Source organism: Euleptes europaea, chromosome 4 (genome assembly GCF_029931775.1).
Source record: "Euleptes europaea isolate rEulEur1 chromosome 4, rEulEur1.hap1, whole genome shotgun sequence".
In the NCBI taxonomy this organism is placed as follows: domain Eukaryota; kingdom Metazoa; phylum Chordata; class Lepidosauria; order Squamata; family Sphaerodactylidae; genus Euleptes; species Euleptes europaea.
Genome location: NC_079315.1, coordinates 93,533,746 through 94,110,461, shown reverse-complemented (window position 1 = coordinate 94,110,461; position 576,716 = coordinate 93,533,746). Strand labels below are relative to the sequence as shown.

Below are 576,716 nucleotides of genomic sequence, written 5' to 3'. Positions count from 1 at the left end.
TTTAAGTGCTTTGAATAGGAGTGGGGAAAAGGCAATAGTCCTTGTTGCCTTGACTTTGCCATGGTCATAGAATCAAAGAGTTGGAAGGGGTCATACAGGACATCTAGTCCAACCCCCTGCTCAATACAGGACCAGCCAATCATCCCTGACAAGTGTTCATCCAACTGCTCCTTAAAGACTACCAATGAGGGGAAGATCATGACCTCCCTGGGCAGCTGATTCTACAGCTGAACTACTCTCACTGTTAAAAAAAAATCCCTACTGTCCAGCCAGTACCTTTCTGCCTGTGATTCAAACCCATTATTGTGGGTCCTATCCTCTGCTGCCAACAGGAACAGCTAACTGCCCTCCTCTAAGTGTCGGCCTTTCAAATACTTAAAGAGAGCAATCGTGTCCCCCCTCAACCTCCTCTTTTCCATACTGAACATTCCCAAGTCCCCTAGCCTTTCCATAGGGTTTGGTCTCCAAGCGCCTGATCATCCTCGTCACTGTCCTCTGCACACGCTCCATTCTGTTCACATCCTTTTTGAAATGAGGCCTCCAGAACTGCACGCAGTATTCAAGGGGCGGCCTGACCAATGCAGTGTATACTGGAACTATGCCATCTTGCAATTTGGATGTTATGCCCCTATTGATACACCCAAGACCACGTTAGCCTTTTTTGCCACTGCGTCACATTGATTGCTCATATTCTGCTTATAGTCCACCCATTCACACAGTGCTACCGAGAAGTGTATCCCCCATCCAGTATGCTTGCTTCTTGTTTTTGTTACCCAGATGTAGAACTCGGCACTTATCTTTGTTGAACTGCAACTTGTTCACATCCACCCACTTTTCCAGTATGCTCAGATCTCATTGAAGTCTATATCTTCTGGGGTGTTCACTACTCCTCCCAATTTGGTGTCACCTGCAAATTTAATGAGCAGTCCCTCCACCACCTCATCCAGATCATTTATAAAAATACTAAAGTGTTGGGCCCAGAACCAAGCCCTGTAGCACCCGACTGGACACCTTCCTCTAATCAGATGAAATGCCATGGACAACTACTCTTTGGGTGCAGTTCTCCAACAGTTCCCTATCCACCCAACTGTCCTAGTCTGCAGGGGTCCAACTTACCTATCAGAACATCATAGGGGACTCTGTCAAAAGCTTTACTGAAATAGAGGTAAACAACGTTGATGGTGTAAACTCTGATTGTAGTTTTATTGACTCTCAACACTTTGAGCAGCAAGAATTTTGCCCCCATTAGAGCTTTAGTGGCTCACGGATACATTGAAACACATGTTTCGTTAAAAATAATACTACCCATTTGGATGTGCATCCAGATGCAGAGATTCGGTGCACAGCTTTGGGATGTTCATTTAGATGTATGGCCAGATGCCAAGCACAGGAGCACAAAAAAAAGTGGGACCTCATTTTGTGAAAGATGGAAATGTTCATAAAACATACACATATACACATACCGTTCTGTCTCAGCACTATAATTCATCTCAGCTGGACAGTTGGCTGCTAGAAGAAGGATAAGCAGAGTTGAGTTAATACTTCCACTGGTCAGTCTGAACTGACAAGTTCAATTTGCACTGATAAGCCCACTGTCAGGCTTTGGAGAGGGCAAGCTGTCAACATTTTTTCTAAATGTGTTCTATATTCCAAGTTCTTTTTGGCAAGATGTAGCTATTAGCTACTCCTACAGAATATAGATATATTTCATAACATTGCAGGAATGTTCTGTGCTATCATGAAGATAATAAAGTCAGACAAGTATTGTAAAATACTTCTTACATCAAAAAGCTGTATAGAAATAATAAGTAATAACTGTACATTAATCTCCAGGGGCATTTACATCTACAGAAGCATCGCCTCTGTTTGCCTGAAAGGTGAACCCACAAAGCTGTTTCTGTCCATGGCTGGTTGTGTAAAATGCTGTGAAGTTGCAGCCAAGTCATGGCGACCCCAGTAAGGGGCTTTCAAGGCAATTGAGAAACAGAGGTGGTTTGCCATTGCCTTCAACTGCAGAGTCTTCCTTGGTGGTCTCCCTTCCAAGTACCGACCATGCTTAGCTTCCAAAATCAGGCTATAACATGCCGCTTTCCCTCCCCTATGGCTGGTTAGATCTTACTAATCATTTAAAATTTTCTGCCAATTGCTGATAAGCTTATTTGGCTCAAACTAGTCTCATTCCACCAAAAACAGCATTGCCATGTGCAATTCAAAATGAAGTTGAATGGAACCACGTCAACTCTGCACAATGAAGAAGGGGTGGCATGCCTTTTCCCTAGTTTATCTTTTATTTTCAGACCTCTTCTGTTTTTAAGCTAATTAGGGTATACACCACCAGAAGCTGCACCAGACGTTCATACTAAACTGTTCAGATGAGCATATGTCCCCAATAAAACCTAACAGTGTGTTACCAAATTAGGCAGTCTCCACTTCAAGTTGGGGAAATTAGCTATGAAGTCAGAGTGAGAGGCAGGTAACTGAGATCTTTTTAATCTATGTATACCAGGATTAATCCTGGGGAAAACTCTTAAATAAGCTGGCAGTTATAAAATTAAAAGGGTTTTTATTGAAAATTACAAGTAAAGAATTCACTTTCAAGCAGTAAGCAAACACACATAAATCATACAAGAGCTAAGGAAGGGAAGTGTAGAAAATTGGAATAGTTCAGGGATGGGTGATATTTACTGGTCCTGAAGAGACGTTCCGAGAAGGCAGCACTGAGGAGGGAAACGGCCAGCATTTCTGGGAGCAAAAGAGAATGACTCAACATGCAAGTGAGGGTGTATGCACAGATCTCTAGTATCAGAGGAGCATGCCTATTATTTTGGGTGCGGTGGAACACAGGCAGGATGGTGCTGCTGCACTTGTCTTGTTTGTGGCTTCCTAGAGGCACCTAGTTGGCCACTGTGTGAACAGACTGCTGGACTTGATGGGCCTTGGTCTGATCCAGCAGGGCCTTTCTTATGTTCTTATGTTCTTATCCAATACACACACTATTAATTGCCAAAGGACTAATATTTAAACCCAAAATGAGTCTTGGGGCAGTATGAGGTAACTAGCAGGGGTGAAACAGGCCAAAGACAAAGAATTGCTTTACCAGGGTCTGAACAAAAAGATAGGAGAGGTTTGGTGAGTCATCAGGATGCAAGAGAATGCCTGGGCTATTCTCCTGAATACTGATTGATAGCCCAGGATGGGTGCAACTAAGATAATTAATGGTCGGCTCGGAGCCTGATTAAATCACCTTAAGGTGAGGCAGTGGAGATTAGCTAACCCCATTGTTTAGCCTGGCACACCTTTGGGATGTGTGAAAATGCACAGATGTCAACCACCTTTCTACCTATGTTATAAACACAAAATGACTCCCAAAACTTTCTGAGAGTCTTCCATTTTGTGGACAGCAGTGTCCTGCTTTGCTGTCAGTCCTTGGTCCCTGTACCTTCATGGCATCCTTTAGCAGGAGGGTCTGGCTGCTGACAAGTGTACAAAAATGTATTACTAAGAGAGAGAGAAATCCCAGTTCAGTTCTGTATTTACCCTTGAAGGTTTCACATGAACACATGAAACTGCCTTATACTGAATCAGACCCTTGGTCCATCAAAGTCAGTATTGTCTATTCAGACCAGCAGAGGCTCTCCAGGGTCTCAGGCAGAGGTCTTTCACATCACCTACTTGCCTAGTCCCTTTGACTGTAGATGCCGGGGATTGAACCTAGGACCTTCTGCATGCCAAGCAGATGCTCTACTACTGAGCTTCCCCTTCACCTTGCATCTATGAAAAATTCAGGTCAGATGGAAGCAGCCCTGTTCACTGGGAAGACAGAAACATTTATTCCCAACACACCATGCATTTTACCAACACAGGTAGACTCTGGGTAGATCTTTGCCATTAATCCCTATGCTGCGTCAGTCGCCATTGTGTAGTTCCAGATATCTTTGTGCTGCTACTAGGCAGCCAGCAAGCTGCATTTTTCTCTGCTCTCCTCTCTGATGACATTTGTCCTGCCTGTCTACCAGGTGTTGCTGTCCAACTTCAGGAATCTATGGGGACAGGTTTATTCAGAGGCAGCTCTGATATCATTTGCTGTGGCTTGCTCTCAGGGAAAGTGCTCTTAGGATTGCAGCCTATGAGATGTAAAATAAGGAATTACTATGATCATCTCGGTGTTTCTTTTTTAAATGCAAAATGAACTAAGATCTAACTGTAAAAACACAATTTTAAAAGTCAAGCTGTATCCATTAAATGCAACCTATTTGTTAAACCCATAATTTTTCCAGTGCTTATTACTTCAGCCGTGCACAAAAATCCAATACAGTTAAAAATGTATCATAGCACATTGATATTTGAGAATTTCACTTCTCTTCACAGTACACATCATGACATGTGACTCACTCTGACCAGAATAAGTACTTCCTTTGCAGAAAATGGAACAGAGTACTGACTTGATTGCTCATGCAAGAGAAATGAAAAAAATATTATTTTCTCTAACTAGGTTAAAGACTATCCCTTTTCCTCACAGGAAAGGAAAATGATTGCCATAATAATATTCCTCACCTTACAAATCAGATTTGGTCTTAAATCGGTGATTTAGAATCATTATCTTTTAAAGAAAAGGAGACAAATGACATTTTCTGGTATTACGCTGTAGCCAGAAATACATTCTGTATGAGTCAGGGTCTGAATCTGAGAAATCATCTTGCCATGAAATAAAAGCTAATCCAAACATCGAGTACACGTGGGGTATGGTCTTCCATTTGGCTGCATCATCCCAGAATGCATGCAGAGGATTGCTTCCTGGAACATGTACCCTGAAAAATTTGGTACTTCATAAAATGCATATTAATGTTACCACAGTGACACCAGCAATGAGCATTTGCAATCCCTTGTCCTTTTCCACATCCCTTTGCACTGGAGGTCAGTTACATATAAAGTGGTAGCCATCCATGATTTAATTCTGGATGAGAGGGCTGACCTGGCATGCATCACTGAGACCTGGTTGGGGGGGAGGGAGGTGTTAACTTTTCCCAACTATGCCCCCCAGGCTACTCAATAAACAACAACAACAATTATTGGTATTATTAGTATTATTAGTATTATTATTCACATGAACACACATGAAGTTGCCTTATACTGAATCAGACCCTTGGTCCATCAAAGTCAGTATTTTCTACTCCTCTATGACACTCCCACCACTAGACACATGAATACATGAACACATGAAGTTGCCTTATACTGAATCAGACCCTTGGTCCATCAAAGTCAGTATTGTCTACTCAGACTGGCAGCGGCTCTCCAGGGTCTCAGGCAGAGGTCTTTCACATCACCTACTTGCCTGGTCCCTTTAACTGGAGATGCCAGGGATTGAACCTGGGACCTTCTGCATGCCAAGCAGATACTCTACCACTGAGCCACAACCCCTCCCCTCAGGGTGGATCACAACATAAAATACATAGGCCTAGCAGATGTGGAGGTGGTGTCATTGTAGTGTCTCAGGATTCTATTCCCCTGTTCGGGACTCTGCTGAGTTTAAATCCTCCAGATTTGGGAAGAGGCCATGGCTCAGTGGCAGAGCATCTGCTTGGCATGCAGAAGGTCCCAAGTTCAATCCCCGGCATTTCCAGTTAAAGGGACTAGGCAAGTAGGTGATGTTAAAGACCTCTGCCTGAGATCCTGGAGAGCCGCTGCCTGTCTGAGTACACAATACTGACTTTGATGGACCAAGGGTCTGATTCAGTATAAGACAGCTTCATGTGTTCATGTATTCATGTGTCTAGTGGTGGGAGTGTGATAAAGGACTGGGATTCTGTTGGTGTACCACCCACCTCACTGTCCAATTATCTCCCTTCCTGAGCTTGCAGAGGTGGTCTGGGAAGTGGTGTTGTGGACTCCTAGGCTGGTTGTCGCAGGGGACTTCAACATCCATCTTTAGGCTACCTTGCTGGGAGCAGTTCAGGATTTCATGGGCTCCATGACAACCATGGGCCTATCTCAGGTAATACCAAGCCCCACACACTGTGCAGGTCACACTCCTGATCTAATGTTTTATACTGGGCAGGAAGAAGGTGATCCAAAGGTGAGGGGATTAGAAATGGTTTCCTTGTCATAGACAGATCACTATGTGCTTGGGTTTAGACTTACAGGAGTACCAAGACTCCACAGGGGTGGCAAATTGATTAAGAGGATCTGACCCCATAGTCTGATGGATCCAATAGGTTTTCAGATGGCATTAGGGGATTTTCTTCCTGATATGATTGGTGCTCCTGTCAATGCCCTGGTTGACCTCTGGAATGGGAAATGACACAGGCAATTGACACAAGTGCACCTAGGCACCCTCTCTTTGGTCAACATCTATGTAAAGATGCTGGAAGAGGTCATCCGGGGATTTGGGCTAAGCTGCCACCAGTACGCAGATGACACGCAGCTCCATGTCACACTACCAGTGGATCCCAGGGAGGCTGTGGAAACTGTGAACAGGTGCCTAGAGGCAGATTTGGAATGGATGAGGGCTAAAGCTGAAACATAATCTTGGCCTGGCAAAACGAAGGTGCTACTGTGTTTTTAATTGTTTTAATGTTCACTACCTTGTAGACCCGCATTGGGTGGAAAGGCAGCATAAAAATGTTTTAAATAAATAATAATCAGTAAGTCACAACCTACTTATGGCAACCCCAGCAAGGGGCTTTTAAGGCAAGTGGGAAGCAGAGATTTGCCTTTGCCTTCCTCTGCAGAATCTTCCTTGGTGGTTTCCCATCCAAGTAATGACCCTGCTTAGCTTCTGAGATCTAATGAGATTAGGCTATACCATGCCACTTTCCCTCCCCAAACAATGCTACATAATAAAGAGCAGTGTGCTAAGAAAGAACTCATGAAGGCTACAATCCTAGTGGAGGAGTGAGCTTCACTGGGCCCAGAGGGGTGCACTTCTAAATAAATATGCACAATGTTAGACAGCAAGTCTTATAATGAAGATGTGTTGGTCTACGGGCTCACACATCAGTCCAATGCATGTATGTGCTCTGGAATGAACTACCTATTTCGTTCAACAGAATTACCAATCTACACTCCTAAGAAGTTGTACACATGGAACGTGGGCCGGGCAGCCCATTCCTGAGCCTTCAGTGGCCGGGGAAGGTGTGGCCTAGGCACCGCTGTGGCACCTCCAAAGCCGTTTCCCGGCCACCAGAAGGCTTTTTAAAGTCTTTTGAAGGGTTTTCACTTTTTAAATGGGGCATTTTGCAAAAAGCTGGTGTAGCAATGCTGTTACCACCGACGGCGTACCCTGGGCCAAAGGGGTCAGGAAGCTGGCTACTCGCAGCTCTCCCCCCCCCCCCCCGCATGCCCCAGGAACACCCCTGAGACACCAGAGCGGGGCTTTGCACCAGTGGGAGGCTGGCAGAGGGCCCAGCCGGCGCAGCAGCGCCAACAGAATGATGTCTGGGTCTCCCTGCCAGCGTCCGTGCCACCTTGGATGGGCGCTGGCGCAGGGGGGTACAAACACCGATGCAGCCCCTTCCTGGCCTCCTACGGACTTTCATCCTTGAGGATCAGGAATGGGCTGTCTCTTTTCAGGCATACTGTTGTGTTTGACTGTGCTGACAGAAAGAACACGATACACACAACCCTCCAGATATGCATGATCATCATTTTATCGAAAAGAGGCAACGAGCATATGCTCCACAATGTTTAGACCAGGCCTTATTCTTCTTCTGAAGTGAAAGAGACAACCCTTGGCCTGTCCTCTGTGTTCATGAGAACCCTGTTATGCAAAACAAATTACTGCATTGAAGCGACAGTCTCAGAGTTAAGGCTTTCAGCTACTGTTGTCGAGGAACATGTAATTATTTGAATAATTAATAATAGCAAGAAAATAAATACCTTTCATGTTTACTGAATGAAATAAGGGGGGAGTTAATAAGCTGTAAAAGGCACAAAACCTTCTACTCTTGATAGCTCCAATACGATTTTAAATATTAAAGTTTGAGTCTTTTGCACACTTTCCAAAATACAGCAATGCCAGTTAGTTAATATTTCTCTCCCAAAGTTGTGCGAGCCACCAGTTAATTTTCTAGATTTAAGTGCAGCGCAATCACAAATGAGTTCCAAAGATTTGATTTCTTGTAGCCAAAACTTAATTCAAGAATGGGCCCAGTGCCATATCCTGTGGGCCCAGCTCCAAAATCTGTATACAGTGGCAGGGCCCCTCTGTTAGCATCAAGCAATAATCAAAAGGAGAGATCCTCTGACTGTGCACACCAACATCTTCCTCATCACTTAGTAATCACAGTTATCTCAAGGCATGAGTCCTAATGGACCATGTCCTAACAAGATGTCAGACAGTGTAGCTTGAAAGTTTGAGCCCCAACCCTACCCTTGAAAAATACACACACAGTATCAGATGTTATATTCATCATGGCAAAGATCACTCAATCCAGATTGCTGGGTGCTATTTCTTAGCTGTCATTCCATTAACCAAAAAAGGCCCAGGTTACAACTAGGGGTGAGCATTCGGCAAAAAAACCACCAAAAATACCTTATCAGTATTTTTCCGGGGGGAGGGTTAACAGTAAGAAATATGGCAGAAATTAAAGGGAGCCAAAAAGCAGATCCCAAATAATGCGGACTATCTCCCCCTCCTTCCCTTCCTGCCCCCTCACTTACTTGCTGGCTGAATCCTCACCGCCGCAGCGGCAGCAAACTGAACACTGGGCCAAAGGGTAGAAGATATTGAACATCAAGTAGACCTGGGGAAATCACCTTTCTTCTTATCACCAGAAAAATCCAGACACCTAGTTACACCTGCAGCTTATCTCTCCCACTTGGAACTCATTAATTATAGGAAGGCCTACACTTTAGCCATATGTCAAGCCCTGCCATCGGCTGTTTTAGATGGAAAATACAAAAAGATCCCAAGATCTGAAAGGCTGTGCCCTTGTAGGACAGGTGACATTGAAACTATCGAACATGCATTGTTCAGCTGTCCATTTTACCATGGGGCTCGTATTACACTTATTGCTCCCCTGTTCAGCAGATTCCCAGACAAGTCGGTTGAGTTCCTGTCTAAGAAACTTCCAATGGGAGAGACTCCTCACCTTTTGCTCCCTACTGCCAAATTTTGCGCCATCGCAATTCGCAAAAACAGGGTGGAAAAAAACCTGTTAAATTTTTTTATACTTTTAGTAATTTTAAGATGGTAAGCCTACTTGTGTTATACACTAATATTTTATATTTTATTAATATCAGAGTTTTATCAATTTTTGTAATTTGTATCAGTTTTACAGTCTTATCAAGTTAGACAATTTGATGTACTGTATGTATGTGGCTTCCCTTCCTGAGATATCCATTTTATGTTTGGATCTGCTTCCCGCAGCAGCCATTTTTTGGTTGCGTCTACCACCCTGAGTCAGAATTCCAAAGGTGCCCGCAGGCTGAAAAATGCTGGAGACCCCTGGTCAACACTAATATACTGTAATACATTATACATCAGGTTGCCTTTGAAAGCATTTGGAAACTTCAGCTGGTTCAAAATACTGTGATGATACTATTAACTGGGATGCACTGCAATGAACACCAGTACCAAAAGAACACTAACTTGCAATATGTTTCAAAGCAATTCAAAATGTCGAACTTGACCTATAACGACCCAAATGGCCTGGAAACCAGTTGTCTGTTGTACTCATACAAACCTGCCTGTTAATCTGCAAGCAAAAGTTATCCCGACCAGGGTAAGCAATGTGTGCAGGAGACCAATTTACATCAAGAAAACACACAGAAAAGAATGGTCATGCCATCCTCTTTCAGACCATGCTCCTGGTCCAACCTTCCCTACAACCGCTTGTTAGTAAAACAAAGAGAAAAAGAAATATAGGATCCAGCAATGGATTTCCTACACCTCATTCAATCTGTCCCTGAATCTAATCCATAGTTCACAGGATCCAGTCTCAATCTCAGAGGAACAATCTTGCAATTCAGTTGTTTTGCTACTGTTCATTTTGTCATTCCGCTTAGTAGTCCTGGGATTAATGTACTCAAAACATATTTTTTTAGCTGCGATTTTAATGTATTTCGCATGAAAACAATCTCCCTCGGCTCTAGCATATGATAGTCTCATCAAGTAGGCTAGAACCCAAAGTCCTTCCATTATTTTTGTCGGCACCTGCAGTGCGCCTTATTGGGGGCTGCATAAAGCAACAAGAAATAGCAATTAGTGCCACATCCTACAAACAGCAATAATCACTCCAGATTCACAAAGGACCCTTGATGATCCCTCATTTTTTAAACAAAAGTGGCAGCTTTTGTGAAGGGAGAGTAATAACTCAGTGAATTATATGCATTGAAAAGGAAAATGATGCAACTTGGTCTTCCAGAAAGTTAGCATGTATTTCTGTGCAGTTTTAAACTAGAGATTCAATCCTTTTTAAGAGATAATTTAGCAAAGCTTTTAATGAATGAACGGGATTTTGACCAGACAACATAATGTATTGTTCACCATCAATTTATTGCATCCTTCCGCATATTCCAAACTTTCAATACTCCATTCAAACATCCACGAAAAACCTCAAATTGTTTGTAATGAGCACAAACCTAGTTAAATAGTTGCAATTGTCCCCCCCACCCCATTCCTTTCTATTAAGTGCTGAGACTGAAGACAGAAGTTCTTTCCGAGAAAACAGGATTTTTTAAAACACGGTTGAATCCTAGTTAAGAATCCATTACTAAGAATGAAATCAACCTTAATTAGATGTTTGCATTTGAACATCACAATTCACTGAAGAGTTCCACCTTTAATCTTGTGTTCTGCACAAGATGAAGCAGGAGCACGAAGTGTGCACACCCATTATTCAAGTTTTCCTCATTACAAACAGAAAATCTGTTTGCGACATCATAATTAAGGTTATCATAGTAGGGTTAGGACGCACAACTCAGCAGCCCAAACACTCACTACATGTTAAACATTTGAGGTTTTCTTATTAGAATTGTACAAGTGGGTACCTGCAAGGACTTGCAGGGCGGCATCTCATTTCCCCCTCCCTATTTCTTCTTTCCCTTCCCTAAAATCTCCTACAACCAATCTCCTTTTCCTGCTTCCATCTCTCCTTTCCACCCACGTGAACCTTCCTTTATTGCCACCCCATCTTCAGGTTTCCTTCCTTCCCTCCCTGGGAAAACTATGGCCAGGTTGCACAGCCAGGCCCATTTTTTTTTTAATTTAAAAACTTTATTACATTCATAAAAATTACATACTTACATAAAATTGGGGGAAGAAAAAGAAACAAAAAAATATCAATCAAAATTACATACCGTTACAGATAAAAGTAATAATAACAGTAACAATAATAACAATGAAAACAACAACAATAATAGATAACGAACTCAGCTACGCATATTAAAGCCAGCAAAAACATTACTCATCTTCCTCTCCACGTTCTACATTTTTGAAAGTTTTTTCCATTCTGGAGATTATTGGGATCCAGACAGCATCTAGATCTTCCATATCTTTATCATTTTTATAATGTCAGCTTAATTAATGCATAAGTTTGTTTAACCTTATCTATCCAATTGTTTATATACAGGAATGTGTTTCCTTTCCAGTATCTTGCAAAGTTAATTCTAGCTGTTGTTAGCATATGAAGGGATATGTCTCGTAGATCTTTTTGTATATCTGATATATAATTTAGTAAAATGGTCTCAGGATTTGCCGGAAGCCAGGCCCAATTGTGTGTGGAGAACCTGCAAGGGCTTGTGTGGGGAGCTCCTCAGTTTCCCCTTTATGTCCTCCCCACACTATTTCCTCTTTCCCTCTTCCAGGCAGCCTTCATATCTCCACCTTTCCCTGCTTCCTAGTAAGGCAGTAGGAGTCTGCACATATTTAACTTGGGAGTGGGCACTTTCTGCCTTGAATTCATTTTCACTGCTTCCTTTCACTTCCAGGTGATATTTTCAGCAGGGTGCAGTGAATTTGCTGGTTAACTATTTCCACATCTATCAGTGTTACTGTCCTCAATACTGGAGAAAAACTGAGAGTATGGGGAAAATGGATATATACCTGCAGTTTGAGAGGTTGCTACAATTTTCTGATCAAGAAGCAAACATCAGCCAATGCAAGCATAGTAGTCGTAATCTTTTACCACTTACTTTGTTAATCATCTGCTATTAGTACTATTAGTCTTCTGTCTGCTGAACATTAAACCTTTGATTTCAACCCATTAAGGTTGAACTCTGTATTCTAAGCTGCAGGTCTTTGAGATGTTAGCATCTGCATTGTCATTATGTATTTGGATGCAAAGAATGAGTTGTAAATGACCTAAACTGACTTCATAGATTCTATGAAAAGCTTTAGAACAAGTTGCATGCAGATAATCTGTCAACAGAGCCCAGCGGTGAAGCCAAATGTCTCATTCAAACAGACATACGCCACACAGCCAATTTTGGCCCTGAGCTTTTCCACACAATTGCTGAAAACATGCCCAAAGCACATTTCAGCTGTTGTGCGATGATCACTCAAATAACTGTGACAACAACATGAGTTGCTCTGTGACAGCAAAGGCAAGGGGAAGGGTTCTCTAGCCTCTATGTGTCAAGAGACCAAGGGCTCCTGGGAAGTTGCATCCCTCTCTCCCAGGAAAAACACCATGGTAAGGGGAAGACAAGGCTCCCCCAACTACAGACTAAAAAACTGATTAGCTCTAGGGTGCTTGCTTTCTGCCATTCCTTCCAGCAAAAACACTGTCCCAACAGTCATTTTCCCCGTGACTGCTGAGATGATAGCAAAGGCACCCTAGCTCATCACTAACTACAGACTGAGATGTTCTGCATAGTTATCCCAGTAGGACACCATCAATGAAGGATCAGCCTGGCTCCAACTGGATGTTAACATCTATTAACAGCTATTCTGGTATTGCCAAAGTGTTTGAACAGCAAAGTAAAAGGGGATAATAAATATTATCCTGGTTGTGCATAATGTTATGGTACGTGCCATGTTAATTTGTGCTGCAGGAGATAGACTGTACCTTTTAAATACATAGTTACCACTGTTATAGCAGGGATATTTGGCTTTCAAGGATGTTTGTATATGTTTTCAGTGAACCAAAAGGTTCCCAAAAAGGCCAGAAGAGGAGGGGTGTTACTATTCACTAATATCCAAGGTGCCCACAACACTCAAACGCAACTCTAGAAACTAGAATCACTGCATTTTTCACAAATTGGTATTCTGAGAACTCCCTGCAAAACAAGTTGTAGGGAACACTTACAGACTGTGCTACAAAACAAGCAAGTAAAGTAATCATGCAAAAAGGCCATCTGAGAATTTGTGTAATTCAAAGACTTTAGAGATGTAGAATCCCAACAGGCTCAGACAGTCAGGATTTATTGGAGTGGACTTCAGAGTCTATTTTCAGTACCAACACTTATCTATACAATATGGTAAGAAATCAAATGCAGAACATCTGGGTATGTAACGAGCACACTCCTTTCACCAGTGAATAGCTACAAGCATCTTCCTCATGCCCACACAAGGGCTTTTACAGAAAAACAGACTTAAGAGCCCAGTTGAACTATAAAGGTAAAGGTCCCCTGTGCAGGTACAGGGTCATTCCTGACCCATGGGGTGACGTCCCGACGTTTCCTAGGCAGACTTTGTTTATGGAGTGGTTTACCAGCGCCTTCCCCAGTCATCTTCCCTTTACCTCCAGCAAGCTGGGTACTCATTTTGCCGACCTCGGAAGGATGGAAGGCTGAGTCAACCTTGAGCTGGCTACCTGAAACCGACTTCCGTTGGGATCGAACTCAGGTCATGAGCAGAGCTTGGACTGCAGTATTGCAGCTTACCACTCTGCGCCATGGGGCTCTTAGTTGAACTATACCAAAGGATAACCAAGCATCCTGTGTCCCAAAGTGACCAACCAGATGCCTCTGGGAAGCCCACAAGCACAGCATCAAGATAACACACACACCCAATTGTTGCTTCAGCAACTGATATTTGTTGATACGCTACCACTAAATATTTAGCAATCATGTAGCTAATAGCGACTGAAATCGAGCTGCCTTTTACTGAGGCAGACCATTAGTCTATTGTCTATTCTGACTATCAGCCACCCTCCAGGGTCTCAGAGTCAGGAACAGGTCATATCACTTACTACCTGATTCCCCCACCTTCTTTAACCGGAGATGCTGGGGACTGAACCTGAGATCTTCTGCATGCAAAGAAATGCTCTTACTACTGAGCCAAACTACCCCTTCCCCATAATTTGACTAGGCAATGGCACATTTGGGACAGGAGATTAAATGGGGGGGGGGGGTAACTGGCATATATATCAATGCCACCTGCCTCAGGATTCTGCCTTAAGTAGCATAAAGGTTGCAGTTAAAATCCTTTCCTGTCTTCTTCAAAAGATAAAAGGGGTAGCCTTGCCACACTCCCCAGCCTGCGGTTAGCCACACGTCCTTCCCACCCCAGCCCCCACCCAGGGCCGGTGCCAGTCATTTTTGCGCCCTAGGCCAGGCTAACTACTTATGCCCCCCCCCCGGAAATTGCTAACCAAGTTTCAAAAACAGGTGTCTCGTAGAAAAACAAAAGCACACAACTTTTTATAAGGCATTATAACTAATTATATTCCATAGCACTGTTGGGCCGTCTTAAAATATATACATTTGTTGGGTTGTCTTAAAAAATGATAGATAGATAGATAGATAGATAGATAGATAGATAGATAGATAGATAGATAGATAGATAGATAGATAGATAGATAGATAGATGGGTCGTCTTAAAATATATATATTTGTTGGGTCGTCTTAAAATGATAGACAGACAGATAGATAGTCTTAAAATATATATATTTGTTGGGTTGTCTTAAAAGATAGATAGATAGATAGATAGATAGATAGATAGATAGATAGATAGATAGATAGATAGATAGATAGATAGATAGATAGATATTCGCCTCCTGGTGGCCCCGCCCCCGCCCCCAGGCAGGAAAGGTGAGGAAGGGAAAGAAGGGGGTGGGAGGTGGGCGGGGGGTTGAGGTGTGTAGAAGCTCAGCCTTCTCCTTCCAGCCTCCTTCTCGGACCGGGGAATGAGCGCTTTCCGCCACCGTTTGTCTCCCGTCTCTTCCCGTCTCGGCGCCCGGGAGTGGGCGAGAGCGGCGCGGCCCACCTCCACGCCGAGCGCCGGCAGCCCCTCCCGCACGCGAGGCCGGGCGGAAGCAGGTAAAAGGGGCGCGGGCCTCTCCCCCCGGGGCCGCCCCGCTCCGCTCCGCTGAGGCGGCCTAGCCGCTGCGGCCGAGGAGGCGAGCAGGCGCCGCCCCCCTCCTCCTATGTCACAGGGCCCTTGGGGCGCCGGATGCTCTCGGTCCCTTTCGGAGTCAAAGGCGCGGCCGTGGCCGGCGGGGAAGGGAGAGGCCGGCGTCGTTCCCTTCGCCGGGAAGCGCTCCTGCGTAAGAGCCGTTCGTGTGCCTGGCAGGGTCCTTCCTCATCTCCCCATTCAGCCCGAGGGGGGTGGGGAAATTCTTGCAGCGTGGCCCTGTGCATGCAGAGGCAGAAGCGAGTTCCACTTAGGGTCGCCTTAGGGTCCTCGCTGGAGGTCTCCTGCTATTACAACTGACCTCCAGCAGATCGAGATCGGTTTCCCAGGGGGAAATGGCCGCTTTGGCCATTGGACTCCACGGCGCTGAAGTAGGGTTGCCAACCTCCAGGTGGTAGAAAATACCTATGCTGGAAATAGTAGAAACTGTAATAAATGGCAGCACGTGGCTTCAGAGATAATATAATGTGGAATATACCAACTGGAAAAATAAACAATATTATAGAATATAATAATTGTAGTTTTTGGAAAATCCAAAACACAACATATATTCATAAACACTGTGTTGAAAACCACACAGAAACCTCACTGGGTCTGAAATAACAAAAAAATGTATATATACAGATTGCTTTTAACATGTTGTTGTTAAAAGCAATCTGTATATATACATTTTTTGTTATTTCACATGTTAAAAGCAATCTGTATATATACATTTTTGTTATTTCACAACAACATGTTAAAAGCAATCTATATATACATTTTTTGTTATTTCACAACAACATGTTAAAAGCAATCTGTATATATACATTTTTTGTTATTTCAGATCCAGTGAGGTTTCTGTGTGGTTTTCAACACAGTGTTTATGAATATATGTTGTGTTTTGGATTTTCCAAAAAATACAATTATTATATTCTATAATATTGTTTATTTTTCCAGTTGGTATATTCCACATTATATTATCTTTGAAGCCACGTGCTGCCATTTATTATTGTTAATAATAACCTCCAGGTGGTGGCAGAAGATCTCCTGCAATTACAACTGATCTCCAGCCGATAGAGATCAGTTCACCTGGAGAAAATAGCTGCTTTGGCCATGGGACTCTATGACACTGAAGTCCCTCCCCAAACCCCACCCTCCTCTGGCTCTGCCCCAAAATCCTCCCTCCGGTGGCGAAGAGGGACCTGGCAACCCTAGTCCCACTGGCTTAGAGGCACCTGGTTGGCCGCTGTGGGAACAGACTGTGCTGGACTTGATGAACCTTGGTCTGATCCAGCAGGGCTTTTCTTATGTTTTTAATTGGGGTGGGCGGTTCCAGCTCCAGACTATATTGTAGCTATTTAGTCATCACATTTGTATGTCATCCTTCCTTCAAGGAGCTTAGAGCGGCATTGGGGGTTTCCCTGATTTTATCTTCACAACGCCAGTGTGAGGTAGGTTAGGCTGGCAGAGGGGGTGTTTTATGGTTGCCAACCTCCACGTAGTAGCTGGAGATTTCCTGCTATTACAACTTATCTTCAGCCGATAGAGATCAGTTCACCTGGAGAAAACGGCTGCCTTGGTAGTTAGACTCTATGGCATTGAAGTCCCTTCCCGCCCAAAACCCCGCTCTCCTCAAGCTCCGCCCCCAAATCCTCCCACCAGTGGCTACGAGGGACCTGTCAACCCTGGTGTGTTTGGACCACAGTCATTTGGTGACCTTCATGGGTAAGGGACAGCTTTCCCCCATATGAACTAGCTCATTTGTTGAGAGCATTTTCAGAGGTAGGTGCACCTGCTTTGAGTGGTTAAGAAGATGGTTACTGGGGATAGGGTCTTCTTTATAGTGGCACCCTGACAGTGCTGTCCAGACCCCCCACTAAGCCTCTCATAAAGATTCCCCTGCCAGCCGTCATAACCCAAACAACTTATGCAAGCCCTGCATCCTGGTTGTGGGAAATCATCCTCATGAACATTCTGTGGGACTTGGATCTGGGAGAACCAGGTTGAAATCTCCACTCTGCTGTGGAAGCTCACTGGGTGATCTTGGGCCAGTCACACAGTTTCAGCCTCTAACCTACCTCACAGAATTGTAGTGACGAGGAAAATGGAGGAGAGGAGACCTATTTAAGCAACTCCATTAAGAGAAAGCAGGGCATAAATGAAGTAAATAAATAAAAATAAACTTTGGCACCTCTTCTGCTGTCTTTTACGATCTGAAGCCTATGAATGTATACCTAGAAATCTAATTGTGTTTAACAGGGCATACTCCCAAGTAGGAGTTCATAGGACTCTTGTGCTCCAAATTAAGATGGTTGTATTTGCTCAGGCCTTTGAGGAGGTTTAATTAGAACCCCTTTGTTATTTTATAGTGGTCTTTATGATAGAATCAGTAGTATGGACCCATTTCTTTCTAAAATGATAAAGCAGATTCTTTGCATACATAAGATCCCAGGATCATTCCCATGTATCTCCCAAGTTTTTGTTTGTCTGTTTAAAAAAGGATTTCAGGTAGAAGGGTTGAAGCACGACTCTGCCCTAGAACCTGGAGAATTCTTGTCAGTCATAATCAACAGTGCTAGGCTAGATGGACCAATGATCAGACCGAGTGCAAAAATATATATATTCATACGAACCTTTATAATATTTGAACCAAGGAGGGGCGATAGGGGTAAGATTTAAAGGGGTACATAAACAGGGATGCTGAATCCTCCCTCCCCTGCCCCCCCCCTCCCGATCCATCCCCCAAAGTGATTTTTCTGTCTGCTGGACTCCAGTGCCAAAAGTGAACCCAGCTGGAAGAAAAATGACTAGTGGGGCTGGAGGGGAGAAGTGATAAATGGTCATTTAGTCATTCTAAGCCCCCAAACTTTTGAATGGTGAGCAGATCCACGCTTGATGAGATGGATCTGCCATTAGTGAGAATAATTTTGCTCTTAGCAGAACATCTGAATCATTTTAAATGAAGAGTTATGTTTTAATTGACATTGGATGATTTGGTCGGTGATACTTTGTAGTGACTGTCAGTCACATGCCAGTTTGTTGCTACTCATCATGTCTCAGAGTCTGGCAACAAGAGCATACCCCTTCCCCACTGGCAACTTCTGCATAGAGCTGTTGGATCCCCACGGCATTTTGGCCTGGCCCTTCATTCCAAGATAGACTATTTCATGTCTTCCCTATGTGCATACACTTAGGTTATTCAGTCCAGTAAATGTATGGCGCTCTTTTCCAGCTTATTCTGAGCATAACTGGCATGACAAAGGTCGGAGGAGAAATGTGTAGATTCTTCAGTGGGAGTCATGGAAGATCCTGCTTTGGAATGTATGGCTGGTTGCTTTGCCACATAGATCACATTAGTGAATTCAGGTCTAGATGCATTAGCTGCACTACATTTTCTTCAGTTATAAGAAAGATTTCCTATAAGCTTGCAGATACTACCTTTGCCATCCCTTCCCACGTACTGTGGGCGAGATACATATCGCGGAAGATTTGAGTCCTAAACTTTTATAAATGTTGCACTGTTTCTGGTGCTCCACTTATGACATCCGACTTATTGTCCATGGACCCCGAGCACTAGGAGCTAAAAAATGAGAAATACCTTCTCTAAAAAGAGAATGTGGGATTGTGCTGCTAAGTGGTTAGACCTTGGCTGGATGTTTTTAATATTCACTTTAGCCCTGCACAGAAATACCTGGCTCTTGACCCAAAGCAATGGCTTAATGGTCAGGGAACGTGCTGTTCCAGAGCAAATTGGCAGTTGTTCCACAGCAATGCATTACATTTGTCTGTCAGGAATTTATTCTTGCAACCAAAGAGATCAGGGCTTGCTTGTGTGAAAAATTTAGCCAAAGTTTCCCTTTAGCGTAAGGTGCAGGGATGTTAAAGTGAGGTGCTGATTGTTGTAAATGTGAACATTTCACATTAACTGTGCCATCCTAAAAAAATCTTCCTAAGAGTAAGCCCCATTGAATAGACTTGAGTTGGATTCTGAGAAGACCTGTTAAAGATTGCTCTCACATACTGCAATCCTTTTACTTGTAAGTAGTGTAAACACAGTCTGCCTAGTAAATGTCGGGATGTGTCATCACCCCATGGGTCAGTAATGACCCAGTGCTTGCACAGGGGACTACCTTTATAATGTTCTAAAATCACCCATATAATTTCTCTCCTCTTCCTAACTTACTTCTGTTTTGTAGTTTGAAAAGTGAGTTTCCCAGCTGAATTCGAGATGGTGGCTATTCCTGTCACTTCCCAACCATTATTTACTTAAGTTACTGTTGCAAGCAATTTGTTCCTTTTTGTACTTACCGGTAGGTTGCAGCCTGGCTGGTTCACCTTTGCCAGATGTGAAGAAAAGTTTTTATTTGATTATATTGTCTCCGACTTAACCAGGCCATCATGTTGCTTCGCTCCTCACAAAATTCATACTGTCCTATAAACTATTTCTTTCAGTCTGGAGGCAGCACACTGAATTTTGAGCTGCTATATTCAAATAGTAATTTCAGTACAGAATAGTCAAGCGAATTCTATATAGAACTTTCCACTTCTCCCTTCCCACTCATGAATGTTAGTGGATTCTGTGGAAGATCATAGGTATACAAAGTAGGGGTCGGCCATGGGATGGGGGAATTGGCAAAAATCCTCACCTTTTCCACTGGCGTAAGTACTCCCCAAATCATGGTAAAAACCCACCCCATCATGACTACTATGTACAGAGCAAACAATACTGGGGAACTGCTATATACTAAGCACTGAAATTTTGCTGGATATTGAACATATTGCAAAATTTTGTGTTCAGAATTTTTTATTTTTCTCTCCTATGTACACTCTAGAATAAACTGGTCCCTGCTGTTTGAACTCACAGACACAAACTTTCTATCATTGAACATATTTGTGTGTGAACTGAATTTTTAAAATGTGAAACTAAAGAAAGCACAAATATTAATCTTATGCTATTTTTATTTTTCTCTTACAGATATACAGTTAACGTAACTAGAGTTAAGATGAATAGTCCAAGGCAGGTTGACATGCTTTGCTGCTGGAAGTGCAGAAAATATGTAGCTAGTTCTGATTGCCTCATGAAAGATCAAACTACAGATTTATTTGATGTAAGTAAAAAGATTTTTCTTTCAAGCAATTTTCCCTATTAAAATTTCACTACTTATAATGTACCATCATAAACCAGAATAAGGGCATTAATTCATTGAGCAAATTTCATTAACTTGCTTCTGAATATTGTGATTTTTTAAATGTTACATTTATATATTCTTTTGGGTTGGGAATGACCTCTTTGTCCAGTGTAGCTTGTAGAAGGGCACTGTTGACACATAAAGGCACTTTGGAGAATGAGAAACTGGATGAGCTCAAGAGTGTTTAGCTGAAGTTATTAGGTTTTGTATTACTATCACCTGAGTGTATACGGAGACAAAGTTGGCAACTAGGTTTGTTGCAAGGTTTGGCTCCGGGGCTTGAGTTCCGTTGAGTGGTTCAGTTTTGCTCTGTGAGAAGCTGCTTTAGGTTAGAGCTTTCTGTAAGCAAAGAAAGGCTTGCCACTAAGGCAAACTCACAGGAGAGAAATATTGCTACCCAGGATAGGCTGTGTTAGACTGGTTTGCATCGCAAGCTAGAAATGACAACCAGTGGTTATTCTGTAGTTGTCTTCTTTGGGTCTGCCTTGTAGTAAGCTTTTTCTGGGTACCATTCCAGCTTGTCAGTCTGTTTCTTCACTTTGAGTGGGTACTGTAATCCCAAGAATGCATGTTGTAAAGTTAATGGTATCTTTTTAAACTTAGAAGGCATGTTAGGAGTATATTAAATTAATGGGCAGGTGTCGGAACACAAGGGGTGCTAAGGTATTCGGAAATTTAAGTTTGGTTTGTTTGGGCACAGACGTGTTGTTATATATATTTTTTTCTCTTTCTTTTCCCCCCCAAAATTCCTTTTCCCATTTTCTTTTTTCTGTATCCCTATAAAGTACTGGAGTAAATGTGATTACATGATGCTTGATCACAGAAAATGGATTGTTTGGTATGTTACAAATACATAGTTCACTAAATCAGAAAATCAGTGACATTTTAAAATGTAATGTTCAAGTATTTGGTTTTGATTTTGTGGGTGTGTGTGTTTTTTAACCCAGTTCTTTGTACAATTCCTGCCGTCTTGCAGCATCAGTTAATTATCAGGCACTAGTTTCTACTTGCTCTCCTGCTGACATCTTTTATGAGGCTGGTTCAGAGAGAAGAGTAAAGTGAAAGTGCACCATGCTGATTCTTTATCCACAATGAAATGCTGTGTTTGCCAGAGAAAGAAGTAATTGATGGGGAATAACACTAATTTTCAGACTTCTTTTCTAATATAAACATACCCTATTGGTAACAGCTTTATTTTTAAACAAATTGGATGGTTCCTACACAATCAGAAATTCCATTCTTTCCTGTACCTTATTAGCAACTCTTGAAATATTTTGCCCCCTGTAGGAAGTGAAAAAAATCAGTTTTTGAGGGAGTTTCTGTGAACTTGCAGCAGATTGTTCTGTCTGTAAACATTCTCACACATTCTTTTGATGTGATTGCATCGTTCAGCATGATAGAGATTAAGTGAACAACCAATAGTTCAGTGTGAAATCTGCAAAAATGTTGCCTTGTATTTGCTGAGTAAAAAAAACAAGAATACCCAGAAGTTGTGTATCAACCCTATTCAAATTTATTGCTAACCACAAGTATAGGCACCATTTGTTCTGTGAGTTGTATGCAATTTTCATGACATTTTTGTGAGTCTAGCAAGATCTTACTAGACACCCCACTTTGATGGAAATGGTCCTGTCATCACACCATTACAGTTGTATGTCTTTTTAATCCAAACAAATCTATTTTGACTTTGCCATTCCTTCTACCCATTTCAAAAGAAAAATCTCAAGAATCTTGTGGTCTAAGCTGTCATGCACTCAAGTCAACAGGTCAGTGTGCTTGGTGCATTTTTTATGTCCAGGACAGGGTGCTGCATTCCTTGATTCAGAGCAAATGCTGTATAAGTGCAGATTTTGCATTGGGCATCCAAATCAGTGGCCTGTATCCACCTAGAGATGTACAATTTCTGGAAATTAGGAAGCCATGAAGGATTTGTTTGTCTGTTTTCCCCCAGAAAAATGGAAATTGAAGGGAAACTGAAATATATACAATGCTTAAATTCCTATAAACTTATTTTACTGATGTAACAACATAAAATGCATCATTTATAATGTAGCTAGCTTGAAAAACTGTACTGTTTGGCATACTTGTGGGATTCAAAATATAAATGTCTTAATTTTCTGCAAGAAAAATTGTGTGTATACCCCATAGCAGAAGCATATTATGTGGACAGAAACACTCTCATGCAATCACAACAGTTAAGAATGTCAACGTATCTGGATATTAAGTTAAACTTTATACAATTGGAAACACTGAATTATTTCATAATTTAAAAAATCACAGGAGTGTTTAAAATATTTGACCAGTACTGTTTCCCAAATAAGTACCCATGCATGGCTTGTAAAGCGTCCTTTACAAATTTACGACCCAACGCACATCACCTGGGCAATTAACTTTGAAATCTTCTGCCTATGTATGCTAGGGTCCCAGTTTGGGCCAGCACTCTGAAATAATGAGGGAGAAAATAGCTCTTAAATAGAAACATCTCTAATCCCTTAACAAGATACAGAATGGGAAAATGGAAAGACAGTAATAGCAAAAAGAGAGAGTACAATAAACAAATACAAAACCTTCATATAAGCATACCTGCCTACGAGCTGTTGTGTATTAGGGGAAAAACCTGGAAAGAGGGACTGGCTAGCAGTTAGGCAAGCCAGTGGTCCTTTGGGGAAAATAAAGGAAAGAAAGCATCCTAACCTGGTTTTGAAGAGGTTATGAGCAAGAGTCCAGCCCAGTAGCAGGTAATGAAAAGCAGGTCCAGGAATGATGTTCCAGGGTTCAAAGAGGAGAAAGCCCAGTGATTTCATCCAAAGAGTGATGGTCCAGAAAGTGAACCAACTAGCCACAATGATCCATGCAAGGGTCACCTCCAGATTGGACTACTGTAAATTACCCTATGCAGGGCTACCCTTGAAGTTTCTCCGGAAACTTCAGTTGGTTCAGAATGTGGTGATGTGCGTCCTTATGAAGACCCCTGGAGAGCGTACATTCAACCAGTGCTCTGCCAGCTGCACTGGCTCCAAATTGAATATTGGATCAGATTCAAGGTTTTTGTGTTGACCTTTAAAGCCATAAACGGTCTAGGACCATTGTATCTGCAGGACCATCTCTCCTGTTATGTCCCCCAGAGAGCATTGCCCTCAGCCAGTAACAACTTACTGGTGGTCCCCAGCCCCAAAACTATTCGGCTGTCCTCGACCAGGGCCAGAGCCTTTTTTGCTCTGGCTCCAGCCTGGTGGAACTCTATCAAAGGAGACCCAGGCCCTGGGCAACCTGGCTCAGTTCCGCAGGGCCTGCAAGACTGAGATGTTCTACCAGGTCTGTGGTTGAGGACAGTGATGGTTTCACTCCAGCTGGCCTCCCTGCCCTGCCCTCTCTCTTTTCCCTTTCCTTTTCCCTGTGTTCCCTCCCTTTTCTACTCCTTTTCTCTCCCTCCTGTTCTTTGTTGTTCTCAGGGGCACCACTTGAATTTTTTAATGTACCATTAAAAATCATTTTAAATTTTGATTTTATGCTGTTAATGTATTTATTGAATTAGTTGTTAGCCGCCTTGAGCCTGACCTTCATTGGGAAAGGCAGGGTAAAAATCTAATAAATAGAAAAAATAATATAACATTTGAGATCCAGGCCTGGATCTGGAAAACCAACTATGAGGGGTGAAGTCCAAGGCAGGGAGGTTCAGTGATTTCAGGCAGAGTGAGGAAGTAGACCATCCATGAGGTTGGGGTCATGGTTAGTATCCAGAAACCAACTACCAAGGTAGGAGGTTCAGAGGGGTGATTTTATACACCTTTAATTATATCAACAGGGACGTGGTTTTGCTGGGTCAGTGGCTTTGCTGGATTTTGGGTTGAAACTTGAAATCTATTGGAGAGTTTGAAAATAATTTCCCACAACATAAGCTTGGATGATGAGACCAGTGATTAAGTTATAAAAAGAAGCTGGGATGTCCATTAGATGTACGCAGGCTGAAACTGGCTGGGGCAGGGCTGGAAATTCTGCTTAGGAGTTCAATTGAATCAAGTTGGGGAGTGGAGGGGTTTTGGCAGTCAGGACCCTCAGTTATTCTCCAGCAAGCTTGAGTCAATTATGCAAACCCGGGTTACAGGCAGCTCTAGAGACTTGAGACAAAAGCCCTTTTATCTGTGAACTCCGTAGAGCAGTCTAGTAGGGGAGTTACTCCCTTTTTAGAGTGAGGGAAATTCCTGCCAGTTTCAGGCCCCCCAATTTAATATCAAACTGGATATTTTATCCAGGCCTCTAGCAGTCGAGCAGCCAGAATAGCCCAGTTTGGCCTGAGCTCCTCAGGGCTTGGGAGCTAAGCAGGGTTAGCCATAGTCAGTACTTGGATGGGAAACCACCAAGGAAGACTGGGGTGACTACGTGGAGGAAGGCAATGGCAAACAGACTAAGAAAGGGATCTTGGGGTGGTAGTGGATCGCTCGATGAAGATGTCAACCCTGTGTGCAGCTGCTGTGAAAAAGGCAAATTGCATGCTGGCCATAATTAGACAAGAAATAGAGAATAAAACTGCTGCTGTCATACTGCCCTTGTACAAATCTCTTGTGAGACCACACTTGGTGTACAGTTCTGGTCACCACACCTAAAAAAGGATATCTCAGAGCTTGAGAAGGTGCAGAAAAGAGCAACCCAAATGATAAGGGGCTAGAGCAATGGCCCTGCGAGGAGCAATTAAAATGCTTAGGGCTGTTTAGCTTGGAAAGAAGGTGGTTAAAGGGAGACATGATAGAGGTCTTTAAAATTATGCAAGGTATGGAGAGGGAGGGCAGGGAAAAGCTTTTATCTCTCAATACTAGAACACGGGGCCATCTGCTGAAGCTGGAGGGTGATAGATTCAAAACAGATAAAAGAAAGTATTTCTTTACACAAGGGATAGTTAAATTGTGGAACTCCCTGCCCCAAGATGTGATGATGGCTGCCAACTTGGAAGGCTTTAAGAGGGGAGTGGACATGTTCATTGAGGAGAGGACTATTCATGACCTTCTGGATGCACACCTTAACGTGGCCTTCTGGATGCACACCTTAACGTGGTGAGGGGGTTTGAAAGTTTTTATGCCAGTGTTCAGGAAGAAATTGATCATACACCTAAACAAGATATGCTGATAATCATAGGTAATTGGAACGCAAAAGTAGGAAACAAAGCAGAATCAAATATTGTTGGCAGATTTGGGCTAGGAGCACGGAATGAAGCAGGAGAACGCCTCGTAGAATTCTGTGAAGACAACAATCTGTTCATTGCAAACACATGTTTCAGGCAACCAAATAGACCAGGGATGGGGAACCTCAGGCCCGGGGGCCGTATGCGGCCCCCGAGGACACTTTTTGTGGCCCTCGGGAGCTCTGGGGCCCTGCCGCGGAGGTGCAGCGTTCCTGGGGCAGCGGCTTACAGGGGTGCTACGGCGCCCTTTGGATCTCCTCTTGCCGACCAAGGGACGCTTCCCCCAAGGCTGCCCCCTACAGCCGTGGTGTGCAGGAACGCCGCGGCACATTGTAAGCCCCTCTCTCTGCCTGTCGGCTGTTGAGCAGTGGGGGGGGGGGGAGAGGCCGGTGGCTCCCGACAGCAGAGCATGCATGCGAGAGCCGATCGGGCTTGGGGGGGGGCTTTTGTGGACTCAGAGGGGGGTGGGCATGGAGACTGGGGCCCAGTCGTGTGGTGCTGGCCTGCGTGGTTGTGTGTATGTGTGTAGCGGAAGGTTTTTCTCTTCCTCTTCTTCTGTCACTCTTTCTCCTTTCTCTCCCTCTCTTTCACCCTCTTTTTCTGTCTTTCTTTGTCTCCTTCCGTACTTTTCTTTCTTTCCCTCTGTCCTTTACTTTCTTTCTCTCCCTCTCTCCATTTCTTTCTCCCTTTCTCTCTCTCTCTCCCTCCCTCCCGTTTCCTCTTTCTCTGTTTTCCTCCCTCCCTTCCTCCCTTGCGTCCCCCTGGCGCCTCGTTTGCTCGGGCCCACCGCTGGCTGCCCTCCTGCCCGGGAGGGGGGGAGCGGAGGCGCCCTGCAGGCCTTCTCTGTATGGCCTCCCCTGGGGTTGCCAATTTCCAGGTGGTGGCTGGAGACCTGGCAACCCCAGCCTCTCCCCTCCACCGGGAGATCTACACCTGGTATGGTCCCTGAATGATGTTATAAATGTGCAAATGGCCCTTGGCAGGAAAAAGGTTCCCCACCCCTGAAATAGACGATTGTATACATGGACATCACCAGACGGCCAGTATAGAAATCAAATAGATTATATAATTGGAAGCAGAAGTTGGAGAAGCTCTATTCTCTTGGCCAAAACAAGACCAGGAGCCGACTGCGGTACAGATCATGAATTGTTAATATCGAAAATCAAGATAAAGCTTAAGAAAAACACCAAAACATTCATAGCACCAAAATACAATCTAAGCAATATTCCGGAAGAGTTTAAAGACCATGTAAGGAACAGATTTGCATTACTGAGTTCAAGTGAATGTAAACCTGAAGAACTGTGGGTGGAAACTAGAGATATTATCAAGGAAGAATGTGCAAAGACTATTCCTGTAGCCAAAAGAAAAAAACTTCGATGGATGTCTGAGGAAACTCTTAAAATTGCCAGAGATAGACAAGAAGCAAAAGTAGAAGGTGACAGAAATAGAATCAAAAGTCTAAGTGCAACGTTCCAGCGACTCGCACGTAGAGACAAAGAGACCTATTATAATAACCAGTGAAGAGAAATAGAAAAAAACAACAAAAAAGGAAGAACAAGCGATCTGTTCCACAAGATCCAAGAAATCAAAGGGAAATTTAAAGCACGGTTAGGCATGCTGAAAGATCAGCATGGAAATACATTAACTGAACAGGACAAAATAAAGAAAAGGTGGGAACAATACACTGAAGAACTATACAGAAGAGATGAAAGCATAAAAGATTCTTTCCAAAAAGAATCTTTTGAAGAAGAACCTACAATTTTAGAAAGTGAAGTGAAAGCTGCATTGAGAGCAATCGGGAGAAACAAATCACCAGGAGCAGATGGGATATCAATAGAGCTATTCCAAGCCACAGAAACAGAGTCCATCAAAATCTTGACAAGAATATGCCAACAGATATGGAAAACAAAACAATGGCCCACAGACTGGAAACGATCCATTTACATTCCAATTCCCAAGAAAGGAGACATCAAAGATTGCAGCAACTATCGGACCATCGCATTAATTTCTCATGCAAGTAAAGTGATGCTCAAAATCTTACAGCAAAGGCTGTTACCATATATGGAACGAGAAATGCCTGATGTGCAAGCTGGTTTCAGAAACGGAAGAGGCACTAGAGATCATATTGCAAATATACGCTGGTTACTGGAGCATACGAGAGAATTTCAGAAGAAAATCAGCTTGTGTTTCATAGATTACAGCAAACCTTTTGACTATGTGGATCATGAAAAGCTATGGCTTGTTTTAAAGGAAATGGGCCACTACATCTGATCGTTTTAATGCGCAACCTGTACTCTGGACAAGAGGCCACAGTTAGAACAGAATATGGAGAAACGGAATGGTTTCCAATTGGCAAAGATGTCAGACAAGGATGTATTTTATCTCCCTATCTCTTCAATCTATATGCAGAACATAAATTAGGAAAGCTGGATTAGATTTAGATGAAGGTGGAGTGAAAATTGGAGGGAGGAACATTAATAATTTGAGATATGCTGATGACACTACATTATTGGCAGAAAATAGTGAAGATTTGAAACGACTACAGCTGAAAGTTAAAAGAGAAAGTGCCAAAGCAGGACTACAGCTGAACATCAAGAAAACAAAAGTAATGACTTCAGGAGAATTACACAAATTTAAGGTTGACACTGAGGAAATTGAAATTGTTCAAGACTTTCTATTCCTTGGTTCCACCATCAACCAAAAGGGAGACTGCAGCCAAGAAATCAGAAGGCGATTGAGACTGGGAAGGGCAGCCATGAAGGAGCTAGAAAAGATTTTGAAGTGTAAGGATGTGTCACTGGCCACCAAGACTAGGTTAATTCATGCCATCGTATTCCCTATTACTATGTATGGGTGTGAAAGCTGGACAGTGAAGAAAGCTGACAGGAAGAAAATAGATTCCTTTGAAATGTGGTGTTGGAGGAGAGTGTTACGGATTCCGTGGACTGCCAAAAAAACAAATCAGTGGGTTATAGATGAAATCAAGCCTGAACTGACCCTAGAAGCTAAAATGACTAAACTGAGGCTGTCGTATTTTGGTCATGTCATGAGACGACAAGAGTCACTGGAAAAGACAGTCATGCTAGGAAAAGTTGAGGGCAGCAGGAAAAGAGGAAGACCCAACAAGAGATGGATTGACTCAATAAAGGAAGCCACAGCCTTCAATTTGCAAGATCTGAATAAGGCTGTCAAAGATAGGACATTTTGGAGGACTTTCATTCATAGGGTCACCATGAATCGGAAGCGACTTGACGGCACTTCACACACACACACACACACACACACACACACACACACTTAAAATGGATACTAGTCATGATGCATACCTATTCTCTCCAGGATCAGAGGAGCATGCCTGTTATATTAGGTGGTGTGGAACACAGGCGGGATAATGCTGCTGCAGTCATCTTGTTTGTGGGCTTCCTAGAGGCACCTGGTTGGTCACTGTGTAAACAGACTACTGGACTTGATGGACCTTGGTCTGATCCAGCATGGCTTTTCTTATGTTCACCTCTGCTTATCTCTTGCCTAGAACACCCCAAGGCGGGAGTTGTCATGGGTCAGTTGTGAATCAATGGCCCATTCTTCTTCATCATCATCTTTGAGTCATCAGTTAACCAACTCTTTTTTGACCGATCAAATGGCCAACCTTACACTGTTTTAAAATAATGTTAGTAAGTTGTAGTCAGTTAAGAAAGATAACACAGCATATGGGAATCTTTTTTCTGCTTCTTAACATGTTATGGTTTATTTTTGGAGTTGGGAGATTTTTTTTAATATCTCAGATGTTTCTATTTGTTAGTGACTTTGCAGCATCCTAAAATGTCATTTTCATATGCTGCAGTGAATTCAGTCTTTGTACAATAACTTGAAAATGCAGTTATTGGCACTAAATTGTTATTAGTTAGAGTGCACTTGGCATAGCATGTAATAATATTGCATTGCTTTACTGCAGCATAATCATAGTCAATGTACTGCTGTATTAGTTTTCTTGTTTGTTCTTCCTTTTTACTGCCATATTTATTTATTTACAATATTTATATCCCACCTTTCCACAATGCTCAAGGTAGCTTACAAAATATAAACATACACAGTTAAAAACATAGTTAAAACACATACATTAAAGTACATCAGGTTAAAACTATAGTTCCTGAGACATATGTCATCACCAGTGCCCAGTCAGAGATCTTCATTAGTTACTTGGTTCTTTTAGGTGCATATCCCTAGTATTTTTCTGATTCAGATTTCAGGAAGGGCATAAATTGTGGTGTTTGGGGGTATTTGGGTCCCCTGATACCATTTCAGGATTTGGGTTTGGTTTTTTTCCCAGGATCCCAGAATTACTAGGGTTCTATTGTTCCTTGAGGGAGACTTGGGGGGCTGGAGTGGCTGTTTTTAAACCAAAGGACATCAAAATTGCAAGGAGCTTGTACTGCCTGTCTACTAAAGATCCCCCAAGTTTCAAGTTGTCCAGTTCTACAGGCCCCTGAAGAAGGTGCCGACAGCCATCCACTTGTCTCCATTATTTTGCACGGGGGTGGGGGTGATTCAAAGAAACCAATAGCCAAATACACAAGAGCAACTACTGGCCAAAAGTCTCCAGTGCAAACATAGCAACAAACCTAACAGAAGCAACATCCAGTCCAAACCAAGCCAAGCCAAGCCAATCTCACCTCACCTACAGTTAACTGTTATTAAAACATAACCAGAACATTTCTTCTAAACCTGCTACAATTAATTTTTTAAACACTAACAGGAACACCCCCAAAACTCCATGAATCCACAAAACAACATGAAGGAATGCTGTTTTGTTTTAAAGAAACAGAAAGTTTAAAACAGACTGACTTTTCCCCACTACAACTCCCCCTGCCCCCCCCCAAAAAAAACACAGAAAAACTTGGGGTGTGCTGCTGCCTGCTGCATCGATGATGCGTGTTAAAGCCCTGTTTACATGCAAAAAAATCAGCATTTAATAGCCACATTAGAAAAATTGTTTAGAACGGGATAATTTTTAACACTGAAAGCAGTATTGTGAAAAGTTTGGAACTAAATTGCTGCTAACTGAAAGTATTTCTATAGTGGTTCAAACGTTACTTCCTGTTTAGTAAAAATGCTAGTATTCGTTTAAATCAGGGGTGGGGAACCTTTTTTCTGCCAAGGGCCATTTGGATATTTATAACATAATTCATGGGCCATACAAACGTATCAACTTAAAAATTAATCGACCAAGCCCCAAGCAGGCAGCTGCCCCAGATGACCCCCTCCCGCACAGGCAAGCAGGCAGGCATCCAACCGGTGGCGCACTCACCCATCTGGAGGCACAGGATAGTCTGTTGCATCAGCCGGGCATAGCCGTCCAGCCACACGCTGGAGTTGCTCCTACTCTGAATGGTCGGGGCCAGATTCTACAGCTGGCTCCTGCTACCTCCACCTGCAGAGGTGAAATGAGGACACACTGGCTAAGAACTCGCCCCCACACATTCTGGCCCTGCCCCCTTTAACCCCTCCATTGCCGCCACTTCAGCCCCCAGCCCTCTTGTAGTACAGAGGGAATACATTTATCCACGGCCCAGGTGGGAAAGGGTTAACACAGTTTCTTGGGCAGTCCTAGCAGCTCCATAGCTAATGACTCTTCTGCAAGGGGGGTGGGGAGGTTCCTTTTCTCAGCAAAACAAACATCCACCTTGAATAGACAGTATTCCTGTCCGCAGAAGGGGTCAGATCGCCAGTCTTAGATCCTTCTGAGCTAGAGATCTGCCAGGACCGACGAAGGGCCAGACCAAATAATTTTGCGGGCCTTAAATGGCCCCCGGGGCTGACATTCCCCACCCCTGGTTTAAATGTTTGTCCTTGGTTTGTTCACAGCACTGTTATTCTTCAGAACAATCTACAAGCTAGAGTAATTGGACAAGACCTGAATTTATTCCAGTGGTATCACTGACATGGAACAAGATTAGGTGTACAATACTCAGGATTAACTGCTTGTTGAGTTGAAATACTTACCTGTAATCCTGAAACTATTCTCTCATGAAATGTTCTGTTTGTTTGAAACAATTCCCCAGTAAACTTTTTTTTACTTTTAACTTTGGCCTTGACAGAAACCTCACTTTTCAGCTGCCTCTCAAGATGTCTGTAATGTATGGCACATGAACTTGGAAGCTCTTCCAGACTGGATGACCCATGCAATAGTAAAGGTATTGTATTCATGACTCCTTCTTTATCTCTAATAATTACAGCATCTAATCATTGTTTCTATAACCTACATAATGGGAAAATTTTAGGTTGTGATATTGTTCATCAGGATTGTTTCATATTTTGTAGTAGAAAAGGGCCTTTTGGAATTTTTTTGTAATAAACGCAGCAGAAATTTATTTTTGCCGCTTTTGAGATAATTAATTTCTGTAAAACTGTACTACCTAATACTACAATCCTGAACACTTTGGCTTTTAAATTCTACTATTTAGAAGATAATTTGGAGTTTACTGCTGTAGTGTTCAGTGCTGCTTTAAGAGTATGTTATACTTAGCACAATTCTAAAGTCAAATTACTTAGGAATAAGTAAGAACATATTTAGGTTAGTGACATTAAAAAAATACCATTTTTGGAGAAGTCAAATTACTTAGCTTGAGCAACTTTTAAAAATATGTTTCAGTCACAAAATGATGTGTTTACGTGTTTATGTTATTTTGTGGGGAAAGGGATTTATATAATAGTTTCTTATCTTCTGTGTTAACAAAGATTTCATTGTCTCCTTCCTCATTATCCATAGGCAGAATGGACAACTGGAAAACTGAATTGCCCGTTCTGTGGGGCCCATCTGGGGGGCTTCAGCTTTGTCCACAACACAAAATGCTCCTGTGGCCAGTTTACAAATATCCATCTCTCCAAGAGGAAAACTGACTGCCAGACAGCTAGTCCAGTTGCGCTAAAACACTTGTCACTTTGTAAAGCTCAGCCTGGTTTTAACAAGGAAATGTGGCAGAGTGTGACAGGTGGGACTTCGGGAGGCAGAAATCAAGGACTTTCATCCATGGCCAAAAATAACTCCAGCATTGGAAGATTAATGGAGGCACTTTGCCTAGAGGTGAGATCAACCAGCTTCGAGATGAATAGTAAAAAATTACACTTCAAAGTGTCTTATCCAAAAACAAGTCTTTCAGCTTCACTAGCTGTGAGTGACAGATGCACTGTAAAAGCTTTTCATAGAAAATCACAGAGTTTGGATCTGAACTTCAGAGAGAAGCTTGTCTTCATGCCTTCTTTGTATGGAACTTCCACTACCCAGAGACCTTTTTTCTCCAGGCAACGTGAAACACAGCCCTTTTACACAAAGGGCTGCATACAGTTAAAGCCCAGCAGAACACATAATTATTTTCACTGCCCACTTAAAAGTGATGTTGGTGAGCTTCCAACAAGTTTCTCAGTTACTTCCTACAGTGTATTAACCCAAGAAGAGACTGGGCTCAAGAATAGTTTAGAAGCTTCCAAACACTACCTTGAGAATACAGATGCTGACCAGCATTCGTTCCTGCCTTCATCAGAGAGCACTGCGAAAGATTATGTTGGACAGCAGCACATTACACCTCTTAGTCTTCTTCACCCCTTGGCAACTGTGGAGCAAAAACTGAACAGAAGAAAAAGAATCAGATTGAACAGTTTGAGGAGAAAACAAAGTTGGAAAGAGAAGTGGCGACAGAAGCAGGTATGTTTTTTGGGGGGGAGTGATTGTCTTGTGTGATTACCCGGGCGGGGGGGGGGTGTCTTGTGTGATTACCAAGAGAAGTTTAATGTTACATGAAATCAGTGAACATTTCTAAAGATTCTGTGAGAACAGTGAAATACTAATAGTACTGTGCAGAAAGTGACATGATGCCCCATTTTTTTCACTCTTTTTTATGCTATTGTATAGGAATTACTGATAGCTAAAAGTCTAAATATACTTGCACTGTTGTTGATAAATATTTGTGGTGTGCTGCAGAATGAATGTGATGCAGAAAATGAATCTCACACAGTAAACACAGTTGTCTGAATCTAGGGCCATTTATGCTTGGTTACTTAGCCTCACAATCCCTGTGGGACTACTTCGGGACTTCCATTGGATTATTCATGATTTTTCCAACCTTCAGAAGTCAAAATATTGTCGAAGGCTTTCACGGTCAGAGTTCATTGGTTCTTGTAGGTTATCCGGGCTGTGTAACCGTGGTCTTGGAATTTTCTTTCCTGACATTTCGCCAGCAACTGTGGCAGGCATCTTCAGAGTAGTAACACTGAAGGACAGTGTCTCTCAGTGTCAAGGGTGTAGGAAGAGTAATATATAGTCAGAAGTCACTTCGCGGCCGCCGTGCACTTGTCCCATGTTTTCAGGAACCTGTTTTATCACGATTTTAAATTTTGCCTCGATCCCAAAGCGAAACCAGTCGAGGCAATTTCTGTGAATAGTCTTAACTTCGGGTTTCTCTTCCCCTGCTCATTCTTGCTTGTCCCTCCCTCATCCAACCCCTCCCAGAAAAGCCATTTTGGTCACTTTCAGCAGCGAGTGTAAAGATCTCAGGAATAGAGCCGGTTGTCTCCCACCCCTGCCCCCACGCCTCAGAGGCATCCTCTCTGGACTCTCTGGTCAGGTCCACTGTGAGTGTAAAGATCTCGAAATGGAGCCAGCTGTTCACCCGCCCCCGCTTCATTTCCGTTAACTATTTTAGCATTTTTTCACTAAAATAACACTTTATAACAAAACAATATCTTCAGGGCAAAAAACGCTCATGCATACAGTTTTGAGAATTCGGATCAGAAAACTGTGCATCTGCAGAGCAGCAAACCCAGCGCAAGTTTCCCCTGTATAAACGGCCTGACACTTTTAAATAGATAGTTCCTGAGAGCCAGCATGGTGCAGTGACTAGAGTGTGTGACTAGGATCTTGGAGACCCTGGTTCAAATTCCCACTCTGCCAAGTTACTGAGTGACCTAGAGCCTGTCACTCTCTCTCTGTCATCCCTATCCTACCTCACAAGGTGGTGGTGGTTGTGACGATAAATTGGATGATGGAAGAAAAATGTTGGAAGCTATGCTAACCGTCATTTAGAAACCTACTCATGATTTGACCTTGAAAATTTCTATGGTTTATGAGAGTGTTTTTGATGTTACTGTTTCTATGGAGCAATGGCTAATTGAGGTGGAGTTGCAACTATAAACGTGGTATGTCAGTTCAGGTGTTACACCAAACCATGGTTTGCCGATCCACTTCAGATTAAGGTTTCTTGTTCATCAGTTTGTCAGTTCCACTTTAACTCGAAATCATAGTTAATCTTCCGTAATCATGGTTTGATATTGTATCTGAAGAACATGGCTAGAATTTCCACAGCCATGTGACACACCAGTAGTTCTTACAAAAATGTAAAAATGACTGTATATTTTAAACTTTTTAACTCTTTAACAAAAACTTGTATCAATGTAAAGCATGAGTGAAAGCCCTCAAGTCCAAATTTTGGCAGAAGTTTTTTCCTCTTTTTTTCTAACAAAGATAATTGTAGTAGATTACCAGAACAAGGAAATTACTCTTCAATGGGCATTCTAAGGATCATGTTTTACATTCATGCATGCAGGACATCACAGGTGTATGAAATAGAAGATTGTAACTGGAAGTCAATTCTGTGTACCTTTAAAATCATGGCAGTTGCCATTAACGCGATCTTCCATCTAATAGTTTGATCATAAAAGCCCTGAGCCTTTTCTGAGAATCTGAATGGATAATAAAATCTTTAATATAGCTCTTTTTCTCATTACAAATACTGATAAGGTTTTTGTGTGTAATTATACCTGAAAGGGTGCAACTTTTTTTTCCTGCTATGAGACATGAAGAGATTGCTTATTCTGTGTTGAACTTTTGTGCTAACCTGTTTACTCTCCGTGCTGGCACCATGTCCCTACAGCATCATTTCTCTGTCCCGACTTGAGATGTCATCCTGACATGGCTGTTAACACAGTCTTTCCTAAAGACATATACATAGGTGCAGCATTAGAGCCTGCACTTTTAAAAAAACTTCTCTGTGCAATAAGACTTATTGTTTCTTAAGATGCTTTCCTCTGGGTAGTGTAATGTATGACCCAGGACATTCACAGATTCTGTCCCAACTACCCAGAAATAACTCCCCAGATCAAAGTTGCTGAGAAATAGGCTTCTGTGACTTTGGGCTTCTGCTTGCCCTTCAGATCAAAATTACAAACCATGGAAGCTTAGGATAAAATAGCCTTGTGCAAGGAAAGGAGGAGGAGAGAACATGTGAACCTGAACTACAGTTGTAGTTTGGTTGTTAAATACTACAAAAAACCTGCCTTACCAACCCTTTGGAGTTTTTTTTTTAAAAAAAGGTTCACATGCACGTGGATAAGTGTGTTCCAGTAGACATTACTTGGCATTTCCAAAAGACTTTTGATAAGGTACTTCATCAAAGACTTCCAAGTAAGCTTTGGAGCCATGGGATGACAGGGTGTGTTTTTCGGTGGATTAAATAACAAGCAACAGAAAGTAGAAATAAATGGCTCGTTCTTGCAACAGAGGTAAATAACCAGTGGGGTCCCACAAGGGTTGATATTGGCAATAGTTCTTTTTAATTTGTTCACAGATGATCTGGAATAGAGGGTGAGCTGTGAAATGGGCAACTTTGCAGATAATACCCAATTACTCAAGATGGTAAAAACCATCAGCTTCCTGGAATGTCAGGCTTTCCAGGAAGAGGCAAATGGTTTAGATCCTTTTCAATCTGGTTTTAGGCTTGGTTATAGGACTGAAATAGCCTTGGTCACCCTGGTGGATGACCTGAGCTGGGAGATGGGTTGATTCTCCTGAACCCCTAAGTGGCTTTCAGTACCATTGATCATGGTATTCTTTAGGACTGCCTTTCAGGAGCAGGATTGGGAGACACTGTTTTGTGGTCCTACTTGGGAGGGTAGGTTTCAGCAGGTGATGCTGGGGAACTGCTGCCAGTAAGGTCTGTCAATATTACAAGGCTGTCAGATTAGTTTGACAGGTGCAGGTTAGATCAGATGGATCTAGTAATGATGCAAACAGCCTGGAAAGTCCCTGGAGAGCTAGAGGGAGCTGGCCTGATCCGGTTATGGCCAGGTGGCTGATGCAATGCATTACCAAGTCAGAATGACTAAGCATCTGCTGTGATTGGTGGCTGCGACCACCAGGTGTATATAATGGAGTGAAACTGAAGCTCTGTGTGGGATGCTCTGAGCGGAGAGTGTGTAAGAAGTATTTGTTTTATATCTTTGCACTGTGAAATAAACTACACTTTTCTAAGTAGCAGAGGACTTTCTGATGGTGTTATCCTGGACAGACTGCCAATCCGCTGGCTTCTGCGTCAAGGTCCCACAAGGTTCCATCTTTTAAGGAGTTGGAGCAACTTTCAGGTGAGGAAAGGCTAAAGAGTCTGAGGGTTTGCAGTTGTTTAGACACAAGGTGACTAAGGGGAGACGTGATAGGTTTATAAAATTATGCATGAGATGGAGAAAGTGGATAGAGAGAACTCTTGTCACATAATATTAGAACTCGAAGGTGCCCCATGAAGTTGATGGTGAGCAGATTCATAGAAGGAAGTGCTTCTTTACTCAATTAGAAGTTAACTTGTGGGATTTACTGCCAATGGACATGATGATGGCCACAAGCACAGATAACTTTAAATGAGATTAGACAGATACATGAAGGATAGGCCCATCAATGGCTACTAGCCACACTGACTAAAGGGATCGTCCTATTTCATAAGACTCTTGTCAGGCCTGATTCAGATATAGGTATGCATTTAAGAAGTCTTAGGCCTTAGTTTGTTTTCCTGTATGAAATGGTTAATCTCCTGGCTAGAGATACACCCCAGCAAGGTTTTGGGTTCACTTTGGGTATAGTGAACAATTAAAAATATTATTAGAGAATTCTTGCTTCCATTTTATATTTTTATTAAAAGATCATTATTACTTCATTACTACATTCTTGACACTAACAGCGCATTCCTGAAATGCGCTGGCGGCACTTACCATAGTCCTTAGGAGGCCGACGAAGGCCTCCGCCGGCACCCAGAAGGTTCAGTATATCCAAATGCATACCCCTACATTATTTGCTGGACCCCAACCAATATCAACCTTTGTACTATATCTTTGAACTGTATCTTCATTAGTTGGGCATTCTTGCCATTCTCAGATTTTTTTTGCACCTGAGCCCCAATACATATCTATTGATATTAATCATACTATTTATACTCTATTAGAGGCCATGTTAGTCTGTTATTCCTCTGTTCTTTACCCCTCTCCAAGGCTGTTCTGCTCTGGACTCCCTATTTGGCATATTTAGCTAAGAAACCAGGCTAGCCCTGATTCTGGCCTGCAGAAGGATCCTCCACTATCTTTTTAGCAACTGCTCCCCTATATTTCTGGCTATATCTGAGACCTTCCATATCCACAGGCAGCAAGTATTTGAATACCAGTACTAGGAAGCAGCAGCATTGAAAAGCCTTTGCCTCTATGCCTTGATGGCCCTTGCAGGCAACTCATTGGCAGCCTTATAAAACCAGATGCTAGATTAGATGGACCACTGGTCTAACCTCCAGGGTTCTTCTTATGTTCTGATGTGGACCAAGCCTTGCTCTCTATCAGCTTCTTTCCTATTGTTGCCATTCTGCAAATCCTGTTATCAAGGGGAACATAGATAAACAGGTACAGTTGTCCAGCATCTAATCCAACCTGGTTTAGGGGTCTTTGTGTATGCGCAACAGCATGTTTGGTACAATATTTTTTATTAAATAATCGGTGGTTTTAAGTTATGAAAAAATGGGACAGGAAAAGGAGAGAAAGGGAAAAGGAGGGGAAATCACAGCAGTTCTCTTATTTAGCAGCTATTATTTCTCAGAAGCAGCAGCTCTTAAAAGCATTTTGCATATCTCAAAGGACATTATACATTATCAAAAGAGAAGTGTATCTTGCCTCATGTTCTAATTGTATTGTTACCCACTCTTCATTGGTTATAATAGATCCCACCTGTGTACAGATTGTACTGCCCCTCAGGAAGAAAGATTTGGACACTGAGGAAACTGAAAGAAAAGAGCTATATTTATAACCGCTTAGGGTTGGTGGAAGAAGGGGATTGAGAATGAATGAGTGCGCTCTCCAAAGGGAGGCTGAATTTAGATATTAAGGAAGGGATAAAGAGAAATAGGGAAAGAGGAGGACAAGTTGCCTGACCCAGTGATGTTCCAGGAGTCTGATGATTGATGGTCATCTTTTGGACAGCTTTTGGAAGAGGGGGCTGAACTCACAGGGGAAGCACTAGAAGGGGAAAGAATCAATTGGTAAAAGAACTAACAGCCTGCCAGTGTGAAGCTTGTCTTTTTGTGGGTGTTTTTCTGGTCATGGGATTGTGGGGTGAGAATTACCTCATCTGTAGCTACTCTGTAGGGGTACTGGAGATACGTTCTTTGTTGTTTGAGAATGTTACTTTTCAGGTTCCTTTGGCATACTTTCCAATGATACATGTATATGGGAATTGGCCAGCCAAAAATGTTGATCATAGGGCTTTCTTACAGGATGATTCTGGTTTATGTTAGCTCATGAAAACTGTTCCATCTAATTTCTGGTGCTTTGTTGAAATGAAAGATTAATTATACAGTTACTGATAGTTCTTATTTTTACTTTGGGGGTGATTGCCAAAATGGCTTCTTAATCCTTTTGATTATTCTTACCTTAATTCTTGTCTTTTGGAGGATACTGCAGGAACGTGCAAAGGTCATCTTTATAGTACCTCACAGAACCAAGGACCCTGGTTTAAGTTTCACTATCCCCTTAAAGTTCTGTTTGAGATCAAATTCCCATGAAGTTGGAGGAGCATGCCCTAATTTCAATTAGGCATGTCTCAACAGTTCTGTGGCCAAGGAACTTTTTTTCTTAGGGATAAGGTTTTCCTTCATCCTGAACTGTGCCAGTGTGGTGTAGTGGTTAAGGGTGGTGGATGCTAATCTGGAGAACTGGGTTGGTTTCTCCACTCCTATACATGAGGCCAGCTGGGTGACCTTGGGCTAGTCTCTGAACTCTCTCAGCTCCACCTACCTCACAAGGCCACTGTTGTGGGGAGAGGAAGGGAAAGAGATTGTAAAATGGTTTGATTCTCCTTAAAAGGTAGAGAAAATCAGCATATAAAAACCAACTCTTCTTCCTCCTCCTCTTCCTCCCCCCCCCCAAGTAAAGCACGTTCATTGGTTGTGAGAGCTCTCTTTGTCTTCTTTTTGCCTAGGAAAAAGTTTCAGTCAAATTCAAGAGGGCCTCAATATTATATTGACTGCTCAAAGGGATTTCATGGTATTAACTATCGTTTCAGCTCCGTCTGTGGTTGGAGATGAAAGAGTCTAACTATCCTACTAATGTGACTTCTTGTGTTTATAACTGGAATTTACAAGTCATTGGAAGAACAAGTGCCTGACATTATTAGTGCTCAACCTGTTTAGGGACCTGCCATCTCAGCAGCCATTAGTGGCCATATCCATAGCACTACTAGTCAACTATCATTACTTTCACGAGGTATCAGAAGGTGAATACTGGGCTAAACTATGATCCAGTGATGGCTCACAGAGAGCCCACTGTGGAAAACCAGTTTTTGTATGTTCCAGTCATTTCAATTTGGCATCCTGATCCAGCCTAAGAAACAGATTTTGTCTCTTACCTGTAAATTGCTTTTCTCATCATGAACAGAACACTCTTATTAATTCCTTCAGGCTAGATTATTTCATCTTGTACACTCAGTTTACCTGTTTAATCGGCCATCCTTTAACTCATTTCTTACACTGTTTCTTATACAGCAAAGTTTTCCTTTCTCACTCTGTTGGTTTATAAAATAAACTTTTGTACGTGGTGGAGCATTGACTTTCTCCTCCAGTTTGTTATAGACTAGGTAGCAGAAAAAGCCCCTCCCTCAGGAGGAAGCTAACACCTGTTTCTGCTTGTCCCAAAGAAAGAGGATCTCCCAGTCATTTCATGATGTCATGATCTTGACTAGAACAGACATTTACAAGTTGTAGAACAAACATTTGGTTTCCAAATTCAATTTTGTAACTGTTTTATGTATTCGCAATGCTCATCTGCCTGTTGATAGAGAACATTAAAGCCATGTACACAAATGATCAAATACATTCCACTTTTTACGCATACACATTTTATCTAACCCTGCTAGGCCAATCTGGTCCCCTATTCTGTTCCTACTTTAGCTTACTAATACTTATCTACTTCCCCATTTTAAGCCCTCTTCAATGAGCTAGAGCTCATCACAGCTTCCATCACCATTATCTTGCATTAGCCAGCTAAATGTGGAATTATGCATGGCTAAGTAACCTTCTATATCCAGTACAGTCTCCAAATTCCTCTTTGCAAAAAGAAGAGTGTGCCCCTAGGTGTAATAAAAATATACTGCTAAGAGCATTGATCGGCACTAAGTATTTGCCAGAAACAAAATGGAATAGATAGCACTACACTTACTTTCTTGCCCCTGAACAAATGTTTATTCGACTTAAAGGCCATATTTTATTTCAGCTTTGAAACTATAATGTAACCATTTAAGCCACTGTCTTTTAAATAAAAGATCTTACACTTGCAATAGTTGACACATTATTACAATTTTAAATTTAATTGAAATGGAGTTTAATTCAAATTGAAACATTTGGGGAAAAAGAAAATGGCAAGTTTTATAAGTAGACAGAGTAGACCTCAAAGCAATATGTATGTTATGTTTTAAAATGTTTTAAGAATGTCTTATTATTGTGTGTCTGTAAAGTGCTATGCAGTCACAGCTGACTTATAGCGTATGATTTTCAAGGCAGGAGACTAACAGAGGTGGTTTGCTGTTGCCTGTCTCTGCATAACAACGCTGGAATTATTTGGTGGTCTGAGATCTACTAAGTTCAGGCTTGCCTGGGTCATCCAGGTCAGAGTGTCTTATTGTGTGTGTAAAGTGCCCTCAAATTGCAGCAGTCTTGTGTCAACCCCGTAGGGTTGTCAAGGCAAAATACTAGCTGAAGTAGTTTGCTATTGCGTTCCTCTCCATAGAGTCCCTGGAATTCCTTGGTGGTCTCCCATCTAAATACTAACCAGGGCCAACCCTGCTTAGCTTCTGAGATCTAATGAGATCAGGCTAGCCTGAGTCATCCAGATCAGGATGTGTTATTAGGAATGTCAAAATTGTGTTAAGAATTGTAGAAAGAGGAATAATCTTACAACATGCTGTAGGACTAGAACCCATGGCCTCTGGATAAAAGACAGTAATGTAAACCACAGTGCTATAGCTCTAGGCCTGATGGGTAAAACAGACCCCTCTATCCCATGTTCTCAATTTCATCCTCAAGCCTTAGCAAGTTGGAGTGTGCAAGTCAGTCATTTTTTAAAAAACACATAAAACAGAAGCTACTAAGGAATGTTTATATGATCGTGCATAGAATTACATGCTGTCAAAAAACTGAATAATAATTATATTCGCATTTGTTAGTGTATATAATAGGGATGGGAACCAGTGATGAGCATCAGCTAGCTGAACAGGGCTTCACCTGGCAAACTAGGTGAGCACTAGCAAAGCAGAGAGACCTTAAAATGGAGAACCAGAGGAGCGCTAGAAAACCATTCAGTTGCAAAGCGGGCAAAGTTGAAGCTGCGAAGGAATGTAAATAAATGTTGAGTGCAGAATGACTTGCGGAAAACAACAATAAAAACAAGTTTTAACATATAGGATATGGTTGGTCTGAAGAGAATGACACAAGGAATAGAAGAATTTCATTCAATATTTTTATAAATGATCTGGATGAGGGTGTGGACGGACTACTCATTAAACTTGCAGATGACACCAAATTGGGAGGATCAGCAAACACACTAGAAGACAGAGATAGAATTCAACAAGGTCTGAACACACTAGAAAAGTGGGCGGATGTGAACAAGATGCAGTTCAACAAGGATAAGTGCCGAGTTCTTCATCTGGGTAATAAAAATGAGGGACATGCATACTGGATGGGGTAAGATCAAAATTTCTTCTGGGTAGCAGTGTGTGTGAACAAGATCTTGGGGTACAAGTGGACCGTAAGTTAAATATGAGCAGCCAGTGTGACGCAGCGACAAAAAAAGCTAGTGCGATCTTGGGGTGCATCAACAGAGGCATAACATCCAGATTGCAAGATGTCATAGTTCCACTGTACACAGCATTGGTCAGGCCACACCTGGAGTATTGTGTGCAGTTCTGGAAGCCCCGCTTCAAAAAGGATGTGGACAGAATGGAGCGGGTGCAGAGGAAAATGACAAGGATGATCAGGGGCCCGGAGACCAAGCCCTAGGAGGAAAGCTGAGGGACTTGGGAATGTTTAGTCTGGAGAAGAGGTTGACGGGGGACATGATTGCTCTCTTTAAGTATTTGAAGGGCTGTCACTTAGAGGAGGGCAGGGAGCTGTTCCTGTTGGCAGCAGAGGATAGGACTTGTAATAATGGGTTTAAATTGCAGCGGAGAGGTACCAGCTGAATATTAGGAAAACATTTTTTACAGTAAGAGTTGTTCGACAGTGGAATCAGCTACCTAGGGAGGTGGAGAGCTCCCCCTCACTGGCAGTCTTTAAGCAGAAGATGGACAATCACTTGTCAGAGATGCTGTAGGCTGATCCCTCATTGAGCAGGGGGTTGGACTAGATGGCCTGTATGGCCCCTCCCAACTCTGTGATTCTATGATTCTAAGTGGAATGACATGGCAAATGTGCGTGCACAGCAGCCTTTAAAATTCTGGAAATTCAAACCAGGTTAATGGCATCAGTGACACTCTGACCAGGAAAGGTAAATTGGGGCTGTGAAACCGAGTGGGAATATTGGAGAGAAGAAAATCTGGAAATATCCTTACTCTATTCTATGACCCAGGCTAGCCCAGTCTTGTCAAATCTCAGAAGCTAAGCAGTGTCAGCCCAGGTCAGTACTTGGAGGTGAGACCACCCAGGAAGTCCAGGGCTGCTATGCAGAGGCAGGCAATGGCAAACCACCTCTGTTCATCTCTTGCCTTGCAAACCCCTATGGGGTCTCCGTAAATTTGCTGCAAATTGAGGGCCCTTTCCACCACCCCATTCTAGTTCTAGCAGACATTTGCACTTTTTCATTATAACCCTTTCTGTGCCATAAGACTTGAGTTATGGTTTGCTTTCTAATTTTTCTTCTTAAATGGAAAAAGAAAAAGAAATTAATTTAATACTTTAACACTGCTCTTCCAAATAATAGGTAATGCTGCAGATTAAGAGAACATGCATCCGTGTGTTTTGTGTGGCATGTAAAAGCTCCTACTGAAATGATTGTTCTAGAGTCTTATCAAACTTAAGTCATATGAAGGTCTGTCAACAGTTTTAATATAAATCCCACACACCACAGTGTACAATTGTATCAGAACTATTGCATCAAAACTATTTCTAATTTTTCTTCTTAAATGCAAAAAAAAGAAATTAATTTAATACTTTAACACTGCTCTTCCAAATAATAGGTAATGCTGCAGATTAAGAGAACATGTATCCGTGTGTTTTGTGTGGCATGCAAAAGCTCCTACTGAAATGATTGTTCTAGAGTCTTATCAAACTTAAGTCATATGTAGGTCTGCCAACAGTTTTAATGTAAATCCCACACACCACAGTGTACAATTGCATCAGAACTATTGCATCAAAACTATTTGCTTCTAATCTGACTGTACAAAAGGACTCCCCACAAGGCATATAATAGAAGTGCATTTTTTAAACAGCAGGGGGCACCAAATTTCCTCTAGCTGAATAACAATGGCCAACTAAACTTTTATGAACCAACGTTGCATTATGTTTGGAGAGTGTTTTCTGAATTAAAATAGCAACAGTGCTAATATCTGGTGATTTTAGCTTTTAAACATAATAAGGGTACTTATCACTGCTGCATCTAAGAATCCGCCAGCATTTGCTAATAAACCGTCTCTTAAGGCTGATTTTTTTAACGTATCCATAAAAAGTCTTGTGATAGACCTATAATTTCTCAGCCAAGGAACTGCTTTCTTGCCTTTTAAATGTTGATATCAATGGGATTTAAAATATTTTAAGTAAGTGGAAGCATGTCTTTCTCTAGGCCCAGAAAGCATTACTGGAAAACAATCAATGAGTAACGTAAGGGAGGCAAAATAACACATGAAATTTTTATTAGCTGGCTTTGCCATCAGTTCATAACTTGATTTGTATAGTGTACTCTATCAGCTCCGTTCAATTCAAAAAAATACAGACAAATGAACATATTATCTAACATTTTAATATTGCTATTTCAGTTCAAGGAGTAGTTTAATTCCGAGATATGGCTCATGCCTAACAACAACAAACCATGGCTTATCAGAGTGAGTCCGGGGCTTCCTACCCCATGTGGTTGAGAGGTTATGGCTGGCCCAAGAAGTGTAAATGATTACAATAAATTGAAAGTATTCCTTTCTACATAGACTAACAATAACTAATTTTCATAGGACTGTGAAGCTCCCTGACTCTGAGACTTCCCCACATCCTTCTCCAGCCATAGCAACAAGACACCAGGTACAGAGGAACCAGCTGATAGAATAAGTTCCCTTTAACAGAGGTTTTCAGTCCAGTGGCCAGAGCAGAAGTGCTGAATAAATCATGCTTGCTGTCTTTTTGTTTGCTTGTTTGTTTGCCTCAAGGCTGATCTCAAGCTGTGCTTCTGAAGGAGGTTCCCTTCCAGATTCTTTTTGCTTTTTGAGTTTGTTTGCCATATTATTTGAATGATGACTGCTGTTGTCATTCAAAATACATTTGTTTAAATTAAAAGCACATAAAGTAACTTTAGTCTTGTTCATCCAATTAAAAAAAGCACAATAGGTATAACAAAAAATATGTTTTAATGGACAAATAAGTAATTGAAGATCGTGAAAACTTTTAGGTTTTGCAGAACATTTCTTCCCATCAGCCAAAATATTTTTTCAGAGGAAAAAACTCATAATTATCGGTTAAGCAGGTGACTGTTAATTCTAAGAAGAAATGAGGAAGTGTCTTTGGTATTTCTATTATATTCACACCTAATTTGGAGCTGGTTTAACCTGGATCTGTGAAATTGTGTGAAATGTCATCAGTGTATTTCAGAGTAATTGAATAACTAAAGGCATTCAAAACATAGTATGATGGATGCTCTACTTTCATTTATGTAAAGGTCAGAAAATTTGGCACACTAGAGGCTTTTTTTTTTTGAAGTAATACTTAAAATGGTTTTGTCTCAAGGGGAATGTAATGTCAGGTAAATAAAGTGTCATAATGTGAATGTGGCTTGTAACAGAACAACAGGAATGAGGAATTTACAATGGTTATACATAAGAGATATTTTGTAATTCAAGAAGTATCTAAGGTGGTTCACAGACCAGTGTTGATACTTTTATTAAGTACTGAGACTGATTTCTCTTGGCAGTCTCTGCTTTCTTTCATAAACATAAGCTTCTTCAAATAGTAGTTCTTAAGTTGGAGGAGTTAGGAACATATACACAGTTTCCCAGTTTTCTTCCTTAAACTGACCTGGGATCCCTGGGTCCCTTTCACTAGAGTTATTTCCCATGAAATACTTAGGGATCTCCTAAGTATTTTATGGGAAATAACTCTAGTGAAAGGGACCTCTCAACAGTACAGCTATTTTCCTTTATAATTGGTTCTGGATCCTTCCTGATCCTAAACCAAAGTGTAGTCCTCTCACTCCGAAGGAGAAACCTTTACAGACAGCTTGCAGCTCACTCGGCTGTCTCCCACTCTGTCTATTTAACAACTCTCCTTCAGCTGTCCATTCCCAACTGTCAGTTTTATAACTGCCTTCCTTAGAATTCCATTCGAACTCCCTGCCAATCAAAGGGTTCTATGACCTGGAGAACTCCTCAGAATGCATACAGGAACCAGGATTTCTGCTCCTGGCAATGGCCAATGGATGCCATTCAAGTGGCTTAATGGTTTGATGCAATTAAGAGAAACTCAAGGACTGTAGTATTTGGTAAGAGCACCCTCATTTTATTTCTGTTTATCCCTTCCTCCTCCTTGTCTCTTCTTTCACCACCACCTCTGCCCACCATCAGAAACAGCAAAACATTTACTTATATTATTGATTGACAGGAGACAGGGGTGATGAGAATCATGTTGGTTGTTATGGGTTCACGAATTTTGCACTAGGGAAAAATAAAGTCTGTCCTTTGAAAACCATGCAGATTCAAGATTTAGCAACCCTAAAAGGTAAAGGTCCCCGTGCAAGCACCAGGTCATTCCTACCCATGGGGTGACGTCACATCCCGACGTTTACTAGGCAGACTTTGTTTATGGGGTGGTTTATCAGTGCCTTCCCCAGTCATCTTCCCTTTACCCCCAGCAAGCTATGGGAGCATCAATGTAAGCAAATTTTCTTGGACATGTCAGATAGAAGTATTTTAAATACTTTTCTTAGACATTTCAGATAGATGCATTCTAAATAAACAAATGCTGTTCATAAAGATTCTCCATCCAAGTGGAGTTCTTTTTGTATCCCTTTTTGACATTTCTTCTGGTTATATCTTCTCCCAGTATTGGCCATTGATGACATAAGAACATAAGAAGACATTCCCTTTTATTTGCTGAAGTGCCTCAGACTCTGTATTACATTTCAGAAAGAAAGAAAGAAAGAAAGAAAGAAAGAAAGAAAGAAAGAAAGAAAGAAAGAAAGAAAGAAAGAAAGAAAGAAAGAAAGATCCAAAAAATTGCCAAGCTAACTATAAGCCCCCCTTCCCCTCGAACCCCTCAAGGACACAATCCAAAAAAGCAATAATCATCAATAGGCAATGGGCTTGGCATACTAGCTCAATTAATCTATTGAAAGGGAGTGAGTGGAGGCAGAGTATGTAGAATTTATTATGCAAGCACTAAATTAGATGCTGGGCACTGTCTTCCCCTGAAGAGCAATGTGCTCTCAGCCCTTGAGTGGGAGACAGATTTTACAGGGTAAGGAGATGATCAAGGGAACTGGCTGCAGCACATAAGCCCAGAGGCTTGCCTCAGGATCTCTTCACAATCACGCAGATGATGAGGTGCAGCCAACATTGCTTCAGCACAAGGTCATTAACTCAGACTCCCGAGTGTTCTTTAGCATCCACTGTGACATTTCTGGGGATCCTGGTCATCAACTCCAGCTCCTAGGAATAAAAGCAGATAGTTGTCACATGTACTTACAAATCTTTGTTCATCTTCATGGCTTCTGTGCAGTCCCGCATGGGGACTGCGCTTGCGCAGGTCAGCTGCGGAGAACTGACTAGAAAGCTTTTAGGAGCTTCAGAACGCCTGGAGTGCTCCCCCTCCCCTCCGTCCCAGGACGAGAGCAAGCCGGCTTCCCGCCCAATGGTCATGTGACGGAGGGAGGAGGGGCGCTCCCCCCTCAGTTCTCTCCTCGCCGCCGTGGAGAGAGCACTAGCTTTGTTTCAGAGCGTCTTTTCTGTTACCTCAGAGAAAATTTCTCTTCAGGATTTTATTTCTTTTTTGCCAGTGTGTAATCTTATTAAACAACTGTTCCAAATGTAGAAATAGTGTGGCTACAAAGTAATGACTGTTGTTACGTTTGAGAGATTTGTGCTTTTTCTTTTACTTCAGAAAAGTTTTTCTCTTCAGGATTTGATTTCCTTTTTGCCAGTATGGTTTTATGTAACAAATGTGCCAAATATGAAAGGATTATAGCACAAAATAACGATGATTGTTGTTCTGTTTAAGAGTCTTTTCTTTCACTTAGAAAGGTCTTCTCTTCAGGATTTGATTTCTTTTCTTTTGTCAATATGGCTTTATTTAACAAATGCGCCAAATGTACAATAGTATGGTACAAATTAATAATGCTTGTTCTATTTGAGAGACTTGTGTCTTTTCTTCTAACTCAGAAAAAAATTTCTCTCACCATTTGATGTCTGTTTTGCCAATATGGCTTTCTTTGACAATTCTGCCAAATGCAGAATGAGCATGCCACAAATTAATGGTCTGTTCTGTCTCAGATACTTGTTTTAATCTTGTCTCTTTCTCATTTTTACAAGTCATTCAGGCTGTGTTGCTCCAGTTCGAATGTCTGTGAGGAAATCCGGCTTTACTAATGCACTAGGGGCTTAGGTTTCCCCCACAACGTGTGTGGAAAGAGGTCTCAAACCCAAAGGCTGTGATAAGGACTGGATATGCTGCAGCACTAGGGGTTCTGTCCCCTATGACACGTATGGATGAGACCTCGAAGTCGACAGGCTCTGAGAACAGCCATTGTACGGTTGCACTAGGGGCTCGGTGCTCCATCCCCCATGACGTGCCTGGATGAGACCTCGAGGTCGAAAGGCTGCATAGAAAGCCGTTTTACTGTGGCGCTAGGGGCTCTGGCCCCTATGACGTGCATGGATGATGCCTCGATGTCGACAGCACTAGGGGATCAGTCTCAGTTGCTGTTGCTGCTTGCATCTGCCCACCCGTTCAATTGCAGTTACTGTTCCTGCCCTTTTCCCCTGGTAGCTGTGGCTGCACCCACCCACCCGCCCATCCATCCCACCGCTCAAGGTGATGGCATACCAACCCATTCCTTCTCTCCTGACAGCTGTGTCCACTTATCCATCCTGCTTCCAGCAGTGGCTCCTTGTACCAGCCCCGGTGGCTGCACTCACCTGCCTATCCCTTTGTTCATGGCCGCAGCTGCTGGTGTTTGCAGCTACCCACCAGCCCCTTAGCTCAGGACCAGGACTGCTGCTTACTTGGGGCTGAGTAGTCCTCCAGGCAGTTGGCCCACCAGGACTTCATGGCCATTCTACCCCTAGAGCATTCCTTTTTCTTTACTTTTTTGCTCCTACTGCTCTTCCCTATTCCCCACCTACTCTTAAAGCCAATTCCCCACTGCAAACAGAGACGCGATGGGGTACTGAAGCCTGACACGAAGCAACCTAAAAATAGAATCACTTACTTAGATTTTCTGCCCGGTGTTCTCACTTGTCACTGCTGCCGACAGACGAAGCAAAGGGCCTAGCGACAAAAGGTGATGGGACAGCATATAATAATTATTGATCATCAAGGAGTTAACTGGTTCAGCTCCAACCATCATGCAGCTTCCTCTCCCCCATTTTGCGTTCTCTAACTCTTAATACCAGAACTAATGTTATGTATAATGTATATCCCAACTTACAAGAGATACATAGACACTTTTTGTATTGTTTTCTGCTTGCCATGTGTATTGTTTGTTTTGAAGAACCAATTAGTTATTTTGTCTTACATTTTGTAAGTCATTTAAACAGCAGTTTTGATCATTGAATCAGAAAGGGAGAAGAACGTTATTACATAATAAGGCATTTGATCTCCCCCCCAAAAAGAAAATTAGTATTGGAATTACTAATGTCAACTATAATCATGCCCCTTCGATTACAACAACTTCATTACATGTCAGAATTTATGTTTACTCAGTATTATTTTTCAATTCAGAATAGTTTTTTTGTTTATTTTCCTAGAAATGGTGGCCTGCAGAACCATGTGGCAAATGACAGTGTCTCTTATTAAAACGACAAGGGCTGCACAATTAATACATTTCCCCACCAAACAGTGATAGTGGGTTCTGCTGTAAAGATAATTGCAGCAGTACCATAATTGCAGTTACAAGAATTCATGCAACTGGAAGTAAAAGAGTTGGCAGGAAAGCAGTCCTTATTCCTTCCATACTATTTGAAGTTTCATTTTCCATAAAGATTTAACTTGCTTTAGTTTTTCACGGTACAGGTTGAGTATCCCTTATCCTTACTTGGGACCAGAAGTGGTCCATATTTCAAATCTTTCTGTATGTTGGAATATTTTGGAATTTTTGCATGTACATAATGAGATATCTTGGGGATGGGACCCAAATTAATTTGTTTTATATACAATTTATGCACATAGCCTGAATGTAATTTTAAACAATATCTATAATAATTTTATGTACATTGAACCATCAGAAAGCAAAGGGGTAACTATCTCACCAGAATACCTGTATCAGCTGTTAAACAAGAGCAACAACAAATAGCAAAACAAACTAACAATGGCACACTTTCAGTCTCCACCTGCAATGTATTTTATTGTATTTTATTATTTTAGGTGAGAGGAAATGTTGAAAGCAGGGAGCGTGGATCTGCCTGCATGCATGCTCGAAGGGTCCAGTTTTTGGATCAGTCCAAATATGGGATGTCCAGATAAGGGATACTCTACCCATAATGTGTTAACGCCTTGCTCAAACCCCAAAACATGTTTTGTTTAGGTTTTTTTAAAAACTTTCCTTTATTAAGAACTCAAAGTATTGTATAAATGTATGATGTAGCCACATTTAGAATACAACATGCAGGTTGTATTGACGTGTTTTCAATGTTATGGTCATGCATATCACGCCCACTGGAAACCTCCCCCTCCCCCAGGCTCCCGTGCATCGTGTTCTTTAAGGGCACCGGGAAACCTCGGGGGGGGGGGGGGAGACGCGTGACACCCCCCCCCCTGCACTGCCTGCCTGCTTCATGTCGGGGAGGGGCTGTGGCTCAGTGGTAGAGGATCTGCTTGGCATGCAGAAGGTCCAGGTTCAATCCCCGGCATCTCCAGTTGAGGGGACTGGGCAGGTAGGTGATGTGGAAGACCCCTGCCTGAGACCCTGGAGAGCCGCTGCCGGTCTGAGTGGACAATGCTGACTTCGATGTACCAAGGGTCTGATTCAGTATAAGGCAGCTTCATGTGTTCATATTGAGAGCCTGCCATCCATGAATATTGGGAATGCTTCCTAACTGCAGCCTTCTCAATGTGCGTAGCTTCAATGTTGTCTGAAAGGAGCAATGTGCACATTTTGTACACATGTAGAGCTTCTGTACATTCTAAATGAAACCCTAATTTTTTCAGGGTTCTGGTCCACATGTCCAAAAGCAGAAAATTCATGCATTGACTTCTTTGACAACAGGGTGACTATGCATGTCAGGAGGAACTGTGAGCTGTTTTCAGACTCCTGGTATACCAGATGGCAGTGTCTGAAAAGGACCTTTAATACATCTTACTTTTTTGCTGTCAAGTCACAGCTGACCTATGGCAACCCCATAGGGTTTTCAAGGCAAGAGGTGGTTTGCCATTGCCTGCATCCATGTCATGACCCTGCTTGACAACGTTCTCAGTTTTGCTGGTTTCTTTTGCAGCTGTTTTGACTGTTGTTTCACATGTCTTTAATGCTTGTCTGTATGTCTGCTTTAAAACAGAGTAATGGTTTTATTTGATCCCCTTTTAATTGTGCAGTTTGCCCTGTCATCTGCTGTTGTTGTTATCAAATTAGTCATATTGTTCAAACTTCTGAGATTTGGTGTTACCTTCTTCCAGTATGACCAGTTCCTTCACTTTCTTTCCCTCACTCACCTTCAAACCATTAGTGAATTATTGCTTGCCTTAAAACATGTTGTCTTTGAGGCATAGGCTTCTTTGCAGGACAAATCTGCAATGTTACATGGATTTGGAGAAGACCCCTGGATTCCTGTGGTTTGCTTATACTATTTGTTTCTTCCAAATACAGACATTAGAATTATTTAAAGATAAGGAATACAGGCTGCGAGAGATTTGCCTTGGGTGTGATATGAATTCTACAGTTTGTATTTGTGAAATCATTTTAAAAGAATTTAAAATGTTATTAATTTGCAAGTGTAAGGAAGACAGCACTCCTACTAGGAGACAGATCTTCACTTCCCATTAGAGAGTGCGGTCCTGCACCCCAAGGTGCTTCAGTCTCTCTCTCGCTCTCTGTTCCAAACTCAAACTTGCTTTTTTCATGCACACATACCTACTTCAGCCCTTCTTTTCAGCTTCTCTGAGCTGTTCTGGATAGTATCAAGGGACTTATCTCCTCACAATTAATACCCATTAAGGAAACATCAGCCAGTTATTCTGAGTCATCAGCTGAACTGTGAGCCATGCTATAGTCATGACAAGGGTCTTTTTGTTATTTTTTTAAGCTTCAGAAAACTGTCCGGTGATGTAGTAGTGAAAATGGCAACCAGTGAGGGATTAACAGTAGGAATGTGTGCAAAAAACTCCCACGTGGGGAGAAAAACGGATAATTTCGCCATGTAGAAGTAGCCTAGTTTATTTTGCCAGTGCCAAAGATGACAGAGAGATCTCCACTTTTCCACTAAGCTCAGTAGGGTACTGTGGGCCAGTCTGTCTCCCTCAGCCTAATCTGTTTTACACGATTCAAGTTTGTTCCATATATATATTGGGTCTTCCAAAGCAGTCATCAAAGAAGGCATTTGCCTAGGCCAGGGGTTGGTAAACTCATTAGTCAAAAGAGCCAAATATCAACAGTACAACGATTGAGATTTCTTTTGAGAGCCAAATTTCTTAAACTTAAACTATATAGGTAGGTACACTGTTTATTAACTTAATAAACTTTAATTAAAGTTTTAAGTCTTAATTAAACTATAGGTACACAGAATAAAACTTGATATCATACTTAATAGTGATCTTATTTATTGATAAAAATTAAATTGTAAGTCCCTGCCATTTCCCTTTCCCCGTCTGGAGTCCTCGTCTGGAGGCCCAGTCTACTGCCATAAAAGCCTATTGGTAGACCTGGCCTCCGGCTGAGTCCCATTGGAAGGCCAGGTCTACCCATTGGCTTTCTTGGCAGTAGACCTGGCCTCCGGAAGCCCATAGAAGCCAATCGGTAGACCTGGCCTCTGAAGGGGGACTTTTTCCCCTCCTCGGAGTCCAGGTCTACCGCCAAGAAAGCCAGTGGGTAGACATGGGCTCCTAATGGGACTCAGCCGGAGGCCAGGTCTACCAAAGGAAGCCCGCCCCGCCCAACAGCTGATAGGCGGGGGGGGCAGGAACCGCCAAGCCGCCCTCCCAGCAATCTCGCAGCTAGAGGAGAGGGGAGGCTTTAGCCTCCCAACCATTGAGGGCAAGGGAAAGGGGGACCTGGCCATTCTCCACGGCGGGGGTGGGGGAGAGACAGCACGCCCGCTCGCCTTCTCTCTCGCGCTTGCTCTCTCTCTCAGGCGTGCCGGCTCCGCAGCCCGGCTGCCGGCACGAGAGCAGGGGCTTCGACCAAGTTCAGAGAGCCGCACTCTACGGACCAAAGAGCCGCATGCAGCTCGGAAGCTGCAGTTTGCAGACCCCTGGCCTAGGCCCATTCCTCAAGTTCCAAACTGATGTCACCTCTGGGGCAGACATAGGTAAACTGATTAGCAAAGGTGAAGTTGCCATGGGACGTGGGCAATTCAGAGCTGAGTTCTAAGGGAAGACGTTTTCCTGCACCTAATTCTAGAAGCTTCCAAATTGTGGCTCTGTGCATACGCATAGCCCATCAGTGTGAATTTACAAATGACTGCTCAAAGAACCATAGTCACAGGTATGCAACCTGTTTTTCTCTCCATAGTGAACTGTGGTGCTTTGGGAAGCCATGAAACAGCCTCTACTCACCTAATGCACATGAACACAGTATGGGTAATAGGAATCTATACTTTCAATTTAATATTTTATTGAGAACAAGACGTAAAGCTTTTTAAAATAATTGTTTAACTGTTCTTATCTCTTTATGTGACCACAGGCTAACGTGCAAAAGAGCAGTGCTAGCAGAAGTTATGCACACAAGAAAGTTACCGTAGGGTTTTTAATGTTCTAATTTTGTACTTCTGTTTATTAGAATCCTAGCTGGGGCGGGGGCAGTTTGCTTCTGAAAGGAAAATCTTGACATTTCTTTATATGCTTTTGTTCAAAAGAAAAATCTGTTTCACATTTTAAAATCTTGTTGTTTTTGAGAGTTAGAAGGATTCTTTCCTCCCTGCCCCTCCTTGGGTTGAGTTAAAAGCCGGTATTGATTGCAGTGGTTGGGAGCCATCTGGTGAATTATTAATTGAGCTTTATTTGGCAGGCATGAGTTTTCCATTGATCTCTTGAAAGGCTGTGCACATTCTATCATAGAGCTGTTATCTTCATTTTAAAGATATAAGAGCATTAATGAATATTTTATGTAATATCTGCATAAATGAATATCGATGCAAAGCAGAAGGTAATCTCAAACTGCTTACTTGCCAAAGAACATCAACATAGAAAGCCCATCTCTCGTTAGAGTTCACCTAAACTCTCCCACTTGAGAAGATGCCTTCAATGATAGCAGATAAGTTGTTTGCCACCCCTTCCCCTTCTGAAGCATTCAGGATGATGCTGGTTCTATACCTGCAGCATAAAGGGGTCGTAGAATGGACTGTATGACTTCAGATCACAGGTGGGGGTATTCTTCTTTTGAATTATTTTCCACACACATAATCCATTCAAACTGAAATCTAGCATATAAGGGAGAAAAGGTTCTGGCCCACCACTTTGTCTGTTGTGCTGGCTGTCTACTTGCAAGTAGAGAGTTTCAGACCTTGTCCTGATCAAACGGTGTTTTTTTTGTTTTTTGTTTGGTAGTGCAGGATTACCGATAGAATGCTAAAGGGGGCTACTGGGCTCAATTACAATGAAAGCCCAAGAACATGCAGGGGGGAGGGACTTGCGTGCGCCAATATGTTTTTTATTTGTGGCCATCTCGCAATTTATCGCTACTGAGTATGCATGAACCAAAAGAAATCAAAAGAAGGGGGATGGGAAGCTGTGTACTACAGACGCATTTTCGAAGGGGGAATTATGCATTAAAGAATTTTTCTCAGATTAGTCCTGGAATTTCTTCGCGGAAAACAGTCCCTGTGCATAGTTTTTTGAGAATTCGAATTCTAATACCGTGCATCAAGAGAGTGACAAATCCAAGGCAAACTATCCATTCATAAAATGCGAGAGACTGAAGCCCCCTCTCCCCTCTGTACCAATCCAAATTGGCCCCTCCACACCTGGGAACTGAGGTCTAAGGTCAGAATTCACAGTTCATATCTGAGCAACCTAGACCTGGGAAGTATCCAAGGAAAATGTAACACATTTTTAGGACCTTAGATTCGACACATTTTCAGAACAATAAAGTCATTTATAGGTGTAAGTTATCTAGGGCTTGTTTCCAGTTCTTACACGGAAGTTGGTTTCAGGTAGCTGGCTCAAGGTTGACTCAGACGTCCATGCTTCCGAGGTCGGTAAAATGAGTACCCAGCTTGCTGGGGGTAAAGGGAAGATGACTTGGGAAGGCACTGGCAAACCACCCCATAAACAAAGTCTGCCTAGTAAACTTCAGGATGCGACATCACCCCATGGATCTGGAATGACCTGGTGCTTTCACAGGGGACCTTTACCTAGGGCCTGTAGGCCGCACTTGAGGCCTAGCATCATGAAACCTGCCCTGAGCCCGGCTTTGGGAATGAGGGCGGGCTATAAATTTAACTAATAAATAAGTAATAATAGGGAAGTAGAAGGTCATCAGAGGGGTATTGTTAGAGTAAAGAGGTGAAAATCTTTAATTTTGGTGTTAAAATGTACAAGTGAGATGAGTGTACCCTGGATTAAGAATTCCGATGTCTTTTTATGGTTCCAATTGGCTCTAGCCTAGGGGCTGAGCTATAGAACTATTAAGCCAAGCACCAACAAAGGATTTGAGGATCCATCTGCCAAAATGTAGACTATGAATAGATTCTGGCAAGCTCAGTAAGCCCTACAAGCCACCAAGAAAAATTTGAAATTTGACCAATTACAGGGACAGTTTGATGCCATATGAAATGGGTATTAGAGCATATTCTAAAGTCAATATTAACTACTTCAACCCATTGGTTTATTTTTCTATCACTAAAAAACTCCATCGATTTTGTTGAGAAATTCCCTCATTTTAAAAAAAGTTGCTTCACGGGGGCTATCCAGGATTAGGGGCCCTGAGGCTTAAGCTTCATTAGTTTCACAGTAGATTTGCCTCTTCCACTGATTGGTTATAACTTACACTTTGTGTGTTTATTTGGAAAATAAAGTAATCACTATGACTTTAACTCTATGTTACACAACAGATTAAACATGTATGAACAGTTTTTCAAATTTTCTTCTCTTTATGCTTCCACCACCCCCTTATTTTTATTCAACACCCCCCAATTGCACCTGAGGCTACTACCGCCCCCTGGATCATTTCAGCGCCCCCAAGGGGGCATTATTGCCCACTTTGGGAAACACTGATATATTGCCACCTTTTTCATATTTATTCAGATGTGCAATCAGTTAATCAGATACTTGAAATTAAAGGTACAATCCTATTTTTATCAAATAGCAAACCCCTACAGATTGTATTGAAAGAGAATTATAGCCTAATGTTTTCCATTGTGTTAAAATTTCAACTGTAGAAGAAGTTTTTATCCAGTATTTTGAAGGAAATCCATCAGAAAAAGTATTTCTAATGGGTAGCATCTTCCCACCACCACCCCCATGGAATCTATAGAGATGGTGGCCAGGCCATTCAAGTTCATGGTGGGTAGGATTGGTCCCGCCACAAGTGCCATGCATAACAATCGGTTAGATCCCATGCAAAATCTCTGATGACAGAAAAATGGGTTAGATCCCATGCAAAATCTCTGTTGACAGAAACATTTCCATCAGCAAAGCAGGATTCTTCCCCTCCCACTGCAGGCCAAAATGTCCCCCAAAATGCTTCTCCTGGGAGGACGGCAGATTCATCAGATCACATGAGAGGAAAGTCAGTCTGCTGTGAGAGATGGGAATCAGTGAAAAAAATCACCCCACTTCCTTTGTCAAGAGATTTTTTTTGCTAGATCCAATCCTATGCCTATTTATTTACGCAGCTAGAGACACCACAGGCACGGGGGTTAAACATTTCCTTCTTCCCTTGGTGATCCCAATGTCTGTAGTGAGAAGCAGATTTTTTTTCTTTTTAACTGTGGCCTGGAATGCAGCTTGTTTACTTTATCCCACAGTACTCAATGGGAGCCATTAAGAATCAAACCAACCCATGTCTGCACAGCTCTGCCTTGACAGAATGTTCATGTTTTTATATAGATAATGTTTGAACAACTCTGAGCATATGCTGCTTTATATAACCATTTATGTAACCAAAAATGAACAGCTACAAGCTTCTATATTTTTCAACATGTGCATCTACTTTTATTAGTGGAGGAAAGCTTCTGTTTTAGGTGACAATGTCTTTGGAATGTTACTGCGTCTGCTGCTGTCCACTACATATTATTTTAGTTGTCAGCAAGCCACCTTGAGCATACAGGAGAGCGTGGAATATAAATTATTTAAAGTAAATAAATGGACAAGCCAACTATTGAATCTGGAACCCTACTTATGCAAAGATAAAGTGGACTGTTGCTTACAGAACTTTATACGACAATAAATTACTTTCTGCTTTAAGGTGTCACCACACGTTTTGTTTATTGGTTACACAATCAATTAATTCCTGTGTAAATTTGTCTGTTGCACAATCAAATAACTCCTGCGTAAATGAACAATCATTGGTATTACACAGGTTATTGTATACACAGTTACAGTAGTCATTATAGTGACGGAGGTCCACCATGGTGTAATGTATTGGACAACAGACGGGACACTTAGGTTCAAATTTCACTTAGGTTTCAAATTTCTACAAAGCTTACTGGGTGACTTTGAGCTAGTCATTATCTCTAAGCATAGCCTACTTCACAAGGTTGATGAAAAAGTCATATGAGGGTGACAAAAATATATAAATGCAATTAGATAAATGGGTTGACTAGACTTGTGAGCTCCCCCTCACTGGCAGTCTTTAAGCAACGGCTGGACAAACACTTCTCAGGGATGCTGTAGGCTGATCCTGCATTAAACAGGGGGTTGGACTAGATGGGCTGTGTGGCCCCTTCCAACTCTATGATTCTACCCCAAAAGGAAGAGTTTTCCTTCTAGCCATTTGGCTTTTAGCAGTCTCTGTCCCTTTTGAGTATGACCTGGCAGCAAGGTGTGAGATAGTAGGTCGTTGTCCTGCTTCTGCCAGTCTCATTAGTATAACCAAGAGCTTGAGTGCTCTGTGCTTGGAACGTGATGGCTCCTTTCATCAGCCCTATCTAGCAATTGTGTGTGTGTAAAGTGCCATCAAGTCACAGCCGACTCATGGCGACTGCTAATACTTAAAAATGGTGTGGGAAAGAGGGCAGGATTGTAGGCCACAGAGGGCTGAGGCAAGGGAAGCGTGTGGTAAACTGCTGGCAAGTGCAACACAGAGAATCATTGCTGTGTGAAAGCAGCGCCTATCTGTGAACATTCATACATGAGCATATTGTATCTGCATAATCCATCCATGGTAAGGGAGGCAGCTTTTTGTTGTCTTTCACCAGTAAGAACAGAAATTAAGGCCTATTACATATTCACGATAAAGTAATTATGTTTGTGTGAACGTGACCTAATTCTGGAGTTTCCTCAAAGGACAGTTCAACCAAAGACCTCATAATTAATTTATGTCACTAATATGATTATTCAGATTCATTACTGAAGTGACTGGTGTGTACAAACAAACAGTAGATCTGAAGAAAGCTAAGATTAGGAGTCTCCTTATAGAATGGGAAGGACTGTTAGAATAGTGCAGACAGTGCAAAAAAGGGGAAATGTTAATTTGGTTTTATGATCAGATTAGAATGTAGTGGTCAATGAAAATGAAAATATGAGTAGTAATGTTTTTGATAGCTGAGTTGTCTTCTCTAAATTTATTCCAAGTCTTCATTCTTCTGTGTTTTTTTCCCTGTTTGGATGATGCTTTTAAAAAGATTTCTAAAGCTTGTACATGTACATTATATCTTTAGCTAGTATTTTTCTATATTTTTACTTTATTCTATCTCCTATAGTTTGCTTACCTTACTAAATTCATCACTGGCTTCAAAGACAGGTCTAATGGCTTAACATCTTTCCATCAGTTGTGTTTTCATCATTACATCATGCTTTTTCCATGTGATGGATGCAGAAGGACTTGATAGATGCTTTGTATGATTTCCACAGATAGGCCTATACCTACCACCCATTCCAAAGATTTAAGAGAACTTAAGTTTTCTCCCTTCCACCGCAGACCCCCAATTTATCCCACGTCTTGTTTTCTAAGGTTCCACTGAAGTCCAGGAAAAGAAAGGGAGAATCAGCAGAAACCGCCAGCCCGTCTTAAGAAAACATAAATGCCCTAAATTCTTCAAAATCGCATAGCTGGATACAGCCCAATCCCATTTTGTGTTATTGAGAAATTAATATTAGTGATACATAGCTTTCTGACAAAAGTTCAGTCATCTGGCTGGTTTATACAACGTATTAACATTTATATAGCACTTTAGACAGTTCAAACTGTTGCTCACAGCTTAGCTCAATAATTCTTACAACAGCAACAAGGTTTGTTTTTTGTTGTTGTTTGCTGTCAAGTCACCCTGTAGGGTTTTCAAGGCAAGAGACAAGCAGGTAGTTTGTCATGTCTGTCTGTACATAGTAGCCCTGGACTTGCTTGGTAGTCTCCCGTCAAATACTAACAAGGGCCGACCCTGCTTAGCTTCCAAGATCTGACAAGATTAGGCTAGCTTGGGCTAGCTGGGTCAGGGCAACAGCAAGTTAGGCCACTATTAGTATCCTCCCTATATGGCAAGTGGGATGTGGAATGGCATGGTATAGCCTGATCTCGTCATATATCAGAAGCTAAGCAGGGTCGGTAATTGGGTGGGTGACCACCAAGGAGGACTTTGCAAAGGAAGGCAATGGCAAACAACATTTAATCACTTGCCTTGAAAACCCTATGGGGTTGCCATAAGTCAGCTGTGACTTGATGCCACTGTACACACTCACATATGGCAAGTGTTGGTGGGGGGTAAGGCTGAGATGGATAGCTTGCCAAAAGCCACCTTCATGGCAGAGGCAAGATTTAAATTGGGGACTTCACAGCTCAGTCTCTTAGCTGCTATATTAGAGTAGGCCCTTTCATTTATAATGAAAATTGCCTCAGCATTCTATCCCTTCAGGTTCCCAGTGCCTATCGATCATTTTGGTACCATAAATAGACAGCGTTCGCTTTAAATTTCAATGTTGTGCTGAAGAAAATACCCATTTTCTTGTTTTCCCCATGAGCAATTTATCTTTCCCAAGCTGAAGCAGAAAAGCCTGAGAGGACGATATCGCTCTTTGCAATTCATAGCTCCAAAGAGCTTCTTAACCTACTTTGTTCTTGATGTTTTCGACTTGCGTTTTAGTAAAGAGCCAAATTTGGGGCGGGGGGGGGGGGTAGCGCAAGTGAATTATTAACAATAATTATTAACTTAATATGGAAACTTTGACCTCTTTGGCAAGCCTTGATTTTAAGCATACATTTGCTAGAAGCCTAAAATAATACAGCGCTATACTGAATAGCAAACCTCAGCACAAAAGCCTCAAAGCACTTGCTGGTCTAATTTGAAAGGTCTGCTTCTTCGGCTGTCAGAGGACTTTGGTGGGGTTTGCCCCCCTCTGGTCCCATTTAGTTTCATACCTTTTTCCTCCTTGCTGTGTTTTTGTACATATCTTACACAAGCTATTGCATACTGCAGGGAGTGCCTTTGCCACTAAATCAGAAGAGCTGTAACTGCAGTTGCTTTGGTGAATTGGAGGGATGTGAGATGAACTGAGAGGTTTATTTACCAATGAAATACACGCTCTGTTAGTTAATAACAATGGAAACAGGCAAAGATGCTGTTGTTATTGTTGTTTGTGGCATTTTTATGGTGCCTCTTTTATGCCAATCCAGGATGCGAACTGAAACAATACAATAAAACGATACAGCCATTAAAAACAAACCAGAGCATAAAAACATCATTAAAAAGAGGCCAGAGTAACAGGTAGAAGTAATCTATCCCAGTAAAGCCTTTGGAATACCGCTGAATAATAAATAAAATGCTTCAGCATTGTTAAGGGATGTGGGCATAAGCCTTGCTGTACTGTTAGCCAGGTCCTTTAACTTGGCTCTATATACTTCATAGCTTCCTTGCAGTTGAAATGCTTTTTTTCAGCCTAACAGACTTCATAGTATATTTCTGAACTCCTTTGGAGGAAAGACAGGATGCCAAAGGGAAACTGCAGCCAAGAAATCAGAAGGAGATTGAGACTGAGAAGGGCAGCCATGAAGGAGCTAGAAAAGAGTCTTAAGTGTAAGGACGTGTCACTGGCAACCAAGATCAAGTTAATGCCACTGTATTCCCTATTACTGTGTATGGGTGTGAAAGCTGGTCAATGAAGAAAGCTGATAGGAAGAAAGTAGACTCCTTTGAAATACAGTGTTGAAGAAGAGTGTTACGAATACCGTGGACTGCCACACAAAAAAAACCCTGTGGGTTATAGATCAAATCAAGCCTGAACTGACCCTAGAAGCTAAAATGACTAAACTGAGGCTATCGTACTTTGCAAGACCTGAGCAAAGCTGTTAAGGATAGGACGTTTTGGAGGACATTGATTCATAGGGTCGCCATGAGTCAGAAGCAACTTGATGGCACTTAACACACACACACATGGGACAGAGATGGCAATAGTGGCTTTAGTTGATGACCTCCACCTGGATGTAAACAAAGGTCATGCTTCTCTGTTGCTCCTTCTGGATCTGTCTGCAGCTTTTGACACAGGAGGCGATACCATCCTATTGAGGCCTTTAGAGGCAGAAATAGATATCAGGGGATGTGCCTTGGACTGGTTTAAATCCTCAGTGATCGGACTCAAATGGTTGCCACTGGAGATCAGCTATCTTCAGTTTGGGATTGGTCTTGGGGGGGTGCAGTCTTATTCCCCCCATGTTATTCAACCTCTGCATAAAGCCTTTAGGAAAAATCATTTGTAGCTTTGGAACTGGATGTGATCAGTATACAAATGACACCCAGCTTTATATCTCTCCATCAAAATCCTCTGGTGATGATGTAGAGGTCCTGAGCTGCAGCCTCACTGCTGTGACTGAATGGCTGAAAGCAAATAAATTGAAACTAAACCCAGTCGAGATGGAAGTGATGCTGGTTGGGAAGGCAGATGTCTTGAAGGACATTATGCTTCCCACTTTTGATGGGGTTCAGCTAACGCATGCTGATTGTTGTGAGCCTAAAATGGAAATGAAGAGAATGATATAAGCTGCTTTGGGCCTTTGGTTCCCTGCTGGGGAGAAAGATGGGATATAAATAAAGTAAATAAAGATCACATTAAGTGCTGAAAAAGGCTTTACAAGTACGGAGATCTTTGTAAGAACAAGTGGTAATTAACTGGTTCAACAAAGCAAAACTCACTTTGATTTACACCTGCCTATACAGCAGGATTCTTTGAACTATTCACATAATAAAATTCATAATCTATTTTCTCCTTACGGGATAAAAATAAGCAAATTGTGTTGTGGTTGTTGTTTTGTATGCATTGAAAGAACTGTGCATTAACCTTAGAGTATACGGCCATAATTCACTTTGATGATATTATACAAATGTTTTGTATATCCTACTTAACTGATAGAAATCATTTTAATGCATATTTATTTTTCCCCTTGTAGGCCATGAATGATTATCTGAAACCTGAAGAAGAGCATGAACACAGAAGAGACAAAGAAATTTATCTCTGTGCAGTATGTCTGGATGTCTATTATAACCCTCACATGTGCTACCCTTGCCACCATATCTTCTGTGAACCTTGTCTGCGCACCCTTGCGAAAGATAACCCAACAAACACTCCATGTCCTCTGTGTCGCACTATAATTGCCCAAGTCTATTTTCAATCAGGTATGAAATAGAAACTTTCAATAATATTGTTTTGTTGTCATTGGCCTTTCAAGATAAATATTAGTAAATATTTGCCTTTCCTTTTTAAGTAAATGGCCAGGGTCAATTAAAAAGTTAGTATATGAGCATTTAGTATATGAGCATTATATATTAGTATGTTAAAGTTACTATATGAGCATTTTATATTAGTATGTTAAAGCGGTAATATATTGATAAGTGCTTATTCTCATTCAAGATAGGGCCAAATGAAATGTGACAGCAGCACATCATTTTTAAATGAACATGTAGATATTATTATTATTGGTTCTTGTAGGTTATCCGGGCTGTGTAACCGTGGTCTTGGAATTTTCTTTCCTGATGTTTCGCCAGCAGCTGTGGCAGGCATCTTCAGAGTAGTAACACTGAAGGACAGTCCTTCAGTGTTACTACTCTGAAGATGCCTGCCACAGCTGCTGGCGAAACGTCAGGAAAGAAAATTCCAAGACCATGGTTACACAGCCTGGATAACCTACAAGAACCAATGAACTCTGACCGTGAAAGCCTTCGACAATATTATTATTATTATTATTTTAAAAATTATATCCTGCCTCCACAAGAGCCACCAAGGCAGTTAACAAATTAAAACATACATAGTGAAATCACATTTTAAAACCATTTAAAACCACCACCCCATTTAAAAACGCATCATTAAAACAATTAAAAACAAAGTTGAAAAGCATACAAAGACATAAAAACAACAATTAAAACATTGGTCAGGAAAAAGTGAACCGTAAGAGAATGCCAAACAAAACAAAAACTCTTCACCTGCTGGCAGAAAATGGCAACAGAAGGGGACAGACAGATCTCCCTGGGGGAAGAAATGAGCAGACTGAGAGGGAGTGCAAACTTTTCCCAGTTACCTCCTTGGAGTCTGTTCCCACAAGTGCATTTCTCCTTGCTGGGATTTTCCCCTTAGAGTAGGAGAGTGCTCAAGGGCACATGCTCACAGCAGAGTACCATGTAGTTTGTGTGCTGCTGTAAAACCAAGTTACACACAGAGCCTGTTTATCTTTGTAAAACTAATATGTTTCCTTTATTGTAAGAAACTCCATTTCTAGACAAGATAGGGCAGAGATAGGTTTGTAACCTAGCCTAACTAACTAGGATGGATAGAGATGCAGGATGCATGTCCTGCCCTCATAGTGCCAAGATGGAGAAGAGGGTGTGAAGAGCGGAAGGAAGGAAAATTCCCTGAGAGTAGCAATCTACACATGAAAGGGATAGCAGTAGAAAGGAAGGATGTTCAGTGTCCTGACCTATCTATCTCTCTGACTCTCTTGTAGTCCCCCTCTGAAGTCTGGGGTTAAGAGACAGCACAAAGTCCTTCACTTCCAAAACTCCTGAGTTGAGCTCTGATACCATAAGGGAGCTTTATTGGGAGGACAACACTCAGGGAGAGGGGCTGCAGGGGGGCAAGTGGTTATGGGGGGGAGGACACCATACCTCATCAGATGGGGGGAAGCTATAGTGAGAAAGCCATCTGATCATGTAAAATCTCAAACACATCTTGAACAACTTGCCAAATGGATCCTTGCTCACAACCATCAAGTGGAATGTGAGCCAAACTGGTGAGCATTCGCATTTCCCTCTCAGAGAATTAGCAACACAAACCAATATAGTATACATAAACCATCTATATTTTCTCCAGATCCAAAATGTTTAAAATTAAATTTCAGGTACAACATGATCTGTCTGAATTTGTGATCCTTTGATTGGAAAAGCCTTTCCTGTTCTTTGTTTTCAGACTATAAAATCGGCTACAGTAGATGAAAGTACTGGGAAGGATCAGAGAATATACATTTGTGATTCAATGGAAATTGAAGCTGTTGCTCATTATTGTGCTGTCAAATATATAGCGCTTTTAGACATAATCACTTGAACACTTTCCTAAATGGGATTAGTAGCTGGCAAGTGCATGAGAAAGATATGTTTGTAACCAATTAAATAGCTAGTTTACCAAAATGGCAGCAGAAACATGTATAATTGTACTGGGGAGGAAAGCAATTAATGACAAAGGTGATGAGTGTCAGTAGCGATATTGTGTGTCTGCTTTCAGGTTTTGGATAGCTTTTCTCTACATTAGGGATTGATTTATACATGCCATTCTCCAGTTTTCTCTATGCAGGGATGGGAATAAGATTGTGCTGGAATCCGCACACAGGCATAACATACATGCATAAAATCCAACATACATAGGCCTGAATAGCAAAACTGATAGGTAAAATCAGGGAATTGACTGTATGATATTTGTCTATCTGCATTGGATTTTACACACACACACACACACTGTTGAAACATTATCTCCACACATGAACATGTAGTGGCCGCAGGGGTAGGATAGGGGTTTTGTGGTAGGCAAGGAGGGAAAGCATTTTCTCACTTTCCTACAATGCACAGGAAAGAAATCCAGGGAGAGTGTTATCTCAATTGGGTCTTGACTTCTGCTTAGGATAATTGTTTCAGTTTTTAGTATAATATACAATATGTGCATTTTTGACATTTTATTGTTGTCACCCACTGGGTCATGCAGTAAATAATTTTTTGGATTTGAGTTGAAGTTTAGCCATATTGAAAAAGAAAAGCAAAAAAGATGTAATGACAGAAACATCTTCTGGAGGAAAGAGTCAAAGATAAAACCTAGGCTACATGCAAAATCAGAAGAGTGTAATACAAAAGCATGGCTGGAAAAAATAGAAGAAAATAATTATTTAGGTGTCTAGACTATTCTCTTTTACAATGGTTGAAGTTTAGTTGGTGCTGAAATAAGGGATTTAAATGATGAGGAAGAGGATATTTCATCAGTATAAAAAGATGTTAAATTCAGAGAAACCAAAGAACATATAAAAAGAGCAAAAAACAGAAAAGCAGACCAAAAGCAAGCAACAGGGATATGCTCAGACAGAAATGCAGACCAAAAGCAAGCAACAAGGATATGCTCAGATAGTTCTAGTAACTTATATGACACAGCCCAGTTAAATAATTGGCCGTGACTGGTCTCAATTCATTTGAAAAATTTCTAGCCTCTTCTCAGGTTTTAGAAAGTGTTAATCGATGCAATTTACAACAGAAATACACTCATTAAAATATTAAATCAGAATTGCCCAACAGCCATGTAAGTTAAAAAGTAAACAGCGACAAAACTTTAAAAGCTATACAACGTTCATAAACAGCTAACCATCAACCAGAGAACTGCATTTTAAAAGTCTCAATCAAACACAGAGATTCAGTTCAACAAGGACAAGTGCAAAGTTCTACATCTGGGTAACAAAAATGCGAAACACGCATACTGGATAGGGAATACACTTCTGGGTAGCAGTGTGTGTGAACAAGATCTTGGGGTACGGGTGGAATGTACACTAAATATGAGTAGCCAGTGTGATACAGCAACAAAAAAAACCCAATGCAAACTTGGGATGTATCAACAGAGACATAACATCCAAATCGCAAGATGTCATAGTCCCGCTGGTTAGGCAGCACCTGGAGTACTGTATGCAGTTCTGGAGGCCTCATTTCAAAAAGGATGTCAATAGAATGGAACAGGTACAGAGGAGAGCAATAAGGACGATCAGGGGCCTGGAGACCAAGCCCTACGAGGAAAGGCTGGGAGACCTGGGAATGTTCAGTCTGGAGAAGAGGAGGTTGAGGGGGGACATGATTGCTCTCTTTAAGTATTTGAAGGGCTGTCACTTAGAGGAGAGCAGGGAGCTGTTCCTGCTAGCAGCAGAGGAATAGGAGTCGCAATAATGGGTATAAATTACAGGCGGAAAGGCACCATCTGGATATTAGGGGAATTTTTTTTACAGTGACAGTAGTTCAACAGTCAAATTGGCTGCCTAGAGAGGTGGTGAGCTCCCCTTCACTGACAGTCTTCAAGCAGTGGCTGGACAAACACTTGTCAGGGATGCTCTAGGCCACTGGTTCCCAACCAGGGGTCCATGGACCCCCAGGGGTCCGCGAGAACTAAATTAAGGTCCGCGAAACAAAGTTATAAACCCATAATAAATTAATATTTTCAATTAAAAGTTCTCTATTATAAAAATATATATTCAAATATTATTCTGAGTTTAATGTTTAACTAACAGTTATGATTAAAGTTTATTTTCAAATTCTCAGAATTTTTATTTTGAACCTTGGGGTCCCTGCACCAAACAAAAAAGTCCTAGTGGTCCCTGGTCAAAAAAAGTTTGGGAACCATCTAGGCTGATCCTGCATTGTGCAGAGGGTTCAACTAGATGGCCTGTATGGCCTCTTACAACTCAGTGATTCTATGATTCTATCTTAAAACAGTTTTCTTAAACTACAATGTTGTTGCCTGACGTCTCTCTTGAGAAGAAATTCCACAGCTGTGTCATCCCCAAAGAATAGGCCCTTCTTTGTCTGGTCTAAGATCCGTTCTCTCATGTAAAGCACAATGTGAGCAGAGCCTCAACTACAAATCTCTGTGCTGCCGCAGTCCAGATTTGTCATGTCCCCATCTTTGGCTGCTCTTCAGAAGTGGCTGCTGTGCGGTATTCCACATGGGCAGCAGCTGTTATGGACAGAGCCCTGAAAAGCTCTCACAGATAGGAAAAAAGAGAGATCCAACAACAGAAACACAACAATTGCTCCGTTTTTATTTCACTTCTCAGCAATGAACAGAACCCTGAACATTAAGATTCCTGAGAAAAGGAATACAAAGTACCAAAAACATCAGAATGCTCTAGAAGTATATACCTTGCTAAGATAAGACCATTAGAAACAGTGATGATATTTTCAGTAGTGTGATGAGGATAAAAGCCACATTAAATAGGGTAAGAAGTAAATTAGCAGAAATAAATTAAAGACCCCAGATATGAGCCATGGTATAGAAGAAAATGAAAAGAGACAAATGGGATGCTGACTAGATCTAGAAAAGAAACCACAGCATATTTAGATGCAAAGACAAAAGAATCAGAGGAGACAAAAAATATTATGAGTTAAAGAAGGCAACAAGAGGCAAGTGTCAGTTTAGAAAAGAGGTGACTAAGGGTAAGCATGATAGAGGTTTACAACATTATGTACAGAGAAGGGAAACTTTTTCTCCCTCTCCCAAAATACTATAATTTGGGGGCATCCAATAAAGTTGATGGCCAGTAGATTCAGGATGGACTAAAGGAAATACTTCTTTACTCAACGAGTGATTCCTGCATTGTGCAGGGGGTGGACAAGATGACCCTGGTGGTCCCTTCCAACTCTATGATTCTATGATTAAAATGTAGAACTTGCTGCAAGTCGTTGTAGTGATGGCCAGAAGCATAGACAGCTTTAAAAGGAGATTAATAACCCATTCCTGATCCTTCGGATGCCGGGCACAGAGTGCCCGAGGTGCCACCATGGCACCTCCAAAGCCATTCCCCAGCCACCGAAAAGCTTTGAAAAGCCTTTTGTAGGTTTTTTATTTTTTAAATAGGGCATTTTGCCCCATTGAAAGCAGTGAGGCTATACCAGCAAAAAGCTGGTGGGGCAACGCTGTTCTCACCGATGGCGTACTGGGCCGAAGGGGAACAAGAAGCTGCCTACTCGCAGCTCCATCCCCGGGGACACCCCTGGGACGCCAGCACAGGGTTTTGCGCTAGTGGGACGCCTGCAGAAGGCCCAGCCAGCGCCCCTGGGTAGCACTGCTGTGGCAGCGCCGGGAGAATGGCGTTCGGGTCCCCCTGCCAGCATCCATGCCACCCTGAACGGCATAAGTGGCACGGGCGCCAGCACAGCCCCTTTTTGGCCTTCTAAGGACTTTTGTCCTTGAGGCTCAGGAATGGGCTGTAGGTCTATCAGTGGCTACTACATAGTGACTAGGGGAACTTCCACATTCAGAGGCAGTAAACCCCGGAATACCAGTGCCAAGAAGCAACATCGGGAATTCCTTGGTCTCTATGCCCTGTTGTTGGCCCTTAAGTCTAACTGGTTGGCCACTGTGTGAGACGTGGTACTAGACTAGATGGACCACTGGTCTGATTCTGCAAGGCTTTTCTTGTGTTCTTAATAGAAGGTGGCTGACAAAATAACCTTGCAGGAGCAAGGATGGAAAAAAAACTCAAAAGGTAATGTCATACTCTGCAACATTAAGCTTTCCCCAAAGTTAATCCATATATGAGATATATCCAGATATGATAGATAGATAGATGATAGATAGATAGATAGATAGATAGATAGATAGATAGATAGATAGATAGATAGATAGATGAGATAATCCAGATATGATATATTTGACATTAATTTATGCTTGAACTTGTAGTACAAATAAGTCCAGACTAAATTCTACATCTTTTATTTACTTATTTAGCAGTGGGAACATTTTATAATACAAAAATATATTAAAAGTTAAGAATCTGGTATTTTTTCATGCTCCAGGGAACATAAATGATTGCTTCCAGCTTCCAGAAGTAAATACAGTGCTTTAAACTGTAATTGTGTGTTTAATGCATCCTACCTATAAAAGCAGGCAGGGAAGTGTGTTTAAACATCCTCTGAAAACTGACTTTCTTGTTACGCGCCTTTTACAAAAAGGAAAATCACCTGGTTGTCTCACATTTTAACACATGCCAAGTCATCCAAGAAGAATACTTATAATGTGATAGGTTGTAAAATTAATAAACTAGGGATAAAAAGATTGCATCGGGTTAGTCGCAAAGGTGCATAATTACTTTCTCTCAGAGGAATTCTGCAGTCCTTTGAAAGATTTTTTAATGGTATCCGAGGTTGATCTGTACATGGTGACTATTAAAGTACAGGATGACAGCTTTTGACCCTAATGATGTATACTAGCATGCTAAGTGCCAACATATGCAGAGGTACTTCGGTCTAAAACAATTGAAACCAGTGAGCTCAGAGTGGAGTAATTCTGCATAGAATGGTACTGTAACATTCTCTGTTTTCAGTTATCCTAAGCATGTTTACTCAGCAGTAAGTCCCATTGTGTTCAGTGGGGCTTACTCCCAGGTAAATGTGCGCAGGATTGCAGCAGTTAGGAATTTAATTCAGGAATTTCAGTTTTTCTGGTCCAGTTTTTCTTAATCTAGTGACAATCAGAACCTCTTCAAAGGCTATTTATTTGGTGATTCTTGATAGTACTTTCATTATATATATATATATATATATATATATATATATATATATATATATACACACACACACACACACACACACACACTCTCTCTCCTAATTATGCTGTTGCATAACATCAAAGACATCCAGTGTATGCAGCCGTTTTGCTTATTAGAGGCTAAAATTTTGCAACTACACATCCCTACCACCCCCAGTTTCCAACTTGAAAGAATATGATGCAGGAGAGAAATGTGGACGCAAACTTCATGGGAGCTTCTTCATAGCCAGATTTGGTGAATGGTAGACTGGGGATGAGTTAGAAATCAAGATAGTAGATCTCTTAACAGACAACACAACTTATCACTACCTTCTTTTATTGTAAGATTAAATGTTTATAATAAATAATAAAAAAACAAAGAAAATGAAGATGTTATGCTAGTGGGAAACAATATTTTTTTAACAACAACTAAGAGATGAAGTGAGCAAGAGTAATAATAAACAATGAGTCTGATGTACACAATTGTGTGGGAAATGTACAGTAGATAAACACAATTTAAAATTACTGAGTACACACAGAGAAAGAGAATAGAATTTCAATAAATGTTTGCTTGGAAACCCACATTCATTGTACGGAAAATGCTGGGAGATGATCTGAATAAAACACACAGGATTCCACACAATTAAGGAAAAAAACTTTTCTCTACCTGCCCTGTCACAAGAACCACAGCATAATAAAGTCCATCATTTGTGGAGAAGACCCAAACTTTCCAGTCCCTCTAAAGCCTGTTTTGGCAGACCAAGAAAAGGATGGGCCAGGTATTGTAAGCTGTTGGAAAATTAAAAGAGCAGCAAACTCAAGAAGGTAATAAACTCAAAACAGCCTTGGGGTGTAGCCACATAATTTTTGTGAAGAGGGCTCCTTCACTGCATACCTTCAATTGCACAGACTATAATGGAGATATATCTGCTTATTTGTAATTTTCCATAGGCTTCCCCACCCCCACCGGGCCTCAGTCCATTATACAGCTGCTTAACTCCCACTACTGTTGAAACATTGCTATTCACTCTGTACCTCCAGTTAACATAAAGCCATAAATAAATAAAATGCACCAGATTGCTATCTTGGGCCACAGGGCAAATGGAGAACTAAGGCATGGCCAAAGAGTTGCATGCAAGCAAAGGGTATTATACAGTTCATCTTATGCACACTTGCTGTAAATTCAACGGGACTTATAGAATTGCAGCAGAAGTCTTGAAATTGCAGACTTCCATGTTGTCTCACAAACTGTGTTTGAAACGCTTGCATTTCAAGATGTTTTTAGGGTAGCGAGCGTGAAGGCTTTGGGGTTTGCTGCCGTGATGTAAGTTTTGTGGTGAGCAAGATGAACATGGCGGTCAAGAGTTGGATGTAAATAACAAAGAAGATTTATTTATTTGCAGGTTGATTTTAAAGAACAGAACAGCAGTGAAGGTCTCCAGATAGTCAAAGGAGGAATCTTACTGAGGCACATAAAATTTAAGCTAGTTATGTCTTTAGAGTGTGGTTTGAATTCTGTTTAATGCTTTCAGGTACAAATAGGCTTTTGCTGGCTAGCCACTAGATTGGATCCTTTCACACACACAGGATTCCATCCACACCAGCCTGCTCTTTCCCAAGAGTCACACTAACAGTGCATTCCTAAGGAGAGTTACTCCAGTCTAAGCCCATTGAAATGAATGGGCTTAGACTGGAGTAACTCTCCTTAGGAATGCACTGTAAATGGTACAAGGTCTGCTCATCACTAGAGAGAGGCCTAACAACCAGGTACTCCATCCTCTACCAGACGTAGAGCAAAACAACTCTGCCATGCTACCAGGCTGAGCTACCCTTCAGACCATCTGCTCTTTTGCTGAGGCAGACCCAAAACTATCACTGCACTCTCCCTGAGGGAGATCTGAACTAGCCTCTGTGCTTCCTTTCAACTTTCCATCCCCCCTCTGAAAAGCGATTGGATGCTGGAACCTCTCTCCCATAGGTTCAGCTGAGTGACCCTTTTCCCCTTCAGGGACAGAGAAATAAAAGGGCCGCACCAGCAACAAGAAATAAAAATAAGGCCAAGGCCAATGGTGCAAAATAGGTAAAAATATTTTTTTTAGAATAAAAATTCCCTATGCGTTTCCCCCAAGGGGCTTCTTCAGGGGAATCTGAATAATGAAGAAGCCCCTTGGGCGAACGCGTAGAGAATTTTTATTCTGAGTAATAAAAAAATATTTTTACCTATTTTTGCACCATTGGCCTTGGCCTTATTTTTATTCTCTTCAGGGACAGGACATTCTCCTGTCCATCACACCAAACCCCCAAAGTAAAATGCATTTCTCCACAGTCTTAATTTCATGCATTGACATGATTCATAAGAAATAATTATCTTCAAGCCTTCACAGATTTAAGAAAGTTGAGTATTTTTTTAATAATTATAATATTTTTCTTCCCTTGCACCACAGAATTGAACAATTCTACAAAAGCTCGCTTTCCTATGGAATATTTGAAATTAAAGGAAATTTTTCAAGAATCAAGTTTAGCAAACTGGCCCCTCCCCAGCTGCAAGAAAGCATTGAGAGTTATTGAAGGTAAGAAAAGTATAGCTGATTTTTTTGCCCTTGCATCTCAGAGAACTTAGAGTCCAGTGTTTTCAAATTTTTACTGGCTTCATTAGCTTCTACTCTTAACAAGGACACATTTTCTTAGACTTATTTGTGAATTTTCTAAAGTAATTCTATTACCCACCTGATGATGGTAATAGCTTCTAAGGGAAGACACACTGTAATGAAGACTTGGACTTCCCAATGTAAGTTCAATGGATACGGCAATGTGAAAACTGGAAAGACTGGAACTTAGAGTTTTAATCTGTAGTTTCTTCCATTTCTGGCCTCAATTCTTTCAAAGCCTCCCTTGATTCATTTTCTGCATCAGTTCACTCCCAAGGTTTGCAATCCAGAGAACTTGACTGTACAATTTATATTAACAATTCAGGAAAGTACTCTGCAGATGCTGTGGCTGCTGCTAATTCCTTCTCTGGGCCGTCCATCCTCCTCTCTCTCATCCATTATGGGATAATGTTCCACTTACTATAGCAAGTGGAGGAAAGCCAGGGAAGAAACGTACTGGAGGTGTATCAGCTGCACAGTCTTAGAATCATAGAGTTGGAAGGGACCACCATGGTCATCAAGTCCAACCCCCTACACAATACCGGAAATTCACAACTACCTCTCCCCCCCACACCCCTAGTGACCAGAAGATGGCCAAGATGCCCTCCCTCTCATCATCTGCCTAAGGTCACAGAATCAGCATTGCTTCCACTGCATCACTTACATTAAGCATAAATTAGGTTTTCCAGTTGCACCAGGCAGCCCTATTATCCACACATCTCATTGGGATGTTCTTTTCCTTCACCTTTTTCTTCAGTGGATATCGCACACTGACTGTTTGATCACTTGTAACAACAAGAAATGATTCTGGTACTTCAGTAGGAGAGGTGTTGGGAAAGACTCCAAAGGAGATGTTTTCCTTCTGCATTGGGGATATGTTCTCACCTCTTGCCATCTTGCCATTACTTGGGATACATACTGGGTAGTAAAGTCTGCTGTTGATTTGGGAGTATTCAAACTTGTTCTGCCATGGTCAACTGCTGGCCCACATTGAAGGTCTTTCTTGAGGGCTTTGTATTCAAGACTGAAAAGCTCATTGGCATGAAAGTGTCTCTCAAAGAGCTACTTTAAAACAGAGTCAGTTGAGGTCATTCTTTTGACACTGAAAACAACAAGAAATGTTCCATTGCCTATGACATTCTGTAGTACTGCTCCAGGGCAAAATTTACTACAAGCAAAGATTATTTTTCTTCTGTTTCAGTAAATGCTATTGTTCTGTTGTGCTTGTGCTGATTTCATATTTTTTGTTATAAAATACAACACAGGACATACATTGGTTTTTTTTATTATTATAAGGTTTTTATTTATATAATTGGAAGGGTACAGGGGAAAAAAGGGGAAGGATAAATCGTTATATATATAAAAACAATGCGGTATTTAAAAAACAGTTTCTGAATAAAACATAATTACAAAATATCATTCAGTTATTCTGCTTGTGTCATATTAATATTCTTTTATCTAATAATCTAAGTTTTGCTTAGCAATTAATTAAGACATGAAAAATAATACATAGCCTGTTATAGATGTTTAAACCAACGTACTTCATTCAGATTAATTGCAATTCATGTAGGTATAAAATGACGCCCACTTCTCATCAAATTGTTCTATAGATTCACTGGATTTTAAGTTTAACTCGAAAGTCATTTTTGCCATACTAGCATATTCCAACAGTTTTTCTTTCCAGTCTTCTATTTCGGGCATATGAGTTAATTTCCAAGTTCTTGCCAGCACCGTTCTGGCTGCGGTTGTAGCGTATTTAAAAACGTCATGTAATTTCAAAGGCAAGTTTGGTGGCGCTATACTGAGTAAATAAAATTTGGGATCAATAAATAAAATTTGGGATCAAAGGACATACATTGTTGTTGGTATTATTGCTTGGCAAATTTCACTTTGAAAAAAGTAATAGTGCAGTACAAGGAAGCTAAAAAGGCAAATGGGATCCTGGGCTGTATCAACAGAAGTATAGTATCCAAATCACGCGAAGTGAGGGTATCGCTTTGCTCACCTAGAGTATTGTGTTCAATTTTGGGCACCACAATTTAAGAAGGATGTAGACAAGCTGGAACATGTCCAGAGGAGGGCAACAAAGATGGTGAGGGGTCTGGAGACCAAGTCCTATGAGGAAAGGTTGAAGGAGCTGGGTATGTTTAGCTTAAAGAGGAGAAGACTGAGAGGGGATATGATAACCATCTTCAAGTACTTGAAGGGCTGTCATATAGAGGATGGTGCCGAGTTGTTTTCTGTTGCCCCAGAAGGTCGGACCAGAACCAACGGGTTGAAATTAAATCAAAAGAGTTTCCATCTAGACATTAGGAAGAATTTTCTAACAGAGCGGTTCCTCAGTGGAACAGGCTTCCTCAGGAGGTGATAAGCGCTCCTTCCCTGGAGGTTTTTAAGCAGAGGCTGGATAGCCATCTGTCACCAATGCTAATTCTATGGCCTTAGGCAGATCATAAGAGGGAGGGCATCTTGGGCATCTTCTGGGCATGGAGTATGGGTCACTGGGGATCTGGGGGATGTAGTTGTGAATTTCCTGCATTGTGCAGGGGGTTGGACTAGATGACCATGGTGGTCCTTTCCAACTCTATGATTCTATGAACCCAAAGGATTATTGTTTAGTTTCATGCTCTCTACTAGTATATTCCATACCTAAAACATTCTGTTAGATGTGTTTAATGCTTTCTTGATAACCAGCAAGGAAGAATTCTCTATAACTTCCCTAGAAAATTTAGGGCCAAAATAGAGGAGATGCTGAGAGATTCATGTATGGATCTCCTAACTGGTTTTCATTGGGCCAAATTTGGATTGAGGCTGCGACACAAGGAGCCCATAGAATTGGACTTCTTGGTCCAATTCACTTGAAATTTGAGGGTTATTTAAAGGAGCAGCTCCGCTGCAATTTTGGTGCAATTTAATTTTTTAAAAAAACCAGCCCCTCCATAGGGAATAATGGAGCCAAGTAATATCAGAATCCCCCCTAAAAAAAACCAGATCCAAATGCCAAACCAGTATTTGGATCCTGGAAAACTGAGAATACTGGTATTTTTTAGCTCCCTGATATCCGGATACAAAAAATATCAATTTTTGTTCAAGCTGCACGTCCCTAGAGGTGATATGTACAATAAACACTGCAAAAGACTACAATGAGACGTGTGGGGACATCCCTGACCACCTTACACAGGCCATTCCATAAGGTGGAAGGCTTCACAAAGAGTGCACATGAACAGGCAGTTGTCAGTTTTACCCAATTGCAGAGTGGCGCCTTCAGAAGCCTTTGCTCATACGAATGAAGCTGTCACTTCATTAATCTAATCAACCCTTCTGTATCATGGATTGAATCCTCTTAAACAGGGGGGTCCCACAGTGGTGACTGTAGGTACCACAGTGCCCACCAATTATCCAGATTTTTCCTTCTACCCCCGAAATTTTTTATTCTTTAAAAAGTTACTGAGAAATTGTAAAACTTTATATAGCCTAGAAATATTAATATTGGACAGGCTGCAACAAAAGCAACATTTATATATCTAAAAAGTACACTTCATAATGAACAGATTCAGTAACCGAGAACACAGGGAAATAAATACCACATTTAATACTATTATGTTAAGGACTTATCAGCAACAACTTGAAAAATGACATAAAAGATAAAAACACCGCAGTCACAACAGTTTCTCAAAATGTGAACACACATGAAGCTGCCTTATACTGAATCAGACCTTTGGTCCATCAAAGTCAGTATGGTCTACTCAGACCAGCAGCCGCTCTTGCCTAGTCCCTTTAACTGGAGATGCTGGGGATTGAACCTGCGACCTTCTGCATGCCAAGCAGAGGCTCTACAACTGCGCCACTATCCCTCCCCAAAGGTTAAAAACACATGAAGCTGCCTTATACTGAATCAGACCCTTGGGTCCCTCAGTCATTACCCCTACTGAGACCGACAGCGTCTCTCCAGGTATACTCTCCAGGTATACTGTGGTATACTGGTCTGACTAGACCTCTGGTAGTGTATTGACTAAAAACGCCAATAGTTTCCACCAGAATTCAGTACTATGCAAAGGCATAAATTTGGATTGCCATTTGCCAGCATGGTGCCATAGGCTGGTCAATTGCAAACAAGTGCACAACATGGTCAAAGGGGCCTACCGCCAGAGCCCCCTGCTGCTCCTTTGCCTCATAGCAACCCCTAGGTAATCTCACTGCGGTACCGCCCAATTTGGGAACCAGTTTTAAACTATGATCCTATCCACCAAAGTACTTTCAGTGACTTTTGGTATTACCTTTGAGAGTATTAAATTTATACTTTATAATAGTTTATGCATTTAGCTTCTTTTTCTATTTTCTGTGGATAATCATCCATTTCAAATCTAGTTTCTGTATGGACTACGTTCTTACTAGTATGGCAGTAACGATAATTTGTGTTCTCCCTTTCTCACTCTCTAATTTGAATCACCAAACTCAAAGCAGAATTCAAGTTGTTTTGTTCTAAGAGTTGATTTGAACAACAGAAAACAGTTTCCAAGACAATAACAGAGATTTTTAAAAAGCAAGGAAGAACATATATAAGATTGTGTTCAATTATTTTTTTTAGCAAAAACCTCAGTAGTGTATCACTGTAATTCCGTTTCAATGTCTGTAAACTACTTGCTAGCTTTTCTTTCTAAATTGTGTCTCTTAGGACTGATAAAATATTTATAATATCTCTAAAGCCTTTTAGGTTACTCCCCCCAAGTGTTCTGTGGGCCATGTTTTAAACATGATGCATTATGTTTCTTTTCTCACCTTTCTAGACTATCAGAACATTCTGAGTACATAGTAAGATACCTTTCTTCAGAGAGTTTGTGAACATTCCTGATGAAATTGTGTTTTCATTGTAAAAGAAAGATTTCATTTAACTTTCATTGCATCAGCAAAAATACAACATGCAATAAGCCACTGAATATTAAAACAATTAGTTGTTAAAATAAAAAACAGCCCATGGTAACTGTACAAAATACTGTCTCACAGGTTTATAGCTGTTGTTGCCTGTATATTTACAAAAATATACTGCTAGTGTAGAAGAATAATTAAAATTGTTTTCTTTCTGGTAACTTCTCATTTAGGAAAAAAGTTTTGAACAACCATGAAACCACTATTTTCTTCAAGGCCAGTATGTTATAGTCACAGAAAATGAACTACCATATATACCCATGTATAAGCCGACCCGCGTATAAGCCGAGGGTCGGCTTATAACACCCCCCCCCCCCGCGCGCGCGCCTGCTTACCGGTACCTTCTGGGCTCCTGGCGGCGGGGCCGGCGGGGCCGGCGTAGCGGCCTCCCTGCAGCCGCAGGGGGCCTCTGGAGGCCGCTCCCGGCTGGGAGAAGGCGGCAGGGGCGGCTGGGCGGCCTCCCCCCGACCGCAGGGGGCCTCTAGAGGCCGCTCCCGGCCTGGAAAAGGCGGCGGGGGCGGCTGGGCGGCCTCCCCGCGGCCACAGGGGGCCTCTAAAGGCCGCTCCCGGCCTGGAAAAGATGGCGGAGGTAAGTTCCCCCCTCCCTCCTCCCTCCTCCCTCCCCCCTCTACCGTATTGACCCGCGTATAAGCCGAGTTCGGCTTTTTCAGCCCTTTTTTTGGGCTGAAAAACTCGGCTTATACGCGAGTATATATGGTATATTATTTTAAACCTGTAGTTAAGAGCAAAAGCACATGTACGCATCCTTGATAAGTACATATAAATAGTTTGTATTTGAGGATATGGCTACTGCATACAGTCTCTCCTTTAGACTGTTTAAAAACTGTTTTGTAAGAGTTCAGACTAAATGTAGGGTCTGAAGATCTCCTGGAATTCCAGCTGATCTCCAGACAACAAAGATCAGTTCCCCTGGAGAAAATGGCTCTTTTGGAGAGTGGACTCTGCAGCATTATTCCACTGAGGTTGCTCCCCTCCCCAAACCCCACACTCCCCAGGCTTCATCCCCAAATCTCCAGAAATTACCCAACCTAGAGCTGGCAACCCTAAAATACCTGTAAAATAAGTCTACCCTGGCATAATTCACAAATGTGGGACACATCTTTCAGAGAGGAGAAACTACCTTCTGTGTTACTTAGGTCACATTAGTACACTGATGCTTTGGACTACTATAAATAGCTGTCAATTAACTCATTAAAGTATGATTTTTTTAACAAATTCATCAGCACTAAATATACTTAATGACATTGGGTTGCATATATGTGTTTGAATGCATGCCCATACAAGACTCAATTCTCATTTAGCATAACATTAATTTGATTGGTGTTGAATTGCCAGGAAAATAAATCACAGTATAAATATTTTTGTAATTCTCTTAATGCCCTGACCTGGATGGCCCAGGCTAGCCTGATCTCGTCAGATCTCAGAAGCTAAGCAGGGTCAGCCCTGGTTAGTATTTGGATGGGGGACCACCAAGGAATACCAGGGTTGCTGTGCAGAGGAAGGCACTGGCAAACCACCTCTGTTAGTCTCTTGCCATGAAAACCCCAAAAGGGGTCGCCATAAGTCGGCTGCGACTTGACGGCACGTCACAGACAGACAATTCTCTTAATACTATTTTGAAATGAAAAAGTGTCACCAGTATCTGCAAACACACAAATTGTTCTGTTTAATTTCATCACATGATGTGCTTAATACTTTGAAAGGCAAAAACAAGGAATCACAGTGTACAAGATAAATACAAAAGAGGAATACGCTATGAAAGAATACACCATTTGTGGCCAGTTTCTATATATAAATTATTGTTTGCAATGGCAATGATATAACATATGCAATAATTTTTAATCAGTTGCTGTTTACAGTGACAAAAACATAATGTTTACAATAGATAGGACAGGAATCCAAATGTTTTCCTGTTTTGGCAGTCTTCTTCAGCCTCAGCCAATTAACATCATATTGTATAATAGTGTAATAAATTTCAAAAACCTAATGAATTACAAAACAACTGGATGGGGGGAAAGGGCTTATCTCCCCAAAACAACATTTACAAAATGTGTATTGAGAAACCAAAGCTCTGCCAGCCTTCAGTTTTTTAGGATTTTACCCATGCAGGCAGGAGCACCTTAAAAATGATGTCATCATTAAATATAGCATAATTGCTGAAAACATTTTATTACAATTAAGCTACAAAGAAGGTACTCACAAATTTAACCAACAGGCTAACACTGTCCATGCTGGCCTGAAACGCTTTCTAGTTTGGTAATCACAGAAAAGCTTAGTTAAGGTGAGGAAAAGTGTAGCCATGCCAAGCAGCTGTGTGATAAGAAATACCAACATACATACAGTTAAAGGAAGATTCCTAATACATTATTGTGTAAGACCACTGAAGTTATACACTGTAACGTGCTGATTCTAGCATTACAGTGCAACAAAACAAACTTGTATGCTGAGTTTGACAAAAAAACGTAAAAAATTTGAAAATGTTAACATGTCATGAGATGATGTAATTAAACAAAGCAAGTTATATCTAGATTCACACTTAGCCCATGTGGCATGTAAGTATTGAATCTATCTATCTATCTATCTATCCATGCTGCCTCCTGACACACCTGGTTGGCCACTGTGTGAACAGACTGCTGGGCTTGATGGGCCTTGGTCTGATCCAGCAGGGCCTTTCTTATGTTCTTATGACATTGCAAAGACTTATGTATATCAGCACAATTAAAGGCCTGAGGTGCATATCTGTAAATGACAAAAAAAGTAAATCATCACACGTATGCCCCTTTTCTACAAAATGGGCAACAAGCAGGGCCTCCATATTTTTATTGCATATGTGGGATCAATGTTCAATTATGCAAGTCCTAATAAAATGCAAACTCATGCCTACTTATAATAATTCATAAGGACATTTGATCACATAGACCACCTTTTTGGTGTTACAATTAGAGCAGATTGAAAATTGCAACAAGTCACAATGAGATATATCCTAATACCTCTATGTTAATTATATACATTTCCCCAATAACAGTAATTGCCTAAGATTAATTATTAATGGGACTCTGATTTCTAGGATCACTTCAAATCTTACTGGCATCACATTAGACATGTTCAAGTCCTTATGCAGAACCTGATTGCAGAGAGTGATTACTTATCAGAGAAAATATGTTTCTCGGTTTCTTATGGCATATCTGTGGAGTTCTTGGGTGGAGGCTAGGGTTGCCATCCTCCAGGTGGTGGCTGGATATCTTCCTCTATTACAACTGATCTCTAGGTGATAGAGATCCGTTCACCTGGAGAAAATGGCCACTTAGTAGGGTTGCCAACCTCCAGGTACTACCTGGAGATCTCCTGCTATTACAACTGATCTCCAACCGATAGAGATCAGTTCACCTGGAGGAAATGGCCGCTTTGGCAATTGGACTCTATGGCATTGAAGTCCCTCCCCTCCCCTCGTCAGGCTCCACCCCAAAAACCTCCTGCCGGTAGCAAGGAGGGACCTGGCAACCCTACCGCTTAGGAAGGTGGACTCTATACCATTATACTCCATTGAAGTCTCTCCTTCATTTCACGCCAGCAAAAATGGGCATTCCCAGGGTTGAAAGGGCTTAGGGAGCTGACTAAAGTCAGCCCTGCCCCCAGGACCACCCCCTTTGGCACCAGCACAAGCCCTTGCACTGAAGAAAGGAGGTTAAGCTGGCACCCGTGCCTTGCGCTGCCGTGCAGCTCATCAGAACCGGCATAAGTGGCCCTGTGGCAGCATAAGTGTCCACTTGGATGGCATGAGTAGCATTTACACTGCTGCAGGGGTCACGCTGCCTCCAAACCCTTTTTGCCCCCCCTTCAGGATTGCGCTGATAGATATGTACCCCTCCACAGCTATGTCTTCTTTTCATGCTTGGTTAAGAAAGACAATGGCAAAATACAGGAATGAGGAGTAAGGGAGAAGAACATTCATCTCTGGTTTGATGACACAAAGCAAGAAGTTTACTATTTCAATTTAGACAACAGAAAGAAAGGATGAAGTAAAGCATGTGCAGTTGTAGATAGTTTTCAATTACTTTACCATTTGCCATTCTTCTATTTGTAACAAAACAAAAAAGGTACTTTATTTTTGAGTCATTTCAGGTAATGCGATCTAATGGAGGGTTGTCTGATTTTTTTTCCCCTTGGGAGGGGTTTCCTTTCCTAAATTCTAGAAAAATCAGTGGAAGGAAACAAAAGCAGTTCAAGGAAGATGAGAGCAGATTGTTGATTGAACCACAGATAGTTCATGTCTCAGAGCAAAGCTTGACGGTCTACTTTCACCGTCTTTGTAGTAAAATGGTTCAGTATACTTCAGCTAAGTAGCCTTAACCTAGAAACATAATTTTTCTTCTTAAACCCTCATGCAAAAATCTCTGGAAACCTTTTAACAACCAGTTAATCCAGTAAAAGATAAAATGTCACCTATTTTATGGCTCTCAAACAGAATGATTCCGTGGAAGCTATACACTACCATACTTAATGCTTGTTTCACATGGACACAGACAAGCAGAACTTAATTTACTACACATAAATAGAACGCATTTTCAGTTCTCCTGAAACATCAAAAGAGGCACTCATCATGAAAGTCTATGAAGATGTGTCATTTGCAGAGACCTTGGGGGACCTCTTTAGAAAGAAATAGTTAAGGAAACATGAGGCTTCTCTATATTAATGTAACAAGGACCGTTTTAAAGCCATTTAAGAAAAACAGACTTTTTCTGTTTGTTATAGAGATTTTTTTTTTTAATGAACTCATCAGAACAAGGAAAGGGGTCAAAACTTTCTTTTTTGAAAGCTAGCTGTATAGTAGTCAGTAGTCATATTAAGCTTACACTAGAAAACATCCCTTACAAGTGTGGCAATAATAGCCCATACTAGTCTTTCATCCTGTGTTTTTCCTTTTCGTGAAAAGAAGCTAAAAGTATTGGCCTTTATCAGTACTGATGAAAATGTAAGATTTTGTAGTTTATCAGAAGCTTCCTTTGGGCAAGCGAAGAAGGATCAATTTGAGGCCTATTGTGCTCATTCCACACCAGATAAGGAGCAATACTGTACTGAGATTTCTGCTTATATTTGTTTAATGGGAATTAAAAAGATACCCTGCCATATCTCCAAAGGCTGAAAGAAATTAATAACTCAAAAGTTGCAAACTAAAATATATATATATATATCTTTTAGCAAAAGCAAAAACACATCTGGAAGCTAAGAAGAGCCAGCTTGGTGTAATGGTTAAGAGTGGTGGTTTGGAGCGCTAGAGTCTGATCTAGAGAACCAGGTTTGATTCCTCCCTCTTCCACATGAGCGGCGGAGACTAATCTGGTGAACTGGATTTGTTTCCCCATTCCTACACACGAAGCCAGCTGGGTGACCTTGGGCAAGTCACACTCTGTCAGCCCCACCTATCTCACAGGGTGTCTGTTGTGGGGAGGGGAAGGTGATTGTAAGCTGGTTTGATTCTCCCTTAAGTGGCAGAGAAAGTCAGCATATTATAACCAACTCTTCTTCCTCCTCCTCCTCCTCCTCCTCATGGAGCAAAATGCCTGTCACAAACTGTGATCCGCGGGTCTCTCTCTTCTCCTTGTCTAATTCAGTATCAATCTGCTTGTCCAATTAAAGTTAGAGGACAACCACTGAATGACCCAAATTAATTCCATTTAAAATAATTTCTGGTCCTGTCATACTTGTAATGGTCCCAGGTAGCCATGAGCTTTCTGGGATGAAAAAGGGAAAATATGGCAACCTCCATTTTGAAAAATATAAAAAACATTAATTTTTCATATGTAATCTAACACCAAAAGATACACGCATTCCTTGAAAGGTCAGAAGCGGAAGGGAAATGTGGTAGTTATTATATTAACAAAACTGGATATATATTTTAGATTGTGTATTCCTAATTAAGTAATTGGGTTGAGCGTGATGGACTCGACTACTCCCCTCCCTGGCACCTTACTGGCTGAAAGCTCTTCTGCTGCCCCCTTTCCATTCCAAAAGAAGAAGAAGAGTTGGTTTTTACATGCTGACTTTCTCTGCCATTTAAGGAAGAATCAAACCGGCTTACAATCACCTCTTCCCCTCCCCACAACAGACACCCTGTGAGGCAGGTGGGGCTGAGAGACCTCTGTGACTAGTCCAAGGTCAACCAGCTGGCTTCATGTGTAGGAGTGGGGAAACAAATCCAGTTCACCAGATTAGCGTCCACCGCTCATGCGGAGGAGTGGGGAATCAAACCTGGTTCTCCAGATCAGAGTCCACAGCTCCAAACCACTTAACCACTACATCATGCTGGCTCTTCAAAAGCATTAAGGGGCCGAGGGGAGTATGAGTAGTAGTGGCAGTAGGAATAGTAGTAGGTCAGCATTTAAACCCTAGATAATTTTGCAAGAATGTGCAGGGAAAGTGGGAACCAAGAGATTGCACTCCCACTCTTATTATACAGCACTTAGACCCAAACTACACATTACAGCAGATTTATGGGCACGGCTATCCCAGATCTTCATCCCATATCTTCTTCTGTAAATTGGTCCTCTGTTATAATTACTGTGGATATTTCCCTGCCTAACTGCCCTTTATTTATTTATCTATCTATCTATCTATCTATCTATCTATCTATCTATCTATCTATCCATTTATTTATTTATTTATTTATTTATTAAACATAGGAAATTGGTCCTGTTTAAAATTAACTAATTAAATGTTTAGAATTTTCTGTCAGAATAGATCAAGTTTCCAAATCTGACATATTACCTGAATAATTATTTTACTGGTTTTACTTTTGATTAAACATTTATTTTGGTCTACAGCTTAGGACCCAGCTTTGCAAGAAGTAATTTACAGTTTAGAATTTACAGTCATATATCTTGTTAAACACTACCCCCACCTTCTTTGATGCCTCCAACCTGCACTTGGACTGAATAATCAAGGTGAAAAGTAAATGTGTGGCGTCTAAATCATACGCAAGCTCAGTATGGAAGACTGTACTGCTTTACTGCTTATATGGTATCTCAAGTTAAAGTAAGATCCTCATGCTTTTGTGCATGTTAAATTTGTAAAGGCCTTAAATCTTAACCCCCAGTTTTTTCCCCTGGGATATATCTCAGGTTTTGGATTTATCATTGATTTACTCAATGGGGGCTGTCCGTGGGGCTCAGGTGGGCAAAACTGGGTCAAATGTTTTGATAATGCACTATGAGATGTATTTCTATGGATTTCCACAGCAAGAACAATTACAGTAATAAAACTGCTATTCTTGAATGTAAAATGATTACATTACAAAGTCTAATCCAGGGTAAATCTAATGCAGGTTTGCTTAAAGTAAATCACATAGAGATACAAATCAAGCGTTACATCTATTTATCTAAATCTTCTCAACTGAAGCGACTTACCTAGTCACAACTAATGCCACTAAATGTTTGCATAATTATCCTATGATTGGTGATTACGAGATGATTCAAAGTTTTGATGCAAGAGTAGCCCTCTGGCATATTGTGTTATATTTGCAATAAGAGTGGAAATAAATACAAGTGAATCACATGTAGCCAACTTGATTAGCGTCCTCTAGAGAGCATGCTGCACATCGAAGATTTATGTGTGGAAAGCAAATAGTTTTCACCCCAGTGGCAGGGCTTTGGCAGTTCCTTATTTTTTTCTAACATGGGAATCAGATGTAATAAAAAACAGGTGCTTATTTCGGAGTAATGTTTAGAAGGTTAGAAGAGACTAAAAGAATGCTTTAGAAACTTTTAAAAGTTGATGTGAATTTGGGCTATGGGCTTTCTTTTTCAATAGAAATCCTTAAACTAAATTAGCATAGGTAAATCCAACATATTAGAGGGGATGCTGATAATGCTGAACTTCCTCTCTATTTTGGGTAGCCATTTATTGTGAAACTGAGTTTGACAGTCAGAAGTATGGACCTGAGATATACGTACATAAAACTATTTTGTATAAATTTTCAAGCTACTGTTTAGCATCTGCAGATAATTTAAAATACATTTTTATTCTCAAAGTAGAAAATAGTATTTTGGTATAATGTCACTAGTATTTTAATTGATCTACACAGGAGGACTTCTTATTTTGACATTTTAGGTGTTTGGGGCCTTTTCTGTATGGGTTGTTTCCATCGCGATCACACACACACACACACCCCACTACTTCAGGGCTTCATTTTCATTATGCATGTCTTTTCCAACATTTAGAAGTCACTTCGCTCTCTCCCCATGTTTTCCCTGCATTTTCTGAATGCTGTTTCTGCGGCATCCAAAAAATGTGGGGAAAACGTGGGGAGAGAGCAAAGTTACTTCTAAAGATCAGAAAAGATGTACATAATGAAAATGAAGCCCCAAAGTAGTCGGGGGGGATCGCCACAGAAACAACCCAAGCATAAAAGGTCATAGCCTGTTTTATCCAATCCCCATCCTTCAGAGTAAAGTGTGATCCAAAATACAAGTTGACTAGATCTTTAACGTGCAAAAGATTTTACCCTGGTACTCTTCTTTTTACCATGTATCACAGGCAAAGTGGCATTTTTAAGCAGGAGGGAAAGACATGTAGTTACCATCCCCTAATTTACTGTCCTTGTACCAATTTACTGAACAGTAGCATGAACAATAAATGGCCTGATTACTGGACAAGGTCTTTATGATGGGGTTTGTGATCTTAAACCAGAATAACGGGAAGGTGTACTCATTGATGGGAGTCCTCCAGGGACCCTTCACTCAGTTATATATAGTCACATTCTCCAAGCCTGGGAAAGAGGTAAGCTGAGAGTGACACAAAATTAATTCTGTCCTGCATGAGATAAAGCAGAGAGGGAAACTGGGAGCCCTGTACAACTGAATGGGGACTGGGTGGTTGTTCAGTGTTTTCTCTCCCCTCTTTTCTGGCTTGACAGCAACCCCACCCCCCATTTACCCACAGGCTAAAAGCTTCTCTGAATCTATGGTTTGTTTGTGCTTTCTAAGACATCCCATACATACAGGGTATACCCAGCATAATTCCTATCAGAAACAGAGGAACTTTCTGTTTCTGAAACACCTATTACGCGCACTAGCCTACCGCTTCCTCTTCCTTTTCTCCATGCAGCTAAAAAACTGAGATTTGAACAAAAATTGCTGTCTTTTTAACAGAAGTGTGACTGTACTGTGAAATTGTTTCTGCAGGTTTTCAAAGGAGCACAGATTCCTTTACACGAAGGCATTTCCCTCATGCAGCACACAGGATGGATTATATGGATTTTGAGGATGATAGCAGAGGATGGCGGTTTGACATGGACATGGTGATAATCTACATTTATTCTATCAACTGGGTCATCGGATTCATTGTCTTTTGTTTTCTCTGCTATTTTTTCTTTCCCTTTTAGGGTCTTGCATTTCCTTTCTTAATCTCACTCGTCTTGCAAGAGGACAAATGTACCCAGACAGAAAGAATGCATGAGACTTGAGGCTTGCTGTGTAAAATTGACTAAACTATATAGCAAGCAAATGTCCATTTTTCTAACCACTTTTCCGTTGTAAGTAGGCTGAGTATTTGAACTTTGTTCAAACTGTAATGTGAATAATCACTTAAAGGTAGAAAAGAACTGTCAGATTATTTTTGTACGATGGTTGCATAAAGTGGCACATGGTTTGCTGACCCGCCCTTTTTGTTATTGGTAAAGAGCACACAAAGGAGAGGCGCTCATGCATATTCATCAATCAGTGGCTTCACCATCAAATGCATGAATCAGCCATTATGGATCAAAGGCTACACACGGTTCTTTCATATCACCTCAAAACTATGCTTTTTCTATGGAGGCCATTCACCTTGTGTGTGCAATGAGTCATCAAGTGATGACATTAGCTATTAAGTGATGGTTTTGCATGTGCGAATCTGCCCAATGATCAGCAGCTGAGTATGGCTACTTGCTTCTTACTGTGTAGCCCATTCAGCTCCAATTCATAAATGCATGCAGAATTGTGACAAATTATGTGTGTGAATGAGCCACCCCAGAGTGGGCACCCAGTCAGGAGCAATGCCTCAGATACAAAGCTGTTTAGTGGAGTCCGTTCACAATCAGCTGAGTCATCAAATGTTGATGAATCAAGTAACAAATGGGTAAACTAACATTAAAAGTACTGACACACTAAAAAGATAAACTGAAAACATGGTGGAGATGCATGGCTAAGTTCCTTCCAACACATACCACTATAATATATGCCAACTGAAAATCCTGTAGTGTGGGCAAATCATTATTAGGCTTCCTAATCATCCTAATTTCAGGTATTTTAATTATATTAATGTGTGCGAGTCACACATAGGTGTATATACCCTCCCAAGTCCAGATCTTTACCATTTTTAAAAGAAGTGAATGGATCTGGGGTGCCAAATGGCAGAAGCCTCTGCCCCTGCACCAAGGCTAGCCGTATTTCATCAGTGTGATGTTAAACATTTTCGTAGACTTAAAAACAGTTTATCTCACTTATTTTTTCTTCATTATTTTAAATTGATTATTCAGCTGTTCCTGACTCACCATTAAGAAGAATGTGAAATACACTTTCAGCCAAATTGTACTTGCACGTGAGAGCTTTTAAAAAAAAAAAAATGGGAAAAGCTATACAGAAATTATAATTGCTTTACTTGTCCTGCTATTTTTAATGTAATTGTTCCAAACAATCAAATTTTTACAATTTAAATCTATTGCAAGGCTGTAATTACAGTGCATTTGTAACGAACATGTTTTTGATGAAATTTCAAAGTATATCCATTTGTGGAATCCCACAAACCATGCTTTCCAATGTGACAATATCAAATGCTATGAAAAAGGAACCTGTTGGGTGCCAGGAGACAAACCAGGAGATAGAGCAGTTTTGGCTGCCAGGGCAACTGTAAGGGAAGCACCCCGGCCACCAGAATCAGCCAGAAAGTGGACCATTTCTGAGTTGCCAAGGCAATGAGGATGTTCCCATGAGTGACGGAAGCTCTTGATAACGTGCCAGATCTAGTGAGCTGACAACAGGAAGACTAAGCAGAACAGATGGAATCTATGTTAGGATATGTTAGGATATCACACAGCCAGGCATTCTCTTAAGGGGAGCGATATTGGACCAGCCAGTACTCTAATTTCTAGTTCACAGACAGTTGATAGAGATGTTAAAGTGTTGCTTTTTACATTTGACTGGACAACATGGACAGCCTAGTAGTCTAAAATTCAGTGAGCTTGGACTCTTACAGCCCATTCTTGAGCTTTCGGTGTGTGGGGACGACGGGGAAGTGCCGCCGCCGCAGCGCCTCCTAAGAAGTTCCCCACACGTCGAAAGCACAAAAAAAAAGCCTTTAACCGGCTTTTTTCATGTAAAATGGGGCATAAAGCCACATAGAAAATAGCGAGGCTGGGCCTGCAAAAAAGCAGGCGCAGCAACACCATTCTCGGCACCTGCGTCCAGGGCTGAAAGAGGACAGGAGGCTGCCTATTGACAGCTCCTCACCCAGAACGCCCCGAGAATGCCTCCCAGGATGCCGGCATGGCCCTTTACACTGGTGGGATGCCAGTGGAAGGCCCCGCTGGCGTTCTGGGGCGGCACTGCTGCTGTGGCATCCAGAGACCGCCGTCCAGGCTTCCACGACGGCACTGGGGCCACTAACGCCGGCGTAAGTAGTCCAGATGCCGGTTTAGAGGGCACCAATGCCGGCGCAGCACCTTCCTGTCTTCCTAAGGGCTTTCACTCTTAAAGGTCAGGAATGCTCTGTTACTCCATCATCAAAGGAGCAGCTCAAGTGGTGTTTTAAACACTTCCTCTGCAGAATACCAATGAGTGTGACTGGTTGAGTCCTAGTTCCTACTGCAGCATGCCCTTGACCTCAAAAATCCGCCACTTAGCCATTTAAGATCCACCACTTTACAGGCTCACATCCAGGACCACATATTTTGCCCATCCATATTCCACGATTTATTATTTTTTCTTCCCTGCCCAAGCTTCCAGGATAGAATGGGATTCAGGCTTCAATAAATAATTTTGACTGTATTGCTTGTGCAGCAATCTATAGACCTCTGTCTGTAATCCTTATAGATGTAATGAATTCATTTGTTAATGGAATGGATAGACTCTGATTCAGATTTTTGTTAAGTTATTGAATATGTTATTGAGAACATTAGGTTTTGTTTAGAAAAACCTAAAAGATGGGACAGAGTATTTATACTGAAATGCTTTACTCAGCAACTCCTTCAAGTAAAAACATTGCTAAAATATTTGGACACCATTCTGTTCCACTAAAATAAAGTGTGTTGAAGATGCTGTTGATATCCTTAGAACTTACTGATCAAGTCTTCTGTGATTTAAAATAAATTTCTATAAACTGTTTGAATTCTGAGGTATATACCTATGAGGCTTATTACACTAATACCCTAAAGGTGTTTGACACCTGTTTCAACCATTTTGTTTTTGTTGGACCAAATAAATTGAAATATTTTTATAATCAATCTCCTTTCAAAGGAACAGAACTTTACTACTTGTTTTGTGCATTGCATGACTTGAAGAATAATAATTCTAAAATTGCTATCACATATGACGGAAGAACAGCTAGGAATAAACTTGGGCTGTTACCGCACTAGGTATTCCCAGCGATGTTTTAAGAGTTTGAAAATATTATTTAAAAAAATTGCTTTAAAAGGGTTTTTGGATGCCACGGCTAAAAAATGGGTGGAAGAAGTCTTCACCGCTAAAGGGGCCAAACAAAGTGCGAACAGTATTTTTTATAACAGTTTCAAACTCTTAATACATCGGTGGGAATACCTAGTGCGGTAACAGCCTTGGTGAAGGAACCTAATATGTGAAGTAGACAGACAAAGCAATTCTAAGCAGGACTACTTAGAATCTTACTCTTCCCTTTACTTGCACTGCCCCTGAGAGAGGCTTAACAATTGAAAAATTATTTTTTAGAATGTGCACAATGGACTTTCAGCAGCATCTCATCCATACGCATTCGTGGGAGAAATATATGCATACTTCCACTCTTTTTTAAAGTGTTCCTGTTACCTGAGAGGTGGGTTACAGAGCTTTCAAGAACTTTCAGCCCATTCCTGAGTCTGGGAGCCAAATGGGCTTAGGAGGTGGCATGACCGTGCCACTTGTGCTGTCTACACTGGTATGGACGCCAGCGTAGGGGCACTTACACTGGCCTTGCTGGACTGCAGCAGCAGCACAGCCCACAGGTGACGGCTGGGCCTACCACCGGCATCCTGCTGGCGCAGGTCTTTGTGCCAGCGTCCCAGGAGGCGTTCCTAACCCCTTTCAACCTGGGAATGCCCCTTAAGCAACAGCAGTGCTGCACCACCTTTTCATTGGTGCAGAATCGCTGTTTTCGCTGTTTTTCCCCCACTTCAGCGGCGAGACCTTTGGAGGCATCACAGTACCGCTGCAGCCACGCCGTCTCCAGCCACTACAGCTCTCAGAAATGGGCTGTAAATAAAATATAGTCATGAGGTTTTTAATGAACAATAGTAATGCAGTGGCAGCAGGGCACTATTGCAAGAAGACCCTGTTGGCATTCACGTACGTAGAAAAGAGAGGCCCATCTTTGCCAGTGCAGAGCAAAAAAAAGTAATATTTACCATTAGAACAATGTTTTTCAAATTCCTGTTAGTTTAGGCACACTTCTTTCTGAACTAAAATTGTAGACATTCTTACACTATTAGAATATATAAAAGATAAGAATGGAAATTTTGTAATTGTTTTAAATGTTTTGAATCAATTTTATTATTGACTTTATTATTTATTGTTTTATCTTTGCATTGTTAGCCACTTCAAGCAAGATTTTGTAGAAGCATAATAGAAATATTCTATATAGATGCAATTCAGAATCTCCCCAGAGAATACCTGCACTAGTAGATAACACAAGTTTATGATAAGGATATGTCAGCCACTGGAGATGAAATGTTGAAAAACAAAGATTGACTTTGGGAGAAATTCATTATAGAAAATAATCCATTGTCATTTAAAATCTGGGACATATTACAATACCAATGTCATATACTTGACAATATTCAAGTATGTAGGGAATCATCTGCATTTAAACCCAGATGACACAATATATGAACATCTTCACAGAATTAAACTCCTTTGTTAATATTCCAGATTGAATGACTGAGCTATGTAAATTGCTGTTTTTCTGACAAAGTCAGAATTTTGAACCTCTAGAAGGAGAGAGAATCTTGTGAGCTCTTGAAAATCAGTTTGTTGTTGTGTTGCTTGTAGTGCCATCCTGAGCAGAGTCACACTCTTCTAAGGCCATTGAGTTTGGATGGTTAGCTGTGCTTAGTATGGCACTGTTAATCGCTCATCCTTGGTTTTAGAGGGTTTAAAAAAAATTAATCTTTATGTACTAATGAAAAGATCAACCTTGAAGTTTTCTCCAAATAGGAGGATTTCTTCATTGTTTTCGGGGAGTTGGTTCCTATAGCTTCCTTCTACTGAGACAGTAACATTTTTGCGATGGAGAAAGCCAGGCACAGAGCTGGGGGAAGGAGCGCCTGGGGCAGGGGGAGGGACAGGGTGGGCTCTGGAGCCAGGCGCTGGGGTGGCCCCCACAGAAACAAAAACGGAGAGCAGCAGCTGGTGCTCCTTCTGTCCATGTCCACGCTCCCCTGCCTGCGCTGGTGCCCCTCTCTCCTTGTGCTGGGGGCAAGCGCTCCTGCCAGACCCCCCCCCCAACATCTGGCCCTGGAGAAAGCTTTCCTCGGATGGCACGAGGCTCCTCACGGCACAACATTTGCAAACCACAACATTCATACAAGTAGTGAGGAAGATGCAACAATTTTATCTGTGGATGAAGTGGGTCGGAATCACCTCCTCCATTTACTTGCATTTCTGGGGCCACTCTTGAAGGAACAGTTTACTGACATCTGTGCTAGCCCAGAGAATCTGATATTGTGTGTAAAGTACTTCTATTTATGCCTCTGCTTCAATTAATCATGAAGATTATAATATTGTAGGCTTATTAATAACATTTTAACTTTTATCATTGTAGAAATCACCGTTACGCTGGAATTAGTCATATAATAAGATCGTAACTGCAATACTATTATGTCTATAAAATTAATAGCACAACTAAATAATCATTTAGTGTATTTCTTTCTTTGTATTCAAAGTATTTTGTTTTTTAAGCTGGGTACAAAAATAAATAGCTGCATCCCTGCTACATTAAAATCAGAGGAAGCTTGTGATTTCTATAGCAGCAGATCACACCCAGACTCTGCAGCCACTGAGAACCACACTATATGTTACTTTTTACATGAAGTTGCCATAGGGACTTGCAGCCATAGCACAGCAGCAATTCCTGTGTAAAAAGCACAGATGGACCGATTCAGATTGGGACTGCAGCACCGGGAAGGGGGAGGGGTGGCTCCTACCTCCCCTCTAGACCTTTTTCAGCATCAGAAATGGCCTGGGGGCTGTGGGGAAAGGTGTTATTCCCTCTGTGGGAAGGCTGTGCGTGCAGTACAGACTTGCATGGTGAATAACGCCTCCAGGTCATTTCAGTTGCTGAAAACAGTGGGGGGAGTGGAGGCAGGAACTCCTCCTCCCTTCGTGCCATTGCCACAATCAGAATTGGGCCTGTCAGTGCTTTTCACACAGGAGTCGCCACTGGGTGAATTGGCACCGTCCATGGCAAATTTGTGTAAAAAGTAACATCTAATTTGGGTCGAAGAGTTGCCATTTTAATATGCTTTGAAAGCTAGATGGGGGTTGATGGTGTCTGTAAAAATCTGGCAACATCCATGCCGGCTGTTGTCATTTCCTGTTTTGCAGGATCTTAAAGCAAATATTTTTGCTGACCTTTGCACTTCCTCTTGTGTGAAAGCTTCCAAATTAATGTGAAGTACATAAAAAGTGGTAATGTAAAGTAGTAGCTTTACCCAGCACATGCATGCATAGTGCAATTTTCACTGCATTTGAATTACATGTGGAACTCTTCTGCTACTGTTCTTTTTCTCCCCCAGTGGAGATTGTATCATGTTCAAGAGATAAACACGAGTAGGAAGTAAATGGAAATGACAGTTGCCAATAAAATGTAATCTAGTCAGTGCAGTTGATTAATGAAGATGAAACACATCATCTGATCTCAGAGGTTACAGCTATTTTAAACAGTGACATCAGCAAATGATATTTTTTTCCACAGATTATAACTCAGCTTAAATCTCATACTTTGAAGTCTCTGATTAACAATTCAGTCAATTTATCGTTGAATTGAAATCAAATGTCTTTTCTTTAGGAACTAAATTCTAACTTGGACGCTGGGGCTGAAGAAGCTGAAAAACTATTTTAATACATCGATCATCGAAAAATAGATGAGGTCGGGCAAATGATGAATTGAACAAGAGAAAAGGCAGTATCTCCATGAGTGTGAGCTGCCTCTGTGAGGCAGATACCATTAGCTATCATTTGGTCATCATCACTGATGGATAAATGTTCCATCTTGGTAAATTCCTGTCGTCACAAAGATAACCAATGCACAGCCACCCTAACAGTACCCTATATTTACAGCATTGACGAATGCATGTGTGGCTTTCTCATTTTCTTAGCCTAAAGGACTGCTTTCTCCCATATATCCTTGCGTGCCTATTCAGGCTGCCAAGTACCGGCAGTTCCCCCATTTAAGGCAGCCCAAATGAGATCAACCAGAGCTGGTCTCTTTTGAACTACTGCTCACATTCTGTGGAACAGACTTCGTCGGGAGGTGAGGGGAGCACCAACTTTTAGGAATTTTTAGGAGGCACTGCAAGACCATTTTATTTGTCATGACTTTTCATGAAACATAATTTCATATATCTCTTGGGGGAAGCCGGAGTTAGTTTGCTACTTTTAAATTGTAATATTTTTAATTATGATTGAGAAGCTGCCTTGAGCCGTGAGGAAACATGGGATATAAATATTAATTAATTAATATATTTTTAAGTCAAGTATTTAAGTTTGAAACAAATAAATCTTCATGCACAGCCTCCCAAAATTAAACAGAGCATCATTACATAGGCTGTGTTGACATGGACAGGCAATATTTTTTAAAAAATTAAATTTATATCCTATCCCTCCCAACAATGCCAGGCTCAAGATGGCGCATCTCCATCGTATGAAAACATTCTTGAATAAAGTTAGCCCCCTAACACCAAACTATTAAATATCCATCTCAGGATCCACTCCAAAGTCCTTGGAGCACATGCTGAAATTAAATGGTCGAAGAAGAACCAGTCTGTCTGCATAAGGAATCAGACAATCCGTATAGTTAGATAGATTAAACTAAGGCTGGAGCTAGAGTTTCAGCCTAATGAGGTGGCTGGGGCCAAATGGCAGCAGAGCAGTGTTTAAACACAGATCAACCTCAGTCACGAAAAAAATTGTCCAAGGCCCCAATGTTAATTGCAAAAGAAGCATGTGGGCCAATTTTTCCTCAGCTGAACTTGGATGTCGGAAATGAGCTCAGCCAGGAGAAAAGTGCTTGGTGAGAGGCCTTGAAAAGAAGAAAACAATCCTTCCTTGCTCACGACTTTAGCCTCTGCTTAAGGCTCCCCTCTTTTAATAATGGGGGCCCTACTCCCTCTCTTTCTGTTTTAGTGGGGCAGACATGGGTTTTAAATTGTAGTGTAACATGGGGATGTGCCACCATAAGAATACAGGGCCCTGAAAGACAGGTTGAAGCAGGACCAAACTCAAACAGGACTGGAGAGGAGAGGAGCACAGTAAATTGTTGCTGTAGCAGGAAGCGGGGTTTAACTTAAAAGAATTGTTAGCCTGTAGAGGTCAGGAAAAAAAGTAATAACAGCTAAGGGCAGAGTTAAAGAATGAATGCCTGGAATTACGTCATTGGGTACTTGACAAGCAAAAGAACATCTTAACAAACTTTCCCAGTTCAGCAGCCAGTAATGTCGTCACTTCAGACTTCATCGTCTGTATGCAAGGCCTTCTCTGTCACTGTTATAGTTAGGGTTGCCAACCTCCAGGTACTAGCTGGAGATCTCCTGCTATTACAACTGATCTCCAGCCGATAGAGATCAGTTCACCTGGAGAAAATGGCCGCTTTGGTGATTGGATTCTATGGCATTTAAGTCCCTCCCCTCCCCAAACCCCGCCCTCCTCAGGCTCCGCCCCAGAAACCTCCCGCCAGTGGCGAAGAGGGACTTGACAACCCTAGTTATAGTGCTAGGTCCAAGGTAGGAAGTCTTGTCTATAACTTCTAAGCAGGAGCTTTGTTTTGATAGAATGGAATATATTATGGCTGCCTTTGTTGGCTTCTCTCCCTCTGGAGGACTTCAGATGAATAACAAGGGGGTGATTACTGTCCAAATTATTATTTTGTGCCCAAGTTTTGAAAGTGAGTGGAAAGACATAGGGCTTTTTACCATCTCTCCACCTTCACAGAACCCGAGAGCTGCTTCTCTTATGGATCTTACTAACAATGGTATGGTACCATAATCCGCATGGTCCTTCTAATGGGTTTTGACATAGTCATATATTTTCACCCTTTAAGACCCCTCATCAGATTATAAACTACAGATTATAACAACTACAGACTCGGACTATTCATACATCAAGGTAGAGAGCTATAATCATAGCAATGGTTGGATTTCCGTTGCCGGTCATTAGTCACCTGTCTAAGCAAACAAAATGTCCACTTCCACACCTCCCTGAATTTCCATCCTACAATGTCTCATTTCTTCAGGATCAGTAAAATCCTCAGGAATGGGGAACAGCTCTGCCTTATGTTCTTATGCAGAATATCTTTAGAAAGATATTATAGTTGCAAAGTATTGCTTATTGATTGGCATATTAACTCACAAAGTTAGCCATTTTTTTGGCAAACCTTACTAGACTACCATTACAAAATGAAAGCCATAAGCATCCACTTGTACACTTGAAATGTGGCTGTGACTTAGCATTATAAAAGGCAGATTAATACACTGCTCAATGCTTTAGTTGCAACTTCAGGCTGCCTATTCTGAAGCCAATAGAAAAGTTGCAGCTTGTTCTGTTTCTCAGAATGATAAGGATGTTTAAGAGCAAGGACAATAATAAATGCCTTCTAACATGAAAAATTTAATTGAACCTGTATGCTTATCTCATGGCTGTAGTTTTATGTGGTTCAGTGGATCAGTACGAGTGTTGGGTTGCAGAATTAAACAGTACACCAATCACTTCCTTAAATAATATTCTGTGAAACACTTTCATAATATATAATAATATAATAATACCTGTGAAACACTTTCACATTAGTAATATTTTGACTGTAGACATTTTAATTAAAACATATAGCTATGTATAAAATGTAAAAATATGTCTTTTTGAAGAGACATTTCAATTTAAAAAGCATAAAAACTGAGCATTTTTCCTAGATCATTAGTTAGAAATACAACATGCCTCTTGCCAGACTATTTCCACTGGTTAGAAATTCATAAGTTCTGATGAGCTTTCTTATTGGTGAGATGTAATGCTCTAAACACAGCCGAGACACAAGGCGATATAATAAAATTACTGCAGAAGAACAAAAATGCCCATTTTGTCCAGATCAAACAGACTCCCTAGCCCACATTGTTTTAGCATGTCCACAAAATAATATTGCACGAAATAAATATATCACTCCCTGGATAAAACAACTAAAGACACTTTCTAAGAAGTGGATACTGCATTATCTGCTGTCAAATAGATTGGTCAATTGAGTGAGAGATGTGGCAACTTTTCCCTATGTAATGTCAAGGAAAAATTAAATTTCATTTCTCCTTTTTAAAGTGTGAAGTGGTTGATGGATAGCCAGTGGCTGTGAAATCTAGGGAAAGTAATAAAGAAATGCAACAAAAAGTTGCATTTTATTTGCCTTGTATACATGTATACATGAAAAAAATTCTTGTCTCAAATGAGTAAAGACTTTGATCAAGATAACTTGTTGAATAAAAGAGAAATAAGAATCAAATCAATTCTAATACACATCTTAATAATGTCACTTATTACAGTGTCAGACAGTTAACCTTTTCCAAGGCACCCTACTGAGTATGGGGTGATACTTCTTGTTCATCTGTTTGTGTTTCAAAGCCTTGAAATAAAATACAAGTTGAGTATCCCTTATCCAAAATGCTTGGGACCAGAAGTGTTTCGGATTTTGGTTTTTTTCGGATTTTGGAATATTGAGCCACCCTGCAGCCCCACTCAGTCCAACAGCCCCGGCAGGAGCACCTCCAACGGTGGGTCCCTGGCTTACCCGCCCAGCAGCTCTGCAGCAGCCATCTCTCCCTCAGCCTGCAAGCTGGGAAAGGATCAGCTGGTACAGGCGGCTCTTCCTCCACACTCACCAGTGGCCCTGGCCATCTCTCCCTTTCCTCAGGAGAGCGCTGGGCTGCAGCTGGCCGGGCTTGCTATCTCCCTCACACACACACCCCATTCTGAATGGCGCAGCAGGAAGACACACAGCTGGAAAAATGTTGGCTGCCGCCGGCCAGCAAAAAAAAAAAAAAAAAAGCACAGTTGATGCAAGCGAGAGGGGAAGCCTCACTGGAGCCCTGCAGACTGTGTGCATCAGAGGCAGTACAGGCTGAGGAGTAGGCCAGGGCTCTGCTGTGCAGAGGACTTTTCCAGGGGTTCTTTCTGGCCCCATCCAGAGTGCCTGGAAGGGGCAGGGTTTGATGATCCTGCAAACTGAAGTTGCTCTTGGCTTGGCAAGAGCAGGCTGGGGGAGTGGAGGAGGACTGAAGTGGGTAGGGCATTGCAGACACAGGAGGCTTGGCGCACGTCTGAGGGCCAGGGGCAAAAAAAACACAGCGAGTAATGCACGTTGAAAAAGTTTCAGTTTTGGGAGCATTTCGGAGATCGGATTTTCGGATAAGGGATACTCAACCTGTAATGACATGTTACTGCAAAGCACTGAAAATATTCAACACATAAAAGAACTGAAATGTGTATCTGAACATTTGTTCAATATTTTTATTTATCCAATAAAATATAAATATTTTATTTATAAAATATTTTTATTTTTATTTATTTATTTATTGTTATTTATTTATTTTAATAATATTTTATTAAAATAATGCTATCCTGTCGTGCACCAGTTGCTTTTGAGTTTCGCTATTTTTACTTGACTTGTAAAACTGTCCTATAACCTTTTCCTCCAACCCCTTCATAACTGCAATGTCGTCCTCAAGATTACATCAGCTATGACATACAAATCAGCAAAGCCAAAACTATGCTAGTTTAGAAATACTGATGCCATGAAGACTAGGTCGGTTTAAATCCCAATAACTCTATCTTCATTGGAGTTTGTGGGCTGTCCTGTCTTCCTTATCAGGGTGTCAGATGTTTCTAAAACTATTCATAATACTGGCAAGTACTGATTTGTAAATGCTTCATTTCCTTGGTGCTATTGCACCAAGAACTGAGTAAGGACAATTCCTTTTAATTTGCAAGTGACAGAATCCAGGAAACACCTGTAAAATATGATTAAAGGAAGGAGGAGGAAGCTGCTTTGGATATGGAAATGATCAGACTTCTTGGATATCAAATTGGATATCTTAGCCTAGTAACTTTCTAAGTTTGAAGAGCTGGTTCACCAAAACTACCAATACAGAGCCAACATAGAGGTGAAAATTATGTTCAGTTTTTATTTCTTTTATAACTTGCCTGTACATGTTGATCTACCATTACGATTTAAATGCACTGTAGTGATGTTTTGCAAGCTCAATTAAAAAAAAACAAGAGGTGTTACTAATTTGAAGAGGAGTGGATATAAGCAAGGCTGAAAACACTCTAACAGTGCAATCCTAAGAATAGTTTCCTGGGAGTAAGCTTCACTGAATAGACTTCAATAGGATTCTGAGTAGATCTGTTTAGGATTGCTCTCTAACAGTGCATTCCTAAGGTGCGCCGGTGGCCAGGACCAAAGGCCTTTGGAGGCTGGCGAAGGCCTGCACCAGCGCAAGGGCCCACAGCGCTGGCGTCTGGGTGGCGTATGCCGGCGTTTGTGGCCCCAGTGCCGGCGTTAGGGTTGCCAGGTGCCTGCTGGTGCCGGGCAAACCCCCGGCAAGTTTCGCCTCATTAGGGTCCTTATACCTCTTAGTTTGAGTGGTATAAAGCCTCTTTGTGAGGTAGAAGGCCCCTTGCAAGGTGGCACTTCCGGTTCTAAACCGGAAGGGACATGCGCACATTGGTGTGCGCGCACACACACTTACACAGAAAAGCCGCCCTCCGGAAGAGAAGAGGGACCTGGCAAGCCTAGCCGGTGTGCAGGGCCGGACGCCGGTTGCTGGCCGCTGCTGTGGCAGCACCGGGCCAGAACACCAGCGGAGCCTGCCTCCGGCATCCGGATGTTGGCAAAGGCCGTGGTGTCGTCCCGAGAAGCATTCCCGGGGTGTCCCAGCAGGCGTTCCTGGGGCGTCATGGTGCCAGCCATGGGTTGGGGCCGCTGTTAGGCAGCCTCCTGAGCCGTTGTGGCTTGGGAATGCCCCCTTTTTCTTTGGCCAAGATACAGCACCTTTTAGGTGGCGTATCTCCCGTGCAAACCTTTGAGCGCTGCTGCTTTGCCTCCTAAGCCCGGCGCAGGCATTCCGGTCAGGAATGCATGGTAAGTCCAGAACGTGGAGATAATGATGGAGATCTGGAACATACCATCTCCAATTATTGCAAAGTTCAAGCAGCAGAAATCTGGCAGCAATTAGTTAAAACTGCAAATTTTTACTCAGAATTTGGAAGACCGGGGTGAGTATATATGTTCTTAGCTAAACTGATTTAGAATATTCCTTTCAGACAGCCCTCTCTTTGTACTTTTCTGTACCATCAGGTGGTGGGGAAACTAGAAGCAATTCAATCAAGGGTTATGGATGCATAAAAGTCTATACTTTTCCCAGCCTGGGAAGTCAGGTAATATGGCTGAGCAAATACATTACTCTCAAGCCTGAAGACTTTGTCTGGGAAACTCAGCACCAAGAGAGAGTAACTTGTTCTCCCTTTGCATTCTAAACTAATGGCCTTCAACCAGCCTGTCTGCATCTTGTCTCCAGTCTGTCTGCCTGCATCCTACCTTTGTCCAGCCAGTAATCTGTCCTGCCTTGCCCTGCCAGATATCTACCTGCCCTTAGGCTGGAGTACCTGATTCAACCAGGTGCTCTTTCTCAGTCTCACTATCTTAGCCTCTCTTCAGCTATCTTTCTTCACCTCAGGAAAACTCCAGCAAACTTGTCCTGATCAAAACAGTTTTTTAAAAAGAAAAAGAGGGAAAGAACAATATCAGCAAAAAAATTTGGAATGAAAATGAAGCTCTTGGCCTTTGAGCTGTTTCTCCCCTCTTTTCTTTAGATAATATCTTCCTTTTCTTCTCATTTGCAGATCATTTCAGGATTGTGAGATATAAATTAGTCTTACATCATTACAAACAGGCAATTTGGGCCAATTCTGTAGTTTTGTCCAAAGCTTTTTATTAAATTAAGTAACTTTTAGAGAGATCAGTCACTGAAGAACATTCAATCTTATGTAGGACTCACTTCACTTAAACCAAAGAGAATGATTTAAATTCGGCTTATCTTCACAATCCACAATAGCATTTCTTTGGAGGGACAGCTTGGAGGGAGTAATATTAATACTCAATGGAGGAGGAGGAGGAAGAAGAAGAATTAGTTTTTATATGCCTACTTTCTCTACCACTTAAGGGAGACCCAAACTGGCTTATAATCACCTTGCCTTCCCCTCCCCACAACAGACACCCTGTGAAGTATGTGAGACTGAGAGAATGTGACTTCCCCAAGGTCACCCAGCTGGCTTCGTGTGTAGGAGTGGGATAACAGATCCAGTTCACCAGAATAGCCTCTCCCACTCATGTGGAGGAGTGGGGACTCAAACCCAGTTCTCCAGATCAGAGTCCACCGCTCCAAACCACCGCTCTTTAACCACTACACCATGCTGGCTCATGAAGTTAAGCAGGCTTGCCCAGCAACTGCTGTGCTAGGGACAGAAACTGTGGGACACAAAGAGCCATATCACAGTGTCCACACATGCCTCTACTCACTTCCAAACAGTGTTGTTCACGCAGCTTTGCAAGCAACTGCAAAACCTTTAACCAGCCAACTTGTATGCTGATGGTGTAAGCACCTGGAACTGACAAACTACACACCCCGAAACAGTTGTTGCTTGTCCTGAATGCTCCGATAACAGCTAACAAACCGCCCATTCCTGGGGTGCAGGGGATTCGCAGTGGCTGGTAGTGGCGCGGCCACGCCACCTCTTCAGAGTCTTTCCAGCCGCCGAGGAGAATAAAAAAGCCTTTTTTAAAATAAAAAAGGGGAACATGGGGGAAATCCCCCATTGAAAAAAGAAGGGCTGCAACACCCAAAAAAAGTGTTGTAGCACTGCTGCAGCAGTGAGGGACATTCCCAGGCTGGAAGGGGTTAGGAAGCTGACTAAGGTCAGCTCTGTCCTAGGAATGCCCCAGGAATACCCCCCACACACACACAACGACGCCATCATTCTCTTCTGGGATTTAGTTCCAGGAGAGGCTGCGCTGGTGGAGGAGCCCCATGCAGCTCTGCAGCACCCAGGTACCGATGGGAATGCTCCCTGTGCCAGCATAAGTGCCCCTTATACTGTGATAAGTGGGCACTTACACTGGCGCAGGGTCATACCGTCTCCAAATAACTCCCCCCCCCCTGGAATGTGCTCTTACAGCATCATCCTAAACAGAGTTACCTCCTTTAAAGTAAGTTAAAGTGAATGGGCTAAGAAGGGTATAACAGGATTGCACTGTTAATGAATGTCTCAAAAAGACATTATTATGAAGCAAAAAGGGTAACACAAGGCACAATGTTGCTGGGTTTCTAGATAAATAGGCAAGTGGGTTATGGTATACACAGTGGTGCCATCAGGCTTAGGCTTTGGGGTGGAAGTTCTGGGCCCCAGCTCACAGATCAGCAGAGGATCCCAAATGCAGAAATTCTAATCACATACAACCATCTAAATGCCCCCATGAAACCTTTGTCCAGAGTCTAATATTACCTAACTGTACCACTGGGCATATGGACCACTGGAACTGGCCTTCTATCCTTCATTCCATCTGTTATTCAAATAATAAATTCTTATCAAACCTCCTTTCAGAGATCACAAAGTAGCATACAACATGATTCTCCCCTCCCTTTCCTATTTTATCCTCTCAACAACTTGATAAGACAGGCTGGTTTGAGAAGGAATAATGGGTCTAAGATTAGCCAGCAAATTTAATGGCTGAGTACAATTTAAAGCCAAGTCTCCCCATTCCTAGACTGACACTCAGCCCTAGTCTGACTCTGACAAAGCTGGTTGTGTGCTCACGTCTGGTCCTGATGATGGCATACATTGAATTATGAATGCAAATCTACCAAGGACAGTCTATAGAAGACTCCCTCAGTCCTTCGTCATGTGTATGCCTATGAGTATTTGGAAAAACTAAGGAATGAAACAAGCAGTGCACAAATGTTTGATAGTGTCTTTTTCCAGATGTCATGGGCATGGGAACTGTTGCTCCCGTGATTAGGTTGGCTCAGATTTTCTATGTGAATGTTTGCCTGGAAACAGTCAGGACTGAATACATGGAAAAGTTACATCTGGTGTGAGCTGGCTCTTTATAGATTAGGTACAAATGCTTCTAGTTTAGTTCAACTTGGATCAATGAGCTCAAATTCCTTCCCAGCCTGCAACAGGAGTATGCATGACTCAGTGATGGAAGTTTTGTTTTGTTTGTGAAAGGAGACTAAGCCTTCAGAGAAAAAAGAACTAAGTGTAAAAGAGAAAAAAACACTGGCAACACTCCCAGATGTATCAATGCTGCCTGCATGAGGATTACATGCTAAATGACAAGAAACCACAGTTTGAAATTTGCATTTGTAATTCATAGTGACAGAGTACAATTAATAGTCCATATTCCAACTGTCCTAGTAATTTTACTAGTCCTGGTAGCAGCAGCTCTGGAGAAATTCTACGCACACTAGTTGTCGCTCAACTTGTTCAGTTCCTCAAGAAAGAACCATTCATTGTTCCAAAGAGCATACATCTTCTAGCCCTTTTATATACGATTGGTTAAAAAAAAAAATCTAAATGCCAGCAGAAGGATATAAGATAATGGCAAAATAGCTAAGTGTGATAGTATTCAAACTCAAACAGATCTGCATTATCTTGGGCAACAAATGGTTATGTTACATAAATAGGCTTGCCAGGTCCCTCTTCGCCACCGGCAGGAGGTTTTTGGGATGGAGCCTGAGAAGGGCAGGGTTTGGGGAGGGGAGGGACTTCAATACCATAGAGTTCAATTGCCTAAGCGTCCATTTTCTCCAGGTGAACTGATCTCTATTGGCTGGAGATCAGTTGTAATAGCAGGAGATCTCCAGCTACTACCTGGAGGTTGGCAACCCTATACATAAAGGCAGTATGATGTTGCTATATAAAGTAAAGGTGGAGAAGTAGCTAGAGTTCAAGGCAAGTTCAAAGCCTCCTTAACCACTACAGGATTCAAATCCAGTAGCACCTTACAAACCAATAAGATTTCCAGGGTATACACTTTCAAAAGTCAAAGCTCTCTTCATCAAGGAGCTCTGATTCTCTTTCTTAGAAACAGATGTATGCATGTACATGCAGGATGTATGTTTTCACTATAACATAGGAACAGGGCTAAATTATTGTATCATTATAATGATATAGCAATATTCAGTGGCCTTTATTTTTTATCCCCCAGCAATGAGGGGAGGAAATGAAAATGGGGCAGGGGAGCAGGGGCAGAGAAAATGGCTGCCGTGTGGACGCGACTGGGAAAACTGAAGTTTCCTACTCACATGGCAGTCATGCAAGCTTTGCATCTTTCCCAAAATTTTGCAGCAAAGCAGGCTTGGGGAAAAATCTGAGAAGAACTGGGATAACCCTGAGAGGTGCACCAATGTACCATGAATGTAGAAGCATAAACAGCATTGGGCCCAGGGCAAATAGCCCATGTGTAAACAGCCATTGTGTGCTTCTCTAACAGTAAACCTATGCAATAGGTTCTTTACAGAGTTCTGCTCTGAATATTAGTTTTATCATAATATTGAATCAGTTTTTAGGAACAGGATGAATAAAACAATTGTGTATTTCTTTGTATTATTATTGCATTATTATTGCATTATTCATTATTATTGGCCAACAAAACTAATGCCTAAGCAGTATCCCTGTGTGAACCATTCCATATTGTATTGAAATAAGTAGATGCATTTTTTTTCCTTATTAATCCTCCCAGTAGCAGCATTTGCGGAGTAAAAAACAGTAGCTAAAATTCCTCATTCGATGAGTGCTAACTAGAGTCAGACGTTACATGTGCAAAATAAACATTCTGGAAACAAAACATCTTTACGGAATAACTGTTGGATGACCCAGTGCCAACAATCTATGCATAGTAATTGGAACAGCCACTGTTAACCCATCTTCTGTTTTATTGTCTGTCATTTCCAAATTCAACTCTATTAAAATGTTGCTTTCTCTCCAATACATCCAACTTTATTTATTCATTAGAAATACTTACCTTTCCCTCTGAAGCTTACAGTCCTGTATGCACTGAATAGTAATAAATAAATACAAGCAGGGGACCCGCAAAGACTTGCAAGGGACACAGCATTCTCCCTGTATCTTCTTTTTCTCCTCCTTCTGAGAGGAGGGTAAGTCCTCTTCCTTTAATCTTCCTGGAAAAAGGAATGCCTTGTAATGGAGTATTTTTTTTCTTTGCATTCTTGTCTCCATGAACTTTCCAAACATGTTTTTTTCCCTCCAGGGTACAGTGTTTAGACCCATATCCATACCCTGCCTTCCTGTAAAGGTCATTGGATGGCTTTGGGACTATCATTGCACCTTAACCTAGCCTATGTCACAGGTCCTTGGGAAAGGATGGGATAAAATTAAAAAAATTAACTGTGACATGACAGTTTGACAAAGAGAATAAGTTCTACATCTGACAAAAAATCAGATTCCAACAAACCACTGCTACCTCCATCAGGACTCACAAGTACCCTAAACATATGTTGGCAGTTCAAGCATTCATTTCCAGCATCACAGAATGCTAAACACTGGGACACTGGTCTGTTTTTATGCCACTAAACTTGAAACTCTGGTCTAGTTCTAGGAGGATTGCATTGTAGCAACGCAGCACTTGTGTTTTGAGAAACCCTAAAAGTTACAGTTAAGTGATGCTATTGAGCAAAGGGAAGGTGAAGAAAACATGGATGAAAAGTAGTACTTATCAAACACTGCAAACTGTACTCCAAGCACATTTAAAATTGGAATCATATGTTTTCCTTTCATTGTAACACTTAAGGCTGATGGATTTAAACAGTCTCCACTAAAGATTATACAGGGATTCAAGACACTGAACTTCGTTATTACACGATATTATTACATTACTTGTAGCAAATCTACAAGACAAAAATTAAAACTCGTAGTTAACTCATGGTTAAAAATAAAAAGGAAAAATCAGAAGTATCAGAATTTAGGGGGAATGTGATTGAAAACAGGGTTGCCCTGCAACTCACGAAACGTCAGCAGGACACAATTTTTAAAAACACATCTCAGTCCAGTTTGTACCCTGGCCACAGGACCATGACTGCTCCAGGAGCCCTTGCAGACAACCTTCATCTACAATTTCAGCATGAAATCTTGTTGATTGTAGTGAAACTCTCTGCAACTTTTGATACCAAAGATAACATTGTTTTACAGTGTTTTTAAATGGCAGAAATATTTCCATGTTAAACAGGCTATGACACTATATATCTGGGTATTGCAGGGAAGCAGTAGTGTGGGATTGTTCCTGTACATTTTAGGAACAATCCTGCAGTGCTCTATGACTCAGTTCTCTCCCTATAACTTCAGAGATCATAGAATTAATATCACCATAAATTGCTCCTAAGTACACTGCTGATGCAATATTTATTAAAAGGACTCTGTCTTGCTTTATCAGAATGCCTCGATTCCCAGAACTATATAAAGTCCATTTATATTTCATGTATATGTGGAGCCATCAGGAAAGATAATCCAGGCTTTAGGAATTATGAGTTCAGAGTGGATAACACACAGGGGATCTATGATGTTAAGCAGACAACTGGGTCAGTTAAATGAGGCTAACCTTGCTAGAACTGAATTCAGACTCAGGGAAGGAATGGTCGCTGGAATCCAGAGGAAAACAGTTCACAGACAATTAGTCATTTGTTCTCTCCAGCGGCCAAGCAGATATATAGTTGGGCACTGTCTTACATCTAGTTAGTTTCTGAATACCTAAGATGGCATGGATATACAGTAAGTACTCCCACTGAACTCAAGGGGAGCGGAGGAAAAGTGTTCCAAGCCTGCCTCCCATCATGCTGCACTTTAGGATACCAACAAAGTCTATAATCGCAGTTCTCCCAAACACTATTATAAACCCCAGGCAGGACAACCATATCTCAGATGACAGCATATGCCATTGGATATCACCTCTCTGGTCTCATGCTCTTCCTTCTGTTTTTCTGCTGGACAAAAGGTAAGCTTTGCCCAATTCCCAGCTTCCCTCTTGGTGGTATTTGAACCTGTCTGTGACAAGGGAGGACACCCTGGGAGTAGGGGGAAGAGTCGAGGACTCAGCCCTGCCAGCAACGATCGGTTAAACCTATGGCAAGGGTGTGGCCCAAAGGCCATGGGCTGGGGCATGGCTGGATAACTGGATCGGCAGCTGCCCTAACAGGGGAAGGCACCCATTGGGCTGGACAGAACACCAGGGGTGGAGGAGGTCAGGGCTCTAGGCCAATGGCTGCTCTTAGGCCAGAATTTAAGGGTAGTCGTGGAGAGGAGCGGGGAGGATGCATGAGAGGCAAGATGTCAGTGGCATGCAGAAGCACAGGGAACCAGGCAGTCAGAGCAGGGAGTGGCATAACTCTCCTGCAGAGCCAGCATGGTGTAGTGGTTAAGAGCGGTGGTTTGGAGTGGTGGACTCTGATCTGGAGAGCCAGGTTTGATTCCCCACTCCTCCACATGAGCAGTGGACGCTAATCTGGTGAACTGGATTTGTTCCCCCACTCCTCCACATGAAGCCAGCTGGGTGACATTGGGCCAGTCAAGCTTTTTCAGCCCCGCCTACCTCAGAGGGTGTCTGTTGTAGGGAAGGGAAGATGATTGTAAGCTGGTTTGATTCTGCCTCAAGTGGTAGAGAAAGTCGGCATATAAAAACCAGCTTTTTTTCTTCTTCTTCTTCGAACCTAGTGTGATGGCTTGCCAATAAGGCATGAGAGTTACTTGGAGTTCTTGAGTTCCTTGAGCAAGACTAATGGATGGTTGGCCACTTCCCATCCTTCTGTGCACACCCACTCTTCCCCCTCCCCGGGCAGGGTCGGACAAGGACCCAGCAACTACACTGTCACTACCATTTCTCATGAGTGCTTCTTCCAGGCAGGCATTGGGGGAAGTTACAGGAACACCTTCTGTGAACGTTCTTTTGTGTGCTCTCTTGTTGCTGGCTTAGTATCTGTGCAACAGTGTCCCCTAAGCCTTGCAAAAAAACTGCTTCTGGAGGCATTAATTCTTCTTTGGGACCTGAAATTTTGCTTGGAAGACACTATGGTAGTTTGCCAAATGAGCAGCAACAGAGTCTGGATGATAAGGTTGGAGTGGCCATGCTTCCTTCCCTATAGGGCCATCAGTCAGAAGGGCAAGAAGGCATTCAAACCTGTTATCTGACAAGTCTCCAAAATGGTAGTCACAGGGTACTACTGAGCATGCAACAGCCCTCCCTATGGTGGACATTCTGGGTTTCCTTTGTTCCCTCCATTTGTATGGGTGAGGACAGGGTGTGGTCAGGTTGATGTGCAGGTATATGCATATATTGGTTGGCTGCTGCTGTGTATGGTGGATACTTGAGTACCATCAGCATGCAGGAGTATCATGATGAGAGCAGTGTAGCTGTGGACTCCAGTGTAGCTGCTACACTCTCAGCTCCTTGGGGTTGGGAATTTGGGGCATTTCTTCACTATGCAGAGTGAGAATAGGTTAATGGCAGCATCCATGCAGAGGTTTTTCTCTCCCTTAGCTTCCAAACTCCTGCAGGAATTTTGGAGCATCCATACCATATAGGGTTGCAAATTCTCGGATGGGAAATTCTGGGAGATTTGGGGGTACAGCATGGGGGGGGTTGGGGAGGGACCTCAGGATATCATACAGTTCCCCCACCAGAGCAGCCAGGGGAATTCTGGGGAACTGATCTCGGTAGTCTGAAGATGAATTGTAATTCTAAGAGGCCCCACCTGGAAGTTGGGAACCCTAACACCATGTCATGGGGAGGGGATGTAGCTGAGTGGTAGAGCATCTGCTTGGCATGCAGAAGGTCCCAGGTTCAATCCCCAGCATCTCCATTTAAGGGGGTCTAGGCAGGTAGGTGATGTGACAGACCCCTGCCTGGAGAGCCACTGCCGATCTGAGTAGACAATACTGACTTTGATGGACCAAGGGTCTGATTCAGTATAAGGCAGCTTCATGTGTTCATCCTGTAATAACCTACTTTGTAGGCTTTCCCCATCCTTGCTGCCTCATTTCTCAAACCTGGTATCGTAGCTTTTCCCAAAAGAATGCAGTTCAAGCATGTTAGCAAGCTGTCTGGACAGGAAAGTGCACATTTTCCGAAGTTGCACCCACACTGGCCCCATTTCCTTTCATCAGTCTCTCAAGATCATCATTTTCCCCACTGCTTTACCAGAAGGCTTTTGGAATAATTGCTAGTGCGCTGTTCTGCAATAATGTGTAACAATCTATTGCCATTCCAGTTGCTCTGAATTCCCAGGCTTTTTGAAAAGGTCTCTTCTAGTCCTTTTTTGCTGCAGAAACAATGGAGGAGAAGAGAATAAAATGGAGGAGAAGAGAATGATGTAAGCCATTCCGGGTTCCCTTTAGGGAGAAAGGTGAGGCATGAATGAATTAAATAAACAAACAAACAAACATTGAGGAGGGCATGACAATAGATCGTTATAACATTATTGCCCTTAACACAATAGCAATTACCAATTTTTTAAAGTCATCTGATGGCATGATGGGGGGGGATGCAAAGGAAATGGTGGGTGACAGAGGAAAGTGCACACAAAACTCCCATCTGGATACTCCCTTGCAAGTGCAAATGCCTTTGTATTTCCAGCGAAAATGACGGGTTAATGAAAAATCCTCACCATATGGACACAGCCAAAGACTAAGCATGTTAGCACTGTGCTGCCACCAGCAATGTTTCAGTGTCTGGGATTTAGGATTAGATTGCCAGTGTGCTACTCAGAGTATTTCAGTAAACTTCTGATTTTGTAGACTTCTTTTTCTTTGCCCACTTGAGTCTATAGACCACGACTCATGTGGGTGATCACTGGGTAACACAGATGGATATGTACTTCAGTCACAGTTGGTGTATTACTTAATTGGGTCCAATAATATTTACTAGCAAGCTGCTATATTTCTTGTGTAATTTATTCATCCCAGCAGGACAGAATTTACTCTGATTCTGCCCACTGTCCTCATAATTTTAATACACATTCTGAAGTTTCAGTCACAGTTATGCACTCTCTTAAGTTCTGCTGAAACTAATAGGACTCAAGTGTACCTAACTGGGCATTGGATTTTGGCATCACTGGACATCTGCTAGACTCAAGTTTAATTGTATTATTTCTCAAGATAGCTCTTCAGTCTGTTCTTTTTCTTTCTTTTTCTTTAAATACAGTCTATCTTTAAAAAGACAGTTACCTCCTTTCAAGTATCTATGGAGGTACGTAACAGGGAAAAACCCCTTTGCAAAATATTTTGTAAACACCACACATTATTACACTGATAGTTATTGAAGTGTGAGGTAAAAGATAGAATGTTCAACCTTGAAAGAAGACCTGCTGATCCACGAAGCTGATAATCTTATGTACTCTAATATGAGCTCAGTAAAGAAAGTATGGGATACAAAGTGAGAAAAATACACAGATAAACATTTCTTCTTCCATGGGAATTTAAAAATATAAGTCCTGGAGCTGAAGCTGTAACATGTATTTCTTTATAGTTAAAAATCCTGGTGGTCAATAAAACAGTGGTGGTCAAAAAAAAGAGACGGTGGTTTGCCATACCAAATCTAAGCATAGTTAGTGCAGTGATCCACATCTGGAGGCAATGGAGGGAGGTAAGCAGTGGAGTCCCACAAGGATCAGTATTGGGGCCAGTACTATTTAATTTGTTCATAAATGATCTGGAACTAGGGGTGAATAGCGTAGTGGCCAAGTTTACAGATGACACAAATTTTTTCAGGATCATGAAAACCAAGAATGACTGTAAAGAGCTCCAGGAGGATTTCCACAAATAGGGTGAGTGGGCGACAATGTGACAAATGAAGTTCAGTGCTGGTAAGTGTAAGGTGATGTACACTGGGACAAAAAAATCCCAGCTTTGAGTATAGGCTAATGGGGTCTGAACTTGCTGAGACTGAGTAGGAAAAAAGATCTTTGGGTCACAGAAGATAGCTCAATGAAAGTGTCAACCCAGTGTGCTGCAGCAATGAAAAACGTAAACTCTGTTAGAGATTATTAGAAAAGGGATTGAAAATAAAACAGCCAAAATGATAATGCTCCTGTATGGATCTCTGTGTGTGTGTGTATGTGTGTGTGTGTAAAGTGCCGTCAAGTCACAGCCAACTTATGGCGACCCCTTTTTGGGGTTTGTGCAGCCTCATTTGGAATACTGTGTACAGTTCTGGTCACTGTATCTCAAAAAGGAGAGCTGGAAAAAGTACAGAAGAGGGCAACCAAGATGATTGGGGTTTGGGGTACTTTCCTTACAAAGAAAGGCTGAAGAGTCTGGGACTTTTCAGTTTAGAAACAAGATGCCTATGGGGTACGGTTGCCAACCTCCAGGTGGTAGCTGGACTGGAGAGCTCCTGCTATTACAGCTGATCTCCAGGCAACAGAGATCAGTTCACCTGGAGAAAATGAGTGCTTATGTTCTTAAAGAATAGGAAATCAACGAATATGAACTATCTGGGACCAATCTTCCCCTACCCCTAGGGTTGCCAGGTCCCTCTTTGCCACCGGCGAGAGGCTTTTGGGGCAGAGCCTGAGGAAGATGGGGTTTGGGGAGGGGAGGGACTCCAATGCCATAGAGTCCAATCGAGAAAGCAGCCATTTCCTCCAGGTGAACTGATCTTTATCGGCTGGAGATCAGTTGTAATAGCAGGAGATCGCCAGCTACTACCTAGAGGATGGCAACCCTACCTACCCCCCACCCACATACCTTTAGGAATTGTTGGATAAGACCTAGCACAAATATGGTTCAAAGGGCAGCATACTCTTGAAAGACTCCAAAATGAGAACAGGCAAGACTTGTCTTTCCCAGCTTCCTGAGATAATTAGAGATGCGGGGAAGTGAAATCTTGACCCCTGTTTAGATATAAAGTATATGTGCTGCCTCTTGCAATAATCTTGGATTTTGTATTTGTCTGTCTGTACAAGTCACTAAATTTTATGACATGAACAAAGATGCAGTGGAATCATATTATAGTGATAGTAAGGAGACAGAGTGGCAGAGTGAATGAGCTGGTTGGTGCATGGCAACTTTTTATTACCTCAGACTCCTAACAAACTTCCCTAGTTTTCCCGGGGACTTTCCTCTTTATTTGAAAGAGCATCTGTACACGTCTGTAGAATTTGTTAAGTGGGCTGAGAACACACTGAGAGAAAGGATAAAGGGTAGCTCTACTCACAGATTTTATCTGTCAGCTGCTGCTTATAAAAACATTTCTTCAAGGTATTCATAAAATCTGACAGAACATGTTGCTTTATGTTAAATACCATTTTAGGTGTGAAAGATGCCATGTAACTGTATGTGCAACAGTAAATATGCACACATAAGATTTGTTTAAGTACAGCGAACAATGTCCACAACAATCATAAAGCTAGTCTACAATAGGAAAAATTTATGGTTGCAATCATTTAACTCTGGTTTACCATTTTAATAGCAAGAAGCAGTCCTTAAAATGGTCTATAGAAAAGCAAAAGTTCAAAGATACCCTATAGAAAGTTGAGCCACACAAAAAGTGCAAAGAGGATAAAGTCAATGTCTAAAATGTCATATAGGATAATTAATTTTTGAGAAAAGATCCACTATTTCCTGACATTGGAGAGGGTTTAAAATAGAGAGCATAACTTTTTGCTCCTTGCTCTACTGGCTCCTTGGTGGAAAATAAAGAGAACATTTTGTCAAACATACAATGTAGTCTAAGGACCTGAACTTTTGTGCCTTTCCTTTTCCTTGAGCCTTCTAGACTGCTTTGCCAAGAGACTTTGATACTATTAATGTGACTTGCAACCCAGAAAAACAGCATATTTTTCATTTCAGTAACACCCTCTAGAAATGTATGATACCTTAAAGACAAGCACAATGCTGTTTGTACTGAAAACAAACATAGTTACCCCTATGGAATTAATCTCTAAAAATGCTGATGTTTAATTCAAATGATCTAGTGGACACCACTGATCATTGAGAGACAGTGGTGACTGCTGTTGGGCTGGGACTGGCTTCACCGGATAACTTTGGGCCAGGCACTATCACTCAGCTAAACCTACCTCACAGGAGGAGGAGGAAGAAGAGGAAGAAGAAGAGTTGGTTTTATATGCCTACTTTCTCTACCACTTAAGGAAGAATCAAACTGGCTTACAATCACCTTCCCTTCCCCTCCCCACCACAGACACCCTGTGAGGTAGGTGGGGCTGAGAGATTGTGACTAGCCCAAGGTCACCCAGCTGGCCTCATCTGTAGGAGTGGGGAAACAAATCCAGTTTACCAGATTAGCCTCCGCCGCTCATGTGGAGGTGTGGGGAATCAAACCCGGTTTTCCAGATTAGAGTCCACCACTCCAAACCACAGCTCTTAACCACTACCCCATGTTGGCTCTCTAGAGTAAGGTTGGGGTAAAATGAGCTGCCTCTATGAAGGGTGCAGTAAAATGTGGTTGATTTTCTTATTGTTTTAAACAAGCACCACCTTCCACTGATTGCCTAGGGTCCCCCTTTGCCACCGGTGGGAGGTTTTGGGGGTGGAGCCTGAGGAGGGTAGGGTTTGGGAGGGGAGGGACTTCAATGCCATAGAGTCCAATTGGCAAAACAGCCATTTTTCTCCAGGTGAACTGATCTCAATCGGCTGGAGATCAGTTGTAATAGCAGGAGATGTCCAGCTAATACCTGGAGGTTTAGAAAAAAAGAACTAGCACGACTCAATTAAGAAATAGAACAATTCATTAAAGTGCTATAAATGAAAAAAAAAAGTCACTTAGGACCGGAAGGTTTAGCAGCCCTTTTTTGGGAGCATAAAATTAATAAAAAATAAAAAATTGCAAAAATAGCATATTATAAGAAACTAATATGTTTGAATAATAAAAAAGAAAAAACTAAACCATATTGATTATATTCCTCCCAATGAGTATGCCTTCTAACACACTAAGAGGCTGATGAAGCTGTGCTTTGGTGAAAGCGCTAAGATATCCGGAATAGCGTTTCCTCCCTCCGTTATCTTTGGACTTATGCGGACTTTGTGCCTACGTTTGGATCAGAAGATGTTGGAATAGGATAAGACTTTTGGACTTTGGTCTTTTTCCATTCGCTCCTTTGTTTATAGTGTTGATAGTGTTTATATTGTATGTATTGCACACTTGTGGTGGTTTCATTTATAGCACTTTAATGAATTGTTCTATTTCTTAATTGAGTCGTGCTAGTTCTTTTTTTCTATACTTGTTATTACTAGTATTGTGAGCATTTTTTGCAATACCTGGAGGTTGGCAACCCTATGATTGCCATTTTTGCCCCCGGGAAACACAACATCTAGGTTCTCTTTTCCTTTCCTACCCAAGAAAATACTTATTAAACACTGGCCTTGAAATATATGATGTAATTCAGGTCAGTTTCACATAATCTCCCAGAAACAGAATATACAAAAAAATTCTTTTAAAAGCAGCCTTAATACATAAGGTTCTCACTTCTTTCCCCAATAATCAATGAGAGTTTTCCATTATTTTAAACTTCTGTTTTATATACTCATTTTCATTTGACTGGGGAGGAGCTGTCTTACATAGGAGCCTCAAGATTGATTCGCCATGCAGGGTAGTTCATATACAACAGCCTTTCAACCTTTGTGTTTTATAATGCTTGTATGAGTTCATCCGTAGGGTGTCTTGGCTCAAATTAAACCCGGAACTGTCAAATATCTGCTGTTATTTCAAGTGCCCATTCATGGTTGGTTGAGTTAAATGGTGAAAAGCGTTGTTAGGATTGCTAAACCATTAAGAGTCTCACAAAATCCAGCATGCTTCTTCTCGGAAGCCTGAGAAAGGAGGGAATAATATTCCGTTGCCTGGTTGATGCTATTTGCCTCCATGAAAAGGTCTTTTTGTGCTTTTCCTCAACCCAAATTGGATGAACATGACTATCCCCCCTCCCCACATAACCATTTTGGAAGAAGGGAGATTTGTACCTACCTGGCAGCACCTCCTACTGGCTCCTCTTTCCCAGGCATCGTTGAAGCGGAGTATGACCCCATCACTCTGGCCGTCATCCGGGGATGTGGGACCAAACCCGGTGCTGCCATCATTCTTAATCCCAGTGAGGATGTCTGAGGAAAGGGAAGAGCGGTCTTGCTCCTGAGCAGAAAGGTCTTCCATTGTCCTTCATGAGTGGACAAAATAGCTTCTAGACATGTGGTGAGACGGGAAGGGCTGGATTATAGGGTCACATCATTTGAGGGAGATATGGGGATGGCAGGGGGGAAAACTGCGTGAAAAGCTTACTACTTATTAGGAAGGGAAACATGTAGGACACCATTATATGTTTGCTGTTGAGGCTTTTGCAAATTCTCAACATGCGGGCTTAACGTATCATGAACTACCTTAAAATTAAGGTTGCCAACCTCTAGGCACTGGTAGGAATAAAACAGTGCAGGCAATAGTATCAAAAACGTATATTCATGAAACAGGGCAGAACATACACAAACGACAAGTGCTAATACAAAAGTAACCATCAAGGAAATACAAAATATATACAAAGCTATTCACAATGTGAATAGTATTAGCACTTGTCGTTTGTGCACGTTCTGCACTGTTTCATGAATATATGTTTTTGATACTATTGCCTGCACTGTTTTATTCCTACCACTATTAATTAACAGTGAAATTGAGTTTTTCTTTGGTTGTATCCTCCAGGTACTAGCTGGAGATCTCCTGCTGTTACAACTGATCTCCAGCCGATAGAGATCAGTTCACCTGGAGAAAACGGCCGCTTCGGCAATTGGACTCTATGGCGTTGAAGTCCCTCCCCTCCCCAAACCCCGCCCTACTCAGGCTCCGCCCCCCAAATCTCCAGGTGATTCCCAACCCGGAGCTGGCAACCCTACTTAAAACCCAGCTAATATTTGGGGACGCTGAGACCTTGCCTCCATTTGCATCGCTGGAAAATTCCTCATAAATGCATTCCCACTACAAAGGGCCTCGTTTCTGTTCCTTCAGGCAAATAATTTTTTTTTTAATACTTCCCCAAAGATAAGCTGCACAGAGGGGGCTAAATGAAACAGCTCTGTGCAACGTTGCTCAGAAACCATGGCAACAAGGAACCACAGGCCTTCATAATGGCCGCAACCACAAGGCAGTAGCGAGCCCCTATTCCACAAAAGGGAATGGCATTCATCCAGGGCAGGGGAATGGTGTGTCTCTCGAGCTGAAAAAAGGCTTTCAGCTTCAAGTGTTCAGATTACCGAGTTTCCAAGCACCGTTGTTTTCTTCATAAAACCTGACACCACTGTGGGTGACAATCCCGTTACCAGCGAGAAAGGTGAGGATTGTGTTATTTTGGGGAACACACTCTCAACGGTTCTTCGTCCGCTTAGAACCCAAGCACAGTGAACATAAAAGAATATAAAAATATATATATTTTTGGACTTTTAGGCATGAAGGCGTCTTTCCCAACGGGGCTGCTGCTGTTCGTCGCGTGTGTTCATTCCTTTAAATATATCCCAATTTAATCTCTAGCCAAGAATCAAAAGTATTTTAAAAATAAACTGGCCAGATGCGTGTGCCAGAGTCAAAATTGTCCAGGTGGCATCTCTTGCCTCTCAGGATGGAATAGCAAATGGAGATCTCCCCTTCTAAATGAATGAATAACTGGATCATTTTAATGAAACTAATGCCACTGACTCAAATGCAAGTACAAGCAGCTGCCAGGAAAGGGCGTATAACATGAGCCCAAGATAACATTATCAAAAGATATTGACGTGACGGCGGCCACCTTTTCCAGGCGTGACTCCCATGCCTTTAATGGGCTAATGACGGGCAGCCATTCATCAGATGCTGCTTTTCCTGACAGGAAAATGCAGTGTTGGGACGGGACCAAGGCATCATCAGTTGGATTTCTTCCTGTCAGGCAGGCACAGGAACTTGATGGGGCAAGGTGAATAACAGGCTAAAATCCTGGAGTGGAGAGAACATACGTAATCGTTTAAACATTAAAATGGGTGATTTTAATTTGCATCACAGGGTAAACTGGCAGCACATCTCCATTCTCCATCAACATCTACAGCGGAGGGCCCACTCTAACCTATCAATCAGTCCCTGCAAAAAAAGAAGATATAAGATTCACAGCACGGTGCTCTGTAATAAACCTTCCCATGCATACTGTAATAGGAGATTGCCTGTATTTCTTCCATAATAAATATTTTATAAATAGTATATATCCATTGCATTTATGGAGTGGAAAATGGAGTCTTACCTAGGAAATATTGGTGGTGGAAAGTGCCATCAAGTCAAAGCTGATTTATGGCGGCCCCATAGGGTTTTCAAGGCAAGAGATGTTCGGAGGTGGTTTGCCGCTGCCTGTCTTCCCGTGGGCTGAGAGAGTTCTGAGAGAACTGTGACTAGGGTTACCAGGTCCCTCTTTGCCACCGGCGGGAAGTTTTTGGGTCGGAGATTGAGGAGTGCAAGGTTTGGGGAGGGGAGGGACTTCAATGCCATAGAGTCCAATTGCCAAAGCGGCCATTTTCTCCAGGTAAACTGATCTCTATTGGCTGGGGATCAGTTGTAATAGCAGGAGATCTCCAGCTAGTACGTGGTGGTTGGCAACCCTAACTGTGACTGGCCCAAGGTCACTCAGCAGGCGTCATGTGGAGGAGTGGGGAATTGAACCTGGTTCTCCAGATTAGAGTCTACCGCTCTTAATCACTACACCTCGCTGACTCTTAGGAAATATCACAATAGATTTAATTAGAAACATCATCGGAAATATACAATTTCATAAGTTTCTACTTTGTCTTTTAAAAAATAAAAATACTTTTTTGAAATTGCAGCACTCAGTCCTGAATATGGTCACCTGTTAATGAATATCAGATCACATTTTGTAAAATACCTACAGATCTGAAAATAGATACTGTCATAATGGGGAATAATAAAGGATTTTATAAATTTATTTCTTTACTGCCTTTATCCCCAATGGGAATCCAAAGCAGCACACACCATTCTCCTCTCCTCCATTTTATCCTTACAATAACCCCGTGAGGTAGGCTAGGCTGAGTGTGTATGACTAGCCCCAAGTCACCCAAAAAGTTTAAAAAGCTCTTCTCTACTTGTATGCATTTGTAACCCCCAAGAACTAGATGGTTTAGCCCCAGGGCGGGCAGGTGGGGGGGGTCAGTATGTGGAGCTTAGCAGCAGAGAAAGAGGTTGGTTGTTGGGGAGCTTGGTACAGTTTTTCTGAGCTTTTCTCATCTTGTATAAAGTAACTGGAAAACTGTATGTAAAACTGGAAAATTGTATGTAAAAATAATTAGTGAACGGATGATTAAATTTTAACTGGTATTGTTACAGAAATTATATTGTTATTGAAGGGCTATATCTTTCAAGCTGCAGGTTGCGGTCTGGTTACTGGGTTGTCCAGTTTGTTGAAACTGAATCCCTTTGAAGGAGAAGTGGATAAGAAGAATCCTGCATCTTGGTGGACTTGAGAAGTGGGACTTAACTAGGGCTGTGCACCATTTTTTTCCGGGTTCGGGTTTAATAGACCTGGAAATTTTAGGAAAAGCCAAATCACAATATCGGCTTTTCTCAGACACTCGAAATTTTTCAGGTTTATGAAACCTGTACCCAAAAAAATTCCAACCTCCCCTCTCCCTCACGGCGGTGCTTAGTATGTGTGCATCGCTTCAGATGAAGGGTGCCTACTTTGTCCACTTCTCTCCTTCATAGGGTTACCAACAGGCCTGGAATAAAATGTTCTGTCCCTTTACTAGAAGCTTAATGTGTGGGGATGGGCAGCCTGAGGCTTTTCAGGGCATGGAGGTAAATAACATCACCAGATGAATAACATCCTATTAAGCCTTTATTAAAGTGACAGGACTTCTTTTCTCCAGGCAGACAGCAATCCTACTCCTTCTGTCCATCCTGTCTCTCCTGCTTTGGGATGCTAGATGCAGCCTTTTTACGTCTACACCCATGCAGACAGCAGTGAGGAAAAGCCAGTCGCTGTTTGCCGATGAAACGCCTATAATCATTTGCACTATTGTACTTGAATTGGGCAAAGGAAATAGGGTCATGGTTAGAGGGTCAGGCTTGAATCTGGGAGACCCAGGTTCAAATCTTCACTTTGCTTGCTGGGTGACCTTGGGCCATCCACGTGCTCTCAACCCGACCTATTTCACAGGGTTATTTTGAGGATAAAATGGAAGAAAGGAGAATTATGTAAGCTACTTTGCATTCCCATTGCGGAGAAAAGTAGGGTATAAATGAATGAATAAAAATGGGATGGGAAGGGTTTTCATGGATATATTTAATGCCAGAACTGATCCCAACAAAAGTGTGTAGTAGTAGTAAAAGGATTTTGCTATTTAACACCAGTGATTAATTAAGAGTTTCCTACATCAGTATTATGACCCATTTTTAATTGGGTTATAAATCCCGTTGCCTTCAACATTTCAATTGATTTTAATGGTTCTAGATTGCATTAGTGGTTGGTTTAAGGGCAACTATGCAAGCATAAGTGATATCTATTGATTGCAGCTCTGATCACATGGAAGTTAGTGAAAGATCTTTTCATTGTTGCATCAAAGGAATATATTTTTCCACATGAATTTTTGCAGCAATTAGCTCAGCCTTTGAAAAGCTATGAAGGAAACAGACAAGAGGTAAGAATTTTTTAAAAGTTCATTTTCACAGCTTAAAACTAACTCTAAATAGATAATCCTCCTTCTGGATGCACACCTTAACGTGGTGAGGGGGTTTGTGAGTGTCAGGGAAGCGGAGAGCAATACCGTAAGGGGTCTAGACTCTATCAAGAGACTAAACTCCTAGCAGAGTCACTCAAGATGGAATGGTCACAGCTGAGACACCAGACGAAGATGCATCCACCCCCTTAAGGGATCAATGGCCACATCCGCAGAAGAGAACAGGCAGTTCCAATGGGGATGGGGGTAGAGGAATCCCTGAAGGTTAGCTACTGGGCAGCAGCAGTAGTGGAAGGTGACACTGGCGGAAGATCTTTCGTAGACAACGGCAGTGCCACTATGGCTAACTCTGGTTAGTACTGCGCAGAAGAAGGCACTGGTAAACCACTTCTGACCAACCTTTACCTTGAAAACCCTATGATGAGACAAACCAAAATGAAAAAAGATATAGTGCTGGAAGATGGGACCCCCAGGTCGGATGGCACTCAATCTGCTACTGGGGTAGAGCAGAGGACAAGTACGAGTAGCGCTGTTCTTAATGATGCGATTGGACTAAAGCCGAAAGGACCTTCAGTGGTTGACATGAATAGATGCAAAAGGAAAGTCTGAAGCTGTTCGACGCATAAAATAGGAACATGGAATGTGAGAAGCATGAATCAGGATAAGCTTGAAATTGTTAAACAAGAAATGGGACGTATGGACATTTCAGTCCTGGGAATAAGTGAATTAAAGTGGACTGGATTAGGACATTTTCAGTCAGAAAATTACAAAGTGTTTTATTCAGGGAATGACAAAAAGAGAAGAAACGGAGTTGCTTTAATAGTGAGGCAAGATGTAGCAAAGGCAGTCAGGAGCTATAATGCAAAGTCTGACCGAATAATATCAATCAGACTTCAGGGAAAGCCTATCAACATAAGCATCCTTCAAGTTTATGCCCCAACTACAGATGCTGATGAGGAAGAAATTGAAAGTTTTTATGCCAGTGTTCAGGAAGAAATTGATCACACACCTAAACAAGATATGCTGATAATCATAGGTGATTGGAACGCAAAAGTAGGAAACAAAGCAGAATCAAATGTTGTTGGCAGATTTGGGCTAGGAGCACGGAATGAAGCAGGAGAATGCCTCGTAGAATTCTGTGAAGACAACTATCTGTTCATTGCAAACACATGTTTCAGGCAACCAAATAGACGATTGTATACATGGACATCACCAGACGGCCAGTATAGAAATCAAATAGATTATATAATTGGAAGCAGAAGATGGAGAAGCTCTATTCTCTCGGCCAAAACAAGACCAGGAGCCGACTGCGGTACAGATCATGAATTGCTAATATCGAAAATAAAGATAAAGCTTAAGAAAAACACCAAAACATTCATAGCACCAAAATACAATCTAAGCAATATTCCGGAAGAGTTTAAAGACCATGTAAGGAACAGATTTGCATTACTGAGTTCAAGTGAATGTAAACCTGAAGAACTATGGGTGGAAACTAGAGATATTATCAAGGAAGAATGTGCAAAGACTATTCCTGTAGCCAAAAGAAAAGAAAAACCTCGATGGATGTCTGAGGAAACTCTTAAAATTGCCAGAGATAGACGAGAAGCAAAAGTAGAAGGTGACAGAAATAGAATCAAAAGTCTAAGTGCAACGTTCCAGCGACTAGCACGTAGAGACAAAGAGACCTATTATAATAACCAGTGTAAAGAAATAGAAGAGAACAACAAAAAAGGAAGAACAAGAGATCTGTTCCACAAGATCCAAGAAATCAAAGGGAAATTTAAAGCACGGTTAGGCATGCTGAAAGATCAGCATGGAAATACATTAACTGAACAGGACAAAATAAAGAAAAGGTGGGAACAATACACTGAAGAACTATACAGAAGAGATGAAAGGATAAAAGATTCTTTCCAAGAAGAATCTTTTGAAGAAGAACCTACAGTTTTAGAAAGTGAAGTGAAAGCTGCATTGAGAGCAATCGGGAGAAACAAATCACCAGGAGCAGATGGGATATCAATAGAGCTATTCCAAGCCACAGAAACGGAGTCCATCAAAATCTTGACAAGAATATGCCAACAGATATGGAAAACAAAACAATGGCCCACAGACTGGAAACGATCCATTTACATTCCAATTCCCAAGAAAGGAGACAAGAAAGGATTGCAACAACTATCGGACCATTGCATTAATTTCTCATGCAAGTAAAGTGATGCTCAAAATCTTACAACAAAGGCTGTTACCATATATGGAACGAGAAATGCCTGATGTTCAAGCTGGTTTCAGAAAAGGAAGAGGCACTAGAGATCATATTGCAAATATACGCTGGTTACTGGAGCGTACGAGAGAATTTCAGAAGAAAATCAGCTTGTGTTTCATAGATTACAGCAAAGCTTTTGACTGTGTGGATCATGAAAAGCTATGGCTGGTTTTAAAGGAAATGGGTGTGCCACTACATCTGATCGTTTTGATGCGCAACTTGTACTCTGGACAAGAGGCCTCAGAACAGAATATGGAGAAACGGAATGGTTTCCAATTGGCAAAGGTGTCAGACAAGGATGTATTTTATCTCCCTATCTCTTCAATCTATATGCAGAACATATAATTAGGAAAGCTGGATTACATTTAGATGACGGTGGAGTGAAAATTGGAGGGAGGAACATTAATAATTTGAGATATGCTGATGACACTACATTATTGGCAGAAAATAGTGAAGATTTGAAACAACTATTGCTGAAAGTTAAAAGAGAAAGTGCCAAAGCAGGACTACAGCTGAACATCAAGAAAACAAAAGTAATGACTACAGGAGAATTACACAACTTTAAGGTTGACAATGAGGAAATTGAAATTGTTCAAGACTTTCTATTCCTTGGCTCCACCATCAACCAAAAGGGAGACTGCAGCCAAGAAATTAGAAGGAGATTGAGACTGGGAAGGGCAGCCATGAAGGAGCTAGAAAAGCTTTTGAAGTGTAAGGATGTGACTCTGGCCACCAAGACTAGATTAATTCATGCCATCATATTCCCTATTACTATGTATGGGTGTGAAAGCTGGACAGTGAAGAAAGCTGATAGGAAGAAAATAGACTCCTTTGAAATGTGGTGTTGGAGGAGAGTGTTACGGATTCCGTGGACTGCCAAAAAAAACAAATCAGTGGGTTATAGATCAAATCAAGCCTGAACTGACCCTAGAAGCTAAAATGACTAAACTGAGGCTGTCGTATTTTGGTCACGTCATGAGACGACAAGAGTCACTGGAAAAGACCGTCATGATAGGAAAAGTTGAGGGCAGCAGGAAAAGAGGAAGACCCAACAAGAGATGGATTGACTCAATAAAGGAAGCCACAGCCTTCAATTTGCAAGATCTGAGCAAGGCTGTCAAAGATAGGGCATTTTGGAGGACTTTCATTCATAGGGTCGCCATGAGTCGGAAGCGGCTTGACGGCACTTAACACACAACAAACAGATAATAAGGCACAAAGGAGAATACAGGCAATTTTAGGCAAATTTTATACATATCACTTTCTTCCAAGAAAATATTTTACATGAATTACCTGTTTACAAGTTAACAGGAGAAACCTCAGCAATTATGAGGCTTTTTGCAAAGAACAGCTGCAGGACTTTCCCTGCTCCCCCCCCCCATTTTGTTGACTGTGTGATCCACTAAATAATCTCATATGGTTGCTGCTGGGAAATCCCAGGGCAAGTGGACAGGTCATGTGAAAATCTGCTGCTGCACATATGGCATTAGTGTCAGTTACAGCTAGTTCCTTTAGTCCAGTGGATGCCATTGGCTTTTGGTGTCAGATCTGTTCTGCCGCGTATGCAAAAGGGTGCAGCACGGAAGTACACATACTGATGACTTTATACTTTGGCCCATATACCAGTGTGACAAGCTGTATACAAACTTGTGCAGAAGGCACTGCTTATTCAGAGCCATAGTGGCACGTGCCCACTCTTCCCACAGGTCAGCTGTGTCTAGAACTAGTACTAACTGAAAAGGTGAAGCATCGATCACCTGACCGTATAAGAGAAAACGTCCTAATTCATCTTAATTTTAACTGCAAGTACCAAATCCTGTAAATGATTGAGCAATCAACTAAAGGTGTTTGCCTTTAGTGGCAATTTTAAAAGTATAACCTATATATTTTTTAAAGAATCATAGAATTGGAAGGGGCCACACAGGCCATCTAGTCAAACCCTCTGCTCAAAGCTGGATCAGCCTAAAGCATCCCTGACAAGTGTTTGTCCAGCCACTGCTTGAAGACTGCCGGTGAGGGGGCAGCTGATTCCTAATATTTCCTAATATCCAGCCAGTATGTTTCTAACCGTAATTTAAACCCATTATTGCAAGTCCTGTCCTCTGTCGACAGGAACAGCTCCCTGCCCTCCTCTAAGTGACAGCCTTTCAACTCCTTCAAGAGAGCAATCATGTCCCCCCCCCCAACCTCTTCTTCTCCAGACCGAACATGCCCAAGTCCCGCAGGCCCCCGATCATCCTTGTTGCTGTCTTTTGCACCCGCTCCATTTTGCCCACATCCTTTTTGAAGTGAAGCCCCCAGAACTGTGTGCAGTAATCCAGGTGCAATGTGGTGTACAGCGGGACCATGCCAAGAACTCTTTCCTAGTCAGTCACCAACAATTCAGATCTCATATGCATATGTGAAATTAGGGTTCCCCCTTCCCGCCCCCACTGTGCAACACATTACATTTACTTATATTGAACCTAATTTGCCACATTGGTCCCCACTCATGTAGTTTGGGGAGACCCTCTTGGGCCTTTGCACTGTTCACTTTGTTTTTTTACCATCCTTGCTATTTTGTGCCCTCTGCAAATTTGGCACTTCACTGCTCATCCTTGATTCCAGAGGACATAAGAACAAATTAAATAGCAGTGATCCTAATATAGATTCCTGGGAGCGGGGGACATTCTCTCTCTCCCCCCCCCCATCTTATACCTTTGCTTCCCATCATTTCATCAGTAAGCTGTTTCCCCATTGGGAAGAAAAGTAGGATATAATTAAATAAATACACAAATAACTAATCAGGTATTTGAAAATCAGGGAGCATATAGTGAGGATTTCTGGACTTTGGCAGAATGTATCTGGAGTGGCTAAAAGAATTAACCTAAAGCTTGAATATTCTGGTTCAAATCCCTCCTCTGCTCTTTTTACTAGGTAACTTTAACCCTCACTCAGATACCTATCTGCAATTCTAAGATGAGAATACTGGCCTATTTTACAGGGTTGCTGTAAGAATTACTGAGATCATGTATGTGAAGTGCTTTGAACATTCAAAAGGTATAATATGAATGAGTATTTTTCCTTTCCTTTATCCCTTAGAAGCTCTTTGATCCATTGATCTTGAGCAGCATGGTTTTAAATCTATTGTTTGGGGGATTTAAGGACTGAGATAAATTTTGCCACTGCTAGTGTAGCCTTAGGATCCCTATCACTTAGGATCCCTATCTATTAAAAGAGGAGAGAGATATCGTAATCTAAGATCCTCATAGAAACGACATTCCAAGGGCACATGAGCTAGTGAATCGATGGAACCAGAAGAGCATGGACAAGTCCTTTCTAAATATGGTGGGTTCAAAAATCTACCTTGCAAAACCATAGAAGGGTTAGCGTTTAATCTAGCTAAAAAGAAGGCTCTAGAAAGATGAGGAATTGTCAAAAAATAGGTATAGGCAGGCAAGCCATGTGGAAGTGGTATTCCAAAAAACTGAGATGAGCAAACCTGGCGAGCACAAAAAGATGTGCTAAAGTATTATTTTTAATTACATTCACAGCAGATTGCTGAAGCTAACTACTGTGACCATTTAGAAATTAACAGGGAGATAATATTACTGGTGTATGACATCATCTGATTTCCCGAATCAGCAGTCCCATTTCCCAATGTAATGTCTGACCAGATTGTAACACTATCCTGTGAGTTCCCCCCCCTACCAATCTGCTGTTAAAATGGCACAGACAGCCATGATCTAGTGTTTTCTTCTCAAACTCGGGGGCTGGGCTTTGTGGCGCGCATACACACACACACACACACACACAGTAGAGTCTATTTCTAAATAAAGTCTTTGCAGGTTATGTTTTTGTACTGATAATTTCTCATGTGCAGGCAGGACTTTTCTTTCATTTATTAACAAAGTTCTGAAATGATGTTTTTGTGCCTTGTGTTCTCTGAAGATTCTTGAAGACGCTTAGTGACCTTACATTTTAAATACATTTTTAAAATTTAGATTTAGAGCCTTCAGTTTACCATTCTATTCCAAAAGCTCTGAGTGGCTTACACGCTACTTTTTCAATGTTATATTTCAAAACAATATGAGTCTGTGTTCCTAAAGTTCATCAGCACTTAATGTGCTCATCAGAATTTAATGAAGAAACCAAGGACCACAAACCTATGATTGCCTCTGTTATTCCCTCAAAGCAAAAATCTGTACAATATCACAAGCTTGTGATTTGTGGAAGAATATTCCAGCACTGAAATGAGTATACTACTTATGACAGAAATTATAAGACCGTGTGTGAATTTTTCGTAATAATTCCTAGTGAACACAAGACCTTCATTTAGTTGTCTGGTTTTGCACAAAGAAATATCTCTGCTATTTGTGTCAAGGTTGTCTGGATGGGGCAAAATTATTTTTGCTATTATTACTAGGAGTATTCATATTATGAGAAAAATTTGCAATTCCGATGTGCTTTCTCCTCCACATTTCTGAAATTCCAGATGGCTTCAGTTTTCTCCATCTGTGAACAGACATTTAGAGGATTTTGAAAGGAACACTTCACCATTGTAAGTAGATATGTTTGGGAAGTTTGTGATAAACTACGGCTATATATGTTATCTGCAGAAAGCCTCAGCTGATGCAAAATGCAGCAGACTGTGAATGAAATAGTATAGTAGAGATGGCCAGCAAGTACTTTTAAAAGGATTTTTGTTGGTTTTTACAAAGAAATATAGAAACTAAAATACAAAAGTCTGCATTTAGGTGCTACAACAAATCTCAGCTTGTTTGCATTATGGCCGCTGGATTGCATTCTTCCTCCACTCCCCACTCTTGAATCTTGGCTAGGAAATTGAAGACTTCCTGGTTCTATTTAATTATATATTTTCATGAATCCCAGACCATTTCTCTGTAAACTAGGATTCAGCATTAAACTGTAGTTCAGAATCCTGGTTTGTAGGCAAGACAACAAGCGATTATTTGCCATTTCACCCAATTTGGAAGTCATACACTACTGTTAGATAGAACCAGGAAGTCTTCAATTTTCTGTCCACACAAGAGTGTGAAGGAGGCCAAGCCACAGGATTTCCTTGCTCATTCTCACCACAATCTGAGGTTTGTTTGTGATATCTGAATGCAGCCAGAGAGAAAAAGGAAAAGGAGCGACAAAAACAGTGATATATACTGTAGTTTACATATAGAACAAATTATAAGAATAAACATAGCATAAGCTTAATAATTTTTTACATAATCATTAATGAGACTAAAAAGTTACATATATATATGAAAATGCTTTAAGGACACCAGAGTCACCATTCACCAACACCGAGATTATTTCCCACCCCCTTTTCCTTTTTAAAGAGTCTGGCTTTACAAGATCTCTGGAATTTCAATTGAAATGTTAGTTTCCTATCTTCTTCACCACATCTTAGTATCTTTTCTATGCACATTGATTTCTCCTTTGTTCCCGACTCTTCTGAGCAGGCTGTCAATTTTTCTGGCAAGGTTCCGGTAGCTTAACAGGCTTTAATAGCTGCATGACAGGAAGAAATGCGGAAGGTGAACCTTTTCCTATCCCTTCACCTCTATGCAGGAAAAATTTTCACTGCTTATTTCTGTCTGTTGCATAGCAGACAAAAGCACAGGAGCTATGCCAGAAAAATCATGTTAGCAGCCCTACTTCTCGGTGTTTCAAAATGTTAGCCTGGCCCTATATATTCAAAGTGTTAGCCTGGCCCTATATATTTTCATACATCTGGCTTTTTTGAAAGACCATTGAGGATTACAGTACAAAAATGTGATGTGGAGTGCACACCCAGCTCCAAAAGGGAGCAAATAATCCCTCCACAGGCCATTTTGGCTTGGGAAAACAGCTGCAGTCTTGAGCCGAATTGGGTCCCCACAGACTTTTAAAATGCTATTCCCAGCAGCTGCTGTTATAAATCATCTCATGGCATTTGGCCCTGAAAGTACTTGGCCTTCTGGCAACTGTTTTACCCCTATAAAAAAGGATGATCCAAAAGCAAAAGCCTTGTAATACCTTTTATTAAAACCTTAAATAGATAAAGACCAAAGAATAGGACAGGATGATTGCATTTATTGGTGTAATCATGGTTATAGCATCAGTAGTGCACAGCAGCGTTTACAGAGTATACCACCAATCAGGACTGGCCCCAAACACCACACCGTGTGAACTTTTTTCTGGTAGGAGCAGAATTGTCCATCAGGCAAAGACTGATAGAGTCCTCAATCAAACTGGAGGGTCACATAGTACTTTCGCATGTCCATCTCTGTGCTTATTTGCTCACTCTGCATCCAAACCCTGTCCTGAAGCTCAAAGCCACATCTCATCAGATACTGACGACACAAAACTCCAAATCTTTAGACAGTCTCTTTTAGTGGCTGAACACAGATATTTTAAAAATTGAGTATAACTCCAGTGGCCGTGGTACTCCACAAGATTAGTCCCAAATGGTGGATTCAGCATAATTAATAACCACTCCGTACATAACGTCTGGAAGAAACGATTGAAACCATTCGTGCCTTTCTCCTCTTAGTTTTTAAGTGTCTCGATAAAATGAACTAATCCACAATATCAGAAGCACATATTTCAAGTAGGAGGATCACTTACAGTAACAATATTGTCTCATGGGTGACAGCACATAAGAATAACATAAGCACTGCCTGACTAGATTAGACCAAGCTTCATCTAAGATGGACCAGTATTCTCCTTCAGGTAACATCCAGTCAACTGGAGGCATCTGGGCGTCATGAGCAAGGCATACAAGTAACACCCTCCCTTTATTACTTGTCTGTGTCTGCCCATGGAGGTTCCATTTAGCTATCCTGGCCATGGATAGAGGTGAATTTCCCCAATCCTTTCTAAAGCCATCAAAACTATTGGTCACAACCTCAGCTTTGTGGTAGTGAATTCCATATGGTTACCATTCATTGTGCTAAGTACTTCATCTTCTGGTCAGCCCTGACTCTTGTTGCTAGTTATCTTCATCGGAAGACTCCTAATTCTAGTCTTAGAACGCTCTGTTCTTAGGACACAGTAAGCAGAGCTGAATTTGCCATGCCACTAAATTGTTATAGGTGGCCCTTGAGGGCAGGGCTAAATATTTTGGGGCAGATGGAAGACTGTTTAAACATTTTGCAGGAGAGAGAGTGGTGCAAGATGCATATTGGAAATCTGTGTTGTCAGTGCTGAATCATTCCACAGTACTTGCAAGTGACTGCCTGAAAGGTCTGTGTACAGAAGTAGGTGGGAAAGAGTATCATTGCAATTTTTTCACCTGGGATGGCCATCTGTCGAAAAGCATCCCCAACCAGCACCGTGCCCAGCCCGAGGGAAAGAGCGTCATCCGTTCTCTAGGTATCCGTTTTTGGATTAGTAGGTTGGGAAAGAAAACCCAGGTGTGTATGTCTCCCCTGGAAGGAGCGAGCTGATTCCTTTGCATGAGTAATCTCGCCCAATCTGCTGCGCAAGTCTCCTTCTTTAAAGCACCTGCTGGTTGCTTGAGGGCTCTCCATGATCTGGATGGCATTGCTTGAACTAATTGCCTGTTCCTGCCACAGGTAAAAAGTGTGAAATCAGGGGCGAGAGAATACCTGGATAGGATTCAGTCTCAGGGATGGTGTCTGTGCAATTGCTGCTCAGATTTACTCACCGCCTTTAGAATTTGCAGGGTCCATTTTAGTTGTTTGAGGGAGGGGGATCCAGGATGACTGTCTACTCTTTTTGGTAGTAAAAAAAGGAGTCTTTAAGGTGCTACTGGACTCTTGCCCTTTTCTACTAACAGACTAACACTGCTACCCACTGTGAATACTCTTTTTGGGTGATGGAGGAAGAAGAAGAGGTGGAAGTGGAGGAAGAGTTTCACAAGCCGACTTTCTCTACCACTTAAGGGAGACTCACACCGCCTTACAATCCCCTTCCCTCCCCCCGCGAGGTGGGGCCGAGAGTGGGCGACCAGCCCAAGGTCACCCAGCTGGCTTCATGAACAGGGGAACAAACCCAGTGTGCCAGATGAGCCTCCACCGCTCACGTGGAGGAGCGGGGGAATCGAACCCGCAACCTCCAGGCCAGAGCCCGCTGCTCCGAACCACTGCCCTTCCCCGCCACGCCACGCGGGCTCTCTGTTCGGGCAGCCGCGCAGCCCAGTTGGGAGAGGCTCCCTGCAGCCCCCGCCTCGCCTACCCACCTGCAGGCTTCCCGCAGGGCTCTTCAGCCAAGGGAGCCCCTCCAGGCGAGCGATTGGAGCCGAGCAAGTGGAGTTATAGATCAAATCAAGCCTGAACTGACCCTGGAAGCTAAAAGGACTAAAATGAGGCTGTCGTATTTTGGTCACATCATGAGAAAACAAGAATCACTGGAGAAGACAATAAGGATAGGAAAAGGGGAGGGCAGCAGGAAAAGAGGAAGGCCCAACAAGAGGTGGATTGACTCAATAAAGGAAGCCACAGCCTTCAATTTGCAAGATCTGAGCAAGGCTGTCAAAGATAGGTGTTTTCCTTCCTGTTTAAGATCATTTATTATTGCTATTTATTAATAATACATTAATTAGAAGGAGATTGAGACTGGGAAGGGCAGCCATGAAGGAGCTAGAAAAGATTTTGAAGTGTAAGGATGTGTCACTGGCCACCAAGACTAGATTAATTCATGACATCGTATTCCCTATCACTATGTATGGGTGTGAAAGCTGGACAGTGAAGAAAGCTGATAGGAAGAAAATAGATTCCTTTGAAATGTGGTGTTGGAGGAGAGTGTTACGGATTCTGTGGACTGCCCAAAAAACAAACCAGTGGGTTATAGATCAAATCAAGCCTGAACTGACCCTAGAAGCTAAAATGACTAAACTGAGGCTGTCGTGTTTTGGTCACGTCATGAGACGACAAGAGTCACTGGAAAAGACAGCCATGGTAGGAAAAGTGGAGGGCAGCAGGAAACGAGGAAGGCCCAACAGGAGATGGACGGACTCAATCAAGGAAGCCACAGCCTTCAGTTTGCAAGATCTGAGCAAGGCTGTCAAAGATAGGACATTTTAGAGGACTTTCATTCATAGGGTCGCCATGAGTTGGAAGCGACTTGACGGCACTTAACACACACACACACACACACACACACACACACACACACACACACAGGAAGACCCAACAGGAGATGGACGGACTCAATCAAGGAAGCCACAGCCTTCAGTTTGCAAGATCTGAGCAAGGCTGTCAAAGATAGGACATTTTGGAGGACTTTCATTCATAGGGCCGCCATGAGTCGGAAGCGACTTGGCGGCACTTAACACACACACAAACACACACACACACACACACACACACACACAGGAAGACCCAACAAGAGATGGATGGACTCAATCAAGGAAGCCACAGCCTTCAGTTTGCAGGATCTGAGCAAGGCTGTCAAAGATAGGACATTTTGGAGGACTTTCATTCATAGGGTCGCCATGAGTCGGAAGTGCCTTGACTGCACTTAACACACACAAACACACACACACACGAAGACCCAACAAGAGATGGAGGGACTCAATCAAGGAAGCCACAGCCTTCAGTTTGCAAGACCTGAGCAAGGCTGTCTTGGGGCAAAAACGCACGGTCGCTTTATCCTCCTTTAGCCCCTGTTTTAGCCAGGACCGAACCCACACCAGGCGCAACGCGTGCGCTCGACCCTGGCTGAATCCTGGCTGGAACAGGGATGAAAGGAGGATAAAGCGACCGTGCGCTTTGGCCCAAAGAGAGGCCATTGGGGAGGACTTCCATTCATTCATTTGGAGGACTTTCATTCATAGGGTCGCCATGAGTCGGCACTTAACACACACACACACACAATCCCCGGCTGGGGGTGGGGGGACGGCGCGGCGCGCCTGCGCGTGGTCGGCGCCGGCAACACAGGAGGGAGAGGGAGAGGGAGAGGGGGGCGAGCGCGCGCGCCTCCGCTCCCTTCCTCTCCTCCTGCTGCTGCTGCTGCTGCTGCCGGCCGGGCGCGGAGGAGCGGCGGCTCCGCAGGGCTGGAGCGCGAGGCCGCCTCTGCCCTTCCCGCCCCCTTCCTGGATGGAAGCGCGCCTTTGCAAAGAGCCCCCCTCGCATCTCCGCCTGCCCGGGGAGCGCCGTCGAGAGGAGGAGGAGGCGGCGGCGGCGGGCGGGCGGGCCGGCCCTGAGCTCCGGGCCATTGCCATGCTGCAGGGGCCAAGCCGCGCCGCGCGCCCGGCCCCTGCCCGGCCGCTGCCGTGAAGCCGGGCGGGGGAGGGATGGTGCAAGGCAGGGCGCTCGCCGCCGCCGCTCCTCGCCGCCGCCTGTGAGCGGGTGGGGCAGGGGTTCCGGACCCCCCCCCCTTCTCCCTCTCTCTCCCTCCCTCTCGGCGCCGTGACCCCCTTGGCCCGGCCGGGCTGGGCGCAGCGGCCCCTGCCCCGCTGGATGCGTGTGGATGAGTGCTGCAGCGCAGGGGCGCAAGAAGCGCCCCAGGTCCGCCGGCTCGGTCTTCCCGGGCGGCAAGACGCCGCTGCACGGCAGGGACGCGGAGCGGCGGGGCAGCGCCTCCGAGGGCGCCCGCAAGCCCCAGAGGGCCCTGGACGACTGCAAGATGGTGGGTAGCCCGCCGCCCCCCACCCCTTCCCCCTTTCTTTGATTTGCAACGCGCTTTTTTCTGTTTTTTCTGTGTGGTTTGCACTGGATAAAGACCTTGCATGCACGACTCCTGACCAATGCTGGTTTCTCCGCACCCATCTCGCCCCTGGACATCGCAGACTCTTCTGCATGCCACGCCTGATCCCATCACGCCTGCTGTTCACATGGACATGCTGGGAGCATTGACATGCTAATGCTGGTCTGTATTCACGCTCCTCTACTTAAAGACGGATGGATTCACATTCTAGCTGTATCTGAAGAAGGGAGCTGTGGCTCACGAAAGCTGCCGGAAAATAGTCTTGTTAGTCTTTAAGGTGCTACTGGACCCTTTTCTGCTACTGCAGGCAGACTAACACGGCGACCCACTGCGAAGAATATTTTCTGGTAGGGGATGAGCTTTCGTGAGCCACAGCTCACTTCTTCAGATACAGCTAGAATGTGAATCCATCGGTCTTTAAGTAGAGGAGAGTGAATTCAGACAAGCATTAGTATGTAAATGTTCACAGTATGTAAATGTGAAAGCTCATACCAGAAAATATTCTTGTTAGTCTTTAAGGTGCTACTGGACTCTTGTTGTTTGCAGTAGGGGCCGCTCCTCTTCCTTCCTTTCCTTCCTTCCCCCCTTTGCCTTGTCTACGCCGATCACGTGCAATTGCACTATTTTTAAAACTGCCGTCTGCATTTTGTGAGTTGACACCTTTTGTTGTTGTGGTTGCTCCCATCTCCATGGCTTAAACACAGTGTGCAACTGAAGGACCGCGGTGGTGGGGGGGGGAGAGGAGAACTAGGCTCTTGGAAGTGCTGGTATCTTGCTATTATTTAACCCAAAAAAATGCCTGACGGTGGTGTCATGGGAAGGGGTTTGGGAACGAGGATTATAGCTAGGGAGTGTGGTCGAAGTGGAGAACGTTCTGCTAGGCTCCGACGCCTGGATTCTGTGGAATGATGCTTCAGAAATCCAGACCAAACACCTGTAACTGTCCAAGTATATGTGGCATTCAACTCCAACCCCCCCCCTTCGCCCCATATTGTAGTTGTTTAATAAAGAACAAGCGTGTCAAGGTAGAGACCACGGGGGGGGGGGGGGCGCAAATACTTTTGAATTCCACCACGACAATGCTAGCGAATCCAACACTCAAATTAGATCTGGCCCATTTGTTTGGCTCAGTATTGCCAATATGAGACACCGCCTGTCCTGTTTCAGTCACGGGATCGATAAGAAATGAATCTGCTATAGGTTTGTGATCCCAGAACCTGAATTCTAGTGAGTTTGCTTGCTTTGAAAGCTCCTGCCAATTGAATTCCCTTCTGCTGCCTTATAATAGCAGTTGTTGTTTTCATGTATTGTTTTGATCATACCAAAACTGCCTTAACTTAGTAGGTTATGGCCAAATTGCAAAAGAAATAAGGCATTTTTAGGACTCACCCCCAACCAGAACTTATGGCAGTTAAAAAAACACAGCTCAAAACATGCAGTATTAGATCTCCTTTTATAGGAAAAATCCTGCTCTTGGTTTTTAACGTGCCCCTTATAGGCCTTGTATTCTTCCTATTTTACTGTTTGTAGTTAAAAATAATTGTAGACTGCACAAACACAGCCAAAAAAACAGACTGTGGCATAAAGTAGAAAATGAGCCTTTCATAAATTTGTTTAAATACTGTTAAGGTGAGCTTTCAGTTAAGGTGAGCTTTCAGTTTCGGTGAGCTTTCAGTTTCTCTTAAGTGATAACAGGTAACCTCAGAAGAAGCAAAGTTAGTTTTGGAATTTGGATTTATTAATCTTACCTTGATCCATGGTCTGTACAGACTGTATCTGTAGTAGAGTCTTGGTGTATGAATGTGAACCGGTATTGGATATTTTGAGTAACACAATTATCCCCATACATGTATTCTGTTTTGTCTTGATTCTTATGGCTTTGATGTTAGTATCGAATTCTGAGAGCAAGAGGCTAATTTAAGCCAGTTTTGTTTAAAACTACATGATTGGCACAGTAGTTTTTATCATCCTACTTGGTGCCAACTATTGGACTGGTGCACAATCTGCTGTATCCTTCTAAAATCTTTAATCTCAGTCTGAAAAACCTTTCAAAGATATCTGGCCTTAGAGGTAAAGAGCAATAGAAAGCAGTACACCCCTCATCTTTTGCATTTAAATCCAGCAATTTTTTAAATCTTTGCATTTTCAAACTTTTTTTTTTATAACCAATAGTTCTGGGATCTTAACTTCTTTTCTAAATGAAAGCTGTGTCTCCAGTGTTTCTAATAACGCCCTGCAGGCGTCACAAAAAAACTGTGGATGTGTATTGCCAAATTCTGACTTGGCTTGTTCTGTCAAATAAACCTTTCCCCTCTCTGGTCAGAGTTTAGGCCACAGGGTTTTGACAGCTGAAAGGATCTACCTGGAAGGCTAATTTCCCCTCTCAGTACCTTCACAGAGTCATGCCTGTAGGCCTGAATATGTTCAGTAGATATGGCCACTTTGAATTAATTCCTTTTATTTGCACCCAAAATTCAGAAGGAAATAAGCGCTGAGGTTTGCATCAAGTGCTAATAACGACAGTGATTTGTACCATAGAAATGCAACTGTTTTGATCCTAGAGTTTTGCATTATGGCCCCAGATGTAGCAACATACAACTGTGAGGACTAGATTTAAGGGAATGAGATGTTATGATCCATGTTATCCTGGTACACTTAGAAGGGATGCAGTTTGTCTGTTTTACTATAGATTGAAGTTAAATGCTTGGCAAATTTGACGAGATCTATACTGTTCATTTTCCCTCAAGGCATTTTGGAATAAGCCACTAACGTTTTTATGTGTTCCACATTAACTTGTTTCTACAGAATGGGGAAAAAAAACCCAGCAGCAGTAGTAGAGTTGAAAAACATAATAATAATAATGTTGACGGCACTGTGTTTGTACTGATTTTTCCAGAAATGTGCAGATGGATTGTCAAGTGTGCTGTTTCTTCCAAGTATTTCAACTGAGGAGGTTTATCTGTTAGCCTGCCATTTTATTTTACACAGGCCAAATTGCTTGCTGAAAAGAGGGTCCTGTCTCTCCCCCCCCCCATGTACCTTCTCAGCCAGCAAGGCCAGATTATTGAGACTAGTGGAAACAGTATTTGAGGCAGGAGGGATAACAGTCGCAAAACAAATTAACGAAATGTCCACTGCAGAAATGAATGGCACATTCCATTCCCTAGATGGGTAGCAAATCGCAGATCAGTGGGGAAAAAGGAGGAGACTATTTCTGGAAACCTTATTGTCTTTCATGATAAAATAATCCCTAGCTTCCGGGAGTAGAAAAGCTGTTATTTATGCTTGCTTTAAGAGCCCTTTCAAAGAGTTAGAGCTTGTGGGATTTCCCCCCCTTCCCGACTGGAAATGAACACTGTGGGTGTACAAAGGGCATCTCCCATAGCATTCTTTGATGGTAATGACATCATTGGGCTTGATCCTTGTCCTGCTCAAATCCAAGGCTGTAGGACTGCTGGGAGAGCAATATTAGAAAAGACTTTCTTACTTTGTAGTACGGTGAAGTATATCACATTGCTAAATAATCTTTCTTTTTCTCCCAGCTCGTCCAGGATTTCAATACCCAGGTGGCTCTGTACCGTGAATTGGTCATTTCCATTGGGGATGTATCAGTCACTTGTCCATCTCTACGTGCTGAAATGCACAGGACTCGAACCAAAGGATGCGAGATTGCCTGTCAGGCACACCAAAAGCTAGCAGCAATTTCTGGGTAGGAGATTTCTTCTGCTTCGTCAAGCTCAGCCTCTGTAATATGCAAGCTTCTGGATTTCTGAAAGTTCTGTGCCAGTCACAGGAGAGATGATGCTAGATTGTTGTACTTTTTAAAGGGAATGTATATATTCCTTAATGTTTACAACACCACTTAATTTCCCCTGCGCTTGATTAGTCCATTCATTCAAGGAAATGCATTTCAAAACCAGGACTTCGAATCATCCTGTTTGGCCTTATATCCTACAACTGAATGTGCGGATGATAAAGTGGGGTGGGGGGGGGAGGATCAGCAGCAGCCTTCTCACAATGCAAGTATGTTTGGGCACCGTTTGCTTGATTCCTAGTACTTCCAGTAGGCTTTAAATTGTTTTAATATTCCCCTTAGGAACTCTGGATTGTGCAATTGTCTGAGGAGGTAGTAGGCATCTCTGACAGGATTCTGCTGCTTGCAGAGCTGCAGTTCCCAGGATTGTTTGAGAGAAGCCATGCCACTTAAATTGGTATAAAACGGACATGTACTTTGTAATGTAGGTAGGGCTTCAGAGAATTCTGAAGTTGCTGTTCTGAGTTGAGGCATGTAAAGAGATCTCCTAAGAAGTGTGGAAATAGATTTTAAGATAAAGATGAGTCGCATGACAAAATTATTTGACTAAAGTAGTGTGTGTTTCACTTCCCTGTGAGGCTATATTTCAGCTAAAGTAATTTGCTCCTATCCAGCTGTAATCTTATTGTTTTTCTTTAGAAAGCAGAAATACAGCAAATCCCACAAACAAAATTCAGTAAGAAATACCTATTTTTAAAAAAGCCATTTCCCTCTTGCAGGTACAGTTTAAATCTGAAAAATGCACACCTACTTTTCTGTAAACCTACAAGTTATTTTTGAGGTGCAAACAGAATTGGAACACATTTAATTTACCTTGGCTGTTCATTTTATGTATCAAAATATACAGGTATTAATTGCACCTGCAAAAAGGAGGCTAAAATCCATCCTTTTGGAAACTTATCCCAGGTAAGTAGTGAAAAAACTCAATTTGTTTACTACCAACATGGAGTTTAAGATGCTCAGTAATGTCTTTCTGACAAGCATCTTAAAAACACACTTCCTGCTTTCATAAATACCAACTTGTCAGATATTTACTTCTTTAGCTATCCTTCCCTCAGATCAGAGACTACCTTGCCATGTTCCAGAAGAACTAAGAAAGTGGTGCAAATAGAATCAAAGGTGATATAATTCAGGAGTAGGCAAGGATTTTATTGGCAGAGTTAAATGTCCACAAAGTGAGTTGGATCCTACTTCTCACTCCCCTTAAAGATGACTCTTCCCAGGGGCTCTGTAAGAGGGGGAGGAATCACTAGAGGAATCTAACACCAGTAGTGGAACATAGTTGTAGGAGCCAAGGAGGTATATTAGTGAGAGTTCCTAGTAAGTCATTGCTCTTAGTACCATCAACATTTCATTTGAACTAGTCTCTGCTCAGGCTTGATGAAAAGGTTGGGTGAATTATAGTGAAGTCAGTGAGAGATTTGCTGCAAATAATGCCACGAAAAAATTCGTTTCCGCTTCTGCACTGATCAGTGTTTGGATTAGTGCTCTAACCAGTGCTTGGGGAACCATGTTCTTTGATTTTGCTCAAGGACCGCTGGGTAAGAGTTGTGGGTGGAAAGGAGGGGAGCCTCTCACAGTGTTCTAAGAAATACAAAAGAGACTTTCAGAACAATCTGAGAGCTAATTAGCAGTATAAGTGATGGGCAGTTGCAATAGTTTATGTAATAAATCACGCAGGAAAGTAACTGCACAGGAAAAGTAGCTGCATGACTTGAATGTCTTTTACGTACTATCCTTTCTCTACATTATTGCATCATTTTTCTTGTCCATCTCTTCAGTGTTCTTTTCCCCCTCAACTGTAAGATAGCTGGTGTTCCAGAGAGGGATTATGCTGTGACCTGGGAAGTTGGCTGTTTGAATCTCATGTCTGCCACAAACTCACTTGGCAGCCTTAGACATGCCTCTTGCAGTCCCTTATCTGAAATATGGAGATAATACTGGCCTACTTTGCAGAGGTATTATAAGGATTGCTGTGATAATACATGTGAAGTGCTTTGAACACTGAAATGCTACACAAATGCTGGTGTTAAATAAAAGAACAGAGGATACTTGTGAGAGCGCCAACATTTCCCAACCCCTGCTTTGGTCAGTTAGTGCTCAGAAACAGTAATTTGTTTGTAAAGGGAGGTACGTCAGGGCTAGAACCACTCTGGAAAACATGCCTTGGCACTCCTTCTCCAGTTATGTAGGAAGCAGTCACTCTGCACATGCTAAGAAACATTCTTTTTTCCTACCAGATGGCCTGTTCTGAGGCTAACACTGGCAATGGATCTGGGACTTTAAGCCCGGCTAAACTGGAATATTCAGTTTAGATTATGGAAACTGCAGAAATTAAGCCTTTATTATTCTTACGGCTCACAGAGCTGTAAACAACAGTTTAAAGCACAGCCGTCCTAAATTATAGGTTGTATCTATCACCTAGTATATAATCCTGTATATATTGGCTGTTATGCCCTTGGATCCTTTTGGGGAAAAATTCAATATGTGTTAATGTGAACTAGGAAAAGCATAGTGAATGATAATAGAGATGGGGGAGTGACATGAATGTTGGGAAAGGAAAAAGGGGGACCTTTTACCACTCCTGACATAGGAGACAGAAAAGCATCTTGCTGTTCCTTAGTTAGCAGCAGCATTTGGACTACTGCATGGGGGAAGGAAACAAGGATTAACTGACTACAGCAAGAATCATAGTTTCTCTGGTTGTTGCTGCACTCATAGAGCTGTGTGATGTAGTTATGCTAGGCCCGCATAGCTTTGTTCGTTAAATGGGATAGGATTAGTTGACCACTGCATAGCCGCACCTGCTTTGGGCAGACAACCCCCTGACACACACACCATTGCCCTGTGTGCATGCCCTGTGTGCATTCCATACTGGGGAGTCCTGTGTATTTTTTCTCTTAACAAACTTCACTAAAGTTGTGTGATGTGTCATTCAGCACTGTGATGGAGCCAGAGATGACAAAACCATGGTAATTCCCTAGCTTTTAACTTCTACAGGACTTCTGCCATTTCCTTTCGTCCTCCCTGTTCCAGAAAGTTGCTTGTAGGGTGCTGGAAAATTTGTCACCCCTTGTCTGAATGGCTTCATAAGGCCGGTAATGCTTGGTAATTTGCAGCGCGTTCCAGGCTGAAGTGCCTCGCATATTTTTTTTATTTCTTCACACTGAACCGTCATTCCAGACATCACTGTGAAGCCGGTGCATACCTGCTTCGCATTTCTTAAGAGCCCCTTTAATGCGACCTTTTGTATTTGCTTCCCCCGCATCGAAGCATTCACTGAAGGAAGCATGAAGAATCCCAGCCGTGGCTTAGCTATGCAGACGGCTACTGCTAATAGCTATGCAAACGAAGGAATGAAGGAGCAGGCAAGTGTGTGGGGGGTGGAATTTGTTTGACTTTCTCCTCTTGCATCGGGACTGTGAATAGTCATTTTAAAGGTAGGATTTAAAAAATCAGCATTGAGGGAGGAGCAGAATCAACCCTGCATAAATGGCCTGATTTTTTTTCATGGGCTTTGCAGTGCTGCAAGGTCTCAGAACCTCATTGTTGCCTTATGCGGATGAGGTTTTCATGGTTTTAGCACGGGGGAAGTAAGACCAAACACTGTTATCAAACAAAGATTACTATCACATGCTAGCAACAGTCCCATTTACCTCTGTGGGTTCTCCCTGGAGGCGCTTTCAGTCAGTTCAGTAAGCAGCAGTTACCAAAGAGAAAATATTTTCCTGCAATTTTTTTTAGAAATATGGTACTTTGTGGCAAGTGAAAAGCAAAGTGACGAAGTACAGGTAACTGTGTTGAACTTCTGGCCATAGTCCACAGCGCAGATAATCTGTGTGTCTGTCTTATTAAAACTAATGAACATAAGAAGAACTTGCTGGATCAGACCACTCTAGTCCAGCATACTGTTTCACACAGTGGCCAGCCAGTTACAATGAAGGGCAAACAAAGCATAGAAGCTGAGGCCTTTCCCTGCTGCTGCATCCCACCACTGGGTTTCTGAGGTTTGCTGTTTCTGTAAATAGAGGCCTTCTTCTGTCACCATGGGTAGTAGCCGCTGATGGACCTCTCCTGTAACCCCCTTTTAAATCTATTCTTGTGGCCATCCCTTCCTCCACCAGCAGTGAATTCCACAGTCTAATTCAGGGATGTTGATCTCAATTGTTACAAGGGCCGGATACGACATAAATGTCACTTGGTTGGCCCGGGCCATGCCTCGCCAAGCCCAGATCAAGAGTGGAGGGTCTCATTGGGGGGGGGGTGTTTGCCTCGGCTGGCTCGCGGGCCGGATAAGAGCTCTCAAGGGGCTGAATCCGGCCCACAGGCCTTATGTTTGACACTCCCGGTCTAATTACTAGTTCATTAAAGGAGTATTTCCTTTTTTTCTGTCCTGAACCTATTTCCCAATAATTTCATTGGGTTGCCTCCAAGTTGCAGTATTAGAACAGTGGGGTTTAAGCTTGTGTAACACTGACAGTGTGTTTGAATCTACATCTCTGGATAAATGATGACGATAGTTAAGCAATTATGGTAAAAGTCAAAGTGAACGTTTCCAATTAGATAGTTTTGGTGACATTAATCATGATGATGGAAGGTATCATTAAAACTTCAGAAAGATTTTATTATGAAAAATAAAATGTGCTACAGCAACCAGGATCCAGTCCCTTCCTCTCATGCATGAGTGGAAAGTGCTTGTGTGTGTTCTGTGTGTGTGTGTGTGTTGCTCTTGCTCCTTTTAACTGCATCCCTTGCACATTATTGAACCTTTCTTGCACATTATTGAACCAGTGTAGTGTGGTGGTTAAGAGTGGTGGACTCTAATGTGGAGAATCAGGTTTGATTCCCCACTCCTCCGCGTGAGTGGCAGACTCTAATCTGGTGAACCGGGTTGGTTTCCCCACTCCTACGCATGAAGCCAGCTGGGTGACCTTGGGCTAGTCACAGTTTTCCAAACTCTTTCAGCCTCACCTACCTCACAAGGTGTCTGTTGTGGGGAGGGGCAGGAAAGGTGATTGTAAGCCGGTTTGATTCTCCTTAAAAGGTAGAGAAAGTCGGCATATAAAAACCAACTCTTCTTCTTGTGAGGATCCTTTGACATTGAGAAACTTTACTAATGCTGGAATGCTTAGGTGGGCTGCCCTGTTTGTAAAGGGTGCAGTAATTAGTGAAATAAGTAAGTAATTTTCTTCTGCAGTTACTTTGAGTACAATGATGTATTTTTAAAATTATTTTATTCTATAGCGGTAATTTCTGTGGTGGTTTATGTAGTTGGTGTTACAGCTTTGCTCTTATGCCTCACCCAACACCACTAAATAGCCACTGTTGTGATAAATGGCGGAGGCCAGAGTCTCTTGTGGCAGTACTTTAATTGGAATGTTTGAGCCGTTCCACACTCCCAATAAAAACATTTATAAGTAATTATTCCCAGTTTCCTAAAGCAGCCAGGCAAGCAAAAAATTGCTTCCAGACATTTCTTCATGTGTGATGAAATTAGGAGTTTTTTTCAAAGCAAGTTGGACATCTGATCATGTGACCGCTTTGAGCTAGAAAAAAAGAAGAAAAATTAAGTACTTAATATGTAGAGCTAAAGGACATGGGACAGGCAAGTGGGATTGTTTAGTGGGATAATACGTTCTGCACTAGTCATCCACAAGTTGTCTTTAATCATTAATAATCTAATCATAGCCTTGTATGTGAATGTGTAAGAAGACTGTGCCCCGCTGTCTCTGTTTATTTTCAGGGAGCTTCTTGAAGGTGCGGGTTAGAGAGGGACTAAATAGGTTGAGTTACTTTTGCTATACCCCTGTGCTAGTCCAGGATGTAATTAGCACACAATTGGTTTAAAAATTAAGAAAGGAATAAATTAAAAAAGAATTCATCAGTAATAGAGGAGGGTATAGAGGAGGGTGCTGAGTTGTTTTCTGTTGCCCCAGAAGGTCGGACCAGAACCAATGGGTGGAAATTAAATCAAAAGAGTTTCCATCTCAACATTAGGAAGAATTTTCTAACCTTTAGAGCGGTTTCTCAGTGGAACAGGTTTCCTCGGGAGGTGGTGAGCGTTCCTTCTCTGGAGGTTTTTAAGAAGAAGTTGGATAGCCATCTGTCAGCAGTGCTGATTCTATAACCTTAAGCAGATGATGAGAGGGAGGGCATCTTGGCCATCTTCTGGACATGGAGTGGGGGTCACTGGGGGTGTGTGGGGGGAGGTAGTTGTGGATTTCCTGCATTGTGCAGGGGGTTGGACTAGATGACCCTGGTGGTCCCTTCCAGTTCTGTGATTCTATTATTCTAATACCCCTTCCTCTTGCAGCATAGCCCCCCCCCACCACAACCTGTCAGTAGCATCAGTTTGGTAATGCTTGGAAAGTGGTGACAACCTAACTCAGCTTTGCACGTTATATACTACCAGGGAGAAATGGTTTAAGTGAGTCAACTTTTTATGATTTGGTTGAATGGGAAACTTGCATATCTCTCCTCATAGTTAAATGCATCAGCTGTATTCATGTGTGGTGCGCATGGATCTCTCTGTGTGGGATTTGCAAGCATTTCCTGTCAGGTCCAGAAAAAGGGACAACGATCCATCTGCATCTTCTCTGCCCTTTGCAAATGTGCAAAGCCACACTAATTTCTGGGAGGGTTTTTCATGGCATATACCAACATCTTCTGCATATTTTCTTTAGATAACTTGCCAATATTGTACTGCTGTAAGGAGTTGATGAGATCCCAAATTAAGTAATAGGAATACTTTTTTAACAGCCCTTGCTGGTTGATGCCGGCAACTGCCAAGAAGGGGAAAAATCAGTCCTTTATTAAATATTACCTTCTGACAATAGAGGGTTGGAATAGAAGCAAAAAAAGGGGATGGGGAGAAATTATCAGAATATAAGAATAGCATTTTGTAAGTGTTACCCTATATTTTGTCTATTTCACAGTACAGATGCAGCTGGGGTAAAAAAAAGAGTATACACTGCAGTTTGCCAACAAAAAATAAAATAAAAGTGGGGGGGCATGAAACAACACAGGGCATTTGACCTCATTATGGTTAAGAAATCCATGAAATACAATGTGGTAGGAGATGAAAAGCACCAGAGTTTTGGCAGTTTTTCCCCACTGCTCTTGGAGTGGTGGACTCTGATCTGGAGAACCGGGTTTGATTCCCCACTCCTCCACATGAGCAGCGGAGGCTAATCTGGTTAACTGGATTTGTTTCCCCCACTCCTCCACACGAAGCCAGCTGGGTGACCTTGGGCAAGTTACAGTTCTATTAAGAGCTCTCTCAGCCCCACCGACCTCACAGGGTGTCTGTTGTGGGAAGGCGAAGGGAAGGTGAATGTAAGCCAGTTTGAGTCTCCTTTAAGTGGTAGAGAAAGTCAGCATATAAAAACCAACTCTTCTTCTTAATCCAACCCCACATCTCCAGCCAGAATAGCCTCACTTTGTCTTGTCTTCTGGAAATATGTTTTAAGGGGCACTGTCTAGAGTTCAAAATGCTGAAACTGCTTACTGCATAATGCCTTAGAGACCCTCTACTAAAACCATTCAACTTAAGAAGTGCTCTAAAACCACCTGTGATTTTTTTCATACTCTTGTTTTATGTTCCGTAGCTTTCTACAGACTACTCTCACTAACGTCCTAATGCATTTTGTTTGTGCTGATAATTTTTTTTGTTGAAGCAATAGTGGAAGAGTCAACGGGAGGGTTATGTTTCATTCCCAGCCAATCTATGGGGATTGCATATCTTAAAGATTCAGATGTGTGAAGCAAAGAACCCCTCCCCCCCCCAATGTCATTTATTGGTCTTGAAGTGCTCACCATTCTTCTGCACCCCCTTTTCTTCATGACTACAATAGTGTTAGAAAAAGGAGTAACTACTAGTTGGGTTGACAACTTCTCAACTGGCACCAGCAGCTGCTCAGCTTGAAGACCGTACCAGGTTATAAAGTTTATCTTTAAATTGTTAAAAGTTCACTTGCTGTTTAGGCAGCTGTAGTTAAAGGCATACGAGAACAGGCTATACATTTTTCCCTGTTCATTTGGCAACCCTACGTCAGTTACTACACTGAAGGTTCCAATAGCAATACATATTTTCAGTATAGAGTGCTCTACAAGAATGTACATCTGTAAAACCAGTACTTGCTAAAATATGCAGCCTTTAAAAACTTTTCTTAGAGTCCCCAGGTTAGAAAATTGATAAGATGTTTCTGTCAGGTTTCCCACACATAATTCCATATTTAATTATTCTTGCATTAATCAACAGCTTCCTTTTCACAGCCTCAGCTGGGTCACAGTTCACATTTAGAAGCCGCTTCCCAACAGCCATGCAATTGTGTTCTTCCTGTGCATTAGTGTTCTAGACATTCTTTGGGTTGCCAACAGGCCTGCAGAAAAATGTCCTGCTCTTTTAATAGAGGTTTCATGTGTGGAGATGGGCATCTGAAGCTTTCCATGGTGTGGCATCCTATTAAACGTCTGTTAAAGGGACAGGACATTTTTTTCTCCAGGCTTTAGGCAATTGTAGACATGCCTAGGAATGTCTGCCTCCCTGCAAGCCCCTCCCCCCCCCACCGGTTTAAAATACACACACAAACAAAATCCATGTCCCTGCTTTCAAATTACACCCTGAACAAAAATAAGTGGAAGAAACCAGAGAGGACTTTGTCCAGATTAGATCTTTTCATGGCAGAGCTCTTGTTCAGTGATACTACCTTTGTGCCTCAAGAGCTACATGTGGCTGTTTCATATACCATCTCTGGCTCTTCTCATATTGGTTTCTAGTTGTATTGAAAATTTATTTTGTTATAGTTGTATATTTAATAATATTAATGGATGTGTTTGGTGGGGGGTATATGTGCAAGATCTACGGTAGTCATGTAACTCTTTTGGATGATGGTGACTGTGAAACCATGGAGTGAGTACCACAACCCTAGTTGGATCTACAAGACAATGCATTCTGCAAGATAAGTCTACATACAGTATATATGAATGTGCGCACATATTTTTGGAAAGGGGCCTGATGTCAGAGTATATGACAGTGTGCATACAGAATAGAACCTTGACTTACCTGTGAGGGTTCCTTCTACTCTGAGAAAGGAGGACATCTTCAGCATCGGGTGGTTCCCTTCCCATGCTCAGGGAGGTAGGATTCAAAACTTGCTCTTCCTGTCCCCTGAGCCGGGACGACCCCCTGTGCTTCAGTTTGAGGACTTCCCAAGCTAACTTAAGGAAGGAATAAACCAGTAGAATGAACAGTAACAAAATGTATGTATAGGAACTAGTATTAGTAACAACTAAACATAGCTAATTTTTCCATCTGTTCACAGGCATGTAGTGAGTTTTATCTTGTGGAGTATACATTGAATCCTTCAACCGCGCTTGAATTATTCGCCTTGGGTGGGCCAGATGTCCTCCTTCCTCAGAGTAGAAGGAACCCTCACAGGTAAGCCAGATTCCATTCTCACTCTGAGGTCGGAGGACATCTTCAGCAGCGGAATTTTCAAAAGCTGATTATTACGTTGGTGTTTCCGTTCCTGGTTCTTAGATAGGCAGGAAGTACAGAAAAGTTCAACCTCACTTCCTGTCCCTTGACCGGAAACGCCCCTTCGTCTCCACTTGAGACTTCCAGAGCTGGACAGGAATCTGTAAGGTAAATAAAAGGAACAACACGGACCAAACACTGTCACTTGGCTGTGGTAACTTTAATGAGGATTACACTGGGGTAACCTGAGTTACACTGAACTTGGGTCCGCTATCGAACAGAAAGTTTCTCTCTCTCTCTTTTTTTTGTTCACTCATTCTACGTGCAAAATTGTAGAACCGGTGGTGTCATAGGAGTGTGCGTGCGAGGAGGTTGACTCTCTCCCCGCCTATGACGAATAAAGAACAAGCGTAAGGTGCTCCAGTCTCTGCCCCAGGGTGGGGCCAAGATGCCCTTCGTACCTCAGAGGAGAAGGAGCCTTCTCGGTAAGTAATCAAGGTCCCGTTCTCCCTGAGGTGAAGGGCATCTTGGAGATAGACGGGATGTCCAAGAGCTACTCCGTCGAAGGGAGGGTGTCGTCCACTGAAAGGACGTGCTGGAGTACCCGACGTCCAAAGGCAGCGTCTGCCGAGGAAAACTGGTTCAGGCGATAGTGACGCACGAAGGTAGATACTGAAGACCAGGTGGCTGCCTTGCAGATCTCCTCGACTGATGCCCTGTTGTCGAAGGCCGCCGAGATGGTTGTGCTGCGGATTGAGTGCGAGGTGATGCCAGGTGGGACAGGCCTGTCGCTGAGTCTGTATGCTTCTTCGATGCACTTGCTCAGTGTCCTGCTGAGGGCAGGCTTGGAGAGCTGTCTCCCCTTGTTGGGAGCGGTTACCGAGATGAACAGAGCGTCGGACTGCCGGAATGGTGCAGTGTGAGAGATGTATATGTGCAGGACCCGTCGCAGGTCGAGGGTGTGCCATTCCTGTTCCCGTGGGTGTCGCGGGAAGGAGGGAAGGTGAATCTCTTGTTTGTGGAAAACCGTATTGACTTTTGCTGAGGACCACCTTGTCCTTGTGGAACACGCAGAGACCTGGGCGGGAGGACAGGGCGGCGAGCTCGGAGACCCGGCGGGCTGACGTTACACCCATGAGGAAGAGAGTTTTCCAGAGAAGGGCCTGCAAGGGCGCTTCGACAAGAGGCTTGAAGGGCGACTTGGTGAGTGCAGTGAGGACCACGTGCAGACACCAGGTTGGAAATCTGTGAGTGACTGGAGGTGAGAGCAGTGAAAGGCCTCTCAGGAAGGTGACGACGTGCGGGTGCCTGGAGGTAGCGTAGCCTCCGAGGTGGGGGACTACGGTGGAGATGGCCACTAGTTGCTTACGCAAGGTGGATGGCCGCAAACCCTGTTGTGCCCCCTCGTGCAGGAAGGCCAGTAGTGTGGCCGTGGGAGGTTCCAGAGGGTCAGCTCCCTTCCGTCTACACCAGCGTACGAACGCCTTCCATGCGGAGTTGTAGATGCGCTGGATGGAGGGACGCCTGGCTGCCAGCATAGTGTTGACCACTTCAAGGGTGTAACCTAGGCCGAGGAGACTTTGCCTCTCAATACCCAGACGGTCAAGCAAAACCAATCTGGATCAGGATGCTGAAGTGGTCTCTGGCGCAGCAGGTCCTTGGATACTGGTATCCTCCACGGCGGCTGAATGGACAGTTCTTGGAGAGTGGGGTACCAGGGCCTGCGTGGCCAGTCTGGGGCCACGAACAGGACCGTCGCCATCTCCTGTCCAAGCTTCCTCAGAGCTTTCGGGATGATTGGGAGTGGAGGGAAGGCGTAGAGTAGGCCCTGTGGCCAGGGGGCCAGTAGGGCATCCATCTATTCTGCCTGAGGATGTGAGTATCGCGAGAAGAATCGAGGTAGCTGACTGTTTGCCGGGGATGCGAAGAGATCCACTGTCGGCCAACTGAAGCGAGTGGAGAGTGTGCGGAATACTCGGGGCTGCAGTGACCACTCCCCCTTGTCTATCTTTCTCCTACTGAGCCCGTCTATCTCCAAGATGCCCTTCGTACCTCAGAGGAGAAGGAAACTTCTCGGTAAGTAATCAAGGTCCCGTTCTCACTCTGAGGTCGGAGGACATCTTCAGCAGCGGAATTTTCAAAAGCTGGTTATTCTTGGGTGGGATCAGTTGTTGCTCACTGCATGTTGAAGGACTCTCCTACCAAAAGCTGCATTGGAGGAGGCATAGATGTTTAACTTGTAATGTCGTACGAAGGTGGATACCATAGACCACGTTGCTGCCTTACATATTTCCTCAACTGACGCCAGTTTATCAAATGCTGCTGAGATTGCCTTGCTGCGTACGGAGTGTGCAGTGATCCCTTTTGGAATCAGGATGTTGCTATGTTGGTAAGACAGTTGGATGCATTGTGCTGCATACGGAGTGTGCGGTAATCCCTGTTGGAACCGGAAAGTTGCTTTGTTGTTAAGACAGTTGGATGCATTGTCAAATGCAGCTGCTGATGGCTGCATTGGACATCTTGCCACCCTTGTTAGGGGCTGACACTGATATAAACATAGAATTCAAGAGATGGATGGCTTCAGTCCATTTGAGATGGATGCGCAGAGCTCTTCACAGGTCCAGAGTGTGCCAATCTTGCTCTTGGTGTGCACCAGTTGAGGGCAAAATGACAGCAGATACAATTCTTGCTGTCTGTGGAATCTTGTGTGTCTTTAGGTGTGAATCTTTAGGCGTGAAGGTCTGGTCAAGCCGTAGAACCACTTTGTCTCTGTAGAATATACAGAGGCCCTTTCTGACTGAGAGTGCTCCTAGTTCAGAGATCCTGCAGGTGGAGGTAATAATTAGAAATAGTGCTTTCATCCTAAGAAATTTTAGGGACACCTCTCTTAATGGCTCGGAGGGAGGTTTCGTCAGGGCATTCTGCACCACATGAAATCGCCAGGTGGGGAATCTGTGTACTACCGGTGGAGAAAGGACAGTCACTCCCTTTAGAAAGGAAAGCAAATGAGGATGTCTGGTAAAAGGATAGCCGTCCATCTGAGGTATAACTGTCATTAAGGCAGCCAACTGGTGCCGCTAGGTAGAAGTTTTTAGTTTCTGACGTAGGCCCTCTTGTAGGAATTCCAGTAAATTCCCCATGGATATTTTTAAAGAATCCAGATGCTTTCTCTTACACCACAAGGTGAAGGTCTTCCAGGTAAAGTTGTAAATACATCTGGTAGATGGTCTTCTTGCCTCCTGCATAGCGGCAACCACTTCAAAGGAATAGCCAAGGCCTAGCAACCACTGCCTTTCAAGGCCCAGGCAGATGTAGCCACCTTGGGTCTGGATGCAGGAGTGGACGCTAGTGAAGCAAGTCCTGGACTACTGGAAGGCGCCATGGTTCCTGGACAGACAGTTCCCAGAGGGTCGAAAACCATGGTCTGTGTAGCCAGTGGGGTGCCATAAAGATGACATTGGCTTTCTCTAGACGTATCTTCCTCAGCACTTTGGGAATTATCGGGAGGGGTGGGAAGGCATAAAGGAGCTCTTTCGGTCAGGGGACCATCAGTGCATCTACCTTCTCCGCTCTTGGATGGGCGAACCTTGAGAAAAATCTTCAAGACTGTTGACTGGTCGGGGAGGCAAAGAGGTCTTCCTTGGGTTGTCCAAATTTCCTCATTATTTGTTGGAACACTTCCTCTTTTATGGCCCATTCTCCTGGCTGAGCCAGTCGGCCTGAGAGTTCAGAGTGTCCTTGACATGTTCCGCTCTCAGGGAGGCTAGATGTTTATCTGCCCCATTTAAGATGACTTTGGCGTTCCTCGTCCCTCCTTGTTTGTTGACATGCGCCTTTGCTGAGATGTTGTCTGTCCTGATCAGTGCATGCTGTTTTTTGATCAAAGGCTGGAATGTCAGGAGGGCCTTCTTGATGGCATGTAGTTCTAACTTGTTTATATGTAGCCTCGTCTCTGTCTGTGGCTGTGGAGAGTCGCCCCCCAGCCCTCCAGGCTGGCATCTGTGAAGATCTACATTGTGGAGTTTTGTAGGTAAGTCTGACCTTTGGACAGGTTGACCTCTTGGGTCCACCATTGGAGACTGTTTTTGACTTGGTTTGTCAAGATGAGGCGTAGATTTCTCTTTTGCAGGATCTAACTGGTACGGCTTCAGGAACCACTGCAGGGGTCGTGCATGCAGTCAAGCCCAAGGGACAGATCCTATGCAGGCAACCATTAGACCCTGCAGACGTACTAGAGGTGAAAGGCCTGTTGATTTGGATTCGATGGTTTGTTTCACCAGCTTGGAGATCGTGAATATTTTGTCTTGGGGTAAGTAGATCATATTGAGTGAGGTATCTATGAGCTCCCCCAAGTGCAGTCTGCGATGGGACGAGGTTGCTCTTGGCCAGGTTCACAAGGAAGCTGTGGTGTTTCAGGGTGCGGAGTACTGCCAAGATATGTTGGATGGATAGATGTCTCGAAGGAGCGCTCATCAAGATGTCTAAATAGGGGAAGATGTGAATCCTTTGTTCCCTCAGTAATGCTACCAGTGTAATCAGGACCTTGGTAACCACCCTTGGAGCAGATGAGAGTCTGAAGGGTAGCAGTATGAACTGCTACTAGTGTTGGCCATGGGCAAACCAAAGGTACTTCCAGTGAAGTGGGTTGATTGGAAAGTGGAGGTAGGCCTCTGTCAGGTCTATGGACATTAGAAAAGATTTTGGGCGTAGGGCTTCGACGACGGATCAGTGTTTCCATCCTGTAATGCTTGAGTTTTACGAACCTGTTGACATGCTTTAAGTCTAGAATTGTGCACCACTCCCCATTTCTTTGGGGCACAGTAAAGAAAATGGAGTACATCCCGGCGTGCAGCTCTGACAATGGGACAGGCTCTATTGCTCATATATCCAGGAGATGGTTGATCGACACGTGTTCTGAGGCGTTTTTCCCAATTTGGTGAAATGGGGAAGGGAACAAAACGGTCTGGTGGTGATCTCCAGAATTTTATAAGGTAGCCGTCGTTTATGATTTGACGAACCCAGGCATCTGGGTGAGTAGAGTCCCAAAGGTTGGCAAAGTACTGGAATCTTCCCCACACACACACTTGTGACAGTTTGGAGTCATTGTTTTGCTTTTTATCAGAGAATTTGCCCAACTTGTCTGCTCCCTGATGTTGGAATTGAGATGTTCTGCAGAACCTGTTTTCCTGTTGGAAGGATCCCCTTCAACTGAACCAGATGATTCGCCTACCATCTGTTTGGGCCAGAGTATGAAAGGGTCGAAAGGACCGAAAGGAGGATGAGGTTTTACCCTCTTTTCTGATATATTTTGGCATTGCCTTCTTTTTATCCCTTGTCTCTATTAGTATGCTATCTAGCCTCTCGCCAAAGAGGGGACCGCCCTCGAAAGGGTAAGCCAACAGAAAAGATTTAGATGAATAATCTGCTGGCCATGCTCTAAGCCAAAGGGGCCCTCCTGGAGGCAGGAGGGTTCTTGCTGAGAAAGTCATTGAGTCTAGAGTGACATCAACCATGAAGCTGATTGCTTTAAGGACCCGGTTCAGACCCTCTGACATCCTTCTGTTTTCTTGTGGCACCAGATCTATTAGCTTCCTGGTCCACATAACGCATGCTGTAGCAAATAATGCTTAAGTGACAGAGGCTTAGACTGATAGAGCTGGTGCCTCATGTGCCTTCTTGGCAGTGAAGTCAGCTTTTCTGTCTAGAGCAGTGGTGTCCCATCTTTTGGCTTCCCTGGGCCACATTGGAAGAAGAATTGTCTTGGGCCGCACATAAAATACACTAACGATAGCTGAGTCATAATGTTTTAAGTAAGCTTACGATTTAGTGTTGGGCCGCATTCATAGCCATCCTGGGCCACATGCTGCCCAAGTCCCGCAGTTTGGACAAGCCTGGTCTAGAGGATCTTTGATAGCACCTGCCCCATCTTCAGATAATAGGCCCAAGGATTGGAGGGCTGCAATAGGGGCATCTTCCAGAAGGACCTGTAAGAGGTCCATGGCATGAGGTTCCAAAGCTTTTTTGGTACTAATGGGGAATTGTCTGTTTGACATGGGCTTATCCCACTCTGCCCTTAAAAGATCTTCAAACTATTCAGGGAAAGGGACTGACCTATAATGAGGCTTGAGTCTAGAGAAGAACTCTTTGGTGCCTCTGCATTTGGATTTACTTTTAACCACATTGGTATCCTCATTCTCATGCAGATCTAGGGCTGAGAGGACTTTGGACAGGATGGATTGATAATCTTCCCCTGAAAAAAAGGCGAGACTGCTGTTCTTAACCTTGGCATCCCTCCCCTCCTTCCTCTTCAAGGAAAACTCCTCCTCCTCCCTTTCATCCTCATCAGAGGAGAATTGTGAATGGGGTAACTAGCCCTACTGCTGCTGGGGCCAGGGTCCTGGGGAGCTGCCTTCCTAGCTGCCTTGGTGGTCCAGGCATGGCTAGAGGCTCTGGGCTGATCCACATTGCCTATGGGATCATAGGTGACATAGGGGAGGTGGCCCAGAATCCCAAGGAGCCTTTTAGGGATGGGTCATAGAGGTGCGCAAACTCCTCCCTTAGAGCTAGCCTCATTAAATCAAGCATATTTTGATCAGACTGACCACCCGACAAAAGGAGGCTTGGGAGAGTGGTTACGTTGCTGTCCGCAGCCCCCGTTGTAGAATAAGCAGGCAATGCAGTTGTCTGGGTGGTGTGGTCTCCCTCGTAACCCCTAGGGGCCGAACTTGGTGGGGTGGCAGCCATTTCTTCAGTGTGCATCTTTTTCCACGCCCTTTTTCTCCATCGGTGGTGGCCGTTTTCTTTTGGAGACGACAGCCTCCTGCTCGCTCTCCTCCTCTGGCTGGTCACGACTGTGGCTGCCAGATGGTGGAACCTGGCACCGCCGCAGAGAGAGGAGCCCGACCACTTGTAATTCGTCTCCTGACAGGAGCTCTTCTCCCTCACGTTCCCTACTAGCCACCATTTTCTCCGAGCAAGAAGAATCAGAGGACAGGGATAGAGCAGGAGATCGAGATTAAGAACGGAGGAAGGTTTAGGAATTGTAGATAGATACGGTTTAGATTAGATTGGGTACTTAGTTAGAGTGAGGAAAGGAAGGTTTTTTTTTCTAGAAACTGCTAAGTGTTGTGGAGCTAACGCTCTATGCTGCTTCTCCCTCTGAGGCAGGAAGAAAAACTGAAGCACAGGGGGCGGTCCCAGCTCAGGGGACAGGAAGAGGAAGTTTTGAATTCCCTGCTTCCCTGAGCATGGAAAGGGAACCACCTGCTGTTGAAGATGTCCTCCCACCTCAGAGAGAGAAGACTGCAGATTCAGTCCCTGGTAACTCCAGATAAAAGGACAGTGGACAGCAGTGCCACTAGAGCCCTCTACCCAAAACACGAGAGCAAGCTTCACTAGGCTATATGGATGAATGGTCTGGCTTGGTATAATGCAGCTTTATGTATTTTTGAGGAACTGTAAGAAAGGACACATTTGGGTACACTTAGAACTCTAGAGGAGCATTAAGGCTTGAATAAAATAAGCTTTGGGCATATCTGAGCATGTCCTAGTGCTGCTACATTCTTCTGCCTTTGCCGCCAATGTTCGTTTTGATAAAGGAATGAAGACATTTGAACACATACTGTCTTAACATATTCCATCACATTCTGAAAATCACTAGTATTGCCGAGGAAATTCTTTTTATTTATTTTTTTGAGTTTTATTACATATACTTGTGTATTTTGCAAGTTGTTGGGGGGTTACCTGTCAACAAGAGAAATTATTTCTTTTCTTTAAAAAAAAAACCTGTCACAGCCCACTTTTCTCTATCTATGCATTCATTCCAAACTTACCCCAAGGAGCACAGGGTAACAAACATAGTTCTCCCTTCCCCATTTTATCCCCAGAGTGACCTTTTTAGGTAAGTAAAGCTAAGATGCTACTGGTCCATGCTAACCCAGTGAGCTCTGTAGCGGTGTAAGGATTTTAACCCAGTTCTCCCAGATCCAACACTCTAACCACTGCATGACACTTATTTTATGTTCTGCCAGTACTGAATATTTCCTATTACCACAGTATGTTGTATGAAAAAATACTATCAGAGGTTTTTTAGCATCACTTATACTGCATTCAGGCATATTGTATAAAAATATAATAGCTTGCTTCCTGTCAAATCTCAGCTGAACGAAGGATTTCCATCTGCAGACCATGTGTTTTCTGTCTATTGCCCTGCTGCCAAAAAATGCCTCCTGAAATGCTGCCCCTGGGGATGGGGGATCCCCATGAACAGCATGAAGGGGAACTTGGAGGTCTGCCAAAAGTGGAAGGGGGATCAGTAAACACTTCTGTGTGCATGGAAATGATTGGCAGGATCCCAGTGTTTCTCTCTCTCTCTTTCACAAGTGTAGCAACGTCTGCAAATGGAACTAAAGTGCAAGAACGAGGGAGGCAATTTCTGTCAGTCCTCCCTCTTCCTCTTCCTTTGTATTACATCCTGAGATTACTTAGGTTTCTATGGCTTTTCCACAGCTCAGAGCTCCACTTTGAACATGGTAAAGATCCCTCATGTTAATTTTCTCAGTTTGCAGAAGAGAACCTTTAGATATACTTTGTAGCTCTGATAATCCTGTATATGTCAAAGTGCAGAAACGGGTGCTTGAACGTTCCAAGTCATGTTAAACATAAGATTTGTCAAGATCCCATTGGAATATTTAGGATAGCACCTGTGGAGTTATCCCTCCCCCCACGCCAAAGTTAACTAAAGCCTCAGTCAACGCATCTTTTAGAAATGGTATAAGGTTCTGCAGGGGGTGGGGGAGTGTACAGCCAATAATGGGATGACATCTATGAGGTCAAGTTTCAATATCTGTAGCACTTTTATTTATTCCATTGCAACTATTTGATTTTGTGTATTCAGGCTGCTATCTTCCCAAAGACCTGTTGGGTACATCTCTGTAACGAAGCCTCCAGAAACAGCTTTCCTAAATAGATGGTCAGGTGGATGAGGGGAAGCAAGGTGAATCTGAAGCCAAACAAGGTAGTAGCTATTTTGGTGGGGAAAGCTGATGTTCTGTTTATAAGGCTAATGGATAGTATAAGGGTGCCCTTTTTGAGATTATATTAAGTTAGAAGACTGCGCTCTGTTGTTGGAGAAGCAAGCCAGAGGGATAAGTCAAGAATTCCAAATAGATTTGGAATGGGATACTTGTACTGATTCAGGCCTGAAACTATTTACTTGCATACACTGTAGATTGTCAGTGCGTTTTTGTGGTCAATGCTAAGAAATTTTGACAACTTCTTGAAAGGTCTTGCTCTAGTGTTCTCATACAGAAGAAATATCCATAAATGTGATTGACAGGGCTGAAACTCTGTCAGTACAATACACAGTACAGGTCAGGTATACTAAAGAATCTGTACTTGCCCTGATTTTATCAGTTCATGTACTCTGGCTCAGCTGGTTTGTGAATCTGATTCTTATCAGATTTTTCTTTGCTAAACTAAGAGAGTTATTAATGACGCCAGACTAGTGGAGGGTAGAAGATTCTTCTCTGGGAATTGGAAACAAAGTACTGCTACTGGACTCTTGCCCTTTTTGATTTAAACTGGATCCCTTTGCCTTACCACCAGCCAAAGATCTGATCCTCTGCCAGCAACATTAGAGCATCCCCCCCCCCTCGGTATTTCACCGCCAAGCTCATCTTGCCTTCTTTGGTGGTCCTTAATACATTGGTGCATATATGTCTGTTGCTTCAGTAGGAGTATGTCACTGTTGAGAGTAGAGGAAATTAGGGCCTCATTTGTGTAAGACAAAGTTGTGTAGGTGATACAGGAGGAGGATTCACAGATGGCAGAATTAAAGATCATAGTACTCAGAAATTGCATTGTAGCATGTTTAATTGGATGGGTGAGATCATAATCATTTGGGGAGTGTAATGTAACTCCTTTGTCCTTTGTAGATCATTTCCTGGTGGAATTTATACTTATGGGGACTCTGGGGTTGGGGGACTAAAAACTGTAAATACATTATGTTCAATAATTTTTGTGTGTAAATGTAAATAATTTTGGCAACAATTAATATGCTTTTTGCTAATGATAATGCATTATTAAACAATTCAGTATATTCAGTGTTATGAAGTTTAGCAACTAATCTTTTTGGCTGTCCTACCTACTATGACTCTGGGTTTCTGTCCAAATAATATACTTCCTTTTGTTATCTATATAATTTGTTTTCAACCTTCAGCTGTTTTTCCCCAGCTGTTTGCAAGCGGGGGGGGGGGGGAGCTGAAGGTTGAAAAGAAATTTTGTAGCAAATGAAAGAAAATATATTATTTGGAGAACCCAGTTTGATTCCTCATTCCGCCACATGCAGACTAATTTTCCACTCTTCAGATTTTTCTGCAAACCTGAAAAGTTCAAAAAGTTTGTGAAAAATGTCCTTAGTCTATACATGGCCCCTATCGTGGATTGAAGTGTCTGCAGATTAATATTAGCTACATTAATTACTGTAACACTCTAAATGGGGCTGTCAATGAAATCTTTGGATGGTTCAGAATGCATCAGACGGATTATTGATGGGAGGTGCTAGCTGCATGAACTGGTAGGTTATTTCTAGGCCTTGTTTAAAGTGCTGGTTTAAATTTTAAAGCCTGAAAAGATCTGTGTCCAGGATATCTAAAGGACTGCCTACTCCCATTTGGGCCTACACACTTAGATCTGCCTCAGAGACACTTTGGCCTTTTCCCCATGGGTTTTTTCCTGGCAATTCTGGCCCCATACTGTTTTGGTTTATCCCCTGGTTTCTACATGAATTTTTGTGCCTTTGGTTTTTACTTTAGTTTCTCCCCCCCCCCCCATTGGATTTTTTCTGTTTCTGTGGAGACCACATTTAACCCAGCCTTTTTCTGGAAGCTGATTTTAAGTCACCTTTTTTCCTTGAGTATAATGTTTCTGTTGGTTTTTCTTTGCCCCGGGCAATCCCATGGACCTCCAGTCCACTTTTCGATGATTGGACTGTCATCCTCATCAAACCATTCCTTCTCTTCCCTGCTCCTGAAGACAAATGGTTTCAGTTTTTTAAACAGCAATAAAATATCAATATACTGCTGTAATAATAAATCAAGCAGGTTCTCTGAATTCTCAGCTTCTTTTTTTTAAGTCTCTAGCTCCTTTCGTCACGAAGATATAAGGAAAAAGGCAAGGAGAGGGATAGATACTTTAAAACAAAACCAAAGTTAGAAATTCAGAGAGCCTGCTTGACCTACCATTACAGCGATGTTTTGATATTTTAGTGCTGTTTTAAAAAAAACAAAAAAAAACAGTCATTGATATAGCCATGTGCGAAAAGGGGGGGCTTGTGAGGCCACTGATGACAACAGCACCCTCCCTTGAAAATCCTGATTATTTAAGGCATGCACAGGAGAAAATAAACTGACTTCACAACTGAGAAAATGCAGAGCCAGGGCAGGCATGTGGAAGAACCACACCCCAACCGATCCCAATACTTGTGGATGAACTCCCAAGAAAATAAGGAGTAAGGGCGTGCTTGTGGAAAAGCCCTTTTTCTTGTGTCCAGTCATCCGAAGTGCATTGACTGTTCAGGGCCCTCTCAACAATAGCAGAAAGACTCTCTCCCAGGAGGGGTTAAGCTGCAGTTAAACATGGTTCATTTTAGGAAGAGCTTTTGGTTCTAGACTGGTTCTTTGCTTCTGCTGTGTTTGTTGTTGGCTTCTAGCCTGTCCTCTTGCTTGTATGCTGCATTTGTATTTTAATTGGGTTTGTTTGCTTGTTTGCTCAATTTATTATCCATTTTGGGTACTTCATAAAAACTGGAAAACATGTCAGCAATTATTGTCGAAGGCTTTCACGGTCAGAGTTCATTGGTTCTTGTAGGTTATCCGGGCTGTGTAACCGTGGTCTTGGAATTTTCTTTCCTGACGTTTCGCCAGCAACTGTGGCAGGCATCTTCAGAGTAGTAACACTGAAGGACAGTGTCTCTCAGTGTCAAGGGTGTAGAAAGAGTAATATATAGTCAGAAAGGGGTTGGGTTTGAGCTGAGTATTGTCCTGCAAAAGTATTGTCCTGTAAGTATCAAGATAATGTGCTAATGAGGGTATGGTATGTTAATATGGAACCATTGTATCCTGAAGTGATCTGTTAATGTGTGTAATCCAAAACTAATCTGTATGGCTATTGTTGAATGTTGTCTTTGTCTGGAGGTTTTTCAGGGCAGGAAGCCAAGCCTTATTCATTCTTAAACTCTCCTCTTTTCTGTTAAAGTTGTGCTGATGTTTGTGAATTTCAATGGCTTCTCTGTGCAATCTGACAAAATAGTTGGTAGAATTGTCCAGTCTTTCAGTGTCTTGGAATAAGACCCTGTGTCCTGTTTGTGTCAGTCCATGTTCAGCCACTGCTGATTTCTCAGGTTGGCCAAGTCTGCAGTATCTTTCATGTTCTTTTATCCTTGTTTGTATGCTGCGTTTTGTGGTCCCGATGTAAACTTCTCCACAGCTGCAAGGTATACGATATACTCCTGCAGAGGTGAGGGGGTCTCTTTTGTCTTTTGCTGATCGTAGCATTTGTTGTATTTTCTTGGTGGGTTTAAACACTGTTTGTAGGTTATGTTTTTTCAAAAGTTTCTCCATCCTATCAGTGACTCCTTTAATAAATGGCAAGAATACCTTTCCTATGGGAGACTGTTTTTCTTGAGTTTTCTGATTTTTGTTTGGTTCAATGGCCCTTCTGATTTCATTCTTGGAGTAGCCGTTTGCTAGCAGTGCGTGATTTAGATGGTTAGTTTCTTCCTTGAGAAACTGTGGTTCACAGATCCGTCTTGCACGGTCCATTAATGTTTTGATTATTCCTCTTTTCTGTCGGGGGTGGTGGTTGGAGTTTTTGTGTAAGTAGCGATCTGTGTGAGTTGGTTTCCGGTAGACCTTGTGACCTAACTGAAGGTTTGATTTACGGATGACAAGGGTATCAAGAAATGGGAGTTTACCCTCAATTTCCTTTTCCATGGTAAACTGAATGTTTGGATGGATATTATTAAGATGGTTTAGAAAGTCCATTAATTTTTCTTCACCATGGCTCCAAATGGTAAATGTATCATCTACGAACCTGAACCAGACTGTAGGTTTGTAAGGTGCTGATTCTAATGCTGTCTTTTCAAAATATTCCATGTAAAAGTTTGCTATTACTGGACTGAGTGGACTTCCCATAGCTACTCCATCAATCTGTTCATAAAATTCTTGATCCCATAGGATCACCAAGAAAATACAACAAATGCTACGATCAGCAAAAGACAAAAGAGACCCCCTCACCTCTGCAGGAGTATATCGTATACCTTGCAGCTGTGGAGAAGTTTACATCGGGACCACAAAACGCAGCATACAAACAAGGATAAAAGAACATGAAAGATACTGCAGACTTGGCCAACCTGAGAAATCAGCAGTGGCTGAACATGGACTGACACAAACAGGACACAGGGTCTTATTCCAAGACACTGAAAGACTGGACAATTCTACCAACTATTTTGTCAGATTGCACAGAGAAGCCATTGAAATTCACAAACATCAGCACAACTTTAACAGAAAAGAGGAGAGTTTAAGAATGAATAAGGCTTGGCTTCCTGCCCTGAAAAACCTCCAGACAAAGACAACATTCAACAATAGCCATACAGATTAGTTTTGGATTACACACATTAACAGATCACTTCAGGATACAATGGTTCCATATTAACATACCATACCCTCATTAGCACATTATCTTGATACTTACATGACAATACTTTTGCAGGACAATACTCAGCTCAAACCCAACCCCTTTCTGACTATATATTACTCTTTCTACACCCTTGACACTGAGAGACACTGTCCTTCAGTGTTACTACTCTGAAGATGCCTGCCACAGTTGCTGGCGAAACGTCAGGAAAGAAAATTCCAAGACCACGGTTACACAGCCCGGATAACCTACAAGAACCATGTCAGCAATTATTTAAATTACAAGTTGGATACCTTTCTGAGGTAACAGCTGGCAAACTCCTCCAGGACATGCTTTGGGCAGACAGATCTTGTCTCCTTTATAGTCTTTCCACCTCTGTTTTATTCCACCCCCAATAAATAAAGTGGCTGTACCTCTGCCTTAGATGTGATGTAACAGGCCAGTATACCTGATGTTGGGCAGGAGCTTCCATAGCATATGGAATGAAAGGTCTCTTCAGATCTTTTCCAGGTGAAATTGTACTGAGTGGGCCTTAAAGCTAGTCTATTGAGCTTTTCTGCTGGCAGGGATAGGGAATGCAAAGGGCTGAGCATCAAGATGTTCTAACATGAATCTGTATTCTGGCCTTTATCCAGCCGTGCAGTTAAGTAAACTTGAGGGCACTGTGCCTTAAGTGGGATAAATATATGGGGGGTGGAGAGGAGAAGGTGCAAGACACAGTATGGCTGCCTACCTGCCACCCTAATGGCCTTTTGGCCCTCAGGGTACCAATTACATTGGCACAGTCCTGCAGGCAAGAAATGTAATCATAACTAATGAGATTTGTTGAGGTGAACTGTAGGCCAGCTTCTCGGTTTGCTTTGTGGGGAATGTTGTATCTCGGGCAGCACATATTGTCTGTTTATTTGTTTGTTTGTTTATTTCTACTTACATTTATAGCCCACCCGCCCCCTGCACAGCAGGGCTCAGGGCAAGTGTAAGTCAGAGCGCCACCCACAGAGCTCTTTCCCACTTCCTCCGTCCTGCCAACGATGCACTCCCCTACCTGAGCCAGCCTCAGAAAGGGAGACACCTTGCTCCTGTCTCAGACTGCCCAGGACATCTGCCTACTGGTCTCTATCTGGGTCAGGCTTCACTCTGTGGCTTCACAGTCCACTCTGCTCCCCTGCGGGGCTCTTTCTGCTGCATTTTATCCCTGTCTCTCCCTTCAGTCCCAGCCCCCCACCCCTTTCTCCCAGGCGATTCCCTTTTCCCCTGTGCCTCGGTTAACCCATGGTTGTCTGAGGCTGGGTCTGGCTCTCCCTGTCCTCCCAAGGCTTCTCGTGAGCTGTGTCTTCCCCAGCTCTGCTGGCCTTCCCTCACTCTCTCCACCTGGGACGTTGCCTCCCAGGTGTAGGCATTCGGCCTCTTCTCCTTCCTGCTTGACAGCCAGTGCTTTTCCAGGGCTGCTGGCCTTGGGGAGGAGGGTTCTGCCCCTGCACCTTGCACTGAAGTGGCGAGGGGGCAGGGCCGGTACCCTCCTGCACTGTGGGCACTGGGGGCAACTGCTCTTGCCCTCCAGCAGGTAATTGGGAATGGGGTTTTCTGGTAGGAGCTGGCAGAGGAAGCCAGGAAGGCCTCTGCGCCTGGGCTGTTGGCTTTGGAGGCCGGGATGGATTCTGCCACCGCGGCCGAGATTGCGGTGTCTGAGTCCGTTCCCGGACAGCGAGTAACAATTTAAAAGACACTAAATAAATCCATGGATTAAAACTAGATTAAAACTGTACAACAGAGGGTGCTAAAAAAACAGCACTGTGCAGGTTCTAATAGTTCTCCTGGCCTAAATACAGCTGCCCGTTCAGACACTGCTGACGCACACTGGCTAACCAGGCTGGTATGGAGTCGGCCAAAACGACCAGGTGATCTAATAGTGTTTTTTTTAATTAGATTTTTATCCCGCCCCTTCCCTGGTAATCGGGCTCAGGGTGGTTAACAAAATAAATACAAAACTGAATATCTATGATTCAGTTTCTGTAAAGTTTTGTACCTGTCATCTTAGTCAATAAGTTTTATCGGTTCTTGTTGCTGCATGCAGCTTCTGTAACCTTTCATGTAAATAAACTGACAATATGGAGCACAGGGAGGTTGTGAGAATTCACTGTGGCTAAAAATTGGACACGGGTTTTCATGTGCCATAGTAGTAGATGGCTAAGTCTAAAAATATGTGTGTGTGTGTGTGTGTTTCTGAATAAGGATTTCTAATTTTGGGAATGAATGAATGAATGAATGTATACACACACACACACACACACACACACACACATATATATATATATATATATTTTCCCAAAATGAGAATTCCTTATTCAGAAACATTTGTAAGTAAGTCAAACCGTGAAAGAGGACTGAAACGTTAACTTATTAACTTTTTATCAAACACTTTTAGAACTGAATTATGAAAAAAGTTTTGGCCACTTTTAAATTGCTGTCATAAGAGGGGGGGAAACAACCCCAAAATAGCTATCTCTACTTTAAAACACCTTTCATGTTCTGTCTTCATCTGGAATCTGGGGAAGCAATTAATGAAGTAGAAAACAAGGTCACTTACCTATAACTGGTGTTCTCAAAATATCTAGCCTCTGTGGATTCACTTTCACCTCTTACTTCATCCACAGCTTCGGGGCAGTGCGGGGGGGGGACGCTACTGTTTGGAAGTTGATATATGAAAGAGCAGATCACTGGGGCTTCCTTTTTATAGATTTGCTTGGAACATGTTGGGGCCTGTCCCATGGCTCTGGTCACATTTCGCAGGCACTCTGCTTGATTTAGAGGTGTGTGGAACAAGGCAAAAATACACTCTTGAGATAAGCATAAGCTGAAGCTTAATAGCGGTTGAAATTGCCATCTAAAAAAGGCTGTGCATCCCATCTTCTTCAAGGTTGTTTTACCAAAATAAGACTTGCTTAATTACCAAAGAGGAGATGGCAACAAACATATTTTGAGGAACTGCAAGAAAGGCATTGATATTAACAGGCAGCATTTCTTTGACAGTATTGCATTATAGCTGTGGGGGAGAAGGAACACAATATTAGAAGCAGAAAGAGAGGAAGGAAGGAAAAGAGGGAGGGAAAGAAAAGAGGGAGGAAAGAAAAGAAAAAGAAAAGAGGGAGGAAAGGAAAGGAAGGAAGAAATACTATGGTGCACTGGTGGTAGAAAGTGCTGTCAAGTCGCAGCCAATTTATGGGGACCCTGTAGGATTTTCAAGGCAAGAGACTAACAGAGGTGGTTTGCCATCGCCTGCCTCTGTGTAACAGTCCTGGGCTTCCTTAGAGGTTTCCCATCCAAATTCTGACCCGGGCTGACCCTGATTAGCTTCTGCGATCTGACGAGATCAGGCTAGCCTGGGCAACCCAGGTTAGAGTATTAGAATGGTGCACTAGAATATTTGGATTCTTCTTCATGTGGGCTGCACATGATTGTGGTGCTTCAAACATGTCACATAGACTAGTGGGTTATCACTGAAGTCTTGGGAAAGATGGCTTATGAAGCTTAGAGGCTAGAGACAGTTGTTTTTAAAAGAATTAAACTTGGTTTAGGAGGTATTGTTTCATGGCATATACACTTGTTTAACTGTTGCCTCTAATAGGTTTTGGGAGTTTTTGAACACCCACGTAAAACCTGTCGTTTGGAAGCAGAAGTGAAGTGAGCATGCACTCAGAGTCCTTACAGAGTTGAAGGCTATTTTTAAAAACTATTCTCTCCTTCCTGAATTGATCCATCTGAGATCTTGTTGCAAAATCTTAATGCAGATATGGCCTAGAAATTCTAAAGCAACGTTTTTAAAAAGTTAGGGCCACCTACAGGTTGCTTCTTCTAAAAAGTTGCATGGATCTGAAACAGGGACACTTGTTTAAAGATAAGTATTTGAATTCTGAAGCCCTGTGATCCACCAGAGCTTTCTAAAATGAGGGTAATTTGGTATCCCCACTATATACTGACTTGGGATGTGCATTTTGGAAAAATTCAGATTAGGAATTGGGGGGGCGGGGACCAGCAATACTATAATCCCAATTTTTTTGGTATCCCTATACTGGTTTGGGTTTATTTTTGGTGGTGTTTTTTTAAAAGATTTCTACATTTATGGGTCCATTGTTTCCAACGGGGGAATAAGACTTGGCCCTCAGCAAATTTGGTGCCGTTTGCTCTAAAAGCACTGCTCCAGGCTCCTAGAAAGATGCCCTGTTCCACCCATTTTTTTGTTTTTTCATAATGCCAGAAAATTCTGTCACTCTGCTTTTTGTTTTGTAAATACACAGAATGATCCAAAAAGGCATTTTTCTAGTTTATTTTTTGTTTGGGAATTTTGGTATACACATCCCTCATGTTAACCTTCAAAACGTACTGTGCTTCTGATCTTTCATAATCTGGTTCTTCTCAGATTACTCCCATATCATTCTGCAATATATTCAAAATGTGTTTTTTTTTACAATTAAAACTATTTACTCAGATCTCCATCCCTACTTGTGTCTGAGAAGGGAGCCTTGACTCTTGAAAGTTCATACCCTGAAAATCTTGTTGATCTTTAAGGTGCAACTGTACTTGAATCTAATTTTCCTGAAGCTGTACCTTTAATCTCTGTGAATTTAAAATGAACTTTTTGGAACAGCACAGTTCTACTCATAAAGAGCGGGGGAAAGAGATGGCAGAGTCCACATCAGTAAATATTTTTGATAATGCACATCAGCAGCTACTGTGATGGTCCTAACTATTTTGGAACTGCAAAAAAATTTAAAACCCAGTTACCCAGAATTCAGTATTATGCCTAAGGGTTCCTTCCTTCCTTCCTTTCTTCTGCTTTTAAAAAACATTTAAAGCTTACTGATTTGAATTGTTCCTCTCCTATATCAGTTCTTTGGAAGTATTGGAAAAGCACAAAAGAAACATCCTTTTATTGTGTTTGTGCTGCTGTATTCTCATTTCAGCTTTATCACTTTCTGAAATCCCTCCTCCAAAAAATAAAATAAACACATGAAGAATAAAATAGAAAAAGTAATAACTTTCTCAAAATAAATATTATGAGATGTGGCATTCATGCGTTTGAATTCTTTCCACAGTGAAAACATAGCTAATGGTCAGCGATACACACTGTTGTTCTCATTAAGAGAGAATGCTTATTTTGTTCTTTTTAAATACCCAGCCATGTACTTGCTTAGGATAAGTCACAATTGCCTCTGGGCAATCGGCCCAGTGACCAATACATCTGCCTGCCTTCCCCTGTCATTGCTGGCAGGGGGTTTAAGGTGACGGTTGCTCTGCAGCGTAGCCATGAAGTGCTATGGCTGCTTTGCATTAGCATACTTTATCTCAAACTTCAGCCTGAGGGAGAATGAGGGAGTTCACTTAGAGAATTAGGAGAGGGGGCAGAAGGCAGTGGGGATCATCTGTATAAAGCTTGTTTGCATGGCTGTGCAAGGGGTTTGGCCTCTCTTGCATTTTTTTTTTTTTTTGCCTCAGGGACTAATTTGTTGGCAGTTGTTCTACACCAAGATAATTTATTACTCCAGATTCATCTAGTGTTTGCAATCTAGTGCTTTATGGTTTGCATACAACCCCCGTCCAGATTTTTGGGAGTGGAGACTCTCAGATTCTTCATAGGGTTGCCAGGTCCCTCTTCGCCATCGGCGGGAGGCTTTTGGGGCAGAGCCTGAGGAGGGCAGGGTTCGGGGAGGGACTTCAACACCATGGAGTCCAATTGTGAAAGCGGCCAGTTTCTCCAGGGGAACCAATCTCTATCATCTGGAGATCAGTTGTAATAGCAGGAGATCTCCAGCTAGTACCTGGAGGTTGGCAACCCTAATTCTTCACCATGGGTTAGTGAGGGGGTAGGGGAGATCCTCTCAGGCCATGATGCTTGAAAATAAAATAGTTGTCCAGAGCAAAGTCTAGGCAGCAGCCAGTTCAGCTAGAGTGTGTGTGAGACCTTCCTTCCTAGGCTGAAAAAAAAATAGCAATTATTGATCCAGTTTTCTTATATTTATTCTCCACCCTATTCCTAAAGTTCAGATGTAGGAAGTGAGGATGAGATCTAACGTCAGCACATAGTGACTATGGCTGAGGTGCAACTTGGTGGCCACGTCTCAATGGCTGAAATCTATCTGCTATGTTTTACAAACTTCACTACTACTCATAGAAAGACTGGGCCTGAATGGATTAAAAAGACCCCCGTATCCCCGGTTGCCCAAGAACCCTTGAGGGCCACCAATCAGACATACCTGTAGCGAATGGGGGTTATGTCTGTTCATGCAGCCGGAACCTCCAGTCTTGCTTGTATTGTTGATGAGCACAGCAGACTGAAAATTCTGATGTACTGACTGGCTTTGCACCAAGACTTGATCAACCCACACAAAGAAGCTGCTCCTACATGCCTGCAGTCTTTGTGAAGGAGGCCTAACTGAACCTCCTGTTCTGCTTAGAGGGTTGGTTGATTTCTGGTGATTAAGCCGGCATCATATTGGCAAGATAAGACTGTTCCCTTGGAACAATAGTATTGCAGAATTGTGTCAAACTGTCACACCTGTAGCTTTTGGGTTCATTTTGTAGGCTTTGCTGAAATCTAGTCTCCTTAACTGTGGGTATTCCTTGATCGAAACTTCAGCGTTTCAGGTACCTTAAATATTTTGAAGGTTTAAACCTTAAAAGCATTAAAGAGTACAGTTCCCTTCATTTCTGCCTCAGACTGTCTATCTATTTCAAGTAATTGTCTATTAAAATGTAATAATACTTGCATCCCACCCAGAGGTATTGTGAGAATTACTTAATACTTCGAAACACATTTCAAGCTGTGGAGGAAAGGCACAATTAACTGCTAAGTGGCACATTTTTATTACCACTGTTCCCAAATAGGACAAGCAAAGTTGTCAATTTTATGATAATATTATTCCTGAAGAGGCAAGTGGGATGTATCATTCCTAGTATCATCCTGTTAAACGGGGTGTGTGGGTGTGTAAGGATGAGTTTAAAGTCTATAGTCCACCTAAAAAGTTATTCAGTATTTTTGAAGGCATTTGTGATACACCGGTGCTATAGGCCGGCATTCTGGAAATACAAGCCGTTAAAGCTAGTTCCTGTATCAATTTTTAATACTTCATAGTTAACCGAAGATGACTTTTCACAGCGATTTTAAGAGAAGGGAATTTTTACTTTGAAAGTGGCCTGGAGTCAGTAAACATTGTGATTCTAGGAGTCAACGTGACTGCAGGTATCTTCATTTTAGAGAATTTTTGCTGTAAACAAAAACAATATTTGTTTTGTGCCTCCCTCAGGCAAGGACATGAAAATACAGTTCTTAGAGACCAGCTCTTTCTCCTCCGAGGCAAGGACATCTGTAGTTGTGGGTGATTTCCCACTCTTTCCAGGAGGCAGGACCAATCAAATTTCCTGTCTCCTCAGCGGGAAGACCGCCCCTGATCCCAGTTTTCGTCCTGCCTTTAACTGGAGAGCGGTGACTATGTACAGCTCCGGCTTATTAGAAATTAGTCTACTTTACCAATCTACCTTTTACCTTCCTTTGTGTCTGTCTTGATTGTTCGTGCACCAGTATTCCTGTGAGTCTTCTTTTTTCATTTGTTTCTGTTCCCCGTCCTCCCCCCCCTCCCCATTCCACAACCGGCATCGGCTCGTAAAAGTCAAGATGGCTGATGCCGTGTTAGGGAGAGAGGACGATCTCCTGTCCCTGGAGGACTATTGGGCGGGCTGGTCCATCCCGCCCAGGTGGATAGTCCACCGACTGACCACCCCAGCGGAGCCTCAGGGAAGGAGAAAGGCACGCCAACACAAGCCGCAGGGGAGCAGGACCCCCCCCCCCCGCAGCGACAAAGAAAAGGGCGCGAAAATCCACGCCGAGAGCCGCGCCGCTGCCGGCGCACAAATGTGAACGGCGCTCCAAAAAATCTTCCAACCCCTCGAGAGCCGGGTCTTCTAGATCCGCCTACTCGGTGACGGCCACGCTTCAGCCTGCAAACAACTCGCAGCCTTTGAATGCCGGAGATGTGCCGATACCGGTAGGAACGTTCCCGGCAGGAGGTGGCAACCCCCCCTTCGAACGATACGGTAGGGGGGCGGGTCTATACGTCAGAGGAGACCAACGACCTTGTTAATTTGGCTCTCCAAAGACAATGGCAAGCCTTCCAGGCATTCCAAATGAGACTCCCCCCCCCTTCTCCTGGATGGGACCTGAGTCTTCACCAAATTCCTCCTCACCTCAACAACTCAGTACAGGGCAGGAGGAACCCATACCCCAACCCTCTACCAGCCAATGGCCCACTAAAGCGGTAAAAAAAAGTCTGCCCCCCATACTACGGTAGTACAAGCAGAACCCCTTTCCTCTGACCTAGATTCTGAATTAGAGGAACAAGAGGAGGGCGAGTTTGACTCGGATGAGGAACTCCTCCCTGCAGATGAGCAATAACCCAGACTCTTCTCAGGGGACGATTTCCAGGGTCTCCTGGCCAAATTCCTACTAGCATTGGACCTTAATGAAGATCAGGAAACTCCTGATGAGACCACTCCAAAGCGCAAACAAGGGGTTAAGGGATGCTTCCCTAGGAAGCAAACCCAAAGTAATTCTGTACCCTTTCCAGAATTTTTCCTGCGGGCAGTCAAAGACGATTGGGAAAATCCCACCTCCAGCAAACAGATCCCCAACAGCGCTAAGAAGCTGTACACCTTAGCACCTCACGTCATGAACCTTCTTAAGGTGCCTGTGGTGGAAGCCCCAATAATTGATCTCCAGAACCCCAGACTAGTACCAGAGGATGTAGTGGGATCTATAAGGGACCAGTTAGATAGGAAAACCGAGTCCCTAACTAGAAAGGCCCACGAGGCGGCCGCCATGGCAATACAGGCCAGCACCACTGTATCCATCTTTGCGAGAGCATCTTACCTCTGGCTCAAGAAGCTCATCCAGCTCATGCCAGAGGAGGATCACCTGGTCTCAGCCGGCCTGGAAAGGGTCCTCAAAGCCACCACGCTGATGGCAGATGCCTCTTTGGATTTCATCTCCCTCACGGCAAAGTCCAAGGCATCAGTTACTTCCGCCAGAAGAGCCCTATGGCTAAGAGCCTGGCCGGCAGATTTGAAAACCAAGGCAACCTTAATGGCCTATCCCATTCAAAAGGGAAGACTGTTTGGGGAGAAACTGGACAAAATATTGGTTGAAACCAGGGATAAGAAGCATGTCATTCCCAGACAGCTTAGAAAGGACAATCGACCAACCGGATACCAGTCCTTTCGTCCCCCCAGGATACCCTTTAGATACAGGACTGAACCCAGAAAGGGAACCTGGAACAATAACAACAGTCACAGACCCTTCCGTAAAGGCGGAAGGTTCAACAGACAGGGCCAACAACCCAGATCTGATAAGCCTGATAAATTCTCAAAGCTCAACACCCAGTGACTTCAAGTCACTACAACTGGGGGGGAGACTACAAGGCTTTGCAAGCAGGTGGCAGAGATCCAACCCAGACAATTGGGTATTTCAGATAATTTCCAAGGGATACCTTTTAGAATTCATCACATCACCACCAGACAGATTCCTGCCTTCCCCCCTACCCTCAAAGAAATTGAAACACTCACGAACCACCCAGGCAATTTCACACCTACAGCAGATGGCCGTCATAGAACCAGTACCACCTCAGGAAAGGTTCCAGGGAGTATACTCCATGTTCTTTACGGTCCCCAAAAGAAACGGGGACTGGAGGGCAATTCTAGACTTAAAATATGTAAACCGCAGAATGCAGAAAAAACACTTTTGGATGGAAACTCTTCGTTCCATCATAGAATCCCTCCTTCCTGGTACCTTCATGACGGTGTTGGTCCTCAAAGAGGCCTATCTTCACATACCCATACCCACAATACACCGTTTCCCCACTTGGAAGCTTAATGTAGTTCTGAAAGCCCTTACCTCAGAACCCTTCGAGCCCCTGAGAACGGCCTCATTAAGACACCTCCGTATGAAGGTCCTGTTCTTAACCGCGATCACCTCAGCTTGCTGTGTCTCGGAGCTTCGGGCACTGTCTATTAACAAAGGACTGTGCATCTTCCACAAGGAGAAGCTGGTCCTACAGCCGGACCCCACCTTCTTGCCAAAGGTCAACACCACCTTTCACAGATCTCAAGATATATCCCTACCGTCCTTCTGTCCGAAACCATCATGCCAAACCGAAAAGAACTGGCATTCCTTAGACCTTCGCCGAGCCATTCGCATTTTTATCTCTAGAATGGCTGAGTTTAGAAAATCAGACTCTATGTTCATTAATATATCCAAACCAAACAAGGGACTACGCATGTCATCAGCAGCTATTAGTTACACCTTGCGACGATGTATTGTGGAAGCCTATGCAGCATCTAAGGTTCTGGTGCTGGATGGGATCACAACCCACTCTCTACGCAGTGCAGCTACCTCAGCAGCGTTCAACAGACAAGCCCCAGTTGACGAGATCTGCCGCACTGCCACCTGGTCCTCGGTCAACACCTTCGTCAAGCACTACAAAATAGATACCTGGTCCTCAGCGCAGGCGTAGAGTCCTGCAGCACGTAGTGGACGAAGAAGATTAATCCACCCTCATGGGGAGCTCTTGGAGGTCCCACAACTACAGATGCCCTTGCCTTGGAGGAGAAGGTAGCCTTGGTTACTCACCGTGAAGGCTGTCTTCCGAGGCGAAGGGCATCTGGCCCACCCAGGCTAAAAGTCTAGTTACAGGAGGACCAGGATAGACTCTATCAGATTACCTGTTACCCGCAAAGGTTAACCAAGTTCACTTATAAGTGTTAGCGCTCTGTTAGCGTTTAAGTTACCTCCTAACCCGTCAGGGTCAGTTAGGTTCAGTACTTAACGTTTCTTCATGTTCCTGTTTCCTAACCTTACTGTATTGTACTGTGCCCAGTTGATGTTTTTTGCACTTCTCTAAGTAGCTAGGCAAGCCTGTAACTGGGATCAGGGGCGGTCTTCCTGCCGAGGAGACAGGAAATTTGATTGGTCCTGCCTCCTGGAAAGAGTGGGAAAACACCCACAACTACAGATGCCCTTCGCCTCGGAAGAGAAAGAGCCTTCATGGTGAGTAGCCAAGGCTACCTTCTACAGGTGGAGATTGGAAAGCCTGAGCCTATTGGAATAGTTGAGCATGATTGGTTGTTTTTTTAAAATAGACTACAGCTTCAACGGACGTTGACTTTTTCTCATATCAAACATTTTAATTGGCAGCATGCTCAAACAGAGGACTAATGTTTGTTAGCTAGAAAACACTACGGTGAATGCTCAGTAGAATCCAAATGATAGCAATTGCATAATGTTTTGGACACATTAACCTCTTACATTTCCTACCTTCAGATTGGAACCATTTACAGAGATAGTATTTGTAAACAGTAGAAACAAAGGGATTTGTTTCATTACGTTCCTCACAGAGTTAGGAGTATAATTCTCAAAAGAACTGAATGAAGAGAAAAGGCTAGAACAGTGGTTCATCAATGCAGCTATGGTCGGCCAAAGCCAAGGACAATTGTTCTTAATTGCAAGAAAAGGGCCTGGCAGCATTCCTGTTCACAAAAGGCATTTCAGCTATGAAAGGAAACACATGGAGTAAAAGAACTGTGTAATATGTCTTTGAACTTGGTTCTACATTGAGAGAGACACAGAGAAAGGGTGCATCTGCTGATCACAAAGGACAGATCAAATACATGACAGGAGGCATTCCTGAAGCCTAAATTATGAAGAGGTGTGCATTTGACTCCATTAATGTGACATTTGTATTGAATTTATTGCACTGCCCCCCACCTGAGTCTCCCAGGCTTACAATATACTTTGGGGCTCAAGGTACTCGACCTCTGTCCACTTGGACTGACCCTTCTTCATCTTAGTACTATTCAAATCTGTTTTGTTTAAACTGTTACTAGATGTTATAGCAGATTCTTGGGTACTGCTGAAAACAGCATGCTGCACCTCGTTCTCCCTGGCTCTCAGTACTGTCTAGTGGTACATAATGTGTGGCATGACCGTATCATGCTGCATGTTTCTCTGCTCCTACAAGCAAATAGTTCTCTGCTCCTACAACTGGTGAACTGGAATATAGGTGGGGAAATGTGCAATGAAATAAGATGAAATCATATGTTTGTATCACTAGATGTTGAGAATGAAGGTTGACAGGGATATTATGGTGACACCCACATATGTCATAACATTAAGTTCTAGCCTTTAACATTGTTTCTGTATTAAACAAGTTAGTCTTATTTGAAAAATATGGCAGATAAAAAGAGGTATAACTTATATTCATTGTATACCCATATTTAAAAGGTTTAGAATGCGAAATCAGTAGTTAACTTTCAGTGTGCTGGTTGCTGTCTATATAAAATGGGGGAAATTGTGCAGCTGAAAGCACCTTGTGTTTGATCCAAATGGCCATCCATGTCAAGCCATTCTAAACATTCCTAATGCCAGAGTAGTGTAGTGGTTAAGAGCGGTGGTTTGGAGTGGTGGAGTCTGATCTGGAGAACCGGGTTTGATTCCCCTCTTCTCCACATGAATGATGGAGGCTAATCTGGTGAACTCGATTTGTTTCCCCACTCCTACACACAAAGCCAGCTGGGTGACCTTGGGCAGGTTACAGCTCTGTTAGAGCTTTCTCAGCCCCACCTACCTCACAGGGTGTCTGTTGCGGGGAGGGGAAGGGAAGGTGATTGTAAGCCGGTTTGAGTCTCCCTTAAGTGGTAGAGAAAGTCGGCATATAAAAACCAACTCTTCTTCAAATTAGATTAGGTTAGATGGCATCTGTCAGCAATGCTGACTTTGTGACCTTAGGCAGATGATGAGAGGGAGGGCATCTTGGCCAGCTTCTGATCACTGGGGGTGTGGGGGGAGGTAGTTGTGAGTTTCCTCCATTGCGCAGTGGGTTGGACTAGATGACCCTGGTAGTCCCTTCCAACTCTATGATTCTATGAAATGAAGCTGTATATATTACGATAAACTGGCTTGGGTACATCCGTTTGGAAAGAAGAGTACAGTGCAGTACTGGGAACAAACTGGAACTTTTTTAAAGAAGTAAAAAAAGCAGAACTCAAAAGATCACAAATACACACCACAGTGTTTACCAACCAATATCAGTTGGTAGACCTCTTTGATCCTGGCTGTCCAGACATTCAGGCACACTGCTAGTTGCCTTGTAAGTACCACTAATTGATTGCATTTATTATCTCATTTTTATCTTCCTGTCACACCACTTTGCATAAGTTTCTTGAATTAATCTTTTACTTATTTATTTACAACATTTATATCCGGCCTTTCTGCCCTCAAAAGGGCCACCAAGGCAGCTAACAATTAAAAAAAATATACATGATAAAATCATATTTTAAAACCATTAAAATCAACTCCCCCCCCAAAACACATCATTAAAACAAATTTTTAAAAAGAGTTAAAATACGTAAGGTAAAGGTCCTCTGTGCAAGCACCGGGTCATTCCTGACCCATGAAGTGACGTCACATTGCAACGTTTACTAGGCAGACTTTGTTTGCTGGGTGGTTTGCCATTGCCTTCCCCAGTCATCTTCCCATTACCCCCAGCCAGCTGGGTACTCATTTTACCGATCTCAGAAGGATGGAAGGCTACGTCAACCTTGAGCTGGCTACCTGAAACCAACTTCCGTTGGGATCGAACTCAGGTCGTGTGCAGAGCTTGGACTGCAGTACTGTAGCTTACCACCCTGCGCCACAGGGCTCCCTAAAACACATTATTAAAACAAATTTTTAAAAAGAGTTAAAATACATAGACATAAAAAACAGCAATTAAACAGTGAAGGAGGGATTACTGATGGATTGCCAAATGAAACAAGCAAAAGTCGAGGAATATGGCCACTGAATGATTGTCTCTTAAAATCCCTTTTAAGGGCCAAAGCACCTGACAGGTCTCAGTGCAGTTCTGGTGAATGTATTATTGATAGGTCATGAGTTGTGCAGGCGTGGCACATTGCAAAGTAACTTTCTTTTACTCTTCCTTGATTTCTAGCTCATGGTCTGAGATTGACACATTCATGACTGTAGCTTCACCAGATTTTTAAAAAGAGGTCAAAATGGAAAGCTCTGAATTTTGGCTGCAGTCCACAAACCGCTTATTACAGTGTAGGTCTGTTGAAGTTAATGGGAGTGTTTCAGAATAAGTGGTTTTTGGCTGACAGCCCATGTCTTTTAAGGCATCTTTATCTTACAGTAACAATCCATATTTCATCCTCAGTGAGTAAATGAGCATTTTTTGCCATATAACTATGGAACACTGCTCTATGAGAGCAAATATTAGAATTCATTTTATAGGTATTAGGGCTAAGGATATTTTGTGATATGTGTGGAAAATGTATGTCCCATACTTTCAGTTCATTGAATTCCAGGGGGGCTAATAAAATAAGTTCTAAAATCAGCATCCCTTCAAGAATAAATCAGTAAGCCCAGAATACCTTAAGATGCCTAGAGCTGGCATCAGTTTGACATTTCTTTTCTGTTTTCTTTATTTTGCGAATTTGACGGTTTCAGGAGTGTAATAACATCTTCATAAATATTTATACTGAAACTTCTGTAAGTCTTTGTATGAAATATTCTTGTATTTAAGCTGCTTCTTTTCTTACAGAAACCTGGAAATTCCTCCCTTTTTTAGCAATCCATTCAGCTTGTCTCCTCTGCAAACTCAGTAGAAACTATTCCTTTTGCTGTTTCTCCAGGGAGCTGTGAGCAGCATATATTATTCTCCCTTGTCCATTTTATCCTTCCTGTAGAGGGTGAGGATCTTTCCCACTTTTCCCTTCCCCCAGCAGGCAGGGGAGCTGAGAGCCAGCACGGGCCCTCAGACACCCCCCCCCAATTTGTCCCTGATCCAAACCAAATATCATAACAAACCAAATCACCTGTCTTGCTATTACCATGACTCTATAATAATTAATGGATCCATTTGTCCATCCATCCATGGCAGGCATAACTCATCAGAAAATAATGCTAGGTGTTTGAAAATGTTCCACTAATGTCAGGATGATCATAGAGTTGGAAGGGACCACCAGGGTCATCTAGTCCAACCCCCTGTCCAATGCAGGAATTTCACAACTACCTCCCCCCCACACACCCAGTGACCCCTACTCCATGCCCAGAAGATGGCCAAGATGCCCTCCCTCTCATAAACTGCCTAAGGTCATAGAATCAGCATTGCTGACAGATGGCCATCTAGTCTCTGCTTAAAAGCCTCCAGCATTGCTGGCAGACGGCCATCTAGTCTCTGCTTAAAAACTCTCATGATGATGAGAGTTGCAGTGCTGAAAAAGAAGGGAATCGGAACATTCTGGACCAGGGTATCTCCATGATAGGTGGGATGTCATAAGAGAGTTTTTAAGCAGCCTGACGTGTGTCTCTGATACTTGAACCTCCAGTCTCCCATGGAAGGTTGCTGGGCGACCTTGGGCCAGTCGCACACTCTCAGCCAGGCCTACCTCACAGGGTAGTTGTGAGGATAAAATGGAGGAGAGGAGAACAATGGAAGTTGCTTTGGATTCTCATTGGGGGAAAGGGCTAGGTATAATATTTTGCTTACAGTTCATCAAAAAAGGATTATTGCTCTTGTTAATTTCATCGGGTATTGCTGCAACTCTTGCTTATTTAGTATTCATACGACCGTTAAATATTGCAAGCGCAACAATCATGGGCAGGCCCCTAGTATCTATATAAACCTTCATAATTGTGTAAGAGAAGCAAGAGGAGCTTTGCTTGCCTCCTTCCAGCCGTGCTGTTCCTGCCAAAAATGCCCTCCTCGTCTACTCAGTTTGCCTGAGGCACAGCATGTGCCTCTTGGTACTTCTTTCTATAACCATTTGTTTGATTTTGTAACTTTTTATTTATACACATGTATGTGTCTACCAATGTAAGATACGCTTCTGACATCTGAAGTGGGCTCAGGTTCACTAAAACGTCATGTTACAATAAATCTTTAGTAAATAATTTGGTAATAAATCTGTTTCAGTTTACTGTGTACCTTTACTTCGCACAAAAGCAGGGGCAAAATGGGCTACGTAACGGTGCTGTATGAGAAGTACTGGGATCGTTGAGGTTGATTTTGCTGTTGTGTTTATGTAATTTGTCATGTAACAGGAAGCTTAATGCCTGCAATAGCAAAGGAGCATTTACAGGGGGATAATAAAATAATAACAACAACAATAATCCACTGCTTGGTTTAAAAATTTAATTAATTCAGTTCTAATCATTGTGGGGCCCTGACCTGGATGGCCCAGCTAGCCTACTCTCATCAGATCTCAGACGTTAAGCAGGGGTTGGCCATGATTAGTGCTTGGATGAGAGACCAAGGAAGCCCTGGGTTGCTGTGCATGGACAGGCAATGGCAAACCACCTTCATCTCTCTTGTCTTGAAAACCGCACAGGGTCACCATAAGTTGTCTGTGACTAGATGGCCCTTTCCACCACCAAACCTTAGGGAGAAAGGAGAAGTTCTAACCTATTGAACATTTATAATGTGATAGTTGTGTGTGTGTGTGTGTGTGTGTGTGTGTGTGTGTGTGTGTGTGTGTGTGTGTGTATATATATATATATATATATATATATATATATATATATATATGTATGTATATATATATATATATATATATATGTATGTATATATTTTAAAAGCGTGTTAACGTATTTTTCACTTGCATAGTGGGCGCTAGCCTGGAAACCTTGTCTTCTAGAGGAATCTGCTTCCTACGGAAAGGATGGGTGAATGGTTGCCCGGCAACAGGACCGAAAAAAAGAGGGGGTGATCTCCAAGAGGGAGAAGCAGGGAGAGGAGAAGCTGAGGCGTTTTTTTTCTTCCAGAGGGTGTGGAGAATTTCTAAAGAAGTTGCTGAGGAGAAAAAACTGTGGGGGACGGAGAAAGGCGGTTGGCGGAGGGGCGGCCATCTTCTGGAGTAAGCCTTTGGTCCTTCTCAGGGACCGTGAGGAAGAGGCTAGAGGCTGTCTTCTTTTTTCGCCCTAAGTTCGGGACTACTCGTTACAATTTTTATCCATGCTGTTTGTTAAAGCTCCCAGGTTTCCCTCACCTTTCAACAAACGTTATTTGTTGAAGTGCGTTCAGGTTTTGAAAGGGGCTTCCACAATTCTGTGACCACGGACCAGGCCCTCTCAAGGCTAAAAAGGTCACAATACCCACAAAGACAAATTAATGTTCCATTACCAAGCATGTGTAGGAAAAACACCTTTTTACTAATTGGATAGATTACAGGGTAATACCAACTTGAACTTCTCTTTGTGAGCGTAACATTACAAAGATTTGCTGCCGTGTCACAACCATACCTCGGAGATATTGCATGTTCGGCTCCAAACCGCTGCAATAAAAAAAAATGCCGCAATAATGTGAGTCACGCCCTTTTTTTGTGTTTGTTTCCCAGTGCATATAAAAGTTATGCTTACGCTGTACTGTAGTCTATTAAGTGTGCAGTAGCATTATGTCTAAAAAATGTACTGTAATAATAATAAAAAAGTTTGAAATATTGCAAGAATTACCAAAATGTGGCACAGAGACACGAAGTGAGCGCATGCTGTTGGAAGAATGGCACCGATAGACTTGTTCGAGAGCGCAGTATCTGGGAAGTATGCCTGTACTATTAAGAAGTGCTTTTTCATTTAAAAAAATTAAGTGCCAGTAGACATACATAAGGTTAAACCAGTTTCTATCAGCTTCTCCATCAGGCCATGGGAGAGCCCAAAAAAGCCCTACCATTAAGTATTAAGTAAGGAGATGATAAGGAAAGGTTGTTTTATTTTACTACAACACATTAACGGCTATCCCTTTGCAGTTCTGGTGGGGCAAACAAAAATCTGGTTCTGGCTGGAATGAAACAGTCAGGGCTTGCTTAAGCTTTACTTGACAGTGTGTAAATTTTGGCTGTACACATGAAGCTGCCTTATACTGAATCAGACCCTTGGTCCATCGAAGTCAGTATTGTCTTCTCAGACTGGCAGCTTCTCTCCAGGGTCTCAGGCAGGGGTCTTTGACATCACCTACTTGCCTAGTCCCTTTAACTGGAGATGCCAGGGATAGGACCTGGGACCTTCTGCATGCCAAGCAGATGCTCTACCGCTGAGCCACAGCCCCTCCCCAATGGGTAGGGAGCAATGGGTGTGTTAAGAAGGCTGAAAGGGAAGGAAAAAAACACAGGGGTCAAACTGAGAGGGAACCTGCGAGCAAGGTTGGCGAAGGGATCGTTTGGTGTAGGAAGCAGTTCTGAAAGGCATTTGCTGCTGGAGGTAACAACTTTGCTCCAGGCTGCAGCCTGGCAATTGCTGCTGTAGCAGCCATCAACTTTGCTTGATGAGCTTGTTTTGCTCCAGTGCTGGCTTGGCTAATGTGATTAACAGCATCTCACGATAGGCAAGTGCTTCCTTCAGTTCGCAGTAAGGTGTAGGGAGAAGGAAGTCAGAGCTGCTGCTTCACTCTGTTCTGCCTTCCTGTACTCCTAGTTGTAGGGGGTCCCCAATTTTTTGAGCCTATGGGCATCTTTGGAATTCTGATACTGAAAGTAAAATATATTCAAATAAATTGGCTGAATGCAGCATGACTGCAGCTTCACAAACCCTCAAGCTGATAGGCCCCCTGAATTTTGTACCCTCAGTTCCCCCCCCCCTCTTGACAATCCTGCCAGCAAGCATTTAATCTTACATGAAATTCTCACACGGTAATAAGCCAGTGGCTTGTTTTATTCTCGTTTATGCATTTAGATGAGCAAATGGAATAAGGAATTTACCTGTGTTTATGTCTATATTATGATTTCTTCCCTGAGAGTTCTCCATTGTTATATTCCATATATAAGCTGTCCGCAGAAGCATGGTTTTATGTTGAGGAGGCAAGCACTTTCCTTATCTTTTAATTCTGGGCTTTATAAAAGAGCACAGGTAATTACTTTGCACTGCATTAAAAGGAATCTTCCGTTTCCATGGGGAGCGTATAGGAGAAAATCAAGCATCCCCAGAAGGCAGTTCATTTTATTTGCTTTCAATTGTAAAGTATTGCCCAACCTGATCAGAGACTATGACTCCTCCCCCTAAGTGGTTTTATTTTTTGTATAATGTAATTAAGATGATTTTATATAACATCAAAGAGGTACCAGTGAGATGACTAGTGGACTCATTTTATTTTTATTGTCTTCTGTCCCACTGCTTCTTCCTCCCAATCAGTTCAGTGCAGAGGGGGTCTGCTGCCCTGATACATGTGTACATTTTTGGATGTTTTCCTTGCAGCAAAGTCTTAAAGAGTCTGGGTTGGTATGGGTATCATGAGCCGTCCCTGCAGCTGCAGGACACATGCACTACAGTATTTGTTTAGATTCTTTTTAGCCTTTCCTGGATATCCCCCCCCCCCGGTCTATTTTCTGGTTGAGCAGTATTTTCCAGCAAGCAGATACATGAGTAAGAGTTCAGCCTTTGTCATTCTGTGTTGTGATGTGTTCACGGTTGTGAGGGCAGTATCTTATGTTAGTAAAAGACAACGAGTTTGAATGTGTTTGGTTGGTGACAGAAATGCAGTGGATTTTCTACTGCAGACTCACCCATAATCTGTGCTCTGGTAAACATCCACTGGTGGTGGCAGTCTTGGATGCTACACTCAGAGTCTTGGTGCTTGGAATCAGTCTTGCATCCAGGTAGCTGATACCCCCTGCTTTCATGTGGTTTCTGGAGGGGACCATTCCCTTCGGGAACTTTCAGTGGCCTATTCATTCCCAGCTAGCATCATTGAATGAATTGTGCTGTTGCTTCCCTATGCCTTTTGTGCTCTGTGCTGGCCAAACACCGATGTACTTGCTTTTTAGTGCAAAATACAAAGGAATTTGCGTTTCAGATGCCAGGAGGAGTCCAACAAATCTTCCAACCCCTCGAGAGCCGGGTCTTCTAGATCCGCCTACTCGGCGACGGCCACGCTTTAGCCTGCAAACAACTTGCAGCGTTTGAATGCTGGAGATGTGCCGATACCGGTAGGAGCGTTCCCGGCAGGAGGTGGCAACCCCCCCTTCGAACGATATGGTAGGGGGGCGGGTCTATACGACAGAGGAGACCAACGACCTTGTTAATTTGGCTCTCCAGAGACAATGGCAAGCCTTCCAGGCATTCCAAATGAGACTCCCCCCACTTCCCCTGGATGGGACCCCAGTCTCCACCAAATTCCTCCTCATCTCAACACCCCAGTACGGGGCAGGAGAAGCCCATACCCCAACCCTCTACCAGCCAGTGGCCCACTAAGGCGGCAAAAAAGTCTGCCCCCCACACTACGGTAGTGCAAGCAGAACCTCTCTCATCTGACCTAGACTCTGAATTAGAGGAATGAGAGGAGGGCGAGTTCGACTCTGATGAGGAACTCCTCCCTGCAGATGAGCAACAACCCAGACTCTTCTCAGGGGACGACTTCCAGGGTCTCCTGGCCAAAGCCCTACTAGCATTGGATCTTAATGAAGATCAGGAAACTCCTGATGAGACCATTCCAAAGCGCAAACAAGGGGTTAAGGGATGCTTTTCTAGAAAGCAAACCCAAAGTAATTCTGTACCCTTTCCAGAATTTTTCCTGCGGGTAGTCAAAGACAAGTGGGAAAATTCCACCTCCAGCAAACAGATCCCCAACAGCGCTAAGAAGCTGTACACCTTAGCACCTTACGCCATGAACCTTCTTAAGGTGCCTGTGGTGGAAGCCCCAATAATTGATCTCCAGGACCCCGGACTAGTACCAGAGGATGGAGTGGGATCTATTAGGGACCAGTTAGATAGGAAGACCGAGTCCCTAACTAGAAAGGCCCACGAGGCGTCCGCCATGGCAATACAGGCCAGCACCACTGTATCCATCTTTGCGAGAGCATCTTACCTCTGGCTCAAGAAGCTCATCCAGCTCGTGCCAGAGGAGAATCACCGGGTCTCAGCTGTCCTGGAAAGGGTCCTCAAAGCCACCACGCTGATGGCAGATGCCTCTTTGGATTTCCATCTCCCTCACGGCAAAGTCCATGGCATCAGTTACTTCCGCCAGAAGAGCCCTATGGCTAAGAGCCTGGCCGGCAGATTTCAAAACCAAGACAATCTTAATGGCCTATCCCATTCAGGAAGGAAGACTGTTTGGGGAGAAACTGGACAAAATATTAGTTGAAACTAGGGACAAGAAACATGTCATGCCTAGGCAGCTTAGAAAGGACAATCGACCAGCCGGATACCAGTCCTTTCATCCCCCCTGGACAACCTTTAGATACAGGACCAAACCCAGAAAGGAAACCTGGAACAGCAGCAACAGTCACAGACCCTTACGCAAAGGCGAAAGGTTCAACAGACAGGGCCAACAACCCAGATCCAATAAGCCCGACAAATTCTCAAAACTCAACACCCAGTGACTTCAAGTCACTACAACTGGGGGTGGGGAGACTACAGGCCTTTGCAAGCAGATGGCAGAGGTCCAACCCGGACAATTGGGTGTTCCAGATAATTTCCAAGGGATACCTCTTAGAGTTGACCACACCACCACCAGACAGATTCCTGCCTTCCCCCCTACCCTCAAAGAAACTGAAACACTCATGAACCATCCAGGCAATTTCACACCTACAGCAGATGGCCGCCATAGAACCAGTACCACCTCAGGAAAGGTTCCAGGGAGTATATTCCATATTCTTTATGGGGACTGGAATGGGGACTGGAGGGCAGTTCTAGACTTAAAATATGTAAACCGCAGAATGCAGAAAAAACACTTTCGGATGGAAACTCTTCGTTCTATCATAGAATCCCTCCTCCCTGGAACCTTCATGACAGCGGTGGACCTCAAAGAGGCCTATCTGCATGTACCCATGCACCACATACACAGATGGTTCCTCCGCTTTGCCTATGCACAGGAACACTTCCAATTCAGGGCCCTCCCCTTTGGGCTTTCCTCAGCTCCCCGAGTCTTCTCGAAGGTCCTGGTCACCATAATAGCAGCTCTCAGACAGGAATCGATCCAGGTACACCCTTACCTGGACGATATTCTGATCTGTGCAACATCACGGGAGCAATCCCTTACACACACCAAAAGGGTCATTCAAACACTACAGGAATACGGGTACCTGTTGAATTTCCAAAAGTGCTCTTTGGAGCCATCCCAGACTGTAACCCACCTGGGATTCGAATAAATTCCTTAGAGAACTCCTTATCCCTTTCCCCGAGAAAGGTTGACCAAAATAGTCTACCGAGCTACCACCATAATTCAGAACAAAAAATCCCGATTGATGTCACTGGCAAAACTCATGGGACACATGGTCTCCTGTATAGCCATAGTCCCATGGTCAAGGTTCCATTCGAGACCTCTACAGTGGCTCCTCCGCCCCTTTCAGAAAGACATCACACACAAAAGGGACAGGTTAATTTGTGTGACACCCAAGGTAAAGCACAGCCTCCACTGGTGGACCAGCCCCCGCAACTTGGGGAAGAGCCAACAGTATATACACAGCAATCCCCTTCAAATCTTCACGGATGCAAGCCTCGAAAGTTGGGGAGCCACCATCAACGAGAAGGTAGCCCAAGGCCTATGGTCAGTACAGGAGAAACAGCTCCACATCAACCTGTTGGAGCTCCATGCGGTGAGACTAGCTCTATTGACGTTCTCAGACCAAATCAAACACTACCACGTCCTTGTAAGATCGGACAACATGATGACCAAGGCATACCTCAACAAGCAGGGAGGCACCAGGTCGTCTGCCCTCTATCGAGAAGCATCGCGGATATTCCAATGGGCCCAGGTCAATATACAGTCACTAAAGGCAGAACACATCAGGGGAATCCTGAATACCCAGGCGGATTGGCTAAGCCGCCAAACCATAGAGGAGGGCGAATGGTCCTTAAATCACCAAACCTTCCAGACCATCACACGCAAATTCGGCCTCCCAACGATCAACTTATTTGTGTCGGCCAACAATCACAAGACTCCACGATTCTTCACGAGGTACTTCTATCCGTGGGCAGAGGTAGCGGATGCCCTTCTACATCCCTGGCCTCGGGAGTTCTTGTACGCCTTCCCACCACTCCCTATAATTTTCAGAGTACTCCGCAAGATCCAACAAGAGAAAGCCAAAGTCCTGCTCATAAACCCGTTCTGGCCACGCAGACCATGGTTCACAACTCTACGCAGACTGTCGGTTCAGAAACCCTGGAGAATTCCAACTACCCGGGACATGCTCCAACAAGTTCCTCTAATACATCCAGAACCCCAATGGTACTGTCTGACCGTATGGGTCTTGAACGGGGGAGACTCCTAGACTGCGGATATTCAGAGGAAGTCATCAATACCATCCTGGAGGCACACAAGCCATCAACTAGACACATCTATATGGCATCCTGGAAGGCCTTCGTGAGATGGAGCCGCAGAAAAAAGGTCAACCCTTTCAACCCGGGCATCGGCAAGATCTTAGAGTTTTTATAAGAAGGAGTGCGATTGAAGCTATCCGCATCCACTCTCAGACGTCAAGTGGCAGCTATATCCACAGTCATCCCATTCCTAGAGGGCATCCCTACATCTCAGCACCGAGATGTCTCAGCCTTCTTAAGAGGGGTTGGGACTTCAGGTGCTGACGCTGGGCTGATTGCCACGTCCTCCCAGGGGCTCCTGGGGAGAATCCATGTTTGCGTGTAATTTGGGGTGTTTTACCGCACCCCAATCCAGCCCTTGCAAGTGGGCTGAGAAGCAGGAATTTCCCGCAGCCATATATGCGGTTTGATCTCCTGAATACTCCGAGGAAGCTTTATTAAGTCCCCCGGAGTTTCAGACGTTTGATCCCGTGGGCACGAAGGGATTGAAATCGCCAGCGCGCAACTTCTGCTTTAGAATCTACCCTCCAGCACCTTATAAACATCATAAGGACTACATCAAGATTAAAACCTCACCTCCAGACGCCCAAGTGAGTAGATAAGAATCCTTCGCTTTTCACTGGCATTATCGAATAACGGGGTTGAAGAAAACATTCCTGGTAACCGTTTCCCTCCCTTAATTGAACTGGATGATTTTGCTGCATGAGATCCATCAGACAAAGCAGCAGGAGCCTTATCAAACTGATCAACTTAAACTAAAACAACGAGCTTGAATGATTGACGTAAGATCTGCCAATCCGACGCGTTCTTAAAGGAAGGGGAGGGAGAAACCTTTGAGAATTTGCTTGGGGTAAAAAAGGTCCTCCAGCCACGTTTTACAACAAAGAGGATTTCTTGACCGGAAGACTCTGTGCTTCATTCAATATCCCTCTCTATTGTTCTACAAGCAAATCAACAGGAAGAAGGTCGTAGGACCGGAAATTCGCCTTACTCGTGTTACACAAAAACCATTCCTGAAGGTAACAACCATAGAGAAGAGACGATAGAAGGTCCGCGATGAGGCAACTCCTGGAATACTTCCTGGTTCTGCCGATCTAGAGCGTCTGGTAAAACCCGTTGGTATTTTCAACTTTAAAAAGTTATTTTAAGCTTAAATACTCACTTCTTCAACCCGAAAAAGATATTAAGCTGGTCAATGAAATATTCTCTATCAACTACATGTAATGGACTCCTGCTAGATGACCATCAATTTTTTAACTAAGTTACATATGTAAATGTCTGGAACCTCTCCCTGATCTGCCCTTATGAAATTAAAGGAAACTTTACAGAATTTAACCATGGAAAAAAAAGTACAGGACATGCTTGCTAAACATTCTGAGGCGACAATTAAACAAGTAAAACAGATATCAACACAGATGGCTCAACTGATTTCAATGATGATGTCTCTTGACCAATCATCACAGGTATGTAATCAGAAGTTGGATCTGGTTACAGAAGATATAAAAGTCATGAAAATTCAAATGATGGCCACAAATACAGACATACAAGTAATGGATTCTTCTGTCCAAAAAGTCATGGAAGAATACAAAGACACAAAGAAGAAGACAGAAGTCCAAGAAGGTAACCAGCTGGTGACAAAGAGATCAGACATACAAGAAATGGACTTTTCATCTAAAAAAGTCATGGAAGGACGTGTGGATATAAGGAAGAAGAGAGCAGGTCAAGGAACACAGATTGAAGCCATGATGGAAATGAAGCCCAGAAAGAATTATTATTATACTTACACAAAAACTCCAACCACCACCCCCGACAGAAAAGAGGAATAATCAAAACATTAATGGACCGTGCAAGACGGATCTGTGAACCACAGTTTCTCAAGGAAGAAACTAATCATCTAAATCACGCACTGCTAGCAAACGGCTACTCCAAGAATGAAATCAGAAGGGCCATTAAACCAAACAAAAATCAGAAAACTCAAGAAAAACAGTCTCCCATAGGAAAGGTATTCTTGCCATTTATTAAAGGAGTCACTGATAGGATGGAGAAACTTTTGAAAAAACATAACCTACAAACAGTGTTTAAACCCACCAAGAAAATACAACAAATGCTACGATCAGCAAAAGACAAAAGAGACCCCCTCACCTCTGCAGGAGTATATCGTATACCTTGCAGCTGTGGAGAAGTTTACATCGGGACCACAAAACGCAGCATACAAACAAGGATAAAAGAACATGAAAGATACTGCAGACTTGGCCAACCTGAGAAATCAGCAGTGGCTGAACATGGACTGACACAAACAGGACACAGGGTCTTATTCCAAGACACTGAAAGACTGGACAATTCTACCAACTATTTTGTCAGATTGCACAGAGAAGCCATTGAAATTCATAAACATCAGCACAACTTTAACAGAAAAGAGGAGAGTTTAAGAATGAATAAGGCTTGGCTTCCTGCCCTGAAAAACCTCCAGACTGACAAAGACAACATTCAACAATAGCCATACAGATTAGCTTTGGATTACACACATTAACAGATCACTTCAGGATACAATGGTTCCATATTAACATACCATACCCTCATTAGCACATTATCTTGATACTTACAGGACAATACTTTTGCAGGACAATACTCAGCTCAAACCCAACCCCTTTCTGACTATATATTACTCTTCCTACACCCTTGACACTGAGAGACACTGTCCTTCAGTGTTACTACTCTGAAGATGCCTGCCACAGTTGCTGGCGAAACGTCAGGAAAGAAAATTCCAAGACCACGGTTACACAGCCCGGATAACCTACAAGAACCAATGAACTCTGACCGTGAAAGCCTTCGACAATATTATTAGACCATGGTTAAAGGACTGATTTAAATTTGATTGCTGGATTGGAAGGCTTTGACAGTGTGGTTGGGTGGCATGGGTATTAACGATGTAGTGGAATTAAGATTTAGACATCATTTTGGGATTATGTAAACAAGTCCTCCTTATATAGACTATCAATTGATATAAAAGTATACTGGAATATGTGATTATTACTTTAAGGAAAATGTTGGAATGTACTAAGGATATTGGTTTTTTCTCCTTTTTTTATAAGGGGTGGACTTGTGATATGGATCTGGGATATGATTTACACTGAAATAAGATCGATTAAACAGGAAATATCCCTAAAATATTGGAGAGGATGTTGTTTAATATGATTAAATCTATGTTATACTGGCTGCAATCTTATGCAGCCAAATGGAAAGGGACAAAGGTTTCAGAATAAAGGGATTAAATCATTTAAATGTTAGAACTGGGGGAGTTGGAGAAACTAGGGAAAAGGGGAGAATTGAAGGAATCATTGTGATAATGTATAAGATCTGGGAAAAATGGAAGGTTACTTTTTACTCTGATCCAGAATGTAAAATTTTATATAACATGAAACTTTAGAATGAGATTAATACTAGGATCAGAATATGTTAACGAAGGATAATAACACTTCATTAAGAGGTAGATGGAGGTGATGGGGAAGTCGACTTATTTTTTATGTTTAATGGTAATCAAGACAACAATTAATGTAATTGTGATTGTGATATTATTTTTACATTGTTGTTAAAATTATGAAGAATTTATAGTTTTAAAAAACCAATAAAAATTTATATTAAAAAAAGCCTTCTTAAGAGGGGTTACTCAAATGAGACCACCCCTGATTCACCGTATCCCCACTTGGAAGCTTAATGTAGTTCTGAAAGCCTTTACCTCAGAACCCTTCGAGCCCCTGAGAACGGCCTCATTAAGACACATCCGTATTAACAAAGGCTTGTGCATCTTCTACAAGGAGAATTCCTATGCCCGGACCCCACCTTCTTACCAAAGGTCAACACCACCTTTCACAGATCTCAAGAGATATCCCTACTGTCCTTCTGTCCGAAACCATCATGCCAAACTGAGAAGACCTGGCATTCCCTAGACATTCGCCGGGCTATTCGCATTTTTATCACCAGAACGTCCGAGTTTAGAAAATCGGACTCTATGTTCATTAACATCTCTAAACCGAACAGGGACTAAGCATGTCAGCAGCGGCTATTAGTTACACCTTGCTATGATGTATCGTGGAAGCCTACAAAGTCTCTGAGGTTCCGGTGCCGGATGGGATCACAGCCCACTCTCTACGCAGTGTGGCTACCTCAGCAGCGTTCAACAGACAAGCCCCAGTTGACGAGATCTGCCGCTCTGCCACCTGGTCCTCCGCCAACACCTTCGTCAAGCACTACAAAATAGATACCTGGTCCTCAGCGCAAGCGGCATTTGGGCGTAGAGTCCTGCAGCACGTAGTGGACGAAGAAGATTAACCCACCCTCATGGGGAGCTCTTGGAGGTTCCACAACTACAGATGCCCTTGCCTCAGAGGAGAAGGTAGCCTTGGTTACTCACCGTGAAGGCTCTTTCTCTTCCAAGGCAAAGGGCATCTGGCCCACCTGGGCTAAATCTAGTTACAGGAGGACCAGGATAGATTCTATCAGATTACCTGATACCCGCAAAGGTTAACCAAGTTCAATTATAAGTGTTAGCGCTCTGTTAACATTTGAGTTACCTCCTAACCCGTCAGGGTCAGTTAGGTTCACTGCTTAATGTTTTTTCATGTTCCTGTTTCCTAACCTTATCGTATTGTACTGTACCCAGTTGATGTTTTTTGCACTTCTCTGAGTAGCTAGGCAAGCCTGTAACTGGGATCATGGGCGGTCTTCCCGCCGAGGAGACAGGAAATTTGATTGGTCCTGCCTCCTGGAAAGAGCGGGAAAACACCCACAACTACAGATGCCCTTCGCCTCGGAAGAGAAAGAGCCTTCACGGTGAGTAACCAAGGCTACCCTCTCAGAGAGAGGTGGGGCTTGGCATTCTAGTTTGATACTGATTCTAGTTTGACACTGACCAGTGCACTACATTGGCTAGGTGTCAGTGTTTTTTTTTTTCACATCTGGGTTCTAATGGGTGAACCAGCCTTTGTTCCTAAAACAGGCTTGATTAGGAAAAGGTTCTTCTTTTAATTTCAAGACATTGGACTCATTCCGATTTCAGTCCCAATTGGGATTTCTGTGGATCCTGGGTGATTGTTGTAATGTAGATGTGGGGAACAGGCCAAGAGTTAGTGGCAGAGCACACAGTTTGTATACAGAAAGTCCCAGGTTCAGTCGCTGGCCTCCCTAGTTAAAAGACGTTGGGTAGCAAGTGTTCGGTAAAGGCCTTTCTCTGCCTGAGCTGGTGCCTATCAGAGTGGACAATACTAATGTAGACGGTCTGACTTCGTATTAAGCTTAGCATTGCATGCTCATCTAGGTGTGCATTTTTATTTGCATAGGTATAGATAGATAGAAACTTCTTTTTGCATATGGATCCCTCTTTCTAGAATAGAATAAATACGTCAGATTTCTTTGCCTTATCAGAAACCAGTAAGGAAAAGAACGTTTCCCTTACTTTGTATTAATAAAAGCTTCTGAAACAGGTTGTATTCTTAAGTGGGCATTACATAGCGTGGGTGAAGCTTTTTATATAAACTAGGAGCTGTCCTTTGCAAAGCTGACTTATAACTTGCCTTCAGGCATTCTCCAAGGCAGTAAAACCGTGTGTGCTGCTAATGTTTATAGAGGAATAGTTTTCATGACCTCATCTGGTTCTGAAATGCTTGCAACCAAGAGGGCCTAATATAGCTGTTATTTGAGACCATGACATTTATAGGAAATAGCGTTGGAGAATGCTTTCTTTCATGCTGGTTAATGGCTATAGGCCTAGTTTCAAATAACTGTAAGAAGAACCATTCGGGCAACTGAAGCTCTGTTTGTTGAGTTTGGTGCAGCAGTTCCCACTACTAGAGAGACAAGCCTCTTTTCCAGTGGATGAGCTGCTTGCCTCTTTGGGATTTTGAGAACTGCAGCAAAAGTAGAAAGTGATGCTCCTACTTCATGCATAGCAGGTCTCTTAGAAGTGCCCCTTATTTGGATCCCAGCCACAGTTCATTCAGAAAAAAATTACACAAATCTGTTTGTTTTGCCACTTAAAACAAAACAAAAGAAAGGCTATGCAAGCCATTGTGTTGTATAGCTGAAATGGTAAAACCCAAGGGCAGGATTTGTTTTGTGCCACACCTAGTTTGTTTCAATAGCCAAATAAGAGTTGGTTCTTCCAGGGTAGATTTATTGCTTTCAGCAAGAATTTTGAATTCAAGGGAACCCTTTTCATGCGCATTTGTGAACCATGGAGCCCTTGCACAGTGTGGGAGATTCGGGAACCTGTTTTAGGGTACACTTCAATTAACACCAGACACAAGAAAAGCTCATTGGGGGCTGCATATGGGTTGATAGGCTTACATATGCTGCCTCTTAACAAGGCAAATAGCACCCCCTTTGCCTGTTTTGGGTAGGGAAATTGGCATGGAGGGGAAGACTGAAGCCCTTTCTCCCCGTTGTCCAATACAAACTGGGGCCCTGCTCACTTGGAAAATGAGTTCCCAGAGGGAACTCGCAGCTGACATGTGACTGACTGATTCAAAGTTAGTTCGGGGAACCCATATGCAACATGTTGAAATGTGTAGTTGATGGAGGTGGCACATTATTTATTTAGACATTTTTTATCCTGCCCTTCTACTCCTGTATGGGCCACGTGGTACAGAGGGGTAAGCTGCGGTACTGCAGTCAAAGCTCTGCTCATGACCTGAGTTCGATCCCAACGGAAGTCGGTTTCAGGTAGCCGGCTCAAGGTTGACTCAGCCTCCCATCCTTCCAAGGTCGGTAAAATGGGTACCCAGCTTGCTGGGGTAAAGTGTAGAATACTGGGGAAGGCAGTGGCAAACCACCCCGTAAACATAGTCTGCCTAGTAAATGTTGTGATGTGACGTCACCCCATGGGTCAGGAATGACCTGGTGCTTTCACAGGGGGCTGCCTTTACCTTTTCTACCCCTAGACACATAAGATGACTCACAATAGAAAGATGGATAACTATCATTTTAGCACCATTGCAGGTGTAGTATGTAAAAGAAATAGTAAAGCACATCTAGGAATCACTTTAAAAAGAGCATCTGTGACACTAGTGATTCAAAACGTGCACGAGCCACATGCTGCTGATATCTCACTAAGCCCTGTATGTTGCCTTTGATCTGCGGCAGAAACTCCCACTGACTTAAGCAGAAGCTGACTTGTCAATCGAGGTGCTGAGTGAGCGCAAGACTGCGGACTGATCTTGGAAGGAGTCAGTCTTTTAACATTATCCCCCCCCCCCCCAGCTTGACTCTTTCAGAATTACAAAATCCATTTAGATTTTCCATGGCAGTCCCAAGTTCCTCAGGAGCTTGTTATACAAGATTATTGCTGTAGCAGCCATCGCCTTTCCTTTCTGAGATGAAAAAAGAAAATCAACGGGCTGCTGCAGTCTTGGTTTTTAAGGAGTCTTTCACATTTGTGACCTCTGATTATGAGCTGAGACAAATAGGCCACTGTGGGGATGTTTGTTTCCCTTTTATAAGCGCCCTGTAGGTGTTTTCAGATGCTCACCATTTTCTGCAATGCATGATAATCATGTCTTATGAATCTTAAAAGGCAGATACAGTAAAATAGGCTTACAATAAAGCACTGAAGTATTTTTGGTGTGTAATTAATTTCACAGGTCAAAGGTAGAATGCCCAGTGACAAATATCCTGTCTTCTTGTTAAACTAGTGTTAGCAGAATGTTAAGATGGAACACTCATAAGAACATATAAAAAGCCATGCTGGATCAGACCAAGGCTGATCAAGTCCAGCAGTCTGTTCACACAGTGGCCAACCAGGTGCCCCTAGGAAGCCCACAAACAAGACAACTGCAGCAGCACCATCCTGCCTGTGTTCCACATCACCTAATATAATAGGCACGTTCCCCTGATACTAGAAAGAATAGATATGCATTGTAACTAGTGTGCATTTTGACCAGTAGCCATTAATACGCCTCTCCTCCATGAACATGTCCACTCCCCTCTTAAAGCCTTCCAAGTTGGCAGCCATCACCGCATCCTGGGGCAGAGAGTTCCACAATTTAACTATTTATTCTGTGAAGAAATACTTCCTTTTATCTGTTTTGAATCTCACACTCTCCAGCTTCAGCAGATGACCCCGAGTTCTAGTATTATGAGAGAGGGAGAAAAGCTTCTCCCTGTCCGCTCTCTCCAAACCATGCATTATTTTATAGACCTCTGTCATGTCTCCCCTCAACCGCCTTCTTTCCAAGCTAAACAACCCTAAGTGCATGTAAACTAGTGCATGTAAAACCAAAAGCATCTTTGCACTTCTTTGGATTGGGCTGAAGTAGCTAGTCAGGAGCGCCATGATTTTGGATGTCCTGCTTTCTCTCTTTCTTTTTCTTTACCAGTTAGTAGTCCTACAAGGAAGTGGCACTGTGAGAAGAATGTAGGGGAGGGGCTGTGGCTCAGTGGTGGAGCATCTGCTTGGCATGCAGAAGGTCCCAGGTTCAGTCCCCAGCATCTCCAGTTAAAGGGACTAGGCAAGCAGGTGATGTGGAAGACCTCTACCTGAGAGCCTGGAGAGACGCTGCCTGTCTGAGTAGACAATACTGACTTCGATGGACTAAGGGTCTGATTCAGAATAAGGCAGCTTCATAGGTGTACTATTTCCCTGACACACATGCCTCCATGCCACTGTTCCCTGCCCCCTCACCAAGCATAATTTAGCTCCCTAGGGGTAACTGGTGTGTTTGCTGTGCTTGTCTTTTTCCCATGCAGAAGTGATCACAGCTTCATAGGGCCAATTCACTGCAGAAGCAGTTACTTTGGGGGCAAAATAAGTGAGAGGAGGCAACAAGCTTGATGTGTGCCTGTGGTCAGCTTCCAGGGTCATGCTGCCACCACTGAGTTCAAGGCTTCTCAGATCCAGTCAGGAAGAGGGGCACTTGGGGTGGCAATAGGCCCTAAGCTGGCCCTGCAGCTGTGTGATGGGAGTGGAAGGGTACAGGAGGGAAGCTTTAAACAGTCCTTCTGCAGTGCTGCTTTGCTAATCTTCAAGGCAGCTATGTGAGGCTGCTGATCAATTTTTTTTTAAAGCAGGCTAATCTTAGATCTCCCTCCCCCTTTGTTATGGCTTTTAAAAACCCTTTCCTCCTTGCTGCTGACCCTGCTGTTTATGCTTCTCTTTGAAATTCAACATTTTCATCTTTGTCATCTAAAGATCGGCACCAATTTACAGCCTTCCAGTTGTGCTTGGCAGGGAAAGATAGCAAGTGGCTGAAATGGCTCAGATGTGCCCTTGTGGTGCACGCAAACTGACGGGTGAGGTTAGCGTTTTGGGGAAATTATCCCAAATGAACATATTGGAAATCATCTCATTTCTTGACGATCTAGACAATCAAGTCTTGAAAGCATGAATCTCCTTAAAGAAGCATGAAATCGCTTTCATTTTTGAATTAGGTTGGATGTCTTTCAGAAAGATATTATGTGTTGGAACTGATCCTTCGGTGAATGAAGCAATTGGATTTTGACAGCATCCACTGCAGCCTTCCACATTCCCTGAGAAACGACTCTCGAGGATCAGGTGACTCTGAGGTCATGTATCACAGTGGGCTGTAGCAAGAAGGTGGGAAGGATCAGTAAAAATCCCTACCACCAGTATTACCCTTGTGTGAGTTGTGGTCTTTTTCCAGAGCGTGGTTGGCTCATGCAATAACGAACAGAGAGGTTGGTGATTTCTGCTGATTTTTGTTTTCCCTTCTAGCTGCTTTTTTCTACTCTGCACACCATGCAGTTCTTAAGAGACTTCCTACATCTAACAGATGCTTTTCAGGGGGCATTGGGGTCTTCTGGGGAAGAAGGTGCAAAATCCCTTCTGTGAACTCCATTTATAATAGGGCTGAACCCACCCTCATAAGAAAAAGTTTTGATATTCTGGTTTAACTGGATTTGGGGTATGGTGGTATAATCTTGGACCAAAAACAGTACTGTAAGATACAAGCTATGAAAACAAATCTGTGCAACTGCTTCCTGTATTCCCTGTTTGGTACAAAATTACTCAGCGAGTAAAGTCAGCTAAATCTAGCTGGGATATCCCTATATTGAAGGCAGCTCTGAAGAGTGTGCTAGCCTTTAGAAGCAGGGAATGTTAAGGGAATCACCATCCACTGAAGCATCCTGTCCATATATATTGTATGTGCTGAAACAGGACCATCTAACCTTTTACATTATAGCCATCTACCTGAGTCTGCTCTAGAGCAGTGATTTTGAAATTGCTCTAGAGCAGGGGTGTCAAACATAAGGCCAGCGGGCTGGATCCGGTCCCTGGAGAGCTCTTACCCAGCCTGCGAACCAACCGAGGCAGCCACCCCCTCCACTCTCAATCTGGGCTGGCGAGACATGGCTCGGCCCCCACCAAGTGACATTTATGTCATATCTGGCCCTTGTAACAAATCAGTTCAACCCCTGTTCCAAAGAGTCTGCTGAACATCTGGTGTGGCCAAGAGACCAAAGACCTGAGGTTCCTGCTGAAATGATTCTCTGGGTTGCTCTATTCCTTCAAACTCTGTCACAGACACCAGCACAACCACATCCTATGATGATCTCTACTGCTTTTAAAAGGCCTCAACGAAGGCAAGTTGGGCATCAGACACACTGTCCACTGCCATCGCCATGATTCGAGCAACAACTGGCCCTGCCATTTACACACATTGTGATGGTGATTTCTAGGAAGAGCTGCGTGCATAGAAGTAGGAGCAGATGGGGGAGGCCAAAATGCCCCTGGAAAAGCTTCCGCCCTCTCTGACCTCCCTCACTTGATAAAGGACCAAAAAAACTGGCTGGAGGGAAATGAGGGGCTGCCACGCTGCTCCTCACCGGCAGCACCATGCTCTGGACAGTGCTGGGCTCCTCTTCTTTGGTCACACAGCAGGGTAGGTTCTAGCACAGATGACTCACTGGGATTTTTCCTGGCAAAGTAAATGCCTGATCTTCCCCTGCATAGAAGGGCAAAACTGCTCTACTGCTGAACAGAGATTGAGGGAGTTGGTTATGCCGTGGACTCCCTGCGCCCATCATTTTATCACCACCCTGTGATCTAGGTTAGACTAGAAAGGGAGTAACTAGGACAAGATTGCTCTCTGTGAAGCTTGAATGGCCGGATCATTGTAATCACTGTTCCACATGGGCACTTCCACAATAACATCATCTAGTACAAGGATGACTAATAACATCATCTAGTACAAGGATGACTAATTTCTGTTTTCTCAAGGACGACTGTATGCCCCCAACCAAGGAGATCCAGAACTCCCCACAGTCTAGAAGAACCCAACCCTGTCACATAATGGCCAGGATCTATCAGAAAACATGCATCTCTATCAAGTTTCAGAGATACAAAGAATAACATGTACTTTGATGGTATTGGGCTAACATTTGAGGATGGATTTAGGAAGAATTGTGTTTCCTGAAAGATCCTTTCGCGAGGTAGATTGACAGTGGCCTTTTTACCTTTCCAGTATGTACCTGAGATAGCATTTACATGAAATATACATTGCTGGGTTTTTTTTTTAATTAGCATTTGTTTTGGCCATCAGGAGCCAGATAAAATTACTTTGGGGCTTGATTTGCCCATGAGCCATAAGTTGGTGTGTCTATAGGTAGTATAAATATGAACTGTAGCTATATATTTGCTTAGAATTTTAGTTAAGAACCCCCCCCCCCCCCGCAGATTGAGTTATACTAATCAGACTGTATAGGAAGAGCACTAACAGGCAAGCGCATATTTAAAGAGGGTTTTCCAATTTCAATCACAATCTATTACAAACAATATAATGACAGGTTAAATTAGTTAATCATAAAGCACTGTGTACTTTAGGAAGAACTTTTTTACAGGCTGATAATGGTTCTGTAGACATTTTTCATTTGCAAGGACAGAATACTGTCCTTTGCTGTTATATTGATTAGATTGGAGGCTGTCAGTTCCATTTGGCCGGATACAATGCTGAAAAGACAATGGTTGGTATTAGAGCTCCCTCTATGGGGATTAAATTTAATGTTTTAGAAGCTAGTTACTCAGTGTAAGCGTGTTCAGTATTTTTTATTAATAGTTTGCTAATCTGTTTTGTCAATAGACCGGAAAGTAGAGCCGCTCTCAAGAAAGTTTTTGAGTATGTGAATTATTTTCTTTGTGTTAACCTTTTTCATTGGTAGTAGAAGTGTGCTACCTGTGTAGCGAACTGAAAATCTATTTCTGAAGTTACCGGTTGGAAGAGGTGCTTGATTTTAATGAACAGTGAATACTAATTTCCACAATATTCATTTGAAGAGGCTTTAGACCTTCTGTATTTTGTGCTCAAGTAGAATGTTATGGATATGTGGTTTGAGAATGATGTCAAATATTTATTATAATGGTGTATCCAAAGAATGCCAATATTCTTCATAGAGCCAGTGTGGTGTAATGCTCACAATGTCAGACTAGGATTGGGTTAACGGGTTCAAATTCCTACTCGGCCGTAAAGCTCGCTGGGTGACCTTAGGCCAGTCACACACTCTCAATCTAACAGGGTTGTTGTGAGGACTGTGAGGATTGCATGGAGAAAGGGAGAATGTTGTAAGCCACTCTGCGTCCCCATTGGGGAGAAAAGTGGAGTACGAATGAACTAAATAAGTGGCTCTTATCTCCTTCCAGACTGCTTCAAGTGTTTTGAATCCTGGGGTGTTGATAAGAGCTTCCTACCCACACACTACCTTTCATGTTTTTTCATCATCATTCTTGTGTCCCCTTCCAGAAACTTTACTAAGAGGAATTAGATCTGTTGTTCTAGTATTCCACCTACACCTTCTTTTTGCCTGATTATAAAGATTTCATTTTATTTTTTAAAGAGCCCCATTTGGTTCCATACTGAGCCACATTTGGCTCTAGAGCCATAGGTTGTTGATTCCTGGCATACAGTATTACCAGTTACAGCAGCTGTGAATACTCTGTGGTTACATTGTGTAGATTTGAGTTTTGCATAGAAATATCACAGACTGTACCTGTGACCTTTTAACAACACTGTTCAGTTTTCCCCTGCTGAGTCCGTACGTGTATTTGCTCACTAAGGATTTGCTTCAAGTATCTGATGGTAACCTCTAGACCACAAAAGAGTATTCTCTAATTAAATCTGCATGTCTTTTTAATATCACAATACTCCCTTTCTTCCTAACATTGTAAAAAATGGTTGTGTGTATAAGGTTTCAGTAATAAATTATTTCTTCCTTAATTTTTCAAAACTGTTGGCGAGTGCCCAGTTTTTGTTTTTTTGTAAATTACATTTGGTAGCTATCCCTGTCGCGGTTCGGGCTGTTAAGTGCCTACACTCTTAGAAAGGACCCCTTCCTGAGAAGGGATATGTTATCTTATTCAGCGAGACACCACTAGACCGGAATCAACGGTTCCTAGAAACTTGTTATGGTTCCTAGAACATCTCTTGAACACATCAATAAATTTATAATAATGGACAAGAGTAGAAGTATATTAAAAACATATTTATTTACATTATACAATATATTCTTTTTAGTTGCAAAGCCTTAAAATATCATATAAGGATAGACATCATTAGTCTTAAACATGTTTATGTAGCAAGTAATCATTCACATTCTCTATGCCTCCATAAAGGAGTATTTTAGTCAGAATATACTCATAAAGTATCCTTAGTGCAATGCACCTTCATTCAGAATATAAGGTTACAGAAATCCTGTCAAAATATGGTTAATTCTTTGGAGAAAGATTTGGTTAGAAGCATCCTAACTTAAATCATTCAAAACATCATAATATTTCTGTACAGAAGACACACTATACCTTGCTGTGTCATCTGTGTCATCTGGAGTCCTTTAAGAGTCTAAGCTTTATAAGAACATATGAAGTTATCCCAGAGTATCTGTATTTGCTAAGTCTTGAATCCTTTAAAGACTTCTATTAATATTCTTAACTGATCATCATTAAGATCAGGCATTGTGTATGTACATGCTATGCATGCTCTTTCTAGTTTTAGACAGCAATGCTGAATATATAAATACTATGTGTTAGCTTAAAGCTGTTTACAGTCTCTTTGACTGTGCCAATCTGTGTATGTGCTGTACAATGTATCAGCATTGTGCATATCTCACAGAGTACAGAGAGTCTCCTTTCCCTTCAGGAACATCTCTGGTCTCTTGCTCTGAGGAGGTTCAAAAGTCCCTCTGTTAAGTAGAGGACGTTCTGACACAATCTCAGAGGTCTAGCTATTAGCCCTGTATTCAGTATGCTTCTTAGCATTGGTAAGCCAAATAGGCTTAGTTTGTAAGAATCCATAAATCTGATGGACTCTCAGTGTTCCAATACATGGAAAGATCACTGCACTTAGATTCCCATTCAAAGAATAGGAATTCTAAGGGTCTCTATCCTCTTCTAGGAATAGAGCAGTCTCACAAGAAGACTGTAAGTAAGATATGTTGAAATATCCAGATCTTGATACTTCAAGATACCTTAGAGAACTGCTGTCCTACACAAGGATCAGAGTTTCAATGTTTTACATCTCAAGCCTTTTGAAATGGAGAAGTGCTACATCAGACAGCTGCAGTCTGCCAGTCATAGCACTCTAAAGTACTGGCAGTAATGTAGTTGTATTTATACTATTTCTAGACCCATTAAGAGTGAAGAAGGCTCCTTTACCCCCTATTTCTTATCCTTCAAAAGGGTACCTTTATTCTCTCTTATCAGATGTCAGGAGCAGTGCTGAACTGGCTTAGTGGGCAACTGCTCATGTCTTCTGATATCTTATGTCCAAATATGGACTTCCTTCCCTTTCACTCCTCTTTGCTTAAAGTATAAACACTCATTTCTGAGTTACATGATCACATTACATATTTAATTTCTATACCATCCTCTTCGTTAGGACAATACGCATTAAATGAGACTACTTAGAAATCTGTAGCACAACGTTTAACTATATAACTCATGAAACACAATTATTGTTTACATTTGTCACTTTGTAACATCTTTTAGTAACTGACAGCCTTGGGCAGATTACAGAAGAGCAAGTAAGCTTGTTACTCTTATCTTTGAGAGAACTTTAATGCCTTTAAGCTATAATAAGCACAATTTCAGCTATTAATGCACTCTTAGTACATTAAGATATTTTAAGACCTTGAAAAGGACAAGTGTTCTGCCTTTGAGGTGACTTTTGCACACTTTATGGACAGATAAGGGAAGGTACCCTGCGCTGCCCCTTCAAGGACAAAGCCAGAGTAACTTTAGTAGTTAGCTTTGATAGAGCTAACCTTGAGCTAGCCTGTCAGCATGACACAGAGCTAGCCTGTCAGCATGACACAGACTTTCTTACACATTACACAAACCTCTGTAGTGGCTCAGTTTGCATGATGTGTTTAAGCTCTATATGGAATTAATTCTGCACATGTTCACAGAATACCATGATTATGTCATAGCCCGGCACATCCCTTTTTCAGGTGGAAGAAAGAAAAGAAAATGAAAGTCTTGTTTCATTTGACATTATGGTCTAAATGAGAAGTTGGCACAAGGACCTTGCTGAGAGAAGTCTGTACTCCCTCTGTGTTAAAAGGGAGTTCTGAATAGGGTTACCAACTGCCAGGTAGTAGCAGGAGATCTCCAGCCAATAGAAATCAGATCACCTAGAGAAAAATGGCCACTTTGGCAATTGAACTCTATGGCACTGAAGCCCCTCCCCTCCCCAAACCCCGCACTCCTCAGGCTCCACCCCAAAAATCTCCCACCGGTGGCGAAGAGGGACCTGCCAACCCTAGTTCTGAAGCATAGAACAAGAAACAAATCTGAACAGTGGAACCACCAGGGAGGACTTTTTTTGGGTACAAGTTAGGTTTGAATATGAAATGTTGACTTCACAAATGTGATTTTGGAAGAATGAATTAAAATAACAGTCATGCATTGTGCATTTCACAACAAAGTTATCAGTGTGTGTGAATGTGTGATCCCCCCCCCCCAGGTTTTCCCCAGGACACATCTTAAAAAATTTGCCCTGAGCATCAAGCATCTTTCCTGGCATACTTGGAGCTAGTTTGTTTATTTGTGTATCATTTTAGAGTATGTGACCTACATGTGTGAATGAGTCGTGGCAATCCAGATGCTACTAGTTGTTTCACTTTATCTCACGTATGGTGGGTTGGAGCCTGTGAACAAAAGGAGTCTATGAAACAGAACTCTTCCCCTTTCCCGAAGCACTAATGCAATCAGATAGTTTTGGTCTTATGTCCTGTCTTCCCCTGCCCCGTCCCCCAGATACACATTTGCCACTCCCGAAATGGAGGGAAGTTCCCTCTGGATTGGTTCCCTTTGGAGAGAAGAGCACTGGAGACTTGGGGTGTTTTTGTTAGTATTTGTTTTATATACAAATGTACAAGTATAGCAGAAAGACACCCCTAAAGGGCAATATATCCGATAGTCCACATTAGAGCCTGAGAGGAACCCTGCATCGCAGGTTGCTTTGACCAACTCATAGTATCTTTTGTCATCTCTGTCTCTTCCAGCATCTAAATTGTGCTTTCTTTTCACACACCCAACATCCCCCAGCCAAGAAAGGTATCGGCCTCCTCCCAGCCCTGATGTGTGCTTGGGCAGGGCCATTTCCTAACACTTAAGGCCGTGGACGTGATTTCTGTGGTAAGAAGCATTGCCATTCCTTTTGTCATGGGCTGTGGCTTGCTTGACGTATGCTACTTGAGGCAAGACCATAGCGCTGAATCAGTATATTTTACTTCTCAACATGGCCTTATCTGCAGATGCTTAAATCCATGGATTGGCCATGTAAAAAGAAGTTCTACAAACTTGAGGAAAGACCCCAAGTTTTCATTAAAAAACCAAAAAAGTTTTTAAAAAGAAGAGTTTAAATCCCCCCAAAACAGAGCACCAGGGGTCTCCATCAGCCTGTCATCATCCATCCTCTTCACAGTGGAAGTAGTTGAGGGCCACAGGGTAGATGGATGCAAATGAAGGACTGTTGGCAGACGGCATTGTATCAGAGTTTCTCACCTTGGAACTGATTTACTAAAGAAAGAATTCCATTTCAGTTATTATTTCTAATCTGTGATTTATAATTTCCCATTTGTATGGCCACAAGAAATTCAACACAAGCAGTTTGGTAGAAGAATCTGCTTATCCTTCTCATAAATAAGCTAACAATAATACACGTTTCATTAACAAATTGCCCCATCCATTCTTCCATTACCTCTTTTGGTGACAGGAAGAAAAAGTGAGGATTATCTTGTATATTGAAAGCATAGTCTCCATAGCAACCTCAACCTTAAAAAAACAGTATTTTAGTAGTTCTTGGAAAGAAATTGATAAAAGGAAAAGTCTTCAATGAAACATTTCCCAGCAGCATTTATACGCTTAAATACACCTAGTAGCTTATGATTTTGTTTCATTCTGAAAGTTGCTATAAATAGTGCTAATGGATGCAATTCTCGTGGCTTTAGTACCATATGCTAGGATCAGATGTTAGACCAGACTGAAAATCCATCATAGTAAGAATATTATACTGACTTCCGCAGAGGTAGTGTGAGCTCTAAGGGAAAGAGCACCACTTAAGCTACCACAGGGGCAACAGGTGGAGTCTGTGTAGTAGGGTAAATGGATAGCTTGTATTTTGCCTGGGGAGATTACCAATAGTAACTGCCCCATGAAAAAAAAGTCATGAAAAAAGTGGTTTGATTAAACTCTGGTTTATTGCAATGTCTGAATGCAGGCTACCCAGCCAACTGGTGTGCATTGGTGGGTGCTAAACTGGGATTCTTACCATGGCTTGTTAATTGTGTTTTGTTGTGACAGTTTGTGTAGAAGCAACTCTTATAATTTTTTTAATGAATTCTCTATTAATTTTCCTGAGAAATCGATGATACCAGAGTGACTCTCCTGATAAGTCCTGTAAGAGCCCTTGGTCAGGGAGGGGTGGGATAAAAGTCAAACAAACCATTAAACAACTAGGATTGAGTGTCAAAAAGCAGATCACCTGAGGAAGTTTCTTAAGAGACACTGTCCTTCAGTGTTACTCCTCTGAAGATGCCTGCCACAGCTGCTGGCGAAACGTCAGGAAAGAAAATACCAAGACCACGGTTACACAGCCCGGATAACCCACGAGAACCAATTCTTAACTTCCATTTAACACAATTGTATTTGCCCAATAAAAGCCCGTTATCTGTAAAGATAGTATGGACAGAGGACGTGCTTGTGTATGCTTCCTTGCCATGCTTGGGATGCTGCTTTCCAAATGTTTTTGATCACAAGGAGGAATGGACACTTCCTCCATGGACATTTTCTCCATGCATTCACACTGGACAGACAACCCAGCAGTTGTGCGGACACAGGGGTTGAGGCTCATGCCTGCTTTTCCTCTCTGCTCGTCGATGGAATGTGCAGAGCGGTCATGCACTCGAGCAGGGCCATAACTGGGAGGGGGGGGCAGCCGCCACCCTTGTGGCATGCAGAGAGGGCAGCAGAACTGCCTCTCCTATAGGCGTCTTTGTGCCTGTAGGAGAAGCAGTTCTGCCACCCTCTCTGCATGCCACAGGGGTGGTGGCTGCCCGCCTTGCCCCCCCCCCCAGCTACAGCCCTGGCTCTGAGCAACTGCTATAGACCATTCTAGCATCTCGGAACACTTCCATCTTCTACCCACCTCATTCTTCTACATCTGTAAACAATGTTTCGCACTAATAAAAATTTCTGTGGGTTAGTAATTTTAGCGCCTTTTCCCAAAATGCTGATATAATGTGTGAATTCACCATAAAGGTAACCAAATTCATAATACCCTCAATTCTTGTATAAAGATTTTGTCCATGCTGTCTTAGTACCTATTTTAAAATCTCAGCAAAATTTCCTCTCCACAGATGCTTGTCCAGTTGGTGCTACCCATCTCACCTCTAGCTGTCTCCTTTTCAGAGTCCTGATGTGGACCAAACACATGGCTGTCTCCCCTCCCCCAAGGTTCATCCCAAAGCCATAAAGTCAGCCAAACAGGGTGAGGCTATTGGCAGATTTGGGAGAGGCCAATGGGGCACAGCCTCCCCTTCCAGGGAGAGCCAGCATGGTGTAGTGGTTAAGAGCGGTTTGGAATGGTGGACTCTGATCTGGAGAACGGTTTGATTCCCAACTCCTCCGTATGAGTGGCGGACACTAATCTGGTGAACTGGGTTGGTTTCCCCACTCCTACACATGAAGACAGCTGGGTGACCTTGGGCTAGTCATACTCTCTCAGCCCCACCTACCTCACAGGGTGTCTGTTGTGGGGAAGGTGAGGTGATTGTAAGCTGGTTTGATTCTGCCTTAAGTAGTAGAGAAAGTCGGCATATAAAAACAAACTCTTCTTCTTCTTCTCCACCCAGGCACTGTAAGCACTGCTTATGGCGGGAAGGTGGACTTTTGAGTGGGTTTTTCATGGGGCTTAAGCACTTTTACAACTCGTTGTTTTATGTGGAAGATTTAAGCATCATTTATTTCTTTTTGCCTTTTGAATACTCCTGTTATGAATGGTGATAGCAATATAATTTCAAACTGGCTACAATTCCTATTCTTACCTGGTAAAGCCCATTTTCTAGTTTAAAAATCAACACTGATTGGTAAGAATTAATTTTCTCCCATTGGAATTGATAGGATTTGACATTTCTGCTGGATCCTGCTCATAGTTTGCTCATAGATATAAACAACATTTTTATAAATAAACATGGCTGCACTCCAGATAAAAATATGTACATATGGTTATTTTCCCACGGTTCAGACAGAGAATTTCCCACATCATTAACAAGAATGGGAAAGTTCCTGTGTGTACAAAGCTGCACACTACGCATGCAGTCCAACTTTCAGGATGGCAGCCAACCAATCTTTCTTCCTAAATGTTCTCAAAATAGCTGTGAAGTGGAGTGAGTGATGTTCCCCTTTTGTGTCTATTAAGATATTGTGATCTGTATTGTATTGTATAGTACACCTGTGGGAGAAAATCAGTTCCCACACTTATTTCTTCATGCTAATACCAGCAAGAGCCTTAGACAAGGAGGATTATACAGTTACAGCTTGCTATTTAACAAAGATTGCAGTTGATATTTCATTGATATCCAATTAATGTTATACCACTAAAAGTACTGGATCAGTTTTCATAAGCATCTTTACAGGACAAAGTTTTTGCTCAAATCAAAAGTTGTGGTGTCATGTATGTCCAAACATATTTCACTTGGAATGAAGAATGTGTTTCTCTGTTAAAGTGGAAGCTAACCTTTCCAGTATGCTAAAATGTTTGAGAAGTTTCAGTAATGACTTTCATTGTCCTCTGTAACATAATCATTGCCAGTCTGTACAACTTCTTAGTTAAATTGTTTTTATCTGTTGGCTTTATTGTCTTTTATAATATTTATTGTATTGTATTGATACGTTGTTAGCCGCCTTGAGCCTGGCTTCAACCAGGGATTGAGGGAGAGGTGGAAATCTAAAAAAATAAAATAATTCTCTCCATGGAGTCTTTCACCCCACCTGTTTCCTTGCAATGTGAGAAAATTTACGTAGAGTGTTTTAGGCATACCAACAAATTGTGCTCGCCTTGAGTCAGTGTGCACTAACCTCACAATAAATTGTGCTTGCAACAATTTAAAAATAGGTCCCAAAGTGGTTTAGGAGCTAAGATCCTCATATAGGTTAAGTGAGCATTGTTTGCTGTTGGCCTTAGGGCTGTTGGGAAAAAACATTCAGATTCGGCAAAATTCAGCCCGTTTTTATTTGGGAAATGCCGAAGTCCGAACTCCCCCGCTTAGGGTCCGTGCAATTCGGCATGACAGCCGGAGTTCGGGGGGAAATTCGGCCAAATAAAGCCATTAAAAACACAATTGCGCCTTTCCACGGCTCCGGGGGGGCATTTTTGGGGGTAGAGGTCCCAAACTTTCAACGTAGCTTGAGGGGACCCTTCTTGCAAGAACCCCCAAGTTTTGTGAAGATTGAGTCGGGGGGGCTGAGATATGGGCCCCGAAAGGGGTCCCCTCTCCTTAATGTGCATCTCTGACAATGGGGGTTTGCAATTAGCAGAGCTTGCCGCCCACTCCCGAATAAACAGCTGAGCTGGGGGGAGCAAGGGCGGGGCAGGTGCGAAGAAGTTTGCAAACCATGCAAAGCAACACGTGACGCCTGGGAGTTTGCAAACCATGGAAAGGGACAGAGGCGCGCTAGCTATGCATAAGGAGCAGGAGGGGTGGAATTTCCCCTTTTGCATCAGACTCGGGATCAGGAAAATGTATTCTTTAAGTCACAATTTGAAAACCAGTTTTGAGCAAGCATCAAAATAAACCTAACCGATCTTATGAATGAGGGAAAACCTGAGGACACACAACTGAAGCCCCCCCCCCTCAAACCAGGGAGAGAGAGACTCGAGGGGGCACACACACCCAGGCAGAAGGGGCGAAAGCCCCCTTTGGCTTCCCACCCACCCACAGAAACTGCTCCCTCCCCACACACACACAGACTCTGCTTCCCCCCCACACACACATACACAGGAGAAAAATTATAGAGAAAAGCCCCAAAATGGGTCTTACTGTGAATTTCTTCTGTTCCAACTTCTTCGCACCTGCCCCGCCCTTGCTCCCCGCAGCTCAGCTGTTTGTCGGGGCTGGGAGCTTTGGGCGTGGGAGGCAAGCTCTGCTAATTGCAAACCCCCATTGTCAGAGATGCACATTAAGGGTGGGGGGGACCCCTTCCCGGCCCCATATTTTGCTCCCCCTGATCCAATCTTTACAAAACTTGGGGGTTCTTGCAAGAAGGGTCCTCTGAAGTTATGCTGAAAGTTTGGGGGCTCTACCCCAAAAATGTGCCCCCTGCAGCCATGGAATGGCTCGAATGTGCACACGCACACACCCCCAAGGGGGATCTCTCTCTCTCACACACAAACAGATAATCTCTCTTTCTCTCCCTGGGCCGCGCAGCAGCTGAGCTCATGCACTCAATCGCGACTGATTGGCCAGAAGAAGACCCAGCTTGGCCACCGATTGGCTGCAGGAGAATGCTGCTTACTAACTGACGGTTATGCTGCTGCGCTGAACCCCGAATTTGCCGAATTTATTCGCCTAACACCCCAAACTTGCTGAATTCGGCTCCCCAATTTCCCGCCTTTTTTGAGTTCAGTTCCATCCGAACTAAAAACCGCCGAATCGGGAAATTCGGTTGTTTTTCAGTTTAGGATAACCGAATCGACTGCCCTAGTTGGCCTCAAAATATTTCCGTTTTGATTGAGATTTTAAAAAATCATTTTAATCTCATAATGTAAGCACTGGGATATATAATTCTTGCAAATCATTTTATCAAGTTAGTTGCTTTGGTCCCCTGAAGGTAGCCAATAATCTAATTGTATTTCAGTACAAGTAGCACTGCGTCCTTGAAAAATCACAGAGCTTTAAGCAGCAGTAATTAAAAAAAATGATTACTGAGTATGTTTGTGGCCATGAAGACCAGTTATTGAAATGATCCAGCTTTGTCTAAATGCCAATTTATATCTAAATGCCACACTGGTTCTGCAAAGTGGCTCCTTCTTTAGCTCTCAGCGTGGCCTGGACAACTTCAAGCTGTCTGAAATTCTATTCTTTGTACATAAACATTTCATTCTTCTATAATGAAGGCTCAAATATGGGGGTGGGGGGCAAAAAACTGAACCAGATTCTCCTCCAGAGTTTTAGAAGTTAAGTATACTCTTTCCTGTTCAAATGAAACTTGGATCAAAGAAAAGGGGAGGGAAAAGCCAGCATCCTAATGATAGAAATGAGACAACTTTTGTTCCCTAAATCTCCCTAAGGGGTTTGTTTGGCCATTAGATATGTAAATTTTCTGGAATTTTTACAACCATAGGGTGGGCAGAACAGATGTACTATTTCTAGAAAGTGGAAACTTTGTGGAATTTAGCCACATAAATTTACTGTACTGTTTTAAGAATATAAAATACATCATTCATAACTGTTCTCATTAAGATGTGCAATGGGCATATGTGCTATTGCCATATCTACTAAATTTAAGTTTCTACCTATTTTTTTGCAGATATACCTAATGCCAGGAAGAGACAGAGAAACTGCAAATTACCGCACCCTAAGCACTCATATTGCCATTTGAGAAGTAGGAAAAAGTAAAAGCTGAAAACAGACACTGAGACTAACAAAATTTCTAGCTCACCATTAAAACAGTTTCTTTCAAAAAAAGATCCACAGAATTGCATGTTTTGTACCACAGTGCTACAAAATAAATTGTTGGATCTGCAGAACTCTGAGGGGAGTGCTACTCTGGGAAAAAGGTATTTCCCAGTGCTGGCTGTTTTCTGCAGCACCCCCTCCAAAGCCACTGAAAAGCTGCTCCTGAGGGTTGGGGAATCCAGGGAAATACAAAGACATTGTGTAAGTGAAGTGCCTTCTGGTAGAACAAAGGCACTGTTGGGTCCAAACTGATTTATTTTACAGTTTGTGAGATACATCAATTGTACATACAAAGAGAATCATGAATTGCTCTTGCTTGTGGAAATTTATGCAACAATAAGTTTTAATAAACCACAAGACTTCTTTTTGTATTTGCTGCAACAGACTAATACAGTTAAAAAGGTAAAGGTAGTCCCCTGTGCAAGCACCGGGTCATTCCGGACCCATGGGGTGACGTCACATCCCGACGTTTACTAGGCAGACTTTGTTTACGGGGTGGTTTGCCAGTGCCTTCCACAGTCATCTTCCCTTTAACCCGCTAGAATTGGAACCACAGTTGCCTATGATAACATTTTCAGGGTTTTTTTTGTTTGTTTTATATTTGCTGCAGCCCAGAAGATGGTGAGATTCATCCTGAAATCTGTAGACTATATATCCAGTTGCAGTGCTGCTTAGAAATGTACACGACAGAGATGCTAAAATCCATATGCCTACTAGGATCGCTTCAGCTTCAACGGAAAGGTATTCACACCCCATAAATTGTAATTCTCTTGATCTTATGTTCGCTTGTGTTGTCCTTCTGCACAACTGGACTTTTACTGCATAGCTTTCCTTTGTTAGTCTCCAGCCAGGCAGCTGAAAGGGTTCTAGTACTCTTATGCTTCGATCCAGACTCTTTCAGTTCATTCCTAAAGAGAGTTACTCCAGTCTAAGCCCATTGAAATGAATGGGCTTAGACTGGAGTAACTCTCCTTAGGAATGCACTGTTCGTATCCATCCAAGTGCACAAACCTAGATCTCTTCACCGTCTTAGGCTTTCCCTCTAATTTCAGTAGAGAGAGCAACTCAACATGTGCAAAGGATTATGGATCTTGTGCTTCCAGTGAAATGAGAGAGGGGGTTAGACTCCTGCCAGTTATTTCTGCAGATTGAAGGGAGAGGTCCCACTGCAGACCTCGGATTCTCCCCATCGTGCTGTTCCTGGGGGGGTCTTCCAGCTCTGTCCTGTAAGAGCAAGATTAGGAAAGTCATTCAGTTACAGCATGGTGCCAGAAGATTTTATTTTATTTTAATTTTTTAAGTCACTTTATAATATAGTCAGTAATTTGCCCATCTTCTAGGCGATGGTATAGTATAGTAGTATAGTATAATTTATTGCGGTCCTTGACCAGTATTAAAAAGTTAAACCATAGTTAAAACAACAATAGTTCAATACAACAGAAAAACAGCTACATGAACATTTGAGCTAGTCAAATGGGTTTAAAACTGTGCATCAGCTTTTAATATCATTTCCCCGTGTCTTACATATCCCAAAACAGAATTTAGCTACTTTTCTTGGATACCCAGTAGTTTCTCTTGGACAACAGATACTCCAGTTTAGCCCCATCAGATTCATCCAGAAATCCAACTAACACTGGCTAGAGATATTTTGATCTGGCCTCCTTGTAATACGGACATCTCAGAAGCATGTGCTTGGTAGTTTTCACCTCCCCCATCAAGCATAAACATAATATTTCTGAGTGGGGGATCAACCTAGGTGATGTGGAAATGGTTCCCTGTCTTCCAGTGTAGTGCTGTAGCCTGTTGTGCAGGATTAGGAGTTGGAAGATTTCCTGCAGAGTAGAGGCGACTATCCATATCTTCTGGCACTGGGCTGCAAGCCACTGCAGTATAGCATGGGGAAGAACAAATTGGTGAGGATCAGTCACAGCAGAGAGGCAGGTAATAGTGGCTTCAAACTTTACAAACAGCCACAGATTATATGAATAACAGGGAGGAGAGCATTCCATTTTACCAAAAACATGCCCCATTTCACCCCACATTTTCCATGAACAATACTACTACTCAGCCTTCTTCAAACCTATATTCTTTATCTGCTGCATCTTCTACCAGCACAGCACTGTCCAGTTTTTCGTGGAGAGGTCCACTGAGCTAGCCTTACACATCAGTGTGCCCTTGCCTATTCAAGGAAGTGTTCCTGATATCACAAAAGGACCGAGTAAATGTGTGCACTCGTGAATAAATATGGCACATTCATGCGTCCGCTGGGGGAAAATACATGTGCGTGCAGGTGTTGAGCAAAAGCAGACTGCTTAGTTCAGTGCTTTGCTACCTTCACCTGTCTCATGGGAATACAGCAGCTCTGCAGAATCAAAGCCTCAGGCCCTCTGTTACTTTTTATATCTTTTGTACAGTTCAGTTAGATATCCAAGATCAGACTTTTTTTCTGCAGGGAGGTGACCTACAGGAAGAAACTGAGGCTTGGTGTACGGAGTGGAAACATCTCAACCAAAAATAGCTCCTCTACAGAAGGAGGTTGAGCTGTTTTAGTACAGATGTGCACTTGCAAGCACGGCGCTTTCCTCCCACACACTAATTGAGCAGAAGCCAAGCCTTGGTAGTTTGACTCTGTGCATGCTTTTTGCTGGGGACACGGTGGGGATGAGCCGCACTTCCAAAGCATCTCCCTTCATCTGTTCCCTGTTTAATCTGTGCTGGTAAACAGTACTAGGAAATGTGAAAACATATTTTGCATCAGCAGAGCCTACTTGCTATTTATAACGGATTTATCTATAAGCAAAAGAGTGCTTTTAGTGTGCAAAATGCTTTTCAGTTTTTATAATCTTTGTGCATTAAAATTCCCCATGTCATAGGCTACTTTTCGAATATTTTAGAACAGTATTATGAAAATGGCTGGAATGCAGCACAAGTAGGAAAGCGGCATCCTTTTCAAATTTTTCGTCGGCCACAAACCTCTTAGGGTTGGCTTAAGCAAGCCACTGTTCTCTCTTATAGTGATAATGCTGTCATTCCATGCAACATTATTCTCAGGATTATTGAGATAATGTATATGAGATGCTTTGAAAACACAGGAAATCATTATATGAACATTAATGGTAAGTATTTCAAACCTCATGGTTTAATACTACTGCCATGGTTTAATACTGCTGCCATTTTCTTATTGCTTTACTTATAAAACCACCAAGAAAACTGCTTTTTGATTCCCAATACATAGTAGCAGTTCCACAAGAAAAAAAAAATATTTCAGTATGTAAGAATCAACTTAGATCTCGGAAGCTAAGCAGGGTCAGCCCTTGTTAGTATTTGGATGTGATCCACCAAGGAAGTCCAGGGTTGCTATACAAAGGAAGGCAATGGTAAATCCCCTCTGTTAGTCTCCTGTCTTTAAAATCGTAGGGGTTGCTGTAAGTCAGCTCTGACCTGATGGCACTTTACACATACACACAAGAATCAACTCAAGGGCAAAATGTTGCTCATAACAATAGAACTATGGTTATCTCATGCTCACATACTTCTGCAAGAGATGGAAAAACTAGATGCAATACTGACTTGCGTGTATTTTATTCCTGGCTTCTTTGTTTGATTAAATGCTGCAGCTAAAGCAGAAAACTTGTGAAGGGTAGAAGAGATGCTAAACACATTCCCTTGTGCCATTTTTACACTAAAAATCACTTCCATTTTATCAAACAAACTCATTTTTCAAACAACCTGAATGTGACTGAAGGGGAGACCTAGACCTAGTAATAGCTTTGGGAGCCAAGTGCTGTTTATTTAGAAGCACATAGAAAGAAAAATTATATATAACTGGCCCTATCCCTGAGGAGTTTATAGTCTCATTTTCAACAAGCCTAGAAGGAGAAGAAAGGGTAACAGTAGTTAAGATAAACCTTATTTGCATTTAAAACAGGATAAATATTACCTCTTTTCCTACAAGGTTCAAATTTTCCTTGTTCCCTTGTTGTTTGTAGGCATGACTTTTAGAAAGAATTTTAAATGTTTTGTAGAAACGTAGCTAGGGTACCTCATTAGTCCAGGAGCCAACTACTTTAGATGATAGCTTCCCACCTCATATTATGAACAAATAATGAATCTTATTGTTCATTAAGCTACTTCCTCCCTCTGACTGACACTTTCATAGTTACTGTGTGTGCTACCTAGAATATAGCTGCACGAATTTGCTGGGCACCTATTGGATAGTGCCTCAAGGTCCAACCCCCTCCCCGGTAACCTACCATTTTATCTGTGTTACCAGAACAGAACATTCTCCAGTTAACTCTCAAACATGAGGAGTTCTCAGGTAATCTCTCCATCTGCCAAAGGTGCCAAGGAGAGCAACCGTTCTATTTTAACTCTTTCTTTATTATTTGTGGGTTGTACACTTCTCTATTCCATTGGTAAAACAAACAGCCTTTAGTCATTTAGAACATTTTTTATATCCACAGACATGTCTTCTGCCTCCTCAACAGGTCTATGTCTCTCCACTGGTTATCTCCCACCCCACCCTCCAGACACATCCATCGTGCCTAATAACCACAACGTTTCAAATGCTCTAGGGTATCTAGACCTTCTGATCATCTGGATAGGCCCTCTTAAATACGGGCAGCCCCTCCTGAAGGGGGAGTAGATGCGCAGTGGCCAGGAGAAGCCATGTAAGCTTCGCGGCTGCTGCTGAGAAAATAAAAAAAATAAAATGTATAATGGGGGAAATGCCCCCATAGAAAACAGTGAGGCTTTGCCACCAAAAAAGGTACAACTTGAGGGGGTGTTCCCTGGGCGAACGGGGTTAAGATGCTGCCTAAAAGCAGCTCTTCCCCCATGCGCCAGCTCAGGCCCCGACTTCTGGGATTTCACTCCCACTGTGGCTGCGCCGGTGACGGAGCCCCGCACAGCGGCGTGGCTTGCTGGTGCAAATGCCCCCCGCGCCATGAAGCGCATACATTCAACTGTTTCCAAATTCTAAAGCCCACTTTGCTAAATGTGGTTGGCTTTTGTTTTCTTTTTTAAAATCATTTAGGGAAAATGAAGTGAAAAGTTGCCCTAACCCCCAGCAAGGAAGGAAATCATCAGGTAGACTTTCTCTGTTAGATAGCTTGTTGTTCGCTTTCTCTTGTAATGAACACAGGAATTCATGAGACATTGGCTATCTGTACATAGATGCCACTTAAGAGCCACAACATAACCGTTTGTCAGGAACTGGGTTGCTGCACTGGAAAATGTGGAACAGCTGCCTAGAGGTACTCAAGTACTTCTCAAGTGGAAATTGCTTATAGACAGCTGAACACCAGAATCAGTTGCCTTGTGCTCATTGTGAGTGTGCAGCTGGCATTTGGCTGTCTGAAAAGATTTATTGTTTTCCAACTATGTACTCAGCTATCTCCTTTGTTTAAATAAATTTGCTGTATTAGTTCAATTAGAAGAGGTCCTAAGCAGGAGAATCTTCTGAACTTCCTGTAGAGGACTTTGTTTTGCTTGTGTGAAGCTGGAGGAAGAGGTTTAGCATTTTATGTTAACCAAGAACTTGACTCTGGCAGTTTGAGTTAGTATTGGGGTGAGTTACTTGTGAGTGTTTGGCAAAGTTTCCAAAGCACAGGATTGTGCATAAGTATGGCCATTCTTATGCACAGGATTGTGATAAGTTTGGTGTTGGAGGAGAGTGTTATGGATACCGTGGACTGCCAAAAAACAAAACAAAAAACAAATCAGTGGGTTATAGATCAAATCAAGCCTGAACTGACTAGAAGCTAAAATGATTAAACTGAGGCTATCATAATTTGGTCACATTATGAGAAGACAGAGTCACTGGAAAAGACAATCAGGCTAGGAAAAATTGAAGGCAGCAGGAAAAGAGGAAGACAAGAGATGGATTGACTCTAAAGGAAGCCACAGCCCTCAGTTCGCAAGACCTGAGCAAGGCTGTTAAAGATAGGACGTTTTGGAGGAAGGGTCACCATGAGTTGGAAGTGACTTGACGGCACTTAACACAACACACACAGCCATAAAAATCATTTTGATAGAAGCTTCAAGAAATATTGTCAAACAAGTTACTTTAAGAAAAGAAAGAGCCTGGCCCATAGGGAAAATAGTGTGCGTGCAACATTGAGAGATTCTGCTACAGTGCACCGTTGATGAAAATTCAAAATGACCTAGACAGGTCGCACTGGGGACATGCCAGAATAAAGGCAACTGGTGCACTACACCTACCTGTGTGCCATACACAGTCCAGAAATTAAAGTTCATAGCATAATTATTGTTTTGCATTTTTGTGCAGTAATGACAATGATTCTTCTTATGCCAGTATATACAACTTCTGATAGTTCATATTTCAGATAATGAGAAATTCCTAAAAAACTGTGTTTTTCCAGTTTAAACTAGAGCCAAAGAAGTGTTGAAGAAAATAGATAGTTTAACTAATGGTCTCTGGTACTATCCCTATATTTTAAGCTATGCAGGTGCTGTAAGTAATAAAGATAAAGACAGGAAAGTGGTGCAGGGGTCCCTTAAGATGTGGTGAGGAGGAGATGTTTACATGTATTCATCTGCATTTGGCATCTGGACTCTGAAGTTAGCTTTTAATGGAAGATTAAAGGAAGATTGCTGGGCCTGTTACTTTTTTGCGTTGCCTGAGGAGTGACTGAATGACAAGATTTCCAGTAATTTGGGGCTCTGTAATTCACTCACTGCCCCACCTGCCCCTTCTCTGCTAGCAGAAGCAAAAAATGAGCAAACAAATGCAAATGTGCAGAATTTATTCAGAGCTCTGCATTTTTAACACTCTAAAGTCAAACGAACTTTTCCAGAAGGGCAGATGACCAGAGACAACATCTGTATATTAATGGTTGGTAATCTGATTGAATTTTGTTGTTGAATATTTCAAAGGGATGGAGACTTGTGCTGCTGCAAAGGCTGGAGACAGTAAAGTAGAGGAGAGTTCAGAAGTTCCTATTTTAGAAGATACATCGTCACCCACAGACATCCAGCAACATCTATGGCAGGTTTCCACCGATATTGAAAACATAGATAGGTATGTGCCTTATTCTGTTCTAATAATTTGATCTCATTAAACACTGTTGCTTTGATTTGGTAAAGGTGAGGCACATGTAGAAGCGTGCTTCAAAATGTTAGGCCCTGCTGGATAAAGAACCACTTACTCTTAGTGCATGTGTGTGGTTGCTGATAACAGCAGCATCAAACACTCTTCACAGGAACAATGGAACAGGAGGAATTCCGTTCCATACTTCCCACCTTTCACTTGGCAAATGGGATTTTGCTATTGTTTATTTTATTTACAAAATTTATATCCACCTTTCTGCCCTCGCAAGGCAGCAAACTATTTAAACCTAGGCAGCAAACTATTTAAAACATACATGATAAAATAACACTTTAAAACCATTAAAAATCAACCCCCAACATACATCATTAAAAGAAGTTAAATACAGTTAAAATACATACAAAGACATAAAAGCAGCAGTTAAAACATTGGTGAAGAAGGAGGGATCACTGAGGGAATGCTAAATGAAACAAAAGAGTGTTCACCCTCTGCTGGAAGATGCCAACTGAAGGGGACAGATGAATCTCTCTGGGGAAAGAATTCCAGAGTTTGGGTGCCATGACTCAGAAGGCCCTCTCCTGGGTTGCTACCCACCTAATCTCAGAAGTCAAGGTCACCTGAACCAGGGCCTCCAAAGATGACCATACTAGTTGGGCGGGTTCATAAGGGAGTAGGCAGTCCTTCTGGTATGTTTGCCTCAAACAAAACATGCTGGATCAGACCAAGGTCCATCAAGTCCAGCAGTCTGTTCACACAGTGGCCAATCAGGAAGCCCACAAACAAGATGACTGCAGCAGCATTGTCCTGCCTGTGTTCCAAAGCACCTAATATAATGGGCATGCTCATCTGATCCTAAAGAGAATAAGTATGCATCATGAATACTATCAATTTTTACTAGTAGCCATGAATAGCCCTCTCCTTCATGAACATGTCCACTCTCCAAGTTGGCAGGCATCACCACATCCTGGGGCAGGGAGTTCCACAATTTAACTATGTGTTGTGTGAAGAAACCATATATGACTTAAGGTTTAAGACCAGTACCTTGAATTGTGCCCAGAACAAATTGGGAACTAACTGGAGTGATATGGTCCTTATGACCCACTCCTGTCAACATCCTGGCCACAGCATTCTGTACTATTTGAAGTTTCCAAACACTTCTCAAAGGCAGCTCCACATAGGACACATTGCAGTAATCTATTCTATATGTAACCAGGGCATGCACCCTAAGTGGCCTGATGTTTTCTGCCCAGGAAAGACTGCAGATGGCTAACCAGTTGAAGTTGGTAAAAGGCACTCCTGGCCACAGGGGCCACCTGCTCATCCGGGAGCAGCCCTGGGTCCAACAGCATCTCCCAGACTATGGAACTGTTCCTTCAAAGGGTGTGCAACCCCATCCAGAATGGGTAACACCTTATGTTTAGAACTACAAGCAATATTTTAAGGTTTACAGTGTGGAGCCAGGGAATAAATCAACAGTTGCTTTCATAACCATTGATAAAATAATTATCCTGGATTTGATAGGCGTTTATTGCCACTGTCAAGGTGTTGAATGTCAGAATACCAGTGAAATTGCAGTACTGTAATATTTAAGTTTCTACGGCTATCCAGTTCATGCCATGTCTTTCTCTAAAAAAATACAGATTTAGGGAGTGAAGGACATTAATTGAGACATCAGATTCAACTCCCCCCCCCTTTAATCTTTTGGGCCCTTTACACATTCAAGGAGTCTGTACTCCTAGAGAGCTGTCACCAGTCCTCACTGGCTGACAGGTGTAGCTGCAATTCTGACATCTACACCCCCCAAAAATATTTCTGATATTAACATTCAAGTGTGCTGCAGTCATTCTCAAACTGTGGGGTGAACACCCCCCCCCCTGGAAGGCTACTTAAAGGAAGAACATGCAGTTCCTAGAAAAAAATGTGTGGTGTCTCCCTCCTCCAATCAAGACTTAGTAATTGGTTCCTCCCTGGCAGTGGACACTTGCTAATCAACAATTTATTTTTAAAAAGGTCTTAGATCTGCACAAACAAATGCATTGTGGGATAAAGCTTCATTTGTTGTTTGACTGTGGTTCCAGTGATTGGTCGACCATGTGTTAGGCACAAGTTAGTTAACAGCCCCAGTTTAACCAAGCTCTAGGAGCAAAAAGAATTTTTAAGAAAAATTGGTTCCAGTTAACTATGGTTCATTTTCCACAGGATTTACCTGTCCCGCACAAACTGGGTTGAAAAAGAAAGCAGAGCAATTTAAAAGTAATTGTTTGATATGAATTTATTAATTTATATTATTAATCTTGGCAGCTGTCCAGTTTTCCTCCTTAAATCTTTTGTATTTGCACAGGAGGAATATACACAAGTAAAATTAGAAAAAACTCAGTTGCATTTATTGTTAAAAATATGCCATTAGGTGTTTTCAGAAGCCTTCAATTCAATGTTCTGTTTGGGGTTTTTAATTACCAAAAAAATCCCTGTCTGGAACATGTAGAATACTATTATTAGAATCCACAAAAGGAGAGAATAGATTTTTTATCTCAATTCAAGTAATGTTCCTTTTATTTGATCTGCAGAGATATGAGAGAAATGAAAAACCTTTTAAGCAAACTCAGGGAGACAATGCCTTTGCCATTGAAAAATCAAGGTAAGCTTTTCTTTTCTGTGTGTAACATTTTCGTATTTATGTTGTCGGGGTAAGCTTATTCTGATGGACACAGAAAAGGGTTGGGATGTTCCACTAAGGATATTAAAAAAAACAACTCTACCCAATCTCCATACGGTCTCTCATACCAAGTACTCCCTCTCAGAACACCTGTGGCTGTATACAGCCTTCCTTCACAGCAGCTAAGAGCCATTATGTGCCCCCCCTGCAGCATCTTTGGCCTCCTCCACATTCAGAAGATCATACAGTATATAAGATGCTTGATCAGAACAGGTGTGCTGCTGCTATCTACCAGCTGCATCTTGCCAAGGGAGGCTCTGGCCCCCAGAATTTTGCAGCTTTCGTGTGGCCCCACTTCCTTTTCCCTTCAGATCCCACCTACAGATCCACATTTTCTGTGAAGCCTTAACCTTACCCCAGCTGACAGAGAGTCATGTAGGATGCAGCAGCGTATGTTTGTCCCCTTGTTCTTGCCTCCCTGCGCTGCCTTCTACGGTCTCTCCCATTGTGAAACTTTCACTTGGTGAGCGCACTTAGATCTTTGCTAGCTGCTTATGTTATTTTATATAGCGCATTGTATGTTTATGGCACTGTAAAACAACGTGAGGAATTAAGAGCTAGGCATTCCTGAATAATGAAATGGGGTGAAGCAAGGAATCCAACAAATTGTACCTGGAAAAGTTGCTGGTTTTCTAATGCAGAAAAAGATCTTTCAAAGGCTTAAATGGGACTTGGCAGCAAAACTCCCACTGAAAAGTAGTATGAGAACTGTCACTGTCTCTGCAATATTTCTGCTGACAATGACACCTGTTAATCTGCCATTTATTTGGGCACTTCTCTCATACCTTAAGAGCAATTAATTTAAACAAGGTACAGTTTCAGATAAAATCTCATTTTTTATAATAATATGGAAACTGGATTTCTTTGATAAAAGGTCTTCTTTGATGGAGGAATACTTTGTAGAGAACCTTTTTTGGTTACTGTCCATACTTGTTCATGACCTATAAACCCCCGGATAGCACTGGTTCCAGCAGCCTCTCCCTAATTAATTTTTTTAAAATAATTTTTATTGCTTTTTTATAATTAAAAAATAAACAAAAATTAAATCATAATACAATACAAACAAACAAAAATACAAGATCACACAGAGAGCACTATTACATCCAGTACAAATACAATGTATGTTATCCTTCATAAAATATATAGTGCCCAAATCTCCACCACCCACCTTTGTGCCCTCCACCCTTGGACTCCCGGAGTGGTGTTATGTCAGTATTTAAAAATCTATTATAATATTCATTTATTAAAAACACATTAATCTATAATTCATTAACTATAGATTAACTAAAATCCATTTTTGCCAATTTATCCCAATATGCAGCGGCCTTTAGCCATATTTTTTTTAAATTCCTCCATATCTTTACCATGCAAAGAATCTGTAAGTTTGGCCATCCGCATATACATCCATAGCTTTTCTCTCCAATCTTTAATTGAAGGTTTATTTATTTGCTTCCAGTTCTTAGCAGTTGTAATTCTAGCTGCAGCAAAACTATATTGGCATATGACTCTATCACCTTTATCTAAATTCTATTTAGGAATACCCAATAGACAAAAGGCAGGATCTTTTTTTATTTTTGAGTTAATCAAATTATTAGTTTCCTTTAAAACTAATCTCCAAAATCTCTTAATTTTTTTACAACTCCACCAAACATGCATAAATGTACTTATATTCGTTCCACACTTCCAGCAAAGACCCTCATCCTCTTTTTTCATTTTGCTTAATAATACAGGAGTTATATACCATCTATAAAACATTTTATATAATTTTTCTCTTATTTCATTGGTAATGGTAAATTTAAATTGCTTCTTCCACAAATTTTCCATACTTCCAGATCTATATTATAACCTAATTCTCTCATCCATTTCACCATCACTGGTTTATTCCTTTCCTGTTCCAAATTCATTTCTATCAATAATTTATACATCCTTCCTATCAGTCCTTTATTCCCCTTAGTTAATATAATTTCAAATTTAGATTTGGTATGATTAAACCCCGTTCTGTTATCTTTATTAAATATATCTCTTACTTTATAATACATAAACCAATCTTTAATTTGAAGCTCTTCTCTAGTTTTTAACATCCAAATCCCATCCTTACATTCTATCATTTCTCTCTATATATTAGTATCCAGATTTAAATGGACACCCCTTTTCACAAAAGCTTCTATAGGATTAATCCAACCAGGAGTTTTATTTTCCAAGAAACCTTTATATTTCTTCCATATTTGTAATAAACTACTCCTAATAATATGGGAATTGAAATCTTTATTTACTTTCTCCTTTTCGTACCATAAATATGCGTGCCACCCAAATCGTAAATTAAATCCCTCTAATTCCAATAATTTCGTATTCTCTAATAGAATCCAGTTTTTTATCCAGGTGAAACAAGCTGCCTGGTAATACATTCTCAAATCTATTAATCCCAACCCTCCTGTTTCTTTCAATTCTACTAAATTATTGTATGCTATCCTATGTCTTTCTTTGCCCCAGAGAAAATTTAAAATATCTTTCTTCCAATTTTTAAATATCTGTGCGCTTTTCAGTATTGGTAAATTTTGAAACAAGAAAAGCATCTTAGGTAATAGCATCATTTTAATTACTGAAATTCGTCCCCACAATGATAATGGTATTTTCCCCCAACTTTTTAAATCTTTTACTATCTGTTGCCATTGATTCACATAATTATTCTGAAATAAATTAAGATTATTATGTGATATCCATATACCTATTTAATTTACTAAATCCTGTCTTTTTAGTCAATTTTTGTTGTTGTGAAAGAGTCATATTTTTAACCAATAACTTAGTTTTATTTTTATTAATTTTAAAACCTGAAAGCTGTCCATAAACCTCCATAATCTTATTCCATCTATCAATTTGCTCTACCGGATCAGTCAAAAAACATACAAGATCATCTGCATATGCTTTAACTTTATAATGATTTCTCCCCAATCTTACCCCAATTACTTCCTCAGTTTGTCTAATATTTGTTAATAAGAATTCTAATACCAAAATAAACAACAAAGGAGAAAGAGGACATCCTTGTCTCGTTCCCTTCTGGATTTCAACCTGTGGTGACACCATTCCATTTATTAACAGATTAGCAGTTTGGTATGTATATACGCTTTTTATGGCAGTTTTAAAGTTCTCCCCAAAATCCATAAATTCTAATATCTTAATCATAAATTGCCAATTCACATTATCAGACGCTTTTTCCGCATCCAGAAATACCTTAGCTAACGGAGTTGTGTCTTGTTCTGCATATTCTAAAAGGTCTACTACGACTCTTACATTCTGACTAATCAATCTTCCTGGTAAAAAACCTGCTTGATCTTCATGTATTATTTGATTTAATACCCTTTTCAATTTAGATGCTAAAATTGCAACAAAAAATTTATAGTCATTATTCAATAATGAAATCGGTCTGTAGTTTTTAACTTCCGATGTATCAGTATTTGCCTTAGGTATTAATACTATATTTGCTCGTTTCCAAGTTTGAGGAATAGACCCATTTAACAAACAAGAATTCATCACATCTAATAAATAAGGGCTTAACTGATCTTTACATACTTTATAATAAGAAGCAGTAAATCCATCGAGCCCAGGTGATTTACCGTATTTTTTGCTCCATAGGACGCACCGCTCCATAAGACGCATCTAGTTTTTAGAGGAGGAAAACAAGAAAAAATCTTGTTTTCCTCCTCTAAAAACGCGGGCAGGGAGCGGGCGCGCCAAGCGCTCAGAGCAGGCGGGGAGGAGGCGGGCGGGCGCTCCAAGAGCTCAGAGCGAGCTGGGAGGAGCCGGGCGGGAGAGGCGCGCCAAGCGCTCAGAGCGGGCGGGGAGGAGGCGGGCGGGCGCGCCAAGCCGCCCCCCCTCCGCTTCCCAGCTGGGAGGCGAGCAAGCGCACAGAGCGGGCTGGGCGGGTGCACAGAGCCGGCTGGGCGCGCTGGAACGGTGCGAGGCAGCTTTCCCCGGCTGCCTCCCAGCGCGCCCAGCCGGCTCTGTGCGCACATTCGCTCTATAAGACGCACCCACATTTCCCCTCACTTTTGAGAAGGAAAAAAGTGCGTCTTATGGAGCGAAAAATACGGTATTTATTTTGCTTTTACCTATTACCTCTTGTAATTCTTCCCTAGTTATTGGAGAATCCAGTAATTCTTTGTTATCTTGAGTTATTTTTCCCCAATTTGATTGGGTAAGATATGCATCCATATCGATTTCCAACACCATATTCTTTCTATACAAATTTGTATAATAATCCACAAATGTTTCTATTATCTCATCCTTATCTCTTGTTATCTTACCCTTCCTTTTAATTTGAGATATTGGTACTTTTTTCTCTTTGTGTTTGAGTTGCCATGCTAACATTTTACCCGGCTTGTTAGCATGTTCAAAAAATCTTTGTTTGTTAAAAATAATTTTCTGCTCAATTTAATCCGATATTAAAAATTAATATTGATGCTGCCATTTTATAATCTTATCAAGCTGTTCCTGTTTAGCTGTTTTATCCTGAAGCTTTCTAAGTTGTCGTTCTCCTTGTCTTATTTCATCCAAAATATTTTTTTCTTTACCTCCCTTAAACCATCTTGTATTTTGTTGAATTAATACTCCCCTAATCACCCCCTTACTGGGATCCCAAACAATATCTTCCCGAACACCCTTACCTATATTTTCATTAAAATAATTCTGTATGTCCACCTTTAATTTTTCCACTATTTTACTATTTTTTAACAGAAATTCATTTACTATCCAAGGTTTATATCTTCTATCCCCTATTTTAATTTTTACCGTTAGCGCATTATGATCTGATAATACCTTAGGTAGAATCTCTGGATTCTCTGATTTGTTTGTCAACCCTTTCAAAAGCCATAGCATATCTATCCTGGAGTATGTAAGATGTCTTGGAGAAAAATAGGTATAGCCCTTCTTATTACCATTCCTCAGTCTCTAGACATCAAACATATCCCATTGATCTGTGAGAGCATTAAAAATTCCAGGTAGTTTACCTTAACTTTTTGCTTTTTGCTTTTTTCCAGACCTGTCTAACTTAGGTACCATTACCCCATTAAAGTCCCCCATCCATATCATTTTTTCTGTAGCATATTCAGCTAATATTATTGCTAAATTATCATAAAACATTTTTGATTAGTATTAGGTGCATATATTTTGACCAATAATATCTTCTGTAACCCACTAGTTATTTCCAACAACAACAATCTTCCTTCCTTGTCTTGGTAAATGATTTTTGGGTCTAATAATAAGGGTAAATACATAACTATTCCATTAGTTTTTTTCTTTTCATTACACGACGTAAAAAGTTTACCAAACCGTGGATATTCCAGTCTAACTATATCCTTCGGAACAATATGCGTTTCCTGTAAACAAATAATGTTTGCTTTAGACTTTTGCAAATGATGAAATATTTTCTTCCTTTTGTTAAGAGAATTCAACCCATTTATGTTCCACGATAAAACCTGTAACATATAAAAAATCAGTTAGATCCATTCTCTTTATAAAGCCAAATGTCATCTATATCCCATAGCCTCCCCCCTCCCCCCATATTTTCCCCCATTTCTAATTTGTGTCTGTTCAGCCTTCCTTGTCATCTGACAGGGATTCTTCTGCTGGTTCTATTGGTAGGTCTCCACCACCAGTTGCCTCAGATGCTTTTTCTTCTTCCGTAAATTCTTTAGCAGGAAGTTGTCTAGTTGGTTTAGCTGGTTTAAAAAGTTCTGCATCGTATCTTCGCAGGAACTGTTCAGCCTTGTTGGTATCTGTGAACTTGAACCTTTTAGCCTTAAAGGTGAAAGAAATGCCTTGCGGAAATTCCCATCTGAATTGTATTCCATTTAATCTTAAGCGTTCCCCAATCTCCGTAAAATCCTTCCTTTTTCTCAACAATCTTGCAGGAATTTCCTTCAGTAATCTCAGAGGTTTGTCCTCAACTTTAAGCAGTAACTTATAATGAATGTTGAGAATAAGATCACGGTGACTCCTTGAAAAAAGCTGAAGTAAACAGTCCCTTGGTACTTTATTTTTAGTTGCATATGCAGAATTAATTGTGTAAGCCGTCACAATCATCCCTTCCACAACTTCTTTGTCTTCCTGTAGAAATTCTGCCAAAAGTCCTTTCAAATACCCCCGCAATTCTCTTCCTTCAATTTTTTCCTTCAACCCACGTATGCGAAGGGAAGATTCCTTGATCTTAAGTTCAAGCATTGCCATTTGGTCTTCTTGCTTCTCGTCTCTCTCTCGCGAGGCCTCTAATGACATCTCCAAGGTGTCTACCTTTTTCTTGATCTCTTTAGTCTCCTGTGCAGTTTTGGAGAGTTTAGCTTCCACCTTATCTTGTCTAACAGTCAGGGATGTAATTGTGTCTTGCAAAGCAGCTATTGCAACTGAATTCTGAGAAGTAGTGGCAGTATTTTGACTCAGTTCCTGCTTCATTTCAGTGACATCTTGATGGGTCTTAGTTAGCAATTCAAAAACAGAGTTAAGTGTCACTTCAGGTCTAACTTTAGGAGCCATCTTTGCAGTTAATGGTGTGGTTAGCAGTGGTGACGTTGTTGTAGATACAGAAGATCTTCGTGGGGGAAGCTGAACCTGTAATTTTGTTTCTTTGAGAAACTCTCTGGACTGCTTCTCCTTTTCTCCCATTGACCTTGAGGACTAAACAGAGTCCAACTTGTAATCCACAAAAAGAGAGAAGGGGGAGTAGGCCGAGTACTTGTTTTAGTTCATCAGCTTTAAAAAAGTTAGTTCAGATAAGTCAATCAGTTTGGAGAAAACACATTCACTATGACATATCAGATGTTGTATTCCATGTCTGTGTAGTTGTTTTCTTACTCTTTTTCTTATTTTTTTAAGAGCCTTCCAATACTGAAAGTAGTTTTTAAGCTGCGTCAGTCCACTGGCAAATAGCCAAAAGTCACTAAGAGCGTCTTAATGAAATTATAGATAACTCAAAGTTGTCTTCTTTAGTATCAACTCTGCCAAACACTCGTTTTAATTCTGTAGTCTTTTTTTTCAAATTAAACACTTGCTTTTAAAATCGGAATCCTCCACCACGTCTCTCCAGCTTTCCCTTTGAAGATGGCGCCGGCTCTTCGGCAGCGCCCGTCAGAGCGACCACCGCCGATTTCTCGGCAGCTATCGCTCAAATGACGGGGCAGCCACCGGCTCCCGTATCAGCATCCCCTCTTCCTCCGAGGGGTGCTGCTTGCCGATGTTTTTGAGGGCGGATTTGTTGCCCTCAGGCAGCTTTCAGCTGGAGCGCGATCTCTGCGCTACCGGCGGGGGGGGGGGCCGTCCGACCCGGGAGTCCCCACCTCTCCCTAATTAACATGGAGTACAATTAACTGGGAAGTTCTCCTGTGCTTTGAAGTGCACAACTGCCATTATTTCAGTGGGGTTTGCACATGACAGGAGGACTAGATCTCTCTGCTTCCCGCTCTTCTTCCTGAATGGCATCTGGAATCCACCTTGCCTCTTGATGGAGCCTCCTCTGCCTTACAAAATGTAAAATTAAATGTTTGCTTGCTGCTCAACCTAATTCTAATCTTCTTTTTTAAATCATAGATGATAGCAGCCTCCTAAACTTGACTCCTTATCCGTTAGTGCGAAGACCGAAGCGAAGATTCTTTGGACTCTGCTGTCTTGTCTCAAGCTAGAAGACCCAGTGCAGAAGTGCGCAGATAACCATAGCCAATACAATTGACCTTCAGCTGGATAAACCTAATGCTCTAACTTAAAATGTATGTTTTCTACACTGCCCTAATTCTATCTCTTCCTCTCCTTTTCAAGAGTTTTACAGATTGTCGCTGACCAGAACCAAATCGGGAAATCAATTTAACATTATTAAGAATATTTTTAAATGTTTTTTTAATGGCATACTGCTTGTCTGTTTGAAATCATTCTGTGATTAGAGACAAATATTACGATTATTAAATAAAACCTGCAGAAATTTTTATTTGGTGTACAAAACCACAACAGTCGATTGTGTACAGTACAATAGTATGACTGTAGCTCTTGCTAGTATGATGTTAAAATATATTAAGCAATCTTAATCCATAGGAAAGTATTTAGAACAGCGAAACTGTGCTTAACCCGTTCTAAAGCGCTAAAATAAACAGAGCCAATATTGTCAGAGAACATGCACAAACTCTCCTATTGCTTTTTGTGCTCTCATTCATATTTAGTCTTCCACTCTATATCTCAATTTATCCAAGACCTTCATAGTACAATATCTTAATTTCTAATACACAAGCAAGATAACATTAATATGTTGATCCTGTAAATATGAGAGTTATATCTACATATTGTACAATGCATAGAAATAGCTAATTTACTTTTTAAAAAAACGTTATCTATTCAGCTTCGGAAAGAAAAGACTAAAAGTTTAAAAGACGGTGTAGGAAACTATACAATCCACAGATGTGAAGCAGATTATCCCATTTTGTTCCCATTAAAGGTTGAAGCATGGTGTCTGCACATCAAATTAGTGTTACTGCTTATAGGGCATGCCAGGAGTAGATCTGATTGTAAAATATTAAACATTTTACATTGTTAATAAATATTTTTTAGTTAAACTAAAACATGTTGTCTTGGCATTAATTACACTACTAAGTATCATGTGTAATTCCTTATCCCTATTTTTGTGGCTTCTCTGCTCCATGTACCTGTTTGTCTACCCTGAAACGGGACCTGATGGCCGTCCTGTTTTTCCCCCTCGAACCTTCATTAAAAAAAGAGAGTTCTTGCCGTACTTTGGGATCCGAGCAGTTGCAGGGAAGGGAATTGTCCTGGGCATCTTGATAAAGGAGATGATACTGGTATGGGTTTTTATAAGGGAATGAGACTGGTGGAACATAAGGTTCATGAGCTTTTGCTCTCTTTGCACATGGCTAGAAACTGAAAGATTTCTACATTTGTGGGAAACCATGGCTGTGGCTATGACTGAATCACAAGCAATGGTTTGTTCCTGCCAGTGCATACCAAAATTCCAACCTGCAGTTTAACCCTGGTTTGCAGTGACAAGAACAAGTTGGTTTGATTTGTACCCCGGCCCTTTCCTGCAGGGTGGGTAACAGCATGCAGTAAACATACATACATAGAATTAAATACACAATTAAAACCACAAAACATCAAATAAATATCAAAATATATCAAATACATATCGGTGGTGTCTTAAAATAATTCTTATTCCCTACCACATCTAAAAGGGAAAAATATTCCACATGGTGGCAGGCCAAAGTGACAATAAGCAGCCCCACGCCAGCAAAGATCTCATAACTTCAATGGGAGGAGACAGAAAACTAAAAAGGAGAGGGGGAACAAAAGGGACAGGAAAAGAGGGGAAGGGAAAGGAGGAGGAAGGAAGGCCAGCTAGTATAATACTGTTGCCGAGCACAGCATTCAGTTATGCACTACCTGCCGCCTCCAAGCCCATGTAGGCTTTGGTGGCGGCGCAGAGCTGACTGCTGGGACTGGCCAGTAAGCAGGTGTGAGGGGGAGAGGGGCATTCCCCCAGTCTTTTTTTAAAGATGGCGAGGCCGAAGTGGCCCAAAAATGTTGAAAAAATTAGGCATTGTTTGGGATTCGCTTTTCGGCTCCCTTAAATCACTTCCATTTGTTCAGGAGAAAACCCCCCGAAAAATACTGAGAAGGTATTTTGAGCGGGGGGGAGTTGGTTTGGCTTTGTTGAAGGCACACCCCTAGTCTACATTCCGGAGATTGGGGAAGAGGCCTCTGTGTCCTGCTGTTGGCTTTCCAGAGTAACTGGTTGGCTACTCTGTGAGATAGGATGCTGGCCTACGTGGACCACTGGTCTGATCCAGTAGGGCTCTTAAGTTAAAGCAGTAGGACCCTGACTAATTATAGTTGCATCCTACTAATCCATTCAGCAAAGTCGTCACTTTTCCTGTATCCTAAGGAGCCTTCCTCCAACTTGAGTGGCTCTTCTGCTGAAGCAAGAGTTGGATGGCGGCTCCTCATACTGGGGAAAGGTTTCAAACGTTGCTGAGTGGAGTGGGAGGATCCAGGCCATTAAAGTGAAAGAGCTGAATATCTAATCGCGTGAACAAATATTTTAAATTTATTATACATCCTTTAATAAACAGTTCGCTTTACAGCTAGTAGTTCTGTTGATCTTTTAACTGTAATAGATATTATATTTCAGTGTATTTTAGTACAGGAGCATTGATTGGACTGGGAATTGCTGCATTGGTTGTACGTGCCTTCATCATTAGTGTCCTTGTGCTTTGTTGCTTATTTCTTTATACAAAGCCACAGAGTCTAGATACTGGTCTGAAGCTGCAACATCTGGAGATCCCTTTCGGCTCAAGAAGGTAGGAATTGCATCCGCTTGACATTAAAAAGATCTTTTAAGAGTTCTTAATTATAAGGGCACACTGAATCCTCTTTTTAAAGTTTAGTTCTTTTAGAAGGAATGGCAATTAATTATACATCTTGTAGAAGTATATGTGACAGTTAACTTAAACAAAGAAGGAACATTACACACTGCTTATTTTTACTTTAAATTACTTGTAATCAGATCCAAATGCAAAATGCTGTTGGCCCTATTTAACTCTGACAACTTTGTGCAACTCATGCAGGAGAATAAAAAAATTCCTTGTTCATAATACCTAGCATTTCTGTAACACTTCAGGATCTTCACAGTACCTCTTACAACATAAAATTCAGAGATGTAGGCTATTATTATTATTATCCCCTTACTGCAACTCTGGATGTGTGGCTTGCCAAGAGAGAGAGGCATGGCTCATTCATAGTGCATCAACTTTGCATGCAGAAGGTCCTAGGTTCAGTCTCCAGCATCTCCAGTTAAAAGGTGCAAGTTATAGGCAATGTGAAAGACCTCCACCTGATACTGACGCTGATGCTAGCGGATTGGCAGTCAGTCCAGGATAACACCATCAGAAAAGTCCTCTGCTACTTAGAAAAGTGTAGTTTATTTTACAGTGCAAAGATATAATACAAATACTTGTCACACTCTCTCCGCTCATAGCATTCCACACTGAGCTTCAGTTTCACTCCATTATATACACTTGATGGTCGCAGCCACCAATCACAGCAGATGCCTAGTCATCATGACATTGCTCATGCATTGCATCAGCCTCCTGGTCATAACCGGATCAGGCCAGCTCCCTCTAGCTCTCCAGGGAGTTTCCAGGCTGATTGCATCATTTCAGATCCATCTGATCTACCATGCACCTGTCAAACTAATCTGACAGCCTTGCAATATCGACACTCTGTACTCTGTACAGAGATTGCCAGCCAAAGTAGATAGGGCTGCCAGGTCCCTCTTCACTACTGTCGGGAGGTTTTGGGGCGGAGCCTGAGGAGGGCGGGGTTTGGGGAGGGGAGGGACTTCAATGTCATAGAGTCCAATTGCCAAGGTGGCCATTTTCTCCAGGTGAACTGATCTCTATCGACTGGAGATCAGTTGTAAAAGGAGATCTCCAGCTAGTACCTGGAGGTTGGCAACCATAGAAGTAGACAATGATGACCTTGATAGGCCAATGTCAGTTTCATGTCTTCATGGCTTCCACTGCATTGTTCGCTCTTGGGTAAGGTGCCGTATGCACCTTGGACTTCCTGGCTCATAGCTCAGAACAAACACTGGAGATATAAGATCACATGGCAATGGAGTTTTATGGCTGATATTAATATGATTTTTTGGCACTAAAAGGTGTTGAGTTCTGGTATGGATTGGAGCCACAGTGCTGGGAATTGATGGGCAGTTAACTGTTGCACCATTTCACCTACGAAAAACAGTTATCTTGGGCTGCCTTTAGGCTTGGTACTGAGAAAAAAGGCCAGTATTTGTTGGTAGGGGTGTGGAATGGTATACTATAGATCTCATCTCATCAGATATCGAAGCTACGCTGGGTCAGTACTTGGAAGGGAGACCTCCAAGGAAGACACTGCAGAGAAAAGCAAAGCCCATCAGCTGTAGTGGTTAAGAGCTATAGACTCTGATCTGGAGAACCGGGTTTGATTCCCCATTCCTCCACATGAGCGGCGGAGGCTAATCTGGTGAACTGGATTTGTTTCCCCCACTCCTGCACCCGAAGCCAGCTGGGTGACCTTGGGCTAGTTACAGCTGTGTTAGAGCTCTCTCAGCCCCACCTCCCTCACAGGGTGTCTGTTGTGGGGAGGGGAAGGGAAGGTGATTGTAAGACGGTTTGAGTCTCCCTTAAGTGGTAGAGAAAGTTGGCGTATAAAAACCAACTCTTCTTCTTCTTAATCACTTACCTTAAAAACCCCACCAGGGGTCGCTATAAGTCAGCTGCGACTTGATGGCACTTTTTACATACACACAGTGGTCAGTTTTTGTTCTCTGCAGAGACTAAAAGCAGCTTGTGGAGTAAACCTTTGATTAGGGAAATGGTAAGGAAGTTTTCTACTCCCTTTCCCAGTACTGGGGCTCCAGTGCAAATCAGGCCCCCACAAGTGTGGGATTTTTTTATCATAAAAAAACAATAAGAGTTTCTGTCACTGAACTCCAACATATGCAGTTTGACCCACAACAGTCACTAAAATCCTGAAATTTTAAACGAAGTCTGTTCTTCAGAGAACATTGGCCTTTTAAGAAATCTTTGTACAGTTTCTAGTCATGTTTCTAGCTGTGTACAGTTTCTGTCCATTCATGTGTAATGTTATTGCTAGTAAAAAGTATTTTGCTCTTCCCTGTAAAGGAGTCATTTTTCCCCTTCTTTCCTTCTTCATTTATATTCCACCCTAGGCAACTCCAGCAGAAAAAAACAAGCTGCTCTAATATACTTTTGAATTCAGTCAAAGAAAAATATAACCAACCTGAAGAATTAATTCAGAAAAAAAAACTTCTGGGAACCAAAGAAACAGATTTTGCTGAAGTCTAACATCCTGATGACTTTGCTGTGGAGCGGCAGGAAAAACTACAGCAGAGTCCCATGACACCTTAAAAGCAAACAAATGTATGGAGGTATAAGCTTTCAACACCCTGACCTGGATGGGCCAGGCTAGCCTGATCTCATCAGATCTCAGAAGCTAAGCTGGGTCAGCCCTGGTTAGTATTTGGATGGGACACCACCAAGGAATACCAGGGTTGCTGTGCAGGGGAAGGCGCTGGCAAAACCACCTCTGTTAGTCTCTTGCCATGAAAACCCAAAAAAAGGGGTCGCCATAAGTCGGCTGCGACTTGAAGGCACTTTACACACACAAGCTTTCAACAGCTGTGAAAGATGCCACAGGACTTCAAGCTCCAGTGTGTATTTTACTGTGTTTATTAAAACAACCTACTCACAATAATTGAATTATTTCATGCTGTATAATCTGTAAACACGTTCTCCCAGTAATTTAGGTCAGGGGTGTCGAACTCATTTGTTATGAGGGCCGGAGATGACATAAATGTCACTTGGTCGGGCTGGGCCAGGTGTACCATAAAATTTAATGCTAGGTACCTGAGATACAAACTTGATAGAAGCCACAGGCAAAGCCAATTAATGATATTAGTTTTACTCAAAATACAAACATTCTTAAAACAATAACACTCTTACAGTATTTTCTTTCATTTAATAGTCTTTGATCATTGACACCTCGGGAGAGGGTGGGTGGCTGCCTCGGTTGGCTCGCGGGCCGGATAAGAGCTCTCAAGGGGCCGCATCCGGCCCCCGGGCCTTATGTTTGACACCCCTGATTTAGCTTGTTTAATGGTTTATGGTGTGTTTGTGAGTGTGTGTGTAGCCTTCCTCCAGTGCTGTTAGGGTTGCCAACCTCTAGGTAATAGCTGGAGATCTCCTGCTATTACAACTGATCTCCAGCCGATAGAGATCAGTTCACCTGGAGAAAATGGCTGCTTTGGCAATTGCACACTATGGCATTGAAGTCCCTCCCCTCCCAAATCCTGCCCTCCTCAGGCTCTGCCCCAAAAACCTGCCCATGGCAAAGAGGGACCTGGCAACCCTAGATGCAGTAGAATTAAACTGTTGGGTGTTTATTTAAACAGGGCTGGAAACTGATCAGTTCAACCAACTCAAGTTTTAATTGATTAATGAATAGGATGCATTTTAATCAGCAAAGCTAAGACTGAATGGACATGCTTATATTTTTGAGCCACTTTGGCAGTTGTTTTTCTGTAATAAGATATGAAAAAACCAAATACTATAGAAGGCCTTCCCTTCTAACAACGTAGTTTTTGCTTATCAAACTACACTTATCTTGCACTTCCTTCAACATCCACAGAAAGGCTTCGGTGCTATTCTGAATATATTTAATGTAATCGTTTAAAACCCGAGTTTGTTTAATTAAGGACAGGCATGGTTTAAATATGAAAAAAATCACTTAAGTAACATTAGATCTACAATAATAAAATCATGTTCTCTAGAAATGTGAAGTGTGGTGTAGTGGTTAAGAGCGCTGGACTCTAACACGGAGGACCCGGTTTGATTCCCCGCTCCTCCACATGAGCGGTGGACTCTAATCTGGAGAACTGGGTTTGAGTCCCCACTCCTCTACATGAAGCCCGCTGGGTAACCTTGGGCTAGTCACAGTCATCTCCAAACTCTCTTAGCCCCGCCTACTGCACAAGGTGTCCGTTGTGGAGAGAGGAAAGGAAGGTGATTGTAAGCCGGTTTGAGACTCCTTAAAGGTAGAGAAAAGTGGGGTATAAAAACCAGCTCTTCTTTTCATATAGCCTATGGAACTATTCCAAAATTGCTTGAGAGCTGTAGTTTAAGGCTTTTGTTTGACTGACAGACTTGCTGGTAAAGTGCCTTTGTACAAAGCAATTTACTTATTCAATCACCCAGAAATGCTGACTCCTTTTGTACTTAATAAAAATGAGCCCTGCTGGAAATGACTCTGAAATGTAATATAGGCACTATTCTGCTACCTGCATTTATGAGTCAAATCTGAGTCATCAGTAGAATCCTTATCACTATTTTGACAATTAAATCGTTCTTTTGCTGTGCATTGAATAAACATTTAAATGTTTAGTTTTATGTATGTGTATATTAATATTGTGGGTCTGATCAGCCAAAGTCAAATACTTTCAAGGCCCATTGATGTCAATGGAAAAGATTTACAGTGCAATCCTATGCACAATTATACTGGTCTAAGTCCATTCTGTTCAGTAGTGTTAGACTGGATTAAGTCTACGGTTAAGCCCAGTGTACTATATACACACACACTCTCTAAGAGAGGCTGATGGCAAAGATTGTGCCTATGGAAAGACTGAATATTCTTTTGGAAATTGTTTATATAGTGCTATTAAGAATTTATTGCTGCTGAACAATATACCCTGGACACATTTAATTTTTATTTATTTAATTCATTTGTACCCCACCTTTCTCCCCAATGAGGACCCAAAGGAGCTTACAGTGTTCTTTCCTCCATTTCATCCTCACAACAACCATGTGAGGTAGGTGAGGCTGAGAGTGTGACTAGCCCAAGGTCAGCCAGCAAGCAACATTCCATGGCACGAGTGGGGATTCGAACACGGGACCCCCCGGATACTAGTCCCACTCTCTTAACAACTACACTGGCTCTCAGGATGTTTTATTTTTTAGGAATCACAACTGTCAAAAAAATCTTCCAGCTTGCTAAGGAAACTAATTTCCAACACTGACAATTACTTTCGGGATACAACTCTTTCTAGTGAACCACCCAGCGTAAGGCATGGCTCGTCCGTGGGCTCCAAATGCCACAATTCTCCCGAGACCATCTGTTCAGCAAAAACTTACTAAAAAATTTAAAACAAAATAGCAAACTTAATGGAAAGCAATTGTCTTGCAACTGTAACGCTTATGGGCTCATTCCCTCCCCCCTTTAAATAAAGAAGATGAATGAAGACATGACAGCGTCTCCCTACGATGTCTCCACAGTGGATTATACAGCAAACCCACACAGTGCTCTTTACACTTGACAAAACTGCAACGTTCAGACAAAATTAATCCATTTTCAAAACCTAATATGCCAAAAGCAAATCCTTTAGAGAATTACACATGCGGGAAACCCACTAAGACTGTTTCATATGTGTACCCCATTTACTGAAATTTGAAGAATCTATACAATAATGCCCTATGCAATTTCCATTTATTTCAGTGGAGCTTACATAGGAAAAAATTGTAATGGATTAAACTCTTGCTGCTTCCACACAGAGATAGTTCTCTGCGTAGCTCCCATTGCTGCTATGAATGCAAAGGCATTCATATTTTGCCTGTACTTTCTTTGATGCAGCCCTCTGTGTGTACCACCTCCCCCCCCCACTAGAGGGCTTTTGTCAGGCTTAAATGATAACAGAACTAGCTAGATCGCTATACATTATGTTATAATGATATATTGCAACAATGTACCAGCTGCCATAAAAGGTCAGCAACAGCAATTTTCATTGCAGAGAGTTAAGAGAAAATGTGTACCCTGTAGCTTTGATTGCAACCTTTATTAAAAAAAAAAACCCAAAAAACATTGTACCAAAATTAGGTTTAGGAAAGATTGGGGGTGGGGGAAGGATGAATATACGACACTGTAGGGTTGCCAACTCTGGGTCTAGAAATTTCTGGAGATCTGGGGTGGAGCCTGGGGAGGGAGCACAGCTTGGATGCGATGTCATAGTGTCTACCCTCCAGAGCTGCCACTGTCTCCTGGGTAACTGATCTCTGTAAACTAGAGATAACATGTAATTCTAGAAGAACTCCAGGCCCCAGCTGGAGGTTGGCAACCCTAAGATGATGTCATGTGGCTATTTCCAAGAAAAGTGCTGAAAGTAAGGAAACTAAAGTGGAATGAAACATTCATGTGGTACCAGCCCTGTGCAATTAGAAATGCATCCGGTTAGTTACTTTAACTCCAGCTTCAAAGGGCATTTCATCAAGGATTTGAACAAGTCCTAATTGACCTTCCTCCTCTTCAGTATTAACCTTTCCTCCCTAAAGAGGCTTGCCTTTATCTTCAGCTGTAAGTTTATAGGTGGGACATTTCCGGCATCACCTAATTTAAGGTATTTTACAACATTAACAGCAACTGAACAAGTACAGTCATAGGTTTACCAGTTTCAAAGCTGAGAAATACCATCTGCCACCATCCCAACCCCTGATAATATAAAAAACATCTTGTATTAAAGAAATTGCAGGATTGATCATCCTGAATCGTTTTGATCTTATTTATTAATACAACAGGCACTGCAGAGTGATAGTTGAGTAAAACTATCTTCAAGGGACAGAAAGTATTTTTGTATATTTACTTACTACATATTTATTTGCTGCTGAGTAATCATTTAACAGAACCATCTTCAAAAGGACAAAAAAGGTGGGTTTTTTGAATATTTACTTATTTGATCCAACAAAATATTTTGAGTCCGTCATCTGCACAAATATTAGCTGTAATGGCAAAGGGGGGGAAACGGAAATAGGAAATTTGCATTGACAGGAGATAGCTTTCATCTTAGTTCCAGGCTCGGAAAGCTTCAATACATTAAAAGGGGGGGAGAGAAAATCACTGTGTGCTTAAAAGCATATTATCAATTCAGTATAGAAGATATGGTCCCTATTTCTGCTACATTTCGAAAGTCATTCCTATCTTAATGTGCAAGTAGCAAAGGCCCTGAGCCAAAGATGCACTGGGAGGGGAATGTGTGCATACGCAACAGAGCTTTCTATGGTCCTCCCCAAATCCAGACTGAACTATAAGAGACCCCCCAATGCATGATGCTTGTCACTGCAGTGTTGCCCCAAGTGGAGGGAGCCCCATACTTCAAGAATGACAAGCTCTCACTGCAAGCACTCTGGCCTGTGTCCTTTCTTATTGAGTAATTAATGTCTATGTTAAAAGTTTTATAACAGTCATCAGTTTCCATTGGATTGTTTTCTTAAAATTCTAGCACAAGTGTGAACCCCAGTAATAGAACTCCCTGACGTTAGCATTACCTTCTCCTCAGTTCTTGTAGGTTATCCGGGCTGTGTGACCGTGGTCTTGATATTTTCTTTCCTGACGTTTCGCCAGCAGCTGTGGCAGGAATCTTCAGAGGAGTAACACTGAAGGACAGTGTCTCTCCTTCAGGACACTGTCCTTCAGCGTTACTCCTCTGAAGATGCCTGCCACAGCTGCTGGCGAAACGTCAGGAAAGAAAATACCAAGACCACGGTCACACAGCCCGGATAACATCAAGAACTGAAAGCCTTCGACAATATTACCTTATCCTGTTTATGAACAGAAAGCAGACACTTCAGCAGAAAGCTTATGCACCGAAACCAGTTCTTTTTCACACAGGCTATGAACTGAACAAGCATAATGCACAGGGAGAAATTAGCCCCTGTAGACTTCTAAAATGTTTAATATAATAAGAGAATATATATATATACACACACACAGGTGGCGGTGTTCAAGTAAAAAATATATATATTTTAACTGTGCAGCTTCAGAGACCTAAACATAAGGTTTGAGGCAGCAAAAGAGTTCATGGAAGGAGCTAGCAGAGCAGATCTTTTGCCTTCCCCAAACAGCCTGCCATTGGTCTCAAAACTCCTCTCTGAGGATCAGGACAGCGTTACAGAAAATGGCCTCAGGATAGACTGCTGCAGCGACTAGGGGGAACCAGGTAAATTCACCTTTCCTGCTCCGCTGCTGAGAGCCAGCGCAAGATGGAGAAACAGGCAATCGTCTCAACTCTCTTCTGTGCCTGCAGTGTCCTGTCCTGTTTGCTGGTGAGGGTCTCCTGACACATTTCAGGACAGATGACAGGCTGCTGGGGGATGGGGAGAAAAGATCCACTCCGCTTTGTCAACTCATTTTGCCAACTCTTCAAATGGATCCAACCCGTAATCACAACAAAACTAAAAATCAGCCTGGCTTTGCTTCTCAGTCACTGCTAGAAGAGTCTGAACTATCAGAAGAGGAGTCTCTTCTCTTCTTTCTCTTTTTCTTCTCCTTTTTGTGATGTTTTCTTTTCTTGGATTTACTCTTTTTCTCCTTCTTTTCCTTTTTATGGTATTTCTGTTTTTTTGACTTGGTCTCATCCTCTTCTGTGGTACTTGATGAATAAGATCTATAAAACACAAGAATGTAGATGACTTACCAAAACAGCTAATAGTGAGAAGGTGGAAGCCAATAGGTTTTATGTTAGAATGGATTTTAGTAAACACACCAGAGTCTTAAGAACATAAGAAAGGCCATGCTGGATCAGAACAAAGTCCATCAAGCCCAGCAGTCTGTTCACACAGTGGCCAACCAGGTGCCTCTAGGAAGCCTAGATTGGAGAAAGCCTCCCTGGAAATAGGATTCCATTATTGGCTTTGGTCTAAAGACATCAAGAATTTACCAAAGAATGTGTCTCGGGAATCTACTTTTTACCATTTGATTAAAACATGGAATTTATTGAAACCATTTCTTAGCCCGAAAGCTCCTAGACTAATGTCTCCAACAGAAGCATATATGCACTTTGAGAGTCGGAAATCCAATGACTTTTTGAGGTATGGAGACTTAATAAAAAAGAATGGTCAGATTAAATCTCTTGAGGAATTAAAGAAAATATCAAAATATCATGGCTGGCATATCATCAAGTGGTACATGGGTTAAAATCTGATTATCACCCAGTCGATAATTTGACAAACTTTGAACAAATAATAACGAAATCGCTAGATCACTTATTATCTAAAATCTGCAAGATGTTATTAACCATGGAGATGGCGGAGGAACAAGTGAAAACATGTATGGTTAATGGATGCAAAATTTCGGTGAAATGATTCCAATGGCTGAGTGGGAGAAAATGTGGAAATCTGAAATAAAATTCTCCAGATCCCAGGATGTCCGAGAAAATTGGTACAAGATGTTTTACAGATGGTACTTTGCGCCAAAAGACTTACAAAAGATGTATAAATCTAACCAAGCGAATTGTTGGAAATGCTCAGAGACGGAAGGGACTTTCTTTCATCATTGGTGGACTTGTAAAAAAGGTCAGAGATACTGGAAGCAAATACATAATGAGATCATGACAACTCTTCAGACAAATTTTGACTTAAATCCTAAATTTATGCTCTTGGGGATGATTCCAGCTCAGATACAAGCAGTACAAAAAGATTCTTGTAGGTTATCCGGGCTGTGTAACCGTGGTCTTGGAATTTTCTTTCCTGACGTTTCGCCAGCAACTGTGGCAGGCATCTTCAGAGTAGTAACACTGAAGGACAGTGTTACTACTCTGAAGATGCCTGCCACAGTTGCTGGCGAAACGTCAGGAAAGAAAATTCCAAGACCACGGTTACACAGCCCGGATAACCTACAAGAACCAATGAACTCTGACCGTGAAAGCCTTCGACAATATTTTAGTACAAAAAGAATTTTTTTCAATACGTGAGAATTGTTTACGCAAGATATTGGAAAAACAAAGAGATACCCAGTTTGACAGAATGGATTACAAAAATGATGGAATTTGCTACTATGGCAAAATTTACTGATCAGTTACAAGGAAGACAACATGAAGAACATCAACTGAAATGGCAACCCTTCTACAATAAGTATGGTTAAGATTGTTTATATTTAGGTGATTTTATTCTGATTTGGTAATTAACAAGACTTGTGTATATAAGAATCATATATCGAAATACGGTGTAGAATTAAGTGTAGAAATATAATGATAGATGGAAAGTATTTTTTTTTATTCAGAAGAAATATAGTGATATAATGACTTATAAATGATAATGAAAATACTCGATTACAAAAATGAGCAATGACAGGGTCACAGGGCACACACAAAATGTTATCGTTATATTATGTTTCCCTTTTACCTATTATCCCTTTTCTTTTCTGTATTTTTGAAAAAACAATAAAAATTATTTTTTAAAAAAGGATTATAAAAAAAAAGGAAGCCCACAAACAAGACAACTGCAGCAAAATTGTCCTGCCTGTGTTCCAAAGCACCTAATAGGCTTGCTCCTCTGATCCTGGAGAGAATAGGTATGCATCATGACTTAGCCCCTTTCATTCAACCACAATGAGTGCCAAAAAACAGCATAAACACTGACGAATATATCGACAGTGAGCCAGTGTAGTAGCATCTCCTGAATACCTCCCTTCCAGCATATGTGTTAACTTCCTATTGCACTCTGAGAACAATGCACATTGTTGGTCTTAATATATAAGGTCATAAATCACTTCGCAAGAAACTGAGTACATTCACTTTTTGTGAACATTGTGAACATGCACTTTGTATGAATATGTAGAGGCATTCTGAGTGGATGCTTCCCTGCTTTGGAGCTTCTTTCTGCCCTAGGTCTATCAAAGCCTGGGTGTTTTCCAAAGGAAATGGGACATACAAGAAACAATTCATGGGGCAAAACAGGATAACCAATAGAGTAACTCACAATTATTCTCATTTATGTATTTGCTTGTACAGGTTCCTCAAGGATTTAGTAGCCACAATGAATTTTTGTTTCAAAACAGATTACACTTCTATTCATTTAAATAAATACTTTTTTTCAACATATTAATCTATTGGTTGAATTTCTTTTTAATATTAGATTTCAAGTGATTTTCCCTGTAACTCTCATTGGCTTAATTTTGTACAGAGATTAGAATAAGGATCTTCTTAAGCACCCTCTTTGCATTTGGAACATGTGATAGAAAACTTTTTAAACAATACCTCTTCCTTCCTTTCTTCAGTTTTGATTTCTCCTTGCTTTTCTTCTTAGCTCTTTTCTTATCTTCTTCCTCAGCAATACCTGTGGATTCGAAAACCAAGATTTTACAAATATCTCGAATCAGGTAATTTTAAATTCTACACATCTTACTGTGTAATGAAAAAATCATGATCCAGTTTTGTTCTACCCTACTATGCAGCAGGACACAATAACTCAGGGGATAAAAGGACATTAAGATGCAGCAGTTAAAAAGCAGCAAATTAGATTTTTAAGTTGCTGTACAAAAATGAAGGATAACCTTTCCACCTCACCTCATATGAGAAGCATTTCTATAGCAATGCTGATTCTGTGACCTTGGGCAGATGATGAGAGGGAGGGCATCTTGGCCATCTTCTGGTCACTAGGGGTGTGGAGGGGGGAGGTAGTTGTGAATTTCCTGCATTGTGCAGGGGGTTGGACTTGATGGCCCTGGTGGTCCCTTCCAACTCTATGTTTCTATGACATACGGTAAGAATTAACACAATCTTTAAAATATCAGGAGGGGGCATGGCTCAATGGTAGAACATCTCCTTTGCACGCAGAAGGTCCCAGGCTCAAGCCTTGACATCTCCAGCTGAAAAGACCAGGTAGCAGAGGGTTGTGAAAGACCTCTGCCTGAGACTCTAGAGAGCTACTGCCAGTCTGAGTAGACAGTATTGACGTTAATGGACCAAGGGTCTGATTCAGTTTAAGGCAGCTTCATGTGTCTTCCCTTTCATAGACAACTAAGAGCATAAGAAGGAGCCCCGTGGCGCAGAGTGTTAAGCTGCAGTACTGCAGTCAAAAGCTCTGCTCACGACCTGAGTTCGATCCCGACGGAAGTCGGTTTCAGGTAGCCAGCTCAAGGTTGACTCAGCCTTCCATCCTTCCGAGGTCGGTAAAATGAGTACCCAGCTTGCTGGGGGTAAAGGGAAGATGACTGGGGAGGCACTGGCAAACCACCCCGCAAACAGAGTCTGCCTTGGAAATGTCGGAATGTGACGTCACCCTATGGGTCAGGAATGACCCGGTGCTTGAACAGGGGACCTTTACCTTTACTTTTAAGAGCATAAGAAGAGACCTTCTGTATAAAACAGAAAGTCCATCATGATCACCATCCTGCATCCCAACAGATGTTCCCAGGAAGCACAAAACTGGAGCAAGAGGGCAGTATTTATTTTCTATGGTGCCTTTCCACCCAACTAGGGTCCCCAAGGAAGCGTAAGTCAAACATTAAAACGCTTCAACATTAAAAATATTTAAAATAAAGTATATATGCAAGAATTCAATAAAAACATATAAAAACACATAACAGCAAAAACCAGGGAGGCCAGTAACGGTTATTGGGGATACACCAAACAGAACGGAAAAAAGTCTTCACCCAGTGGCGAAAGACAACAATAGAGGGAGACAGACAAATCTCCCTGGACAGGAAGTTCAAAAGTTTTGGCACCATGAGCAAGAAGGCCCTGTCTCAGGTTGCCGGCCATCAAACCTCAGATGGCAGGAGCACCAAAAGCAGAGCCCCTAAAGATGACTAAAGTGGACAGGCAGGTTCATATGGGAGAAGGCAGACATTAAGCTGTTCCCTGCTGTGGCCTCTGGCAACTGGTATTTAGCAGCCCACTGTCTCACATGAAAGAGGTTCCATTTAGCCATCATAGCTACAGACATCTGCCATGAATGTGTCTAGTCCCCCTGTAAACATTTTTTAGCTAGTTGGCCCCGTGTTAATTAGGCTTTGCACAAAGCAGTACATCCTTTTTATCTGTCCTGAATCTAGTGCTAACCAATGTTATTGAGTGAGCTCCAAGTTTCAGTATTTTGGAAGAGGAAGAAATAGCTTTCTTTATCTACACAGTACACCATTTTATAAGCCTGTAATTTCACACACACACCCTTAGCTGTCTTTTTAAAAAAAATAACCTGAACTACCTGCTGCATCATACCCCAGCCATTGCCCTCCTTTGTAAGTTCTCATTTTGGGCTGACTCTGAATCAGGCCTGACCAGAGTTATCCAGAACCGTAAGAATCAGCACTCTGAAATGTGCCAGAAACAGATGGGTAACTGATCCCTCCTTCAGAAGGACTGTAACCCCCCTGAAGACAGGCTAACCACAGATCCCAAGTAGATTCTCTACCCACCAACATCACCTCAGTCTAGTCTGGATTGAGCTTCCTGCTGGAATCAGCTGATCAAGTAAGAGCAGAACCACTAAAGCACAATACACCCACCCAACCCAGCCAGCCTCTCTAGAAGGATACCATGATTAATGGTATCGAAAGCCACTAAGAGATCCAGGAGAATCAACATGGCTGCACTCCCCTTGTCACAGGTCAGTCACTCATTAGTCCTATAGTGGTAATACAAATACAATCAGTTTAAATTCAACTGATATGTCTCAGTAAGTAGCTTGTTCACGTAAAGAAGGCTGGGGGAAAATCATCAGGGAAGAAGTCCCAATGTTTTCAATATTGCCTGGCTTAAGTCATACTCAGTTTTTGTGTGTGTGTCATTCAATTTCATGTGTGTGGAATGAGTCAGTACAAGGACACAAACTCAATAGGAGGAGCACAAAGACAAAGAACCAGGAGATAGTTGAATGTCCAAAACTTACTTTTCTTCTCCGGTGCCGCCTGCAGCTTACTCAGCTCCTCCTCTTCGCTCTCCTCGCTGCTCGTACTGCTGACATCTAAAACAATATCTCTTTTTGGGTCCACCCGGAGAAAGTTTCGGCATTCAAATGTAAGGTGGCCCGCTGAGTAAAAATGAACAGAAGAGGAAATTTAGGAACATCCAACAGGAAGAAACAGTAAGGGTTACTGTCCTCTGGAATGGTTAAAGCTATTAACCCTCAAGAAACGAATAGTAGAAAAATAAAAATAAATCTCCAGTATTAAACAAACTCTCTTCCAGCAAAATTAATGCAACTTCCTTTCAAATAAATGGTTTAAGGCTCACAGCCTCAAATATGCTTCAGTGTTCTGACCAGAGCACACTATGGGGGTTACCGCACTTTGTATTCCCAGTGATGTATTAAGAGTTTGAAAATGTTATAAAAACATCGTTTTAAAAGGGTTTTTGGACATCACAGCTTATAAATGGTTGGAAGACGTCTTCACAGCTAAAGGGGCCAAAGTGCGAACAGTATTTTTTATAACGTTTTCAAACTCTTAATACATCGCTGGGAATACAAATGCGGTAACCCCCAAGGTCAATACTATGGGACAATATTCTGGCACAATCAAACTATATAGCCAACCCTTCCTCCAAGGAGCTCAGGATGGTGTAGTTGGCTCTGCTCCATTTTATCCTCATAATGCGGTAAGGTTAGACTGAGAAAGAACTACTGGCCTAAGGTTCATTGCAAGCAAGGATTTGAACTATTGGTAGAATAATTATAGCAGGAACCACAGCAGAATGGTGCCTCCCAATCCCAGCACAGAAGGATACCATAATCAATAGTATCTAAAACCGCTGAGGGGTCCAGGAGAATCAACAGAGTCACACCCTCTGGCCAAGGTTGTTTCAGTTCCATAACCAGGCCTGAATCCAGACGGGAAGAGGGCTAAACAAAATGCCTCTACCCTCAACTAATCTGATATTTCTTTCGGCAGTTTAGGAAACAGTCATGGTGGGGGATCGGATAGATGATGGTCTCACTATGCCTCAATATGTCCCAAGTTTGCGGACTGTAGTTGTACAGAAAACTGAAAGTTAAGTTTGCACCAAGTTTCACAACATTTGTTCATATAGTTCTGAGGATTGTGTTTTACTATTACAGTTTATTTTCAATTCCATTTTAATTTCCAGGTCAGTGGCAGGTATTCAAGCATTGTTATAATCAAATAGTGCCAGATCAAGCTAGTGATGTTTAACCACAGTAAAATCTCAGGCAATGCTTACAGATAACTTTAAATGTGTGCTGGTACTTACGATAGCCACATTTTTTGCATCCTGCCCTAATGTTGTCTTTATTTCCTCCTGGAAAAAAACCAACAGATTTCATATTAACTTTGGGCGAGATGGAAAATATATAATATACAGAGACACAAGTGATCATCCAAGTACAATTTTACCAGTTTCCAATACAGCAGCAAATAAATTAAATATAACAGTCATATAAAGTTATTAAACCATATGTGTTGTGCCATCAAGTCGCTTTTGACTTATGGCTGCCCTATGAATTAATGACCCCCAAAACATCCTGTCATTAACAGCCTTGCTCAGGTCTTGCAAATGGAAGGCTGTGGTTTCCTTGACTGAGTCAATCCTTTTCATGCTGGGTCTTCCTTTTTTCCTGCTGCCTTCAACTTTTCCTAGCATTACTGTCTTTTCCGGTGACTCTTGTCTTCTCATAAGGATACACTAAACTGTATACTACACTCAAATCGTCAATAATATCTCCTCAGAATTTTTCACACTATATAATTTGAGTATCAAAAACCTTGCCTTAGGAAACAGTTGGCAAGGAGGAACTTTTTAGCTATAATTCCATGACCAAATCAATATTGGACTCAACTCAACATTCCTTCCAACCACCATGCAACATCAGACACTAATTTTCAACTTACAAAAAATAAAGAGGGAAATTTTTTAATTACATATATAGAAACATGACTTTTTCAATTTCCAGACACAGGTGGTAATGATGAAATAATATACAAAGCTAGAGAAGCTGATAGCTCTCATTGATAGGACTCATGAATTGCCAAGCCAAACAGGTTGGCAAGGAAGTTAACATATGAATGCACAAAGGCTAAAAGAACAAGTGCTATCCATTACTACCTGGGTGTCAGTTGCTACAAGTCCAACACTTTGTTAATAGCAATCATAATTTCCACTTAGGTTACAAGTTTCTTAACTGGTTGGGAACGGCTGTTCCAATCAGCTGCCAAAAATATGAAAACCATCTAATCAAACTAAGCAAAAGTTTGTAGAACAGGTGTTACTTTCAAAGCATCTGGAAGTTCACATTGGCCCATACCAACAAAATTAGCCTTTTAAACAAACTGGTTTGGTACTTGGAGACTGCCAAGGAAGACTTTGCAGACTCTCTGCTTAATCACTTGCCTTGAAAACCATATAGGGTCACCATAAGTTGGCTGTGACTTGATGGCACTTTACACACACAGGGCCTATATATGTATTTGCTCGGATTTGACACGGCTGTTCTATTAAAACACCCTGCACAGTCTTTCAGACAATCAACAATACATTTTCATATTAAAACAACAAAGCAGTTAATATATAAAGAAACTAAATTCCATCTGACAAGTGTAGTAATGCTGTTCTAGTAGTGATAGAAGCTGCAGAATCCTCCAAAAGCAAACAAAAGGCACTCCTGGCCACAGGTGCTATCTGACAAGCCAGAAGCATCCCAACCTCCAAACCTATTCTTTCAAGTAGAGTGTAGTCCCATCCAGAAAAAGCATTTCCTGAGCCAACATGTCTACCAAGTCAACCACCAATATCACCTATATCTTATCTGGATTGGACTTTAATTTATTTACCATCTAGTCCACTATAACTTCCAGGACCCTGACCACTTTATTTGGATCCAGAAGGAAAAACAGAGCCATGTGTCACTGGTATATTGACGACACCAAATGTCATAACTTTGGACAGTTTCTCTCAGTGGTTTAATGGGTATGTTAAAAGAAGTGGGAGACAGAACAGAACCCTGAGCAACTCCATATGATGCATCCCATGCGGAGGAACAAAAACTGTCTAGTACAACCCTCTGGGAATTGATCTCCAGGTAGAACTGAAAACACTAGCAGAGTGCCTCTTATTTCTGAAAGACATCTTAGGAGACTGAATATGATGGTATCACTGAGAGGTTTAAGATAATTAGGAAGGTCACACACTTTTTGTTTTCCACCACCTTTAAAATGTCACTCTTAATACCCTCAACCGCTCGCTCCTACTCATTCACTCAACTGCATTTTTACCCACACCTCCTAAAATCAGGCTGAATGTGGGCCGAACAAAAAGTTGTTGTAAAGTTTTTTCCAACCATTGCTTTTTCTTCTAAAGAACACATTAAAAGTACATTGTTAAAGCCCTGAGTGCCAAATGCTAGCAAATTAAAGATAATGGGGATTTTGGACATTTCCAACACTCACAACCCAAGACTACAGCCCAGTCCTCCCAGTATGTTACTCTCCAGCTTCCTTTTTTGCATGCGTCTCTCTCTGGTGCTATTTGTGTGTGTGTTAAGTGCCGTCAAGTCGCTTCCGACTCATGGCGACCCTATGAATGAAAGTCCTCCAAAATGTCCTATCTTTGACAGCCTTGTTCAGATCTTGCAAATGGAAGGCTGTGGCTTCCTTTATTGAGTCAATCCATCTCTTGTAGGGTCTTCCTCTTTTTCTGCGGCCCTCAACTTTTCCTAGCATGACTGTCTTTTCCAGTGACTCTTGTCGTCTCATGACGTGACCAAAATACGACAGCCTCAGTTTAGTCATTTTAGCTTCTAGGGTCAGTTCAGGCATGATTTGATCTAGAACCCACTGATTTGTTTTTTTTTTGGCAGTCCACGGCATCCCTAACACTCTCCTCCAACACCACATTTCAAAGGAATCTATTTTCTTCCTATCAGCTTTCTTCATTGTCCAGCTTTCACACCCATACATAGTAATAGGGAATACAATGGCATGAATTAACCTAGTCTTGGTGGCCAGTGACACATCCTTAAACTTCAAAATCTTTTCTAGCTCCTTCACGGCTGCCCTTCCCAGTCACAATCTGATTTCTTGGCTGCAGTCTCCCTTTCGGTTGATGGTGGAGCCAAGGAATAAAAAGCCTTGAACAATTTCAGTTTCCTCGTCGTCAACCTTAAAGTGGTGTAATCCTCCTGTAGTCGTGACTTTGGTTTTCTCGATGTTCAGCTGTAGTCCTGCTTTGGCACTTCCTCTTTCAACTTGCACCAGTAGTCGTCTCAAATCTTCACTATTTTTCTGCCAACAATGTAGTGTCATCCGCATATCTCAAATTATTAATGTTCCTCCCTGGGGCTATTTACACAGCCCCAGGGAGGAACAATGCAATGCACTTTCAGTCCACTTTCACTGCCCCTCAACGACCGTTTGCAAGTGGGTTTTTGCCCGCTCGCACTGTAAAACCCACCTTCCAAGTGCACTGAAAGTGGACTGAAAGTGCACTATTTGGGCTGTGTAAATCACACCCTCTCGGTAGGAGCGAAAGGCGGAGAAGAGAAGCCGTTTCTTTCCCCACCCGTGATCTCTATGTATGCATTTAAGCTTCTAGTGCAACAAAGGAAATGCAGATGATGCGTTACTCTTTAACACAACGATTTATAAATAAACATACACCCCTGATCTCTATGTGGCGCGTCCAGCGGTCCTGGCTAACCCCCCTCCCGTGTGGCCCTCGGCAGCTCACCTGGCAGCGCCATAAAGCCCCCGACCTGCCTCTCGCCGCGTCCAACTCTCGGTCGGGCACTTCCGCGGCGGCCAAACGTTTCCGGCGGAAGGCTTTGAGCGGAGCACCGAGAGGCCTACCATGAGGAAGGGGGGGGAGAGAAGAAGAAAACCGTCGCGGGGGCAAAAGCGAGGGTGCTGGGAGCCGCCAGACGTCCCTCCTTCTCTCACAACGCCCTTCGAGGGACGTTTCTGGGGCCTCTTCGAGGAGAGGCGGCGAAGGCTCCCCCAGTCCGCTTGGCGCGCCATTCGCTTGGCGCCACCCCTCCCCGTCCTCCAGCCAAATGAGGCTGCCCTGCCCAGCAACCAATCCTAGCAAAGGGAGGCGGGTTCCCCTGGTTGACTGATAGGGCTGCGCGTCCAATGGGAATGCGGGGAAGTTGGTTTGCTGAGAAGGCGTGCGACTCTCCCTGCAGAGCTTGCCGCCTGGTTCCCTGGGGCCGTTTGCGCGTGGGAGGTTTTGCCTTGGGGTTGCCGCTCTTTAGGTGCACCTTTTCCCCATCCCAGTTCTTAAAACTCAACAGTAAGCCCCCCGTGCAGCAAGAAAAGAGGAAGACCCAACAAGAAATGGAGGGACTCAATAAAGGAAGCCACAGCCTTCAATTTGCAAGATCTGAACAAGGCTGTCAAAGACAGGACATTTGGGAGGACTTTCATTCATAGGGTCGCCATGAGTCGGAAGCGACTTGACGGCACTTAACACACACACACACACACACACACACACACACACACACACACACAGAGGAAGACCCAACAAGAGATGGATGGACTCAATCAAGGAAGCCACAGCCTTCAGTTTGCAAGATCTGAGCAAGGCTGTCAAAGATAGGACATTTTGGAGGACTTTCATTCATAGGGTCGCCATGAGTCAGAAGCGACTTGACGACACTTAACACACACACACAGAGAGAGAGAGAGGAAGACCCAACGAGAGATAATTGGACTAAATAAAGGAAGCCACAGCCTTCAGTTTGCAAGATCTGAGCAAGGCTGTCAAAAAGAGGACATTTTGGAGGACTTTCATTCATAGGGTCACCATGAGTCGGAAGCGACTTGACGGCACTTCACACACACACACACACACACACACACACACACACGAAGACCCAACAAGAGATGGATGGACTCAATAAAGGAAGCCACAGCCTTCAGTTTGCAAGATCTGAGCAAGGCTGTCAAAGATAGGACATTTTGAAGGACTTTCATTCATTCGTTTGGAGGACTTTCATTCATAGGGTCGCCATGAGTCGGAAGCGACTTGACGGCACTTAACACACACACAAGCCCCCATGCAGAGTTCTGAGAATTCAGATGGGGAAAGTGTGCATCTAAAGAGCAGCAAATCCAAGGCAAAACCTCCCATGAGTAAATGGCCCCTGTATAGTCTCTTGCCATGAAAACCCCAAAAAGGGTCGCCATAAGTCGGCTACAACTAGACGGCACTTTACACACACACATACTTGTAGTTACTGAGAGGTTATTCGCCCTGAGTCTAGTTATCCAATTTATTTTGTCCTAGTCTAAGGTGCGGGGCATAGATACCTCCTTCTTTCCTATCTGCAGCCTCACAGCTACCTTAGTAGTAGAAAAGGGCAAGAGTCCAGTAGCACCTTAAAGACTAACAAAAATATTTTCTGGCAGGGTATGAGCTTTCGTGAGCCACAGCTCACTTCTTCAGATACAGCTAGAATGTGAATCCATCTGTCTTTGAGGAGAGTGAATTCAGACAAGCATTAGTATGTAAATGTTAACAGTATGTAAATGTGAATAGCATGCGTGATGGGATTAGGTGTGGTATGCAGAAGAGTCTGTGATGTCCAAGGGAGAGATGGGTGTGGAGAAATCAGCATTGGTTATGAGCAACCTTGTTGAGGTAGGTTAGAGTGACTGCCCCAAAGACATCCATTGAGCTTCATGGCAGAAGGAGTCTCAAGCCAGGCTTCCCAGATTCTACCCCAATACCGATTGCTACAGCACAAATAAATAATTTATAATTATTAACGAAATATATTTTACGAGTGACTTAAAATTAAATTGGCCTTGTTGCTATGTTAGCTTCAGATCTCAATAGCATGAAGATCCCTACATTTTAAAAGCTCTAATGCAAATAAATCGTGGACAGGTTTTTTAAAAAATAGCATTTTCAAACACCCCCCTTTTTGTTTAAAGAGTCTTTGTTATAGACATGCTTTATTGTGGGAAGAAGCTGGGTGGGGAGTTGTACCCACTGCCTCAACCCGAGCAGGGAGAACAGTCCTTGCGTGTTCGCTTGGAAGCAAACACTACCGATTCCCAGCCTGTTCACAGCTTCTTGGGAGAAACCCTATCGAATTCAACAGGACTTCCAAGCGAATGGGAAATGTTAAAGGTTATGACTTAATCTAATTCAATTGATTAGTGTTGAAAGTATTCAATAATTAAAGTATATAGGAGGATGATATGTAGCTTACAGAAATGATACAATGAATTATAATGAATTAGGAAACAAATACAGAGGGTTCTTGTAGGTTATCCGGGCTGTGTAACCGTGGTCTTGGAATTTTCTTGGAAAGAAAATTCCAAGACCACAGTCACACAGCCCGGATAACCTACAAGAACCAATGAACTCTGACCGTGAAAGCCTTCGACAAAATACAGAGGGGATTATATAGATAATAATTTGATAGGGGAGGGGAAGTCAGAAAAAGTCAATACTGATTAGGTTGATTAGTTTGAAATTGTTTTATTTTCTGTAACTATGCAGATGACAATATTGAAATTGTATGTGACTTAATAAGAAAATAAATAAAAATAAATATATATATATGGCGACCCTATGAATGAAAGTCCTACAAAATAAATAAGAAAATAAATAAATAAATAAAAATAAATATAGAGATAGAGATATAGAGATGTAGATATGACTTCCAAGCGAAGATGCATATAGCGTAAGGGTGTTAGCGTCGTATCCTCCTACTCCCGACCCCTTCTCCTGTTACTTTCAGTTTCTCCCCAGTCCCGCCACAGTTAGCAACTCTACTACACCCCGCCCAACCGTCGGATGAAACATCCAGGGCAACGCTTTCCGGTCGGAAGTCTTTGCCCAGAGCACAGCGGGCTGTACCAATCGCGAGGAGGGGGAGACCGCTTCGAGGGGATGATGGTGCGGAGCCTCGCGGCGCAGGCCGGACTCCTTCCGTTACTCTTTTAGGCTCATTTTATTTTTGATGACGCCGGAGGGAGAGTTGTTTTTTTTCTTCACCCGCCTGAGGGTAGAGAACTTTTTTCTCTCCCCCCCCTTAGTGCAACATGGTAGCTCCGAACATGGCGGCAAGTCGTCGTCTCTCCCCCCCCCCCCCCGCGCGCAGTGTTTGGAGTTCCTTTCCGTGGAGATGAGAGAATCTGTGTTTTGCTGCCTGACTCCGGCGTAAGCGCGCCGTGAACGGCCTGGATCCCAGTCCGCACCATGAGCAACATTTACATCCAGGAACCGCCGACTAACGGCAAGGTGAGGGTTGCTTCTGCCTGGAGTTCAACTCCTCTGCAACGTCGGAGGTAGAACTACGGCTGGTGGCTGGCTGGCAGGGCCACTTTGCTGGGCCTTGTTTTGAGGAAAGGTCGCTTGTTTGGACTCAATGAGTGGGGCCTGGAAATCTCCTGGGATCCCACCTTATGTCCAGACTATAAAGATCAGTTACCCTGGAGGAAATGGGCAAGAGTCCAGAAGCACCTTAAAGACGAACAAGAATATTTTCTGGTAGGGTATGAGCTTTCATACCCTACCAGAAAATATTCTTGTTTGTCTTTAAGGTGCTCCTGGACTCTTGCCCTTTTCTACTACTGCAGACAGACTAACCCGGCTACCCACTGTGAAGAATATTTTCTGGTAGGGTATGAGCTTTTTGGTATCTGAAGAAGTGAGCTATGGCTCACGAAAGCTCATACCCTACCAGAAAATATTCTTGTTAGTCTTTAAGGTGCTCCTGGACTCTTGCCCTTTTCTACTCCTGCAGACAGACTAACCCGGCTACCCACTGTGAAGAATATTTTCTGGTAGGTATGAGCTTTTTGGTATCTGAAGTGAGCTGTGGCTCACGAAAGCTCATACCCTACCAGAAAATATTCTTGTTAGTCTTTAAGGTGCTACTGGACTCTTGCCCTTTTCTACTCCTGCAGACAGACTAACCCGGCTACCCACTGTGAAGAATATTTTCTGGTAGGGTATGAGCTTTTTGGTATCTGAAGAAGTGAGCTGTGGCTCACGAAAGCTCATACCCTACCAGAAAATATTCTTGTTAGTCTTTAAGGTGCTACTGGGCTCTTGCCCTTTTCTACTCCTGCAGACAGACTAACCCGGCTACCCACTGTGAAGAATATTTTCTGGTAGGGTATGAGCTTTTTGGTATCTGAAGAAGTGAGCTGTGGCTCACGAAAGCTCATACCCTACCAGAAAATATTCTTGTTAGTCTTTAAGGTGCTCCTGGACTCTTGCCCTTTTCTACTACTGCAGACAGACTAACCCGGCTACCCACTGTGAAGAATATTTTCCAGTAGGTATGAGCTTTTTGGTATCTGAAGAAGTGAGCTGTGGCTCACGAAAGCTCATACCCTACCAGAAAATATTCTTGTTAGTCTTTAAGGTGCTCCTGGACTCTTGCCCTTTTCTACTACTGCAGACAGACTAACACAGCTACCCACTGTGAATTATCTTCCTGGAGGAAATGGCAACTTTAGCGTGAACTCTGTAGCATCACATCCCTCCTGAACACCCTCCTCTTCCCAAAATTTGCCCTACCCAGGTTCCGCCCCCCCACAAATCTCCAGCAGTTTCCAAAGATGGAGTTAGTAATGCTAACATAGTGCAGTGTTACTCCAGTCAAAGCTAGGGTTGCCAGGTCCTTCTTTGCAGGCGGGAGATTCTGGGGGTGGAGGCTAAGGAGGGCGGGGTTTGGGAGGGGAGAGACTTAGATGCTATAGACTCCAATTTCCAAAGCGGCCATTTTCTCCAGGCGAACTGATGTTTATTGGCTGGAGATCAGTTGTAATAGCAGAACTTCCTGGTAGTGCAATCCTATGCAGAGTTACTCCAGTGTAAACCCATCAAAACCAGTGGGCTTTGACTAGGGTTGCTGTCCTCCAGGTAATTATTATTATTATTACCTCCAGATAATTATTATTACCTGGAGGACAGCAACCCTAGTCAAAGCCCACTGGTTTTGATGAGTTTACACTGGAGTAACTCTGCATAGGACTGCACTGCCAGTTTTAAGCAATTAAGGCCGGAGCCCTATGCATTTTAAGAACTACTCCTGTACTGACCCAACAAGTTCCAATGAATGCACATACAATCCGTGTACAGTATACACCTGATTTTTCTCTATATGTGCATTAAGTAATTCTCATATTACATTCAGCACACAGCTGAATCTGTGATTGAAACCACACATTTATCCAGTCACTTGCCCCCAGTTTCATTTGTAAAGTGAACACATATTGGTTCTTTCTTACAAAGAGATGTTTGTGTATTCACTGTAACATGGGAACAGGACTAGATGATTCTATGACCTTAGGCAGTCCATGAGAAGGAGGGCATCTTGGCCATCTTCTGGGCATGGAGTAGGGGTCGCTGGGGGTGTGTGGGGGAGGTAGTTGTGAAATTCCTGCATTGTGCAGGGGGTTGGACTAGATGACCCTGGTGGTCCCTTCCAACTCTGATTCTATGACTACTATTAAATTTAAAGCAAACAAAATGAAATCCCAATGCCCTTTTCCAAGTTCAATTTATCAATACTATTTTGTGTACGTGAGCAGGTCAGACCCACCTCAGGCGTGGGCTAAGAACTGTCAAGTGTGTGAACAAGGCAGTCATGGAAATAGTTAACAGAAAATCCTGTAGCCACAGGATTCAGGTAAATGTTCCTTTGCTGCTGTTTTTGTTAACTGCATCCATGAGGACTGTTTCATGTACTATACTATCCTTGAAAAGGTATTTACCTCATCTGTACTATAACATGGGAACCAGCTGCTCATATTTGAATAGTATCAAGTTGTATGAGCTAGTATGTGCAAATCAGGGATGACTCTCGAAGGACAAGACCAAGAAGTGATCTAATTTGCTTCCTCCTAGCAGACCAGGACAGGAATCTCACTCCTTCAGTAGCCTCCTTTTTAGCTACAGCCCTCACTGAGAGAATCTCCAAAGATCATTCAATTCAAGAGAGCTCAAACACACCACAAAATTTTAACTCCAATTGATAAACTGTCTTTTTTAATGAATAATAATGATGATTTTATCCTATTCTTTTATGCCGGCTGTACGGCGTGTTTTACTATTTCAAGATTCCAATAAAGGTATTGTATTGTCATCAGGGATGACAGGTTTGTGTGTGACTGGTTTTTTTTTGGTTGGGGGGGGGGAGAGAATTCTGTAGTGCAAGGTGCCCTGAATGCACACGTCCCTCAATTGTTCCATATTAAATAAGGTTTTATTTTCTGAAAAGTAGAGATCTGGTGGTCACTATGCTAGGATGCTTTTGTACAAGGTGTGCTCAATAAACTAAATGACTTCCTTTTTTGCTGTTGGTTTTCTGGTAGTCCCAATTTGTCTGGAACATCTGTAGAGATGGAAAGGAGGAGAGATAATCCAATTCAACCTCCTCTCAAACTGCTTCTCTATCAGTTTGGAAATGGCTATGGCTGACAAACCTCAGCTGGGAACATCAAAGTCCCATTTTGCCTAAAATGAAGTGTCACATCTTGTTCCAGGCAAACCTGGGTTCAGTCTCCCCCCTCCCACATCATTGGAAGTGGAAATGCAGATTGACTTTTAACATTCGAAAGTAATTTCTACTAATGGTTTAATATAGCCTTAAGATAGTTGTACCTGTATGGGATGAACTGTGATTAAGGTTGCTTCTTGTAAGGGGTGGAGAAAGGGTTAGGGTCAGGTGCATCCCTCCCTTTCAGTGGGTGAGGGTGTATAGAATAGGGAAAGAATTTAAAGATAGGTCTGGGGGGATGACGGACAGAAGGCTGTCCTGCCCCTGAGGGGGAAATCAGCCACTCAGCTGAGCCTATAGGAGTGCTGCTCCAGCATCCAAATACACCTTTGAGATGTAATATTGGAGGGAACAGGGGAGAAGGGGAGTTGACATCTGCCTCAGGGAGAGAGCAGTGACAGCTCAGGTCTGGCTCCGGGGGGGGAAAGCAGACAGAGTGAAGGGTAGCTCTGCCTGGTAGTGTGGCAGAGTGGTTTAGTTCTTCCTCTGGGAGAGAAGAGAGAATGCCCGATTGTTAGGCCAGTCTCTGGGGATGAGCAGACCTTGTATAATTTAGTCTGACTCTTGGGAAAGAGCAGGCTGGAGTGGCTGGAATCCTGAGTGTGTGTGCGAAGATCCAATCTAGTGGCTAGTCAGTAAAAGCCTGTTTGTGCCTGAAAGCATTAGGTGAGAAATTTATTTGTATGTGGCCATAGGCCTTCACAAAACATCATCTACAAAGTAATACAATATTTTAAAAAGACATGTGCAAGAAAATAAAATCTAGTCGGGTTAACATGGATACGAAGCACCAAAAGCAACATGATTTGTGGGATTCTGCTCTAGAGCTAACTATCTTAGCTCTTATTTTCCTTGCTGCCAGAGCAAACAATGATGTTCTATGAGAAATATACTCATTGGAGTCAGACAGCAAGAATATGATTTTCTCCTTTTCTGAGTGGAGGTTTGTAGCCACTAGTAGCCCATCCAGAAACTGTCCTGAAAGCATTAGAGAAAATTGTAACTACTGATCTATTCCTTGAGACTAACCTGTAAATAAATAAATCTTCTTTGCTGTTTATATTCAAATCCTGCCTCAGTGGTCTCTATAAACTCCTTGTGCACTACAATACTTACCTCACGGCAGCAAACCAAAAGCCTATACACTCACTTCCTTTAGAACACCTGGTAACTGAGGGGAAGGTTTCGAGTTTAAAACAAACCTAAATCCCAAAAATCATAGGAGGCTTTGTGCGTCTCCTCAGTTGGAAGAAAAGGCCTGTCTGGGATGGGGGGTGGGTGGGTGGGGGTTCAGGAAAAAGACTGGAACTTTCCATCCCTCCTCTCTTCCCTGCTGTTCAAACTTCATATAGTGTTATCTGGCTTATAATAAATACTGAGCAGCACTTTTCTCGTACTTTTGTCCAGTGACAAGGGGATCACAATTTGATGATACTCTCACAACACATAAAAGGCTGAATTTTACGCAAATGATCTAACACTAGAAGACTCTTAATATAGGACTCTTTACCCCTGTCCTCAAAACTTTAGATGTGAAGTCTGCCCTGTAATATAGCAGACTGTTCACTGTCACAGAACCTTACAGCGCTTTCATGAGCCTTGAGGGTGAAAGCCCTTAGGAGGCCAGGAAGGCACTGCGCCGGCGTTTGGGCCCCCTGCGCCGGGGCCTGGGCTACTTACGATGGTGTTAACGCAAGGACAGTCCCGGCCAAAGTGTGTAGGTGTACGGCTCGCAAAGCCACCCACGCGTCTTTGGCATTATCTTTCCCAGCCACATATGTTAGCTGGCTATCATCTACTATCAGGGTGATGTTTGCCAGCGCCTTCCGGTCTCGGTCCCTCTCTGCTGCATTAACTGGAGCCTCCTCATCTTCATCTTCGTTTTCAGCAGCTGGGGCCCCCTCCACAGCCTCCCACAGGGACTCACACTTTAAGTACTGCTCCATGCGAACTGACCAGACGTGGAAGTTCTCAGCAGTCAGCTTTTCCACCGGAATTCCAGTCTGAGCCATGTCTTCACTCAGACTCCCTCACTGCTATGTAACCTTCTGGATTCTCTGACTCAGTGCCACCACTACCTACTCTCGTGTAGCGTAGCGGGCTGGGCCCATAACCCTCTTGCGAGGAGCTTGGAGGATTAGTTAAAGAGTCCTTAGAATAGAATCCAGAAACAGCCAAGCTACAAAAGCCAGTGATTGTTTATTTACAGTGCATAAAATCCAACTTACACACTCTTGACACTCCACCAACTATCTCCTGCGCTGTTGGTACATTTCACAGTACATTTATACAGTTTCAGGTTTACAGGAACCAATCAGCATCCAGCTGACTCATTTAGCTTAGTCATTGCACCTTCTTGCATCAGCTCATGAGCAACACCTGCTCTCTCCAGCTGAACCCAGTTTCCACAGTGCAATGTGTTCCCAACCTCACAGTTCCTGATATGCAATGACTTGCTATCTTGACAGTCTCTACCCTTTTTTCCTTTTCTGTACCCCTTTTAAAAGTGAATAAAATAATATATTTTAAAAAAAGAAAAAAAGAATGTAAATCTTAAAACTGGACAAGCCACTCATGCATGGGAATTCCTCCTTTACACGCTTCAACAATATTCCAGATCAGGGCCCCAGAATTTTCTGTAACAGCTGAAATTGTAGTTATACCTGCAAATTGCAAGTTGTATATACTAGAATCTGTATTTCTAAAATTGACTTTTATTCTTCTATAGGTTTTATTGAAAACAACAGCTGGAGATATTGATATTGAGCTATGGTCAAAAGAAGCCCCCAAAGCATGTCGGAACTTTATTCAGCTTTGTATGGAAGGTAATAGGGATAATACCTGGTTATTTGCTTGCATTTTATTTTGGTTGTTTAAAGACAACAGATTTGAAGGGGAATGACTGGTCTTTAATGTGCTCCTTTGGAATGGCTTAAGCTTCACATTAGCGTATGCCTTGGAAACCTAGGCCTGAGTCATAGTTTAAAAATACCAAGGAAAACCTTTCGACTATGCATATGATGTTTTGATAACCAGGAAAAGAGAAACTCCTCCGTTTTTGTGTGCGTTGACATATCTTTCAATGTGAGATTTTTGTCAGGAGTAAGAAAATCCAGAATTCTCCTGATGAAAACTGTGAAGTCTACTAAGCTATCCTTACTCAAATCTTCTTTTCAGATTACTATGACAACACAATATTTCACAGGGTTGTACCGGAATTTATTGTGCAAGGAGGTGATCCAACCGGAACTGGGTCAGGAGGAGAGTCCATCTATGGGGGCCCTTTCAGGGTAGGGTTCTGTTTCACTTTTTAAAAATTTATTTAACTTTTTTCTTATGTTTAGTATAGATGTATAAATAAAAGTACAACCCAGCTTCAGTCAGTCACATTTAATTCTTCCAGATTTCAGCAGGAGATATTTAAATATGGTTAACTAGAAGTGGTGGAACTTAAGGACATAATTTTGTCTGGATCTTGCTCAGTGTTTTCAAGATTTTTGCTGCTAACCAGTTTTAGAACCCTGTATATAACATTCCATCCTAGACTCTTGTTGTAAAAATTAGGCTATTACTAATCAGGAAGGAATTCTTAAGGCTTCGACTGAATTGACATGCTTATTGAGAAGTCAAGTTTTCCTGTGTGTAAATGCTAGTTATCTTGAGAGGGTTTTTAATTAATGAGTCCTTTTCGTTAAACGAAGCTTGCAATTGTGTTGTGGCTTGGAAGCGAACAATTGCTACCACTTGCTAAGTGGGCGAGAACGGAAAATAGGCTCTTAAACGCATTGCCTATGACGTAATTGAAAAGTTTATTTGTACGGTATCAAAGACACCCCTTCATTTCGCAACTCTTAACGTTGGGATACCTTTGTGTTGTGTGCATTGTGTGCATTGCTTGTAATGTTTCAAAGAAATACTACTTTATTTATAACGGTACAAGCACAAGTGTTTTAATTAAAACAGGTGTTGTTGTTATTTAGAAGTTAGCTGTAAACATTGATTTTTACTGCAATATTCCCAAGTGCGTAACGCATGGGCAAGCCGTTGAATGAACATGAGCCAGTTAAACGAGTTCACCAACTGTTGTTCCTCTTAAATTTGCAGGATGAATTCCACTCACGATTGCGCTTTAATCGACGAGGACTGGTTGCCATGGCAAACGCTGGGCCTCATGATAATGGCAGTCAGTTCTTCTTTACTTTGGGTCGTGCAGATGAACTTAACAACAAACACACCATCTTTGGAAAGGTTGGCGAGGCTTCTTTCCAAAACCTCATTATTTGTCAGTCTAAGTTCATAGTGGGGTTTTGTTGTTGCTCAAAAACCTTTGCTAAGAATCCAACAAGAGCTTGTCAAACTTTTTGGATGTGAAACTGAAATCACTAAGCAAAGGACTCTCATTCTTTTTTCTTTTTTTTTAAAGGGAAGACTATTACTTCAGCAGAGATGGTAAGAAAAGCATGAAAGGTGGAGAAAGGAGGAAAGGGCAGTTTGATTGTAGACTGAATTGGAAGAGAACAAAAAAGTAAAGTATAGCCTCCTTCCCCAAGGCGGGGCCATTAGGCAATCAGCCCCTTAAGGAACACTAACCTAAGCCGGGCCAAATTGTGCCGTAAGCAGAGAGAAGTTAACTTCTAGTGACTCAAGTCAAGCTACACATTGGGGTGGATCGTAATCCTATCCCTCCAGTGAGCAAAGTTTGAAGCCTTCTTCCAACCTAAGTAGTCTTTCTCCAATTCAGGTGGCTCTTATGTTGGAGAAAGGCTTGAGTAAGGTTGGATCACTGAGAATAACCTTTCCCCATTATTTTGACATTCAACTGAGTCTTTATATCCTTACGTTGGCAGGCGATGCTAGTCAGGGGAAGTGTTCTTTCTGTGCCAGCCAGTAGGGTTGATTTAACACTTTAAGAATCTTAATTTTCATAATAAAATCTAGGTTTTCGGACTTTTTAGTTAAAAAATACAGTTTACGCGAATTAGGATTCTGTGTTTATTGCATATATTACTGCTTAGCTTCTAGGTCTTGTTGTTCACATTATGTGTAAGATTTTAAGATCTGCTAATTATTTATAGCAAGCCCCGTGGTGCAGAGTGGTAAGCTGTAGTACTGCAGCCAAGCTCTGCTCACGACCTGAGTTCAATCCCGACGGAAGCTGGTTTCAGGTAGCCGGCTCAAGGTTGACTCAGCCTTCCATCCTTCCAAGGTCGGTCAAATGAGTACCCAGCTTTCTGGGGGTAAAGGGAAGATGACTGGGGAAGGCACTGGCAAACCACCCCGTAAACAAAAGTCTGCCTAAGAAATGTCAGTATGTGATGTCACCCCATGGGTCAGGAATGACCCGGTGCTTTCACAGGGGACCTGTATCTTTAATTATTTATAGCTTATGCCTCTACTATATTAGTTTATATTCCATTGGACCTACTTTAGGTTCATTGGACCTACTTTACTCTAGGCCCATGGCTCATAGCTACTCATGCTCCCAGTGAAGTAGCTGTAGCCTGTAGGTCTGAGAAGCAGGAATGACAAAGGCATGGAAGGGTCTCACTGTAATGAGCAGGTGCATCACAATGTGGCTAGCATAAGGCATGCTCAGCTGAGGGACTGCTGGGGAGAGATTGAAAGGCCTCTTTGGATGGGGCAAGGGGCATGGTAGTGACTGGACAGAGCATGTCTTTCATTTCTTCTGCTGTTAATACGTTATGGAATATTACCAGCAGACTTCCATTTCGGTGTGGTATTAGAAACAGAAGCATTCAAAGAGCTGGTTTTGCATACCCGGAAGCTAGAATTGGGGCAAAATTTCTGAAACCCAATAATGTTTGTTCAAAAACAAAAACGCTCCATAGTGTCTTACAGAGCCATCCTAAGAAGAGTTATGCCCTCTAAGCTCATTGACATCAGTGGGCTAAGAGAGTTGTAACTGTTTAGGATTGCACTGAAATTTTTATTCTGTGGAAATAATCCCTTCTGACCCAAGTACTGCAGGAACCACGGGTGATAATAGCTTTATGGGGTCAGACACTGCACTGAAGAGGGGAAAGGGCTGAAAATGCTTTTCTGCCTTTTGCAACAGCAGACCTGGTGCTTGCAGAAGGTGTAGCTTTGCTCCTGTCTTCCTCCCCAATGCACCCTTCCAGCCTGCATAGCTATTAGTCCCCATGAGTTCTGTGACCCTGGGAATCAATGTTCCTGAGGTCAGAAGGGGCTGCTTGCGGGAGGCAAATGTAGGAACAATCTCCAGTCCTGATGTGCGTGGATTGCAAGATCCAACCCAATGAAACGAACTTGCTGATTATCAGACAAAACAGAATGTTTGAAATCTTTGAATTAGAAATGGATACATTGCATCTAGCACTGGAATCTGTATTTCTAAAGAGTGTGTTTCTTCTCAAAACATAGTTTTCAGTCACAAATTTAATAAAACCAGTTTTTCTGTTACAATCTGTACGTATGTGTTCACTGCTTGTTTCGACTGTGGCTGTGGAAAAATCTGCCGTGACCGATGTAAAATAAAGTATGCTGTATCAGCTTTTTTTACACTGCTTAGAATGTACTTAAATGGATGGCTTCAGAATAGATTTTAAAAGGCTCTTCTAATTTGACAGATTACTGGAGATACCATATATAATATGTTACGACTTACAGAGGTTGAAATTGGCCCAGATGAAAGACCAGTCAATCCACATAAAATAAGAACCACAGAGGTAGGTATAAATTGATACGAAACAGATTAAAGTCTGCTGTTTTCCCCTTTGCTTCCAGATCTGATAGGATATACAATAGTTTGTTTCATAAAGAACGGTGAATTTTCCCACGTCTGAACAGCAGCCCGTGCTACAAGTGCAAGCCCACCTTGGAAGAACTGGCTTGTAAACCAGATGGAGAGCAGAGCAGACAGCAGTGTCTGGGTCAGGGTGTCGTGGTCATTTCTGTCAGGCCATTTCCCCCAGCCAGCTGGGTGGGTGGCAGTTAGGATCCCCCCAGGAAGGGGAGAGATGGACTTGCCCTGGCTCTATCACTTGTGGCTCCAGCTCTCCTGGCCTGGTTGTGTTGGCAGGACAATGAGCAGTCCTTCCCGAAAGGGTTTGTTCCGACCCGCAAGAGAGATAGAGCAGAGCAATGGCTGCTTTGCGTAGTCCAAATTTATTGGATATGACTCCGCGCTGCCTCACATGACCAGTTTGCAGCATGAGAAACTGATATGGGCAAATGATTGCTTTTCTCAAAAGAAATTATTTTTTAAAAGATGTGAAAACTGATTTTTTTCCCTTGTAGGTTTTGTTTAATCCTTTTGATGACATAATTCCAAGAACCAGTAAGAAATTGAAGAAGGAAAAACCGATGGAAGAAGTAAAGAAGGCAAAATCCAAAGGCACAAAGTAATTATCAGTTGTGACCCGTTATAGGTCTTTGACAGGCTCACCTATACAACTGTACTCAAAAATTAGGACCCAGTTATTTAGCTCTGAGTGATAAAAGAGTCCTGTGAAATAACAGAATTGTACAATATAAGGTTACAATAAGTAAAGCTATCTATGGTGGGCGGAGAGGCGTTAGTTGAAAATTTGGAATATTTTAATCAATGTAACTATTCTTTGTTCCTTTGGTATTTGAAGAAATTTTAGCTTGCTTTCATTTGGAGAAGAAGCTGAAGAGGAGGAAGTGGAAGTCAACAAAGTTAGCCAGGTAACAGTTCCAGGCTGACAGCTTGGAAAGTTTCTTTGCAACTTTCTCACTTGCTTAGCTTGATCAGGGCCTCCATTTTGTAGCAACAATTGGGATTTACGAGTTCTGTGAACAAATACATGATATGGAGCACAACAAATTCAGATGAAACATGAGCGCAGAAAAGGGGGGGAATTGTAGTTTTATTCTACTGAAACGTGGTAGTACTTAAAATGTTGTCAATGGAGAACTTTGCTTGTTATATGAGTGGGCTTGAAGGTCTAGAAGTCTCTCTTAATTCATGGCAGTTGTATTTGGGCGGGGTACTTCTTTGTGTCAAGACTAGATTGTATTGAACTTCTCCATAATGGTGGATGTAGCTACCTGAATGTTCTGATACAGCCTAGATCATTTGCTTGGATAAGCCTCCTGTCACTTTGTCCTGTTCTGTGTGCAACAGAACACGTGTAGCTGCCGTATACTGAGTCATACCATTGGCCCATGAAGGTCAGTACCGTCTACGCAGCGGCTCTCCAGGGTCTCATTTGGAGGTCTTTCACATCACCTCCTGCCTGATCCTTCTAACTGGAGATGCCAGGGATTGAACCTGGGACCTTCTGCATGCAAAGCAGATGCTCTCCATGAAGATACATAACTTTGGGTTTCTCTGTGTATGAGAAATAATGCTCTAGTTATTCACTGACAGAAATGTTGGGTGGGATAAAATTAAGGTTTCACATTTTCCCCCCTCTGAATCTTAGAGTATGAAAGGAAAAAGCAAAAGCAGCCACGACTTACTGAAAGACGATCCACATCTCAGCTCAGTTCCCGCCATTGAAAGGTTAATATGCCACTTATTGAAATCAGCAGATGTATAGCTTTGTTATGCTGGCTCTCTGTTTCAGCTTGCTCTTGTGTCTGACGTAGTTGCTGCTCCATCATTAAACTGGTAATATATCTATCTCCTCACCTACCTCCTGTTCTTGAACTTGTGGCTGTCTCCCTACCCAGCCTGCTTGATTCTGATTCTTCTGGGAGAGAAAAACTATGAACTGAATTTTCAGAAGTGGTTGAAAGAAAACTAGTGAAATTATGTGATTATCTATCACCTTGAACAGAGACAGCAAACCTAAAGGAATTCTCTTTATAGTTCCTTCCTTTGCATCCCCACAGAAACCTTCCTTAGAGAAAAGGTGTTGAGTGTGGGGGGGGGGGTTACATGAATATTTACCCATCCTTGATATGCTTGCTGTCTTGCCCATTTCCCTTCGTATTTTTTCTGTATTTGGTAATATCCTCAATTGGATTTTCAGTTTGAAATTCAAAAGGAAAGTGATGGACAGTCACAGAAAGAAAGAGAAAGGGGGAGAGGGAGGGGGAGGGAGAGAGAAGTATTAGAGGAGCATGCCTATTATATTAGGTGCTGTGGAACACAGGCAAGGATGCTGCTGCAGTCATCTTGTTTGTGGGCTTCCTAGAGGCACCAGGTTGGTCTCTGTGTGAACAGACTGCTGGACTTGATGGCCCTTGGTCTGATTCAGTGTGGCTTTTCTTATGTTCTAAGAAGAAGCTCATTAATAATAATTGAGTAACAAGATGATGCTTTGACCTGGATGGCCCAGGCTAGTACAATCTCGTCAGATCTTGGAAGCTAAGAGGGTCGGCCCTAGTCAGTATTTGGATGGGAGACCACCAAGGAATACCAAGGTCACTACGCAGAGGCAGGCAAAGGCAAACCACCTCTGAACGTCTCTTTTCTTGAAAAATTGATGACACTTTGCACACTCACAGTGAGATGCTAATAAAGCCTTTCAGCACAACCAACAGAGTGCTCCCCTGTTCAGTCCCTTGTGTTTATAGGACAAATTCTCACTATATGATTTCAGTTTGACTCCCTCCCCTTCCTTCTTTCTCCCCCACTATTTTGTCTGCTGTGTCTCCCCTCTCTCTTTTCCTTTATCTCCCTCCCACCACCGTCCTTTGCAGTCCTGGCTGTATGGTCTAATCTAGCTATATATATATTCCAAGTGGAATTGCTGAACAGCATGTGTGTAAAGTGCTGTCAAGTTGCTGCCATCTTACAGCCACCCTGCAGGGTTTTCAAGGCAGGAGACTAACAGAAGTGGTTTGTCATTTCCTTCCTCTGCATAACAACCCTGGTATTCCTTGGTGGTCTCCCATCCAAATACTAACCAGGGCCGACCCTGCTTAGCTTCTGAGATCTGACGAGATCAGGATAGCCTGGGCCATCTAGGTCAGGGTACCTAGACCAGCGTGATGTAGTGGTTAAGAGCGGTGGTTTGGAGCGGTGGAGTCTGATCTGGAGAGCTGGGTTTGATTCCCCACTCCTCCACATGAGCGGGGGAGGCTAATCTGGTGAACTGGATTTGTTTCCCCACTCCTACACACGAAGCCAGCTGGGTGATCTTGGGCAAATCACTCTTTCTTAGCCTCCCCTACCTCACAGGGTGTCTGTTGTGGGGAGGGGAAGGGAAGGTGATTGTAAGCCGGTTTGAGTCTCCCTTAAGGGGTAGAGAAAGTCGGCATATAAAAACAAACTCTTCTTCTCCTCCTCCTCCTTCTCCTCCTTTCTCCCTTTTCTTCCATAAATTATGCTCATGGCAGTAGCTGTACTTGGGTATCACCGTGGTAGGCATTGATAGAGCAGTAGCAATTAATACTCTTCTGTTAATTCTAACAAACATTTATGGAGATAAATGATAACATGCTCAGGGGTGTTGTTGTTCTTTAAAGGAACAATGTGGGCAGAGATGGAAAGCTATGGTGAGGCTAAAAGAACGGGCAGTGGGTGGGGTGTTATCCCAATCCTGGCTACCGATGTTTGCTACAGATTGTTCACCTTTGCTCCTCTAGTATGATTTTGATAAGCAAGGTAAAGGAATAGCGTATTTGGTCTGAAAATCCTATGAATGGGGCGTATGTAGATTTTTAGCTGTACTCCTGTACTTCTAAAGGCAGTTTTGATCTTATCCAGACAATTTAATGTGTTTTAGAGAAGCATCTATTGACGCACGTTGTTTTGTCTTTCAGTGAGAAAGCAAATTCAACGCCTAATTCAGATGAGGTGAGTAATGCTTCTGCAGCAATTCGGTGTCCTTTATTATGGTCATTTGACCAGCATCATCTTAATATACTTCTCCATACTTCCCCCGCCTGAGACCGTGCCCTCCTATGTGAGCTTGCTGACAATCCTAGGCCATAGACGTGCCTTTATGCTTGCCAGACTAAATGCTTATCCAACTGCAGAGTTGTCAGGTCGTTTTGCGAAAATTCTGATCGAGTTTGTGAATGTAAATCTGGAGATATTGGGACTCTGCACCACCTTTTATTGTTTTGTCAACACTGGTCAGCTCCTAGGTTGCGTTGGATTACTCCGATATTGTCTAAATACAAACTTCCACTAGAGTCCTGGGTGATACCCCACATAATGGGAGATACTCACCCTGATATAACTAGTTCTGTTGCAAGATTTCTGGCAGAGGTGATGTCACTTAAACGTCAAAATAAAATAAGCATGTAGGCTGCAAGATGAATGTTGGATTAAATTCTATGATTTGAATGATCCCAGTTCAATGAGGCTGGTTCAGGGGGAATACATTGATTGTTATGGTATTAGTGATGCTATGTTTAGTAACTACAATTCTGTGTTTTAACTTGAAGTATATGTTGGGTATTGTAAATTGATTATTTGGTGTTTTATTTTATGTATTATGTACTATTGCTATGGTTAAGCTCAAGACCTCTGGTCAAAGGAGCTTGTAAATAAATGGAATAGTAGTAGTACTTCTCCACACAATTAGGTAACTGCCAGAAATTAGCCCCATGACTATGGCTGCCTGCACTTTATGGACATCAAGAATCATTCATTTTGTTAACCCTCCTAAATAGAATGACACCTGTCTAAGTACATTGATTTCAATGGATTTAGAAGGGAATAATTTGTTCTAGGATTGCACTGTGTGTCAGTTATATAAAAACATTAAACTCTGCTGATATTAACAGGGCATAAGTGTTAGCTGTACACATTTTTTGAGATTAGGAAGTTGTTATAGTGTTAGCTGTACACATTTTTTTGAGATTAGGAAGTTGTTATAGCATAAGCATAGGCCCTTCTGAAATGTCATTTGCACATTTAATAAATATATGTTAATAAACGTAATTGTTAGGGAGAACAGAATGAGTTTTAAACTGCGGAGGCTGGTCACAGCTGAAACTAGGTGTCCTCAGCCTACCAGGAACAGGTAGAATTAAAAGGATTAAAGAAGTGGAGGAGTAGGTGAGCCCCAAACAGATGTTGAGAAATTCTTTAAAATACTTACCGGTATCCAGGCAGAGGCAGCAGACCTCTGAATGCTGGTACTGGGAGGCAGTAGCAGGGGAGGGACTCGGCCTCTTGGACCTGTTCGTATGGCACTCCAAGGCAAGGTTGTTGCGTGAAACAGGATGCTGGACTGAATGGACCACTGGCCTGATCAAGCAAGGTCTTCTCATGAGATTTCATTCAGTCATGATTTGTAGTTCTTAGTAGCACCATTTCCTCTTCTCCCCCTTGAAGTGCGCCTAAAAATTATAGGAAAACTTTCTTCCCCTTGTATGAACGCTTCACTGTTTTTGAAATCTGCATCGTGTGTCCCCCACTCCTCATAACTAACTTTTAATTAGTGAAATGAAGCATTAAGGTGTTTCTTTTTAAAAAGTGAATAAGGATGCTCACATTTTATGCTGCTTTGCTCAGGATGTAGAGGAAGATGGAAGCCACGATGAAGAGGATGACAGGGATAGTGATGAGAAACATCAGATGAAAGAACGCATTGCACAGAAGTTAAAGAAAGATACTGATCTAACTGTTAAAAAACCCACTAAAGAGGAAGAATCGGAGAAGAAAAGTAGCCGCAGGTGAGTGATGTATTACTTTGTATTTATTGCCCTGTATTAAATTTCCCATCTTTGGCATTAAATAAAGTATTGAGTGACTGGTTCTTAAGTTTAATCGTGGCAGCCTCACGATTATGGAAAGACCTGCCCGGAGAGGTGTGCCAGGCCCCCTCACTTTCGATTTTTAGGAAGCAGTTGAATACAGCTTTATTCATGACATCACTTGATTAGTTGATTAGTTCTTCTACCTACAGGCAGTGTTAAGTTATTGATTTTAACTAGTGGTTTTTATGTAGGTTTTATTGTGCTTTATTATTCTTTTTACATTGTCAAGCCTCCTTGAGTTCCTTATAAGATAGAAAGGTGACTAATAAATGTTTTGAATAAATAAAAAAAGTTATTCCCCCATGGAATCGTTTTGTGAGATTTTGGTACATTATATTTTCATTCTGTCATTTGCCATGTAAACACTGAATATAATGTGAATGTATATTATATTACACAAGTGGGAACTCACAAGGACTTGTGGGAGGCATTTCATTTCCCCCTCTCCCACTGTTTCTTCTTTCCCTTTCCTGAAAGTCCTCCCCTTTTCTGGTTTCCTTCTCTATTTAGTGCTGCCCCCTGGGCAGCCTCTACCTAGGAAAACTATGGCCCAGAGGTATGGTGCTGGCCACTGGGCCAGGCCCACTTGCATGGTAGGGAACCCTCAAAGACTTGTGGGGTGTCAACTGACTTTCCCCTCTATCTACCTCCGCACCCTATTTCCTCTTTCTGTCCCCTGGCAATCCCCATATATCCTCTCCCCTTCCCCTGCCTCATTCTGTCCTTCTCAGCCATTCACCAACATACCGTTTATTTTCCTCCCATCTTCAGCAGTATTTATTATTTATTTACTTCATTTAGACTCTTCATTTCTGCACAGTGGAAACCAAAGCAGCTTGCAGTATTCTTCTCTCCTCCTTTTTATCTGCACAACAACTCTGTGAGGTAGGCTAGGCTGAAAGCATGTGACTGGTCCAAAATCACCCAGTGAGCTTCCACAGCAAGATGGAAATTTGAGCCTGGGTCTCCCAGGCCATACTCTGTAGCTCTAACTGCTACCCCACGTTGGCTTTCATAACATAGCTGCTGTTGAACAGTAGCAACTAGCCAGGCCTAGTTGAGTTGTTCAAGTCATGTGGTATCAAGTCACCCAGTTGCTTCCAGGCATAGGGTTACCAATCTCCAGGTGGGACCTGGAGATCTCCCAGAATTACAATGGAACTCTAAATGACAGAGATCTGTCCCCCTGGAGAAAATTGCTGTTCTGGAGGGTGGACTCTATGGCATTACATCCAGCTGAGGCCTCTCCCTTCCCCAAATCCTTCCCTCCTCAGACTCTACCACAAAATCTCCAGGAATTCCCCAACCTGGAGCTGGCAATGCTAACCAGGCCTGGCCCTAATGATTCCTCCCTCAAAGGCTAAAATAGGCCTGGAAAGGGCCCTGTCCCCTCCCCCTGCCTTTTACTGACAGAAGCCTGGAATCTTTGGTTGCCTAGCAATGACTACTGAGTAAATACATTGCTTAAAGCTACAGACGCTCCTTTTATCATTTTGGGTTTTTTAAAACTCCCCAATGTACTCTTTTTAGATTTCAGATTTTTCTGACAACCTATGGCCCTTTTCAGGTTTGTGGAAAGATCTGTCTTGCTCGTTCATAGCTCCACCAGATTTAAGTATCCTCAGGTTTGGCTGACTTTGCTATTGGTATAAAGATACAAGCAGGGACCTGCATGGATCTTGCATGGGCAGCCATCCCATTCGCCTCATCATTCCTTCTCTCTGCTTCTTCTTTTTTCCCCATTTTACCCGTGTCTACTGTCATTCCCCCCACCATCACTACTGTCATTCCTTCTCTCTCTGTTCTATCTCTTTTTTTCCCCATTTCAGACATGGCTACTGTCATTCTTTCTCTTCTGTTGTAATTCCAGGTGATCTCCATCTCCCCCCCCCCCCCCGGAGTTGGCAATCCTAGTTCCCCTGGAGAAAATGACTGCTTTGGAGGGTGGAATTATATCCAGCTAAGGCCTCTCCCCTCCCCAAACCCTGCCCTCCCCAGACTCCACCATATAATATCCAGGAATTTCCAAACCTGGAGCTGGCAACCCTAGGCCTGGCCCCAATTATTCCTCCTCCAAAGGCCAAAACAGCCCTGGAAAGGGCCCTGCCCCTTCCCATGCCTTTTTACTCACAGAAACCTAGCCTGGAATACTGTGATTTCCTAGCGACAGCCACTGGGGGAATATGTTGCTTAAAGCTACAGGCACTTCTTTTATCATTTTGGGGTTATTAAAATCCCCCAATGTATTTTTTTTTTTTTAGATGTCATATTTTTCTGTAAACCTGGGAGCATTTTTAAGGATTGTAGAAAATCTGTCTTGCCCATTCACAGCTCCACTCACCGGATTTAACTATCCTCAGATTTGGCTGGCTTGGCTATTAGTATATAGATTGTGTGTGTGTATAAAGTCATAATTTATGAAAAAAATCTAGATAATAGTTAATGATGCAGTAATAAGCAATAATATGGGCTTCTCTTAAACTAGCTGCACAGTAACAAAATGCCTGTTTGCCTCATATACTGGATTTTGTATTCTGTAACCTAATGTGCATCTCAGTTTTGAGTGTATCTTCATTCCATGGTGTCCTGAACATTTAGCATGCTATCAGATGACAGGCTAGTCACCAACCTATGTAGTAAATTATTACAGTTGCTTCTGTATCAAAATAAGCAATAGCTATCAGCCTGTAGAATTAATTTGCGAAACCATCGGTTTCTCTTTTGTGCCTGGAAATTACAGGCCTACCATGTCAGTGTAAATTTGTTGAATAATCGTAGGAATTGGGAGCCACACTTAAAAACATTTGCTTGACGCAGATGTGCTGGAAGTCAGTGATACAGCATATTCTCTAGAGAGATTTCCAAGGACGCTGATTCAAGCTTGCGTTGATCAAAACAAGCGATGATTCATGGATCTGGGGTATCAACAATCACAGAATGGAATCCACAGTGTATGACATCAGTAGGAGGTTCTGGAAATGTTTGTGAAACATCTGAGAGTTATGAAAGTTGTTGTCTCATCAGAAACTTAGATCAACAGAGAGCTGGAATACTTTATTTGGAGTAACAGTTTACATTTGAGAAACACTAATAACTACTCTGTTGCAGTAGTCTAAATTGTGCAATTTAGATAAAATCCCTTAATTGGCTCTGAGCTTTCGAGTAAATCACTCCACATTGCTAAGAATGATGTAAGTCTAAGGATAGCTGCTCATGCGACTTTTTGTGCTTGATACAGATTCCCGAGTATAAGAAGTGTTCCCTGTGATCATTGTAAAGAGGTCATGAGTGTATAAATCGTTACTTTTCCCTTCAGTGCACGTGGAAGCAGTGATCATGAAGAGATCACGCCCTTGTCTGTCTCCATGCTCTCACCCTTTGAATCTTCCTTAGCGTTCTTGGTGAACCGTGCCAGCTGACGAAAGGGGGTGGTGGCGAGGATTGGCTGGAAGAGTGTCAGTGCTCTGGGGCAGGTGGCCCAAAGCTAGATCTAACCAGTAGGTCCGCTGTCACTCCAGGAAGCCCTGGTCCATGCTGACCACAGAGGTCACTCCACCTGAGATGGTGATGACGGCTACTATTCTGTGTTTGGAGGTGGCAACATCCCATGCGCTCCTGTAGATTAGCAGTTGTTTAGAATTTTGAAGTGTGGTAGTTTGTGCCATCACACAATCAGTTTTAGGATTTCATCCAGGTGTCCTTTCAATTTGAAAAAAAAAATATGAATTTGAACATTTCTTAATAGCTTGAGAATGGCCATTTTGGGCTGTGACTTGAATTGGAGGAACCTCCCCCCCTTTCTCCTTTTAAAGTAATGAGCCAGTAAACTTTTCATGTGTCCCCCTGTAGATGGAGCTCACATGCCACTCATTTGCAATAGTCACTTGCTTGATTTTCTTGCTGTTCATGGATATGGCAGGCTGAAAGCTCATGTTCTAATCAAAGTGCATGAGCAAGGAGGTGCTGATTGCTAACAACAGATAACAAAGTCATGGGAAGATGAAGCATTATAGTTCATAACATAATATTAAAGTTGTGAATATTTTCAAGGCTGTAGTTGCTCCCCTGTAAAAATGTCTGGAAGTAGGTTTGCAATCTTTAATTTCTAAATTAGCAAGATTAAGCTTTTTTTTTTTAGTTGACTTGTGTGCTGATCAGTTTTAATTGATGCAAATTTTAGTGAACAGCGCAGCAAGTTAAGGGCTTTTTTTCCTTGCTTTTTAAAAAAGATACCTTGGGCATCTGCTTCATTATAGCTAAGAACGGAAAGGAAAATATAAATGAGTTGGGCTTTTTTTCCTTGCTTTTTAAAAAAGATACCTTGGGCATCTGCTTCATTATAGTTAAGAACGGAAAGGAAAATATAAATGAGTTTTCCTTTTTTACAATCAGCTTTTGCCAATTTTAGCAATATTGAAATGCATTGAAATGCTTAAATTTTTATTTAACCATGACTAAGAAGCAGTGTGAAGAAAACATTGGCATCCCCTGGGTGCTGCTGGCTTAATCGGTGTCCTGTGTCATTTCCGAATGATCCTCATTGCTAAGGGCAAGGGGGACATTCTCTTTCTTGCAGCCCGGTAGTGATGGCTGAGTGCTACATTCCACCCTTTTCCACACGAGCCTACCCTGCTACTGAGTTCAGTGGAAGGTGAATTTTTCCAAATGAATTTGCTAAAGATCTAGTCCAGTAAATGCACCATGCACACAGACTGGGAGAAAAATCTACAGGCAGTTAGGGGTGTCTGCTTTATTTCCTCTGCCATTGGCGTGAGTGAAAGACAAGGTGATTTTAAAGTGAAAAGCGGTTATTCTGTGTCGTTTTGTGAGAGGCTTAGTAGAAATTTCAGATGTCTCCAGTTCTTCCCAATGTGTGCAGATGGCTTTGTAGGATTTCAGCCACTGTTGTTAAAAAGTAGTGGGATTTAAAGAATTCAGGCTCTGGAAACTGAATTGTTCCTGGAAATATATCAATATTTTTCCCTTCATAAAAAAATGAAGAGCTCTGGCATCTTGACAGAATTTGGGCATGAAGCCTGTATGTATAACTGCTTCTGTGAAGAAGGTTTCTGCATTTGTCTTGATTAATTTTCCTTGATAGTATGATTTGAAGTTGCTTTCCATGAGACATGCTCTAGATATACCACTTTCCACCTCCACAAACCATGATGCTTTCTTTTAATAATCTGTCTTCACAGCATGCCATTTATGGTTCAGTGATTAATGCAATGCTATCTGTGATCTTGGTGCTCCTATAACACAGCCTTGACAATTGGACTATTTTAATTTGTTCATAGTGAACTTTTTGGAAACTAAAATCATGACTCACCAATAAACAAACACAGAAGATGTAAGAGAGAACATTTTACTCAGATAATGAAACTATGTAAGAACAATTTTTCACATCTCTCAGCAGGAAGAAGCAGAACTCATACAGAATTTAAAAAATTATTTAATAAACCCCTTATGAAAATCTTCTTTCCACAAATAATTTAATTTAATCTTATTTTTAGTTATTATGTCCCCCCAGCAAATTTTCAAACAGTTTACCATAAACAAAAATGGATTTTTGAAATTTTTCTCATCTTTAACCAGAAGTCGTTTTTTATATGATGAAAATCTGTACTGGACAAAAGAAGTATTTATGCCACTTTCCCTATAATTCTCAATAGGTTCCTTTCATGAATACTGTGATTTTATTACTATCCCATTTCCTCCACAACACGTACAATGGATATTAGCTGTTTAAGTTTAAACCTTAGAGAGCAATCCTAACCAGAGATACATCCTTCTAAGCCCATTGATTTCAGTTGACTTAGAAGAGTGTGGTTGTTCCTAGGATTTCAGTGTAAGAGTAGAATCTACCAATAAGTTCTCCTGGGTGCCTCTTATTCAAATGAAGGGAGCCAGTTCTGGGACAGATGACTGTGGTTCTTGCACAGATTCCATTCGTATTGAATGAGAGTTGTGATGGATTGTGTTTTCTGTATTGTCTGACATTTCCAGAGATCTGCATCGTCTCTTCTCTTACCTGTAACAAGAAAGTCCCCCACACAGAGTTCCTAGTCTGTACATTTTGTTTTATTTCCTATGTTTTCAGGGGTCTGGATTATTACATTGTTTTACAGAATTTCACAAAGTCCCTTGGCTTGAATTAGCTTTTTGGTTCCATCTCATTTTCACTGCCTGAGTGATAACTGGTGTCAAACCGTTCTGCTATCTAAAGCTAATTTTTCTCATCTCCTGCAATTTTCCTTCCTTGGCTTGTCTAACCTGACTTCAAGGATCTTATTACAGTCTGTGCTGTCCATACTGACCTCTAAAGTTTCAGAGCACTTTTTTTTGTCCTGTTGTGTTACAGAGATTTCCAGTCATATTGACCTGTGCCTATATTTATTTAATTGAACCAGCACTAGGAAAAAATCTTAACACAAGGGTCTCCAATTTTGTGAACCTGTGGGCACTTTGGGAATTTTGAGAGAGAGCTGTGGGTATTACTGCAAAATGGCTACCAAAGGAGATGGGATCCATCACAAAATGGCTGCTATAGGGGGCAATCACACAATGTATTCTCCTATGATGTGGGCAGCTATTTCAGAATAGGTGCTCCCTGCCTTACTTACTCTCGCGGAACTCACGTTTGTAATGACTCACTCGATGTAATCTGACTTGAGTCGAAGTAAGAAAGGCAAATTGTAGATAATACAGTATCTGAAGAAGTGAGCTGTGGCTCACGAAAGCTCATACCCTGCCAGAAATATTGTTAGTCTTTAAGGTGCTACTGGACTCTTGCTCTTTTCTAAGGATAATGTAAATAAGGTAGCTTGCAATGTCTTGCATTAGAAACCAATGCTGTGAATTTTACAGTTGCTTCCTGATTTGCTTCTCTGTGATCCCTGTGCAGCATTTTTTTAAATAATTCTATAGAATGCTGTGTTTTCATTACTCCTTTATGTTCACATTGTCTATTAGAATGGTCTGCATTTTACATGAATTGTGTGTTCCCACTGCAGGGTTCTGCACCCACCAGGCCTCATACTTTAGTCTCCGGGCTAAGATTTAATTGATCTTTAAACTTTGCTCTGTGCCTGCAGAGACTGCTTTGTGTTACGGGACCGCAAGTTTTCACCCAAAGCTTTGTGATGCTTTGTACTGACACGTTGCTTAGTATTTATTTGGGGTGGTGAAGGGGGGGGGGGAGGCATAGATTTCTCTGGAACAAGCTTCCTGTCTCATTCTCCAGAAACAATTAACAGTATTCCTTATTGTATTTTGATGGCACCAAGGATTTGAGGGCCACATTTGTTTTGCCAGCAACTGTACAAATACAGGACTAGGAGGGCTAATCCTTGGCCTAAGGCTCTAGCAAATAAACTGGACAAAAGGGGAAGAGAGAGAAAGATTAACATAAAAACAGAGTAAATAGAAAGAGGTGTTGCTGGGTCAGTTGAGTTCCAGGTTTTTTTTTCTTTTTAAGCCCTTTTATTTCACTTTTTAAAAAATTATTTATTCCTTATAGGAATAAATGCAAAAAAAAAAATTTTTTTTTTTAATGGGTTCGTTTTTTTTTAAAGCTTCCAAAAATGGTTCAGAAACTTTAATTAGTCCAAAATGTGGCAGCCTGGCTACTGCGGAGAGTTGTTACAGGGATCGCATCAGCCCTGTGCTGCGAGATTGCACTGGCTCTTCATCTGTTTCTGGGCACAGTTCACAGTGCTGGTTCTTCAAGCCCTTAAACCAGGGGTGTCAAACATAAGGCCTGTGGGCCGGATCCAGCCCCTTGAGACCTCTTGTCCGGCCCGCGAGCCAGCCGAAGCAGCCACACATACCCACTCTCGATCTGGGCTGGCGAGGCATGGGCCGGCCCAACCAGGTGGCATTTATGTCATATCCAGCCCTCCTAACAATTGAGTTTGACACCTCTGCCTTAAATAGCTTGGGGCCAGGGTACCTGAAGGACCATCTTCTAACATACTATCTACCCCATCAGTAATGCTCTGCCTCTTAAGCCCTGCTCTCTGTGCCCCTGCCTTCAGACTAGAGACAAGGCATTTTCTGTGGTGGCATCTCACCTTCGGAATGCCCTCCCCCTTGAGACTTGTCTGGTACTGAGTTTACTTACTTTTAGATGCCATGCTAAAACACAGGATTTTAATTAGGGGTTTTATCTTACCCACTTTGAACACACACATGAACACATGAAGCTGCCTTATACCGAATCAGACCCTTGGTCCATCCAAGTCAGTATTGTCTACTCAGACTGGCAGCGGCTCTCCAGTGTCTCAGGCTGAGGTCTTTCACATCACCTACTTGCCCGGTCCCTTTAACTGGAGACGCGGGGTTTGAACCTGGGCCCTTCTGCATGCCAAGCAGATGCTCTACCACTGAGCCACAATCCGTCCCCTTTGTAATGATCTGCTCTTTTTTTATGGACAGCTGCTTATGTCTCATGCCTTGTTTTTTTTAATGGTTTGTTTTTATACTGTGGTTTTCGTTTGTAAGCCACCTCAAGCAGGATTCTAAAGAGGCCCATAGAAATATTCTAAATAAATAGCTAAACAAGTAAACTACAACTTGCTTGAATTCAAGGGGGATTTTAGAGTTTTCTTCTTAAATAGCCGTCTGCCTTTCTGTATAGGACATTTTTTAAACTGAGGGTTGGATTTTTTTTAGGTGTGTGGTAGGCGAGGGGCCTGCTGTTCTAAGAGGAGGAGTTTAAAAAATCCATCTGGGTGCACCTAAAATAGATCTTGGGATCCAGTCTTTTGTTTGCAAAGGTGTGTAACTTCTCGGCTGTTGCTTCAAAGCTGTGGAATGGCCTCTGGGAGGCCTTTTAACTTTTCAAAAGCAACACAAAAGCTCCTTCTATCTAAAGCTTTTAGGGTTGGCTAAGGTGATACTGATTGTTTTAAGGCTGTCCTAAGTGTTCCATTTCTGTGTGTGTGTGTGTGTGTGTGTGTGTGTGTGTGTGTGTAAAATGGTGGCTGTGTTTCTGGATGCTATGGTTTAGAATTGGCTAATAAGCCACTTTCAGAAAGGCTAGGTAAAATGAAAAAAGAAAAAAAGGACTGCTTTCAAAGATAGATTCCTAGATTCTTAATATTAGGCTACTCGGTGAAGAAATGGACACCAGTTTTCAATAAGCCTTGCAGTAGTTCAGAGCCTCTTTGTCTGACCTATTAATAGAAACTTTACTTTCTTTGCCACTGCTAGTGATCTGAAGGCACAGAGCGTAGACTTGCCGCTGATGTTCAGTATTGCCTGGATTGGAGGTAGCCTGGGAACCACATGTACCTTATCCAAAGCTTTTCTTCAAACAGGGCCAGGGGACAAGTTTAATCAAAATTGATATATCACCAAAAGAAATACGTCTAAGCGCGTTCCTGCAGACTTTTCCCCGTTTGCTTTCTCCAGCGTCTTTCCACCATGCCCTAATGATGTTGCCATTAAAGATTTTTTTAAAAATGTTTTTTATTCGGTTTGTTTGGGATATTTATATGTCCCCTTTCTATTAAAAAATAGCTTAAGGCAGGTCACAATTCTAATAATCACAATAAATCAGAGAAATAAAAATAGTGTTCGGTTTGATGGTGCTATATAGAAGGAACATCTGTGAACTGACTGCGTAGTAAGGCAGCCTTCAACTATGAAAATGAAATAGTTGTAATGTTTGTTTTACCCTGCAAACTCATCTACTTCCCCTTCTTTAAAAAATCTTGGGTCTGCTACATATTAACTTGAGTGGCCTTTGTTCCTAAGCATCTGGGAGAGTAGGAGTGGCCATGGAGGAGGGGGAAAAGGTCAGCTTCTGATGGTCAAAGTCACCCTTCAGGCATTCTATACCTATTAGTTGCTGACTCAGTTCCCTTTAAAATCTTGCATTGTTCCAGGAATCTTGCATTACAAACCATACAGTCAACAGGGATTGGAAGAATGATTTGTTTCAGTTTAGCTCTTAGCTAAACTTCACGGATATACTTTTGTACACGAATATGAACTTAATGGCATGATTTATTCTTTCAAGGCACTATACATTTTCAATATATCTTTTTTTTCCCCCTTACCAAAATTCTCTTTTTTTCCAGCCAGGCTCTTCATGTAGAGTGCATGATTGGCAGGGCCTTGAAAATAGACTATAGTATATTAAACACAAGCACAGATTGTTTAGGCGCAAAAAACTGTATCCCAGCGCTGAGATTTTTATTGGCTCAGCTTCAAAGCATGTTAATAGGTATAGTCTTGGCCTCAGACAAAGGCTCAATTGTTACGGTGGTGTATTTCATCCTGCTGCTACTTGGCAAGAGCCAGTGTACTTTTAAGTGAAATTTGTGTGTGCACTTGTCTAGTCACCTGGAAAAAAGGATACTTAGTTGACCCGTGAAAATGCACTGAGTGTGGTGGAAGGTGAGAATGTGTAATCCTTATTGCTCAGTAGATTGTTAACGCCGTATGGAGGGGAAAGATATCATTTCAAAGCACCACAGTGCTCTTGATTGTTTAGTGGTACATTCAGTTTTTGTGGAGTAGCTGAAAGGATTTAGCAGAGGCAATGCAAAACACTTCTTAATTACTAAACTGTTATCCTCTTCTTTCAGTGGGAATGAGTAAAATGGGAAATGTGAAAATGTGGGTATTTTCTATAGTTCTGTCTGAAGCTATGCTTTCCGTTCCCTTGGAAAATGAATGTTGGTTTAGTTTCCAAAATGCAAAGCATTGCCTCTTGGCTACTTTTTTTTTTTTTTTTTGACATAATAACAAACCATCATAAGGACATGCCTTGGAAGTCTTCAGGCTTTCACGCTGCCTCCTTCCCTTTCGGCAGTGAAGAGGGGAAATCAGATGAGATTGCTTCCATTGGCACAAGAGGCTCTGCAGAAAGAAGAGGTTTGGAGAATTACTTTGCCCAGTTCGCTCTACTCCCGGCACCTCCTTCCAAGTCTTTTTTGTCCATGGGTCCCTGGCAAAACACTCTGAGAGGTTATAGAGGGCTGATGTTAGAAAGGGGGAGGCAAGGGAGAGCAATTTCTGTAAGAGGCACTAGCAGTTGGGGAAGAAGTGTAGGGGAGTTGTTTGGGGGAGGGAATTCAGGGCACCAAGAGGAAGTCATGAGGATGCAGAAGATCCTCTTGAGATTGCAGGCCCTCCCTCCAAACACAAACTGCTCATCATACTGTCAGGTGTTTTTGCTACTCTATAATAAAACGAAGGCGGAAGCATTAATTTATTCCTGTACAGCCCTGGAGTTAGCCATTTGCTCAAGGCAGATGGCAATTGCTCCTGGATACGTAGCTTGCTCTTGTAACCAGCAAGCAGACAAAACCATTCTGGTACAGCAGTTGGGTAATGAGGAAGCCTGAAAGTGACCCAGTATTTCTAGCCGCTCTCAGACTTGAAGCACTGTTTTGCTGCCAGGTTAAAATTGTATTGAATGGGTATTACTCAGCCAAATAGCCCAAAGGAAACCCATGTTCAGGGAAATTTTACTTCAGTGATTATTTTGGGAACAGAAAATAACCATTACATTCAAGAGCTGCAAAGCATGTAAGTTAGACTTGGCACTTGAAAACGGACTTTAGCCAAATGTCGCTCAAAGGCAAACTTCTGGCTGTGTCAGCCCTCAGGTAAATGGTAGAGATGAACACTCTTTGCAGACTTTGATCTAAGTATTACAAAAGGGCTTGCCGCTCATCTTGACAAAATTACAAACTTAAGTGTGTATGGACCCCACCCCCAAAAAAGATTAAGAGTGCAGTTCTTTGCAGAGTTACTGGGGTATAAGCCCATTTATTTCAGTGGGCTTCGTCCGAAATAACTCTGCTCAGGATCACACTTTTAGAAAGTTAAGGGTTATGACAGAGATGGAAAAGGGATCTGCCCTCATTTCAAATGATAGGAGAAGGCATTCTGACATCACTTCAGATCATATGAATGTGTGAGTGTGTGTATGTGTTAAGTGCCATCAAGGCACTTCCAACTTATGGCGACATTATGAATAAATGACTTCCAAACCACATTATCATTAACAGCCTTGCTCAGGTACTGCAAACTGAGGGCCGTGGCTTCCTTTATTGAGTCAGTCCCTCCGCTGTTGGGTCTTCCTCTTTTCCCACTGCTGTCAGCTTTTCCTAGCATTATTGTCTTTTCTAGTGACTCTTGTCTTTTCATAATGTGAGAAGAATGATAGCCTCAGTTTAGTTATTTGTGCTTTTAGGGAGAGTTTAGACTTGATTTGATATAGCATAAGGCTATATCCAAATCCAGATGAGACAGAAAGGTACATTAGGCCCAACAAGGATTCTGACCAGAGACCCCTGGGGAAGACTGTACCATTCTGGCTGCAGTTGTGCCCAGTTTTGGCAAGACTTGCCCAGCATTTACAGTGACATGTTGTAAATAGAGCTTGTGATAAAGGGAGGGCAGTGATATGGAAAATATTATTTTGCATGTTCTTTATCCTTATAGAGGCCATGCGCAAGATGGTGGCGTGAGAAAGTGGAAGGGACTTGATTGGGAAGGGGCCAGGGCTTAATGTACATGTTTTATGCACAGAAGTTCTGAGATTCAATCCCTGCTATCTCAAATAGTAGATGTTGGGAAAGTCCTTTCTCTGAGAACCTGAAAAGCTGGTACCAGTTGGACTGAGCTGCAATAGATGGACCAATCTTCTGACTGATGTAAAGCAGCTTCAGACATTCGTAGAATTTGGTTGGTGGGCAGAGCTTGTTTGGAGGTTCTAGCAGGGGAGCACAGCTATCGTGTACCCTTGACTGAAGAACGGTACACTCCTCCTATCTGGGATGGGCGTCCTCTTCCACTGAGCGGTCAACTTCGGGAGGGATCACATGGAGCGGTGAGGGAGGTAGGGGACACTGCCTAGCCAGCCAGATCAGCCAAATCAACCTTGGTGATCAATGGGGTGACAGATGTTGCAGCCATTATTTTAAAGTGGAGCTTAGCTGCCTGGGCTGGCTGTGAAGGGTAGTCTCTGAGTTGTCACTTCTTCTGGATTTGTTCGCTTTTGTGGCTCTGTATTTCCGGTAGGGAAGCAGGGATTTTTGTTACGAACTGAGCACAAAACTCTGAATTTGATAGACAGTCACCTTTTATTAACTCAAGCACTAAGGTGATTGAAAAGAATTGGTTATTATTATGGGGAGGAAAAGAAATCGCCCTTTCGAGGAACTTTTCGAGGAGACAAAGTGTAATGGACTATTTCCTAGATATTCATTCTCCCGCTATCTGCTCAAATCAATATTTACCTTTACTCCCTAATGATAAAGCTCCACTATTAACAGATACAAGTATTATTAATGAGACTAAAATATCTCTTTCCTCAACACCTAAACAGATTTCACCAAAGAACAGTTTTTAAAGATTCGCTCCAAGGACTTCGAATTTTCGGCTTCCCAGACACTTTTAATAGCTCAGACTGTGAGTAAAATTTATAAAGTGGTGGGCAGAGTTTCATCTGGAACTCCTGGGATTTCTAGAATGGTGCCATTTTCCTTCTTAATGGTAATCTGAGTACCGTTTTTGGTGGTTGCTATTGACAGTCATCTTAGACCCTGTGCTTGCTTTCCTCTTTGGACGAGGAATCAACCTCATGCCCTTTCTGCTTGATTTTGTCATTGGACATTTCAGATCTCTTGGCACTCATTGAGTTAAATCTCATTGTTTGACAACTTTCCAAGTTAAAGAACAGCAAAGCATACCAGCGTCACAGTTGGATAATTTCACAGCAAAATCGCTTTTTAATGAGAAGTGTATCAACAGTGGAGAGCTTTTGAAGTTCTTCTTAGGATTGACTGATAAGCAGCCATACTGAGCTCACTGATGGAAAAGCATCATTTTCTGGAGTGAAAAACTCTTTTTAAAGACTGGAAGTCGCAATTACGTCATGGCTTCTTTAATTGGCTGCACCTGTCATTCATTAACTGCCATAATCCAATAGTCTCTAAACCCACTTGTTGAAAGGTCAGGAGGCTCAGGAAAGAGCTTGGTTTACTGAGGAAAAACTACTATGTTATAGCTTGGTAGGCCGTTATGCTTGTTTACTTCAGATTGTCACTCCTAAATCATATGGCGTGCTTCTCAGGGAAAAGCAACATAAAACAATAATGCTGAAGTAAATATTGCCTTTTCTTTGGTTCAGAGTTTATCTAGTTTGATTATCATTTACATTTTAAATTCATTTTTTCCTCACTTTTTTAAAAAGAAGTATTTAAATTGAATTTAAATTATTTCCAGGACCTAGAAACTGGGCTGCCTTCCAAGTTTCCTGCAACTGGTAAAGGTTCTTTGTTCCAAAGGAAAGCACCTCCACTAGTGGAATGGATCTGTGGGATCCAAACTGGGATGGAATACATGGTTCCCCCTCTTATTTTTATCCCTATAACAACCCAGTGAAGTAAATTAGGCCAAGGGAGATCACTCATTTAAAGAGCAGAGATTTGAACATGTTGCTTCCCAGTTGGAGCCTGTCAATCTACTCATCACTGTTCATGACAACCCATGACTGCTAAATCTACTTAAGCACCTTTGCATCTCTATGTATATAACTCATGCACTCCAGACTCAAACTGTGCCTCAGGCACAAAAGAAGAATTAAAAGTTCATAATGCCAACCGCAGGACAGTTAGTGTAACCACAGCAGGTAACTCAAAAAACCACACAAAGAAAAAACTTTAAATTTGTAAGCTGCCTTGAGCTATGGAAAAAGCTGGGTACAAATATTTACTAAATACAGAAATGAATATGTCTAGCAAATGAGCTAACTTCCATATCCATGTGTACACACATCTCATCTCTACCAGCCCCAAATATTCTGACACACCCCCTTGTCTCGCTTTTCCCGCCAGACATAAATACAGGTATTCCCATTGATTCTTTGCCCCCTTGCTCTACACCCAGCTGTTAACATGGATTTTCCCTTCCCCAAGCTGAGATGCTGCCTCAGGTAAAAAGCAAACACACAGTGCAAGCTCTTAAAAAAAAAAAAACTTGGCCATGCTGCACATGTGCTATGAGGGCCAGCGTGGTGTAGTGGTTAAGAGCAGTGGACTCTAATCTGGAGAACTAGGTTTGATTCCCACTCTTCCACAAGAGCTGCGGACTCTAATCTGGTGAACCAGGTTTGTTTCCCCACTCCTCCACATGAAGCCTGCTGGATGACCTTGAGCTAGTCACAGTTCTCTCAGAACCCTCTCAGCCCCACCTACCTCACAGGGTGTCCATTGTGGGGAGGGGAAGGGAAGGCAATTGTTAAGCCGCCTCGAGACTCCTTAAAGGTAGAGAAAAGTGGGGTATAAAAACCAACTCTTCTTCTATGTTGATCCTGATGATGGCAGGTTGCTCTGATAATGCTGCTGGCGCTGAAGTTGAGCCCAGTGGTGAATAGTGCTGATTTTGGATAGTGTGAAGGAACAGGTTTCCCATAATGATGGACGCTGCCACCAGCCATTGCATTGGCCAGAATGGTTGGGGCATTGCTGCCACCACTGGATAGTGGCGGTCCTCCTAGTTGGAGGGAGTGCAGTTTGCCTGCCACCATCGGAGACAACCTTGAGGGCAGAGGCTTGGTTTTACGTATTGATTTATGATTTAATGTATTGATTTAAGCTGGGGAATATTGTTTTATTCTGGATACATATTATGGTATTGATTTCATTTTTTATTTCATGATTGCGAATGACTGAGTATTCTTTGGGTCAGAAAATACAGATTTAAAACAATTAGCTTTTTTTAGCTTTTGTAGATGTAAGACAAGTGTCTGGCATACTTCAGGTTCAGGGTATCTGCCGAAGGGAGCGTTGGCTCTCAAAAGTTTATACCTGGAAAATCTCATTGGTCTCAGGTGCTGCTGGTCTCAAGTCTAGCTATAATACTTTGGATTGCTGCAATCAGTATGAGAGGATTGGCCTCCAAGACTTTTGTTTTAGTTCTAACTCCCATTTCTTCCAGCTGGTCTCTGAAGGTTAAGTAGCTTATTTGATGGGACTGTAATTAATAAGTATATTGGCAAATTTTCTTTCTCTGTGTCAGTGTATTCATTCAGAGTATTTATTTTCAGATTCACTCTTCCAATCCTTTGGCTCACTCTGTTGTTTTTCCCCCCTTTCTATGATTGCTGAAATGATAGTTCCTGTCTGTTGGCAGAAAAGAACAATTTTGAATGGCTGCTATTGTTCCGCCAGTGTCAGAGCCCTCCGGCTACAGAATCAGCAAGAAAGCCTGCTAAGACAAAGTGTCAATGTTGTCTCCTGATCAGGGGGAATATCTTTCCGCAAAGTTATGGCAGTAACAAAAACTAGAAGGGGGGATAGAGATATTGAGAGACCGACTTATCCTAATTTTAGAGGCTAAAACTGCTTTACCTTTCAGAAGCCTCTCAAAACCCTGCCATAAAAATAAATATTGGATAAGTCCTGATGGAGCAGCCAGAGATTATGAAACTTGTACTAGTGGAAAGTTCAGACCATTTGCATTACTTACAATTCCAGGTTGGAAGTCTATTTAAATACAATGAAGTACATGTACCAACGAGCTGAATCTGAGAAGATATATAAAAAATCAAGGCCCTTTGGGTGTTTTATTTTGCCTGAAGTGTCTGAGAGAAAGTTTGAGTAGATAGGGAGGTCTGCTGTACATGTTACAGGATAAATTAATGTATATTTGTGCAACTTGAGTCTCCATTGCAAAAAACATAACATATGGATGGGACACATAACCTGAAATTATACAGTAAATCCAGAGGTACTGGCCCATCGTGGCTTTGTCTACCATGAATTTTAGGGGTTCATGTGACCTTCCACGCATTGCAGTGGTCATCTTCTTGGACACACCCAATGGACCCAAGTAATGTCTCTTGCCTGTAATGTGTGAGCACAAGAGACATGAAAAGGTTTCGTTGGGCGGGCTGAAGCTAGGGAAAAAGACAAATGCGGAATATCTGCATGCCTCCTTGTCTTTTGTTTTTTTGTGTTTTTTTTTAATTCTCCTACCCGTAACTTTTAAAAATTCAACCAATTTTAATCGAATTTCACATAGATGCAAATGATGGTAAATGTTTGTTGTTCTGTAGTATAGAAATATCCACACAGCTTTAAATAATATATTGAGAAATGCTTCCTTATTTTGCATTGAACAACACTTAAATCCTTTTCTCATTCTTGTTCCCCTTATTTTTAGAACTAGTTGAAGTTTGTTAATTGAACTGTCACATAATATTAAAAATACACACACATTCAATATTTTCCAGGGTATAATGTGTGTTTTCATAGTTCAACCAGCACTTTTTGTTGTTCCTTCCGGCAGGCTTGTTTGATCTGCCACAGCTTTCAGAGTGGTAGCTCTCACACTGTGAAAAGGCCTTCTTTAACAAGTGAGGGGGATGCCTACTATTTTAATTTTCAGGAAACTGCGGAATTAAGAACATAAGAAAGGCCATGCTGGATCAGATCAAGGTCCAGCAAGTCCAGCAGTCTGTTCACACAGTGGCCAACCAGATGCCTCTAGGAAGCCCACAAACAAGACAACTGCAGCATTGTCCTGCCAGTGTTCCAAAGCACCTAATATAATAGTCATGCCCCTCTGATACTAGAGAGAATAGATATGCATCATGACTAGTATCCATTTTGACTAGTAGCCATGAATAGCCCTTTCCTCCATGGACATGTCCCCTCCCCTCTTAAAGCCTTCCAAGTTGGCATCCATCACCACATCCTGGGGCAGGGAGTTCCACAATTTAACTATGCGTTGTGTGAAGAATAGAATTGTTCAGGATGGTTTTCAGCTAGAGTAGATCATTAGTTGTGGGTATTTTAGGTTGTGGTTTTATCTGTTTCTAAGGTGTGTAAAGTGAATTGGTTTTCATATATTCTGTTGGCTCTCTTGGGTTCTCTTGTTTTTTTGCAGAAAGGTACATTTAAAATGTTTAAATATAATTAAAGAAATGTTTGAGGGATTTTTACAGGTGCAGTTACTGTAATCAGTAAGTTTCAATATCAAAGTAACAGAAAAGAGTTTACCCAGGCCTTCATTTCTTGACATCCATGTCGTACTTGATCTTGTTCATCTAACAGGCACGTGGCAGTCCAAAGTATGTTGACACACCACTGAGTTCTGTAAGACTCGCAAACAAGTGATAAGTCATGCATCTGGATATACACAAAGTCCCTTCAATTTCTCATCATTTTTTAAGACAATCCAAAGATCTCTCAGTAAACTATGCTGGGACTCTTTTGGTAAATTTTATCATTGCCTCTGGTAAATCCATCTTAAATGGTACAACTCCTCATGACAACCTAGGAGAATATACTTTTGGCTGCCCATGGGGGAGTAGTGTAATTGATTATATCATTATCTCCCCAAAAATAAGGAGTCTTATTCAGGACTTTTATGTGGGTGACTGCGTACACAGCGATCATTTCCGCCTCATTACTACCCTTGAACATCAGTCCCCAATTTCACTACAACCCCCTTCTGCCCATTTATCGAGCTTTACTACTTGTTTTAGATGGGTTAAATGGAGTCGATCAGTGTCTGAAAATATCTCTGGACTTCTTTATTCCAGAGTTTTGACCAAACTCAAGCAGGAACTGATTGGTGCCTCTGATGTAATTCAAGCACTTTCTCTTTATGATAACCTTACTGGCAATATTAATTCCATCCTCCAGACACAATCCTCAGCACATAATAGTAGAAAAAGTACTGGCGAACTAATCGCCTGGTTTGACCGGGACGGTCATATTTTAAAAACCCAGTTACAGTCTTTATACCACTCATATCGAACCAGTAGAGCAAAAATTATTCCTGTCAGTTATTTTAGATTTAAAAAGCAGCTTCAGATGTTGCAAAAACAACAACCTAGCACTCAAAGAAAGATGGAAATTACTACACAATGCATCACTGAATAATAATAAACAATTTTGGGCCTTAGTTTCAGGTGCTCTCTCTGGGAGATGCCCTATTCCATGCCCAGAAGATGCCCAAGATGCCCTCCCTCTCATGATCTGCCCAGTGAGTTCCATGGCTGAGTAGGGATTTGAGCTCAGGTCTACTTTGTCCTTGTCTACCACTCTTAACCACTACCATTTTTCACTTTCAACACCTTTTAGCAATTTTTAGATAGTTGTATATTGGATAATGTGGGATTTTGATGTATTTTAAAAGAACACTATTTTGTTTGCTGATTTTGAATACTTCTATTTTAATTTGGAGGCTATAGATATTGCAATAAAATAAGTAAATAGTGCAATAAAATAAATAAGTAAAAATATAACTACTAATGCCTCTCGGCAGTTCTTCTCTGCAGAAGAAAGTTTAACATATCTTGGACATATCTGTTTTATATATGCATAAAGCACCTGTGATCCTAGCATGAAAAGGGCAGAATTCCAGTTTCCTTTCCCCCCCTTCCTTTTGTGTTGTTGTGTTGGCATCTAATTGCCCAAGGCAAATACTGTGAATATCCAGCAACAGAAGCAAGACTGAGCATGTCTGGGAAAGACTACAAGTACCCTACTGTGACTATGAACATAGTTTGTCATGGAGTGATGCACAAAAAAAAAGTATGATGAACAAAATGTCTCCAGTGTTAGAGAAGGGTAAAAAACACACAGCCGTATATTCTCACATTCACTTAAAAGCAAAAGATATATAGCTAAATTCTGCCTTCAACTACATTTACTAAACTAAGTTTCTAATTAAAGTTCTAAATTGTTAAATCTATTATTTATTTTAAATAATATACTGTGTGTGATTGCTATCGTTACTCAGATGAAGATAAACAGAAGGAACTTGACCTGCCCTTGGGATGTTGATGTCAGGCTCAATAGCAGGGGAAAGGATATCTAAGACTCCTAGCCGTTACAGATATGCAGGTGCAAGTCCCCTTCGTTCCCCCCCCCCAACTTTTTCTTTCTTTCTGAGTGAGGTTGTCTTTCTAGTTCATATCCGTTCTACAGTATGAAGATGTCTGGGGTCATATGGACCTCTTTGTCTTTATTTCCACACAGCTTTGCAGGGCACCGTGTGTAGTAAGGCTGTCCACACTCTTGAATGCTTGAATGAGTGTGCCTGTTTGTAGAAGTTTGAAGGCATAAACTCAAACTAATGTTGGGAAAATGTGTTCATGTAAATGGGAAAAATTAAGCCTGAGGAAAGAGAAATTTGAAGGCATAAACTCAAACTGTGTGTGTGTGTGTTAAGTGTCGTCAAGTCGCTTCCGACTCATGGCGACCCTATGAATCAACGTCCTCCAAAATGTCCTATCTTTGACAGCCTTGCTCAGATCTTGCAAATTGAGGGCTGTGGCTTCCTTTATTGAATCAATCCATCTCTTGTTTGGGTCTTCCTCTTTTCCTGCTGCCCTCAGCTTTTCCTAGCATGATTGTCTTCTCCATTGACTCTTGTGTTCTCATAATGTGACCAAAATACAATAGCCTCAGTTTAGTCATTTTAGCTTCTAGGGTCAGTTCAGGCTTGATTTGATCTATAACCCACTGATTTGTTTTTTGGGCCGTCCACGGTATCCGTTACACTCTCCTCCAACACCACATTTCAAAAGAATCTACTTTCTTCCTATCAGCTTTCTTCAATGTCCAGCTTTCACACACAACTAATGTTGGGGAAAGAGAAACAGATGCAGAAAAATCACTGGTTTGTTTTCCAGAAGGGAGAAATGAAATCAAAATAGGACTATATGTGAATGAATCGGAAAGTTTTAAAATTTTGGTCTCTTCCCCAGTACTCACAATGTTAACTGTTTTCAGATTTTTCAGGAGTTAGAATTCATATTAATTAAATCTGTGTGTTCTGGATTCCACATACATAGGTTGCATACAAACATTATGTCTAACATGTGGACCTTGCTCGTTCACTGTGTGTGATGTATTGTGTTGGGACTAGAAGTGGATATGAAACACTGCTAATAACAATTTGAGAGAGAATAATAATATTTAATACAACCAAAGCGTAACATGCTAAACATATGTAAAAAGTTTAATTTTAAAAAACTGGACATCTGTACCTGTGCAGATCTTGCAGTTCAAACAAACAAACAAAGCTTCCCATGTTTTGCAAGTTCATCGTTGGCATCACAGCCAGGCATTTAAAAACAAATAAAGATCAGCTGAGGGGAGGTAAGAGAAAGCAGCAGCAGGAAGTTTTGGAAAAGGAAGAGAGAGGGTGAGAGGGTTTAGCACATAGAGCAAGGCCGTGGTAATGGAGGTAGGATGGGGAAAATAATTCATAATATTTCTTCTTGATTTCTTTCTTGTTTTCAAAGATAAAGTTCATGATATCATTATAGGAACGAATTTATACTAATCACTCATGATCAGCGAAATACATGTATTTATTTTTCATGTTAAATACACAAGTAGATTTATTGGTATATAAAATGTAGCTGATGTGCTTGTCTAGACGGAGAGTTTTCTGGCCTTTCACACTTTCATAGTTTAAGGCTTTCCCCTCAAATCACTCAGGATAAGTTAATTTCTGATGTTGTAATGCTGGAATCTTATCACTGTGAATGATTTGACCAAAAAGGACTGAAAATTTCAGGATCTAGGAGAGAATATTGGGGTTTGTAAGTCCTGAGTATGTTACCTCAGTAGATGATGATCGTTAGAAGATGATTCAATGATGGCTGTGTAAATACCCAGCAGATCTTGGAGGAGGTGACCCCCCCCCATAAAGGGAGAGGGCATGTGTATGTGAGAGTGAGAAGAGAATGCAGTGTTTGAGTTTGGAAGAGGTGAAAAAGAAGCAGACTGCTATGAATTGGCTGAAGCCCATTGGAAGGGGGTGCAGATCTCTCTCTTGCTCTCGCTGGGGCTCTAATGTGTGGTAGTGGATCTGCAACCCTGTAGGAGTGCCCCTTTGCTGCCACCTGTGTTCTAAGTATATATTTGCAAATAAAGCACATACTACAAAAATGATATCATATATCTAATGCTGAACATGGCCCTAGATGCGGATCATTAAATCTGCAGATTAGGGCCATGTACAGAGGAGGGAGATTTCTGCAAACTTGGGGGAATCCCCAGGTTTGGAGAAGAATGTTAAATTGTTAAACAATAGCGGGATAAAAAAAATTAAGGTTTTAAAATGCTGAGATCTCTAAGAATTTTCTCATGAGATCTTGGCATCCATTTTGAATTACCTAGGCAATGTGGTAATCCAAAATAGCTGCTGCATCCTCACTTCAGCTGTGGAGGTGAATTTAGGAGGGGAATTAACAGGCAAGACAAGAAAGAAGACAGGATAGGTGGGAGGAAGGAAATAAAAGTGGAGCAAAAGGAGGAAAATGGGGACTGGAGGTAGTTAAGAAAGCAGGAAAAATAGAAAAGGTGAAATGGGGGAGGAAGGAAGAATGGGGAGGGGATACAGGAGTGAGACAGGGAGGAAAGGTACCAGGGAAAGGAGTGAGGCTGTGGTGGGAAAGGAAGGAGGGGAAATGGAAATAGGTTGGGGAAGAAGATTGGTTTTAATTGTAAATATTTAATTGGATGTGAATTCCTGCCCACCAATATGTTCTTTCCTGCCAGCTGCATACTGGAAAGCCCTCCCACCACCAGTGCTTCCACCTGCATGTATCGCACACACACCATTCCCCTTAGTGTGCTGTGCAACATATGTGGCCAGGAGTGCGGTGAGGGGGGTATGTAGGCTTGTGAGCAAGTGGGCAGGGGAAGGTTGTACAGGTGGGGGCATGGATGGGGGCCAGTGGGCATCACCAGAAGCTCTGGGCCTTGGCAGCTTTCCCACTTCAGGGTGTGCTGGCTCTGGCCCTGCCTGGTGCTTACAGGATGCAGCCTTGTGGGCCCCAGAGGAAGAACTCCACAGGTTTGGTGCCACAACTGAGAAGGCTGCTGAGTTTCAGATACCAGCCAAAACACCTGAGGGTGTGCAACCCACATCACATATGAAAGCTCAAAAGGGAAATGTGCTCTTTAAAATATGCAGGATGTGGAGTGTGTGTTACGTGCCATCAACTCGCTTCTGACTCTTGGCGACCCTATGAATTAATGACCTCCCAGATGTCATATCGTTAATAGCTTAGTTCAGGTCTTGCAAACTGAGGGTCCTAGCTTCCTTTTAGTCAATCCATCTCATTGTCTTTTCCAGTGACTCTTTTCTTATAATGTGAGCAAAGTATAATAGCCTCAGTTTAGTCATTTTATCTTCTAGGGAGAGTTCAGGTTTGATTTGATCTAGAATGCGGAGTGGAGAGATCTTTAAAATCAATAATGAGCTATACCTTGAACTACACTTAGCAGCATAATAGCAAAAAGTGAAACATAACGGTAGTTAAAAATTCTATCATTTGCATACCTTTCTTATTCCTTGCCTATAGGTGTGTACCAGACCTTCAGTGGGTAGGTAAGCATATAAACATATGTATGTGTGCACAAACAAGTTTTTAAGGTTACTTTCAGGAGAGATCATTAATGTGAACATTATTTCCTGATATTGCTGAGGGAACCATTGCAATATTAGGTAAAGGTAAAGGTCCCCTGCGCAAGCACCAGGTCATTCCTGACCCATGGGGTGACGTCACATCTCGACGTTTCCTAGGCAGACTTTGTTTACGGGGTGGTTTGCCAGTGCCTTCCCCAGTCATCTTCCCTTTATCCCCAGCAAGCTGGGTACTCATTTTACCAACCTCGGAAGGATGGAAAGCTGAGTCAACCTTGAGCCGGCTACCTGAAACCAACTTCCATCAGGATCGAACTCTGGTCGTAAGCAGAGCTTGGACTGCAATACTGAAGCTTACCACTCTGCGCCATGGGGCTCATATATTGCAATATTATACCAATATATATCCCATATCAATTTTTTGAATGACTGTGGATTTCCATGAAGAAAAACCACAACTACATCTAGATTCATACGTATTTCTGATGTGACTAGAAACAGCCAAGATATTATTGTTCAGTTTTCAGAGACTGCTTTATGTTAAGACCTAAAGTTAACTCTTCTCCCATTTTCTTGCTTTGTTCTGTCTTCAGAAGGCAGTCTTTGGTTAGAATCCAGTGAAGCAGAGCTACATGTACAATCTGGGTTTTTCTATCACCTGCTCAGGAAAACCAAAATTCTACTCTCGCCTTCTGAATAGTGGCCTTTGTAAATATCCACGTTGTGTGTGAATTTTTTACATTTTTTTCATTCACAGAAGCAGCTGAGATGCATCTGGAGATGGGAAAGGGGGTATGCAGAGTTATTTTCAACATAACAGCTGTCCTGAACCTCCAATCCATCTCTTCAACTTAACCAGGAATCCCAACTACTGTGTATATTAAATATCTCCAGATGCACCTTATTAATCCTCTTATAAAAGGAAAAAACCCTCCCCCCGTATTATCCTGATTGCATGACTAAGTGGGGCAAGATAGAACAGAATATGAAAACACTCATAAAGTACAGTGTTTAAATTAATTTGATATAAGGGAAGTTGGAAGGAGGTATCCAACCAAGCTATTAAGGAAACTTAAGTGTCTTTAATTTTTCTTAAGATGGGGCAGCATTTTTTGCCAATTCCCCCTCCCACAGCAGCCTGTTGTCCATCCCCATATTTTGTTCTGGAAAGGAGTGGGACAGTGAACCGTCAGGAACAGCAGTGGTGGTAGACAGTGGAAATTGCTAATTAAGCTTACGTTTTCTTGGATTCAGGCTTGAATTTGCATGGTATTACAAGCCAAAAAGCATAAAGTCTTCTAAAATTGATAAAAACCATCAAACCCAGAAAAATACAGAATTCCTACATTGTCCATTGCCAAGGCATGAATCTTGAGTTGCAAAAAAGTTTTGTTCAGTCATTTTTTTAAATGGAGACAAGTTCATATTGACTCAGATCTAGATAAAAATACAATGTGAAGCAGGAGTTCACTTTCATGCTTAGCAGGTAACTACATCACATATTATAGAACTCTCACTGGAAATGTACCTCTGCATTTGAATTCCATCAACTCCTTCCTTTGGAGAGATTAGAAAGGTCTTTTTACCCAGTGAGATAAAGGACTGCATATTGACCAACAAGCCAGTTACAGTAGGAGATGCAAACAACATCCTCCAATTTATATGTATGCAAATAAATTCCAAACCAACCCCCTGTGGAGTCCAAGCCATTATTTTAAATAAGGAAGGATATAAAAGGATTCCCAAGGGGAATGCTGGCAGAAAGGAAGAACTTTGACTGAAGCATTAGGCAGTTATTGAGAGGGAGGGCATCTTGGCCATCTTCTGGGCATGGAGTAGGGGTCACTGGGGGTGTGGGGGGAGATAGTTGTGAATTTCTTGCATTGTGCAGGGGGTTGGACTTGATGACCCTGGTGGTCCCTTCCAACTCTATGATTCTATTATTCATAAGACACTCAAGCTAAATTAGCGTAATGTGGGAGTTAAAACTTTTCCTGAGAGTGACTAGCACAAAAGAATTTGCATGCTAACATGCATGCAACCCAAGAATGGGATCTTCTTGGCTTTAAAAATATGGGACTGGTTGAGCTGACCAAACTTGAAAACATTAGCGTTTTCTATCACAGCATATAATATGGGGCTGCATTCTCAGGAAACCACTAGAGTCAAAAGGAGCTCTTACCCTACTCATTTTCTATCCCTGTCTTGCATGTATGTACCACCAAAACAAGAAATACCTAGGATGTCCCAACACTTTGCCATTTGTTAGGAACACATTTTCTTGTGTGTGTGTGTAAAGTGCCGTCAAGTCACAGCCGACTTATGGCGACCCCATTTTTTTGGGGGGGGGGGGGTTTCATGGCAAGAGACTAACAGAGGTGGTTTGCCAGTGCCTTCCTCTGCACAGCAACCCTGGTATTCCCTTGGTGGTCTCCCATCCAAATACTAACCAGGGCTGACCCTGCTTAGCTTCTGAGATCTGACGAGATCAGGCTAGCCTGGGCCATCCAGGTCAGGGCTACACATTTTCTTAGATTAACATTATATAGTAATTTAAGTATTGGATGGTTATTTCCTAATGGCATTTTTGTAATATACTGTAAGTGAAAGGTAGTTGTAGTTAAAAAGTATTCAGGAACTGGATCTTTCTATCAGTTCTAGAAAAAAAAAACACTCTACCATCATGTTTCAAATACATTATTCTGATATTTTATAGTTTTATAGAACAGGGCATACATTGTAGTTGTTGATGTGAATAGTTTATTCAGAGCAAAGTGTGAAAGAATACCCCAACTGTAACCCAGGCTGTTGCTGTTATCTTTTCCATTTATATGCAATTTACTGTCAGCATTTTTAAAGGCACTTTGGTTCTTTTGAATGAATGAAAGCGCAATTATTTACTGGGGAAAAGGCATGTCACCCTGATCTCTGACATTAGAATTTTCTTTAATGTTCCTAAAAGCATTTTTTTATCTTTAATATGTGGCAAAATGTATTGGTTAGCAGGATTTTTGAGTTTCTGTGGCTTTAGGCCACAGGTAAAAGCAAGTACAATAAGTGACAGGATAATTTTGATTTAGATGGTTCTGAGTAATCTCTACAAAGTATTAAAGGATAAGAAATAGAACACTTTGGTTGGAAAAATGTGTCAGCTGTATAATTTTAGTTTAACGACTACTTAAGGATATTGTACATGGTATAGAATTTACCATGGAAGTTCACTAGGTTCACTGAAAAGCACTGTGCTTTATTTATTTAGTTAGTTTTCTACCCCGCCCTCATCCCCAGCCAAGCTGTGACTGTGGTCGGGTCTTATCAGCGCTGTTCACTGTGCCTATATGAATCATTCATTCCAGGTAATTGCATTATAGTCAACACATGATAAACACAACTCTGAACTAGCTCTTACATTGACAACAGTTTGTTGTGCAGATTATTATTATATGTTCTTTGTTTATTTAATTTTTAAAATGTATGTCAAAAGTCTAAATATCAGTGTCTCCATGAATGTGAGGCCCAGGCCAAAAGTCCCTCCCCCCATGGTAGGCCCTGGTTCTTCCCAACATGAATGGAAATGTATAACTGAACCAGGAGGTCACTTGAAGGGTGAGTCCTCCCATGACTGCTATTAGTATAGAAATAATGCGTAATGTAGTCATATAGTTTAATTTGAACGTGGTAAAGAAATGCAGTAAATTATATTAATATAGGTACAAAAGATTTTACTTGGAGAAGGAGAAAATTTTATATTGACATGAACAGTGGGGCTTACTCCCAGGATGGTGTTCTTAGGATTGCAGTCATAGTTTGAGTTTTTAACCGAGCAATCCTGAAGGGGAGGGAACTTCTTGGGAGCGGGCATGACCCCTACGCCTGCATAAGTGCCACTTGTGCCATCCAACATGGCACGGATACTGAAGCAAGGAAACTTACACTGGCATAGGGGTGCCGCCCAGCAGCATGAGGCTTGGGTGTCTCTCCGGCAGTGTTTTAATGGCATAAATGCTCTCGCTGGCGTCCAGGTGGGTGTTCCTGGGCCCATGAACACCTGTTTTGCAGGCAGGGAGTTACACTGGCAAAACCCATGGCGTAGCTCCATGAAACATTATGGGCGAGTTTTTCTTTTATGAAGGATACAGAAGGTAAAAAAGGTAGGTAAAGGCAGGGTATTGACAAAACATAGAACAAAAATACATTCTTACTCATACAAAAAATTAACCGAGCAGGCTACCTAAACATTCTTACATCTCTTGAGTTGGCTAACATCTTAATACGAATATACAAATACAAATATACGTTCATTCTAATAATAAATGTCATCATATGTTTCTTATGACTATTCAGGAAATTTACTACTGTACTTCAAAAAACTAACTAATAATTATGCAACATTAGGCTTTTACTGTGGTTTCAAGTAGCCTAAATTTAACTATAGAAGAGTTTCCACTTTTCATTGTGCTGATCGTGAGACATCTCTTCTGTTGTGTTCATCAAGTAGGTCATTTTAGCCATTATTGCATATTCCATCAGTTTATCTTTCCATTCTTCTATCCCTGGAAGAGATGGTTGTTTCCATCTCTTTGCAAGAATGACTCTGGCTGCAGTGGTGGCATACTTGAACAAATCGTTGAGTTGGGAAGAGAGTATCATTGGCATCACTCCTAACAGCAAACTTTTAGGGTCCATAGAAAATTGTTGTTGAAGCATTTTCTGGAGTTCTTTATGAATCATTTTCAATAAGATTGCAGTGAGTTTCATGGGGCTTGGGGGAAAATTGCTTCCGCCCCCCCCCCCCAATACGCTGTTGCAAGCTGCTCAGGAGGCTTCATGGCAGTGCTGCCCCGGGGCACCTCATAAGTACCCCCTCCTTCAGGATTGGGCTGCCCTTGTATGAAAACTTGCCATCCATTTAACTTTAAACATTGATCCAGCCTTCTCTCTGTGTCATCTAAGGGTCTTCCTGCAATCAAAGTCAAACGTTTTTTGCTCTTACATTTTTGTCTGTTTACAGCAAGCTGCTTTGATGGCTCTTTCTGAAAAGACAGGCTGTAAGTTTTCAAACTAAATACAGGCTGGGCTAAGGAATGAGGAGAAGAACCACAAAGCACTCCAGAGTGCCTTCTTTTCTCAGTGGCCATGTACCATAAAGCTGCTTTAGGTGCAGTCTGTTGTTTTGCTGTGCCAAGTGGTACTTTTGATGTTTATTCTTGGAACAGCTGATACTCAGCCATGTTGCTTTCTCTTAACTGCTTTTGCAGTTTCACTAGTTTCAAAAGAAACCTGCTATGTTGTAGTAAATTGGGGTCAGCCTACTTTTGAGAGCATGAATACACACATAAAACAGCACTGCAATTAGGGTTGCCAACATCCAGGATAGGGCCTGAAGATCTCTCAGAATTATAGCTAATCTCCAGACAATAGAGATCAGTTCCCCTGGAGAAAAATGGCTGTTTTGGAGGGTGGACTCTATAGCAATTATACCCCAATGAAGTCCATTTCTTCCCTAAACCCTGCCCTCCCCATGCTCCATCTTCAAATCTCCAAGAATTTCCCACACTGGAGTTGGCAACCCTAAGTCCATACGTTTCATTAGGGGTGCATCTATCCCACTCAGCTATTGTTTTTATATGCAAGGTCCAATCTGAAACCAGTTGCACTACTTTAAAAAAAGGTAAAAATATTTTCCTTTGCTATTTTGCTACTTTGCTATAAGCAGCAGTCCCGTGTTCTGCTTAATATCAAAAAGTTACAGTGGCACAAAACTCATCCTATATTGGGCAAACAAATGTATATGCCAGATTTGATTTATGGAAAATTGACATTTTACTGGTGCAGTGTTTTGAGCCAATGGCTTATATTACCTGCCCGAAGGCAGTGTTTCTATGTTTTTGTTAAGAGAAGTCAGTACATTCCTGGAGAAGGAACAGCAATCTAACTAATGATATCATGCTGTCAAAACTCTAATGTCATGCTGGGGCATGTATAAGAAAAGGTGTGGCCATCTAGTTTTTAAAAGTTGTTTTCTGATTATTCTATATTAATTTTGAACCAAATTGTTGCTAGGGAGCAGAGTAAGCAGAAATGAAAATGTGATTTGCAAAAGAAGGCTAATGAATGAAGTCTCAGTTTTTCCTTTGATAGGAAATACATTAACCTGAATGGCTTCAGGAAATGCCTTAATGGAAAATAGATTTGAGGCCAAAATAATTAGTTCTTCGGTATATAACAAAACAGTTGCATTGTTTCACTGATTAATTTAAATATTTCCATCCCGTTTCTCTGTCTGCTCAAGACAGCTTTAACATGAAACTGAATGTCTGCATGTCATTAGACATAAAAACAAATACCTATGGTTTTTCTTAGGCTTTTCCAAATACAGTATAGAGTTCCATTTTTATTTTTTAAAGGTAATTTTATTAAATTGCTTTTTGTTTCTCCATAGAAGTGTGTGATACTTTTAATACAAAATCTCTAGAACACAAATGTCTTTGGTTAACTAAATAGCCTTATCTTCAAAGCATATCATTTTGTCAAAAATTCCAGTCCTCTTCTGTATACTTGCAAATGAAAAGGATTTCTGCCATGAATCATTACTGCTACATTTATAGCTAGGCTGGATTCAGACTTCATGATAAACCATAGTTTCTATGAAGTGTGATTTGTGCAACATTAGATTAACATTTGTAAGTAAAAAAAGCCAGTTTGTCCGCTTTTTGCCTCTCTAGTAGGGCACTTTCTCTGTAGCCAGGCAGTCATGAGGGGTGGTGCTACTAATCAAACTATGGCTTATGAATTCAGGCATCACAGCAAACCATAGTTAGTAGAATCTGTGATTTAAAAACCAGCTACTCTTCCTATTTCTATTTTTTTCCTGTTTCTATCTCCTAGTTGGAAATCCTTGGTTCATGGCAAACAATAAGCCCTATATGCTGGACCATCTGCATCCAGATGTTACAACTAACCATTTTAAACCATAGTAGAAAAGAGCAAGAGTCCAGTAGCACCTTAAAGACTAACAAAAATATTTTCTGGTAGGGTAAGAGTTTTCATGAGCCACAGCTCACTTCTGAAGAAGTGCAGCTACTGGAAGTAGCTACTGGAAGTCCAGCTACTGGACTCTTGCTCTTTTCTACTACTGCAGGCAGACTAACACGGCTACCCACAGTGAATTATCATTTTAAACCATAGTTTATTGTGATATCTGAATGCAGCCCTAGAAGGCTATTTGCCTTGTATTGACGATAGCAACATTAAATATTTCTATTCTATACTAGTAATTTGTTCTTTGCATAGGAAAACTGCACAGATTGTATAGATATTACAGTATAGCAAAGTATCCCGATGCAAAATTGTGTACTTCAAAAGGAATATTTTTGCTATTGCTTTCGTTAATTCCTCTATAACTTTCGTTGCATGAGGACTTTCTCTAGGCTTTCTCCTTAGCACTTTCCCACCCCAGTCCATTACCTGATTTGTCATGTCCTCACTGTAAAAAGTATTAGTATGTTTGCAGTCTGCACAGAAGGTACTAATGTGTCTCTTTATCGCCCTTCTCAAATTATAGAAATTCTTTCTTTCAATTGAAAGTCATGCAATGTCTGCTTAGTTTTCAAGTAGAGGCAGTATAATGTGGAGCCTGGCAGAGATGTGTGACTGTGTTTCAACAGAGCTTCTCACTAATTTGTCTGTTTATGTCTTGTTGCACGTATTGAACTGCTGTTGGGCAGAGATGGAGCTGAAGTCTTCTCTTTAAAAAAATCTAGTCATAACAGTACTTTTAGATATGCCGTCCCTCTAAAATAAAAAGATAAGAGTATTCCTGAATGGCAGTCCACAGGCTTATTTCAAATTCCCTGCCTCCTTCCTTTAAAGTGGCTTTTCCAACTGTTTGTCCAAAAGACTTGGTATCCACAAAGGTTATTCTTTCATTGCTTCTGCAGTTAAAAAACATTCCATATCACTTTGGGACATTATGCAGCATTTTAGCCTGGACCGAGCAAGTTCAAGACAAATGATCCAGCGAATGCTCATAACAAAAGGCTTTGTTTTCACAGCTAGTGGATGAGGTGCCAGAGCCCCGTGGCGCAGAGTGGTAAGCTACAGTACTGCAGTCCACTCTCTGCTCACAACCTGAGTTCGATCCCAACAGACGTTGGTTTCAGGTAGCCGGCTCAAGGTTGACTCATCCTTCCATCCTTCCGAGGTCAGTCAAATGAGTACCCAGCTTGCTGGGGGCAAAGAGAAGATGACTGGGGAGGCACTGGCAAACCACCCCATAAACAGAGTCTGCCTAGTAAACATCGGGATGTGATGTCACCCCATGGGTCAGGAATGACCCGGTGCTTGTACAGATGACCTTTACCTTTAGATGAGGTGCCAGACCTGCGTCTTCGCTGCACCACTATGAGACTACAGGTGTCTCCTTGATATAGTAATTCTCTTTTTACAGGGAATTTTTTTTTGCATGGATTCATGTGATGCCCTTTCCTGTGCTCTGAAATAATGCAGCAATACCTCAGCCCTGATGCAGCTGTGATACCTCATCTGATTTTTGTGAGAACAGGACCCCAAGCAATTCTCTGGAATAATTTCTGTTATCAGAACTTTGGTGGTGGTGAGGAGAGGTTCAAAAGTTAAGAATGGGAGAGTGAGGGCTAAAAATACAAGTGACAGAGGCCACGGATCCATCCTATGGCTGCTAGCGCTATTTTAAAAGCATTTGTAGTTATTTAAAAATTGCTGTGAGGCCCCAATCTCAAGGATGCAGTGGCCCCAGGAGCTCTTCCCCCACCCCCCGGGTGCCTTTTCTGGTGCAGAAACAGTGAGCCTAGGGGGAAACAAGCTCCTGGGGCTGCTGCACCATGCGCCTGATCTAGATTGGGGCCTGACGGCAATTTTTAAAGAACTATAAATGTTTTTAAAACGGTGTTGGCTGCCATCGGATGGTCCCATGGCATCTGTCACTTGTATTTTGGCCCTAACGTAAATATAGGCACAGAACCGCTAGGTGGAAATGAACTGCCAGGGAGAAGTGTTGTGAAAAAAGATTCACCTCATGCTCCACAACTTTCGTTGTACAAGGTATTCATAACCCTAGCTTTTCTTTCATGGAAAAATCAAACCATTTAAAGCTATTTTACCTCCATATTGTACCTTTGCATAATCGGTATGGAAGCTGGTGTTCAACATCCCGTCTCCCTTCCGCATGGCCTAGCAGCAGGGCAGGAGTTTGTAGGTAGGGTGGCTAAGCTCTGTGAATACGTGATGCTGCCTTATGCTAAGCCAGACCATTGATGTATCACACTAAGTATGGGTTTGACTGGCAATGCTTCTCCAGGGTTTCAGATCGAGGTCTCTCACATCACCTACTACCTGTTCCTGTTAACATGAGATGCTGGGTTTTGAACCTGGGACCTTCTGCGTGTAAAACAGATGTTCTGTCACTGAGCCATTCCCACTCCAGTTAGCAGGCTGCAACAAGTAACACTGTTGGGGAGTGGCGAAGACTGCTTCACTTCTCCCCCTTCCCCCCAAAGAAAAGAATATATGTATATGGCTGCCATTCGTCTCTACAATTGGAGACCCCGGTGTGGAACTGGCAACCTCCGTTGAGATAAATTGTTAAAAACAGATGGGCCCTCTCCCCAGTCTTTCATAATGACAGGTAATGTATTAATAGAATAAATTTCTTTTGGAAGTACTTCAGCTGCCAAGAAGTTTTAATATGAGCACAGTACAATTAATTTAGAGAATACCGTTAGTTTAATGCTGGACTTCTGAATATTCACCAAGGACATCTTGTGTCGATGTATTGTAGTGTAATGGAAGAAAAATGCACGGTGACTGAAAACTGAGAGACGCAGAATCAGATTATTTTAGAATAAGAAGCGTTCATTGAGTCAGAATCCAAAAGTATATCTTCTTTAGACAAAACAAAGGCTAATGATTTGATAGATTTTCTTCTCCTCAGGGAGCAGAGGTAGAGAGCTAAAAATGAAAAAGGGGAGGGGAATGAAATCTTATGGAGTGTTTTGAAGATCCCAAAGCAGTGATGTCCAAAGGGCCACCAAAAAGGGTAGTTTTATTGTAGTTCTAGCACAAGTAGCGCTGAGTTTCAACAAAAGGGAGATGGGCATTTTCAAGGATGTTGCCTTGGCATGTGGAAGCCTGTCTCCAAAGAAACTGTGCTCAGGGTTCTTATTTTTGGAAGAGGATCCCCCAAGTGTGAACATCCGAAGTCAAGGGTAGGAGGGAATATCATTATCTGAAAAGCAGGAGAAAATGACTTCATTATGATTCCTCTTATCCAGTCCTAAATTTTAGTCAGTATTATATCTGAAACTGAACAGTTGACCCAAATGCTGTCAAGGAAAATAAATAACAAGCTAGGAAAATAGGACCTGCAGTGTGCTGACATCAGAAATAGATTGGGTTAAGACTTGCTGAGAGAATTCATGTAACTTCTTATGTAGAAAACAGAATACCATTTCTGCATCTGAGCCTCTGGAGCCAGCATTTAGAGCCTTCTCAAAGGGTGCATTGAAGCCACAGTCTCACAAGCAATATAGCAAAAGGTTCATTATGGAGAGAGAATGCACTTTGGAGGGGGGAAAAATCCCTGCAAAATAACTTGCAGGTATTCTAGAAATTAAAGGTGTATGGAGACAATCCAGACATGGAAGAAGATGGATTTACATGGCTGTAAGGCATAAACATTTTAGCCAACTATTTCCTCCACCATTTTTACGGCCCTATTGTGATTCTATTTAATTTCAGCATCTTTTAATATACAATTAACAATGCTTTCCATATTGATAGTATTTGTAAGTTTTTGTTCAGATCAGAGCTGATTATTATTCTGTGCAAAGACTATTTATTGCAGAGGTTTGGTTTAGTCCTGTTTCTGCTAAGCCTTGTACCTGCACAAATGTGGTTTGTACTGCCTAGGTTTCTTCTTCTTTTTCTTTTTTTAGATTAAGAACTCTACCAGACCTGCAATGAGTACTCTCAAGTGTTTTATTAAATTGCAAGGGTGTAGCCTTTGGCAGTGCTTTATATTTGCAGTGGTCACTCATTACCTATACTGAAATATCTGTGAATTAAAATAGAATTTCTTCAGGTAATATTTATCCTGCACCAGGATTTTCCCCCTAGATTAAATGCCAACAATAATAATTCTCTTACTTCTGTGTTTTATTCCAGATGTATTTATTTTAAACCAAATTCTATTATGGCTCTGGACTGTTGATGAATTCTGAAATTACATATGCATAGCTTCACAAGGTGACTTGATGCCAGAGCCTTGTCTTTCGAGTGTCAGTTCACCCTCACGGTCCTACCCCCCCATGGAATCATACTACTACAGGCCTTTGGAATTTGCACTGTTTTGATCCATTGCATGGAGGTTTGTGGTCCGTTTTCTGGCCATAGAACTATAGTTCTTCCCCATTTGCTTGGTCTTGCACTTTATTGGTCCCAAGGGATCAATAGATTGTCCCTGCAGTCTTCCTCGAAATAAGCAATTTCTCTGTGCTCACGCACATCTTTCTCAGCCTTAAACGGAGATGCCTTGAGTTCCCTGGGGAAATTTGCTCCATGTTTCCCACCAAGGAAACCTGGAGGTGTTTATTCTTCACAAAAACCAGAATTCATTAGGAACTTGCTTAGAAATGTTGCATCAATCTGAAAAACCTTTGGGGAACACGTTGGTCCCCCATCTGCAGATGTACAAGTATGCAGGGCACATTCAGCCCATTGATTTATATCAGGAAAGGGAAGGGTCTACAGTCTACAGAAGGGTCTACAGTCTACAGAAACCCTTGAGGGGTGAGGTGTATGCTAGCTCCCTGCTTGCAGACTCTGTAGTTCTCAGTCAGCAGAGACATGCGAGGCTGATCTAAGTATTTCCCAGATTGCGGCCCTTTTTGATACGAATCTGTGCACTCCTTGGACTGGCAGACCAGATTTGATTGAAATGTTGCAACATCTCTACGCATCCTGCTTGTAGGGATAGAATCAGACAATGCAGGCAGTGCGCGGTGGCCCCCTCAACTCATTGTGTGGCCAGTTACTGCCGACGACCGGCTTTCCAACTGGTGGATGCAACCGCTGCCTGGAAATGTTATAAGCAGGTGCTGTACCATAGTGTTTCGCTTTAGCAGAACCCCTGCTAATAAAGGAATATTCTTATGGCAGCAGCTATAAATCGGTGTCAGGACTTGAGCCCACAGTGTGTTTTGAAGCTGGAACTTGAGAACATCAAAGGAATCACTGGGCACCAAAGCAGGGGTTGTTAGGGTGCAAGGCATGAGCAAAGATGCCTTTGGGGTGATGGAAGCTCAGGATAGGTCATGTGGTAACACCTGGACCCTATAGCAGTGTCCGGCTCAGGTTTGTGTTCTCGCCAGAACAGTAAAAGCACTGTACTGCAGTTCCTGACTCTTGTTTCAGATTAGTCCTGCTTCTCCTTTGCCTGCCTTTACTTTGCTCTGCTTTGCTTATCTGTGTTGTTGTTTGTCTCTGAGTTACCTTCATACCACTCTTGCCTCACTCTGGCTTGGCAAATCATCAGTTCTGACCTAGTTCGGCTTAAAGTTAGAACAGTCGCAGTCTCCATTTCCTCCAGCAATTAGGTTTGGAGGCCTTCTTTACATATTAGAATTTTAATAGGTGCTTCTCGTGGCTCTGCATTGTCTGCCTAGTAAAACTGTAAAGCTTTGAAGCATGCATGTCTCTGGGAGAGTATTAGAGCGCGCAACCTGCCACACCGTAGAAGCCAGCCGATGGGAGCTTGGATGGTCTGTGATACAAGTTTGCACAAGGTGCTCAAAAGGAAGAAAACACTCATGTTCTCTGTAAACACTGCAACTTTAATAGGTGCACCTTATGGATTGTTTGATATAATAATTTATTGCAGTCATAGACCAGTAAATATAATATTGCATTGCTATGCTACAAATCCAAAATCTCAAACCTTACATTTAAAAAACTGGTACACCTTATGGATTGGCTCAGCACAACCTACCTCACAGGGTGGTTATGAGGATAAAATGGTGGAGAGGAGAACGATAATAGCCGCCTTGCGTCCCTATTGGGAAGAAAGGAGGAGTAACAAGGAAATAAATTATAATTGTCCAGAGTTCAAGTAGATAAGGCAGTACAGAAGTGTTTTAATTTAAAAAAAAACCCACTAAGTACATGCTGAAATTGTATGATTTTAAGTGGCCCAGATAAAGGGCTGAGCAGTGCAATTCTACCAGGAATGGGCATAAGAGAGAGAGACTATGGCCCACAGGTAGACCACTGGCCAGTTTGTGGTGGACCGGTTAGTGTTCAGGATTCTTACAAGAGACCTGGACTAAAGAAACCTTAGTCTGATTCCTTAAGGCATTATTTTTGTTCTTAAGCAAGAGTACAGACACAGGATCACTTAACACAGATTAAGGTTTGCCTTAACTGGTAAGATACCTGAAGTATGCTTTTTTTGTTTGTAAATTTAAAACACATTCATGGAATACAGCCTCTGTGCTGTTCTTCTGTACATTGTTAAACTTTTTTTGAAGAAATTGTTCCGTTTTTTTATTAATGATATTATTCCATTTGATTCATCATCCAATCTTTTGCTTGCTTGCTCTGAAGTGACTCCCATACAGTTTAGTGAGATTTAATCCCTGGTTCGTGCCCAGAGCATTGCAGCTTTACAACTATTTTTTCTTACCTGAGCAATCTTGAATATTTAGGGTAAAATATGAGCTTAAGTGGTTTCCTGAATGCCTGATGTTGGGCTGCTAATTTTTGGAACTATTGAATATATCCTTGAGGCATTTACTGCTGTTTCATTATAGTGGCTTTATAAACTTTTCCTGTTATATTTATTTATTATAAAAATGGCAGTAATTTTATCCTGCCACAAAAAACCAAAAAGACCTGCATAGAAAAACTTCCAGTAACAAAATACAGTGTGAGGCTCAGAGTGCTCTATTTTTATATTCTAAAAACATCATGGTAATTTCTCTTGCGTTAACTTGAAAATGTTCCATGTTTAATTTTGAATGATTGTTCAAAATCTCGCCAAAATGTTTTTGGTTCAGAAACTGAATTGAAATATTTCCCATTTGTTGGTTCTTGTAGGTTATCCGGGCTGTGTAACCGTGGTCTTGGTATTTTCTTTCCTGAAGTTTCGCCAGCAGCTGTGGCAGGCATCTTCAGAGGAGTAACACTGAAGGACAGAGACACTGTCCTTCAGTGTTACTCCTCTGAAGATGCCTGCCACAGCTGCTGGCGAAACGTCAGGAAAGAAAATACCAAGACCACAGTTACACAGCCTGGATAACCTACAAGAACCAATGAACTCTGACCGTGAAAGCCTTCGACAATATTTCCCATTTGATCTGCAATAATTCCTGATTTCGGTCAGTTATACAGTGGGATGTATCAGTAAAAAAAAAAAAGCGGGGCACAGTCAAGTGCATGCTTAAGCCCCTTTTGATTTCTGTAGGCTTTAGACATACTGAACTGTGTTCTGGATTGCATTCAGTACACGAACACATTGGTGGTGGAAAGTGGCGCCAAGTCACAGTCAACTTATGGCAACCCTGTAGGGTTTTCAAGGCAAGAGATTAACAGAGGTGGTTTGCCACTGCCTGCCTCTGTGTAGCAATCCTGGACTTTCCTAGTGGTCTTCCATCCAAGTACTAACTAGGGCCTACCCCGCTTAGCTTCCAAGATCGGACTAGTCTTGGCCATCCAGGTCAGGTCAACATAACATTTTAAGCATGATATTGTCGAAGGCTTTCACGGTCAGAGTTCATTGGTTCTTGTGGGTTATCTGGGCTGTGTAACCGTGGTCTTTTAAGCATGCATAAATCCCACTGAAATATGTGGTATGTATAGCTCAATGAAGCATGGTGTAGTGGTTAAAAGCAGTGGTTTGGAGTGGTGGAGTCTGATCTGGAGAACTGGGTTTGATTCCCCACTCCTCCCCATGAGCTGCGGAGGCTAATCTGGTGAACTGGATTTGTTTCCCCACTCCTACACACGAAGCCAGCTGGGTGACCTTGGGAAAGTCACAGCTCTGTAGGAGCTCTCTCAGCCCCACCTACCTCACAGGGTGTCTGTTGTGGGGAAGGGAAGGTGATTGTGAGTCTCCCTTAAGTGGTAGAGAAAGTCGGCATATAAAAACCAACTCTTCTCCTTCTTCCATAATTTGTGTGGGTTTTCATTGTCTAATTTCCTTATATTCAGGACTATGTGAATTCTGCGATTACAAATAATTGTGGGCTTTAGTTCACGATTCAACATTCTAGTCCTCTTCAGACATTCAAAAAGAGTAGAAGGAAAGTGTTGGGAAGAAGAAGAAGAAGAGTTGGTTTTTATATGCTGACTTTTAAGGAGAATCAAACCAGCATACAATCTCCTTCTCTTCCTCTCCCCACAACAGACACCTTGTGAGGTAGGTGGGGCTGAGAGAGTTCAGAGAGAACTGTGACTAGCCCAAAGTGACCCAGCTGGCTTCATGTGGAGGAGTGGGAAAATCAACCTGGTTCACCAGAGTAGAGTCCGCCGCTCATGTGGAGGAGTGGGGAATCAAGCCCGGTTCTCCAGATGAGGGTCCATTGCTCTTAACCTCTACACCACGCTGGGAGTGGGGCATGATCATAGCAGCAAGCTCAGTCTCCCAAGTTTTCCATCTTAATGTTACATGGATGCCTACAGTTCTCTGTCCAAAGACAGCTGAAGCAGGGACTCCTTGAAAGTGATCAAAATAATGCGTACCGATCAGGCGGCAATTTCATTCCCCTCACCCCCATGCTTTCATTCTTCCTTCCTTCAACCATCTGAAGAGAGCTCCTGAGAAAGTCAGCTTTTCATTTATTGCCTGAGTTACTATAAAGGTAGCTTTGAAAGTGAATGGATACTGCCTGGTGAAGCCATAGAAACTACTGTAATTGGGAAGAGGGGAGGGGTGGGAGGCTGAGGAAGACCTGGTCTATGCATATAGCAGAATGAAGCGACAGAATGCTGAAGTGGTAGAATAGAGTGCACCACTTTAGGCTGGAAGAAACATTTTTAAAAATATTTGTCCACATTAAAGCTCTCTGCAAATTTAAAAAAAAAAAACATCTGTGGGGAAAGTTCTATCCTATTTTCTGCTTACCGTGGTACTTCTCTACTTATAGGGAGGTTTTTTTTTAATGTTGGAGAGCTTTCCAAAACATCATTCTCCATCTGCGATCTGAAGCTATATAGTCCATTCTACTGTGTTAACACTCAGGCAAGCTACGAGGAAAAGCAGGAATGTGCTTGTGATGGTACTTAACATATTACATGTCATACGTGAGAGTAAAACATGAAATATATGCTGGAGACACAGTTATAATTTTATTCACGTGGTTTTCAACTTCTAGGGGGGGAAATCCTGGAAATTTTGGGGGATGGCTTTGGGAGCACTGGGTGTCTGAGAACAGGCTACAGTCCTTGACTGAGTATGTACAAAGTGCTTTTCTGTAAACGGTGACGGTCTGCAGTCTGTTATCACAGATTTAGGAAGCTGGGTGCATGACAGAGCTCCATACCGGCCCAGGGACTATCAGCTGCCGGGAGAGCAAAAGCGGGTAGGAGGGGCTTTTGCCTCCGTGTGTCTGTCTGTAGGCCTTCCAAGGATATCTGGTAGCCGTTATGGGAAACAGGGTGGCAGACTAGATGGAAACTAGGCCAAATTCAGCAAGGCTGTTTTCAGTTCTGCACCTGAGGTACAACACTTCAGTTTTTCCTAATATAAATTATTGGCATGGATCCTACTACTCAGCAACACAACATCTGAAGCCTTCCTCCAGTTGAAGAACCAAAGTTGAAGGAAGACTCCTTAGTCTGCAGGAACTTCCTCCAGCCTATTATTGGATCCACACAGGAAGACGCTTATGTGGTTTCCCCGTTACTGGCGGGCTGCTGATACAGAAGCACGGCAGCCTTCCACTTGACCACTGGGGCTTTTTCAATTTTTTAAAATCAGAAATTTCATATTATTATATTGCTATACCATTATATGAGGAAAGGGTTCAGTGAATTTCCAGCTTTGCTGAGGTATAAAGGAAAAGAACATTGATGCCGCAGTATGAAATTGGTGATTAAAAAAAAATCCCCTAAAAGCCCCCCCCCCCAGTGTTGGGTTGAGGACATGGCTGCCACAGGTGCAGGGGAAAAGACTTTCCCACCCACAAAGCAGCCATCCTGGCTTTACTGCGTTCTTTTCAAAAAACATCAAGCAAAGCAGATTGGAGAAAGATTGGAGAAAAGCCGGAGAAGCCCCAGGAGGTGTACAAATGCACCAGGATGCTATGGGGAAGCTGGAAAAAACCCGCTCCACAAAAGCATTTAACCTGGGGCAGATAACCCATGTGGAAATGGCCTGTTTCTTTAAATGTGGCACAACCACAAATGTAGAATTGAAGCTAAGCAGGCATGGTTAAAGAACAATGGGTGGTTAAACAGCAATGGGCAAAGTTACAGGGAGATATTATCTGTGAGACTCCCCCCACCAGTTTACATCAAAGAGATTTGGGTATATGCAAGATAGGGTTGCCAGGTCCCCCCTCTCCTCTGGCAGGAGGCTTTTGGGGCAGAGCTGAGGGGATCGCACGCACACTGAATTGCGAGGGGCAAGAGGTAAAAGGCCTCTTGCGATGCTGCACTTCCGGGTATAAATGCATTGCAAGAGGCCTTTCACCACTCAGACTTCCGGTTTACACCCGGAAGTTCTGAATCGCGAGGGGCCTTTTACCACTCAAACTCCCAGTTTGAGTGGTAAAAGGCCCCTTGCGATGCGTTTACACCCAGAAGTGTCACATTGTAAGGGGCCCTTTACCACTCAAACTCACAGTTTGAGTGGTATAACGCCCCTCGCAATGCGGCGCTTCCGGGTGTAAACTAGAAGTGACATGCCGCGGTGTGTAGGCACGCATGCACGTTTGCCCGCCAACCCTCAACTGGTTGGCGGGCAGGGGGGTGGATTGGTCGGGATTTGCCCACCACCACCCGGCACCTGGCAACCTTAATGCAAGATGCTGATGGTGAAGTTGTTTGTAGGCACTTCAGGATTAAGTTGTCATTGTTAGGATCTGTGTAACAGTTCAGTGTAACAGTATTAAGAAGAACAAAGCCAAACCACAAAGAAATGGTTAATTATGTGGTTTATAGAGCTCCTGTCTGTCTTGTTACGGCCGATGAAAACTGTTGCAACTCAGTCATGGTCTGAAGTGAAACTCATTTTACTCAGTTCTTATTTTGTCTGTCCCCTAAATGTAATGCACTTTGTAAAAGTTTGGTACAATTCTACAAGTTCAATAAACAGACACAATGATTTCATTTAAAAGAATTCTGCTAGGAGGCTGCTGCACTTAACAAAGGCTGGATTGTTTCATGGCAAGATTCTTTAAAAGTTCCAAGCATTTGGTTGAGACTTGGCCATTTACCTGTAGTATATGACAAGGCAATATCAAAAACATTGAAAATGGGCTGGTCAGTCCATATAAAAATATTGTTATAATATATTTAATAAGCAAAAAAAGTAGTGATTAAGTTATGTTAAATTAACAAAATTAGATAAGGGAACTTACTTGGTGTAACATTTTCTTGCCTCTCCCAATAGTACAATTGGCATTTTTCTTTCCAGTAAAATGAACCACTTATACCTTTGATTAAATGCCCAAAGATAATGTGGCTAAAAGTGCCTGAAGTAATGAATAATAAGAGTCTTATAATACAAAAATATTGCAAGTATTTGGAGCTGCTTTGTGGTTTTCCTCAGTGCTTGCACACAGCCCCCCCCCTCCCCACTGCCGATTTCAATAGCATACTCTAAGGTTTCATAAAGATTTATTTTTAAACTAGAAGAAGGTGTTGAATCCCAATTTTCTTTGAGTTCTTTCTAGGAAAGTTTAGTATATTTGTTTTAAACATTTTAATGCCTCTCTTTAGAAAGGGTCTGGTAGTTCTTGTGAGCCAAATTTTCCTACTGTCTCAAAGTCTGATAATTCAGCATGAGTACATTTGCGTTGCTATACTGATAGATCTATCCTTTTATCTAGCTGGCTCATTGTGCATTCTGCCTGTCCTTCAAGGAGATCAAGGTAGCATACATGGGGTTGCTTACCCTTCATTTTATCCTCTGAAAAATGTTGGCTCCTGGATTCTACTTTTTTACCAAATTCTGGTATGGTGCAGCGATTGGACTAGTACCCAAGAGACCTGGGTTCACCCATAAAGCTCCCTAGGTGATCTTGGGTCAGTCACTCTCTCTGCCTACTATATTTCACAGGTGTGATGTCGGGATGAAAGGAAGGTGGGAGAACCATGTAAATTATCCGTGTAAATTCCTTGGAGGAAGGATGGGATAAATATGGGATTATGCCTCTGTGGTAACTAAGAATTATCTCTGTACAACCATGCATATAAGCTTTACCATTTAAAAAAAAGGAAAAGAAAGAAAGCCCTAGACCAGTGATGGCGAACCTTTTAGAGACCGAGTGCCCAAACTGCAACCCAAAACCCTCTTATTTATCGCAAAGTGCCAATACGGCAATTTAACCTGAATACTGAGGTTTTAGTTTAGAAAAAAACAGCTCTTACATTAACATCTTTTGTCTTAAAAGAAAACACAGTAACAGAGCTTTCAATGATACAAACAACTTTTTATTGAACTTTTTATTGAAAGGTAAAAGAGTTGGCATGCTTTTGAACAATTAATGTGATTTTTGCACCCTCACGCCACATGTGAGCCACCTGGCATGTGAGCCACCCTGCCGCATGTGACAGGGGAGGGAGGAAGCGCTCCCATTGGGCTGCTGGGCAGAGGGGCGGGTGATGTGAGAAATGCCCTCAGGCGCACGAGGAGAGGGGGAGGGGAGCAGCCCAACCCCGCATCCCTTTGGCGAACTCTGTGCTAGGGCGATGGCGCTTGTGCCCACAGAGAGGGCTCGGAGTGCCCCCTCTGGCACGCGTGCCATAGGTTCGCCACCACTGCCCTAGACATTACTGTGGGCAGGCCAGTAAGAATAAATCTGGTGGCTATGTTTATGAATTCTAGTTTAAAAGCAAAGTATTATTCATTTTTGTCACATATTCTGTACTCAAGACTTTTGACATCTCATTTTATCCTCCCTTCTATGGAGGCAGGTTAGGCTGAAATGCAAAGACATCCCCTGAATCTTCTGGCTGTGCTAAGATTTAAACTTGGCCTTCCCCATGTCCAAGCTGTGCTCAGTAGAACCACTGCAGCATTGGTTCAGTTAACTTCATTGTGAAAACTCTGGATTTTTGTTTTGGTGTGTATGTGTACACACACATAGTATAAAACTGACTTCTCTGGTCTTCCAGAAAGTGTGGTTGCTTAACCGGTACTTGGTTTTATCACATTTCAGAATAGGGATGCCAGCCTCCAGGGGTGACCTGGGGATCCCCTGGAATTACAGGTCATCTCCAGACCACAGACATCAGTTCCCCTGGAGAAAATGGATGCTTTGGAGGGTGGACTTGTTGACATTGTACCCCACTGAGGTCCTTGACATCCCCAGCCTCCATCCCCAAATCTCCAGGAGTTTCCCAACCTGGATTTGGCAACCCTGTTTCAGACGTTTGTCCATTTTTGCTAATAAAATGTTCAATATGTACGTTACGCACAAGTAGCTCCCATAGTAAGATTTTGATCCAGATAAGGAATTGGGAAGAAAAGTATTGTGCCCTTTTTGTGTCTCGGAATGCAGGGAATCTGGAATGAAACCATAATGTGCTCCGACATTAAATCAAGATGTTCACAGTAGTAGTGAGGATTTGGTGTCTTTTCCAGGATTCCAGGGCCACAAGAAGGCTGAGGCCATATTCATCTACCCTTTCCAAGGCTATTGTTTCAACACATTTGGTATGTTTGTGATTAAGTCAGCAGACTGGCTAACTTGAAGGGTGTGCTGTTGGTGAAGAATCACTTCCATCTGTTGTAAATTCTTGTCAGATGTTGGGGAACAGCAGGCAAAAGCTAACAGCAAGTGTTGTATCCGTGTAACAAGAAGTTATTTGTTGTATAGGCTTATACTCTGCTGTTAATTAAGTTAATGCATTTTGGTGGTGGTTCTTTTTTTTCTCTTCAGAATGCTCATTTATTTGTGCCATAGTCTTAGAGAACTGTGCAAATTTCTGCAAATCTAACAGAATCTTTGACTTTTTTTAAAGCTGAACAGCAGCTCCCCACATTTCATAGCAAGTCACTTTTGAAACTTGAGGGTTTTGAAAAGCAGTGCAATATTATACTTTGGGTGCGGAACTGCCTTTCAGAGGATTAAAGCTAATACTTCTGGGTGCTCATTAAAGGAACAGAGATGTTGCTTGAAAATCTTACGTAGTACTAGTGAAGAGGCTACTTAGCTGGAATCACTAATGACACTTAGTGTTGAAGTGGGTAAGGGGAGGACAGGGAAGAATCTTCTAGCAGTGAAAGTGCAGGCAAGATAGATTATTTGGGAAATGGTGCCCAAATAAACTATATGGGAGGGAAATGGCTTGAGGAAGTGTACAGTCATTGACATCAATGGAGTTAGAAATGTGAAACTGTGCTTAGTTTTCACTATTAGGCTGTCCTAGGCATACTAAACCAATATAATGTAATATTGTAGACTCAACACCTGGGCTCGCATATTCTACACTGCAGTACTTCTCAGTAATACTGATCTACTTTCAGAGTTGTGTTTGTTCTCTCTCTCAAAAAATATTATATAAATGTTACACTAAGGAGCATGGTAGAAAGCATAGGCATGTGACTATAACCCTATGGGTTCTTCAGGGGGGGAAACTGCAGAACAGAGCAATTCTCAGTCTGAGAATTAATTTCTCAACTCAACTATCCAAAAGGGTATGGAGTTTTAGTTTGCACTTGCAGATAACTCATTCATAGGTGTGTGCATTTAGGAGGGGTTCAGCTGTTTTCTTCCTTCCTAAGAGGCATCCAAAGTGAGCCCCATGGCACAGATTGGTAAACTGTGGTACTGCAGTCAAAGCTCTGCTCATGACCTGAGTTCAAGTCCTGACAAGTCAGTTTCAGGTAGACGGCTCAAAGTTGACTTAGCCTTCCATTCTTCCAAGGTTGATAAAATGAGTACCCTGCTTGCTGGTGGTAAAGTGTAGACCCACTTGCTTTCTCTCTAAAGTGCCTCTTCTCAGAAATAAAGAGCCAGCCATGGCTTTCCTCTATCTCATTGGAACAGAAGGTGTTTCTGGAACCAATGTGGCGTCGTGGCTAAGAGCGGCAGACTCTAATCTAGAGAATCAGGTTTAATTCCCCACGCCTCCACATGAAGCCTGCTGGGTGACCTTGGGCCAGTCACAGTTCTCTCAGAACTCTCAGCCCCACCTACCTTGCAAAGTGTCTGTTGTGGGGAGGGGAAGGCGATTGTAAGCCGCTTTGAGACTCCTTAAAGGTATAGAAAAAGCGCCATATAAAAACCAACTCCTCTACTACTACTACTACTACTGCTACTACTACTAGAAAGATGTACTGCTACTACTAGAAAGATATAGTAGTAATGGGAGATTTCAATTATCCTGACATCAGTTGGAAGGCTAACTCTGCCAAAACAACTTGGTCTGACAAATTCCTCCCTTCCCTTGCAGACAACTTCATAGTCCAAAAAGTGGAAGTGACAAGGGGAACAGCCATTTTGGATCTGATCTTAACCAATAATGATGACTTTGTTTATGGGATAGAAGGAGTGGGATCTTTGGGTGGGAGTGACCATGTTCTCCTGGAGTTTGTTATACAGCAGAAAGGAGAAGCAAGAAATAGTCAAACATGTATTTTAGACTTTAGGAAAGCTGATTTCAATAAATTTAGGGAACTGCTGGGTGTGATCCCGTGGGTGAGAATATTGAATGAGAAGGGAGTACATGAAGGATGGGAAATTCTAAAAAGGGAGATACTGAAGGCTCAATTTCAGTCACTTCCCACGAGGAGAAAAAAAGGTAGAGGTTTGAGGCAACCAGGGTGGATATCTAAAGAACGTTTGGATGAGATAGGATTTAAGAAGGGCATGTACAAGAAGTGGAAAAAGGAAGAAATCAACAAAGAGGAATTCAAACAAGTAGCTGGCACATGTAGGGAGAAAGTCAGGAAGGCTAAAGTGCAGAATGAGCTCTGGCTAGCCAGGGAAGTTAAAAACAACAAAAAAGGTTTTTTTGTTATGTCCATAACAAAAAGATCAAGGTAATGATCAGGTCATTGCGTGGAGAGGACGGTGAGTTATTAACAGGGGAGGCAGAAAAGGCAGAATTACTTAATTTCTTTTTTGTATCAGTCTTCTCCCAAAAGGGGAATAGTGCTCAACCTGGGAATAATAGAACAGAGGACGCAATAGGGGAATTGCAGCATAGTGTAGACACTGAGATAGTACGGGAATACCTGGCTACTCTCAATGTATTCAACTCTCCAGGGCCAGATGAACTGCATCCAAGGGTGTTAAAAGAACTGGCTGAAGTTATTTCAGAACCACTGGCAATAATCTTTGAGAATTCATGGAGAACAGGAGAAGTTCCAGCAGACTGGAGGAGGGCAAATGTGGTCCCCATCTTTAAAAAGGGGGGAAAAGAAATCCCAAACAATTATCGCCCAGTCAGCCTGACATCAATACCAGGTAAAATACTAGAGCAGATAATTAAACAGACGGTCTGTAAGCACTTAGAAAGAAATGCCATGATCACTGACAGTCAACACGGGGTTCTCAAAAACAGGTCATGCCAAACTAATCTCATATCTTTTTTTTGAAAGAGTGACAAGTATGGTAGATGAAGGAAATGCTGTAGATGTACTGTACCTTGATTTCAGTAAAGCCTTTGATAAAGGCCCCCATGAACTTCTTGAAACAAAGCTAGTAAAATGTGGGCTGGACACTGCTACTGTTAGGTGGATTGGTAATTGGTTGACCAACCGAACCCAAAGGGTGCTCATTAATGGCACAACTTCATCCTGGAGAGGAGTGACCAGTGGGGTGCCACAGGGGTCTTTCCTGGGACCAGTACTGTTTAATATTTTTATAAATGACTTGGATGATGGGATAGAGAGCATGCTAATCAAATTTGCAGATGACACCAAGTTAGGAGGGGTAGTTAATACCCCGGAGGATAGGGTCAGAGTTCAGAATGACCTTGATAGACTGGAGAGCTGGGCCATAAGTAATAATGGATTTCAATAGGGAGAAGTGTAAGGTACTTCACCTAGGCAGAAACAACATAAGGCACAAGTACAGGATGGGAGAGAGTTGGCTTGACAACAGTACATGTGAAAGAGATCTGGGAGTCTTAGTGGACCACAAACTGAACATGAGTCAACAGTGTGATATGGCGGCTAAGAAGGCCAATGCAATTCTGGGCTGCATCAATAGAAGTATTGTGTTTAGATCAAGGGAAGTAATACTACCACTGTATTCTGCATTGGTCATACCTCACATGGAATACTGTGTCCAGTTTGGGGCTCCACCATTTAAGAAGGATGTTGACAAGTTGGAGGAGGAGGGCGACCAGAATGGTGAAAGGTCTGGAATCCATGCCCTATGAGGAGAGACTTAGGGAGTTGGGTTTGTTTAGTTTGGAGAAGAGAAGGTTGAAGGGAGACATGATAGCCATGTTTAAATATTTGAGGGGATGTCATGTTGATGAGGGAACTAGCTTGTTCTCTGTTGCTTCAGAGACTAGGACACGGAGTAATGGATTTAAACTAAGAGAAAAGCGATTCCACCTAAGCATTAGGAAGAACTTCCTGATGGTGAGGGCGGTTTGACGGTGGAATGCCCTGCCACAGAGGGTGGTGGAGTCCCCATCTTTGGAGGTCTTTAAGCAGAGGCTGGATGGCGATCTGTCGGGAGTGCTTTGATTGTGGGATCCTGCATGGCGGGGGGAGGGTTGGGGTCACTGGGGATGTGGGGGGGGAGGTAGTTGTTAATTTCCTGTATTGGGCAGGGAGTTGGACTAGATGACCCTGGTGGTCCCTTCCAACTCTATGATTCTATGATTCTACTACTACTAGACTCAGGAGGCATCACCTCAGCAGACCTGAAGAGTGCCTCTTTAAAAATAGCAGCCCCCATCAAAGGAGGATACTTGACTTGGACCTTCCAAGCATTTTGGGACGGCTCCCATGGAAGCCATTCTGTAGTGGTGCCGATTGCCTTTTCTCAAAATTTCAGAATTGCTGAATGTTCAGTAGGGTTGGGGACCTCTGTTTTAGATGCATGCTAGCTTCCACTGCAATATTCCTTTCAAGGTTTGGTCAGATGTCTTCAGCAAGCTTGACTCTTGAAATAACAGGCAAGGGAGTTCTCCTTGTCACTCACTGTATCTGCTAGAAAACACTTATCTTAATAAAACTGTCTGCTAAGATGTCAATGCTAGTTTAGCCTCAGAGTTTTTTATGTTGCACAATTGTAATCACATGCAATTTATTCAGGTCTCAAGCACTTTGTCAACAGTTATTTTTACTGCAGGGACGCTTCAAAGAAGGGATTAAGAACAGTGGATAGACCTCCACTACTAATCCTAAAATAGGCTGCTGGTAAATCAGTTATCACAACAGTCATTCCAGTCGCACATTCCTCTTGCCTCTAGATTGGCAGCTGGGACTAGAGTGTGTGGTTAGAGTTTTGGACTAGGATCTGGGCAACCCAGGCTTGAATCCCCACTTTGCCATAAAAGCCTCCTGGGTGACCTTTGGCCATTCAGACATACCGTATTTTTCGCTCCATAAGACTCACCTAGTTTTTAGAGGAGGAAAACAAGAAAAAAATATTTTGAATCAAATGGTGTACTGCCCCTGCATCTCTGCCCTGGGAAGCCGCTTGGGACCCTGGGGTCTGAAAGGGGTTGGCCGGACTCCCTGCCCCCCAAGAGGGGCACCGGTAGAGACCCGCCCTGGGGACTTGTGCGGCGGCTGGTGCCTGAATGCCCCGACTGCACGAGGGGGGGGGATGTTACGCCTGAATGGGGAAGCACCCTGAATCCCTGAGCACGTGGACAGCTCTCCGTGCCCCGCTGCTGCTGTGCTGGGCGGCTGAAAGGGGCCTCCCGCCCCCCAGCTGGCTGGCGGCTTCCTAGCCGGCTCCCGGGGCGCGTGGGCTCCGTGCCGGGCTCCCGCAGCGGTGGCGGGTAGGGGCCTCCCGCCCCCCAGCTGGCTGGCAGCGTCCCAGCCGGCTCCCGGGGCACGTGGGCTCTGCGCCCGGCTCCAGCTGCGCTGGGCGGCTGCTGGGAGGGGCCTCCTGCCCCCCAGCTGGCTGGCAGCTTCCTAGCCAGCTCCCGGGGCGCGCCGGCTCTGCTCTGGGCTGCCGCGGCTGGGGGTCGGCCGTGGCTCCCAGGGCCTCTCAGCAGCTTTGCCTTTCTCCCCGGGGGCCAGATTCACACACATTCGCTCCATAGGACGCACAGACATTTCCCCTCACTTTTGAGGAGGAAAAAAGTGCGTCTTATGGAGCGAAAAATACGGTACTCAGCCTAACCTACCTCATAAGAACATAAGAAAGGCCCTGCTGGATCAGACCAAGGCCCATCAAGTCCAGCAGTCTGTTCACACAGTGGCCAACCAGGTGCCTCTAGGAAGCCACAAACAAGACGACTGCAGCAGCACCATCCTGCCTGTGTTCCACCGCACCCAAAATAATAGGCATGCTCCTCTGATACTAGAGAGAATAGGTATGCAGCATGACTAGTATCCACTCTAACTTAATAGCCATGAATACCCCTCTCCTCCATGAATATGTCCACTCCCCTCTTAAAGCCCTCCAACCTCACAGTGTTGTGGAAGAGAGAAAAAGATGTAAGCCACTCTTGGTCCCCATTGGGGAGAAAGGGCAGGTTATAAATGAAGTAAATAAATAAACAGTAAAGGAACAAATCTGGCACACGAGAGCCCTGTTGGATCAGATCAGTGGTCCATCTAGTCCAGGATCCTGTTTTACACAATGGTTAACCAGTTGTCCTATGGGGCCAATAAACAGGGCGTAGAGGCCAAAGCCTTCCCCTGATGTTGCCTCCTAGAACTGAGTTTCAGAAGTTTACTGCCTCTCAATGTTGAGGGTCCCTGTGGCTAGTAGCCACCAATGGACCTGTCTTCCAGGAATGTGTCCATGAATAACACACCTACCTGTCTTAGATTATGACTCCTAAAAGATTGAATAAGGCATAAGATTTTGTGAGCTAAAGCCCTTTTTAACAGATGCAGTACCCCTTGGAGAGCCAGCATGGTGTAATGGAAAGAGCGGCGGACTCTAATCTGGAGAACCGGTTTCAATCCCCCACTCCTCACATGGAGTGACCTTGGGCAAGTCACAGTTCCCTCAGAACTCTCTCAGCCCAGGTGGAGGCAGGCAATGGCAAACCAACTCCGAAAGTCTCTTGCCTTGAAAACCTTATGGGGTCACCATAAGTCAGCTGTGACTTGATGGCATTTTCCACCACACCACACTGAAATGTATTAGCATGCATTAGGAGGACACTGTTGTGAAAATATAAATTATTTTTGCCTACATGGATCTTTTGACACAGGAAAAGCATCATGTGTGAAGTACCAAGTGGCCGGACACAAGAAGTACCAAATAGCCATTGTTCATTATAGGTTAGTAACTGTTCCTTCCAGGCAAGCAGCTTATATGACCCAATTTTTAACCAGACTTATGATACTCGAGCATGGGCAAGCTGGTGACATTTTTAATGGACTTGCAAACATTTTGTACTTGTTTTCAAAACTGAGAAATACCATGTCATTGAAATATTGCCTTCCTTCTCCCTGCATTTCATCTGTACACTTGAGACTAAAGCATGAGTGTGGTGTTGCAGTAATTTCCTTATAATCCAGTTCTGGAAAAGTGATTCATATTCCTGGGTGCCACCATAAAAAAAAAATATAGGCACTTGGAGTCTCCAGGGATTTTCACACCTCTGATTATTACTTCCCCCTCTGTATGTATTGCAGCTGCACAATGAACAGTGGACTTTGCTGTGAGTTTAAGCTCTTTTTGTTGGTGAAGTTTGTTTAGAGCTCCAAGGAGAGGCTCAAGTGGTCAGGGAAAAAATTCGCCTTAGTTTCTTGTAGATGGTAGAAATAGTAGACAGGAAGGATACTCTTGTGGTCAGTCTGTTACCATCTGTCAAAAAGCCGAGGTTTCCATTCTGCTGTGTCCCTCACTTCCATCTATATTTCATTTGCAAGACTTTTATGAATAAGCCATTTGTGCCCTTATTTTCAGAGGTCCTATTTTAAGAATTTGAGCCAGTCACCTCTGTTATGATGCAGTTTCTTATGAGCAGTGTAGTAATACTTTCCTATTTCACCAAGGTAGTTTGATGCTGAGTTGTTTGTGAATTTGAATATTATTGACATGATCACCATCAAATTGCTATTTGTTGCTGCAGGTTTTAAGATTTGTTATACTCAGATAATATTTGAATTCTATCTCATAGGGATATATTAGTATTGTTACAGTATGCGTAATGCTATGTAATAAAATTAGAATGAAATATTTTTGGAGTATTGACATATAATAAATTATTTTCATTCCTATTTGCATATCTGTGTTTGTTTTACTATACATTTACACTTGCCCATTGCAGGTGGTAAAACTGCTGATGTTTTAACTCTGATTAAGAGCTTGTTTATCTACTTCATTTATTGGCCACCTTTTCTTGTTGAGACTTTGAGGCAGATTACGGAATTAGAAAACAATGTGATAGAAGTGGGGAGAAAGCCACAGGTTTGTGATCTTGTCTGCTGTGCAAGTTCCTGCATCCTTAAACATGAATAATGCTCATGAAGTTCCTTGTTAAGCAGGTGGTAATTAGGGTTGCCAGATCCTACCTGGCCTTTGGCGGGAACCTTTTTTACCCAGGTCTGTGGGTGAGCGTTCTGCGTGCTGTGTGATTCCGGCACTTCCGGGTTTACCCGGAATCGCACGGGACACTCAAGCGATTCCTTCCAAAAACTCTGTGGAAACCATAGAGTTTTTTGGGGGGAGTGATAGAGCATCACCGTTATTTCCAGGGTAAACCTGGAAGTTCTGGCATCGTGCACGCAGTTCACCTCCCCCCACCCCCCAGCTGGCCTACTTCCACCTGCCAGCCGGCCGAGGGACAGCAGGCAGCCCGGTGAGTTGCCTGCCATCATTGTGCAGTTGGGAACCCTAGCGGTAATTTGAGTTCTGCGGAACAATACAAGTCAAAAAGTTTTCCAGAAAAAAATTCCAATACCAATCAGAGTGTGATCTGATTTAATATTTATTTTTATTTATGTTTAGTAAACAAAAAATGAAAAGTACACAATGTTAATTTTATGTCCCAATACTAACAAATACTTGACCCAAAATAGCTGATTAGGAAAATATATAAAATGTGGTTTAAATGTTATATTCAAACAAATTCAAAGTTTATATGAAATTTTATTTTTATAATACTTGTGAACATTTAAAGACAAGATAGCATTTCTCTCCTTTACATTGTTTACACCCCGGAAAGTGCTGACACACTACCTTTAGCAATTCCAAAGGACTGTGACAGATACGCAGTCGTACAAGGTTGTCCACTCATCTGTTTCAACAGAATGTAACACTCTTCCACTGGAGATCCTCAGTTTCACCTTCACACTCCACAGTATCACTTGAATTACTTGTAATTACAATATACCTTCCACCACGTGAGGAGACATATAATCAGAATGTTATCTTTATAATTTTTTAAAAATTTCATATCCATAAAAATACAAACCAACATAGAATACATAAAAAAAAACACAATACAGACATAAAATCTAAGATATATAAAAACAAGCTTTAACTGGGTGAGCATATAGAATTTTGTTTCCGTCTTGTAATCTTCCCTAAATTATGCTATTCTAGCTTGATGACATTAAATATGCTGCTTTTTATTCAAACATTCACTCTCACGATATATGTACCATGCACTTACATAAAAAACTATTATTAAATTAAAACTGTTATTAAATTCTTATTTTAACATTCATACTAACTTATTTATAATCACTAGATTTTGTTTTATACTTTTCCAGTATAGATTTATAGCTAATCATTTTCATTTCTATCTATACATATTTTACGAGACATATACATAATATAATTTCCAGGTGGTTTTTTTTTTAACTCTTTACATGGGACAGAAACAGCACTAAGAAGGATAATTGGACTAGTTTGATGGGGGAAAGCTGGCTGGATCCAACCCAATAGTATTAGAGTACATTCTTTGTATCATTGAGAACCCCTTCTTCGTTGGTTCTCAAGGAATATTATTTATTTTTAAATAGATTTTACCCACTTTTCCTCCAAGGAGCTTAAGGCAGTGTAACAGGATTAAAACCATCAGGCTTCCTGGGGAAACTGGAAACATGGGCCCTGTGGTTAAGCATGCTCCATCCTGCATTCTCATTGTCTACATAATCTAGTTGGTTTTGCTGTGACTTAATTGAACAGTAGTAAGATCATGGCCTTAAACTAGGTAAGGTGCAAAGTATTTTCAGATTTGTATGAAGAATGATGATGAGAGGGAGGGCATCTTGGCCATCTTCTGGTCACTACGTGTGGGAGGGAGGTAGTTGTGAATTCCCTGCATTGTGCAGGGGGTTGGACTTGATGACCCTGGTGGTCCCTTCCAACTCTATGATTCTATGATTCTAAGAAATACTACCACAAGATATAAAAAGGCATGCATCTAAGGTATTTGCACCATTTTCCCCTCTGATAATACTGAAAGATCCTTTAATTGCAAACCTTACTGTAGTACTTTTTCTGAGTACGCCTCATTAGATTTGACGTAGTTTAAAGAATCACAGTAACAGCTGTTGAGCATAAAATGCTCCAGAAAAAATTTATAATGAAGGAAACTGTAAGCAGGCAGGTGAAATTAAAATGGCAGTGGATTACCATTTATTAATTTAGCATTTCTCATTACTTTGTTTTTTAAGACAGTCTTTGCAGCAGCAGTTCTTGGGTCTTTCCAGCCAGCCTCACCAACTTCACTCCAGAACTTACTGTTCACGAGACTGGATTGCTCTGTCTCAAATGCACGTCCCACATGTCATGGGATATTAATATGTTGTTCCTTGCTAAGCTGTTGAAACCTGCTTTTGAAACATTTGGTTCTTGTGAGTTCAGGATCATAACAAGGAAGGTTTTTATTCTTAGTGGAAGTGACTTCAGCCTGCAAAGCACAGCATGTGTGCTGCAGTGTCTAGTGGCTGGTCCACCCTGTGCTATTAATACTAGAAGTCTTTTTACGTGTTGAGAGGACTAATCCAGTCAGCAACACTCTTTTTTATATACAAATGGGGGAAACTAAGATGCAAAAAAGTGAGATGACTTTCCAAGACAACTCAGCCCTAGATGAGCTAAAGAACACACACGACAGCTCATCAGTCTCACTTTTGTATTAAATTTGCTGCTCTTCAGATTGTGCGTGTGTGTAATCCTCGCATATGGACTGCTCTTCATTATATATATATATATATATATATATATATATATATATATATATATATATATATATATATATATATATATATATATATATATTACTGTATAATCCTCTGAAATGGACTACAAACCATGTCTGTGATCAGTCAATCGATTCCCCAACTTCTTCTGTTTCTTGCGTTGAAGACTTTTATTAGAAAGACTTTTATTAGAAAGCCGAAGTCAGTCACTAGAAAAGTGTATCCGTTTTCTCCGCCCCTCCTAATTACAACAACCCAAACAATTGCTATACAGAACCAGAAGGTCCTGTTCAATAAACTGGATTGATGCATTTTCCAAACAGCTGTTCTTTGGGCTTAATACCATGCAGAAATCCGTAAAGCATTTGTTTCAGTGGCTAGATGATTCCTTAAAACCTACTGTCTCACAGTTTGTACAAATAATTTCATTTTTCTGTGGGTCAGTTGCCTCACTGCAGCAGGGAGAATGTCTGCCTCCAAGGACCATTATGAGTATTGGTTAATATTTGTAAAGCACTTGACAATGAAAAGCACAAAATAAGTACTTGACAAAGAGCAAAGGCTTGGCCTCGTTCCAGGCTGTAAGTAACTCATCTTCCTTAGCCCTGCCAAATTAATCTAAAATGCTCCGAAACAAGACCTGTTCAGTAAGATGCTCAGTAAGGTGTCACTGTGCAGCTAGTAGAGGTTTTTGACAGATTTCCTGGGGGCTAGCAATCTAATATAATTTCTCACCTGCCCTACTATACTGGGGGTCTCCGCAGAAAATTAAGAAGACAGAGGGAAAACTGGGTTCAAAGGAGGTCGGACGTGGGGCTGAGTATAACCTACCCAAGCCTGGATTGATAACTGAGGTAAAACTGAGAGATGATTTGCTGTTTAAATAAGAACAAAGTTTATTTCCAGACACACACACCCTACTGAGTTGAATATTAACACACACCAGGAGTTGTGGGATGTTAGTTTTTACACAGCTCATACCTCAGGAAAACCCTGTCTCAGGTAGGTTTATAAATACCACCACAGCACCATGCTGAAACTTAGCTATTCTCCAGGCCCAGCAAAACCTTGCTGGCCTACTGTAATACTTCAGTATACTCAGTTCCCTTCTCAAGCCAGCCCTCTGGCATGAGACTATATTCAGCGGGGGGCGCTTCTTCGTTTGTGTATGAAGCTCCTTTGAGTCTCCAAGTCATAATTTTTTTTTTGAAGGGTCTCAAAATTAATCTTATTAATTATTTGATTAATAAGCTGAAACAGTTTTGAACAATCAAGCTGATAAAACCTGCGGTTTATTAATGAAATAATGGGCGAAAACACATGGTCGCTTTAGCCTCCTTAATTCCCTGTTTCAGCCAGGATCCAGCCAGGATCGAACGCATGCGTTTCGCCGAATGTGCGTTCGATCCTGGCTGAATCCTGGCTGAAACAGGGAATAAAGGAGGCTAAAGCGACCGTGCGTTTTCACCCAATTATATTTCCCATCTAGGCAGGTGAAAGGAATGCAGAGATTCAAGCCACATGGACCTGTGACATGGTAAAGATTCCTGAAGTAGACATTTGAGTCTTTGTAGAGGGCTGCTTCTAACAAATCGTTCCTTTGTCTCTTTCTTTTATTAATAAAACATGCTACACATTTTGTTAGGGGATAACATGGGAGAGTAGACTTGCTATGAGAAAGAATCATTCATTCAGCTTCAAATGGAAGCAAAGAAGTAAGAATCATCTGCCTACATTGCCTTTTGTCACCTGTATTCTTGTTTATTGACTTGATGAGGAATTACTGTTACGAAAATCTGGAGAAAGTAGCTACTGTCAGGTACAGTGTAGGAATTTCCTGTTCAATCTCTGTCAGTGCATCTCAGTTCATCAGCTATTTCAGACTTGGCTGCTTGCTCTTGAGTTATCTTTAAGCTTATGTAGAATTGTGAACTGGATACTTGGGGAAAGTGCTAAACCAGTGGTTCCCAAACTTTTCGGTCCACCGCCCCCTTGGTTCCACAAATTCATCCCCAGCGCCCCCCTATCCAACAACACAGTTGAAGGGGCCCACCTCTGGTGCCTCTTAGTGCCCCCCTAGGTAATCCCACCGCCCCCCCAGAGGGCAGTACTGCCCACTTTGGGAACCACTGTGCTAGACTAATGATCCTGGGGTATGAAGTCATTGATTTGTTCATCAACACTTATAGAGTAAAAAACAGAAGTGAAATTTTGTTGTCCCATGCTGACAGGATAGCTGCTTTCCTCCACCAAACCATTCTTCACTTCTATAGTAAAGCTTCATTTGCCATTCTGGAGTGGGTTATAATTCTGTGGAGAGAATCAAGGTGGTTTTCCGTGCTGTTTATGTGATACTAATGAAGTTCTTCTTATGATTGGTTGTGTTATTTAATGCTTGTTTTGGCTTCTCATTCAGAATTTATGTTCTTCCCTTGTCTCCTGTCCCAGAGCAACTCATGCTTGGCCAGAGCAGATTTCGTTTTGCCCTCCTTTCTTCTTTTGGGGGGAGCAGAACACCCTGCCCTCAGTTGCCAGGCAAACACAGGGCTGAGCGGACTTTGGCTTGCTCAGAACAAGCTCCCTTAGCTGATGCTGTCATTCCTCAAGTCAGCGTCCTGCATAGATGATAGGTTCATAAGACACTTACTTGATTACGGTTGGCTATAGTTGGCATTGCTACAGATATATGGCAAATGTATGGTTCAAGTCAACAAAGAAAGAAAGGGGGAAATTGAACTTGAGAAGGGGAACTAGGGTTGCCATCCTCCAGGTGGTTGCCAGAGATCTCCCGCTATTACAACTGATCTCCAGGCGACAGAGATCAGTTCCCCTGGAGAAAATGGCCGCTTTGGCAATTGGACTCTATGGCATTGAAGTCCCTACCCTCTCCAAACCCCACCTTCATCAAGCTCCACCCCCCAAATTGCCAGGTATTTCCCAAGCCGGTGCTGACAACCCTAAGGGGAACAGAGAGAAAGACTCATGTAAACCATCAAATATGAATGAAATAAATGTTTGCAAATACGGTATTATTTGTTAGGGAGTTTTGACTGGGGTACAGCTTCCTGTTGGATTTGCTACCGAGTATACTCTCAGGCTTGCCTCTAATGTGTGAATGATTCCTGTATGAACACAGGCTAGTTGAGAACAAAGATCAGGCCTTCTCAGGGGTGGCCTCCACAAGAACAGCTGCCCAATGAGACGTGTCTATGCGCTTCTATGGTTTAGAAGAAAATTGAGCATTGTTCCATTTAGTACTTTTAATGTGGTTCCAACTTGCTTGTTAGACTATCCAAATAGGATATTGGCTTTAATTTGTACTTTATTGTGTTTAATTATAGTTTTCTCACTGCGTTATAGTTTCCTTTTAACCACATTGAGGTTATTTTAAATTTGGCACATTATAAAATTTTAAAATAAATAGAAACCATTTTTTGGGCCTAATCTAAGAGGCACAAATTGCTATATATTCGTATCACCGATTTGGCTTTCTAATCTAAGAAAATTCAGTTAATTTAAACATTCTTCTCTACAGCGAGGAATTACGGAAAGAAGCACGCCAGCTGAAACGTGAACTGCTAGCAGCAAAGCAAAAGAGGGAAGAAAATGCTTCAAACCCAAACGAGAATAAAATTGAAGGTAAGAGATAAGAAAAGGTAGCATGTGCTGATGCACAGGGTTAATTTCCTCAGGGAGAAGATGCCAGATATCCTCAGGCTATATTGTTCAGCAATTCTTAAGCAAAGCAAATCTTACTGGCTCATGTTCTTGTCTTCATTCACTAGTCCTCTGATAAGGAGTAGGCACTTCACAAATTTTACTCAAGATTTTGTCATTCTCCAGGCTCTCACCAAATGCATTGACTTTATCACATCGAATAAGCAGCTACCAGAGACCAAGGGTGTTCCAGCACCCTCATATCTGGAACCCCCATTCTCTTAGCACCTATATTGCTGAGTTTTAGGTACTGGGTACAAACATTCTTATTTATCCTGCCTTCTGGTGGGATGGAACATTGCTATCCTGCTGGTCATGCTGCAGAATCTGTTTGTCTTTGTGGGTTTATTTTACTTATTTTGATTTTTTCCCCTTGTATCGTTAAAATTGTTGTAAGCTGCCTTTAGGATCCTGTTGTTGATCGGGAGGGTAAAGATATGTTGAATGGATCGGTATAACTTAATGGCAGGTTTTAAGAACTGAGACTATAACTTTACCTCTTCATCTGTATAGTTTGCCCAGGGTTACATCTCTTACAATGCAATCCTATGCAGAGGTACTCTAGTCTAAGCCTATTAAAATCAATGGATTGGAGTAACTGCATAGGATTGCAATGTCGCAAATGTAAGTCTGCCCACAAACTGAAAAAACAATATGCACAAACGGAATGTATTTGCTTGTCTGACAGCATTATTGTCTTCAGCACTTTATTGAGTGCTCTCAGACACCTTAAAAAACTGCTGCATTCTTACTGATTTATTTGACTTACATCATTGACCTCTCCTCCCTTTTATCCTCAAAGCAACCCTGTGTGGTAGGTTAGGCTGAGTGTGTGTGATGGGACCAAGGTCCCCCAGCAAACTTCTGTGGCAGAGTGGGGATTCAAATTTGAGTCTCCCAGATCCTAGTCTGACACTCTAACCCAGGGGTATCGAAGTCCTTTGTTTTGAGGGCTCAATATGACAGAAATGTCACTTGGTCAGGCTTTTTACTTAAAATACAAACATGCTTAAAACAATAACACTCTTACCATAATGTCTTTTATAATAGAATCATAGAGTTGGAAGGGACCACCAGGCTCATCTAGTCCAACTCCCTGCACAATGCAGGAAATTCACAACTATTTCTCCCTCACACACCCCGTGACCCCTACTCTATGCCCAGAAGATGGCTAAGATGCCCTCTCTGTCATGATCTGCCTAAGGTCATAGAATCAGCATTGCTGACAGATGGCCATCTAGCCTCTGCTTAAAAACCTCCAGGAAAGGAGAGTTTACCACCTCCCAAGGAAGCCTGGGCCATTGAGGAACCACTCTGTTAGAAAATTCTTCCTAATGTCTAGATGGAAACTCTTTTGATTTAATTTCAACCCCTTGGTTCTGGTCCGACCTTTTGGGGCAACAGAAAACAACTCGGCACCATCCTTTATATGACAGTGTCAGCCCTTGGCCCACAGAACCAGAAATCACCACAAAGTCATATAGAGTCCAAACAGATGGCTTTTACTGATCAAATAGGCATACAGTGCAAACGAATAAAATGACAGCTATGAGAGACTCACTAGCTGGGAGATATTATAAGGCAGGAAAGGCGGGAGATTACACGCATAAGCTGAATACAGTTTCCCAGGAGCTGAGTTCCCAGGCCTAGGTATGCGACCTTGGGGGGCAGACAATACAGCGCAGACACAGAGGCAATAACGAAACCGAGATAGCAGCCTGACATTCTGCTCCCCTCAAGGCCCCCTCCCAGTTCGCAAGGGGGCTGGCCTGTCCGGGTAAGCAATGTGAAAGGCGTCGACGAGGTCGGGGGCGGAGACATCCCGTGCGCGCACCCATTCGTCATAGGCAGGGGGGAAATGTTTCCAACGGACTAAATATTGCAGATTGCCATGGTGAACACGGGAGTCAAGGATCTTGGAGACTTCGAAGTGTTCTTCCCCCCCCACCATGATGGGTTGCGCAGGCGGTGGGTCCGGATGCCACTGTGGAGAAGCAACATGGGGTTTGAGGAGGCTTATGTGGAAAACAGGATGCACACGCCTCAAGGATTTGGGGAGAGCCAGTTCCACTGTGACAGGGTTTATGACCCGAGTGATGGGGAAAGGGCCAATGAATTTGGCGCTGAGCTTATGGCACGGTTGGGTGGAACGGAGATTTTTGGTGGAAAGGTAAACCAAAGCACCCACTTGCAGATCACCCCCGGGGGAGCGATGTTTGTCAGCTTGCGCTTTGTATTTACGTTTGGCCCGGTCGAGGTTGCTAATGAGCCAGGGCCAAGTGGTACGGAGGGCGTGTGCCCAGGAGGCAATGTCGGGGTTCCCCTCCCCCTCTACATCATCTGCAGGAGTGATGGGACTGAAATCTTGTCCATACACAGCAAAAAACGGGCTAAAACCTGTGGATTGATGCATGGCATTATTGTAGGCATATTCTGCTAAAGGTAACAGTTCCACCCAGTTATCCTGGTGGTAGTTAACATAACAGCGCAAATAACATTCAAGTACAGCATTGACACGTTCAGTTTGACCATCAGTTTGAGGATGGTATGCACTAGATAACCCCTGTTCCACCCCCACCAACTTGAGGAAAGCTTTCCAAAACTTAGAAACGAAACCACTTCCGCGGTCACAAATTATCTTACGCGGAAACGAATGTAAACGAAAGATATGCGTCACGAAAAGGCGGGCCAGTTTCTGAGCAGAGGGGATCCCTGCGCATGGAATCAAATGTATTTGCTTAGAAAACAAATCAGTAACAACCCACAACACAGTTTTACCCCCACTGAGAGGGAGATCAGTCATGAAGTCCATAGCAATCACTTCCCAAGGTCTGCTGGGCGTTTCAAGAGGTTGCAGCAGTCCCGGGGGTTTGCCCTGCGATCGTTTCGCAGCGGCACAAACGGGACAGCTGCGGATGAAGGAGTCAATGTCGGAACGCATTCCCCCCCACCAGAACTGTCTGCGCAATAAGTGAAGGGTCTTCAGAAACCCAAAGTGCCCAGCTGTTTTGGCTCCATGAGCTAAATGTAAAACGTCCTTTCGGAGAGCTTTGGGTACATACAATTTTGAGTCCTTGTACCAGGACCCCCCTTGTTCCAAAACACCAGGAGGTAGGGTATGAGCGGAACGTTCTAAAAGGCACTGGTCCCGAAGGACAGCTAAAAAGGACTCGGAGATGGGGATTTTGGAGGGGGCCCCCCCGTCGGTCATGGAGATCTGAGAAACAGTTTTAGGGCTAGTGCTTACGTGCGGCGGCGCGCAGACTGCAGGCGGCTGGGCGGTCGGAGGGGTAGGAGGGGCGGGAACTCCGGTCTGTTGCAGTGGCGGCTGGGCAGCCGGTTGGGCTGGCGGAGCTTGCGAGTTAGGGAAGGTGTGCTGATGCTGGGATCGGGTTTGCACAGCCAGCATAGGTAGGGCCCCACGTTGCATAGGGGTGAACAGAGAGTTGGTGGGTCTTTCGAGTTTTACCGGGTATTGTGGTAAACGGGAGAGGGCATCCGCGAGAACGTTCTGCTTCCCAGGGACGTGCTTCAGGGTGAAACGGAACTGAGCAAAGAACTCCGCCCACCGTTGTTGTTTCGCCGATAGCTTATGGGACCCCGTGAGGGCAGCTAGATTTTTGTGATCGGTCCAAACCTCAAAGGGGACTTTAGACCCTTCCAAGAATTGCCGCCATAGAGTCAGTGCATGATGAACTGCAGAGGCCTCTTTCTCCCAGATGGGCCAGTTTAATTGAGCGTGCGCAAATTTTTTTGAAAAGTAAGCGCAAGGGTGAAGAAGACCGTCCGGTCCTTGTTGGAGGAGAGCCCCTCCCATGGCTACATCGGAAGCATCGACTTGCACAATGAACATTTGATTTGGGTCTGGATGCCGTAGCACCGGCTCCGAAGTGAAGAGGCGTTTGAGGGCCAGAAAGGCGGCTTGGCATTGCTCAGTCCATAGGATTTTTGCGGAGGGCAAGGCAGCCGAGCTTACTTTTCCTTTAGTTTTCAGCAGGTCCGTAATGGGTAGAGCCACTTGGGCGAAGTTAGGGATGAATCCCCGATAGAAGTTTGCAAATCCCAGAAATTGCTGTACTTGCTTACGGTTGGTGGGGGGAGTCCAATCGAGGACGGCTTGGACTTTGGCGGGGTCCATGCGAAGACCTTGGTGGGAGATGATGTATCCCAAAAACGTGAGTTTGCTTTGGTGAAATTCACATTTAGCTAGTTTAGCGAAAAGTTGATGGTTACGCAGGCGTTGTAGAACTTCCCTGACCAGAGTCACATGCTCGTCCATAGTTTTCGAATAAATGAGAATGTCATCTAAGTAGACCACCACCCCACGATATAGAAGGTCATGTAGGATTTCATTGATGAGTTGCATGAAGACCCCCGGGGCCCCTTTTAATCCGAATGGCATTACAAGGAATTCATACATTCCGAAACAGCTAGAGAAGGCAGTGAGGTGTTCATCCCCTTCGCGGATACGGACTCGGTAGTAGGCTTCCACCAAGTCTAATTTAGAGAACACACGGCCTTCCTGTAATTGTCCCAAAATATCCGATATTAATGGGATAGGATAGGCGTTGGTCTGGGTAACCGCATTGAGCTTTCGGAAGTCAATGCACAGGCGAAGGTCGCCCTCTTTTTTCCGGACGAAAAACGCGGGGGCCGAGTTTGGGGCATTCGAAGGGCGAATGAACCCTCTGGCGAGGTTTTTGTCCAAAAAGTCCCGGAGGACAGTGCGCTCGGAAGCGCTCATAGGGTAAATCTTACTTTTGGTTAATGTGCAGTCCTTTACTACTTCAATCGCACAGTCTGAGGCCCGGTGGGGGGGTAAGGCATCACATTCCCTAAGGTCGAAGACATCTTCAAAGTCCCGGTATACAGCGGGTAGAGCCGGTGGTGCTGGGGCAGTAGAGGTTAATGCTGGAACGGGCGGAAATGGCAGAGCAAAGTTTTGCCGATGCTGGCCGCAGGTGGGACTAGCGAAGGAGATAGTGTTTGTTTCCCAATCAATACTGGGACTATGTCCTTTAATCCAGTTAATTCCCAAGACCACTTCAAATCGAATAGGGGCTATAGTGAAGTCTATTTGTTCCCAATGGGAACCAATTCCCATTGCCACCCCTATGGTGCGGTGATCAACTGGACCCCCCTGGAATTGGCTCCCGTCCATTTGAGCAAATTGGACGGGGGCGGGTAAAGCCTCTGAGTCGGCTCTGAGTGCAGCAAACGTGGCTTCGCTTATGAGAGTGCGACAGCAACCGGAGTCAATTAGTGCTTTGACGGGGATTTGTGGACCTCCGTTAAGTTGTTGTAAAACTGCATCTACGTAGACGGTGGAGTCCACTTCTTTGATTTTGGTAGGAGCATTCGGTTTGATAGGAAGATCCTGAGAGGTCTGTGGAGATGCTCCATTCACCACAGACCGGAGCCGTTTTTTGACAAGTCGAGGGGAGATTCCAGGTTTAAGGCTGGAGAAATCCAAGGATTTTCCTCATCCGAAGAGGGAAAGCTGTCCCCCAATGGGGCACTTGTAATCCGAGACCCGGCGGGGTCGTTGGAAGCAGGCAGGGAGGCTGGGTCCCCGGCATGGAGTGCAGAGGGTGTGGGCCTTCCCGGAGCTGCGCTGCGGGTGGCCGCGGTGCCTCTGCGTGGTGGACGACCTCGGGCGCGGGTTGTCGTGCTGGGACGAAATAATTCCTGGCGGCGTGGGCAAACGGCTGCAAAGTGGCCCATATCTCCGCAAGTAAGACAGGCACCCCTCTGAAATCGGGCTTCACGTTCCTGGAGCGGACGTGGGGGATTTCGTGGGACGAGCAGCGGTGCCTTGGGTTGAGGCTTTTGGGTGCCCTTCTCCTTGGGCTTTTGACGGACGAGAGAAATAAAACGGCGGCGGCTTTCCACTTCCTCGGCTAATAGGATCCAGCCTTCGAGGGTATCGGGATCGCCCCGCATGTAAGACCAGTTCAGAATGTCAGGATGCAAGGCTTCCCTGAAATGATGGATCAGGGTGGTCTCGGGCCAACCTACAATTTTACTTGCCAGTCGTTGAAATTCATCGGCAAATTCCCGAACTGTAGCAGAGCCTTGTTTTAATTGTAATAGTTCCGTTTTGGCCCTTTCCCCCAGGAAGGGGTCCTCAAACCTCCTTCTCAGGGCAGTCATGAAGTTGTTGAGGGAACGAATCGCACGAGAGCGGGTGTCAAACTGGAGGACCATCCAGTCAGCCGCTTTGCCTGTCAGGAGGGAAGCTACGTACCGCACCCGGCTATCTTCCGTGGGGAAAAGTTGACCTTGTTCTCGCATATAACTGTCCACTTGATGCAAGAAACAAGGCAAAGTCTCGAGAGATCCGTCATACGTAGTCCTCAATTTGAGTTGCTTCCAAGGGCCGGGCGCGGGTTGACCCGGTTGCACGGGTGGTCCGGGCGGAGGAGCAACAGGAGCTCCAGGAGGCAAGGGTGGAGCAGGCACATTAGCGGGTGGTTGCACGGGTGGTCCGGGCGGAGGAGCAACAGGAGCTCCAGGAGGCAAGGGTGGAGCAGGCACATTAGCGGGTGGCTGTACGGGTACCCCCTGACCCGGTATCGGAACGGGCTGTCTCTGAGCTATCAGGGTTTGTTGTAATTGCCTGTTCTCTTGAAGCATAAGTTCCATTACTTCCTGGAGTTGATCAACACGGTCGGAGAGCTCCCGATTCTGGGCTCGTAAAAGATGAACCTCCTCACTTGGGCCACCAGTAAGATGAGGCTTACTGGTTCGGAAGCTCGTGGCCCATTGAGAGCTATCCCCATATAAATCCTCGTCTTCAGACTCATCTGAGTCTCGACGTCGGTCAGCCAAACGGCGTGCGTGTTGGGTCGCGCGCGACGGGACAAACGCCGGGGAAAAAGATAGACCTGACAGTCCCAGTACATAGTCCTTGGGGCGCGTGTCCACGTTCGCCTGATTCCTAATCCTTGCTGCAGCCGCCCTGGCTGCTTCCGCAGCCTCTCTCTCTCTTGCGACCTTAGCCGCTTCGGCGGCTTGCTGATCCGCAAGAACTTTGGCGTTTTCAAGTCTCAGGGCAGTCTCTGCCGTAATGCGCGGCAAAAGTTCTGTCTCGAGGAGCGAGAGTATGGGGTCAGGTTCCCCGCCCAGCAGAGGTTGTACTCGAACCGCCAGTGCGGATGCCTCGGCTCCAAACGTCGGGGTCAAAACTTGAGCCAAGGTGGCTACCGGGGTGTCCTTTGTACATTCCACAAGGAGAAGAGCGGTGCTAATAGCGACTCGCTTGGCCTCAGCCTGACAGCTGGCTGCATCCGGGATCAGGGAAAAACCCTCCGGCGGGGCTCCCGCCATGGTAGAAAGAGTTTGTCGAGAAATAAGATTATCCAAAAGTCCAGTTAATATTTGTAAATCCTCAGTCGCCAATCGGGCATCGTCCAGTAATTGATCCAAGTCCTGAAGATCTAAACGAGCATCAGTATCCTCCGATGTTAACATCCAGAGACGTCCTGTAAGAGATTGCCACTGCGCCTGTACCAGTCCCCTCAAGCGGCAAACCTCTCGGGTCGTCCGGAAAAGTTCAGCGATTAAGTCTTGTAACAGAGTAGGGTCCTCTGAGAAGGGCTCCAGGGTAGTAGATCACCTGGAGAGCTACACAGCTCCCATCCAAGTGGCAGGCGAACCCCCCTGGGCTCCAGCCTGGCTAGTAGAACGGAGAAGATGAGAGATAGCTGTCATAATGTCAGCCCTTGGCCCACAGAACCAGAAATCACCACAAAGTCATATAGAGTCCAAACAGATGGCTTTTACTGATCAAATAGGCATACAGTGCAAACGAATAAAATGACAGCTATGAGAGACTCACTAGCTGGGAGATATTATAAGGCAGGAAAGGCGGGAGATTACACGCATAAGCTGAATACAGTTTCCCAGGAGCTGAGTTCCCAGGCCTAGGTATGCGACCTTGGGGGGCAGACAATACAGCGCAGACACAGAGGCAATAACGAAACCGAGATAGCAGCCTGACAGACAGCCCTTCAAGTACTTGAAGATGGTTATCATATCCCCTCTTAGTCTTCTCCTCTTCAGGCTAAACATACCCAGCTCCTTCAACCTTTCCTCATAGGGCTTGGTCTCCAGACCCCTCACCATCTTTGTTGCCTCCTCTGGACACGTTCCAGCTTGTCTACATCCTTCTTAAATTGCGGTGCCCAAAACTGAATACAGTACTCTCTGTGAGGTCTGACCAGAGCAGAGTAAAGCGATACCATCTCTTCACGTGATCTGGACACTATACTTAAGAACATAAAAATACTTCTGTTGATAAAGCCCAAGATCGCATTTGCCTTTTTAGCTACCGCATCACACTGCTGACTCATGTTCTGTGTTTGGTCCACTAAGACCCCAAGATCCTTTTGGCACACACTACTACTAAGACAAGTTTCCCCATCCTATAATTATGCATTTGATTTTTCCTGAAATGCATTTTATTAGTTTATTTAACAGTCTTTGATAATTGACACCTCAGGACTGGCGGAGGTGGCTGCCTCAGGTGGCTTGCGGGCCAGATAAGAGCCCTCATGGGGCTGGATTTGGCCCCGGGGCCTTATGTTTGACACCCATGCTCTAACACTACACCACACTGGCTCTCACATAATGTAATACTCATGTAATGCATAGCTGCTGCAGAAATGGTAGGAATTTAATGACACTGTTTTTGCAATTTATTTCCACCAACCCCACACCACTAATTTTCATTCTTCATCTGTGCCAGTATTTTCTGTTACTGCAGCAGCAGCCACCAAAGCACATTTTCAGCCTTTATTTTGTAATCTTACTATCAAAACTGCCCAGGATTTTTGAATTGGTAAAAATTCCTCTGGCAGAAACCTCGCAATAGTCAGACCTCAAAAATGTAATTCAAACAGTGAATATACTACCTGTAATAAAATGGTGAAGAATCATGTGGCACATTGAAGACTAACAACTTTATAGTCACTTAAACTTCCTGTAATAATTACGTTAAAGAAAAAGGAGATGCTTGCAGTGACAGACTTAATCAGTTGTGTAGCATGTTTGTGACGTATGGCAAGGGTGAACAAAGAATGTAGACCCAGGCAAAGGGACCAGCAACTGGTCACAGCAGCTGCAGGGATTGAGAATTCCCTTGAGCCCAGTGGAGGTGGAGAGGAAACAGAGTGCATGGCCATAAAATAAACTCATGACTTAAACACACAAAAGCAGGACATCAGAGATTCATTTATGCATTTGTTTAAAACACTTGTATCCCAGTCTCTTAATAAATTTCAGGTGGCTTACATACAACCTTCAATTAAAACAATGAAACGAAAACATCAGCCTAAAAAACATAAAAAATATTAAAGCAGCCACACAAGCCAATTGAACATAAGACGTCTAAAAGCCTACAAATCATGACAAGGCTAGCACCCAGATAAAACCATCAACGAGTCAGACAAGAAAAGGGACATCATGGCCCGGGGAAAGTTTAAAATAATAAAAACCTATTTCCCTGGTGCCTGGAACACTACAGATTTGATAATTTTTACGAAGAACAAGAGCCTTGGTGGCATAACAGGCAAAATCCAGTCTCTGGTGCTGATACCTCTTGCTTCTGAAAGCAAGACGAGGCGTTTCAGGGCTTCTGAAGAAGATCTTAACCAGTGGGCAGATTCATATGAGAGAAAGCAATCCTACCATGAGAGAACTCTGCATCCTTGGGGAAAAGAGTGCCAAAACCAGCCACATTGGGGCCAGACTAACTAAAAAACTCAGACAAGGGAAGAAGAGCTGCTGGGAGTGGGAAACGATTTAGAGGGTGATATGTTAAGGTCAGCCTGGGGCACACATTTCTGCTTAGAAGAATTAATGCAAGCTGATGTTCAGTGACTCAGCTTTTTTGCTCTTAAAGAGTACCATAAATGACAGGTACTTTTTGTGTAAAGTTTTACCATAAAGTTTTTACTGGTCTGGTTTGTCCAGTGTTGAATAGTTAGGCTGTTTTGTTTTTCTTTAGAAACCCTACTGGCTAAATTTCTAAATCTGTTTCTGGGGTCTCTGCATGTAAATGTTGTATTCAAATTGGCAGCCAGTATAGCTGGGCCCTATACAGATGCAGGTTTAGGCAAAATAAATAAATAATCCACTTTAAAAAGATAAGGTGTCATTTGCTTTCTAGTTTATTATCACAACAATGGTTTGGTTGTGAATTGGCAAAATTTAGACTAGAAGAAGCAACCTGAGCTTTGAAAATAAAGGGAGGATTAAAAACAGTGGTTATTTGAGATATCCTTGAGGCAATTTATGGGTTGCATTAAATCATTTTGAAGTTTCTGAGAATTACCTTAAGAATGATGGAAGTATGCAGAGGTTGAGATGCTTGGCCTGATTTTGTGTATGAAAAATCCTATTTCTAAATGAGAAGAAATAAAAAGTTCAAGTTTTTGTTAGTACCAAAAAAGAAACGTTCATTTTAAACCTAAAAAGGGGACATCACATGAGGAAGCTGTTGATCTTCTACACCTGTGCTTGGAGTCAGTAATGAGCTGGATGAGGCTGAACAAGCTGAAACTTAATTCTGACAAGATAGTATGCTCTAGGTCCGTGTTGGCAAACCTATGGCACGTGTGCCAACTCCAGCACGCGTAGCCCTCTCTACCGGCACGCGCGGGTGGGCTCCAAAAGGCCTCCCGGGTCGTCTGTGCCCCTCCCTCTCTGTCAGCTGAGCTGCGGCCGTGGCTCAGCTATTCCTCGCCCCTCCCTCTCTCAGCTGAGCTGCGGCCGCGGCTCAGCTGTTCCTCCTAGCCTCAGGCCTTTCCGGCTCTGCCCCGCCCATCTCCACCCCGGCGCCGCTCCATTGTAAATCCGGCGGCGTGGGAGGCGACTCTGTGCCAGCGGCTCCAGCGCCGAGGCGCGCAAAGGGAGAGGAGGAGGGGGGGACGGGCAGAGCAGCTCCGATCAGGGAGAGTCGCGAAAAAGTCGCCAGCCCCCTCCCCCAGCCCCCCTCGCCGAGCGCTCCCTGACTAAGCACTACGAAGGGCAGGATGTAACTTTTTTTCTGCAGGGGGGCGGCAGGGAAGAGCGCCAACACAGCACCTTCCCCCCCCCATGCGTGCGTCGGCACGTCAGCAGGGCTGAAGGCTTCTTGCCTCGCACGCACGCGGCTGGCTTCTTCCTCTTCCGCCCCTTTTGCCCCGCAACAGCTGACAGGCAGGGGGGAGGCCAGCAGCAACGAGGCCGGGCCTCCTCCTCCAGGCTCCAGCAGCAGCTCCTCCTCGCCAGATTCCTCCTCCTCATCCCCCTCAGGCGGCTCCCAAAAGTCCAGCTCCAGGTTGCCGCCGCCATCGTCCTCCTCCTCAGATGCCTCTCCACCTGCCGTTTTTGCCTGCCGCCTCCTCCTCCTCAGGGCGCTTGCGGAGGGCCAGGCGGCCCCTCAACAGCCGCGCGTCTGCCAGAGAAAGTCCTGCCGTCTCCCGCCGTCCTCCCCCTCTCCCCCCTCTTCTTTCTTCCTTCCTCCCTTTCATCCTTTCTTCCCCAGTTCCTTCCTTCTCTTTCCTTTCCCAGTTCCTTCCTTCCTCTTTCTTTCTCTCTGTCCCTCACCCCACTCTTTCTTTCTTTCTTTCTTTCTTTCTTTCTTTCTTTCTTTCTTTCTTTCTTTCTTTCTTTCTTCCTTCCTTCCTTCCTTCCTTCCTTCCTTCCTTCCTTTCTTCCTTTCTTCCTTCCTTCCTTCCTTCCTTCCTTCTCTTTCCTTTTCCAGTTCCTGCCTTCCTTCTCCCTCTCTCTCTCTCTCTCTCTCTCTTTCTTTCTTTCTTTCTTTCTTTCTTTCTCCGTCCCTCCCCCCTTCCTTCCTTCTCCAGTTCCTTCATTATCTTTCCTTTCCCAGTTCCTTCCTTTCTCCATCCCTCCCCCTTCCCTTCCTCTACTAGGGCTGCCAACCTCCAGGTGGTGGCTGGAGAGTAAAATCTCAGTATTCAGGTTAAATTGCCGTGTTGGCACTTTGCGATAAATAAGTGGGTTTGGGGTTGCAGTTTGGGCACTCGGTCTCTAAAAGGTTCGCCATCACTGCTCTAGGTTAATAAAAAGGCAGACCAGGAACTTGAGATCTCTCCTGTCTTGGATGGGGTTATACTCCCCCTGAAAAGTCAGGTTTGCAGCTTCAGAATGCTACTCAATGCAGTGGTTATCTTTGAAAATCAGGTGGCTGCTGTGGTTGAGGGTGCTTTTGCATAATGTTGGCTGGGGCTGCGCCTGTTCCTGGTCCAGTCTGATCTAGCCAACGATCCATGCCTTAGTTACATCTAGATTTAGTTACATAGACTTGAGACTACCCTTGAAGAGTGTTCAGAGGCTGCAGCTACTGCAGAATGCTGCGGCTGGACTGCTAGTCTGGGCCCATTACCTGGGTCATGTGACACCCACCCACCCAAATCCTACAGTGATTCCACTGGCTTCCAATCAGATCCTGAGCCGAATTCAAGGTTTTGTTTTTGACCTTTAAAGCCCTACATGGCTTGGGAGCGAGGTAAGCGAAGGACTGTCTTTTCCCATATGTTCCTGCCCGGGAACTAAGATCACAGGGAGGAGCCCTCTTGACTGTCCAGTCAACCAAAGAAGCTTGTCTGGTGGGTATACGGGAGAGGGCCTTTTCAATGGCAGCCTCAGGATTATGGAACAACCTCCCCAGAGAGGTGCGCCTGGCCCCCTCACTCCCCATCTTTAGTAGGCAACTGAAGACATGTTATTCATGGCAGTATCGAATTAGTTCTTCTGCTTAGCAGCAGTTTTAAATTATCAATTTTAACCAGTGTTAACCATGTTCATAGTATTTTAGTATTATTTACACTGTATGCTGCCTTGAGTTCCTATGAAGTAGGAAGTTGGCTAACAAATGTTTTGAATAAAATAAATAAACAATAACACATAGCTACTGTAAAAAAGATTTTCTATAGCAAAAGCATGTGGCTTCATATATGCACATTAACTTTCAAGTCCCTTGTGGCGCTACCCCAGACCTCATGCTGTTTTTTGAGCAGAAGATTGCAGGTAAGAAGTCCACCCTTTCAGATGGGCTGACAGTAGGCTGTGTACTAACATAAGAGTCATGTTCCCAGAGCAGTTAGGTTTCCTTTTGAAGACCATTGTAGCTGGTGGTTATTTTTATTTTTAAGGAAGTTTCTGGACCCTAGTGTACCCAGAAATCATATATTTCCTTTGACACTACCTGTTCTGCTATCACCTTTATTTGCTTTTCAGAAAAGGTCCAAAAGTTAGTGGTACAGTGTATGCTTTGCATGCAGAACATCCCACAGGCAATCCCCAGCATCTCCAGCTGAAGGACCAAAGGTAGTAAATGCTGGGAAAGACAAGTGGTTGTGACCTTGATGAGATGGAGTAGATAGTACTGGGCTAATGGTCTAACTTAGAACAAGGAAGCTTTATACAGACTCTTTACTCATTCTTTATCTGCGGTGTTTTATTTTGGATTATATGGGCTAATCTTTGACGGTTTTGTGTTTGGAGACTGTTTTGAACTGCATAACTGCCTTGATTACCTTATTTTAAACATACCTTATTTTAAACATATAAGAAGGCTGGTTCCTTCCAGCCCAATGGTTTTATGATTCTAAATTCTTCCACACCTTCTAAGGATTGGTCCAATTATTTTTTGAGTTTAATATCAGAACCTCTCATGTTTACCTGGAAATTACTTTATGGTGGTAGTTTTTCCAGCAACTGTTTTGTGCATTACATTACATCTCTTCCTCCTTTTAATGAAAGAAAATACCCTAAGGCCAGCATTTTCACTTTCTTTTTGTAAAAAGAAGCTGGCATTGTTTCAAGATTTGTCAACACTGTCCCATCAGATTACTGTAAAATGGGATGTGTGTATGTGAGGAAACCAACTGCCGAGGGGCAGATCAAAATCATTGTTCCCTGTTCTGAGCCAGCCATACATGTTCTTGCCACTACTTTGTTGTCAATTTGACTCACCTTAATCCTGGAAATTATGGTCTTCCCATCAGATATGTGTGCATTGCATAGAAAGTAGTTTCCTTCTTTGTTCCCAAGAATAACAGCAGAATACAAAATAGAATAGCAGAATACAAGAATTGGTGTTACTCTTTTAGAGAATCCTGCAGAACTATTATGTCATTTAAGAAACTCCTTCTCTGAGTACCACTGCCTTTTGAGTATAGGCAAATGGCTACAAATATACAGGTCCTTTTTAGTGGTGGTAATTTTCTTGTAAACTTCCTTACCTTAGGGGGCCAACCTCAGGCTCCCTCTCTTACTATCCATCATAGGCTGCCTGAGATTTTTTCTGTTCAGTCAGTTGTGATGGATTGACTCAATAAAGGAAGCCACAGTCCTCAACTTGCAAGACCTGAGCAAGGCTGTCAAAAATAGGACATTTTGGAGGACATTGATTCATAGGGTCGCCATGAGTCGGAAGCGACTTGACGGCATTTAACACACACACACACACACAGGTGTGTGGTAAATGCTATTCTTGCTTTTTCTTTAGCCATTAACGTGGGTTGGTTTGGTTGGTGTTTGAAATTTTTATTTTTAAATTCTATTGTAAGATGCCTTAAAAACTCCTTTAGGTCTAGTATGCAGAGGAAATATGTTCCATATATAAATAAGCTCTTGTTTTCTGATATTAGTGAGTACTGCACAAAACTTTATAAACTACATTTCATACAAAAATAATATATAAAATGTAATGAATAGCAAAGAGGATTACTGTTGCATCTTCCCCATCTCCTTATATTGTTTCAATTGTGACTGTATATTAAGCGTTGTCAGGTCACTTCCAATTTATGGCGACCGTATGAATTAATTACCTCTTTTATTGAGTCAATCCATCTCATGTTTGGTCTTCTTCTTTTCCTGCTACCTTCAACTTTTCCTAGTATTATTGTCTTTTCCAGTGACTCTTGTCTTCTCATAATGAGACCAAAGTATAATAACCTCAGTTTAGTCATTTTAGATTCTAGGGAGAGTTCAGGCTTGATTTATTCTAAAGGTAAAGGTCCCCTGTGCAAGCACCGGGTCATTCCTGACCCATGGGGTGACGTCACATCCTGACGTTTTCTAGGCAGACTTTGTTTAAGGTGTGGTTTGCCAGTGCCTTCCCCAGTCATCTTCCCTTTACCCTCAGCAAGCTGGGTTCTCATTTTACTGACCTCGGAAGGATGGAAGACTGAGTCAACCTTGAGCCGGCTACCTGAAACCAACTTCCGTTGGGATCGAACTCAGGTCATGAGCAAAGCTTGGACTGCAGTACTGCAGCTTACCACTCTGCGCCATGGGGCTCTTCATTTATTTATTGATTGATTTATTCTAGAATCCACTTATTTGACTTTTTGGCTGTCCATGGTATCTGTAAAACTCTTTTCCAACACCACATGTCAAATTTATTAGCAGCAAATGTTATGCAAGTGTGCCTGCTTGCATTATGGTCACATAAAAGCATACATAAATCCTCCCTCTAATATAAGGGACTGGATTTAACCATTACTCTAAATAGGTGACGCTGTAGAGAGACCCTCTTATAATTATGTGACATTGTCTTTTTGCGCCTGGGCTGTTCCAGAATCTCATGCTGTAGAGCAGGGGTGTCTAACTCATTCGTTAGGAGGGCCAGATATGACATAAATGTTACTTGGTTGGGCCAGGCCATGTGCATATAAATAAATAAATAAATACGGGAGGAAGGGAGGAAAGAAAGGAAGGAAGGAAGGAAGGAAAAAGAAAAGGAGGGAGGGAGAGAAAGAAAGACAGGGAGAGAAAGAAAGAAAAGGAGAGAGAGTGACAGAACAAGGAGAAAAGAAAGAGTGATAAAGGCAGCCCGTGCCCACTGGTCACACCGGGCTTCAGCAGCCTGTGTGTGCCCAGGGAGGGAGGGGGATGGGTCCAAGCCAGTCGCACTTTGCTTCAGCAGTCTGTGTGCACCTGGGGAGGGAGGGGGAAGGAGGGGGATGGCTCCAAGCCTCTCGCAACGGACTTTAGCAGCCCATGTGTGTCCGGAGAGGGAGGGGGAAGGCTTCCAGCTAGCCGCGCCAGGCTGCAGTGGCCCAGGAAGCCCAGAAAAGGTTGGGGAAGAGGGGAAAGGGGGACTAGCTGCCTCAGCTCCACCGGCTGGAGAAAAGCCCTCCAGGGCCGGATCCAGCCCGCAGGCCACAGGTTTGACACGCCTGCTGTAGAGAACATTTTGGGAGAGAAGACATTCAGAGTGGGGAACAGCGGCCATGTCCAGTAGTAAATGCATAATATTATACTCAGTAAATGCATAATATTATACTCTGTCCATAAAGAATGGAATGGAGTCTGTGTTTCAGAAGATTCCAGGGATGGAGCAGGATGGGAGGATGCCATTTTTATGTTCTTCCTATTTCTTTATTTGTCCCACATTTTCTTTGTTGGGTATCCAATGGACTTCGTAGTTTCTGAAAGCTAGAATCACCTGAAGGGCATCTGCAGAAGGAGCAGGCACAAGGATCAGCTTGAGTTGGTTTGGCAGTACAAGAGGTTTAATTATTAGGAGAGTTAAATAGGCAGCAACAATTGATTAGCAGAGGGAAATGGTACTGAAGAGTCAGGGTTGCATCTTGCATTGCATGGGCACAACAATAATGGTCCTTCCCCTCTGCTTGGAATCCTTAGTACCCTGTTAGCACACATGAGTCCCTCAACCCTGGCGATAAAGTTTCCCAGGGTTAGAGGCTGGGTAAGGAAGATGGCAGACTTGTCAGCTCTTTATCCTGTGTGAGATCCCAGCCTCAGTGTCTTGTTCCTAAATTAGTTTGCAAATTTAAGACCCCATGAATCAAAGAAATGTGTTAGGGGAGCCGCAACAAGAACCAGATGCTGGTGGTACAGTTAATCTGTGGGTTCATTCAAATGTTCAGTTGCTGACACTGTACTGTTCTTCGTGCAACCGTATCAGCTCAAATTTTGAATGTGGATCCATATGAAAATTTTCTACACAGACACTGATCATGTCCAGCCTAGCCATTTTCTCTGAGAAAGTTTGATCTTGCTTTTAAAATTGTGATGCAAGGTGGTAAACTGATGGTAGTGAACATTTTTCACAGGGAAACTGAGGCTACAGGAAGAAGGCAGAATCTAGACAAAACAGGTGACATGATAAAGCAGTGGCTTGTAACCGCACTGCTTAATACATACAAGAACCACAGAGAGACCACTGAGAGGGCAATTTGCTGTGTCGAATCCTAAACACATGCCTTTGATTTATGGGGTCTGCAAAGATGATTCAGCATTATACCCTCTTGCCTTGGTGATAGGCTTTTGTCATATTTCAAAAATGCATGCATATCTACAAAGACATATCTAAGAAGCTGATCATAACTTGTCATACTGAAACCAAAGACTGCTTCAAAACTTAGCAAGCTTTTGTGCAATGCTGGGCTTCAACACTCCATGAAATTAATCATATGATTTAGAAATCAGATTTTGATTACTTCTTCTGAACATGATAACTCTTTGATCTAAAATTCACTGAAGTTGGCAAAAGGACTGAAATCTCCCTTCATGGGTTAGGTATTTATTTATTGTAATACTAATTTTGCTAGATCAGCATTTTAAAAATGAAAAGACAAAGTGTGGTCTTTGCTCTGTGCAGATGTGGTGATCTGAAACATAAGGAATGCATATTTTGCCCTAAGAAGCCGAAATGGTTTTGAAAAATAGATGATATATTATCCGTTTATTTTTTAAATGCTGACATACTGGCAGTTCATCTGCTGTCATGGAGAAAAGGGGTTTCAGGGTAGAAGGGCATTATGCTGATGAGGGGGAGAAATAATCCCCTAAAGGGTTCTACCTGTTCCTGAGATGACAAATTTTTTATTGCTGAGAATACCTGTTGGAGGAGGGGGCCAGTAATGGAATATTTGATCATTAAAAATGTACAGAGATTGGTCTGTCACAGCCTTTGTCTACAGTCATAGTGATTGAGTCCTTGGATAACAAAGGAGTGAAAAAATTGCTAATGGAAGACATGGAGACTGCACAGATATCGAATGAATTTTTTGCATCAGTTTTAACTGGCGAAAATATGAAACAGATAACCTGTCTGGAACTGCTGTGAGTAGCTGAAGAACTGAAGAACCCTGTGGTGCAGAGTGGTAAGCTGCAGTCCTGCAGTCCAAACTCTGCTCACGAACTGAGTTTGATCCCAACGGAAGTCGGTACCAGGTAGCTGGCTCAAGGTCGACTCAGCCTTCCATCCTTCCGAGATCGGTCAAATGAGTACCTGTGAGGGTTCCCAACCTTCCTGTGCAAACTCCATAAAATCACTTGCTCAGACTGTCATGCAGAAACAAGGAACTTTATTGGAAGCTTCAGGTAGTACAGGCCTTACACTGGTAAAGTTGCAAGTGAATACAGTTTCACAAAGACAGAATTATAACCCCTACAGGAAAGCAGATGTCAAACGTATGTTATGGGAATCTACGAGATAATTGTGCATGGTACAAGAACATCAAAGACCTCAGGGAACTCGTTAGGCTATCTACCCACCAAGGCCACAGCTGGCGGGAGGGAGTCAGAGAGAGCAAGGGAGGTGGACGTGGGAAGAGACATTCCAACCTGGGCCTGTCAGACCCAGCGCCTGAACCAAGGAAAGTCAAAAGGCCTGGACTGCTTTTACGAGTCCAGGAAGGGGGGGGGGAGAAACCACTCCAGGCAAAGGCATACAGACCCTCACATTACCCAGCTTGCTGGGGGTAAAGGGAAGATGACTTGGGAAGGCACTGGCAAACCACCCCATAAACAAAGTCTGCCTAGTAAGTGTCGGGATGTGTCATCACCCCATGGGTCAGGAATGACCCGGTGCTTGCACAGGGGACCTTTACCTTTAGCTGAATAACTGAGTCAAATGGAGGTGCCCAGTGATAATGTTATAGGGCTAGAGCAAATTAAAAACTCACAAATCACTGGGTCCAGATGGCATATACCAGAGGGCTCTTAAGGAACTCAAATGTTAAATTGTTGAGCTCATAGCAAAAATATGCAACTTCTCTCTAAAATCAGCAGTCCCTGTGTACACCAATATGGGCACAGTTACTGTAGGAAATCCAGAAACAGTTTTTGTAAAGGGTTGTGCCAAAGGTGTAATAGAAAACGTGAGTTCTCAGGAGGTATCTGAAGTGGTGGCATGCAGATTTTTGGGAGGCAGTTCCAAGAAGAAGAACAGCAAGGAAGAAAGGATGGAGCTATTTTAGGGAGCATCTTGCATTAAAAAAAAAGGTTAACTAATTTGCAGGAAAAATGAAGGAAATGGTTTGTTGAAGAAAACTTCCATATGCTTGAATTGCATTACATAGCAGTCACACATTTGTTTTAGATTACTTTCCAAGGATTCTCTAAACATGTTGTGGCAATGTTTTATAAAAATTAGGCAATAAATGTGCAGGTTGTCCCGCAAGCTTCTGTTTCCCTTAGTTGTTGTTGCTGTGGTTATTGGCGCTTATATTTCCCAGTATTAGACAAGTAAGGTTCAGATAGCATCTGTTAGTTTAAAAATAAATAGGCCAAAGTAAGAGCTAGATCTACTGTAATTTTATTTGATATAATCACATCTTGGTTTTTAACAAATAGTTTGAATACCAAAGAGCCTCTTGGAATTGAGAAGTAAGAGGCAATTGTTTATGTGTGTGTGTTATGTGACATCAAGTTGCTTCTGACGTATGGTGACCCAATAAATTAATGACCTCCAAAACATCCTATCATTAACAGCCTTGCTCATTATTTATTATTTATGTTTTTTATTTATTTATATGAAACAAATCTCTTCTTTCTTTGGTATAAAAAGAGTCCACTTATATTTGAAATATCTATCAGGGTTTATTATTTGAGACATTTCACTTTTTTTCAATGTGTAGTGAATTGCATTCATTTTCGTTTATTCTGTAGAATTTTAAATAAAACCCAAAACAATAAAATTACCCAGTAACCATATGTAAAGAGACAGACAGAGAGAGAGAGAGAGAGAGAGAGAGAGAGAGAGAGAGAGAGAGAGAGGATGATAAACATCTACATCAGATGTAGATTTTTATAAAAAAACAAACCTCAAGTTTCCAATTAATTGCAACAATTGCTTCGGTTGTCTGGTGGTGAACAGTTCCATCAAGTGGCAGCCAGTTTATGACGGCCCTGTAGGGTTTTCAAGGCAAGAGATGAACAGAGATGGTTTGCCATTGCCTGCCTCTGAATAGAGACTCTGGGCTTTCTTGGTGTTCCTCCATCCAAATACTAACCAGAGCTTAGCTTCTAAGATCTGACAAGACCAAACTAGCCTGGGACATCCATATCAGCGCTTCTGTTGTCTACCAACTTATATCTGAACTATTTTATGTAATTTATAACCCTGACAATTTACCAACCTTTATTTATCCACACTTTTAATGGTTACTTTAGGTTTGTTTGTTTGTTTTTAAAAAAATTACCTTTCTTTTTTCAGCGACTATTTAGGTAGTAATTAGCAGCACAGTCCTGAGGGCCATGGCACAACTATGGCACTGCTAGTCCTCTCCCTATGGTGATATTTCTACTGTGGCCAGCAGTAAATTGGAGGGTTGAGGAGGCTGTGTCTGGGCACGACCATGTCAGCGTTCCCAGCAACCGCGCAGCCATGGTTCATAGTGGCATGGAGGGGTGGTAGAGGAGCACTGATGGACAGTGCAGCTGCAGCCAATCAGGGGCCAAGAGACACAGGGGCAGAGCTCAACGGCCGCCTCAACCCAGGGAAGGGGAGAAGTGGGGCCACGGAGCTTAGCTGAGTACACCCACACCCCCTTAAAGGGACCTAATGCAATCCCAAGACACTGGGCACTTGCCAGTGTTCCCGTGGGCCCAAACTGCCCCCCCCCCAACACAAAAAGTTTATTTGGTAAATGAGGGGGTAAATACCAGAAATATGTTTTAGGATAAATTTATCTTGTATTAATTGGCTGAATCTGTGGTGAAAATTGTTTTCTGCTCAGAGTCATTAATGTGCATTAGTGCTTTCTTTGTAGACCAGATTCTCAATTCACAATATTTCTCTAGCTTTCTTCAGGGAAAGAAATAGCCTTATTGATTCCTAAAACATATAATTTAATTTGAGGCTCTGTAAATATTAAATAGATAGGAGGTGGGTGGGGGGATACCCCTTTTTGGTAACAGCTGTTTTCTCCTCAGAGATCAGTCAATCCTAGATCTTTTGCCATCTATTTAAAAATTAACATCACCATAGCATAACTTTACTCATTAGAAAACTAGAGTGCGGCTTTGCCCCAGTAATTATCTTCTGCTTGATCTTCCACTAGCATAATTCAGTTCTTCACAATTCTGTGGTTTGTGACTCAAAAACCATGCCTGAAATATTCTGGTGTATTTTGCAAATGTTTTACAGTTACTGCTTTACGACTTCCCTCAACTATCATGTTTTTGAAAGAAGACATAAGGCATTAATGAAATTGAGAAAACTGATTATTACATGATTTATTTTATCTCCAGAGTCACCACAATATATTTTTTAAAAAGCAAGCCATAAAAATAATTCAAGGTCCACATTCATATTCATCACATCAGTGCAAAATTCTCTTAAATAATTTACTTGTTATTTTTCAAACTTTTTTGCTATTTCCCCCCTTATCACGATAAAATGTTTACTTATTTAGAAATGTGATTGGTGGCTTCCTCAACGAGGAAGACAGGACAAAACAAGAAAGCTGTCAATAGTTACCATTAAACATAAGAACAGGAGCCAGTTATAACAGCTGGACAGGCAGTGCCTGGAGGCTGCATCATTCAACATCCTGTGGGGCTAGTCTTGAGCACTAAATAAAAGAGTAAATTAGATTAAGGCAAAGTATTGCTGAAAGCTGGAAACCCGAATCCAGCCTTGCATTTTACCCCTCTCTTCTCACCAGTATTTTATATAATCTGTTGATCTTCTTTGCGCTTCTCTTAATAGTCTGAATGTTGGACTGTGTTCTTTCATCTCTAATTCTCTAAACTTAAGAAGTGTGCTGCTGGGTCAGACCAGTGGTCCATCTAGCCCAGCATACTGTTTCACAAAGTGGCCATTGAGTTGCCCCAGATGGCCAACAAAAAGAGCATAGTGGCCAAGACGTTCTCCTGATGTGTCCTCCTAGAACTGGTATTCAGAAATTTACCACCTCTACATATGGGGGTTTCCTTTAGCGGTCTTTGCTAGATAGTCAGTGGTAGAGTGTATCTGCTTTGCATGCAGAAGGTGGCAGGGTCTATCCACACATGTCCAATTTTTAAAAGTAGGTGACATGAAAGATTTCCACCTGAGATTCTTGAGTGCCGCTGCCAGTTAAACAATACTGACCTTGACAGACCAACGATCTGACTCAGGATGTACCAACTTCATGTGTTCGTGTACCTAACCTCTATACTGATCCCCTTTTAAAGCCATCTATACTAGTGGCCATCACTACTTTGTTAATCACTTTTGATGCATACTTGGTATATTGCTTTATTATTTTTGCATTTATTAATTTATTCATTCATATTTTTATGATTCTGTAGTGGCTCAAAGAGGCCATGAAATCATTTTCTTTTCACACCTGCAAAAGCAGTATGGTAGAAGTTCGGTACGATTAAATACAAATATGCTTGAAGTTCTGCATTTTTCAAAATTTTACAGGTCCTGCAAAATTCCATATAGTTTACTAATATAAAGGGGGGGGGGAATGGTTCATCAGGGTACAGAATACATTCATTGTAAATGTTCATTGTCTGCAAAACTACTTGTACAATTATTAACTATGCAGGTTTTAACCTAAGAAAATATTTTAGATAATAGTGCTATTTTTGGCAGAGAACTGCTGCAAAATAATTTAACATAAAACTGATATAAGACTGCAATAAAAAAGAATCTAAACCTCACATATTTCGAACCTGGAAAAATGTTCTTACTGCACAAATAGGGTTGCCAACCTCCAGTCGAGACCTGGAGATTTTCCAGAGTTACAACTGATCTCCAGATAACAGAGATTAGATCCCCTGGAGAAAATGGTTGCTTTGGACAGTGGATTCTATGTCATTATACTCTGATGAGGTCCTTCAAGTCTGCAAACCCCACCCTCCCCAAGGCTCCCCCCCCCCAAATCTCTGGGGATTTCCCAACCTGGAGCTGGCAACCCTAGTATAGAACTTGAATATTATAAAGTAGACTCAAGCACTGTTTCAAAATCCAGTGAAAACTAAAATGGTATATGAACGTCATATTGCTTTTCCTGCAACTTGCTATGCAAACTCTCATAAATAATGCTATAAATAAAGGAAATAATTGTATTCCTTCATACAGATAGCACATAATAAGAATATAGAACAAAGCTGATTCAACACTCCATTTATTACAATGCCCTATCCTCTTTCAGGATAGGTGTTACAGCAGTACAGGCAAAATGTTACAGCAGTACAGGCAAAAAATGGAATACTCCATTTCATGTTGCACTAGGACCATTTCCACATGGGCTATTTGCCCTGGGTTCAATGTTGTTGGGAAGTGTCCATCCCCCCCCCCCAGCTTTTCTTCAATCTTTCCAAGTCCTGCTTTGCTCCTAAATTTTAGAAGAGGTCACAGGACATTCTGGATGACTGCCATCTTGGTGAGAAAGTTCAGAATTTCCTGGCTGCACCCACATGAAAGCCATTTCCCTACCCTTGTCCCCACAAAGGCTATTTCCTCCCCTCACCATTAATTGGCGACTGAGTATTGTTAATATTGTTATTATAGCGTTACAACAATCTCTGTATCGGGTTCTCTGCATTTCCAGCTTTCATTTTTAAAAGTAAGTCTCTAGCGGCTTTCATTGCAGAGATATAATGTGAATGGCATATGTCCTCAACCAAAGAGCTAGATTCAATTCCAGTAGCACCTTAGGCACAATTCAAGGGGCTTTCATCGACCTTTAAAGCCCCATATGGCTTGGTGTTAGCATACCTGAAGGACCACTTACTCTCATATGAGCCTACATGATCTCTCCGGACATCATCACAGGCCTTTTTTTGGGGTGCCCATGCCACCTGAGGCTAGATGGGTAGCAACCTAAGAAAGTGCCTTTTTGGTTGTGGCACCCTCACCACTGTTATCAACATGTATTATCAACATGCATCACAAAGTTTCTTTTAAAAAAAGGTATGTTTTTGTTGATTTCTAGAAACGGAGGTAGAAGTTGCCCCAAACAGCATTGTTGCAGAATATCTGGAAGAGAAGAAGAAATACGAAGAGCTGAGAAAGCAACAGCCAAAAAAGGGGGCTTCTCGTGAAGATCAGGTAATAGATGATGATGAAACTACTGGGGGATTGGGGGCCTTTCCCTCCGCTGGCTAATCTCCCAACATCACTCATTGGTGTCCCCACAATGAGGAAGAGAGCAGTTTCTCCAGTACGTATTGCTGCTGCTGCTACTCGTCCCTCCGCTGTTTGCCTTGTGTTCGCTTGTGCAGGGTAACTGGATTCCTCCTCCTCAGCCTTTTGCATTTCTTTTAAAAGGATGCACGGGTCCCTTTGTTATCTTTGCTGTCTTGTCAGAATGCCTCTCCTCCCAAGATTTAGGGAATTGGTCAGTGTACAGGTGAGGCTGATCCTTGCCTCCTGCTCAGCCACAACCGATCCGCTGTTGTAGTGGCAGCAGTTTTTTAAAAGGCTGGGCCTCTGGGGTGGTGACCTTTCCTCTGCCCTGCAGCTAACCCTCAGCATGGCCAGGGAATCTCACAACCATAATGATTTTAAAAAAAAATCTGTAAATGAACAGTCAGAAAAGTTATCTCTTAATTAAGTTTTAATTGTGAGTACTACTACTCATGCCTGAATGCCTGGCTTAATTTAAAATTAAAAGGCATCTTAAGAATTCTCAGACATTGGGGGGGTTTTCATCTGTGTTTTGTGGAACCATGGAACTCCTCAGAAGCTGATCAAATGTTTCTTAATGAGAAAGTCAGTAACAACAGGCAGGTTTTCTTAAAAAACAACTTCCCCTACAATGTGCAACCGCTGTGTGCCCTAGAACACATTCCAGAATTTTCTGTGACATGAAGTGGTTCCTTCATGGGCAAATCAAAGTGGAAGAGGTTCCTTGAAGGCAAACATTGTGAAAACATTTATAAATGAATTTTAGTCATGTGCCTGCACACGACCCAAACTATTGATAATAATATTCATATGTTATGAAACTGACTTGTAACCCTCCGGTGGATATGTAGCGGTGACAAGATAAACCCATGTAGGATCCAGTTTGTACAAGGATGTGAGATCTCTGTTCTCATGTGAACAAAGAGTATACAGAAGACAAGAAGGCAGTCTTGCTTCTGGAGAACTGTAAGCCTCCCAGTCCTTGTATTTCCATACAGCCATGGGGACCGAGGCAGACGAATTGGCTTGGAAATCATATTTACAGCAATAATGTATCTAGCTTGCAGAATCTGGATGTGTTGTCAATGTTTTGCTACACATATTCATTAATAAGCACGACTCCAAAAATGTATTTGCTCCGCTTATTTCACAATGTGTTTCATTACATCCTCTGGCATGTATCCTACCACTCCGCTGAGCAAAGTAAGAAATCTTCCTCCAACAGAAGCCTCCTCAGCCTGGAAGAATTTCCTCTAGCCCACGGGTCGCAAAAGTGCGGCTCCCGAGCCGCAGGCGGCTCTTTGAGCCCTTGAGTGCGGCTCTTTCCATGTGCGGGCCCGGCTGAGTAGCGAAAGGGAGGGGGGCGGGAGAGAGTCTGCGCAGGAGGTGCTTGGGTTACGTCGGAGCGACCACGTGCCGCTGCTGCTGGCGGGCCTGCTGTGGGGAGAGAGTGCGCAGGAGGCGCTCAAATTACAAAGGGGCGACCACGTGCTGCTGCTGCTGGCTGGCCTGCTGTGGGGATTGGGGGGTTCTTAAGCAGTGGAGGGAGCGGCCGCCGTTTAGATATTTGCACGGTAAGCCCGCTCGCTGCCTCCTGGCTTCTGCTGTCAGCTCCTCGAGTCCCTCTTCAGAAAGGCTCGAGAGAAATTCTCATTGCTTTGGACGCGCTTCGCCCGGACGAGGAAGCCCCAGTGGCGCCTTTCTTAATTGAGGCCGCCCGCAGCCCGGACGGGAGGGGGAGGCAGAGAGCGAGCTGCCCCGGCGGCTGCCACCTCTTCCCTCCCTGCCACGCAGGCCTCTCTTTCAGTACGGCCGCTCTCGTCCCCTCGCCCCCAGGGCTGCAGAGCGAGCCCAAGGCCGTGCTCAGGCCGCCCCTGGGAGGGGGGAGGGGGCTGTCGCCATGGCCTCAAGGAAGGGAGGGAGGAAGGGGCAGTTGGGGGACTTTCCTTTCTTCCCTTCCCCCCCCCCGTGGAAGCTGCCTGGGTGCGCGGCCCTGCCTGCCTGCCCCCCCCAGCCGGGGGGGGGGCTCCTCCAGCCAAGCTACTTTGCTCGGGTGTCTGCCTGCCCTGAATCTGGAGCTCGTAGGTCCCAGTATGGTAGGGGGGGTGAGCACCTGCCCCTCCCTCTGGCCAGGAGGGAACTGGCATGTCCGTGGTGGGGGGGAGGATGGACGGACTGTGCATCTCCCTCTCTCCAGGGAGGGAGGAAGGGGCCATTGGGGGACTCTCATTTCTCCCCCCCCCCGTGGAAGCCGCCTGGGCACGCGGGCCTGCCTGCCTGCCTGCCCCTCCAGCCGAGGGGGGGGGGGCTCCTCCAGCCAAGCCACCTTGCTCGGGCATCTGCCTGCCCTGAATCTGGAGCCCGTCAGTCCCAGTATGGTAGGGGGGGTGAGCACCTGCCCCTCCCTCTGGCCAGGAGGGAACTGGCATGTCCTTGGGCGGGGGGGGGGAAGGATGGATGGACTGTGCATCTCCACCTTGTTTGTTTGCATGGAATACACACAGACCAGGGACCTGCTGGCCTTTTCCTCTGTGCCTGGGATCCCTGGACGTCTGGACCCTCGCTGGGTGATGGTGTGTGGGGGGGAGAAAACAGTGGGCCTTTTTGTCTGGCAATTGTTAGCCCTCCTCTGGCCTATTACTAAGGTTTCCCCTCTTCCTGCTACTTTGTGCCTCTTTCAAAAGGAAGGGGGGGTTACACTCTCCCCACAGCCATTCAGCACCCCACTGTGCAGTAAGTGCTCTACTGGTTTCTACTCCTGCTTCTTTTCTTTTCTGTTACCCAGATGGAGAACTCGGCACTTATCCTTGTTGAATTGCATCCTGTTCACATCTGCCCACTTTTCCAGTGTGTTCAGATCTCATTGAATGCTTTTTCTATCTTCTGGTTACCTGGTGTGTTCACTGCTCCTCCCAATTTGGTGTCATCTGGAGTAGTACCTCTCTTGCCCTCTTCCAGATCATTAATAAAAAATAATGAAAAGTACCAGGCCCAGAACTGATTCCTGTGCCCCCCCCCCCCACTGGACACCTCTCTCCATTCAGATGAAATGCCTGCTCCTGCTGCTTTCTTCTCCCCCCCCCCGGGGGGGATTTAATATATTTATGTTGCGTCCCCCTCTAAGCCACCTTTACTCTGATCTGAGAAGCGCCAAATGCGTTTGCTTTTTCTCTCACGTGGGAGCTGCTGTGAATCATGTCCCTTGCAAACTATGCCTTCCCACCCAGCCCTGGAGAGCCCGCTCTCTTTTCTAGGTCGGCTGCCCTCAATAGTCATTTGGGGTCATTTAGTCCAGGATCAGAGGAGCAGGCCTGTTAGGTTCTTTGGGGCACAGGCAGGACAGTACTGCTGCTGCAGTCATTGTCATGATTTAATGTTATGGATACCTTACTTACAAGTTAATTTTTATCAATAAATAAGATCATTATTAAGTTTGATGTCAAGTTTTATTCAGTGTACCTGTAGTTTAATTAAGACTTAAAACTTTAATTAAAGTTTATTAAGTCAATAAACAGTGTACCTACCTATATAGTTTGAGTTTAAAAAATTTGGCTCTCAAAAGAAATCTCAATCGTTGTACTGTTGATATTTGGCTCTCTTGACTAATGAGTTTGGCGACCCCTGCTCTAGCCTAAAGTAGGTCACCATATACTTGATCAGCTAAGGCTGTTTTGTAGTTAGGTTTTTAGTAATTGTATTTTAATTCCAGACATTGGCATTACTGGACAGTTTCAAATCAAAGTTAAACCAAGCCATAGCAGAAACACCTGAAAATGAAGTCTCTGAGCCTGAAGTGGAAGATGATGAAGGATGGTAAGTTTTCAGTCTCATTTGCTAAAACACCTTTTACCTGAGGTTAAAGATTAAGTAGGAATGGATTCTTGCTAAATTGTTCAGACAATTAAAAACTCCATAGCCTCTCATATCCATCTTAGGGATTTCACTGTGTTACTGGGGAAGTAGCTAAAAACCAGGAACTAATGTAGAATTGGTAGAGATTTTTTGCCTTTTCTGTTCAGAAGAGTAGCCTGTGACATATCTGGCATAAAATGTGCATTTCAGATTTAAAAACCACATGTTCATAATCTAAAGCCTATGTGCGATGGATTCATAACCTTAGAATCATACAGTTGGAAGGGACCACCAGGGTCATCTAGTCCAATCCCCTGCACAATGCAGGAAATTCATAACTACCTCCCCCACACACCACCAGTGACCCCTACTCCATGCCCAGAAGATGACCAAGATGCCTTCCCTCTCATGTTCTGCCTAAGGTCATAGAATCAGCATTGCTGACAGATGGCCATCTAGCCTCTGCTTAAAAACCTCCAGGGAAGGAGAGCTCACCACCTCCCAAGGAAGCCTGATCCACTGAGGAACCGCTCTAACTGTTAGAAAATTCTTCCTGATGTCTAGACAGAAACTCTTTCGGTTTAATTTCAACCCATTGGTTCTGGTCTGACCTTCTGGGGCAACAGAAAACAACTGGGCACGCTCCTCTATATGACAGCCCTTCAAGTACTTGAAGATGGTTATCATATCCTCTTCTCAGTCTTCTCCTCTTCAGGCTAAACGTATCCAGCTCCTTCAACCTTTCCTCATAGGACTTGGTCTCCAGACCCCTCACCATCTTTGTTGCCCTCCTCTGGACACGTTCCAGCTTGTCTACATCCTTCTTAAATTGTGGTGCCATAAGCATCTACAAAGCTATAGGACTGTCCACTTTGATAGTTTTGTATTTCTGGATGCTCCTTAAGTTGTTTTCAAGAGTGGCCCAGTCACAAAATGGTGTCTCAGAGGGTAGATCCAGTAACAAAAATGGTGTCTCAGAGGGTAGATCCAGTAACAAAAATGTACAAAAATCACAGAATTCAGAGGATATAAGAAGAGCAGTGGTCCACCTAGCTAGCATGGTGTAGTAGTTAAGAGCTGCAGACTTTAATCTGGAGAACTGGGTTTGATTCCCCACTCCTCCACATGAAGCCTGCTGGATGCCCTTGGACTAGTCACAGTTCTGTCAGAACTCTCTCAGCCCCACCTATCTCACAAGGTTCCTGTTGTGGGGGTGGGGGAAGGAAAGGTGATTGTAAGCCACTTTGAGACTCCTTACGGTAGAGAAAAGCAAGGTATAAAAAACAACTCTTCTTCTAGTCCAGCATCCTCTCTCTCACAGTGACTAACCAGTTACTGTATATTTGTCAATTGGCACAATTTTCACAGAGGCTATTTTTACATGAATAAATGTGTAACTAATGACTTGTTCCATGATATGGTGTACCTTAACATTTTAAATATCTGTTTACTAGTTTAATTGGCTGCAGTTTGTGCTACCAAGATTCCCCCCCCCCCAATACTTTTAAAAAATCAGAGGAAAATAGTGTTAAATATTTATTAGAAGGCAAAACACGTAGGTGATACCGGAGATATGAGGCCTTGGGCCGACATGTTAAGAATAACAATTCTTTTGCCCCTTTGTACACAGCATGTGTAAAGGATACAGATGCCCTCCCAAGGTTGTTCTAGCAGCTTTATTAGCCAAAAGATATGCACATTTGTGTCTGGATTGTAAAAGAAATGAGAAAACTGAAGACCTGTAGATGTAGTTAAATGTTGCATGCAGTAATATCAATGTCTTCCACCAGCAGGTGAAGGCTCTTTTGTTTTCTTTGGCATATCCCCAATAACTGTTCTTGCCCCTCCTCCCTGGTTTTGGTGTTATGTGTGTTTGTACGTTTATATGTTTTAATCGACTTATTTTATACGTGCTTTATATTAAATGCTGTTTGGAATGTTTTAAAATGTTCGTAATGTTTACCACCTTGGGGGGACTCTATTTGGGTGGGGAGGCAGCACAGAAATATGAAGGGGGCGGGTGGTGGCAATGTTTGCATGTAGATGGAATCATGCTGGGACATCTGACTTGGGGGGCACACAGTGTCTGCCACAAGCATCTTGTATGCTTTGAGACAGAGATGCGTGGAAGGAGCTTGCTATGTTGCTGTATCATTAAGAAGGCAGAAGTGCAGAGAGGCATTTATTGCAAAGCAGACTCAGTTGAGGTAGGAGAGAGAATTGTCACCAGCAAGAGTCAGCTAGTAGCAAGAGTGGATTTTGTTTTCAAGCTGCTCTTGCTAATTGACGCTGAAGGCAAGGCAGTCACAGAGGTTCGGTGAGAAAGAACCAGGATTAAATCAAGATACCATGTTTGTATATAACGTAAATGTACATATCCTGGCTTCTGAACCTGGCTTGAAGTACCTGAACTAACAATGGGTAGAATGGTGGCTAACATCTGGATGATCAGTTAACGGTAGTTTAATTTAATTAAGCCATGGTGTCGCAGTACATCTGAATTGACCCAGTGGGTTAGAACATCTGAATTGACCCAGCGGGTTAGCCCCTTCTACTTCACCAAATGGAGAAAATTTCCGTCGATACCCACTCCTCACTGCAAGCCCTGCCCCATCCTGGGCCACGTATCACACCATTGTCGAAGGTCCCCTGATCCTCAGGAATGTGTTACTTGCAGGGTTCAGGGAGCTGCAGCAAGAAGGGAGAGGGAGGGAAACTTCTGCTCTGTTCGTTGTGCTCAGGATATAAGCCAGTGTTCTGGTATATATGCCAGAGTTGAACCATGGAACTTTATTGGTTAAAGTCCTGCCACTTGTTCTACACAGCAGTTGTTAAAATTTTTACAAGGCTAAAGAAGAACTGTTTACATTCTCTCGAATCATCACTGAAGCATCAGCTCACCCCATTGCCTCCTCCACTGGTAACAATGAAGGAGGATGCGCCTTGGTGAGCTGCCACCAGTCAGTGTTGCCACTGAAGGGTCCAAGCCAAGGGGCCCCTGTGGTGTTGGCTGAGCTACTGCTCCTAACCACCAGTGGCCCTCCAGAGCAGTGGCCCACTGGGAAATCTCCCCGCAAGTTAAAGGGCTACCCCACCCCTGCTCGTTCAGGGGCTTTCTTTTATCCTGTAAGATAAAGAAAATTTTGGCATCTGCTGCATAGATAAACTGTAATAGCAAAGCCCAACTTCATGCTAATTTAACTGGACTAAATTGGCTTGAAGACTGTGGCATTCAGTAGCGCAAAGACTTTAAAAAGCAACCAAAAATCGTATGGTTAAGAGACAGAGGTTTGGAGAATAAAATTAATGTTTATTTCTGGACTCAAAATCCTCCCTCCCCGCCCCTTTTCAGTGCCCTCAACTAGATTGGGTGGCTGGATCCAATTGTGGCAACTTTGAAGGAATTTTTAGTGCTGACTTCCAGACCATTCCTCAAAATATGGTGGTGTGCTTAAGATGATTTATTATAAATATTGTGTGTGTGCATATGTGTGTGATATGCATAAATTATATGATTCCTAGACCATTTTGTAGGTCTCGGTTGCTACTTTTATGGGAAGTGAAAGCCAGCCAATGTGCTGTGCAGTTCTGTCAGGGTGTGTTATCTGAAGTAAAATGATTGCCTTTAAGACATTCTTATGTGTCCACATGAGTGGCCACACATTGAGGTATAATTTTCATTTTCTGTCAAGATAGAAGCCATTACCAATTTGTTATATTTTCTTTTATTTGGCAATCTTTTCCCCCCTCTGCAGTTTTTGGCGGAATTGCCATGCTGGCATAGAATATAACAGACATTTGGGTACTTTTCAGACGTATTTTACTTCTTTGCACAAAAACATTTTTAAAAAATTACAGCTCTACTGTAAACAGTGTGTATGGTGCTTGATAATTACTACCAGGTTTTTACCATTTTACAAGGCATTTGAAGAGGCATTGTTAAAAGATCTGAAGCAAGCTTGATAGTCTAGTATTCCTTTCTAAGGCTCAGAAATTCTCCTTGGGACAGACCACTGAAGTCAGCTTCCATGAGAGTTCTGTCTGCACCCATAATTTGCTTAGCTCCACAAAGTTGTAGAATGCAAAGTGCGTATAAAGTGAAAGTTGCGAATGCTGACAAGACCCTTGTCCAGCTGTTGATGAAGCCCCCCATGCATGAATCTCCCTCCTACACAGTCATCCTTGATTTGGCATGGAAACTCCAGATACTGCATTTACTCATCTTTTCTTGGCAGTGGGTGAAGATGAGGTGTTTCAGTGCTGATAAATTTAACACCAACTATTTTCATGACTGTTATTAACGAGGTGGTTTTGACCTTGTTGGGTTTTTGTTTCAAAGTGTATGTTGATAGCTTCAGATTTTTTTTTTTATACTTCACACCGGTTAGCTAAGGACAGTTGCTCAATTTCCTTAAGTGCTTTTGAATGGGGGTGCTCATTAAGGGTTCATTGGCTCGCGTTTCACGATTTGGCAGGCTCAGAAAATAAGTACAGATTGAAGACTCACAAATGTGTCATAGTTGCTGGTGACCTACTCACGTATATGCAGAGGCAGTGGAAGCGTAAGCATTGCCTACTGCTTCTCCTTTGTTGGTCTAATTTCTAGAGAAGATCAGACCACTTGTTTGGTCACTAGAGGATGTTTGCTGTAACACTGAATGGATCTGTGCAGATCAGGCTGAATTCTCAAAGGCTCCCACTAAGTTCTGTGTGACCAAGAACGCAGACTTGGGGGTTGGATCCAGTCATCTTTTTGCTAAAACTTGCTCAGTGCCCTTCCTTACTGAAGCTCCATATGGCTTTTTTCTATGCAAGTCCCATCATCCCTACATAACTTTCTTGGTGGTCAAAGGGTACTCCCTCCTCTCCTTTTCACCAACCCTTCAGTCTGGAACAGAAGCAGGTGTAAAACCTGTTTTTCACTTCACATAAGTGTCTACACTTAGCTCCCATGTCCCCAAGTGCATCCCTTTGCCCAGATAAATGAATGTCTACCCTTCACTTATATTGAGAGAAATAATCCATTGTACTTGGGGATAACATCATAATCTATCATCCTGATTGGTCCAGCAAGGATCCAGAGGGCAGGTGGGTCACATATCTGTGTGCAAAAGCATATTGTAACACTCTCTCCCCCAAACCCTCCATCATATACCCCCCACCCCGGTCAGCATAAGAACATAAGCAAGGCCCTGCTGGATCAGACCAAGGCCCATCAAGTCCAGCAGTCTGTTCACACAGTGGCCAACCAGGTGCCTCTAGGAAGCCACAAACAAGACGAGTGCAGCAGCACCATCCTGCCTGTGTTCCACAGCACCCAAAATAATAGGCATGCTCCTCTGATACTAGAGAGAATAGGTATGCAGCATGACTAGTATCCATTTTAACTAATAGCCATGAATACCCCTCTCCTCCATGAATATGTCCACTCCCCTCTTAAAGCCCTCCAAGCTGGCAGCCATCATCACATCCTGGGGCAGGGAGTTCCACAATTTAACTATGCGTTGTGTGAAAAAATATTTCCTTTTATCTGTTTTGAATCTCTCGCCCTCCAGCTTTAGCAGATGACCCCGTGTTCTAGTATTATGGGAGAGGGAGAAAAACTTCTCCCTGTCCACTCTCTCCAAACCTTGCATAATTTTATAGACTTCTATCATGTCTCCCCTTAGCCGCCTTCTTTCCAAGCTAAACAGCCCTAAGCGTCCTAACCGCTCGCCATAGGACAGTTGCTCTAGTCCCCTAATCATTTTGGTTGCTCTTTTCTGCACCTTCTCAAGCTCTGTAATATCCTTTTTTAGGTGTGGTGACCAGAACTGTACACAGTATTCCAAGTGTGGTCTCACCATAGATTTGTACAAGGGCAGTATGATATCAACAGTTTTATTTTCTATTCCTCGTCTAATTATGGCCAGCATAGAATTTGCCTTTTTTACAGCAGCCGCACACTGGGTTGACATCTTCATTGAGCTATCCACTATCACCCCAAGATCCCTTTCTTGGTCTGTCGCTGCCAGCACAGATCCCATCAGTGTTTATGTGAAGTTGGGATTTTTTGCCCCAATATGCATCACTTTACACTTACTCACATTGAATCTCATTTGCCATTTTAATGCCCATTCTTCCAGTATGCAGAGATCCTTCTGGAGCTCTTCACATTCCGATTTTGTTTTAACCACCCTAAATAATTTGGTGTCATTTGCAAACTTGGCTACTTCACTGTTTAACCCCAACTCCAGGTCATTGATGAACAGGTTGAAAAGCACCAGTCCCAACACAGATCCCTGAGGCACCCCACTGCTCACATCCCGCCATTGTGAGAACTGACCATTGATTCCTACTCTCTGCTTCCTATTTTTCAGCCAGCTCTCAATCCATAAGAGGACTTGTCCTCTTATCCCATGACTATTAAGTTTGCTTAGCAGTCTTTGGTGGGGGACTTTGTCAAAAGCTTTTTGGAAATCCAGATACACAATATCCACAGGCTCATTCCTGTCCACATGCTTGTTGACGCTTTCAAAAAACTCTAATAGTTTAGTGAGACAGGACCTACCCTTACAGAAGCCATGCTGGGTTTTGCCCAGCAGACCTTGCCCTTCTATATGCTTGACAATTCTATCTTTAATCATGCTTTCCACTAATTTACCCGGAAGAGACGTTAAGCTAACTTGCCTGTAATTTCCTGGGTCCCCCCTGGAACCTTTTTTATAAATGGGTGTTACATTGGCCATTCTCCAGTCCTCTGGTACAGAGGCTGATCGAAGGGACATATTACATATCTTTGTTAGAAGTTCAGCAATTTCCCATTTGAGTTCTTGAAGAACTCTAGGATGAATACCGTCTGGTCCCTGTGACTTGTTAGTTTGCAGTTTGTCTAGACGTTCTAGGACTTCCTGCCTTGTTACCACTATTTGCCTCAGTTCCTCATTTTCCTCTCTCCAAAATCTCTGTTCAGGAGAAGGAATCTGCCCTGTATCTTCAACAGTGAAGACAGATGAGAAAAATTCATTTAGTTTTTCAGCTTTATCCTCCCTTAGAGTTCCTTTACTCCCATTGTCATCCAATGGTCCAACCACTTCCCTAGCTGGTTTCCTACTCCTATTATACTTTAAAAAATTCTTATTTTTTGTTTTGATGTGTTTAGCAATAAGCATACAAACTCTTCACTTCTCCAAGGCATCTCGCTTTTATTATATAGTTAATAGTGACACGTTCCAGAGGGTTGCCAATGTTAGTTTTCTGCATTCCAAATAACAAAGAGTCCTGTGGCATTTTAAAGACTAACAAATTTTATTGTGGCATAAGCATTCATGAGCAGTAGCCTCTGGTTCATAAGCATTAATGCTGCAGTAGGTTTGTCTGTAATAGAGTTTATATGTCTTTCAATTTTGAGATCAACTTTTACTCAACATCTGGCTTTGGGGGTGAAGAACCATAGCTTGCAGAGTGCAGATCCCCGCTATGGCTTTGTGCTGTGTTTAATAAGGGAATATGTATTATAGAGAGATGGCAAATTTTGAGGATATCTAGAACAGAAAAAATCCAGTCATAGCAAAGTCCAAACTGGAGAACAGGACTATGTGGTGACTAGGGAGGTGAAGAAGAAGAAGAGTTGGTTTTTACATGCCGACTTTCTCTACCACTTAAGGGAGACTCAAACTGGCTTACAATCACCTTCCCTTCCCTTCCCACAACAGACACCCTGTGAGGTGGGTGAGGCTGAGAGAGTGTGACTTGCCCAAGGTCACCCAGCTTGCTTCATGTGGAGGAGTGGGGAAACAAATACAATTCACCAGATTAGCCTCCGCCACTCCTGTGGAGGAGTGGGGAATCAAACCCAGTTCTCCAGATCAGACTCTACCGCTCCAAACCACTGCTCCTAACCACTACACCATGCTGGAAGTCCAGCACAAACAGTACATGGAAGATAAAGCCAAGTGTAAATGTTAAAACAAAATATGTTCTGTTTACCCAAAACCTATTATATAAGGAGGGCTGAAAGGTTTCTAACATAACTCAGTACATCTTTGTATTCTTCAAATTTATCAAGAAAATACAGAGTGTGCTGTAGGAAGTGGAAGTCTGGTTTCCTTCTTTCTCCATTATATGGAGAGAGGGCAGCATGCAGCCAGCACAGTCTCACCCAATGTGGCAATTTAAAGCAGTAGATTCACTTCACGTCTGCTAGGTGGTTAAATGTTTTTATTACAGGGGCTTAATTTTCTTTTTGGATCCAGATTGTTGGTTTGGGAGGCTGTTATATAAACATATTCCACTCTGGAAGTGATTACTCCAGCAGTTACAAAAGCATGCACAATCTGAGTTAACATGTTGAGCAAGATAGCTAAATGCATTACCTGGCTATCCTTCTAAGCATGTAGCATCAGCCTCTTCAAATGTCAGCATTCCACACTTAGATGTGCTTGATTTTCGAATGCTTCCTCATACATTTTCATGCTAAGGACTTTGCTTCTGGTTAGAAATACAAATTTTCAGGGCAACAGAAACATTATAATAACGACAGCTTAAGCACAACATAAACGCCCCATGTTTATATTGTTTGGAGAACAGAATATGCATTATATTGTTCACATTGTTTGGAAAACAGAATATGTATTCAGTTTAGACAAAATTTAATTTGTGCCTGGAGAAAAGGAGGTTTGGAGTGGCATGATCTGAGCAGTTCATAAAATGAACCCCCAACACCATGCTCTTTGGAAGAACAAGATTAAAAGTGTTATGGTTAAAAATAATAATAAACCACGTGGTCTGGAAGCATCTGTCATCAGCATTTTTCTGAGGATTTTGTGTCCTAAAGTAACAATTTTTATTGCGAGTCATTCCATATAACAAGGAAGATCCGTTGTTATGTTATTGATAGGCACCACATATAGCTCAAAGAGGAGCTATATGTCAGATTCTGTGCTAGCCCCAGAGATTTAACAGTGCAATCTTAAATGAGTTACACCTTTCTAAGCCCATTAATTTCAGTGTACTCTGTTTAGGATTGCATTTTTAGGCCCTTCTGTTTCCAATTTCTTGACTACAATGGAGAACATAGTAAGAAGCTGAGTCATCTGTCATCCAGCATTTTCAAAAATGGTGGTTTGGGTCCTCAAGAACCAGCCTGTCTATGAAGACTTTCTCAGGAGTGAACCTCGTAATTAGAGAAGAAGAAGAGTTTGTTTTTACACCCCACTTTTCTCTACTTTTAAGGAGTCTCAAAGCGGCTTACAATTGCCTTCCCTTCCCCTCCCCATAACAGAAACCAACCCGGCATTTTCCTGAGCTTTCCTCTGCATTTTATCAGCCTTTTCCTATTGTCCAAAGCAAAGCCATTTTAGATCATCTTCGTCTTCTGTGTCTTTCTAAGAAGCAAATGCCTGCTGTCTTTCTCAGAAACAGCATATCTACAACACTGGCTGGGAGACAGCAGGGAAGGGAGGGCTTATCGCCCCTGAAGGTCAGTCGTTTTGTTAGGAGAACAAGGACCCTGAAGACATGCACAATGAGAACATACAGTTTCTGAAGTTCTGATAAGACCCCTAGCAGAGTCTAGCCTGGCTTATCACACAAGAGATTCATGCAACATGTACAGAACATGCAGTTTTGCATGATCATTCTGATGCACAATAGCCCCATAGAGCAGCTGTTTGTTATAGTAGAGAAGAATACCCACTTGCTGCAAGCGGTTGGCTCTTCAGCATAGGAGGCCCCACCCTGTTCCAGAACAGCCCACTCTTCACCATGCGCAGCACCCCAGCTCGTTAGGTCTCTGTGTGCGTTTGCCTTTCTCCCTGGCACAGTCTAGGAGACTGTGTGGGATTGCATCTGAATTGCTTGCTACCTGTCGTTAAATAAACCTTGCTTTGGAGGAGAGCCTGTTTCTTTGAGCCTCTATGGTCTTATGGGTGTGAGAGAGAAAAGTGCTTGCAATATAAGGTTCTGCCCCTCTCAGGGAAGGGCCTGATCCGCCCTTCAATGACAAGGCTGTGTTTATGTAACTGACCCTTGGGAGGACACTTCCTCAGGGCCTGAGAGACATCATCTTGGTGCAGCAATAGCCTGTGGTACAACACGCTGCAGGTCACTCTGTGAGGTAGGACAGGTGCAGTTTTTCATATCTAACAGCAGTCCCCCTTGAACTTACAGGAAACTCTGCATATTGACCACAGAATTCCTTCAGATTGCGGAAGATTCGGGGGCATATTGTAAAGTGCAATCTCGGTTCATATGAAGCATTCTCAGGGTTTTCTCTCCTTGTCCCTTGCGCTTTCTAAAATGTAGCAAATACTTCTTCCAGATGCACTTCCTAGAACAAGATCAGCAGTGTCTTCTGGGCAGGTTGTCCTCTACTATTAATCTTCTCATTGGAGAGACCCTATTCAACTTGGAAATGATGCTGGGTTCTTAGAATGAAGTCTGCAATACACTGGTCTGTGGGATTGAGTTTATGACCCATGTAACAATCCTAAATGCAAACCTCCTCCATTATCTGTGGCATTTGTTTGAGAGTCTAAAGCAGGGGTGTCAAACTCATTTGTTACGAGGGCCGGATATGACATAAATGTCCCTCAGTCGGGCCGGGCCATGCCTTGCCAGCCCAGATCGGGACTGGGTGGTGGTGGTTGCCTCAGCTGGCTCACGGGCCGGATAAGAGTTCTCAAGGGGCCGGATCTGGCCCCCGGGCCTTATGTTTGATACCCCTGGTCTAAAGGAAGAGGTAATGCTAAAAGTTAATTAAATTGCCAGTAATTTTTTGTACAAAAATAATATGTTCATTACTTTTCTACATGTACTTCAAAACTGATTAATATGCACTTTAAATTTCATCAAGAATCCACTCGTGGCTGTTATTATTTAGACAATTAGGTCCCCAACCCCCGGCTTTTCTTTCCTATAGACTAAATATAGCCAGTTCCTTCATTCTTGCCTCATAAGTCTGGCATTCCAAATCATTTGCCTTCAGAGTTGTTTTCTGGAAATTTCTCCGTTTTGTCAGTCTTCCTCCGAAGTTGTGGGTCGTAAGAAATTGGGCATAGGTAATTACTGATAAGTCAGACCTGACGAGCTGCTTATTTGTGTTGATTTGTCTGCTGCCCTACATGGACAGGATTCATCATAGTTATCTCCCACCCCTAGCCTTCCAATTACTCCAAGGTAATTACTCCTAAGTAATTAAGAGTAATTACTTCTATTATTCCAAAGGTAAAATACTCCAAATGTCCCAGGAGAAAAATAATAGAATAATACTAGCACTGTATTAGCATGGTGTAGTGGTTAAGAGCGGTGGTTTGGAGCAGTGGATGCTGATCTGGAGAACCAGGTTTGATTCCCCATTCCTCCACATGAGCAATGGAGGCTAATCTGGTGATCTGGATTTATTTCCCAACTCCTACACACGAAGCCAGCTGGGTAACCTTGGACTAGTCACACTCCAGACAAGCTGGAACGTGTCCAGAGGAAGGCAACAAAGATGGTGAGGGGTCTGGAGACCAAGCCCTATGAGGAAAGGTTGAAGGAGCTGGATATGTTTAGCCTGAAGAGGAGAAGACTGAGAGGGGATATGATAACCATCTTCAAGTACTTGAGGGGCTGTCATATAGAGGATGGTGCCGAGTTGTTTTCTGTTGCCCAAGAAGGTGGGACCAGAACCAACGGGTTGAAATTAAATCAAAAGAGTTTCCGTCAAGACATTAGGAAGAATTTTCTAACAGAGCAGTTTCTCAGTGGACCAGGCTTTCTCGGGAGGTGGTCAGCTCTCCTTCCATGGAGGTTTTTAAGAAGGGGTTAGATGGCCATCTGTCAGCAATGCTGATTCTGTGACCTTAGGCAGATGATGAGAGGGAGGGCATCTTGGCCATCTTCTGGTTACTGGGTGTGTGGAGGGGGAGGTAGTTGTGAATTTCCTGCATTGTGCTGGGGGTTGGACTTGATGGCCCTGGTGGTCCCTTCCAACTCTATGATTCTATGATTCTCTCAGCCTCACCTACCTCACAGGGTGTCTGTTGTGGGGAGGGGAAGGTGATTGTAAGCCAGTTTGATTCTCCCTTAAGTGGCAGAGAAAGTCGGCATATAAAAACCAACTCTTCTTCAGTGTCGGTTGGTTTTAGCTTAAAAAAGGGGGGGGAGTCTTATGCCACCTTAAAGACTGATAGATTTCTTGGTGTCATAAGTTCTTACAGTCTAGAGCCCACTGTGGAATGGGAGTTATCTATATTTCTATATACTTATATCGTATGTTCTTACTGCCTTATTGTTTTAATTGCTGGGTGGTACCTTTGAATGTTTGTTTTCTTACTATTATTTTGGATATTTGGATTAATGGGTTATCTGAGCTTATAATATTGTTGTTTTAAACTGCTTTTTAATGACGTTTTGTTGGGGGGAAGCTAGTTTTAATTATTTGGATTTGATTATTGATTTTATTAACGTATTGTTGTTGTATATTATTGATTTATGTTGGGGGTACAAGCCACCTCAAGAACCATTTTGGCTGAGAGACAGGGTAGAAATATTTAACGTAATTTATTAAATAAAGTAATAAAATATTCATTGTTGATTGGCTTCTACCCTGCTTCTTAGCCAAATTAAAGACCTTATGGTGATTTTGCAAAGGATTAGTTTACATGCTACATGTTAGTGACTGGTGCTGGTCATATTTACATAGTCTTTTCACTGATACATGTGGGTTGAAATAGTAGTAGTATTTGTTTATTTGTTTAGCCATAGGCCATTACAAAACTTTCTTACATAAACACAGAAAACTTAAAATGATATCAAAAAAAATTACAACGGTATGCATTTCCCTGGTAAAATCAATTACATACGCAATCTCTGTTAAAACATTATTTGGCTTCCTATGCAAAAAAATTCTTAATAACTTCACAAGCTCTAATCTTCCTGGCTGCAATAGCAAATTGTGATATTCTAAAGGTTACATGTGAATCAGAGTCAGAAAGTAGGAAGATCAATTTATCAAATTCAGAAGGGTTGAAATAGAGAACATACTGATTTCTCATATGTGTGAACTGTGGCTCCTCCAGAATGAGACATGTGATCACGATCCTCCCTTTGGGGAGGGGTGTCTCAATTAAGGTTTCTCGGTCTCAGGCTTGGGAGTGCAGGAACGTAACGTACCAATGTGGGACTTGAACCAATACCCCTCCAAACCATCCAGACTGTACCACTGAGCCAATTGCTGCTGCTTATGTAACAACAGCAACTCCTGGGGCTGCAGTTTCTCTCCTGGTCTTGGTTCATGAGACTAGATCCTTGCACATAATCCAAGAAGCCAATCACATAACTATAAAGCCTAGGCTTGTAAGATGATAGCTCAGTATGATCAACATATCAGCCGCTGAGGATCTGTCTGAGACTAGCTTAGTGCTTCTACTTGCCTAACCCAGCCTGACTTTCTGGCGCTCTACTCTGTCTCAGAATTGCAGTAACTGGGCCCTTCAATTTGGGCTGCTCACTTGGACTTCTGGCCCCACCCTTGATCTCGATTCCACTTCATGCCACTGGCCCTGCACCATGAGTTGCATCCAGATACCTGGACTGTACAGCCCATGCCAGTCCTGTGCAAGTCCCTGTCAGCTACATAACCTAGCAAATTACTACCACTTGCAAATTTGAATTGTACGGTTTGGAATCACTAAAGTAGTGCTTCTGATTTCCACACAACCATCTGAAGGCACCTTTTATTGGAAATATTGGTCAGATTCAGTGGGAAATGAATGGAACAGGAACAGAAGCAAGGCTTGGTGGAATTCACCCCAGCCTTTAAGTTGTCAAGCACTGAGGTTGGATCCAACCAGCATTTTCTCTGATGAAAAAAGGGAGGAGGGGTCCCTTTTGACCACCCAAAATGCTGTACAAGGGATCATTGGACCTGTGTGGCCAAACCAATGTGGGGCAGGGTCTGTAATAAGAAGGGGGAATTGGGGGGAATGGAGCAAAAAACCTCACTGGATCCAGCCCATAGCATCTTTGTTCCAGGTTATTTCTGTGAAATTCCCTACCACTCTGTTCATCAAATTTTGAACCCTTCCTCCAGCCTAAGGAATTTTGGTAGGATACATGCCATTACTTTAAGTACGCTGGGAGAAAATCTAGTCTTGGTCAGAAAAGCTGAAGCAGTCTCCATTAGATAGGATGACCTGATGATCTTGCCCTCTCTTTGGTGAGATTCTTTGAACTGGACCCTAGGATAGTTAGGTGGATAGAGATAGAATTCAACGAGATCTGAACACACTGGAAAAGTGGGCGGATGTGAACAGGATACAATTCAATGAGGAGAAGTGCCGAGTTCTACATCTGGGTAACAGAAATGAGGGATATGCATACTGGATGGGAGATACACTTCTGGGCAGTAGTGTGTGTGAACAGGATCTTGGGGTACAGGTGGACTGTAAGTTAAATATGAGCAGCCAATGTGATACAGCGACAAAAAAAGCTAATGCAATCTTGGGGTGCATCAATAGAGGCATAACATCCAAATCACAAGATGTCATAGTTCCACTGTACACTGCATTGGTCAGGCCGCACCTGGAGTATTGTGTGCAGTTCTGGAGGTCTCACTTCTAAAAGGATGTGGGTGCAGAGGAGAGCGACAAGGATGATCAGGAGCCTAGAGACCAAGCCCTATAAGGAAAGGCTAAGGGAATTGGGAATGTTTAGTCTGGAGAAGAAGAGGTTGAGGGGGAACATGATTGCTCTCTTTAAGTATTTGAAGGGCTGTCAATTAGAGGAGGGCAGGGAGCTGTTCCTGTTGGCAGCAGAGGAATAGGATTCACAATAATGGGTTTAAATTGGGGGAGGATAAGTACCGGATGGATAGTAGGGAAAAAATTTTTACAGTAAGAGTTGTTTGACAGTGGAATCAGCTACCTAGGGAGGTGGTGAGCTCCCCCTCACTGGCAGTCTTTAGGCAGAGGCTGGACAAGCACTTGTCAGGGATGCTCTAGGCTGATCCTGCATTAAGCAGGGGGTTGGACTAGATGGCCTGTATGGCCCTTTTCAACTCTATATGAAGCGACTCACCACCTTCTAATATTCTTGTTTAAGGTTTAATTTTCATATGTGTTAGTTACTGCAAACCTGTTCTGAAGATTTGCAGCCTGGCTCAGCGGGTTGCTTTAGGAATGTGAACCACAGCTAGAATGTTAGACCAACTGGGCTATAGGTCTGCAGTAAGGTGGTTCCTGTATCTTATAAGGCATGCTTTATAACTTTGTGTACACCAGTACTCTGTCTGGGGTGACATCTGGCCTTCACATCATCATGTCTCATACCCATCTGCATTACTGGTATGTTCTCTGCAAAGCCCTTGGTTAATCTTGTATCAAACCATCTGAAGTATGTTTATGAAGCAGTTTTGGGAAACGTTTTAAATATAGGGTATGTGTGAACTGTTCCTGTAAATGACTGAACAAAAGGCATCATGCCTGTGCTTTGCACAGTGGAAATACTGAGCATAAATCATAATGGTTTTATATGTCTGCGTTTCTGATGCTATTGCAAAACCCAGTCCCTTTTTTTTTTTTTTTTTTAAGTAGCACTGTGTCAGGGCTGTGACTCCTGATGGTTTGGCTTTTCATGGACACATTAATATCCCACTAGACAGGTTGTTCAGAATGTTTTAAGAGCAAAATGACCGCTTTGGGCCTCTTAAAAGAAAAAGAAAAATCTGTGGAAACAGATTTACAAAGTAAAGTTTATGTTGTCATCAGCCTGATTTTTTTTTCAAAGAATGGATTGTTTGCGTGCAGACTCTGCCTGAGTGAGGTTCTGCATAGGCTACATTGCCTCAATAGAGTGTGCATGTGCAAGTGCGTGTAGAAAAGCAGGCACACAGAGAGCTGACGCTACTCTAAAATTCTAACCAGAGGACATGACGTTCAGTGGATACCAATCTGTTGATGTACCCTGGCCCGAGGAGTGTGCAGCTGTCCAAAACAAGAGCCAGGGCTTCTTCAGCCCTGGGGGACCCTAAAGAGTTCCGCAGGGCCTGCAGATCGGAGCTATTCCACCAGGCCTACAATTAATGGCAGCCGCAGATGTCATCAGTGTTGGCCTCCCTTATCTGTATCTGTTTGCTTATGAGCTAATAGGGGGCTTGTCTGCTGGCTGTGCTCTCAGCAGGTTTTTAGTGTCTTCTGATTATATTTTAGACTGTTGAGAACTGGGTAGTCTTTTTAAAGAGCCAGTGTAGTGGTTAAGAGCGGTGGCTTGGAGCGGTGGACTCTGATCTGGAGAACCGGGTTTGATTCCCCACTCCTCCACATGAGTGGCGGAGGCTAATCTGGTGAACTGGATTTGTGTCCCCACTCCTACACACAGAGCCCTGTGGCGCAGAGTGGTAAAGCTGCAGTACTGCAGTCAAAAGCTCTGCTCACGACCTGAGTTCGATCCCAGCGGAAGTTGGTTTCAGGTAGCTGGCTCAAGGTTGACTCAGCCTTCCATCCTTCCGAGGTCGGTCAAATGAGTACCCAGCTTGCTGGGGGTAAAGGGAAGATATCTGGGGAAGGCACTGGTAAACCACCCCGTAAACAAAGTCTGCCTAGGAAACGTCGGGATGTGACGTCACCCCATGGGTCAGGAATGACCTGGTGCTTGCACAGGGGACCTTTACCTTTTTTACACACAGAGCCAGCTGGATGACCTTGGGCAAGTTACAGCTCCGTTAGAGCTCTCTCAGCCCCACCTACCTCACAGGGTGTCTGTTGTGGGAAGGGGAAGGGAAGGTGATTGTAAGCCAGTTTGAGTCTCCCTTAAGTGGTAGAGAAAGTTGGCATATAAAAACAAACTCTTCTTCTTAAAAAAAAATAGATTATAGTCTGTATGTTGATTTTAATGTTGTTACCTGCCCTGAGCCTGGCTTTGTCTGGGGAGGGCGGGTTAGAAATCGAAATAATAAATAAACAGTGTTCTGCTGAATATGATGAGAGAATTGGAACATGTTTTTCCCCAGCTTCTGCATGAGCATCAGAACATCATAATAAGAGCCCTGCTGGATTAGATCAGTGGTCCGTCTAGTCCAGCATCCTGTTTCACACAGTGGCCAGCCAGTTACTATGGAGGGCCAACAACAGGACGTGGAGGCCAAGGCCTTCCCCAGGTGTTGCCTCCTGGCACTGGCATTCAAAGGTTTACTGCCTCTGAATATAGAGGTTCCCTTTTGTAACCATGTTTGCAGGTCTCAGGTAAGGGACTGGGAGACTGGCAGCTAATGCTCAGGGGCAGAGCTATGAATCACTAGGTAGTCATTAGCCTCAGCCCTTCATCAACAATATTTTATTTAAACTTATTTGCCTCCTTGGCTCCCTGCTGGGGACTCAAAGCAGCTTACAGAGAAATACAGAAAAATATGATTTAGACAAACACAAAAAGTATAATAAAAGTTGACATCCTGTGCTGATCCTGGATCCACTGGCCTGGCTTACTCCAAGCCACAGGCTGTGTGCCAAGAGCCCTTATGCTTGGGCACCTGGCCTTGCCCTTAGGCTTCAATACCTGCAACAGGGAGGGAAAGAGAAGCTCAGCCCAGATTTTGCACAGCTGACAGACACACACACACATCCATGATGAGAAGAATAATAGTTTCGAGAGTTTGGTTTAGAGAGGGTTTTTGTTTTTTAAGATCAAAACAAAAAATTCACATGTGCTATGAGAGCCAGCGTGGTGTAGTGGTCAAGAGCAGTGGTTTGGAGTGGTGGTCTCTAGTCTGGAAAACCAAGTTTGATTCCCCACTCCTCCACATGTGTTTCGGATGCAAATCCGGTGAACTGGGTTGGTTTCCCCACTCTTCCACCTGAAGCCAGCTGGGTGACCTTGCGCTAGTCACAGCTCTCTTAGAGCTCTTTCAGCCCCACCTATCTCAAAAGGTGTCTGTTGTGGGGAGAGGAAGGGAAGGTGATTGTAAGCCGGTTTGATTCTTCCTTAAGTGGTAGAGAAACTCAGCATATAAAAACTAACTCTTCTTCTTCTATAAATGCTAGTTTTTGTAGACTATAGCAAGAGCATGCCTTCTGTCTCCATTCTGACCCTTTCTCTTTGCTGTGGTCAGAAGCAGTGCTGCAATAATCCTTATCAAAAGTGGCATTATAATCATATTAATATCTGTACCTACGGAACTGTACTATAAGCACATCCCTGTATTCTGATTGATTAGTTTACCATTTAGTTTATCAAATTGCACACTGGTTCTTTGTGTCATGAAAATTATAAGTCCTACACTCCAAAATGTATTGTACTCCTTCTCTAGAAATGTAATCTTCAAAGCCCTTTAGGGGGGAAAATGCACTACCTCTCTCTGAATGATTCTTCCTGCCAGGAAACACTTTGATCAACCTAATTGGTAGTTCTGTTCCTCATGACTTAAAAAGATGATCCTTCTGATCTGTAAATCAGGATAGCCACACTTTTCTGGTAGAAATGTGTGCTTCTCCTTCAAGCCTGCTCTTATTGTTATGGAGCCTAAATGTTCAATTATGCAGTTCTATGTCCTTGGGAAATTTGATATCATAAACAACCTGGGCCAGGATTGGTGAGCAATTGTATAGCTTTGAAAAGTCATAGTTGTATATCCCTTAGTGTTTGTTTTCTTTATGAACACTGGTTTTGTCTTCTTCCAGTGATGGCAATTGACATGTAACTGTTTAATTTACCATTGTGACAGACTTGGCTTGCCAGCATAGGGCTGAAGGAATTGCCTGCCTAATTTGAACATTTTTGAGTATACAGTTTTTATCATAAAATTCTGGGGGTGAGGGGCATGACTCAAGCATCTGCTTTTCATGCAGAAGGTGCCAGGATCAAAATGACAAGGTGTGAAAGCCCTCTGCTTAAGACCCTGAACATCACCTGCCAGAGAACAGAGAATAGTGACCTTGATATACCATGTTATGACACAGCCAAAGACCACTTCATGTGTGCTTAGCTAAGAGTGAGATTTTATGCAGAATTACACCGTTCTGAAATTATATAGCTAAGAGTGAGATTAATATAAAATAAATAATTGGTGTCTCCCCATTTAGAAGAAGGGGGAACCACTGTGATTGTTCCCTCGTTCACAGCAGTAATGGCCAGGGAGATGCACATGTGAGCACACACATGCTTACACATAGGGTTGGATCCTGAGTAACTTTTCTGCTCACCAATGGTATGTCTGTCGGTGGAACAGACATTTCCTGCCCCCCTCTCTCCCGCTGCAACCAGTTAATCTCCCTGAAATGTTTCTCCTGGGGTGGGGGGATATTGGACCCTCAGGAATGGCACAAGAAGCATGTCAGGGGTGTGCATCAGGGAGATGTAATAGGCAGAAATTATATGGAAATTCCCTTCCATGAGCAGAAAATTTAGTCCAGATCCATGATTTATTTATTTTGAGAATGGAAATTAGTATCAGTTCATTCTCTGCTTATATTTTCAGGTGAGTTCTTTAGTATTTCTTTCTATTTATACCATGTTTACTCAAAATGAAGACAACATTTTTAACCTTTTTGGCTTCCTAAAAGGGAGGAGTCGTCTTCCACGGGTATACAGATTTGCTGAGTGTGAGAGGGGATTCACTGTGCACACGGGAAGAGCTTTGGAGAAAGCATGCCAACTCATCCAGTAAGAGAAGAGTGGCAATGAAAGTGAGCTGCTTTTACAAATTCCACCTTGCAAGCTGTGATGTGTTTCAAGGGGTAGAGGAGGAGTCAGGTAGCCTCACAGGCTAGATTTAATAACTGCAGTTCCTTGCCTGTCAAATGGTAAGAAGTGGTAGGAACTGTGGTGGTGGATTTGCTCCTCTGCTAACCCATGTTTCTGGCTCAGAATAGTACTCCACACCAGCTTTAGCTTCTTCCCCTGTGCTTCAGGCCAAAGTTGCCTAGTAGTTCTGCTCTCTTTCCCCCCAGAAACTCAGAAAAGCTGTTTAGCACAGCATTAGCTATAGCTGTTATGAGTTTGTGGACATTTTAGCTAAGGAAGGATAAGGCAAGTAGTTAGTTTTAAACATCCTGCTGAATTGGAAGATATAACATCTTCTGTTAGAAAAGTGTGACTTTCTAGCCTAAAGAAGCATTGTGTGTGAGGAGGTGTTAACAGTGCATTCCGAAGGAGAGTTATGCCCTTCTAAGCTCATTGATGTCAATTGATTTATAAGGGTGTAGTTCTGTTTAGGATCGCACTACCAGGTAGTTTATGTATATGAACCTTTGTTTAGTAGTTAGACTTTTTTTGGGGGGGAGGTAATCAGCCAGAGACTGGGGGGGGGCAGGGACATGGGGCGGGTGGCTGACAGCCATGAGAAAACCTTGGATGTCAGTCCTCTGTAGGAATCACCAAAAACTTTATGGTTTTACCACAGAGTTTGGGCCAATTCCTGGAGAGATATGATGTTACTTCCAGGTTTTCCCAGAAGTGATGTCACACTGATAGCCATTTTTTTATTTCATTTTTATCCCACCACCTCTCCTGCGATCCCTATTTTATTTTTCTTCCACTGCCCTTGTCACTGGGGGCTGGCAACCTTTATGGGGAGTGGGGGTAAAAAAGCAGTGTCTTGCCTTTTAAAATTTGAAACACTGTGATCAATTACTACTTGTGAACAGTTATAATACAAAGAGGTGCAAAAAGTAAAGTGATTATTTTCTTCTGTAGTCTATATTATTTATTTTATATTAATTACTATGTAATAATAACTTTATACCGTATATACTAGCGTATAAGCCGAGTTTTTCAGCCCAAAAAAAGGGCTGAAAAAGCCGGCCTCGGCTTATACGCGGGTCAATACGGTGGAGGGGGGGAGGGGGGAACTTACCGCTGTCACCGCCGCCATCGCCGCCGGGCCCGCACACCTTTCCCCGGCCGGCAGCAGCCTTCCTGGGCTGGCAAGAGGCCCCTCCAGGCCGCGCCGCGCCCAGGCCGCTCCCAGCAGCCGGCAGCAGCCTTCTTGGGCTGGCAACAGGCCCCTCCAGGCCCCTCCAGGCCGCGCCTCCGCCGCTGCCGCGCCCGGGCCGCTCCCAGCAGCCGGCAGCAGCCTTCCTGGGCCGGCAAGACGACGACGATTCGCCGCGTCTCCCGGTGAGTAGGGGGTTCAGGGGATCTTCCCCCTCCCCCCCTTGGATGGCACTGGGGTCGGGGTGGTTTGGGGTGGGTCGGGAGGGCCCGGGAGGCCGGGGGGAGGGCGACCTGGGGCAGGGGCGAGACCATCCCTGCGCTCTAAAATGGCAGCCGCCATTTTAGAGCACAGCATTGCCGGTAAAGGGAATTTCTTATTGACCCTCGGCTTATACGCGGGTCAATAAGAAATTCCCTTTTCTGGCCTCAAATTTGGGGGGGTTGGCTTATACTCGGGTCGGCTTATACGGTACTTGCCTTTTGTAGTTTTAAATGCAGGGTCATCTGCTTTTATATGTAACCTCTTTTTAGGAGGGCTGTCTGATATTCAGGGTTGTCTTTTTTTTGAGTAAATACAGTATATGGAGCTGCCTCTATTTTTATAAGTGTTTTTGTAGTGATTCTCCTTGTTGCACTTACTGAGCTTTCGAACTTGACAAATGTAGTCAAAAAAGAAGGGAGGGAAGTGGAACCCCTACTGAACAATCCTTCTGGCCCAAGTCTTCCAAAGACTTGATTGTTCAAAATCCATAGAGTTTCTGGCTTGAAAGGAAATGGGACCAGGGGTCAGGTAGTTAACTAGGCTGTGAACAAGGTGCAAGATGCTTAGTACCCAATGCTAACTCTCATGTAAAGCACGTTGTGTTTCCAGTGATCAACATGACTTACTTCCTGTGCAGTGGGGACACTCAAGAAGAGATGGGGGTGGGATGGGACCTGCTTCAGGGGAAGTCAGACTGCGATCACACACCGTTTTCTGAGGCTGGCCATGGTTAGTTTTTTTTGTTAATTAATTGGAAACCACCCAGGCCATCTTGAATTTCCCCCTTCTCATCTTATATGCTGATTACTTACCGGATGCTCCTGAACTCAGCTGATAGCACAAAACAATGGCCATTTACGCACGGGAGGTTTTGCCTTGGATTTGTCGCTCTGTAGATGCACATTTTCCCCATCCACGTTCTCAAAACTCAACAATAAGCCCCCATGCAGAGTTTTGAGAATTCGGATGGGGGAAATGTGCATCTAGAGAGCGGCAAATCCAAGGCAAAACCTCCCGTGCATAAACGGCCAATGTCAGTGGTAAGTGGGTTTTCTTTTTTCTTCATTTCAGTCTGTGGGAGTCTGATAGGGGATAGGAAGAAATGAGTTTTTCCAGGGGTTATGATGTTTTACGTCCCTTCTAGCCTAACAGCAACTACAGTGAAATATTCTAGTACGTTTTCTTAAATCAAGAATTTGTTTATCCACTTCAGTGGCTTCAGAGTTAAAGAGGCTTTGTTACCTTGCAGGGCCCTCATTTTGACCTCAAGAGATTTGTTTATGAATTCTCTTTAGCAATTAGCTTTAGTGTTTGGATTTTGGAGATGGTACATCTGTCTTTCTTGCATTGCTCCTACTAATTAACCTTTTTATCGCAGTTTTGGATTTGAACCAAAGCGTCCCTGTTTTGTGATTAATTAGCAGCTCCCACTAGGCTTTTAAAATACACTTTTAAGACTGGCGATTACAGATGCAGGCCGTTTGCATATTGCTGCTGCAGAACCTTCATTCCGTTCAGCGAGGCTCATGCAAGTCCAGCTGAAACTGAGTGGAGGGAGCACGGGGACTGTGAACCTGTGATATAACAATTACCTTGCCGAATTTCACCCTAGTATTTTACTGGCAATTCCATGAGCCCTGAACAAAGCAAGAGGCAAAAAGGACCTGGATCAGGATCTGTGTCAAAAACACCTGATGTAGCGCCAACCTATTGGATTTCTTTGCCGTATGAAGCAGCTGTGCTCAGAAGTAGCCAAAATAATAGTGATAGACTTGTTTGTTTGTTTGTTTGTTTGTTTGTTTGTTTGTTTGTTTGTTTGTTTGCAGGAGTTCAATCTAAGCCTACTGATTTATTCAACAGAAAGGAGCCTGTTTTTGTTTTAGTTGTGAACAGTGTAGATAAGTTAATTGACAATAAATTTTGGGATTGAGAAGGCTGATTTTTGTGATTGTGTTCTATTTACATCCTAAGCTATGGAGAGTTGAACATGCCTAAGCCAATAAAATCAAAAGGCCTTGGCATGCCTGACTCTGGATAGGATCAGGTTAGATTCTTCATTTACTTTTAGGTTTCACATTTTACCTACCTCGAATAATTTATTTTCCTTTGTTTTCTGTTCTTATTTTATTTGTGTTTGCTTGCTTGATCTCTCTCTCTCTCTGTGTGTGTCTCTCTCTCTACCTTCTAGTCTTTTCTTTCTTTACACTCCTTCCTCAATTTATTTTTCTTTGGGGCCTCTTCTGTTTCTCATCTGTCTCTCCTCTTCCTGTGCCACCCGCTTCTCTGTTGGAAATGAAAGAGTGCCAGTGAGTTCATTCTTCCAGAACAGCTAACACTTCTTTTCTTGGGGAAGGAGACCTCCGTTGCCTTTGATCTGCGAACTCTCATCTGTCCTGTCTGTCCTGCCTGTTTTGTGTGCTACACAGTTGTAGGGCAACTGGAGACAGGGTGTTGCAACATTTTCTCTGTTGTTTGTGGCTCAACTTTTCAAATACAATGACTCAGAGTATTGGCAGGGACAATTAGTATTTAAAGGAATATTTTCCCGCTTATATACCCCCCTTTTACAGGCAGATTATAACAGCTGAGAGGGGGGGCAGATCCACAGCAGCCGGGAACAGCGCAGCCACGCCACCTCCTCAGAGGCTTCCCAGCCTCCGCACAGGCAAAAAAGGCTTTTTAAAACATAAAAATAGATGACTGGGGGAGGGATCCTCCATTTCCTACAATGGGGCTGCGCCACCAAGAAAAGTGGCACAGCACCACCGCAGCATGAGAGGGCGTTCCCTGGACAAAAGGGGCGAGGAAGCTGCCTAATGGCAGTCCCTCCCTCAGGAACCTCCCTATGCCGGCGTGAGCTTTCCCTTCTGGGAAAGCCCTGCTGGCATGGTTGTGCTGGCCACAGGGGCCAGCGGCCCCCAGATGCCAGTGGATTTGCCCCCCACTGGCATAGGTGCGACCTTATTCCATGATAAGGGGGCACCTATGCCAGCACGGAGTCATGCCGGCTCCTAAGGAGCTTCACACACACCCTTCAGGAATGGACTCTTAAGAACAAGAAGCACATTTTGAGGGCTTCCTTTATGTATAAATAGCTGTCGTAATCCTGAACACAGTGATTCTATCAGCTGCTCAGGTATGTACTATCAGGGACCTAAGGCAAGTAGCTGGACAGCTGTCTGTGATACAGAGGGATATTCTTGTGGCCTGCTTCAGTGAGGGGAGAGCAGCAGCTTCATGGTAGTGTTTCCCAATCTGTGGGTTAAAACCCAAAAGTGGGTTGTGAAAGAGGGTTGTGGGCCAGCCCTCCTTAATAGCCGCCCCTACCCTTGTCCATGGTTCTCTTTTGTATTTTGGAAACCAGGATCTGACCCTGGAAACAGTATCTTACAGGTCATACATTAATTGGTATTTTTTTTCTTCCCTGCATATACACATTGATCAAGTAAAACGTGTGCTGATGGCTACTAGAGGGAGTTTCTTAGACTCTTAGAGGGGGATTTCAGGGAGTAATGGAGAAGGAAAGAAGAAGAAGAGGAGGAGGAAGAGTTGGTTTTTATATGCCAATTTTCTCTACCACTTAAGGGAGACTCAAACTGGCTTACAATCACCTTCCCTTCATCTCCCCACAACAGACACCCTGTGTGGTAGGTGAGGCTGAGAGAGCTCTATCAGAGCTGTAACTTGCCCAAGGTCACCCAGCTGGCTTCGTGTATAGGAGTGGGGAAACAAATCCAGTTCAAAAGATTAGCAGCCGCCACTCATGTGGAGGAGTGGAGAATCAAACCCGGTTCTCCAGATCAGCGTCCACCGCTCCAAGCCACCGCTCTTAACCACAACACCACGCTGGCTCAAAGGTGGTCAAAGGATGGAATGTAACCTCCATATGCAAAGGCTGTGAATGTTGGAATGCCACTTACTTGGGGTTCATAGTGGGGGCAGCTGTGCTTATTGTGTGATGTTTGTTGGTTTCTCAAAAACATCTGGTTAGCCAGTGTAGAAAATGGAATGCTGAACTAGATTGGTCATGGTTTGTCCAGAGTGCAAAAAAGCCTTGGGCCAGCCCTGGATCATCGTGCCTAGTAAAGTTGAACTTGTGGGTCACCATACCAAAAAGTTTGGGAAGTGTTGCTTTACAGTACGCATTGATTCAGGATTGGCTTGCTGGGATCATGTGTTTCCCAGCACTGACAGGATTCTAGGTTATAGTATTTTTCCTACTCTTATGTCCTGCCATTCCCTCCTCTGAACGGCCCTCATGGCACAGAAATAAATAAATGTGTGGCAGATGCACACAGCCCCAATTCAAGCCCTGTGGTCCCCACGAGACCGCAGTTTAGAGGCATGAATGCACCGTATCCCAAAGCAATTTTTAACTTCCCGTGGCACAGAGTGGTAAGCTGAAGTACTGCAGTCAAAGCTCTGCTCACAACCTGAGTTCGATCTCGACAGAAGTCAGTTTCAGGTAGCCAGCTAAAGGTTGACTCAGCCTTCCCTCCTTCTGAGGTCAGTAAAATGAGTACCCAGCTTGCTGGGAGTGAAGTGTGGACGACTGAGGAAGGCAATGATAAATGTAGTCTGCCTAGTAAACGTCGTGATATGACATCACCCCATGGGTCAGTAATGACCCGATGCTTGCACAGGGGGCTACCTTTAACATTTTAAAAATGTCGTCTGTAGGAACTGTTCCACAGTAAATATATGCACTCCAGTTTGCATAGGGCTAGTATGAGCGTGTGTTTGGATGACGCTCATCACATGAAACAAAGTCCCATTGATTTCTGTGGGGAATTGCAGGTAAATGTGCTTGAAGTTCTCTTAGTGACACATAGACCCACTTAGAAATGTTCCTTTTCCAAAGCTTAGAGATTTAGGCTGCCTCTCTTTCCTCAGTAGTTTCAGAAAGACAGGGTCTTTTGAAATCAGTGGGACCTAATCGCAAGAATAGATTTATAAAGCTGAGGTTGACAGTAATGTTTGGAGTTTTTAGGAAAGTAGCACATTATAGGGATAGAACATTAGGTGTGAAAGAAATTAAAGTACCTGCAACATAGTTAGGCTGTACCTAACGAGTGAAAGTCAGAGCTTGGAAATCCTTTTAATGTATTTTGGAAGCAACTGCAACAGCCGTCAGAAAGTTTAAAAAGCCAGCTGTTTCCTCTTTCAACTCTACTGACAGGGTGAACCCGACATACCATATAAAATACAGTGGTGATTATTTACAATAGTCATGTCTTTGGTCTACTTTGCAGTATGATTAATCATGCTAAACTAATTTGATTTTAAATATGGAAGTGATTTGTAGGCTTTCTTCATGATCTATTTACCCTCTGATGTTTATCCTGGCAACGTCCAAAGGGTACGTTTCTAACCAAGCCTTTGTTTTTGGTGAACGTGTCAGCTTGTCTCAGCAACACTTGCGGCTGTGCCTTCAGCTTTGCTATACTTTCAGGGCATGCGAAATAGAAAATGGGGCAAAAAAATTTTTTGTCCCTCGTGAGTAGACGCTCTGTGTGGTGTCAGGAGAACAGCTTGTTGGCTGGGGCTGCACCTCTTCTTGGCAGCAGACGGCACCCTTTTTCAAGGAGGGAGGGTTTCTTGCGTGCTCGGACAAGCCCTGTCTCAGTGGCTAGCGCTCTAGTTACCTTTTGTACTCTGTATCTTACTTATTGTCTTTGTCATCATAAGTTATCCCTGTTCCTCTGTTGTTCTTAAATTCTTATTCTTTTAATCTTCAAATCCACATATTATCAAGTCATTTTTTTCCTGATTTCTGTATGAAGTCCATCAGGGGTTTTCAATTTGTTTATATGATTTCCCCTAATTAACGCTGATAGTTTTGCCATCTCTGCTAATTCTAGTAGCTTCATTAGCCATTCTTCTAAACTGGGTATTGCTGGGTTCTTCCATCCTGTCATGCCATATATGTTTTAGCTTTCAGGCAGAATCCAGAAGAGCATTAGCGAGAGAGTGCTAAGTTCAGGTGATGACTACGCTGAGGAATCCCAGGCCTGAAACTTCTCCCCAGCAGTTACATCCATCCCAGATTTCTATGAAGTCTTAAGCAACCCTGTCTATACCATGTGTTTAATATCATAAAGAATCAATATTCCATGTCTAGTTCTTTATCATTCTGTCCTAGTGTCTCCTTGATCAGAGAGGAATACTCTACAACAGCATAAGGAAGAATGAGCTACAGAAGGCATGGGCAATTGTTAAGGGAGGCACAAGCACATCCTATGCTGTTTCAGTCGGTGTCTCTCTTCACCCAATGGCTGCGGCCAACGTAGACTTTGGTTTCTGTCATCTTGTCATGATTCCTGTGACTCATTGGTCAAATTCTGAAAAAAGTGTTTTGTGTTCCCCCATTCCTGCTCTCTGAGTGGTTTTATTGTTTCTCTTTCTCTTTTGATCTTACTGTCTGGTTCAGTTTTGACTGTGGACTCACATACTTCTGAGCTGTATGGGAAATGCCTCCCATACTCCAGCCAAGCTGCTTCTGCACTGGAGCCATTGACTTCCTTTGGCAATAGTCACCATGGGGGCTTAAAATGTTCCGGGATCCATGTGACCTCTGTACACACAATCTTTTTTTCCATTGATATGCCTGTTTCCTGGATAAGAGTGAGCTCTACCAGCCCATATGTATTCGTCGTATCATAGCCACAATTACAGTATGAAGAACTGTGTTGCTGAATGATAGAGGTGATTGACAAAATACATCTTCATGTTTCTGGTACATTCTAAACTCTCAAGATATTATATACTGGAAACAACTCTCTTAACAAGTCTGGATATGTATTCTCATAGGAGATCCTAATATTTAGGCATGCTTTCAGTTCAGTAAAATTAGTGATTTATTGAGGCAAACGGGTCACGAATTTATTATGCTGGAAATCACAATAAGACTGTTGTTTTGGGTCCCTCCCAGTTATCCCCAAAAAAGTTATTCAACCAACATGAGAGAAAAACAGATGAAGCGTTTTGTAATTGACTGTACCGAGACTATGTTTTCAGTTAAACAAGACATTTATGTGATCACAAGCTGTGCTATGTGTTAATCAGTACATTAATTGTTGCAAATTCTTCCCTGTTTCTTCCCCCCCTTTTTTTTTTTTTTGAGTGGTGGTCTCCAAATTCCTTGGTGGTCTCCAAATACTAACCAGGGCTGACCCTGCTTAGCTTCTGAAATCTGACAAGATCAGGCTAGCCTGGGCCATCTAGGTCAGGGCATATATATATATATATATATATATATATATATATATGAAGAAGCTGGGGACCCATACCATACTCATACCCATATTAGAGAAGCTGGGGACCCATACCACTTGCAGTCCTCACTATCTCTCTCTTCCCAGTACTTCATCCCTCCCCAGGCCAATCATCACTTTCCCTGACACCCTTCCTCCAACCTCCTTATCACCATTTTCTATCACCCCTTTCCTTTCCTTCTTTTCTATCATCCTTTCCTTTCTTCCTGGACCAGCCTTCAGTTTATCTCCCTTCCCAGCCACTCCTGTTGCTGCTCTTCTTCCTTCCCCAACTCTCCTGCTACCTCTCCATCTCAAACCCCAGCCTGAAGCCACATTGAAATGTGGCTTTGATGTTTGGTGCAAGGTAGATTTGTAATATAATAATTCAAATAATAGTTATTCTAGTCGACTATTTCATTGCTGTTGTAATAGTGTGAAGAGTATGCTTTGTGCCTGCATTGTGTTATCTGTTAGACCAGAATCATAGACTGGTTAGTAACACTAGTCAGGCTGTTCACAAAATTCTAGGTATCAAAGAAGGATTATATCCCCAAAGAATGAGCAGTTATCTTATTATAATGATATTTCTCTTATTCTGCCAAGACCATGTCTGTTACATAGCTTTTGTGTCTAGCGTATGATCTTTCAAAACTCTTTATCAATTCATAGATAGCTGCAGAAAAAGAAAAGCAAAAATCCACATTTCAGAGGTTAGAAATAGACATCTAAATGTTACAGCTTTGATGAAAAGGATTGTTTCTACAGGCTTCAAGCAAAACCACAACCAAAGCAGCTTGTTGTGATGTGGGAAAGTGTTTGATATGCCATTGGGGGGAAGTTCCTGATTTACCGTTCTTTAATCGGTCATTCGTGCAAAGGGGGAAGGGTTAAAGGATTATTTTGAGAAAGTAAAAACGAGAAACATTTTCCTAACGTGCAAGTTTCACCTACTAATAAGGCCAGAGTTGATATGTTGATCCAGACCAGACGTTCCTGCCACTTACAGCCAAACAAGATAGTTTAGACTCCCACCCATGTTGACAGACTTCATATCATTAGAAATTTGAATAATTGAAGCTAATACAAACATGGTTACGCTAGCTAATTAGTGGTAGAAAGAACTGGCTTGGGAATGATTGTTAGTGTTTAATCTTGTATTCTGTAAAGGCTGTTTTCCTGTAGAGTTCATCCTTTGTATCATCAGTGAGAGTTTTCAGAGTTAACCCATCCATGCTGAAAACTATTGGGTAAAATGAGAAGCATTCCTAGCTGATAAATGGATGTCCATTTTCTGAGATTTGCTCTCAGTCCTGATGTCTTGTGGTGCCTCTTTGTGGTGGCTCCCAATACTGTAAAGTGTAGACTATTTAGACTGGTGCTAAATCTGAATACCCACCAGTCCCCAGGCTGATAGGGGTTTACCAGCAGTAACTCTATGCACACCTTTTGTTGTTGAGCTCTCTGGCCTGTCAGCTGTATTGTTTCACATATTTGCAAGTAGCTGGAGAATTTTGAGTAAATGCCTATGAACAAGCAATGCATAACAATGATGCATTAAACAAAAGTAATTTTATTTCAGAAAACAATATAAAAGAATGATAGTGAAGAAACTATAAAATACTGTGCTACCTAGTACACTTATATGGCTTAGATTTTAAATTGTTTAGGTTACAGTTCCTGGGGTTTTTTTTTTTTTAGGGGGGGTGGAGCCTAGTCCTTATCCTAGAAAGCTAGAAACAAACTCGTGGAGTAATTCCAGTCAGTGAAAGCTTTCTTCTGATTAAGAGGAGGTATGATCCACAGCGACATCAGATTCTGACAGCCAGCCAGAACTCTTTTTTTTAAGTGTTCAAGTTAAAAATAAAGAGCTAAACATGAAGATTAAATGCAGGAAGGAAAAAAAAAGTATTGTGCATGTTCACCTAAAAAATTAATAGCATCAATCAAAGTTAAGAGTGTTTAAGCAGTTCAGATACATGCCCTGGGGAGTCAAAAACTAGCTGTGCTTGAGAGCCAGCGTGGTGTAGTGGTTAAGAGCGGTTGACTGTAATCTGGAGAACCAGGTAGGTTTCCCCACTCCTCCACATGAAGCCTGCTGGGTGACCTTGGGCTAGTCACAGACCTCTTAGAGCTCTCTCGGCCCCACCTACCTCACAAAGTGTCTGTTGTGGGGAGGGGAAGGGAAGGTGATTGTAAGCCACTTTGAGATTCCTTAAAGGTAGAGAAAAGCAGCTTATAAAAACCAACTCTTCTTCTTCTTCCCTTCCCACACATGACAAACTTGACCCGAAGAGCTGAAATATTGTATTGGGGAGGAGCTACTTTTATATAGTTTAAGGGAGGCAGAAGATTATGAGAATTCAACCACCGGATATACTTACAGCCAATCAGAGCTGGTTTCATTATAATATGTGTTTTGCATTTTGCCCTGTCATGAGCAGCCAGGGCACAGTGTGATGCAAATGAATCTGGGAGTCACAAGTGCAGAAAGGATCGGGGTACAAATATGGGGCATCAAGCATGGTTGGGTGCCACATACTGAGGTCACATCAATTAAGCTGTTGCTACCGACAGGCGTTCTAATTCATAGGTATGGTGGCTTACCATATCAATTCCAATTAATTGTACTGCTTTTTTGGAAAGGTTTAGCTGTTAATTTATACCTCGGGTCTAACACTGAATGCCTATTATCTTTTCATAAGCCCACAGATGAAACGACAATTAAGTTTCACGGCTGTTTATTTGCACTAACCCCCCCCCCAATCTTTTCAGTTGCTAGCAGTTTTCCAGTCTCACTGGCATGTATCCAACCATGCAATTACTAAGACTTAAGGGTACTTAAATCCTCAAAAGAAGGGGTGGCAATTTTTGCTGATTCCCTCACTTTGTTGTGTATGCTATTCCCGAGAGTCTGGCGACTTGCAGCAACAAAATGTCGAGGGGGCCAAACAAGCTGCAGTGGGAGAGGAAGCAGGGAACTCCCACTCAGCAAGTTATTTGAATTGTTGGATACTCATCTTTTTTTTCCCCTATGTGGAATCAACAAGTGTAGTACTCTGATGATGCACAGATTGCTTTATTACAATATGCACACTTAGGCCATGGTGAAGTCAAAGCAATCCAAGGTTAGCAAGCCAGCCAATATGACTCATTTTCTTTTTCTTAACAGGATGTCACATGTACTTCATTTTGAGGATAAAAGCAGAAAGGTGAAAGATGCAAGTGTGCCGGATGAAGACACTTTTGAAATTTATGATCCTCGGAACCCTGTTACTAAGAGAAGAAGGGAAGAAAGCAAAAAGATTCTGAGAGAAAAAAAGGCAAGGAGATGAAATAAATGTAAAACTAGCCAGAGCCAACTTGGAAAATTACTGCACAAATGTTCTGGCTGTGTAGTAGCTAGTGTCCCAAAATATATCACTTACCATGTGTGAAAAGGAATCTCGTGTCTAATCTGGAAACAGTGCTATCTCCCTTTGTTTTTGTGAATTCTGATGCAAAACAAGAATGTGTTATTAGAAAAGCCCTGTGGAATTTTTGGAAATTAATGTTAATAAAATACTTTCTTTGTTTTTCCCTTCTGAGTGTCCTTTTATATATTTGCTATGTTTATGCAGAAGGTGTTTTATTTACATTTTCAGAATACTGAAACATTTTGGAATATTATATGGTATAATATATCAAAAATATATCTGCATGTCAAAGAGGACATAGAGTCAAATAAACTAAAGAACATAAGAGGAATAAATTGCTCATGTAATCTCTATAGGTAGAGTTAGCTAAAGGTAATTTAAAAGTGGGGACTTTCACCCATCTGAACAGAACATTGAAGGTGGTCTCAAGATAGAGAATAAAATCAGCGGAAACAACTGAAGAATGTTTTAATAACGGTGAGTTTAAGTCATGCCATAGAGAAAAAGTGCCTGTGATTAAATTCAGCCTTTAATTTCAATTGAAAGTTGCCCCCAAAGTTCAGAGCAATCACACTTGATTTCAAAAATGGGAACTTGACAAAATTGAGGGGGCTAGTTTAAAGACTACTGAAAGGGAAAATCAGGAAAGTCAAACCCCTTCAGGATGCTGAGAAGCGATGTAAAATCACATTACTGTAAGTGAAGTCAAGATAAAATGCATCCCTCAGGTTCTAGACAATTCTAGAAAGATGTCAGCACAGCTAACAACCCAAGTCAAAGAAGGCGCAAAAGGCAAGAACGTTTCCTTTAAAAAGTTAAGGCTTACTTGAATGAAGTGAACCAAAAGCAGTGGGTACTGACAAAACGAAGGTGAAAGGATTTCTTAAGGATGATGGCAGAATAGCTGAAGAAATTCTTTGCATCCGTTTTCACCATGCAAAATATGGGGAGGATACCTATGTCAGAGCCATTGTTTTCATGGAGGATGTCTGAAGAACGCGTCAAATAATGGTGACAAGATATGAAATTCTTAGACTAATAGACAAATTAAAAACTAGCAAGTATGCAGGTCCAGATGGCATACACCCAAATGTTCTTGAGTAACTCAGCTGTGAGATTGTTGATCTTCTTACAAGTTTATGTAACCTTCTGCTAAAATCATCCTCCCTGCCAGAGGACTAGAAAATAGCAAATGGATCTCTGGTTTTTAAAAAGAGATCCAGAGGAGATCCAAAAAATTACAAATCAGTTACCCTGTGTTCTAGGTAAATTTGTAGAAACTCTTATTAAAGACTGAATTAATAAATACATGGATGACCAAGGCCTGCTGCAGGAAAATCTTCTTTGAAGTTAACAAACAGTATGGTAGACATATGGACTTTCCAAAAGCCTTTTGACAAGATCCCTCACTGAAGACTCCTGAGTTACTTTAGCAGTCATCAGATAAGAGGCGCTCTTATGGATTAAAAATCGGTTAAATGACAGGATGCAGAGAGTCGGAGTAAATGGACAGTTCTTGTAATAGACAGAAGCAAGCGGTGGGATCCCACAAGGACATGTATTTAATGTTTTGATCAATGATCTGACAATTTGGGGTTGAACAATGTAGTCATGATACCAAATTGTTCAGGATCATGAAAACCAAAACAGAACTATGAAGAGCTCCAGGAGGATCACTCAAAATTGGGCAAATGAACAAATGTGTGACAAATGAAGTTCAGTGTTGATCAGTGCAGGGTGATGAACGCTGGAACAAAAAATCCAAACCTTAAATACATGCTAATAGAGTCAGACCTGCTGTGACTGAAAAATAGATTTGGGGGGCATCGAGGACAGCTCAATGAACATGTCGTTGCCAAAAAATGATACACCTCCTTTTTGTTGACATCACTTCCTACCATTTGGAGGGTAACTATTGGTTGGGTGACACCATTGAGTACTTGTATTGATGGGCAGCGTGGTATTTTGTGATGAAATGAACTAAAGTGTTGCTCTGACTGTTTGACCTAGAGCCTTGGTTCTCCTTAATACAAAATCTCTGAGTATTCCAATTTACTGCATTGTTTTCTTTTTTCAGCCTGCTTTAGAACCAAGTCACTTTTCATTTCAATCCCAAACCTCTGGGTGTGCAGTATTCCATCCATCTCAGCCTGCACCTGAGTCCTGCTCACGGCAGCAAGGAAGCTTATACAAATTGCCATGAGCATATTTTGTAACATTGTCAACTCAATGTGCTACCATAATGAAAAAGGCAGACTATGTGCTAGGGAATAAAAATAAGGGAGTGGAAATAGTGGCTAAAAGGGGTCGCCATAAGTCAGCTGTGACTTGATGGCACTTTACACACACACATTGTAATATCCCTGTATTGTAATATCCCTGTATCCATTTGTTTGGTGCAGCTGTATATGGGCTACTGTGTTAAGTTCTAGTCTCCATACCTCAGCAGATATTGCAAAGCTGGAAAAAGTGCAGAGGAAGACAACTGAGATGATTAAGGGGTTTCCTAGAAGGAAAGGGTAAAGAATCTAGGGTTTTCATTGCAGAGAAAAGATGACGAGAGGGGAGATGATAGAGGCTTATACAATTATGCATGGAGTAGAAAAAGTAGATATTCTCTCTGTCTCATAATACTAGAACTTGGGGCACTCAGTGAAGTTGATGGTCAGTGGATTCAGGATAAACATCTTCATTCATCAAGCAATTGAATTGTGGAATTCACGGCCCATGGACATAGTGATGGCCTGTACTGTTGATGGCCTTAAAAGGATATTAGGCACATTCGTGGAGACTAGGCCCATCAAAGGCTCCTAATGAGGGTAACTAAAGGGAACCTGCACATCCGGAGGCAGTAAACCTCTAAATACTAGTCCTGGGGGCAGCAAGAAGCTTCTATGCTCCATTTGTTGGACCTCCAGGGTAACTCATAGACCACTCTGTGAAACAAAATGCTGGACTAGATGGACCACTGGTCTGATCTGGCAGGGCATCCTGGCTAGTATAGGGCATGATATAAATATAATAATAATAATAACAAATCATTTTTAAGCAGAACTCTGTACAATCTTATTTTTTGCAACGGGGTTAATATAAATAATTTAGGCTGTGCTTCTAAGCACAGAAAAAGTTGCACTCTGCTAACAAGGATTTTCGTCAGCGGACATGTATAATTATACATCCATAAAGCCAACTAGTAAGTAATGCTCCTTTATTAAGTTGTTATATCCAAGCGTCATTTAGCTGAAGTGCAACTTTGCTGATGTTGTTTTTAGAATGAATTAATAAGGTATCATTATCAAGTTGTGATTAGTAACTTTCTTGATAGGGTCTGACGTGTGAAGTACATAAACCTGCCTCATCTTCTTAATGTGGTCCAAGTGGAGTGGGTTGGTTTGATGCAGGATTGTATTTAAATGTTCTATATAATCTCGCTGAGATAACAAGAAAGAAAAACTGGGGTGTGAAGAGAGTCTTCATAAGAGGTTGTCACTATGCTCATCTTATGTGTGAGGATACACAGGGAGGTACTTCTTGAGTAGCGATTCGTAATGTACGAGTTCCTGTGCTGTTGGTTGCTGTTATGACTAACATTCTGAAAGCAAATCCATAGACGCAATCTAATGCAGAGACCACTTTTATTTTCTCCTTGTATGGGTTTTTGTAGAAACATTATTAAACTATCAGATGCCACTAAGGGATGTAATCCTAAATACAGCCGCCTACATTCCGAAGAAGGAGAAGGAGGGGAGGAGGAGGAGGAGGAGTTGGTTTTTATGTGCCGATTTTGTCTACCTTTGCGGAGAATCAAATTGGCTTACAATCTTCTTCCCTTCCTCTCCCCACAACAGACACCTTGTGAGGTAGGTGGGGTGAGAGAGTTCAGAGAGAACTGGGACTAGCCCAAGGTCACCCAGCAGGCTTCATGTGTAGGGGTGAGGAAACCAACCCAGTTCACCACATTAGAGTCTGCCGCTCATGTGAAGGAGTGGGGATTCAAACCCGGTTCTCCAGGTTAGAGCCCACCGCCACTACAGCATCCTGGCTGTCTCCCAGTAACTATTTTTACAAGCCATAGCCAGGAGTTCCTCCTTATTAGAAGGCATATTGTAAATCTGCTGTGAGTTCCTATCTCAAACAAGTGCAGCAGAACAGTTTATTTTTGCCCACCAGTAGGGGACCGCTCTTCCTCCACCCAAACATTTTTAAGATAAGGCCTGTACACATGCCCATCAAAATTTATGGCTTCATTGGGCTAAAAACCTCATGGCTTATCAGCATTCAAGCTAGAATTGGCACTCCCTGCATACAGTGTCATTTATGTTTACATCCTGTAAAAAGAAAAAGAAGTCATTTGTTTAACATAAAGTGAATATATTTCAGGGACAGACCCGCTGGCGCTGCAAGTCCTAGTTGATATCAGTCTGTTTAAACTGATACCAGATTTCTTCAAACAATAGCAGTGTGCATGTGCAGTAGAAGGTCATGCTGATATATATCTGTTGACTTTTAAGGTTATCCAGCAGTGTTCAGGTTTGTTAAAAGAAAGCACTTCATGGTTACTGCACACCTGGCCAGTCCAAAATGAAATCATTTGTTGTCAGAATAATAAATGAGAAACCTGTGGTCTACTCTCTAAAGCTACTGTGAGCAATACCATATATCTCTGTGGTTATGGTCCATGGTACCCAGAGATGTCTATCATAAACTGTAGTACATAACCATACTATGTGACGGACTGTGACGGACAGCTGCATAAGGATGAGTTGTCCCAGTCATAGAACCTTGAGTGACAGGAGATCTGAAAAGAAAAGAAAAACCCGGCAGTTGAGAGAGTCCATTAAAGAAACTGACAGTTGATAATGGATGGTTGAGGCTGGCAGCTGGAGTGAGAGAAACACATTTGTTTAGGATCAAGAAAGATCCTTTGTGTGAGGGGAGTGATTTGAGGTCCTTCCCTAAGAGAAAAAGCTCTCAAGTAAAGAGAATAACCATTTCTAAAGGAAATAGCTCCTAAGCAAATAGACTGATCCCTAACCAGTTTTAAGGAAGAAAACCGGGGAAACAGTGTGTTTGTTCTTAACACCCCCAATTTAAGAAATATTAGTTCAAGGAGCTTATGTCTATAAACTAAGCAGTGACTGCGAAGTGAAATCTATCTCGGTACATATCAAAAGTATCCACACCAGTCAGTGAAATATATCAGATACATCCTGATTACAAAATATCTATTGGTTGTAAATATCTCAAGTTTCCTCATTCCTGTTTTGTTAGCAGCCAAGTTTATTTTCTGAAACCTCCTTGCTACTTTTCCATTTCCTCAAAAAGAGTCATTTTGAGTTTTTATTTTAATAAGCCTCTCTTGTGCCATGTATTTCTGACGTTTATAACTAAAGAGTTTGGGTGGATCCCCCAACCATTCAAAAGTGTGGGACAGAAAGGCAACAAGCGATATTTCATAAGTCTCAGGAGTGATAGTGGTGGTTGGTGAGGAAAGTAAAATAATTAAAATAAAAGGAGATCCATCATTCAGACCCTTGTCTGTTAGAGGTCTGATAATTTGCTTTAGCTTTCAAATTTGCAAAACATGTACAAGTTTTACTTTCTCAGCTATGCACCTGCTTTCCCATCCTTGGACGAAGAGATACTTTGAATAGATGGACAGATGCCCAGAAAAATCTCTGAACAAGTTGATCTATTGGTTCCCAGTTTTGATGCATACATACCTTGGAAATTTCTTCTAAGTTCAGAGAAGCACTCACCTCATACCACTAGAATTGTCAAATTGAAAGGTTTTGGTATGGTCATGTGGGTTTGACCTAATTGGACTTACATAAGATAGCCAACCCAACTCACCCCTGAATCTCAGGTGAGAGATTTTGTGAAAATTATGGAAATTGTATTTTATCTATTAATCTTAAAATAGATAGGATAAGGGATTATATGTATGTATTTCTGTTTCTGATTTCATTTACATATGCAAATATGTTTTGCATCATTGTGGTTCTATCATTTTCTCATTTCAAGAATAATCAGGAGAGATTAAAAGCTTACAAGTGCTTCAAGACAAGTTTAGAAACCTGAACTGGTTGACATATCTTCAACTGAGATCCAGCCTTAAACAAGACTGTTTAAAAGTTGTTTCCATGTTGGTGATAACGTATCAAGAAATACAATCGGGTGGGATTATTGATTGCTGTTACTTACCAAACTGATGGGGACTATGATGTGAGAGCAGCCATATCACAGTAACTCTCAAAGCACTTCAGCTAATACATGTACCAAGTCTAATTTTTCCTCTTGTTTTGATGTTTTCAGTGTTGTAAATACTGAGGTACACATGACAGGCACTCCTGCAGCATACATTGCGAATTTGTCAGCTCAACACCAAAATGCAAAGCTGAAATAGAAAACACATTTACAAATGTGTCTTCACTCATATTTTTAAAAACTGGTCAGTATTTTTACACAAGAATTTATCAGTAAGATCTTCTGTATAGAATTAAGAATAATGTTTGTTTCCTTCCTCGGTATAACATGACAATTTGGAAATTATTTTCCATTTCTAACATGAATCTGTGTCAATGTTTAAATATTACACTCTGAATTTCTGTTACTGGCAATGAAAGTCTGAGTGTCTATTATGGTATAGGTACGAATGAGGGTGTTTAAATTCAGGATTATAACTTAATCCCCTTAAATTTGACTTTTCCCCTCTGAAATCCATTTTCCCCAAGGGTAAAAGGAAAGATAAAGGAAGTAATTATATTAACTGCACCTTTATACTAGATAAATATGCCATGGTCTTCACAGCTAATTAAATAGGAACCAATCAAGTTTTATTTTCAAGGGAGTTGAAAGACAAGCTTTTGCAACACTTCCAAATTCGCTCGCAAGTAATTTCATTGACTTTGAGTGTGAAAATTAAAGTGCTACATATTTTATCAATAAAATTATTCAGAATGGAAACTGTAGGTTGTGAACCAAAGAAGCATCTCTGCCAAACAAAGAAACCATTAGATGAACACTGTAGAAAGCAGGTACTGGTTGTCTGCCAAACCCCTGCAGAAACCCATTGAAATGAATGTGGTCCCATGCAGATTCCATTAAGCTCAATGTGGCTTGCAGAAGAAAACATTCTCCCTTATTTCGCCTCTGTTTTATGTTTGTTTGTGTACAGTGCTGTCAAGTCACAACCAACTTATGGCAACCTCAGCAACGGGTTTTCAAGCCAAGTGAGATGCAGAGGTGATTTGCCATTGCCTTCCTCTGCAGAGTCTTCCTTGGTGGTCTCCCTTCCAAGCGTTGACCCTGCTTAGCTTCCAAGATCTCACAAGAATGGGCCAAACCAGGCTGCCTTCTCTCCCTTCATTTATTTACCTTAAGTTTGTGTTACATTTATTTGGAATAAACACAATCTGAATCTATGTTAATTTGTATGTAGTTATTTTGGACTTCATGGATTTGTTGTTACATATTATGATCAGGCTTGACTACTGTAATGGATTTTATGTAGGGCTGCTCTTTAAGAAGACACAGAAGCATATTAGATGCTGCAGAGCATCTGTTTTTACATCAAAAGGATTGAGAGCTTGCGCTGCCTTTGCTTCAACAGCCCCTACTGCCAATGTGATCTGAGGGACATTTCAGGGTACTGGTTTTTACCTAAAAAATTTCACAGTCTGGGCCCCACAAATTTCAGACAGTCTCTTCCTAAACTCAAAATCTTCTGCACTGCCATCTTTGTTTGTCAAACCAGGCCCTGCTTCAGGTATTGCCTATGCATGTTATACAAATATCTTCTAGGAACAGATCCTTTACAGCTGTGGCCCCAAGGTTATTTTGTTTTGTTTTCTATTATACTAAGAAAACCACGGCTTAAAATAGAGTAGAAATGCTGAAAATATTTGAAGAGATTGCAACTATGTTGGGGACCATAATCTGAAACTTTAGAATCATGTGAGTTCACCAGTTTTATCTATTATTAGTTAAAATATATCCCATCTCTTAGCTAAAGGCTTCTGAATTGGCTAGCAGCATCAACAATGAAATTGATAACAAAGTTATCAGTTCAACATGGGCAGACATTAAGTTTGCCCATAAAATATTTCAGGGAGAAAAGAGTGCTTCCAATGTCTCTGAAAAGCCCCTTACTGTACATTTTTTAATGTTTTTCATAGTTTTCAGCATTTGCTCTCTATTGCTGCATCAATACTCTTTTTTCTCAGCAGTCAGTATTCCCTGTATGGTCCCAGCCAATTGTGTGTGTGTAAAGTGCTGTCAAGTTACCGCCAATTTACGGCAATTGGGTTTTCAAGGGAAGAAACTAACAGAGGTGGTTTGTCACTGCCTTCCTCTGCATAACAACCCTGGTATTCCTTGGTGGTCTTCCATCCAAGTACTAACCAGGGTCGACCCTGCTTAGCTTCTGAGCTCTGATGAGATCAGGCGAGGGTTGGGCCATCCAGGTCCAGGTCCCAGCCAATTAGGGGCCGCATAATATTTGGGATACTATTGTAATTTGGATAGCCCAGGCTAGCCTGACCTTGTCAGATCTTGGAAGCTAAGCTGGTCAGCCCTGGTTAATGCTTGGATGGGAGACCACCAAGGAAGCCTAGGGTTGCTACACAGAGGCAGGCAATGGCAAACCACCTCTACATGTCTCTTGGCTTGAAAACCCTATGGGGTTACCCTATGTCAATTGCAACTTCATGGCAAAAAATAAATAAAATAAATACTATTTATTATGCCACAGAAATAGTAAGATCTTGTTATATGACAAATGACAGCAGAATTTCATTCAGCTGATCTCCACAGTTGTTGAGTTGCCTATCAGATCAGGTATGCTCATTCACCATAAGACTGGCCTTTCTGGATCAGAACCATTTAATATAAGACTGTATCTTAGAGTAGCCAGCTAAATGACCTAAAGGTTACAGAAAAAATCAAAAAGGATGTCCATCCCTAGTTGCTTGCTTGGGACCAAGCAAGGAACTGCAGTCCCTTCATAGAACACGATTTGTATTCCACATTCTGACTCTTGTGCTTGTGGTTAAAGGGTGTCTAGTAACAGGACTTGGAAACACCTCTGCCTTAGGTCTTGGAGAGTTGTTCTCAGTAGGAATAATTACCACAGTCCAGTTTTCTGACAGAGCCAGGCAGTTCTTTCTGTCTACTGGAAGACTGCCTCCTGTGAAGTCTACCATATTGAAGCCATCTATCTACATCTGTGCACAGCGAAACTGGTGACACCTACCACCAAATCCTTATGGCTGTGTTCAAAACAGCCCAGGAATCTGGCCGCAGTCCATTTCCCCACTAAGTGTTGAATGAGCTCTTTTCCAAAAAGCAGTTTAACAGAAGCACGGTTTAAGGGATTCTTCTATTACATCTGACAAATAACTATTGTTTATTGGGACTTAGGGCATAATGTACATTTACTGCATGAGTTTTAACATCACACAAAGCATAACATGTGGTCTGTAATCATAGCCAGAGAATCTAGGTACAAGATGAAAAATAAAGTTGGGAATTTTGTGGGCTAAATTCTCGGTCCTCTTTTAGAAAGAGAGATGTTTTTCCAGACAGCTTGGCAATTCACAAGTGCGAGGGAATGGAAGGAGGAAAAGCAGGTTTCAAAATCTTTGTTTTCCTTTGTATTCTTAATATATGTTGGTGCTACAAGTACTTCTGAAATAGGGAACGTGTGTTGTAGTCTGGCAGAAGAGTCGAATCATGCCCAAAGTGATAAAAATCATTACCTATTGTTTCTTGTTTTTATTTTTTCAAATGGCCATGGATTTTGGCAGCCGGTTGGGATATTTGTGACCTTTGAAGCAAGTCTGACAATCCAGTAATAAAAGTTCTCCTAGCTCATTCTCTTAATATACTGCAGGCTTTGGGGAGGAAATAAAAAATAGAAGCTCCAGACAATTTGGCACCAAATGAAGAAAGAATAATGTAAAAGTCATGGTCTGCTTTACTGGGGGACCTCCATGATAAGCAGTTTGAAGAGGAAACCACTCTTTTGGTCCAGAATTGCTATCTACCTAGCCTCAACTTTCCAGACAGTAGTTTGTAGGAGGTCACAATATCAGCAATCACTCAGCAACAATAGCGCTGCTGTCACACTGAAGCATTCTCTTGTGGACTTGATTTTTACTCCATCTACTAGACATACATTCTAAATGATTTATAGATGTATTCAGAGAGATACACGCATTTTCCGTTGTGCTAATCACCTTTCTTCCCAGTGTGCATTCCAACTTATCTGTCTGGTCCATTCTCCTGTTTCTTCTGAACCCTTTCTTCACATTGGCTTCCATCAGCTTCTACAGACTAACGAATTGCTACAGGAACCCTCCCGCTTCCATGGATTGGAGAATGTGCTGCTTTAATGTCTTGCTTCCTGGTTTGGGGGTTGTAAAAACCCCCACCAGGGACATGGCCTGGTGAATGGCACCACCTATCAGAACAGCACCGCCTCTCAGAAGGAAGCCAGCATGGTATAGTGGTTAAGAGCGGTGGTTTGGAGCGGTGGACTCTAATCTGGAAAACCGGGTTTGATTCCCAACTCCTCCACATGAACGGCGGAGGCTAATCTAGTGAACTGGATTTGTTTCCCCGCTCCCACACACGAAGCCAGCTGGGTGACCTTGGACTAGTCACACTCTCTCAGCCACACCTATGTCACAGGGGAGGGGAAGGGAAGGTGATTGTAAGCTGGTTTTAGTCTCCCTTAAGTGGTAGAGAAAGTCGGCATATAAAAACCAACTCTTCTTCTTCCCCCACCATTCCCGCTGCCACCTCCAAGACTTGGTTTTGACTAAAGCGTGGTAGCTTTGACTCCCCCCTTCCACTTAGATAATCCCCAGGTTCCCTCAACTCCCTGCTAATAGGTTGTGCCAAGTAATGTACAGCTGCAGGGGCTACAGGTGAGACAACACACGCCTTTTCCCTCCCCCAAGGTCACTCACCATGCAGAACTGGGCAAAATAGAATTTAACTGATGACAGAGCCTCAGAAATATAGAGCAGGTAACAGGTCATTTCAAAAGGAACATTACATAGGTGGTTAGAGCCCTAGGTGTGTTGGCTTAAGGGTTCAAATTCAAGGTTACAGAGTTAAAATGTTGCAGTAAAAACAGCAGTTAGTCCTAATGGGACTATCAAATTGTTCCCTTACCTGGTAGAACCCACCTATATTGGTATATCATTCACTTTCCTCTCTTCTGCCTGGAGAGAGATGGGAAAGCATACCCGCCTCCTCAGTTTAAGCCTCTAACAAGGGAGAAAATGGGTCCTTTGTAATTGCCACCAGAGTTTCCATGACAATTGAGTCCTTTCTGAAGCTCACCTAGTCAACAAGACAGAACCCTGTGATTCCCTGGCTATGCACAGGCAGCCCATGGCCCCAGAAGACTAAACCATGACATGAGAGTAGGGAACTCGGTTCCAGGAAACATGACAGTGATACCTGGCATGGCACTGCTCAGCAGGTACTCTAGTAAACCACAGGATGGGTTAATGTCTCTAACATATACTTCACAATCTCTCTGTGGTGGAAATTCTCCAAAATAAGTGTGCTATGGGACTGCATCATCCCTTGCCTTCCCAACCTCTGGTACCCAAGAGATCAGCACTTTCTAGATATTATCAGGGTGCAATGGATAGGAAGGCAGTTCTGTGTGAAAGGGGACTGGTTTAGAAGATCTCAAATGCTCCAGAAGTACAGAAGAATTTTATCCTTTTTCCGTGGCATTTCATATATTTCAAGAGAGAAAACGTTTTCTCCTCCCAATATACTTTAAGAGGATAGTCATGTTCTACCTGCAGTAGAACAGGTAGATTTAAGTCCAGTAACGCCTTAGAGACCAACAAGATTTGGGGGGTCTTCCAAGAGTCAATGTTCCCTTCATCAGATCTGATCCACAAAGCTTTGACTCTCGAAAGCTTATACCCCCCCCCCACCCAAATCTTGTTGGTCTCTAAGCTGCTACTGGACTCAAATCTAGATGTCCCAATATATTAGCACTCAAGGACACCCAGTGAAGTTGATAGGTAGCAGATTCAGGACAGACAAAATACACAGCATACAATCAGCATGTGTAACTCACTACCACAGGCTGTAGCAATGGCCACAAGTGTACATGGCTTTAAAAAGCGACTGAACATATTCATTAAGGAGAGATCAATTAGTGGCTATTAGCTGTGATGAGTACATGGAACTTCCATATTCTGAAGTAGTATATCTTTGAATGCCAGTTGCTGTGAGTCAACAGTAGTGGGAGCCTCTGACCTCTGTGCATGTGGGCCTTCCGAGGCATCTGGCTTGCTCATGTTGGAAACAGGCTACTGGACTAGATTGGTCTGATCCAGCAGGGCTCTGCCTGTTGAAGTTCACTCTGAAACAAAAACGGTCATTCAAACACAACCAAATGCAAACATCTAGCGATGTCCTCCATAACTACAGATGTTTTATGCACATACGCACAGTGTTCCTACTGAAAAAAATATTATTTTCAGCAACGAAAATAAACTAACCCCCCCCCCAAGTGGGTATTTATTTCTTTATATTTTTCCTTGCTGTGAAAAAGCTACAGCACAGAAGATGTCAATTCATACTACAGCCCGTGTTGCCTGGCCTGATCCTGTGGTTTCTTGAGGTTTCTTTGACTTTCTTATCATTGCAGAAAGTTAAACTAACCAGGAACATCTGCGGAATGCTTCATTTTAAATATCCAAGACAAGCCTGACGGCACAGAGTGTATGATTGGCATGTGTATATCTTAAATGAGGTGCCAGTGATTCAACTCATTTTGAACATGATGCTTCACAGGGAAGGCCATACCTGCCACTTCAACCACTCGAAGAAGATGAATTTAAAGGTACAATTGAAGTCTGGAATTCCACTGTGTTTGGCCACAACGCTTGAAAATTAACCCTCATAACTCTCCCTCTTGCACCTTATCAACTATATACAGAACGATCCATTTCACAATCTTAGAGAAAGTTTGTCTGCTGGCTTTAATTCTTCAAGTCCTAGACTACGTGCCAACAATCAACGTGCTCTCTTGTCTCCTGTCTGCTGTCATAATTTTTTTTTGCAATAGCACAATATCTGACTTACTACTGTTCCTACAACACGTTCAGATAAAGTTCCCAGCCAAACGCATTCCAATAAATCTTCCCTAAGGAAGTGTGCTAGATAATCCACTATAGAATTACACGCTATCTGAAGAGGTACAGTAACCGTGGCACTGCTGGTCTACTCCCTAAGGGGTTTGGTTATGCTGCAGCCGGCAGGAAAATGAGTCAGTAGCTGGGTTCAGTGGCTGCAACTGCATCAGCATCCCCAGCAACCACACCGCCGGGTGTAGGGCTGCCAGTTCCAGGTTGGGAAATACCTAAAGATTTTTGGGGAGCCTGAGGAGGGCAGGGTTTAGGGAGGGGAGGGACTTCAGTGCCATCGAGTCCAATTGCCAAAGCGGCCATTTTCTCCAGGTGAACTGATTGCTATCGGCTGGAGATCAGTTGTCATAGCGGGAGATCTCCGGCCACCACTTGGGGGTTGGCAACCCTAGTAGCGTTCCATACAGAGGTTGTGGTGAGGGGGTGCAGCCATGACTGAGAAGGCAGGCAGAACCAATCAGGGGCCAGCAGGCTTACGCTGCTCCTTGGGAAACCCCACCAACCCACAGCACCATTCCCATTGCCCACCAGCATGCCCGACCCCATGCAACACCCACGATCACAGTCCCCAAGTGCAGAAAGGACTGATTTGTGGGCTCCTTTGCCATTAATGAGTACTCAGCTTGGCACCTGCACAGCCCTGGCTGCAGGCACCAGACCGAGAATGTGAGGGGGAGGAAGCCGTGTGTTGTGCCACTGACTACTGCAGCCATATGCAACTGTGCACGCACATGTCCCCTCAGCCAGGCAACACAGAGGAACATAGGGGGTGGCCAGTCACCAGTTGGCAACCCTGGAGGCCGAGAGAGGAGCCTCCCACGGCTTTGTCCAGAGCTTTGTGTTCTGCCTTTTACTTTTGTTTTGTTCCCCTGAAAAGGGGATGGGGCGAGAGTATCTTCAGAGCTCGAAATTCCTGCATTGTGTGACTCAAGGCAACTGCACATGTTCATGTGTTCATAATTGGACTGGAATATATAAATATGTGTGTGTGTGTGTACATACATACATATAGATATATAGCTATAGATACATATACATACACACATTTACATTCATTTTAAATGAAACAGTTCTTCCTAACTGAGATATACTTTTGACCAAACTCCCAATTCTTTAATTACTTCCTTAAATAATTTCTACTAATTTTCATGAAATAGTATGGGACAAATACGTAAAATGTTGCTTTGAATTTCTTAAGGAATATTCAGACCCAAAACTTTTAATGTTCAGTTTATACCAAAGTAAGTTATGAGCCACTTTCGTATAAGATGGGTACGTTACAAGATCTGAAGGACTGCGATCAGCTACAAGGAGGAGGATTTCTGTCATTTGCCTAGGCCAGTAGTGTGGTACCTTTCTTTTCCTTGAAGACATCTAGGAATGGGGAGAGGTAACTCACTTATGTCTAATTTCAGTCAGTGGCATTTTAAAATATAGGGGGAGGGTTTTTTTTCTTTAAAAAAATAGGCTCTGGTCTGTCTGTAGGTAAAGGTGCAAACACCGGGTCATTACTGACCCATGGGGTTACATCACATCACAATGTTGATTAGGCATACTATGTTTATGGGGTGGTTTGCCATTGCCTCCTCCTTGTAGCTGATCCCAGCTTTCATGCCATATTACTATGTGAGGTATACAATCAAATATTTAGTGTACAAACCATTGAAAAGTATGAATAATGTGTGAATTCACTCCCATGGGGCTTATGCCCAAATCCCACTGGATTATGACCTTCCTCAGCGCTCCAGGGATTTCTTCTGAGATCACTACAAAAAGCAGAGCTGCATTCTTTCACTCTTTTCAGCCCTGTCCAAACTGACACAAATGAAGTGTGCATAAATATACTCCTAGAAGAGGTCACTACTGGAAGGAAAACAAAGATACATCAATTGCTGAAATGGTTCAGGTAGGCTGGTGCATTCACAGCCATCAAAGATTTGTTCACAAATCAAGAAAAAAGTCTACTTTGGTTAGAGTTAAAATGTATTTTCCACCAGACCAAGAATGACATAATAACATTAAATATAATGTCTTTTAAGGATCGAAGAAAAACTTAAAATCAAGCTAACACACTACATATTTTTTTATTGGCTGAATCTTACTGTCTTCACAAGTCCAAATTTACAGATCTTGCAGTGCTTCTGAAAACCCCAGGCTTTGTCACGTTGCCAGCGGGAAGGAATTCTACGCAGTTTTCCTGCCCAGTTTGGCTCATAGATGGTATTGTTGAAAAGGTGCTCTCTGATCTGCAAGCCTGAACGAGCTAGTAGCAGTTCTGGAGCTGGTCCTCCCTGTGAATTACAGTGCAATCCTACGCAGAGCTGTTCCAGTCTTAGTCTGTTGAGTTCAGTGGGCTTAGAGTAGGATAACTCTGCACATGGTTGCACTGTTAGTTTAGCCAAAATAAGTAAAGAAGGTTGCGCTTACCTGTAACTATTGTTCGTTGAGTGGTCTCCTTTGCAATGACACATGGGGACTGCGCAGGTGTAGGCCAGCCGCAGAGATGAAAAATCCACAGCTTTCTAGAAGTTTCCAAGCTTTAGGAATGCTCCCCCTGCCCCTCTGTCTCGTACCAGTATTTCCCACCCAAACCTACATGTGATGGAGGCAAGGAGAGTGCTTGTCCTTCCGTCCTCCTGTCACTACCATGGTGAGGACAGGCCTTCAAAGAGAGCAGCCCACAGCAGGGAAAGAAGAGAGGGGTGTGTGCCGAAGAAGAAGAAGAGGAGGAGTTGGTTTTTATATGCCAACAAAGAGCGAAAACGCATGGTTACTTTCACCTCCTTTATTCCCTGATTTAGCCAGGATCGAACGCATGTTTGGCGAAATGCATGCGTTCGATCCTGGCTGAATCCTGGCTGAAACAGGGAATAAAGGAGGCTAAAGCGACCATGAGTTTTCACCCTTACTCTCCCTTTTTAAGGATTCTCAAAGTGGCTTAACAATCACCTTCCCTTCCCCACAACAGACACCTTGTGAGGTAGGTGGGGCTCAGAGAACTGTGACTAGCCCGAGATCACCCAGCTGGCTTCATGTGTAGGAGTGGGGAAACCAACCTGGTTCACCATATTAGATTCTGCAGCTCATGTGGAGCAGTTGGGAATCAAACCCGGTTCTCCAGATTAGGGTCCACCACTCTTAACCACTACACCACACTGGCTACACAACGAACAACAGTTACAGCTACGTGCAACCATTTTTCATCTTCGTGGCTTCGCAGGGAACACAAGCTCACTTAGCAAGGAGGAGGGTGTCAACGAAAAAGCGACTGTGGCGCTGCTTTCCCCATAGCTGCCTCATTTCTGGAACCCACATTGATGGAATAGCGCTTCACAAACATGGATAGAGTTGACTAGGTGGTAGCCCTACAGATGTCATCCAAAGAGACCCTGCCGAGAAAAGCGGCCAGAGGCCTGTGCTCTGGTGGAGTGAGCTTCGACTGGGAAAGGACATGGCATGTCAGCTGCACAGTAGGCAAGTTTAATTACAGCAACAACCCAGCAAAACAGAGTTTGAGGGGATACTGCTTATCCATTGTTTGGGCTAGAGAAGCATGCAAACAAGTTTTGGTCCTTCTGAAAGCCTTTTGTATATTGCAAATAAAAAAGTAGAAATCTCCTAACAGCTAACGTGTGCAAAGTCTGTTCTGTTTGTGAATTCAGGGTCAGAAAAATACTGGATTATGTTCTGAGAATGGGGGAATTGTGAAATTACCTTTGGGAGCAAATTCATACCAGGGCAACAGGCCACTTTGTCCTTATGAAACTTTATGAATGGAGGGTCGCATCATAGGGCACACTGTTCTCCCACTCTGCTCTTTGAGGTGATGGCAACCAAAAACACAGTCTTATATGATTAGGGTTACCAACCTCAAGGTACTAGCTGGAGATCTCCTGCTATTATAACTGATTTCCAGCTGATAGAGATCAGTTCACCTGGAGAAAATGGCTGCTTTGGCAATTGGACTCTATGGCATTGAAGTCCCTCCCCTCCCCAAACCCCATCCTCCTCAGTCTCTACCCCAAAAATCTCCAGGTATTTCCCTACCTGGAGCTGGCAACCCTATATATGCTAAAACACACAAATCACATGTAGCCAGGGGCTCAAATGGTTTATATATTAGTTTACTCAGTGCCAAAAAGAAACTCCACTGGGGAACCGGAGGGGGAATAATTGCTTCTTGGCATGGGAGGCATTAACCTATGTTTGCTTCAGGCATGCCTCTTCGCTTTTGCCCTGGAGACAAAAGGCTGTTTTCCCCCCACTGGAAACAATGGAGGATGGATAGGGGCACCTTCTTTGGAGGCCCATAGAATTGGACCCCCAAACTTGAGGGTTCATCTGTGGACAGGCACCAGCAGCTGTGCTGCAAATTTGGTGCCTCTAGCTTTAAAAACAGCCTCCCAGACCCCCCAGATAACTTCCCCATAGGCTATAATGGAGCCAAATAAATTTGTGTTCCCGAATACAACCCAAATCTGAGTACCCTACCAGTATTGGAATTTGGGGTTATTGGGAATACTGATATGTTTCAGCTCCAATATCCCCAAATTCGAAAAATACCAGTTTTGAAAATGCACACCCCTACTGTTGATCCAGATAGGCTAGCATCATAGTACAACAAACATTGCACGAATCGGTTAATAGGTGCCTGTGTCTTGAGCAATTAATTTTTCAAGCTTTGGAAGACTGTACCCGCCCCCGCCCCCACCTCAGGGCTGAGAGTGGACACTGAATCATCTGAGGACTGGCACCTGAGCCCCGATTTCCTGTGTGATCTGTCACAAATGAAGTAAATGTGCAATCTAGGCTCATAGTCAATGCTCAGACATCTTAACTGAATGCACATGGAGTCTGCTCTGACAAAATAAACAAGGATTTCCATAGACTAAAAATAAATTCTCCCAAAGTGTTTGAGTGCCCCTTAACAAAGTCATGGAATGGCATGTGGCTGGATGATCAGTTATCATCACACAGGTTCCTTTGCTGAGCCAATAAAAACACAAGGCAAGGAATAACATATAGCTTAATAAATTAACATAACATATAAAGGTTCCCCTTTCACACATATATTATTGGGGGGGTTGAAGATTTAGTTATACAAGAGTGTTTTTCCCCCATCTGAATGCAACACTGACTGTATCTGGCATATGTTAAAATGTAATCTAAATTAGAGTTAAATAAATAGTAAAATAATCAAAAAATCATTTATCACTCAGAATGAATATGCATTATTAAGTATACTGCCATGTTGGTAATCTAACATAAAGTGTTTTTTATTTTTTTAAGTTTCCATTAAGTCTAGCATTTCTGTCCTTGATTGAAAAGAAAGTCATCTGGAACAATTTTAAACTTCAAATAGTTTTGGTTTTGATAAGTCAATTTATATAGTGTGGTGCATGGAGAAATCCAGACGTACTTTGGGAAACCATATTTATCATTCTGAATTAGGGAGAGAGAGAGAAGACATATAATGTGTACCACTGAAGAATCTTGTTATATTCTCTATTTTAATCATTAACCTCTTCTTTGGTATAGCACTCCAAGTAAATACCTTTTTTTTTCCTATTTGAAGTGCTTAGCTCATAACCTTGGTGGGAATGTTACCCGGTATAATAACTGATTTTAAGTCACCAAAACAAAGCACTTGGTGTGTTTTCATATACAACATTTAACTAAGTGTTCTTCAGATCAGTTTGGTAAGGCCTCAGGATGTCGCCAAGGATGCACATTCAATTGGTCTTCCATGTTTCATCCCATATTAACAACATTCACACATGGCACAACCTAAGAGATACTCAAAACTGCTTTATAATACCCCGTGGGAAAATAGCCCTAGAATTTGATTTTTAGGTCTCTTACAGTGCATTCCTGACCGGAATGCATGCGCAGGGCTTAGGAGGCAACGCAGTGGCGAGGTTTTGACTCGAACTGATGGATACACTGAGGCCTTGGGGGTGGGTGAGGGGTCAGCATGTCAGGACACAGCCATATGCCTGATATAAACCTGGGAGGTGAGAAGAAACTGAAAGGTGGAAACAGTGGAACTGAGTACAGTGGGTAGCAGGACAAGCTCTGTTGACCACGAGTGGGCAGAAGGCCCAGCTCCTGCTATTTATACCAGGTCTGGCCAGTCCTGCTGGACTATTTCATACCTCCTGCCAACTAATACCTTTCCTTCCATTCAGAAACTCACAATGGCTTTTAATGCATAGTCTGTTTCTGCTGGATCTGCTGTTCTCTAACTGCACAGTATTTGCAGTCGAATTCTCAAAACACTACGCACAGGGGCTCCCCCCCCCCAAGAAATCCCAGGAGTAAACTGTGATTCATCCCCAGCAAAAATGCAGAGCTTCTGAGTCCCTTCTCCCTGAAAATGCTGCTTTGTCATTTTTTTGAAATACATCCTTAGCCCCCGCCAGCCCCGCAGCGGGATTCTTTCATTTTAACTGAACCATGTGGCCATTTTACAGCCAAATCAGAGGAGGGTCCAGACAAAACACACACACCCCAACCAATTTGTTTCTGGCTATCTCAATGCAGGGGTGATAAGAACATAAAAACACATGCACGGTCATTTCCATTACATCGTTCCATCAGTAATCTAGCACTAGCAAACAAACAAAAAACAGCTATCATGCCTATAAGAGGACATGTATAAGGAGAGGGTGGGAAATCAGCCCAGTTCTGTTCAATCCCTGAGATCTGAGAATACTCGCTGTGAAACTGACCAAGAGAATTGGGGGGGGGGGATCAGCCCAGCTCTGTTCGATCCCCAAGGTCTGAAAACACTCACTGTGAAACTAGCCACAGGAGGCATATGAGGGTAAGGCGGGAAATCAGAGAATGGGCATGGGGAGACAAACCTGAAGCAAAACTATGCACAGGACTGGCTTTTGATTTGAAATCATGATGGCAGACTTTAAATTTGTGGCAAAACAGAATCCTGAAAATGCGGGGGAAACACAGGGGGAGAGCGAAGTGACTACTGAAGGTCCGAAAAATCATGCATAAATCCAACGAAGCCCCAAAGTAGTCAGGCGGTGATCGTGAGGTGAACTATCCATGCATAAAAGGCAGTCTCAGGTAGTGTACCAATTTAGGTCCCAGCCTCAAACCATGAAGTTCCTAGTTTAAGCACCACCATCTGTGACAGAAGAATATCAAGGAGAAAGTGAAGCTGTGGGATGCCAGTCTTTTAAACAGCTCTTCTTAATCAAATCTGTGTTGTAGGTTGGTGCAGAGACAGCAGAAAGGAAACACGCTGGAAAACCTCTAACAGTTGCACTGCTCCATGCTAGCAGTATGTTGCCAATCTGGTCCTAGTGTGGGGAAGTGGTAGAGGGGGCTGGTATGATGGCCCACAACATAATGAGGGAGCCAGGTTTACCTGGAGAAAATGACCACTTCAGAAGGTGAACTCCATGGTATTATACACCACTGAAATCCCTCCCGTTCCCAAACCACCCACCCTCCTCAGGCTCCACCCCCAAAATCTCCAGGTATTTCCCAACCTGGAACTAGCAATCCTAGGCAACCCACTTTTATTATTGTTTCGTGTACATTGTAGTGCATGCACCATTGCAAATTTGCTTGTGTTTTTTTTAATGCTGTGTAGCACTCTTTTGTCCCCATGGCTGCTGCAGCAGCACCATTTTCTCAACACCATTTTCTTCTCCATCTGTGCCATCTAATTGGATTGGTTATAGTAACCCATGAGGGTTACACCACAATATTATATTTAATATGATAGTGTGAGACACTCATAAACCAAATCATGAGGGTTACCTCTCAGCTAATCAGATTAAACAGCAGTGAGAGCAAACCAAACCAAGAGTGTCGAGGGCGAAGTAGAAATGTTGCATTAATTATTATGTTGTTAGCCGCCCTGAGCCAGCCTTGGCCGGGGATTGAGGTCAGGATAAAATCAAAGTAAATAAATACATAAACATGGTGCTGAAGAGGGGAGGGGAACAGAACCAGGGAAATAAAAGAAAGCCAAACAGCATCAAAATAATTAAAACATTCACCAAGATGAACATTTCAGTGATTATTTTTCAGAGATTGTTGGCTATATTGAATATGTTAATTTCAAAACAAATATCAAAGTTAGGCATACTAGAATCGCCTTACTTATTCAAATTCGAAAAAACATTTCTAAAGTTCTAAAAACCATTTGCATTTCCATTGGGTTCAATAGGAAAATGATGAATGATTGATGCACATTAAAGTTCCTTTGTCTTTGGACAGTGAATGTGTAAATTTGGGACTTGCAAGATCTACACAGACTTGTTACCAACACTAAAAACTTTTCGTCCTCTTTAGCATCAGTTCTAACACAATCTTTTTTACATTTGCAATTTCTCTCCATTGCCTTCCATAAGGGATAGGGTTGCCAACCTCCAGGCTGTGGCTGGAGATCTCCCGCTATTACAACTGATCTCCAGCCGATAGATCAGTTCACCTGGAGAAAAGGGCCGCTTTGGCAATTGGACTCTATGGCATTGAAGTCCTTCCCTTCTCCAAACCCTGCCCTCCTTAGGCTCTGCCCCCCCCCCCAAATATCCAGGTATTTCCCAACCCGGAGCTGGCAACCCTAATAAGGGAGCCTTCACTCAATAATCACAGAACGGGGACATGGGACCCAGACCTGGCTTCTTAAGGGAGCACTTCTGTTGCAATTAAATCTCATTTTCCTGGCATTCCTTGTTCCAGTTAGTACACAAATTGCCGCTATGAGTTTTGTATGGCAGGTCATTATGCAAATGTCACAATCATCTGCTGGGCAGCACATACAAGGTCACTGGTATTGAGACATTTTCAGCTGGGTTACCCTCCCCTCCTGTTCATTTTATTGGCATGGTATCTCTCACTGCAGTGGGAAGAAGGAAATCCTATTATTGTATGGAGAGGTTTAAAAAAAAATAATCTGCAAGGATCCTAATATTTAAAGACACAGCTTTTCCAGGGCCCTAGACCTCAGCTAAAATACTACGGTGGATAATACTGATTAAAAAGTAGTAGAAATAAAACTGCTAGATGAACTCTGATAGGATTACTATAACTTGCAATAAAGAAATAAGTGTTGTACCTTTGTAGAATCGTCATCACTGTATAGGAAATATCAAAATACATTTAGATTACTGTGGCCCTAAAGGAGATGTTTCTTGTAGCTTCTCAGAGCTTTAAGAGGAAGCTTGTTCACCCCCGTCCACCAACAGAGCAGAGACTGGGATGTATAAGCCTCTGTCATATCTCCAGTCATCTTTTCTCTGCATTGAAAACCCTTGATTCTTTATGCTTTCCTTCTTTTTTTCTTCTTTTTTCTGTCAACTCACAGCTAACATATGGCAACCTCATAGGGTTTTCAAGGCAAGCGACGTTCAGAGGTAGTTTGCCATTGCTGGCCTCTGCGTAGCAACCCTGGATTTCCATGGTGGTCTCCTATTCAAATACCAGCCAGGGCCAACACTATTTAGCTTCCTAAGTAGCCTGGGCCATCCAGGTCAGGGCTTAAACAGATACAAAATACAATAAAATCCCACTAACCCCACGCACAAGAAAACCCCATTAATCGCTCTCTCCAATGATATAGTGTTACAGCACCTCTTAAAAACTTCTAAAGATAGTGCACCCCACCTTCTCAGGGAGCCTTTCCCCTCAAAATGGGAGGCACCGTAGAGAAGGAACAACTAGACGGTGGCAACCAGAAGACCACAGTTGGCATAGGGGGAGAAAGTCCTTCAGAAATGCGGATCCTAAGCCTAGAATATTTATTCAAATGTTTTTCTCCTTTTATAGGGGGAGAGAAGAGTACAGGAATGAGTGTTTATGGTATGGAGTCCTCGGTCCTGGTGCTGGCTGCCAATCCTTGGTTTTCTAGTCTCTGGAACTTCTAAACAAAGAATTAGACTGCCACTTCAAATACTTTGACTGTTAAGAACAAAGAATGGAGAGTTCATTGCAGTGGTCTGTACGTTTGATGGTTACATGTACTTGCTTTCAAATTATTCTGTTGGTTCAGACAAGAATTCATTTGCAGAGGGACCAGCTTACTGTCATATAATTTAGCCTCAGCCATACCTCGGATAATATTTTTATAAGGTCACTTTGCAAAAGTATGTCTAGCTTACCCAAATGACAATATTTTTTAAGCCAAAGGTTTCTCTTTGGGGATGGAAATATTCCAGCTACTGTACAGTTAAATGGGCAAAATGAAAACATCATTTGTAGCAAAAACTGTTATATATATTTAGCATAATTAAGGAATACAGACTGATTATTGGAAATGTGGCCTAACGCAGGCCCAGCCGAGAAAGCCACAGAAGCAATGAGCTTCTGAGTTTCTCTCGCCAATATTATTTTTGGAAGATTCCATCTTAACCAGAAATATGAATGTGCAACTGAGAAACACTTCTGAATATGGTAGCTATCTAAATATTAAAAGGCAGAGGGACAGCAGCCAAAGATGTGATGGGCAATTTCAAATCAATATGTGAAATTCCGCTGTACGGCCTCTTTGGTGTCACTTCAGCGTTGCAGCCTGTAGCTCTCACACTTCCCCCTGCCTTCAAAACACATGAAACTGGAGTGGGAGCCTCTTGCTGCAGAGCTGAGATTTGACAGGCAGGCAGGCAGGCAGAGGTTTAAGCACCCCTCCCCAACCCTTGCCACTGCTCTTCTCCAAATTGCCTGCACTCAAATGGGTTTTCCTCAAACGAAAGGACTGCCTGGTATCGTGGCATGTAGTTAGGCCCCCTTCTGCGAGTTCTCCTCCAAACGAAACTTAAGTTTTCTTCCCCCAAAAAAACTGCACTGACTTTAGTTAGAATGTTTGCAAGTGATTAAGAAACAACCACTAGATAATTTCTGGGGCAAACAGCAGCCCTTCTATGACAAATATGCATAAGGATACAATTAAACATCTATATCAACTGGTCCACAAGATCACTAATCAAACTTAGAAATGTTTTTTGTAGAAAGTTAAATATGTGATGGGATAAAGTTATAGTGTAGATTAGTCTAAGTATTGGTAAGACTGATTATTCCAGTTCTTATGATTGCTTAATATGGTAAATGGCAACAAGTGTTATTGATCATACTTGGACACAGAAACCAATTTTTTTGCTTCCCCATTCCCCTCCCCACTTCCCTTTTTATTCTGTATCCCAAAAACTCAATAAAAACCTTCTAAAAAAAAGAAAGTATGTTTGCAACTGAATGGCTGGAGGAGGGAGGGTCTTGCAGGGTGTAGATAGAAGGCAACAGATAGAAGGAAGCCACTTGTTACACTTTTAAGAAGATGTGTGTATTATATATGGATGATTTGCAGGATTTACTTATTTACATCATTTACTTCTCACTGAGACTCAACTAAAACTACCATATAATACAGACAATAAAGCAAGATTATGATAGTCTCTCAAGTGAGCCCAGGACTCACCCTCGTTTAGGGTTGCCAGGTCCCTCTTTGCAACCAGCAGGAGGTCTTTGGGGCAGAGCCTGAGGAGACCGGCATTTGGGGAGTGACTTCAATGCCATAGAGTCCAATGGCAAAGCAGCCATTTTCTCCAGGTGAACTGGTCTCTATCGACTGGAGATCGGTTGTAATAGCAGGAGATAGAATCATAGAATCATAGAGTTGGAAGGGACCACCAGGGCCATCAAGACCAACCCCCTGCACAATGCAGGAAATTCACAACTACCTCCCCCCTCCACACCCCTAGTGACCAGAAGATGGCCAAGATGCCCTCCCTCTCATCATCTGCCTAAGGTCACAGAATCAGCACTGCTGACAGATGGCCATCTTACCTCTTCTTAAAAATCTCCAGGGAAGGAGAGCTTACCATCTCCAGGTACTACCTGGTGGTTAAGCAAAAATACAGCAAAGATACCAACAGGGAACTGTGGAGAAACAAAGGTATCAAGCTCACAATAGTAATGCAAAAAGTGCTCTATTATTACAAGTGCAAGCATCAAAAATATCAAGAACATATACAAACATAACACAATGACAATGTGTAGCTGAAAGCTACCCGAAGAAGACAAATGTTTGCAAAAGTAAGTACAATGACTTGTTTGACAACTTTCTTCTTTTAACAGAAAGCAATAATGGAGCCTAGAATTGGGGAAGCACGCCTCTGCTGGAGCGTTTGCCGGATGATTTAAACGCTTTCGCCGTCCGAAGACAGCTTCGTCAGCCGGTGGCCTCAAACTGTTGCTCCTTCAAATCCTTTTATAAATAATTTTTCAATAGCAATCTTTCTCTTCCATGCACCTTTCTGGCTGCTTGAGTGAAGCTGTGTGTGATCCTGAAGTGATCTGTTAATTGTATCCTGTTAATTGTACCTTGTTAATTGTATCCTGTTAATAAGTGATCTGTTAATTGTATCCGTTGTATCCTGAAGTGATCTGTTAATGTGTGAAATCCAAATTAACAGATCACTTCAGGATACAATGGTTCCACATTAACATACCACACCCTCATTAGCACATTATCTTGATACTTACAGGACAATGATTAGCACATTACCTTTGATACTTTTTGCAGGACAATGATTCAGCTCAAACCCAACCCCTTTCTGACTATATATTACTCTTCCTACACACTTGACACTGAGAGACACTGTCCTTCAGTGTTACTCCTCTGAAGATGCCTGCCACAGCTGCTGGCGAAACGTCAGGAAAGAAAATACCAAGACCACGGTCACACAGCCCAGATAACCTACAAGAATCAATGAACTCTGACCGTGAAAGCCTTCAACTATATTTTAAAACTCCCGTACATCCTTCTCTGTCTTTTTCATAGAGTTGATATCCAAGGATAATATCATACTGATTCTCTGTTCTACTAGGTTTCTAATACGCCCAAAATATTTATATATTCATGTAGCTCCAAGCACTCTACCTCCCTGATTTTAGTTTGGTAGCCTCTATCTTTGCCCTGACCTGGATGGCCCAGGCTAGCCTGATCTCGTCAGATCTAAGAAGCTAAGCAGGGTCAGCCCTGGTTAGTATTTGGATGGGAGACCACCAAGGAATACCAGAGTTGCTGTGCAGAGGAAGGCTCTGGCAAAACCACCTCTGTTAGTCTCTTGCCATGAAAACCCCAAAAAGGGGTCGCCATAAGTCGACTGCGACTTGACGGCACTTTACACACACACACAGCGTCTATCTTTAACACTTAATACCTATGCAATGTATCTCTTTCCGATGACGTTTATACATATATTTTCTTCTACAATCATTGTTCTCTTCAGTACCATTTCCTTCTGTATGTCATAAGAACATAAGAAAAGCCATGCTGGATCAGACCAAGGCCCATCAAGTCCAGCAGTCTGTTCACACAGTGACCATTGCCAAGTTCTGCCATATTGCTGATCTGATGACCTAGAGGATTTAGCACTTATCGCTATGGAATGGGTCATCTTGAACAGGATGCTTCCCAGCTCCTGTCTGCTTTCCTCCAAGTCTGCTCTATGGCCTATTTGATCTCATACCCCAGCAGTTTGAGTCCACTTGCAGCGCTTCTCTCTTCCCGATTATCATTAATGTGTGAGGGACACACGCAGAGAGAGCACAGCTAAATGAGACCCAGCTCTCCCTCAACTTCTTCCATCAGCCCAGAATAAGAGAGATATCTGAAGATGGGAAAAGCCATTTCCAAACTAGAATGTTTCTCCCCTCCTACTACAAAGTGCTGCTGTTTCTCCAAGCTACTCAAAACGATGGGTTGGATCCAACCAGGTTTTCTGTTGGTGAAAATGGAAGCAGGGGTCCCTTTTAACTTATTGCAAAAGGTGACTGGATCCAACCCATTGATTGATTCTTAGGACAAGCTAGACCAAAAACTAGTAAATTGCCCAGGGCCACCCAGGAGGCTTCATTGCTGAGCAAGGGTTTAAAAGTGCCACACTGTTAGTTAGAGGATAATGTTCATGTGTTCTTCCTTGTAAAATATAAGCTCTGGTCAGAGTAGTATGGTTTACCGCACAAGCATTCAATCCGGTATGTGGCACAAAATTCGGCAGCCTCAAATGCTCAGGGTTGTTTTTTCTTTTTCTTTTAAGCAACTTTCGTTTGTATAGTTGTGAAGAAGGAATAATGTGGTCAGTATCTGGTGAAGCCTCAAAAAAACAAACAACACTCTGGTGGTTGCAAGTTCAGTAGTACATTTCCCTACTATTTTTCCAAATGTTCATGGTTTTCCTTCTATCTTTCCTCTTACCCTTGCCAAAAATCCGTAATAGAAGGAATCCTTTATGCAGGTTAGTATTTTAATTAGCATAATTTTTGATATATATCAACAATTTTCCTAATAGTGTGGACTGAAAAATGGAAGTAATACATCAAGAAAACCTGTGAATTATGCTGATGTATTAATTATGGAGAATATCTAATGGTTTGAAGACAGTATACAAACAGGCTAACTGAAAATTCCTGGTTAATACAAGTTTCTCCATTTACTCTAAGGGCGAGAGTGGCCCCATTTATACAACTGCAGTGAATGTCCAAGTCTTTCTATGACAGTTCTCTGATATGTTACAAGGAAGTCACTCAAAGTGCAAGCATTATCCCAATCTCTGTGTTCTCATACCTGGTCTCACTATTAAAAGCCGGTAAGATACAGAAGAGCTTCTACAAGAAGATCTGAAATTATTAAAGTTTCATTATCATTCAAAAAAGTTGTAGAAAACATTGGTACCAGCCATACTAATTGTTACATGAGTTTCAAAAATAAAGTAACATATTTTGTTTAGGAGAGTTTTCTATTTACTTATCAGGGTTGGTGATTTTATTAGTTTTCTTTTGTATAAAGTTTATGCATAGAAGAGGTCATGAGAGAATGTTCATCATTTCATTCCATAGTTGGGTTGAGCTGATATAAATCTTCTTGTTCAAAGGATGTAACAAAATGTGTGTGTGTGTGTGTGCATTTTTACCACCACTGCAGTCTGAAGATGCTGGTTTGACTGATTACGGGAAGTGTAATGGTCCTTTTTTCAGAACGTTCATGCTCTGAGCCAAGAACAAGGCGCTGGATTGCAGTCTCAAAGTGACTAAGATTCCAATGTCCACACAGTAGCAAAGCACTCCCATATGCTCCAGGATGTTACCATTCTCAAGGGCATTCTTTCAAAATCTAGCAGCTTCCAAGTGATCCTGATGTCTACAGATTTATTAGGCTTCTGCAAATAGGACTTGGATAAACAAAAGCATAAGATGAGACCTCACAAGCTGGAAAGGAAGACAGGCGCATAGTTCAAATGTGCAAGAGTCCCAGACAAACAGCAGCTCACCATGACCTGGCTAAAATACTAACATAAGGCATGTCTGAAACAAATGGAAATAGATTCAAGGGTTCAGGCAGCATACTTGAGGTCACTTGGCATGAATTAACACTTTAACCATCCTATCATTAACAACCACCAAGGTGGTGGAAGAGTAGGGGGAATTACGTTTTCATAGCACATAGTGTAGGGGAAATGCTAGCCTGGAAAAATGCCAAGACTTCCTGATTTTCTCCACCCATAAAAAAATCTTGACCCTGATTTCAATGAGGCAGCAACCAGGACTTCTTGAGGGTAAACTAAGTTGTGGTTGTGCTGATCAGCTGTTGGACAGGTGCTAAAGCCAGCTTTCCTTTCCTCATCCCAAACAGCTGATCAGTGCAATGTCAGCTTATTTTAAAAGGATATGTTTGCCCACATGATTGCTTACAATCGGTTATTGTGTGTGTGTGTGTGTGTGTGTGTGTGTGTGTGTGTGTATACACATTCCTAGTTGCATTACACTATAGCTGAGAACCTGCTTTGTCATTCATGTTCTTGAACTGCTTTTCCCATATAATATTGTCCTGCAGTGTGATTAGACTAGACTGGAGTTTATAATTCTTGCTTTAATATTTCCTTTTACTTTAATGATATTGCTTATTTAGCTGACAGCAATGTCACACTAGATACAACAAAAAATAAGTAATTTAAATAACCAACCAGTTACCGCATGTTAATTACATGAGCAAAACTTGGCTACAGCCAATGTAACTCCTAAATCTATGCCTGCCAAGATTTTAACAACCCCTAGTTAAAAGAGGAGTAACTCCCCAAAATGAATTCTTTGAGGATGAACTTCAGTGCACACTGGTGGTGTGACTTCTGATCGCCAGTGGTAAAAATGACACTGGAATACAGTAGATGACATGATGATTTGGGCAAATATGGTGGATAGTGCAATCCTGTGCAGAGTTATTCTCTAAACTCCAAGCTAAACCACTGGGTTTAGCTTGGAGTAACTGTACATGAGTACAGGACTACAGGAGACTTATACAACTTTAAGGTTGACAATGAGGAAATTGATGTTGTTGAAGACTTTCTATTCCTTGGCTCCATCATCAACCAAAAGCGGACTGCAGCCAAGAAATCAGAAGGAGATTGAGATTGGGAAGGGCAGCCATGAAAGAGCTAGAAAAGATTCTGAAGTGTAAGGATGTGTCACTGGCCACCAAGATCAAGTTAATTCATGCCACCGTATTCCCTATTACTATGTATGGGTGTGAAAGCTGGACATTGAAGAAAGTTGATAGGAAGAAAGTAGATTCTTTTGAAATGTGAGATTGGAGAAGAGTGTTACGGATACTGTGGAAAGCCAAACACACACACACACACAAATCAGTGATCAAATCAAGCCTGAACTGATCCTAGAAGCTAAAATGACTAAACTGAGGCTATCGTATTTTGGTTACATCATGAGAAGACAAGAGTCACTGGAGAAGACAATCATGATAGGAAAAGTTGAGGGCAGCAGGAAAAGGGATGGATTGACTCAATAAAGGAAGCCACAGTCCTCGATTTGCAAGATCTGAGCAAGGCTGTCAAAGATAGGACATTTTGGAGGACACTGATTCATAGGGTCGCCATGAGTCGGAAGTGACTTGATGGCACTTAACACACACACACAACTGTACATGGTATTGTACTGTTAATAAACTGGTTTACTCCTCTTACTCCTCACAGCTCTTAGCTTCTTTGTTTCTGCCTCCTCTGGATGATGTCTGTAGGGGAAAATCCAAGACCCAAAAGCACATTCGATTATGTAGAAAGGGGTATATTCATTGCCTGTTCCTCCTCTTTTCCCCAACACAGTTTCTCCAGAAGACAGACATAAACCTACAATCTTTCTTTTGTACAGGCTTCACATCTTCCAGCACAGGGAGTTTTACAAGAACACAGAATCCCGTCACATCTTAATCTTTACAGATAAACAAATTATTGTTGCACAGGGTGCTATAAAATAGTTGTTGGTTTGCGGTTAGTCACAGGATTGTGAGCTCTTGTTTGTTTGCAACAGCCTAGCATGGATTCCTCTTTGCAATTCGTCTACAAGGTTTTTCAGTTACTTAGTTGTAAAAAGTAATTCCCGTATTAATTAGTTTTCTGGTGCTGATTTACAAATCAGGAGGATAAACCAATATCAGAATTATGGCTTTGAAGATAAGGACATAAAACTGATGGAAAGTAACTAATTGAAACAAAATCTATGGTTTCCAAGGAGGGTGAACTAAAACAATACTATCCAAAAGAACAAAGGTATAAAGAGTGAACTTAGTAGCTTTTAGGAAATGAATTTAACAGCACAGGAGAAAAGCCAACAGAGAAGCAAACCAAACAGCAAGGATACAGTGGAGAGATCAAAGTGAAAAGTTACTTAGTGATAGATGGATATTTTGCTGAGAGTCTGAATGATTTCCTCATGTCAGAACACACAAAAGGAAAGAAGATAAGAGGCCTGGTAACTAGGGTTTGTTTTCCTAAGCTTTGGGGAGTAGATTGTTGAAAGCCTTTGCCTTCATGCTACTGCAGATAAGGAGGCAATTACAACTACTGAAAGCCAGCAAAGTACTAGGAACCAGATTTGAATCACCAAACCAGGAGAGCAGGCAAGCAACATAGTGTATCTTGCACCAAATATTTGTGAAAATTTATTCATAAAACTTGAGAAAGAGGCAAATAGTGCTTTGATCTTTACTAATAACAGAAAAAGAGAGCCACTGAATACATTTCAGGAGTAGATAAAAATGTCAAAATTCATTATGGACATTGCACGCTTGAGAGTAGGCAAGAAATAAGCTGTCAATCAAAGTAAAAATGGGGGGTGTCCTTCTGGGGCATACATACCAAGAACTTTTTGAAAGAGGAAATCATGGAAGTTTTAGCCTTATTTTGAGATAACAAGGAGTTCCAGCCTGCTTTAGATGTCTCTGTAAAACAGTAGTCTTGATCTGTTATGGCTTTAGTTGCTCGTAGTAGTATATATTAATAACCTCTACTTCTTATTACAGAATAATATGTGTTGTAAACTAATGTTTCTTAGTCAGTTTGCAAGGTCTAGGTCTGTTTGTTCCCTTGAAACAAGGTTTTAGTCTTTGATAACTAAACCCCAATGCATTCCCTACAGGGTTTCGTAGACAAAAGTTAGGAATATTTCTGGCATGAGTCCTGGCATGTCAGGAGGCAGGGCTGACACTATCCAGGCTGCAGATATTCATAAATGGAAAGCAGAATAAAATGCATACAGAGCTGATTACTCAAGGACATGAGCCAAGCCACAGACCACAGGACAATTTACATAGACTTGCAGTATATTGTTAAGGGATTAAGCATATAGAAAACATTCTAGAAAATATCCCATTGTACTGTTGAGGAACATTGTGAAATGTCTTATTATAGGGAAGGGCTATAGCTCAGTGGTAGAGCATCTGCTTTGCATGCAGATGGTTTGAGGTTCAGTCTGCAATATCTCCTGTTAAACAGGTCACAGGGAGCAGCACCCTCTCCCTTTCACAAACATAAGGAGTTTCTTTGTCTTTTTAACACTTGTCAATGCTTCATCATATTCTCACCTTGACTACTACAACCATCTCCTCTTGGGTCTTCCATAGTGGCCTTTCAGCCTTCTCTCTCAGTCCAGCACTCTGCTGCCAAAATCTGTGTCATCCCTCTTACCGCATAGCCCTTCTTCAACCCCTGCACCAGCTTCCTGTCCCCTCCCAAACTCCTCATGCTTAACCTTCAAAGTTCTCCAATCCCTTAGTCCCTAAGTACACGTAACTAAAAGAAAGCATATTTTATGCTGGTTTATCCCCATCTGCACCCCCCTTTTTTGCATTGTCACATATTTCAGATTGGAAGTTCTCTTTGGTAGGAATCTGACTTCTAATACTTTTTGAAGTCTCCTGCACAGTGATATTACTAGCCACATTTTGGGGATGGAAAGGCAGGAGAAAGAAAAATAGCCACTGACCACTTTTCAGCTAACAGGGCAGCAGATTCCTCCCACAAACAGAGTTACACAGTGCAACCAGAGGAGGCTTTTTTCTTAAATGTGTTGGTTTCCACACTCTCAGGTGAATCAGACTTCAAACAACCAGACAGACCTCTGCCAGAGAGAACCTCCCTTCCTAAAAAAAAATTGTAGGTGGCTCACTTAGGGCAAAAATGCATGGTTCCCTTTTCCAGCCAGGATTTAGCCAGGATCAAACGCATGCGTTTCGCCAAACGTGCGTTCTATCCTGGCTGAATCCTGGCTGAAACAGGGAATAAGGGAGGCTAAAGTGACCATGCGTTTTCGCCCAAGGGCTTGTAACAAGTGGGACACAACTTTACAACAGCTGAGCAGGATCTTCTTATTCAGTCATCCCTGCCTTTTAACAGCTGATTACACACCATCCTTTTAACCCGTTCTTCACCTGATTTGGCATGCTCCATCTTTCTAGGCTTCTTCTCTAGAAGTAAGCTTCCTCTTTCCATAAAACAATGTAAATAAATGATAGGGAACACAGAACATTAGACAGAAGCCTTGTGGAAGTCAGACAATTTCTGAGCACAAGCATAACATGGCAAAGACTTACTGGGCAAACAGTAGAAGCCCTTGAATAGTATGCCTATTTTACACACAGCACGCTGTTGTTGTTGTTGCTGCTGCTGTTAAATAAGGACTCAATAATAGGAGATATTTGTCTATTATGTCACTACTGTTCAATTTATTATTGCTTAACCTTTCAACCTAGCTTTTAAAACTTTTTAAACCAAATATTTGCTTAGAATTAAAAAAATGCGCAAACGGTGAAATGAAAAAGATGAAGAAGAGTTGTTTTTTATATGCCAACTTTCTCTACCATTTAAGGAAGAATCAAACTGGCTTACAATCACCTTCCCTTCCCCTCCCCACCACAGCCACCCTGTGGGGCTGACAGAGTGTGACTGGCTCAAGGTCACCCAACTAGCTTCATGTATAGGAGTGAGGAAACCAACCCGGCTCACCAGATTAGCCTCCACTGCTCATGAGGAGGAGTGGGGAATCAAACCCGGTTCTCCAGATTAGAGTCCACTGCTCCAAACCACCGCTCTTAATCACTACACCACATAAAACATCATCAGCATGGAATCAAACAATAAAAGTTTGGCAATATTAAAATCCATTAAATGTCAGCAGTATTAAAAACCTTTAGTAGCCAAAAATCTTTTGTTTTCACTGTGCACCAAAATGCCAGCAGCAAAGGCCTCTGGCATCCCTCCCTAAAGAGTCTAAAAGGATGGGTGCCTCTATTGGGAAAGCCCTGATCCTCATAGCTGCCAACATAGCTTCTGATGGCAAGCTATATGTGTTTGGATGTCTTTTTAAAACACCCAGTTATCCTCTTGCACCATTTGGATATGTGTGCGTGTAAAGTGCCATCAAGTCGCAACCGACTTATGGCGACCCCTTTTGGGGGTTTTCATGGTAAGAGACTAACAGAGGTGGTTTTGCCAGTGCCTTCCTCTGCACAGCAACCCTGGTATTCCTTGGTGGTCTCCCACCATTTGGATATACTCGTCTAAAAAAGCAATACAAAATGCTTCAACCTTATATTTAGATTTTAAATGAGAACTGATACTTAAAAGGAATCAGAACTACAAGATCAAGATCAACATTTCTCTTCAACAGGGTTAACAACCTCAAGACATGGCCAGCAATTCTCCTGGAATTACTGATCTCCAGGCTATAGATATCAATTCCCCTGGAAGAAAAGGCAGCTTTGGAGGGTAGGGCTTGATGGTATCACATCCCCACTACACTCACTCCCCTCCCCAAACTCTGCCCCCAAGTCTCCAGGAATTTCTCAAGCTAGAGTTGGAAAACCTACAATTAATCATTGTTAATTTAACACATACTGCTTTAAGTTGTTTTAAATGCTGTTCCCCCCTTCTGCTTCTCTTGTAGTTTACATATTTTAAGTTCTGATATTTTAGTTTTAATTTTGCAAGGTGCCTTAAGCATCTTTCTGGAGAAATCGCCAATAAAATTTCAAATAAATAAAACCACATCTTTTGATTCCTTACTCAGCCACAGGATACAAAACAAAAGGGACACAAATAACCACAAAGCATCATCCAGGTGTAAGCAGCATCCCTGAATACCTTTGGAGGCCTGGGTCATGGGTATTCATTTAGATCCTGCCTTTAAATTCATTTCACTAATACTCTTGTTTTGATCAGTTCTCCTCCGTTTTCTGACTTCTCACATTCTCTGAGGTCAGGCCATGTCATCTAGGGGTCATCTAAGCCCAGGGGCAGAAGTGAAGGGGAGATATGGCTTCCAAACAGCTGCATATGCAGGGGGGGGGGAGGTGCAGTAGAGTCACAGGTGCAAACTCTCCAGTACCTGATGCCATGTACAGGCCTATAATCGTCTTTTTGCTTGGGGCTTCAAAAGCAGCAAGGCCAGTCCTGCATATTATAAATCAACTGTTAAAGATTCTGCTAAAAGAAGAAGAATTGATTTGTGTTAAGGTTCAGAAGATAATGCCAGACCTCACTGTTCATTTTTCATAGGCAGAGACAATGTGCATAGGTAGGGTTGCCAACCTCCAGGTGGTAGAAATCAAACTAAACGGCTAGTGTCCAAAAGATAGTGGCAGGAGAACAGTAGACACTTATGGCAATAATAAAGCAAGAGTCTATATTGCTTTAACAACAAGAATTACTGTATAGAGTCGGACGCAAATCCAATTACATGAATAAGAGCCAAATATACAACAAAAAATATTGAGGAACAAACAAGTGCACACTCCCGATTATACAGGTAAGTGGCAGAGCAACTTTATGCTAGAAAAAGTCCAAGAATGCCAAAGTAATTAAATAGGTTTCCGGTAGGGTCCTATTTCGCAGAAGCTTTCTCAATGTTGGCAATCTGTCAGACTTCAGCAAATGCACGGCGTTTCAGGCAATAGAACTCAAATCCAGACAGAGCAGCGATTCAAGGATTTATTCCGAAAGTCAGTGATTTCAGTAAAGAGACGAGCAAGGCTGGAATACATGACTGGGGGAGTTTGGATACATATATAGGGCTGATACAATAGGGTTACAGGAACAAAGAGACAATGTAGTCGTTTCCTGCCGGTAACGACTTAAGTAAATCAGAAACAGAAACAGTTGTGAGCAATCAGTGGAGGAGATGGCCGAGCTCTCGGCTTTGTGCGCGAGACCCGATATCAGATCGGAGATTTACACGGGCGGGTCCCAATACAATTGTAAATCCCTGGCCGGAGCTCATGTGCAAAACGGGGGGGAAGGAGTGCACGGAGAACTCCATCTTGTTCGCGCGGAAGCCATCTTGTTTGGGGACGGAGCTGTCAGAAACCCTATCTGACACAATCCCGCTATGTGAAGTCGTCATTCCCTGGAACATATGTTCCATTAGCAAGGCTTGTAGCCGACCAGTAGCAGGTGTTGTAGTTCTACAAGGTCTACATATATATGTTACTCTCAGAGCCATCCTTGGGTGACTTTTAACACTTGCAGAGTAAATTAGGCTCCTCAGAGACGATCCAGCTGACAACTCAGGATACCACTGCCAAATGTTAACTATTCCATTTGTGCTTTGTTGTATATTTTATCTGGCAGTCAGGAGAATCAGATCTGAACTTATGTATATCTTCCTTGTTTTATTCAGATACTAGCTTTAGATTAAGAGGCAGAAATGTTTGTAGAATTAGGAAACAATGTCTTAATGTCTAGGTCCTAGGGCAAAACAAAGAACTGCTAAACAGAAAATATATTCCCAAATAAATGAAGAATGCTATGCTCCGTTTCTATCCTAACACATGGACAGTACAATCCTATACAGTCACTGTAATCTAATTCCACTGGAATCAAAGGTTTGCACTGTAAATTAGATTAAGTGAGAAGCTGGGGTAAATGATACTTAGAATTGAAAAAGTTCACAGGAATTACTGTTTTGTGAAGCGTTTCAATTAGCGTATGAAAACTGCACAGAATGTCGGTAATCCTTGGATGATGCAGTAAACAGACAAAACTGAGCAACTGATTAGACAAGTTAGAAATTAAGTTCAGTCGCACCTTAGAGACCAACAAGATTTTTGGGGATATAAGCTTTCAAGAGTGGAAACTCCCTTCATCAGATCTGATGAAGGGAACCTTCGCTCTTGAAAGCTTATAGCCCAGAAATCTTGTTGGTTGCTAATGTGCTACCGGCCTCAAATCTGACTCTTCTACTACAGACCACCATGGATACCCTCTGAAACTGATTAGATAAAACTACTTATTTACTGAAGAAAAAATGATCAAGTGTGACAATATAATGCCACATGGGACTGAACCAACCACCGGCTTTTGCTTTAAAGTGTCTAAAAAAACAGACCACATTAAATTAGGCAGAGAAGAGGATAAATGGATGGATGGAAGCAGATCAAAATGACATCAATTATACCCACATAATTGCTGACAGAATGGCCTTTAAGTCATATAATTTATGGGCCACCAATGCAATATAGACCATCAGCTGTATATGGCAACCCACCAAGGGCTTGCTTAGCAGGGATCCCATTTACTTGCCTTTTTTGAGACTTCAAAAATAGTAGGCTGCCAAAAATGTAGTACGCCACAATACATGACTGTTGGGTTGTGAGCAGCTTCATGGTAGCACGTCGTGCAGGCCCACAGTTAAGTGATAATCTTATATTCTAATAGTGAAGCATTGTCCTCCTCTGCAGATATCTAAATCCAAAAGATCAGGGCTACAGAGATAAAACAGATAGTTCTACAGACTTGGGGTACCCCGCAGATTTGAAGAACAATCTGATAATTAAAAATACATGGGGGGGGGTTAATGCTCCCAAATATAAAATAGCATCGTCTGTGCAAGCGCAGAGAACACACACTGCCTCCTGCTCCTCCTCTATCAGATGGTAACCATGATGAAGATGTGGATGGGTGAGAGGAAGCCTCAGTAGGATCACCAGCAGAAGATGGGACCCACACTGCGCTCGCTAGCAGCCGGTGGGAATGAAGGCTCAGCAGAGCTGGTAGGGAAGGCCGGAGCTGCATCAGGTGCACTGGCAGCCATTGGTGGGGAGGAAGAGGGGGAAGGGGTCCCTCCCGTGGGTATCACAGGTCCCCACTTGTTGTTTCTAATATTCATTCCAGAGCAATGGCTTGGTGTGAAGACCACAGGGCCAGAGCCTCAACCCCCTGGGGAGATGCAATCTTGTTTTCAGGGTGCCAAAGATGAGTCAACAAAACAGAAATGGTAAAGGTTGTACTTTAATTGCTTGGCTCCTGTACAGTGCCAGTTCCAGAGGTTAATTGTCATCCTGTAGCCCAGCCAGTTCACTTCTTATCACCTCCACCTGCTCACGCCTAGGTGCTAGAATGGCTTTCCCAGCCAATGTCCTTCTCCAAGTTCATTATGCTCCCATATTGGCGGTTGAGCCCTCTGCAATATGCATGGTTAAGCCCAGAGGTAGTCACTCTCTCAGTGTCCGATGGGGGAGGTTCCTTCTGGCTTCCCTCTAAGCCAAAAACAGCACCTTCTGCGTCTCCAGGAGGCTTAGTACTCTCTAACTCACAAAGGTCCCCAAGCCTGCCTGTGCCTTCTCCACCTCCTTCACCTGGGGGCTTTTTTCCTTCTTCCCCTGGCCCCTCCCAGTACCTGCTTTCCTGTCCTTACTCCAGAGCAGGCCCTTTCTCCCAAGGAGGCCTTTATCCCAGAGGAGACTTTTATTCCACAATAAGCTAGTAGTTCTTTGTGGCTGCTTCTGCCTTGCTACTGCAGCCCAACGTGTCCCACCCCTTCTCCCCCTGAGTTAGTGTCCAGAGATGCGACACTACATTTGTTCTCAAAGCACAATTTCTAGATCTTATTCAGGTTTTTATGCTTATGTTGGCAACAGAACTGCTGAACAGTTCCCATGCACTAATGTTAGTCTAATAAAGACTAATAAAAGGTGTCTGGAAACAATGGGGGGGGGTCTTATTAATGCTTCTAAAATAGAACTATTTGAAAGTAACATCTTTATGCCTTTTTCTGAGTTTACTGCATCAAAAGGTGATGTTTGTTTTGACTTACTGTTTTTTGAGTTTCAGTCGAATAATCTGAAAGGTAAATTTGGCAATACAGACTGCTGGGCTTAAGAGGCATACCTTGGTATATAATGTTTTATTTTGCAAGTTTCTGTGAGCAGGTGAAGAGACAGCATGCATAAAATCAAACAGAGAGCAATACCAAGAACAATATAGAAGATACAATTTTCAGAAATAAGCATGGTAAAGTATGTTCTAAGAAAACAGTAGGGGGAACAAACCTTTAAGCAAAGTTGTTTTCATAACTGAAAAAAGCAGGAACATAAAATAATTCACCTCAAGTTAAAACTCAAGACAGTCCAAAGTAGAGAGGCATAAAGAACGTGTGGAAAAAATAAAACTGAAGTAGTGGGAGGAGAATGATGGTTTTTAAAATAGACTGCGAACAAAACTGAAATAGTGCTGTCCAAAAGCCAATTGGATTGATTGTACAAAATTCCTACGACGGAGTGAAACTGAAGGAGTGTAGGTGGCTTATATCCAGAATATTTTTTTTTTAAGTGGGAAAGGACTAAAGTGTAGAAGAGAGGGTCTGCATTCCCATGAAACTCGTTTTAAAATGGTAAAGCAGTGGAAGCACTATAAAATAAATCAGATTTATAATGGAAAACAAAAACAAAAACAAAAAAAGCCGAAAATATATGTTGATCAAGAAGAAGGCAAAAAGAAACAAAAATAAGTGTGAGAGAGATTTTTTGCTGGAGCTCACAACAGACCTTGTTAAAACATCCCAAACACATATCCAAACACCTCTCAGAGGGCCAAATGTGGGATCAATTTTGATTTAGACAACTTGATACCTATGTGCCACAGTACTCAGCTAAACATTTCAGGTGTGAAAAAGTAGTGTCCGTTAGATAATATTCTGTTATTATGGAAAGGTCAGACACTTTTTTTAGAAAATTTCTTTAATGGTAAGCATCACCAGCATGGTGTAGTGGTTAAGAGTGGTGGACTCTAATCTGGAGAACCGGGTTTGTTTCCCCACTCCTACTCATGAATAGGGTTCCCAACTGCCAGGTAGTAGCAGGAGATGTCCTGCTAATTCAACCGATAGAGATCAGACCACCTGGAGAAAAATGGCCGCTTTGGCAATTGAACTCTATGGCATTGAAGTCCCTCCCCTCCCCAAACCCCACCCTCTTCAGGCTCCGCCCCAAAAATCTCCCACCTGTTGAGAAGAGGGACCTGGCAACCCTACTCATGAAGCCTGCTGGGTGACCTTGGGCCAGTCTCAGAACTCTCTTAGCCCCACCTACCTCACAAGGTGCCTGTTGCGGGGTGAGGAAGGGATTGTGATTGTAAGTCACTTTGAAACTCCTTAAGGTAGAGAAAAGTGGGGTGTAAAAACCAATTCTTCTTCTTCTTTCACAGAGATTACTAGAGATTGCATAATAACCCCTTTTTTCCTTTTAAAACCGGAGTCCAGTGGCACCTTAAAGACTAACTCAATTTTCCCAGCAAAAAAAAAAAACACTTTCTTGAATCAAAGCTTATTTCATCACCGAAGCTTATGCTGGAATAAATTTTGTTAGTTTTTAAGGTACCACAGAACACCTGTTCTCTTTTGCTGCTCCAGACTAACATGGCTACCCTAGCTACCCATCTAGAATTAAATACTTTGTTTTGTATTTGTGGGAATCAGTTAAAAATTCCATCTGGACCTGGTAACAAAGGGAGAGAACAGTGTATTATAAAATAATAAAGGAAAAGTTTATGCTATCCTAAACAGTATCAAAAGGGGGATATATCCCCCCCCCAAGAAACTGTAACAGCCCATTTCTAAGAGCTGCAGCGGCTGGGGACGGTGTGGCCATGGCAGCACCACGGTGCTTCCAAAGAAGTTTGGCCACTGCAACGAGGGGGGGAAAGAGCTTTTTAAAAAGTTTAATTTAGAAAAGGGGGAAAGCACCACTGAAAACAGCGATGCTGCACCAGTAAAAAAGCCGGTGCAGCACTGCTGTTGTTTAAGAGGGAGTTCTGGGGCTGAAAGGGGTTAGGGAGCTGCCTACCGGCAGCGCCGCCCCCTGGAATGCCCCAGGAATGCTTCCCAGGATGCCGGCATGAGGACCTGCACTGACAGGACGCTGGCGGGGGGCCAAACCGACATCCGAGGGCCGCGTTGCCGCGGCCGTCCAGAGAGGCTGGCGCAAGTGGCACTACACCGGCCAATTTACACGGCTCAAGTGGCACAGATGCCGGCGTAGGGGTCACGTCGCCTCCTAAGGCAATTCGGCCCCCAGCCTCAGGAATGCACTGTAAAATAATCAAATTGTGGGCTTTTGGACAGGTATACTCTTTTAATACGTAACATTAAAACAAGTGGCTCATTCCAATTAAGAAAGCAGGAAGAACAGGCCATCCGCGAGTAAGGTAAGGGTTTCAGGTAAGCAGAATATAATTCAGGTAAATTAACCAAAAGAAAAAAAAATACCTCTAAAATTGCCTAATGAGGACTGAATATGTTCAAGGCATAGATTGTTGGTAGCAGTCAAGTGTCAGTTAAGGCAGGAAGGACAAGAGGGAATCAGCCTGCTCAAGTCTTTTGAGAGTTTAGAGAATTTTCAGGACTGGGATTTCCCAATGTGTTTCCTCCTCTCCTGTGATTCCTGGCTTGTCATTCTATATTTCTACCATAGTGGCTCTGATCCACCTTTACCAGAGCATGGAAGGGTTGTTGTTGTTGTGTTGTGTTTCATTTGAAGATGTGTGAAATCCTGATTAAACACGCTTTGCCCACATCACTAAACCAAGGCAAAAACCCAAGAGATTCATGTTAAATAACAGCCGTCATTTGCTTTCATTCAGCAAGTAGAGACGTCATTTATTTTTTAATGCTAATATGCTGGTCAACCCAAAGTAATGTAAGTAAAACAAAAGAAATTTAAACAGATGTTTTGGTCAAATAGGTCTATCGGGCTTCTTAGTGATAGGATTCTGCTTCGTTTGTACCAAATAACTGCTTGTGCCATTTTACTTTAAATTCATCAGTTTAGTGATCCTCAAGAAACACAACTAAGAAGAATTACATATCTCAGGTTGTCTCATTATACATCATTATTAAACCCTTTCACCCCAGGAATGCCCTCTCGAGTTGCAGCATTGTTTTTTTTTAATTTAAATTTCAGGGACATTTTAGGTGACTCCGAGTGCAATCCTGAAGGGGGGGCATGACCCCATGCCAATGTAAGTGCCCATTTATACTGGGAAAAGGGGCACTTACGCTGGCACAAGGCACATTCACGTCAGCAAAATTCCATAAGTGGGAGCATGCACCGGCATGGGGGGGCATTCAAGGGGGTGGAGCTGCCTTTAGCCAGCGCCCTAACCACTTTTGCCCCGGGAATGCCCCCTTGAGTTGCAGCATTGTTACGGCACCTTTTCTATAGGGGCATTTTCCCCATTTTACATTTTTAATTGTTTTATTTTCTCTGCGACGTCTGGGAAGCCTCTGTGGAAGTTTGGTGGCTGAGCCGCTCCTGGCCGCCGCGCATCCACTCCCCCCTTCAGAAACAGGCTGCCCTTCATCTTTTGTAGGAAACTCTAATACCTTTGTAATATTCTGGTGCTAACATTCTGGATCATGGGATTTAAACATGCAGAGTAGAAACATGTAGTTTTATTTGCTTGAACTTTTATTTATTTAAACATAATAACAAATTGATAACGTACAATGAAATGTTCTACTAGCAACTCTTGTCCAAACCATGTACTCCACAACATATGTATTTGGCCTTGCTGTACCTTGTTCAAACTCTCTCATTTACTGCGCACTGACCATAATTAGTTAAGATTTAACTTGCTGGCCCAGTTTGATGGACATACCCTGAGGTCTTGGTTCCACGGGTGATTAATGCACATGAAATAAGTGTCTGCTTGTCTGCGATTGGCTGTCAAAAATATATCCTCACTGCTTTTAAAGAAACATGAGTTACTAAAGGGAATGATTAAGAAGAACCCCTCTGGGCAAGACAGCTCAAGCTTCTAGGAGCTATCCGTCAGGGGTGTGGTGGAACCACTGGCCCCTTCAGCATGGTGCCCAGGGCAGCTGTCCAGTTGCCCATTGACTAAGACCACCCCTGGTTAAGCTGAGAAAGCACTCTTCTCTTTGAACTAAACAATGATCTCAAATTGCAAGTGACACCCTTGGAACACTTTGAAAAAAGGTTTGTTTTTTATTGTACACTCAAAATTGTTCAAACTTTACATTTTCACACTACTTTCCCACAGCTGTCTCTGTCTCTCCCTGCTCCCCCAATCCCATCTATTGTCTGCTCCATCCACCCAATAGTAACAGAGGACGGAAAGGCCTTCCCTTCGTTTCTAAGAACATCCTGCAGCTAATGTGTTCTTCCCAGAAAGAGGGGAGAAACAAGTTCTCTGTGGCTGCTCACTCTCTGAATGATGGCTGGAGCCAGACTAGCTACACTTTTCAGCGCACGAACACACAGCAAAATACACGCATGTCCAATAGTTACTTGTGAATCAAATGAATCTGCTTTCTTACCTGATTCCTAAAGCGCCCCAAAGCATAACAATTGACACCTATTGCAGTCATAGCTTTTGTAGATGTACATTTGCATTTTCATACCATTCCTTGTGACAGAAAATTTAAATCAAGCCAAACCTCACTGTGAATACTTTGATCTTGTTAGAGTTCTTTTTATTTTGCTGCCTTCCCAGGCAGTCTGGAGAAAAAGCAAAACCCTGGCATTTGTAGGCAGCTATTACCTGCTGCTTCAAGACTGCTTTCCTTTCTCCTATTGTTCATTTGAGGTTTTCTTTCTTTCCGATAGATTTCCCTGTCAGCTTTCATTTAGCTCTGAAGGGCAAGTTTCTGAAAGGAAGTTAGTCTTCTGCCAACATAATTATTGGTTGCATAGTATTTTCTAAAAAATAAACTAAACCTCCAAACAAACAACAATCTGGAAATCTCAGTAAAAATATTACACTGCTATTGCTTTCATTTCAGTGGGTGATAACACATCTTGAAACAGGATATTTATAATTTGTTAAATTTTGCTTTTATCCTCACAATCCTAAACCATAATGGCTGTCAGCTAAGAAAACACTGAAGCGAACTAGGAGGATAGAAGAGAGATAAAGAAATAATTGGAAACAGAGGAGCAGATTTCATTTTGCACCTTCTAAACATCCCGATACCGTGCTAGTTTGCCAAACAGATTCTTACAGGGTAATCCTAAATAGAGTTACACCTTTCTTAGTCCACTTAACTCAGTGGGCTTCGAAGGGTGTAACTCAGTTTAGGATTGCACTGTTAGGGCCTGTGCTCTTTAGATTCAATTGTGTTTTCAAAATTTTCTTATGAGGCTTAGCTTAATTTTCTGCACAGATACTTTTCTTGGTAGAATGCCACTGACTGAAGATGTGCTGCCTTGGACAGAGGGGCACATTTTAGGAGGACTTAAATGCCAGATGCAGCTACGGGTTAAAGTAAATAGATGCCTACTTGGTTGGGGAAACAGACAGGTGTTGCTTGTGTGGTTTCCTTCTAGGTCTCGATAGCCTCACTTAGGGTTGCCAAGTTTGTAAAATTCTTGGAGATTTGGGGGCGGTGACTGGAGAGGGTGGAATCTGGGATGGGAAGAACTCAGTAGGGGAGTGATGCTGTACAGTCTGCCCTCAAAAGCTGCCATTTCCTCCAGGGCACCTGATCTCTGTAGTGTGGAGATCGGTTGTAAATTCCAGAACTTCAGGCCCCACCTGGAGTTTGGTAACCCAGAATGCAAATATGTGGCCCTTTTTAAAAAGCCCTAATCACCAGGGAAGATGAATTTGAAAAGAGATTACTTTATCAATTATAATATTGCAAGGTGCAGAAGGGATAAACTAGATATTAGGGCTGTGCATATCAGGTTTACCGAACTGAAAATAAACCCGAAAAGGGCCTTTTCGGCTTCTTTCGGCTTTAATGTCTGCTGAATGTTAAAACTGGGAAGCCTATGCCAGATAGCCGATAGTTGAAAAATCCGGATAGGTATTTGGCTTTTTTCGGTTTTCCTCAGACTTTTCCTCATGGTTTTTTTTATGAGCTGGGGGCGGGAAGGGGACTTTTCGAGGTAGAGTTACCACATTCCCTATTCATGTGCCAACCTAATGAAATGTCTCCTTTTTCAACAGTAATTACAACAACAGTAGTTACTGATAGGTTTGGCAATTCCAGCTTGGAAAATTCCTGGAGATTTGGGAGCAGTGTCTGGGGAGGAAAAAGTATAGAGAGGGAAGGGAGCTCAGCAGGGATGTGATGCCACTTCCTCCAGCGGAACTGTTCGCTGTAGTTCTGAGATATTCATGAAAAGCTGAATTGGTTGATGAAAAATTGGCTCCTTGATAGCAACAGGGGAGCAACACATGAATCAAACTGACAGTGTTTGAGCATTCCAAAGGGACAAATTACACAATAGGTATTCACTGCACATCCAGCCCAACAATGGAACAAATAACAACCCCGGAGCTGTTTTGGCTTGGGAAAACAATGCAGGGAGAAAGGCTAGAGCCCAGTACCATGGTCCTGATCAGAACTGGCTCCTGCAGCACTTAGGTAAAATACCTTCCCCACAGTTGCCATATGGCTGCTGGAAAGCAAGGTCGGGGGACTCCCACCACTACCTGACTCATAGTCAAACGTGTACTGCCTCTCCTGGTATACCCCCCGAAGATCTCTACGGTCATCTGACAACAACTTACTGGGTCCCTGGCCCTAAGAGTGTGCAGCTGTCCTCGACAAGAGCCAGGGCCTTTTTGACCCTGGCGCAAGCCTGGTGGAATGCTCTGTCTGGTGACATCAGGGCCCTGCAGGACCTTAAAAAGTTCTGCAAGGCCTGCAAGACAGAGCTATTCCGCCAGGCTTATGGCTGAGGACAGCTGCAAATACCATCTGCTGGCCTCCCTATTATCCCCCCTCCTGTTATATTATTAATGTCAATGGAGGGGTAACCTGCTGCAAATATCCAGCAAGATGAGTTGTGATTAGGTGCCATCTGTAATGTTGTATTTTAACGTTTTAATTGGGATTTTATTGTTTTAAATTTAGATTTTGTGGTTAATATTATTACTAGTGTATTAATGCTTTTGTATGATGTTACCCGACCTGAGCTGGCTTCGGCCAGGGAGGGCAGGCTATAAATCACAAAACAAACAAACAAACAAAAGGTGCAACAGTAGTAAAGGCAGGAGCACCCAAAACATGGCCTCTCCCACAATAAAACATTATTGGAGAAAATAGATGGGAGGAAAAGCTCCATCAGATATTCATCAGATACAGTGCAAATATTAATACAATATATTATTTCTGAAGGGTTGGATATTAAACAATTGCTGCAACACCACATGAGGCATGATTTGTTTTTCTTGTGAGCAAATATTTATTTGTTTGTTTGTGTATGTATGTATGTATGTATGTATGTATGTTAATCCACATAATATTTATTTAAGCCCAAAGTTGTACAGTTAGGGTGGCTAATAGCTTCCTGTTCTACAGCTGCTAATTCACATATATGTAATAGCAGACTCTTGTGAAGGATGGGCACTAGTCTAGTCTGGAATGCTAGAAGCACGTCGTGGGTTTCCACCTGTCAGCAAGCTCTAGCAATATTTTTATTATGCCACTGAGTGACAATCTAATTTTTCCAACACCAGGAGGTTTCAAATATAATGCTCTGTGCATTTACATTGTCTAATAAAAAGAACTGCAGTAGTATTTAAAATATTATTCTCAATCATCTGTCTCAAATCCAGTGCTTATTTTCAAGCTGTGCTGTCAACCAGTTTACTCTGTCAGAAGGTTAAAGAAAGGGGAACAAAAAATGGGTGGGTGGGGGAGCCAAAAAGAAGTTTGTGAAGTGGAGAAGGCATATGAAAATACGCACGTGGGGCAGAATCTTGCACAGTTGGAGATGGGCCTGAGCCAAGTAAGTACCCCGGCATCTAGCAGACAAACCCTAACTCTGGGGCTGGTGGTGACTAGGTGAGCATAGGTGCTGAAATTGCAACACTTTCTATATTGATTCCTGTTTCTCCCTTTACATTGGTGGCTTTTGAGACCTCACTAGAGAAGAAAAGCAGAGAAGTAAGGGTGGTTCTCGGAAAGGGGGAGTTCCTGTTTCCTATTAGGGAAACCCCAACCCAACTCGCATTTAATGTGTGACCGGCATTCACCTTCAAACTAGTGCCAGTGGGGGAAAACGGACTCTACCCAGGAGACGCGTAGAACTGGCAACAGCCTGCTCCACGTGCCCCTTTTCTGCCTGCAAAAGAACACAGGGCGGAAGGGAGGGACATTTCTGCCTGCACATGAACACACATGAAGCTGCCTTCTACTGAATCAGACCCTCGGTCCATCAAAGTCAGTATTGTCGCTCCATCAAAGTCAGTACTCAGACCGGCAGCGGCTCTCCAGGGTCTCAGGCAGATGAAACCTTTGCAACCACCCAGGAGAGCCGCAGCCGGTCTGAGTAGACAATACTGACTTTGATGGACCGAGGGTCTGATTCAGTAGAAGGCAGCTTCAGGAGCCCATTTCCCTCCCACACTCCACTTTGAAGGTCACACTTTAAACGCTAGTTGAGTGAGGGTTTCCACAACCCAACTAGGGGTTAATATTTAGGCCGAAAACGCACGGGCACTTACTCCGGTCTCCGCCCAGTCTCCTCCCATTTTATTTCCAGTTCCAACCAGGACCAAATTCTTGCAAACAAACGACACCTCAGATGCTGCTGGCTGAGCGTTGTCTCGACCCAAAATGAACCCAGCTTTGTGAATGAAGACCCCAAACGTTAACCCTGGCTCACCTCAGATTAACAGGAGCCTATTCTTCTGGCGTCATGACGTCCCGCACGCCTCCAAACCCCTCCCTGGACAACCTCACCCCCTTTCGTTTCCAAATTTTTTGAAAAGTGGGAGCGCAGGGCTGTCGTTGGTCAGTGAGTCGGCCAATCACCACCAGGAGCGTGCTTTGCTGAACGGCCAGGAAGTGCGTGTCTCCGGCGTTTTCTGTTTTGATGGGCAGATCAGCACGCTGACTCGCCACAGATCAAGAGAGGTTCTGCGCACAGATTGTCCCCCCGCCCGGTTTGAACTGATCCTGGCTGGAACGGGGAGGACACTGGGAAGAAACAGGAGTAAGTGCCCGTGCGTTTTCGGCCATAGTCTAATTGGACACAAAGGATGCTGTAGTATGACTCTTGGAACATGTGCCACCTTGCATACTCTGTGACATTTCAATGGATTTCAGTGAACACCTTTGCATTGTCCTTCGTTGGCGCTCCTAAAAGCAGCTAGCTCTTAGTACCCAGTTCCACAATACTTTGTAGCTGAGATAAAATAGGCTGATAAACTTTTGACTTGCTTTACTGTCTCTTTACCTTTGTCAGTGCCCTGTTAGTAGGGCTTGGCTCAGCGAGAGCAAATTCCAAGAACAGAACCCAAAGCAAATCAACATAAATGGAAGTGCTCTTTGTGAGCGGGAGGTCTGACCTGGGATTTAAGGTGTCACCTATTCTGGATTGACTTGCACTCCCCATGAAGAAACAGGTCCGTAGCTTTGGGATGCTCCTGAACCTGGGACTGCTGCTGGCTTAGCAGGTGGCAGTTGAGTCCAGGAGTGCCTTTTAGTGGCATTGACTGGTTAGCCAGCTGTGGCCTTTCCTCGGCAGAAAAGATCTGGCCACTGTGGTGCATGCCCTGGTTACATCTAGTATAGATTACTGCAATTCCCGCTGTGTGGGAGCTGCCCTTGAAAGTGTTCAGAAACCTCAGTTGATACAGAATTCTGCAGCCAGGAGGCTTACTGGAGTGAGTCATAGGTGCCATATCACTCCACTCTTGGCCCATCTACCTTGGCTACCAATTTGTTTCCAGGACAAATTCAAGGTCTTGGTGTTGACCTTTAAAACCCTATATGGCTGGGGCAAGTTGGGACCTTCTTGCCCTATGGTTTAATTTACTCTGTGTTTTTAGATATATATTTTAGTGTTGGTTTTACTTGTTTATACTATGTGTTTTTACAATGATGTGTTTTAACTGTTGGCTGCATTGGTGGCCCCGATTAGGCAGAAAGGAAGAATAAAGATCTTGTAAATGAAACAAACAAAACTGAACATGCAACAATCCAAGCACATGCTTAATTTTTTGTGTGTAGAATTATGCCCCAGGTATTACAGGCAAACTAAGAAAAGAGTGTCCAGGTAGCGTGTTGGCTCTCAAAGACAGATAAACAGATCATGGATCAGGACAGGAAGATACAGTGGCACCCTTAAAGTCCTAAACCAGCAACCCTATAGCCAGGGAACAATGGTTTTTTTCATGTCAAAAGTGGCTGGATTTCTCTGTGTCTGTGTAAAGTGCCGTCAAGTCGCAGCTGACTTATGGCGACCCCTTTTGGAGTTTTCATGGCAAGCGACTAACAGAGGTGGTTTGCCAGGGCCTTCCTCTTCACAGCAACCCTAGTATTCCTTGGTTGTCTCCCATCCAAATACTAACCAGGGCTGACCCTGCTTAACTTCTGAGATCTGACTAGATCAGGCTAGCCTGGGCCATCCAGGTCAGGGCCTGGATTTCCTACAGGTTTCTAAATAATCCCAGAAAACAATCAATCTGTGACTGGTCTGCAAGCAACAGACAGGACCAAGAACAAAAGGGCCAGAAAACTCCACCCAAGGACTTGGTTCTGACACTTCAGCCATGAGAGGATGCCTTTCAGTGCTTATTTTTCTTTACCTACAGGTATTCCTTCTTTTGGCACACTTAGCAATAATATGTACATGGCGCATAAGCGTTCGCTGACAATGACGGGTCTGTGAAATTGTGCTGAAGTTACAACGTTTGTATTGGCCCCACCCTAGACACACTGTTCTATGGCCTTACAAATCACAGCTTGGAGTAGATGGTGGTCAACTTTATAGGAACTATTCAGATTTCATTAAATTCTTGGCTGCAATCTTTAAAACATCCCCAAGGCACTAGTAAAGAATGAACTTTTTACAATTCAGCTTCTTAAAAAACAACACTTGAGCCTTCCTGCAAATGTTACTGGAGGACCTCGCTCTCGTCTATGTATCCAAAGAGTTCCCAAATATTCCTGTGCACAAAATGGATCAGAATACCAGGGAGAAGCTTTTCTCCCTCTCTCATATTACTAGAACTTGGGGTCATCTGCTGAAGCTGGCGGGTGAGAGATTCAAAACTGATAAACGGAAGTATTTCTTCACACAACACATAGTTAAATTGTGGAACTCCCTGCCAACTTGGGAGGCTTTAAGAGGGGAGTGGACATGTTCATGGAAGAGGAGTATTCATGACTACTAGTAAAAATGGATACTAGTCATGATGCATACCTACTCTCTCCAGGATCAGAGGAGCATGCCTGTTATCTTAGGTGCTGTGGAACACAGACAGGATGCTGCTGCAGTTGTCTTGTTTGGGGGCTTCCTAGAGGCGCCTGGTTGGCCACTGTGTGAACAGACTGCTGGACTTGATGGGCCTTGGTCTGATCCAGCAGGGCTTTTCTTATGTTCTTATGTACCCACAAAGAGAAGCCTTGGGCATATTTGTATGTTTCTGTTAGCATTGTTATGTACATATAAGGAATTGTTAAACTAATTGCATCTTTGCCAATTTGGCCATAACATAAATCACCTATCACTGACCAACTACAGACCCAAATTAAACAAACATTTTGCTGCTGTTACACTGTTTCTCCTTTGAGTTTTGAGCTTCTGAATCCAGGAGGTCAGTTGGATCATGTATACAAAATTGGTAATTGCATTACTGACTCTGTCAAATGCCACAATGCTTGCTATTTTCCAAAATAACTTTGTAAACAATGACAATTGATGTCCAGACATTTTCAAACACAGCAGGGTACTTCCTGGCTGAGGGAATGATGGAATCCCTGAAAAAATATAAATATTTTGAAATATGTTGTAAATCAGATTTGTGCACTGGAATAGGAGTGGATTGTCTGGTTAGCCAAAGATGCTCTAACTGAGGGATATTTTCAGTACTTATTTACTAGAGTATTAATCAAAGTAGAGGCTTTTTCTATTGTACCAGGAAATAACATGATAATAAATATTCTTTAAATGCTGTAAAAGTTATACTGGGTATATAAAAAAAGAAATTTGTTCCAGATTTGCTATTGAAGGGGAGTTAAAAAAACAAATCTGAAGAAGAATGTCAGGCATCTCATTTGTCTTTCTAACTTGGCTTTTCCTTGAGTGGTTTTTGTTTGCTTAAACCAAGCTTGTACTATTCAAACTATACTGTCAATCAGCTTCCAACACATTTTTATGCACTTGTTCAACAATATTGCAATAAAAAAGATTGGATCCGAAACAACCAAATTGGTCCAACCAAATGAGAAACCTTGAGCAAACAAGAGCATGCCTTCATTGGGATCAACTATTTATTTGCTAGATTTTCAGACAATCCTTTCTCCAAGGAGTTTGGGGTAGGGTACATGGTCTCCCCTCCCCAGGTGTTATGTTAGAATGAGAGAACATGCCTTGCTCAAGGTGGCTGAGTGACTTTCATGGCAATGAAGATTTGAAGACCGGGTTCTGCAGTTGTAGTCTAACATGCTAACCATTATGCTACCCCAGTTCTCTGAACTACCATTTGTGCATGTCTGTTCATATAGCCCTCCATCCATACATATAATTAGAATAAGGCCACACTCTTGTGCACATTTATATGGGGATTATGTTTGTCAAATTGCCTTTGGGGCCTGGAGTTCTCCCAGAATTGAAACAGATCTCCAGACTAAAGAAATCCCCCCTGAGGAAATGGCAGGTTCAGAAAGCAGACTCTACGGCTTCACATCCTGAGCTCCCTCCCCTCCCTAAACTCCATCCTCCCCAGTTACCAACCCCAAATCTAATTCAGAGACGGCAGCCCTAGCGGGAGTAAGCCTAATTGAATATAATGTCAAAATGACCTCAATAAGGGTCTGAATGCCCACACAGTTGTGCAACACGAAACTCAAGAAACAGAAGTTTAGGGTGAGGAGAGAAAGAGGACAGCAAGGAGAGTGGAGAAAGAAATTACTAACACATTTTGTGCGGACTTGCACAAATGCAGAGGTTTGAAGTTGCAGGAAGGGGGCAACTCCAGGCAATAATCCAAGGAGAAGTCCTGAGAAGAAGGCATACATGGAGCAGGACTAGGTGTAGCAGTTGAGCTAAGACCAAGGGCAACACCGCAAGACCTGAAGCCAGGAACAGAGAAATAATCAGAACAAAATATCTAGTCCTAGACTTCCAGGAAGGCAAAGATTTCAAAGAGGGGCCGTGGTTCAATGGTAGGGCATCAGCTTGGCATGCAGAAGGTCCCAGATTCAATCCCCAGCATCTCCAGTTAAAGGGACTAGGCAGGTAAATGATGTGAAAGTCCTCAGCCTGAGACCCTGGAGAGCCGCTGCTGGTCTGAGTAGACAATACTGACTTTGATGGACCGAGGGTCTGATTCGGTAGATTCAGAGCCAGCGTGGTATAGTGGTTATGAGCGGTGATTTGGAGCGGTGGAGTCTGATCTGGAGAACCAGGTTTGATTCCCCACTCCTCCACATGAGCGGCAGTGGCTAATCTGGTGAACTGAATTGGTTTCCCCACTCCTACACATGAAGCCAGCTGGGTGACCTTGGGCTAGTCACAGCTCTCTCAGCCCCACCTACCTCACAGGGTGTCTGTTGTGGGGAGGGGAAGGGAAGGTGATTGTAAGCCTGTTTGATTCTTTCTTAAGTGGTAGAGAAAGTCAGCATATAAAAACCAACTCTTCTTCTTCTTCTAGAAGGCAGCTTCATGTGTTCATGTGTTCACTCTTGACTGGTCAGAGGTGTGACCAAGGGAGGTTCCTCACTGGATAACTGCCCAAATAAGGCGAGGTAGGAAAGAGATATATCTGGCTACCTCTTTGGGAAATGTCTCCTCACTTGCTGTGGGGCAATGTCATTAAATTAAAAGGTGATGTCATCCAGGGCCTGTTTGGTTGGAAGTGATATGGCAAAACAGTGGAGTTTTATGTGTAAGAGTACCTTGGTTGCACCAATTTCAGAGGACAGACATATTGGTCTGCAGTAGAACAGCTAGATTCGGCTCCAGTATCAGATGATGTGAGCTTCGGGCAAAAATGCATGGTCACTTTAGCCTCCTTTATTCCCTGTTTCAGACAGGACTCAGACAGGATCGAACACACGTTCGGTGAAACGCATGCATTCGATCCTGGCTGAATCCTGGCTGAAACAGGGAATAAAGGAGGCTAAAGCGACCATGAATTTTCACCCTTTGACTCTTGAAAGCTCTGAAAATCTTGTTGGTTTCTAAGATGCTACTGGGCTCAGATTTTGATTGAACTAGTCTGACTTTGCAAATAGTTTAAGAGTATCTAGAGATGCTACAGTTTTCGTAGTGAAAATGTTTGCAGTCTAACATTTTTGTCTGAAAATCCACAATCCCTGTGATCTGAACAGAATGTATGTTCACCTATCTGTTGATCACTGTGAAGGATGTTGAGCAGCTTTGCATCTGCAAAGTAGCTGCAGTGGGGGAGTTTTGTTTCATTGCAGTGGTGATTGATTTATCTGCTTTGCTGGGGCTTTTGCATCTATGTGTGTGTGTGTAAAGTGCCGTCTAGTCGCAGCTGACTTATGGCGACCCCTTTTGGGATTTTCATGGCAAGAGACTATACCGTAGATGAAATTGGTTCTATTCAGGGTCATGGATGGTCAATTAGATCATTGAATGACATGGGGGAAAATATATCTCCCATAAGGCTAAGCAAAAAATGCACATGCATGAAACCATATTGATAACACAGATTTATATGAACGCCAAATGATTAGAGTTTTTTAAAGAGTTACTTATAATCGCTGGCTGGCTAACTGTGTTTTTCCTTTTAGTTTGTTCATACTATTGGTTGCCAAGTGCCGTGCAGTAACAACAGGTCGGTGTAGGGGAGGGAAAAAGGAAAGCAGGACTGCCATCGGGCTCTGTGCTGTACAGTCTAAACACTTGAAAAGTAACCTGACAAACAAGCTCAAACTGCTCACAAACAGCAAACTGTCGACAGACAATTGGCACCTTGTTCATAACTGAAGAACAGATGGTGAGCCAGATTCACAGGTGTTTGGACTTTCTTAACAGCCTTCCCTCTGGTTTTTCCATTACATCAGGTGTCATTTTTCTAGGCTTCTCCAATACCTCACAGCCTCACCATTGCAATGCTGCACCTTTGAGTTGGGCAGCCCACTCCTATCTATTTTTTACCAAGTCTCCTACTAGTTTGCAAATGTTGTTAGAATTTCGGCTCACCAGACATTCTTGGAGAGTGCATTTGGACTGGGAGCTTGCAAAATACTCAGTTTGGCAGAACAACTGGTTGGTCATTGGCCCAGAAGATAGACATATACCAACAAAAGGAAGGCATAAGGGTCATAGCTACACTTGCATCTTATGGTGTATATCTTCTGGTTTGTAACTTTTAAAAATTATAATGAGTGATGGACAAGACGTTTAGTCTGGGGCCTATTATGTTTATGATTTCCATCTTTTTTCACTAATTGTAAATTGGGAGATCTTGTAGTTATTTTTTTGTACTTAAAATAAAGTACTATATCGTGTTCTCCAGATGTTTGTTTTTCTCTAAGAAGTATTTTATTGATTGATTGAACAGAATTATATCCTGCATTTCTGCCCCCATAAGAGATGCTAAGTAGCCCCATATAGGTGCCTTGGTAATAGATGGCACCTCTTAAATGCATTTGTTGCACTTTAACCTGGAGGTGCTATTTGATCTGTACCTGTAGACATATTTCTCTTCAGTGGAATACAGTATTTTTAGCCAACTTTGACTTGCTGTAATATTTGCTTGACTAAACTGTGGCTATCGTATTTTGGTCACATTATGAGAAGGCAAGAGTCACTAGAAAAGACAGTCTTGCTAGGAAAAGTTGAGGGCAGTAGGAAAAGAGGAAGACCCAATAAGAGATTGACTCAATAAAGGAAGCCACAGCCCTCAATTTTCAAGACCTGAGCAAGGCTGTCAAAGATAGGGCATTTTGGAGGAATTGATTCATAGGGTCGCCATGAGTTGGAAGCGACTTAACGGCACTTAACACGCACACAATATTTGCTTGAGAGGCACGATCTGGTCACAGTTATCCATACTCACCTCCAGGTTTGATGATGGCCATGCACTCATGGAGCAGTTTTTGAAGACTCTTTAGAAACCTCAGTTTGCTCAGAATTTAGCAGTGAAAATATTACTTAGCTTTGTCAAACTAGACTCTCTGTTTTCATTCATATTTATACTACGCCATCTATGTTCTTTACCACTGAAGACTCGACTCTAGGATAGCTTGGTGGATAGGGAACTGGTTGGAGAATCGCACCCAAAAAGTAGTTGTCCGTGGCATTTTATCTGATTGTACAGAAGTCCAGTGGGGTGCCACAGTGCTCAGTTCTGAGGCTAGTACTTTTCAATCTTTTTATAAATGATCTGGATGAGAAGGTGGAGGGACTACACTAAATTTGCAGATGACCCCAAATTGGGAGGAGTAGCGAACTCCCCAGAAAATATAGAATTCAATGAGATCTGAACACACTGGAAAAGTGAACAAGATGCAACTCAACAAGGACAAGTGCAGAGTTCTATTTCTGGGTAACAAAAATGAGGATGCAGCGGCAAAAAAAGTTAATGCAGTCTTGGGGAGTATCAACAGGGGCATAACATCCAAATCGCACATGTCAAAGTCCAGCTGTACACTGTATTGGTCAGGCTGCACCTGGAGTACTGTGTGCAGTTCTGAAGGCCCCACTTCAAAAAGGATGTGGACAGAATGGAGTGGGTGTGGAGGAGAGCGACAAGGATGATCAGGGGCCTGGAGACCAATCCCTAGGAGGAAAGGCTGAGGGACTTGGAAATGTTTAGTCTGAAAAAGAAGTGGTTGAGGGGGGACATGATTGTTCTCTTTAAGTATTTGAAAGGCTGTCAGAGGAGGGCAGGGAGCTGTTCCTGTTGGCAGCAGAGGATAGGACTCACAATAATGGGCATAAATTATGGCGGAAAGGTACTGGTTGGCATTAGGAAAATTTTTTTTACAGAAAGAGTAGTTCAGCAATGGAATCGGCTGCCTAGGGAGGTGGCGAGCTCCCCCTCACTGGGACTCTTCACACAGCAACTGGACAAACACTTGTCAGGGATGCTTTAGGCTGCTCCTACATTGAGCAGAGGGTTGGACTAGATGGCCTGTGTGGCCCCTTCCAACTCTATGATTCTATGAGTCAGAGTAAGATTGTGAATTTTAGCCTAAACTGCTTTAAGTGCACATTACACTGTGTGTGTGTATGTGTGTGTGTGAGAGAGAGACAGAGAGACATGATAAACCAACCTGCCATTAATGATGTGGACCAACAGATTCAGTTTTCAGCAGTTTATTAGATATTGACTTACATCTGTCAATATCCAGATATGTGTAATATCCTGTGCAAACAGGCTTGTCACTGACAGCTTCTGAGCCCACATATGCCCTATCGCCTACAATCTTTTGATGATGAGGATCTGACTTCCTGAGGGTTTCCCCTTTTGTTATTCAAGCCTCCTTTCCTGCCGCCTTCTACAGGTTAACCATCTGCTCCATCTCTACTGGGCTATCTTTCTCTCTCATCTCTGATTCTAGCTCCTGTCAGTTTTTCTTCCAACCTTGCCTCCCTTCTTCCGTCTCTCTGCCTCCTTCCTTAAGAACATCAAGTCCCTCCTTTCATCCTTGCCCAATCCAGGCCCCATCCTCCCTTGTGTCCCACTTGCGCCTCTCAGGCTGCTCTTCTCCTTCCAAGCCCAGATTTGCCTGCCTGCCTGCCCAGACCTGCTGATGGGGGTTGTTCTGGTCCTGCTGCAGCTTCCCAGGGCAGGTGTGCAGGAAAGGAGGAGGAGAAGGGGAAGAAGAATTGGTTTTTATATGCTGACTTTCTCTACCACTTAAGGAAAAGTCAGACCGGCTTACAATCAGACTTCCCCTTCATCTATCACAAAAACGGATTTAGGTGTTCACCAAACACATAGTATAAATATGAATGAGAATAGAGAGCCTAGTTTTAAGATTACTTACCTTTGTCAAAGTCAGGATTGCTTGTTGGAATTCTATGGAAAAGGATTTGGAAGTGAGAAATCCGATAATGTGAGCAGAAAATATGCAACTGTGCTCCAAAATGCACGGATTTGTGCCGTGTTTGTTCAGTAAAATGATGTCACAGCAACCCATCAACAGAAAATCAATAATTGTGGGAAATGTGTAGGGGACTCTTGAAAAGTGCTTGAAAAAGGTAAATATCCATAGAACCCAGCCATGAAGAAACATTTGAATAGACTGCTAATAGCTTTGGTTTGTCTCATAAGAAGTACCAATGGAACAGATTTTTTCATTCCTCTCCCTTCCCCCGCCATCCATTTTGATCCCACAAAGATTATTCCTGGGGTCGCAAAATTTGCATGGCCAGACATGCATATTGGGCGGGGGGGGGGGGGAGGGTGCAGTAAGGAAAGGGGAATAAAATTACCCCTCCATCTTCCGTCAGCACAGCTCCACTGACAGAAAAACTTACTCCTTACTGCAGCCCTGAGTCATGCAGCTGCTTATCCATGCTGGTCCCATAACCCTAGGAGTAAGTCTTTTGGGAGGTCAAAAGGGACTCAGAAAAGTAATGTGGGAAAACTCTGTGTGCCTTCCATTAGCACTTGTATCCTCCAGCCTTAGGGTTGCCAACCTCCAGGTAGTAGCTGGAGATCTCTTGCTATTACAACTGATCTCCAAAAGATAGAGATCAGTTCCCCTGGAGAAAATGGCTGCTTTGGCCATTGGACTCTATAGCATTGAAGTCCCTCCCCAAACCCCGCCCTCCTCAGGTTTCACCCCAAAAACCTCCCGCCGGTGGCTTTGCATGTCCCATTGGGGAGAAAGGCAGGGTATAAATTAAATAAAAAAATAAGTTCAAACTTCACTATGAACCATGACCTGTATAAACCATGGTTTGTGCAACAAATCCTGGCTAGTCTACCAAATATAAGTAACAAATCCCAGCTCATGCATTGTCCAGTATTTCTGTTTCTTGTTTTTTCTGCCTTTTAGCAAGGAGAATATATTCTTTATATTGTTGTCTCTGAAGCCAGGTGGATGCAAAGGGTGGTGCTGCTTCACAAACTGTCACAAACTCATTACAAGCCACAATTAGTTCAAAATGTGGATAACAAATCAGATACAAACCCTAATCTGAAATCCTGTAACAATGCCTAAGGACAAACCTATTTGTTGCTCTGTGTGCGTTCAGTCCTCCCAATTACCAGGGGTTTATTGAATCAGTTTATAAACCATGATTTATCATGGTATCTGAATACAGCCCACAATTTCTAATATGTGACCAGAAAAGTTAGTATCTTTTCTTTCTGTGCTAATAAATTAGGGTTGCCAGTGGCGATTATGCAGTTGCTTTGCCTCTTGCCCCATTCGTCCATCAATCCTTTGGCCCACCCTTCTCCCCTGCCACCTACGACTCAAAACCAGAGTCAAAGTTGCAACAGCAAACTAGCAAACAACCAATTCCCCTAAGAAGGGCCACGCTCACACTCTGCAAGTGCCGTTAACAACAGACTTAATTTCCTTGGTGCCTGCACTGGAGCCTTACTAACCCAAATGAAGGTTGTACAGCACCAGCATGTAGTGACTTATGCCTCACGGCCTTTCCACAATATGCCCAAATACAGTTATAGCCAGGGAAAAGAGTGTGAGACAACAGAGAGGCATTACTTGATGTGTTATCTTTACTAAAAAGTAATTATGCTTTCAGAAGAGCTTTCGATGAAGTAAATATTTGTGCTAGCAAAATTCTTGACCAGGGATGTCAGTGAACAGATCGTTACCAGAAGGTTCATTCTTTAAAGCTGCATTTTTTATTTTACTAAATTATCTATGTTAAAAACAAATCTGTGCCTGGTGTGGAATTGTACTGCATCAAGTGTTACAAGCAGCAGAATGGATGACAATGTAAGACAAGTGTTAGGAAACATGGAAATAAATTAGCATATAATTTACAAAAGCAAATAAAATAACAACGTAACAGTGTACCACATTAATACTGCATATAAAATAATAAGCAACTAATTACAATAATACAGAGGGGTTTTCCCGTTCTGTATGGTTAAGGAAACCTCTGTTATATCTATACCATTAATCAAGATTTCCCAAAATGGACTGTTTCTAGGTGTGTACCTTTGGACAGGTGGAACTGTAGGCATTATTTTGTTTCAGAACTGTAGCCTGACAGTTGACAGCATTGCTCAATGGAATTACCAGCACCATGTTGTGAGCTTACCGTAATTACTGCTGAATTCCGAGGCTTCCCAACTTTATGTAGCCTATACAAATGGTCCTATTGTCACTATTTAGGAATATAATACTTTTATATTTTAGCTTAGATTATATAGATGGCTATAGTGTAGCAGCAATGTCCTGTGCTGTGAAAACCAATGATTTATCTCTTTTATTCAGAGTTTTGTATTTCAGGTCTCAAGCTACATAGGGGTCCATTTGTAATTCCAATACATTCTGCATTTTTTCATTTATTCCCTTTAGCAATGCAGGTCAACACTGCTCCAGGGAGTTGCTTAAATTCCAAACTCAGTGCTCTTCTGTTCTGTAGAGTAAACATTGGATTCCTTGGTCTTCTAGCACCAATGAAAGAGCAAAATGTGTCTGTGGAAACACTATTTGCAATGTCAATGTCCTAAGTGAGGTAAAAGGAGTTTTGTTTGAATAAATCATATCCTTTGTTAGTTGAAAAGACACATTAACTAATAAATATATTCACGCCTCAGAGCAAACCAGAGCCTGATAGATTGTAGTGTCTTGCCTACAAAATGCCCTTGTAACATCTATCCCTTTTATCATATTTATACTTAGTCAAGGCATGCTAGCACCAAGGTATTTCTTTTATTGATTGATGCATAAAGGTTTTTAACTCATTAGCTACATTGCCCACCATGCCTACATGTTAACTCTCAAATGTATATATATATTTATGTAGAACCCTTCCATTTCAGTGAGAGCTGTGTACATTGCAACTGAGAGCAATTAATGGCTCCAAGTAAACAAATTTGCCAGAAATGAAATCCACTTCTCACAGGTGTATGGAAGTGAAACATGCTGTCAAGAGGTAGAACATGACAGGAGTTTGACGGTCATGAATAAATGGGCTACAGAAAACCCCACTGATGGATTGTCAAGGTTTTTTTTTCCTGCCCAGTACAACACTCTCTTTGTTTTTCCTGTTAATTCACATTAGTAAATATTGTTCAACACGTTTGGTTTACTGCAATTTGTTAAATATACTGACACATTTAGATATCATATACATGTTATAAAAACTTGTCTCATTATGAGCATTCTTTTCATAAAAAGTGCCGTTTGACTTCTAGTGTTAATACAAGGTGGTGGTGTTCACATCATCTCAATTGCACTACAACAAAGGAGGCAAGTTGGACACAAAAGCACATTCATCAAGTACCTGCTACAAACTGCAAGTGTTCAAGTAGAATATAATAATATAAACAAGTACCCACTTTCCTTATCTCTTTGTTGTGTCACTGACAGAGCAGGGAATGGGGGAGAAGTATGGCCATAAGAATTAGCTCTCACTGGATTCTGGAATCTATTGTACCCAAGGAGCTTAGCTTCACATTTAAACACAATTCAGAATATTAATACATATGGTCAATATGAAAAAAAAAACTGTGATACTTTGACTTGCAAATTCTCATAACTTATGTATTCTTTGGTTGCTTATTCTGCAAGGATCTCCAAAAGTGGGTATGTTCAAATCCTTCTCTGCCACTGGCTTTCAAATCAATGCACTCCTATCATATCAATAAAGGAAAAACTGAAAACCAGTGATCGTTTTCAGCAGAAGCCTCTGCCCAACTACACTATCAATTTGTAACAGAGCAGCCAAACCACTAGATGTTTGCAGAATGGATGCCACTCTGTAACTGAAGTAAAAAAAATGGGGAATTAGCCACACGTATCCAAAATGTTCTGCACGACTAGAGCAGGAACTCTCCCATTGTATGGATATATTCCCTTTTAATGGAAATCCTGGTTTAGCTGTCAAATGGCAAGATGGCTATAAACCAGTAGCACGCATTTCTTATTGTTTGATGCACCCAGGAAATAACTATTTCATCTCAAATGAATATGTTTCTCATGGTTCTGTTTAGTTTAGCTTTAGATATGGCTCACAGCAGTATTCAGGAAATACAGATTATTCCTTAGAAAATTAGATGAAACAAAGAAAATGCATTTCTTTTACTTCTGATTTATAATTGCTTCTAAAATAATATCCCCAAGCCCACTTACTTAAGTTGTGGTGCTATGCAGTAAGATAAAATAGTTATTATAAGCTATGACAAACTTTTTAAAAATTCTTCTTTACTTCTGTAGTTGACCAAACCATAACAGCTACACTTTAAACAAAATTAAATACAAATGGATTTCAGTGTCATTGCTAAGTCCATAATAAAAATTATCTTAATGGTCCAAGGAGGTAAACAGACTATTGGAATTAGTCAAAAGTACACATATGTTCCGCCATAAGTTACTCTGTATGTACTGTGTGTATTTTTCCAATTTGGCATGCCCTCCTTATACTGTGTCCAGCACTTTGGATGAATAAATCCCACTTCACAGAAGTTAAAATAATATTGAAATTCTGTCAGCTGTGGCTGACCAGTGGTTACATTTTCCACAGGACATCTGTCTGGTTCCACTGTGCAGCAATCTTTGACGGACACGTTTCCACAATGAAATCGCAAGGCCCTTTCCATTTCTGTGGGTCAATGTCCTTGGCAGGTCTTGCAGCACATCTGTCTGAAGTATGCTCGACTGCAGAACTTGAACTTCAGCACCAGTGGGCAATAAGCCACTTTGTTCACATCTTTGCATTCTATTGGAGGCATACAAAGGCAAAATAATTACGTAAGTGTAAATTTCACAGAGGCCAACAAATAAAACTAATAAGCTGCTTTTGTAGCTGTCTTCTCTATGAACTTCTCATTCTGCTACTTCTTACTAAATATCTTTAAAATTATGGTGCTGTATACAGGATTTCGCCAATTGATATTTTTCAGCACATTTCCTTTGTGCTTGAGGGCTCCGATAACTGAAATTGCTGAGAAAAAAGCTCAACTCACATTTACAGCTTTTCTCGTCATGTTTTGTTGGTTCCTTACAAAATCTTACTGAAGTTGTACTGTTCAGTATGATGTTTGGAAATTTATGGTCTTTGAACTAAAACGTGTATTGTAACTGTGACTCTGAAAATGATTAGCATTGTTAAGCACATTTATGGTGTGAGTTCAATTACTTGATGGCCTAGCTCTTTGTAGGATTCCTATGTTTTATGCAGAAAGAAAAGATACTTCCATTGTAATTGTTAAGATATGGCATAAATTTAATTCTAAATTGGCACCTATGTTATCCCCATTGTCCTTTGTAATAAGGTACAAACATTACATTTCAAACCTGACATTAAGAACTTTACCAAACTGGAAAAATTGGGTTGCTTAAATTATAAGTGCCTTGTAGGGGTGGTTTCTTATGATATCTTATGTAATATTAGTAGTAGAAATTTACTGTGTATAGTGTTTACAAGAGAGCCAGTGTGGTGTAGTGGTTAACAGTGGTGGACTCTAATCTGGAGAACCAGGTTCCCATTCCTCCACATGAAGTCTGCTGGGTAACCTTGGGCCAGTCATGGCTCTCTCAGAACTCTCTCAGACCCCACAGTGGCAGACAATGGCAAACCACCCCTTAACATCTCTTGCCTTGGAAACTCTGAAGTAGATATAAGTCAGCTGTAACTGAACGGCAAAATAACATACAATATGTAGAACTGAAAAGTTTTTTGATTACCCAATATGACAAATGAAAGAAAACTAAGGAAAATGACAAATTATGAGATATTGCTAGCAGAGAGGAATAAGAAATTATCAAATTTGCACACTACACTAAAAATACATGGAAATGGTCAGCTGGTGTAGCACATGAAACTGATGTATGTATGGAAATTTCTATTTAATCGAAGTTCAACGTTTTCGATATGTTTAATGACGCAACTCAATAAAAATGGCAAAACAGTGGCACTTAGATCCAAGTAAACTAGCTAAAATATATCATAGAATGGATGGTAAATGTTAGCATAGACAATTTGAAAATGCTAATTTTTCCTATTTATGGTGGAAATGCCTCCGAGCAGCTATCATTTGGCCAATGGTGGTCAATGCAATTTCTGATGGTACAGAATTTATGCTTACTCAATTAGTTGCAGATTCCAAATAAGTTTAAAGATTTTGTATTAAACACAAGAACTGCTGCTCATTTAGTATTGGATCACCACTGGCAGAAATAATTAGCCCCATTAAAAAGGAGTGGATGTCATTTATTCAATTATTCAATTATTTATTCTGATTATTATTTATTATAATGCATGCAAATGAATTGTTATGTAATAAACAGTTACACACTTTTTAAATAAGGGGTGGGAAAAACAAAGTTTCATTTGCCTGTAACTGTTGTTCATCTGGTGGATCTTCTATGCAGGCACACATTGGGACTGCGCAGGCCAGCCACGGATAAGATTTGTCAGCTTCTTTCCTTTTATCCCTTAGAAGCTCCTTGATCAATTGATCTTGAGCAGCATTTTGTCAGCTTCTAGCAAAATCTAAAGAGAGTGCTCCCCCTCCCCTTGGGGCATGCAATCTCCCTGCCCACCGGTCACATGACCCAAGGGGGAGGGAGTACTCTTCCCTCCAGTTCTCCAACCTGCCGCCACGGAACCAACCACTGGTCTAGCAGAAAGGTCCCACAGCGGGGAAGGAGGGAGGGATGTGTGCCTGCATAGAAGATCCACCAGATGAACAACAGTTACAGGCAAGTGAAACTCTGTTTTTCATCTGTGTGGCTTCTATGCAGTCTCACATTGGGAGAGTAGCGAGCTCGCTTACCAGGACAATGGGTGTGGGACAGTCACCGAAACAAAGACTGCAGTACGGCACGTCCCACGGCTGCATCTCTCACTGAGTCCACATCCATAGCGTAGTGTTTCATAAACGTGGAGGGCGTGGACCAGGTGGCAGCCTTACAGATGTCCCGGAGATCTATCTTGGAAGAAAAGGCGATGGAAGCCGTATACGCTCTGGTAGAGTGCGCTTTAATCATAGGAGGGCATTCTTGGTGAGCAAGATCATAGGCCAGTTTAATGGTTGACGTGATCCACCTCGAGAGGGTTTGAGGAGAAGCACAACGACCTTTATGGTGTCCCCCGAAGCAAACAAAAAGGTTATCAAATTCTGAGACCTCTTAATGTAAAAAAGGAGGGCTCTTCGGACATCGAGGGAGTGTAGCGCCCTATCAACATCTGATGATGGGTGAGGGAAAAAAACAGGGAGGACAATGTCCTGTGTAAGGTGGAAGGCCAATACAACCTTAGGTAAAAAGGATATCTTTGGCTTCAGTACCACCCTATCCGAGTGGAACTTAGTATAAGGAGGGGAATGTGAGAGCGCCAATAAGTCGCTTACCCTCCTTGCCGAGGTGATTGCGACCAAAAAGACCGCCTTAAATGAAAGTAGAGCCAGTTCGCAGGTGGCTAACGGCTCAAACTGAGGTCTCATGAGCTGTGAGAGGACTAAGGAGAGACTCCACTGGGGAACGGGAGGAGTGATGGGAGGATATAAATTAGTGAGACCTCTCAAAAACTTTTTGGAAAGGAAATGAGAAAAAACTGAAAAGGAGTCGATATCCGGGTGAAAAGCCGAAATAGCGGCTAAATAAACTTTAATGGATGAATTAGATAAACCTTCATCTTTGAGGGTTAACAGATAATCAAACACAGTAGATAACGGGCAAGTAATTGGTGAAACATCTTTGACCTTAGCCCAATTAGAAAAATGTCTCAATTTAGCGTCATAGGACCGCCGTGTGGAGGACTTCAGGGAGTGTAGTAAAACCTTAGCTACCCTGTCAGACCACTGCCATGGGGCCGCACCCTCCAGGCAGCGAGTTGTAGGTCTGGGGGGAAGTGGGAGGGATCCTTCGGAAGAAGGATGTAGTTCCCTTGCGCAAGTGACATGAGCACTGCAAACCACGACCTCCTGGGCCAAAACGGAGTGACAATGATGGCATCTGTCTTGTTGTGGTTCAATTTGGCCAGGACCTTGTGAAGTAGAGGGAATGGGGGAAAGAGATAAAAGAGAGCCCCATTCCAAATTGCTTGAAAGGCATCCCCCAGTGAGCCCGGGCTGGCTCCCGCCCTCGAATAAAACCTGTGACACACGGAGTTGAGGTGTGTGGCAAAGAGGTCTATTTGCGGGTAACCCCACTGTTGGAATATTTGGTGGAGACAGTCATTGCTCAAGGTGAGCTCGTGCGTCTGATTGGGAAGGCGGCTCAGAGCGTCTGCTAACGTGTTGCTCTTGCCTGCAATGTGAATCGCTACGAGAGTAGCGTGGTGCGTTATGGCCCATTCCCAAATGTCGCTAACCTCTTTGGAGAGCGAAACGGACCCTGTGCTGCCCTGCTTGTTTATATAATACTGGGCGGTGGAGCTGTCCGTAGCAATCTGAATGTGATGTCCGTCCAGGTGCCCTGTGAATGAAGATAGAGCAAGACAGATGGCACGAAGGTCTAATAAATTTATGTGCAACCAGGATTCTAGGTGCGACCATGTACCCCATGACGTAAGGTTACCATAATGAGCCCCCCATCCAGAAAGGGAAGCATCTGTGAACAGGTGCCTCTCAGGGGAAGGACAATGAAAGGGGACGCCTGAGAGGATATTGACATCATGTGCCCACCATTGTAGGGAGGAAATGACGTATCTGGGGATAGATAGGCATTTGTGCTGGGGATCTACATTGAGCCTAAATGCCCGGAGGAACCAATTTTGGAGCGGGCGCATACGGAGCCATGCATACTCTACCACAGCTGTGGTAGAGGCTATGAGGCCTAACAACTGTCGTATATGATAGGCTGTTTGAAAACGTTTCCTAGTGAACCTAGCCACCAGTTTTTGAATGGCGTGACTTCTTTGTACAGGGAGGAAAGCCCTGGCTTGCTCAGCATCCAAACACGCTCCAATGAAGGTATGCACTTGTGCAGGGACAAGTTTGGACTTGGAGAAATTAACTAAAAGACCCAGGTTGTTAAGGACTGAAAGGACAAAATCGACTTGAGTGGCCAACTCCGACTGAGATGGACCCACGATTAATCAATCGTCGAGGTAGGGATATATTACACAACCCTTCAGGGCAAGGTGAGCCACCACAACCGCAAGGCACTTTGTAAAGGTCCTAGGGGCTGTAGACAACCCGAATGGTAACACATTGTACTGGTAACATTTTCCGTTACATTCAAATCTCAGGTATTGGCGACACTCTGTATGAATCGCGATGTGGAAGTAAGCATCGCGGAGATCTAGCACTACAAACCATATATGCCTGTCCAGGAGGGGAAGCACTTCCGGGAGCGTGAGCATACGGAATTTTCTGGTCCTAATAAAGGCATTAAGGTCCTGGAGATCCAGGATAGGGTGCTTCCCCCACTTTTTATCCACAAGAAAAAAGCGGGAGTAAAACTCGTGGTTCTGGTCGGAAGATGGAACCTCTGCAATAGCCCCCTTGGAGAGGAGACTGTCAACCTCTTGAACAAGTAGGTCAGGGGCCGGTGTTGGAGCGCGGCCCAACTGTCTATATGGAGGTAACATATCAAACTCTATGAAGTAACCGACATTTATTATTTTCAGAACCCAGACATTATTGGTAATCGAAAACCAAACATGGAAAAAAGAAGACAGGCGATCAAGAAAGCAAACGGACACATCTAGTCATGCCTGTTTTGGCTTATTAAAACAGGCTGGAGACCCTCTGGGGCCTTTGCGGACCTTAGGTTTGTTTTGGAACTTCCTTTCGTTTTGAGGGCGAGGAAAGGATGGGCGAAATGACGGTTGTGTGAAAGAACCCTGAAAACAGTATGGGCGGGAAAGCTGGTTGGCTTGCTGGCCAAAGTAACGCCACTTAAAGTCGGGCGCCTGAGAGGTAATCCCTAGGGACTTTGCATTTGTTTTATTCTTTTTCAAGCGATCCAGGAAGGTTGCTGAACAAGGACATCCCTTCAAACGGAAGGTCCTTGATACGTGATCTAGTATCATAGGGGAGAGCAGATTGACGTAGCCAAGCGTGTCTGCGAATAACTATGGCGGACGCAATGGCTTTACTGGACGAATCCACCACGTGGCGTGCCGCCGTGAGCTGCTGTCTTGCTAAAGACATGCCTTCTGACTGAATGGCTACCGCAGAAGGATGACCAGCGGGTCATCAGGAAGGACGGAAATTTGAGGGGATACGCGATCCCAAAGGGAGTATTGATATCTGGCCATGACAGCAAGGAAGTTGGAAATGCGGAGGCCTACCGCACTAGAAGTGTAAATTTTTCTAGCAAGGGTATCCAGTTTACAACCTTCTCTATCCTGCGGAGAGGAATGTGCTCCTGACCTATATTTACGCCCAGTTGATACGGACCACTTCAAGAATGCTTTTTATCATGGGGAGGGCCACAGGGCCTACATCAGGGCTATGGAGGATATCCATAATATCATCTATCGGACCGGAATCCTCTGGTTTAAACTCAATTTTAAGAGCCTTCGCCATGCGGATTAGTTGTTCCGCGTATAAGCAAACATCTCCCGTAGGAGAAACCGGTTTAGAGTCCCCAACAGTGACCTCGGGTGAGGGAACTGAAGTGCGGGATTCCTCATCCTCATCCGAACCAGGAGAGAAGGAGGCGTCATACTCGGAATGATCAGTGGATCGGCTCTGACGAGACGAACGGCTCCGACTCAAGGATCGGCTCTGACGGTGGGATCGGCTCCGACGAGACGAACGGCTCCGACGAGTAGATCGGCTTCGACGAGAGGACAACCAGCGTCTGCGGGAGATGGATTGACTCCGACGAGCGGAGCGACGTCGAGAAGAGGATTGGCTCCGATGGGTAGGGTGGCGACAGCGCGAAGTAGACCGATGCCGACTGGATCTGGACGAAGCCAGACTTCGAGAATGGCGTCGAGAAGTCGATCGACGCCGAGGCCGTTGACCAGGTTCGAGATGGGACGAACCTTTCGGTGACTCTACTTGGGTCTTTTCGACTGACCGTTGAGAGTCTCGTTGGGTGCTCACAGGAGGGGGTGGCTGAAGGGCACCTTCCTGGAGCTCTGCAGATTCTGGCTGAGGCCCCTTATCACCAGGCTGTGGGGACTTTGTAAGCACCAGAGGCACATCTTTGTAGAGATGAAGGAGGTGCTGTTTGAACTCAGCCGAGTCTTCCTGGGCCCTGCTTGGACACGGAACCAAGGGGGTAGCCAGGGAATGAGGAGGCGAATCCTCGATAGTAATGGGCTGCTGCGCAGCTACTTTGGAGGCGATCGACGCCAAAAGATGAGACGACTTGGCCTGAGATCGGCATCGAGGAGATGACGAGGGTGATCGGCGTCGAAGAGACTTCGGCGAACACGAAGGCGATCGGCGCCGAGGTGATCTGGAGCGGGAAGCATGGCGCGAAGAGCCACGGCCGTGGCCATCTTGGGAATCCAGAGCAGTAAACTTTGCCGGACAAACAGTGACCGACGAGTGCTTCTTAGAAGGGCCACCCTTCTTGGGTTTCTTTGTTGGGGGTCCCGCTTCGGACTGTGGCTTACCGATCAAAGTACCAGGCTCAGCAGATTGACCCCGCGGACGCAGAGACTCTTTGAAGAGGTGAGAGAGCAGGCGAGTCGACCGAACCTTCAGGGCCTTGTTGGTGAGTTTGGAGCAACTTTTGCAAGTTGCAGGAATGTGGCCTTCTCCCAAACAAAGGAGACATTCAAGGTGAGGATCAGTCTTCCCCATCTTGGTACCACAAGAGGTACATTTTTTGAAAAGTGGAGCTTTCTTGGGCTCCATGGCTAGAGACAAAGCTAACACGTTCTCTCTCCGTGGCGGCTGAAAGAGAACTGGAGGGAAGAGTGCTCCCTCCCCCTTGGGTCATGTGACCGGTGGGCGGGGAGATTGCATGCCCCAAGGGGAGGGGGAGCACTCTCTTTTTAGATTTTGCTAGAAGCTGACAAATCTTATCCGTGGCTGGCCTGCGCCTGCCCAGTCCCAATGTGGGACTGCATAGAAGCCACGCAGATGAAAGATATTTTTGCATTCAGGCACTTTGTCAACCCCTGTAGTGAGTTTGACTATTCACAGTAAAACTCTACTGGGCACACCCAAGCCCTTTTGAATGACGAAGTCGCTTTCTGAACCCTGTCTAAAATATATAAAAGACATTGCCTAATGTTTTAGACACAAAAGAAATGTATTTCTAAGCCTGTGGAGATAAGAATTAAGCCATCTTTTAAGTCAATGTGCTGCAATCTGCAGCTCAGCTAACAGGGATTTCTATAATGCTGATATATCTATTAAACATAGTATATCAGCATTACATTGCCTGTGATAGATATCTGCATTCAAGAGGGTATGTGCTGAGGGGAAAAAGCACTGCCCCGGTTAGTGGGTGGATGGTATTTTGGCTACTTCAACTATTCTGAAGTAGTCATCACTACAGGAACGTTTATCCACAGATAACTACTTCAGAATAGACATAACACAGTCTACCCAATAACCTGCATAATGTTGTCTCTTTCCAGCCCCTCCTCGTTCAAGTGCAAATTCTCACCACAAACTTTAACAACGTCTTCTACACAGGGAAAACATGTTTATCCATAGGAAACATTATTAAACTAATGTCTGCTTCTAACCAAAAATATTAGCTATTCCATTTCCAATACTCAGAATCTGGTTAAAAGTATACTAATGGAATTAAACACCCCACGGAAGCGGTTCATTAAAAATAGCACACTGTTCTCAGCTAGTGAAGTATCTCACAAGACAAAGCACACAAAGTATAAAGGAAACTGAACCCTACAGAAAAACAAATGAGACTGCTCGAGGGATATAGTTTCAAGTGACCTTGCAAAACCTGGATTCAGCTGCCATCTGTACTTAAAAAATAATTCTGTGTTGTTGAATTAAATACATACTTGTCAGTATCTCAGTTTGAATAACAAATGTAATGTTACCATCATCAGTGGCAACTTGCCCAAACCTGCTATACAGTGCTTTAATTCTCCAGTTATATGTCTGTTATAACAAAGAACTAAAGCAGATGTTAAATGTGAGAAGATGTTCCATCGCTTTATTTCATCCATGCTTACAACCTTAGATTTTCATTTCTGTGCATTAACGGACCAATAATTATAGATTACCAAAATCAGAATTGAGCCTTATTTTATTGGAATGATGCAAGCAGCTGATCCTAACAGAAAAAACACAGTGTATTCCACTCACATTGTAGATGCTTTTCAATACACTTATTAGTGAGGGAAATACAGGCATCATTCATGTTAACTGTTGTTCTTCAAACGGACATCTGTACATTCATAATGATGAGCTTTACACCTGTGCAGAGCTCCATTTTGGAAACTTCTGCAACTAGCTTTTAGGTGCAAAAACTTCTCCCCTCAGGCGAAGTCCAGCTTGGTGTAGTGGTTAAGAGCGGCCGACTCTAAACTGGAGAACTGGGTATGATTCCCCACTCCTCGGCATGGAACCTGCTAAGCTTGGCTTCAGTTGCTGCTCTGAGCCTTTGGAGGTTTGCTGCTGCTGCTGCCTGCAAGTCTGCTGCAAGCCTGTGAATGGAGCTGCACTGGATCCTGCCTGGAGATAGGGTTGCCAGATCCCTCTTCGCCACCGGCGGGAGATTTTTGGGGCGGAGCCTGAGGAGGGCGGGGTTTGGGGAGGGGAGGGACTTCAATGCTATAGAGCTCAATTGTCAAAGCGGTCATTTTTCTCCAGGTGAACTGATCTCTATTGGCTGGAGATCAGCTGAATTAGCAGGAGAGCTCCTGCTACTACCTGGCAATTGGCAACCCTACCTGGAGAAGATCTTTGACTGGTTTGAACAACTTGGCTTATTTTAAAAGTTTTTAAAAATCTTCTCTTCAGATTTGTTTTTTGGGCCTGGTGGTGGGTTGTGGGGGAGGGGAGGCCAAAGGGCCTTGTTAGTTTAGTTTCCTTCTGTTTGGTTCTTTGGTTTTGCTGTTGTGTTGCTTGCATTGTGGTTAAACTTGGGTTTTGTACTTTTTGGGGCTTGTGTGTGTGTGTGGGGGGGGGCTCTACTAGGTGTTTTTTTTAGAAAAGGCTATTTTGCTTTGCTTTTATTTTTCCCCTTACTATTAATATCCTTTGCTGGGTTTTCTTTTCTTTTTTGGGTATGTTGGGGGTTGTTGCTTAGTTTGCTTTCTCTGGTATGCTTCCCCCCAACCCCACCGCTTTGGCTTCACTTTCTGGTGGTTTTTTGTTGAAAGACTTCTGCTTTTTAGTTGCATAGGGGACTTGGAGTCTGTTTGGTGTTGCCTTCCCCCCCCCCTTTCAATTTCTAGAGGGTTGGATTTGGGGGGGTATTCTCCATTTGGAAGTTTAGCATTCCTGTTATGTTCTTTGCGGTTACTGGAGTTATTGTGTTGTGCTCCTGTGGGTTTCAGTTGAGCCAGTCAATTGTTGAAATTCTTATAAGGTTTTAGATAGAGGCTGCTTTTAATAAGGGTATGTTAGGAACCGGTTAAAAACGCTCAAATTAAATTTTAGCATAGGTCTTGTGTTCCTCCCTAATTAGGCTAGTGCTAGGCAATTAACAAGAGGGAAGGTTGTTTTGCAAATAGTTAATTAGCATAGATTAAAGGGGAAAACTTTTTGTCCACTCTGAGCTTCAAAACAATAGAAGCCAGGCAATTTTAGAAAAACCGTGTTGGAGACTGTCCTTTCGTTTCCTTTTCCAGGAGTGAGCTCCTGAACTCTTGAAAAGGAATTGGGTGTTTGTTGCAGAACAGCCAGGAAAAGTTTAATACAGTTCCTTTACACTTCTTTAAAAGTTTTCAAATTCCATCTCAAGGACAGTTTCAATTAAACCCTAGTCAGGTTTTAGAATAGAAAGTCACTAGTCACTATTTTTTTTTCAATAGTAGCATTCATTTTTAATGTTAGGTTAATAAAACCACACTCACCTTCCGTGTTGGAAATAGGAGTACTGTCACATTTGCTTTCACACTGTTGCATTGATGAAGGTCGGACAGTATCTGGACAGTCACTGGATGCTTGCCCAGTATATGAAAGACACTGAACAGTTCTCATCTGTTGTCCAAGGCCACATTGTGCTGAACACTATATCAAAAAAGAGCAAGAAGGAAAAAAACCAAAGTGAGATTAGTAAAATTCTCAGCAATAAAAAGAACATCATTATGGTGGAGACAACCGATTCACACACTAGAAAATCCTAGGCTGCTTGAGAGTGTCAGAAATGCTATTTAGGGCAGCTGTGAGGAAAAACAGGTCATTTAAAGACAGACAGACAAATAAGTTTTTATTGCGGCACTGCCATTTTAAAAAAACTTAGTACAACTATTTACATTTCACAATTCTAAATTATTTAAAAAACAACAAGTACAAAATACAAAATACAGTACAAATCCATCAATTTGAGTTTTATTTTTCTCCCTAATTTAAAATTGAACTCATCTTTGCGGAAACCTTTGAAGGGCGGACTTTAAGAGCTATTGCACAAAACCCAGCTGTGGCTAATGTAACCTGTTCTTTTCCCCCCTCCAAAAGTGTCTGCAATATTGCTGATTCTGTGAGCTCCCTGGGGCCCTTTAACGAGGGGAGGATGTGCTTGGAACACGCTTCTTCATACCAAGGACAATTTAATAACACATGAGCCACCGTTTTCACTTCTCCAGTTTCACACGGGCAAAGTGTTTCACTCAGGTCATTTATATTGTAAGTGTTGTTCTTTGAGTGGTCAAACCATATTGAGAAGCTTTGTGCTTGCACAGAGCATTGTCTCAGCAACAGGTTTGGACTGTGCATACCTAAAAGAAAGGAGTCATGTCTTCCCACTCAGTTCCTTCCAAAAAACAGAATGCCACTGCAACTTAAAGGCACCTGTTGCAGGGAAAGTGGACAGGCTGAGTGAATGCACAGGTACACAGATACAGTCCTCTCAACGTGAAAAGAGCAAGCCCTCCTGTAATCTAAGGAGCGAAAGGCCACTACAGCATCTGAAGAAGGCAAAGGTAGGGAACAAGGGATCTTGGCTTAGGTGGAACCCTGACACCACCTTTGACAGAAAGGAGATGTGAGCCCCAGGAACAACCTAATTCCTGTGGAAAGAAATGGAGGATCAGACTTCAGTGCAACAGAAATACTACTTTGAAAGACTGAAGACACAGTACAGGTGGCCAGTGGCTCAAAGTCAGGTAAGGGTAACTCTCCAGTTTGATAAACCCGAAAAATACCAAAGAAAGTGGTGCATACCCCTAGTACAGCCACTCCAGTGGACAAAACAGAACTGAGTGGGAAGCAGTGACTCCTCCTTAAGCACCACAGTCCAAAGCTGCAAAGAGGAGAGTAGGTTTTCCTGCCTAAATGCTAGTTCTGGAAGTTTCCATATCAATAGGCTGCACTGGCACAAAACCCATCGGTGTGATGCGCTTAGACCACAAAGAAGTAAACCCATTCATTGACTCACTGTAAAATTTAACAGCAAGCATATGTAACACGGACCTACTTACTACTACGTTTCTCTCCTGAAGGACCTTTTCAAGCCATGAATAACCAATATTGCTTTTTGGCAAAGCATACTAAATGAAGCCCTCAGAAGTGAAGTTAAAACCAGAGCAATGAAAAGTGAGGCCAATTAGTTGATGCCATATAGGAAAACTGCACTGAGTGGTATGGAAAAATGTCTAGAAACAAGCACTGCACTTCTGGATGATCCAGAGAAGCAGCTGCTTAGGTTACAGGATTTTGCATTTCCATAGTACACTGGCAAAACTTGGGTAACATTTGCTACGGAAGACAGAACCATACAATTAATTCTCCAGAAGTAGTTCAGAGTTAGTCTAATCGATAAACTTATGGGTAAGCAAATTCATGCAGTTCAATACCATTTAGCATTTGATTTCTCTGCTCCTGGAGATTCAATCTGAGAACTTTGGCAGAGCAGAACCCCAAGAGTACAGTGAATGGTCCTCCCCTCCCCTTTTCCCCACCCCCCTGCCTGTTTCTGCAGAGGGGGGAAAAACCCTAATCCTGGCACTTGGAGATGGTTGAAATGAGATGAAAATGATGTAGATTCTCCAGATGCATTTTCTATTAACTGCAGCATATTTCCCCATTGTGGGGAGCTCTAGACTAGCCTGCGGTCCCCACTTCCCAGGGCCTATGAGCACTATTTGTAAATTCTGCTGATTTCAGTATTCATTCACGTCAGGCTTTTCTGCTGCAAAATGAAGTGAAACAGATCTTTTATATGTTGCCACCTACCATTCTTTTTGTAAGATTTGATCACCTAAGATGCTTTCAATCCAAGATCCTATCACATTAGAAAACCGCTATTAGTTATCAACAACGAAACCTCATTCCTCTAGTTACATAGCAAGCTTGCCTACCTGCCCCCAGTCTCCAGTAACCCATCGCGGAGGAGGACATCTGCCCAAGCTACAACGCATACGGACTGGTGGTTTGTTTTCTTCCTGGCAATGTGCAACTGAAAACGTTTTCAAAAGATCGCTGCTTTTGCAGAGAACAATACGATGCTTGAAACCAGGACCACATTTTGGGGTGCACTGAAAAGAAGAGACATACAAGATTTATATAATAAGTATGAAAGATAACACAACAAGTTAAACATTGTTTTTCTAGAAAAAACATTTACTGCATCTATTTAAAAGAACTAAAATCTAAGAAGCCTGAGATATGGAAGAATAAGACATTTATTAATTAGGAGTAGGGCTTCAGTGTTCTTGCCTCTCCTACAAGCAAACCTAGAATAAACTATATGAAATAAAGCTGCAGAATAGAGTATACTGATTACATAGACCTGCACAATTTACATGGGTCATCAAATCTAACTTTTCTTGATGCAAAATCTGGATTGATAATTTTAATATCATTAATGCAGAGTATACATAATCCTTTTTGGCTGAAACACTCAACAGATCATTGGGCAAATTTTTGTACAGAAAAACATACATTTTGGGAAAATAATTACCACTATGACTAACAGCATTAAAACACACACAAAAAAGCATTTTCTGAATGCATTGACAAAATTCCACAAAATATGGAGGGGGGGGAACCAGGGTGAGTCTGTGCAAGAAAGCGGGTGCCTGTCTTAGAAAAAGGATCTGCGCCTACCCACTTGATCCCTAGGTGACTGTAGGTGACTGTGGGGCTGACTTGGATTTGTTCTTGCTCATACATTTCCTAGGTTGGTGCTGAGAGGCAAAAGGTTGCCAGTACTGCTGATGCTGCTATTGTGGCTGCTGATACCCATATGGCTTCTGGTAGGAGAAAGAATGATGAGGGAAATATCTCTCTTTGAATGACATGGGGAGAATGTGACATGATACCCAGCGATTTTGTAGTTTCCTTATTTTTCATAATCCTAAACCAGTTTGCTCACTAAAGAGTTGTTTCCCTTCAAAGGGCAAATCTTCACTCATAGCCCTGGTGTCGGGGTGGGTGGGTGTAGGGCAGATGATCAGAGGCAGGTATTACCTCAGGACAACTGCAGAACCCACTGATCTGCAGCAACAGTCAGCTACGTTTCTTGAGGCGTTCAGCTGCTGTTTTCCTAGCTTTTGCAGCTCAGCATGTAACACTTTAGCCAACACCTTTTTATCCTCTTGTAACATACCTATGTAATGGACCATCCATTCCCAGAGGAACATTTGATGACATCCCATAATGAGAGAGAAATTAGTTATTCCCATAACACCTGAGGAATAAATTTTACATCCTACAGAGTCCAATTTATGCTCTTCTTTATCTTGAGGGGATGAGTGAGACTCTGCTCTCTGCCTTGAGAGGAGAACCTCTGAAGCCCAGGAATTAGTTATGGGGGGGTGTTGAAACAAAAAAAATCACAACCCTCCTCTTCTATCTTGTAAAGGTTGTCCAATTTATGAGCCAACCCAGGACCTAAGGCAGGTTTGGACCAGATGTTGTACCAGATGTTTGATATGTCCAGGAGGCCTTGCAGCACAGGAAGTGCAACTAGGCCTGTATCGGACCCACAAAGCACCTTCAGAATAGGGTCTCTTGGTTTTGGATCAGAAAATGTATAATCAAGATCCAGAGCCTTGGCCATCCTTATAAAGTAGTTCTGCAAAGAGTTTCAGATCCTCTATCGGAGAAACAGGAGACGGTCTCCAACTCTACCCTCTGGTGAGGGTACTGATGTAAACTCTGAGTCCACCTCGGATCATTGTTCAGAAATTTCCTCCGAGTCCGAGTGAGGAAGGTCAACATACTTGTGATGTCAAGTCATGGCTTTTGATGCTGAGTTAGGTGGTTGCCTCTTGGAACCGAAGGCTTGGGGCATGGGCAGCCACTGATACTGCCACTGGCTGTTAGTCCCATTGACCAGACTAAGGTATATACATTGGTGGATAAGGGTACCATCCTTGAGGAGGACTCCACTGTAAGTTGGTGGGAACCAACAAAGAATGTCCATGAACTTGCGTATTAGTACCCCTATAAGAAGCTGGAGGCTGAGGTGGAACCTCAAAGACATCACCTGCCTCAGAGATGGAGTCCTCAGATGGGAAAGGAGCTCAGAGGTAACAGGTGCAGAAAATGCTTGGAGTCGAGGCAAAAACAAACTCCTGCATCGAGGGGACACACGTGCTTGGCATTGAGGTGCCAAACACTCTCAGTCCCAAGGGGAGGTACCTCAACATTGAGAAGGAACCAGTGGACAGGTCAGAGTTAGAGATCATTGGCATTGAGGAGAAGTCAAAGGCAGGTGCTTGGATCTTTTTTTAGCCTTCTTTGGAGATGGTTCAGAGGCTGGTCTCGGAGCTGGCTGCTTGTCAGATGATTGTAGCGGGGACAGAAGGAGAAGACAACTGACAGAATCCGAGTTCTCTTTTCCGGCCTGACCTGTCTCTTTTCAGATTGAGATGGTGTTCCCACAAAGCCTTTTGGGCATGAATAAATGGCATGAATCACACAATGCCGTATTGTGCCATCTCCCAGGCACATTAAGCAGGAATCATGCTCATCATTTTGGGCCATCTTGGTCCCACATTCCTTGCACTTCTTAAAAAGTGCCATCACAGAAAATTTTTGGAAGATCTCTACAGGAATGGGAAGTAGAAAGCTTTGATAGTGTCCTCTCTTCACAGTGGCGAAGAGAGATCTGAGGAAAGATCTCATGTGTCTGTTTGGGCAGGAAAAGTTGCCATGAGATGGAGGGGAGGGGAGCGCTCCTAACACTTTGTTTCAGAGTTAGAATGTTTAGTAAATCAGTGAAGCAGCTAGACACGTAAATACGATCACATCAAGTTGCCTTATCCTGAATCACACCATTGGTCCATCAAGGTCAGTAGTACTGTCTATTTAGACTCGCAGCAGCATTCGAGGGTCTCAAGCAGAGATCTTTCACATCACCTACTACCAGATCCTTTTTTCTGTGGGAGATGCCAGGGATTGAACCTGAGACCTTTTGCATATCAAGCAGATGCTTAACTACTGAGCTACAGTCCAGAAAGGGGAAGAGAGAGGAAAAGGAGGCCTTGCTTGCCCTAGGCTTTCCCTCCCACTTACTGAGGCTGATCAATAATGATGCTCAGGATAGCATCTGGGGATTCTGCTTGGAGGAAAGAAAAGAGGCAAGCAATAGACTTGTGATTTACATACAGCAGTCTGTTATGTATGGTAAAACTGCTGTGCAATCCCAAACAGAGTTATACCCTTCTACACACTTTGATTTTAATGGACATAAAAGGGTGTAACTCCTTAGGATAGTACTGTAACATCCTATTAGATTAAGCCCCAAATCTAAGCCCACTAGGATGGCACTATAATTACCGTCTGCATCAAACCAGTTTTTTCATGTCTAAATGAAGCCACTATCTTAGGTTATAATGGTTTATTTCTTCGGATGAAAACCCCTCTCTTTGTTAATTATCCTTTCTCTGCACTGCTCAAGTTATGGAAGTCGACCTTAGTTCTATCATTTAACTCAGGGGTATTGAACTCATTTGTTACGAGGGTCGGATATGACATAAATGTCACTTTTTCAGATTGAGAGGGCATGGGGTTGGCAAGCTCACAGCGGGCTTGCCAGCCCAGACTGAGAGTGGGGTGGTGGCTGCCTCGGCTGGTTCACGGGCCGGATAAGAGCTCTCAAGGGGCCGGATCCAGCCCGCAGGTCATATGTTTGACACCCTTGATCTAACTCGTAAATATTTTCCACAAGGAAACGCCTAGTTTAGTATCAATTGGAGAAACTTGGCTAGGCCAATGAATGAAAAATACATATGTATATGATATTGTGCGTTTACTCACTTCTGACCAATCCAAAGCCACCCACTGTGGCGGACAAGACTGGTTGTTACAAGATTCTTTTTCAACAGGTCGATGTGTTAGGCAATGACTGCTCTCCAGGGTCTCTTCTTCAGAAGGTCCAATTTTCCTGATACATAAGACTGTTCGCATTCTCATTCCACCATCACAGGTCTTACTGCATTCTGACCAATCTCCTATAAACCATCTGCAGGAAGAGGAATAAAAACATGATTTAACAAATTAAATTCAAACTATTAATAAAGAGACATAGCTGAACACACAATAAACAAGCAAAATACAAGAGTTCTAAAAGCACTGAGTTTTAATAAAGATAACTTTCATTTTGGCTTCTATTCTATAGTTGGATCTGGACTTCTGTCTCTCTCTCTCTCTGTGTGTGCATTTACACCTAGGAACTGGCTATATTTTGTCATCACAGTAATGAATAAGCTCCCTCATGTATGAAGTACTTACTCAGGTGGGCAAGGCTCAGAGTTGCAGGCTCTTTGATTTTCTGGTGGCTTACTGTCAAGATCACAGTAGTTGTTCTGTACTACAGAATTGTCATCCAGCCTCTTGCATACTACTTCTTGTTTCTGTGTACCTTGAAAGGACAGCAACAGAGCATCATTAACCGACCTTCTACTTTTACAATGAATAAACTCCCCATATTTCAAACCTGCACAATATGTGAACAATCAAGCTGAATGCAGCCTAACAGCCCTATATATCAGCTCAGCCAAGCTTGATAAACCTCCTTGCTTTGTTGGCTACTTGGATATGCAAGAATATGAAGATGGTCCTGAAACATGATAATTGTGTGTGTGTGTGTATATGTATATGTATACACTACATCCTCAGCCCTCGTGTGAAATCTTTCATAACTCTCTTTCTCATTATACCAAACTGATATACCTGCCTGATAAACAAAAAATTTAATAGGTGAAAGAAGTGTAATAATCTCTATATCTCCTCTACCAGAATATAGAAAAAACTCCTTAACAGAAAACAGATGTTCACAAAAGTACTCCATTGTGCTCAAAAAATCCAGAAATGGTAGAATTTTGGTGGCATAGTAACTGCAACACAGAATGAAGACTGCCCTTCATTCTCCTACGCTAGTAAATGCCAGCAGGAGTCATAATAAGGTATAAAAGGAACAGCACAAGCCAGTGATATGTTCATTTTCAAGATAGGATATTTTGCAACATCTCTAACAAGAAAGTGAATATTCATTGCAAATGAAGTCAAATTTCATTGGATCGCTCAGGCCTGTTCATCTCCTCCCTAATATAACACTTTTATTAACTGTTAACAGCTAAAAACATTAGGGTTTGATGAACAGACACAAGGAAAATAACTCATTTGAAATTTTAGTGTTGTACAATCAAAGCGCTGAATAATCAAAATAGGGCTTTCCAGCAAATTTGGATCAGGTGTCCTATGCTTTCTACCTGTTTATTCTTGCACACACAACGAAAGATGCTCTACATTTCTTAAATTCAAAGCAAGCACTAAAGCCAGTGCCAGTCCCTGGTAGGAAGAAGGAGTGTGGGGGTACATGAAATCGACAGGGGAAATCCTACAAAAGGATTGGACTTAGAGGTATTGAAAACAGTAGCAGCCAAGGGGCACCGAACCATCGATGATGGTTCTGAAGGCTATCGTGAAACCATGAGGCAAGGTGACCTGGTCAGGCTTGCCTCCGAAAAGCATCCTTGCTGATCAGTGCTAAGTTCCCCATGGAGATGGCAATAGCAAGCCTTGCCTCTGCTTGAAACGCCACCTGAGCTGAAAGACCTTTAGAATTAAGTATCGGTCCTTCTGTTGACTGCAGTCAAACCTTGGAAAAGAGCCAGAATTAAGTATTGGTCCTTCAGTTGACTGCAGCCAAACCTTGGAAAAGAGCCATTCTGAATCAGAGGCTCTGTCGGGTAACATCTCCAGGTTTCTCCTCACAAAGCTGACCCAGCTAAGGAGGGTAATGTGCCTTTATTCAAGCTGGCATGCAGCCAAAGCCTTCCCAAAGAGCCAGGGAATCCAAGGCTCTGTCAGACCACACCTCGCCAAGGAGGGGGAAGGTGCCTTTATTCAGGCTGAGGCACAGCCAAGGCCTTTGAAAAAGAGCTCTTTTGAGTCCAGCTCTAGCAAATCATGCCTTCAGGGTAAATTGGTGACAGAAAGAGCAGGCAGCTCAGTTGTGAGATACCCCAGGCAGATAAGGCACAGAGAATGGGTGTTTATCAGCACCATTTTAAAGCCACAATCAGCATAATCAAGAGCAGGCCCCTTAACAGCCATAACAACAAAATGAAAAGCCAGAAACTTTTCTTCTTTAAATGTACTTTCTTCCTCACTATAATGACTATTGATGACAAAAAAAACTTTTGAGAGAAACAAGTTTCCTCAGCCTCAAGAATGAGGTGAGGAAAAAACCCAGAACATCAACAGAAACCCTCTCTTCACGGCAGCAAAAGAGGACTGAGGGAGGTATTGCAACCTTCTGCTGGTCATGTGATGGTTTCAGCAGGCAAGCTTCAGAGGGAGGAAGAGCACTCCTAGTCTACTAGAAAGCTTTTGAAATCTTTTCCACGGCTGGACTGTGCACAAACAGTCCCAATATGGGACTGCACAGAATCCACAGCAATGAAAAATTAAATACTTTTAGTATTGGCCACTTTCTATTCCCAGCCCATTCAAATTGGGGCAGCAGATGGAGCTTCTGTGGATGTCTACAAGGCAGAAAGGAACTCAAGAAAATTTCCTCCTTCATTCTACCTTCACACACCTTAATTTATTGATAAAGTAAGGAGGAACATTGGGAAAAAAATGAAAAGTAGTTTCTTCCCCTGTGCTGGTACCTATTGGAAAGATATATTATACTTTTACGAGCTGAGTTACTTGAACAATGGGAGGGGGAGGGGGAGAACCACAGATGGATTTTGTAAGTGAAAGGAAAGAATTGTGGGCTCAGCCCCTCACACTTAAACACCCTGTCTGTGCTCAGAGACAACCTGCTCCTGAATTCTAAATGTGTGAGGAGGGAGGTTGAAGGTATTCAGGGGTGAGGGAAAAGCATTTAGCAGAGCGTCACTTTTTGTCTCATATTTCAGGACTCAGCTTTGGTTCAAACAGACTCCTGAGCCAAGCACCAGTAAGGTTTTGGCACAAAACGACTGGGTAGGGGGATGGGAGAATAAGTAAGGAGAACTTGCTGATAGCGAGAGATGGAATAGGTGTGGGGGGAAGAACTTGTTTTATGACGGTCTCCTGTGGAACAAATAGAAAATAAAGGGAGGACTGCAGGATGGAACAAAATATAAATGTTATCTTTTTGTAATTTGCTGGTTGTGGAAGTGGGGTCTGTAATTACAGAGGTGCAGGAGCTTTAATCTTCGCAGGAAAAATGCCATCACTCTAGAATACCTGCATCTTCCTTTTAATTATGCTGGCAGGGAGGAAGGGATGCAGATGGTCAACAGTGAAATAATGAACTCTGCATATACTTGGAGGCACATTACTACTAATTGTTATATCTGCTTAAGAATACTGCACTATGGATAAACTGAATGATGTTGTGCTAGTCATTTACACAGTCCTTTTGATATGCCTCCGGGTTACAAAATGTCAATCTGTACATTTAGACCAAATAGTATTTGCAGTGTGTGACTGTATATATTAAATTTATCTTAGTTGCCTCACAGCCCATTCCTCAGGGAAGAGGCTGCACTGGTGGCTGGAGACAGTGCAGCTGCGCTGCCTCCAATGGAGGATTTGCCCCCCCCCCAAGCCAAACCTTTGCCCTTACCTGTAAAACCCGCGGAACCACTCCATTGGGTTGCATGGGAATACGTCACCTAAAAAGGGGTAAGGGCAAAGGGGGCATTCCTAGCCCAAAAGGGCTTAGGAAGCTGCCTAAAGGAGGGGAACGACCCGGAAGGATGGGGCACAGAAGTACGCCATCAGGATGCCAGCATGAGGATGTGCTGGCGTCCCAGGGCTGCGCTGCCACGGCAGCATCGGGAGGCTGGTATCCACAGTGCAATGCCGGCATCTGGGCTGGTCACGCCGGCGCAAGTGGCCTGGACGCCGGCGCAAGTGCTGTGGACACCGGCGCTGGCCCTTCCTGGCCTTGTAAGGAGACTCGGACACTTAGCTCAGGAGTGGGCTGTCAATACTTCAGTATTGTATTTTTGGAGTGACAAGTAACACTTGGCTTTATTTAAAAGAGTTATATGCTGAAAAAGCTTCAAAACAGGATAGGATAAAAATGTTTAAATTCTTCAGTATAACCCCAGAGATGATTAGGTTGCAAATTCATAGTTTTGTGAAACTGATTTTTTAATGTTTATTAAATACTGCAGTTTTCCATCTCATATTTAATGGAGAACTCTCGGCACTAACTTGCTGTAAAGGGACAACTACCTGAAATTTATTTCTGAAAAGTTGTGCGGAAGGAATGACTCTGATAGTTTAAACTGACCACTTCTACTTAGTTCAAAATAGGATATATTTAATAAAGCCAGTGAGACTGTTGGCTCTCAGTGGGAAGAATCATGAAGCCAAACAAGACAGATGACCCAGATGTCATCCGGCTAGCCAAAACATATGTTGATCTAGTTAAAAATAAACTATTTTATGAAGCCTTGTATTATTGCATTTACTTTATGGTACAATAATGGTAGTTGCCTAAATATATTTCAGACCACGACTACCCCACTGAAATATTATTGTAAAGTTTCCATTAAACAAAAATGTTACAATAAATAATAGATAAATAAAATAAACAGATAACAGATAACAGATAACCACAATACCAAAATGCAGTATATGCTATTTAATAACATTAATTACATTACAAAAGTGAGGGGGTGGGAGCTAATGAGTACACAGAAACTCCACGAATATCTGAAAGGTTTTTTAGTTATATTTAATCCAGATTAAAATATGTTTTTCATCACCTTTGTTGGGAAACATATTACCTCCAGCACAAGTAGCAGAACATTCTGACCAAGGTAGGTGATTCCATGCAAAACCGACTTCATTGTCACCACTGCCAGTGCGAGAGATGGGAACATTGAATTTGTACCTTATCCCCAGGTTCTGCTCCTGTAGTAAAATCTGCAGTTGAAAATAACTGGTTATACCATTAAAACACTTGGAAAGAGTGGAATGAGCTTCAATGAATGCTCCTTCTAGGGAACAGTTTTATAAAGCAGTGCAGATGTTTCCAGAATTTAGAGTAACTACCTTTGTCCATACCAACCACTGAGTAGGCTGCCTTTTTCTAATGCAACATTAACCAAAGTCTTTTACATCTTGCAGCTGAAGAAAGATGATTCTTGTGAAAATCTCCAAGCCAAATACCAAATATTTATATAAAGTTCCCTAATTGTTCAAGTTGTTTGCTATGGTTGCTGGCCCACTCTGTTAATGTATGTTTTATACTGCCTGTCTATGACCATCATAAACTATTGATGATTGCTATGTTGCAGAAGAACTGATGTTTGAGAAACACAACTCCAAAGCCTGATTGGTGCATAGAACTACTTCTTAGGGGTTTTTTATTTGCATCCCACCTGAAACAGAGTATCAGCAGCTTGGAAGAGAGGTCAGAGCAAAAGATCATGCTGCACAAAGGATAATACATGTACCTGACAGAGGCCAAAGCTCACAATCAAATGATTGGACTGACATTTCTAAGTTGTCCCCTCCCACATTTTCAACACTAGCTTGCTAGCCAAGAATTCACATTTTTGAAAAGGCAGTTAAATTACTTTACCATGACTATGAGGTTTTCTGAGATGGGACCTAAAGCTTCCAAAGATTCTGGTTCATCTGCTGGCCTCTTGTAATGGAAAGCTGTTCCAGCAACATCAAATTTTCTAGGCCAGTCAATAGTCCAGGCACCATTAATATAAAAGTCATCCTCTTCTGATTTTAAAGCTTTAAAAAAGTTAAAAAAATGCTTACACACTTGAAGCTGCAAATATGTACAAGAGATAATGTTAGTGAGTCACTAGTTGACAGCAGCACATATTCCAACTTTTTAAATACATCATCTATAGACAGATGTAACCTGCAAAGATGATATATCTCAGTGGGTTTGACCCAAGCCTCTATAGAGCAAATGAAAGGCACTTCATACACAAGAAGGAAGTGATTTCTGACCATTTTCCCTTCCTACTGAAGCACCCTGTTTGATGTCCTGTGTTGTTCCCAAGAGTCTTTCAACAGTCAGGAGCATCACTGACGGTGGGCGGAGGCTGAAATATGTAGCAAAGATCTGTCCCATGAGCAGAACTCCATTTGGAGGTCACTGGATTCAATGCAGTGTATACAGCGGATATAAGTTCGTATCAGAACAAAATATAGTCTCTCAAGAACATAAGAACATAAGAAAGGCCCTGCTGGATCAGACCAAGGTCCATCAAGTCCAGCAGTCTGTTCACACAGTGGCCAAACAGGTGTCTCTAGGAAGCCACAAACAAGACTTCCGTTATCTATGGCTCAAAGATGATTAAGAACACAAAAAATGGTATACTGCATAGTGGCAGAGGGGACAAGTTTGCCTAGTGTTGAAATGTTATGCTCACCATCTAAAGATCAGATATGAAACAAATTTAAAAATATCTAAATACCAGAACAGCTCCAATTTTGGTAATCAACATTTAAATTTGATTTTAAAAAAATTTAACACGAAATTGTAACAAAATCTAAGTGCCTCAGAATTGTTTGCATCTCTCAATGGCTTTGATTTCAGTAGGCATCAAATGTAAAATCTCAAATTGTGTATCATTTCATGTTTTGTTTTCAATATCATTACATGTCAGATATCAAATACAATCAAGTGTTAAATACTACTAAGATGCCAAAATACTGTTATACAAATATGAATGTTATACAAACATCAATGCATGCCAACTATCAAATAATAAACAGTATTAAATAACATCTCATTTAACTGTAAAATATCAAATACTGAAATTTTATACCACTGGATTCATCTACAAATACAAAATATTCAGGGTCTATTCTGCAAATGTTTAACTATTCAGCGAATGTTAAAAATTCAGATCACAAGATCTGAATAGAATTTTTTAAAATAAATTTATTTCAACTCTACTTTCTAACATGGTGGCGATTCAAAAATTGAGTGGAAAAGTACTCACTCCATCATTAAGTGCATGTACACACTCAGTACCATCCCTCTGCGGACTGAGAGATAAGCACTTAGATCCCTGTCTTCCACAGTATGATCAATTTTTATTTTTTTAAACAACTTTACTTTCCAAAGAGATTGTGCATGTTTCTAAATCATTCTCTTGTGGGCATCACAGTATAACTCTAGCTCTCTAATTAGCTCTCTAATTAAAACAATTCTTCTTGTATTTTGTAGGTTTTGGTGTACATTCTACAAGAAAACAATGACAGATTAAACTATATAGGGTGCAGTGTTGCAGAGGGACATTTAACATTTTTTTTTGCTAATACAGTCTGTTACTGTTGCTGTGGATAGTATAGCTCAGGCCTTAACAAATTTTCTTTGGCTCTAGGAGCCAGCTCAAAAATTTACAAACCAAACTCATTTTTCAGTCTTCAGAGTTTTATATATTAAGTACCACATTTTCTAATAATTCCTACCACAAAACCTAATTCTAACCTCTTCGCAGTTTCTTATAATTTTATTAAAGATATGACAAAACAGTTGTATATAATACTATAGAGATAGCCCTGGTAGTCATCGCTACAACAAAAGGCTAACTCCTAACCCTAGCCTAACTTCTCCCTTATTTCTTATCAGGGCATTCCTAAGGAGAGTTACTCCAGTCTAAGCCAATTCATTTCAATGAGCTTAGACTGGAGTAACTCTCCTTAGGAATGCACTCTATATTTCCATTATTGCTTCAAAAGCTCCATTTAATGGAATATTAGAGTCAGTCTAGAAAGAAACTGGTTAAGAAATGAATTCATCCACCATCACTGAATGGTGTAAAGTTAACTTATAAACAAGCAATCACAAGAACTTCAGGCATACGTATTTTTATACCATACAACAAAAAAATATTCTGATGTGAAATAATAAATAAGCTTTCAACTCCTCACTGAGAGACACTACAATGAAATCAATGCTAAAAATACCAGGCAACACAATGGTGATCTGGTGCCTGGGATTTGTCAAGGCTTGGCCTAGCCTGGGGCCACAGTCCCGTGAGAAGCACTTATGGTGATTGCACTTGGATGCAAAGCCATTATACAACTGCTCTAGGACAAAGCAGAGGAGGAATAGGTACGATCACCTAACAAAATAATTATTTTTATTCCCCTTTCCGCTGTATGTCCCTTGGTTAAGTGTTAGTATTCCCATCCACTCTTCCCATTACTCAAGATCTCTACTAAACCATTTTATAGTTTACATCTACAACACTGCCCGTAACTTGAGTGATAAACAAGACTTGACATTCCTTTGAATCAGTTTTTCAGAATCTACTAATGCAAGCATATGCCATTGCTCTGAAGCTGCACTGTCCCTCACAGCTTTTCAATCCCTTGCTTATCACCCTGCTGCTTTCCCACCCCAGTTTCCCCAGTTTCATGCCCAATGCTTGTTAGTATTGGATCTCCTTGTTAATTGAAGAGCTACGATTCACACCAAGAAGTTGCATAAATTCAATACAATTACTTCAAAGTGTACATCTTTAATTCTGTGCAATCAGTAGGATGCTTTGAGATTGTTGTTTCTATCTAGCAACCCTAGTGAAGTGTTTATATTTAACGAAAAAGTATCCTCTTACCAATGTAGTTCTTTGACACTGCCACTTCTTTGATTTCAATGTGCACTGAACCTTTTGGAATTTGAACTACTTCCATGTAGCCTACAAGTCAAAGGTGAACCTTATTTTATTATTAGTATCTATGCTTGTTAATGTTCTAGAAGTTACAATATAAAGTAGAAGATTCAAATGGCCTGAACAATTCCCATTACAATGAGTATACATACTAATGATTCTGCCATGTTAAATCACAGGATTGAAAGGAAGCAAAACCACACCAAACCCAAACTCCCAGATTAATCTCTGGATCCTCTTTTTCGCTGTTTAAGTCATACTTCATGATCTAACCCCAGAACTGTTAAATATGAAACAATCATATTAATTATACTATTAATTCAATCTACATTTGCTTCTCTCATATGATGACTATACATTTCAAGGCAAATCTTCCCTTATGCTCGTTGTGGGAAAAAGATTTGAGGAAGGAGAGATGACAAACAGTTGAGTTAAAAACAGGCCACAACTTCATGAATACTAACTAGCACCAGGAACAGTTTGGATAGGCACTAGTAGAAAATCCATAACATTCAACCCAACTGCGGGGTAGATCATTACGGTGGAGAATGACATCAGGTAGAAATCACTGCTGCCTTTAGTCACCTCCTGTACATCTCTGACAATCTCACATGAACAAGATATAACCTATAACTTCACACTCACCTCCTCTTGGCAATGTATCATTGAAAAACCCTTCAATAGATTCGCATATACTCCCATCTCCTCCACATACCCGACACCTGTCTTCTTTAGCATCAGATCCCAAAATATTGTCACATCCAACATGCTGAAAATTAAAAGGGGGGATTCTGGGTTGGTTTTTTAAAGCACTCGAACAGCAGATTGATGGCATTAATTCAAATGATTTAATCTAGTTGCTTTATATTTATTTTCTATTTTATTGGGCTAATTAAGAAATAAGCAATACAAACTGATAAAATTGAAGCAATTCTCCTCTTATACAGTATCTTACACCTGAACCTTTCCATGGCATATAATTGCACGGCTTACGACAGCATAGAAGAAGAAGAGTTGGTTTTTATATGCCGACCTTCTCTACCACATAAGGGAGTCTCAAACCGGGTTACAATCACCTTTCCTTCCCCTCCCCACAACAGACACCCTGTGAGGTAGGTGAAGCTGAGAGAATGTGACTTGCTCAAGGTCACCCAGCTGGCTTTGTGTGTAGGAGTTGGGAAACACATCCAGTTCACCAGATTAGCCTCCGCCGCTCATGTGGAGGAGTGGGGAATCAAACCTGGTTCTCCAGATCAGACTCCACCGCTCCAGTATCACAGCAAAATGTTATGCTTTGTAACACTGCAGTGACTTAAGATGGAGCAAAATAAAAGCTAAGTTCCTGTTGCCGATGCAGCAAATTTTAAGTTCAATTTGTTAAGTTTTTTAGGGGGGAAAAACTCCTTGTTTCCTTATATAACACTAATCTTAATTAAAAGATTAAACTGATTAAATCTTCATTAAAAGACACAGAAATAATGGATATATTTGGAACACAATTCAGAACCATGTACACAGCATTCCAAAAACATTAAGAATGTCCAGTATCCACTATGCCTACTGCAAGTTTTGATAAAGTAAATAAGGAAGTATTGTCGAAGGCTTTCACGGTCAGAGTTCATTGGTTCTTGTAGGTTATCCGGGCTGTGTAACCGTGGTCTTGGAATTTTCTTTCCTGACGTTTCGCCAGCAACTGTGGCAGGCATCTTCAGAGTAGTAACACTGAAGGACAGTAACACTGAGAGACACTGTCCTTCAGTGTTACTACTCTGAAGATGCCTGCCACAGTTGCTGGCGAAACGTCAGGAAAGAAAATTCCAAGACCACGGTTACACAGCCCGGATAACCTACAAGAACCAATAAATAAGGAAGAACTGCTAACGCTGAAACTCTGAAAACAAAGGACGACTACCACTGACAACTCTTGTGCCAGAGAAAACTATTGTATGGAAATGTTTAATTTACTTTGTTGTATTGCTAAATAATTCATAGATGTACAAAGATGTACCTTGCATTCTCCATTGATACAAATATCCAATGAATCTGGGTTGCACTGTGTTCCGTCAATGACTGCAGGAGCACGCTCAGTATAAAAATTGTAACCTTCTGCTAAGCAGTTTAGTGCACATGGCTTAACCCCACCTAGACACATAAAACATTTTTAAAAATACAGAATTAATCCTATTTCCAAAGAGATGCTCATGCATTCATATACTTCACAGCCCAAAGTCGAGTGTCCCGTGACAATCCTGTACTCTTCTCCTGGTCCTCTGACCTCGTCACACTTGCTACAGCCTCTTCAGCCTCTAACCTCTCTGTCTGGCCCACCTCTCTTGAAGCCACTGGGCTTTGGGACATATTAACAATAGACTCCTGTTAATTTGAACAAATTAGGTATTGCTAATGTCCCTTGGGCCCTGACCTGGATGGCCCAGGCTAGCCTGATCTCGTCAGATGCTAATCACAGACAGCCCTGGTTGGTATTTGGATGGGAGACCACCAAGGAATACCAGGGTTGCTGTGCAGAGGAAGGCACTGGCAAACGATCTCTGTTAGTCTCTTGCCATGAAAACCCCAAAAGGGGTCGCCATAAGTCGGCTGCGACTTGACGGCACTTTACACACACACACAATGTCCCATGGACCTTTGATTGGAACTACGTGGCTGCATGTTGGTCTAGCAATTCTGGCTTAATTTTTCTATGTTAATCTAAAAATATTCTTGCACTCTGCTCTAAAATGTAACAAAGATCAACAATGCAATACTGAGCACAGGTTTGTTGTTGCTTTTTGACATCAAGACAAAAGACATCCGGAGGTGGTTTGCCATTGCCTGCCTCTGTGTTACGACCCTGGTATTCCTTGGGGATCTACTAGCCAAATACTAGCCAGGATCAGGGTTGAAAGTGTGTGACTGGCCCAAGGTCACCCAGCAAGCTTCCATGGAGCAAGTGGGGAATAATCTAAAAGTACTAACAAGCAGCACTGTGAACTCTCACTTTTCTAAACAGAAACATTGCATCTAGAAATAAAATTAATCAAATTCATAGCAATACTGGACATGAGTAGGGCTACCAGGTCCCTCCTGGCAACCAGCAGGGGATGGGGGGGACGACTTACCAGCTGTGGAGGGAGGCCCATCTCCGTTGGCACAATTACTTCACTTCTGGAAGTAATTATGTTGGTGACGTTGAGGGAGACATTCTGGTATTTGGGCAAAACCTCTATAGTAGAAGCTAGTTTTACCATAGAATTTTGCCCAAATACCAGAATATTTTTGCCTAAATGCCCTCGAAGTTGCCAACGTGGTGATGTCACTTTCAGAACTGATGGGGCTGGGGCCTCATTTAAAGCCCGGTAAGACCCCCACTAGCCAGCTGGATGGCACCAGGAGAGGGGGCCCAAATTGAGAGATCCCCGGCGGGGGTCTGGGAACCCTAGACATGAGCCCAATCTTTTATTCAGGGCTGAGGACAAGTGTACCTGCACACCAGCCCTGCAGTTAATCACAGCCTATAGAGAGAAGGAACATACCATGTTGGGCTAGGTTGGATGGGAATTGTGGATGCACCAGGCAGCCCCTCTAGGACAACAAGAGGCCTGGCAACCCTAGGTCAAGCAACAAGTGAACTCTGACAAGACCCTTCACACAGCTGAAGCAGAAGTTAGTGGCCTATGAATACTGGCTCCGTACTGTTGGGTGGTGCACAAAACTGACTACTGGCACAGCATGACTGGAAGCTCAAACAGAAGCCAAACACAGTGGCAGTGGCATAAAAACCTGACATCTGAACACAAAGGCAGAAAGGAGTGCATATTCTATCCAACATCCACTTATATGCATACAGGCCTTTACCATCTACAGCTGGATCACACTCCTTATTATAAACTATGGATTACCTCCTGTATAGGGCTTCCAGTTGTAATATTTTCCTCGGAAAGGCATATTGTCAAAGTCCGCACATTGCTTCTCTCGAAAATCACGGACCCCAAAAGGACATGGCTAATAAAAATAAATATATAACCCCTATTAATGAATATTAAGATTATTTATTTACTTTGTTTATATCCTGCCTTTCTCCCCAATGGGATTACATCACTTTCCTCCATTTTATCTTCAAAACAACCCTGTGAGGTAGGTTACGCTGAGACTGGCTCAAGCTTACTTATGTTTATTGTATCACCATTTACTCTTCACTATTATTGTTATTACCATTTATTGTTTATCATATTATATGTATATTTTTCTTTTTATGATACTGTATTATGTTGTTCTATGTTTCTTTTTTGTGTCTTTGTTTCTTTTATTTCAAAAATAAAATATTTTTAAAAATATCCTGAAAACCTTTGATCAAATATAAATGCTAGGACTTGTATGTGTTGATTCCAAAACAATGAAAAGGTTCAAAGGAAACACAGAGAAAATAAATTCATTGCTGAAGCAAAAGAGCAGCCAAAGGGAATTTTTGTTTATGAATTGTAAGAACTTTAGGGAGTAACTCTTGTTAAATTACAAAAAGAACAGAATGCTGACACAAGACAAGACCCGTCAGAAATCACTAGGTGTAAGCAACACATTTTTCATGTAAATAATGACAAGCACACAAAAACTGCGACCTTTAATGCACATATTAATCAAATTTCTCTCCCTTCAAAGAGTGATGAGTAATAAGAGACGACATAAATACTGAAAATCATTCTGTCTCAGCAACTTTGTTCTTCATGAAACACAAATTCATTATTTTACAGCCAGTGGCTAGTGTGAAGAGCTGTGCTGGTCTATGTTTTAATAAAGACGGATTGATTGATTGAACCAATGGCAAGGATTTTTATATCACCGTTAAGAGGTACAGCACCATTTAAATTACTTGTTGTCAGAATACTTTATGTTTTCTTCATGATGAACTAATTAAAAAAATGTGTGCACACTCAAAATGAAATGCAGACCAAGCACTTTTAACAAGGTGAATATTAAAAGATAAAATATTTAAAATCTTTTAAATATGAAAACATTAACTGACAATATACAGGACAGGCTTTCCTTAAAAGATCTTTTGGTTGCCCTCATGTTTTCTTAAACATCCTGGGACCATCCTTAAAGCCTGCACAGCTTTTCCATGTGAGAAATTCCCTACAAGTAGCACACATTCCAATCTTGCAGTATTGGTACTAAATATATAGCTTCACGTTTGGAAGGCTTCAAATTTGTCAGTGCTTTCCCTTGAAATTTCTATGTTAGCACATAACTAAAACAACAGTATCTGAAGAAGCTTGCTGTAACACTGTGTGTGTGTTGAGACTTTGTACAGTTTGTAAGATTTGACATTATGTACTTATTTAAGAGATGTATATGCTACGGCTCCAGAGACATATTTGAGGTGGCTAACAAAGTAAAAACAAACAAACAAAATAATCGAAATCAGCCAGAAAAGTACGATAAAGCCAGTATCAAAGAGCATAAATGGCATAAAAACAGCAACAAGACATTCCAAACATTAAAAATAATAGTAATAAAACAGCAGTATGCAGGCCATTGAACAATTTAACTTTGAATTACTCACATCAGTATTACAGAATTACTCACATCAGTATTACAGGATCGGTATCTTTTCCTTTCTCCAAGGCAATATTTTCCTCCACCTGAAGGACTAGAAAAATGTGTATGAATATTTATATAAAAAAGAAGTAACACTTAAAAATTCATACAATCATCAACATTTTAACATCTTGCTTTCAGTGTAGACTAATGATATGCCATGCTTTTAAAACTTCGGGTTTAAGTAAGCTTCCTAACTCAATTGGGCAATACAGGTTTTAACACTTACAAATTATAAAATTAGATTCAAATAAAATGAAGATAAAACATTACTCCTTCTACTTACAATTTTATATCTACTAACATTAGGCTAAATACTGTGGAATCAGAGTACAAATTACATTACATTAATTTTCAGATTCCAAACATTCATGCAGTATGAAATCTTGTAAACTCACACAACATATTTTGTGGTGTTGCACAGGAGGTACTACTCCCAAAGCTAAGCATTTCTTTGTTTCTGTGGTCAGTTTCAGCATCAGGGTAAGATAAATTAAATACAGAGAAATGAGGTTCAAGAACAATCTGGTGTTCTCTGATAAGTGAATGCCTGCTTCTAAAATCAATCGGGGGGGCGGGTAGTTGTGAATTTCCTGCATTGTGCAGGGGGTTGGACTTGATGACCCTGGTGGTCCCTTCCAACTCTATGATTCTATGATTCTAACTTCAAGTCTGACAAAATAAATCATTTTGCTTGTGGGAAATCTCATCTACTGGAACTGAGCTGAAGCAGACTCAGAAGGCTGCCATGAATCCATTCAGTGGAACAATGTACATGCCTTTACTAATAGAAACAACTAACCCTAACTAACTAATGCTTAAATGAATGTAGTTAATCAGATCCATTTTATTTTTACAGTGCATGGGAAAAGCTAGAAAACTTGATTCCGTTAGAATTTAATATCAATGTTATTTTTGTGAAACCTTCACTTTGTGAATACACTCAAATAGGTAGTATTGGCCATGTACAAAAACCTTCTCAAACAGTTCTAGGTATTCAAAATGAACTTTGAAAGACACTACATAGCCAATAACAGAGAAATTAAAAAATAGTTTGTGATATTGCATTTGGGGGTGCCTTCTGTTCAAACATCTCATTGTACTAGCCCTTTGGTATGTTTAAACATTGTACTTCGCTACTTCCCAACATCCTGCTTATTTCTGTTTTACAGTATCTCTCCCTCCATATTTGCTCACATAAAGGTAGAATCCATCACTTTGGCCTTTTAATGTCTACTAATAATCAAGTTCAACTCCCCCATCTTTTAGCATTCCTAGCATTTTATTTGTGCCATCAAGTCACAGCTGACTTATGGCGACCCTGTAGGGTTTTGAAGGCAAGACACTTGAGAGGTGGTTTGCCATTGCCTGCCTCTGTGTTATGACCCTGGTATTCCTTGGAGGTTGCATCCAAATACTAACCAGGTCCGACCCTGCTTCTGAGAGCTGATGAGGTCAGGCTAGCCTGGGGCTACCCAGGTCGGGGCATTCCTAGCATTACTCCTCTAAAAAGCAATATTGTCAGTACACAAGCTCCTGTGTAAATCCCTTCATGTAAGCATGACCACTCCATCTTCCTCTATGCTTCAGAGGGTTTGAAACTCTGGAGTTTTTTTAATGGTTGCTCTACATCTCATTGCAGAACTTCATAGGACTGGTCATTTGTTTCTACCCTGTAGCAACACTCTCAGATACTCTGTGTCCAGATTAACTTCGCTTCCCCACAGCACCGACACCAACCAGCCGGGGTTTCAGCACACCTTAAAAGCCTGCAGCTGCATGCTGGAGCTCCATTATCAGAGGCGAAGTGGTGCCTACTCCTTCCGGCCACCGCCTCCACTTGTCAAAGGGGTCGCCTTTGCCAATTGGAGGTATGCAGCTAGAAGCACGTGGCATTGGCACTGGAAGGAGCCGCCGCTGTTTCGCCTCAGATGATGGAGCTTCAGGATGCAGCTGCAGGCTGCTTTAAGGTGTGCTGAAACTCCGGCTGGTTGGTGCGGGGGGGGGGGGAAGCAAAGGGAGGTGCAGGGGGGAGAGGGGGAAAGAGAGGCATGGGTCCGGAGGGGGGGGAAGGAGCCCCTGCCGCTGCCCAATTTGTTTGTCCCTGTCCCCATGCATTCAGTTTTTTGAACGCGGGGTCATTAAACGTGAGACAACGTGGGGTCATTAAATGTGAGATAAGACAGGGACAAACAAATGCGAGTACAGCCATGCGTTAATGGCCACTTTGCTTAATCAAGGAGAGAATGTGGGGTTAATTGATGCTTCAGTGAGGCTAAAGGGCACGTGAGAGTCACCAAGATCCCATCCCAGTCTCTGCTTTTGTTCACTGTCATCTTTGGTGGTGGTACCACAACTGTTTAACTCTCCTCTTCTGAATATATAAAAGGCTGTTAACACCTGGATTCCATGGAGATCTGGGCTGTGTTTGTACTTTCTATTGCAACTATCCAAAGCAGGAGGAGGGGTTATAATGTGCACTGTGGAGATGCTGACCCAAGATCAAAACGTGGAGGTGAAAACTGACCATGCAAGCAATATGCAAGTAAGTCAAGGCTCAGTTCATACAGATCAACTATTCACTAGCCAAGAAAAACTACGGAAGAGCTGTAGAAGGTACATGTTACTGTCACATGGGAAAGCCTACTCAGACACAGTGCTTTAAGGTTATTCTGTTTTAACAGGGATTCCATCAAGAGTTTAACACTCTTTTTTCTTGACTAGGTCTTAATTCCAAAAATTCATACCTATTCTCAAAAACCAACTGATTCTTTCTGTCTTGGTGCTGCTTCTCCCAATTTTCTCTTCCTTAGGCTCTGCCTCTTCTTCATCTAGATCAAATGGCTACTGCTGCTATTATGACTTGAGCTTCAACAATATTCACACAACTATGGGCATATGGAAAAGCATCCTGTGTCAATTACTGCGTTATGAATTCTGTGTTACGGATATTCCACGATTGCAGCAGCATTATTTCCAGTCACTGTGATCACAGGAATTACTGTTCTCCATGTCTATGAACAATCCAGTTGCAAAATACATTTTTCTACATGAGTGCCTATCTGGGGATGGTTGGAACAGGTTCAGTGTATGAAAATGTTTTGTGTGAACCAGCCCTAGAAATGGAAGCATTTCATGGTGGTTTTGGTTCCAATTTTAGGAGAACAAAGAAAAGCTAGTAAGGGCACTTAAGAAGAGAGTGGTGTGGCATAAAGAAGCAGGAAAGAGATGCTCAGTTGGATTGGGGGACATTAAATAGATTGGCAACAATGTGAAAGCAAGAAGACATTAAAGACTGCAGGTCAGTTGATCCAGGACTGCCACTGGCTGCAAGAAGGCATACCTTATCCCGAGCCTGACTGGTAAGCTCCTGCAATTACATCCCTGATCAGAAAAAATACTTTCAGGAAAAGAGACAGACAATGTAGATAGCAATTTACAATCATTTTAGCTGTTAGAAGTATTACAGTGCCATGCTAAACAGAGTTATACCAATCTAAGCCCACTGACTTCAAAATATACATTTTTATAGATAACACATGAAACCACACTTTGAAACATTTCCAAATATGCCTTTTTTACTGGCTCTGGCTTACTTTAGCTACTTACGCTGGACTGTCACAGTGTCTTATGGATGATGAGACTCCTCCCCCGCAGGTCCTGCTGCACTCTCCCCATATTGACCAGGGTCCCCAACCCCCATCTATGCTTTGGGGCCAAGTGCCAAAAGGTACACACTCTCCCTGATAACACCACTGAAAAGATTTCATAGAAAACACAGAATTAGTTTTGAACTGATAGAGTTATCAGGACAGAAAAACATATGGGTCAGGCATTGACCAATTATAGGCATCAGCATTTCTTGTATAGATAACAGACAGATGTTTTACTTTCTTTAGCCATGTTTAGTCACTGATGAAGTCAAATGCTATTTGTTATTTATCTTTAGCTACGTGCCAAATTATAAATCCCTAACATACATGAGTTTAACAGGACAGTATTTTTAATTCCATACACAACTCTGACATCTCTTATTAAAAGAAACTACAAATCACCGGAAATCTTCTTTTGACATTTAGAATAATTTTAAGAATGTTTAAGGAAAACTTGCACCTCTTCTTAGACTAATAGCTTAATAGTGCAACATGGAAAATTCCCCAGTTAGGAATTTTTATGAGAGTTAATTCTTTTTAAAAACAAAATAAAACCTAAAATATGGATGATGTTACAATGGAAGTGGAATTTCAAGCAGTATTTCATCTACACTTATACTGCAGACATAATAAAAGTAATGCCAAGAAACTAGGAACAGGGTACAAAAAATCTTTACAGTCACTGCCTATTCAATTGTTCAGATACTGAATGAAAATATGGACTAAACTTTTAAAGAGACAACAGCTGAACTTCAAGCCTTACATTATGTAAGAGCATGGGACACAGGGTTAGTACAAGAGAAATAACTCTATTAAGATATAACTTGAACTGGAACATTTTATTGAAATCAAACTAAGCCATATCCTGTACTCCTAATACAAGACCAGATTTGGCGGTCTTATTTCACTGTAGAAAACCCATAAGAACAGTGCAGAAAGTGCAAGTTTTATTGCAAAATACCTGAGATGGTTTGATCCCATAATAGCTTGTTATGAGAATCTTGGTCTAAATTGTCCCTATACATATTGGAGCAATTTTTGCTAATGTCATTGAGAAGTGAAGATTTTTTTGCCCATGTTCTTATATTAGTACAATTTACTTAAAAATGTGGTCTCTAGCAACAAGGCTTCATCTATTTGGAATTTGGAAACCTTGTGGACAATGAGCCTGAGATTGATTTATTGCAGGAATATATAATACAGTTGGCTTCAGCTGAATCAAGAACAGATTCTATTAGCAGATATCCTACTAGAAGGTTAAAGAGAGCCATTTTCTCTTTGATCTATACCTGCGGAATAAAGAAAGATGGAATTGGTGTCATGGTTCACTGTGCATTCTGTGTTCCCTTCCACTGACCCAGCAAATTTCTTACATCAGTCCCGTGACTATGGTCTTTGGCTGGCCACCACTTTACAGGAAGAAATGTCACTAGGCTTCCTGATTAGAGCATAGTCTAAGTTTTTGCCTCAGAGCAAATGGTTCCTCTTCCGGTACAGTATGCCTGGTCATGGCAGTATGTCCTCAGATTCTCACTGCCACTGATTCTTGGGCATTGGGCAAAGACCACAGTCAGCAGTAAGCAAGAGTGAGCTCCTTACAAATTGTGATGGGCCCCCCTTAGAAACAGATTAGTTGTACATGCTATCCTACTGCAAGCAGCGGCAGCCAGCTGCAGTCCCAGATCAATGATGGACAAGGGGCTCACACCATCTACTATTTTTAGGCATTCATCCTCCCAGATCAGCCATCCAGTAGGTGCCCCTGTGAGCAGGTGGGATTGTCAGCAATACTAGCATGTCCCTGTTTTCACAACACCTAATTCATGGAAACTGTAAACAAAACAGTTATGGCACTCCAACAGAGTGTATTCTTATCCTCCCCCCTCTCCCGCCCGCATTGCTTCATGTTGAAGGTGCAAAATACTAAACTCTTATTCACAAAAGGAAATATTATATGTTGTTGTTACTTTAATCCAGCTCTTGGGATTTCTAAGGAACTGAAATAGGGACAGACTTTCAGGCAAGGGTTCTCAATGAACACAAAATATTCTTCATTAGTCCTGTTAGGAAATGGTTGGAACCAGTGGCCTACACTGCACTAGGGTCGCGCAAAAAAATACACATGGTAAATTTCGGGTTTGGGTTTATTTGGCAAATTTGAAATAAGCCGAATACCCAAACGAGTAAATATGGGTATTCAGCTTATTTTCGGATTTACCAAAAAATTCGGGTCCATTATAGTCTATGGGGATTTTTTTCCCGAATCTCCTGTGGGGGCATTTTTGGAGGTAGAGTCACCAAATTTGAGGCGTAGCTGCAAGGGACTCTCCTTAGATGGTCACCAAAGTTTGGTGAACTTTGGGACAGGGGGTCCAATTTTATGGGCCAGCAAAGGGGTCTCCCCCATCCTCCAGGCATTTGCAAGCTGAGCTGTCCATCGGTTTTCAGGTTCAGAAGTTCAGTGTTGCCGAGGACTGGTGGAAAGACCCAATTGGCAGGCTGGCGCCTCCAAGTCTGGGGGCTCCCTTCATATTTGGGGCGCATAGCATGATGTCCATGCAAATTAGCTTCCAAACTGAGGGAAAGGGCTTAAATGCAAGAAAAATAAGGCACGGAAAACATTTCTTTTGGTGGCAAATGACATCCTGTGAATAGTCTTCTATTATAGTCATCAAAAAATGGTCACAGTGTGGGGAAACGAAACCACTACTCGGGGCGACCTTCTTCTTGAAAGCAGGTTTTCAGGGGGGTGATAGAAGAGCGAACTGAAGTCATGACCAAGGCAGTTCTTGTAAGTAGATTGCTCATCCACGCGGGTGAGGAGTCTTCTTCAGAATCCCAATAAGTAGCTGTAGAAGCGGCCGTTTTTTAGTTTGAGGGTATATCCCTCTGGACGGGACTGGGTGAGCCCTGTCTTTCAAGTGCAAGTCAGCCCACCGCCTGGTTGGTCAGACCAAGTTGGCTCCAATTACACGACCCCGACCTCATAAGGGCTCCAACAATGTGGCCCTAACAAAACCAGTAAAAAAAAGACAGAAAAATGGGAGAAAGCATAGAGCCGTGCATCTGACCAAAGGGGAGTAGGAATCACCTGTTCGGCTTTGGGCAGATTCCCAGGTTTTGGTATCCTGTCACCCCAAAACCGGAATATTGCTGAAACAGCTAATTTCGGATTTATTTTCGGTTCGGGTATATCAATATGCACAACAAATATGCTGCACCAAGCAGAATTTAAAAGAGATCAAGATGCTACTATCTCCTATATTTACAAAAAATTTTATTCTGGCAGGACTGACTCTAGCAATACTGCTATTTCATATCAATGTCCTAAAGCCTATTGCCAACATTATAATTGTTAGTGATCCATTGAAGAACTGCTAAAACCCCTGATAAAATTCAATTTACACATTTTGTACATGTGCACACAGAACCTCAGACATATCATAGTTTAAATAGTGCAAGTAAATTACACCTGTTTATGGAACAGTTATTAGAAACTGATCAAGCTATCACAAACTGGACTCTCTAAAACACTTGATATAACAGAAGTTTAACACTCATATAAAAATACATTGCTTGTTTTTTACAATCATCCATACTGAAATGCTTGAATAAGGAACAACCATTTTCTCTAACTTGTCAGCATTAACTTTGTTAACCTTAGGTCCTATTCTGAGAAGTTATATGATGCATGTAAGTAGCTATGTTAATTACCAAAGTCAATCTGCTTATTCCACCACTGATCCACCCCATGAACAGAGCAGATATCAAGGTCAACCTGAATAACCATGAGTTTCTGATGGTAGCTATATTTAAAGCCTAGAAGCAGATTTTGCAACAAATGTCATCTGACACCAAAGAGGGGCAGGGGCTATGGCTCAATGGTACAGAGTTTGCTTTGTATGCAAAGGGTCTCAGGTTCAATCCCCAACATCTCCAGTTTAAAGGATCAGGTAACAGGTGATGTGAAAGACCTCTATCTGAGGCATGGGAAAACGTTTGCCAGTTAGACAATACTGGCCTTGATAGACCAATGTTCTGACTCAGTATAAAACAGTTTCATGTGTTCAAGGAGTGAGGTAGTGACTGGAGATGGAAAAATATATTGGCAGCCAAAATCTTAGATATGTTCTCCACTCACTTAGAAAAGTCAGCTATACCAGTGAAGGTTTGAGCTAGAATTCCTTCAAGACTTGGAGACATCTGTAGAATTACAGTCTTCTCCAGGGTTTGCAATAGCTGAGCCAAGGCACGTTTGGTTGGCATTGTACTGGCACAGGAAGAGTATGAAAGAAGAGGAGCACATTAATGCTACATTACTGAAACAAAGAATACCTAGATGGCTCTGAATTATGAGAAATATCCTCAGCAATAAGATGTATCAGCACCAAGGACACATGGCTGAGGTTCCTCCTTTCCTTTAGTCAGTTCTGAGGAAATGGCAACCTGAGAGCACTCACTAATTACAAATTAATGTATCAGACACACTCTATTGGCCATTTGATTTAAATGCTTAGCACTATTCTCATGTCCAATGTGTCCCACATGGTCACCTAGTAAGCTTATGGTGCCTATGGTCACCTAGTAAGCCTATGGTGCTTCCAGAACATAAGGGGAGAAGGCAAGTGCCTAGTACTTTGCAAAAAGTTCTATCTGTGCCTTGGACAGATACATTTCCACGTGTGAAACAGCCAGAGACTATGACAGAAAATGCTAAGCACCCTTAAAATTGACATTTGCAAATTAAATGTGTAGTATTTGAAGTTTTGTGAAATAATTCTATGCTCCATCAAAAACAATCTTGAACATTTTGTTCTGGAACTCTCTTAGGTTTTAATACAGTTCTATTTTTCCAAGCTTCCTACGTCTTTCTGTGTCTGGCATAATCTAGAACAATTGCACAATAACTTGAATTGTCATGTGAACTCACCCCCTTTTCAATGCTTCCAGTCTGGCAAAGGGTACCTTCAGCTGCTGGAATACTGTTGGTAACACAGCGGTTACTTTTGCTGAGGCACCAAAGCTCTCTACACACTTCCTGGGAAAGAAGGCAAAAGCAAGTTGTTCAGAATAACTGAATAAAATTTAACTAAATGTACCTTAAAACACACACATATACATCTATTTGTTCCAAAAGTACAAGTAGCATCTTTTTATAGGTATATTAAACCAAAACGAAATATATTTCATATTATTATTAAGAATGATTTCACATTTGCTTGTTTTAACATCAAGTTGACTTATTTTCTGGTTTGAATAAGCATATCGTAAACCAACTGTCTGAATGATTTACCATAAATCTGATTAACACCATATACTCATGTTGAGCTCTGTGCAGAAAGTTCATCATGGTATTGTAGTGATCTTGTTTGGCGGCATACTACAGATGATCGATTTATCGTATAAAACATAGGTTAGGAGAAAGGGCCCTAGATCTCTACCAGAGTCTGATCAACACACCTCTTGTATTGTGAATGTAGATAACTTTTCTTGAGTGAGATTACTTGTATGCTTCTAATGTACATACTTGAAAAGAACAGAAAACTCCCAGTTTCTGGGAAATGGGGATGGCAGTGAATTTGAATTCTGCCTGGCCAGGCTGAGGGGGCTATTTTAATATCTTGGATGTGGCAACGCCCACTCTCATTTAGCCAGCTTCTACCACTAAAGAGAGAGTTGATTCCATCCTCTTGGAGAGAGTGGAAGTCACTTTCAGTCTTAAAAGACTAAGAATATTTTCCCTATCTGCTGGTTCCTTCAGTTCACCTAACAAAGATCACCCCTAACAATAACAGGATAGAATAGCTTGTACAGGCCATTTATGCAGGGCTGTTTCCCCACGGTCACCCCTGTCGACTGCTCCGTTGCTTTGTTTTGATTATGCAAGACTTTCCTGACCATCAGAGGTCACCTTGCTCTCCCCATGCATTTTTTGAATTTTGGCTAAAACAGCATCCAGAAAACGTGGACAAAATGTGCAGAGACACGCAGGGCGAGTCATGTGACCTCTGACAGTTGGGAAAGGCATGCATAATCAAAATGAAACACCTGAGGAGTCGGTGTGGTGACCACGAGAGAAACAGCCCTGCATAAATGGCCATAGTATTAACAGCTTATGACCCACAGCATTGTGCAAAGAAAGGGAAAAATCCCTCTTCCATAACACATTGCTGGGGAAGGGAGAACATTCTGCAGGGTTTGCACCCTGTCAGAATCATTCTTACTGACCTTTTGCAGCAGTCTTCCCCAGGTAGTTCAGAAGTACTGCAGAATCTTGACACACTAACACAACCAGATAAAAAAATAGAACTGCCACTGAGAAAATTCACTTTCCATTGTGGTTCCAGCAATAAACCTATGAAAAACTACTGTGAAAACCTGTTAGCATGATCAGTCAACCTGGAATAACAACTTCTGATCCTCGATTATACAGTCAAAGAACATTGAAAGGGAATCAGTATCACATGGTAATATCAGAGGCACCCTGATCTGGATAGCCCAGGCTAACTCAATCTCATCAGATCTCAGAAGCTAAGCCGGATTAGCCCTGGTTAGTATCTGGATGGGAGACCACCAAGGAATACTACTGCTGTGAGGAAGGCAATGGCAAGCCACCTCTGCTAGTCCTCTTGCCTTGAAAAACCCACAGGGTTGCCATAAGTGAGCTGTGTCTTGACAGCACTTTCCACCACCACCAATATCAGACGCTAACCACAACTACTTTTTCCCCTGGCAGTCTTATTGGCCTTTAACAGCTATTTAAAAGGCAGAAATTAACAAGTCAAGATTTTCCTCAGAAGTGGAAAGCATCTTCTGTTGCATTTCTATACAGTTGGCGAAAGGCACAGCAGCTCCATCACAGAAACGTGGCAATTTTTATCTTGATTCAATTCTTATCCCAGGATAAATAATCATTTCAATTACAGCAAGGTTTACACCACTAACGGTTGGAGATTACAGTTCCACAAAGGAAAAAAAATATCTGTGAAATGTGAATCATTTCAGGAAGTCAGGGAATGTATGAGTTTCTTGTTCAAATATGTTAGGCAAGATTATGTAAACAAATCCTAAATTGCCTCCAGTGAAGTGGTGATGAGTACATATTGCCACAATATTGCAGTTTGTGGAACACAGAGCCAAACACCATTTTCCACCAACAGAAGGCCCTTTTGTCAGCAGAATGGAACATTCCTGCCGCTTTTGCCCTGCTGACGGAAATACTGCTACTGTGGGACAATGGGCCTTCAGGAATAGTATGATGGCAAACTAGGGTCTGCAATGAGGGGGAAATTGACCAGAAATTGCCTTCCCGCTTTCTGCTCCTGAAAAATTACAATAGGATCCAAACCATAATATGCACCATACTACTACAAGAACTCTTCATGGTCGTTGGTGTAGACATACTTCCTTTCCATTCTTTTGCATAATGTACCTTAGAATTTGGAATTCCAAAACAAAATTCAGTATTCAGAGCATAATTTTTATCCCACCATTCCTCCACAGAGCTTGGATTGTCTAGTTATAATTGGTTACATCTAAAAGTTGTGTAATTCTTTAGTGGTTGTTACTTTTATTTCTTCTGTTTTATTAATCTGTAATCCTGCTTTGGCACTTTCTACTTTAACCTTCATCAGGAGTCATTTCAAATCTTCACTACTTTCTGTCAGTAATATCTCAAATTGCTAATGTTCCCTCCACCTTCATCTAAATCTGATCCAGCTTTCCTTATGATATGTTCTGCATACAGATTGGACAAGGAGATAAAATAAATCCTTGTCTGACACCTCTGCCAAATGGAAATTGTTCTGTTTGTCCATATTCTGTCCTAACAGGTGTCTCTTGTCTAGTTCTGAAATTCTCTTGTATGCTCCAGTAACCAACGTAAATTTGCAATATGATCTCTAGTGCCTCTTCCTTTTCTGAATTCAGCTTGAACATCTGGCATTTCTCATTTCATGTATGGTAACAGCTTTTGTTCTATGGTTTTGAGAATCATTTTACTTGTGTGAGAAATTAATGCAATGGTCCAATAGTTGCTAAAGTCTTTGACATCTCTTTTCAGAATTGGAATGTAAATTGAACATTTCCACTCTGTGAGTCATTGTTTTGTTTTCCATATTTGTTGGCGTATTCTTGTTAAGATTTTGATGGAGTCTATTTCTGTGGCTTGGAATAACTCTGTTGATACCCAATCTACTCCTGTGTCTCCCAATGACTCTCAGTGCAGGTTTTACTTCACTTTCTATAACTGTAGGTTCTTCTTCAAAAGTTTCTTCTTGGCAGGAATCTGTCATCATTTCATCTCTTTTGTATAGTTCTTCAGTGTATTGTTTCATTATTTTGTCTTGTTCAGTTAATGTTTTTCGATGTTGATCTTTCAGCATGCCTAATCATGCTTTAAATTTCCCTTTGATTTCTTGGATCTTGTGGAACAGATCTCTTGTTCTTCCTTTTTGTTGTTCTCTTCTATTTTTTTACAGTAGTTATTACAATAGTTCTCTTTGTATGCGCAAAGTGCTGGAACACAGCATTTAAACTTCTGATTCTATTTCTGTCTCGTTTTGCTTTTACTTTTCGTCTATCTTTACAATTTTAAGTTTCCTCAGTTGTCCATTGATGCTTTTCATTTCTTTTGGCTACAGGAATAGTCTTTGCTCTTACTTCCTTGATAATAGCTCTGGTTTCAACTCATAGTTCTTCTGGTACTCATTCACTTGAACTTAGTAATGGAAATCTATTCTTTACGTCGTATTTAAACTCTTTAGGAATTTTGTTTAGATTGCATTTTGGCATTATGAATGGTTTTGTGTTTTTCTTCAGTTTTATTCTAATTTTCAATATTAACAATTCATGGTCTATACTACAATCAGCTCCTGATCTTGTTTTAGCAGAGAAACATCTTCTGCTTTTGATTATGAAATCTATTTGATTTTTATATTGGCCATCCAGCGATGTCTACATATATAATCGTCTGGTTGCCTGAAACATGTGTTTGCAATGAACAAATTGTTGTTTTCACAGAATTTTCTGAGTCGCTCTCCTGTTTCATTTTGCGCTCCTAGCCCAAATCTTCCAACAATATTTGATTCTGCTTTGTTTCCTACTTTTGCATTTCAGTCACCTATGATTATCAGCACATCTTGTTTAGGTATGTGATCAATTTCTTCCTGGACACTTGCAAAAAAGCTTTCAGTTTCTCCTGTTCAAAATCTGTAGTTGGGGCATAAACTTCAATGATGGTTATTATTGATAGGCTTTCCATGAAGCCTGATTGATATTATGCAGTCAGACCTTGTATTGTAGCTCCTGACTGCTTGTGCTACATCTTGCCTCACTATTAGAGCAACTTCGTTTCTTCTGTTTGTCATTTTCTGAGTAAAACATTGTAGTTTTCTGACTGAAAATGTCCCAATCCAGTCCACTTTAGTTCACTCACTCCCAGGATTGCTATGTTTCAGTGTTCCATTTCTCATTTTATGATTTATAGTTTATCTTGAATCATACTTCTCACGTTCCTGTTATATATGTCAAACAGCTTTGGATGTTCCTTTTGCATCCATTCACATCAAGGTCCTTGCGGCTATAATCCAGCTGCATCATTAAGAATAGCACTATTTGTACTTGTTCTTTGCTCTTCCCCAGTAGCTAATCGAGTGCCATCCAACCTGGTGGTTCTGTCTTCTAGCACTATATCTTTTTTCGTTTTGGATTGTCTCATCATAGGGTTTTCAAGGTATGAGATGATCAGAAGTGGTTTATTATTGCTTTCTTCTGTGCAGTACTACCCAGCGTTATCTGAAGTGTCACGGCTGTTGTCTATGATAGATCCTCTGGTGTCACCTTCCACTACTTCTGCTTCCCAGTAGCTACCCTTCAAGGATTCTTCTGCCCCTTCACCATTGGAACTATCTGTTCTCTTCTGCTGATGTGGCTGTTGATTCCTGAAGGGGTGGATGCATCTTAGTCTGGTGACTCAGCTGTGACCATTCCACCTTGACTGACTGTGCCATGAGTTTAGTCTCTTGACAGAGTCTAAACTCCTGACGGTATCAATCTAAGCTTCACTGAGACACACAGAGGGGGACTAAATGTAGTAGGGCTTATTTATGAATAGATATTCCTAAAATTGTGCTGTAAAGATGTACTCAGAGAGACTGGAAGTCTAGATGAGCTAATGGGTTATACTTTATAGACTGGAATGCCCATTCTAAAGGTATGGTCATACCAGCCTTTCTCTTCAAAAAGTGCTAATATTGTTGGGATCTACTTGTGCATGTATTGCTGTGGCTCAGGGACAAAACAGACAACATATGGAAAGATCTGTGATGAGGCCTTCCCAAAGTTTTTAATGGGCTAATAGCTGCTGTGGAATGGGGGAAGAAATGGTGCTCACAGTTTCACCAATCAAAACTAATACCCTCACCCTCTGCAAGCACTGTTACTGTCCTTTAAAGGAACCAATACAGCCAGAGGGGTACCTGTCTTTTTTCCTTTTTGTAGATAATAACAGTGTGGCGGAAGGGATTGGTCTTGATTAGCGAAACCATGCAGGGGAGAACATTCAGCTTTTCTCCCCCTCCTCTTCTGAATCAGGGCTGTAAAGCAGCTATCTACCCTTTAAAAACACTGCAAAAGATACAATCTCAGCAATATATATGTTTTGGACCTCAATTAATATCTTTCTGCTTGGTTCTGTTCCCCAATCCGGAGTTTCTTCCAAACTAAGTACAAATGGTAATATTATGCTGCCTTGTTGAACATGTAAGGTAGTACCTTTGGATAATCCAAGGAGTTATTTTCCTCCATTCCATACCTTTGCTCCTCCTTTTTCTCCCCTCAGCTTTCTCCTTCTTCATACATCAAATTATTTGTTCAACTCGAGAGGTTAGGCACAACTGCAGTGCCTGGATCAAAACCATTCTCCACCTATCAACAGTTCCACATACTAGCTTATTCTCTCCTTGACAATTTGTGCCATTCCCTGTGTTGTCATAATATGTTGGCTCAGGAAGACTAGTGAGAGCAGCTTCTGTAACTGGAACTGACTGTGATGATACTGTGAATTGGACTGTTTATTAGCTAATCATCTGGTACAGAGAAACATACAATAAGCATATACACCAATTTCACTTTTATGCCTCAAGTTATTCATTGGTTTTCTAAAGTTTTTGCTTGCTCCATGATCATAAATCTTGGATATTTATTGGCGCAATGTAATTTGATAGTCTGCTGTCTCTGTTCGGTCTGAACTATTCAATAATCTTAAAACAGAGAGAAAGAAATATTGTGAAGAGAAGCCTGGTTTCCAAGACTATCAAAAGCAAGAAACGCAAAGAACAACGCCAAAAAAGACACTTGGAAATCAAGGACTTCTAAAAACACTGTCACTTTCAAGATTGATTCAAAACATACACCTGAAAATATTTCATACTGATTTTTTCATAACTTGTAACTAAGCAGCCTAAAATGGCTAATTTTGGTTTTCATTGAAATGTGGGGTCTTCTGATCAGCTTTACTGTAATCGATTTAATTTACCATTTGAAATAGAAAATTTATACAAAGCTCACATTGTTACCATTTCCCCAGTAAGTTCTCTTTTCTCTTGGCATGGATAATGTGAGTTACAGGGGAGGGCGAGGTTCAGCTCTCTTGGTGAATACCCTAAGACATCATTTGGCGGGTGAAAAAAGAGGCTTCCTCAGACCAGCTTTTAAGGCCTACTGGATCCCGCAAGGCTGAAACCGGGGTCTGCCTGACTCACCCTTCACTGCTAGAGCTCGGCAGCAGTGACTTACAAAGGCCTCCCTCAACACAAAGCTGTGGTGTGATGATCCACAAGCAGCTGCAGCTACGTAAGGTGTATTTCCAAGCCAGTATGTACTATATAGTTGCCATGTCCCTCAGTTCAGACCTCTGTCGAGGAGCGCATTTCTTTGGCACTGGTGATTTTCAAATACTTAATGAGCAGAAACACCTTGTGCTGGAAGAAAACACTCTGCAGTGGGGTTCCACTTCCATAACGGAGGGCAGCGCTGTTAAAACGGAGGGCAGCGCTGCAAAAATGGAAGGAAGGTATTGAACTGAAGTCATATGCTACCAGACGAATAGGCCTGTATTTGCCTATCCACCTTCTTTGAGCTCCAGAGCAGTTATAAAACCACAATTGCCAAAGAGCAGCAAAAGTAGAAGCAAGGTACAGGATTCATGCCTATGTCTTAGCTGTGCACCCTGGGTAGATTATACCTGCAATGAAGGGGGCAGGGATTTAGTACAACTATTAAAATCCTCCCCTTAGCAGGTTGTTTACAGTAATAAAGTTCTCACAGAAGTATTTCACAATGCGCATCTTGCCTCAGGTGTATTCACAATTTACCATTTACCAGAAAATATGTAAGTAAGGCTCGCATTCCAACCATTTCCCCCCTGGAAAACTCACTTTTCATACATCTGAGTTCTTTAGATAATCTAATTTAGAGGCATGTATGGAGCATCTCAATATCTGACTCCAAAGGTTTTCTTAAATTGGTAACAGATTAAAGCTATTTCCAGTGTTGTACCTAGCATTTGATCATACATGTAGTTTATTAAGCGTTGAATTCAACAGTGATTTCAATTGTTACAGCCTACAAATGCATTCGGTTTAAAGGGCTTCAAACGCCATTTTAAAATTTCCAATATGATTTAATTTCATCTTCTTGAGCTTTGACATGTAAATTGTTTCTACACTAACACTAAGATATCAGAACAAATATTCACCCACTTTAGGTGCACAGATGCAACAGTACTAAAACAAAATATTTCATCAATCATTCTAGATGGGAAACAGATTCAAGATTACTATCGTAATGAATCAGTCAGATATCTGTAACTGCACAAATAATTAAGCCAGCAGAGCTCTACTGCTGCAAGTTTGTTTAGAATTTCTGCCAACAATACTCATTTTGCGGGGATTTTTTGCCTTGCAAAATAACAAATAGAGGCTGTACAAAAAAAAAACCCCTATATACGCTGATTTATCAAGGCTTGATTTATAAGGATACAAAAGACAATTTTTAGTGGATCAGACTATTGGTCTACCCAGCTCAATATTATCAGCTGGGACTGGCAGTGGTTCTCCAAGCCCTCATACAGAGAGGTCTTTCCAAGCTCTGCAGAGATCTTTGAACAAATGGCATGTATTGAACCTGGGATCTTCCATATGCAAAGCATGAGCTATACCAGTGAATTCCGTTTCTTGTCATCAGGTTTAAGCAACACTTTCAGTTTGAACCAAAAGGGAGTTCTGGTCTAGACTACAATATGGTCTTAATCTGAAGATATTTTGTACACAGCAACAGGCTGCGTACGTGCTGTTGAATGTGTTCACCTCCCTTGAATAGATCTTTGCTACTACAAGGAGGATTGAAGTGGCCTGAATTTAGAGATGACAACACTGAACATCTAGCCAATTTGGAAGCTACTGGCTAGTATGATGGTATGGGGTGTGTGAAACTTTATTGGCAGCAAAATCTGAGGCTATATTGAATACAGCCTCAATTTATTCTGTTCAACAGGAATAACTTATTTAACCCTGTAAATGAAATAAGCATGTTGTTAACCGAAATTTTCATTTGAATATTTCCTTTTGTAAATTAATACACTACGTGTAAAAGAAAAACATTGTAAAAATGGTATGAAAATGTAAATATTTCCATGGTGTTTTCCTCCTTCCTAACATTTAACTTTAAACAGATGTTTGCTCTATCATTATACATTCACTCCCTTTATTGTATCAGAACCAATTGAAATCTGTTGTTTACAATAATATAATGTTAAAATCATATGGATCTAGAAATAAATACTCTCAGCAAGAATGATTATGTTAAATCAAAAGGAAGGAAAAACAATCAAACTAATATTAGGTGACATAATGACCCCTGTTCCAGGTGTTACCTTCTAGCTATCCAATGAAAGTAATATATGCATCCCTCAACTTCAAATAGATCTTAATCTTGCTCTCTTAATTACTTAGAGAGAAAAAATGCATTAGTTGAGGGAAGCAAAACCTGAAACCTAGTCAAGCAGCTCAAAACCAGTCTCTGCATTTGAGTATTTAAAAGCTAACAGTTCTCTGAGAAATATGGGAAACTGTAGTAAAACATAAACTGAAGCTGTAGCCTTTCACAAGATCAAGACAAGATAGAAGACAACCTGTAACGGTGTATCTTAGGGCTCCATGACTTCAGTTTGGAATTCGGATGCTTGTATTTGCAGTAAATTAAAGAAAGCTGAACCCATCTAGAGAAAAAAAACAGCAAATGAAATTATCTTCCTTTGCCTATATGCTATAAATGATGGAGCCTTTTCCTATATGTCATGCAGAATTTTACATATAGGCATTTTGAAATTATACATCTAAATTATCCCACATAATAAAAGAACAACACAGCCAAGTGAAAACTTAATTGTCTGAAGATCAACATGCTGTGATGTTTTCAAAATCCATAGTCTAATAAAAATTAAAAGTTGCACAAAATTATATTTTTTCATATTCACAATATTGAGAAAAATAAGATGGGAAATACATTGATAGAACACAATATAATAAGTTTAGGATTTTATTGTATAATTTTGAAATATCTTAAAATGTTAACATTATCATTACTTCAGTATGTGCTAATATGAAATATGCTGCACCTCTTGATGAGCATTTGTTAAAACAGAGCATTAACAGATTTATTCATATTCTGATGTTGAATTCAGAGCTACAAAATTTTTTCAGATAAGTGGATTACCACCCTCATTTCATTCATCTCATTAATAATGGTTCCATATAAAGGAGGGTGAGTGTTAGAAATGTGTGAACCTCAGAAGGTTCAACGTTTAGTATTGTTCAGATAAGCACCCAAATATTAAATGCTCCATTTTCAGAAATGCTCAATATGAAGCGGTGCAGCATGTTATCAATTCATACATGCTGAAGGAATTGTGAAATCTTATTTTAAACTCCAACTATGTATTATGTTCACATCTTATTTTCCTAAATATTGGGTGCTTATCTGAACCTTACCAAATCTCTGAACTCTCACCTACCAAGTGTGAGACATTACCTTTCCTTTCAGAACCAAAACTCAACTAACCACTGTCCAAGCTGCCAACTAGTATTTCCAGCATTGCAGACAACTATTCCTTAAACCTGATTCTCAAAGGAATCAAAACTGGTCAAAATTAACAAGGCTCTGCTCCAGACCCTCGTGCATGCACATATTATGTCCCCAGACTCTGTTTGCACTTTTAAAGAGAGGTAAGACAGAAACAAGAGTGCAGGTGAACAATATGGAGTTGGAAAACAGAAAATGAACAGAAAGACCATGAGGCAACAGAAATAAAACTCAACATGTGTCACTCAACCAATCCCTTAAATTGAAACACAACTCAGAAATTAAATGGATAGCTATTTAGAAGAGGAAAAAAAAACTCTTCCAAAATAGCTCCTTTGTTCAGGGGCAAGGTTGGGGAGAGATTCAGAAACTTGGTATCAGAATACCACTGTACATCTCCTATATTCCTTCACCTTGCTTTGCTCCGCGAGAGTGGAAGCATGCGCTAATTAACTAAGCATGCATTGGCTTGGACAGGAGAGTAGCACCTCACTCTGTTATAGTCTATACCATGCTTCAATATACACAACTTAGAGAGCTACGAAAGAGCATATTCAGATCTCAAAATCAGTAACCACAACTCTATAGTTACACAGAAATGAGATGGTGGTATGGAACAAGACTATGATCACTGGTCAGGCATGGGCAGTAAGAAGCAAATAATAGTAAGCAGTTCTCAAGTCCCTAGTCAAGGAGCGAATGGAACAACATTAGATACTTAGTGTCAGCCTGACTGAGCTGAAGTTGGCTCTGCTCAGAGCAACTTTGAACTGTACCAGGTCAAGAGGAAAGGGCAGCTACGGTAAGGGATGCATTATTTGTGTGTGCAAGGAGGAATCAACGTGAGGAAATCAAATGCTGAAAACAGACCTCCAGAATTCAAGAGCATATATCTGATGACTGTTGCCAAAGGATGGGTGAGAGTGGCGTACTTGCTGAGACCATGTTATGGAAAAATTTAGACAGAAAGACTGAAAAAGTAAGAGATGGGTTTTATCTTAGGTTCTCTAGACTGGGGCAAAGGACCCTCCTGGCATGTTTGCTTACAGTGTGATGAATAACTGAATAGTGACAGGGTGGAGGGCAGACCACCATTCCTCTTTGAAAAACATGCAGTGCATAGTTACTTCAGTCTAAGGTCACTGGTTTAAATTGGTTTAGACTAGAATAACTGCGTAGCACTGCAGTGCATATGACATGTTTCTTTTCAAGAGGCAATGCACTGAACAACAGTCACTATTAGGAAAGCTTTCCATGCTTGTAAGCTAAACTGATCAGCAGCAAATTTAAATCCATTATCTCTGGACTATGGGGAATAATTGTTCTCTTAGTTACAACCAACATAGAGTTGAAGACTCCTATCAAACCCCACTCTGATCTTTATAATTGCCTGAGATTAACATATAACTTTCCCTTATAATACAGTCCTTTACTGTATAATCCTGAAGTATTTATTGCTTTCTAATGAGATGTCGATTCACATTATGTTAAAGTGTATACTCAACATAATATAGAAATTTGTGCCAACCAATTATACTTGTATTAATATCATAATATGTCTTGGGTTTTATGCTTTAGTTAAAGGAATTCCAAATGGCATTTCTTTTGCCGAAAGCCCAGTTCCTGCCCTTAGGGACTGGGAACTATTTTTGCCATTACCATTACTATTTCAATAGAGACACAAAGTCTCTGTGGGGCAGAAGCCAGGCTAGGTTTCTTATGCAGTCTGACCAACAGACGGGGCAGTAAAGGAAGCCTAAAGCCTATCTGTCCTTGCGTTGCTTCTGAAAGCAAGATGCTCTCTATTGCACAACTGCAATGCACCAACCAGGAGAATTAGAAAGGATCTGAAGGACTGGGAGTGGCAGCAGCAGCAATTCAAAGAAGACTGGCATTTGGGGACACCTGGGGCTTGGTACCTGCCAACCTACAGCCTTATTTACCCAGGTTTAGAGTATGAACGGTGACCAGCACCTTAGAAGAATAGGGACTGGAGTGATGCAAGATGCGAAAATGGATAGGTGCTTCCCATGGGTCCACATCTGATGGCTTGGGGAGGAAGACCTGTGCATGCCACCTGAAGTGGGAGTGTAGCACTTAGGCAATGTCGACAAAGAAGGATGAAGAGGCAAAAAAAGCAGGTATACACACATTAAAGTTTTTCGGATTAATTTTGTATCCAGATTTGGGAGGACATCTTTTCATTATCCTGACTTTTTAAAGATTTTTTATTCAAGTTTTTTTTAGGGATCCAGTTCTCCTCCACACCCCACCCCAGAGAAGCCTGGTCTATCCATAGGAAATAACTGTCCATTAAAATTTAAAGGGAGAATGACCTACCCCCACCAAACAGCTTTTTCTTTGTCCCTCTTGATTCCTAGTAGATGAAACTCAAAACACTCCCAACATTCCAGGAGATAAATTTTCACTATTCCCGTAATTTGGGGATGTTTGGGGTTATTTTGGATATCCCTGAGCCAACCTGAAACACCTAATTTCTGGTTTATTTTCAGCGTGGGTATATCGGAGTACACAACCCTTCCAAAGGGCACAGAGGAACATATTTGTCTCCCCTTCCCTTACCTTCATTTAAATGAACAAAACAGGCAATTCTTTCTTTTTGTTCACATTGCTCCCTTTTAGTATATATGGACTTAGTTGGAGGCCTATTGGTCAACAATGCCAATACTATTTATTCCCCCAAGCAATGGGGGATAGTCTTCTTCCATTTGGAGCAACTGGAAGGAGGGGGTTCAGCATATTCACAAGATTTTCAGAGGGACAGTAGTTAGACATAGTTTTTATATGCACCAGATTCCACGATAAGGCAAGGCTTATGGGAGATAATGGAGTACCCCCTTCAATAACCTAACATATTGTAGTTTATTGGGCCCATTTGGGTAATTTGCCTTTTAGCCAAGCAAAGTGTTATGCCTACTAAAATGCCACACAAAAGAAAGGGAAGCTAGCCAAGTAGCCAATCCCTAAGGTTGCCAGGTCCCTCTTCACCACCTGCGGGAGGTTTTTGGGGTGGAGCCTGAGGAGGGCAGGGTTTTTTAGAGGAGAGGGACTTCAATGCCATAGAGTCCAATTGCCAAAGCGGCCATTTTCTCCAGGTGTAGTGATCTCTATCGGCTGGAGATCACTTGTAATAGCAGGAGATCTCTAGCTAGTACCTGGAGGTTGGCAACCCTACCAATCCCCAAGAGGCTGAGCTGTGGAGACGGATCCAGACTATGGGCTTTTCCAGCTAAGACTATGGGCTTTTCCAGCTAAGCTAGGTCTAAGAGAAATATTTTGTGTTATCCAACAAGCTGGCCAAGCTAGGGCAAAGTTCCAGAGATGACCAAGCTGGGACAGCACAGGATATATTGCTGGCTAAATTAGCATCTTCAGCAGCTGCAGATTCAAGTATGCTACAGGGTGAGTCAAGTAATTAGGCAGGCTGGCCTAGTTCTATGGATTTTGGGGCTGTGATGGTAATAGGAAGGGGACACACTGAACTAGGCAGGGTTTTCCCCCTCCCCCTCCTAACATTATGCATGCTCAGCCAAAGGCCCCATGGGCAGGTGTGGCAAGGCCATTGGCCACACACAGGGTTACCTTTTCCAGATTCTTAGTGGAAGCAATTAGGATGGGAGACAGAGAGAAAGAGAAGGGGGAATAAAAAAAACAGCTAGAAAGGCGTAGGTCCTTCTGATCTTTCAGTAGCTGTAGTTGCTATTGCAGCCATGGAAAACCCTTTCATTTGCATGAGGACAACCAATATAAGCTCTGCCTTACAATGGCCCCCACCCACTTTCTAGAAAGCTTGGGAGGCACTGGGGGAAGCACTGGAAGTATGGGCACCACGATGGGGAATGCGGATGTAGATAAATGTCCCTTTTATTCTGGGAAGCAGAAGTTAAGGAAATGTCTAAAGTTGAACCCAAAGTTTCAGAAATTAATATGCAGGCAGGTGGACAAATTGGTCCAGATGCTTAGCAATCTATACCATTTATTTGGGTACAATTCTTCAGGTGCTGCAATTATGGGGTTGACCATCACTAAACATCAAGATATTATTCACAGGGTGTTGCTCAATCCACAGGGCCCATGTGGCTCCAACACAAATGAAATGTTTAGGAACCCGACAGTGTTGGATCATGTCTTACCTTGGGACAAAGAACACCAGTAACTACGGACTCAATGTATGGGCCCAGCACAGCCAGTATTGGAGATGTATTTTGAGAACAAGCATTTACTAGCATGTCAGGGAACTGAGCCCCATCCGGGTACTACAGGCAGTGAGTTCAGCCCCACCTCATCTGCTGGAATTTTAACTGGGAGGCATTGCTCACACAAGTCCTGCACATTCAGGCATGGGTGTTGCCTTTTTGAAGCCCCCCATTCTGCTTCCTTTCATAACAGAGTTAGAGGGAAGGCCTGGTGAGGATTATCAAGAATAGTGGAGCTGAGGCTGGGAAAGGAATCCAGCCCAGTTAATCTAATCCCTTTACTATCAGTTTTGGAATGCTAACGCAAAACAGAGACTGTGAGGTATCTTGCTGAGAAATTCATGTTTGGTTTTAATTAAATCCAAATTAAGATAATTAAAATGTTGGTGGGAAATTCTTCAGAACTCTGTCCTCTGTTTAAGTTTAAGAGTGTTTACCATGAGTTGGTAGCTAGTTGCACAAAGGTCAGGTATGGTAGAGCACTGTTGTTGATGGAAGTTCAGCTGGAAATAGCTAAGTTTATCTGAACCTTTGTTTTTCTAAGAGAAACCAGAGGAGGCAGGGATAGGTGGTAGTGCTGCACAGAAGACATGATGTCCCACTTTGCTCTGTGCTAGATCTCAATAAGTCTTTAGATGTGTATGGAGCAGTGTCTCCTTTTCCATCACCAGAATGGATGGCTATTCAATGATTTTCAGTGTCGGGCAATCATTCTCTTTGCCATTTTAAGGGCTACTAGATAGATTGTTTATTTACGGCCCTTGGCCAGATGAAACAAAATACATGGACTAAAATAGTCTTACAGACAAAGGTTTACAGTCCGAGTCTTAAATCACATTAAAAAAATAACATCCAAGTTACATTTGGACTAAGAGGCTACTCTAAGAGGCCGTTTGGACTAAGAGGCTACTCTATGGCAACGAATTTTCATTGCTGCCGTACAAAATTTTGCTACCTGAGAGGTGATTAAAGGATTATCTCCTTGAGGAGGTTTTCGATCTTTTCTCTTTCCCTGTCAGGTCCCATTCTCAATATGAGGGGCTCAATAAACTTAGAACAAGGTATTGTGTAAAAGTTACAATTCAGGAGAACATGTTCAGTGGTTTTTAAATCCCCGGATTTACAGGGGCAGAGTCTCTCCACCCTGGGTATCTTCTTAAATTTCCCCTCTAACATAGCAGAGGGTATGGCTGCGCACCTAGCCAAGGTAAAAGCACTCCTATATTTGTTTATCTCTAAGTAACGGAGATAGGCTGCCGGTGCAAGGATACATTTGGAGTGTGGGGGGGTAAGGGCTACTATGCAATTTGCTCTACTCACCCAGGTGCAGCAGGAGCTTGGCACACATTCTTTTAAAACAGGAACAGCCACCACAGCCACAGGCCTGGCTTTTTAAACCTAAGAGATTCAATTGGTAGGCCAATGATGGTCTCTAGCTTATAAAAGTTACATGAGGTGGTAAACCTCAGAATTTTTTATTTGCATTGCGGTTGATCCTGTTTATTTTATTGCAAGTACATGGGTGAAGCAAGCCCCAGTAAGGGTGATTGTTTGTGCTTGCTCTATAATATTTTGGTCCAAAAGAGAGTGTGCTGCTTCAGCATAGGGAAGAAGCTGGGCCTAGGAGAATTTGCTTGAATAAAACAAGGAAACAATGAATGAAGTGGATCCAACTGCTGCCTTCTTTTGGCCATCGTCTAAAAAAGGCTTGCACCTATACGTACTTGTTCTAAACCTGGGTAAGAATGACCTTGGGCACAAAGCTTTGATATTGTGATGAAGCCTGAGAAAAACTCCAAGCTTGCAAAAAACAAACCCTGAAATCTATAAAAATAAAAATTGAGGGTTAAAAATTTCTAAAACAATAGAAGCAGTGTCTTTTAAGAAATGGATGCTCTTTCAATGGCTATTATTGGGGTTGCTATGCAACCACCACAATACTGCCAGTCTTCAAGCCTTGGTTTCTGTCATTAAGTGAAGGGGAAGGGACAGGGCACTTTCCAATCCATCCCTGCTCCCCTTATTTTTGCTCTGGAGGAGAGGGCTCATCAGGGCCAGCAGCAACAACTAGGCAGCTTACTACCATGCACTTTGCACAACTCACCCAGGTGCTGCAGTGACTACCAGATGACTTGACCCCACAACTTGCAAGACTTGGCAGGGCCCAGCAATGGCCACCACATGACTCGCTTGAACTACTTGCTACCGCACAACTTTTGCAGCTTGGACAAAGGGAGAGGAAGAAGCTACTGGGGTAGAGAAACCCAGCATGTTGTAGTGAGCATCAGACTAAGATCTAAGTGATCCAGGTTCAACTCCCCACTCAACCACAGAAGCTTGCTGGGTGACCTTGAATCTGAACTTAATCTACTTCATAGGGTTTGTTGTGGGGATAAAGGAGAGGAGAACTGGTACAAACAGAGCAAGGGTACTCCTTGTATTTACAGTGATTTTAATTGAAGTAGGCATATACCGTACATTATTTGAAGCTAAGAACAAAATATGGCTTGTATGCATGTGAACCTTGAAAAGGGCAATAATAGTAAAACAGAGTACTAATGTCTAGGATCTATTACCAAATCAGCACTATAAGAAGGGAAATTTAGAAATAACAAAATGTACTATAGAAAGTCTACCATCTGGGTGGAGTATTCAGTTCTAAAAACACTGCAGATTTTAACATAAATATGTGCATTTGAAACAGACCAAAACAAATTATTTATTCTCAACCACAAAATTTCAAAGCTGAATTCACAAATAAATTCCAAACCAAGAATAAGTAGTGAAAAAGTATGTATGAAAAACTGTCTCAATTTTGTACTGTTCTGTGTACAAGTACTGTGTAGGTATAGGAGTAGCAGTGCTGCCAACCAAATAGTTCTGAAGGAGTGGGGATAAAGGATAAAGATAAACTAAAAATAACATAATGTGAGGCAACTATATTCGTAATGCATGAATGCCTGAAAACACAGAAAAATATTCTGCAATAATCAATATTCAGATTAACTGTAAACTGTCCTACTAATACTGTACTAGTATCTATATAGCAATGGACACAAAAAGTGTCTATAAATGATTAAGAATTTATGCATGCCTACGATAATCTGGGGAAAATGTAGCAATAGATACAACCAGAGCAACTTCTATGATTGTAGCAGGCCCTCTCCCCATACCTGCAGTGCAGTTGTATTTCCTGGATCAATTTTTCTACAAGATTACCAAAATTTCTCTACCAAACCACAGGATGGAGTGGTTGATGTGGAGGAAAAAATAACTGCATGAACTAGTCACGAGATTCTGAACTTGTGAATGTGTTCATAATGATGGGTAGCCATATAAGTCTGTCTGCAGCAGTAGAAAAGAGCAGACGTCCAGAAGCATCTTAAAGACTAACAAAAAATAAAGACTAAAGAAGACTGAAGAAGTGAGCTGTGACTCACTAAAGCTCATACTCTGCCAGAACTTTTGTTAGTCTTGAAAGTGCTACTGGACTCTTGCTCTTTTCTACCGCTTATAATGAAATAATTCTACTGTTCAAAATGAAATAATTCATATGCCTACACTGAAAGTGCCCTGACCTGGATGTCCAGGTTAGTCCTATCTCGTCAGCTCTTGGAAGCTAGAACAGGGTCAGCCCTGGTTAGGACTTAGATGGGAGACCACCAAGGAAGTCAATGGAGGACTATCTCTGTTTGTCTCTTGCCTTGGAAACCGTACAATATCTCCATAAGTCAGCTGCAGCTTGATGGCACTTTCCACCACTACTATACATTGAACGTGTGTGTGTGTGTGTGTGTGTGTGTGTGTGTGTGTGTGTGTGTGTGTACAAAAAGAAACAAGAATGGGGAGGGGACAGAGAAAAAAAGAAAGAAAGGATGGTAACTTATAAATACAATTCACAGTGGGTAGCCGTGTTAGTCTGTTTGCAGTAGTCAAAAAGGGCAAGAGTCCAGTAGCACCTTAGAGACTAAAAAAATATTTTCTGGTAGGGTATGAACTTTCTGGTAGGGTATGAAAGCTCATACCTTACCAGAAAATATTTTTGTTAGTCTCTAAGGTGCTACTGGACTCTTGCCCTTTTTGACTATTATAAATACAATTTATGGAGTAACTTTTCCTAAAAACAAATGTAGATAAAATTTCCAAAAGAAAATTAAAAAACCCAAATAGAAGTGATAACAAGAGATCATTCGCTGACTATTACTTTTTAAACATTCTAATAAAAATGAAAAACATTATATATAAGAGGACCTCAATTGCCAATCTACCTTGAGTTCTAGTTTTCCTGTGAATTAATCTACTGCAAGATACAATCAAGATCAGTAGATATGGCCAAATCTTAGCTCCTTTAATACAAAGGATGGTGGGATTGAAATCTTTGCTGCAAGGATGGCTCTTTAATAAAACGATCTAAGCAGCCTGTGTCATACACTAGATTTTGGGGGGCGGCAACCTCAGATTCTGCCCAATGGCCCACATGTCCAACTGCTGCCTGTGTCTGGGAGCTTAAGGGGATAATCCATTTTACCTCTCCTTATTCCCACACCTCTTTAAAAGCAGCCTCATGAGACTTCAGTCACTATTTCTGGCGGCCTGTTGTAATTGTGAGAGGTATCAAAGAGGTAAGAAGGGTTATGTTCTTGGGATCCGGGATGGTAGCAGCAGCAGTGGGGTGCAGACACAGAGGGCAACAGAAGCACGGCAGATGCCATCATGGTCACTGCACTATGTATAATCTTGTCTTCTCTATCTATGCCTGACATCATTAACTAAGTTGGGACTAGATCTGGCCACAAGGGCAATGGTCCACCCCACTTTCAAGTGACAGCAATGAGCACCCTACTTTTACCAGTTTCCTTCCCGTATACCAAGAACTCCACCAACACAGCACGCATGCCAAACCTTCTCCCTAGGAAGTCCCTGCTCTTCCCCAAAGATTTCCCTTTGCTGTAAGTAAACAAATGATTGGCAACACTGCTGTGTTGTGCTTACTTACTGCATGGGTGCTGTGTTGTGCTTACTTACTGCATGGGTGCTGTGTTGTGCTTACTTACTGCATGGGTGCTTACCAATCATTTAAGCATTCCTGTTTCTCCCTACTTGTAATAAAGTGGTATCTAGTGACTCTCCCTCTATTTCTTCTCCCTGCTTTCCAGGAATAAGTTCATTTCAGCATGGAGCAATACATTATAAAAAAAACAACTGCAGGATAGGCAGCTTTTATTTAAAACGTTGAGCCAGATTTTACCTGTGGACTACCAGTTGCCTATGCACAATTTAGACTGTATTTCTTGGGCATCTAATCCCTGAATGAAGATAATGGAAATTTTATGTTCTTTTTGCCTGTTTTGTGAAGGCAGCAGTTAGACAGTGTTAGGAGTCAGGTCAATTAATATTATTAAATTTTAAATTATTACAACTACATTTGCATAGACATTATTACAATAGCTTCTGAGGATTTTTTAATTTGGCATGTACACACATAACACAACAAAACTGAAAAAAAACTCATGAATTTATGGATATTAAACAAGGATAATAAAAGGTTTGTCTAATTCTTGCTCAGAATATGTATGTTTTTGAAAAGTGAATATTCAAACACTTGTCAAATTAAGAAATTTGCATTGGTATGACCAAACGTCATGGCATAAAACACAGAAATCCTACACAAGAATCATTCTGGCCATGGTTTCACAGTATACATGATGCTTACATGCATGAAGAATGGTCTCACATAATCATACATGTGGCATTCATGGAAATTCCAACAAAGATTAATGTGCAGGAAATGCAACATGTATGAAGCAGACCCATACGCTTTCAAAAGAACATTCCTAGATAATAGAAGTTAAATTCCAGACAAGGTATACTGTTCTCCACTTTTGACCCCTAAGTTCTCCAACTGTAAGCCAGGTGCTTCTTGTTGGGTGTATGATACAAGCTTACATACAAGGCAGGAGGAGTGCTACCAATCCGGAAGCAATTAGCTGCTCCTGCAGCTTCTATTCAAAGTAGAGTTCTGATACTGGTAAGCATAATGCAGAGTAAGAAAGTAGATGTGAGGTAGCAAACCCTAAGTAAACAGCACATGAAGAAAGGAACTTCTGTAGCCACCCACCATGAGTTCTAAGTGAGACCTCTTCTCCACCTACTGGATAGGGGCACTGTTGCTAAAAGAATCTCTATCTTTTCCACTGTACTCCACAGATCTATTATGCAGCCATGAAATATATCTGTACCCTCACCTGATTAACAGATGCTTGGAGTTGTTTTAGGGAGGGTGGACAGCAAAAGCTTGAGAAAGATAGCTTTAACATCAAAGAGTTATTTTCTCCAGGTGCTGATTCTGTTCAATTCTTTCTCTGTAGTATAAAACCACAGCCAAAAAGACAAAAAATTTTTGTCTTTCACTGTAGTATAAAACCACAACCACAGTGCTGCTCAAGATCACAAGGAACTGTAGGTTGGCAGGAGTGGCTCAGAAGCCCTTGACCAACTAGCAGGAACAGCTGTGCTTGGGTAAAACATCTGTTCATTGCCCAGACCATACACTGAATATTACTACAAAACACCAACCACACAGTATTGAATATGAAAATTTAAAAAGAGACTAATGAAAGGTATGATTCATAAGCTCAATAACAATCTGCACATCACTAAGGCTATATTCAGATGTCATGGACAAACTACAGTGACAAGGCCGATACTGACAACTTTCTGGTTTGACGGAAACTGCGGTTTGTTTTGACATCAAAATAGTTGGTTATTTCCTGCCCACATATCACAACAAATGGCGGTTTCTTTAAAACCAGGAAGTCTTCAATCCAGGCTCCACCCAGAAGGGGAGGATGGGGGAGGGACTGTGTAAGGACTCCTTCTTGTCACATACAATCCTGAGATTAATTCACAGTGGGTAGCCGTGTTAGTCTGTCTGCAGTAGTAGAAAAGGGCAAGAGCCCAGTAGAACCTTAAAGACTAACAAAAATATTTTCTGGTAGGGTATGAGCTTTCGTGAGCCACAGCTCACTTCTTCAGATCAGTTCTGAAGAAGTGAGCTGTGGCTCATGAAAGCTCATACCCTACCAGAAAATATTTTTGTTAGTCTTTAAGGTGCTACTGGACTCTTGCCCTTTTCTAATCCTGAGATTGTTTGTGACCTCTGAGTACAGTCTAAGTGTCCAGTGCACATTTAAACATAGCATCCCTCAAATGTGAGTTGTTTACATCACGAAATTAGATGTCTGCAAACCCTCTGATTCTGAATGCACAATAAAAATAGGATGACTATCTATAGGGAAAAGAAAAAAGAAGAGCATGAAAACAAGTGGATTGGATATAACGGGGGGGGGGGAGGACAGAAGAAAGTGAGGAATAGAAGCTTAAATAGAAATAATAAAGGCCTTTGCTGAGACATCAAGAGTGAGAGACCCAACCAGTCAGACAGCCAACCACACATAACTTTTAAATCCACTGCTATATGAACTGCCAAGAGTCATAATACTGTCCCAAGAATAATATTGTATTTGTCACCCTGGGGATAGTGAAAATGAATTCCCTTTGTACTGTATCTCTAACAGAAGTGATTAGTGCAAGTGATTAGGTAAATTATTTAAAAAGGTTTTTTTAGGCTTGGCCAAACATTTTAATTTATTTTTTTATTTTAAAGTATATAAAATAATATGTAACTTGGCACCAAAGATCTGCAAATGTACTTTTAATACAATTTTTATACTCAGCTGATGACTGACACTGTAGAATCAATGTAACTGATGTTTTAGTCTACAAAACACTATCAAAGCTCTAAACTACATGGCATTAAATTATTTTGAATTCATGGTATTAATGTGTGTATGTGTGTGAAGTGCCGCCAAGTCACTTCCGACTCATGGCGACCCTATGAATGAAAGTCCTCCAAAATGTCCTCTCTTTGACAGCCTTGCTCAGATCTTGCAAATTGAGGGCTGTGGCTTCCTTTATTGAATCAATCCATCTCTTGTTGGGTCTTCCTCTTTTCCTGCTGCCCTCAACTTTTCCTAGCATGATTGTCTTTTCCAGTGACTCTTGTCGTCTCATGACGTGACCAAAATACGACAGCCTCAGTTTAGTCATTTTAGCTTCTAGGGTCAGTTCAGGCTTGATTTGATCTATAACCCACTGATTTGTTTTTTTGGCAGTCCACGGAATCCGTAACACTCTCCTCCAACACCACATTTCAAAGGAATCTATTTTCTTCCTATCAGCTTTCTTCACTGTCCAGCTTTCACACCCATACATAGTGATAGGGAATACGATGGCATGAATTAATCTAGTCTTGGTGGCCAGTGACACATCCTTACACTTCAAAATATTTTCTAGCTCCTTCATGGCTGCCCTTCCCAGTCTCAATCTCCTTCTAATTAATTTATTATTAATAAATAGCAACAATAAATGATCTTAAACAGGAAGGAAAACACCTGTTAATTCTCCTGTGTGACTGATTATCATTATTAATAATCAGTACCCGTAAATATGAAATAAAAATCATCACAATGTCACTAAAACATGAGCTTAGTGAAGAAAATAGAAGGAGGTATCACAGTATTAGCACTTAAAAGTTTAATATCTTATGAGCCTTGTCTACCATGCAGTAGCAACACTTGCAGGACAAACATAGGCAAATGACTTTTGCATATTTGCAAACATTTGCAGGACAAATATATACAAATGACTCAAGCAAAAGATGCAGCATAAGTACTTCTCATTCCTCATTTAAACCAGTATTATAGTGCAAATTACTAATAGAAAACTACTCATTTTATTGCATCCAATTAAATATACAGATCACTAAGGAGGATACTTAGCATAAAGATTATGACTTCTTACCCCATATTTACACTGACGGGATGTTGCTCCATACTGAAAACGACACTGTTCATCAGCATCATACACCTGACCTGGGGCCACACCAGGATAAAGAAAGTCACGCTTGGGAGGCTCATTGTCAAGGCAAGTACCACGACCTGAACTGTTCAATATAAAGGATCAAAAGAATCAGTAACATTATTAAGGTCATCACAGCTGAAATACTAGGTTTGTATCCGAAACATAATGTTGCAAATCAATATAATGTAAAATACTCATGGGAAATGTGGAATTAGGAAGAAATTAAAAGATCATAAATATTTTTCTTTGACTAGAGTACTATTTTATAACATAAAACACTCTAAGAATATATCTTACATACACGAGACTGGTTATATTATTCTTGTAACTTTTCTAATTGAAAATATCACCCCTAACACAGAATAACTACAAAAAGGCAGTAAATAAATCCTAGCTTATCCTTTAATCCTATCCTATAAACAACAAGACACAATAAAGTCCTTCTTGGCACACCAAAGTAGTTGTACTGTTGTTTGGATCCCAGCCATTCACTGCACTTAGAATTTTAACATTAATAGGGTTTGGTACTGTAGAATCATTATTTCAACTACTATATATTCTTTAATTTTGTTCAGGTTTAAAACCATGTGGTTGGTTACCAAAATGTCCTTTTTCTAGTTGTAGCAGAGAGGAAGCTGCTTCTTCAAGTTTGTGAGTGAGTCCGAGGGTAATTCTAATGTAACAACAAGCCAAAATTTACACGATGTGAATGATTTCTGTGCTCACTTGCCCTCGTCACATATACACTGTTGACTGAAATCATTCTTTGTTTTAGGACAAACCATGGCTGGATATTACAGCAAAAACCATGGTTTGTGCTTCTCTTCCAAACTAGAATTGCAAAGCATGAAGCAGGTTTGTAATCCTGGTTTGGCAGGGCAAGTTCAAACCATAGTTTGACCGTTTGAATGTAATGTCAAACTACAGTCTGTGGTGAATCAGAAACTATTGACACTGCAAGGAGAGGAAACATTGGAGCACAAGGATCACTCATGTAGGCATGATTTGACACTATATATGAACTACACCATAGCTAAGTTTGAATTTAATTAGCTATTCACCTAGGCTCAAGTCTCACGAGCAGCCCAATCCTGAAGGGGGGCGGTTTCATGGTGGCTGGGAGCAGCATAGCTGCACCTCCTCCTCTGAGGCTTCCCAACTGCCGCAGAGGGGAAAAGAGGCCTCAAAAAATAAAAAATAATTTAAAAGGGAGGAAATCCCCCATTGCTGACAACGGGGCTGCGCCACTGAAAAAGGTGGCACAGCCCCGCCACCACTCAAGGGGGCATTCCCAGGGCGAAAGGGCTGTAGAAGCTGCTAAAGCTCCTAAAGGCAGCTCCACCTCTGGGAATGCCCCTTCCCCACACTGGCATGGCTGCGCTGATGGTGGTGCCGGCTCCAGAGGAGTTTCAGCTCCCACCTTTAGGAATGGGCTCAAAGAACACTGATTAGCTTAAATCCTAGGCTTTCACCTTAACTGGAGTTTGAACTAGGTTTTAAGTGTATTCAGAACAAGTTGTAAAGCCCTACAGGAGGAAAACAGATGTTAGTCTAGAGTATTTACAAGAAAAATAAAATAGGAAAGCATTAGTAGAATGTTTGGACTAACAAACACATTCATAATTTTTTTTTAAAGTTCCTTGGTTAGGATTTTTGTACATGCTAACAGTATTTAAGTTTTATATAGTTTCAGTGTGCATAAAACAGGACAGATGCTTTTTTACTTTTATTCATATAGGCATGTTAGGACTTTTAAAAGAATTCTTATACAACCATTAAATTTTTTTGTCACCATTCCCTCAATTTTTGCATTGCATACCCCTCCCTAAAATATTTTCCACATACTTTGCCAAAAGAAATAATATCAAGTGAACATTCTACAACTGTTATTATAGATGTCAGGTGTTACATGTGGTAAGTTTAAAAACTGTGCACAATGTCAGTACATATATTTCATCATTTTTGCAAACATCTATACAAACTTCCTAATGAAACAATAAATTCCTGCAGGAAAATAATTAATTACTGAGATACTGAAAATTAACCACCTGCATATTTGCATAATTTTTGTCTAAGCTACTCAAGCAGTTTAGTACAGGGGTGTCAAACATAAGGACCACGGGCTGGAACCAGCCCCTTGAGAGCTCTTATCCGGCCTGAAAGCCAGTTGAAGCAACCACACCCCCACCCACACTAGATCTGGGCTGGTGAGATATGGCCTAGCCCAACCAAGTGACATTTATATCATATCCAGCCCTCATAACAATTGAGCTCGATACCCCTCGAGTGGTACATGTGCATTTAAAGGATACTTAGGGTCAAACAACACATGATGTGGGCGATCTATAAGGCTCTCCCACAGATTTTAAAAATGTTTAAAGTTTTCTTCATCAAAAATGTATCAAATTAAAATTATTTATTTGCTTCATTTATATCCCACCTTTCTCCCCAGTGGGGAATCAAGTGTTTACTTGGAAGTGTTTACTTCCTTCTCCATTTTATCCTAACAACAACCCTGTGAGAGAGAGTGACTGGCCCAAGGTCATCCAGAAAGGTTCCGTGGCAGAGTAGGGATTTGAACCTGGGTCTCCCAGATCCTAGTAAGACACTCTTGACCATCACACCACACTGGCTCTATATTATGCATAGTAATATAATACAATGCTACAATAAAATATTATATACACAACCAATGCTGCAAAACTTACAGTAAAGAAATAACAGCACAAGTCCACCAAGTATATAGAAGATCCTAAATAACAATCGCTTAGATGTATATGCATAAAACATCTTTAAAGCTGTTAATTTACACTGTGAATTCTAGGAAGATGTTTTATGCATATACATCTCCTTTCTAGTGGCTACAGTTTGAACCGAGGAAGCTAAGTGAAACGACTGAATACTGGGGTGTCGTCTTCGGCTTGTGACCTTCATCTTCAATTCTATCTCCAATTTCCAATTAGGATAGTTTCGACCAGTGTTTTTCATGCACACTGGATTTGAATTAGACTGATTATATACATGAAGAACTCATGGAGTATTCTATGTGGTTTTGAATGGCTTCTGTAATGTTATCCTTAGTAGTATTTTTTATAGAGCTGTGCACTGATATTTTGGGATTGCATTACAGAATTGTTATTTAGGATCTTCTATATACTTGGTGGCCTCACGGTGCTGTTATTTCTTTACAATAAAATATTATAGCAATAAAATATTACAGCAATGGAAAAAGATATGGCTTCCCATTGTCCAAAAATGTATTATTCCAAAATTTATTTGTCATATTTCCTAGTCTATTTTTTTTACAGTACATTACTTTTGAGCCATTCTGAAACTGGGGGGATATCTGATTTTCACCATGAGGTGCTATATCAACTTTTGTCACTGAGGAGATTGATGATTAAATCTCAGTCCATTTTCTCAGCAAACCTAAAACATTTTTAGAATACCAGTTTAGGGTTTTGAGGTATTCAATTGCCAGTCATATCATTCATGACAGAAAGAATATTGTTAATCAGAGAGAAGGTCAAAAACATATGCTTGAAATCAGTTATGTTTTCCTTATAGTGCTAACATGCATCTAGAGAGTTGATATATAGCAAAATCCATGGGGGGAGGGGGGCTGAAAGCACTGAGGAGGTGGTGTGATCCTTATGCCAGAGTAAGGGGCATTTACAATGGTGCTGGGGGCACTTATGCCGGCTCCAGGGAGTGTTGCGGTAGCACCATGCATGGGCGACGACACAGCAGCGCACCTCGGTGCACCTCTGCCATAGGGGCTTGCCTGGGGGGCAGGGCTAGTGTTAGTGAGCTCCCTGAGCCCTTTTGGCACAAGAACGCTAACATTTGCCAGCGCGAACTTACGCCAGCGAAAACATACATGCAGCCCATTGAGCTACATTCAGCGGTTCCACATGATTGGGGGAACATCCCTGTTGGGTGGCAGGCTGCAGTGCAGCAAGCCGCCTAGGAGGCAGCTCATCCCCGGTCGTGGTAAAGCTACCCCCCTCCCTGATTGCACTGACAGGCTTCAATCATAAAATGTTTTCCTGGGAGTGAGCCCTGCAGAATAAAATGGGACTTGTTCTGAGTATACCTGCTTAAACTAGCTCTCTATGCAACTTAGTCTATATTAACCACCAACAGTGGATTGATTTTTTCTTTAAATTCTCCTTAACGACATTTTTGGGGGAGGAAATGTGCCATATCTACATCCAATCTCTTTTGGAGCGGAATATTCATTTTCCCATTAAAAAACGAATTCAGGGCTATCTCCAGATCTGGAAGATCCAATAACAGGTATGTATTACACCAATTTTATTGGTGGAAATGATCAGTTTTTCAAAATCTGTTTTTGTTCACACTTTCTTATCATAGAAAAGTTAATAAAATGTGTCTTATTTAGAGAAATTGAAACATGGGGCGACTAATATTGTCAGTTATATAATCAAATAAAATTAACACGTTAAAATCAAAGAAAAGTTCTAAAATTAGAGTCCCATATTCTTACAGATTGAGATCTCCCAGCATTTCCTAAGCCTTATAGACTTTGTCACAGTCCCTGATCCAGGCCTTTCTGTTGATTTAGTATTTTATACCACTACCAATAACAGGTCCCTCAAGCTGGAGAATTGCACACCCCCTCACGACCCACATCCTTTACGTATTTTATACAAGGTCCACTGTCAACTTTAAGTGTGTGACATGAAGTGAATTTGTTTTATTTAGTGTGTCTGCTTTGACACATATAAAGGATTCCTTAATCCTCAAATAGAGAGCATCAATTCTTTGGTTACCTAGTTTGTTCTTGGTTGAAAATTTTCTCCCCTTCCCCCCTTTTTCTCCTCCTCTCCCTTTTTGTTCATTTTGTTCATTTTCACATTTTATGCCAATGTCAGTTATCAACATAAAAACAAAAAAAAAAAGCCTCCTCCTCTGAAGAATCTCACGGAGTTTTCAAACCCAACAATAGCACATTTGAAGATATTCTCATTTGAGATTCAACCTAAAAAGTCTAACACAAAATATTTGAAAAGAAACACCATTTCTAGGCATTTACACTGGAACACCTAGCAGCCATAGCTTAAAACCACATGAAGAGTGACATAACTATGGAATGCCCTGAATAGCTGCCAAACCCCAAATAATGCTTTCTACAAGATTATGACTAGAAAAATGAACCCTTTCCAAACTATAAAACATCTAAAAAAGAGATCAATCATGAGCTAAAAACAGCCTATTAAAAATTCAAACAAACATTCCAATAGTCATAGTGAAGCCTCAGCTCTTTTCAGGTGATAGTTTTTGTTTTGTTTTTAGGAAATGGCAGGAAAATCTATCAATTCATCTAACTATTCTTTGGAAATCTGCAGGATCACTGCTGGGTTTGTGATTGTTCCATGCATGTACAGAGCACCATTTCTGTATATTAATATATCCATATGTGGATATATATGCAGTTGCCTAATTCCTATAAACAGCATGAAACAATTGGGTTCAGATCCCACCTCTGACATGGATTCACTGGGTGGTCTTATAATAATTACTGTCTTAGCCTCAGCTGTCAGTATCAGTAAACTGGAAAAAAGGAGTGAACTACATCATAGGGTTGCCATGAAGATTAACACAATAAATATTGTTAAAACGGTTAGTATTAATCTACTAACCGTTTTAACAATATTTATTGTGTTAATCTTCATGACAACCCTATGATGTAGTTCATTCCTTTTTTTGATTGGCTGATTAGTAAATTAAAAGTACAATATAAATCATAGACACCACTAGTAGTAATACTACTAATAATGGAATGAAGCAGATGATAAGAGAAAGCAGAAGAATGTATTTTCCAATTTTAAAAAATCAAAAGCTCTGATGTAGCCAAGGTAGAAAGAATCTCAATACCAAGTGATATACAACCTTCCAAACCAAAATAGTCCCCCAAAATTCAGTCTGCCTACTGATGAAACACGTCACAGCGGAGAACTATGAAAATTATTTATAAATTATCAAAGCTGCTAGGAGACAAATTGATCAATTGCAGAACATATTTACAGTAAATATTAAATTTGATTACACTATGGTTTCTCCCATATCACTGCAAAATCATGCTGCAAATATCAGAGTATCTGACAAAGGGAGCGTTGGCTCTCAAAAACATATGCCACAAAAATCTTGTTGGTCTCTAAGGTGCTGCTGGACTAGAATGTAGAGGCAAACATCAGGCTGTCACCTATATTCTCCGACCCTAATGCTTATTTTATCTTTCAAGAAACATATTTGTACATTTACTATATTTAAAGCATTTATTCCTTCCTTTACAGGACATCAGGTTCAAGTTGAGGCTTCTGCAAATAGAAGAAGTTCATAGAAGCAGTAGTTATTTTCTTCCTTTTCCAAACAATTCCCACCACTTCCTACAAGCAGCTGCTCAGGTATTGGGGGACCATCCAGAACAGTATGTCACCTGGTACAGGAGCTAAAGCAAGAAAAGGTAATGAGCCAAAACTGTATTCCCCTTCTATTTGTGGAAGCCTTAGATCTATATCATAAGCCCCCAAGGGCAGCCTAGGCAAAATACTTAATAAAGGTAACAATCTACTCAGAAGTAAATCAATATTATTCCATTGGCCTTACTCCCAAAAAAGTGTCCTTAGAATTACAGCCATTGTCACTTAAATCAAAACATTAACAAAGTAACTGAACAAAACAGCAAATAAGTTATAAATAAAAGCCATCAGAAATTAATATCAGTGAAATCTTGGACAAATAAAGTCTTCAGTTGATGCCTAAAATATAGTAAGTAGCAGAGATGTATGAAAAATCTGCCTGAGTATTTCATCATCTGATAGACAATATAGATGGGTTTGCACTAGAGGATGTATTACTGGCTCTGCAGTTCTGTGTATTTTATTCAGGACCAGTCAAAGTTTCCAAACACATCCCATAGGCAATCCCACATACAACACAATACAATAATCCAGTACAGATGTTACCAAGACATGGGTAATTGTGGCAAGATCACGTTTTGTCAGCAAATGTCACATATTGCATAAGAACAAGTTAATGAAAGGTGCTTTATACCAACCACACCATTTGGTCATCCATCTGCAAGGCAGGATCTAACACCCTAAACTATGACCCTTTTTTCAGGGAAAAGGCAATCCCATTCAAAACAAGCTGGATAACATTCACTGATAACTTTACTGCTTACCAAAAATGCATCTGTCTTGCCTGTACTGAATTTTAGTTTATTAGCTCTCATCCGACCCATTACTGAATTGATGCAACTATTCAGAATGTTCACTGCCTCACCTGAATTTAATGGAAATCTGAAACTGAGGTGGATGGAATCAGCATGCCAATAGCACCTCACTTCAAATACCTAGACAACTTCCTCTAGCAGTTTCATGTAGATGTTATATAGAGCCAAGATGGAACCCTGTGCATAAATGCCCAGGGTAGAACAAACATTTTGCAGCACCATCTTCTGAAAACAAACCTGCCAGACAGGAACAGAATCACTATTCCTCAGCTCCCATTTCAGACAGGCCACCCAGAAAGACCCCGTGATCAAATGCCATCAAGCAATACTGTCACACAATTACTGTGTTATGACAAAAAGAGAACAATATTCTTATTTCAACAAAATGCAGTGCAATGCAAAAAACAAACCCCAGACATTACTCATCATACTTCTGAGAAAGCCACTCAGTAAACAAACACACATACATACCAGCTTCCATACCTTTCTTAATGAAGACTGCACATGTAAAAGAGGGCTGAGTAGAAAGATCTTCAACTGTGGGATGCAATTTATGTAGCAACATGGACAGAACAGCTTTGACAGAACCTGATTGAGATTGGACCACTGAAACAAGGCATCCCCCTCCCTTCCCCACTTCTGTTGCTCCAAAAGCTGACTAGCTCTGTTAGATCCAGCAGTGTTAATCATCCATTTGGCAGTGAAGCTCCTCGTATGCAGTAGTATACACACAACCCACTGCTACACGCAAGGTACTCTGCTTGAATGATGCACTTTCTTTATCATTATATATTAACCCTAACAGGCATAATGGAGGGTAAAATTTTGCAAGAATCTCTCTTCAGAAACTACTTACTCTAAAAAACTGGTGATATAATCCCTGCTGCAGGCTGACCATGAGAAGGGGTTGGTGTTTGCTGTAATGTGAGCTGCCATAAGTTTTGCTGCTTCGTAACCTTTGGTCCCACAAGAATTTCCAATTCCATCATGGTTCATACCAAAACTGTCCAAAAGAATAGGTGGAATGGAGTCCATTATTTTAATAGAGAATAAACAATTATAACATTATATATCTTACATATAGATTTTAGCACTGAAAAACAAACAGGAATTAAACCAAGGTAAACAATCAATTCAATCTAAAAGTTATTAGTGCAATTGTTTAGGCTTGAGGTATACTTGAATACAGTACTGTTATTTAGATCTTTTGGGCTTAGATTTAAATTCAGTTGATCTTGAGTATTTTGCTAAACTTGGCAAGCCTCAAAATATTTTCATAAAGGGCTCAGAGAATGAAGCGGTATGACATTAAATGTATTAAGAACCTAGGCAATATTCACTGTTATGAAGATAATTACTTAAGTGTTAGCTATCTCAACTCTCTGTGTGAAATTCACATACTACTTACTGCATTTAAGCACTGCAACAGCAAATGAATATCTTCCTCTAACCATAGGCAACAGATACTCCATGAACACAGCCATTAGTCATGCATAAGCTTTCCTGAGTGAGAGCTCACTTCGTCAGATGCACCTCTAGATTGCCCATTCATTGCACCTAAAGTTATTCCTGGAGTTCAAACAACAGAGAAGGTGGGCAGGGAAGTAACAAGGGGTTACAAGAAGTTACAAGTTTTACCAGCTGAACTTCCAGTAACTGCTTTGGATGGACACTACGCAGCTGATGAAGTGAGCTCTAACTCATGAAGGTTTTGCTGGAATACATTTTGTTGGCCTTTAAAGTGCTGCTGGACTCCTGTTTAAGTTTTTTTTTACCACAGACTAATATGGCTACTCTTCTGGAGTCATTACTCATGAGGCTCTAACCATTTCTGCTTGACTTGTCTACTGCCATTCAGATTTGTTATTAAAACCACTTGCTCAGTTCAGATATCATACCAAATCCTAGCTTGCACTAACCGTACTTTAGAATACAAGCCCTGCTCTAAATGGACAAAAACTGACCGTTGTTTAAAACTGTTTGCCTAGTTTAGTTTTATATTCTCTTATGAATCTACAGTTTCACTCTCATGTACACATAACACAGTATGACCTGGAAATGCAATTCAAATGATTATTCCTGGTCCGTCCAATTTCAACCATTATTTGTCAATTCAGACATCACAACAAACCATACTTAGAGACACAGAAAGCTGGCTTAAATCATGTCAAACCATTGTTCATCTATCCCAGTATTCTCTACTCTGCCTGGCAGCAGCTACGTCTCATAGAATAGACTTCTGGGCCGTGCCACCTCAGGTGACAACTAACAAAGCCATTAACTATATGACTCTTGATGAGTACCAACACTCTGTAATTCTGTAAGTAAATTAACTTCAATAAGACTCAGAAGGATGAAATTCTGCTTAGGATTGTACTGACACACGCCCTCTCTTGTTGAACACACGTCCCCAAACACATGTCCCCCAAAATGTTTGCTCCCTCTTGTTTTCCTGGCTGATTTGCCCCTCTCGCATGAATGTTTTTAATAACCACTGATAGCCTCTGGCATGCAATGGAGATGCCCTGAAGCTGGTGCGAACCCTACTCTAGAGTTCTAAAGAAGTATCGCTGCAATATAACTACTGCAAGTTGCTGAATGCTTCTCATATACTCATGGCCTTGAAGCCTTTGATTATGTTATCTTCCTTATTCATTAAAAACAGGACCTTTTCCTCACTTTTGTGGCACAGCTGCATCCCATTCCGCTCAGACAATGCAAGACACGGTCAAGCCACATGGGAAGAATCTGTTTGAGGTTCCGGGGTGCCTCTACACCATGTTGTTTTAAGAGATGTGACACCAACAAGGGAAACAGATGGAATCTACACATCATAGAATTTATCATTTGTATTTGCAGTGTGGAAAGGAGTTCCAATGCAGTAGTTTCCAAGTGAGGTAATGAGAAAAGTGATGCCTTCTCTGAACTGATAGTCTAAGTGCTTATTCCTGAGCCTGGGAGCCAATTGGGCTCAGGAGGTGGTGTGACCCTGCTGCTAGGTTAAGTGCCTCTTATTCCATGATAAGAGGCACATATGTTGGTGTCGAGGGCAGTTCCATCGGCGCCTGGGCGCTGCGGAGCTGCACACCGCTCCCCCAGCGGCACAATCTCTCTGGGACCTAAATCCCGGAAGAGACACGTGGTGCTGGCGTGGGGGGGAGGCGTTCCTGGGGCAGAGTTGACATTAGTCAGCTTCCACCTCCAGGCCGGGAACGCCCCCTCCAGCAACAGCGTTGCTGCGCCAGGTTTTTCCTGGCGCAGCCTTGCTGTTCTCAATGGGCAAAAATACCCATTTTTTATTTTAAAACTTTTAAAAGGCTTTTTTTTTAAGACTTTCAGCAGCCAGGGAACCTCTTTGGAGGTGCAGTGGCAGTGCCTCAGCTACGCCGTCCCCGGCAGCTGAAAGGCTCAGGAATGACCTAACAGCACTAATGGTTGCTTTACCACTGACTGTAGCACAACTGGATCGTTACTGAGAAAATATTTCCTCACGAAAATTTACAGAGTAACAGTGCAATTCTGTGCAGAGTAACAGTGCAATTCTGACTGCAATGTGTTTAGACTGGAATATACAAAGGATTGTACTGTAAAATTGCTAAAAAAAATAAAGAAACAGAAAATATTTGCCTCCAGAGAAGCTTCAAATTGCATCTGAAGCTTCAAATTGCATCTTCCCTTAGATAAAGCTGTGGACAAAAACAATGCTACAAAACCACTAAATAGCAGGGATAAATTACTCATTAAATGACTAGCGTATTTATTTCTGCAGTGCAAAAATAGAAGAATGTAGACACAAAAACTAGATCGGCAGAAGAGAAGAACATTACGTAAAAATATATGCTTAAAAGAGTCCCTATGACAGAGGCTTTTACTTTAGAAAAACATGCATGAATGATTTTAAATCTTTGATTACTGTGCTGATCCAACAGAATAAAAAAATCATAAATACCTTTGGGCTAGAGGATATCAATAATCGGAAGGCGGTATGGTATAGCTTGATCTCATCAGATCTCAGAAGCTAAGCATGGTCAGTACTTGGAAGGAAGGCTCTGCAGAGGAAGGCAATGAGAAACCATCTCTGCTTCTTACTTGCCTTGAAAGCCCCTTGGTGTCGCCATAAATCAGCAAAGTTCAAGCACTTCAGTTTGGATTCTATGCAGAAAGAGCTCATGGAAGCCAATCTCCCCGATCCCCTTGCATGCTCCCAAATTCCTCTGCTGGGGGTTGGGGGACCCTTAAGAATAAAATGCCCCATGATGGGTGCAACATTATGGAGGAGAAATTGAGCAAAATGACTTTCCTCTCTTTCTGCTGGAAGAGAAATTATAGCCACATAGGTGTGTTTGCACAAGAGGAACTGGTGTAATTTAGCTAGGTTCCTCCTCCTGACTGACTTCCTCCTTGCTGCAGTGCATTTATGAAGGTCCCACAATCCTCAGCATAAGGTTTCAGGGAACCATACAGGGATGATAAAGAAAAGACAAAGAAAAATATGACTCTGCAAGTGCATTTTTGTTGGGTGATGTTGCTGTTTTTAATCCTTTTTTATTTGGCAGATGTTTGATTAAATGCTGCTCACATTAACAATTTCAGATATGCAGATAACACCATATTACTGGCGGAAAATAGTGAAGACCTGAAACAACTACTGATGAAGATTAAAGCAGGAAGTGCCAAAGCAGGATAAGAGCTGAACATTAAGAAGACAAAAGTAATGACTACTAAGAAATTACACAACTTTAAAGCTGATGGTGAAGAAATTGAAATTGTTAAAGATTTTCTATTTCTTGGCGCCATCATCAATCAAAAGGGAGTCTGCAACCAAGAAATCAGAAGGAGACTAAGACTGGGAAGGGTAGCCATGAAGGAGTTAGAAATAACCCTTAAGTGTAAGGATGTGTTGCTGGCAACCAAGATCAAGATAACTCATGCCATAGTATTCCCCATTACTATGTATGGGTGTAAAAATTGGGCAATGAAGAAAGCTGACAGGAAGAAAATATATTCATTTAAACTGTGGTGCTGGAGAAGAGTTTTAAGGATACCATGGACTGCCAAAAAGACAAATACATGGGTTCTAGATCAAATTAAGCCTGAACTCTCGGAAAAGCTAGAATGACCAAACTGAGGTTATCATACATTGGTCACATAATGAGCAGATGAAACTCACTGGGAAAGACAATGCTAGTAAAAGCTGAGGGCAGCAGGAAGAGAAATGGATTGACTCAACATGAGATGGATTGACTCCATCAAGGAAGCCATGGCCCTCAGTTTGCAACACCTGAGCAAAGCTGTTAAAAATAGAATGCTCTGGAGGTCATTAATTCATAGGGTCACGATAAGTCAGAAGTGACCTGACAGCACTTAAGATGCACACATACATTTTGTGATTAATTTTAATTCTGCATTGTTAGCTGCCCTGATTTTGTGATAAAAATATATAAAGAAATACACACAAACAATTGGTCCTACTAGTCATACTTGAACTGCAACAAGACATTTCATTGACTTCCAAAAGTGACTGCTTATCCAAATATGTATTCTCTCAAAAGAGGAAGCCACCATTTTGCTTGAATTAAGTTACCAGATTCCTCAAACATTCTGGAATATCAAAATATTGTCGAAGGCTTTCACGGTCAGAGTTCATTGGTTCTTGTAGGTTATCCGGGCTGTGTAACCGTGGTCTTGGAATTTTCTTTCCTGACGTTTCGCCAGCAACTGTGGCAGGCATCTTCAGAGTAGTAACACTGAAGGACAGTGTCTCTCAGTGTCAAGGGTGTAGGAAGAGTAATATATAGTCAGAAAGGGGTTGGGTTTGAGCTGAGTATTGTCCTGCAATCCTGGAATATCACTCTGAAATTTCCCAAACTTCTGGTGTCTTCGTCAAAGGGTAGTTGCATCATTTTTGAAAATGAAAATTGCTTTTAAAATCAAAACAGATGGTACAAAAAAACTTGGAATAAGATCAAATTAAGTGCAAGGTCCTCAGAGACAGATCTTTCCCCACCTTTCTCTCCCTCAACAGACCCCAGAGACATGCTGGGAATCAAGGAATCCTCATAGACAAAATGCCACAAAGGACAGGAGGGATGCAATCAAGATGGGGAAATTACTACACAGGGTGAGTGGAATTACAGTCCATCCATGAGAAGAAAAGAAATTCATTAGGTAAGACCTTCCTTTTCCCCCTTCTGCTTAGCAGGTAATACCACATAGGTATGTTCAAAAGTGATAAGATTTATTCCCACCCCCCAAAATGTATCTACAACATTTTTATCTTGCCCTTTCTCCAAGGAGCTCAGAGCAGCATACAATGTTCTTCTTTCCCATTTAATCCTAACTAAATCCCCATTAGGTAGATTAGGTTGAGAGTGTGCAACTGGCTTCATGGGTGAGTTTCATGGCTGAATGGGAATTCGTATCCAGATCTCCCAGATTCTGGCACTTTGTACTATGCTCATTAATATGTTTCCTTGCACAAATACCCTAGTACACGCAGAAGCCTCTATAGCATCAGGGTGCTCTACCATATTCTCTATCCAAAATGTTAAAGTAAATAAATTTATTTTGTGATGTCTTCAAAAACTATGTATGATGCCCAAGTTGCAAGCCTTATTTCACTGGCCATACCTTGAACAGGTTAACAGAGGAGTAAGCTATGGCCATCTCAGAAGGGAGGTGACAACATTTTCGCGGAGAAGTAGAGTGAAAGGAAACAGACTACTGTACTATCTTATCAGCTTGGTTCGTGTAGAATTTGAGGGCTCTGCATGAATCTAAGGGATGGAACTCCCTTTCCATTGCAGTGGACAGAAGAGGGGAAGATCAAGCTGTTGAAAAATAGAATTGATTTGGGGGATGAAGTCTGAATCTCACCTGAGATTTATTTTGCCATTTTGAAAAATACAAATCTCCCTTGTCTGCCAACACAGCTCCAATGTCAGATACTTACCTGGAAGAGGTCACTGCCACAAAGAGCAGAATCTTGAGGACAAGAACTTTCAGAAAAGTTTATCACAATGACTCAAAAGAGTCTGAAGCACTAGCTCTGGGATCCAGACCATCACCCAACAAACTGCAAGAAACGCTAAGGAGGCGACGTCAAGGAATTTTATGAGGCAATGGTAGGAAAGCTAGTATGCTGCAAATGGCAGTTGCAACCCAGAATCCAGATCTTCCTGAAGAAGCATTTCATGGACGGAAAAGGTGAGAGATTATTATGTCCTGCATGCCTGGTTACAAAGTCTCTTCACACAATCTTGAAGACTCTCATGGTGAGATGCAAGGAGAACAGTGATCCCCTTGGAGGGGCAATCCAGAGTTTGCAAGGCTTTCCTCTCAACCTCCGGACAGTCAACTGGATGTCTGAGGTTGTTTTTGTATTAGAGAACCCTGAAGCAGCAAGTCCAAGGATGCAGAAAAATGTTATGGATCCTCCTCTCAGAAGTCTGTCAGGTTGGATACTGCACCTGGATATAGAACTAGGAACATCTTGGGCATTTGGCAACAGTAAGAATGACATAAATCTTCTTTTGATAAGCCTGTTCTAATCATCAGGGGTGGGGGTGGGGAGAGGAGTGGCAAGGCATACGCTAGGCCTTGAGACCATTCACAGTAAAGAGAATCTGCCAGGGTTGCTTCCGTGTCTGCCAGTAACATAAGAACCTTACAACTTGTCTGTTGGCATGGGTGGTGAACAAGCCTATTTCCTGTAGCACAAATCATGAAATTATTCGAAGAAAATTTTTCTTGTTCAAGGAGCACCCTACATTGTTCACCCTCTGCTGACTAAGTTAATCAGTGTGAATATTTAAGGTGTCTTTCAGATGCTTTCCTGTGGTGGATAGGAGATTATGTTCTTCCCATTGCAGAAGAGAAAGAGATTCCTGCAGAAAGAAATGATAATGAGTCCCTTTCCCCATAGCTTTGGTACAGCAATAGTAATTCAATGTTAAAACATGCCTGCTCTGAAGACTCAGCATGAATTGTCTCAGGGCCAAATAGCTTTAGTTCTAGAAGACCGATGCTCATCCAGGACTCCGGCTGGACCACAACTCCTGGCAAAATGTTCCTTTACAATAAACGCAATTCAGTAGGGAGACATACATTGTTCAAATGATAATGATTGGATCCAAGATGTAGATGACCTTCTTGAATATTGTACAACATAGCCATCAAGACAGGAACTGCAGCACTTATTCAGACAAACCGATATCAAATTGTGCAATACAGTGAATATAGAGAATACAGTGCAATATAGTAAGAGGTTGGAAGTGCAATTGAGCCCACAGCCTACTCTAGGGATCACATCTTGAAAGAGAGTAGATTTGAGTGGACCTCTTCACCTCAATCTTCTTGGCTAGTTGGGAGATAGCAGAGATTATGTCTTCTGAAAAGAGAACTTTGTACAGATGCAGGTCAAGAAGGGAACTTTTCAAAAGGTTCATCAGACAGTTACACCACTGGATAATGTTGATGGTGTTCTGGACACCATGGGCCCTCTAATGGGGGAGGGAATCAGGCATCCAGATATGGATAGAGATGAATGCTAATGACATTAGGTTGGCTACTGGTGCAATTAAGATCTTGTTACAAACTTGGGGAGTCCAAACCAGACAGAATGAGAGAGTCTGATTCTGGAATTGAACTGTTCCATAACTGAACAATGATGTGGTTTTCCAGAAAAATTAGATTCAGATTTTTTTCAGAAAATTATGTGATGCCCTGAATAGAGTATGATCTGGCTTAGCATGTTTATTTAACATATTGAGTAAACAAATTTAAAAGTACCTCATATTAATTTTATGTTCCAACAGTAACAGATACTTAAACGGAAACATTTTATTTGTTAAAAAAAATCAAGTGTAGTTTAAATGTTACATTCAAACAATTCAAAAACATTTTGTAAAATTATTTTTAATGGAATTCTACTTGTAAAAACAATATAGCATGTAATTCCATTATACGGCTTAAATGCCTCTAATTGCCACAGTCCCAATGCCTAAGAAGTTAAAACAAATCTGAAATCCTCTACAAAGCTCTGTTGTCATCATACAGAAGGATCATGGGAAGGAGTCCTGTCAAAAGAGCAACTGGAGGGAGAATTAGACGTCTCTGTAGGCTCACTTCGCATCTAATTTGAGAGGGAACAGACACCATCTCCTGTGCACTGCTGGTGAGCCCAATCAAGAATGCAACTATGAGATCATGATCAGGAGTGGAAAAACTCTCTGGGCAGTTAATGGTCACAACCCAGCGGAGACCTGCACTTGTTTTGGTAGGCTAATTCCATACAGACCCTGTCCTGCCCAGTTCAAAATGTAAAGAAGACTTTATCCACTTCACAAAAAAGTAAGTGTACTGTTTCCCCCTCAAGAATCTGAAGAGAATACACATCTTGCAACTATCTTGAATGCCTCACTGAGGGGGGAGCAAACCAACATTGGTGGCTCTTGTTCCAGAACAAATGAAAGCAAATCTCCCTGGTTCTTAGACTCACTATAGCCATGGTAAGGCATGCACATTCCACTCAGATAAGGTGTGTGTGGAATAGCCAAGGACCAAAAAAAAAAGCCTGAAGCCGACTCTTAGAGGCAGGATCAATCTCTGGTGTTCCCTACTTATCTGGCACAGAAAGCGAGAGAGAGAACAGAGACGGAAAAAAAATCAGTGTTTTTCCGCTGCTAGTAAGAGATCACTTTTATCAGCCCTAACAAAATCCTGCTTTTCCACACCCACAAAGGAAAATGAACAGGAGCTAAGGGAAGGTCCCTCCTCACAGGCCAACTCTTTTGCCCTGCCTGCTGGTTCCTGGAGGTAGAACCTAATCCTCGCAAAAAAACATCTTAGCCCCAAGGAGAGAATGTATTTATTTCATTCTAGTTTTAAAGTTATTTTCTGAAATATCTTTGTATCGTTTGTTTTAACTTTCTATTGGCGAAACGCCGCAATAAATTTTTACTACTACTACTTCATTCTAGCATGAATACTAATCTTAACCGCAATAAACATTACTAGGCTTCTTCATTAAGGATGCAGAAAGCAAAGAAACAACAACAGTTTTTTAAAAAACCACTGGACAGAGATGGGCAGCTCCTATTGAGTTGCATCAGGAAAAAAATGTACTTTATTATGAGGGAAACATAAGCCTGGTATTCTAATACATCTGCATAAAGTACTATAATAGATAATGCATTCATGTAGTTACAGAACTGGAAATGTACTCCTTAAACGTTCTTGGAAAATTAATGAATTAATAAATTAATGAAACCGAGAATGACCTTCTAAGATTTTAATTAATCAAACAGTTATACCTTCAGTCAATTTTACCTGCCCATGGTTTGCATCCTAAGCTCTCCCTCCCCTTGTGGTAGGCAAATCCACTCACAGAAAGGGGGAAGTGATTGGAGAATGTGCTTCTGAATGGAATCTGCCATTGCTCTTGCAGGAAAAATGTAAGGTTACCAAGACCATGGTTACACAGCCCGGATAACCTACAAGAACCAATGAACTCTGACCGTGAAAGCCTTCGACAATATTTAGTAAGGTTATTTTATTTGGAATGGAATATTTTGTAGTATTTGATGAAACTGTACTGTGAATTCTGATGCTGTTTGATCACTAAAATTTTAACCTGTGTTATTAACAGTTGCTTTTAGAGTGTTATGGTATTATTTTTATTATAAACCATTCTGAGCACACAGAAAAGATGATAAACTCTGAAAAATAAATATGATTACTCCACAGTTCCACCTTGAGGGAAATTATCGCACATCTTTAATCTCCAGATACAAGAAAAAATGAAGTGAACCATTAAACAAAACGGAAAAAAAAGGTATTGTAATCCAAACAAAATGTTTATATGCAAGGCACATGCAGCCGGGGCCTTCTGCTATTACCATTCCAGCAGAGTGGAAGTTACCCCTGGGTGGGGGGACTATGGGCCCAGGTTCATGTCCTGCCCAGCAGAGCCCCGGTGACTGTTACAGGGGCCGGTGGAGAGGCCTCCTTTTGCAGGCTCAAGCAGGATGGCTTCTGGTGCTGCTGGACCATTGACAGCAGGTACCTTGGCCACATTAGGCTCTCCTTGGTGCTGCTTCCATCTCAGCTGGTGGCCTAGGCTCCTAGGGCTGCCCTTGGCCTTGAATGACAACCTGCCAAGTGAAAGGGCAATTCCTGGGAGTAGAATGATGGTCCCTAGGCCCACATAAAATCTCTGGGATTGGAACAACAGCCCTCAAAGTGGAATGACTGCCCCGGGGCTGTGATTCCAGTTCTGGACTACTGATTCCAGTCTCAAGGGTCATCATTCCACTCTGTGGGCTGTCAGTCCAGTCTCAGAACACTTATGCTACCCCAGGGACCATCATTCCAATTGGGGGGCTGTCATTCCAGACCCATAGCAGTCTAATTGGGGCCAGATACTGTCATTCCACTCTGGGAGCTGTCATTCCAGGACCAGACAGGTTTCTCTAAATTCGTTCTGCATTTTTGATGCAACTATTATTTATACCCCGCCTTTCTCCCCAGTGGGGACCCAAAGCGGCTTACATCATTCTCCTCTACTCAATTTTATTCTCCCAACAACCCTGTGAGGTAGGTGAGGCTGAGTGTGTGTGGCTAGCCCAATGATTCTGTAATGTATTTCTACGGAGCCCATGCAAGTCAACTGGCATTCTTAACTCCCATTATATCCAATAGTCCTTCAGCCATCTCCCACTGTTCCCAATAGGCATTCCTGTCATTTTTTTAGTATGTCCTGTCCCAGCTCTCTATGTATCCAGCCAGAGAAGAGCAAAAGGGATCCTCCCCCAAAGGAGGAAGGGAAAGAGAATTGCATCTCTCTGTGGCTTATCTATAAAGCTGATCAGCTGGAAGCTTTCTGTGCTCCTCCCCTGCAAGGATTCGACTGGAAGAGAGAAATGTCATTGAACGAACACATTTTAACTGCTAGCACTGCAGTACCCCAAGTCAAAAACAACACAGATTTCTTCAGGGAGGGTAATCTGATTTCACTAAAAACCCCGGATTCCTAATACTGTTCCAGAACAGCACGGTAATGACCCGAAACAGCAATTTCTATGTACATCTTTAGCTTGGGTATTTCGTTGTGTGTACCCCTAAGAATTGGGTAGGCAAAATCCCCACCTGGCCCTGCCCACTTTCTAAAAACACTTGGCAGGTGCCAGGAAAGGTGTTGGGAGGGCCCAGTGTTGGAAACCCTTGCTCTAGCCCCTTTCATAAGGAGACAGGAATATCTCCGCAACAAAAGAGACTTACTTAAAAAAATAAAAGCTGGGAATTCAGAGAACCTGTTACACATTCTTAACAATACCTCAATATAGCAATATTTAATTGCAGATTACGAAAAATCTGCGAAAACTATTATGGTGTGTGGTAAGGGTGGCTGCTGGGAGCCCAGGGCAAGAAAACCTGCAATGTGAAAGCTCTGTGGCTGCTGTACTGTGGTTTCCCTGTTGCTGCAGCAGCAACAGGGAAACCATACATGCCTGTCCCCATGTGGAAAACACAGTATTTACTTTAGTGGATTTAAATGCAGACTGTTCCCGAATGGGATCTTCAAACCTGAGCTTTTCTTTATGGGTAGTATTTCTATAATAGACATATGTGATTATTACACCTGATGGTATACATGAAGTCTGTACACGTTTTCCCTATATGGAAGGTCCATCTGAATAAAAACCCTGTTACATTTAAAGGTACTCTAAGGGACAAACAATGACCCCCGTGGCACAGAGTGGTAAGCTGCCATACTGCAGTCCAAGCTGAGATCGACCCCGACGGAAGCTGGTTTTAGGTAGCCGGCTCAAGGTTGACTCAGCCTTCCATCTCCAAAGGTCGGTAAAATGAGTACCCAGATTGCTGGGGGTAAAGGGAAGATGACTGGGGAAGGCACTGGCAAACCACCCCGTAAACAAAAGTCTGCCTAGTAAACGTCAAGATGTGACGTCATCCCATGGGTCAGTAATGACCCAGTGCTTGCACAGGGGACCTTTACCTTTCTAAGGGACAAACAAAATGAGATGCTTGAAGACCAACAATCAGATCTCCAGCACATTTTCCTTGGTAAATTCCTGATGCCTGTAAATGCCATTTGCGGGAGGGGAGATTTAATTCTTTTTCCTGTACTATTTTCTTTACCTCAAGCAGCACTCTTGTTCAAGGACACTGATGTCCTCATCCTAGCCTGTTGGTGCTCCAAGCAGGACAGGCAGGCTTAGACAACAGCTGCACTGACAGAGCCATTTGAAGTGGCAGAGTGTCAAAGTAGACGTGACGGTGTCCTCGTGGCCGCCATGAGGATGTGACTGCCATAACAGGGTTTTTCTCCAGATGGATCTTCCATATAGGGAAAAAGTGTACAGACTTCATGTATACCATCAGGTGTAAGAATCACATACATCTATTATAGAAGCGCTACCCATTTAGAAAAGTTCAGGTTTGAAGATCCCATTCGGGATCGGTCTGCATTTAAATCTGCTAAAGTAAATACTGGTGTTTTCCACATGGGGACAGGCATGTATGGTTTCCCTGTTGCTGCTGCAGGTGCCTATACAGTACGGAAGCCACAGAGCTTTCAAATGGCAGGTTTTCTTGCCCTGGGCTCCCAGCAGCCACCCCTACCACACACCATAATAGTTTTTCTAGATTTTTCTTAAATCTGCAATTAAATATTGCAACATTGATGTATTGTCTTTTTCCCCTGGTGCACCTTTTCAAGTGCTGAAACAGCTGTGGGGCAGTGCAGCTGTTTTGAGGGGGGGAACAAAAGTGCCTCAGCCCACGCTGACAGCCTGATCAAGATCGGGCCCCCATGGAATTTTAAAATGACTCTAAAATGGAGGTGGCCTTGTCTAGTTTGGTCCAGAACCTGCTCAGCTAAGTGGCAGCCATGGGCATCTTGCATGATGTGCTAAATGGTCTTCAAAAGGACTGGTACAAGGAGGATGGTTGACAGCTCACTCCTGGCAGGGGCTCAATGAAAGGAAGAGGAGATGGGTGCTGCAAACCCCCTTCCCAGCATCTTGTGTAGTGTGATGCCATTTGAACCCATACTTGAACCTTAGAAGCAAACACTACATTGGATCAGAAATAATGGCGAGCAGTAATTTTCAATATAAGCATTAAAACTTACATCTTGTTCTCGACTTCATCAATATCAAATCTGCTTTGATGATGGAATAATATCCCTCAAATACCAACATAAATTAATATTTTGTGAAGTTACGCTGGTATAATTGCCAGTAAACACATTTTATGTATTTATGTTCTACAGCAATAAGTATTTCAGAGCCAGGCTATTAGATAAATACGCACAAAATGAACCATTAGGATGACTGTGTGAACAACCACCACAGATTAAAAAAAACAAATAAAGCCATGATATAAAAGTTATTAAATCATGATTTATAATTACTTCAAATATTTACTCACTTGTGACCAATCTCATGTGCGATGGTAAAAGCTGAACCTAGGCCAATATCTTCATTAATGCTACAGCTCCTTTCAGGCTCACACATTCCAGCGACAGAGGCCAAGCCTGAACAAATAAAAAGAGACACAAAGGGTCATGCCAAGGTGTTTCAGTCTTAAAAGCCCAGTTATAAATGTCTGGATTCTCTTTAATAACCTCCACGGATAGAAGCAGCAGTTGGCAAGAGGTTAACTTTCTAGTCATTGCAAAATCACTAGGGGGAATTTCACTTTGCCGGCTAGACATTAATATTTTCTGAACTGCAGTCACTGCTGGAAAATGTCTAGACTAGGGGTTAGATTTATAAATTTTACTTCTGGTAACTTGGGACCACCTAGTAACTTGAGCCAGGAGAGGGAATTCAAGCAAGCATTTCTATTTTAACATTCTTGAGGTTGCAGAAAGCAAAACGTATCCACATTATTTTTCTTAAAAGATCTGTTTAAGTTTAGTGGGTTCATAAAACATACAAGCAACATTTTTAGCGACAAAAAAAAAACCCAAGTAGTGTATTTTTAGGATTTTTAATGAAAAAAACTCAATGCACCAATTGCAGGGAAAGACATATTAACTAAATTCACTAAACCACGGAGACTTCTATTTATCACAGATTTCTGAAACTAAATTCTGACTATATAATATGCTCTTTGAAGTTTCTAAAATTAAATAAAACCATCAGACATTTACAAAATATTACACATGCCCTTCAATATTACACACAATGTACAATATTTCAGACTCAATCTGTTGCCACTTCTGATGGATTGCAATCTGTAGCCTTAAAAGGTATTCCTCCCTGAGTGGGCTGTTATCTGGAAAAAAATTAACATAACCTCCTATGGGATTATGTGCCCAGAAAATATATTGCTACAAAACAAGAAATGGTTCAGAAAAGAACGGATTATACCAGTGCTTCAGGTTTTGAGCTCACCTTGTACTTTCTGCTCAGTTTGCTTGTCTTAACCCGCTACTTGGACACCAATTCTTACCTCATGGATATCCATCACCCTGTGATCTCTTCATTCAACTGACACCCCTACTAGGGACCAATTCACATGTTATGAAGTCCACATGGTATACGCATGGATTGCCAACAAATACGCACCAGGACTTTGGTGCTTGGAACTCAGTTCCCAAGCTCACGGGAGCTTGATTCAGATCAGGACAGCAATACACAAAGATTGTGTTTAAAACTTCCCCCCTTCCAATGTTTTCCTGACCTGAAATGGCCCTATTTGCTTCACTGGAAAAATTACATAAAGGTTTCCTCAACATGGCAAATAATGGCTCCCCAGGACCAGGGGAGCCCCGTGGCGCAGAGTGGTAAACTGCAGTACAGCAGTCCAAGCTCTGCTCACTACCTGAGTTCGATCCCGATGGAAGTTGGCTTCAGGTAGCCGGCTCAAGGTTGACTCAGCCTTCCATCCTTCCGAGGTCGGTCAAATGAGTACACAGCTTGCTGGGGGTAAAGGGAAGATGACTAGGGAAGGCACCGGCAAACCACCCCGTAAACAAGTCTGCCTAGGAAAAGTCAGGATGTGACATCACCCCATGGGTCAGGAATGACCCTGTGCTTGCACAGGGGACCTTTACCTTTTACCTTAGGACCAGGGGAGGAGATGAAGCTCTTACTCCCGATGCATTGCAGTTCAAAATCCAAATCAGGGCATTGCACGCTTGGGATCTGAGTTCCCAGCATGGAACTCCAGAAATACATTTGACCAAAGTCCTTCTGACAACCACATGCCTGCAGTGTGGATTTTGTCAAATCCAGTAGAATCAGGGCTGATTCACACAAAGTTCATAAATCAGGAGCACATAATAGCAATATTGTTTGTGGTTACAAATCAAAACAAAAACAGAACAAACAGTCGCTAAGGCCAGGGTCTTAAACACTTTAGGAATATTCTAAATATTTTTGTTATTTTTGACCATCTTTCAACAGCTGGAGCTAAGTGGATATGGCTGGGAGAGGAGCATGACAACCTATGTTTTATTTGTTAACAGGGTATATATACTACTATCCAATTTGAATTCTCAAAGACATACTTTATCTTCCAGTAATTTTTTTAATCTATATTGGTTATCACTAATCCTTAGTTCTTGGAATATATTGGAGCAAAAGTCAAAACAAACCACAACACCTGATCAGTGAAGGTAATTAACAGCACAATCCTAAAAGGGGGGGGGCAAATGGGCTTAGGGAGCCAACCGATTATTATGCCAGCGCATGTCCAAGATACACCAGCATAAGGGCCAGTTATGCCAGCGCAGGCCCTTAGCACCGCTGCTGTGCAGCGGCTGCATGCCGGCGCAACTCAGGCACAGGGCTCTGTGCTAGTGTTGTTGTGGGCGGATCGCAGAGTGTGGCCGGAGTTAGTCTACTCCTAATTCCTTTCAGCACAGGAAAGCCCCGACAGGGCAACGTTGTGCCCAAAAATGGGCAACGCAGGCCACAGGTGGCCACAGAGTGGCAGAAAAGTGCCCCCCACTGTAGCAGCCACACCCATGAAGCCCCAAGCAGTTCTGGATGCCGGCTAAAGGTGCTACCAATCACCTCCCTCCCCTGCAGCAACCAAGCTCCCTCCCCAGTGCCCAATCACAGCCCCCCAGCCCTACAAAAACTCCAGCCAGAATGCACCACAACTCACAAGGTAGGGCGCGTGGCAAAGGTTGCTGTCTGACAGCTCCCTGCCAGCAGACTTAGAGCAAGTGCTGAGGCACCTTGGCGGTGGGAAAAGCACAGAGAGAGCACTTAGCAATACTGGGCGAGCACTTTGCTCAGACACCCAACAGGGAGAGCAAAGTCCAAGCAGGTACCCCCATCTCCTCAACCAGGATAACACTCTGATAGGTAAACAGGAGACTGTTCCTGCAACCTCCTTCCCCCCTTTCTTTGTGGCCACCCGGCAACACCACCTCCCACAGTCAAGCCCAGCAGCCAGTGGGGGTGGCAGGAGCCACCGACCCCTTCCACCAATGCCCCCGCACACAAGGGGTCTGGTGTGCTGGGACTGGGGCAGAATAGCTCCCAAGGAAGGGGCCCCAAGCTTTCAGTTCTGCACTGGACTGGCAGCTCAGGCAGTTGCCGGGCTCCCCCTCAGACAGACCACTGGGAGGAGTGGAGCCCCACTATGCTGAGTGGATAACCACACAATCCTTGAACTCATTCCCTTGCAGGAGCAGGCTCCCGTGGAGTGGATGCCAAAATGAACCCATCATTTGCTGATGGTTTGGACATGGGTGCCAGTCAGGTGAGGGTGTTTTGGATTGCACGAGCCTTTGCCAGGAAGGGTAGTTGCAGCAAAGGTCCACCCCAAGGACCACAAGTCGACTCTTTGGTGACCCCGGGGACCAGTCAGAACCCACCACTTGGCCTCTTTTTGCGGGTGCACATGTCTGCAATTTGCCATTCCACAGGTGGAGATCCATCAGGAAGGGCTGACACACACACACACACACACGTGCCACACTGTGGCCTGGCTGCAGAACAATCCTGCCATCGGAAAGCATCAATTGTATGCAGACTGCTGCCCCTGTTGGTCCTCCACCCCATTTGGAAGCTGCTCCATTTCCTGAGGTTACACGGAGGTGAAATATGGTTCTCTAAGCTCCTTTGCCCCTGAAGCCCCCCAATAAAGTGTCTTCACTGGCCACAACTGTGTATGGGTGTTGTTTGAGAGTGAGTGGGGAGGCTGAGTTGCACTGCAGATGCTGCAATCTGCCTGCAGAGTGGACAGTAATCATCCTGCTAGTAACTATTATATATCTGCTTGAACAGACCAAGAGGTCCAATGTTCTTGGACCCTGAACCATGTGCCCTCCAGCCGATACCACACACTGTGCATGGAGGACTTGCACAGTGTGGAAAGTAGTCTTTGCAAAATTAACTGGGTTCTTGGGACAGGGACCACTTTGTAGAGGGTCAGGTCAGCTCAGAACTAGGTTTTCCAGATAATTCTAAATGATTGGGAGGACATTTGGAACAGGCTCTATGGGTTCATGGAACATAGCTGGACACTGTCTGCCCTGTTCCACTCGTGTGGGGTGGCATTGTCCGCTAGAAATGTCTTGCCGCCAGCATTTGCATTGGACAGTTGTCTTCTGGTGGCGAAAAACAATGCTGGTAAATTTCAGGGAGTCTAGCACTACAGAGACCTGGAAGGGTCAGGTGGATCCCAGAAACCTCGGCTCCATTTGGGTATGCTAACGAAGGGAAAGAGTGAGAGAAAGCCGAGGAGTTTGAGTTTCATAGGGTGCTGTTTGCAAAAAGGATTAGCGCCATGGCTGATGCATGCGTCAGGCTTCTAGCTGGCCATGTTGGGGAAAATGACAACCATAATGATAAACATCTTTGAAATGGATGGCTTACTGGGTTCGAGGCAGCTCTTCTTTATCCTGGGGCCCAGTGCCCTCAAGAGCTAACAGCACCCACACTTTATGAGGTCGGTACCCAGGATTGCCCCATGGAGCAATCAGCTATCTGTACAGATGTGTAGTTCCTTCCATAACCCAGTTCCCTAGCCAGACTAGCTGGATGAGCAAAAAAAAAAAAAAAACTGCTTGTGCAGATGTCTTGTGCCAGCAGAAACAAATCATTTAAGCAGAATATCTGCTGTTCACAGAATGTGGGAATTTCTAGCTCTGAAGTCACTGTCATCCCATCCCCTTTTCAGGGGAACAAAACAAAAGTAAAAGGCAGAATACTAAATTCCGGAGAAAGCCTCAGAAAGCTCCCCTCACTGCCTCCAGGGATCCCAAAGGCCACCCCCTGTTCATCCACATTGCGTAGCTCAGAATAACACATGCCTGTACAGCAGCAAATGCCTGCAGGGATCAGTGCTACAGCTTCCATCTTCTTCCACACACACCCATGACCTTGGTTAGGTGGCTGCGGCCATGCTGTGTAGGTGCCAAGCTGAGGGACACTGATGTAGGGGAGTCCCCAAAGCAGCCCTTCCAGCATATGGCAACGTTCTGCAATTGTTCTGGGTGCAGCGCAGGATCAGGCATGCCAGTGGCGGGTGGCAGTGGTGTTGTGGGTTGCAGCAGAACCCCTACAAATGCCCTAAACACAATGGGGCTCCACTCATCCTGTGGCTGATGGGTCATCCCTTTCCAAGAGCCCCAGAGAGTAGAAGACCCCAAAAAGTGGGCTGAGTGGCAAGGCGCCTCCTACACCTGTTTGCACTCAGTGTGGCCACTGACATCCTGCCTCACCACTGCCTCCTCCAACTGTGCATCGTCCTGCCCCCACCCAACCCACGGACCCTCCAACAAGCCCCCTACAAGGGTCGGAGGCAGCCGTTGGCAGATGGTTATATTGTGGAGCACAGCACAGATGGCCAAGAGCTTGGTGACTGCCAGGGGCTGCATTGCCCAGCGCCCTCCCATATAGTGGAGGCAACAGAACAGCGTCTTCAGCTGGCTAAATGCACACTCGATTCCCAAGCGTGTCTGGCGGTGGGCTTGGTTGTAGGCTGTGCGGTCTAGCGGGTCGTCCTTGGGATACGGTGTCAGCAAATAAGGGAGAAGTCACCTTGCATGGATGGAACGACACCCGTGAGGAACTCTGCCTGCTGGCCTGTCTCCCTCTTCCCCAACTACTGACCCAGCAGCCATCCCTTGCCTTCTGGCCTTGTGGCCAACAGGCGGTTGAGGCCAGATGCCGCAAATAACTGCAAATCATGGACACTGACCGGGAACCTGGCCACGAGGTCCATGAAGGTGCCCTGGTGATCACAGGATGTCTGAACATTCAGACTGCAGAAGCGTCAGTAGCTTCAATATTCCTGCTGCTCCACCCAGGGGCAATAAGGGCAACATGGGTGCAGTCCACAGTGCCCACTACGTTGGGGAAGCCTGAGACTGCCACGAACCCTGCCCGGATGGGAGCCGGCTGTGACTCTTCTGTGGGAAAGCACACATGCTCCTGTAGGTTGGCCAGCATGGCATCCAGGAAGCTGTGCAGACAGCCGCTCATCAAGGACTAGAATACCTCCAGGATCTCAGCCACAACTCCTCAGAAGGATCTGGTGGTGAGGAACCTGAGGGAGAGCAGTACCTTCTGAAGGACATGAGTGGCACTGGGGGGGAGGGGGGGAGCTTGGCCTTGGAAAACTGGCCCGAAACTCTTCACACAGGGCTTGGACGGCTGCCCTGCCCAGGTGGAAGCAATCCAAGCAGGTGCTATCTGACAGATGGAGGGTGCTGATGTGTACCTGATATCGACAAGCACAGAGCCTTCTCTGCCATCGCAGTGCCACCCAAACACAGACCGCTAGCAGTAAGTGGATATGTCACACACCTAGCTGAGAGGAGGGGGCATCAGGGCAGGCTGGCCAAGGCCTGCGGAGAGAGCGTGCTTAGTTAAAAATGGTCAAATGGGTTTGGGACCATGCTCCAGGTTCCCTTGTGGCCAACTCCCTGTCCCCGCAGATGGGTCTCCTGTCTGTGTGGCCTCCTCCTGATGCTTGGTGTCCATCGTAGAAACGGGGAGGCAGTCCCTGGCACCAGCAGCTGAAAGCAAGCCCATGCAGCTGGTGGACTCAATGTCTTTGGATGGCAGCAGAGTGGGGCCAGCAGAAACGTGGGAGGATGGAGGAGCCAGGGGCTACATTCATTGAAGCCCTAGGCAATGCTGGGGATTCCAGCCCCTTGTCTGTGCCCTGGGCACGGGGCCTGCAGCCAGCTCGGCCCATCCCCGCCATCTCATCCATGTGGGCAGCGATCGGACGGGAGCTGCTGGAGAGCTACCACTCATGACTTCATGGGTCAGCCATGGATGGAAGGGCTGGCAGCCTCTGTCACAGAAGCTGCCAGGCACTTGGGGGGCTGCTTGCTGTCACAAGTGATATAGGGGAGAGACAGATATGCATCGAGAGGAACTGTGGGACCCGTAAAAGGCATTTTGGGCCCCCGCGTGACACCCCACCCTGACAGCCCCTTCCTGCTCCGCCACCAGCAGGGGTGGCTAGGGGGTTAGCATGGAGGCACCCTCCAACAGCATATGGGCGTCCTGCTGGAAGGTGCAGCTGCCGGTGAGCAAAGGGCACTTGCAGCTGCTCTGACTGCACACGACATCTCCCCCGTCTGAGGTGTGGGTGCCCGCTGCTCCATGTGGGCAGGTGGCAGCTTGAAGTATTTGTGGAGAGGGAATGCTGGGGCCTGTGCCAACACTGATAGTTGCCCAAGGACTTCTAGCAGGACTTTGACCTTTAAGGGGTGTATGCCGCTCACCATGAGCCAGCATCCCTGGCCACACCACTTTACACAGTTGTCATAACTCAAGAGCTTGTTTGAACCCAATGAAAATGAGCAGAAGAATTAGCGACAGAAGTGTCACGTGCTCAGCACTGGCTGGCTGGGAAAGAGAAGGAGGAGAAGGCAGCTTAGTGGGTATCGGGAGACCCAAGAATGTGCTTTTCACTCTCACATTTGCTATCTATGTTATATGCTAGACTAGGGGTCCCCAACCTTTTCCAGCCTGCGGGACCGTTGGAATTCTGACACAGAATGATGGGTAAACCCACAAAATGACTGCCACAAAATGGCTGCTGCAGGATTCATAGCCAGCCACAAAATGGCTGCCACAGCTCCTTCAGTCACACAGTGAAGATCCTTGTGCTATGGTGGTTGCTGCTGCCAAAGCAACAATAGTCAGTCACAGAAGCTTTGGTGGGCAGAAGACCCACCTGGCCCCACCTTTCTAAAAACACTAGGCGGGCATCAAGAAAGATGTTGGCGGGCACCACTGCGCTAGACAGAGAAGCATTAAAAGAAAACTGTTGAAGCTACAAAAATTGCTGAAGCTGTTCATAAACGTAACAATACACATCACTCATTTCCATGCAGGGAAACATTTTTTTAAAATCAAAAGATTTGCCCAGCATGAAATTTATTACCCTACCCATGGATGCCTAGAACAAAAACTAGAATGCCTGACAAAAGGGATGTGATTTCAGCATGAGACTTGCAGCTGAAAATTAACCATTTATGTAGTAGCTTATCGCTTTTTTACAAGTTTGTTGTGGAAGATTTTTTAAATACATCAAAAGCCTGTTATCTCAAGTGCCTTATTGGACTGATACAATCTAACTTCTCATGGGTTAAGTACAGAGCTGATTCTGTAGGAAAACAGCATAGAAAGATTACAAAATTCTGGCAAAATCATACAGAAAACTCTGTTAAGTATTCCAGTATTGCACTAAGCAAAATTCTGAAAGAACTGACAGAGGGTTTAAAAGTTTCCAATTATTTTAATTTACTTTCTGAATTAACAGCACACCAAACTACATTATATATATATATATATATTTACAAATGTATTTAAGAATTTAGAGATGACAAGGATAATAGGAAAGCTATTTCACCACATGAGGTAATCAAGTAAATGTTCTCAAGCACTTTACATTTTTCTGGAACCCCCCCCCCCTTTTCTGTGGATCTTTTTTGTAATTGTGAAAAGTATCACAGCAGTATTAATTAATTTATTTTAAAACGTCAATCACCTTCTTGGTTTTTAGGGCTATAATAAAAAGCCTATTTTTATTGTAAAACATCGCTTTCTGCTAGCAAAATGTAGTTCCGCATTCGATTGTCATATAAACATGTAATTTGAGAAAACAGTTCGAGAAACAAAGTCTAATGAATCAAATACCCAAGTCTGAAACATTCAAGCAAAAAAGAAAAACAGTAACTCTGGTTACCCTCTGCAGCCTTACCCAATGTTCCACAAGGCTTGTTTTTATATGTGCAGATATCATATCTGTAAAAGGGGGAAGGAAAATAGATATATTTATATGAAGCTCAAAGTGGCAATACATTTTCTATTTATCACATTTCTATAGTGTACTCCAGTTGTCAGACTGCAATCAGTGTAATTATGTGCAGCCAGCTGGAGTGTCGGCTCCGCTCTCTGGTGTAAACCACAGGCTGTAGTATGCTCACAGCCTCTGGCCTCAGGCCAGTAGGACACCTGCCAGGAAGGGAAAAAAAGGTTAAAGTGGACCTTTGTAATCTCTGGCCTTATAAAACAGTCTGCCATTCTGTTATGAAGAGACAGCAGTAGGTCTGCATAGTATTACCATCTGAACAAGAAAACCAGCAAAATATTCTTATGATCTACTGAAATCCTCAAGAACGCTACTTAAGATGCAGAGCAGTTATGTTTAAATCCCTAGCATTCTGCACTTTGCTTCCTTTAATTGACAAAAGTATCACACAACCTTCACACTCCCAAAGGCTTCAGCACATTAATATACGGGTTTCTTTACGTATTATTTGGTGCATTTAAAGTACTTTGCAGGACAGTAATCATTTCTTTCACCTTCTCACATAAAATTTAACTAAATGTCAAAATAGGGAGAAGGTAGAAAAGAAGGGAGATAGAACATTTATATGTAACTATTCAATTTTAGAAATCCAAACAATGGTTCATATGCCACGAATGAAATGTCTGACATTGTTTCAAGCATTTATACCATGAATGCTTGACAATTTTCAATGCGCAGCAGCTAACCTGTTTATAACTGTTTGCCCCTCCAGGTGTAAGACAAAAATAATCCTCCACCTGAAGAGGGTTCCCGCAAGACTCGCAGGGAAATCCCATTTCCCCTTATCAAATGAACCCCAGTGCAGTTCCTTTCCAATTCCCCCCACCGGTGGTGGAGCCAAGCGCTGCTCCAGGCCTCAGCTGGCTCCTGGCTGGAGCAGCTCCTAGACACTGCTGCCACTACGTTTAGGCCCAGAGTGGCCCCTGGATGCAGATGCTGCCACAGCCAAGTCCAGAGCAGTTCCTGGATGCCAACACAGACGGGCGCCACTGTAGCTGGGATAGCTCCAGAACACCACCGCCACCACATCTCCAGGACAGAGGAGGTAAGTCTGTTGTCTGTGCATGCACAGACAATTGTATTGTTTGAGGGGGATTCAATACCCCCATTTTTTTTTAGTTTCAGATTTTTCTGCAAACCTGCGGGGTTCCCCAAGTTTGCAGAAACATCTGTTTTATGTCAGTGTGAAACCGATCCATGGATTTTGATATAAACAGATTGGCTCACACCTGGCTATTAGATATACAAAGAAATAAATTATCTAAATTAAAGGCAAAATGTCTGAAATCACAGGGTATGGCTCACACTTGGCTGTTGGATATATACAGAAATAAATTAACTAAATTGATGGCAAAATGTTTGAAATCACAGGGTATGTTAGCAAATGCCTTCTTCATATAAACTCACCAATTTTCAAATCACTGAAGGTGCTTCATCTATAGGGAAATTAGTTTTGAAAATGCTTTAGATGACTGTCTTTTCTGTGATGGCACCACAACTGTAACTTTACCCTCACAGTTAAGATTCATCATGCAACTTCTCTTTTGTTATAATTCCCGAACTGAAATGTTTATTTTGCTCACAGATTTTAATTGCTTTTAAACAGCTTCTGTTAATTGCAATGGAATGTCTTTGCTTAATCTTAACAGTGCCATCCTAAACAGAGTTACATTCTTCTAAGCGTATTGACATAGTTCAATCCTACAACCTATATTAGAAGCAAAACAGTTTTTATTGTTTAACAACGTTACGTAGTCTTGAGTATACTGTTCATTTTTTAAATTGGTTGGACTTTTAATTTGACTACTGCGGATTGCCTTGGGCACTGACTGCAATAAAAAAAAATATTGACAGCTAGTTTAACAGCAGTGGTTAAGAATGGCATGAGCCAAAATATCCCTAGCCCAAACTTTTCCTTAGTCTCAAACTGACTTACACGCAGTCTCAGTCCTGCCTTTGCAATACGGAAACAATAATACTAGCCTATCTTAGAGGGTTGCTATAAACATTACTGATGCAATGAAGGTGAAGTGCTCTGAAGGCACTCTGGTTGTAGAAATGTGTCACATGTCACATTTCTACCACTGTAGCAGATAGTGAAAAAATTGTATTTTATTTCTGTAATTACTCTTTAACAGTGCATGCCTTCCAGGTTCAAAAAGCATTATGCATATGTAGATGTTCTAAAGCACATAGGGAGTTCCTGCATAGACAAGAGCTTTCTTTACTGTAGTGCAAACCAAAAGGAATTGTCAGCGTTGAAATGACAGGAAAACTTTAGTTGTGTGGGAGACATGTACATTATTCCTTCTATGGACCTTTAGATAAAGCTGAATACCTCCATTATTAAAGATACTATATTTGTTAACAAAAAAGCAACAAAAATCCTTTCTGGATTTAAAGATGCTGGACCAAGGGTGAATTAGTTTGGGGATTAAATATTACAAGCTAAATACTGAAAATACATGTTTTAGGAATAACAGTACAAGACAGTGCAATCCTATGTAACATCACTCCAGTATAAACCATTTATTTCCAGTGGGCAGAATGGAGTAACTCTGCTTAGAGTTACACTGGTTGATTTTTTGTGTGTGCCATAGCATCTGCTTAATCTTACAGAATGTGGCATACCACAACAGCATTTTGCCTTAAAATAAAGAACACAGCTCATTTGGTTTCATCCTCAAAAGCCTCAAAACCAAAAAAGCTATTTAAACTAGGGAAGGAAAAGAATGATTTACATGTCACATTTCTCAATAAAAATAGCTTTTCTATTATTAGTTTGCTGTATATTTTAAAGGTTGCCACAAGTAAGCCAAAGGATTGCCTCTGATATTTCATTTCACCGTATCATTTGGTGGAAAACACTGCTGCGAGTTATAAGTACAGGAAAATATCACATTTTCATGGCAGCAATTCACTACAACTGTATATGGCACACTTTTAACAATAGAAATACTACTTATAGGTTAAATACACCTCATTCCTGAGGGAGAGAGAGCTGCACCAGGCAATTTGGAGTGTGGCGGCCCCCCAAGAAATACCATCAAAATGCCGAAAATACACGACGGGCACTCAATGGCGTGAATGCACCAGGACGCCGGGGGCCGGGCAAAGTAGGTGGCACGACAGCGGGGAGGCAGACATCCGGGGGCAGGTTTAGGCTGCGGTGGGGAGGAGCCAGGAGTGGAGGGAAGCAGTGGGTGCAGCCAGCTGACTGAGAGATCCGCCCCCGTGCATATGCTGGAGTGATTGAGGCTGGAGAGGGGGCGGCAGCCACCCTGCAGGCACAGCACCGGCCACCCCCTAAGGGGACGTCATGGGACCTCATCCACCGCTGAGAGAGGGCAAACGAGGCCCAGTGACAGTGGCCTCCTGTTAAGTTCCTAAGCGCTCACCTGAACGGTGTTTAGGGGACCAACAGTGGCCAGGACACAATGTGCACATGTGAGGTTGATGTTGCCCTCGGGTTTACTGGCCCAGAGTTGGCAGCTGGACATCTGGTTAATGGCCAAGCAGCATGTTGGGGTATGGGTGGGTGGCTGTTTTGACAGTTGTCAGAGGATCAGAGGTGTACACAGGAGTCTAAGAGATTTCGTTTCAGGTCACCGGGGCAGGGGCACATCTCACACTGCAGTGACCAGAAGGTCGGCCCCGAAACCAGGGACTCCCCTTTGACAGAGACAAATTTTGGAGAGTGTTGAAGCAGCGGGTCCACCTTGATGCTTCACAAGGAGTACCCCTCCATTCCCCAGTCAGCAGAGAAAGCCAGCAGGCAGGTTGTCAGTTGGTTCTTGGGTTGAGCGCTGCCAAAGGCTGGCGGAAAGAGCTGATTGGCAACCTGGCGCCTCAAAGTCTGGCGTGTCTGCCCATCTCTGCCTCACATGGCACGATTTCCATGCGAATGAGCACACCAATTGAGAAAACCGTCTTAATTACTAGGGATTATGGGCAAGGATAACACTTCCAGGAGTGGCACAAGCAACCCACAAGCAGACCTTCACAAGATGCTGTCCATTCGCGATTACAACAAGTGGTCAAGGTGTGGGGAAAGAAGGCTACAAATTCAGGCGTCTGTCATTTTGTGCACCGATTGGTGTGTGTGTGTGTGTGTGTGTGTGTGTGTGTGTGATATCGCAGCCAGCCGAAGTCATGGCCAAGGCATCTATTTGAGGGAGACTGCTCATCCGCGCAGGTGAGAAGTCCTCCTCAGAAGGCATCATAGCGGTGGTAAAAGCTGATGTTTTTAGTTGGAGGGTTTACCCCTCCGGACGGATTGGGTTAGCCCCGTCTTTTAAATAGTCAGCCGCCCATCCAGATCAATCCATTGAATGGAGATGGACAGTTTGGTCTGACCAAGTTGGCTCCTATAACACGATCCCAACCTCACCAGGGCCCCAACTATGGGGCCCGACCCAAACCTGTCAAAGATATAAGGATGGCTGTGGCCTCCGAGCCGACAAAGCAGCTAGAAGCGAGTCAGCGAGACATGTCCAACCATTCAGTCTCATGGCTCGATGGGAATCCCTGATGTGTAGTCTGTCATATTCCCAGATGCTAGCACAGGGCCTTCAGTGGGACCGGATACTTCTGTCGCTGCCAATTGCAGGGGTTTATGTGGCTTGCTGATGACTGGATCGACTCTCGTTAATGGCAGCCCAACCCCTCACATATCTTGTCATGGCCTCCACAACCCCTCGGGACTGGTCCCATGGCCATAGGTGGCCTCGAGGCCAGTCCCTTGGGGCCCAGCTCCGCTCCTCTAGAGGATGGGTTGCTCCTGCCTTGTCTGAATCCCTGGCAGCGCGATCATCGAGCCCTGGCCAGCCATCCCCTCCAAGGTGGGAGCAGTGACCTGAAAACAGAGCAAAGGGTAGGTTTGTGGGACCAGAGAGGAGTGGCTAGTGTTGGTGAGGGGTGGGGCCCCAGGGGCCCCACCGCCAACCCTGGGGAGATCATTGCCTCCACACCACCCTCCACAATTCTGCATCAGGGACTGACCAGTCTGAGAAGCGTTTTGAGGCGGAGCGGTTAATGGGGACTGATCCTGCAGCTCAGGGAGGCACTGGCCTCCTGTGGCGCTCATAGCTGGTCCAGTTTTGGAAGGCATGACTGCTGGGTGAGAGAGGGTTGAGGCCGGCTTCTTACCTGCAGTAGGGAGGCTGGGACCCCAGGGTTCCAGAGAGGCGCCTCAGTAGAACCTGCCCAGGAGGGCTCATCCACACACTGTGTGAGCATGAGTCTCCCAGCTGGGTGTTAGTTTGAAGTAAGATCCCAGGTAGGGAGGGGGGCAGCCCTGGTTTATCGCCTCTGATGTGAGAGCAGGCAGTCTCACGCCAAGTCCCACGGGTGGGCTTGGGCAGGGGCATGGAACCCCTCCCTGCAAGGGGGTGCCTTCTATCAGTAAGTCCCACCTGGGGCATAGTGGCGCGAAAGCTTTAAGTCCACACCCCGGGGTGCTGTTTGACAGCATCTCGAGACTTGCCAAGCCTTACCTGTCAGAGGTGAGGCTTGAGCAAAGTGGTGAAAGATTACCTGTCAAGCCAGGGGCCCCTTCCGTGAAGGCGTGGCGTTTTCGGGGGGCCCATAGGCCAGTCCCTTGGTCGAATTCCAGAGACTCCAGGGATCAGCGGGAGAAGCAATGCCGAGGCAAGTTTTCCCTTCAGGAAGGCAATTGCATGGGGCTCTATCGCCCCTCAGCTGGCCAGCGGGGGAAACAGGCTAGCTAAAAGGTGGCACAATAACATCCCTTCTGAAGTAAACCCAGAAGCGACAAGGACGTTCTAGCATGTCCCTATGCTAGAATATGCTAAAGCATCCCCGTCACTTCTGCCACCCCCCAAAGCTCCCGTCAATGGAAAGGGGGAACCTGGCAACCCTACCTAAGCGTGTGTTCATTTTTGATATCTTTAAAAATGCAGTCATGACACTGATATAAGCAGGAGCAAAAAGTAAAAAGGGAGGGTACTGTGACGCCACCAATGATGACAGCACTCCCCCTTGAAAATCCTGACTTAAGGCATGTGTGGAAGAAAATAAAATGACTCCACAACTGTGAAAATGCAGAGGGCAGACAGACGTTTGGAAAAACCATGGCCAAACTGATTCTTGTGGATCGACTGCCAAGAAAATCAGGAGTAAGTCCAGCACGCAGAAAAGCCCTTAATTCTGTCTGAAGATCCGCTCCTTCCCACATGTTTTGATGGAGGAGGAGGAGATATGCAAATACATTCCAATACGGTGTTTTAACATAGTATTAATGTTACCAAAGCAAATATCTCTCCAATATTATTTTTTGTGTACATTTACAGTGCAAATTCCAACACAAAATAAAAAATGACAATTCCCCCTCCTAAAAAATCATATTTTTAAAGCATTTTTTCAACAGACTGTCATCTAAGTCTGCAAAATGCATTGTGTAGAAATAACTACTGAAATGAAAGTTTGCACCACTGGAGCTGTGTGAAAACAGCAGCCTAATCCTTTAATCATTGTTATGCTTTGGCTTAAAATAAACACTAGAAGCAGCTGATATAGCAAACCTGAACTATGTTCATGCCCACTCAGACTTCTGATCATATAGGTTCATTTTCATGTGTTATAGCTGTAATATGCGGGATTTGTTTCAAATAAGTGTGAAGACATCTCTAAGAACATTTCTATTTGTAACGTTTCATATCAGAAAAACAGAACAGCAATTTAAAACATTACAAATATTACACAGCTCAAAACTACTAATGATAGATCCCTACTGAACACAACCAACCTTTGAAGGTGTACTGAAAAGTGAGGATTTCAGTTAAACATATCCGTTAAATGCTCTCAAATATCACTATTTAGAATTGTCCCACATAGCCAATATTAGGTTCCCCCTATTCTCCATTTCCCTAATTTTCCATTGTGTTTTACAACTCTGTGCATTCTTTTTAAACTGCTACAGCAGCATTTGCAGTCAGCTGAAATCAGCAATAAATAAGGTCACCAAGATTTCACATCTGATAATTTAACCATTTTCCTGCCCAAGGGCCAAAGCCTTTTACACTGAACTCATTGTTTAAAAAAGCCAGTCTCAACACTGAAACTACATAGACAATGCATACTTTTGTGGAAAGATTAGAACAAGTCAGTAGTTAGCAATGATTGCTAGGGTACCTCTTCAAAGTAAATCACAACTCTCATCAGAATCCAAATTATAATTACAAGTGCTAAAATATATAGCAGATTCTACAAACTATTCAACATTAGGTTAGCAATCCTATAACTGACTGAATTACTAGTTGAAAATTAACTTCTATCTACCAAATAAAATTATTTGTAATACCTGCATGTTCTGATACTTTTTTCCATTAAAGGTTATCATATATCTTATTTACTACAGAGTATGACTCAAAACCGAACTCTTCAAGATAACGCAGTTGTTCCTTACAACTGAAAGCCAAACTAAGCTCTTGGCCAAGATCCAGGCCTCCAAAGGGTTCTTCCGCCATTCTAGCTTGACTTTGTTAACATTAATCGACTGTCAAGAAGATCCAAGTCAGCATGAAGGCTCAAGAATGGATGGGAACGGGAGAAAATTAATTGAATGTTTTTCTAGACATGCAAGATGATTATGGCAATTGTTATACATTTGGCTGTATGTTCATCCCAATGCCATTTCTCTCAGAGAATCTGTTAACTCCATATCTCTGAAAAGAAATGCTAATGAGTGCAGAGACTAGAGGGAAAGACAAAAGAGGGAATCCAAGGAGAATGGTGAGAACTGTAAGGTAGAAACACTGATAATCTGAGTATGGTATGAAATGGCAAAGGAACCATAACAACATGTATATACAAAAGTGAAAGTCTGAGAACTGATACTAAAGGAGCCAAGAAATAAAAAGTCCCATTGAATGTGTTTTTTACAGGTTACAATGGATAACACCACGGCAGACATATTGCAAGCTTTCCGGTTGGACATAAAAGCATAATTGATGGTATACATTTGACTGTTCCACTTAATTAAACATCGAAGAGTGAGTTTCCATCTAGACACAAGGACTGGAAAAGGGCAGGAATGGAATGGATATTGTGGTAAAGTTTGTTCTGAGTTCCCCACCAATAGCTAAAAATTGATGATGTCCAGGAAGACTGTGGGAGGGAAGGCAGCATAGAACTTCCCAATCTGTAGTCCTGCTTTGGCACTTTCTCTTTGAACTTTCAGCAGTAGTCGTTTCAAATCTTCACTATTTTCTGCCAATAACATAGTGTCATCAGCATATCTCAAATTATTAATGTTCCTCCCTCCAATTTTCACCCCACCTTCATCTAAATCTAATCCAGCTTTCCTAATTATATGTTCTGCATATAGATTGAAGAGATAGGGAGATAAAATACATCCTTGTCTGACACCTTTGCCAATTGGAAACCATTCCGTTTATCCATATTCTGTTCTAACTATGGCCTCTTGTCCAGAGTACAGGTTGCGCATCAAAATGATCAGATGTAGTGGCACACCCATGTCCTTTAAAATCAGCCATAGCTTTTCATGATCCACACAGTCAAAAGCTTTGCTGTAATCTATGAAACACAACCTGATTTTCTTCTGAAATTCTCTCGTACGCTCCAGTAACCAGCGTATATTTGCAATATGATCTCTAGTGCCTCTTCCTTTTCTGAAACCAGCTTGAACATCAGGCATTTCAAGTTCCATATATGGTAACAGCCTTTGCTGTAAGATTTTGAGCATCACTTTACTTGCGTGAGAAATTAATGCAATGGTCTGATAGTTGCTGCAATCTTTGATGTCTCCTTTTTTGGGAATTGGAATGTAAATGGATCGTTTCCAGTCTGTGGGCCAATGTTTTGTTTTCCATATCTGTTGGCATATTCTTGTCAAGATTTTGATGGACTCCGTTTCTGTGGCTTGGAATAGCTCTATTGATATCCCATCTGCTCCTGGTGATTTGTTTCTCCCGATTGCTCTCAATGCAGCTTTCACTTCACTTTCTAAAACTGTAGGTTCTTCGTCAAAAGATTCTTCTTGGAAATAATCTTTTATCCTTTCATCTCTTCTGTATAGTTCTTCAGTGTATTGTTCCCACCTTTTCTTTATTTTGTCCTGTTCAGTTAATGTATTTCCATGCTGATCTTTCAGCATGCCTAACCGTGCTTTAAATTTCCCTTTGATGTCTTGGATCTTGTGGAACAGATCTCTTGTTCTTCCTTTTTTGTTGTTCTCTTCTATTTCTTTACACTGTTTATTATAATAGGTCTCTTTGTCTCTATGTGCGAGTCGCTGGAACGTTGCACTTAGACTTTTGATTCTATTTCTGTCACCTTATACTTTTGCTTCTCGTCTATCTCTGGCAATTTTAAGAGTTTCCTCAGACATCCATCGAAGTTTTTCTTTTCTTTTGGCTACAGGAATAGTCTTTGCACATTCTTCCTTGATAATATCTCTAGTTTCCACCCATAGTTCTTCAGGTTTACATTTACTTGAACTCAGTAATGCAAATCTGTTCCTTACATGGTCTTTAAACTCTTCCGGAATATTGCTTAGATTGTATTTTGGTGCTATGAATGTTTTGGTGTTTTTCCTAAGCTTTATCTTGATTTTCGATATTAACAATTCATGATCTGTACCACAGTCGGCTCCTGGTCTTGTTTTGGCCGAGAGAATAGAGCTTCTCCATCTTCTGCTTCCAATTATATAAGCTATTTGATTTCTATACTGGCCGTCTGGTGATGTCCATGTATACAATCGTCTATTTGGTTGCCTGAAACATGTGTTTGCAATGAAAAGATTGTTGTCTTCACAGAATTCTATGAGGCGTTCTCCTGCTTCATTCTGTGCTCCTAGCCCAAATCTGTCAACAACATTTGATTCTGCTTTGTTTCCTACTTTTGCGTTCCAATCACCTATGATTATCAGCATATCTTGTTTAGATGTGTGATCAATTTCTTCCTGAACACTGGCATAAAAACTTTCAATGGTACTAGTAAAGGAAAAAACATTTTATTACTGAGCTAAAAATTCCCTGTGTTTCACCTTAGGGTAATATGTAATATAATACAAAAATACAATACTGAGTTCTTATGCAATTGTAAGGACAGAATAAGCGGTGGAAGTTATACTTAATGGTTTATTTGATATTACAAGGTACAAATTGCAATTTGATTTTAAAGCATTTTTAAATTTATATATATAATGTTAAACAAATAACTATTGATATATAAGGCCTTAGCCTTATTTTTATCTTTCAGTGACTGGTGTGGCCCTTTTATTTTCTCCTTATTTTTACCTGCAGTACTGCAGTCCAAGCTCTGCTCACGACTTGAGTTCGATCCCGATGGAAGTTGGTTTCAGGTAGCCAGCTCAAGGTTGACTCAGCCTTCCATCCTTCCGAGGTCGGTAAAATGAGTACCCAGCTTGCTGGGGGTAAAGGGAAGATGACTGGGGAAGGCACTGGCAAACCACCCCGTAAACAAAATCTGCCTAGTAAATGTCGTGATGTGACGTCACCCCATGGGTCAGTATGACCCGGTGCTTGCACAGGGGGCCTTTACCTTTTACATCACTATTAATTTGGTTTTCAATAGCCAGTATCTAAAAACAGCTTAGGGTTGTTTTTGGTTGTTCTCAAAAACCATGCAATTTTTAAAAGTAAAGCAAATCAATTGCCACTTTTATGTAATATAAACAATTGGTTTAACGAAATTCACTAAAAGTTTCTTAACGCAGGTTAATTATATATTTACTGAAAAGAGGAAATATGGTGTAAAAGAAATGTAAATACAGCAGCACTTTTTGAAACTTTCTTCAGTACAGTTCTTGTGTTTTATTATGGTGAGAAAAAACAGGAAAAGCAAATATTTCTGTGGCTCCTCACCCCATGGAACAGTTGTGTCGTATTTTAACAACTACCCATTAAATCTCATGAACCATATCCTGCAGTTAATGGCCTGTTAAGATTTTAAAGCTTTACTAGTTCTACTGTAAATTCCTAAGGTTTTCTGCAGCAGTGACAAGATGTACAACAATAGCAATGAGAAGTAAAGTACACACATTGGTACTGTAGTTTGACTAAACACAATTATTTTTGCATCAGCTAGCTCAGAGAAGCATTCACCAAACAAGTGAATTAATATGTGAAAAACACAGCTACTATGGCTAGTTTGAAGATTAGAATACTATTCTGGTTGTATGTAACACAAAAAGTTTTTTTCAAAAAAAGTTACTCTCCTTTTGAATGACCTAATTAATGCAAGGGCCATATTGTCTCTGTATCTTAGGCTAAAGTCCCACCTCTACCAGTGGTTTATGGAGGGCAAAATAGCATAATTCTTGTTTCAACAGCACATCTAGAAATAGCATAAATCTAAGGTAGCCACTGAGAGAACTAGAGAATACAAGACACTCTACTAACCCTTCCAACCAATCATGTTAAGGCCAGCCTACGCCAATATAATTTTAAATGAGTACTGCAAATTGCATTTTGTACAATGAACTGCATTTTTTCCTAATTTAATTAATAACTATAATAACCTCAAGAATTAAAACTTGAGTACCTCTCAAAAAGAATACAGCGCACAACAGTGCATAAAATGACCGGAAGCTATAGCTGATACAGAATGCTGTGGCCAGAATGATAACTGGAGTGGGTCACGGGAACCATATAACTTCAAGTTTTGTTGCATCTACACTGGCTCCCAATTTGTTTGCAGGCCCAATTCAAAGTGCTGGTATTGACCTTCAAAGCCCTATACAGCTTGGGGCCAGCATACCTGAAAGACTGCCTACAGTAGATAAAGCTGGGTGTCATCAGCATACTGATGACACCCTAGCCTGAAACTCCAGACTAGCTGGGCGAGAAGATGCATACAGATGTTAAACAACATAGGAGAGAGAATCGCACCTTGCAGCACTCCATACACCAAAGGACGCCGCTGCGATATCTTTTCCCCAAGCGTCACTCTCTGTTCCCGACCATGAAGGAAGCAGCACAGCCATTGAAGGGCTGAGCCCCAAATCCCTATGTTGGTGAGGCAGTGGCCTAAGATGTCATGGTCGACCATGTCGAAGGCTGCTGACAAGTCTAATAAAACCAGCAGCCCCGACCTGCCCTGATCCAGCTGTCGAAGGTGCTGCTTTGCATTATAAAAATTGTGAACCACTCCTACTGTATAGTCCAGATTTCCTCATGGCTTATGTTGTGCGACTCCTTCCCATCTCCATTAGCCACTGTTAATGAAAAACTTTTCAGGATCGACAATAAAATTTAATGATCCAGAAAGGGAAGGTAGGTTCATCAAGAGTATGATAGACAAACAGAATATCCATATTCATAGACAGTGTACCCAAGTACCAGTGGCTGGCAAGAAAAGGAAGCAGGTTTTGTCCTTTCAAGAACATATAGTTTGCCATTGTGAGAAACAGGATACTGAATTGGATGGGCAATTGTTTAGATCTAGCAGGGCTCTTATGCTTTTATGAATCAGGAATATCACAATATATCTCAATTATCTGAATGCTAGAAGACTTTAAGCAAACACTGCCAAAGACATGGCTGTAGAACCCAAGCTCTGTAAGGTAATTCATAGGCTTCTACCTTCCATCTTGTAGTACTTTTTAACAACCATCCACGTCCCCATTCCCTAACTTCCTTAATTTCCTTCCCCTTGGAAGGCAGGAGCCACTCCTTTCACCTCTACTACCAAATTTTTTGGGAAACAGAACAAAGAGAAATTATTTCATGCACATCGCTCCCTTCAAGCACTGAGAAACTATTATGCCCTTCAGGCACTTCTCACGTGTTTTATCAGCAATAACCTTACACTACATACTTAACTGGTATTTCGGCCTATATTGAAATAAGACATGAAAGACATGAAACAATGACTATCAGCTGGTGATTTCAGCTATATGTAAGCCTATAATATGGCCACACTTGGAATACTGTTTACGGTTGCAGTTAGCCAATCTAAAAAATGGTACGAGAAAGGTTGCTTCCACATGGAGGATTTGCTCTGTCTTAGCTCACACACTGAAGTGGGGTTTTCCAGAGCATCCACAAAGTCATCCTTCTCTGTTCACTTCCATAGTTTCCCTCCTTTGCTTTATTGTTTCCAAAACCTTCCGAGATCTAATGTTTCCAGAAAGTGGAAAGTGCATATGGGGAAGTGTGTGTTGCTGAACATTCCTGCCCTCATCACTACAATACTATAGCAATATATCCACTACCAACTTTTTTTTTAAGCTGGGGGAAGCCCTCCGAAAGCGCAGGGAGGGGATGGTGGGTACAAGGAACAGGGAGGGTGTTGGGAATTAGACAGCGAGTTTTGTCTATGTCAGGACTACAAAAATGGTTAAATGTTTATGTTTGTTTACATGGTCTCAGGGGACAGTACTAGCCACTTGGCCAGTGTTAATTGGTCAGTTACGCTGATATTGGTCATGTGATGTTCAGGTGCATTCTAAGAAGCTGGAGTTAAACTGCCGTTTTGTTTTTAAGAGAGGACTTATTATGCTTAAATGCTTCTTCCTCGAGTTATGAGCCACGTGACAGCAAGAGTTAAGAAAAATGAGTTGTAGTTAGGAGTTGTTATTTTATATCCCAAGTTTACCCTCCCTTTAATATAGTAAACATATGTTTTGTTAAGGAAAGCAACGTGTTTTGAGTCTTTGTGTGTGTGTTTGATCCATGATCCACAAGATCATGATCTTTTCGCATTTAATCTCAACAGAGGGGAACCAAAAGAAACCCTTGTGTGGATGCTCAATTACCAATGAAAATGCCTCTGCATTTCCCGTAGTAAAGAGTTCACAATAGGAAATCACCCCCATGTGGATGTGGCCAAAAATGGAAATGACTACAGAAAGGGGAAATTACTTTTCATCTGCCCTTCTTCCTAAGAACTCAGAGTTATACATGATTCTCCCCCTCTCCATTTAGCCCTTACAGCCGCCCTGTGTGAAATGTTATACTGAGGGTGTCACTAGCCCAAGGTCACCCTGTGAGCTTCATGTTGTTATGATTGGGGACCCTGAAACCATGACCATTGTTTCACATGAGAAGGTGTAATAGAACGTACTAGGAAGAGTCAGATGACAGAAGTTGAGTTCCCCTGGAGATGGTCCATTTGGATTAAATGCTAAACCTGGAAGGGATGAATGCCAATCATAAAAAAATATATGGTGGGGAGGCAAGGGCTACGTGCCAGATGACCTGATTGGGGGAGCTTGCAGGTATCTCTCATGAAGGGCAGGATTCCTAACTCTGGATGGGGGGGGGGAAGTTTTCACCTAAGCAGGCAGAAAATTTAAAAGGTGGAATCTTCCTTTGTTCTTTGTTCAAATACTCTGCCTCGATGCTGTGATCTATGCTGGGACCCAAACTCCTCTGCAAAGGGGCAGTAGGGAGTTTTTTTTGGGGGGGGGGAATATTTGCTCCATCTAAGGTAATTGTCTTATACTGTAACTTAGCTAGACTCATGTTTCATCATTCTTCACTTAGATCTGCACCAGCTAGACCTGACTATTTTCCCTGCATGTGCTCTAGTTTAATCTTTAGTCATAAAGCTTCTTTCCTGTTTAAGAAAGCAGACTTTGACTCAAATCCTACTAACACGCTGAAGCCCACTCTTATACACTAAGGACATGCATGCATGGGGGAAGTTAACGTAATTGGAAGCTCTGGCCTTTGTACTTGCTCAGAGGCAGCCTTACCAGCGGTCCCAAAGGCACTGGTTATGTGGTAGGCTGCATTTTATATTTTGCGGTGGTGGCACTAAAGAGGAACATGCTTTTACATGCAGGCAATCATACAACATGTATGTGAGAACATACAAACCCAGGATGGGTCTGTTACATGTGTCACATGGGGAAAGGTAGTGGGGGGGGAGAGGCTTAGAAAAAGAAATAAGGCCAAATTGGAAGGGGTGACATAAGATCTTTATGTGTATAGTGTAGAGAAATTATTCTCTTTCATATATACTATTACAATCCACGACCTCTCAGTTAAGCAAATTGGCTCTGTACAATTTCTTTGTACAGTAAAATCAAGTTGTTATTCTTCAATGGTTAATAAGATCTCAAAAGAAAAATGCACATAAGAGTTTTTAAAAGTACAGAATTGAAAATCAATTTGAAACTAAAAAAGGTCTAAAGTTTACATTCCACACTGGATCAGGTATTAATACACAGTTGTCTATCCAACACCATTTTGTCCTTCTGTAGCCAATACATTCCTTATAAATTCACAAGCTAGCAATTTTATCTCTTTCAAAAGTCATACTATTACCAATGTCATGGAATATATTACAATATTTTACCAACAATTCTAAATTCAGAAGAACGCTCACCACCCATGGAAACAACATTCCATCAGCTTAATTGTACATCCATTACCTATCAACATAATTATAATAAAGTACGTTCGGTTTTTCTAGTATAAAATATCACTTGGAAATTATTTCATATTGACTTTCCTTCGGATTGCAACATAGCAAAAACTCTGTCATCTAGATGAGTAATTAATTTCTCACAAATGAACATCTAGATAGCTTTCTAACAATCAAAGTGCCAGTTTAGATCCTACTTACAGTTTAACTTTAATTCTGTATATATTATGTCCAAACAAATGTAGGCTCTTATTAACATTTACTGGGTCTGGGAAATAGTGACATTAAATCTTTAAAGTTAAACAAACAAAAAAGATCATATTTATATATAAAGGAGCAATTGCTGCCTGCAAGTATTCTGATCCTCCAAGTGCTTTCCTGGCACAATGCCTACTAGAAAGGAAAGTCTGAGGTGGGGAAGCCCTTTAAGGACAGCAGTTTCTTGTATATTCTTTTGTTTAATAATGTTTTGACGTGAGTTTAAGCAGGATCCCCTTATCTAATCTAATATAAAACAGATCTTTGACACTTATCTCTGAACCAACACTCCTACCAATTACGAGACTGCAGAACCATTTTGTTTTTAAACGGTGAACAATTTGAAATGCACATTTGAAGATTACTTTAGTTTAAAATGTGGATAATTAACCTTCCCAAGGGCTTTCTAAGTGGTTTTTAAGTCTGCAGTATATTGTCAAGCTAAGTGACATCAGCTCCAGGAACGAGAGGAGCTGACTTTCTGCTTTGGCTAACTTGATAGTTTGCCTGCCATAGTCACATCTAGGCCCTGGAATCCAGAGATTCCCAGCATGCTTTAGTGAGCTTAGCACAAAAACTGCTCATGCTGAACATATGACTGGTGACCTCAGTTCTGACAGACTGCAAAATCTATGAGGAAACTGGGAAGGGGCATACATTCATCCATTTGTTGAGAGCCAATGATGTGCAGTGGTTAGTGGTTGGCTAGGATCTGCAAGACCTAGGTTCAGATCCCCAGTCTGGCATGAAAGCTTTCCCCACCCACATAGCACCATCCCGGCTTTACTACAATCTTACCCAAAACTTCAGAGCAAAGAAGGTTTGAGAAAGATTGGAGAAAAAAAGAGGGGAAATCCCCAGATGTGCATAAATATACCACAGTGCTGTGAGGAAGCAGCAAAAAAACAAACAAACAAACCCAAAAGCACTGAACTCAAGGCAGATAACCTGGGTTTCTATATAAATACATAAAATATTAAAATTTATAACAGGCTTTCTCTCGGATTAGTATAAATTGCATTAGCCAAGCCACATGTAATTTTTTTTCACTATGAATTTTTATTACAGCCATGAATTTCTCCCATCAACTGCTTCCTTCTTCAATATCATGAAATAGCAGCTAATCACATGAAGCAACTAATCATGCCACCTTCACGCTTCTTCAGTTCTCCATTTTCCCTTGTGGAGCCTCAACAGTCTTAAAAATTCTTACTGGTCTCCCTTTTAACTTTTGCAAGACATTTCTACTTGAGAACTTCCTTAGAAAACGGTATTTCTCACTGCCGCAACGTCATCAAGAAGAATTTCTGAAATAAACACTGACAGATTGTTCTGGACTCTGACCAAGCCTGATTCAGACATAGGCATGCTCTTAAACAGCCCTGGGTGTCTAGTTAGCTTTCCAATATCAGATCATTCATCTTCTGTCAAGAGTTATCAACAATGTTTTTGAGTTCATTTTGGGTCTAGTACACAAGTAAGAATATTACTAGGGAATCTTGCGTCCATTTTATCTTTTTATTAAATCAATTATCAACATTGTAACTAAGTTAAAAGAGTACCATCCACTGATTTTACACGTATCAATAAAGGAGAACAATTATTTGAGCCCATTAATTATTTCTTATCAAAAGCAAGTAGGTTACAGTCAAGGAACATCTTCTTTGAATTCAGTTGCAATCAATTCAGTTTCCCATATTCATAGATTTTTAAAAATCTTCCATCAATAGCTATTTGTCCCACCTGATAATGTTCACATTCTTTGATAACTAGTTATCTTATAACTTCAAACATTATACAAATCATTACTCAAATATTTTCTTAAATATATAAAAGCTGTGTTGTCATATGCATCAAAGACTTGCAATTTCTCTCAGTGATCCCTGTTTCCTGACAAATATTTTGTTGTCTTTGTATTTCAGCTCTGATTTTAATGAGTTGTGTTTTGTGGGGGGTGGGTTTTAATTGTTTTAAAATGTATATTTTAATTTTTGTTATGTAATATTTATTATGCAATATTTTAATTTGTTAACCACCCTTCTGGGGGCAGAAGGGAGGGATATAAACTTTGTAAAATAAAATAATCTACTAAAGGACATATTAGTCTTACTCCTTTGTTCTTAGTCCTTCTCCAAGGCTGTTCTGTTTCAGGTCTCTGAACTCCCTATTTGGCATGTTTAGCTGAGAGACCAGATCAGCTTTTGTGCGGGCTTGAAGAAGCATCCTCCATGATCTTTTCAGTTAAGACCAGCAACTGTTGCCCTATATTTTTGCCTATTTCTGTGACAGTTTGTCTGTGTTTTCCACAATGACAAGTCATTAGTAATACTACAACCTTTGTACTAAAAACTTACTCTGTTCCACTACTCAAGAGCTATACTGATCCTGCACTGAGCAAGGGGTTGGACTAGATGGCCTGTATGGCCCCTTCCAACTCTATGATTCGATTTCTGCTGCTCAAACCTCTCCTATAACTTGTATGAGAAGTAGCATAAACTGCAAATCAGATACTGCCTCAAGGCTAATCTCAAATGAATGAAAGCCTCTCCTCCTTTTTCTTTGCATCTTACAGACTTAGGTCTCTGGGGTATATTTTTGTGTCACATTTTCTAAGGATACTCTGACTCAATGGATTATGAACTGTATTAGGCCTATCAAGAAACAGTATTCCTAAATAAATTACTTCCTTTGAAGCTCCAGTGTTTCAGCAACCTTTTCTGGTTAGTTGAGTATATAGTGACTTGTAGCTCCGTTACCTGGGAAAAAACCCTAATTCCTTCAGTCAATTGGTGATACTATCTACCTAAAAATTGTGGGTTCTTTCAGACAATTTTGGACCAGTAGGTCCTACAGATGGCCTTGTGGATACCCCAAAAATGCCCCACAGGAGCTTCACATAAAATCCCTTGTTTGGGAATTTTCCATTAGCCAACTTCGGCAGGATTGCATCTATGTAGTGAAACTCGGCTAATGGAAAATTCCCCAATACCAAACAAAGGGGGTTTTTTTTGTGTGAAGCTCCTGTGGGGGCATTTTTGGGGGTAGAGGTCCCAAATGTTAAGGGTAGCTTTCAGAGACTCTCCTTGAACAAATCCCAAAGTTTGGTGAAGATTGGGTCAGGGAGTCTGGTGTTATGGGATCTGGAGAGGTCGCCCCTTCCCTCCTCCATAGACAAGCATTAGCAGATAAGAGAACAGAAAATCCGACTCCTACATTCCTGCTTCTGAATGGAAGTGGGAGAGGGCGATCTCTTCCAGACCCCATAACTTCGGACCCCCGACCCAATCTTCACCAAAATTGGGGGTTCTTGCAAGGGGAATCCCTACAAGCTACCCTGCAAGTTTGGGGGCTCAACCTCAAAAAATGCCCCCCAGGAGCTTTGCAAAGCCTGGGGAGAACCCGAAAAAGCCGTATATTTACCCGGGTTTTTTTGGGAATGGCCAATTCGGCTTTGGCTTTCCCCCCAGGTTTTGGAATTTGGTAAACCTGAACCCAAAATTTACTGAAATTGCTTTTTGGGGGGCTTATTTTTGGTTCAGGTATATCGATATGCACAGCCCTATCCTTTATACCAAATATTGGTTCTTGACTGGAGTGACTTCATGGACTCAACAACTATGGGTTGTAGCCTTCAGCAAGATAATGAATACCATTACAATGATAAAGAGATGGGCGAATGCTATGTTAGATGACAGCTTAGAATCCTCTGATAAAATGACCTCATTAACCTATTCTAACATGGTTCTGCACAGTCTCCCCATAACATGTATCATGGGGCTCTAAAGAATCCCTTCCCAAGACTGTCCAGAATCTACTTCAAGGGCAGCTGAGAAAAAAGTACTGTCACTGAAAGCTGCCCTGATTGCCAACAGGAGATACAGAAAAAAGGGCTCTAGAAGTCATAGTGCAAAAGAACCAAGCACAAACCTCTGCTCAACATTCCTCTTTCAGAGGAGTCAGAGATGTACCTGACATTACACCTGACAGAGCTACATTCCTGGCATTCAGGAATGTCAGTCAGAGCTCCTTCCTGAAAGCCTATATTTTTGGCTTCTATGGTTGGTTGCAGGGAGGATTCCATTCCTACTACTGAATGCTCCTGGGGGGAGCAACATATGCCCATACCGGGTTCTGCTATCAATTTAGTGGTTAGGGACCTGCCCATTGCCCCCTCCTGACACTCTCCAGCAAGGGCACCACATCATTTTCTTCTTCAGCAGCACAATGATGGGACCTGGAATCCTCCCCAATCCACCAAGCAAGCCACTATTTGTTAAAACTGCTCCAAAATTCTTATATTCTTGTTGGACTAGTTGCCTCCATGAATAGAACAGTAGAAGAGCAGAGCAGCTCCTTTTGGAGCTCTTCACTTTCCACTTTGGTTCTCACAACCCTAAACAGTTTGGCAGCATCTGCACAGCTGGCCACCTTGCTACTCACCCATTATTCCAGATCATTTATGAATGATTTAGAGTACTAATCCCAATAATGATTCCAGTAGAACATCACTGCTTAGTTCACTCAATTGCAAGTATTATCCATTTACTCCTGTTTGCTTATGGTTGCTTAAACTATTTGTAATCCATAATATCATCCCATGACTGTTTTTCAGCAGCCTTCGGCAAGAAACCTGGTCAAAAGCTTTCTAGAATTCCAACTATATCATGTCTGCTACCCCTCTAGAAAAATTACAAAAGATTGGTAAGGCAGGACTTTCCTTTTTAAAAGCTACACTGATTCTTTCTCAGTGGGGCTTCTTTCTTCACGTGCTTAATAATTCTACATTTAATAACAGTTTCCGTCCATTTACCTGGAAAAGTTATTAGGCTCACTGGCCTGTACTGTCCTAGATCACTTTTTTAAATTTGGCATTGCATTTGCTTCCTCATGGAAGCATGACTAATTTGTGCTAGCTAAGGGTATATTCTATAATATGTCATTCTAAAACTTTAGGAACAGATCAACTGTATTATAACTGATATTTATTTATTTTTCTTTTAGTCTTTTCTATATTATTTTAAAACCCTCAGTTCAAAAAGCATTATGTATACATAAAATCACATTTATTCATTTCAAGAACATATTATTGCTACATTTAACAAAATTAAAGCTGAAAACCATGTAAACTTTGGACTTTTTCCACTATTGAATGGAAAGTAGTTAATCTATTACTTAATGCTTTCTTATAATGTCAAAAGTAAGCAATATTTTTTACCCTATGCATTACTAAAAATGCAAACACTTCAATTCTAGGGTTTTTTGTGTGAAAGCAAATAAATGAGAAACAGAAAAAGGAAGAAATGAGAGAATTTCAACAAACCATACCTAGTAATAAGGACCGCATTATCATGGTGGGCAATTCCATTTTCTGGAATGGTGTTTCCATCACTTTGGTGAGAGAGAATGGATTTCTGCCACTTACAGAAGCTATCAAGGGACTTGTCTGCATGGTGATTTATCTCCAAGTTTGGCTGCAATACAACATGCATACCAGAAATGTTCCAAACAAATTACTAGGGTCAGCGGTTAAGACTTCTGAAGTCTAAATCTGATCTATAAATAGAGGCAGTGATTTCTAGGAATAATTTCTTCTTGCCAAATTTTATCTCTGTTCAATCTGAACTACAGTTTATGTGCAAACATTTCATCAATTTCACATCAAAACTTGAATATGATTTTGTCAAAAGTAAAAATTATAGAATAGTTTCAAGCATTACCTTTTCCTCTATACACACAGATATCTCTATGTGGGGGAAAAGCACAGCAGCTCTTAAAGTTTCAAAATACAGAAACAACTTTCTAGAATTTAAGTCTTCCAAATATACAACTTTCACCAAATAAAAGTGAAATGTTCAACATTTTAAATGAATATCTTTCTCAGCCCCTATAACTTTACATCATAGATTTCTGCAGATTAACTTTAATATTAAATACTATTCTTCTAAACAATATTGAGGTGCATTTTGTGATAGGTGGATGGCATATTTTACGAATCTGGGGCTTATGACAACTCATTCTTACCTGGTCTTCTGTGAGAACAATTAACCGAGTCACTATAATATTCACAACGTTTCCTAGGCTGGAATCACGATAAAGTTTGGCAACCTGACCTCCAGAAAATAAGAAAAGACACAAAGTCAGACAAAAACATATGCAAATTTTACATGTTTGAAAATAATTTTAGTAGGCAATGAGCTATCCTTCAGTGAAGAATATTAGTTACACTAGGTAAAGTCCTCTCAAGTTTGAAAGGCAGGTTATGAAAGGGAAGAGTTTTCCCCAGCCCCAATCATCACCAGCCTAAACATCACAGCCATTCCCATAAGAAACCTGATCCCACCCCTGCAACACTGTTCTGAAAGCCTGTTAGTAACTGCTTGCAATTATGATGAAGTATGTTTGGAGGTAAGACAAATATATACCATCCCATAAGGCACCTAATGGAACAAGTCATGCCACCCACTGCTAGGCATTATGAATGGATTTCCCCCCCTAAAACATAATGTTGTCCCAAATGAAGTACTTTACTTTTTCCAAAAGAAGTATTGAAAACCATTTACTTATACAAGGACTAAGCATGTTCTGTGCCTTAGTTATCACCAGTCATTAACAACCAAGCCATCTTCTTCTGCAGATCCCTACTCTGGGTTCCATTTCTTGGGTCTAATTTTCACTGCAGTGGTAATCTTATGTCTGGACTGCATCATTTGAAATTTCAGGGAATGCTCACATGTTTGTTTCTTCCATACAATAAAAAAAATCTCTGCGAATAGAAAAGTAGCATGTCAAAGACAGTCTCCCAGACATCCCATTTTCTACATACAGGGACTTTCTGCATGGAGGAACATTCAAGAATATGAACTTCCACCGGCAGTCTCAAGTGTTACTGCCCAGTAACATATTTACCAACTCAGCAAGAACTAGGCCTCAGGCACACAAAATTATTGCTGGGAGAATGGGATGACATGTCAATATGTATTGCTGGGAGAATGGGATGGTATGTGGGAAAGTATGGGAGGGTATGCTGGTATGTAGAGAAACTCTGAAGACTATACTACTGACGGGGACTAATTATCAAGAACTTATCTCTCCAGTCTACAACTGCATTGGTTGCCTATGAACTTCCAAGCTGATGGTTACTACCTATGAAATCCTAAGTAGTCTGGCACAGAGGTATATAAAGGACCACTTGGCCATATGAACCTGCCCAGTAACAAGAATGTTCAGAAACACTAATCTGTGTGCTCCCACTTTTCCCCCCACTGAAATGAGTAAAATGCTTTTTCAGACTAACAGCTCATTCCTGTGCCTTGCAGTGGCTGGGGATGGTGTAGCCGAGGCCGCAAGGCTTTAAAAAGCCTTTTTTTTTAAGTTAAAAAAAAAGAATATGGGGCTTTTTCCCCCCATAAGAAAAACCTGGCGCAGCAATGCTGTTGCTGGAGGGGGCGTTTCTCGCTGGAGGGGCTTTGGAAGCTGACTACTGTTAGTTCCACCCCCAGGAACACCCCACACACACCAGTACTGCATTTCTCTTCCAGGATTTAGGTCCCAGAGAGACTGCTGTGTTGGAGGAGCGGCGTGCAGCTCCGCAGCACCCAGGCGCTGATGGAACTGCCCCGGCAGCCAGTTCTTATTCTGTGATATAAGCCACTTATGCGAGCGGTGGGATCATGCCACCTCCAGAGCACTTTCAGCCCCCACCTCAGGAATGGGCTGTAAGTTTTACTCACTCAAAAATATAGCATGATAAAGACTGAGGACTTTCTTTTTTCTAATGGAAAATTTGGGAAATCTGGGGAGCACTGAAACTCCTACAAAGCATAGTTATTTGTCTTTAGGAATGAATGAAACGTGCTAAGATAGCATAGGATGAAGCAGTTTGCAGCTTTCTCTTACTTTGTTACTGTGTATATTTAAAATTTTGCTTGCAGAAAACTAATTTTTTTAAATATTAATATGTCAATTGATACAATTGTATATGTAAACCAAATTATGAATTATGCATTTGATATTGTTAAAGCAAAGTGGGTTTAGGTTTGATAGAAAAATTAACACTGCATATATTTCAATTCTTCCCAAAATTTCTGTTCTTCCTGGAGGGGGGTTAGAATCAGATTCCCCCCCCCCCATGACTTCAAAATTTCTGAAAGGTTTATGTCGCTGTCCTTTGATAGTCACTTTTAATGCCAAGTTATTACACTGTAATTTAATTCCTAATTTTATAATGTTTTTACTGACTGATTAATTGTTTCAGCTTAAGGTATTATCGTTATCTTCCTCAGAAGCTAAACACTGGATTCTACAAAACATGAACACAATCTGATCTTCCCTGCCTTCCTCATCTCTTAGAAGCTCCCTGGTCCCTGAAAAGACAATGCCAAGGATCAGATGGACCTCATACAGAAAAAGTCACACAGGATGGGGGGGGGGGTGTCTCCAAGAGTGAGAACTGGGTACAATCACCCCCCCATTCCCTTCTTTTACTTGAGGGTTCTAGAGAGATGACAGATAAAATCAGGCACTGCAGTTCATAGTGTTCTGAATATCTGCAATCCTTTCTCAACAAAACTGGTTGCAAATAACACAAGAATTACTTGTATATGGCTCAGCCTAAAGTGCTAAAGTACAGGCTGTACCGTCTACTCATGATCAGATTTGGTTCAGGAAAGGCTCCAGCCTACTGCTTGATAAGACAGGCTAGAACATTTCTTTGCAAACTGCAGCAGTCCTCTGATACAAGGGCAGCCCATTCCTGAAGGGGGTAGTTAGTCAACAGCCAGGAGCAGCGCAGCCACAACACCTTCCACAGAGGTTTCCAGCCAGAAAATACATATTTAGAAATAGAAACCTGTGAAACTCCTCCATGGAGTTACACAGGGTTACGCCAACTATTTTGCTGGCGTAGCAACCCTGCAGTATAGAGGAGCATTCCCAGACCAAAAGGGGTTTGGAAGCTGACTAACATCAGCTCCACCTCTGGGAACACCCTGGGAACACCGGTGTGGGCACTCGCTTCTGGGTTTTTTGTTGCCCGCGCTGCTGCGTTGCTCCACGGCACCAGCATTAAGTGCCCCCACTTTGATGCCACTTTATCACGGTGCAAAGTGGCATGGACGCTGGCGCAGGGTTACACTGGCTTCTATGGCATTTCGGCCCCTCCTTCAGGATTGCACAGTCAATTTCATTCTTAAATCCACAGCCTTTCTACTTATATGGGAAATTTTATTAAATTAGAAGCCGCTTGCTACTTGAAACAGTCAGCTGGAGTGCCTACCCCTGAGCAGGTTTTCTTGTGAACTGAGTAAACACAACCATATCAGACATTTCAAGTAGAAAACTGGCTGGGAGCAATATTTTTAGTGTGATGTCTGTTCAGAATTTACTGGAAACACTGGAAGAGACAACTAATAAGGAATTTGCTTCTCAGTAACAAAGACAGTAGAAATCATTACTAGGAACAGTACCTCAAATGTGCCATGAACTGCATGAACCATACCTGGAAAAGATCTTGGATAAAAATAGTCGCAGATAAATTTTTAAGTTTTAAATCTAACATCGTTAATGCCTACAATGCTAAAATGAGCTATATTAACATATAAATGGATCAAACTTACAATATTCATGACACTCAAAATGTAATGCTCAATATCTTTGCGACCATGGTATCCCACCATCATTTTGTCTGCTACTACCAGCGTCTCCACAAAACGTTCAGTGCTTATTGATCTCTTCTGCCGCTGAGGACTACTTAATGAGTGATTAAGTGGACGTAAAGTTGAAAAACCAAAGGTATTGTTCATCCACAAAAGTTTATTGCTTCCTGCGAGGTCTTCTAGGAATCAAATAATTAGTAACATCAAATGGGTTGCTAAGTTAACATCTTTAAGTACATCTGTTCCATGTTTATATTATCTTCCAGATTCTTAAATGAATGAGCATTTGTTGTACTGCAAGGAGAAATTAAACACCATCTTTTCATAAACAATTTATTCCTTGGGTTTTCATCAAACAATACTCAACAGCCTTATTTGACATAAAAAGACTAGCAGTGCAATAGTAAGCAGAGTTATATCCTTCTGTGGTCTTAAAAGGGTGAATTAAGTGGACTTAGAAGGATATAACTCTGCTTAGCATCATACTGTGCATATATGGCAAAGTTCTCCCACAGCAGTTGTATGACTCCACACTTTTACCTCAGTCACCTTGTTTCAGTTTGTGCATGGTTTAACATTTGTCTGGCAATTCACGTTCTGAATCCTCAGGTTTGCACATATGTCTATAGGTTGGACCAAAAAAAAAATTACCATACCTCTACCTCTTGGATGCACACCCATACCTTACAAGGTGACCAAAAAGAAGTCAATGTGGAGGAAAGGCTACATAAGACAAGAACTTGATCCCATGATCCTGGCTAAAGTAAAGAACTCAACTTGTATTCTCTGCTGTATATGAACTGAGTTAACTTAAACCTGTGCATTATTTACAGCATCCTCAAATTTGCATTCATAATGCTAACATGGCAGTAAACAGCAAGAAAAAGTATACAGCAAGAGAAATCATATATTCACAGTAATGGTTTTATTTTAGTTTGATTGAAAACAAGGCATTGTCCTCACTTTGAGCACATCAGTATTTCTGTCATCCTCATGCTCAGAAATAGTTAACTAAAACAACTAGAGTTTTCATGCCAAATATAAAACATCACCTTTGAAATAATAAAAATTGGTGCTTACATTTTTTTCACAGTAAAGCAATAAGTAAAAATAACTTGAATCTTGTATTACAAATACTGTACTGAGGAATTTCTTATTCAGTTTGTGATATATTTGTGCTCCTATTATTTAATGAAAAGACGTTAGCTGAATCCTATGCTATACCTGTAGAGGCAGCACAACATAAGACAGATAATACCTAAAAATACATGTCCCAGTGCTTATTACTGTTCTGATTTTGGGAGACAGTCTCATTCTTTACACTGCGGCTGCAGCACAACGGCACAATTTCAGTAGGAAATTAATAATACCCTAAAAGAGTAGCCCCATCCCCTACATGAGCCAATATTTTATTTATTTACTTTTAAAGCTTACAACCCACAAAAACTATCAATCAAACAGAGTTTTAGAATTAGTGTCCACAAAACATAATGAAAACAAACAATAATGATAATCAAAACTAAGTAACGTCAGCAATAACCTTTACTATAAAATGTGAAAGAAATTTTAAGAGACATGAGGACAGTTCTATGCACTTGCTTCTTTTAAAGTGCCAAAAAAGTAGCTAGGCACAGTTTATGCATAACTCAAGAAAACCTCCCCGTCCTTGCCTTTAAAGAGATTTACAGTACAATCCTATGCAAAGCAACTCTCCTTAGGATTGCACTGTTAATTTGGGGTACAGCTCCAACATGTACTTTAAGGTTCTATAGTACAATTTAAAAAATTGTATGAACAAACTTACTGTAATAGAATCCAAGATATTTCTGCCACAGAATGAAAATACAAATTGTCTTATATTTTTTAAAGGAACAAAGATATTATTGGAGTTCTGACTTATTTACCTGAAACACCACAATGGGTATGATCATAGAAGAGACGGTGATACATAGCAGACTTTTTGTAAATAACATGAGGGTGTCCACTTTCATAACCAAAATGATTGGAATTTTCAGTTATGTTTTTTAGTGGTTCAATAAAATACTCTTCATCTTCTGTAGCAATAATACCATGCTTTAAAGAAAGAAGAAGAAAAAGTTACCCAAAGTCTAAATATATAAATGTCTTTGTCTGGTCCTATGAAATATTTACCTTGCAAGAAAGTTAAATTGCTAGTCTGATTTAAAAATTGCTCTTACTGATTGCAGTAAGATGGATTCAGACATCACAAACTACAGTCTCCTCATGATAAGAACAAGCCAGAAAGTCTTTGGCCCAACTTGAGCCTTTCCTGTTTCTTTGGAGCTCCATGCAAAAACTGAAAACCAGGAAGTCTTCAATCTTATTAAAATTCATTGTAATGTCCAAATTGGGTGCATCAATTTGTGGTTTGTTTCCATCCTACAAACCAGGATCCAAACTAGAACTAAACCATGGTATGGGATAAGAAACAAACCACAGTTTTCTGAAGTGCCCAGTCTGGCAAAACTGCAATTAGACTAAAGATTTCCTAAATCAGAAATTCTTCATTTTCAGTATGCAAAGAGACAGAGGTGAACAGAAGGAGCACACAGGCCAAATGACATTCTGGAACATTATTTTCATGAAAAAACTGTGGTTTGCTCATGACATTTGAATGCAGCCCGTCTTTTTTCCATGCACAATATTAAAATGAAGAAACACAACAATCATGAACGTACTGTGCTTTCTAGATTGTTATCCCAATTGTTACCCCAAATGCTATCATTAACATTCAGAATGGGGTCTTTTACACCTCTCCCTGAGTCTGGCTTGCTGGGAATGAGGGCGGCTATAAATGTGGAAAATAAATACATAAATAAAGTCCTGATATGGGAACAACTTATCTTTCTCTCCTTCGGGAAAATGAGCAAGACTTAATAATCCTATTTTCATATACACTATTAATATCCAAGGCCACCTTGAGCATGTGTTTTTATAAAGTTGTGGGAAGAAAGAATCTCAGTGGGAAGAAAGAATCTCAATGTGAACAGACTATAATCACATTTTTTCCTGAAATCCCATTCTTAAAGTCATGCCATTCACATTTATAAAAATGTCAAACCAAAACAATTTCAACTAAACACTTTAGACAATGAACACAATTATGTTGTGGTGGCACACTGAACTATTTTTTCAGTGTCAAACACTGTTCCATACATGGTTTAATATAATACATAAATGAGACATTATTATTAAAAGATTTATTCAAAGGAATCACTATTAAATAGATTCTCTATGTTTTATCCAGATGGCAAAGCCCAATACCGTACCAGCTTTGTGTAAGTAGAGACCAATAAAAGGCACTCATGCTATTTATATTGCTCATAAAAACATTTTATTTTATTTTTAATTTTAAATCCAATGCTATATCTAAACAGATTAGCTGATCATCAAAACAAGGAAGAACTTCCTCTCATTTTCCACAGTAAATTGTTCTTTAATTGAAATGTACAGTAATATGAAGAGAGATTTGCTGTTTTCTAGAAAGGTTCCTACCTGTAACTATCATTATTTGTATGAATATTCACACAGTTCAGAAAGTTCTGGAGGATTAGGAGAACTGCTCCCTCCCCACAGTTTCCTATGTAAGTGGTGAGGAGGAGCCAGCGTCATGAAATGAATTTAAGATAACTTAAACTCTACTTAGAACAAAAATGTTTTGTATATAATTCTGCTGCTGGTAAACAAATCCTTTGACAAAGGAGAAAGCTACCTACTTTAGCTGGTGTGAGTACTCACTTGTTCGGTTTTACAATCTTTTGTCAATTCAGCAACTTACAGGATCATGCCATAAGTATGTTATTTATGATAAGCCAAAAATCCTTGATCAAAATCAGTTAACACAGTCTGGACAAATTTAACTGCAACTGCAATCCTAATATAATGTACTCAGAAATAAATTCTATTTTTTTCCCCAAAAGAATTTGTAAGAATTGCTGCTTTAGCCCTATTAGGCCTCATGTCTTTGACAGTTTCAAATGTTGCCCAGTTTTAAAGCTATCTTCCGGGCCGCTAAATTCAGTTTACCATGATTATGTTACTATTGTAAATATATACCTGTTTCCAGAATTATAGCATAATCAATCATCTTTGCCATTAAGGCAACACCACTCCACTAGGCAAACAGATGAGTTTGCCAAGTTATACATTAGCATTAATGATGACATGACAGATTCCTAGCTGTAAGAAGGTACTTGCCATTAGCACCTTGAGTAATAGGTACAATGACATTTTCCATGTTCTCCTTGTATTATCTATTACAACATCAGCACTGACACAGTTCTATATCCAGCACAAGGAAGGCAAACGGGCAATTACTCTAAACTTACATTCCAATTGCTAAACCACTGATTTCTCACAAGCACACGTTTCAGTCCTTAAAGTGAAAAGTAATACCACTTGGTTACCCTATGCTAGGGCAAGATTTTGAGTTTAAAAACTGACACATATTACAACAGTACGTAGCTAGAAAATAGCTCTTTTCTTTTAGGGACTGTTGTGACAATTACATATGCCAGTCCCAGGCCCCCAAATTCTCTTTCTAGGGATATCGGTCTGACAGCTTCCTCAGGCGTTCTTTACGCAGAAAATAAATTTAACATTATGTTACGCAACAGGCACTTAATTCAAACCCAGATTAAGTCTGGCACTTAAATTAATTTGAGGGGAAATATTTTTAGTTTTTACAGTAAAGGACAGCTTCCTGATGTTAGTTAAGTCACCTTGACAGCATCCCCCCACCCCCAGCCATTATAACACTGATCTTCTCTTAACGTGGGCAATTCCCCCATTGTCCTATGTAAGGTAAAAAGTCTCAAACTTATTATTCCTTGTAGCTGCTGAATGAAAGTACAGTACAAGAAGTATAAAGGGGAGAAAGGTAAATAAATCCCTAGGCTTAGTAAGCACCCTGTCTGAACCCTCACAGAATGTCAGTTAAGAACCGTTTTAGAATGGCTGCCCTCCCCCCCACCGCACTCACCCTGAGACCCATCTTCATCTCCACTTTACCAATACTGGGATGTTTAACATCCCATGAGCAAGGAAGAAAGATGGCTATTAGCACTAAGCAACAGAATATGTCTGTCTTTTGCTCTCCTTAGCATATGTCAAAAGCTAGCAACCCTACCATGAGTATGTACAAAGTAAGGGGGGGAGGTAGAAAACATCATCATCAACAAAAACACCTAACTCTAGATTTTTATCTAACAACACCCTCAAGTGCAAACAAACACTCTAGAAATGCCCATTTAAAAGTGTTTCTAACCAGAACTTTATCCTGTGACTATAATTAAACAAGCAACCAAAGGCCAAAAGAAGTTTGTGTTTGCAGTCTGGGGTACAGAACAAGAATAGCTTGAAATCAAGCTTACTGGAGCTTTCTGTTGCTCTCAACACAATGGCATCTGAAGAAGCATCCAATGTGAATTACAACCCACTGAATTTCAGCAGGTGAATTATGTCATAATAATAATGTCAATTAATCCTCTTGTCTCACAGATACATTAGTGAGGCAAGTTAAGTATACTGCTATTCAGCCAAACACAGTGATGGAAAGGGGCAATAAGAGCAACCAGCACCCCTGTATTACATATAAAAAGGTTACAGTCCCCTGTGCAAGCACCGGGTCATTCCTGACCCATGGGGTGACGTCACGTCCCAACGTTTACTAGGCAGACTTTTTTTACGGGGTGGTTTGCCAGTGCCTTCCCCAGTCATCTTCTCTTTACCGCCAGCAAGCTGTGTATTCATTTTACCGACCTCGGAAGGATGGAAGGCTGAGTCAACCTTGAGCCAACTATCTGAAACCAACTTCCGTTGGGATCGAACTCAGGTCGTGAGCAAAGCTTGGACCGCAGTACTGCAGGTTACCACTCTGTATTATATCTACACTATGGAAAAACCACTCAATTTTAAATCAACATATAGCTGGGAAAAGCAGAGAAGACCTTAGCTCTAGCAAGCTGACTACAATTAGAAAGAAAATGACATTCAAAGCTCTAAACATAGGCATGCTAAATGGCCGCCACGTGAAGGCTGTTTGAAATGGCGCTTCTCTGTGGTGGCTGAAGAGAACAATCTAAGCTGTTTTGTGTCCCCACTGGGGAGAAAAGTGGGGTATAAATAAAGTTAATAAACAAGTGAGTGATTTTTGTGCCGTTGCTTTTCATACAATTCTCCACAGCAGCAAAAATGCTCACAGGAAAGATTTACAGGGCAGGAGCTGATAGGCTTGGTGCGCGGTTGCGTCTGAACTGTGTGAAGCAGCTGTTACTGGATGCAGTTTCAGTGTTTGCGCACGGCAGCCATGTAGAGCAAAGCAAGTCTTAAGACATGAACCAAAAAGCAAAAGTGGTTTGTTGGTGTTACAATGGACCCAAATCCTTTGACAGCTGAGGCCACAGGAGAAAACTGATAGCCAAGAATAACCTAATGGTATACATTTACTAAAAGACTGAATTTATAGTCAGTGCTTTCTCCAGCCACAGCAAATTACATCCTTAAAAGTGAACAAGCACGCTATCGTGAAAAAAAAACCTTCCCACCCTAGTATATTATATAGCACACCACTTGGACTATGAAACATCCAGGGAAGAAATACATCTTAATTAGCATTCTTAAAATCTTGACCATTGAAAATCCTCTTGAAAATTTTCTCTGCGGAAAAAAATAACTCTTGACCTGTCTGCTGCATGAATAAGTTCATCACTTATTAAAGCGGCAGTGTATCTCATTTGTGGACTTCTGTGGTACTCAGCATTAAAAATCACAAAACTAGTGTGTTTATTAACTAATCTCTCAAATGTGTACTCAATCCTTCTTTCATGGAGCTCAGGACAGCATTCATGGGATTATCTCACTTCATTCTCAAACTGTCCCGTGAGGTACTCTAAACTGAGCGACTTGCTCAAAGTTACTCACTAAGCTTTGTGGCCAAGCTAGGATTTAAAACCATGACTTCCCTTATCCAGGTCCGAAATGACTATCAGTTACACCACATTGGCTCTATCTCTTGTTAGGAACATGGGACAGGATCTAAAAAACCACAAAACTAGTTCTATGAGCCCAGCCAAGCTGCTGGTTGTAACAGCACCCCTTTCCTCACCCCACGCTATGTACAACACTGAGTTTGAGATGGAGGGGGCTTTCAGAACGGTTTTTGAAAAAGCATGGGAATAAGTTTTTCAAAGAAAAAAAATTAACAGTTCCACTGAGCTATTACAAGCCCAGCGCGTCAGCTCTTTTTAGTTCATATAGCCAAGAACAGAATCTCCTCTTCCGTCAGATTTATCTACAGCAAGTAACCAAGCTTCTGTGTCAAAGGCTCTAGGTTTTTCATAGACATACGTAAAGCCCTACATGGCGAAATACTGTTCCGTACTCTTGAGTATCCTGCTCTGAAGACTGTTGTGAATGACAATTATAGGGAGGATAATCTACAGAGAACTCAGTCAGCACAGGTCAGTTCTTAAAAGGGCCTGCTAACGCTAACAAATCCAGATCAATATTCCCGTTACTGAAAAATTAAAATTTTTAGAAGACTAGTGCAAATCTTATTTGGCGCCTCTGCATGGAATAATAAAAGAAATATCTGAATATCATGCATAATACACTTTAAGATTTACTGCAGTGAAGAGCAGTGTGTTGGTTTCCAAACATGGTGTTCTCTTTTATCATTTTATAACTAACTACTCTAGTTTATTTTTAGGCCTGAATTATTTTTCAACTGAATAAGTCTTTTTTCCATATAAGACTTACAGCTGAAACAACCCAGAGTCCCATCAACAAGTAGACAGCTTACAAAAAAATATTGCTTTTACTTGGACTGTGGTAGTGGTGGAAAGTGCCATCAAATTGCAGCTGACTTATGGCATCACTGTAGGGTTTTCAAGGCAACAGATGTTCAGAGATGGTTTGCCTGCTCTGCATAGCAACCCTAAACTTCCTTGGTGGTCTCCCATCCAACTATGCTTAAAGCAAACCTTTGCTATCATAGTTGATATTAAACCAAGAGGCCTGTTTCCCTACCCATTCTTTGCATTTGTAGGCCAAAGAGTTTTGTCCCTTTGAGACCAAGGGCGAAAACGCACAGGCACTTTATCCTCCTTTAATCCCTGTTTTAGACAGGATTCAGCCAGGATCGAACGCATGAGCTTTGCCTAATGTGCGTTCGATCCTGGCTAAAACAGGGACTAAAGGAGGATAAAGCGACCATGTGTTTTCACCCCAAGAGATGTACTACCATCAAGAAATTAGTGGTTAGTGTTTTATAAGCGGTTACCCCACTCTTCCCACTACTGAAACATGTTTTGATCCCTGTTAATCTAATGAACTCTCTCCTACTATCTCTGCATACAGCCACTACTCACACTCTAAATTTATGTACATGAGGAATACATATTTACACAGTAGTGTCTGAAGCTGATTTCTAGCAACCTATGGCATTCTTGGCCAAGCATCAGATTTTTAGTTCCTTTGATTTTTAGGATTGCTTTCCAGATGATGTTCTTTCAGCACAGTTAAGATTCTATGCGTCACCCATTTGATGCAGGCATTACAGATGTCTTCCCTTGACGATGGGTCTGTATTGCATTCCCAAAGTAATCAAACAGCAATTGCTTTTTGCTGGTGGAAGATAGCGCATCGACTCCTATTGTGATTGCCACGTGGAATGTACTGTAACAAATGTAACAGGAACCTATGACCTATTATACCAGCAGCCCATGTGGTGGAGCAGAAAGCAGGTCATGCAGTGGCAGAAAAGAGGTCTCCATCATCAATAAGCGTATTCTGGGGAGGGGCAAGGTGCAGGGAATAGCCAGCAGTGTTTGGTACAAGCTACCCTACCTCACAGGCTGCTGCTGGCCTGTGACAGGAAACAAAACTCCCAACCCACATAATTTTGTGACTCTTAAAGGATGAATTTCTTTATAAATAGCATTGTACTCCCTCACTGTACCAAGAAACATGCATGTGCCCACCACGCCTTTTTAAACAACAAAAGCAGAGGCAAAGCCACTACTTTCTTTAATGAGTATCTTTTATTGCATTCTGCGCACAGTATCTTTTATTGTATTCTATGCACTCCTCTCCGGTGCTAAAATGTACATCCCCATCTTACTGCTTTTTTTTTTTTTTTTTTAATGAAGCAGTGGAAAAACACACTTCCCAACAGAGGACACTTGCTCTCCAGTCCCACTTTTCAATAATGCATGGATTGGAAATTGCACAATTCCCTTTAGTTAGGTACTTGGGAGGCAATTGCACAAAGCCTTCACTATGTATTGAATTATTAGCTGGCTAAACCCTTAGAAGGACCCAATGAATGAAGGCAAATGTGCTAACTAAAGCTTGGATAAGGTGCTCTGTGGGCACCCTGGAGGGTCTCTACATTATTTTTTAAATTTCAGACTGTAGTGCATTGGCAGCCATGCCTAAAATTCTACTGAGTTTGGGACAGTCTTATGTGAGAAGGTTACTATCAAAAAGAAGGATCTCAGAAACACAGCTGCATGCAAGCAACTTACTGTGGGGCACATTAGACCCCATCCTAAATATGAATATGGCCAATGTACATGTGATTTCTGACAGTGTTTCTATTCTCTTCTTCTACTGTTTGCACCCAACACAGGTTTTTTTCCGCTCCTTCCACAATTTGCACCCAACATACAGCGTCTTAAATAGAACATAACATATACCATAAGCTATTTTTATCTGATAGCTAGATATCCAGACATATTTAAAACAGAATAGAAGCCAATAAGTTTAGTAATCTCTACTCACAGAAACTTATTTTGCTTTTCATTCAGTGTATAACCGTCACATATTTAGAGTGCTTACACAGATATGTACAATTATCATTGTTTTTGCTTTGGGTTTTTTACAGCACAATGCCTACACACAAGCGGAATTAACTATGATCCGTATGATACTGTAGGTGTTGTAAAGCACACAAGACACATGGACTCATTCCTGATAAAGTCAGACATGCATATGTTTCATTGAAATAGACGGGACAAGTTAATCCGTACTGAAGTCTTAATACCTTCTATGGGACAGATAGTCCTATGCATGTTTATTTTAAAGTATATCCCACAAATGTCAATGGGATCTGCGCTCAAGAAAGTGTGATTAATTTTCTCTAGATCAGTACCAAAAACTTACTGGAAAGGGGCAAGGATGTGAACAGAACAAGAGTAAGTAAGAATTGTAAATGAGCACCACCAGTATTGATATAGATTACTTCTTTCTGAAAATTTAAAGTATCAAGAATACCAACATGTCAAAATACATAACTTGCACTTACCAGACCATTGCAGTTGCTTAATGCTACTTTAGTTGTACTATGATGGTCATGTAAATATCCCATGTAATGACAGTTGTCTAAAAAGTCATGCTTCCACTGAGGTCCGTCTTTCCCCCAGTATTCTACTGTGAAGTGTTTGGAGACCAGATCTGTGTTGAGAGTCAGGTTTAAATGAAAGTGCTTGCCATACGCAGAAAGTTTAAAAAATAATTTAGATACTGCCAGTTCTTGGTCATAATGTTCAGTACTCCTCTTCTTTCTCCGAGAGGGCTTAGTATTTTTCACAGTAAAGCTGAGGAAGGCTCCATTATGATCAACCCTTACTGGGATTGTTAGTTGGTAGTGTTCAAGGTAAGACAGGAATTCCTCTTTGAAACCACAAGGTAAATCAGTCCAAGATATGGGCATAAAAAAGAAGAAAATATAACAGGACACAAGGAGTAGTACAACATTATCCACATTTTACTAAACCAAGCAATGTTAATCTACCACAAATAAAAATTCTGCTCATCTATTCTAAATTTGCTACATATTTTGCCAGTTCTATTCTACCATGAGCATATTTCAGGCTGCCACTGGCAGGACATAAGCAATTGCATATTCACCTGCCCAAAGAACAACTAATTTGCACAGAAGTAATCATTTTACCAACACTGGCCAGAGCAATCTTAAAGGGGGGGGGTTACTTCTGGGACAGCTGGGGACAGCGCAGCAAGCCAAAAATTAAAATCTCCCCAAGCCTGATGAAACTGCTCTATGCAGTTTCACAGGGCTATGCTACCATTTTTGCCGGCACAAGTTCGCACCAGCAAAAATGGGCATTTTCGGGGTGAAAGGGCTTAGGGAGCTGACTAAGGTCAGCCTCACTGCCAGGAATGCCCCCTTTGGCGCCAGCGCGAGCCTTTGCACTGGAGAAATGCTGTCACCGAGGCTGCACCAGCACCGTACTTCGTGCTGCTGCACTGCTCCCCAGTAACAGCATAAGTGGCCCTGTGGTGGCATAAGTGCCCATTTGGACGGCGCGAGTGGCACTTAAGCCCCCGCAAAGGTCATCCCGTCTTCAGACCCCTTCTGGGGGGCCCTTCAGGACTGCACTGTAAATGTATAATCAATTACAAACTGATTAAGAAGTGTAAACAAATTAAACCCTATGCTGGACTCCAGCACAGTGATGTGTTCCAGTCTGCTAAGAACAAACTTCAATCCATATACAACTTTACCTTGCCAAAGAAAAAGCTATCATATTAACTTCAATGAACGGCATTCATCTACAAGAGTATGCCTACTATCCCCATTGAAATTCATGGGAGAAGTGAACCTGCACACAAAAGTGTATGTATTACAGTGCAGAGGGATCACATGAGTGTGTTAATTTACAATTATCGAAAGTATGTGCATAGTATGCAAGACATTTTTGGAGCATGATTAAAGTAACTCAAACAATCATTTTAATGGGGGGATTATATTTTTAATAAATCAAAATATCCTCTTGATTTGCTAATAAAATAAGCATACCTTTTTAATTGTACTGCTTTATAGAATAAACAAAAATCATACTTCATGAATAATCTGTGACCTCTAACAATATATAAAAAACTGAGGAATCAAAGTAAGCATCAATGATATTTGCTTAAAAAGTAGGATCCCTACCTTGAGAACTATATGAAAGCCTGTTGTCCCCGTGAAATTCTGACAAAACCATGTTTAAGCACAAAATCCAGGTCAACGTCTTCCACAAAATTTCCATAATTTAAAAGAAGTGGGGCTACCTATGTACTACACCTTTAGCTCCACTCCAAAATTGCACCATAACCAATATTTAATTTTTATTTATTCAGGATTAGCTACTGGTGGTTCCACTTCTTGACAGATGTTTTGCAACAATCTGCTCTCTTTTCTATGTCGCCAGACATTTTCTGTCCAAAATAATGTTTCAAAATTCCTTCACATGTCAATGAATTAAACTGAATAGCAACTGAATGTTGTCCATTTCTTTACCTGAAAAGCACAGAGAACATTGAAAGTCAGTTCAGTAGAATGCTCGTCAAACAGAAAATGTACTTGGTGCAATTTTATCCCACCCTTTCCCCAAGGAGCACAGGGCCCACATACATGGTTCTCCCCATCTCCACCTTAGCCTCACACTGTGAACAATGTTGTAGGATATGTAAGGCTGAGAGAAAATGACTGGGCCGAAATCACCAAGAAGGAGATCACCAAGATAGGGTAGGGTTTACACAAGTGTGACACTTCTGTGTGAGTTGTCCCAATATCATTCTAGTCACAGCCCA

At 42.2% G+C, this 576,716-nt stretch overlaps 5 protein-coding genes across 6 annotated transcripts; 3 read left to right on the top strand and 2 right to left on the bottom strand.

Annotated features, from left to right (window-relative positions):
- Positions 1–20,277: 20,277 nt before the first annotated feature.
- Positions 20,278–87,414, top strand: RNF180 (ring finger protein 180). Its single transcript, XM_056848876.1, has 6 exons — positions 20,278–20,382; positions 31,738–31,833; positions 32,409–33,341; positions 63,077–63,302; positions 72,885–73,010; positions 87,215–87,414. Exons 1-6 carry the CDS (start codon positions 20,278–20,280, stop codon positions 87,412–87,414), a joined length of 1,686 nt encoding a protein of 561 aa, XP_056704854.1.
- A 45,506-nt stretch (positions 87,415–132,920) lies between these two features.
- RGS7BP (regulator of G protein signaling 7 binding protein) lies at positions 132,921–224,509 on the top strand. Its single transcript, XM_056848066.1, has 6 exons — positions 132,921–133,079; positions 136,700–136,866; positions 207,277–207,407; positions 213,564–213,708; positions 216,303–216,373; positions 224,027–224,509. The coding sequence occupies exons 1-6, from the start codon at positions 132,921–132,923 to the stop codon at positions 224,116–224,118; spliced, it is 765 nt and encodes a 254-aa protein (XP_056704044.1). The 3' UTR covers positions 224,119–224,509.
- A 10,713-nt stretch (positions 224,510–235,222) lies between these two features.
- SREK1IP1 (SREK1 interacting protein 1) lies at positions 235,223–428,192 on the bottom strand. The gene is made up of 6 exons (XM_056848619.1): positions 428,189–428,192; positions 245,502–245,523; positions 242,031–242,078; positions 240,712–240,852; positions 238,077–238,155; positions 235,223–235,487 (listed from the first exon to the last, which is right to left on the bottom strand). Exons 2-6 carry the CDS (start codon positions 245,512–245,514, stop codon positions 235,301–235,303), a joined length of 468 nt encoding a protein of 155 aa, XP_056704597.1. The 5' UTR covers positions 245,515–245,523; positions 428,189–428,192; the 3' UTR covers positions 235,223–235,300.
- Positions 248,974–383,838, top strand: CWC27 (CWC27 spliceosome associated cyclophilin). The gene is made up of 14 exons (XM_056848620.1): positions 248,974–249,029; positions 255,029–255,125; positions 255,478–255,590; positions 256,405–256,548; positions 258,909–259,007; positions 259,579–259,682; positions 259,920–259,989; positions 260,730–260,809; positions 263,020–263,053; positions 264,725–264,885; positions 323,442–323,545; positions 347,824–347,939; positions 351,727–351,830; positions 383,446–383,838. Exons 1-14 carry the CDS (start codon positions 248,988–248,990, stop codon positions 383,606–383,608), a joined length of 1,431 nt encoding a protein of 476 aa, XP_056704598.1. The 5' UTR covers positions 248,974–248,987; the 3' UTR covers positions 383,609–383,838.
- A 16,429-nt stretch (positions 428,193–444,621) lies between the features above and the next one.
- On the bottom strand, positions 444,622–576,407 carry ADAMTS6 (ADAM metallopeptidase with thrombospondin type 1 motif 6). Of its 2 annotated transcripts, none has more exons than XM_056848778.1 (24): positions 576,076–576,407; positions 574,426–574,793; positions 566,003–566,171; positions 564,060–564,277; positions 560,467–560,550; positions 559,771–559,916; positions 538,699–538,742; positions 529,936–530,041; positions 516,338–516,484; positions 508,161–508,302; positions 484,871–484,978; positions 479,897–480,042; positions 476,276–476,339; positions 474,592–474,694; positions 472,701–472,834; positions 471,338–471,461; positions 470,639–470,719; positions 467,626–467,789; positions 466,826–466,964; positions 462,318–462,447; positions 461,844–462,048; positions 457,937–458,113; positions 455,492–455,648; positions 444,622–445,297 (listed from the first exon to the last, which is right to left on the bottom strand). In XM_056848778.1, the coding sequence occupies exons 1-24, from the start codon at positions 576,170–576,172 to the stop codon at positions 445,188–445,190; spliced, it is 3,363 nt and encodes a 1,120-aa protein (XP_056704756.1). In that variant the 5' UTR covers positions 576,173–576,407; the 3' UTR covers positions 444,622–445,187. The 2 variants fall into 2 exon arrangements, with proteins under 2 accessions (XP_056704756.1, XP_056704757.1); XM_056848779.1 differs by having other exon boundaries at positions 564,060–564,274.
- Positions 576,408–576,716: the final 309 nt, after the last annotated feature.

Excerpts from the sequence above, each read along its gene's own strand:
- CWC27 (XM_056848620.1), top strand. The coding sequence starts at position 248,988 with ATGAGCAACATTTACATCCAGGAACCGCCGACTAACGGCAAG. Across the intron at positions 259,008-259,578 it reads ATAAAATAAGAACCACAGAG|GTTTTGTTTAATCCTTTTGA; the intron begins GTAGGTATAAAT and ends TTTCCCTTGTAG. Across the intron at positions 347,940-351,726 it reads GGGCTTCTCGTGAAGATCAG|ACATTGGCATTACTGGACAG; the intron begins GTAATAGATGAT and ends TTTTAATTCCAG.
- RGS7BP (XM_056848066.1), top strand. The coding sequence starts at position 132,921 with ATGAGTGCTGCAGCGCAGGGGCGCAAGAAGCGCCCCAGGTCCGCCGGC. Across the intron at positions 133,080-136,699 it reads CCCTGGACGACTGCAAGATG|CTCGTCCAGGATTTCAATAC; the intron begins GTGGGTAGCCCG and ends TTTTTCTCCCAG. Across the intron at positions 213,709-216,302 it reads GATATTGAAAACATAGATAG|AGATATGAGAGAAATGAAAA; the intron begins GTATGTGCCTTA and ends TTTGATCTGCAG.
- SREK1IP1 (XM_056848619.1), bottom strand. Across the intron at positions 240,853-242,030 it reads ATGCAAAAAATGTGGCTATC|CGGGCCACCTTACATTTGAA; the intron begins GTAAGTACCAGC and ends ATTTTTACTCAG. Across the intron at positions 235,488-238,076 it reads CTGAAGAAAGGAAGGAAGAG|ATCTTATTCATCAAGTACCA; the intron begins GTATTGTTTAAA and ends TGTGTTTTATAG.
- ADAMTS6 (XM_056848778.1), bottom strand. The coding sequence starts at position 576,172 with ATGGAAATTTTGTGGAAGACGTTGACCTGGATTTTGTGCTTAAACATG. Across the intron at positions 538,743-559,770 it reads AATGCGGTCCTTATTACTAG|ATATGATATCTGCACATATA; the intron begins GTATGGTTTGTT and ends CCCCTTTTACAG. Across the intron at positions 470,720-471,337 it reads TGATACATTGCCAAGAGGAG|GCTACATGGAAGTAGTTCAA; the intron begins GTGAGTGTGAAG and ends TTTGACTTGTAG.
- RNF180 (XM_056848876.1), top strand. The coding sequence starts at position 20,278 with ATGAATAGTCCAAGGCAGGTTGACATGCTTTGCTGCTGGAAGTGCAGA. Across the intron at positions 20,383-31,737 it reads AAACTACAGATTTATTTGAT|AAACCTCACTTTTCAGCTGC; the intron begins GTAAGTAAAAAG and ends TGGCCTTGACAG. Across the intron at positions 31,834-32,408 it reads TGACCCATGCAATAGTAAAG|GCAGAATGGACAACTGGAAA; the intron begins GTATTGTATTCA and ends CATTATCCATAG.